Source organism: Pleurodeles waltl, chromosome 8 (genome assembly GCF_031143425.1).
Source record: "Pleurodeles waltl isolate 20211129_DDA chromosome 8, aPleWal1.hap1.20221129, whole genome shotgun sequence".
NCBI lineage: Eukaryota > Metazoa > Chordata > Amphibia > Caudata > Salamandridae > Pleurodeles > Pleurodeles waltl.
This window is the reverse complement of record NC_090447.1, coordinates 423,797,693-424,337,578: the sequence shown is the minus strand read 5'-3', so window position 1 is coordinate 424,337,578 and position 539,886 is coordinate 423,797,693. Positions and strand designations below refer to the sequence as shown.

Below are 539,886 nucleotides of genomic sequence, written 5' to 3'. Positions count from 1 at the left end.
AGGACAGCACAGATAAGGTGGTTCCTTGGGGTCTCCTTGGGATGTCAAGGTCACATGCGGTGAGGGACCATTAGGGCTCAGCAGGTTCTTTGTTGTAGGGCGGCCGGGTGCAGAGCGAATCGGTGAGCCGGGAGCTGTGCACAAAGATGCCCTTTGGAGCTGGAGGTAAGTCAGTTCAAGGGCCATTTGCAGGACAACGGAGGCACTCTGGTGGGAGGTCCAGGGTGTTCCTGAAGTCCCTCGATTTGGGCTTCCTCCTGGTCCTTTTTTAGCACCGGGTGGGCTGGTTTTCCTGGTGTTGGACGTTACCTGACCAATTCCCATGGTATTGGTACGGTTTGACCACTAGAGTGCGCAGTGCCACCAAACCTGGCCCACTTGCATGGTTTTTCCTCATGGTTGCTGGTGAGTCGTCAGGTCCAGCTGCGGCTTCCAGTTCGGGAGTTAGCAGCTGGTCAGTGAAGTGACCCTCAATGGTTTGCTGGTTACTTCTTGTTGCAGAGTGGTACCGCCACACTAGAGGGAGTTCTTGGGCGATTTTTGAAGCCTGGAGGTCCTCTGGTGTTTTTTAGAGTTTTTCCAATTGTCAAATAGCTCCTCAGCTGCGACTGTTGGGTCCTGGGTGCACCAGGCAGGGTTTGGCGCCTTTTCTTTGTGCAGCAGATCCACAGTCCTCTTGCCTTGGATCTTCTTGGTGCTGGTCTTCTTTTTGTCTGTCGAATCTGATTATCTGGTCTAGGGATCCCCACTAAATACTGAATTTAGTGGGTGTTTTAGGGGGAACCTGGTAGTGTCCAATGGGACACTTATGTTTGGGTGGCTACACCCACTACAGTGACCACTTTCTTTGGGAAGGGTCACTTCCCTATCTCTGATTGGCTATTTTCCTTCCATCTAAGATGGAGGAAAATGAAATGAAGTGTCTACCTCGCAGCCAAAACCTTAGGGGTGGTGCATGTCAAGCAGGGCCACTCCTCCTTCCCTATTTGTAGTTTCCCACCTTTGCTCCTGCCAAAAGTGGAGGTTTGCAAAGGGGTTGACCATCTGCTCCTAGCAGCAGGCCTGGGGGTTGGGTTTCAAAGGCAGTAAGCCCTTTGAAGCTCGCTGCCAGGGCAGTGCACATTCCTGAGGGAGAGTGCGTTAGCACCTTCCACCCAGGAAGGGCATTGTTCTACAACCCAGAGAGATGGATCTCTCCCCCAAGGTTTGTAGATTGGGTGTCTGGAAGTGGCAGGCTGGATAGGACCAGTCAGCAACCAGGGTAGTTAGCTTTTGCAGGGGGAACCTCAAAGGTGAAATCTGGGTACATTTAGGAATAAATCCAATACTGGTACTACTTTGGACTTATCATTCGGAGTTGTTTGATACCAAACAACCCAGGGTTCAAGGTGGCCATCATGTAGGTGGGAAACTCCTGTTGATCAGTGTCCAGCACATGCATTAAAAGGGCTGCTTTCTTCACTCACTGTGTCCCAACTTTGGAGAGGACACAGTAGGGGCATATTGCTCACTCAGCTATGCCCTCACATATAATATGGTGCACCCTGCCTTAGGGCTGGAAGGCCTGCCACAGGAGTGTCTTATCCATACTGTGTGCAGTGTATGGTGGATAGGGCACACAGGCAGTGTGTCTTGTCGAGTTTGTGTTTTAGGTTTGCACCAGGACACTCAGCCTGCAATGGCAGTGCTGGGTATATTCGATGCATGACCCTAGAGGGTGGCACAATCAGTGCTTCAGCCCTCCGGGGCCTACCCTTAATACCTCATACCCTGGGTACCTACGTACCTTTTATCAGGGACTTATAGTGGTAGCTAAAAGTGTATCTAATTGTGCTGATGCATCACAGCAGTTTTAGGGAAAGAGATCTGGCCTGGGCCCTACAATTTCTAGGCTACATCATACAATAGGCAAAAAGTTGGGGATAACCATGTCAAAATGAGGCCTTTTCTCACATGTTCCTTTTTAAAGGTGGCTAGATTCAAATCCTTGTAACGCTTCCAGAGAAAGATGGATATATGTAATGTACTCTTGAGAGTAGGAGGCTGCAGGAAACAGGATTCTATTTTTCTTGAACTCAGTGGAGGACCAGAGCTTTTGAGTTTTCCATTAAGGTAGTGGGAGAAGAGCCATGCAACGCTTTGTGCGTGATACTGGCAGTTTTAAAGTTAGTTCTCAACTGAATGGGAATCATTCGGGGAAGGGTTAGCAGGATGGGAGTGATCTGAACACATTTCCTGTGTCCTGTAACACCATATGTACAACTCTTCTTACAGGGCCCAAAAGAATTCTCTAAGTCCAGTCTGGAAAGTCCCAACACCCGTACTACAGATTTTAAGTCCTGCTCTGTGCTGTACTTACTGATGCTCCAGAAAAGCCTCATTGGAAGACGAGTACTCTTGCCCACAGCAGAGATTTGCCTCTGAAGGTCGAGGATAAAGTCCAGAGGTTTGGTAATCACTACAAAGGAAGTCTGCAATCCACTCATTTACAGAAAGTTTGCATTTCTTAGGAGAGATTAATAGAATTTCTGTTTTAGCAGGGCTGAGGTTGAGATGGTGGGTCGACTTCCATTTCTGAATTCTTTCCAGCTACTGAGATTCTCACATAGTTCTAGCTATCCATCCATGTAAGTCAGCCCACTGTATAGTTCCATTATGGTGGCCAGCTAGATTGTATTGTATTGATTGTTCTGCATTGGTTTTTGATTTTTATAAACTGTGGAAGACTAAACAATAGGAATAGCACTAGAATGAAAGCACACATTTGTTTGTACTGTAGTGGATCATAGCACATAGCCACTACAATGGAAATGTGGTACTGGTTTGGATCTGAGGAGCGTGTGTTGGCTCCTTTTAATTCACCCATCAGTTATACCTGCCCAGCTACATGGTGCATAGATGGATGTGACGTAAGCACGCAGGCCTCAGGCTTTAGATTACTCGTCCGACGTGGAAATATTCTGCAATAGTTTACCAACTACCGGACACCATTAAAGAATAAAACCATTTATTGATACAAATAAGCATAATCTATGCTACATAACATCATAACATTCTTTGAAAAACATATGCATCAAATCAGTTTTGGAATCTCTCATTATTCTAAGTTTGATAAAAATGAGTTCCATTGAGTATTAACACACATTTAATAAGTTACCTTGAAGTATGGGAAATGGTAAGCAGGAAAAAGCTACAATAAACCAGTTTTTTCTTAACGAAACGTGAGTCTCCTTTCCAAATTGGAGTGTTGGTATATATGATACATAACACACAGGGCTGCACATCTCAGAAAAGCCAACGTTTAGAATAAATAAGAGAAAGGATTAGTAGAACTCTCAGGGGATTTTAATTTCCCTTCTTTTAAAATGGAGGCAGTTTAAGCAAGAGAAGCTAAAGTCATGCCTTTTTCGCCTACAAACTTAGCGAATCTCCTGACTAAATGAAGAGTGTTCATGTCTTAGGGGGTCATTACAAGCTTGGCGGGCGGCTACCGTCGCCCGCCAAGCGGTAACCGCTGTGCGGCCGCCAATGCGGCCGCACTCCGGCGGACCCCATTACAGCATCCCAGCTGGGCCGGCGGGTGCAAACCTAGTTTACGCCCGCCGGCCCAGCGGGGATGAGGCCGCAACATAGGAGCCGGCTCCTAATGGAGACGGCGGTGTTGCTGCCGTGCGACGGGTGCAGTAGCACCCGTCGCGCTTTTCACTGTCTGCTATGCAGACAGTGAAAAGCTGCACAAGGCACAGTTAGGGGGCCCCTGCACTGCCCATGCCAGTGGCATGGGCAGTGCAGGGGCCCCCAGGGACCCCAGGACTCCCCTTACCGCCAGCCTCTTCCTGGCGGTGTAAACCGCCAGAAACAGGCTGGCAATAGGGGAGTCATAATCCCCAGGGCAGCGCTGCTTGCAGCGCTGCCATGGTGGATTATCACCGCCGGCCCCGGCGGTGCGACCGCGGTGCTACCGCCGCAGTCGTAATACGGGTCTCCGTACCGCCAGGCTGTTGGCGGTACGGACGCCACATTACCCCTGGCGGTCTCCGACCGCCAGGGTCGTAATGACCCCCTTAGTGTTCTGTGTTCATGCAAACTATTAAGGGGCAGCCCTGTATTCCTGGAAACCTTGGCAGTTACATGAAACAAAAAAGACAGTGGATTCCTCAAAAAAAGTATAAGCCTATACTTCCAAGTCAAAATATCCACACAGAAACTACAATATCTTTGAAAATAAATTAACTTTGGAAAATGCAAATGGAATTACTGTTGACCTTTATTATTGCTAAATCAGACATTGCATCCCAATAAGAACGGTGCAGTGAGAAGTGAATAGTTATGAATGTGACAAAAGGTGCACTGGTGCCATACACAAGCATATTTACAGCACCACAGACTGATATATATAAATCATTTTTTAAGATGACTCAAACTGAAAGTACATTGTAAATACTGACATAACTGTTATCAATCCACAGATATAAATGTCGACCTTTCAACACTATTGAAACAGTTTGAATAGGGTCATCCCTAGGACCAACAATGATAGCCTCTTAAGAAACAAGTATTGGCAAAACCATTAGGTCTCGCCTGTGCGAGAGGTGTAGGCTTTGGCAATGTGTTTTAGCCATCATGTACACCAGTGTAGTGACTGTTCAGCATGACTAAAGGATAGTGGCATGAGGTGAGGTTTGGTGGTGTAGATTGGATTGGGGTAGAGTGGAATGGGGTAAATTGGTGTAGAGTGGAGGTAGAGTGGGGTAGAATGGGGTGGAGTGGGGTAGATAGAAGTGGAGAGAAGTAGAGTGGGTAGAGTGGGATAGATTGGGTGGATTATGGATGGGTAAATTGGAGTGAAGTGGAGTACATTGGAGTGAAGTGGGCTAGAGTGGAGTAGAGTGGGGTAGATTGAAGTGGTATTAAATAGGAGTGGCATAGTTTGGAGTGAGTGTAGGAGGCTGGCCTGGTTTGTAGTGGGTACCTTAGGTACTTACACCTTATACCAGGTCCAGTTATCCCTTATTAGTGAAATGTAGTAGTGTTCTAGCAGCTTAGGCTGTCTAGAGGTAGCTGTAGCAGACCAGCTTAGGCTGAACTAGGAGACTTGCAAAGGTCCTGCAATACCACTATAGTTACAGAGTACTTATACACAATAAAAGACAATACTCAGTGTTACCAACAATAAAGGTACTTTATTTTAGTGACACAAGGGCCCAAATATCTTAGAGGCAATATTCCTTCTGGAGGTAAATATTGTACACAATATATACACTAGGGACCAAAATCAGGTAAGTAAATAGTCACAGAATAGTGCTAACAATTTAAAATACCATAGAATGCAATAGGAAGAAATAGGCCTAGTGGCAACACAAACCATATACTAAGAAAGTGGAATGCAAATCATGAATTCCCCCCGAGGCAAGTGTAGTGTGTAGAAGGGCGCAGGGAGTGTAAGAAAACCACAAAGGTGAGTACAATACCCCAGAGCCCAGGAAAGTAGGAGTAAAGTACTGCAAGTTTCCTTAGGGCACAATAGAAGTCGTGATTAGAGTTATTGCAAGAACCAAGCAAGACTGCAAACAACAATTCATGGATTCCTGGACCTGAAGACCTGTAAAAAGAGGAGACCAAGTCCAGAAGTCGCAGAAGATTCCAGGAAGGACAGGAGCCCCTGCCAACCTAGAAGATGGTGCAAAAGAGGAGTCTCCGGTTGGAAGTAGTCTGCAGAAGAGCACCAAAGAAGATGGCTGCGGGTTCCTGCGTGATGCAAAGGATGTCCCATGTGGAGATGTTGGATGCAGGCGAGTTGCAGTGCTGGATTAGACCAACAAGCCTTGGTTCAAGCAATGCCGCAGTTTGTGTCAAAATGTTGCTGCCTGGATCCAGGAAGGACCTGGGGGCCTCACCTCAAACTGAGGAGGCAGAGGCGGCTCCCAACACTAGAGGGAACCCACAGATGACCAGGCAGCACACACGGAGGTCCCAGGACATGGGAACAAAGAAGGTGCAAATTGAAGTTGCTGCAGCACTACAAAAGAAGGTCCCACACCACCAGAGAACAACTCAGTGAGTTGAGCATCGCAGGCTAGAGTGCTGGGGGCCTGGGCCAGGCTGTGCACAAAGGATTCTTGCAAATAGTGCACAGAGGCCTCAGAAGGTGAAGATGACGCGGTGCACAGGGGTACTGTCGCAAACGGGGAAGGCAAGCTCTTACCTCCTCCAAATTTGGACAGCTGGACCTCAGGACAATCTGTGTCAAAGGAGGGTCCACCACTTGTGTTCCAGGGAGCATGCTCGTTGCCAGGAGAGGAGTCCCAGAGAACCAGTCGTCATCTTAGAAGGTGCCTGCTGGAGCAGGGAAGTGACTCTGTCTCTCCACGGGAGATTTCTTTGGTCCTTCTGGTGCAGGTTGAAGACAAGGAGACCCCAGAGATTGCACACCTTGGAAACTGTTGCAGTTGCTGGCTGGAGCTGAAGTTGCAGGGTCAAAGTAGCCTTTCTGGATACTTTGATGCAGTTACAGCGGTTCCTGGAACAGCCTGCGGTTGATCTGACAGTCCAAGGATGAAGCAAGAGTTGCCGAGGATTCCTGGTGGAAACCTGCAAGCTGAATCTGAAGAGGAACCAACAGGAGAGACCCTAAATAGCCCTAAGAGGGGGATTGGCTACCTAACCAGGTAGGCACCTATCAGGAGGGGACTCTGATGTCACCTGCTGGCACTGGCAACTCAGAGATCTCCAGAGTGTTCCCACACCTTGGAAAAAAAGATGGCTAATGCCAGGGACACACTGGAGGAGCTCTGGGCACCACCCCTGGGGTGGTGATGGACAGGGGAGTGGTCGCTCCCCTTTCCTTTGACCAGTTTCGTGCCAGAGTAGGGACTGGGGGCCCCTGAACCGGTGTAGACGGGCTTATGCAAGGAGGGCAACATCTGTGCCCTTCAAAGCATTTCCAGAGGCTCTGGGAGGCTACCCCTCCTCAGCCTGTAACACCTATTTCCAAAGGGAGAGGGTGTAACACCCTCCTCCCAAAGGAAATGCTTTCTTCTGCCTTCCTGGGGTCTGAGCTTCTCAGGCCCCAGGAGGGCAGAACCCTGACTGTGAGGTGGCAGCAGCTGTAGCTGCAGTGCAAGCCTCAGAGAACTGGTTTGGCAGTACTGGGGGTCCATGGTGGAGCCCCTAGGATTGTCCCCCCCCAATACCAGATTTGGAATTGGGGGACAATTCCATGATCTTAGACATCTTACATGGCTATATTCGGAGTTACCATTGTGAAGCTACATTTAGGTATTGACCTATATGTAGTGCACGCGTGTAATGGTATCCCCGCACTCACGAAGTCTGGGAAATTGGCCCTGGACAGCGTGGAGGCACCTTTGCTAGTGAAAGGGTTCCCTCACACTTAGTAACTTGGCACCTAGCCTTCAGTAATTGAAGGTTAGACATATAGGTGACTTATAAGTTACTTAAGTGCAGTGAAAAATGGCTGTAAAATTGCGTGTGCACTATTTCACGCAGGCTGCAGTGGCATTCCTGTGAATGGTTTGTCTGAGCTCCTTATGGGTGGCAAAAGAAATGCTGCAGCCCATAAGGATCTCCTCGAACCCCAATGCCCTGTGGGTACGTAGGTACCATATACTAGGGACTTATAAGGGGGGTCCAGTGTGCCATTTGGAATTGGAATATTAAGTCACTAAACTATAGTGACTAATTTGGAAGTGGATAGAGCATAAGCACTGGAGATCTGGTTAACAGAACTTCAGTGACACAGTTAAGCACTACTGACAACACACACTAGGCCACAAACTATGAGCACTGGGGTCCTGACTAGCAGGATCCCAGTGAGACAGGAAAACACACTGATAAATAGGGTTTTTCACTATGAGCACTGGGGTCCTGGCTAGCAGGATCCCAGTGAGACAGCAAAAACACACTGACACACACTCACAAATAGGTTAAAAGTGGGGGTAACCATGCTAGAAAGAGGTCACTTTCTCACAGAGAGGTTGATTGGAGTGGAATTAGAGAGGTGTGGGGTAGATTGCAGTGAGGTAGATTGGAGTAGACTACATTGGAGTGGCGTAGATTGGGGTAGATTAGAGTAGGGTAGATTTGAGTGGAGAAGATTGGATGGGGTAGATTGGGGAAGGGTAGTTTGGGGTTGAATGGGAAGGGCAGATTGGAGTTGGATGGTATGGGGTGCAGTGGGGTGGATTGGATTAGATTGGACTGGAGTGGGTTACATTTGGATGGCATGTGGTAGATTGGAGTGAAGTGAGGTAGAGTGGGTAGAGTGAAATGGAGATTAGTAGATTGGGTTAGAGTGAAGTGGATAGATTGGGTAGATTGGAGTGGGGTAGAGTAGAGTGAGATAGATTAGAGTGGCATGGGGTAGAGTTGGAAAGAAAGGAGCGGGGTCAAGATTGGAGTGGAGTGAAATAAATTGTGGAAGAATGGAGTGGAATGGGGTAGATTGGAGTGCAGTGGGGTAGATTACGGTGGAATGGAGTGGGGTAAATTCGGTGGGTTAGAGTAGGGTAGATTGGATCAGAGTGGGGTAGGTTGACATGAGGTAGATTGAAGAGAGATGATTGGAGTGGGGTAGATTGGAGTGGAGTGTGGTAGGGTATATTGGAGTAGAGTGGGTTGGATTAGGGTGGGGTGGAGTAGAGTGGTGTGGGGTAGATTGCAATATAGTGGGGTAGAATGGAGTAGAATGGGGCGGAGTGGAGTTGATTGAAGGGGAATAGATAGAGGTAGATAGGAGTGGGGTAGATTAGGGTGGGTAAATTGGAATAGGGTAGATTTAGGTGGAGTGGGGTAGGCTGAAGTCGGGTGATTTGAGTGGAGTGGGGTAGATTTGAGTAAGGTGGACTACACTGGAGTGAAGTGGAATGGGATAGATGTGGGTAGAGTCGAATGAAGTGTGGTAGAGTCGAGTGGCATAGATTGTGGAGTGGGGTGGATTGACATGGGTTAGATTGCAGTGGGTGGCGTACAGTGGGATAGCGTGAGGTAGACTGGAGTGAAGTGAAGTAGATTGGACTGGAGTAGTTAGGGCTAGATTGGAGAGGGGTAGGGTAGAATGGAGTAGAGTGGGTTGGTTTGGAGTGTAGTAGAGTGTGGTGTAGTGGAGTGTGGTAAAGTGGGGTGGGCTAAAGTGTCATGGGTTAGACTGCAGTGGAGTGGGCTTAAATTTTGCAGTGTGCAGTAGAGTGGATTGGAGTGGAATAGATAGGGGTAGTTTGGAGTGGGGTAGATTGGGGTAGGGTAGATTGGAGTAGGGTAGATTGAGGTGCACTAGATTGGAGAGGAGTAGATTGAGGTGGAGCTGGTTAAATTGGAGTGGAATGGAGTAGATTTGAGTGTAGTGTGGTGAATTGGAGTGGGGTAGATTGGAGTGAAGTGGAATGGTGTTGATTTGCATAGAGTGAAGTGTAGTAGAGTGGAATGGGGTAGATTGAAGTGGAGTAAATTGTGGTGCAGTGGGGTAGATTGGAGTGGAGTGGAGTAGATTGGAATGTGGTAGGTTGGAGTGGAGTGGGTTGGCTTGCAGTGGGGTAGATTGGAGTGGAGTGGGTTGGATTAAGGTAGGATGGGGTGGAGCAGAGTGGTGTGGGGTAGATTGCAATAGAGTGGGGTAAACTGGAGTAGAGTGGGGTGGAGTGGAGTTGATTGAAGTGGAATAGATAGGGGTAGATAGGAGTGGGGTAGATTAGGGCAGGGTACATTGGAATAGGGTAGATGTAGGTGGAGTGGGGTAGCCTGGAGTGAGGTAGATTTGAGTGGAGTGGGGTGGACTGGATTTGAGTGAAGTGGAATGGGATAGATTTGGGTAGAGTCAAGTGAAGTGTGGTAGAGTGGAGTGGCATAGATTGTGGTAGATTGGAGTGGGGTAAATCGTGGTGGAGTGGGGTAGACTGGAGTGGAGTAGACTAGAGTGAAGTGGGGCAGATTGGAGTGAAGTGGTGTGGATTGACTTGGGGTAGATTGCAGTGGGAGGCTTACAGTGGGATAGTGTGGGGTAGATTGGAGTGAAGTGAAGTAGATTGGACCGGAGTAGTTAGGGCTAGATTGGAGAGGGGTAGGGAAGTATGGAGTAGAGTGGGTTGGATTGGAGTGTAGTAGAGTGTGGTGGAGTGGGGAAAGTGGGGTGGGCTAAAGTGTCATGGGGTAGACTGCAGGGGAGTGGGCTAAAATTTGGCAGTGTACAGTAGATTGGAGTGGAGTGGATTGGAGTGGAATAGATAGGAGTAGTTTGGAGTGGGGTAGATTGAGGCAGGGTAGATTGGAGTAGGGTAGACTGGGGTGCGGTAGATTGGAGTGGAGTAGATTGAGGTGGAGCTGGTTAAATTGGAGTGTAGTGGAGTAGATTTGAGTGGAGTGTGGTGAATTGGAGTGGGGTAGAATTGAGTGAAGTGGAATGGTGTTGATTTACATAGAGTGAAGTGTGGTAGAGTGGAATGGGGTAGATTGAAGTGGAGAAAATTGTGGTGCAGTGGGGTAGATTGGAGTGGAGTAGATTGGAATGTGGTAGGTTGGAGTGGAGTGGGTTGGGTTGCAGTGGGGTAGATTTTAGCAGGGTGGCATGGAGTAGGGAGCTTGCAGTACAGTGTGGTAGATTGGAGTGGAGTGGGTTGGATTAGGGTGGGGTGCGGTGGAGTAGAGTGGTGTGGGGTAGATTGCAATGGAGTGGGGTAGACTGGAGTAGAGTGGGGTGAAGTGGAGTTTATTGAAGTGGAATAGATGGGGTAGATAGGAGTGGAGTAGATTAGGGCGGGGTCAATTGGAATAGTGTAGATGTAGGTGGAGTGGGGTGGATTGGGTGGAGTGGAGTGGAGTGGACTGGAGTAAAGTGGAATGGGATAGATTTGAGTAGAGTCGAGTGAAGTGTGGTAGAGTGGAGTGGCATAGATTGTGGTAGATTGGAGTGGGGTAGTGTGACGGGCCATTGTTGTCAGGCCCGTCCAACGATGCGGCATGTACTGATGCTGCCACCTCCAACCCGGAAATAGAAAGCGTGGAGCCCAATCCCTTGGAACTTCCGGGGCCAAGAGGGCGGAGACAACTGGTTCCCGCGCCAGAGAACGGACAAAAACAGAAAAACCCTGCTGATAGGGGAGAGAGGGAGGAAGGAGCAGGAGTGATGGGAAAAGAAGACGGACGACTGTTCCAGCTACCGGAGACGATCCAGGAATCAAGTGGCCTCGGGAAACTGATGGACAGCGACACAGAGGGATCTACAGCTCCGACAGCGGGCGGGAGGCGCACTGTGAAGTTTCCAGCCATGCTTCAGGAGAAGCGTGACCATACCAGGTGCATCCATATTACAGCTAAGCGAAAGATATGGGAGGTTGGGGGAAAATGGGAAAAACATAACAGGTGAAACCAGGGGGGGATAAACGAGGACTACACATAGAAAGGGCAAACAAGAGAATAGAAACGTAGCCAACAGAGAAGAGGAAGAGCATATGAGAGATAGAAAACATTAAAGGGAGGTCTGAGAGAGAGAGAAAGGAAAAGGGGACCGGTAAAGATAGAGAAGAAGTTTGTACAAAGAGGCTAAAGGGAAAACAAACAACCCAGTATAACAGGAAGATCTGAAGAGAGAGAGAAAGACAGGAGGTTATCTCAGGAGCAGGCAACGAGAAACAGATAAGAGGAACAGGAGACAGAGGGAAAAAGAAAACAAAGGAAGACCACCAGAAAGCAGAGATAGAAAAGAGGAAAAAGGAGTAAGATAGAGAACAGGGAAGAACAAGAGAAATAGGAAAGCAACTTACTGATGCTTTATCTTGTCTTTCCCCACATGCGCCTCCTGGGAGCCCTGAAAGAAGGAGGGAAAAGAAAAGAGACCTGCAGTCCAGCTGATGCCAGAATAAGAGTGAACAGTACAGCCTATTTAACTTGTGCGCCAAACCACAACAAAAAGCAATAATAAAACTCACTTAAACTCATACCCCGCTGTTTTCGTGTCCTCACTGATGTACCCAGTCACAAGTGGTGTCAGAAGTGGGATTTAGTCGTGCGAAACCCGACGCCATGGAGGAGAAACCCACACTGGCGGACATGATAGCGCAGCTGGCCGAGGGTTAGCAGAATTTACAGTTGGTCTGGGAACAACAGCTCAAGGAATCTGAAGAAGAGCGAAAGGCACTACAAACAGCACTGAAAAGCCAGGCCACCATCATGGCCAATAACCAATTGGTCCATGAGAACGCCTTAGGAAAATTAACCGACACCATTGCGCACACCAAAGTACATCCCAACGTTCCGAGCAGTGTCCTTCAGAAATACCAAGAACAAGAGGACCCTGGCTCGTTTTTTACGAATTTCGAGCAGGTAGCAAGTACCGTCAATTGGCCAGAGGACAAATGTGGACAGTACATAGCACCCTTACTAACTGGTCAGCTGAAAGCCACCTATCAGGCGGTAAATCCAGGAGGGGTTACCCCCTACACTGAGATAAAGAAGGCAATCCTAGAACGTATAAGATTGGATAAAGAAAGCCATAGGGCTAAGTTTCGGCAGACTAAGTGGATACACCAGGAGAATCCACGCACTTTATACTACCGGGTGCACCATGCTGGAGGAAAATGGTTGCACCCCACGGAGACCACGAAACAGGAGATGTTTGATGCCATCATACTCGAACAGTATTTGGAAGCCCTCCCTCCCAGCACTCGGAATTGGGTCCGACAACACCCTGGCTTAACCATCCACACAGCAATAGACCTCGCTTGTGCATACCACCGAGCCCCTCATTTTCGCAGTATCCACTCTAAACCAACTACCTCCACCACCGCCCGTTCAGGACAGGTGAAACCAGTACATCCATGGACCATGATGCTACATGGTTCAGACCGGGCCACCCGTACCCCTTCCATAGTACCAAGCCATCCCATAACCGGACCCCAATGTTTCCACTGTTCAGAATGGGGACACATTACCCGCAACTGTCCATTAAAGAAAAAGATGGAAGAGCCCATGGAGATAGGAATGATGAAGGGTCGAGTGTTATGGTCTGGCAATAAGAAAGCAAAATATACTCTAACCGTCTATCTTAATGGCACAGAAAGGAAAGCCCTGGTAGATTCAGGGTGCAGCCAAAGTGTGGTCAGACATGACTTGGTGAACCCTGAACAATGGACTCCTCATACCCAAGTCCTGATCACATGTGTTCATGGAGACCAACGGTTGTATCCGGTGGCTACTGTCCTTCTCAATTGGAGAGGGGCTGAGGAAACGATCACGGTAGGAATGATCCCCAGCCTGGGGGAGGATCTAATCCTTGGCACTGATTATGCAAATTTCACCCCTCTATTAGAAAAGGCCTGCCAAGAAGATATAACCAGCACCCGGTGGGAAGAAGCACCATATGGGACGGCCAAGGTAGAAGAAATACCACTGAGAAAAAAACTCAGCAGAAAACAAAAGCGGGAACAACGACAGGAGTACCATGCCACCCCAACTCCCGACTCTCACAAACCCTCCCCACGGGCCGCCACTGTTCTAACAACTGTAGGGAGCTTTAGACAAGCACAACGAGAGGATCCCACCCTGAAAAACGCCTGGCAGCAGGCCCTACGGCCAGATGGACGATCGGTAGGTCCCACCTTTACCATAGAAAATAACTTATTGTATAGGTCTAGTCCCAACACACCGGGAAGAGTCTCTCAACTAGTAGTCCCCCAAACGCACAGACAACAGGTCCTACACTTAGCACATGAGGATAACGGGGAGGGACATATGGGCAGAGAAAAAACTGAGGCAGCGATATTACGGCGGTTTTATGGGCCGGGTGTATATGGGGATATTAGGAAAGACTGTCATGAACACCCAAAGTGTCAACTAATTAATCCTTCCCCTCATGGGATGGTCCCTTTACGACCTCTACCTATTATAGACACCCCTTTTTCTCGAGTCAGCCTTGATATTGTGGGACCCCTAACCCCGTCAGTCAAAGGATGCCAGTATATCCTAGTCCTGGTAGACTAAGCGACCCGCTATACCGAGACTATTCCTATATCCAGTATGCATAATAAAACAATATCCCAGGCCATGATCAAATTTTTCTCCCACGTAGGTTTTCCAAAAGAAATATTCACAGACCAGGGAACCCCTTTTATGTCTCAACTTATGGCCAAAATTTGCCAATCCCTAGGGGTCAAACAGTTACGAACCTCGGTATATCATCCCCAAACAGATGGTTTAGTAGAACGGTATAACAAAACCATTAAAACTCTACTCCGAAAAGTAATTTCCAAAGTAGGCAAGGACTGGGAAAGGAAGCTCCCATTAGTTCTATATGCAATACGCACACATGTCCAGGCCTCCACCGGACATAGCCCTTTTGAATTGCTTTTTGAACGACAACCCCTCACACTTTTAGAAATGTTGGCAGAACAGTTGGAGGAATCAGAGGAAGAGGTCAAAGATATCCTGACATATACCAAAGAGTTGAAAGAAGGCCTACACACGGTATGGGAAGAGGCCCACACCGCGTTAAGAGATGCCCAAAATAAGCAGAAAAGACTCTGACTCCAAAAGTACCCTCCTTAGTCTGGGGGTAGGAGATAAGGCACTGGTATTATTGCCTACATGTGACAATAAGTTGCTTGCCTGATGGCAAGGACCATACGAGGTAATAGAACAAATCAATCCCACCACGTATAAACTTGAAATACCCCTGGGTACAGGCCGGGAACAAATATATCATATTAATCTTCTTAAGAAGTGGTGTGAGTCGACGGAAGAACACCCTACTATGTACATAACAAAAGAACCCGAAGAGGACATACCCATCCACCGCCTTCTGACTAGTTCTTTGACTGAGAATCCCCTCCCTCAGTTAAATACTGCCCTCTCTGAAACCAGATTTATAACTTTAACCAACTCAAAACTCTTGTCGATGATAATCTTGACGTGTTTTCAAAAACTCCGGGACGGACTTCATTGGTCCAACATTCCATTCACACCAATACAAATTCCGTATCCCGACAACATCCATATCGCATCCCTGAGGCTAAAAAACAGATAACAGAACAGGAGGTAGAAGCCATGTTGGAAGCAGGTATAATCAAGCCATCTACCAGTCCTTGGTGCTCCCCGGTGGTGCTAGTCCCAAAACTGGACGGAAGTACCAGATTCTGTGTTGATTTTAGACAAGTCAACGCATTATCATATTTTGACTCTTACCTGATGCCACGCATAGATGAACTCTTAGACCGTTTGGGTCAAGCCTGATATATGTCCACCTTGGACTTAACGAAAGGGTATTGGCAGATTCCCCTACACCCAGAAGATAAGGAACAAAACGCGTTGGCTACTCCCTCTGGCCTTTATCACTTCACGGTTCTTCCGTTTGGACTCCATGGAGCTCCTGTCACCTTCCAAAGGCTTATTGATATGATACTCCGACAGTTTCACCAGTGTGCTGCAGCATATCTGGATGATATAGTGGTCTATAGCGCTACTTGGGAGGAACATCTAGAACACCTAAGACACATAATACAGGCCTTGAGGGAAGCCAACCTCACGGCTAACCCGGAGAAATGTAAGTTAGGCCACACAGTAATTAAGTACCTAGGCTATGTACTAGGGGAGCGACAAGTAAGGCCCCAGATAGAGAAGATACAAGCCATCACCCAAATACCAATTCCCCGTACCAAAAAGGATGTACGGGCCTTTTTGGGCCTAGTAGGGTATTATCGTAGGTTCATACCCCGGTTTTCCACCATAGCAGGGCCCCTTACGGACTTATTAAAGAAAACATGGCCCAACAGGTTACCTACCCTCTCCGATACTGAAGTGAAGAGTTTTGAGACTTTAAAAAGCTTCCTGACTTCTGAGCCGGTTCTATGTTGTCCCGACTTCACCAAGCCTTTTGTGGTACAAACAGATGCCTCCGATGTGTGACTGGGGGCGGTACTCTCCCAGGAGAAAGGGGACGGGGCTTTGCATCCCATTGTCTACATTAGTCGTAAGCTACTTCCCCGGGAGCAACATTACCCCACCCTGGAAAAGGAATGTTTGGCGATAAAATGGGCAGTGGAATCCCTACGTTATTATTTGGAGGGAAGAACATTCACACTATTGACAGACCATGCTCCATTAACATGGCTTGCTCAACAAAAAGACACCAATGCTCGAGTGCTCTGTGGTTTCTCTCACTCCAGCCTTTTTCCTTCCAGATTCATCATTCCCCTGGAGCCCACATGACGAATGCCGATTACCTGCCTCAGTACCCAGGTCCGGAGCACCTCTATCAGCCACTCGCTAGGGGGAGTGTCTGTGACGGGCCGTTGTTGTCAGGCCCGTCCGAGGAGGCGGCATATACTGAAGCTGCCACCTCCAACCCGGAAATAGAAAGCGTGGAGCCCAATCCCTTGGATCTTCCGGGGCCAAGAGGGCGGAGACAACCGGTTTGCGCGCCCAAGAACGGACAAAAACAGAAAAGCCCCTGCTGATAGGGGAGAGAGGGAGGAAGGAGCAGGAGTGACGGGAAAAAAAGACGGATGACTGTTCCAGTGACCGGAGACGATCCAGGAATCAAGCGGCCTCGGGAAACTGACGGACAGCGACCCGAAGGGATCTACAGCTCCGACAGAGGCGCGGGAGGCGCACCGCGAAGTTTCCAGTCACACTTTAGGAGAAGCGTGGCCAAACCAGGTGCGTCCATATTACAGCTAAGGGAAAGATATGGGAGGTTGGAAGGAAAATGGGAAAAACAAAACGGGTGAAACCGGGGGGGGGAATAAATGAGGATAAACGCATAGAAAGGGCAAACAAGAGAATAGAAACGAAGCCAACAGAGAAGAGTAAGAGCATATGAGAGACAGAAAACATTAAAAGGAGGTCCGAGAGAGAGAGAAAGGAAAAGGGGACCGGTAAAGATAGAGAAGAAGTTTGTACAAAGAGTCTAAAGGGAAAACAAACAACCCAGTATAACAGGAAGATCTGAAGAGAGAGAGAAAGAAAGGAGGTTATCTCAGGAGCAAGCAACGAGAAACACATAAGATGAACAGGAGAAAGGGGGAAAAAGAAAGCAAAGGAAGCCCACCAGAAAGCAGAGATAGAAAAGAGGAAAAAGGAGTAAGATAGAGAACAGTGAAGAGCAAGAGAAATAGGGAAGCAACTTACCAATGCTTTAACTTATCTTTACCCACATGCGCCTCCTGGGAGCCTTGAAAGAAGGAGGGAAAAGAAAAGAGACCTGCAGTCCAGCTGATGCCAGAAGAAGAGTGAACAGTACAGCCTATTTAACTTGTGCGCCAAACCACAACAAAAAGCAATAATAAAACTCACTTGAACTCATACCCTGCTGTTTTCGTGTCCTCACTGACGTACCCAGTCACAGGTAAATTGTGATAGATTGGAGTGGGGTAAATCGTGGTGGAGTGGGGTAGACCGGAGTGGAGTAGATTGGAGTGAAGTGGGGCAGATTGGAGTGGAGTGGTGTGGATTGGCATGGGGTAGACTACAGTGGGGTGGCATACAGTGGGATAGCGTGGGGTAGATTGGAGAGAAGTGAAGTAGATTGGACTAGAGTAGTTAGGACTAGATTGGAGAGGGGTAGGGTAGTATGGAGTATAGTGGGTTGGAGTGGAGTGTAGTACAGTGTGGTGTAGTGAGTGGGATAAAGTGGGGTGGGCTAAAGTGTCATGGGGTAGATTGCAATGGAGTGTGGTAAAATGTGGCAGTGTGCCGTAGATTGGAGTGGAGTAGATTGGTGTGGAATAGATAGGGGTATTTTGGAGTGGGGTAGATTGGGGCATGGTAGATTGGAGTAGGGTAGATTGGGGTGGGGTAGATTGGAGTGGAGTAGATTGAGATGGAGTGGGTTAGATTGGAGTGCAGTGGGGTAGATCTGAGTGGAGTGTGGTGAACTGGAGTGGGGTACATTGGAGTGAAGTGGAATTGTGTAGTTTTGAGTAGAGTGGAGTGAAGTGTGGTAGAGTGGGGTAAATCGTGGTGAGTGGAGTAGACTGGAGTGGAGTAGATTGGAGTGAAGAGGGGCAGATTGGAGTGGAGTGTGTGGATTGGCATGGGGTACATTGCAGTAGGGTGGCGTACAGTGGGATAGCCTGGGGTAGATTGGAGTGAAGTGAAGTAGATTGGACTGGAGTAGTTAAGGCTAGATTGGAGAAGGGTAGGGTAGTATGGGGTAGAGTGGGTTGGATTGGAGTGTAGTAGAGTGTGGTGTACTGGAGTATGGTAAAGTGGGGTGGGCTAAAGTGTTATAGGGTAGATTGCAGTGGAGTGGAGTAAAATATGGCAATGTGAAGTAGATTGGAGTGGAGTAGATTGGAGTGGAATCGATAGGGGTAGTTTGGAGTGGGGTAGATTGGGGCAGGGTAGATTGGAGTAGGGTATATTGGGGTGGGGTAGATTGGAGTGGTGTAGATTGGAGTGGAGTGGGGTAGATTCAAGTGGAGTGTGGTGAATTGGAGCGGGGCTAGATTGGAGTGAAGTGGAATGGTGTTGATCTGAGTGAAGTAAAGTGTGGTAGAGTGGAATGGGGTAGTTGAAGTGGGGTAGATTGTGGTGCTGTGGGGTAGATTGGAGTGGAGTACATTGGAATGGGGTAGATTGGAGTGGAGTGTGTTGGCTTGGAGTTGGGTAGATTGTAGCAGGGTGGCGTGGAATAGGGAGCTTGGGGTAGAGTGAGGTAGATTGGACCGGTGTAGCTAGAGGTAGTTTGGAGAATGGTAGATTGGAGTAAGGTATATTGGGGTGGAGTGGGGTAGGGTAGATTGGAGTGGGTGGATTGAAGTGAGTAGGGCTAGAGTGGAGTGGGGTAGATTTGAGTAGAGTGTGGGAGATAGGCGTGTGATAGATTGGAGTGAAGATGAGTGGAGTAGATTTGGGTAGAGTGGAGATAATTGTGGTAGAGAAGAGTAGTGTAGATTAGAGTGGAGTGTGGTAGACTGTGGTAGATTTGAGTGGAATAGATTGTGGTGAAGTGGGGTAGATTGGAGTGGAGAGGAGCTGGAAAGATTGCAGTGGAGTCTGGAGTGAAGTGGGGAAAATTAGAGTGAAGTAGAGTAGAGTGGAGTGGGGTAGGTTAGAGTGGGTTGGATTGGGGTATATTGGAGTGGGGTGGAATGAGGAACATTGGAGTGGGGTAGATTGGAGTGGAGTGGATTGCGGTGGAGTGGAGTAGACTGGGGTAAATTGGAGCAGAGTGATGGATATTGGAGTGGGTTGGGGTTGACTGGGTTAGATTGAGTGTAGTGTGGTAGATTGGAGTGGGGTACATTGGGGTGGAGTGGGGTAGATTGGAGTGGGATAGATTGGAGTGGAGTGGGGTAGATTGGATCATAGTGGTTTGGCTTGTCGTAGATCTGGTTAGAGTAGGGTTGATTGAAGTGTGGTAGATTGGAGTGGGGTGGGATAGAGTGGAGTGGGGTAGATTGTAGCAAAATGGAGTGGGGTAGGGTAGATAGGAATACATTGGAGTGGAGTCAGATAGATTGGAGTGGGGTAGAGTGGGGTAAGTAGTGTGAAGTGGAGCGGTATACACTGGAGTGGCTTGTGTCGTCGAGTGAGTGACGTAGATTGGAGTGGCGTAGAGTAGATTGGTGTGACATGTCGTAGAGTGGAGAGGGGTTGAGTGATGTGGCATATCGGAGGCATATCGGAGAGTGGAGTGTTGTAGAATGGAGTGGCGTGGCACAGGGGAGAAGGGTCAAAAACTGATTTGCCTATGGCTGGGTCCCAACTGGGGTGGTGAGGTGGGCAAAAACAAATTATGGATTAAATCCAGATCTTTGTGACAGGGGATGAATGTTTGCATTGTTCCGTCCATCATCTGTTCTTTTTGCCTTTGTCGCCCTAAGTGGGAAGGGTATGCCCAGACGTGGGTTCCGTGCTTACTGCGCCTCTGGATTCAAGCTAGCCTGGCTGATGAGGGTTGGTACCCTGAAACCGGTCCCAGGATGCTTGTTTCCAGCCCAGGGAGGACCTGGCCTTGCAGTTCGGGCTGGACTGTTCCCATTGAGAGCAGGGTCAAGACTGATTTGCAAATGGATGTGTCCAAACTGGGGTGGAGTGGTGGGCACAAAACGACGGATTAAACTCAGATCTCTGTGACTGAGGGTGAATGATTGCATTGTACAGCATTCCCTCCATCACCTATTCTTTATGTCATCAGATGATGTATGGCAGTGGTTCCCAACCTTTTGACTTCTGTGGACCCCCACTTTATTATTACTGGAACCCTGGGACCCCCACTGGAACATTATTGGAATCCGGGTACCCCCCATTGAGTCATTACTGAAAGAGAGGGGAAATGGCCTAAACATTGTCAATGATTTGAAACGCAAAACACTACACAAAAAATACAGAAACAAGTATTCATCAAACACATACACAAATGATAAAATTTTATTTAATTTGCAAACAAGTATAAATTAAAAAACAATTTACTACGAAGGCTGGAGCTTTTCTAAATCCAATTGAAGACACACATCTTTCATACTGTATTCTGTTTGATTCACCTGCACTGCTCCCACAAATGAATCGGAGGACACTAATTTAATATTTAGCCTCCAATTTCAAATTCCTAGAAATTTGTAGTATTTAAAAATTTTCAGAGGGACATTTAGCCACTTTATTCATACACACTTTATTAATCTGTTAATATTATTTAATTTTCTAAGCAGTCGGAGATTCCCTGAGGAGGCTTTGTGGACTCCCAGGGGTCCCCAGCCTACAGGTTGGAACCAATGATGTATAGTGTTCAGGTTTGTAGAACATATCTGAAATGTGTCCAGTCATGAAGCCCTCCTTTATATTGTGTCCTTATATGGAGGTCTCATCTAGAATACTGTGCGTAGTTCTAGAACCAAAATCTGGTGAGTTGTGTCCAGTTATGAAAACCTCATCAAAGTGGTGTGTGTAGCGCTTAAGATTTCAACTAGAATACTGTGGAAATCTTTTTAGGTCACTTTTATCATGTTGTGTCCAGTTCTGTATGTCACTTCTGGAGCACTGTTTCACATGCCTGAAGTCATGTCTAGAGTATTGTGTCCAGTTCTTGATGCTTTATATGCAGTATTGCTCCTAATATTGGAAGCATTATATTTTATTCTGCGTCCAACTCTGGAGCCATACTTTAAGAGACTACTACCACCACTACATGTAGGGGCCTGGATATGCATATTTCATCTGTTTCTGCAGACTCTATCTTTGGTGTTATGAGCAGTTCTGTTGGACACACTGGTTGCTTGGTAACCAGTATTAGAGGCTACGTTTATAGGAAACTAGCCAGTTCTAGAGCCCTCCTCTGTTGTATTGTTTCACATTCCAGAGACTACCTACACCATATTGTGTCCAATACTGTGTGCCACCACCTGGATATTATTATCAAGTTTGAAGACCATATCCTAAAGTAGATTAGATATTTCTGAAGGCCCCATTTGAAGCGTAAAGTTAATTTCCATGGACACTTCTAGACTATTGGGTCTAGTTCTGATGTATTATCTGGAGAATGGGGTTAAGTGGCTAAAGTTCCATTTGAAACAGTGTCCACTGTATGATGCCTCATCTGGCGTATGCTTACTGTCTTTAAATACCACATCCTGTATGTGTTGTCAGGTTGAGGTGGGCACATCTTGAGGTTGTCCAGTTGTTGATGACACATCTTCCTTTCCTCTCCATACTGTTATCTTCTCCCCTTACTTCTTCTCGCTTACGCCTCTCTTTTGCCCATCCCTGCCTCCCCCCGTTTAACACTTCCCACTTTTTTCCCTCTCTGGCCTCCAAAGTTTGATAGTTCTTCACTGTTAGCCACTCTTCAGTTTCTTCCATCCATTTGTTTTACTGTAGTATACTTGTTCTAATTGGTTTTGTTCCATAGTAAAGGGTGATGATGCCCTCAGGTAGAGCAGTGCTATAGAAAAATATACAAAAAAATAATGAATGTTGTGTCCCGCTCTTGAGGCCAAGGTTGACACGTTGTTTGCAGTTGTGATGACCACCTCAGTCATATTGTGTCCCTTGCTGGGCAGTACCTCTGGCATACTGCCTCAAGCTCTTGTTGGCTCATTTGCTGTATTGTGTGTAGTTCTGAAAATTCAAGTATTTCTAAAAGGAGTCAAACCTGTTTCAGGTCCTGAGCTCGCCCCCCACGACCGCAGCACCAACCTGCTGCCTTCTGCCTCTGTCCCACGAGCACGCTGCCGTTTGCGTGTTCGAGGCCCTCCTCCACCCGCAGGCATCCTCCTTCGCCTCATCCCTGGTGGCTAGTGGGCTCACTTGACCCGTGTGCCGCTTCCGCCGTCCTGTAAGTGTTTTTTGGCTTTTTCGTTTTTTCAGCGCCTCGCCGCCGGCACTTCTGCCCCCTTTGTGCCCCCCTGATTGCTGTCTCCCCGATCGTGTATTGTGCCATTATTGTATTTCTGATTATATTTCTGATTGTATTTTCTCATTGTAACTGCTTGTAGTTTTGCTCGTTTTCAGTGTTTTTTGCCCCTTGTGCGCTCCCCGTTCCCTGCCGCTGCCTCCCTGCGGCCCCGCCCCCCTCGCGCCCCCATTTGCCGCTCCCTCCCGCCTCCCGCCTCCCAGCTGCTCCTCCCTCCCCCCTCCCTTCTTAATGGCTGGCGCTGCGCGTCGCGAGTGAGCGAACTCTGACCTGTTCAGGTCCTGAGCTCGCCCCCCACGACCGCAGCACCATCCTGCTGCCTTCTGCCTCTGTCCCACGAGCACGCTGCCGTTTGCGTGTTAGAGGCCCTCCTCCACCCGCAGGCATCCTCCTGCGCCTCATCCCTGGTGGCTAGTGGGCTCACTTGACCCGTGTGCCGCTTCCGCCGTCCTGTAAGTGTTTTTTGGCTTTTTCATTTTTTCAGCGCCTCGCCGCCGGCGCTTCTGCCCCCTTTGTGCCCCCCTGATTGCTGTCTCCCCGATCGTGTATTGTGCCATTATTGTATTTCTGATTGTATTTCTGATTGTTTTTTCTCATTGTAACTGCTTGTAGTTTTGCTCGTTTTCAGTGTTTTTTGCCCCTTGTGCGCTCCCCGTTCCCTGCCGCTGCCTCCCTGCGGCCCCGCCCCCCTCGCGCCCCCATTTGCCGCTCCCTCCCGCCTCCCAGCTGCTCCTCCCTCCCCCCTCCCTTCTTAATGGCTGGCGCTGCGCGTCGCAAGTGAGCGAACTCTGACCTGTTCAGGTCCTGAGCTCGCCCCCCACGACCGCAGCACCAACCTGCTGCCTTCTGCCTCTGTCCCACGAGCACGCTGCCGTTTGCGTGTTCGAGGCCCTCCTCCACCCGCAGGCATCCTCCTGCGCCTCATCCCTGGTGGCTAGTGGGCTCACTTGACCCGTGTGCCGCTTCCGCCGTCCTGTAAGTGTTTTTTGGCTTTTTCGTTTTTTCAGCGCCTCGCCGCCGGCGCTTCTGCCCCCTTTGTGCCCCCCTGATTGCTGTCTCCCCGATCGTGTATTGTGCCATTATTGTATTTCTGATTGTATTTCTGATTGTATTTTCTCATTGTAACTGCTTGTAGTTTTGCTTGTTTTCAGTGTTTTTTGCCCCTTGTGCGCTCCCCGTTCCCTGCCGCTGCCTCCCTGCGGCCCGCCCCCCTCGCGCCCCCATTTGCCGCTCCCTCCCACCTCCCGCCTCCCAGCTGCTCCTCCCTCCCCCTCCCTTCTTAATGGCTGGCGCTGCGCGTCGCGAGTGAGCGAACTCTGACCTGTTTCAGGTCCTGAGCTCGCCCCCCACGACCGCAGCACCAACCTGCTGCCTTCTGCCTCTGTCCCACGAGCACGCTGCCGTTTGCGTGTTCGAGGCCCTCCTCCACCCGCAGGCATCCTCCTGCGCCTCATCCCTGGTGGCTAGTGGGCTCACTTGACCCTTGTGCCGCTTCCGCCGTCCTGTAAGTGTTTTTTGGCTTTTTCGTTTTTTCAGCGCCTCGCCGCCGGCGCTTCTGCCCCCTTTGTGCCCCCCTGATTGCTGTCTCCCCGATCGTGTATTGTGCCATTATTGTATTTCTGATTGTATTTCTGATTGTATTTTCTCATTGTAACTGCTTGTAGTTTTGCTCGTTTTCAGTGTTTTTTGCCCCTTGTGCGCTCCCCGTTCCCTGCCGCTGCCTCCCTGCGGCCCCGCCCCCCTCGCGCCCCCATTTGCCGCTCCCTCCCGCCTCCCGCCTCCCAGCTGCTCCCCCCTCCCTTCTTAATGGCTGGCGCTGCGCAAGCCCGACTGCGCCCGTCCACGCCTGGACCGCGCCCAGCGCCACACCCCCTGGCCCTCGCGCCCCCCGCATCCGCTACTCGATCAACGAACTCCGCGCCTTCAACCCCGGCCCCTCCACTGAATGCTGCCGGGCATCCCCGAAGCACACTAAAGGACCTTTTTCCTGCCGTACCTGCAACTTCTCCTGCATCAGAACGACCAATCCAACTACTGAAACATTCAACCCCAACCACCTGAACTGCATCCTCTTCAACACCCGCTCTGCACGAAAACACGCCATCGAGCTCTGGGATTTGCTCGACACCACTGCTCCTGACGTGGCTTTCCTGACCGAAACCTGGTGGAACGACTCCTTGTCTCCGGACATCGCCATCGCCATACCGGACGGCTACAAAATCACCAGAAGAGATTGAACCAACGGAATCGGCGGCGGAATAGCCATCGCTCACAAAGCTACCCTCAAAATCCACACCCACTCGGACGACACCCTCAGGACAGCCGAACACCTCCACTTCCAGATCCACACGGACCCCAACACGACCCTCAGAGGAACCCTCATATACCGCCCTCCAGGACCAAGAGCCCCCTTCAGCGACACCATCGCCGACCTTGCAAGCACCCACGCCCTCGCTTCCCCGGATTACATCCTCCTGGGAGATCTGAACTACCATCTGGAAAATGCCAGCGACGTCAACACCGCATCACTGACCTCCAACCTCCTCAACCTCGGACTCCGCCAGATAGTCAACACGCCCACCCACATCGCCGGACACACCCTTGACCCCCTCTTCACCTCAAGCAACCACATTTCCTTCAGCCACACCTCCGAACTCCACTGGACCGACCATCACTGCGTCCATTTCACCTATAAGAAAACCACAGAGCAACACCGCATCCAGCTACCTCCCCACCGCCGCTGGGGCAAAGTCACCCAAGACCAACTGACCAGCACCCTCATCAACAACCTTCCACCCGACGCAACCGACCCGAGCACAGCCGCCATCAACCTCCATCAATGGATCCTCGACTGCGCCAACACCCTTGCCCCTCTCAAGAAACCCACCGCCATCCAAGGAAAGAAAAAACCAGCCTGGTTCACAGACGATCTAACCACCTCCAAAAGCATCTGCCAGAAGCTCAAAAAGAAATGGATCCAAGAACGCACACCCGACAACCTCGTCGCCCTCAAAAACGCCAACCGCGAACACCACCAACGGATCCGCATCGCCAAGCGCGCCCACTTCACCGAACGCATCAACAACAACGCCCACGACTGCAAAGAACTCTTCGGCATCGTGAAGGAACTCTCCAATCCAAAAGCCAACTCCAACGACATCACGCCCTCCCAGAAACTCTGCGACGACCTCTCCACCTTCTTCCACCAGAAAATCGCTACCATCCACGACAGCTTCAACACCGGTCCACCGCCAGACCCCACCCCCGACGTCTCCTCCCGCGACTGCCGCCTCACCGCCTAGACCCACGTGGACGAGGCAGAAACCATAACAACCATGAACACCATCCACTCAGGCTCCCCCACGGACCCCTGCCCCCATCATGTTTTCAACTCAGCCAACGCCACCATCGCCCCCGAACTCCGCAAGATCATCAACCTCTCCTTCACTTCTGCCACCTTCCCGGACAGCTGGAAACACGCAGAAATCCAACCCCTCCTCAAAAAACCCAAGGCCGACCCCAACGATCTCAAAAACTTCCGTCCGATCTCTCTCCTCCCTTTTCCAGCGAAAGTCATCGAGAAGATCGTCAACACTCAGCTCACCCACTTCCTCGAAGACAATTCCATTCTGGACCCCTCACAATCCGGATTCAGACGAAACCACAGCACTGAGACTGCTCTCCTCGCCGCCACAGATGACATCAGACATCAAATGGACAACGGCGAAACCTCAGCCCTCATCCTCCTCGACCTATCAGCCGCCTTTGACACCGTCTGCCACCGCACCCTACTGACCCGCCTCCAGGAAGCCGGCATCCAAGATAAAGCCCTCCACTGGATCTCATCCTTCCTCTCCGACAGAACGCAGAGAGTCCGTCTCTCCCCTTTCCGCTCCAAAGCCACCAACCTCATCTGCGGCGTCCCCCAAGGATCCTCCCTCAGCCCTACGTTGTTCAACGTCTACATGGCCCCCCTCGCTCAACTGGCCCGCCAACATCACCTCAGCATCATCTCCTACGCCGACGACACCCAGCTCGTCCTCTCCCTGACCAAAGACCCGCTCACCACCAAAACAAACCTCCACGAGGGACTAAAATCCATCGCCGATTGGATGAACAACAGTCGCCTGAAACTCAACTCCGACAAGACGGAAGTCCTCATCCTCGGGCGCACTCCCTCGGCCTGGAACGACTCATGGTGGCCCTCCGTCCTCGGACCCCCGCCCACCCCTGCCAGCCACGCAAGAAACCTCGGCTTCATCCTGGACTCCGCCCTCACCATGTCCAAACAGGTCAGCGCCGTCTCCTCCTCCTGTTTCAACACCCTTCGAATGCTCCGCAGAATCTTCAAGTGGATTCCAACAGAAACCAGAAAGACGGTGACCCAGGCCCTCGTCAGCAGCAGACTTGACTACGGCAACGCACTCTACACAGGCATCCCAACCAAAGACATCAAACGACTCCAACGTATCCAAAATGCCTCCGCCCGACTGATAATCGACATACCCCGCCGAAGTCACATCTCCCCTCACCTAAAGGAACTCCACTGGCTCCCGGTAGACAAGAGGATCACCTTTAAACTCCTGACCCACGCTCACAAGGCACTTCACAACACCGGACCCTCCTACCTCAACACCAGACTTAACTTCTACACTCCAACACGTCAACTCCGATCCGCCAACCTCGCCCTCGCCATCGTACCCCGAATCCAGCGCAAGACATCCGGCGGCAGATCCTTCTCCTTCCTCGCCGCCAAGACCTGGAACTCTCTCTCCACATCTCTTCGCCAGACCCAGGACCTCCTCGCATTCAGAAGGCTCCTCAAGACCTGGCTCTTCGACCGCTAAATCAGCAGCGCTCCCCCCCCCCTCAGCGCCTCGAAACCCTGACGGGTACATAGCGCGCTTTATAAATACTATGATTGATTGATTGATTGACTTAGAGCAGAAGGTATCAGGAAAGAGCCAATCACAGCATCCTGTACTGGGGAGCTCTGCTATCACATTTCCTATAAATATTCACACATCTCAAGTGTCTATGTCTGCTTTCTAGGAAAGCAATTTAGCTTTAAACTAGTTGCTCATCAAATGTAGGTTATATTTCTACTTCTGCGCATTCTCCTCTGGTTCTCCCATGGCGGTTTGGGTGTCAGCCGTCTCTTACTAGGTCTGTTACTTTAAATATACAGGATGCTGCACATTTACTGGCTGATTCATTGCTTTAATATCTCATAGGACATATGTTTTGAAACTTACCATTCAATGATAAGTAAGTGGAAATTGCTTTTTATTCTATAGGTGGTTTGTGTATGTTTGTGTTTTTATTACTATTCTACAAGTTTCATCTTTTTATGGGCAATACCAAATATAATAGCCCATATATTGCTACAATATTTGGTATCCCTATGTTGACACTTAGTAATATTCTATTGGACATGTCTTGGTTTGGTGAATAGAGTTTTCCTGGCTTTTGTGTCCCTTCCATCTGTTTTTCATTCTAAGTAGAGATACCAAATATGACAGCAGATATTTTACTAATGGTATAATATCTTGTATGTCCTTCCTTTTGAAGGGTTACCTTTTAGCAATACACCAGTTGAAATTGCCTTTTTAATAAGATATTACAGCAGTTTTATATACGTTTGTTTCTAGCTATTACAAACCCAACTTTAAATCAAATCTCCTCCATGCACAAGGCTTACAACCAAGCACAAAACAAAGCCAAAAGGGACTGGGATGAGCAAAAGTGATGTGATCTTTTAAGCACTTGTAATGAGAGAGATATGACTCTTGTTACTTGGGAGAGGAACACAGCAGCTGCCCAAACAGCAAATCATATAACTCACTTATATTGGGTTAACTATTTCCAAGCCTTATATGATAATGGTTTGCCGGAGAGTACCATTGAGGAGCAAGCCTTCACTTTCACAGTTCACACAGACTGTATGCCCACTTTTGATCTCCAAGATATAGAATCTGCAATAGGAGCTATCACTCAGGGTAAAGCCCCCATACTGGATGGCATTCCTGGTGATATTTTTATCTCTGACAAATCTAAATGGGCTAGCTACATCTTATGCTTGAGTGATGCAATAGATAAGGGAGTGCCTATCCCCGACTGATGGAAAGGCGCTGAGGTGATGCCCATTTATGACAAAGAGGATCGTAGACTTCCATTGAACTATAAACCTATAAGCCTGTTAGATTCTATCCAGAAGGTCTTCTGTCGGGCTGTTCTAGAGAAAATTCATACATGGGTTGATAAAGGGCAGATACGCTCTGCCTATCAAGCTAGCTTCAGTGAAAAAACAAGCATAGCTCTCCAGGTTTTTTCGTTTCCTTCTCGTTTATTGGAAAACAGTGCCTATCGGCAAGGGTCACTTATATGTGGCCTTTGTTGGTCTGAAGTAAGATTTTGACGTGGTCCCCAGGCAAAAGCTTTGACAAGTACTGCAACAAATGGGTATGCCCCCAATATGCTATCAATCATCATCCGGCTACATGATGGTAACTGTGCCAGAGTTAGCTTGCGAGAACAGGATTAGCTCACAAACCCAATCCCTGTCCGGAAGGGAGTAAGGCAGGGGTGTGTTCTTGAACCTACCCTTGTTGTGTAGCCATTTTAGTTATAGCTCCATGCACGTTATATTTAACACACTAGGCCACTGTGCACTTTGACCTAGATATATTTTATTCGGCTTTGCATTGTTATTATTACAAATAACCAGTTTAACAGTCTTGTTTTATTTTCATCTATCTAACTGTTTTTGCTTAGCCCAGCACTGTGTTCTCAAACAAGACATTCTTGATCACTTTGTGCTTCAGTCAAGGCTACAGTCTGGTACATTGCCGGTGAACGTAGTAGAAGTTTAGTCTCCAACATTCATAGAAAATACACATCCTTACGTAGGGACATTTTCTTAGAACATCAGCTGTGTTATTATAAAAACACTACCTAGTCCCATTACACGTTAAGAGGGAGATTCCAACCAGGGAACCACGATTGTATGCTGGTTGCTGAATGCTTCGCTGCAGATGCTAACGCAGACTACAGGCCTTTGCTCAGGTATGAAGGTTGATGTCCTCCCGGGGGAACCTGAAATGCAGAATTAGAGCATAACATGCTGTGCTCAGATTATGACTTAGATAGGAAATAGTCCATAGATTCTAGTGACAATATGATAGCGTTATTCTTATGCTTCACTCTCCTCATCACCATTTTAATATTGTCATGTTGTGTTGTCCTGGTTATTGCAGCTCACGCTTTGCTATCTAAAATGCAGTTGTTTTATTAAACCAGTCTTTAAAACTCATACTGCTTCTTATTGTCATTTATATATGAGACCGAATTGTGAATGAGAGAACTGGATGCGACCTGAGTGACCACGACTTCCCTGAGAAGCATAATATGCGCTCGGCTGCCCAATCATCTCTATCTCTTGGTGGAGATGAGGCACTGCTAGTTAGCCGGACCAAAACCCGGATTTAGAGCGACAGGTGTCATCCGCAGTGGGTCAGACTCAATCTCCCACACCGTGGGCGATCTTGCTGCTCCAAATCCAGTAGTTTCATTAGAATAATGAGAGCCTACGCAACACCCTGTGTTCCCTGCATTTAAATGATGTAGTTGGCTTTCTCTCATCTTTACCTGCTGGCGCTTCAACCCTGGCCAATGTAAAGGTACCCACTTTACTTTTTGCAAATGACAGTGCTTGTGTCATAAACCCCAAAAGGGCTGCAAAAGCTTTTATCCTGTTTTGAGGAAATTAGTTTGTTACTGGGCTTAGAAATCAATGCATCTAAGACAACATTTCTAACAATTAATCCCCACAAATCATTCAGAGGGAAAATGTATGTGGGTGGTAAGGAGCTTGAAAGGGTGGATCCATTTGAGTATTTGGGAATTAAATTATCAGCTAGCATGTCAAGGAAAAACCACACAGACAAACATTCATAAAGCTTAAACAAACAGTAGGCACCATTTTGAAGGAGCTTCATGCCTCATATAGCAAACCCATTGCTCCCCCATTGCAAATCTACGTCTCTAAAGCTGTGGGTGCAGCACTGAATGGCGCAGAACTCTGGGGCTTTTGTAATCCTGTATGACTAAAACTAAACACAAGTTTAATAGAAATGTGGTCTCTCTCCCTCCCAGTAAACCCTCCTACACCCTTGATAAGTTTTATTTTGGTGAAGACTTAGAACAACGCCGGAATTAGCCAATTACATGGAGGTGTTTGAAGATGTTATTAGGCTTGATAGATTGCACAAAATTGGTGTAATAACATAAAAAAGGTGCGGTTTGCTTTAGGCCTGTTGAGGTTATCGGAGCTCACTGATTTAGAGCCATTTCCATCAAAAGCAAAAATCAAAAGCTGTCCTGGCAATGGGTGGCTTAAAAAGATGTCCAAAATAGCATCAGATGGTATATTTCCATGGATTTCGCCCTATTTAAGTCAAGCCCACTGTATGAGCAATACCTGGACTGTATCACTCATCCTGTCAATAGGAAGTTATTCATTCAGTTCAGGATAGGTTCTCTACCTCTAAGGTGTTTAATGCCAAATGGGCAACCCAAGCATGGTCCTTATTGATTTGTCTGAATTGTGAAAGCTACAATGAAATTGGGCCTCTAGTTGGCAGAGGTATATACCCTGTCCAAGCAAGGGACCACAATCCTAGCCAGGGCAAGACAAGTACACATCCCAAATGTATTTGTGCACACTCTCTGGTACCTTGGTACAGAGCAGGCGGGCTTAACTTAGAAGCCAATGTGTAAAGTATTTGTGCAATATACGTACAGTAACCACAATGACACACCACAAAAAGAACTCCACCCGGGTGTATTAAAATAGAGGGTATTTATCTGCATAGATCAAGAGCAAAAACAATAAAAATTCTGTGAATATTCAGTTTAAAAAGACATCACATTAAGCGCACTGTGCAGGAGGCTTATTTTAGAGTCTTTACAGTATTGTGAGAGAATATGAGTGTCCCTCTGCGAGGAGCGCAGAGTAAGTTGATCAAAGCCGTTTGGGAACAGCCCGGTTGAAAAGAACTAGGAATTATACCCTCTGTATGCATTAAGCGCAGTGGAAGCTTGAAGGCCTACCAGTCTGGGACACCGCTACTGCTGCAGGTTGAGGATAAGTGATTTGAATCGATCCGGGACGACAGCAAGAAGGAGGGTTGCACTCAAGCGTGAGTCACCTGTTGGGGAAGGCCACTGTGAAGCATGTCTCTGTCACTTGGCAACATGGGTGGCGGCCTGCACCAAAGCTACTCCGAAGTCCTGGTGAGATGGGTAGTGGGTTGCCGCGAGGCTGCTCGTAAGTCCTGATGGGGTGAGCAGCAGGCTGCAACGAAGCCGCACTGAAATCTTAGCTGAGCAAGCTGTAACAATGTTGTGCTGAACTCTTGAGCTTGAGTAAGAGTGAGCTGCAGGTTACAGCAAAGCTGCACTGAAATCTTGCTTAGATGAGTGGTGAGCTGCAAGGAAGCTGTGCTTAAATCTTGAGTAGATGAGTGGCAAACTGCAACCGAGCCGCAATTGAGGTCTTCGATGTCCTGGAGACCTGGCATAGAACCGGGGGCAAGTCGACAAGCCCTTGGAGCCACTTTGGGGGTGATGGTTTGAGTCTTGAGTTGCAGGACAGAGATCAGCAGGCAGCAGGGCAGCTCAGCAAGACAGGCCAGCAGTTCCTTGGAACTGTCAGACACGGCAAAGTGGTGATCCTTTAGCACAGCAGTCTTTACTCCAGCAGAGTTTCCTTGAATCCAGAACATTAGTGGGTCAGAGACCCAGTACTTATACTGGAAAGTGTCTTTGATGTGGTGGGTGACTTCAAAAGGTTTCCTGAAGTGCACAGGTCCCCCATTCACAGGCCCAGCTCCAAACTATCACTGGGGGGTAATTAGCCCCTGTGTGAGGGCTCTGGGCACTACTCTAGGAGATGTAAATGGGAGCCCTTGCCAAGCTTCTCCCCAGGAAGACCCATCTGTGTGCAGATGCAGCTGAGTATCCTGTGTTGTCAGTGTCTGAAGGCAATCAACGAGTGTAGCTGTCACATAACCCAGCCGGATGTATATTGGAGATAGGCTTTGGACATGCAGGGCAGTGAGAGTAGAGAAATACTCACTCTCTAGAGGTAACATTTAAAAAATAATAATGATAAATACACCTTTAACAGTGAAGAGGATTTATCATAACCATTCCAATTATACTAAACATGATGCAGCTACTTTTATCAGATCAGGAATTTCAGCTTAAAAAGTATTATAAGGAATTCCCAATGCTGGTCTATGAGAGTGACAGGCCTCATAGTAATGAAAAATTACTTTGGGAGTTTTTTATTACCAGGACATGAAAGATTTAAAAAGTACATGTCCTGCATTTCACTTACATGACACCCTGCTCTATGGGCTGCCCTGGGCATACCATAGGGGTGACTTGTATGCAAGAAAAGGGGAGGTTAGGGCTTGGCAAGACGTTTTGAATGCCAAGTCAGGGTGACAGTAAGACTGCGCACACAGGCTCTGTGGTGGTAGGCCTGAGACACGTTTACAGGGCTACTTAAGTGGGTGGCACAACCAGCGCTCCAGGACCATTAGTAGCTTTTAATTTACAGGTCCTGGGTATATGGTCTATTAATTTACAAGGGACTTGCATGTAAATGAAATATGCCAATTGTGGATTCACCAATCTTACCATGTTTTAGGGGAGAAGCATATGCACTTCATCACTGGATAGCAGCTGTAAAGTGCTCAGAGTCCTAAGGCCAGCAAAAAGGTATAGCAACAAACCAGGAGATAAAGGCAAAAAGTACAGAATAAGACCACCCTAAGGATGCCAGGTCTAACAGTGCTGCATACTCACGTGGGTTAAGCCAGTCTGCCTACTGCTAGGAGTAAGGAACTGCGCAGTGGCACTGAGAATATTAAGGTCCTATCCAAGACCCCTCTGCGCTTGTGTTGTTGCAAAGTTTCTGGACAGGATCTGGATACAAGATGTAAAGCTCTAATAAAGTAAATAGCAGCTGTCTAGGCGATTTGCTTTTCACTTTAAATTTTGCATTTACATTTCTATGGTGTACTGAGCAATCTTTTGCAGTATTATGACTGGTTATTGCACCTTGCACTTTTATTAAACTTGTTAAACTGTACTAAGCTGTGTAAATGGTTTAACCTGCCGTCTGAAGTCCCTTAGTGCTTGTAGATTTTATAGGTCTCTTACTACGGGAGTGCGTTTCTATTTGAACTTGGTTATCCTTTTATACTATTTATTTTGATTTTATCCTATTCATCTGGTGAATGTCTTTTTTCAGCTAAGCGTGATTATTGATGAGTTGTGTCTTAGACATTGTACTTTAATGTTTTATTGCTACAGCTGTTTTTTATGGATTTGCCTAATCCGAAATAAACATAAATGATTATTTATTATTGCACAAGTTTTCACATCCTGTTTTTTTGGTTATTCTAAATATAATGCCCCATATAGTGCTGTAATATTCGACATCCCCTAGGTTTCTAGTAATAACTCTTAGTTCTATATTAGTTGAGTGGTTTTAGATTTTGTTTGTGAATAGATCATATGCTTGCATGTTTCAGAACCTGGTGCTTTCTGCCTCTTTTTGTGGTTGGGGACGTTCTATATTTGATATCCCTCGGTCTTTAGGAGTTAACCTGAAGCAATTAGCCATCTGAAATGGATCCTTGAACGTATTGCGGTATAGACTACCAGTGGTCTTGCTTAATTCAAAAAGTGGATGCGTAGGCAACACAGATGTCGACACCTCCTCTCCGAAGCCAGAGGGGATACACAGCAGCATCCTACTCCCTTTCTATTAATGATCAGCTCTCTACCTTGAAAGGGTGCTTTATCCTATTATAGAGTGTAATAAAAGGTCGTAATCAATCAATCAAAGAAATTTGTAGAGCGCGCTACTCACCCGTGAGGGTCTCAAGGCGCTGGGGGGGGAAGGTCACTGGTCGAACAGCCAAGTCTTGAGGTTCCTTCTAATGACTAGTAGGTCTTTGGTTTTGCGAAGGTCGGTGGGGAGGGAGTTCCAGGTTTTGGGGGCGAGGTAGGAGAAAGACCTGCCTCCTGTGGTGGTGTGCAGGATGCGGGGGACTGTGTCTAGGGCGAGGTCGGCTGATCGGAGGTTGCGTGTGGGAGTGTGGAAGTTTACTCTTTCATTGAGGTAGGTTGGGCCGGTGTTGTGGAGGGATTTGTGGGCGTGGATGAGGATCTTGAATGTGATTCTCTTGTCTATGGGGAGCCAGTGTAGGGATTTGAGGTGTGGTGAGATTCGTTCGTGTCAGGGGAGGCCGAGGACGAGGCGCGCAGCTGTGTTCTGGATTCTTTGGAGTTTGCGTTTGAGTTTGAGTGTGGTGCCGGCGTAGAGGGCGTTGCCGTAATCCAGTCTGCTGCTGATGAGTGCGTGGGTGACTGTCTTTCTGGTCTCTGGGGGGATCCATTTGAAGGATTTTTTTAGGGTGCGGAGTGTGTGGAAGCAGGAGGAGGTTAGAGCATTGATTTACTGTGTCATGGAGAGGGCGGGGTCGAGGATGATGCTGAGGTTGCATGCGTGGGTTGCGGGGCCTAGGGCGGTGGGCCACCAGGAGGCGTCCCATGTGGTTTTGTTGGGGCTGAAGATGATGACTTTGGTTTTGTTTGAGTTGAGCTTGAGATGGTTAGTGGTCATGCAGTTGGCCTGTTCTAGGAGAGCGGCGTGTAGGTTGGTTTTGGCGGTGGTGGGGTTGCGGGTGAGGGAGAGGATGAGTTGGGTGTCATCTGCATATGAGAGGATGGTGATTCCGTGTGCTCGGAGAATGTTGGCTGGGGGATCATGTAGATGTTGAAAAGTGTGGGGCTAAGAGAGGAAGCTTGGGGGACTCCGCAGGTGATCTTAGTAGTGTTGGAGTGGATGGTCGGGAGGCGGACTCTCTGGGTTCGGTCGGTGAGGAAGGAGGAGAGCCAGTCTGAGGCTTTGTGGCAGATTCCTATGTTGTGGAGGCGTGTGTGGTGGCAGACGGTGTCAAAAGCTGCGCAGAGGTCTAGGAGGATGAGTGCGGCGGTCTTGCCTTTGTCGACTTTGGTCCTGATGTCGTCAGTGCATGCGATGAGGGCGGTTTCTGTGCTGTGGTTCTTGCGGAACCCAGATTGTGAGGGGTCAAGGGTGTTGGTTGCTTCGAGGAAGTGGGATAGGCGAGTGTTGACTAATTTCTCTGCAACCTTGGCGGGGAACGGGAGGAGGGAGATGGGGCGGTAGTTGGAGAGGATCTCCGGGTCGGCCTGTGGTTTTTTTAGGAGCTCGGTAATTTCTGCGTGCTTCCAGGGGTCTGGGTAGGTGGCTGAGTCAAAAGAGGAGTTGATTATGTTGTAGAGTATGGGGGCGATGGTAGGGCTAGCTTTGTTGTCGATGCTGTGTGGACAGGGGTCGGAGGGGGAATTGGAGTGGATGGAGTTCATGGTTTTTTCAGTTTCTTCGTGTGTGGTAGGGGTCCATGTGGATAGTGTGGTGGGGTCTTGAGGGGGGGTTGAGTTGGGTGGGAGAGGGGTATGTGTGGTGGGTGTGTGTGATGTGAAGCTGTTGTGGATGTCCAGGATTTTGTGGAGGAAGTGGTTGGAAAGGGCGTCACATAGGGGCTGTGTGTGTGTGTGGGGTCTATGTTGCTGGCTTTGGGTTTGGCAAGTTCGTTGATGATGGTGAAGAGTTCTTTGCTGTTTTGGGAGTTGTTGTCAAGGCGTGTCTTGTAGGGAACTCTTTTAGTGGTGCGTATGAGTTAGTGATGGGTGCGAATGTTGGTTTTGAGTGTGGAGAAGTTGGTTGAGGAGGGTTCTGTTCTCCATATTTTCTCAGCTTGGCGGCATTTGTGCTTGGAGTCTTGGAGTTCAGGGGTGAACCATGGGGTGTCCTTGATGTTCGGGTGGTGATGTGTCTTCTGAGGGGTGCTAGTGTGTCTGCGCAGGTAGTGATCCATTTGGAGAGGTTGTGTGCTCCTGCGTTGGGGTCGTTGGTGTAGGGGGGGTTATGGGCCAGTTGGGAGTTTAGACGTTCTGTGGGGATCTTGTCCCACATGCGGTAGGGTGTGGTGTGTTGATGGTAGTGTGTGGGGGGTTTGGTGAAGGAGAAGTAGACGCAGCGGTGGTCTGTCCAGGGGAGTTCGGTGGTGTGGGTGTAGGCTATGTGTTGGCTTGAGGTGAAGATTGCGTCCAGCATGTGTCCTGCTGAGTGGGAGGGTGCGGTAACCAGTTGTTTGAGTCCGAGGTTGTTGAGGTTGTCTATGAGGGAGGTAGTGTTGTGGTCTTGTGGGTTTTCTAAGTGAAAGTTGAAATCACCGAGGATGATGTAGTCTGTGGAGGTAAGGGCGTACGGGCTGATGCTGTCTGCGATGGTGTCGCACGAGGCCGGGCGTGGTCTGGGTGTTCTGTAGACTAGTGTACCTCTGAGGGTGGAGTTGTTGTTGATGTGGACGAGGAAGTGCATGTGTTCAGTGTTGTCGATAGTGTCTTGGGAGCTGGTGGTGACTTTGATGGTGTCTCTGTGTAGGATGGCGATGCCTCCGCCTGGCTTGTTTAAGCGGTCTTTGCATTGGAGTTTGTATCCCTTGGGGGTGGCTATGGCTATGTCGGGTTCTGAGGAGGGGTTGGTCCAGGTTTCCGTGAGGAGGGGTTGGTCCAGGTTTCCGTGAGGAAGGCGATGTCAGGTGAGTGTGTAGTGATTAGGTCCCAGAGTTCTATGGCATGTTTGTGAAGGGAGCGGATGTTGAGTAGCCGGCAGTTCAGGTGGTTGTGGTGGGTGGCGTTGGTGTGGTGCGTGAGGGTGTTGTTGCGGTGTGTGTTCTGGTTGTGGGCTGGTGTGCTGCGGGGTTGGTTGGTGGGGGCAGGGTGGGTGAGTTTTGTGTTGGGGGTGTTGTGTTTGTTGAGGGTGGGGTCGCTATGGTTGGTGTGTGGTGTGAGGGATGACGAGCAGGAGAAGTGGCAGGTGTAGCAGGTGAAGAGGCCATGAGTGTGTGTAGGGATAGATGTGGTGCATGTGGGGTGGGGGCCTGGGTTGAGGGTGTGGAGGGTGAGGGGGGAGTAGGTGTGTCTGGGAGGGCCAGGGGTTCTGGCGCTGGGCGCGGTCCAAGCGCGGACGGGTGCAGACGGGCCTGCCTTCGGCGCACCAGCGGCCGCGCCGCGCAGCAGCTGCCATAAGAGGAGGGGAGGGGAGGGTGGGAGTGGGAGTGGCAGCTGGGAGGCGGGAGGGCCTGTCCTAAGAGAGGGCTGGGGGGTTGGGCCGCAGGGGACACAGCGGCGGGGTTTGGGAGAGCGAAGAAAGGTGAGAGAAGAATGGAGAGTGAAGAAAGGTGAGAGAAGAACGGAGAGTGAAGAACGGTGAGAGAAAGGAGGGGGAGGTGGGAGGGGCAGCAGGGGATGCAGCAGCGGGGTTTGGGAGAGCGAAGAAAGGTGAGAGAAGAACGGAGAGTGAAGAACGGTGAGAGAAAGGAGGGGGGAGGCGGGAGGGGCCGCAGGGGACGCAGCGGCGGGGTTTGGGAGAGCGAAGAAAGGTGAGAGAAGAACGGAGAGTGAAGAAAGGTGAGAGAAGAACGGAGAGTGAAGAACGGTGAGAGAAAGGAGGGGGAGGCGGGAGGGGCCACATGGGACGCAGCGGCGGGGTTTGGGAGTGAGAGAGGACGGGAGAATGAGGTGGCGCGGAGGACAAGGCGGGGAGCGACCTACCTGCAAGCATTGTCGAAGGTTGCTCCTAGCTAGCACGCCGCGGCTGCCATAAGAGGAGGGGAGGGTGGGAGTGGCAGCTGGGAGGCGATGGGCCTGTCCTATGAGAGGGCTGGGAACGCAGGGGACGCAGCGGCGGGGTTTGGGAGAGCGAAGAAAGCTGAGAAAAGAACGGAGAGTGAAGAAAGGTGAGAGAAGAACGGCGAGTGAAGAACGGTGAGAGAAAGGAGGGGGGAGGCGGGAGGGGCCATAGGGGACGCAGCGGGGGGGGGGGGTTTGGGAGAGTGAAGAAAGGTGAGAGAAGAACGGAGAGTGAAGAAAGGTGAGAGAAGAACGGAGAGTGAAGAACGGTGAGAGAAAGGAGGGGGGAGGTAGGAGGGGACACAGGGGACGCAGCGGCGGGGTTTGGGTGAGCAAAGAAAGGTGAGAGAAGAATGGAGAGTGAAGAACGGTGAGAGAAAGGAGGGGGGAGGCGGGAAGGGCCGCAGGGGACACAGCGGCGGGGTTTGGGAGAGCAAAGAAAGGTGACAGAAGAACGGAGAGTGAAGAACGGTGAGAGAAAGAAGGGGGGAGGCGGGAGGGGCTGCAGGGGACGCAGCGGCGGGGTTTGGGAGAACGAAGAAAAGTGAGAGAAGAACGGAGAGTGAAGAAAGGTGAGAAAAGAACGGAGAGTGAAGAACGGTGAGAGAAAGGAGGGGGAGGCAGGAGGGGCCGCAGGGGACGCAGGGGACGCAGCGGCGGGGTTTGGGAGAGCAAAGAAAGGTGAGAGAAGAACGGAGAGTGAGGAACGGTGAGAGAAAGGAGGGGGGAGGTGGGAGGGGCCGCAGGGGACGCAGCGGCAGGGTTTGGGATAGCGAAGAAAGGTGAGAGAAGAACGGACAGTGAAGAAAGGTGAGAGAAGAACGGAGAGTGAAGAATGGTGAGAGAAAGGAGGGGGGAGGCGGGAGGGGCCGCAGGGGACGCAGCGGCAGGGTTTGGGAGTGAGAGAGGACGGGAGAAGGAGGTGGCGTGGAGGGCAAGGCGGGGAGCGACCTACCTCCAAGCAGGTTCGAAAGTTGCTCTCCAGTGAGAAGGGGTTTCACTGTAAGTTACTTAAGGACGTTGGCAGTGGGGGCTCCTCCGCTATGGTGGAGGAACGTCGCCCCTCCGCCAGCAACAGCAGCTGCAAACCTTTTACAATAAAATGATAATACACCATGTTTATTATCTTTTTTTTGTAAAAGGGGTGGGGCCATGGCAGAGCTGTGTACTCCCCTCAGTGTGGATATGTGTTTGGACGGCCGTCTCGGCTGGTCAAACATACATGAGCACTGGGCTCTCTCCAACTGAGCACTGTGGTGCAGGGTTGGAGACAGCAGGCAGAGGCATCCACTTTGCCTCGGATCGCCAGGCCAGGGCTATCCGGCCAATCCGGCCAGCAGCATGAAAGCAGCATTAGGATTTGCCGCAGGACAGGCTGGAGCCTGTGTCTGCTGTGAGGACCGAAGAGCGGAGTGGCGGAGGTGGCAAGGAAGGTATGTTTTTTTTTAACAATGTTTTTTTTTGTTTGCGCTTCCCCCCCACCATGTTCCGCCCCATTCCATCCTCCTCCCCCTGGCGAGCTTGTTGCCCAACTTGAGGGCTTCTCTGTAATGTACAAATGAGGCATGTGTCTGGCTTTATCATTAAAGCTGCTGAGATTTCCTCATGGGGATGCTTTGGTAGAGTTGCTGGCTATCCTGATATATGAGCTCAGTGTCCTCTAAAGCTAGAGTTAAAATCTCCTTATATTTTCTATGGCGATTTTATTCAAGGTGATAATAATTGTGGCATTGAGCTATATGGTGCTCATTACAGTGAGTGCAAGAATATTGATACGCTGTTTTGAGGAAAAGAAGTCACTGTTAATTGCAGTTAACAAAGGCAAATCTGCATGCACATATATATGTGCATGTAGAGCTACATCACATACCACGGCGAAAAAACTCTGCAATTCATAAAAAACGAAATTTATTTATAGTTGTTGAAGATTTACATCTCTTTGTATATGTACGTTTCTCCACTCCCTTTGATGCTGTGGTGTGGACACATGTAACCTAAAACAAAATATGACTGGAAAGATACGTCTAGTATCATTATTGTCATATTTTAATCATAAATGGCCAAATTAGTTGTACATACCATAGGCAGATATCTTAAGTTATGTAGGACTGCAAGCTCAAAAAAGCAGGGAAACAGAAATCACCTAAGGAAGCTCACGCTTACCTGACCATCATTACACTTGTAAGCACATAACTGTAGTCCATTCCCTGGGCTCTGCCCTTTTCCCCATCTGCTCTGAGATGTCACAGAGCCAGACACCAACTGCAATCACTATGGTGCTGACCATATCACTGAAGATGAAGAGGAACTGCGCTGAGTGGGAGACTGACACTGTGGAGAGCTATGTAGCGGACTACTATGGGGGACTGGATGCTCTGTGTCTGCACAACTTAAGTGGAGCTGAGAAGTCACCAACAGGGTGAACGGTTTAAAGATGGGATGGGGGAAAGCACTGCAGGGAACATCAAAAAGGAATAGCAGGTAGAAGGGATGTGGATGAAGGTCAATTTTCCCAGGATAGAGGTGGCAAGGGCTCTTCCTAGTGACAGCTCCGGATTCCGCTTCCATCTCACCCTTCCTCTAAATAAGCATATGATTTCCATCAGGCACCCTGGCTTGCTGTATGGTCTGCCTGTTCCTGCCAATCCTAACATCAGGCCATGTAAGATTAACATAGCTTTACCTATGCTCCTAACTACTAAACCACATCATCCTGCCCAATAACAACAGACATCTAACCATTCACAAATCGGTACACAACCCATACATGCCATGCAATAAAGCCTGCCCTTCCTCACACAAGTAGAGCTGAGACTGAAAAAACTAATGTTGACACCCCTCACCTTTCTTTCTAAAGTCCCCGCGTTTGCTGCATTGAAGATGACAGCTGCAGCACTAGCACCTCTTCTGTGGCAGGGCCCCAACCAAGACCAGTATTACAACACATCTCTGTCACCCAACCAGTTATGTACCATTGCTGTGGCTATCACAACCATATACCTGAGATATGTGCAACTTACTTCATCCTAGTTCCACAATGCCCTAAATGTATCAAGTCTGCGTACTCCAAGACAACCTTTTCACCACATAGAGAAAGGGACAGTGATTTGGCCACGTGTATCTATGCCCATAATGTACTAGTCACTTATACAGGCCATGTGTTGCATCACCTCTGCCACCTGTCAGTACCTCCACTGCTGTGCATTGCTTGCATTTCAGCGTGGACAGATTCTTATAACGGAGGAATAACAGAGGCTGGTAAGTCAGCAAACTGTAATGGCTTCTCACTTCCCTCTTCCTTGCAGACACCCCACGGATCCATCAAGCCAACAGCGGGGGACACTCCTTGCATTTGGCAGCCAAGGCCTGGAACAACCTCCTCCTGCACCTCAGGACCGCACCATCACTACACCAATTCAGAAGAGAATTAAAGACCTGGATGTTCGAATGATCCTTCCTCCATGCAGCATCATACAGCTCCAGCTCTTCGAAACCTTCACAGGTGATTTGCCGTGCTTTATAAAGTTTGATTGACTGATTTAGGACGGTGAAACTAAATCATTGACACATATACAAAGGATGAAGTAACATACTTGTTGCTCTGTTCTTATTGCATTGCATACACTTATACTTACCAATCAAGTTGCAAAATTCAAGGGTCAATGTCTCCTGTCAACCGCTCGATCCACCCAAGTCCCAAGTTCAGGAAAACATTGAGCGATATATCTTGTCTCAATACGACTACTATCTCGTAACACATGATTTTTTTCTTCAAACTGCCGTCTTCGTCTCATTAGCTGTTGCTCAGGCACTAATATGTGAATGTTTCACTACACCATAAAAATGACATTTTCAAACATCTGCATATTATTTGTGTTGTGATATTTCAACACTGTACGTGTGTGAGTTTTCGCAACTTTAGTGACTCAACGCTCCCTGGTCACAGCATTATGGCCCATATATTGGCTCACATCAAGGGATATCCTGATGGCAGCATATTGCCCTCTGTCATCTGTTGCTCAATTAAGGCTCACCCTAGCCCATCTACTACAATGTTCAACCATAGGCATCTCATTGACTGCATTTGGCGTCTTAAATACATGTCTGTCCACTTATTACGTTGTCTAAGTGTAAGGCATATGCAATAGCTCTCTGATATTTACTAGCATTGACACAAGTTGTGACACCTAGCTCATCTGACCACAGTCACAATGGCATAGCTCAGATATCTCATTATTCATTTCTGCTGCTCTATCAATGGGCATACATCCACAGCTACCTGCAAGCAGCTTTGGTCAATAGCTGATGTCACATGGCCTGACCAGACAGCAAGCATACTCTGCACTTCTGGGTATGACACAATTCTATCTTATGTCCATGTGCCTATTCTAAGCAGCATCTAGCCATATATGTCAATGGTATATCCTGTCTGTAGAAGTGTTTTGCGAATTTTCAAGCTTAATACCATATCTTGCAGTTTTAGAATGCATGCTTCACTGCCTTCACAATGTCAAAGTTCCGACTGTCATTTCTCTTCCATTACAGCACTTTGGGACGATGATCCTGGCAGTGATACCCATCCGTCATGTAGCAGAGGAATGCAAAGGAGAAAATTTGCTGTAGACTGTGGCTTATGGCCTCCATCACTATGAAGGATGAATGGCCTCTCAGAGAATGACGACTCCCAGGCCAATTTACTGGTGGCCAGCAGTACACAGTCACAAGACACATGTGAATCTCATATAGTTAACCATGCAGGTATCACCGGTGGCTCTCCTTTTCCACCTTCCCACCCAGGTAGAACTCCTGCCTCCCTCTGTTGTCTCCCAGAATGGAAAATCCAGGTGAGGAATGGGCCTCTCTAAGTGAACAAACTCTGTGCCTCAACCTCTTAGGAGTGGACTCTCAACGTAAAATACACAATATGGACCTCTAAGATGGCCTGGCATGGGGTTGGTGGAAGCTTAACATGGGCAAGAACTGCCCTGTGAGTGTATGAGTATTTCAGTAAACAGGCTTTTATGTAACAGAAAAGCCTTGAAATGATGGAGGACCATGCATACCATCTCCACCCACCTGGGGGAACATTGACACCTACCAACATGGTCTCCTACGGTTGATGGAGAGACTACCCTTAATCTTGGAGAACACAGACAGAAGGCTGCACAACCTCACTGAGTTGCGTTAAGAGCATCTCATGGTATTGAGGGAGGTGGATGAAAGGCAGCAAGTTGAAGACATACAACTCAGGCAGGCTCTTGCTCACAGGGGCCCATCTTAAACTTCAGAGCCAATTTATGCACCTAAAACAAATGTTGGTCAACAACCACCTGAAGGACAAGCCAACTCTACTAACTCACCTTCTACTAGTACACAACCTGACCCTCATGCCACTGTAGGCAACGTGTTAAATTGCAGTGGAAGTGAACACCAACAACCCACACGTGAACAGTTTACGGACCAATCACTGCCCAATTCTTTCACATACCTTCATGTTTTCATATTCCACATGTGTAAATGTGTGTTGATGGCTTCCCTGCACTTGCTTAAGCACTAAACAGGTTTTGCAACTTTAAAGCCATGCGCTACATCGAGTATACCTGCATCTCTATATCAGGGCATCTTACAACTAGAATGCTATGTAAAGGTTGATTGTAGTCATCTGGTAAGTACCCTCAGGCCATCACACACACATCTATCCACATGCAGGCTCAAACTGAATTCATACAATGAAAACAAACAAAACAAAAAAACAATAAAATGTATATGTACAATAATATCATTTCCTAAAGAGTTACTAAATGTTAACACAAAATAAACACGTTACTCTTGAAAAACATGACACATAATCATCCAACTGGATGAGTGGATACAATAATGACATTTCCTATAGAGTTACTATTTTTTAGCAAAAAATAAACACATTCCATCTAAAAAAAATTATAATGACACCTAATCATCAAATCAAATAAGTGTTTTTCTGATTACCTTGACTGGAGTTATCAACCCAGAGAACTCAGATTTGTTTCTGCTTTTCATATCTCTTGCCTTATCCTTTGTGAGACTCTCATCAACTTCCTGAAGGATGCACTATGACACATGGACAGCCTTAATCAAATTCAAAACAGTACCATCTGGCAACTCCAAAACTTCTCATCCCACTTTTAACACACACTGAAGTTTTGTGTGCATAGATATTCTTTTCCCACCTTGTGACCCAATTTAACTCTGACCCAGGCACCAGTCCTATATACATTCGTATCACCTTCTACAGCAGTGTCTGGCTGATTACCCTCCCTCAACCTGTAAATGTCCATATCTATTTACGTTCAAAACAAAACTCTCTGCCCCTTATCAATCTGCAAGGAATAATGCCTGTTGCAAGATTGGGTGTGGCGTAATATGCCCACACTAATTTACTCAAGCCTTTCTTCCCATTTGCCCTTTCACACAAAGCCACTGTATATCTTCCTTCGACACACCCTTCTACCTTTTCACTAAGCCAATGCTTTGAGCACAGTATATGGATGTTGTTATGTGGCCTCCACCTAACTTGTTCAAGAAGTCTTCTTCTCTTCAGACACTAAGTGGACTCAGGTATCTGTAACTATTTCCACAGTAACAAAACTACAACTTTTATCCCTATGTGTTTCACAACCGGACCCTAACCAGCATGAAACATATCCACTACAACCAGATCTGTCTGTTCCATTGCCACATTCTAAAATAGCTTATCCTCACCCGTCAATTGATCTTTCCCCAGCCAGTGAGAATCTACATGCTTTCCCATGTTCCACAATACCTTTTCATTTTCAGTGACTTTTACCCATTCTTCAAGGGAGATGCATTTTTTTTAAAGAAATTTTTATTTTAAAATTTGCAATAACATAACCAATATAAAACATCTGAAGATCAATATGTGCATCAATAGACAATTTATGGCGCAAAAAACATGAAAGGCGAATACTCATCTTATGTATGAATCAATAGAAAGGTATCATATCACCACTAAACACAGTGCACAAATTACCATATCTTGGGACCGCCAGATGTGTACAATGAAGGGAAAGGAAGTAAAAACAACAGAGGGAGGGCAGAGATCAGAATGAAAGTGAATAGAAAAAGAAAAAGATTGTGTGGATACGCAGGAAAAAGGGGGTAAAGGGAACGTTGCTGCTATCAGATCACCAATATAAATGCAGGTATTTATGGATAGCATGGAAGAAGAACGTAACCACGGCATGATCAATGTGAAGCGCTGGGCGACTGTATGCCTCTTGTTGCGCGGGTCTCCAAGAAGGAGTGCAGGGGGACCCATATGTCTCTCGGTCGGGAGCCCTCAGGCATAATCTCCCAGTATACCATTAGTTGTTCTTGACAATACAAAACATCCTGCAACCATTCACAACGAGGATCCCAGTGGCGCCCCCAGCACATCGCGTGTAGAAAAGTACCATCTTGCCTGGCATGTTACCCCCATTTTCATTGTATGTATGTATGTTTTAGCCCCTGTGTCACTGGGATCCTGCTAGGCAGGACCCCAATGCTCATAGTATGTGCCCTGTATGTGTTCCCTGTGTGGTGCCTAACTGTATCACTGAGGCTCTGCTAACCAGGCTAGAGACTAAATTTACCAATTTTCATTGGCACACTAGTACACCCATATAATTCCCTTGTATATGGTACTTAGGTACCCAGGGTATTGGGGTTCCAGGAGATCCCTATGGGCTGCAGCATTTCTTTTACCACCCATAGGGAGCTCAGACAATTCTTACACAGGCCTGCCACTACAGCCTGAGTGAAATAATGTCCACGTTATTTCACAGCCATTTTTCACTGCACATAAGTAACTTATAAGTCACCTATATGTCTAACCTTCACCTGGTGAAGGTTGGGTGCCAAGTTACTTAGTGTGTGGGCACCCTGGCACTAGCCAAGGTGCCCCCACATTGTTCAGGGCAAATTCCCCAGACTTTGTGAGTGCGGGGACACCATTACACGTGTGTACTATACATAGGTCGCTACCTATGTATAGCGTCACAATGGTAACTCCGAACATGGCCATGTAACATGTCTAGGATCATGGAATTGTCACCCCAATACCATTCTGGTATTGGGGTGACAATTCCATGATCCCCCGGGTCTCTAGCACAGAACCCGCGTGCTGCCAAACTACCTTTCTGTTTCCACTACAGCTGCTGCCAACCCCTCAGACAGGTTTCTGCCTTCCTGTGGTCCAGGCAGCCCTGGCCCAGGAAGGCAGAACAAAGGATTTCCTCCGAGAAAGGGTGTTACACCCTTTCCCTTTAAGAAATAGGTGTAAAGGGCTGGGAGGAGTAGCCTCCCCCAGCCTCTGGGAATGCTTTGATGGGTACAGATGGTGCCCATCTCTGCATAAACCAGTCTACACCGGTTCAGGGATCCCCCAGCCCTGCTCTGGGGTGAAACTGGACAAACGAAAGGGGAGTGACCACTCCCCTGACCAGTACCTCCCATTGGAGGTGCCCAGAGCTCCACCAGTGTGTCCCAGACCTCTGCCATCTTGGACACAGAGGTGTTGGGGGCACACTGGACTGCTCTGAGTGGCCAGTGCCAGCAGATGATATCAGAAACCCCCCCGATAGGCTCTTACCTTTCTTGGTAGTCAATCCTCCTTTCTTGGTAGCCAAACCTCCTTTTCTGGCTATTTAGGGTCTCTCCTCTGGGGAATTCTTCAGATAACGAATGCAAGAGCTCACCAGAGTTCCTCTGCACTTCCCTCTTCGACTTCTGCCAAGGATCGAGCGCTGACTGCTCCAGGATGCCTGCAAAACTGCAACAAAGTAGCAAGATGACTACCAGCAACATTGTAGCGCCTCATCCTGCCGGCTTTCTCGACTGTTTCCTGGTGGTGCATGCTATGGGGGTCACCTGCCTTCAACCTGCACTGGAAGCCAAGAAGAAATCTCCTGTGGGTCGATGGAATCTTCCCCCTGCTAACGCAGGCACCAAAAGACTGCATCACCGGTCCTCTGGGTCCCCTCTCATCCTGACGAGTGTGGTCCTTGGAACACAGGAACTCTATCCAAGTGAATCCCACAGTCCAGTGATCCTTCATTCCAAAATTGGTGGAGGTAAGTCGTTGCCTCCCCACGCTAGACTGCAAACCTGTGTACTGCGTGATTTGCAGCTGCTCCGGCACCTGTGCACTCTTCCAGGATTTCCTTTGTGCACAGCCTAGCCTGGGTCCCCGGCACTCCGTCCTGCAGTGCTCAACCCTCTGAGTTGGCCTCCGGCGTCGTGGGACCCTCCTTTGTGACTCTGAGACAGCTCCGGTTCACAAATCTTCTAAGTGCCTGTTTGGGTACTTCTGCAGGTGCTGCCTGCTTCTGTGGGGGCTCTCTGAGTTGCCTCTGTCTCCTCCTCCAAGGGGCGACATCCTGGTCCTTCCTGGTCCCAAGCAGCACCCAAAAACCTCTACTGCAACCCTTGCAGCTAGCAAGGTTTGTTTGCGGTATTTCTGCGTGGGAACACTTCTGCAAACTTCAGCACGCCGTGGGACATCTTCCATCCAAAGGAGAAGTTCCTAGCTCTCTTCGTTGTTGCAGAATCCTAAGCTTCTTCCATCCAGAGGCAGCTTCCTTGCACGTTCATCCGGGGTTTTCTGGGCTCCTGCCGCCCCTGGACACTATCGTGACTCATGGACTTGGTCCCCTTGCCTTGCAGATCCTCAGGTCCAGGAATCTGTCTTCAGTGCTTTGCTGGTGTTTGTGGTTCTTGCAGAATCCTCCTATCATGACTATTGTGTCCTTTTGGGGTAGTAGGTGCACTTTACTCCTACTTTTCAGGGTCTTGAAGTGAGGTATCTTGGACACCCTGACTGTTTTCTTACAGTCCCAGCGACCCTCTACAAGCTCCCATAGGTCTGGGGTCAATTTGTGATTCGCATTCCACTTTTGGAGTATATGGTTTGTGTTGCCCCTAGACCTATGTTCACCTATTGCATCCTATTGTAATTCTACACTGTTTGCATTACGTTTCTTACTCTTACTTACCTGTTTTGGGTTTGTGTACATATAACTTGTGTATATTACTTACCTTCTTACTGAGGGTACTCACTGAGATACTTGTGGCATATTGTCATAAAAATAAAGTGCTTTTATTTTTAGTAACTCTTATGATATTGTGCATATGATATAAGTAGTATAGTAGGAGCTTTGCATGTCTCCTAGTTCAGCCTAAGCTACAATGCCATAGCTACCTTCTATCAGCCTAAGCTGCTAGAAACACCTCTATTCTACTAATAAGGGATAACTGGACCTGGCACAGGGTGTAAGTACCACAGGGTACCCACTATAAGCCAGGCCAGCCTCCTACATCGCGACCCTACGCTTAGCCAGCAGCAGCAGCCCCACCAATCTCCTGTGCGCAACGGGAATCTCCTCAACATATCCCATAAGTCCAAGCTCAATCATCTGCTCAATCATCCGCAGCACCCTGGTCCAATACTCACGCAACACTGTGCAACTCCACGCAAGATGCAAAAAGCCTGCATCGGGGGCCACACACCTCTCCCAGTGCACATCAGTTCGGACACCCATACTCTTCAATCGACAGGTCATATAATACAAACGGTGTAAAAAGTTGAAAAGAATTAGGCGCAGTCTGTAGTTAGGGGGACAGCTCTTTCATATGTGCACAGTACCATCGACACGTCATCATGGACGGCTTCACCCATGTCCATCTCCTAGTGTGCTTTGGCTTTAATCTCAGTCTCAGACACCGCTCTCTGCATGCAGTCACAAAGTTTGCTGATAAGCCTGCGTGGGGATTGCGTTTGATATTTAAGTTCCAGAGCTCGGCTCACCGGGGGCATGGCAGGGAAACAGAGGTAGTGCGCTCTGAAAATGGCCCGAATTCTAGGGAAAAATAATCGGTGCAACACAGTGTCACGTACACCTCCAAGCGCTGTCTTCGAGGAGATAAACAGCCCATCAGAGAACCAAGAGCCCAAGGTGGCTAGATCAGATCGACGAAGAAACTCACATACTCGGACATCATCTGACAACTGCCTGTCGGCTACAACCAGTACCGGCATCAAAGGTGCAAAAGGTTCATGCACATCTGCGCGATGCAGCAGCGCAGTCCATGCCCTAGCAGTGCAGGCCACAGTGTCGACACCCCGCCGTCTGGCCTGACCGGGCCCCCCAGCACCCACGATAATCTATCAGGCCACACAGCATCACTTTCAGGTGCCAGATGTGGCAGGTATTTTGTAGGGTGCAGCCAAGGGGAGATGCATCTTACCATCACATCAAATACTCCAACCACAATACATTCAAACTTTCCATCATCCTTTTAGTCATCATTCAATGGTGACTGTGATCTGCTGAACTATTTGAGGATCTGGGGACATACTCCACCCTAAAGCAATACTCCTGAAGCCTGAATAGCCACGTGGCAATAAAGGGAGTTGCTTTACATGCCCTCTTAGTGGTAAGATGATCTATAAGCAGCTTGTGGTCAGTAGGAGGAAATTGGTACCCCAAACATACTATCTAAAATGGCAGGTGGTCTACCATCACGCCAGAGCTTCTATTTCCATTATAAATTATGCACATTTAGCACCCCTCAACACCCTTGATGCAAATGCCACCATAACATCCTTTCCATTACTCATCTGAAGAGAAAGGCTCGAAGACCATATATATTTGTGTCTATGACTACAATAGTATAGTAGAACGTGTCAAACGGTCTTAAATAAGACACATTGCTTATTTCTTACTTTAACTTGACTGATTTATACCCTTGCATCAGGATGGTGGTAATACCCTGCCACATGGTCTCCCACACTTCACACTGGCAACTTTTAATGGCATTGCACATGCCACAGCATGTCTCATCCAGGCCCCAAAGAACTATCACATTATCTCCAGACTGATGGAATTCCGTTTGCTCCCCTTACCTACCAGGACCATCTTCAAAACCGGCAGCATGATTTACAGAAACATCACAACCAGAACCCTCACTTACATTGCAGATAGAATCACCCCTGTGGTGGACCCAGCACACCTGCAGCCAGAACACCATCAGACTGACAAGTATAAAAAAGAAAAAAACAAGGCAGCTACCCCATATCCACCAGGCTGCTCCAACAATGTTCCAAATTAGGAAAGAGCTAAAAACTCATCTTCTTAAAGAACACTACATCACAATGCTTTCACCATCCACAACCCAGCTACTTCTCCAATCTTTATACTTGTCTTTGACCTTGTACAGTGCTCAGCTTCCTTTTGGCTAGGTTTGTGCTATAAATATCCTATATACACATGCACATACATACACACATAACCACCATACACATGCAATTCACCCTCACAAACCTTATGCCAATAAATGTTTCATTCTTCAACAAGTGCCTCATTGCATTGGTCTTGTCTGCAAAACAGACTACAGATTTTGAGTAGTGTTCTGCAAACCCCAGGAACAAACACAGTTGTTCTTTGTCGAAAGGACTAGGTGCATCTTCCACAGCTCTCACTAAACACTCCTTTGGCTTAATTACATTCCTGTTTAGGTGGTGCCTAAGCAATCCACACCATCATCTCCCAGCTTTCATTTCTTCCGTAATTGGTGGGCCAAGCCACTTTCTTTCAATATGCTTAGAACGTATTCTTGAGGTGAATCATGCCATTGCCAGTCATTTCTATACACCAATATATCATCCTGCAAGTATGTTACTTTTCTAACATTTGCAAACAAAAGATTCCTCACCCTCTGGACCAACACTGATGATGACGCCAGGCCATAGGGTATACAGCAAAATCTAAATGCTCCTACAGGTGTGATAAATGGTGTAAGTGGCCTTGATATCTCCTCCAAAACAATATGATGATATGATGATATGCAGAGAAGAGCTTTAAGGTGGAGAACACTGTGATATGGTTCAAAGTTCCAAACATCTTGATTATGAGAAGGGAGAGGTTGCATATCTACTCATTGGTTTAGGTGTCTCAAGTCCACACGCATCCTTCCTTCCAGATCAACACAGAGATACCCACTCTGAAACCTTGATGATCTCAATCATGCTGGCACATTATTTTTCTTTTGAGTAATCTTGTGCTTGAATCTATTCAGCAAGTCCAACTGTTCATCAAATGCTGCCGGACATTACTTCTTCCATCGGTCATATACACAGTTTGCACAATCATTGTTCACACACTAGATCAGGATGACTAAGTTCTAGAGTTTTCTGTAATTGATACTGTTAAGGCCACCCAAGCAAACATCTCCAATCTTTGGCTATATGAATCTCAGATCGTGTAAGTCTTCCTTTAAACACTATTCCGTCCTCAAAGCATTCTACTACCTAGTCCCCTTCCTGTTATAAGCCATCAACATGACATCAAGCTGTATACCTGCATCATTTCTTTACCTACAAAGGTGTACCTAGCATCAGTATCTGCCATAACACTCATGGATATTCCATTTATCCTGATTTCACAGAATGGAGTGTCATGTTCTTCTGTACCAAGGATATCTGTACAAGTGATATTTGAAGTAGAAATTCCTCTTCCAAATGATCGTCCTTGATGTTCCTCCTTTTATCATCCCTTAGGTTTATCGCGTTCACACTTTCCACATGTTGGCATGTGCAGTATAAAAGGTGGTTGATGGTTTTACTCACAGCCCTTCATGGCAGTGAATAAAGAGGTTGTACAGTTCAGTGAGGCCACAGACCCAGAATGACTCCCCATTGGAGGGGAGACTGCTAGATTGAAAAGTGAACAGCATACTTATTTCATTGACATACAGCATCATAATGCGGAACACACAAGACCCCTACAAGGACTGTGGAAATAGTGGGAATGAGCCCCGGGGGATAGAGAATGAAGACTAGCAGACAGCATTGAGCTTCCCTACAGAGGTGGCAATAAAGGCAAGTTTCCACCTGATTTAGTTCAAAATTTTACACCTTATATATTACACGAGATCCTTACTGCACATAATTGGCAGGGTGGAGACTGTGCACTGTTTAGAGGATGCGGGATGGAAGGTAAACTGCTGCACACATTGTGGGACTGCCCAAGTCTGCGGGCCTTTTAGGAGTAGGTATGGAGCTCTTTGGAGAAGGCCACTGGGTTGCATTTTGATATACAACCCAAACTGGTGATACTTGGCATATGGGGGCCCACAGATATGTCATGAAACTTCTAGTAAATCTGGGCTGTTTTATAGCAAAGAGGGTCATTGCTCAGAAATGCGGTGGGGCATTCCCCCCAAATACAGGGCCTGGGAGGTGGGCATGGACTCCTGCAGTATTGTGGAACAGGAGGTATATAAGGGACGAGGATGCCAATGGAAGTTCGAAAAAATCTGGGGCAACTGGGGGCCAGGGACCCAAGTGAATGGTTCAGTTAGCATCACCAGATGTGGCCCAGTTATCTGGGGGGAATGCTGTAAAGTGGCTGAAGGAACACAGCTGGGATGTACGTATGGTTATGTTTCTGTAATACAGGTACTTTATTGGAAGATGGAAGTATGTATTTGGGGTGGAGGGGTTAGGGAAATTTGGGTGCGAATCAGCACGAAGTTAGCTAAGTTGTTTTGCTATGTATAAATCAATAAACAATTTGTTTTTTAAATTGGTATATGGGCTGGGACTGTAAAAATTGTACCGATCTTTTAAGAAAAATACCATGACAAACTCTAAAAAGTGGAAATTTAGTTTATTGTGCCTCTACTAAATTATAAAAATGAACTACTTTATGTAATCTGGTGTTGACACATGCAGCACACGTTTATTACATCAATTCCATGAAGTGCATTGTATCTGTCGTTTGTATATTTAGAGTCACACCCCAAAGATAATTTGTTATATAAACATTGAGTACTCTTTTCTTCGACAGGTCCAGATGCAAACATGACGCTATAATATGAAAAGACTCAAGGAATTCTTCTCAAAAGTCTAAGTTGCACTTATGTTTAAAAAGCCCCTGTAACATAGGTTGTTTCTCTAAGTCCTTTAGTTAAACTTGATCACATTGTTCCCGTTCACAGTCATTGGATGTGTGGCAGCTGATGCCATTTTGGGCCAGTGCCAGTGCTCTGATGCCCTGAGACATCACAACACCACGGTGTGAGACAGAGCTGGGCCAATTTCTTCTGTCAACTCTTCGGGAAGCGTAGACACTGTGGAGATGACAGTGTGTGTAACATTAAGAATCCTACAAAGAATCAAGACAGAATGTCATTATTTGCTCAGCACATATAATACAAACATTACTGTACCTGTAAATTATAGTCATATTTGTATGTACATAAATTTGATGGTCTGTACTCCTTGTCACAGTTCTGCATATATTATAAAGCTACCGCAAATAAACTGGACATTTACTCTTATGAATTTAAGTAGCCCATTTTGTAGTTTCAGTGACATTATTGGTGACATTATGATTACAAACTTTATGTACTTTAAATAACCGGTGCTAGTATCATCTAATATAATCGTACTCAGTGTAGCTACCTCACAGGGATGAAAGGCGGATTTGACTGCCGGGTTCAGACTTGTGACCCGCAGGAGTCACCGTATGTGCACAACCTTTCTAGTGCAGAATGATTGCTACATGTTTGTGCAATGTAGTAGTATTGAAAAGAACATTTTTGTAAGTAATTATAGAAATTATGTAAACTGTTCTGCAAGCAAATAAGGATCAATAATATATATATATATATACACACATATATATATTCTATATTTCGATCATTGTGATCATAAAAGAATATTATACATAAAACATCATTAACAAATATGTACAATTAAAAGGCGGAAATTCCAACATGAGTAATTCAAAGAAGTACATAATCCATAAAACCCAGATTAAAATAGAACAGTTTACACAAAAAACCTTTAAACTTCAAAGCTGAATAATAAATCCATAGTATAAAAAGACAAGATGTCGTAATCATCACTATTCAATTTTAGTCAATTAAACTACACTGAAAATGTACAAATAAAATATCTATATCATTATTTAGATCCCAGTTACTGCATAAGACTCCAAATCGCTATTAAAAACCTGGCTAATGCAAAAATTAGAAAACATCTGGTGTCAGAGTTCAATATTTGAAAAGCAGTTTGACATTTTCTTACCCCCAGTGAGCGACACAAAGGAAGAATCCAGGTCTTTCTACGCTTTACATAGGAAGGGCAAAAAAAAGGATATGTGCCTCTGTCTCCTTAGAAGCTCCACATAGAGAACACAGGCAAGAAAAACAGGGTCTTTCTTATGGGACTATCTGCCAATAAAAGCGGCAACTGGTAGTGAACTATTTCGGCATTGCATGTATACCTTCCTTGCCAGGGAAGTTCTATTTGATCAAAAAAAACACTCGAGATACATGCTATTGGTTGACCTTTTTTATATTCCCAATACCTTTTTCTCAACAGTGCCTTACCAATACTTGGGGAAGACTTTGAAATCGGCCATAATGTGCTACAGTCTATGGTATAAAGAGATTCTCTAACATACCTGAACCAAGAAAGTGATTTAGCACCTGAGAGGCTTAATATGTCCGTTACAGCTTCCCTATAAGAGATTAGCTCAGGAGTAGCCCAGAGTCTTTGCCAAAATAGTAGAGGCCTGACTCTCTCCCTCTATAATAGGCAAAATTCCCAGATCTAGCCTTAATGGTATTAGGGGGGTGCTACAAAGAAGGCCTACTAACTCACAAAAAACAATTCTCAGCAACAACAAATTTGCCAATTTCCTTCCCAGATTTCAGCCCCATACAGGGCAGTCTCCAAGGCCTGCGATCTATAAGTTTGTTAAGGGAGGATTAAGGGGGCGAAAAAACCAGGCCCGATGAGCTCCCAAAATAGCCCTGACACACTGCTCCAGTTTCAGCCTTCTCTTTTCTATGTGGACGTTCCAATCTAGTTTCTCTGTCAAAGGCAGACCCAAATACTTGAACAAACGACCCCTTTCTAGGGTGACCCCTGCAAGTTATGGACTTGGTCTTGCCCCCAGAATTGGGTTTATTACCTTATATTTGGTCTTCTCAGCACTAATTTCTAAACCCTTTGCTCGCAAAAACTCTCAAACTGAGTTAAGATGTTTTGCAAACCCATTGGTGATTTAAGTATTAGGAGGGTGTTATCTGCAAACTGCAGCGCTGGGATTTTAGGGTTAGCCAATCTAGATGCATCCACATTGCATACATTTAAATAATCAACAAGGCCAGAACACATCCATGCCTAACACCACAGTCCACTGGGAAGGGGTCAGTCTGCTCTCCTCCTGGGCTGTACTACACTTGTGCAAAGTTGTTACTATGCAACAGAATAATAATAGCTAATAAATATGAGGGAACTAATATCTGTCATACCTTAGGATGAGGGACCAGATCAAATGCAGTGCGTAGATCAACAAAGGCAATATACAGTCAACCACCCCCCAAGACCACTGCTTTCCAGTAGTTCAACTGGAGTCTAAAAACCTGGTCAATTGTACTAACTCCCTTTGGGAAACCTGCTTGGAGATCAGTCAACATATCATTATTTTCCATCCACATTTGTAGACGGACAAGTAAGACTGAACTGAATAATTTTTGTGAAAAATCAATTAGACTGATGGGCCTATAATTCCAGGGATCATTCCAGAAACCCTTCTTATAAATAGGAATGATTTTTGCTCCTACCCAGGACGTTGGAATTGGTCCTTCTGCAAAGATATTATTCAATAAAACCAAAAAATATGGGGCCCAGACATCGGTGTTACTTAAATATAGATCACCTGGTACTTTGTCCAGCTCGGGTGCTATTTTAGGCCTGATGTTATTAATAGTGACTCTCACTTCTTCCTCAATAATGTGTTTTGTCCATTTGCTGCTGACATCACCAGTAAGTCTTCAATGTCAAACAACATATATAGAACAAATCATTCTTGCAATATAGGCAACCAAACACCACCATCAGGGTCATTTTAACATCTTTCTAGAAGCTATAGCCCAACAGGGCTGAACTGGGAAGCCAAAGTAGCCTGGGCAAATGTTGTCAGACCAGCCCTCATAGCAAGTGAGCCTTTTCACTACAATGGGGCTTGGAGGGTTTGCCTCCCCAGAAAATTTGGGGGAAATGTCAAAAACAGTGCATTCCACAGCACATTTTCCATTATATATTCCAATTCTGTTTGTTTTTAAAGCATAGTAAATTATTACCTTACAGTGCACCAGGATGCAGCAATCTTTAATGGTGTTTTTCAATGTTTCCCTTAACATCACCCTCTAACAGAGCCTCTCATCTCTCCATAGCCCCTCTCTCACATGTATTTCATTTGTCTTATAGTGCCTCTCTTAGCAGCGTAGGCTGTTGGAGCACTTTACATCACACATGCAGAGACAATGAATCATATGTGTGTAAATCAGTGTACAGAAAATGTTGACAAAGGGGACTACAACGTGTAGGATTCACATGTGATGCTTACTGGTAGGCAGTTTTTAAAAGTGCTTGGTCTGGGGAAGCATAGCCTCAGGATTCAGAATATAACACAGTGGTTAGGCTTGACTTTACTAATAACAGTTTATTTCTACCCATACAAACATTTTTTAACAATATTAGGATAATCAAAGACTTGGAAAAATATACCTTTCTAACCTGTACCATACTGGTTGCATGCAGCTCTTTGATGGCAGTTCATAGCTCACTGTGCTAGATTATGATTGTAATTTATGAACTGCAGAGTAACAAAAGGAGCTCTATGACAAAAGCAGTGTCCCACTGAACTATACACATAAAATACTGTTCTGTTATCTGCATAGTAAACAGTCTTTGCTGTGGCATATTAACCCTCTGTGCTACCTTAGATGAGTCAAAACTGCCACCTGATAAAACACCAATATCCCTCCAGCAGGTACAATAGTCACCAGTTATCTTGGCACCTTTATTGTTGCCTGAACACTGGTGGATATACAAAGAACTCTGCAGTGCTTTTAAAACTGCTGCACTGCTACAAAACTGGCCTCAGTAACAAAAACAGCCCTACCCTTCCAGTCTCCGGGGAACACCCCCGATGTCTGGGACGGTCAGTCTGGCCTTGTAGCCCAAGTATTGATCATATCATATAATCTAGCTGAGAAATACAAAATGACACTTCTGTAATTTTTTTTAGTCGATTAAAAAAATTGTGATTTCAATATTGCCAGGCTGATGCTGACCACTGGACTTGGAGGTTGTACACTCACTATTTACAAAATTCTAACTAAAAGAGCTGTTTCTAACTTATTTCCATATAACCATATTTAAAGGCCTCACGTAAAGAACTTTGAAAGACAATTCGAGCTGCTGTAGTAACACAGTGCCCATAGGAAGGCGAATCGCCAAATAGCTAGAACAATCCCTACACATTTACCATGGACCCTGACATCCATAACAAGCAACCTGTTGATGCAGCTTCACTCTGGAAAGCAGAGCTATACTTCACACTAATCAGAACCCCGCACAAACTACTTTTCATTGTAAAATACAGTATCAGAATTAGGCCCTGATTCCAAGTTGTATGGTACTCGTGCAGTGTGAGCTTTGCACATGTAATCACCAGAACGGAAGTACTCTCCAAGTACTAGTTAGGTCCCTTGGAATGGGGAATCACTATATAAACAATGAATTACCAGGCACAATTTCACACAGTATTCCCTATTTCAATGGTGGTAACACAAACATTTACCATCTGCTCATGGCAGGTAGTAAATGGCGGTGAGGGAGCTGATGTGAAGTAGGTGAAAGCAGGAGGGTCAAGAGGGCAGGAGATGCACGGGGAAGCAGTGTCATGGCAGGGGGAGCACTGCTCTAGAAAGAGGTCCCACTGGGCCTTTTGTGCCTGGCTGCTGATGTAGTCCAGACCAAAACTGAATTTAACAGTAGGTGTTTCTGGCCCTTAAAGGTAGCTTTGGTGTTCCTGCTCCCAGAAAAATCAGGCGAACACACAGAGAATCCATTATGCCCTATTCATAATAAGGGCCTACATGCTTTCCAGATCATGCAATGATGTGTTTGTAACAAAAATTTGTTTAGATTGACAGTGTCTGCTCGATGTTTATTGCCATATTGAAACACAAACTGGTCTATTCATTAAGCCAAAAACACCAATGTAACTTAAATTATACTAAAGCCCTGGTTAGTGATCATGTGCATATACTGAGAACATCTAAAAAAAATGTAATCCCTTAAAGGGGATTAACCACAGAAAAATAAATAAAAATCTATGCCATACTCTTTGAATGTGTCCTCCTTTGGACTTTTTGTATTGGATCCTAAGACCCCCTGGAATGAGATACTTAGCAGACAACTTAGCAGCAACCAGCAGCTACTGACCCATGAGACTGGCCTTGGAGAGCATCTCCTCTCCACCGTGTCCCCTCAGCCTCTTCTGGCAGGACAAATATCTCCTATTTCAAGCTGATTTTTCTGGCACTCAAGTAGAAATCTACTCAAGTGGCTGCTACTCCACTCAAGAAGCAGCCCTCTGACCGGGACCACCTGCATTAGAAAATGGCACTAGGGAACGACAATTCTCTCTCTCTCACATTTATGGAGCATCGGGGTAAAATATCCCGCCATGCGGCAATTGGCAGAATTTGAACTCCGCTTTACAAGAGAAATATGGAATAGCCAAATTCTGCCAATCCTGTGGGCAAAAGGAACATTCTGCCCAACCCTACTTACAGGAGTTAGATCTAAACGTCAGTCGATGAGATGAAAGTGCTCTCAACTTCACTGACCCTAGAGACCACCATAGCTCAGATTTTTGCTACATATCATGAGTGAAGGGGGTTGCATGTGGGCTCTGCTCCAATGTCAAGAAAAGTAGATATTTATGTTTACTATTTCATGCTTCTTCTACTTAATCTGTTGTCCAACCTGTCTGGTAGCCTCTCTAGCTAGAGAATGTTGTTTTGGGGTATCTGGATGTGGAAAAGCCATTTCTACAGAAGGACTGATTCTAAGAAGACTATGTTTATGGCATGTGACACCAGTGGGAAGAAGAAACTCTTAGGAGACAAATCACAAAGACTCCAAAATATGCACCAAATATTCTTCCAAAGCCTTGCGAACTAGAAAGAGCTAGCTCTTTACTACCTCAACAAAGCCCCCCTAACGATGCCCCCTCACCTGAGCTCTAATCAGTGAGGAGTGCCCCCATCAACATCCTTCTGAAAAGGCACAGAAACAACCATATTTGAACACTTCTAAAACAAAACTGCCTCAGAACCAGCTTCTTCAGAGGACATCCTTCAACTAAATGGGGCCTCCAGTGATAGGCCTCCTAAAGCCAGTACTCCTCTAATTCAGAGACAAGGTGACAACAAAATCCAGCCACAATGAACATGATCGTTTTGTTAATCAGCAAACAATATATTAGACGGCCTCCCAGGAGTACCTTTGACTAGGAATGTCAACAACTGCCCCTTTTTGGGCCTCATGGAAAGACACTCACTCGTCCTCAGCTCCATCATCACGGATGCCTCAACTTATGTCGTCATTGTTCTGTCAATACAGCCTCTGTCAACAGCACCCTTGATGACAAAACACCTGTTGCAGCCTTCCTGAGGTGACAAGGACATCAGGTTTTCCTCTGCTGTATGATTGGCTCATCAAGGGCCAATCAAGGTATATGGCAGAGGCCTCCATCAATGCCTTTCTTTGACTCTTTCACAAGTTGAAGTTCACCTTGAATAAGGAGTAGCCCTATGTTGAAGCTTCTACTCATATCCAGTTCCCGGGACCAGTCTTTGATACAGCAAGTGAAAAAGCTTTCCCACTTGAAGAGTGCGTTCCCATCCCAGTTTAGTTGGCCATAAAGCAATTTTAGAAGATGTTCTAAATTTCAGTTCTTATGGATGATATCATTGTGTATATTTCATTTTGACACCTGCAAGTTTGCCCACTGCAAGAAGAATTGGGCAAGCAAAGGATGCAGGTTTCACGTTCCTTTGACAACTAGGTTTGCCTCACATCTAAAGTAAGGCAACCATCCCTTCCACCCATTATGGTCCAGAGGTGTGGCATCCCATTGATCTCCAGTTCCAGGTACAGAAGGTTTATTTCGTAATGACCACATAAGAATCCATGGATTGTAAGGGCTCTCACTTTCAGGAGCTATCCACAAGAGCATGCTGTCAGCTGCACGTCATAGTCCTGTGGCTAGGGACCGTCAAGAGAGCATTGCAATTATTTCTATCAAGCTAACATGGCTTGTCTGTGTTGATTAGAACAGACAACACCACTTAAATGATGTACCATGTCAATAACCAAGGAGGGACAAGGTCCTCTGTCCTGTTAGAGGAATCCCAGCATCTTTACAACTGGGCCAATCGGCACAACATATCACTGAGGAAATGCCAGCCAGGTGATTTGGTCAGTATGCTCAGCAGGTCGATGAAAGAGGGTGATAAGTGCAAGATTAACAAGACCATACTAGACAATGTGTTCCACACTGAGGCAAGCCACAACTGGACCTCTTTGCCTCCAAGACTTACAAGAAATACCTTTTTGAACCAGGAAAAAAACTAGTAACCAGTATCAAATGGAATTCATTTTCAATAATTTGATGTGGAACAATTGCTTATCGTTCTTCATAATTTTCCCTCATCCAGAGAATCGTCAGCAAAATTAAACAGGAACCATGCTCTATTATCATAATTGTGCTAGTATGGTTGAGCAGCACCCCACTATCTTCTGGAAGTGCAGACTCTCATTCTTTCCATTTGCATTGGTCAGGCTTGGCACTTCAACTCAGCATCATGAGTTTGACTGCCTGACTATTGAAAATCTCAAATTTGCTCCCTTAGGCATTACAGCAGGTGAGCATCATCATCCGTAACAAAGACACATCAAGGCGAGTGGAAGAGATTTTGTGTCTGATGCTCAGTTCAGGATCTACACTGTGTATTGTTGCAGCCATAACAGGTGTTGCCCTCCCTGCGACAGCTATCTAAGTCAGGACTTAGTGCCGCTAAGTGAGTGTATACCTGTGGACAATTTCTGGGTTATTGTGCTCTGCTAGAAGACTCTCTCCACCACTCTCCTGTGGATCATTCACCTTGGTAGGCCAGCCTCCAATTAAACTGAAACCCAATACCATCTTTTCACAACAGAGGGAAAGGCTTTTCGGAGTCATCCATCAGGGAGACCTTAAGAATACCTCCTGGAAAGTAGCAGTACAGCTGGTACATACCTTGGCTGGGGCGGTCAGCAGGTTACAGGTCCTTACCAATAAGAAAACATTCTTTGGGACATAATCATTTTACTAACCAACCTCATGTTTATTTCTAAATTCCCTACAGAATTTCACCCTAATGAATCAGTGGTGGTAATCTTTCTTCAAGAATCCTCGTTGTTTTGTGAAGCATTTTACAATGGCAATGTACAGTATGCAGTCCAAGCTCTATTATTTAGCATCCAATACAGATCATCCAGTCTCTTAAATTGCAGTGGTCTGTGCAAAGAAATATCTACTGTGGGCCACACTAGCTTTTCTCTATTCTGTGCCAACAGAGTTTGGTTTCACATTACGGACACCAGTTAGAGCAACACTGTGTTGGAAACGGCAGCCCCTCTGAAAAAGAGTGTGTATGTGTGGGCATTCCATTCATGTAATGATCACTTAGACTTGGAAGGTGGAGAGTTTATTGTTTAAAATGAGTGAAACAAATGTTTTACTCAAAGCCAGATGTAACATATTTAAAAAGAAAGAAAAAATACATTCTTCACAGTGTTAGTGCTCACATTTTGAATTTACGCTCATTTACATTGTACTGCAGGGCAGTAGCTGTACTACCTCTGTCTAAACTGTGATTCTCTCACCCCTACTTATATTCTGGTATCTCAGCTTCCTGGCCTTTACCGTTTGTCTGTAACCTATACCCTAGTACTTTTACCTCTACCCGTACCCTTGCACATATAATGCTGCTATACTTCTGCTTATACTTTAGTGCCCAAATTCCCATCTGTAAACTACTACCAATATCTCTTCATATACCCAAGTGCCTACACCCATATCTAAAACCTAGTACTACTGCACTGAATTACACCTTACTACCTCTTTCGCTCTATGGTCCTATACATCTATCTATACTCTACTACATTTTCCCCTTTGCTTTCATCTTGACAGTTTCATCTTTTCTCTGTTATAATTGTGCCTTTTTCATGGACATTTTGGTCATATTTCCTCAAGTCTTTAGAGGAAAAGTGTTCCTTATTCTTGAAATTCATCAAAATTTAGTTTCACCAGCCTGGACTCATCAAACTAAGTTTAATTTTGGGTTTTATCCAAAATGAGGCATAGCTGTACCAACAAGATGCTTGGGGGCACCTCATCATAGGAGCCAGGTCTGTATCAAACATCCACACTAACCTTACTGCAGCATTGCCAGTCTATTGTTTTCTGTGCACCAACACATACTGTGTTGACTCTGCTTTGCTCATCTATTCACAATGGGGCCCTGATATAGAGGTCTTGCTGTGTGTTCACCCTTTTTCTATGCAAAGCAAGTAATATAGAGTATGCTTAGAAGTTCACATAGGCTTTTATGAAGGAAAATAAGGTATTCAACAGGAGTAAATGAACCATCTTACCAGTCAAGGCAATACCCAGATAAAAGAGGCTCCTCATTAGATCCTTCATCTGCCACCAGTGCTGTTTTTATTGACTTAAAATTTATCTCAATATCCCTCTTTAGTATGTCCAGAGGTAAACATCCATTGAAATAATTGAGGAATTTCTGAATGGGAAACAAAAAACAATAAAGTTGAAACCTGATTCTCTCCAAATATGTACAGCTCTACTAAGTCATTCACAAACCAACAAAATTTAATGTGGGTACATAATCTATATTTATTTAGACACCATTGTATTTGAAAGTTTAATCTATTTGCTTTTTTCTTGCCCTTCTGTCACATTAAAAACACACAACTTCGCATCAATAAATTACAAATGAATAAAGTAATAATATATTTCATGGCACTCAGATTGAGAACATGATGTATGGATTTCCTAAGCAATAATACCAAAGATTAATAATGGTAATGGTAAATGTATTGTGACCTTGTCGAACCACATCCCATGCTCCTCCAACAAAGACCAAAACACTGTCACGGAATACAGACACTAACTGTAAAGCTAGACTTAACATCACAGAGGTTCAATAAACAGTTTGTTAATGCTTTACCTTCTAGGGCAGTGTTTTTATAAATGTGAGTCACATCCCTCTGGTGTGTACAATCGATTTCTGGTGTGACAAGATTGTATTTATCTTGTCACATTTGCTGCGCTTCTTGTACAGAGGTCAAATGTCAGGCTATGTCTTTTGACTATTTGATGCTTATTCTTTAAACATGGTATTGGTGTTTAATTTTCCTTATCTGACTACGAACTGAGAGGAGTTTTTAAAGTGAACTATTTGACAATCTTGCTGGGGTACAAGGAGTGTGAACAGATAGGATGTAGGATTACATTTTTTCTAATACAAAACAAAACTGAAATGCCTGTAAATTAACTAAACACATATTTCAGAATATGTCAGCGATTAGGAACACAAAAATGAATCACAATTTTTGTAATTCTGAAGTGTAATGGAAACAAAGATTTTAATAGGATCAATACAAATCAAGGCCCTTTATTTGGTGATGTGCACATGACAAATATTCACTGACACCCAATATCCACACATTATCATTTGTCTTATATATACATTTAGCAGTAAAGCCTCATGTATGTGCACATTTAGTGGCCAATTTAATGGAAAATATGCTGTCTGCAAATTACAGTGCGCTAAAACACAATGCTTTAGTAATATATTTGCAACAGTGTGCTCCAAAATGCAACACCAGCTACTTACTGCACCCTTTCTACTCTCCTGCTAAATATATGTTACATTTTATGTGAAGCTAGGATTTTTCTCATTCCCTGTGACTTCTGCGATGTATAACTGATGTCAGCACGCTCACTCTACAAATTGTTCTTGCACCGTTGGGGCTAAGGTGCTAAATTGTGTCTTTTTAAAAAATAAACCCTTGGAAATTTTGCCAAGCAAGACTCTGAGTGAACCTTCCGGTATTTTTGTTTTTTACCTAGTGAATCAACTTCAACAGTGAATGTGCACACTATACACAATCATTCTTGTTGTGTATTACTTTCATGGATAAATTAAGAATGGCCAGAGCTGCCAATTTTGGCTCTGTAGAATCAGATTTGAGTCCTGGCATTGGCTCTGGCAAGACACTGAATCTTCCATACTAAAATAAAATCACTCTTACCTTATTTAGTGTAAACTGCCCCAATGCTCCTGGGCAGTGTTTGCTCTCTCTCTCTCTCTCTCTCTCTATCTATATATATATATATATATATATATGGAAAATGTAACTTACCCAGTGTACATCTGTTTGTGGCATGAGACGCTGCAGATTCACATGCTGTGCATTATCCTGCCATCTAGTGTTGGGCTCGGAGTGTTACAAGTTGTTTTTCTTCGAAGAAGTCTTTTCGAGTCACGAGACCGAGGGACTCCTCCCTTTCGGCTCCATTGCGCATGGGCGTCGACTCCATCTTAGATTGTTTTCCCCGCAGAGGATGAGGTAGGAGTTGTGAATATACTAGATGTGCCCATGCAATGGAGTAGGTATGTATGTACATAATGTGTATTAAAATAATATTTATTTACAAATTTACAATTTTCATTCAACTAATAACGGCTACAGGCTCCCGGGGAGGTGGGAGGGCGCATGTGAATCTGCAGCATCTCATGCCACGAACAGATGTACACTGCGTAAGTGACATTTTCCGTTCGGTGGCATGTGTAGCTGCAGATACACATGCTGTGCATAGACTAATAAGCAGTAATCTCCCCAAAATGCGGTGGCTTAGCCTGTAGGAGTTGAAGTTGTCTGCAATAATGTTCTTAATACAGCCTGTCCTACTGTGGCTTGTTGCGTTGCTAACACATCTACCCAGTAATGCTTAGTGAATGTATGAGGCGTAGACCAAGTGGCTGCCTTACAAATTTCTGTCATAGGTAAATTCCCCAGAAAAGCCATTGTGGCGCCTTTTTTCCTAGTGGAACGTGCTCTTGGTGTAATAGGTAGATCTCTTTTTGCTTTGATATAGCAAGTTTGAATACATTTAACTATCTATCTGGCAATGCCTTGTTTGGATATAGGATTACCTGCATGAGGTTTTTGGAAGGCTACGAACAATTGTTTTGTTTTACAAAATTGTTTTGTTCTGTCAATGTAATACATTAGTGCTCTCTTTATATCTAATGTATGTAAGGCTCTTTCGGCTACTGAGTCTGCTTGAGGAAAGAAGACTGGGAGTTCCACTGTTTGGTTTAGGTGGAATGGTGATATGACCTTTGGTAGGAATTTGGGATTTGTACGGAGAACCACTTTATGTTTATGTATTTGTATAAAGGGTTCTTGAATAGTAAATGTTTGTATCTCACTTACTCTTCTAAGTGATGTGATAGCTATTAGAAAGGCTACTTTCCAAGTTAAGTATTGCATCTCACAAGAGTGCATGGGTTCAAATGGTGGTCCCATGAGTCGTGTTAATACAATATTAAGGTTCCACGAAGGTACTGGTGGTGTCCTTGGGGGTATGATTCCTTTTAATCCCTCCATAAATGCTTTGATGACTGGGATTCTAAAAAGCGATGTTGTATGTGTAATCTGCAGATAGGCTGATATTACAGTGAGATGTATTTTAATGGAAGAGAATGCTAGATTAGACTTTTGTAAGTGTAATAAGTAGCTTACAATGTCCTTTGTGGAAGCATGTAGCGGTTGAATCTGATTAGTGTGGCACTAGTAAACAAATCTTTTCCATTTGTTTGCGTAACAATGTCTTGTCGTAGGTTTTCCAGCTTGTTTAATGACCTCCATACATTCTTGTGTTAGGTTTAAATGTCCAAATCCTAAAACTTCAGGAGCCAGATTGCTAGATTGAGCGATGCTGGATTCGGGTGTCTGATCTGTTGTTTGTGTTGTGTTAACAGATCTGGTCTGTTTGGTAATTTGATGTGAGGTACTACTGATAAGTCCAACAGTGTTGTGTACCACGGTTGGCGAGCCCAGGTTGGTGCTATAAGTATTAGTTTGAGTTTCTTTTGACTTAGTTTGTTGACCAGATAAGGAATGAGTGGGAGAGGGGGAAAAGCATAAGCAAATATCCCTGACCAATTGATCCATAACGCATTGCCCTTGGATTGAGGGTGTGGGTACCTGGACGCGAAGTTTTGGCATTTTGCGTTTTCTTTTGTTGCAAATAGGTCTATTTTTGGTGTTCCCCAGCATAGAAAGTGTTCCTGTAGGATCTGGGGATGAATTTCCCATTCGTGAGTTTGCTGGTGATCTCGACTGAGATTGTCAGCTAACTGGTTCTGAATGCCTGGGATGTATTGTGCTATCAGGCGAATGTGATTGTGAATTGCCCAATGCCAAATTTTTTGTGCTAAGAGACACAGTTGTGACGAGTGTGTCCCCCCTTGTTTGTTGAGATAATACATTGTTGTCATGTTGTCGGTTTTGACAAGAATGTGTTTGTGGGCTACCAGTGGTTGAAATGCTTTTAATGCTAGAAACACTGCTAGCAGTTCCAAATGATTTATGTGAAGTTGTTTTTGCTGATTGTCCCATTGACCCTGTATGCTGTGCTTGTTGAGGTGTGCTCCCCACCCCATCATGGAAGCATCTGTTGTGATCACGGCTTGAGGCACTAGGTCTTGGAATGCCCGCCCTTGGTTTAAATTTATAGGGTTCCACCATTGAAGCGAGGAGTGTGTTTGGCGGTCTATCAACACTAGATCTTGAAGTTGACCCCGTGCTTGTGTCCATTGTTTTGCTAGGCACTGTTGTAAGGGCCGCATGTGTAATCTTGCGTTTGGGACAATGGCTATGCATGAGGACATCATGCCTAGAAGTTTCATTACAAACCTTACTGGGTAGTGTTTGTTTGACTATATGCTTGATGTTATATTTTGGAACGCTTGGACCCTTTGTGGACTTGGAGTGGCAATTGCTTTTTGTGTGTTGAGTGTTGCTCCCAAGTATTGTTGTATTTGGGATGGTTGCAGATGTGATTTCTGGTAATTTATAGAGAACCCTAGTTTGTGTAGAGTTTCTGTAACGTACTGCGTGTGAAGAAGACCCTGTTGTTGAGTGTTGGTTTTTATTAGCCAGTCGTCTAAGTATGGGAATACGTGCATGTGCTGTCTCCTTATGTGAGCAGCTACTACTGCTAGGCATTTTGTGAATACCCTTGGGGCTGTTGTTATCCCGAACGGTAACACTTTGAATTGATAGTGTACGCCGTGTATTACAAACCTTAAGTATTTTCTGTGAGAAGGATGGATGGGTATGTGGAAGCACGCATCCTTGAGATCCAATGTTGACATATAGTCCTCCTTTTTTAGTTAGGGAACCATGTCTTGAAGTGTTACCATGTGGAAGTGGTCTGACTTGATGAAGAGATTCAGTGTTCTGAGATCTAAGATAGTTCTTAACGTTTTGTCCTTCTTTGGAAGTAGGAAATATAGTGAGTAGACACCTGTTCCTTTCTGATGGTTGGGTACTAGCTCTATTGCTTGTTTTTGTAATAGTGCTTGGACCTCTATTTGTAATAGGTCTAAGTGTTGTTTGGACAGATTGTGTGCCCTTGGGGGCACATCTGGCGGGAAATTTGTGAATTCTATGCAATAACCATGTTGGATAATGGCTAGGACCCATGCGTCCGTTGTAATGTGTGTCCAGTTCTGATAGTATGCGGTAAGTCTCTCCCCCACTGGTGTTAAGTGTTGGGGTTTTGTGACATTGGAGTCACTGTTTGGTTTGGCTTGTTTTAGGTGTCTGGAACTTTCCCCTTCCTCTTGGGAATTGTCCTCCTCTATATGAGCCACAAAACCCTCCCCTCTGGTATTGTGCCTGATAGGTGGGTCTGGTTTGCGAGGTGGAAGGCTCTGGTGTTTGCATTCGAAAACCCCCTCTAAATTGTGGCTTTCTAAATGTGCCTCTGCCCTGTGTGGAGTAGAGCGCGCCCATGGCTTTGGCCGTGTCCGTGTCTTTCTTTAATTTTTCAATTGCTGTGTCCACTTCCGGCCCAAACAATTGTTCTTGGTTAAAAGGCATGTTCAACACTGCTTGTTGGATTTCTGGCTTGAATCCAGAGCTTCTTAACCATGCATGCCTGCGAATGGTTACCGCAGTGTTGACCGTTCGTGCTGCCGTGTCTGGCGAGTCTAATGCGGACCTTATTTGGTTGTTGGATATTGCTTGTCCTTCTTCCACAACCTGCTGGGCACGTTTCTGGTGTTCTTTGGGCCAGCGTTGTAAAATGTGTTGCATCTCGTCCCAGTGTGCCCTATTGTAGCGAGCAAGTAGGGCTTGCGAATTAGCGATCTGCCATTGATTGGCTGCCTGTGCTGCCACTCGTTTGCCCGCTGCGTCAAACTTTCTACTCTCTTTGTCAGGCGGTGGAGTGTCTCCTGACGATTGAGAGTTTGCCCTCTTTCTTGCTGCTCCTACATCCACTGAGTCCGGTGTAAGTTGCTGTGTTATAAACACAGGTTCGGTTGGGGGAGGCTTGTACTTCTTCTCCACCCTAGGCGTGATAGCCCTTCCTTTAACTGGCTCCTGGAATACCTGTTTTGCATGTTTGAGCATACCCGGGAGCATTGGCAGACTCTGGTAGGAAGTGTGGGTGGATGCCAAGGGGCTGAACAGGAAATCATCCTCTATTGGCTCAGAATGCATTGCTACATTGTGGAACGTAGCTCCCTGGATAGTACCTGCGTATATGCAGTACTGTCCTCTGGAGGTGACGGCTTTGATGGGTAACAATCCGGACTGTTATCTGATACTGGTGCATCGCATAAGTCCCATGCATCTGGATCATCCTGTGTCATCCCTGTATGCGTAGGTGACTGCATTGGAGGTGTTCCCACCGGAGACAGCTGTGGTGAGTGTAGTGGGGAAGGTTGTGGAGAAAACCTTGGTGGTGGGGATTTTTCTCTGGCCACCTTCGCCTTCGGCTGCATTTCTGTCTCCTGAAATGCCAGTTTTCTTTTGGTTTTAATTGGAGGAAGAGTTTGTATTTTTCCAGTCTCTTTCTGGATATGCAACCTCCTTTGCGTATGGTCCGGTTCATCCATACTTATTTCCTGCTCAAATCTGTGTCTTTCATGCATTTGGCTGGAAAGTCCTTGCTCTTCTGTGTAAGAGCTTCTTTTTTGGCTCCGAAGCCGCTTTTTTCGGTACCGATGTTTCCGATAAAGACTTTTTCGGTTCAGACGATATTTTTCTCACCTTGTGTGAGAGTTGAACTCTCGGTGTCGAGATCGTTCTGTGCCGGAATATCGACCGGAGTCAGAAGTCTTCGGCAAATCTTGGGCCTTTTTCGGTGCCGATGTTTGGTCACCTTCTTTTCGATGGGTTAAGCCATGATCTGCTGGCGGTGGCGTCCCCTTGGCCTTAACGATCTTTGTGCGAGTTTTGGACGGGGCAGTTTTACTCACTGTTTTCTGCATCGCCGAGGGTCGCTCACTTTCGGATTCGTCAGAGTCTGTCCCCTGGATGGAAATTCTTTCCTCCTCTCCGACGTCGAGTTGTTCTCTCAGTGTCTACGCCATTTGCAGTCTTCTCGCTCGTCGATCACGTAGTGTCTTTTTAGATCGAAACGCTCGACAAGCCTCACAAGTATCCTCCCTGTGTTCTGGTGATAAACACAGATTACAGACCAGGTGTTGGTCTGTATAAGGATACTTCGAGTGGCACTTCGGACAGAAGCGGAAGGGGGTCCGGTCCATTAGTCTTCGACGATGGATGTGTTCGGGCCGACCAGGCCCCGCTGAAGAACGGAAGCCTCGAAGGGCTGCCGGAGCGCCTCTGCGATCGGTGCCGACACAATAAGACTAAACCGGTACCGAAGGAGAACAATACTGTCGATTTTTCAATATTTCGCTAACTTTCACGATTCGAAATACAGAGCGAAGAGGAACACGTCCGAACCCGATGGCGGAAAGAAAACAATCTAAGATGGAACCGAAGCCCATGCGCAATGGAGCTGAAAGGGAGGAGCTCCTCGGTCTCGTGACTCGAAAAGACTTCTTCGAAGAAAAACAACTTGTAACACTCCGAGCCCAACACTAGATGGCAGGATAATGCACAGCATGTCTATCTGCAGCCACACATGCCACCGAACATATATATATGTATATATATATATATAGGAGATGCATAGATAGATAGATAGATATATAGATAGATAGATAGATAGATAGATAGATAGATAGATAGATAGATAGATAGATAGATAGATAGATAGATAGATAGATAGATAGATTGATTTACAAACAATTGATGTTAGAGAGGAGCCCAATATTTGGCAAGAATATGTTATTTTGGTAATTCACTACATTTTGACATCATGTAAACTATTACATTAAAAAAGTGTCCCTACCTCATGTCCGTTAAAGGTAGTTGGGCAGCGAAACTTTGCTTTTGTAAGAAATTGGGTTGTGGTTCTAAAACGTTTGGGAAGCACTGCACTATACCTCTCTCTTCTATCATCAACCAGTTTATCTTAAATATTCTGAAGTCCAGCATCTGTAGTTTGCCGAAACACAATCCGTACGTCAACGCCAGGGGATTCCCAACAAATATCTTTGAATTTTGTGGGAAGTAGTAGCTTTATCTGTTAATTGAAACACCTGGATGTTTTATTCCAAATTTGAAAAGACTGTGGTACTTGCTAGAGTCAATATCTGCCAGTCAATCAAAATCATGACATGTGGACCATATACACTTGCCATTTTTTAATCAATTCTAAGGGATTTGTTTGCTGCCAAGCTACCCTCCTTACATTAGCCTGAGACCATAGGTCTTTCTCCTGGCACGCACCCAAAAGGGAAAATATTGGGGTTCTGTCAGGCTCAGTCATACCACAAATAGAAATTATTCTCCGAAATTCACTAAATTACTGCAGTGAATTAATCATAGGCAACCGTTAGAAATACTTAAGTGAACTACAAGTAGTCCAAAATCAAGCAGCTCACCTCTTTCAGAAGCAAAAGGTCATGTTTTAAGGCTCACATTATGCTGCTAATGAAAGAACATCACTGGTTCCCTGACAAATAGACAATCTCAGTAAATGCCCAGTCATTTTATATATATATTTGCTGCATGCATATGATGGGCATAGGTGCAAAGTAAGCGTGGCCTTTTGGGGGATTGGGCCCCAGCAATAATTCATGTATGGACTGATGAAAGCTCGCCTAACTTGCTGGAGGCTGAGCAGGAAGGCAACAGTAACCCTCAGTAATGTGAACAAAATGAAAACTACACCCAATATATATGTTAAAACATTTGTTTTACCCAGTGCAGACAAACCATTTTAAACGTTCCAAATGTATGCAGCGTGTGACAACCAGGAAAGATAGGCTACAGCTGGACAGCGCTTACCCTTCTTTCAGTTATTTTGATATTCTGGACGAACGTATCTCCATCAAATGGATATGCTGGAAACTTCAAACTGATCATATAAGTTAGCCACAAAGGCCAGTGTCCCTGTGACTTCATAGTAAAATGTGCAGAGTGGTTGCAATTGGTCCAAGGATGGGAGAACTAGGACAACTAAAGGAAATTTGAAGTTGTAGCTTAAGAAGGTAGGAATACAGGACAGTCTGTCCTGTCAGAAGTTCCCTGAAGGAGGTCTTGTTTCCAGAAGCAGCACTTTCTTAGCAGCAACTCCTGAGACCCCTCTGATCGTTAGTTTGAGAGGCTGCCCTGGCTTGTGGAATCATTCCCGATCTGGTGGAGTCACCCATTTGGATGGTAAAATGCTTCTTTTGCGGGTAGACCTCAGAGTTATGAACCTTGTGGTGGGATTCCAGGGTCCAGCCAAACACTACTGTTCAAAGAGGATCAATGCTACTGACCGGGGGCTAGCGACAAGTGTGATAGATAAATGACAGAATGAAGAGTGAGTGCTCCTGGAGAAGTTCCACATAACCCATTACCACTCTGGTCTATCACAGTGCCACCAACAGAAGAATGTTTCTTACCTAGTTCTGAAATGCATCAACCCTCAGTAAAAATCCAATAAGCTGGTCCTACATTGAAATATTGCTTCAAGTGGGTCAAGTAGAATCAAAGGAGGAAACAGATGGGGCCCTTAGCCTCTTAGCAATAAAGATGTTGTGGACTGGGCCAGCTAAGGAAATAAAAATAGCCCTAGTAAAAATGTTCACACCACCCTTGCTACTATCCTCCCCCCTCGTTCTCTTTCTATCCTATCTCTCTATATTGTCTCCCTTGCTTTCTCTCTCTCCCTCCTTAAACTCCCACTGTTGTGGCTGCTGCAATCAACTTTGAGAAGCTGGAGAAAGTAACAGAGGAGCCAATGGTGACCCTCGGCCTTTATAAAATGGCTTCAAATAGCTCCTTCTGCTACTGTAGAAGCCCAATGTGTAAGTGGCCAGTCCAACCCTGAATGTGCAGCAACTCACTTTGTTAAAGAGTGTGTTAGAGGTAAGGACCTCCCACTGATGTTAGGGTTTATAGCTTAATTCAGGCTGGCTTGAGAAGAGTAGTAGCTTTGGAACTGGTATAAGAAAAGTGAAAGCTCAAAGTGCTGTTTTAAAGACACAGGCTCTCATTTAGACTTCACGTAACAGAAAAATGTTTTGGTCCCTCTGGGGGAAGGATATGAATTAACCTCCACGACTGTGGTTGTATCATAAAGAACTTTCTGTACCGATGAAGTTTGTGAGTAATATATCACATTTATTAGAAACTTAAATTCCACAAATTCCACAATTTAAAGTAAAGTAATCGAGGTGCTCCTGTATAACAGTGCAGTGTGAGTGAAATATGTGTTAGTATAAGTTTTGCTGTGCTATTTACATGAAAACTAAAACAAAACTGTGGTTAAAAGCCTGAGGTCTCAGATAAGCACCTATAACAATAGGTACTGTGAGCCTGCTGAATTTTTCAAAAGCCAAATGATGACCCGCCTGAATTAATTTCTTTCATTGGGGTCAAAACGTCGACATTGTAATTGAAAATGTTGATTGGCTTTTGAAAAATTATTCTTCCCAGGGTACCGGGTTGCCCTGTTTTTCCCAAAACTCATTGAGACTTCGGCGGTCTTTTTGCCAGACTGCCGAAGCAAAACATGTCAGCAGACTGCCAGTGGTGGCTGTCTGTAGACCGCCATATAATGAGTGCTGGCAGCTGTCCGACATGTTACCAGTGGAAAGTCACCAGTACGCGGTGCAGAGGTGGGTCCCTGGCCGACACCGCCACCCCAGCAGGACTCTGCCCGCCGTATTACAAGCTGTAAGACGGCTTGGCAGAGTCCTGCTGGCGTGGTGGCGGCGGCGAGGGAAGACCCTCGGTTCACCTCCCCTCCTGGATGACCCCTTCGACTGAGGAGGTAAGTGGGCGTCCGAAGGGGGGCAGTCCTGTGTGTTTGGGTGTGTGTGTTCATGTTTGCAGAGAGGGAGGGGATGCTGAATGCGTGTGTTTATGGGAGTGAATGTGAATGTGTGTGTGCGTGTATGCGCGCATGAATGAGGGGGTCTGCATGTCTGCGAGTGAGTGGGGGTGCCTGTGTGGGTGAATGTGACTGAGTGGGGTGTCTGAGTGCATGTATGCATATGATGAATGAGTGTGTATGTGTATGTGTGCGTGAAGCGACGTGGGGGGTGTGTGTGAGTGTGTGGATGGGTGGGGGGGATGTGTGCAGACATCTGTGTATGTGTGTGCCGGCGACAGGAATGAAGGTTCCTGTTGCCGGGTGTGTGACCGCCAGGAAAGCCTGGCATTTTGCAGCCTCGTTATCCAGACGAAAGGCTGAGGCCTGCGGCTGGGTTGGGTTGTGCTCCCCGCCAGCCGTGGCAGTGTGACGGCACCGGCGGGCCTGGCGGGGTTGTGGAGGCTTGGCATCTGCCAAGCCTCACAACTCTTAATGTGGCGGTCCTTACCGCCGGCTCCGCTGTGGTAGGGGCGCCACGGCGAGGCTGGCGGTCTCCAGTTTTTAAAGGAAAGCTTCCATGACTTGGCCTACCATTCTCTGGTAGCAAATTGGGGTTAGGAAGCAGGAAGGAAAGAAAGACCCAACTCACAAAGTAATTTGAACTAGGATTTAGCTATGCCTTACTAAGCACTCCAACTCTTCAGGAATCTTCAGGAGGGGGTAAGTTAATGACTAAGATGTAAATCTGTTTCTGGTAGAGGACAGTCATAGTATCTTCTTACTTTGAGAAAAAGTCACTGTAACTTAGAGGTTATTTATAACTTATCAATGTAATTGTTGAATGTGATTTTACACCTGGTATGCACTTCCCAGGTCATCTTAGTAACACTCTATCTTATACTCGGTTTGTGTTTAAGTGCCTCCACCTAGATTATATTTGGAATATATGGAGTCACTCCTGTCATCTGACATCCCAGATATGCAATTGTCCTTAGATTAGAGAAATGTCCACACACAAACTGAGTGTACTCTACTTTATTTGTTGATTATTTAAACATCATTAAATACAATTTAAATTAACATAAACAAATGGTATTTAAATAATAATTTAAATAAACAAATGGAATGTAAACAATAATTTAAATTTAAATAGACAAGTAGTACTATGCAACTACTGAGAGGTTATGAGGACATCAATAAATACACGTTTGAATATTTATTTGTTCAATATTTTGAACCTTGCAGAAATCTTCAGAATAAGATGACTGAATTGTTCCTACCCTTAAGCATTCCAACAGCTGCTCTGATCTTACCGGGGTAGTACTGCCATAACCAAAAGTAGAATTTGTCATCCCTTTGCTGAAAAGAACACAACTCAGATAGCTCTGCAAATCTCCTCACTTCGCTTCACAAGAAACCCATTGAGAGGGTGTTAATCTCACAACTAAAGGTCTACCAGAAATAGAGAATTGTTCATCCATTCAGGAGGGTTTTAGGCCAGAGATAAGCACTGTAATGAATGATCTCAGAATGGAGGTGGACTGAGGCAGTATTGTAGCTCTGATGTTACTTTTGTTTTTTTTAACTTTCATTTTCATACAGCAAAGTCAGAACCATTATAGCACTGCCAATCGTGACATGCATATAGCACAAAGGAGTTAGCACAGGGCACTGCACATCGTAGATCGAAGTTGAATACATGGAGCCTATATAATACATCACAAGGTATAGTGTAAACGAACCATCTTCCCCATTTAGCATATCCCATATCAAAAAGACAGTAAACATTTCCCCAACGACGGCCTCAGGCGTCACCCCAGCACACTTCCCCTTCCATCACACATGCTGCAGCAGCCACAGACCTCCGGGAGGCCAATAAGAGCCCACACAACCATACAAGTCACAGGCAACACTGCCACACACTTTCCTGATGCAGTTATCCCTGCGGAATGCTCCGCCACCTCAGTCTCTGTGAGAGTTAGGCAGGGCTGGTACCGGCCCCAAATTTCACACGGCTCTGATGTTACTTGATGTACTATCAGCATTTAACACTGTGAATTGTTGAACACCACTTCCTCTTCTAATGGTATGATCAGCTAGGCATCTATGACATGGCTAGTAACAAACTCACATCTTTTCTGGATGGCTGTTTCAACTGTGTTGCCAAACACCCTCCAACTATTAGCCTTATCTAAAAAAAGTCACATGGGGAGTTCCGCTCGGCCATCTTCCTGTTATAGTTTAACTATTACATATGGCTCCTGCGAGGATGAAGGGAATTACAGGTAATCAGCTGAAACGGAACCCTCCAACTCAAAAATTCTTCTTTCTCCAGTGAATGTAGAGATCCTCATAGATGAAATATTGAACCTTGAACCCAAGTTCTAAGCATTTGTCAAGGCCCACTTTTTTATTATAGGGTTTATTGACAGATCCTGCCCCTATTGTCTCTCCACGTCAAGTCAGAGTAGTCAGTTCCTTAATTTCCTCCCACATTGACTAGGCCAATACGATCTAGACTGCCCTTCCTGATATATTCTTCACATATGCATCAAGTACAGAATCCGGCACTAGGACTATTACTGTAATTGCAGAAATGAAAAAAAATTCTCCCATCTCATGGAAAATCCACTGGCTTCCGCTGAGCAATTGCTTTATGGTCCTTTTCATTGTTCATTCAGTCTTCCGCAATACCAGTCCCAACATCAAAAGGGAAAATTTCATATATTCCCCACTGCTCACTTTGGAAGCCTTAGGGCACGTGGTTGTCCCAACTTTCCATTACGCAAAAGATTGATGGCCTTTCCTTTTTCCCTTTGAGGTGATGAGTGAAGGACAAAGAACAAATGAATGGGAAACAGAAAGATTGCAATGATTTAGGGCCATATGTACAAACACATTTTCCCATAGACACAGAATGGGTAAAACCCTTTGCTACATCTGGCCCTTAGTTACAAAACAGGAATATCTTTAACCTTCAGAGGGCCAGGAAGATCAACAACTAAGTAGTAAGGTGCCTTTTTGAATAGAAGTACCTTATAACTTAATTTAAGGAGTCAAACACAGAAATAAAGCAACACAACAAATTCAGGTTCTGTGAGACCTGAAGATAAAAAAGAGTGTAAGGCCCTCAGTCTTAGGCCCTCATTACAACCCTGGCAGTCGGTGATAAAGTGGCGGTAATACTGCCAACAGGCCGGCGGTAATAACTGTGAAATTATGACCACGGCAGAAACCGCTCAGACAGCCACTTTAACACACCGACCGCCAGGGCGGAATCAACAGGCACCACAGCGGTAACCGCCTACAGCCAGGCGGAAGACAATATTCCCCCCACTCTATAATGACACACCAATCTTCCACCTTTTCTGGGGGCGGTACCAACGACATCAAAAGCTTGGTGAAAGCACTGAACAGAAGGGAAGCGTCTCACCTCTGGAGACTCAGGGAACAACCACGACGCCATTGAGTCCGAGTTGCATGTTTTCCCATGCTCTTCTACATGCTGCTCCACTACGAACACCAACAACAGCGAAGACTGCCACCTAGCACACAGGGGAGGGGGGTAGGAAAAAGAGGGTGACACACACACACAACACCCCCAACACCATACACACAAGCAGATGCAGTAACATAACGTATTCACCCGTACCCCTCAGGAATAATGCAAGGACTACAATAGAGTAAAAAGAGTGTAATAAGATAAATATAGTAGTAAAATGTGCATCCAAATCAAAAAGTATATACATATTCACCAATCAAGGGACACTGCCCAGTCCTCAATGTTAGTGGGCCACAAGGCCACATCACAAAGTCCAAGTCCCCACCTCACTCCTGCAAGAACACGGAGAGAACACTGCAGGGGCATCAGGTTGAAAATAGCCAGACACCTCAGGGGGACGGGGAATGGGGAGGCACCTCAGCCGGCAGATGGTACAACGCCACTGGTCCTGGAGGGGACAACATGCCCTGTGCTCTGAACTGGGGAGTGCAAGGCCACAGTCTCTCACGTGGGTGACTTGCCCACTGGCTCTGGAGGGGTATTACGCCCAGTGATCATCATCCTGGGGAGGATGGGGTGAGTGGATGGCACCTCCACTGGTTCTGGAGGGGGCAATGTGCCCAGTGATCTTCATCCTGGGGAGGATGGGGTGAGTGGATGTTCTCTCCACTGGTTCTGGAGGGGGCATTGTGCCCAGTGACGCAGATCTTGGGGAGTGCAAGGTCACAGTCTCTCAGCTGGGTGTCAGACCCACAGGATTTGCAGGGGCCAAGCCGCACAAAAGCCTATGGACACAGGACTACAGACTGTCCGCTGGCGGTAACGGCTGCTCAGTGGTGGCAGTGGTGGTGCTGCTGGTGGAGCTGGTATTGGTGGGGGGAGGCTCCAGCCCATCCCCTGCAACATTGGACGGCTGCCCACTGGGGCAGGTGGTGGTGCTGGTGGCGGTGCTGCTTGTGGAGCTGGCAGTGGTGGGGGGAGGCTTCAGCCGATCCCCTGCAGCCTTGGACGGCTGCCAACTGGGGCAGGTGGCGGTGCTGGTGGCGGTGCTGCTTGTGGAGCTGGCAGTGGGGGGGGGGGGGGAGGCTCCAGCCCATTCCCTGCAGCCTCAGACGGCTGCCCACTGGGGCAGGTGGCAGTGCTGGTGGAGGTGCTGCCTGTGGAGCTGGAAGTGGTGGGGGGAGGCTCCAGCCCATCCCCTGCAGCCTCGGACGGCTGCACCACCATGGTTGGTGATGGGGGCTCTGACTGAGTCCCAGCACCAGTCCCCTTGTCTCTACTGCCTGCTTTTGCTGGCTCCTTGCCCTTCCTTCCTGCAGCTGGGGCTGGCTCCTTGCCCTTCCTTCCTGCAGCTGCGGCTTGCTCCCTGCCCTTCCCTCCTGCAGCTGGAGCTGGCTCTTTGCCCTTCCTTCCAGCAGCTGGGGCTGGCTCCTTGCCCTTCCCTGAAGCACTTTGGACAGGCACCTTTTCCGTCGGGCTGGCTGGTGGCCGGAATCCTTTCCCACCTGGAGTTGCTGGGGACAATACTGTGCCCGTGCACTGGGTGGCTGAGGTGCTTGCCTGGATTTTGACCACCCTGGCCTGACGTGAGGGACATGGGGGAGGCCTAGGAAAGAGGTCAATGGTCGAGAGGAAAAGCTTCTTAGGGACATTGTGGCGGGAAGAGGGAGATGGTTTGGGAGTGGAGGAAGAGGGATTGGTGGTAGGAGGTGTCAGTCTGCTGTGTTTGGGTGCAGGTGCATGGGCTGGATGCTGTTGTGAGGTGGATGGCTGTTGGGTGTCTAAGTGCTTGCGTTTGTGTACTTTGGGAGGAGGGGGCACAGACACAGTCGGGGAGGACACAGGGGACGTGTGCATGGATGTGGGGGGGGTGACTGCCAGTGAGTGGTGTGTACTGATAGGTGTGCTGGTAATGGTGGTAGTGGATGAGGATGTAGTGCATGCAGGTGTGAGTGGAGATGCAACTGGGAGGGAGGTGGACGAGGAGGAGGAGGGGGGCCACAGTGGATGTTGGTATGTCTGCTTCTGGATGGTGTTTGTGTGAGTGCCTGTGGGATGAAGTGTGGTGTTTGTGTTTGCCATGTCCACTCTTGTGTGTTGTCCTGGGAGCCTGCTCGTCTGACTGTGCGCTTGGGATAGGTTGGGGTTGAGGGGACTGGGAAGAGGAAGTTGGAGGTGGGAGGGTGGAAACAGGGACAATGGCTGCCATCAGAGATGAGGTCAGAGCCTGGATTGATCTCTGTTGGGCCGCCAAGCCAGTGTGAATGCCCTCCAGAAATGCATTGGACTGTTGCATTTGGGCTGAAAGCCCCTGGATGGCATTCACAATAGTTGACTGCCCAACAGAGATGGATCACAGGAGGTCAATAGCCTCCTAACTCAGGGCAGCAGGGCTAACTGGGGCAGGGCCTGAGGTGCCTGGGGCGAAGGAGATGCCCACCCTCCTGGGTGAGTGGGCACGGAAAACTCGCTGAGGGACTGCTGGGAGGGTGGTGCTGGTACGGGCGTGACAGCTGTACCTGTAGCTGGGGTGTGCACAGAGGTGTCTGCCACCACCAGGGAGCTTCCATCGGAGGAGGTATCTGTGACCAAACTGTCCCCTCATGTCTCCGCCGTGGTGCTTCCCTCGCCCTCCGTCCCACTGGTGCCCTTACCGTCGGTGGATTCGGCCTCTTGGGTCCTGTGGGATGCAGCTCCCTCCATCGCCGGTGCCTCTGCTCCTCCGCCAGATGATGCTAATGCACATAAGGACAGAGTGACAAAACAAAAAGGGGGGGGAAGAGAAAAAGGATACACTTGGTCAATGGCGGCAGCAACACCACCGTTGGCATACATAACACACTCAGACACAGTGAACAGCCCTACGCATTAGGCAATGCACCACCAGTTACAATGCTAGTCACCAGCCCATGGATAGGGACACCTAACGCACATTGCAGCATACCTGAGACCCACAGACCCCTGGCCAGTAGTGGATGCCTACTAGCTTGGTTGGAGGACTTTCACATCAGAACCCTGCCCAACATGGGACCTACTCTGCAATGCGAGGACTGGCCTAGGGGCACCCACATGGCCCACCCCCCACCCGGACACCACACCACCAGGCATAAGTTGTAAATTAGGGCACTGTACTCACTGGGCTGCTGTGATGCCCCCAAGCGCCCATCTAGCTCCGGATAGGCCAACGTCAGTATGCAGGCCATGAGGGGGGTCAGGGTTCGACAGGCACCCCTTCCTTGTTGTGAGGCCATCCCCAGCTGGGCCTCCGCCGTCTTCCGTCCCCCAGTGTCTCAGGTCCTCCCACCGTTTCCGACAGTGGGTGCCCCTGGATCCCGTAGACCCCCAGGGTCCGCACATCCTTGGCGATGGCACATCATATACCCTTCTTTTGATGGGTGCTGACCTGCAGGGAAATAGACACAGGGAAAGGTATTAGTCCGACCGTCCCGCCTGTTACACTTATGGCTCACCATGCCCCTTCCCATCCCCATTAGCACAGACATGGCCCACCATACATGATGCACGCTGCCCAGGGCCCATCCACCAACCCCCCCACATGAGGCCTTCACACACAGCACTCCATGCATTCACGCCCCATGCATCGTACTCACGGTGTACTCACCTGTTGGTCTGGAGGCCCATACAGCAGTCGGTACTGGGGTAGGACCCCATCCACCAGTCGCTCCAACTCTACCGAGGTGAAGGCAGGGGCTCTTTCCCCAGTAACATGAGCCATGGTCTGTTCCAGACACAGGTCACAGCAGCACTTTCAGTGTAGGTCCTCTCCTGTTGAAGGTCAGGTAGTAAGTGAGTGTACAGAAAGAAAATGGCAGTCACGTCCACGGCGGTGCATACCGTCACCTCCGGTGTATATCACCATTGCCCACTGTACCCATAGGACCCAATGATAACCAATCAGGAGTTGCACGGCAGTCTTCGACCGCCTCCCGCAACGGCACACAACGTCAGTGGAATTACCTCATTTCCACCTGTCCCTCCATACAGGACAGACGGACGCCATTTCAGGGGGCGGTGCAGGCGATGGATCCTAACTGCGTCACAGTACACAAATTCACTATTTGGACATGTCCCACCAAAATAATGTGCACAATATGCATTAAACTGTAGTGGTTGGAATGTACAGATAATAACCAGCTGCTCACTATTTTGCCCCATAGATTGCAACCGCTGCAGATGAATAGGAGATGGAGACATACCCCTGTGTACAGACCCCTGGTGGACTAGGCAACAATGGAGGACAGGCACATTTTCTGCCAACTGGTTCTTTCCAAGTGACAGTGGGCTTGGCAGCAGGAATGTCACAGCCAATGTTCTCAATAGTGCTGACCAGAGTGTTGTCTGCCCTGATTAAACACATGTGCAGCTACATTGTATTCCCCCAGGTGGAGGATTTGGCCACAGTGAAAGCTGACTTCTATGCAATGGGACATATCCCCAACATCATTGGGGCAATAGATGGAACACATATTGCATTTGTGTCCCCCCTGGCGAAGTGTTCAGAAATCGAAAGAGTTTTCACTCCATGAATGTCCAGATGGTGTGCCTGGCGGACCAGTACATCTCCCACATCAATGCAAAGTATCCTCGGTCTGTGCATGATCCCTTTATCCTGAGGAATAGCAGCATCCCAAATGTGGTGGTCCAACTCCAGAGGCACAGGGTGTGGCTAATAGGTATGCCCTGGTTCCCACCCAGTGGATGTTGGTGTATGAGTATGGTGTGGCCCCTAAGGGTGAGTGTGTGGCTAACAGTTGTCCCTCGATATTTGCAGGTGACTCTGGTTACCCCAACCTATCATGGCTACTGACCCCTGTGAGGAATGCCAGGACAAGGGCAGAGGAATGTTACAATGAGGCACATGGGCGAACAAGAAGGATTATAGAAAGGACCTTCCGCCTCCTGAAGGCCAGGTTTCGGTGACTCCATCTAACAGGTGGATCTCTGTGCTACTCACCCAAAAAGGTCTGCAGATCATCGTGGCATGCTGTATGTTGCACAACCTTGCCTTGGGACTCCATGTGCCATTTCTGCAGGAGGAGAAGGTTGGAGATGGCCGTGTGGCTGCAGTGGATCCGTGGACAGTGAAGATGAGAAGGCAGAGGATGAGGATGAGGACAACAGAAGTGCAATTATTCGTCAATACTTGCAATGAGACACAGGTAAGACTGTGTTATTTCACATATAATTGACAGTTTGATGTATGACATTGTCACTGGCAGGCTGTGAATTCCTAATTCTATGCCCACTCACTGTACCCTTTGGCATCTCTTTTTGCAGATGTTGGCGCCCCACTATTGCTCCTGGTGTGTTCAGTGTAGCCAACTACAGGTCTTTCCTATGTAAACATTAATGTACAGTTGAATTGCAATGTTTGAACCTGGTTAAACGAATATATTTTGAAAACATTTGACATACACCATAGTTGTATTTTATCAAAGTGTGTTTATTGCAGTGCTCTGAAGAAGAGGGGGTAGTGCAATGGGCTGGGGTGATGATGGAGGAAAGTCCAGGTTAGAGTCCAGTCTACTTGTATCACAGGTGCATTGTCCAGGGGGACATAGGAAGGGGAGCAATCGCAGTTCAAAGTGGACAGCATGACAGAGTGGGACACAAGGGTGACAATCAGGAGAGTCTCATTTCCTGGCAGGAGTCTTGGCAATAGTCTCTGGCTTCTGCCTGGATCGCAGGGAACGTTTGTGTGGTGGTTCTCCTTCTGCAGGAGGAGAGGTGCTAGTGGCCTGTTGGTCATGTGGCAGGGCCTCGTGTTTACTAGTGGCAGCGGAGGTGGAGGGCTGTTCAGTGGTCTGGCTAGTGTCAGGGGCCCAGTGGTGTGCCACTGCCTTCCTCATACTGTTGGCCATGTCTGCCAGCACCCCTGCAATGGAGACCAGAATGGTGTTGATGGCCTTCAAGTCCTCCCTGATCCCCAGGTACTGTCCCTCCTGCAACTGCATGTTCTCCTTCAACTTGTCCAGGATCTGGCCCAGCGTATCCTGGGAATGTTGGTATTCTCCCAGGATTGCGGTGAGTGCCTCCTGGAGGGTCGGTTCTCTGGGTCTGTCCTTCCCCACACAGCAGTCCTCCCAGCTTCCCTGTTGTCCTGTGCCTCTGTCCCCGGAACCGTGTGTCCACTGCCACTGACCCTAGGTCCCTGATTGTCCTGTGTTTGTGGGGTCCCTGTAGTGGTGGCACACTGCTGATTGACATGTCTTGGGGACAGCGTGATGGGCCCGCTGGGTGGGTGCAGTGGTGGTGTTTCCTGAGGGGGAGGCTCTGTGGTGGTGTGAGAGTGTGCCTGGGTAACCCACTGTCCGGAGGTCCCTGATGGGCCAGGTTGTTTATCCAGATCCAGGTGACCAGAGCTGCTGTCATTACTGTGGGCCTCTTCTGGGGGGGACTGGATGTTGCTGGCACCTGTTTGCCAGTGACATTGGGTGGGTTACCTGTGGGGATGTAAATGCAGTGTTATTGTTTCTGCGTGTGACATATTGTGCTTGGGTGTGTTGCCCCCTTTGGTTGTTATTGCCCTGGCAGCTTTGCCTCATGTGAGTTGTTATTTGGTGGGCTATGTGATTCCCTCTAGTGTGCATGCTGTGGTGATAGGTGTCCATGCAGGTCTGTGAGGGCTGTTGCATGCAGGGCTTGGCATTGGGATGAGTGGGTTGTGATAGTGAGGTGTGTTGGAGGTGGTGGAGTGATGGGTGTGGGGTAAGGGTGGGGGGTATGTGATGGCATGCAGGTGGGGGGTCATAGTAATAGGGAATTGACTTACCAGAGTCCAGTCCTCCTCCTACTCCTGCTGGGCCCTCAGGATGCATGATTGCCAAGACTTGCTCCTCACATGTTGTTAGTTGTGGGGGAGGAGGTGGGGGTCCACCACGAGTCCTCTGTACAGCGAGTTGGTGTCTTGCTGCAATGTAACACAACTTCCCCCGTAGGTTGTTTCACCTCTTCCTAATGTCATCCCTTGTTCTTGGGTGCTGTCCCACAGCGTTGACCCTGTCCACGATTCTCCGCCATAGCTTAAACTTCCTAGCAATGGATATCTGCTGCACATGTGATCCAAATAGCTGTGGCTCTACCTGGATGATTTCCTCCACCATGACCCTTAGCTCCTCCTCAGAGACCCTGGAGTGTCATTGTGGTGCCATGAGTGTGGTGTGAGTGGTGTGAGTGAGGGTGTGTAGGGTGATGTGTTGGGATGTGTGATGTGAGGTGCGTGGGTGGTGTATAGGTGATGGTGGTATGTGCCTCTGGTTGTGTGAGTGGTCTTGCAGTCTCTCTCTGTTGGCAATGGTTTGTAGACGTAAATGGTTGTGGGTAGTGTGGGTGTGTGTTTTATAGTGGTGTGGGTGTGATGTGTGTCTGTCAGGTGTGTGTAGTTTAAATTGTCCAATGTGGTGGTGTTTTGTATGTGTGTGTGTATTTTGAGCGTGGCGGTATGTACCACCAATGGTTTACCGCCATTTAATGTCCGCCATGGTGATTTGTAGGTCATAATGTTGTGGGTGTTGTTCTGTTGGCGTAACAGTGTGGGTTTTGCTACCACCAGTTTGTCACTGACCTTTGGGCTGTATAGTGACGGATTGGTATGTGTGTGTCATAATATGGTTGGCGGATATCCGCCGCCGCAGCAGTATGTTGGCGGCGTCGGCAAGGCGGTAAGTGGGATTTACCGCCAATGTCATAATGAGGGCCTTAATGTTAGAGCTACTTACCTCAAAGTCACTAAAACCTATGTTTTTCATCTTGTCCCAAACCAATTACTGGCCAACTCAGTCTTATCCAAATTCCTTCTCTTTTAACTCCAAAATTCAGACCACACAATAGTTTTAGGGACCTTTCCACAAAGTCATTTTGGAGTACTTATTCCTTATACGCACACCTGACATTGATCAATCTAGAAGATAAGTTCTTCCCTTAAATTAAAGGATGCTTCCAGTTTTCCTCAGTATTCAATATGCACAAAATAGTCTGAAACATGAAAACATGAACAGGCATCAGTCCTAATGTAGGGTTACTTCTAATGTAGGGTGTATATAAATCCCCAGGAATAATAAATATGTATTTGATTTAAATGACGTGAAGAAAGTAAAAGTAGGCTCTGCTCTCTCGAATTCCTTCTGTCTCAGTTAAAGGTTAATGCACACATCTGGAGGTTTCTCGGTATTCACAGGCACAGCTCAAATGTCCCAAGACTATAACCCATTTCAACAGCACTAACAGTGCTAGCAGTGTCTAGACATGATGAAAAAGCATTTCACTCCTAATCTAAACCTTGCATTTGAATGCCACAAATGTTTCACAAAGCTGCAGAGGATGGATAAAGGTAGCCATGTAGTTGCCTTGGAGGGATTATTTATCACTTGCACACCTGAGACACTAATAGATTCATTGAAGGACCAAATTGTTAGAATAAAGAAGAAACAGTAACTAAAAATCAAACAGTAAAGGATGAGATTGAAATAGAGAAAAGCATGATGCAGACAGCAGTGTGGTTCAAAGAAAGTGACAATCCAATAAGTAGAATCAAAGACATTGGAGAATTAAAAAGTGGGACAAAGACAAAGGACGAAGAATGTGACAAAACAGAAAGGAGTCAAGCTTTGTATTTCTTTCTCATTAGCTTAATACTCTACTGCTGTTGTTGTGACAATTGGGAAATACCTGAAGGAATAGCTGTTTTAAAAACTCTAATCTGCTTAACTATTTTTAAGGTTATAATGGCAATAGGCAATTAACTGTAGATTTGTGCTTTGCAGGCTGGAAATCATCAATCTATTACTTCCTTAGTATTTACATTTCTGAAGACTTGCATGCACTGATTTCAACACACAGTTTTATCAACGAATCTTAGAAAATTATGTAAATAATCATACAATTCAGCAGCCGGTTACGTTACTTTTGCAAACGTTTTGTCGATAAGCAGCAGGCCAAGTCGCTGCCCCTAAGCCGGATAATGCATTCTGGAGAAGAGACAAATCTGTAAACAAAAGTCTGCACTAAGCAATAGTGCAGAATTTCTTCACAATCAATCCTTCCTGTGAATTCACTTTACAGTGGGAAGATTTTTACATTATAATGACTCTACTGAGCCACATTAGTGTACTCATTTAGGTAAAGTTCTAAATCATGGGGTAATACCACAGTTTTGAAGCTGTATTGCCACAGGGTTCAAAATGTACACAGAGAAACTCGTGATAAAAAAAAACTTGGAATGTACTGTACTGCATATTTTTGAAAATTTTTAGTGATAGGTTACCACCCCTTTGCTAGTGGTAATTATTCATGGTATTTCTATGATGTACAGTTACTGCATTTCTCAAAAACCTATGGGAATCATAGAAATGTTCAATAATGTAAATAATGCATACTTCTGAAATTTCTGCACCACTCTCAGTGAGTGGTAGAGTGTATTATCAGAGCTCTGCAAGTGGGAAAAAGCATGATATGTGCACGGCTGCCTGAAAAAGAGCGCAATTCAGTGTCAGGGCTACAGGGAGTGCAGAATTATTAGGCAAATGAGTATTTTGACCACATCATTCTCTTTATGCATGTTGTCTTACTCCAAGCTGTATAGGCTCGAAAGCCTACTACCAATTAAGCATATTAGGTGATGTGCATCTCTGTAATGAGAAGGGGTGTGGTCTAATGACATCAACACCCTATATCAGGTGTGCATAATTATTAGGCAACTTCCTTTCCTTTGGCAAAATGGGTCAAAAGAAGGACTTGACAGGCTCAGAAAAGTCAAAAATAGTGAGATATCTTGCAGAGGGATGCAGCACTCTTAAAATTGCAAAGCTTCTGAAGCGTGATCATCGAACAATCAAGCGTTTCATTCAAAATAGTCAACAGGGTCGCAAGAAGCGTGTGGAAAAACCAAGGCGCAAAATAACTGCCCATGAACTGAGAAAAGTCAAGCGTGCAGCTGCCACGATGCCACTTGCCACCAGTTTGGCCATATTTCAGAGCTGCAACATCACTGGAGTGCCCAAAAGCACAAGGTGTGCAATACTCAGAGACATGGCCAAGGTAAGAAAGGCTGAAAGACGACCACCACTGAACAAGACACACAAGCTGAAACTTCAAGACTGGGCCAAGAAATATCTCAAGACTGATTTTTCTAAGGTTTTATGGACTGATGAAATGAGAGTGAGTCTTGATGGGCCAGATGGATGGGCCCGTGGCTGGATTGGTAAAGGGCAGAGAGCTCCAGTCCGACTCAGACGCCAGCAAGGTGGAGGTGGAGTACTGGTTTGGGCTGGTATCATCAAAGATGAGCTTGTGGGGCCTTTTCGGGTTGAGGATGGAGTCAAGCTCAACTCCCAGTCCTACTGCCAGTTCCTGGAAGACACCTTCTTCAAGCAGTGGTACAGGAAGAAGTCTGCATCCTTCAAGAAAAACATGATTTTCATGAAGGACAATGCTCCATCACACGCGTCCAAGTACTCCACAGCGTGGCTGGCAAGAAAGGGTATAAAAGAAGGAAATCTAATGACACGGCCTCCTTGTTCACCTGATCTGAACCCCATTGAGAACCTGTGGTCCATCATCAAATGTGAGATTTACAAGGAGGGAAAACAGTACACCTCTCTGAACAGTGTCTGGGAGGCTGTGGTTGCTGCTGCACGCAATGTTGATGGTGAACAGATCAAAACACTGACAGAATCCATGGATGGCAGGCTTTTGAGTGTCCTTGCAAAGAAAGGTGGCTATATTGGTCACTGATTTGTTTTTGTTTTGTGTTTGAATGTCAGAAATGTATATTTGTGAATGTTGAGATGTTATATTGGTTTCACTGGTAATAATAAATAATTGAAATGGGTATATATTTTTTTTTCTTAAGTTGCCTAATAATTATGCACAGTAATAGTCACCTGCACACACAGATATCCCCCTAACATAGCTAAAACAAAAAACAAACTAAAAACTACTTCCAAAAATATTCAGCTTTGATATTAATGAGTTTTTTGGGTTCATTGAGAACATGGTTGTTGTTCAATAATAAAATTAATCCTCAAAAATACAACTTGCCTAATAATTCTGCACTCCCTGTAGTGTGCCTAGGCTTCTGGGGCACTCATTTTCTTCTTTTTAGATATTTGGCAGATTGTTTTACATAATACATAAGTTTGCACAAAATAAATGCATTAAACAAATATCACATGCTTTCCAGGGCCAGACCCTGGCTTTGCTGATGCTGGTGTTGCATTGCTTTAGGAATGCTGGAACCAAACACTTACATACAAGACTGACAACTGATGAGCAATATATTTATGACTTCCCAGGTTCTTCAAATCATCCTCCATCTGTTGGCTCAAAACCAATAACTGGTTCAGTTTTCCAATATGTACAAAATAGTCTAAAAATAGAAAGATAAACAGACTTCAGTTCTAATGTAGTGATACTGTTAAGCAATTGTGTTTTTAATTCATATACATAATATTCATGCGTTACTTTAATAATGTAAAGAAAGTAATAAAAGGCACAACTCTGCAATTATTTTGCCTCCTTTAAGACTTAAAGCACACATCTGGAGGTTTCGCCACATAGCACACTAGGCCTAAATTTCCCAAGACTGTAACCCGGTTCAGCTGCAGTATTGGGGGTTCTAGTCCCTCATCCCCATACCCTACTGACCATTCAAACATCTAAGTCTGGCCTGACCACACACTTACTATCTGACATGTTCCTCAATATAAGGTCTTTTTCGCCCATAACAAAGCTTTTACAGAACAAATATTCCTAAGAGAATAAGGCTTTCCGGGGTATCAGACAAACTCATTCATCACAGAGGAATCTGTGGCCAGCTATATCTTCACCACTGGACTATTCATTTTCCTTCCATCTGAATCGCCCGTATTTGCTATGACGCAGCTGAAAAGCAATACCTAAAGTTTGACAAAATCCCATCAACAAGCATATTTCCGTTTGGCTCAAAACAAAGAAACTGACTGTTCATAAAAACGTCCAGTTCAATCTCGCCTCTCAATTTTCAACCTACCAACAGTTTTCTAGTCAGGAGTCATGTATGTTGCACCTTACTGTTTCTCTGGCTAATGTGGTCTGCCTTCCATAAGATTATAGCAGAGATGTTCTTAGTCTACCCATCTTCTCACCTATTATAGCTCCTCAAAATCCTAGTTAGTGTGCAAATATTTCATGACTTTACTCCCAACTTGAACTACTTTTGCTCTTGTCCTTTCCCTTTGCTAGACCTTAGGTGAGAATTACAGGCAGAGGGTCGTCACCGTAAGAGCTCTTCATACTTCCAAATGCTCATAAACATTGATATGGTCCAATTGTATAAAAAATGACACTCCAAAAGGGGAGAGTATGAACTGTTTTCTGAGGTAACAGAATGATCGTGGGAACTTACTCAGTGTTTGTCTCATAGGAATTAAAGCTTAGCAGAAAGGAGGTGGTAGGCATGGGGAAAAAGTATTTAAAATCCTTCCATTGTGGCTCTGGTATCACAAATTCTCAAAATATTGAGCAGTGCAAACAAACTGCGGTTCACTACCCTGGTGTATAGGCCATGTCTTCCTCATAATTACATTCTTTCTTCTGACCCCCAAGGCCTGCCATACAGCTTGGGCCACTTTTCTGCAAAATTATGGATTTACTGCACTTGCCACATAATGTAACATCTGCTGAATAACTTGCAGTTTTCAGCAAAAAAGTGCACAGCATTATGATCTGCAGTTCCCTTTACAAAGGCTAAGTGGTCACCTTTCAGTTGCTGATTTATCTGTTCATGTTTTGAGGAGATACATTTGCTCAGGTAGTGTTAATGTGCACTAAAATGATAAACTACCTAAACAATACTGCTACTAAATGTGCCGTATTATGATGCATACTTTTAATTTTCTTGTTGCTTAACTTGGTCAATCCTGCTGCCTAACTTGGTTCTCCGTTGCCAAGTTGAGAAGTGGTTCTGAATACTGTATACTCAGCAAGGCTGAGACATATGAAACATGTTTTAGTGATAGAAGTGAAACCTAGCTCATCAAAAGTAGCTGTCCGAATCTTTCAAAGGTACTGTTCAAGTGAGGTCATGTAAAGATGGGCCAAGGCGAGGGTCTAACAGTCTGTGTTAAATTTATAGGGCTGGCAGAGTTTCCTGTTTCCCAAAAATGGACCCTCAGTAATTAAGGATTGAGACGACGGAGCATATGGAAGAGGGAATGCACAATATTATCGACTCTATTTGGCTTCTTTTCATGACCTCACAATGACAAATGCCTACTTTTTAAACAAAAATCACAATATGTGCCAAGTCGTTTTATTTGAGCTGCTTTACCAGTCTTTTTCACAGATTCTCTGCAACACGGACTAAAGTTCTCTCTTTGTTTTGCTGCTCTCTGGCCCATCTTAAATTCCAGAAACATAAAAACCTGCTTTTTAATGAGCTTATACCCTTACTATTTTGAGCTTCCCTTTTGGTTAGTTATTACAAAGAGCACTGTTGAAAGCAATGTGTGCTTTAAAAATATTTTAGTTACATACTATATAGGGTAGGATTCCAGTTTTTGCACACTAAATATTTCCTAATGCAGGCAACAATAATCTCTAATTGGTCATAATAAATATAAAAAATAATTTTTCAAAATAATTCATGGTTTTCAGATTTGCAATAGCTATGCCAAACAAAAACAAATGACCGCTGGTGATGTCTCGGAAATTCCATCTTACCATCCATTGGTGGTTTTTCCAGCATTTCGACAGGTCGTTGGTGTATTAGGAATATCTCAACCCTTGGAAATAACATGGATAAACCCTCAGTATCTAAATAGTCCTGCAAAACACAATCAGGTTACTTTAGTGCCCAAGAAATATCCGCACATGTTGTTCAAACTTAGAAACATGATTCCAGTGCACACAGAGTGGGAGATTCCTTTGCAACTTTCACTACTCAAGATTCTTTAAATAAAATTGAGAGTAACCTTTTATGAATAAACCCCTAGGAAGAAAAGTAGTTAGGTCACTATAACAGAACTAAACCTAACGGTGAAAACATTATTACTAATGGAGGTCCGGGTACTGTTACAGTAGAAACCAGGGTCACAGTTATGGTAGCTATGGTTGTGGTAATGGTCAGATATTCAGTTTTGGTTAGTTTTGGGGTTAGTGTATAGGTAATGTTAAGAAATAAGGTTAGATCTACGTTTGTTCAGGGTTAACATAAGTAGTGGAGAGGGTGGATGACGTGGATTTTCTTCATAAAGGGATTTTTTAAGGTAGTTTTTCAATTGTAGTTCATTGAATGATAATTTAATTGTTCACTGTGGAGGATTTTTTTCACTCAGTTCTGCATAATTGTATTTCTTTATAAATGTTTCCTTTATTCCACAAATATCCCCATTTCACAATTTTGATGCTCCCTAACCAAGTTTAATGATTTATTAGTAATATATTCAAGACTACTATGAACTTGACATTTGTAGCATAACTTTTGATCATATAATCTGTGTCTTTGCCTGTCACATTTTGTAAGTCTATGGAAGGCCCTAATAGCGCAACATGGGTCTGTGAGACATCTGAGAAAAACACAAACAATGCCCCCTCTATTTCATAGTAGAAAGGGCTCATTGTACACTCTGAAGAAAAACAATGCAGAGAGCCTGAACAGGATCTGTGACTGCCTACCCACTTACTTAGTATTAGGGACAACAATCTGCCTGTGGCCAGAGAAACCAATCACAAAACAATAGTTGTGCCAAATGTAGAAACATTCCTACAGTACACTGAAACTCTTATGAGGAAATCAAAATGAAACTGCTACTAATGAGCCTCATGTGCAGCAACTATTTTCAATCAAATTTAAGGTAGTTGATGATCATACAGAAAGGAGGGTCTTCAATGACTTAGAGAAGCTGGAACAGAGTAAAGAAGAAAGGAAGCCTACACAGCCAGAAGATTGTCTCAAATAAACCAGTCAAACTTCTAAACATGCCTCACCCTTCTTCGAATGGAAAAGAGGGATCGACTTTGCCACGGCAGCAGAAAAATACGTCTAGAAATCCAGGGGATGTACGGAAAAACACAATAAAATATGGGCAAATGGTTGACATATTCCGTATCTTTATCTTCTATAAAGTGGCTTTTGGAGCATATACTTCTGCCTCTTTGCTAGCTGGGATTGTAAGAATGAGCTTAATGCAGTGTTGTTCATTTTGTATGTTGAATTTCTTTTGGAATGCTAACTGAAAATCAATAGACAGATTTCTTAAAAGAAAAAAGAAACCAGACAAACTAGATTATTCATTTGACTTTGAAGATAAACTTGTGAGATTATGTATTCCTGTTCCAGGTCCGTTCGGATGTTTCAAGCCAACCACTACACAGGCAGGCAATTGTGCCATAAGTATTACTACAGTATATTACAAAAGTATTTTAATCAATACTTTTTTGTGTTATTCTTTATAGACATATGTAGTGCTTAATACCCAGCATTGCTTCTTTCATTTTAATGATCACTCATTGAGCTTTGGGTATGTCCTATGTAGGTTAGTAAAGAGGTAGTGCAAAGTCTGTAACCTTAAGCAATCATGTCTGACAGACTCTGACGCTCTTTTGCCCATCTCAACAGAACTACTGATACCAGCACAGGCTATAATACTTCACTAGTAAATGCATGTAGGGATCTCTAGACACTACTAATGCAGTTTCATAACATGTTGGACAGACAGCTAAATTAGATCAAGCCCAGATACATTCCTTGGCAGATACTGATCAGGAAACGCATCAATTAGCATGACCACCAACTGAAAGTTTCTTATGTGATCCACGCCAGTTCCACACTTTGCTGAAACACTGTAAATTTCACGTTCTGTGTCATCCTGTGTTATCCTATTATGTAGCAAAATGCACCATGTGAAACTGTGCTTTTCTCAGGAGGCAAGACTGGCTTGGCTGAATTCCTTGCTGGAAAATGATAACCCACTCCTGAACAATTTTCCTAACCTCATGCCAGGGTGTTGTTTTGCATTTGTGATACCAGACACTGAGCACAAGCCAGTGGTTTGGAATTCACATAGCTTAGCTTTGTTTAACCAAAGAGGCTCTTCAGTGTTCTGGAACTACAACCACCGCTAAGTGGAGCTGCTCAAGAAGCACAACTTTTGCAGTCATTTAGAAGCTGTTTATTTATTTAATTTGTCTAGTGGCTACACTAGCATGTACTATGTAGACGTTATGTCAACAGGCGGATGCTACTCATATCTGTCCCGATGACGGGCCTTCAAAAAAATCACTTCTTGGATAGAAACTTTGACATACTCACTGTTTGCTTCAGACATTAATTGTACAGATTATGTGCCAGAACTGACATTTAGTTATAGCCACCCCAGGGACGAAGTATATATGACTCATTTAGTATTCTTGTCTTTCTTGTTGTGTAATTTATTTCTCTATGATCACTTATCACTTGCACTCTATTATGCTTTATATTGTTCTAAGGAGATTGTCTCAAATATAATTTTGTACTTTGCTTTTTTCTATTATTGGGAGTGAAAGATTTACACTTGAGTGGCTCATTGATTTTATAATTGGTTTTATCTGTAAATAAATGGGAATCACTAGACCTTCTGTACAAAATTTCATATCGTAAAAAGAGGTCGCAAATTACACTCCAACTTTTTTCAAATTAAAACAAACTTTGTGAACTGAATCATGCACTAATAGGTTGGTTCACAAAATTTGTAATACTTCTAAGTGCAGAAAACCACGTCTGTGATCGCATGTCCAATAAAATAACTTTTATTTTTTATTTTTAGGAGCAGCTCGTTTTAGTAAAGGAAACATAACTGCATGGACAATATATTTTCTTTGTTTGTTTTACGGTTGGCAGTCTTCCCAAAGGGACCCCTTCCCGTCTGCCAATGGGTTGCCATCTCTGAGCCATCTGTAAAACTTCAATATTTCACGATTTTGGTAGCAAAACATTGCTACATATCTTAACAAATAGGTTTTTGGAAGACATATCCCCCAAAACATGCCCCTTCCAAATAGTGATGGGCTTCTAAGCCCATTTATCGTTTCTGTGTCCTACTGCCAAATGGAAAATGGGTTATGTATATAATAAAAAGCCATTTTGCTGTTGCACACTCTATGATATTGCAAATTGCAGGCTTTGCCACCACAAAATGGCTTTGTACATTAGGTTTACTGTGGATTTAAGGTTTCTGGTGGGTTAAAACTTGCACTTCTGGTTGACTGCACCCTGTCTTAGGCTATATATTCGGGGGGGAGAGGGGTCAACACACTATATCAGTGCTTGCCTGGGCTTCAATTTTTGGATACTTTCATATATTTTTTGTGAGGTTTCAAGCTCCAATCTATCTCATTGTGGAGCATTTGCAAATACATAACCAGCCACTTACGAGCTGTTCATTCATAGGTTTTTAAATTAAAGTGTTTTTATGTATTTTAATAATATTTTGGAGATTTTACTGGCTATTAACAGCTGTGTAGATATGTATTGCTATAACCTGTTTTAATGTGGTATTTATGCATTTCAATATGTATTATGAATGATATGATTGCTCTGTGATGTGCACTTTGATGTTTTTTAACCGAATAAAGATTTGTAAATACAAATAAATAAATAAATCAGGTTTACTGTTTATGTCAATAGTTTAACCAAATGGCAGTCAAGACTAAGACTGAGATTAAGAATGCCAGAGTGCCCTGTAATGGCGTAAGGCTTGGCGGTGCTGGCGGTCCTAATCCGCCAGGGCAACACTGCAAGCAGAGCTGCCCTAGGGATTACAACACCCTTCTCCGCCAGCAGGTAATTGGCGGAAATACCGCATGGTCAGTACAGGGCCTCCCCAGCTAGCCCCGGATGCTGGTGCACCCTACGCACTACAGCATTGCTGCCATCTCTATTACAAGCTGGGGACAATGCTGTAGGCTTTTTCCCGCTGAGTTTCCGCCCGCTGACCTAGCGGGAAACTTGCGATGGGCCAAACGAGGAGGCTGCCACACCGGCGGCAACCTTCCCGTCCGGACTTCGGCAGACAGGCTTTTCCGTCCACTGAATTCATAATAAGGCCCTATGTCTCTAGCATGTCGGTCCGCATAACCACACATCTTCATCCTAGGCCAAAAGTTACAAGATGTGACGTGTACAACACAGTCATGCAGATTGTCACACTTCTTATATCAAATCTCTATTCAAACATGTGCATAGTAACTACACTCCATTCAGGAAACTAGCACCCGAAATTATACAAATTAAAGGTCATTAAAGTCCTTTAAAGAAAGATAAAAGGTAACTTCATAAACTTGGCAATATGTTTTGATTGTGGTAAAGCTCTTCACTACATTCAAGAATGCCCTAGAAGTCCTGTTTGACTGGCAGTGATAAACTGTAAGAACTCACACGTAGCAGCCTATAAACCAAAATTATCTTCTGATTAAAAATCCCATATTAAAAAGTTTTTGCTAATATTATACACAGAACAGTAGCTCATTTGGCTCCCAAATCCAATTTTCAAAACAATATTCAGTAACCAATGCCTTTAGTAGTAATGCTCGTATCTGTTGCTACTTGTAATTTTCTAGATGTAACTTAAACTTGAAACAATTTTGCTCTCTCTGTACAAGAGAGCATGCCTGAACCAGTGGAGCTATAGATGTTTCTGACCCATTCATTCTAATACTGGTGTCTTAAATACCATGTCAGGTGTCGCATGTAGAATGGATCAGTATCGATCACTTTATGCCCTCGATTTTGGCCTTAGCTTTAGCTTTCTACACAAGGTAATTGATTGGGTGACACATACCATATCCCTAAATTTAACTGATTATAAAGACGTCTGCTTTGAATCATTCCTTGAAGAGATTTATTGCCTCATATGTGTTTGTCACACTCTTTCATAGCACATACATCAAATAGGAGCTACTCAGAATGATCTTCCCTAATGTTAGCATAAGCACCAACTTTCCTTTCCTAGAATTCAAAGAAAAGCTGAGGAAACACCTTTTTAAGGTGCACTATCCTTGACCCAATCTCCTCCCTTGACGATCCCCAAATAATAGTGTCTTCCTAGGGGCATGCTCCCTGCTCACACCTCTGTTGCTCTCAAGTTATGCTCGCTTTCTACAAATACAAACACATACATGCTATAAGGAATACTAAGATGTATTCAGTGAGAAAGATGAAGGACCCCAGCCCCCACATCAGCAATAAGGCTGTCAGTCAAATAATTTCTGGTACTATGGTTCCTTGTGGTAGAGGTTACGCCCTCATGGAGGCAGAAGACTGATAACTGTAAGGTTTTATCATGGCAGTGAGATATTGGCTATAGTGCTGCCAAACAGACTGCAAAATGTGGATTTGGACATGGGGCATTCAAATCTGAGTGGGTTTCTGATATCCTGAAATATGACCTGTAGCCCTGGTTTTCACATGAGTAATACTCACCACCCTCTCTGTAGCATTCATATTTTGGTACTGATTTGATGTGAACATGTGGAGGAGCAGGTGCACTTCCTAATCGGAGTGTAAAATGTACCATGGGAACACCTCATTCCCAAATGGCCTCTAAAAAGATGGGCACAAACATTTATTGTGGGTGTGCAAGACCTGTCTGCCCTTCGCTCTTTCAGTCATAGACACTTACACCCACGGTGGAGGTCAGAAGCGCACCCAATCCCTCTCTGTTGACCCATAATCGTTGTCCCTGGAATGTAAAGCATGAACTTATTAAACAATGTCTGTGGGTACAATGTCTGTGGGAAGAGAATAATTTTCATAAATCTAAGTCTGCCTCAATGCCTTTTAAATCACCAATGGGTTGGTATCACTTAATGGTAAATCGCCGCACATTGCTCCCTCTCTGCCTATGCAAGGCCTTAGCAGGTCTAGTGTTGACAACACCTCTCCGACCTCTGTGTGGTCATATGCCCTATTAAGGCATATGTAATGACACTCAGAGCTTTTCCTAATTTCAACAAAGTCTTTCAAGAACAGTCTTCAGAAACCTCTGTGGAATATTCTGAAAAAAGTGCTTTGCCAACCTGGACAGTGTCTGGAAAAATAGAGAGGATTTTTGATATTTAGAAAATCTGTGCTTGCTTTGAAATTTACAGGATGTTTTTCTGAATACTTGACAAACATTACAATTCTATACAGACTGTCAATGACATTTAATGTAAAACAAAACTTTAGTTCACACTTTCAATGAATGATCTACTAACATTTTTAAGGACAATCCTTGAATATTTCACAAAGAAAATAGTTTTTCATTCTGCAGAAATCAGAAGATACTGTACTAAATTAATTCATTTTCTTCCCAATCTATGTTAAGCAGAAAATTGGGCCCCATAAACTAGAACATCAAAACTATTGGCCCGGGTCAGAAAGCCCTTTGAGTATGTGTTAGAAATGGGGTCTTTGGTTGGCAGTCAGGTTACCCCCTGTCCAAGCAAGGGCCCTCACTTTAGTCAGGGTAAGTCACACACAATCCAAACTATCCTGTGCCCACCCTCTGGTAACTTGGCACTGAGCAGTCAGGCTTAACTTAGAAGGCAATGTGTAAAGTATTTGTGCAATAAATCATACACTAACACCATATAGCACCACATAAGTACACCACACAGTGTTTAGAAAAATATATAATATTTATCTGGATAAATGCAGGTAAAAATGATTAAAATGCAATAAGTAGATGTTGAAATATCACTGTAAAAGTGATATTAAGGGGGTCATTACTACCCTGGCAGAAGGCGGAGAACCGGCGGTAAGACCGCCAACAGGCTGGCGGTCTTACCCCAGCGTATTATGACCTTGGCGGTTACCGCCATGGTCATCCGCTGGTTCTCCGTTCCGCCCGCTGGGCTGGAGACCTGGGTCTCCAGCCCGGCATCCGTCACTATACCGCAGGCGGTATTCTGACCCTGCTCACCGCCGTGGTTTTACAGCGGTCTGAACCGCCATGAAACCATGGCGGTAAGCACTATCAGTGCCAGGGAATTCCTTCCCTGGAACTGATAGGGATCTCCATCACCCCCCACCCCCACCCCGACTCCCTCCCCTACACCCCCCACCACCCCTGCCACCCCCCAAAGGTGGCAGGGCCCCCCTCCCCACCCCGACCCCCAACATCACTTCACTCATACCCACACAACACGCACGCAGGCACCTCCTACACACTCACACACGCCAACATACATGCCTACATCCACACACACAGGCAGACATGCACACCCACATTCAAACATACACGCACACATCCATACAGACATACCCACAGACATACACGCACTCATTCCCATACACGCAACACCCCGCAGGCATCCATGCACTCACACACCCCCTCTACATACACAGACGCACACCCCCATGCACCCACACAACACACAACACCCCCCCACCCCCCTCCCCTCACGGATGATCGACTTACCTGGTCTGACGATCCTCCGGGAGGGGTCGGGATCCATGGGGGCAGCTCTGCTGACACCACACCGCCAACAGGACACCGCCACGCCGAATCACAGGACGTGATTCGGTGGGCGGTGTTCTGTTGGCGTTGCGGTGGAGGTGGAGCAACCTCCACTTCCCTGCCGCCCGCCAGTATGGCTGTTGGCGGCTCTCCGTCGGAAAAAGGTCGGAGAGCAGCCAACAGTCATAATACGCCGAGCGGCAAACCGCCACTACTGGCGGTCTTCCGCACGGCGGTCCCTCGGCGGTCTTGTAAAAAGTTGTAATGACCCCCAAAGTGTCTTAAGTCTTTGCAAAACAAATAAATGTCTCTTAAAAGCAATGAAGGTCTCTTGCAAGCACAAAGTACCTGGTTTGCATTCAAAATCTCTGCAAGGGACTGCAGAGGAGGTGATGTGTGGAAAACGGAGAGGTGTGCGTTGGTTTCGCCCCTTCGCACCCTGACTTGCGTCGTTATTTCCCACACAGGGGAACGCTTTGCGCTGAATTCCAGCACTCGGACTTGGTTCCTCTTCCGGTTACGGGGTTTTCTGGCACCCCCGGGACTGTGCGTGGAATCCTGCCTGGGCTTGCGGAGCGAAGTAACAAGCGCTGCGCCGATCCAGTGGGCATTGCGTGGAAATTTCTCACAAGCGGCAGACGCTGCGTCGATTCCTCTCTAGAAGTCAGGCTGCGTCGTCCCGGGTCGGCTGTGCGTCAATCCGGTGGGCCGTGCGTCGAAGTTCTGGTCGCAACGCAGGTGCTGCATCGATCTTTTCCTTGCCAAGTTGGGCTGCGTTGTTCCGGTTTGCCTTGCAGTGAATTTCTCACAGCAAGGCAGGCTGTGCGTCGTTTTTAGCTAGCTGTGCATCGAATTTTCGATGCTCAAGGAGTCCAGTTGCAGGAGTGAAGTCTTTTGGGTCCTGAGACTTCAAGGAGCAGGAGGAAAGCTCTATACAAACCCTTGGAGAGCACTTCTCAGCACAGCCAGGGAGCAGCAAGGCAGCAGGGCAACAGCAAGGCAGCAGTCCTTGTCAGAAAAGCAGTCCCAATGAGTCCTTTGGGCAGCTAGGCAGTACCTCTTGGCAGGTCTGGTTCAAGGATTCTTCACCAGCAGGTTTCTGGTCCAGAAGTGTCTGTGAGGTACATGTCTACCCCAAGAAGTGTCTAAAGTCTGTGGTTTTGGTTCCTCTTCTAATACCCATTTTGGCCTTAGAAGTAGGCCTACTTCAAAGTAAAGTCTCATTTGTTTGAGAAATCCTGCCTTGCCCAGGCAAGGCCTCAGACACACACCAGGGGGTTGGAGTGTGCATTGTGTGAGGGCAGGCACAGCCCTTTCAGGTGCGAGTGACCTATGCACTTTATGCACTTTAGCACTGGTTAGCAGTGGTACCGTGCTCAGAGTCCAGAAGCCAACAAAAACAGGTCAGGAAAAATAGGAGGAAGGACGCAAAAAGTTTGGGGATGACCCCGCAATAAGGGCCAGGTCCAACAGTATGTATGTTGAACTTACATGGGAAAATGGCATCATTTTCAAGTTCAGGCTATTCACAAAAGATAACTGGACACTAGTAAATCCAGGTACTCAACAGAAATAGCATCTCATGACTGTGTAACACTGCACAAGAGTAAATCCTACACCACAGGCGCGGAGTGGTTGCACCAGGGCAGGGTGCCCTATAAAATTTAAGAACCCCCACTAACTAGAGAATTTGAAGATACTCACAAGGTTATTTACAACCAATTCTCAAACCACAAATTGTCAGAGATTCCGACTCCTGCCTAGGATCTAAGTAAATCCATTCCTAAAATGGTCATGGTCTTGGAATACCCACAAAACAAGAGAATGTAAGATGATTTCTGGACAGGGACAAATATCTTCTCTGGGGAGACAAAAAGTGAACAAACATTGGCAAAGCCAATAGGTTTCACCTCTGCGAACTCTTGCTTTTGTCAATGCTTCTCAGATATGTTACACAGCAGTGCTAGCTGCTGTGCAGCATGTCTTAAAGTAAAAAAAAACCAGTATGACGTGGTCAACGCATAGGCATGTTGCAGATTGGCGCTAGCTGATGTACAACATGGTTTGAAGTTTTTTTTAAAAAGCTATGGAAAGGTTAGGACTGGAAAAGATCACATGCAAATGGCATAGAAAGGGCCAAGCTCTAGGGCAGAGGTCTTCAACCTGGGAGTCGTGACCCCCAGGGGGGCCGTGGAGTTCTGGAAAGGGGGTCGTGCATTCCCCCAGCCGATTGTTAAAATGCCTTAGGTGAACGTTGATTTATTGAGTCTCCTGTGCTGTGAAAGCTGCACAGACAGCTACGGAGGCCTTCATACCAGGGTGCCGGCTTCCAGAATGGAATGCAAATGTGTTCAGCGAGAGGATTTGCAATTGTAAAGGGTAGTCTGGGACTGTAAAGGATGCTTGGGAGCTGATTGAATCACAAAGCTTTGTGATAACAAACATTTATTCTTTTTTAGGGGTAGTGCTAAGATTTAAGAAGTGTGTGTGCTTTTAATTGTGGTTACACAGCACTTACTTCATCTGGAGGTGTTGAAAGGACAGTTATTTTAAAAAAGGTATTGCATATACTCTGGTATTACTTAAATCTACTATCTTACATATTCACAGTGCTTTCTGTCACAGGCTGTGACCTCGTGGCACTAAAAATACACATCACTATTCCCAACTGCACCAACCAGGATTTAATTCTGTCGCTCTCTGGTTACACACAGACCTCTGCAGTGTAAGTAAATCTTTATTTCGGCTAAAAGCCATAAAAGCATCGGAATAAAAAAAAAAGAAAAAGTATAAATACATACAGACATTCATCGTAAAAAGGCTCGAATGTAAATAAAGTGCCATACAGTTAATGTCCCAACCAAATCCTAAAACAATAAAAGTAATATAAACATACATTCATTTAAACTAAAACTGATTAAGAACACTCAATAATGTTACACAATTAAGAGCCTATCTACCTAGATCCTATTAATTAATCAACAATCAACAGGTGTCTTCACAAATTAACAAGTTAATCAAGTGGGAATTCTCTAGATCTTACAGTCCATGCATATTGGAAATACCGCACAACTGCAAAGGATACCTTATCACTTGTATCACTTGTCCATATGCGAAGAAATGCCCTGTAATTTCTTATCCCGAGCAATCTACATAGGGGAATGATCCACTTCTTTCGAGGAATCGAGTATCTGGGGCAAAAAAAAACAAAATGTGCCAGGGTCTCAGGTTGCATTGGGCAGAAGTAGAAAAAACCTGAGGTGCAATCAGCCTTGTTCCACCTTGAGGTAAACAATTTTAACGGCATGGTCCCTAGTCTGAATTTGATGAAAATACTTTTAATGTAAGGTGGTTTTACGTTATCCATATGAATTTCAAACTTTGGGGAGCATTTATGATCTAAAAACTGTCCTGTCCTACTACCTTGCCCCTGGCTGGAACATATCTGCATCAAAACCATCTCCCAATAACATCACTTTATGCATGGTGTCACTTGCTTGGTTAAATCGTTAGGAACTCTCCACACCTCCTCCATTTTAATATGGTAACAAATATCTCTAACGTATTTAAACCAAGGAATTGACAATGCGCCATTGAGAGCTAGTAGCTCTGCTACAGCTGCTTAGTAGGGAGCCAAATGATCAGAAGACCAAAGGCGCACCCAATACATAAGTGGTCTCAAAGCAATTTCATTATGAATCTTGTTAAGCGCTAAGTCAAATCTAAGGGGGATAAGAGGTGTATTCATCGGCAAGCGCAACAAGCAACGTATAAATCGATTTTCAACCAATGTCAGGTTCCTGGAGTTACAATGGCCCCAGAGCTCGGCACCATAAGTTGTAGCCGCCACTGCCGCAGCCTTATATACAGTGATAGCCGGCTAAATTTGCCCTTCCATAGAGTTTTTGATTTTCCTTCCTATCACCGCTGACCTTTGCAGGAGGACAGAGGCACTCCTTTCAATTTGTGCCGACCATTGTTGATCGTCCAAAAGTCTGATCGCCAGGTAGTCAAATTGGTTGACGCGTTCTATAAATTGGCCATCAATAATCATTTTCCCCCTAAAGGTCTTATGCGGGTTAAAAGCCATGAACTTGGTCTTGTATGCATTGATTTGAAGGACCCTCTTCTCGCAGAACCTAGGAAAAGCATCTAATTCATTTTGGAGGCCCAATGGAGTTCTTGACATCAGTAGGGTGTCGTCTGCAAACATAAGGATAGGAACCGGGGTTCCTGCTAGCTTGGAGGCATCATGGTTACATTGCATCAGCTGGTCTACTGCACCATTGATGTAGAGGCTAAACAGGGTAGGGGCCAATACACACCCCTGTCTGACCCCTTTTGCAATGGGAATAGCAGCTGTCAAGTCGCCACCCTGTGACCACCGAACCTGGGCATAGGTTCCCACATGGAGGTGTTTTATCATTCTCAGTAATTCACTATTGAGATTATAAGACTCCGAGACATTCCATAACAAATCCCGAGGGACCAAATCAAATGCAGTCTTCAGATCAATAAAAGCAACATACAGGTGGTCCTTGTTTAAATTCAGGTATTTCCAGGAGTTTAAATCTAAATACCTGATCTATTGTGCTAAGCCCTTTCCTGAATCCTGCCTGAATATCCGAAAGGACCTGAAAATCCTCAATCCATGTATGCAGTCTAGTCAGAACCTGCTTACAAAATATCTTCTGGCTCACATCAATTAGGCTTATTGGTCTATAATTGGCTGGTAATTCCCTAGCCCCCTTTTTATAAATGGGGACTATTATTGCTCTTCGCCATGTGGGGGGGCACTCACCAACCCTCAGAATCGCATTGCTAAGGGTGTTTAAGTACAGAGACTTAGGGTCAGATGTAGGAAACAGTTTGCACGTCGCAAAAAGCAAATTTTGCTGTTTGCGCAGTGCAAACTGCACTTTCCAATGCACAAAACCCGTTTTGTGAGTCGCAATTAGGAAGGGGAGTCCCCTTCCTATCTGTGAGTTACAGTGCAATGCCAGATTACTTTGTGACCGCGAACGCGGTCGCAAACCAATCGCAGTTAGCACCCATTTCAAATGGGTGCTAACCCGTTCGCAAAAGGGAAGGGGTCCCCATGGGACCACTTCCCCTTTGTGAATGCCATGAAAAAATTTTTACAGAGCAGGCAGTGGTCCTAACGTTTAATTTTTTGTTTTTGTAATGCATCTCGTTTTCCTTTAAGGAGCCGCCTGGTTACCTCTTTCCATGGCCGCATTGACGTTTCTGGGGTGTGCAAGTAGCTCATTAGCATAATTTGCCATTTAACCGGTTTCACATCGCCTGTTCCGGTAACGCTCAGGTGCAGCACGTCTTCTCTCCAGAGCTGCCTGGTGTCTTGATTTCCCAGGCACTGATTTCGCTGAAGCACAGTGAAGTCTTTTCGACGCAGAATTGCAGAAGCACCAGTTGTTCAGCCTCCTGAGGGTTCCCCCCGTGCCCGTAACATTCAGGCCTAGGGACGCTCTGCCATCCCGCCCAGGCCACCGCGCCTCCTTGTTCGATTGTCACCTGTACTTCCCTCGCATCTCCACCCGCTCAAATATTTCCCCTCTCGTTCCACAGCCGTCTGCTCCTAGCGCAGGTAGGCGAGTTACACTGACCTGTGCAGTGAATTAACTAATAGAGGTTTCATAATGCACTACAGTTACAACTTTCTTTTATTCATTTTTCATTTAAGATGGCTGTTAATTTATATGTAGATACCTGGCGGTGAAAGACTTAAAAACAACTTAGAATATTTTGGGGTTTATTTATGAGAGGCTTGCACCTCCGGAGTATCACTTTTTTTTTATGCTTCAGCAGCACAAGCCTTTCAATCATACGTTTGAGGTGACGCAAAGCCACCCTGCATGGCTTTGCATGGCCTCATAGATATGGGGTAAGGCAAAGCAGCGCAAGCTGCTGCGTTGCCTTACTTTGCGTCAAGGAGGCTTTCCATGGGTGTTGCAGTGGGTGTTCCCAAGCAACACCCATGGATTTTGACGCTGCCCCAGATTTACAAAATCACGTAAACTGGAGCAGTGCCAAAATCTTACGCCTCCCCAGACCAGGCATAATGAAGAGAAATGTTTTAATTTCTCCTTGTTTTTCCTCTTTCCATGTGTGTTGCTACCTGCCGCACATATAGAAAGAGGTACAATGCCTCTCTGGATTGTTTTTGTGCAGGAAGGTGCCTCTTCCTGCACAAAAACAATCCTGCCTATGTTGACGCTAGGCAGCAATTTGTGCGCCAGCGCAGGGGGAAAGGACAGAAATGCACTGTATTTCATAAATACGGTCCATTCCTGCCCTTTTGTATTGACGTAGGGCAGCGTAGCAAGAAGACCTGTGGCACTGTCCTATGCCAAATCCTCATAATTGAGGACCTTTGTTTTTAGCTACACCTTTGACCACGCACCCATACTCACTGACCTTTGGTTTGGTAAACACTGTTTAATTTTACTATTATTTCCTCACTGTAAAAATGATTTGCTGTGGGAAATTGGGACATTTATTATTGTCGATGATGAGGAATACCAGGTTCTAGAACTTTTTGTCAGGAGGGTGTCCTTACACCTAACTATCTTTGAGAGGGAGTCCCAGCATCAAAAGGTTTGAAGACCCCTGCTCTAGGGCATGGACCCACGAGCCCAGGGGGAAATCTGGAGGAGGTGCTGTCCAATGAGAAGTAAGAAAAGGAGAGCGAGGTGGGAGCCAACCAAATGTTAGTAACAGGAAAATACATCAAACAAAGAAAATGTATTTATTTCCTAGCCTTTATAATTTTTTTAACTTTACAATGCCGGAACAACATGCATATCATTCCCCTTTCACGCTGCATTTGTGGCTTGCCTTATCTAAGCTAGGAAAGGTAGAACGATTGTTAATCATACAAACCAAACAGCTCTATTTCACAAGCGTCCGACATAAGGACTCGTTTTTGTGAATCGAGCAAAATGTGCGAGACATCACTCATAGAGAGTCATCAAATGAATTTGAAAACATACTTCATTCTTAATGTTTGCATCTGTCAGAATGTAACACTTCTGCTGCTCCAAAACAACTTCTTTGAAAAAAACAATGTCAAATCAAACAGACCTATACATTTATTTATTTATTGGAAAACTGCAATAGTCGTCCTCACTGCTCCTTTGAGGACAAGCAAGATGTGGTCTGCCATACAATATATAACAACACGGAGTGCATGTAAAGTGTGGTGACATGTTTTTTATGTTAGGACGTAAAAGGCACATTGCATACTGAGGGCCAGATTTACAAGGCCCTCGCGCCTCTTAGCACCACACTAGAGTAATTTTTTATGAAGGTAATGTGGTGTTAAGGAGGCCATTCTCCTTCACCATATTTAGCATTGCGCCACTTTGTAACCCCTTGCGCTACATTATGCCTGCGCCAGACATAATGTGTGCAAGGGGGGCGTTCCCCCACAGGGAGGCCTGTAAAAATGGTGCAGTGAAATTTACAACATTTCAGTGTGCCATTTCTGACTCACTCATTACTTTTAGTGGGCCTCCTTTTACTTAGCAGGATTAGCGCCACAATTTATGGCGCTAATCCTGCTAAAATACCACAATAGCGTCATAAATTATGATGCTATTTTCCTAACGTGCGCCATGGTGCACCGTAGTTCAAATTTGGTGCACACATGGTGTATCTAGGGCAGAGCAGGGGCGCAAGAAAAAGTGGTGCATTACAGCAGATGCACCTTTTTCTTGTAAATCTGGCCCTTAGTCTCTGTGTGGTACACGTTGTTACTTTCTGTGTGTATTGAAGAGGCTGGTGGACGCTGAGTCCTTGAATCCTAACCTGTAGAATCTTTACATTTTATGTACGTTTGTGTGTCCATCTCATACACTGTGTTTCATGTCACACACATATGGCCTCATTACGAGTTTAGCGGAGGGGATTACTCCATCACAAACGTGACGGATATCTCGTCCGCCGTATTACAATTTCCATTATATCCTATGGAACTTGTAATACAGCGGACGGGATATCCGTCACATTTGTGATGGAGTAATCCCCTCCACCAAACTCATAATGAGGCCCTTAGTATCAAGAAATAATGAAGCCTGTTGTTTTAATAAACCACGTAATAGTGAATACTTGTTTTTTTCAGCGCTACAGATTTTCGGTAAATAAAAGTAGAGACAGAGAGAGAATGAGGAAGACAAAGAAGGAGAGAATAAGAATAAATCGATTTGCCCAGGATCACAAAATATAGCTATTGGTTGCGCAGCTGAATTTTCTAAACCTCAGCTGCAGGTGACAGTATTTTTAACTTTTAACTAAGTTAATATTCATATTTGAAATCGTATATTGGTATATTTTAGCATATTAGTGACAGGTCTTATTGATTTTATTGTACTTGACACTTTCGGTCTGTGTTCAGAGGCCATCTGTGCCAAAACAGATTATTTGATCCTTACCTCTCCTCGCTTCTTGTGACCACTTCAGTTTTAGCTGGCCTACCGGTTGTGCCCTTTCCCCCTCCGGCAGAGTAGTGAATTGGCTCGTTCGGAGCACACAGCCGGCAGCCATTTTTTCTCTTCTACTTCTGCACATTCACGGACGCCATCTTGGGAGGTCAGCGGTCTAGCCACTTGACTCTCCTGATTTGAAAACCAATTAAGGCCAGCGATGCTGCGGTCGTGAAGCGGACGCGCGCTGCAGCAAGCCCGTCTGTGCCCGTCCGTGCAAGGGGACAGGATATCCTACAATGCTGACTTTCTCCATTCACTCAGACCAGATCCAGTAGATGACTGTGATGGGCAATTGGATTTTAAGGAAGTTACCCTACCCTGTACTAGTTGTCAGGCACGTCTGCAGCCGTCAGCTCAGACCAGCCTTGTGCCTCATAAAGCTTCACAAAGTACGTTTCCTTTGGCAAATTGTAGATCTCTGGCCAATCATAATCTGGATATTAACCTTCTCTTGAGCGAGCAGAAACCCACAGCCCTGTTTTTAACAGAGACCTGGGTCCATGATGGCTCAGCACCAGATGTAGCCTTAACTTTGCCTAATGAGTACTCAATAACCAGGCTTGACAAAGCCTCTGGGAAAGGGGGGAGATGTCTATCATCTTTAGGGACTCAGTCAAGGTCACTTCCTGTTCCCTTCAGTTGCCAGACTGTGAGAGTATGTCTTTTTCTATTTTTTTAAACTCTCATTCTAGTTTTTCTGGAGCCCTAGTATATCGTCCCCCTAGCCCAGCACAACACTTCCTACAAGCTTTTTCGGAGCAAGTTGCAGACCCAATAAGCAACAAGCCAAATTTCACAATTCTCAGTGATTTTAATATCTATGCAGAGAATCAAGATAATACTGTGGCTAAAAGATTTTTGTCGGACATGAGGGCCTTAGACCTTACACCACTGATTAAAGGTCCCACACGCAATAAAGGTCAAAGCATCGACCTTGTTTTTAGCAACGCAGTTGGTTTAACTTCCTTGCCTCCCACCCAACTGGCTTGGTCGGACCACTTTTCCATTTCCTTTAACTTTCCTATTTTAGCATTTGGTAAACCATCCCAAATTATAACCCAACCCTATAGGCGTTGGCATCTGCTCAAGGTCAGTGAGTGGATCGGTATTTTAGAGAGTCTAAAACCGGCTTTGAGGGAGAATATGGCCGGTTCCCTAGAAATAGTCAATAAGTGGATCACTAAAAGCCGACATATTATTCTCCCTTACACATCAAGGCCTGGAGGACATCGGAAAAAAGCACCCCTTGGTTTTCCACCCACCTTTGTTCATTAAAGAGAGACTGCAGACATTTAGAAAGAAAATGGAGAAAATCTTATGACGCTTTACTTAAAGAAGATTATAGGAAGGCGATCAGACGGTTTCATGTGGAAACTGAAGCAGCACAAAGTGCTTAATACGCGGCCAAAATAGAACAGAGCTCTAACTCCCCCAAATACATTTTTCATTTACTAAGAGAAATTGCCCTCCCCCACTGACAAACTGAAGCCGTGGAAGCTTCTTACAAACATAGTAATGACTTGGGTCTATTTTTCCAGAAAATAATCACAGACATTTACTCAGATTTCCCGATAGGTATCCACAGTCCCCAAGTATTCAGTGAGCATTACGCTAATGGCTCAGTGAGGTTTGCACAGATTCCGCCACCCTTAAATCCAGGTCTCCCTTGGATCCTGCACCCCCGTTAATTTTAGCACAAGGGGCATCTGTAATAGTTTCTATTTTGACTGCTCTGTTGAATCTGTCACTGTCTAGCAGTACTATCCCTACACAGTGGAAACACACTATAGTGAAACCTCAGCTTAGGAAACCTATCCTAGATGCATCTATACTCAATAATTATAGACCTATCTCCATGTTGCCAGCCCTCGCCAAAATTCTGGAAAAACACGTGAACACTCATCTCTCCACCTTCCTCGAAGACAATAACATTCTTCATCCTTCTCAGGTGGGCTTTAGACCCTCACACAGCATGGAATCGGCATTGATTGGAGTGACGGAGGAAGTCAGGAAGCGCCTTGATCAGGGACTGGTATCTGCACTTGTGCTTCTTGACCTCAGTGCCGATTTTGACACTGTAGACCACAACATTTTACTTCAGAGAATGAGGGAGATTGGAGTAACAAGGAAAGCGTTAAGTTGGTTTACATCATTTTTAGAAGCAAGATCATTTCAGGTACTTGATCGTTCTTTCTATTCCAATTGCTTCAATAGCTGATGGGGAGTGCCTCAAGGCTCCTCTCTAAGCCCCACATTATTTAATATCTACATGTCGCCAATGGCAAAGATAGTGGAACCATATGGCCTCTCCCTGGTATCACATGCAGATGACAACCAGCTGATGGTCTCCTTCTCCACCAAACAGAATTCAGTTGATTCAGCACATGATCCCTGTCTTCGGGCAGTATCCAAATAGATGTCCTACTGCAAACTTAAGCTGAACGGAGATAAGACAGAGGTCATAATCTTAAGTCATCACGCTCAACTAAATATGACTCTCCCTGTTCTGCATTCGCTAGGAGATTTACCCTCACCCAAGGAACATATCAAGAGTCTAGGAGTATGGCTTGACCCATGGATGACCATGGACCATCAGGAAAAGAAAATCTCTTCCATCTGTTTTGGTATATTCAGACTTCTCAGAAAGGTGTTTAAAATACTTCCGCCTATTGCGAAGAGACTTATCATACAGGCACTCATCATTTCACGCCTGGATTATGGGCATGCCTTGTTTCTCAGTGCCCCAAAATATGTCAAAAAGAAACTACAGGTGGTGCAGAACACTGTTGCCCGCCTTCTCTTTAAAACACCAATCCATGAAGTGGCTAAGTCAGCCCTCTCAGCTCTGCATTGGCTCCCTTTGGAGCAACGGATGCATTTTAAAATATTATGTTGTATTCCCAGAGCCCTTCACGACAAAGACCCGCCGCTTCTGCGAACTCCAGCCTCTTTCCATAATCCTGTGAGACATCTTAGGTCCTCATCGGCGGTCTTAGCTCAGAATCCCCTCAATAAACAAAGCCAAATGGGGTGGAAGATCTGTCATATCTTGGCGCCAAACTGTGGAATTCTCTACCTTTGGCCCTACGACAAACCAGTCATGAATTATCCCTCCGTTGTTTATTTAAAACATGGCTGTTCTGATTCTGTTCCTAAGGCTGTGTTTTGGAAGATCTCTGTATAGCGCTGGGAGGCATCTGGGTAGCCATACACTCTATAAATCTTTATAACATAACATCTCAGGGACACCAAAGTTCGAACTGAACTCTCCTCTGGTGTTCTGCTGGTGATTTACCTACTACGCCATGCACAGGGTAAGACTAGCTATATTGGGCATAAGGAAAACCTCCCAACAGGCATGGGGCTGAGGTGACCTAAGAGATCCTCGGTCTATCCATGCATAAGATCAGAAGCAAGGAAGTACCAAGCTATTTTTTCTTGACAGTTAATGCACATGATTTGTTGTTTCTAGGAAGTAATACACCTGTACTGTGCGACAGCCTTGAACACTGCGCTGAAATATTTAATGAGTTTCTGTTTATAAGTACCAGTAGATTCAATGAATTAGTAGCCAATACATTTAGAAAATGTTGTTGTAATAGGTGTCCTGTGTTTTTCTTCCTAAATCCACTGGGCATTTACTTCAGTTTAACATTAGACTGAAACGTTTTTTCAGCTTTGCTTTTAACTCCTCTTAATGAAGGGAAAGGGGGCATATTCTAATTGTGACCCTGCTGTTTTTTTTAGTTTTAATGCTTTATTACACTTGATAAAACTGTATCAACCCTCTGGCTACCTGCGTTCTACCAACCCCTCCCTGTGCGTTGTTCCTAAGATTAAGCTCATCCGCATGGGAGGCTGCTCTTTTTCACTTATAGGTCCCAAGCTTTGGAACTCTCTTTCAGAACAATTAAGATCCTGCACATTGTTACCAGCTTTCCGCAGACAATGAAAGATGTGGCTGTTTTGAAACATCTAAGCTAGATACACCTACCTGTTTGCTATAAGTGCCAGAAAACCCCAAGTGGGTAGCTATCAGTGCTCTATAAGCATTTTAACTAACATCTGCACTGTTCCCAGTGCGGGAATGTGTTGACGATAATGCATTTGCATTAGTTTGACCCCTGATGAGAGACACTTTACAGGGCTGAGGGAGCAGTGTGAAGAAGGAACACATCTGCTGGTATGGTGTGCGGTCATGGAATTAAAAATAAAAAAAAAGTACCCCAGAAGCACAACACTAGTGGAAGGGCACTGGTTGCCAGCCACTCATCACCAAATGGATACGGTACTTTGTCCAAGCTACAAGGAACGGATAAAGCCAACAAAGCAAAGGAACAAAGAGAGGAACTTCAGCCAGATGACATCAGGGGCTGCTGCTAACCAATTAGAAGCAAGAAAAGAAGCATGACCAGGGAAGACTACCAAAGGTAAGAAATGGGAAGGCTGGGGATGGGATAGAAGCCCCTTTTGAGATTTTTTTTCTAACACAAAATACTTTGCCAGAGCGCAAAATACAAAGGGCTATTGCATAAATGCCAGGAAATCTTCCAGTGCACAATTGTACGCTATGTAACTTTGCACAAATGTCTCTGCATAGCCATAAGTGCAAATTACGTAAGTAAGATGGTAAACCTGGCAATGTTTCACATTCGTAAATCTGTATCATATTAAGATTGTATAAATGCAAGGGCAAATGTCCTAATTTTACTGTGAATTGGGCTTCATGCAAGTTAAATGCAATAATTCAGAGCAGTACATAAGTATTCAACAGTCAGCTATCAAATCATTAGCAAGATCTTCATTTCTACAGTATGCCTTGTAATCAAACGTTTTTGATGAGCTTAGCTTTGCAGAGAAGACTAGAAATCATGTTTTTAACTTTACCTCTAATTGTGGAATGGGTTCAGGTAAATGATTCAAAAATTCATACATTCTTTCACGAAGTTCTGCACCTAAAATAAAGAACAAACGGTGAACATTAAAGAGCTGATAGAGAGACTGAGAGATAACTTTTTATTTTAAAAGCACCATCAATTGCTTTTCCTGTTGGTGTTTTGCATGATTAAGTAAATCATATTCTTATTTTTTTTCAGAAGGGTAAATCATTGAAAAATTATGGAATTCGAGGATTTGAAAGCCAGGGAATAAGACTGGGTGAGTAAATGACCCAGTGAATTCTCTAATTTAACCACTCTATTTTGGAATATGTGCCAGAATAGTAATCCAATTAGACAGGGATATTTCCCCTCAAATCCACCCCCTCGCATTATTTAATCCATATTACAGGAGTTGCTAATTATTCCTGTGAGGCAAAGGAAAGCGTGTTTTTTTTTATTTGACAATAGCATTCAGAGCACAATTTTCCAAATTGGTCTACTACCATAACTGGAAGCTTCTGACACATATATCTAACAACAGATTCCTCACCTTGTGAATTCTCCAGGATCCAGAACCTTTCAAAGCGATGCTCAACAGGAAGCAGGAGCAGAAGCTAGGCATTGCCAAACACAAGAAATGGAGCAGGCTGCACTCCAAGCAGTGGATACGCTCTTTGTCTCATACCAGCTCCCGTTCCAGAACCTGGTCCCACTTGAAGTCACTGTCCTTAAGGAAGTCCTTAAGTAAACTGAAGATGAAGTTGAGGGACAAGCTTCTCCATCAAAATGTCTAAGGGGGAATTGCCTCAGTATGTCACTCCCACTCTGGGTAGAACTTGTGCAGCTGGAATGAAAGGACCAGACTCCATTTCTATCACCCAACTGCAAAGTCTCCCCAACAATGTTCCCAGCGTACCCCAGGTTTCTCAGGCTGTCAACCCTACAGCAAATAAAGGCCTTTAGTAAGGCAATGCATAAGATTTTTAGGATGATATTTGCTCCATCTGGGGTGCCTTCAGGCCCTATGGAGCAGCTGGTGCTCACAGTAAGACTTTTGCAGGTGGGGTCCCATCCTTGCACCAACAGCTCCTTTTGGACATCCATCTGGTTCTATGCCCACGCAGAGTGCATATCATAAAGACAAAGGCATGTGTACTGTCAGAAATTGTGCAGGCTTGCCCTGCTACTTCAGAGCTCCGCTGCCTTTAAAGAGGCTTTTGAATGAAAAGTTGAAGCAACCTGGTCTAAACCATTTTCGGATGCATCTGTAAGTCAACCGGTGGTTAGGCCATAGACCTGACCCAGAGGACTCAGCAGCTGTAAACCAGCACCCGGCTCCTAAGAGCTTGGTGGTTCAGGCTTCCATCAGCAGGGTAAATCCCAATAAGTTCTGTACTGCACCTCTGGACAGAGAGTTAAGGCACAGTGATGCAGTCTGCAAAAGTATTTTCCTCTTCCACATTGGCACTGAGGTCCCTGAACAACAGCTGCATTATGAAACACTACACACATGCCTTTGTCACGATTTACCATTGGCTTATCATCCAGACCAGATGGGGATGGCGTGCGGCCTTGGTTCTTGCACGTCCTACTCTGGCCGAGGTAGGGGCGACCCCTTCCGGTAGCCATGGTGCTGCTGACAGTAGTACGCCACCACAGTCCGTGCCCTCCAGAAGGAGTCCCAGAGGAAAAACCCCGTAGGGAAAAAACCTCCAGACAGGAACTCTCTGGAACAGAAGGACACAAGAAAATCAGAACTTCAATGCCTGGAAAATCACTGGAAGGACAGAGGAAAAACAGGAGCGAAACTGGAGTCCAATAGAAGACCAGCCGGAGCGTGACCACCACAGGAGAAGTGTTGCAACGCAAAGAGAAGAAGAATCTATCCTCTTATATACCCCTTGACAGGAAGTGACATGCAGGACGAAGTAGGATTGCCATCTTGGATTGGGAAAGGGGCTATAGAACCAGATAGGGAAATACACCATTGTAGTAAGGGAAACAGATGCATGCAGGGAAGATGAAAGGAGAATGGTATGCTGGGAAAGAGAAACAATGGCTCCTCCAGGAAGAAGAAGGAAAAAGAGAAGGTCCTAGAATGTGACACCAGGTAAGTGGAAGGACCAAGGGGGGGATGCGTGCACCCCGCGACAACACCCGTGCCACGCATTATACACCGCGAGGACCGACGCCCAATCATGGGCCTCGCCGTGGTAAAGAAAACAGAGCGTGGCTGGAAAAAAGGGCCGTAGCGGGCCCCGCAATCTGGAAAAAGGATTGCGGCCCCCACCGCGGCCTGAGCAGGGGATGCCACGAGCTCCCGCGGCATGACAGTAGGCCCCCCCCAGACCCCAGGTTTGTGTGGGAAAAGACGGAAAAAGTTACGGACCAGAAGAGGGGCATGAACCGAAGAGGTGTCTTCCCAGGAACATTCTCTCATAGGATAGCCCTTCCAATAGATGAGAAACTGGAGACTTCCACTGAAGAACTGAGAGTCACAGATCTCCTGGACCTCGTATTCAGGCACATCATCAACCAATTGAGGAGGACAGGAGAATTGTCTGTGAAAAGGATCAGGAACATAGGGTTTTAGCTTAGACACATGAAACACAGGATGTATTTTCAAAGACCGAGGCAAACGAAGACAAACAGAAACGGGATTGATCTTTTGAAGGATCAGAAATGGACCATAATACCGGGGTTTGATCTTATTTTGGGATAATCGGAGAGGTAAGAATTTAGAGGAAAGCCAGACTTTATCATTCATTTGATAAGACGGGGCATCACAACGTCTTTTATCAGCCATCCTTTTCATGTGTATTTTGGTGGCTTTAAGATTAGAATGTATAACATGTTGGATACCGCATAGTCGTCGAACAAATGTTGTGATGGCAGGGAGTGTAGATGATTCTCTGAGAGTAACAGGAAAGGCCTTAGGATGGAACCCATAAGAGCAATAAAATGGAGAGACCTTTGAGGCACTATACACTGCATTGCACAAACTACGTAAATATTGTTCAAGACCCTGGTTTAGGTGTTCAGTCTGTCCATTTGTTTGGGGATGGAAGCCAGATGACAGAGCCACGTCGATTTTGAGTGCTTTACAGAATTGTTTCCAAATGCGTGAGATGAATTGGGAACTATGGTCCGAGACGATGACTTGAGGAAGGCCATGAAGCCGAAAGATCTCCTGAATAAAGATTTGACTTAATTCATTTGCGGTGGGTAACTTCTTTAATGCAGTGAAATGAGCCAATTTAGTGAATGTGTCAACTGTCACCATTACTACTTGATACCCAGCTGAGGGAGGCAGAGAACACATCAAGTCAGTGGATACAGTATGCGACGGAGCCGGTGGAACAGTTAAAGGACGGAGCAACCCTGCTGGTCTGTTACGAGGTGTCTTTGCTTGTGCATAGATGGGACAAGAAGTCACATAGCTTTCAGTGTGGGCCACCAAAAGGAACGAAGAAGGAGATCTTGGGTGGTTTTAATACCGCGATGACCTGCGATTGGGGAATCGTGGCACATACGTAGGGCCTCAGTTTGGACTGTTTTAGTAGGCAGGAACAATGGTTTCTTGTGATAATAGTATTCCTTATCTTTACCTAACTGTGGACGTAATTTATTCATTTCAGTTTTATCGAGATTAGAATACTCAGATTTGACTTTGTCAAGAAAGGATTGTACTAACCCGATGATTCTATCAGGTTCAATTACATTTTGCATAGTAGAATCACTACATTCAGGATAGTGTCGCGACAAGGCATCTGCCAAAATGTTTTGGGAACTAGGGATATACATTATGTAGAAGTCGTATTGACTGAAAAAAGAAAGCCCATTGGGCTTGACGACTATTTTGGCATTGGAAGTTTCTTAAACACTATAAATTTCAGTGATCTATTCTCGCCTCACAGGGTTCTTTAGATCCCATAAGAAATTGTCTCCATTTCGTGCAAGCTGTTTTCCAGACGAACAGTTCTTGTTCTAAGACCGAGTAATTGCGTTCCGAATCAGACAATATGTGGGAAAGGTAAAATCCGGGGTGTTCTAACCCATCATCACTTTGTTTTTGCAGTAAGGCTGCCCCTATCGCCTTTTCTGAAGCATCTGTGACAACAATGAACTGTTTAGTGGTATCCGGATGCCGTAAAATGGGAGCTTGAGTGAAGGAATGTTTTAATGCTTGAAATGCGGATTCCGCATCCTTGGTCCAACAGAAGCCTTTCCGTAGATTTTCTTTCTTAAGAGTTTGTGTGATATGACTGGTTTGCTGGGCGAAGTCAGCTATGAATTGAAGATAGAAATTGGCCAATCCTAGAAAACACTGGGTTTCTTTGAAGGATGAGGGGGATGGCCAATCCAGTATGGCTTAGACCTTGTCTGAGTCCATAGCAATACCTACTTGGTTGATATGATACTCCAAGTATTTCACTTCAGTCTGATCAAATTCACATTTTTCTGGTTTGCAGAATAGATGATGTTGCCTCAGCCTTTCTAGTACTTGGAGTACATGTTTAGTGTGAGGTTCTGGGTGAGTGGAGAATATTAGAATATCATCCAAATAGACAACCACCGTTTGGTGTAAAAGGTCAGAAAAGATAGCGTCCATAGACCTTTGAAATATGGAAGGAGTGTTGGTGAGCCCAAAGGGCATTACCCGATACCCATAATGGCCAAAAGGAGTTCTGAAGGCACTCTTTCATTCGTCACCCTCTTTTATCCTTAAAAGATGGTAGGCTCCCCTAAGATCTAATTTGGTGAATTTCTTTGCTCCTCTGACGGCTTATGAAATATCTTTAATGAGGGGCAGAGGATAGCGGTCTTTAGTAGTGATCTTATTTAATCTGCGAAAGTCTATACAAGGACGTAAAGCCTTCACCTTCTTCTGTACGAAAAAGAGGGGATCCCCTGCGGGTGAAGAGGAAGGGGCAATCAGACCACTCTGAATGTTCTCCTCTAGATATTCTTTGAGGATCTTTTTCTCAGGCTCGGTAAGAGAATACATTCTCCCAAAGGGGACTACAGCATCAGGTTCCAAAGGGATGGCACAATCATATTCTCTGTGAGGTGGTACTACTGGCTTATCCGGTTTCTGAAATACATCTGCATATTCCAGATAATGACTGGGTACTCCTTGGAGGAGGTTAGTGGAACAACCTACTTTAGGTGGTGTTAATAACATGTTCTTCGGGGACCAGTAAGTTCCTGATAAATAAAAGTGCTGTTGACAAAATTGGGAAGAAAGTGAAATGGTTCTAGTTTCCCAATTAATATAGGAATTGTGCCAGGTTAGCCATGGAATACCTAGAATCATGATGTGATCTGGTGAAGATTTCAGATTGAAAGAGACCTATTCCTGATGTCTCCCGAATTGTAAACACAAGGTAGGAATGGTATTAATGACAGGTCCCAAGGCTAGAAGAGAACCATCCACTGTATGAACTTGCTCTGGTATGTCTTTGAGTACCAGAAGTATTTTTTTTCCAGAGCCCAAGTTTCATCTAAGTAGATACCACTGGCCCCACAATCCAACAAGGCTAATGCTCTTTTTTCACAGCCATCGGCTAATTGTAAGGTAAAAGGAAAAGAGTTGTTACTACTTTTTTTGTGGAGGAACAAATGGAAGGTATCTCCGAACATCCCGTCCGCTCCCTTCTCACAGAGGACGGGAGTTGTCATTTCCCAAGGGCTTTGACGGACGAATGGGGCAGGCACGGATTAGATGACCGGAAGCACCACAATAAAGACTTTGGCCCTCATTACAACATTGGTGGTAAAAGCCGCTTACCGCCATGCAGAAGACCGCCAACACACTGCCGCGGCCGCCGAATTCCGCCACAGCTATTATGACCCACATTTTGGAATCCGCCAAAATTCAGACACCCACACAAGTCCGCCACACCAAAGGTCAGAGATAAACTGGCGATAACAAAACCTCCACCGTCACACCAATAGAAATACGCCCACACTATCACGACACACAAATCCACGCGGCGGTCTTTCAACCGCGGTATTCCATTGGCGGTACACACCGCTGCGCTCAAAATACACACACATCTACAAAACACAGCCACATTGGACAATTCAAAATACACACACCTGATACACATACACACACCACTCCCACACACCCATTACAATATAAAAGACACACCCACATCACCCACAAACCCCTACGACCAAAAATTCCAAAAGAAGGCCAAAGAGAGACAGCACCAGCAAGAACAACATTATCCACAGGCACACAACACCATCACCCACAGAACTTCCACGCACCTCACACAACACCCCACTACATATCAGCACACTTATCACCACACACTCCACCCCACACATCACCTACACCACCCCATGGCACGGCAAAGACACCCCAGGTTCTCGGAGGAGGAGCTCAGGGTCATGGTGGAGGAAATCGACCGGGTAGAGCCACGGCTATTCGGAGCACAGGTGCAGCACACCTCAATAGCAAGGAAGATGGAGCTATGGCAAAGAATAGTGGACAGGGTCAATGCAGTTGAACAGCACCCAAGAAATCGGGAGGACATCAGGAAGAGGTGGAACGACCTACGGGGGAAGGTGCGTTCTGTGGTCTCAAGATACCACCTGGCGGTTCAGCGGACTGGCGGCGGAACCCCACCTCCTCCCCCACAACTAACATGGGAGGAGCAGGTCTTGGCGATTCTGCATCCTGAGGGCCTCGCAGGAGTAGGTGGAGGAATGGACTCAAGTAAGACAAATCTTAATTATTACATCCCCCACCCTACCTGCATGCCAGCACATACCCCCACCCTCACCCTCATCCCCAGCACTCCAACTCCTCACATATATCCCAACATCACAAACCACCCATCCCAACACCAAGCCCTGCATGCAACAACAAAGCATGGACACACATCACTAAAGCATGCCCACTGCACATACCCATACAACCCCCTAAACCATCATCACACAAGGTCCCACACAGGAATGCAAGCACTGGGGTACACGGTCACCCACCCATTGCACACCATGACACACACAGATGTCATAACCATCCTTTTATACCCCTGCAGGACCCCTACCCAACGTCACCGGACAGGAGGGTCCACACATGTCCACACCACCAACAGAAGAGGCCCACGGTGATGACAGTAGCTCTGTCCAACTGGATCTAGATGACCAGCCCGGCCCATCGGGGACCTCGGGACAGTCGGTTCTCCTCACCCAGTCACAGGCCACCACAGAGCTTCCCCCCTCTGGAAACACCAGCACAGCACCCACCCAGCGGGCCCATACCTCGTACCCAGGACACATCAATCAGCCATTGTGTGTCCACCACTACAGGGAACCCAGGATAACCCACAACCCCAACAACAACAGGGACCTGGGGGCAGTGGCAGTGGGCACACGGTCCAGGGGATGGAGGCCCAGGAGCACAGGGGAACTGGGAGGGCTGCTGTGCGACAGGGGGCGGACAGGCCAAAGGAAACCACTCTCCACGAGGCCCTCTCCTCCATCATGGGAGCCTACCACCACTCCCAGGAGACGATGGCAACGGGACTGGCCAAGTTTCAGGAGACCCAGCACCTTCAGGAGGAACAGTATATGGACTTCAAGGAGGAACTCAGAACCATCAGCGCCACCCTGGGCACCATCGTAGGGGTGCTGAAGGAACTCATGAACACCAGGAGGGACACTGTGGCACTACAAGGGGCCCCTGACACTAGCATGGACGATGAACTGCCCACCACCTCTGCCGGCGCTAGTGGACAGGACGCCCCGCCACAGGACCACCACACCAGCACCCCACCCCCTGCAGAGGGAGAACCACCCCGCAAACGGTCTCTGAGATCCAGGACAAAGACAAAGCACGATGCCAAGACCCCCGCCAAGAAATGAGACCACCCTGATTGTCATCCTACTGTCCCACTTTGTCACCCTGTCCATACTTAAACTGCCCCAGTTCCACTTCCTATGCCCATACTGTATGGGCAATGCACCTGTGAGACTAATAGACTGGATTCTGCCATGGACATTTCTCCGCCATCACCCCTCACCATTTCACTACCCCCTCAAATATTGAGCACTAAAATAAACACCCTTAAAGCACAAAACAATCTGGAGTCTGTCTCTGATTTCGAAATAGTGTATTAGCAATTACAGTGACAAAATGCTCTTTAAATTGTAATGTCAACATACCTATGCCACACAGCTCTAGTCCATGAGGAATCTAAGCAGATGTCACACAGTGGGACCCACATCTGTGAAATCGTAAGGGAAAGTGACAACTCAGTGACCATACACTGGGTGAAAACGACAGGCAGTAGAGAGGTAGTAGTGTTAAAGTACATGTAGTAGGCAGGTCTGTACTCTTATCTGTGTCTCACTGGAAATATTTCTGGATCACTGAGTCCCTGTTGTTCATGTCTTCTTCCTCTGCTTCCTCGTCTTCACTGTCCACAGGCTCCACAGCTGCCACAATACCGCCATCTGGACCATCCTCCTGCAGAAAAGGCACCTGTCGTCGCAAAGCCAAGTTGTGAAGCATACAGCAGGCTACGATGATCTGGCACACCTTCTTTGGTGAGTAGAATAGGGATCCACCTGTCATATGGAGGCACCGGAACCTGGCCTTCAGGAGGCCGAAGGTCCGCTCGATCACCCTCCTAGTTCGCCCTTGGGCCTCATTGTAGCGTTCCTCTGCCCTTGTCCTGGGATTCCTCACTGGGGTCAGTAGCCATGACAGGTTGGGGTAACCAGAGTCACCTGCAAATGGTGAGGGACAACTGTTAGACACACACTAACTTGGAGGGATATCCCCAGACCCAGACAACCATTCCCACTGACTTGCTTCCAGGTGCTCACCTAATAGCCACACACGGTGCCTCTGGAGTTGACCCATCACATAAGGGACGCTGCTATTCCGCAGGATGTAGGCATCATGCACTGAGCCAGGGAACATGGCATTCACATGGGAGATGTACTGGTCTGCCAAACATACCATCTGTACATTCATCGAATGATAACTCTCCCGGTTTCTGTACACCTGTTCACTCCTGTGGGGGGGTACTAAAGCCACATGTGTCCCATCAATGGCACCTATGATGTTGGGGATGTGTCCCAGGGCATAGAAATCACCTTTCACTGAAGGCAGATCCTCCACCTGAGGAAAAACTATGTAGCTCCGCATGTGTTTCAGAAGGGCAGACAACACTCTGGACAATACGTTGGAAAACATAGGCTGGGACATCCCTGATGCTATGGCCACTGTTGTTTGAAAAGACCCACTTGCAAGGAAATGGAGCACTGACAGCACCTGCACTTGAGGGGGGATTCCTGTGGGATGGCGGATTGCTGACATCAGGTCTGGCTCCAACTGGGTACACAGTTCCTGGATTGTGGCACGGTCAAGCCTGTATGTGTTAATCACATGTCGCTCCTCCATTGTCGACAGGTCCACCAACGGTCGGTACACCGGAGGATGCCGCCATCTCCTCACATGTCCCAGCGGACGGTGCCTATGAAGGACAACAGCAAGCACAGAGTCAAACAACTCAGAGGTACGTACCCACAGTTTATACAGAACACCATTCATACACAAAAGATGGCCTGTATGTGTGTAGAGTCTAGGCCTAGGTATGTGTGACGCAGTTGAAAATGAAGCCATGTGGGCCCCTGAAATGGTGGCTCTCTGACCTCTAAGTCAGGATCCTGGCGGTGGCCTACCCGGAGTTGGATGGGCGCTTGAGGGCATCACAGCAGCCGCAAGGGGGTGAGTACACTCTCATTCTGCTGACTTTGCGCGCAGTGGAGGTGTCTGGGAGGGGGAGGTGGGCTGTGGGTTTCCCTAGGCCAGGGCGAGTTCCGTAGGCAAGGCCCCTCCGTAAGGCAGGCCATGTGGCACCCCACCCCACCTCTGTAGAGTGCCAAGTACACCTAGTCATGCCCCTGTGTCATCTATGTGTGCAGATGTCGTCCATAGCCTTGTAGGCCATTTCCCAGGAATTGAACAGTGGACCCCAAGAGCGCAGCGTAGTGCAGGGGGCTTCTGTGTCTGTTGTGTCCGCCAACGGTAGCGGTAATGCATGCACCCAACATGTCTTTCTTCTGTCGCCCCCCCCCTTTTTGTGGTCTCCCTGTTCTTGTGTGCATTAGCATCATCAGGTGGAGGAACAGTGGCACGGGAGCACGAGGGAGATGCATCCCACATGGCCCTGGAGGGCGAGACTACGGACTCAGAGTTCACCAGTGGGACAGAGGGCAAGGGGAGCTCCACGGCGGGGACAGGAGCTGACACCAGCGACACGGACTCGTCCTCTGATGGGAGCTCCCTTGTGGTGGCGGCAACATCTGTGCCCCCCGCATCTACAGGTACAGCCGCCACCCCCCCTACCAGCACCGCCCTCCCAGCAGCCCCTCAGCCTTTGCCCCGTGCCCGCTCACCCAGGAGGGTGGGCATCACCTTTGCCCTAGGCACCTCAGGCCCTGCCCCTGTCACCCCTGCTCCCCTCAGTGAGGAGGCCAATGACCTCCTCAGGTCCCTCACTGTTGGGCAGTCTACCATTTTGAATGCCATCCAGGGTGTAGAGAGGCAGTTGCAACAAACCAATGCATTCCTGGAGGGCATTCATTCTGGTCAGGCGGCTCTTCAGCAAGCTTTTCAGACTCTGGCCTCAGCACTGATGGCAGCCATTGTCCCCGTCTCTAGCCTCCCCCCTCCAACTTCCTCCACCCAGCCACAAACCCCTGTACCTCAGCCTATCCCAAGCAAACCTACAGACCAGCATGCACACACGTCAACACACAAGGCAAGCTCTTGCAAACATAAGCACCACACATCCCACAGGCACTCACGCAAGCATCACACACATGCAGACGCACCAACATCTACTGCCTCCACTGTGTCCCCCTCCTCCTCGTCTCCCTCCTCCCTCGCAGTCTCATCTACACTCACACCTGCATGCACTACCTCTACAGCCACTACGTCCCTCTCCAGCACACCCACCACCACACCCCGCTCACGTGCAGTCACCACCCCCACTGCCATTCACACGTCCCCTGTGTCCTCTCCCAGTGTGTCTGTGACGCCCCCTCCCAAGATACACAAACGCAGGCACACACCCACCCAACAGCCATCCACCTCACAACAGCCTCCAGCGCATGCACCTTCACCCAAAGTCACCAAACGTACACCTCCTACAACCACCACCTCTTCCTCCACTCCCAAACCCCCTCCAGCTACCCGTCCCAGTGTCTCCAAAAAACTTTTCCTGTCCAACCTTGACCTCTTTCCCACACCTCCCCCACCCCGTCCGTCTCATAGGTCCCGAAGTAGCACCTCAGCCACAACATCTCCGGGACCAGTGGTGCCAGTAGTCACCGAAATCTGGAGTGCACCGGCCACGAGGGCAGCCAGTGTGGCACGGAGCCACAGCACAGACAGTCCCCCACCTGTGAAGCATCAGAAGTTGACCAGTGCCCGGCAGGAGAGGGGGAAGACTCCAGCCACCAAAGCCGCTCCCAGAGGTCCCGGTGGGAGTGTGGAGTCAGCTGTGACACCTTCCAAGGTGGGGAAGTGCCACAAGAAACCCTGCAAGTCTGGGAAGAGCAGCACGGTGGAGAAGACCGCCATCATCCCCGATGCCCCAGAGCCCACCTCCAGCACAAGCCCAGCTGCCCAGGACAGGACCGCCAGCACCGGCCCACCTGCCCAGGAGGCCACCGCCAGCACCAGCCCACCTGCCCAGGAGGCCACCGCCAGCACTCGCCCCGCTGGGCCATGAAGGACCGCCAGCAAAAGCCCCGCTGGGCCATGGAGGAGCGCCAGCACTAGCCCCGCTGGGCCATGAAGGACCGCCAGCAAAAGCCCTGCTGGGCCATGAAGGACCGCCAGCATTAGCCCCGCTGGGCCATGAAGGACCGCCAGCAAAAGCCCCGCTGGGCCATGAAGGACCGCCAGCAAAAGCCCAGCTGGGCCATGAAGGACTGCCAGCAAAAGCCCCGCTGGGCCATTAAGGACCGCCAGCAGCTGAGACCCTGCAATGGAGACCGCCATCTCAAGCACCGCTGCACAGGACACCGCCGTCTCAAGCACCACTGCACAGGGCACCGCCGTCTCAAGCCATCTCAAGCACCGCTGAACAGGGCACCGCCGTCTCAAGCACCGCTGAACAGGGCACCGCCGTCTCAATCACCGCTGAACAGGGCACGCCATCTCAAGCACCGCTGAACAGGGCACCGCCATCTCAAGCACCGCTGAACAGGGCACTGCCATCTCAAGCACCGCTGAACAGAGCACCGCCATCTCAAGCACCGCTGGCCCATGAGCAGCAAGGGCACTGACGCAACTGAGTCCGTCACGGGGTGAATGATGCACTCTGGGCACCATGCCCCCTCCAGAACCAGTGGAGACTGTCATCCACTACCTCTGTACTTAGCAGGATGAAGCACTCTGGGCACCATGCCCCCTCCAGAACCAGTGTAGATTGACATCCACTACCTCAGTCCTTGGCAGGATGAAGCACTCTAGGCACCATGCCCCCTCCAGAACCAGTGGAGATAGACATCCAATACCTCAGTCCTTGGCAGGATGAAGCACTCTGGGCACCATGCCCCCTCCAGAACCAGTGGAGACTGTCATCCACTTGTGAGACTGTGGCTTTGCACTCCCCAGGATTGAACAGTGGGCAACCCACCCACTTGTGAGACTTGAGAGACTGTGGCTTTGCACTCCCCAGGATTGAACAGTGGGCAACCCACCCACTGTAGAGACTTGATAGACTGTGGCTTTGCACTCCCCAGGATTGAACAGTGGGCAACCCACCCACTTGTGAGACTTGAGAGACTGTGGCTTTGTACTCCCCAGGATTGAACCTTGCTTTTAAAACTAGGAAGAAATGCTGCACCCTCCTATTGGATGTCCAGTTTCTAACAACTAAATGGTCGAAAGATATAGAATGTCATATAAGCTCCAACACAGTTTGGAAATCTCTGTTCCTCATGCTGTGGACATTAATCTGAATAGCAAAAACATAATATGGTACTCTACTCTAAGACTGGTGGATGAGCTTATTAAGCTATCATGTGTTTTTATCAAACTTACAATGATAACCTGTTGCCTTGTACATGTAATGGCCTTAGTTGTAAGCTGAGATATTTTCCTCAATAATACTTTTCTACCATGATCCCTCTAGTCAACGTGATACAGGAAACGGCCTCTGTATGTATAAATGTATGGCAATAGCTCACCTTATCATCAGTTTGTGGTCTGTAAATCAGTGTTCTGCTTAGAGCCTTATTTGACACGGTAGAGATAATGAAGGCAGATTTAGAAATTAGTCTTCATAATTTATTACTTTGTGTATTCACAAGGATCAATGTTCCTCATGCTTTCATGTTTTTCGTTAAAGTCACATTGATTGAAAAATCGTAACTTTTTTTTAACAAACTGTACCTCATCTGTTAATTTTAATATGTCTTCTTTGTATTCACTTAAAAAAGGCATAGGAACTAATTACCGATGAAGAATGGCACATTTAGATGTTTATGTGAAGTGTTGATTATATCTCTAATTTAGGAACCCTCTTTGATCCATCCATATGAGCACCCTGTTTATTCTTAAACGTGAAACTGAAACTTTTTCCCATAGGTTTAATATGAGTGTAGTTAAAGTTTCTAATCACAGACGCCATAATGTACTTACAATAAGACTATTACATCCTTTCTGGCCTGCAATTGTTTATTACACGCCAGCAGTGAAGCCAGTGAAGGTGAGCTTCAGCTGCTGGGTCAGCACAGAGCTCAGAGTTTATGGTGTGGTTGGGAACTCCCGACACTTGACATGCTTTAAACAGCCCTACTGCTCATGTGACCATGTGACAGGCTACAGGGAGTGCCAGATAAACTCACTGTCCCTCTGCTAATGAGACCTGCAGCGGAAGGGATATTGGCACAGACCAACCCATGCATGCGAGCCCCTTCAACAGCAGACAGGAGAGATAAGACAGACCCACACTACATCATACAGAGGCAGCATGCACAGAGAACCCTCTGGCACTATAAGACAAGCCTTATTTATCTGCTCTACTACTAGGACCTTTCTGTATAAAACAATGAGGCCCAGTTCCTCTTGCAAATATAATGTCCGCCTCAGTAAGGTCATTGTTTAGGAGGTCCAACTAGGATCACTAAGATCTTTAGGAAACCAGTATTGTTTCCCAACTGCAATTTGAATTCCATTGAACCATACACAAAAAATGAGAGTGCCTACATATATCAAATCCCTTGAAAAGAAAAATGAGGGTACTTAAATGCATACATTGTGTCTTCATTTGCCTTGCAGTTATATGCAGAGGTAGACGCGACATTTTCAGTTCTTTTATTTTCTCTATTTTCCTGGTATACTTCAAGTTACCAGCTTAAATTTACAGTTTTCACTGTTAATAAAATAACCCATGTTTCGTCTGTGTAAGAGGGTATATTTATTACTACTTAATACTTCCAGCTCCCAACTCGTAATTATGTTAGGGATTCCTGTTGAACTTTTGTCTTGATTTCAAACAAAATAGATGAACATTTGAGCACTGTTTGTGCTGCCATCGGTTTTGATCAAGCTGTATTCAGCATAAAATCACTCAGAAAAATGTTCTTACCTATTGTATGAAACCAATCGGATTCTGTTGGACTCATGTCTTCTTTAATTTTCTCTTGTAACTGTAAAATACAGTAAAAGTATATATCAATATATATAGCATTAGTGGCCGAAATAGAAGGTTATACATAACTCCTTGCTTTAATTATATGTTTTAAAATGTTTCTACTTCGAATACTGGAATGTTAATCATGTTTATCAAATGTTCATCTGTTGAATGCATATGATTACTTATTGATTTCTTTTAAAACTAATTTTGTTTTATTTATCATTAGATGGTGGATAATATTTTTTGTACATATGTTTTATTATTTTGCATTACAACAGATACAGTTAACATTGCAGTCACAAGAACCACCCACCACCCAGTCGTTCCGATATCTGGGAGTGGAATACCCACTAAGTCACCAGTTATTGCAGTATCCCCTGTTCATTTTAGCTCTGAACTCCCCAAGCTCCTCGTCCAGTGCACCAGGATTATCAATGAGGGTTCAATCCCCCTTCCTACTTGTGTGTGATCAAGGAGTGTCTGAGTCTCCCTCCCTCAATCCACATTCCTATCTCAGCCCCCCCATATTTTATCAAGTTTCCTCAGACTCCCTCCTCACTTATAGACTTTCTTTTCCATTAATTTGCGGTGTCCCATGCCGAGTTTCCAGATTTGATACATAGAGGAAGTCCAGAGCCCCATCTCTGCGCAATGACCCACTAGCCCGCCATGCAGCCTAAGTTCACTAACAGTTTCTGGTAGCGGGAGTGGTCTATTGGGCCCGAAATACCCAGCAGTACCAGTCTGGGTTGCAGTTCCAGAGACAGCCCCATTGAGTCCCCCACTACTGCCCAGAAGGTTTGAATGCGAGGGCAGTTTCAAAAGGTGTGTAGAATGGTGCCTTCGAGCCCACATTCTCTAAGGCAAACTGTATCCCTGCCTTACCAATTCTGTGTAGTAATGTGCATGTGTAATATGCTCTGTGTAAGACCTTGAGTTGGATAAGTCCAAAGCTTGATTCTGTTGCCACCATTGTAGGGAACTCCAGAGCCTCTCGCTAATTATCCTCATCTAACTCCCCCAATTCTTGCTTCCATTTGGCCTGTTTCTTCAACTGGGGGGCCTGCGTATCCTCATTATCATTAGATGTGGATCATAAAACTGAAGAAACTCAGTGATCATAGATAAGGTAACAGTGATACACATACTGGTTATAACATTTGACACAATATACTACTTAGTGACATAAATTGTGGAATAAATTAAGCGTTAAGCAAAACAGAGGTATTATATTCTCATCATTATTACATCAAAAGTCGATGAGCATCATTATATTGCCTATCCCTTTCTACTTGTCTGTAGCATCAAAAGTCAACAAGAAAAAAATCCTCAAACTACAAATCATGACAGAGAACAAGCATTTGCAATGCAATGGGTCTTGCATTTGTTCGACTTAGAGCTATTACTTAGAGTTATAAACTCTTAACTGGACCTTTCTTGCCACATAACTTGAAAATCAAAAGTAAAACAGTTTCACATAAGCAAGCCGATTCACAGTGCCACGGCCGCAATGAGCATCAGCGACAAAGAGACACAAAAGGAAAAATAAGTTTGCTTGCAGTCAAATGTATCGGCAAAAGTGCAATTAGCCATGGAGATAGCCAAGGCGGTAACAAAACCTCCCAAGGAGGGACAAACGTAAACCATTTAGCAATGTAATCAAATGATTTTTGAAGGGCAAGCCCATGGACGAGAGATAGTGATGAGCGTGAGGTGGGAGTTGTTAAAAGCCCAGATACATACCAACACGTTGGAAAAGCAGCACATGCACGCTGCTATTCTCAACCTAAAAACGACAATCAGAAACACATGAGCCAATCACACTCTAAACTTACTGATGTAATATATCTATTATTTATATTTCTTGTCATTTGTACAGATATCAATTGCCTTCACAGTAATGGTTTATTGCTTGGATTTGTGGATCATATATTTCCATATGTAATATTGTATATACATTTTCAGGGGCAGCTCCTCCGTAATGGTGAAGAAGCGTTACCCCACTGACTACGAGCCAGCAGTTGAAAAATAAAACAATATTTAATTATCTTTTTATTTTTCAGCTGCTGGCTGAGCCAGTATGTGTAGGGAGTGGCAGGGCTGGGCTGTGGGAGGGAGGAGGAGTGGAGTGCGTGCACTTAAGTGCGCATGTCAGTTTGGCTGGCCGTCATAGGCCAGCCAAACAGACATGCGCACTTAGGTTACCCCAACCTGGCTGTGTTGCACAGCCGGGTTGAAGAAACAGAACAGACTCCAGTGCACTCTCTGAGCGGCAGACCAAGCTGCCTAGACCAACCCTGGCACTGCTGTCATGCTAGGTACAGCATGAGAGCAGCTCCAGCATTGTGTGGGGAACCTGTGCTGGTGTCCCATGGACTGCTGTCACACCATCAGGAGTGAAGAGGAGCGAGGCGGCAGGCACCATCGAGACATGTGAGTTTTTTTTTACTATTTTTTATTTTGTTACCCACGTCCCCATCCTACCCTCTTGAGATTTGTGTTGGCCGCCACTGTACATTATGGTCCTCATTATGAGTGTTCTGGTGTGAGGTGTGATATTTATCCCACCTGATATATAGTGATTAAGTGGAATACTTTATCAGGTGCTATAAGTAACATCTATTATGAGTTTTTCCTGTCAAAGGAGGCATAGCATGCATATTTTGGACTTTACCGTGGAAAAATATGCATGTGCCAGTATTTTCTGTGCCTTTTTCTCCCTTTATATTCCAGCAGTTTTCACTTGCCGAAATTAAACAAGGATGCAGTTTTATCACTCCCAGAAGATACTGGGTGCGATATAAAAAGAAATACTTATAATTCCAGTATGTGCAGTGACAGGAGTTACTGCACTTATGAGTAATTATCCATTCAGAGCAGACACACAGAAGCACATACCATGAACCGACCACGCTCCCCTAAGTGAATGGCAAGCAAAGGGAGTACTTCTAGCCAAGGCATCAATTTTAAAAATTACTTCTAATGAGTGCAACTCTTCCTGTGCTGCATCGCTCCACAAGGCTGATAGTGCGCTGCTGGCACTCGCCATCACTAACAGGAACCGCAATCAGGATCAAAGAATTAGTGATGAAGCGGGGTGACTACCTTCCTCTGACTCAACCATGTCTGCTAGTGATGCTGCAATAGTTTTTTGTCTATAAAGGAGACAGAGGCAAGAAACTCACCTCTGCTGCATTTTGCTCAGGATGATGCACACACATTGTTCATGATGCTGTTGAACACAGGGGATGATGACCAGTAGAGCACCGCTGCGGCAGCTGTTAGTGAGTGTGTTGGCTCACAGACTAAAAATGCATCAAACCGCTTCAGGCAAAGCAGTGTCAAGGTCAGTCCATTGGAGCATGGCTGCAGGAGCTGGTTTTCATGTGGACACAGGCAGAACCCAACTAAGATGTCCATGCCTTAGTCATAGAGATGTGCTGGGGACAGAAATTTTGCGGATTGATTTTAAGCAAGACAAGAATGCCTCTGAACACAATGGTGGAGATGAGCAGAGTTCCTGGACTGTTGCATGCAAGGGTTGCCCCTGTGGAATAGGTGCTCTCAGGCCACTGCATTAAACAGGGACTGTTAGAAACTGAGGGCAGAATCAAATGTGCAAGTAGACAAGAGGTAGGAACAGACAGAAAAGCACAGGGAATGGGTGCACAGAAACAAAATAATATTGTGGGTAATGTGGAGCTGCCTACCCCATAAGGTACCATGACTAGAAAAGTAACTCCATGCTGTCTGTGTGGAACATACAGTTGATATGCCACAATGTGCATATCACCTTGTTCAATAAATTTTAAGTGACTTGCCCAAGCTATTGTTCAACCAGCCAAACCGTGGTAAAACAAACACAGATTCAGTATTGTTTGATTCCACAAAAGCAACACAAAAAAGTATTTATCATATCATTGTGAGTGAGGAGACCACACAATAAAGTGCCCAAGTACAAGGTTGTGGATCAGGAGCTGGAAATCTCTTTGTTAGTTAATATAGTTATGCCTGTCAGCTTAAGAGTCATATTTTGGTGACACAACATTAAACTGTCAGCATGTCATTGATGATATTTGCTTGTGGAGGCATTTGAGCAAACCTTCAAAGGTGCACTTTTGAAACCTACATGCAGCACAGAAAGATGAAGGCATAGCAAAAGTATTCTTGATAGAGTAACAGTACTAAGATGCAACATCAGAGTCTCATAACTGATCTAGTGTGCTTTTAGTTTGTGCATATGCATTGGATGACCTATTCAGTCAAATCTAATGTAGTCAAACCAGTGGGCTTCTCTCCTCAACACATATGATTCATATAGACACCATGGTAAATCCAGGGTCCTTGAAGCAAGACACATTCCTTCCCACCACCCCTTGAGGCACCTCCATTCTGCTGGACACTCACTAGCACACATGCCACATATACACAAAAGCAGATCAGGAAGTCGTGAATTCGCCTATATTGCCCTTAAAAACTACAACAACCTCCCACAACACATCAGAGCCTCCTCCTCCCTTCTTGTATTCCACAGGAAGCTGAAGACCTGGCTCTTTAAGTCAGCTCCCTCGAGGCTAGCCTCACACACCTCCTACAGCGTCAGGATACCCACATAGGTGGTAGAGTGCTATAAAAATACAGGTAACATTACATAACATGGACTCCAAAGTTGCAATGCAATGCAACTGTAGAGACTGGGAGAGAAAAAGGCACTAGAGAAAGTGAAGTAATACCCAGGATTTCCACAATAGTTGCCACAAAGAAGGCCAATCAAGAAATGCGCGAACACAAAGCTCCCTAACAAGGAAGGAAAATAAAAATGACATATAACCGCTATCATATACGACATCATGGCAGACCTCCATGGCGATAAGTAATTCTGCGGCCAGACTGTATTTGTAAACATGAATCAGACACTGTGTGATCAATGGAGAGTTGTACTTTATTTCACTTGAGTGTTCTGTCATGGGACGCACAGATTAATTCTAACCTTAGATGCTCTATTAGTGAACATGGCATCCAAAACACTGTGTGAATTACTAGATCAAGGTATAAAGATCAGTGGAATGTTTTCATGTTATTTATAAGAAATCTAAACCATCCACGCTGAAGAAAACACAATCACTTCCATTAATGACGTGATATCCATAATCATGCCACTGCAATGCAGTAGATTTGCCAATAAATGATGTGACAATCTCTGCCATCAACACTAGCCAGGGTTTACTTATCAAATGTGGTTTTATTGATTATTAATAGTGTTTCATGATTACTGGAGATGCTGGATGTAACATCTCCTGAAATATTGGCAATGTAGCATATCTGCTTAAGTATACATTGTAGTTACATACTATAGTTTAGAGTGTAATGTATTTAAAGTCATTATGTTGCGCAAAGTACATACACAAGAAATGTATTTATTTACTTATTTTTAACATTTGTGTAGCATACCTGGAGAGTGAGGTATTGGAGCATTTTAGAGTTAAACATAAGGTGTAGCTGCAGATACATTGAAACACTTGACAAAAATCTTTTGCCTGGAGAGATAGGTTAGACAATATGGGGTGGTAGACAGATCAATAGATTCTAAGTTCAACCTGGTGAAATGACAAAAGATTTGGGGGGCTTCTCTGGAGGCTAGGTGGAAATTTGAGCTAGAGTAGTTCTATATAAACAGTATAAAGATTAAATAAAAAAATTTTAACCATGAAATTGTTATCTAAGTCTCAGTATTTTTAATGGGGATAACGGTCCTTGCTATAAAGATAATAGCTACTTGCACAGAATGGCTTTATTTCGTGAGAAAGAGCCAGTCTAATTCTTGTGTGTGGGAATGTGTGGGAGAAAGCACTGCTTTAAGACAGCCCTAGCGGTGAAGGGATTGATCTACATGGAGGCAAAAAAGAGAATACTTCTTTCAAATAATTCTGCATTTGCCAATTTGATCGTGGATTTGGTTTTGTTTCATTCCAAGGAAACAGGAATTAAGATATATAAAGAAAGAACAAATCGTGTTCTCTTTTACTTACTTGGATGACTTCTCTCTTGATCAGCAGATCTAGTTGAGCACAGAGTGAAAGTATTTCCAGAGACACCTGTTCGGGACTCATCTGAAGGATCGGCTGTAGAGGTTTTTTTATATTGATAGCCACTGAAAGAAAGAAGTATTGTAAATTATCTTTAAACTTGCCTTTATGAATCTCTGCTACCACTGATCATGATTCACTGAACACTTATTTTCACAATGAATCTCATCATATATGGACAGCTGCTTACAATATGTTCTTCCTAATAACTGCGAGAGTTTGAATATGTAGAGGTGCACTTACCGTTCACCCACAATTTGTGGGAACAATTCCAAATTTCAGTGCCTTAGTTTTCCTGGTTTGTGTCTCAAGTACGGGTATTTTCAGCTTTCAATCTGGCCATCATAGGAAACTCTACCTTATTAGATGGCGGCAGAGGTGACCCAGAGTTCACTAGTAAGATGCGGGCTAGAAACTGCCACAGGGCAACAGGGGTCACAAGAGTGTATCCAACCTACCATCACATGTGTTAAATATTAATAGGACAACTAACAAATTTTAGGGAATTGGGTTGCATTAATAATCAAACGAAGGAGGATTCGGTTTGCAGAAAAAAGTTGTATAGTAAAGGTTAACAGGAGATTACTCTTTAAAACCATAGACAGAAAGGAAATCAAAAATATCTGTTTGTAAAAAAGATCAAACCCACATTGCAGCCGCGGCCACATCTTTAAAAAAATCTTACTTTAGTATAGTATAGAAAACAAAACGACACATTTCTTATAAACATAGTTCTCCTATGTTTAGTTGCATTACCTCAATTTCAACAAGCAGTGTTTCATTATTCCCGTGTCCATATATTCTCAGTGAGCAATAAAGTCGCAGATTTGTAAGTACTAGGACAAAACAGAAGAAGTACAGTATCTGGTCATAAATGTCCTAATCAGGTGAGTCGCCTGTGTTACTCCTGCGTGTACCTTTTGCAGGATATACAGAAACTGGTTGCAAAATCCTCATTCCCATGGCTAGGCCCCTGGCAGATTCTGGTCGCACTCAGAGCCGAGTTAGCGTGGCTGGATGTATAATGCCCCACAGTTAAAGCCTGCTCCCTACCTTGGTGGTCTCCTCGGGCTGGGTCACATCATGGTTGTTTCTATGTCGCTTCTCGGAGATCCCATCACAGCATATTATTTGGATGTTCGTATATTATCACATCCTATTGGTTTCTCTCAGCCTCTCTTGGCTGAACTGCTCAGAGCATACACCATGGGAAGTCGCATAACTTACGTTCCCATGGGTTGTCCTTATTGCTTCTGGGTGGACCTCTCAGTGCACATACCAGGCCTGACTGTATAATCCTCATTCCTATGGGTTGACCCTCCCCCAGCTGCCCTTGTTTGGACTCCTCAGAACAACTGCTCTGACTGGTTTTTATTACTCATTCCTACGGGTGGATATTCTGTACCTGGTTGTATCATGGTTGCTGCAATGTCGTCATCTGTGGACCATTCAGACTGCTGGGGTAATATGCATTCACACAGCTGCCCCATACCATGCTTGGGAGGAGTTCTCAAAGAATATACCATTGCTAGTAACAAAATAGTCATTCCTTTGGCTCACTTCCTGCCACTACTGCATGAACTCCTAGGGCATATTTCACTGAGGTCTGCATAATGTACATTCCCATGGGCTGCTCTCTACCACTCCTGGATGGAGTCCTCAAAGCAAGTACCTCAGCTAGTTGTATAAATCTTATTTGTATGGGATGCATCCTGCCACACTTGGGTGGACTCATCTGGCATACAATATAGATGAGAGTATCATGTTTGCTCCTATATTCACTCCATGGTGGAGCCATCAGTCTTATACTATTGTAGGTTCTATAATACCCATTCTAGACCATCGCTCCCTGGAAAGCTTGGGTGGACTCTTCAAAACATTTACCACTGATGGTTGCATAATCCCCATTTCCAAGGGTTGCAATATGCTGCTTCTGGGTGGACTCCTCAGACCAAATATTGCATGGCTGTTTGCATAATGCACATTCCTATTGTTTGTCCCTGCTGCTCCTAAATAGATTTATCACAGCATACTCTATAGATGGAGTAATAATCCCTATTCCTATGGTTTGCCACATGCTCCTCCTGGGGGGACTCATGCACCATGGCTATCTGAATAATGCACATTCCTCTTAGTTGCTTCAATGCACTCCTGTTGTACACCATGAAGGCTGTATAATGCCCTTTCCTATGTGCTGCTTCTATATGGCTCCAGTTGGACTACAGAGCATACACTATACTTAAAGCAAGATTACGCTTCACAAAGATGGTTGTCGAATGTGCCGCATTTTTCTTGTGCGACCACCAACTGCACGCTCATTGCATGCTGTGTCCATGTCACTGGTTGCGACCCTCGATGTTGAGGGTGTACCCAGAGCAATGCTACAATCTACCTTGTGTGGTACAGCTGAACTGACATCTGCGTGTGTGTGACCAGATTTGTCTGGTGTGGCTCAAGTCATGGTGCACCAGATGTTGTGCCTCATTCAAAGGAGGTATTGAATGGGAACTGATTGTGTGTTCAGAAGTGCCTGGTGTGGCTCAAGTCATCACGCACCAGGTGGGGTGTCTCATTCCAGGTAGAGACTGCACTTGTAACTTTTTGTGAGCACCGGGATTGTCTGGTGCGACTCATGTCATCGCGCACCAGACGTTGTGCCTCATTCCAGGGAGGCATGGCAGTGGTAATGTTTCATGTGCAGCGGGAGTAGCTGGTGCGACTCAAGTCATCGCGCACCAGACGCATGCCTCATTCCAGGGAGGCACCGCAGTGGTAACATTTTTATGTGCAAGCAGAATTATCTGGTGCGACTCAAGTCATTGCACACCAGATGTTGGGCCTCATCCGAGGGAGGCCCTGCATTGAGCACTTTGCATCTGCTTTCGGAAGTGTCTGGTGCGACTCAGTTAATCGCGCACCAGATCATGTGCCCATACTAGGAGGGCACAGATTTGGTAAATTCTTCTCGTGACCTTGGGTGGTCCAAGTCATCAACGCCCCAGACATGGTGCCTCCTGTCCCGGGAGGTGCCGAATTGGTAACTGTCTGTGAAGTGGTGTGTCTGGCTTGGCTGGGCACCACTGTGAGCAGCGTGTCCCAAGGCTACCTTCCCCCTGTGCTTTGCAGACTGGGGACTGTGCCGGAAGGCCAGTGTGGAGACCCATGAGTGACCTTCCTGAGTGGGGACCAAACCTCCATTTCTCCCCTCTTCCCCTGTATCTTTGCCCCGCAATCTTGAATAAGTGTAACCAATGGCCACGAGTGGTTTAATATCCGGCTAAAGGCTGCGTCACTTCTAACTCTGAGGGGGGTGGGAATTGGTTACAAGGTGGAAGAAGGTGTGAGTCCAAGAGGGGTCTGCAACTCATTTACACCTCACCTGCCGGTTGTCAGAGGACCACATTAGGGTGCATGAAGCAAGTGTGTGTGTGAGTGTGTGTAGGCGAGCGTGGCTGACATCCCTGGCACCATGTAGCGGTGCAGACTGAGTGTGTGGGAGTGAGTGTCTGGAACTGATTTCACTGCACAGCTGCATTGCCATGCACATTTTTTACTACTGTGGTTGACATTGACGTTTACTGGTGCAGCGTAGGCTGCGGAGCTATTTCAAAAGTGCTGTAGTTATCTGTATCTATACATCGCTGCTATCATTGGAAACTGGGATGCAACCTACAACTGTTTTTTATTGAATTGGGGTGATCGTTGGGGTGAGGCTTGTGCTGCCAACACCATTTTACCGCATGTGGGTGCGGGAAGGGAAAGAATTTGTTTTTTCATGTGTACAACCTGCTGTCTTCGTATTAACACAGTTGCGCCTTTTATTATTAGTGACATTTCTGAATGTGATTTATGCCCAGATTTACATGACGTTATTGTGGTGTTAATGCATGTGTGTCGAATACAAACTTTAATTTCATACACCTCGGGTGAAGTCTTGCTTGTGACGCTCAGTGTACTTATTGTGTAGTCATGCTGTGCCAATGTTTTACACATTGCCTCTGTGATAAGCCTGACTGCTGTGTGCCAAGCTGCACAAGGGTGAGCACAGGTTATACAGTGAGTGTAATCACCCATCCCAGACAGGAGTGGTAGGTTCTGCCTGGCAGTGGCCCCACCTCAGCCTACCAGAACATGCCGCCTCAACACCTTCCCACATATAAGTCAGGTTACTCCTACAAGTTATATTTATTTATAAATAAGCATCAAAAGCCTCATGTACAAAACATTGGTCAGAAAGTAAGGGGTTGCAACCAGTGTGGAGTTTTGCAAACCCACTTAAGTACTAATAGGCCGGTTTGCAAAATTCCCATTTGGAGTGGGTCGCAATCTGATCTACATCATGAATATTTTTGAGGTAGATCACAATTTGTGACTTACAACAATTGGATGCCATCACAGGGAAGTTGGCCAGCTTGGGTCGGAAACCACCATGTGTGTGATTGCAGTTAAATAAAGCAAACTTTTTTAAATGCAGCCCATTTTCTTTAAAGGAAAAGGAGGCGCAGTTAAAAAAATGTTTCCTTTTTTAAACAAATTTGTTTGAGGGTTTGCAATGGTACCCTGGACCACCTCCTACTCCCGAACAAACGTTTTTTTAACTTTACAAAAGAGAATGGGTTCCAGGAGAACTGATTAACTTTTGTGAATGACTTACCACCCCAAATAAAGAGTCTGATCTTTTTCAAATCTGGTCCTCAGCACATCAAAGACTACCCACATAGGGTGCATCACACACACACTCTATCACTCTCATGTATTTGTGGGCTAGCCCTTTTCAACAGTGCTTTGGCGCGACGTCAGTGGTATGAAGCGCTAAATGATTGCAACTACAATACAATACAATACAATACAATACAATGAAATGGACTTGTCCTATTGAATTTAAGTTTGCTATAGAAAGTGTACAACGTAACACCCGGATCTCAACAGACCAACATTTGATCAACACAAAGACAAATAAGCCTGTGGTTCCACCCACCCTTTTATACCCCCCCCCCAAAAAAATATATATAATTATGGATGGGCCATTACTTCCTAGTGAACCAGGCTCTCTTTTTAAGATTCAAAAGAAAGTAAGAGCCGTGGGCGGAGCTGGAAGTATCCCAGCAGGAATAGCCACCGCGATGGTAAGCATTACCCCAACATACTACATTTGTCCGTTTACCTAAAGAGCGCATAACACATATATGTACCGCCGTTCAAACATCACTGCTATGCAATGCTAAAACTAATGATTATAACATGGCAAAATTAAGTTTACGATAGATAGATAGATAGATAGATAGATAGATAGACAGACAGACAGACAGACAGACAGACAGACAGACAGACAGACAGACAGATAGATAGATAGATAGATAGATAGATAGTTTTAAAAACACGGCTTACTTGCTCCGTGTTGTGTAAGCTGTGTTTGATGGCCACACCATCCACATCGTTCTGCCAATGCTAAATAACGAATATGGACAGTGGGCGTGTGCGTGTGGAAATGGTGGTATAAACGTTAACAAAATCCACACTGTTAAGTCAGTAACACAAAAGGGAATATGAGGCCAGCGCAACAGAAGAAATAGGTTGCTAAGCCCATTACAAATCCCATCTTACCTTTGAATCCCGAATGGTATAGGCAGGGCTGGCTGAGGGGCTCGCTCCGGCTCACCGCGGCCATCCCTTCATCCTACACACCGGAGTAATGAGCGGAAGAAGCGGGTCCCTTGCTTTTCGCTCCACACCCAGGCTCCGGAGAGGTAATGTAGACAATGTAATTCGGAAGTGGCGCAATGAAACTGCGGCATGGCACAAGGTAGCGCACCTTTAGGGACAGCTCACGTTATCCTCATCTTCTCATATAGTATTATCTAGTCGGCGTGCTAACCCGCGGCTGAGAGGCATAGGGTGCCACGATCCTCAGGCACGTTTCACGTCTAGTACTACATACCGATGATGCCACACAACCGCGTCATGTGCCATACACGTTTGTTTCATGTGGCATATTTGACATTTAAATCATGTATTTTATTGTTATTGCATTTATATAGCGCTTACATAGAAGCCAATAGACCTGACTCAGGCGGCTGTCTCCCGTCTGAAATTGCGTCTGTTTCAAAAGTCATTAGAAGAAATACATTCTCTTATTTTTTTATTTCCCACTTTCCTCTTCTAACATTGGTATGCATGCCGGCTTACTACCGCCGAAGAAGTGTTGAACCGTTTTATGACGAGTAGCAGGCTACGCCGGGCTGGGAACGCAAAGCAACCCTGGCAAATTTTGTCAGCCCAGCCCCCAGAAGGTGCATGGCGACCACTACAATGGAGTTTGGAGGGGTTTCCCCCCAACCCACACCAATTTGAGAAAAATAGCAAAAATTGTGCAGTCTAGGACACATTCTTCATTATATATTCAATTGTATTAGTTTTTAAAGCCTAGTAAATGATGACCTTACACACGACCCGAATACAGCAATCTTTATTGGGGTTCTTCAAGGATTTCCTCACCATTGTGGGCATGTGACCTCCTAAATTAGGCTTAGATGACACATAATAGGCCAGTGATATCTACTACCCTCAGAGGTCGACTCAAATCTTTTGACTCAGACGAGAGTACTAAGATCATCAAATCAAACAATAAGAACCGTAAGAAACATGATATTTTACTAACATTACTCCCAACCAGAAACTAAGACCCATTGTTCACTTGTGGCTCATGGAGTAAACCAGGGGCAGGGCGGCACGGGGGGAATAATAATAATATACAAATAAAGAAAACAAAAATGTACCTACACTCCGCGCCGCTGCTCCACCGTGTCCTCAGCAGGCAGCAAAGGCTCCCAGCGACGGCCAATACCGACGCTGCTCAGAGTAGCGTTAGGATTGGCTGGGAGCGCCCAGCCAGGGCACTACCAGGCAGACTGGGAGCCTGTGCCTGCTCCCTCAAGCCCGGCAACACATTGCCGGGCTGGAGAGTTGCCTGGCTGGAGGGAGCACAATGCGCATGTGTGTTTGGCTGGCCCGAGACAGCTGTCCAAACACACATGCGCACTGAGGGGAGTGGAGAGTGCACTCCTCTCGTCCCCGTCATCCCAGATGCCCTGCCCCTTTAATAGTGAAAGGATAATAAACTTAGTTTATTATCCTTTCGTTGTTAAAGGATTTGCAGAGGCTGCTGCTGCCGGGGGGGGAGAGGGGGGCAAAGCCATTGTTAAAACTTTCAGTAGTTATCACAAGGAAGTACAGAAGGAGCAGAGTGGAAAAGCAGTAGATTTCCACTGTTAGCTTTCAATGAGACAACTAATAAACAATATTTGCAAAATAATTTCAATGAAGTCAGTGTAACATCTCATCACTGTGCTGTGGAAAGATACCAAAGCTTAAGCCTGTTGACTGAAGCTAATGCATGAAGAATAAAACAGTTTCAATATTCAAACCATATAAATCTTATAATTAGTATTTTATGACTCTTAATTGACATCATGTTTTTCAAAAAATTTTTAGCCAATTATAATTTCAAATCATTAGTTTTATTCATCAATATTAATTATCTTTTGTCAGTGCAAATAATAATGATTCATCAAAATATGTTTTCAAAGTTATTTATTATTCCACACAGAACTCAAGATGGTAGACACCATGTCAACCACATTTCAAACATGCATGTTTTACTTTTCTATAAAGAGTTTCTTCAATTAGGCCTTTTAGCGCACATTATTTATACGGTTTGTATATTCATATTTTTATTAATAATGTTTGCTCTCTAACACCATCACCCCCTCCCAGTGCCTCTCATTTCTCCATAGCCCCCCTCTAACATGTATTTCATTTGTTTTATAGCACCTCTCCTACCAGCGTAGGATGTTGGAGCACTTTACTCACATGCATATACAGAGACAATGAATCATACATGTGTAAATCAGTGCATATAAAATATTGACCAAGGGAACTACAAGATGTAGGATCCACAAGTCATCCATACTGGCAGGAGTTTTTTTTAAAGTGCTTGGTATGCGGAAACATAAACTCAGGATTCAGAATGTAACACAGTGGGTAGAGTTGACTTTACTAATAATTTATTTCTACCCAAACAAACATTTTTTTTACAAAAATTAGGATAATCAAAGACTAGAAAAAACAATTTTCTAACCTGTACCATGCAGTCTGCATGCATCTCTTTGGACAGCAGTTCATAGCTCACTGTGCTAGATTATGATTGTAACTTATGAACTGCACAGTAACAAAAGAAGTTCTGTTACAAAAGCAGTATCCCACTGAGCTATGCACATAAAATACGGTTCTGTGATCTGCATAGTACACGTTATTTGAAGCAGGCATATTAATACCGTGTGCCACCTTAGATCAGAAACCCCAATCTCTCTCCAGCAGGTACATTAATCCCCAGTTTTATCGTGGCACTTTTATTTTTGCCTGAAAACTGTTGCATGTACGAGGAACTCTGCAATGCTTTTAAAACTGCTGCACTGCTACAAAACCATCTCCCAGTGACAAAAACAGCCCCCCACCCTTCCAGCCTCCGTAAAATGCCCGATGCCTGGTACAGCCAGTCCGGGCTTGACACCTGAACCCAAGGTCAGTGTTTAATCCAGTGGTTACTGGGATTCATTTTGTGCTTTAAAAAAAAAACAATTCCATGCATTTACTCCAATTTCTTTAAGATAGATTCTAATAACAGGAGGAGCAGTGGCATGACATAAAATGACCCAGTCCTCCGCAGAATGTGATGGGGGCACTTGAGTCTCCCACATTTCACTGATACTCATTGGCCCTGGGCTGAATGGGCTCCCTGGAAGAGTTAGAGGTCCCCTAAAGGGTTGGTGGTCCCACTGCACCAAAAGGTCTACAGGGGTCTGACCCGCTCCCCCGAATAGGAGTTAATTGTGAAGATTAGGAGAGGGGGTCTGTGAGCTCATTCAGATGGTTGGTGGGAAGGATAGATAGGGTATAAAACATTTGGATATTTATTGCAGGATAATAGGTTCTGAGCTATGAAATGGGGGGTGGGCAATTTGAAGAAATACAATAAAAGAGATTAAAGCTGACAAGCGTGCAATTTAGAGTAGGCTATATTGAGACAGCAGAGAATTGCAAAGGATGGAAGGTAAGAAGAGGGTCATTCAAAGAGAGGAGGGGGAACAATCATAAGTTTTAATTCAAGGTTAGATTTTTAGGAATATATCAAGAGAGCAGGCTTTTTAACATAGCATGCAACTAGTGGAATATCATTTGATAAATAATCATAAGCACAAATGTCCTAGCCTATCTATGTGAAGAAATCGTGATGTGTCCCTTGCCCAGACAATGCATCTAAACAGAAACCTCTGCTAACATTTCTAGGTTCTCTTCTCCTCAGGCTGGAATGCAGACTTTGGGCCTGAGGTGCTGTGTGTGAGAGTCTGAAAGTGAAGATGATGTTCCTGGGCTCTCAACCACCTCCTGCCTTTTTACTGAAACTGGTGCGAGGAATAGCACCTCTTTCAACTCTTGACCCTCCCCTGACACCTGTGTACCCCCCATTGTTCTGATCCCATACTCCCCTACTCTTCCTCTCCAGTTATACCCTGCCTTGTAGGTACATGCCCTACATTCATATTTCTTTGTACTCTTGCCCCAACACCCCCCTTACCTGTGACATCCTGGGCAGGGGCTGTCCACTACTGTAGGAGTTGGTGGGTGTGTGGTGCCCCTTCTACTGTGCAGCCCCCGGTTTCCAGCTCCTGTTAGATCACCAAACTGTAGGGCAGGGTTTTGTTAGACAACCTCTTGCAGGTAGGCAGTGTAGGCACAGGCAGGTGCAGTGAGTGTCTGGTTGAGAGTGCTATTCCAGAGTTCCACTGTATGCAACTCCACTGTACGGCACTTCACTCCATGCTATTCCACTCTATGCAACTCCACTGTACATCACTCCACTGTACAATACTGTAATATACGGTATTCCACTTTACCTTACTCCACTCTTATGTCACTCTAGTCTACCCCAGTCGAATCTGCGCCATTCTTCTCTATGCCACTCCACTCTACATTTTATTATATGCCACTCGAGTCTACGCCACTGTACTCTACGCCAGTCCCCTCTATACTACTCCTGTCTATGCTATTCCACTATATGCAACTCCACTGTCACCACTACAATCTATGATATTCCACTCTACGCCACTCCATGTCACTCTTTGCACCAGTACACTCTACAACACTCCACTGTACGACACTCCATTATACGCTATTCCAATGCACTGTATGACACTCCACTTTACAATATTGTACTGTATGTCACTACACTGTACCTCACTCCACTGTATGCCACTTCACTCTACACCTCTGCAGTGTATGCTGCTCCACTGTATGCTATTACACTCTTCCACACTACACTCTATGCCACTCCAGTCTTCGCTACTCCATTATATGCCACTTCACTCTATAACACTCCGCTCTACAATGCTCGAATCTACGCCACTCCACTATACGCCACTACATTGTACCACACTCCACTCTACGCCACTCTACATCACTCCACTGTACCCTCTCTCCCTTACCTGGAAAGTAGACTCTGCTAGCTTGGAAGTGTGTATTCAGACTGTCTATATCAAAGGAGATTCTGAATAGAGCAGCAGCTCCCTCCTTCCTTCACACAGGGGCTGAGGCCTCCTGATTAGCTCTCTGAGTCCCAGGCAACCTGAGCCCTCCTCCCACACCTGCCCTGGCCCTTTAAAGTATGTGGAGGGAACCCCAAGACAGCTACCTCCATTTTGTGAGCCCAGCTTTTTCCCTGCACCCTAATACAGCCCAGTGATAAAGGATTCCTAGGAGACCTAGGTAAGGAGCCCCAGACTTTTCTGGGAAATCTTATTATTTGTGTAAAAGTGTTTTCTACTCATACCCGTGCCTATTTACTGTAGACTATCTGTGTTTGAGGCAGCTTGGCCTATTTAAAGTGCTGTTTTTAGCCGTGACTGTTTGAAACTTCCCTCCTAGTTTGTGGCAAAAGACTGCATAAGGCCACCCCCTTCTTTTTCAAGTAAAAAGGCTACATACACCTCAGTGGCTAACCAGAGTGATTAGCAGACTGCTTAATCTGTTTCTGTGATTTAAATTGTGTTTAGAAACGGTCTGCATCACCTGTTTTTGCCTTGAAAAAGCCACATTTCTGAGCACGCGACAAGCAGTGTTTCAGTGTTTTTTATAATCTCTCCCTTACCTAGAAAGTAGCCTCTGCTAGCTTGGAAGTGTGGATTCAGCCTGTCTGTATCCAATGAGATTCTGAATAGAGCAGTAGCTCCCTCCTTCCTTCCCACAGGTGCTGGGGCCTGCTGATTAGCTCTCTGAGTCCCAGGCAACCTTAGCCCTCCTCCAACACCGGCCCTGGCCCTTTAAAGTTTGTGGAGGGAATCCCAAGGCAGCCATCTCCATTTTGTGAGCCCAGCTTTTTCCCTGTGCCCTAATACAGCGCAGTGATCAAGGATTCCTAGGAGACCTAGGTAAGGAGCCCCAGACTTTTCTGGTAAATCTTATTATTTGTTTAAAAGTGTTTTCTAACCCTACCTGTGCCTATTTACTATAGACTCTCTGGCCCTGATTTATACTTTTTTTGCGCCGCAATAGTGTCATGATTTGACGCAAAAGCGGCACAAATTGACGAAATACAATTGTATTTTGTAAGTTTACTCTGCTTTTGCATCACAAAATGACGCTAATGCGGCGTAAAAAAAATATAAATAAAGCCAAATTTCGGAGTGCTCGACAAGCAGTATTTCAGCGTTTTTTACAATCTCCCCCTTACCTGGAAAGTAGACTCTGCTAGCTTGGAAGTGTGGATTCAGCCTTTCTGTATCCAAAGAGATTCTGAATAGAGCAGCAGCTCCCTCCTCCCTTCCCACAGGGGTTAGGCTTCAGTTAACTTGGCCCTTTTATAAGTTTCTATTGTTTGTTGCGAATGGTGTTGTGATAGGTTGTTGGGGTTGGTCTTTCTATTGGCTTAGGGATTAGGCTTGAGTTTGTGATTGGTACTAGGGTTGAGATTCCTATTGGTTCCTGTTTTTTAGGGTTAGGTTTGTGATTGGTACTAGGGTTGAGATTCCTATTGGTTCCTGGTTTTAGGGTTGGGTTTGTGATTGGTACTAGGGTTGAGATTCTTATTGGTTTTTGGTTTTAGGGTTGGGGTTGTGATTGGTTGTCAGGATTACAAGTTTGATTGGCGAATAGGGCTGGGTCTCCCATTGGTTGTGGGGTTTAGGGTTACAAATTTGATTGTTTAGAGTTAGGACTAGGTTTCTTTTGGCCAGTGGGGCTATTTAAGCCTAGGGCTCAGGGCGTCTCACCCCGGGTGTCGAGGTTAAGGGCAGAGAGGACAAGGGCATTTGCCTGTTTGGGCCTGTTCGGGACCGGTTGGGCCTAGGGCCAGAAATTCTTCCCAATATTCTATTGACCAGAAAGGACCTTACTCCCTACACATTCATCAACATGCAAACACATTATCAGCAAAGACCTCCATCTTTTGCATCTCAAACTGACCTCATACAGATTGCAATGTCTCATCAACCAACCCAAAACCCCATATACCACAACTATACACATTTCTACCAAACCTATAACAGTAAAGCACCTTCATTCTCACAGCAAACACTACTCTGTTCATTCCCAGTAACACATCCTGCCATCACCCACACAACACAAAACCACATTATATGTTACCTTCAGCTAGCCAGATACACACTTCCTGTTCATACAAACCAACAGCACTATCCTCTATTTGCTCCTGCCAGACCCCCTTTTATCATGACAATACCTAAACCCAGCCTTCCAACACACCATCTACAAACATCCTTCCCTTCTTTTATCTACTCCTGCTGCCACACCTTTAAGAAGAATCATCAACAACTCTTTAACTACAGGAACTTTTCCTGAAGACATGAAAAAGGCATACATACGTCCATTATTAAACAAAACAAACCTAGACCCACAGGACCCCAACAACTACAGACCAATCACAAATGGACCTTTCCTGTGCAAACTGATAGAAAGAGCAGTATTTGCCCAGATGTCACAATTCATTGAAGGCAATTCCATACTTTCAGACTACCAAACTGGATTCTGCCCAGGAAGAGGCACTGAATCAGCACTCATAGCAATCTAGGATGATCTTAAAAACACAGTCGACCACAATGGAGTTGCTGAACTACTTATCTTGGACCTCTCGGCTGCCTTTGATACGATTGACCAGGACACTCTAATTCAAAGACTCCACAAAGCTGGCATAGAAGGGACTTCTCTCGACTGGATTACATCCTACTTTCAAAACAGAACTAACATTATCTATTCTCCCCTCTTCTCGTCCAAACCATACCTCACACAAGCAGGGGTCCCCCAAGGATCAATCATGTCACCTTTGTTTTTCAACATCTACATGATATCATTACCAGAACTGATCAATGATTTTCAACTCACATGCTACAACTATGCAGATGACACACAAATACTACTTAAATTGGAATGCCCCAAAGACATTGAAAACTCACAAATCTTCAGTTGCCTCAGAGCCACTGATCAGTGGATGACTTGGAGCCATCTCAAACTAAATGCTTCCATAACGGAAATACTCACATGTGGTGACTGGAAAAATTATGACCCACTGTGCGCCTGGCCTTACGATCTCGGCCCACCTCCTCAATTATCCGAGGAAGATAAAAACCTTGGAATTACCATGGACTCCAAGTTAACAATGAATGCCTAAGTGGACAAATTAGCACGAACAAGCTTCATCACCTTGAAGACTCTGCGACGTATCTTCGCCCACCTCGGATTTCCACACAAAGTGCAGGCTACTATCTCTCTTGTACTATCCAAACTGGATTATGCCAATGGCCTCTAACATGGATCATCTCTATCTATTATGAAAAAACTACCACGTATTCAGAACCCTGCTGCCAGGCTACTATTACATGTAAAGCCGCAAGCCCACATTTCCCCTGCCTTGAGAGCACTACACTGGTTACCCGATGCAGGAAGATCCCCCTTCAAGCTGCTTTGTATCACCCACAAAGCTATACATGGAACAGGACCGCTTTTTATCAGAAACAAAATAACCAAATACATTCAACAAAGAAATCTCTGCTCAACACTGGCACCCCGCCATAGAACACCACCATACAAGAAAAAGACTATGGGTAGTACATCCTTCTCTGTTCAAGCAACCAAACTATGGAATTCATTACCCCCAAATATAAGATCTTGTCTACTCCAGAGTTGGCTCTTTCCTTCATAACCTCCACATTCAAACAGCAATGGACTGCATATGCCTGTGTTGATAAATATGTTTAATCTGATTATGTGTATATACTAGGTATGTATAGTTCTTTAGGAAATATGTATCACTACTATGTCATTACAATAAATTACATACATACTCTTTAAACTTATATTTACTCACGGTTAAATATATATATATATATATATATATATATATATATATATATATATATATATATATATGTGTGTGTGTGTGTGTATTCATGTGTGTATGTATATGTGTGTGTGTGGATATACATATATATGTGTATGTTAGTATAAGGTGTATGCTGGTTGTAGATTTGCCAAATGCTGACCAGCTGAGAGATATTGAGACATGCACCATGTCCTACTGTTAGGGACAAGTATAACCAGGTGATTGTCCATTTGAAAATAAAGGTTCCTTAGAAAGAAGTTGATTTACTCAAGATAACCAGAACTACCCAAGAGTCTAAAGGGTCTGTGCATATTTATTATGAATGTTTGAAGCAGGTTTTTAAACCGCACAGCTGTGGTGAAAATCCAGAAAGGGAAAATCTTAGTGAGTTCTTGTCACAGTTTATTCTTGGAAAGCACCCAGATATTAGGTCTCATAACCAACAGAATGTTATCTGTTGGCATTCGAAGTCTCTTGATGAGATGTTGTGGTGTGCAGAATATTGCAGTGACAATTTGGAAGCAAATCAGATTAAGGAGATTGTAATGTTGGCTCAGATTCAGTTGGTGCATAAAGGATGTCAGAATGGTCCATATGGGGCAGTCCCTGGGTATATAAGTCTTCATGGTGTCAGTACAGTAATGCAGGGAGTTGGTACCTAGGTGGAAGCCAGATGATGCAGACAGAGAGTTTTGGTCCATGAGGCAAAGGTTTGAGATGGCTGATCAGAATGCAGGGATAAAAATAAACATGTTGAAGAAGACCACTGCTTGTCACATTTGTAACAAGGTGGGCCACTGGAAAAAAAGAATGTTAATTGAACCTAAATCAATTGCAAAATGATGTTCAAATGCCAAACATGAATGTGATGCCAATGCAGAAAATGCACGTTCAAAGGCGATATGCCAATATGCCGCAAGCCGCAATGATGTAGCAAAATATAACTAATCAAAAACGTAATTTGAATCCAAACCTAAAGTTTCAACTGAACCCTTTCATGAGTACCGAAAAAATCTCCATCAATTCCCAATTTTTGACAGTCTCATTGGACTAGATCCTAAGCAATCACAATGACGGTGCCTGTGAGGGGAGAATTAGTGTGTGCTTGGCGCAGTTCTGAAGATAAAGTGTGCCATATGTAGACAGAGAGGCGAATGGCCACCCAGACTCATTTTTGATTGATACTGGAGCATACCTCTCTACTGTAAAAAGAGCCCCCAAACCTACCTATCTCAGGGAAACAGGTCCAAGATGTTTACATCTCCAACAAAGTACACACCTTGTTTCAGCTAAAGTACCTGTAAAAATAGGGCTCCTTGAAGATCACCAATTTGTAATATGTTAGTCGAGTCCAATCTGTCTACGCAGGGATTTACTCTGCAAATAAAATAGTGTGACCTATTTATTGCACACCGGATGGTGTGGAACTCCAGACACATGATGAGGATGTAGATTTAAAATCACGAGAAACAGCAGTTGGGTTTTTCCCAGTTCTAACAAAAGACTTTCTTTCTGACTTAATATACTTGGTGAAAGAGGAAGTCTGGGATTTTACAGGCAACGACATTAGTCTGATTATGGAGTGTCAAACCAGTAAGAGTCACAATAAAGCCGAATGTAGAGTATCCCAAATGTCCCAGTACACCCTCACACCAGAAGCAGTGGCTGGAATTTCACCTGTGATTGAATCAATGATAGAGCAAGGTATCTTGAAAGAAATATCAGAGTCCCGGGTTCTGATAATCCTCCAACACACTCCTGATTTTAAGGCTGGACTCTCCCCCATGAAATTTTGATGGGAGACAGCAACAAGACGTCCTGCCATGCCAGCCCCTGCACTTGTTAATATTACGAATAATATGTTCTTGACTTCTGCAAGGGACTAGCTGATGTGGTGCATTCTGTCTCTTACCAGGATGACTTGGCGACTCCACTTCCAAGTCAAGAACAGAGCTATGACCTGGGCCCAGAAGATTGGGTTCTGGTGAATAAACACGTTAGATAGACATGTCTAGAGCCGCGTTGGCAAGGAACCTTCCAGGTCATCCTTGTGAGGAACAATGCTGTGAAGTGTGTCAGGATCCTTGAGTGGAACACTGCTGTGAAGTGTGTATGTGGGGGGCGGTCTTTCAAATTGGATTTATGCCTCCCATAGCAAGATAGTGAGACAAGCTGGCAAAGAAGTGATGACCACAATCACTGATTCCAACTCCAGCACAGCACAAATGTTCAGAAGGAGGAGGTGATCACATGGAGGAGTCGCAATGTCAAGTCGAGACAAGGGCATAGCCTGTTGTTAATAACCGCAGTGAACCAAGCAGCAGAAACTGAAAGTGCACACTCAGAACTGAAAGAAGGTGCAAGCAATTCCACTGGTCAAGCGCAGAGGAAGGGAAGTGAAAAAAATGGTGAGAGACTGAAAACTGCTGTGTCGGAGGAACGCATCCCACAGACGATCAGAGTAGAAACAGACATTTGAACAAAGTGACAGTGAGCAGCCCAGAGTCAGAAGATTAAAGCAGCAGAGAGTGACTAGTTGAAGGCAATCAGCTTGACCTACTATGCTGAGAGCAAGCCAGATTTGAGAACATATGAGACTGAGAATTGGCAGTGAGCTTTCGAGAACACCACATGAATAGTGCTACCATGATGACTGATATACTTGATTGACTAAATGCAAGTGACATTAGTCCACACGCTGAAGTTTCATGTTTTGTATCCTAAGTGTTCAATGAAGATAAAAGGACCACAGGTTCCAGTAGAAGAGTAGGATTTGTTTTAAATTTAGAGTAACTAGTTGTAGATTGTAGGGTTGTCGGCATGAATTCAACTGAACTAACACACTGAAAACAAATTGAAAGTTTTATTGAATTGCCCAGTAGAAGTAACAAGTAGAATTCTGATTTTTGATTTACACTGATGCAATATTTTAATGTTTTTTTTTTAATTTACAAGGCGACCTGGAGTATTCTAAAATCAAACTGTAAGTTGTTGTAGGAAGCTGGCCGGTGTGTAATACTTACACTTTATACTAGGTCCACGTCTACTCTATTAGTCAGTGCTTTAAATGGTCCGGTACTGTCCGGTACGGAGTACCGGCACTTTTTTATTTTGAGAGGGAGAGTACCGGCACATCTCAAGAAAAACGTAATACTTTTAATTGGAGAGTGCCGGCACTTCTCGGAAGCAAGCAGGCACTCAGGCACAGAGTACCTGCACTTAAATTTTTCCATTTAAAGCACTGCTATTAGTGTAGTGCAGGCAGTGTCTAAAAACCAGGCTCTCTAGAGGTAGCTGTGGCTGGGCAGCCAAGGCTTATCTAGGAGACATGCAAAGCTCATGCAATACCACTATAGTCACACAGCACTTACACACATGAAAGAAAGAAATCAGTGTTACAAAAATAAAGATACTTTATTTTAGTGACACACATACCAAAACGTACTAGAGAGGGAACCCTCCAATAGAAATAGGCATAAATAGCAATAGACAATAGTGACCCTAGGGGGAGCCCAAACTATATACTAAAAAAATGGAATGCAAATGCAGGACCTCCATCTAGGTAAGTGGAATGTGTAGAGGGGAGCTGGGGGTACTAGGAACCCCCAAAAGGTAAGTACCACGGTGCCCCCAGCGACCAGGAAGAAAGTAGTAAGTTACTGAAGTTTCCCCAAACCACCCAAAAGGAAGAAAAAGAAGGAAAAGCAACACTCAGACAAGACTGCAAGAAACCAGCAATGGATTCCTGAAGAGGATGGCCTGTGGAAGAAGGGGACCAAGTCCCGACATCACAGAAGAGTCCAGTAGGGGCAGGAGCCACTATCCACCCAACTGATGTTGCAGGAGTTGGTCGACTATAGGATGAAGAAGGTCAGGAATGCAGCTGTGGAGCAGGTGAAGAGTTCCTGGAGGATGCAGTCGACGTACCACACCAGATAGATGATTGCAGTCAGTCAGTGGCGTGGAAAAGCCACCTACAAGCCTTGGCAAAGGCAGAAGTCGTAGTGAAGCAAAAGTGGAGCTGCCAGGGACCAGCAAGGTCCAGGAGGACTCAACCCACGGGGAAGTCCTATGGGGACCCTCAGCAAGGCAGAGAGTCCACAGAAGAAGAGGCAACTCCCTCAGGAGACCCACTGGAAGAGGAACCAGGAGTTGCAGAGGAGCCCACGCAGCACAACTGGAAAAGAGTCCCACGCCGGAGAAGAAGCACGCTGAGGGCTGTGTGTTGCAGGAAGGAGTGCTGGGGGCTGAGGCTACACAGAACCTGAAGATACCTTGGAGGAGATGCCAACAAGCCTTGGTAGCTGCAACAGATGTGGTGCAAGGGGTACTGTCCTGCGTTGGAAGCCAAGGGCTTACCTCCACCAAAGTTGGACAGCTGGTAGAGAGGACCAAGAGGACTACTCCAGACTACTACCCGTGATGCAGAATCCATGCAGCCGGTCGTTGATGCAGTTGGTGCCTGCGGATGCAGGGTTTTGACTCCTTCACTCCAAGGGAGATTCCTTCTTCCTTCTCGTGCAGACCGAAAACTTGCCGCACTCAGAGGATGCACAGCTGTGGAAATGTTGCAGAAGCTGGAAGGAGACGTGGAAACAATGTTGCAAGCAGAGTCTTCATCATGGATGCAGACTGTCAGTTCCTGGAGGGTCCAGCCGTGGTTCCAGTGGCTAGAAGTAGAGGTTGCAGAGGAGTCCTGCTGGAGTCTTGTAAGCCAAATCTGAGGAGCCACCCAAGAGAGAGACCCTAAATAACCCTGAAAGGGGATTGGTCACCTAATCAGGTGACCTCCTGTCAGGAGGGGGGCTCTGATGTCACCTGCCTGACCTGACCACTCTGATGCTTCCAGAGGTCCCTACCCACCTTGGATTTAAGATGGCAGAACCTAGAGACACTCTAGAAGAGCTCTGGGCACCACCCCTGGGGTGGTGATGGGCAGGGGAGTGGTCACTCCGCTTTCAAATTGTCCAGTTTCACGCCAGAGCAGGGACTGGGGTCCCTGGAGCAGTGTAGACTGGTTTATGCACGAAGGGCACTAAATGCTCCCTTCAAAGCATACCAGTGGCTTGCATAGGCTACCTTTCCCAAGACATGTAACACCTATTTCCAAAGGGAGAGGGTGTTACTCACCTCTCCCAAAGGGAGCTGTTCAATCAGCAGGAGGGCAGAAACCTGTCTGACGGATACAGCAGCTTGGACTACCCAGAAAACTCCAGAAGGCTGGTAGAAGCAATGCTGGGGGTCCTCCAAGAAGCCCCTAGAGTGCATGGAATTATGCTTCCAATACTGGCAACAGTATGGGGGTATGATTCCGACATGGTTGATACCAAACATGCCTAGGTTCGGAGTTAATATTATATAGCTGGACATAGATAGTGACCTATGTCCAATACACACGAAAAATGGCCTCCCCGCACTCACGAAGTCCAAGAAAATTGAACTGGAGTTTGTGGGGGCACCTCTGCTAGTGCAGGGGTGCCCTCACACCCAAGTACTTGCATCCTGTCCTCTGGGCTGGGAGGGCCTGCCATAGGGGTGACTTACAGTGACCTGGTGCAGTGGCCTGTAGTGAAAAGATGCATGCACCTTTTCATGCAGGCTGCAATGGCAGGCCTGCAGTCACCATTTACATGGGCTCCCTATGGGTGGCATAATACATGCTGTAGCCCATGGGGATCCGCTGGTACCCTAATGCCCTGGGTACCATACACTAGGGACTTAGAAGGGGGCACCAATATGCCAAATGTGGGGTGTATGTAGTTCAAGTAACCAAGTTTAAAAGGAGAGAGCATAGTTACTGGGGTCCTGGTTAGCAGGATCCCAGTAAACACAAACATTCTGACAAACAGGCAAAAGGTGTGGGGTAACCATGCTAGAGGCTACTTTCCTACAGTTGTCCAGACAGGTTAGAGCAGAGTACGGTGCTCTTTTTATGGGAGAACTGATTTACGTAACCTTGTCTTTTGGGAGTGTTTGTGACTCTCTTTCTTTGGAGCCTAAAGTGCTTCGCGTTATTAAGTGTAATGATTTGAGGACTAGCCCTAGTTGTGGATTCCAGTTCGTTTAATACTATCGTTTTAAGTGCCTCGAAGAAAAGCGCTAGCACTAATATTGTAGCACTGTTTCAAAAATTGCAAAGTAGGTAGAACCCCACTATGCCATAAGCCCCCTCAAACCTTCCCTTCATGTTATCACTGATACAACCCTCCCTCCGTCCATGAAACTATTTACTCCAGGCCCTTTATAACACCTTTGGATTACAATATCAGAGCTATATAAAAACACACAACAATAAAAATGTAGTACATGGGTTTGTTGATTTTGTAGTTCCTTGTTTAATATTTTATTATACATATCACTCTTAAGAGCCTACATTTATATATATTTGTGTGCGTGTCTTCATAGCATGCTTAATTTCAATTTCTCGATACCCCTCTGGCACAATATCGCGCAGTTTTTTGTAAAAAGTAAACTATATCGTCTGTTTCTGCCCTCGTGTGGCTGCAGTGTGCATTGCGCTCCCGTGCACGCTGCTGTGCTGCAGAAAGGCCCGTTGTGGTGCCTGAGGCAGCCTGCGGCAGGAGTAATCTGCTGCTGCACTGTCTCGCAATGGCCGGGAGCTCCTGGCTTCTGCGGGCTGCTTCTGGTTGTCGAGCTGCTGCGGTGCTTCTTGCCAACTCCTCCCCGCGCACAGCGCTGCGCAGGACTCTGCCCAGGTGCTGGATATGGCGGCCGCCCGGGCCTCGGGCTCTGTTGCACTGTACGCACCGCTGCTTGAAAAAGAGGAAAGAGCCGGTGCGTCCGCAGGGTGCCGCTGCTGGCAGCGAGGACCCGGAAGAGGACGAGGAGGATGAAGAGCTCGGCGAGGAGGAAGACGAAGAGCTACTGTCTCCGCTACCGCCAGCTGTGCGTCCAGGGGAGACGCAAAGGATCTTCGTGGTTCACCCGGATATAAAATGGGGGCCAAAAAAACAGCATTTAACCACAGGTAACTAACGGAAATACACTTGTCACACAGTGACGAGAGGTGTTATCTGGGGCATAAATGGCACTATGCGTTAGGCGCAGCAGCATTGTTTTGTACTAGCTACTGTGGCATGTGTGACAGTTTCAGGCAGCCCTGATAGAAACACTTTGCATTCTGGGATTTGTGGTTTCGTTTCCAATATTGTAGTTATAATGGCCACCGGCTTTCTCAAAGAGAAGTACTGTAACTTTCTGCACACTTTGAGATTGGGAATGAAAGAGTGGTAGTACTCGAAGAAGAACTTGTGCATACCTGTAGCCTCAACCACATTTGGTGGGTGTCTGTTGTATCCCCATCAAGCATAACACGGGAGACTGATGAACGTATATAAGTTGAAATGTACTCAAAGGGAATGTCTAAAGAGACGAGCGCAGAAGGTGCAGGCCCGTGCCACTGTAAATACGCAGCCCAGAGAAGCGGTCAGCAAGAATTTTAGCGGAGGCAGCCCCCACTTGGTCACCCTCCCTGATCCCACAAACTCAGACCACACTGGTTAATCTTTATGGAAGTATTGAGGCTGCAGTTTAGGCAATTTCCAACTTACAAGTGGTCCTTACACACCATTTGTAGGGGCGAGCGCAAAGCACTCCGTCCTGTGTTGTAATCTCTTTTTGGGCTTTAAACCACGCCCATGTCAGATCAGTCTCTTTCATTGGTTCGTGGGCTTGCCTTTTAAAATCTGCTTGCTTTCATTAGTGAAAGGCATGCATACCTCATGCCTTTTCCGGTGTTTAGCCCTCCTCGAGCGCATAGACCAAGTGCTGAAAACATACGAGGTTCCATGTTTTCCATCCGGTTTCTGGACTACATTTTCTCTTTTTTTCGCAGCGTGATCTTGCTGGGCAGAAGTCGAGTGATTGCATGACATCGATCCTGTTACATAGGAAATGGCATTTTTGCCGGTTATATAGATAATTGCACTTTTGCCGGTTACATGAATAATTGCACTTTTGCCGATAGGTTTCACTGCAAGTGAACTTTTATTTCCCATGTGTGTCTGCTTTGCGCTGATGGCGGGCGTCAGCTCGCTTATGTGAAACTTTTACTTTTCAGTTTATATGGCAAGAAAAGTCCGGTTAGTTATGTGAAACTGTTTTACTTTTCATTTTCAATTTATGTGGCAAGAAAAGTCCGGTTAGAAGTTTACAATGATAATTGCTCTATCTCGAGCAAACGCAAGACCCACTGCATTGCAAATGCTTGTTTTTCTTTACTCACTGAGCCTGTGTCTTCCTTAACATACCCACAAGCACTGTGTGCTACATTCAGTGCTCCTAACCATCTCCATAAGAACCGTGCCCTACATTCAGTGTTCTGTAATTGCCTTGGACCTTGTGCCATGGGCAAGCATATTATCTGCTTCCAGCCCAGCTGGGTGACTTTCTACTTCTGGTGTAACTTTTTTACATTTTACTTCTGGGTAAGCGTCTGCTTCAAACCCGCCGGATGACCATTCACTCCGGTGTACCACTTTTTTTTTTTTTTTACTTCCAGGCAGGCGTCTGTTTCCAGCCCGCCGGGTGACCATTCCCTTCCGGTGTAACTTTCTACTTTATGTTTCCAGACAACTGTTTGCTTCCACCCGGCCGGGAGCCCATGCACTTCCGGTGTACCATTTCTCTTTCTTGTTCCAGGCAAGCATCTCCTTCCAGCCCACGGGGTGACCTTTTACTTCTGGCATAACCTTTTAACCTCTACTTCCAGGCAAGCGTCTGCTTCCAAACCACAAGGTGACCCAATCACCGTTGTGCCAAATTCTTCTAGGCCACAGGCGCTGACATTTAGAGTTTCCTTCCTGTTCAACATCGTAAGCTCTTGCAGTAGCCAGTGCCCCATTGGCTCTGACCGCTAGCTGATGCATGCCTGTTTCCCTCTGACTTCCTGTCTCTTTATCCTAGGATTGCCTTGTAAGTACCGCTATGAATTGCTGGCAGATTTCGCCAGCAGCAAGCCCTCCCACCCCCACAATTGCTCGGCCACAGTTCTTCCATAATCACCTAGAAATATTTTTGGAGCATGCCGTTTTTGTGCCCTTCTAGCTCCTAGGCATGGCAGTTAGTAGTTTGTTTTAGGCTGAGAAGAAATCCCTAATGCCTTGGGCACAAAGTCTATTCCCTCCCCACCCCCAATGAAAACCACAAACTCCTAGATAGCTCTCTATCAGGTTTCTGTAACAAGCGCTCCAGTACATAGTTCTGTGTACTTTCTCCACTCCCATATTCATCTACACAAACCTTCCCACACCTTGTGGGACACCCATCTTTTGTGCCCTTTTGGACCCCTTCCAGTGTGCCAGCTCATTCCACTCCATGAGCAGTCTCAGCATAACCTTGGAGAACTCATCCAATAATTCACCAGTTTCAGGTGTTAGTGTACCCTCCTTATTAGCAAATTCCTTCCATTCTTCCATGGGCAGCACTGCCACTGAGGCACGCACAAGGGACTTTCCTCTTTTTATTTTTTTGCACTATCCCCTGCCATCTCTTCTCGTGCCCTTTTGGTTTTATTTGCTCTCAAGGCACCACGTCCCCTCGCTTTCCCCTTGGTATCAAACTACTCCGCCCATGTCAGTGTGTAGGTATGACCATGCATAAAATTCCCTCTTATGACTCCTTCATGTCCTTTGAATGTTCACTCCTGTGGGGGGTGGCCAGCTCATCCCCCTCCCATCTGTTGGCTTTATTTGTCACTTCAAAGGGGCACAAAACTACTCTGAATTTCTCCAACCTGGTAGTTCACCTCCAGGGTCACCCCTACTAGGTCCTGCCTCGTCCTTCGTGGCCAAACCTCTCTCACCTTCTTCAGGACTAGACTGGTCCACATCCCTTCTGTAGCTGACCTAAAACGAAATGGGCATTAGCATACTGAAATATGGCAGTGTGAATGGTGGACAAGTGTGGGCACCTTCCTTATTTTGTGACTAGTGAACCTGAAATTTGCTGAGGTAATGGAACAGATGAAGAGTGCGTGCACCTGGAAATGTAGATGGACCGACTCAATGGAGAAAAATAAGATCTGTCCTACTTCCTTTCCCCCTGCTCAGCCCACCTAAACCAAGAATGCTTTATATAACCCCGTTCCCCTTGCCACTGGGCTCCAATTTTGAGAATGGAGAAAGAGTGTCTGTGGGGCATTTATTGCATTGCAAAAAGGTGAATCCTGAAAATAGTCAAGTGGGAGGGTGGGACGGGGGGACATAAGCACTTGGAACTATAGATGGAGCCAACTCCTCAACACTAGCACCCGAGATAGAATCCAAGAGGAGAGAAAACATATCAGCCCAACTACCCTCCTTTTAGTGTGCCCCCAATTCCTGCATTGCTCTATCCGGTTTCTTAGAGTGCCTTGCGTTCTTGCCCCTGACCCTTTTATATTTCTTCCTATTCCTCTTTCAGTCTTTCCTATTCATCACTATGTCAGTGATGACCGACTCTGCCCAAGTAGTTCACCACCTTTACTCCTGTGACATTGTCCCCTTCACCACCTCACTGGACTCTCTCCTTCCTTGTAACCTATGAAGGGAAACAACTTGTTAACATTTCTGTTCTCCTTCACCTGACCACACAGCTTTTCACCACCTGCTCTCCCTCGCTCTCTCCCCAGACCTGTGCCTTACACCACAATATGTCCATAGAGCTGCCCCATGCCTCCTCATCCAAAGTATCCTAGTTCTCTCCTAATATTCGTTGAAATGACTGTTTCGCTCCAAATTACCTTTGGCATGTTATATGCACTTAAGTTGCTCTGACTACCCACGCATCCCTCCTTCACCTTTCTGGTCTTGTCACTGGGTAGTATCTAATTGTGTCTTGGCTACATGCCATTAACTTTCCCTATTGTATGATCATTGACAAGTGTTCCTCTTTATTTTGTGTGATAGTCTTTACATTCCATCCATGAAAATTCTTCTGCTAAAACTTCTTTTTTTTAACGTTTATTCAGCTATAGTGTTCCCACCTTCTTAGAAAAATCTTGACAACCTAGGGGTGCCTGAGAGGCAACTCCATCCCTTCCCAATTTACTACTGGCATAAAGGTTTTGAATCCCCAATGTAAAGTTATTCCTTTTAGTGCCCTCATCGCGGTCCCGTGACCCATTCCCATGCCTGGATGTGAAAACGCTTTTGCGTGCACAAACCTCCCAGACTTTCCACCTTTCACAAAGACCTTCCATAGTATATGCTGCACCTTACGCACCCTTGACCCACCTTGCACCAGTGTGGGCACTCTGGGGAATGGGGAAGAAGGAGCAGGGAGAGCTTGGTATCTTCCAGCTCCCTCCACCCCCAAACCCCGGCGCGGTGCCTTGCACAGCCATCTGAGTCAGAAGCTGGCCAAGGGGTACCACTCACCACAGCCTACCGGCTAGGGTTTTTTGGACAATATGAAACCCCGCTGCAACCCAAGCCTGTGATACCCATTCTTCTACATTTACCCGTTTGACCAAAATCTGGCTCTTCTACCACTTACCCCCTGAGGACTAGGCACCTGCTGTAGAGATCTCTGTCTGGACAGCATTTATAAGATGCCAACCTAACAGTAATAGACAATGCCACTTCTAAGGTGAACTACGAATCTGTGCAGTCTCATCCCTTATGTCGCAGTCAAATAATAAAATGTACATACAGTTAATGGTAGGGGTTTCAACATTAATGTGCTTGCAGCACCGCTTGTATTACTCACTGATGTGCCCTTCATATAAGGGTAGTACCTAAAGACTCACCAGAAACACTGCCTTTGCTAATCATTGTTAGGTATTTTTCTCCACATGTCCCCCTTCTGCATATCCTTCTTTTCATTCTCTCCTGAATGTGCTTCTCCGCATCTCCTTCACCCCCTCAGATCTGCTACGCACCCACTCCCCTGTAACCATTGCATTTTGATATGCTTTCCCATGGGCCATTCTTTTTTAAACTCTGTATACCTCGTTCCCAAACATCATTTGCACAAATCGCAATTGCAAGTTGAATACATCGCCATTGCTCCTTATGGAGAAATTATAAGATGACAATGCACTCTTAACACTTTCGATCCGCTTATAAGCACAGTACGAAATTCTTACAACCACTCGCATCAGCTCCAAAGCTCTCAATAGTGGCCGGTATTGACCTTTACGGTGACTCTTTTTTAAAAAAATCTCTTTATTGGCATTTCCAAGGTACAAACTGTTAGACTTGGCATCCTTGGTTTGGTCTCCCCTAACTTTTTGCCTCTGTTTCCCAGATTGTTGATGTGTGCTGGACTCTGTTTTTGCTGTTTTTGTTACTCTGGGCACTATACCACTGCTATCCAGTGCTAACGTGCAAGTGCTCCTATGTAAACTATATGTGTAATTGACTTTCCATGATTGGCATATTGGATTCACTAGTAAGTCTCTAGTACAGTGCACTAGCGGTGCCTAGGGCATGTAAATCGAATGGTACTAGTGGGCCTGCAGCATTGGTTGTGCCATCCACGTTAGTAGCCCTGTAAACATGGCTCAGACCTGCCACTACACTGTCTGTGTGTGCAGTTTTAAACTGCGTATTCGACTTGGCAAGTGTACCCACTTGCCAGGCCTAAACCTTCCCTTTTTATACATGTAAGGCACCCCTTAGGTAGGCCCTAAGTAGCCCCACGGGCAGGGTGCAGTGTATTTTAAAGATGGAACATGTGCTTATGTGTTTTACATGTCCTAACAGTGAAATACTGCCAAATTTGTTTTTCACTGTTGCAAGGCATATCTCTCTCATAGGTTAACATGGGGACTGCCTTTAAATATTATTAAAGTGCAGATTCCCTTAGGGAGCAGATAGAAATATGGAGTTTAGGGTCTCTGAGCTCACAATTTAAAAATACACCTTTTAGTGAAGTTGGTTTTTAGATTGTGTGTTTGAAAATGCCACTTTTAGAAAGTAGGCATTTTCTTGCTTAAACCATTCTGTGACTGCTTGGTTGTGTATTCCCTGTCTAGGTCAGTTTGACAGTTGGGCTGTTTTCACCTCTCTAGACAGTGACACAAAGGGAGCTGGGGTGTAGTCTGTATATCCTGGTGAGCCATCTGTGCTGGGAGGGAGGGGAGGAGTGGTCACTCACACCTGAAAGGGCTGTGCCTGCCTTCACACAATGCAGTCTCCAACCCCTGGTGTGTGTCTGGGGCCTGGCCTGGGCAAGGCAGGATTTCACAAACAAGAGAGACTTTCCTTTGAAGTAGGCCTATGTCAAAGGCAGAGAGGGGTATAAGAAAAGCACCCAAAGCCCCTGAAAATTGGATCACTTCTGGAATAAAGAGGAACCTCTGCCAAGGAGAAGAGCTGAGGAGAAGTGCTGCCCTGCCTGTGACTGTGCTTTGTGGAGCTATCCTGCAGTTGCTGCTTCTGCCTGGGAAAGGGGACAAAGACTGGACTTTGTGGTAAATTCCTGCTTGAGAAGAATCTCCAAGGGCTTGGACTGAGCTTGCCCTGTGTTCTGAAGTCTAAGGGCCTTCAGAGACTTCCCTTACCAGCACCTGGACTCTCTGCTGAGACTCCTGCCCTGACAAGTGGTGCCCTATCCAGTCCCTGGGCCCTTGAAAGAAGAAGCTGGTGAAAATCCAAGAAAACTGACTTCGTACGACTCCGGACTGACGCCGCTGCCAAATCCTGTGATGCCACCTGCAACTGACGCCGTGGTCCTCGTTGGAGTGCGACGACCCTCGCAGGCCTGACACCACTGCAGCCCAACGAAAGTCCGCCACTCCGTGGAGGTCGCCGCACCACGTCGTGACCGACACTCTACGAAGGGTGCGGATTCAACGCTTCTCACCGCCTCACCTCCACTGCACCACAGCAAGGACCTGACACCTCTTCATGACGCCTCCGCTCCTTCGCCCCTCAGCACCGGAACCGACGCCACCTCTGATCCAGCTACGCCGCAATCACCGACTTAGCGCACGTACTTGTTCTCACAGTTTACTAAGGTACTGTACCTGGGGGTCTGCATGACTCCGTACCCGGCGCCATTTGTGTCGGATTGTGGGAACGACTCCGTCACAACACCTCATTGAAGCATTTTGTGTTTCTAAGCGCTATTTTTGAGGTTCATTTTTAAAAATGACTTGTATATGTCAGATTTTTGTCGTTTTGGTCTTGATTTGTTTAGATAAATATTGGCTATTTTTCTAAGCCTGTGTTGAGTCATTTTGTGGTGTTTTAGTATATGACTGTGTGTGTTGGTACAAATACTTTACACCTGGTCTCCGAAGTTAATAATAAATGGGGGTTCACCTGCAGGCTAATGTGTTCAGTCCTCTTACAGAATGTCAATACCAGACCAGATCATCAAGAATAATTTAACACTAACAAACGTTTCACTGGCTGGTGGGTGGTGAGAGTCTCCCTCACGTCATAAAAAGAACAGGGAGGATACAATCAGAAGCAATGTATCAAACTGCAACTATCAGGAGGTATCCAATGAAAAATGCATGAGTCTACCTTATAATGTGAGTGCGTGAGAAGGGCGGTCACTTTGCGTCTGCAACATCAAAAATGCTATGGCCCAGGGATAGGAGGGTAGAAGGGGGGGATGAGGGATGACACCCTGGGTAGTGTCACATGTGTTCTGCAGTCATGGGTTGGGTGAGGAGGTCAGTTTGTCAAGGGGAAGGGTGTGCAATCTATCAAACAGCTTTTGCACATATGTGTTGCCTTCCACAACATGGCTATCAGTCTTTAAATAGTGTTAATGCCAAATCAGGCAGTCTTAAGTAATGTTTGTAGTGTTTCTGACATTTAGTAATTCCCAACAAGCAAAGTGTATATCTATTATTACAGAGGGTTGCTCAAGTACTTGGGTCCAGGCCTGCGCCAGAGGTGGGCATCCTCAAACAATATGTAGAAATGTGGCATCAGCATGGCCAAATATGGGGCAGATAGATGGAGTTCTCAGGAACATCACATGAAGGTGATGTGGAATAAGATAGCTTTGATGGAGATATTTCGATTGTGTAAATTTGAGGCGTGCATTGTGAGACGCCTGTTTGACATGGCCTAATGCTATTGCCATTGCCCATTGTTGGACAGTGCCCAAGTCTGACTCCCATCTATTTCTGCCTTTAAGCCTCTGGCATAATCCTGGCGCCAGCAGAGCAGCGTAAAGAAATTACACAGCTCTATGACCCACCCCATGGGTAAGGAAACAATACAGCCCTTGATGAAAAGGGTGGTTCTGCGTCTCTCATTGACCATGCCCCTGATAACCTGCATTAGAGCTTGGTAAGTGAAGAAAGAGCCCACACTCAAGTCATGGGTATCTTGGAGTTATTGAAACTTCAGTAAAGAGCCATCTTCGAAGAAGTCGCCAAGTAGGAGCTACCCCGCCTCCCTCCATGAAGTAGGGTCATGGTCAACCAGGAGCAGTCTTTCTGCAGGCAGGTCCCAAAGGGAAAGTTGTGATGCATACAGGAGTGCCGAGCATTTGGGTTGCATATGTCTACTCCGCACCAGTTTGGCTACTCGCAATAACTTAGGCAGATCAGTGGCCGGGCCTCCCGCTGACAGCAACCAATGCAGTAAATTACTACTACCACGCTCACCTAGCACAAAACAACTTCTCCCTTCTTGCCTTTTGCCAGCCATCACAAAGGCCATTATAATTGTGCTGCTGCATAGTATGATACTAGGACTGCGGTGCCTAGGCCCGCTTCCTTCACAGGTCGATGTACTATCCGGAGAGACACACGTTTACATGCTGGTCCCCCAAGCAGATCCAATTTCAACCCACTTAACCCCCTGAAAAAGGCTTACTGGAATCTTTGAAAAGAAGTACAGGAGCCTCAGGAAGACAAGCATTTTGGCTAAGGCTGCTCAGCCAATTGGTGATAAGGTTAACCTCCTCCAGAAGGCTATCAAATGATGCACTGAAATCAAGGCCTTGCCATGATAACCATCCAAAAGATTGCTATCATTATGGTATACATTAATCCCTAAGTAGTGAAACATATTGAGGTGCCAGGGAAAGCAATTTATCCCCTGCCCACGTCTCGCTGGGGATTAAGTTCTCGAAGCGGGTAAATACAAGCCTTGTCCCTGTTAACCAGAAGCTCTGTTAGGTCGCTGAAAGCGTCCAGCAAGTTGTAAAGGTCGGTCAAGGATCAGGTATGATCTTGCAGATATATGAGCACATTGTCCGCATAACGTGAGACAGTGTGCCAGTTCGTATCTATTTGTATACTCCACCGGTTGCCCCGGTCCGCAGTGTGGCAGCCAGCGATTCCATAGCTAAGGCAAAGATGACGTGCGAGAGGGAGCAAGCCTGCCTGGTACCTCTCCTGATGGGAAATGGGCACAAAATGTAATTTACTGTACGCACGCTAGGTTGTGGATCTATGTATAATTTAATCCACTGAAGAAACACAGGCCCACGCCAAAGGCCCTCAACATGTGGAACAAATAAGTCTAGCCAAATGTGTCAAAGGTCTTCTCAAAATCCAGGGAACTCACCACAGGGGGGAGGCCTCATGTCGGTCACCACATCGATGATATGGCATTAATGACATATATGCAGTCGACCTTATGGGATATATCCACATTGGTCCGAGTGTATTAAAGAATCTAACACAGGGAGTAGTCTGTTTGCAAGGACTTTGCTCAAGATCCAGTAGTCAATATTGAGCAGGGACAGTGGGCAATACAAACCAACCAAGAGTGTCTTTGCCCAGTTTCGGCAATACTACTATAAGGGCCTCACAGTAAGTCGCATAAAACTCAACAGGAAACCCGTCCCTGCCAGGGGTTTTGCCCTGCACCATCTCAGGCATGGTCAATCGAATCTCATTCAGCTGCATGGGCAAGTCCAAGTCTAGCGAGTGCAGGGGTCATAATTGAGGGAGGGCATCTCCACGTAGGAAGGCCTCAAGAGCCAGTAGGAAAGGCTCAGTAGGCAGGGTGTATAGCGTTTCATAAGAATTAGTGGGCATCATTTATGCCTATTTATGTATTTACCATATGGCCCCAAGCGTTGCAAATGCCACCTATAACTGTTCGGGGGCTTTCCGAACACAGCAGCCATGACAGCATTCTTTCAGGTTTGTCCCCCTCGATGTGCTGACGCGCCACCGTAGCCTTGTAATCAAGGTTGTATAATCGCTGAGTCTGTTCTCTGTACTGGCGACAAAGATCCACCGGTTGTGGGTGAGCTGCCACATCTGTCACTGCCTTGAATTCTGTAGCACATATTTGTGTTTCGAGGTCCCTTACCGAACAAACTAATGTTGACCCGCACTTCAGGAAGTGTTAACGCAGTGCCCCCTCATGGCCAACTTCATGGTGTCCCATTCATATCCCCTGTTGGTGGCCAAACCATCATTGTCTACAAAGTATTGTGATAGATCTGTGCCAGTGGCCTCCCTATAGGTGATATCCCTTAATGCATCCGTCACCAGCCTCCATGTCGGCACAGCCGCTCTGGTCACCCCCACCGAAAAGTTACCTTGAGTGGGTTGTGGTCAGAATGTCCAAGATATTCTGAGTTCTTTATTAAGGGCCAATATTCTTAGGTGCATAAAATGTAACCTAACCTAGTATGAATCTGATGGCTAGGGGCATAATATGAATATTATGTGTCCGCTGGGTGCCCTAAATGCCAGACATTATGAATACGTAGTGTCACAGTGCAGTGTTGAAAGAAAGTACTTCGTTGCTTCTATCCCTTGAGTGCTAGGGCAAAAGGGTGCTGATCTGTCAAAAAGGTAATCCTGGACACAGTTAAAGTCCCCACACCATAACCCTGAGTCCTTTTGGTTGTCTACTAATGATGGAGACAGCGTGTGGAAAAAATCACCCTGGTGTGTATTAGGCACATACTTTGAAAACAGGAAGAGGGAACGGCCATCTAGCAGTCCCTCTATCAGCACATATCTGCCTTCAGTATTAATCTGTATCCTTTGCTGCATGAAGGGCACTCCTGGAGACTCCCAGATCAAAGCTCCACATGCATAAGCAGAATACACAGCGCCATAAGTTTGTCCCCCCACTGTTTGGCAACCTTTTCAATTCCTGTCCTAGAAAGATGCGTTTCTTGGAGGCATGCAATGTGTACACTATAACGCCTAAGGTAAGCATAGATCTTATTTTGCCTAGCAAGCATGGCCATCTCCCTAATATTTTAGGTCAGCACAGTAAATACCGCAGACATTGATAGCTTAAGTGGTCCCAGAGTAACCCCACCACAGCGAAAGGGCAAAACATCTTATATAACAATCTTATCCCACCTCTCTATAGTCCCTGCCGTCCATCCAGATTAAAAGTAAGCCACAAGAACTGTAATGCAACAAAAAAACACCCATCCCCAGGCTTAGATACCAACGGTCATCGTGCCAGTAGTACCCAATCACAAAGAACACAAATGGTGTACACCATTGGTAAGAAGAGTCCATTCAGAAACATGCCAAAGATGGGGGAGAGAGTTTGTGGACCTAGCATAGTATGCAGAGAGTTAACCTATATCTGGAGAGAGATTTTCCAGCCCAACCAGTATAATCTAGGTAGCAGGCCCCAACACTCCCAGGCTTACCAGGTTCTGAGGTCATACATTATTGGGCACAGAGGTATGTCTCAGCTGAAAGAGAAAAAAGCTGACAAGGCTTTGACTGTGAAGGGTCCAGGATCTCCTTCCTGGGGGAGCCCAAGGGAGTAGACAGTGATTCCACTCTGGAGGCAACTGACCCCAGAGCTCCAACCTCTGAGTTAGCATTATGAGTTGAGACTTCAGCAACCACTCATGCCATCTCCTAGGCTGCTTGTTCATCCATGAGGAAGGAGCATGTTTTTCGCGGGCGTTTATGGTGTTTCAGTCTCCCATCTGATCAGCCCCCCAGATCATTTGAGAATCATCTGTGTGGAGCTGAACACCTTTGGAGCACAACTAATCCCACACCTCTTCAGGGATGGCAAAAAAGTGCATAGTTTCATAGTCTACCACCTGTAGATTAGCAGAAAAAAGTAAAACATACATCAAGCCCAAGGGGCAGAGCTGTGCTTTAACTGCCGTAAAGGTGCAGTGCCTCCTTTGAACCTCAGCTGTGTAGTCTGGATATGATGTGATTGTAGCACCGTTGTAGGTCTAGGCGCCTTTCGCTCTGAATACATGCATTATTAAGTCTCTGTCCGATAACTGAGGAGGCGTGCTCCAATGGGACAGGGAGAAGACCCTGGGGGGAAGGCTCCCTGGAATTCTGTGAGCCCTTTCAATGGAAAAGAATTTCAGGACCTTAGCCACTAGTACCGTCATCATTAGCCAATCCTCAAAGAACAGCTCCACGTTTGGATACTCAGCATCTTTAGGAAAGCCCAGAAAGCAGATATTATTCCACCGGGAGTGGCCCTCTGTGTCTTCCGCTCTCGCAGGGAGGTCCCACACCTCCTTCTGTAGAGTTGTGACCTGGTTTTGCAGGGTCTTAACTGTGGAGCCAATTGCCATTAGCGTGGATTCAGTACCATCCACGCATTCCGCACGTTTGGAGTGATCAGCACGGAGCCAACCATTTTTATTTGACTCGCTCCCAACTGCGTTTACATTGCAGTTTTGGAGTCCTTTATAGCCTGGAGCACCTTATCAAATTAGAGTATTCTCAAGTAGACGCATCATAGCCACCGAGGCCGATGTGGCTGAGAGCGTAGCCTTTATGTATTTTTGAGGCAGAGGTTTGTTCGCCTTAGGGCGCACCATGTCCCCAGAGAAGCCCGGAGTCCCAGCGCCAGATACCAGGGGTGTAGGCAGCATCCACCACAGAAGGTAGCGCGCTGGGCACAATGCCTACAAAAACATTTCAGAGCTGATTCCTCAGTGAGGTGACAACTGGATGGAAGCAGTCCCCGAGATAGGTCCTCAACACCCAACATTGTATCTAGTTTTTAGCCACTTGACAAATCCGCTCCAATCGCAGCGATATACCACAACACCCACTCACTCCGCAGGACACACGCTCAAACCCATCTTCTCCGCCAGCAAACACGTCACCTTTAGCCACACCACCGAACTCCACTGGACCGACTACCGCTGCATCCACTTCACCTTCAAGAAACCCACCATGCACCACCACCTGCAGCGGATTCCCCACCGCAGATTGAACAAGGTCACCGAAGACCAGCTGATCACCACCCTCTCCCAGAACCCACCAATCGACACCACCGACACAGCCGCGCGCAACCTCAGGCAGTGAAGTAACGACTGTGCCAACACTCTCGCCCCGATCAAGAAACCTTCAAACAGACACAAGGCCTTCTGGTTTACCACCGACCACAAAGAATCCAAGCAAACATGCCGAAGACTCGAGAAGAAGTGGCGCCAAGAACAGACACCGGACAACCACACAGCCTTCAAGAACGCCATCCGCAGACACCACCAACTCATCCGAACTGCCAAAAGAACCTCCTTCAAAGAATGCATCGACAACAATGCACACAGCTATAATGAGCTCTTCAACATCGTGAAGGAACACTCCAGCCCCGGTTCTAACGTCAATGACATCCCGCCATCGCAAGACCTCTGCAACTCCCTAGCCACCTTCTTCCACCGCTAGGTGGCTGACATCCATGCCAGCTTCAACACCCAGACCACCCCGTCAACCACCAACACCACACACTCACTGCCCCCCCAGCCACAGCAACCTCCTGCTCTCCTGGAGCCACGTCAACGACGACGACACCATGAAAATCATGAACACCATCCACTCCGGCTCACCATCCGACCGTTGCCCTCACCACATCTTCAACAAAGTGAGCTATGTCATCGCACCCCAACTCTGGAAGATCATCAACAGCTCCTTCGGAGAGCTGGAAATACGCCGAGATCAATGCCCTCCTCAAGAAACCCAAGGCGGACCCAAAGGATCTCAAGAACTTCCGGCCCATCTCCCTGCTCCTCTTCCCGGAAAAAGTAATTGAGAAGATTGTCAACAAACAACTGACCCGCTTCCTCGATGAGAAGAACACTGGATTCTGCAGCAACCACAGCACCGAAACTTCCCTCATCGCTGCCACCGTCTCCCACCACACCCTACGTACACACCTCATCGACGCAGGGATCAGCGACAGAGCCCTGCACTGGATCACCTCCTTCCTCACCGGCAGAACCCAGAGACTCCTTCCGCTCTGAAGCTACCAAGATCATCTGCGGGGTACCCCAGGGGCCGTCGCTTAGCCCGACCCTCTTTAACATTTACATGGCTCCGCTCGCAAACATCGTCTGATCACACGACCTCAACATCATCTCATACGCCGATTACACCCCGCTGATCCTCTCCCTCACCAAGGACCCCGCCACCGCCAAAACCAACCTTCACCAAGGAATGAAGGCCATCACCGAATGGATGAAGAACAGCTGCCTGAAACTGAACTGTGACAAGACTGAGGTCCTCATCCTCGGCTCCACCCCCTCCGCCTGGGACGACTCCTGGTGGCCTGCTACACTGGGAACCCCACCGACCACGCACGCAAGCTGGGGTTCACCCTGAACTCATCGCTATCAATGACCCAGCAAGTCAACGCTGTCTCTTCCTCCTGCTTCAACACCCTCCGCATGGTTTGGAAGATCTACAAAGGGATCCCCACCGGAACCAGAAAGACGGTCACCCAAGCCCTCGTAAGCAGCAGACTGGACTACGGCAACGCCCTCTACACAGGAACCACGGCCAAGCTCCAGAAAAGACTGCAACGCATACAGAACACCTCTGCATGCCTCATCCTGGACATCCATAGCCACATCACAGCCCACCTGAGAGGCCTGCACCGGCTCCCTGTCAACAAGAGAATCACGTTCAAGCTCCTCACCCACGCTCACAAAGCACTGCACATCGCCAGACCAGAATGCCTCAACAGACGACTCTCCTTCTACACCCCGACCGCCAGCTTCGCTCCGCTGACCTTGCCCTCACCACCGTACCACGCATCCACAGAACGACCGCTGGTGGCAGATCGTTCTCCCACCTCCCCACCAAGACGTGGAACACTCTTCCTATCCACCTGCGACAGACACAGGCCCTCTAACCTTCAGGAGACACCTTAAGACCTGGCTGTTCGAGTAGTAGCAGCACCCCCACCCTCACCACCCCCCAGCACCTTGAGACCCTCACGGGTGAGTAGTGCACTTTAAAAATGCTATGATTGATTAATTGATTCAGAGTTTGGACTAAATAACAGCAGCGGGTATATTGACCTCTGACGTATTTTAAGAGCGCTCTTCTTCACATTCCCATTGCAAGGCATTCACCAAATCTCATTCTTGAGACTGCTGGAAACCTCATCAATACTGAGTTACCAGAGTACAGTACAAGCAAGGACAGGCAGCATTGCCAAAGAGCTCAGTGAATAACTCAGCGATGTGACTTGGATTTGGAGTACAGGTCAGGATGGATGTCGACATTTCCATAGCGGTGCATGCACTGGCAGGATAGAGGTGAGCACCTTGATATATCAGGATGCACACTGCATAAATCTTGCCCTGCATTGGGTCTGCCTAGCAGAAATGTTGCTGCATGCGTGACAACAAAAACGGCGCCAACATGACAACTGCCTCTCGCGTCACAAAAAAACACTGTGAAAAAGGAACATTAGCACTGACCCAGGGGGAGAGCGGTCCTTCCAATGGTCCACCATGAATTTGAATAATATGTTTGACTGGTACCAAATTAATACCTACGGCCTCCGGTCCACAACCACCGCTCTGTGCATCAAGGACACGCCTGATTCCAAGTCCCTGCTGCGTCCTAGCATGGCCCAGCCGTGTGTGTAGCCCCCACTAGCCCAAGGCCCCGCAAACCGCCACCCTCCACCACTTCCCGTTCACAGATGTGCAAAGAATCCTCTAAAACGCACGTACTATACCTGGAGAAAGCACCCAAACATTTTGCATATAGTACCCTCTATATGCACCCATGGCCTCTCAGGTTTCTTCTTCAAAATAAGCAAATGTTGGATTAATAAACCACTGTGGATGGGGCATAACAGTCCGTGAGAAGCACTTGTGTAACCATTCCACTCCGGAAGCCAGCGGCAGCAAGGAAGAGGAAATACAGGCCTTGTGCTATGCCAGGGGAGTGATTGGCTCCCACCCTGCAGCTGGAACATCCACCCTTAAAAATAATGGCAATTTTTAATTCCTGCCTTCATCAAGACAGCGTCATTTATCCATGGTGCCCAATGCCAAGCGCATTCTATGTCCGCATCTACCTCCTCACATTATGCCACACTGTTCACACCCAACTCAACAGCACAATCACTGTCTACATGAGCTACAATTCGCTTGGCAAAAGTACCCTGTAAGCACTGAGGCGCAACCTGGGTTTGAACGCAAAATGCTGGCAACTGTGAAACACAAAGAAGTCGGCCCTCCCCCTAACTCAGTCCTAATCATCTTATCTTCTACTTAATGCCCACTCCCTCGTGCCGTTTTACATTAGCACAGTATGTGCCAAAGTAATTTACTCCTGCCTGGTATCCCATCCATCCCAACTGTACCGAGCCCTTAGCCCTCCCCCACCCACTGCCCCATACCTCACACAATGCAGCAGCAGGACCACTCTCCTTTCCTGAATCCCTGGAGAAAGAGAGTGCTGTGGTCTGTATCCAGGGGTTAAATATCCTCAGCGCCACGCAGAGGCCCAATTTACTCTAAATTTATGACTGGGCCGGCCCACAAGTACTGCTAGTGAAATCAAGTACATTCCATGCATGCTTTAGCTTTCTCCATTACCAGCTCGGACTTTGCTCCCTTCAGCAAGGGTGGCCAGCCCAAGGGGCAATCCTTGAACCAGGCAATAACCATGGCAACATAACTTAACTGCATTACAGTTAAAAGAGTACAAGAATCTGTTAGACTTAACGAAATACTCATATTTCTTTTTACCCTGTTGGCTAAGGAACTAGAGTTGGATCCATAAGAGGGTGTACTCATGCCATCAGTAGAGACCCAATCTTCAGCGTTTCTTGTGTGCAATTGGGACTTCCGTCAAAATCTGGAGAAGTAATGGAATCAGCAGATACATAACCGAATTTGTATATCTGGAAGTGCAAACACTTCTGATGTTGTGCAGAGATCTGATTGGCTGCCAACACTTCAACCAGAAAATGCTGGCAGCCATTCTGGGGTGGGAGGGTGAGGTGGGTGGTGCGGCGTTAGAGCTCTGGCGGACCGTACCCCAGATACGACAGAGTTGAGCGATCTGGACCACCTGGTGCAGTAATGTAGCAGGTACAGCTACAGGGGGTAACAGGGATGGGCGGTGGCACCATTGGAAGCAAGCGCTGGGGCCTGTGGTGTCCTTGGGCCTGTAGCACTTTGCACGCCGGCCTTGCGCCTCGGAGGCCCCGCAGCGACAGGGGCTGCGGGTGGGCCTGAGGTGCAGGTCAGCCGAGCCGGGCAGCGTGGCTCGAGAATACCGATTTCCGCCTGCCCCTCTCCCCTAATTTTCTCCTTGCCTAGGTTCCCCTGGGCACCTGGTGGAGCGGGGGGGGCGGCGCCTTCCTGATGGACAGTGCCATTATATAGCAGCTGAGGGCTGGTCTGGCTGCTGCCACCGGGCTGTTGCCTGCCAGGCCTTCCTGAGCGTCGTACACCGCAACCCCCACAACCCTCCCCCCCCCCACCCCCCCCTCAACCCCAGGAGGCACTTTGGAGGAGCAACTGCACTGTGGCCTGTACGACAGACCAGGCCCTCGTCCTCAGCTGGTGCAGGCTGGACCTGGTGCACTAGAGGCCTCCCGGAGCCAGCCCAGTGAGATGCAGGCCCCTCCAGTGCACTGCTAATTAACAACTTGCCACGGCTGACAGAGCGGGGTGAAATACTTGGTTCTGGGGCGACAGGCCTGGATACTGGAGCACTGGCATTGGCGACTTCCCCCAGGACCCCTGAACCCTTCATAGATAATGGGCAAAGGAGATCCGAAGCAGCGGAAGCTTGCGTTAGACAAGCAGAAGCAGACCCCTCAACATAGCGCGCCCACAATGTCTGAGACGGGGGGCCTGCACGGACGAGGACTCTGTGTCCACCAACTTCACTGCAATACTGATGGAGTGGCGCACCGGTTTTAGGGTGATTGACGCCAGGTTTGATACACTAGCTAGCCACCTGGACCGGATGGGGGAGCGCCTTGACCGGCATGATGCGTGAATGGCTCACACGGAGGACCGAATCTCAAAAACGGAGGATACCACCACCAAAATGGCCAAGAGGTTGGAGATACTAGAGTCCCGCCTGCGTACGGTTGCCATAAAAAATGAGGACCTCGAGGTACGGGGCAGACGTAACAATCTTCGTATTCTGGAGGTGGTGGAAACGACTAATACAGGACGCATGGACCTCTTTGTCGAACGTCTGCTCACAGAGCTGTTTGATCGTGCTAGCTTCACCCCCACATTCGTGGTGTAACATGCGCACACAGATCCCTCAGGGCGAGACCCGTGCTGGGAGCCCCCTGCAACCGGTTGTTGTACGCCTTCTAAACTACAGAGATCATGATACCGCGCTTCACTTGGCCCGCAAAATGATTCCTCTGCAGTACCAAGGAGCTACAATCTCCATCTATCCAGACCTCAGGATGGCGTTATGGAGACAAGAGAGAAGTTTCAGGATGCTAAGGCCGCCCTTCAGGGTCTGGGTCTCCGATATGGTATGCTGTACCCTGCCAGACTCTGTGTCGATGTTCCTTTGATAAGCCGGCAGAGGTACTTGATTTTTGTAAGAAACATTCCTAGGAGGGACCACGTTCCGCCCACTCATCGCCGCAACAATCGCTGACCTGTACCCCGGGGACATCCAGCCAAGACATGTTTTTTGGAGCCATGACTGCAGTCTGGCTCCCTGAGGGGCTGAGGCGTTACTACCCTGCCAGCGGTGAGGCCCGTTTGTTGAATGAGCGTCATGGCCCTGCTTCTACCAACCCTCTCCCGAGAGGAACCATGAAGGCTGGTCGGATCTTCAGACTCCTCAACAATGGTTACAATGCTTATACATAACTATGCAACAGGGGGACCACCGGTCATAGTTGATACCACACTGTATGTTGTAATGGGGTTGTTTTGTTTTTGTTTAAACAAGGGGGCCACTTGGCAATTCCTGCCACATGTGGGTGGTGGGGGATATGGCACAGTCGGTATATAGGCAGTTTTGATACTGTTAAATTGTTTTTTTTTTATGTGCACACCCAGGAGACGCTTTTGTACCCTGCAACCTCGAATCAATGACTGTTACACAGACCACAGGGCGACCGGCTCTAAATGTTACATTCATGTCAATGAATATTAGAGGTTTAAATAACCCACACAAGGGGAAACAAGTTTTACAATATTTAACCAGACAGTGCGCAGATAGTTTTCCTGCAGGAGACTCATTTATCACCTATTTCTAGCGGTACATTTGCTACAAAAATGGGGCCCCAACAGATATTATTCAAACTAAAGCTCCTATTCCCGAGGGGGTCTGCATATTGATCCATAAAACCTTACCCTTTCACCATCATCACACTATTGCAGACCCGCATTCTGATGTGTGGCATGCTAGCGGGCTGTAGAATCACACTACTTAAAATATATGCCCTTAATATATATGCCCCAGATTTCTTTTACCTGCCCCAAATGTTCATGGATAGAGAACCAGAGGACCACCTGATACTTAATGGAGATTTGAATCTACTCCAGGATACAAGTCTGAACACCACATCCTTTCATCCTGCTAATAAAACCCAATTCTTGAAAGTTCTACGTGATATATCCCATACCCACTCCTTGCGGGACCCCAGACGACTATCGCCCTCAGCCGCACTGACCTGCTCCTGCATTGATTTTTGGCTCATGTCACCACAGACATTGCCCTGGCTCCGTTCTGTCTCCCACCTCCCTCGGACTCTGTCAGAATATTCTCCAGTTCAACTCGACCTATGCATTCCTAGCGCGGACTATATTGAACGTCCATGGCACTTCCCCACAATGGCCCTACTTGACGAGGTGTTTCACTCTAATCTCCGCACCACTATCATAGAATACGTTGCAGCTAACGTGGCTTCGGTTACATCTACAGCTACACTGTGGAAGGCATTCAAGACCCACATTAGAGGGATCACTATAGCTAAACACTCAGGTGTCCTGCGAGCTATCCGCCGAGATATTAGCCGTGTTGAAGCTGCACTAGCTGATGTGGACACCGGGATGGCCTCGCAACCTGCAGGGGCAGGTTTGTTTGCCGGAGCCAAATTGCTGGATACATTTTAGGACTTGGCAGAACGCAAGGCCAAATTCTTTGGTAAATATGCCAGGGCGTGTCGGTATAGTGAGGGCGAGAGGCATGCCTTGGCATGCCTTATACGCCCGCCCAGGTCAATTTCTTAAATTCCTGAATTACAGGAGTCCATTGGCTAGAAGACCTCAACACCCTCTGAGGTACAGACACTACTACTTAATTTTTATAAGCAACTTTACACCACCTGTGTACAGAGCCACGCCCTGAGTTTACCACAGCAGCGATATCTAAGCAAGCCCTTCACGGCCGAGGAGGTGATGCTGGCCATTCGTTCATTAAATGGCTGTAAGGCGCCAGGTACAGATGAGTTTACGGGTGTCTTTTATAAGGCATACAAGCACATCCTGGCCCCCACCTTTTGGATGTGTACCAGGATGCCATGGATGAGGGAGTGTTCCCGCCCACGCTCCGGGAGGCTGTGGTCACTTTGTTATTAAAACCAGACAAGGACCCCACCCTATGTGGTTCATACCTACCGTTGTCACTTTTTAACTTTTTAATAACACTCTGGCAAAGATGGTGGCTAACCGGCTGTCTCTACTGCTGGACCAGATAATCTCACCAGTTCAATCGGGATTTGTGCTGCACAGGTCCACATCGCTGAACTGCGTACAGTGTTTGCATCCCTTCCTAAAGTTCCCCCTAAGATACCGGCCGCGGTTGTCTTACTTGACCCGGAGAAGGCTTTTTATTCCTTAGAATGGCCCTTTTTAGAGGCCACTCTCCTTAAGCTTGGGGTGGTCTGTGGCTTTGTTTCCTTGATTATGCTGCTGTACGCCTTTTCTACTGCCCGTATTTGAGTTAACGGCACACTGTCTCAGGCCTTTCCCATCACTAGGGGAACTCGGCAGTGGTGACCCCTGTCTCCCCTCCTTTTCATAATTGCGTTGGACCCTTTGGTATGACACCTTTAGGAAAAACAGATACTCAGAGAATTGCAATTCAGGACTGGGCCCCTATTGGTCTCCTTATATGTAGATGACATCCTCTTGTTTCTCCTCCACCTCGTCACCAACCTGAGTCCGGTGATGGCGGAGATTGCTCGGTTTGGTGATTTCTCTGGATTACGGATTAACTGGCATAAATCCAAGCTATTTTCCCTAATGGAGTTAACTACCCCAGTGAGCTGTGAGTTCCCTCTCCTGGAATGAGGACCAGGTTAAATATCTGTGTATCTATACACACCGAGAGAGGGAGCACATACTTAGACTAAATTATGGACTTGCAATAAAAAAACTAAATATGCAGATAGACTGCTGGATCCGCCTCCATTTATCAGTGGCTGGCCGCATTGCATTAATTAAAATAGTGGTAGTTCTGCATTTTCTATATCTATTTGTCAACATCCCTCTCACCAATACATCTTTCACTACACTACAGAGCTCTTTGACACGGTTGATTTGGGCTGGGAAGCGCTCCCTTGTGCGTTGTGAGGTACTGACACTTCCGTTTGAGCATAGGGGTTTTGGGGTCCCGCATTTTCAGTTACACTACCTAGCTGTGCAGTGCCACTATGTGTACTATTGGTATCATATAGAGGTATCATATACAATACCAGAAAGGTATCTTGTGTTCCCTATCCGATTACAATCATTGATCCCACTTGGCCGTCCATTGGATCCTGCAGATATCCAGCTATTGGCCACGACGTGCTGGGCTTGGCGTTGACTGGCCCGCCTTCTGCCTTGCAACTTTTTATACTCAGCGGCACTCTGCTGGTTAACAATCCATGGCTCCCCCCTATGGCGGAGAAACTCGTGCAACATACACTTTGCTCACTTCAGCTTTCTACAATGGGTGACCTGTTCCCGCACGATCATATATTCTTGCGAATGGAGGAAAGTCGCTTTGAATCCACCATGTACATGGATCATCTTGTCCTCTGCCGTTTGCAGAGCACACTCTCGGTGCTTTTTGCCTACTTACCCAGTGGCGTCCGCGGACTTCCCACCTCTCACACTAATTATAGCAGCCGACTCCAGTGCTGGCTTGGTTTTCAGGTTGTACCGCGCATGCCTTCAGCTTCTCCTGATTCAGGATCTGACAGTGCTGTAGGCCTGGGAGGCGGACTTAGGGCATCAGTTGTCCGATAAGATATGGAACGATTGTTGTCCCCAAACACGCACAGTATCTCTTAATCATAGACACAAACTTTTGCATATAAATTTATTCGTAGAATTTATGTAACACCTAATGCCTTAGCAAAAAATAGACCCCTCTCGATCCTCTGCTTGTCTGAAATGTAAAGCAGAAAATGCAGACTTTGATGATTTAACATGGATATGTGGCGGGGTGGGGGAAAACTGGAGGAATGTTTTCAATACATTGACGTCTATGGTGGGTACCGCTGTTCCTCCTGACCCCCTGATGGCGCCGCTGGGTTAATGTGGAGAATATTGCCAAACCGCTTCAACGCTTTGCAGCTATAGCCCTTCTCCTGGCAAGGCGTGAAATAGCTCTACATTGGGGTTCTGGGACGCTACCTACAGTGCGGGCATGGCTCTGGAGTCTCATTTATTGTGATACAATTAGCGAGATATATGCCTCTCTGCAGCCACCTGCTTTGCATCCGACAGTCATTTGGCAGCCTTTGAGGGACCACTTGTCGACCCTGAATGACTCTGAGCTGTTGAACAATTCTGCTCATGAGCACGCTGCCGCCCACATCGTGCGGATATCTGAAACAGAGGCATCGCCACTATTTCAAATCAAATCAAATCAAATCATTAACATTTATAAAGCGCGATACTCACCCGTGCGGGTCTCAAGGCGCTAGGGGAAAAAGGGGGGGTTATCGCTGCTCGAGCAGCCAGGTCTTTAGGAGTCTCCGGAAAGCGGAGTGGTCCTGGGTGGTCCTGAAGCTGGTGGGGAGGGATTTGACTCTTTGACCTCTCAGTGAAAACTGTACATAATGTACGTCATCCTCCTATAACCCACATCTGCTGCCCTTTACATGAGACGCTTCTTTTATGTATAGCTTATTATGTGTATATGTCTTGGGGTGTGATTGTATAACTACACATATGGGACATATGTCTGTCCCTGCTGGGTGCACAGTCTGGTATTTCTTTATATACTCTTGGTTTGAAAACTTGAAACTAATTAAAAAAAATAATAATAATTTAGCCCCGGGATGGGCCAGGTCCTGGTTGCATGTGGTTATGAAAAATAAAGGAGGGGGCATACGGGGCCACCCTTATATGGCTCTTATGAGCCCCGGGACCACCAACTCCCTGGGGCTTTATACAAAAGGAGGGGTGGCTGCGCAGACACCCAAGACACCCCTCCTGGGGCTTTACTTTGACCCCGGTACCTCCACTTCCCCAGGGCTAAATCATTAAATAAAAAGGGGTGCCACGCAGAGCCCCGGGAACCACCACCTCCCTGGGGCCAAATGCATAAGTTAAAGTGGGAGGGGGATGCTCTTCCCTTCCCTTAGACATTTTCTGAAAAAACAAAAAGATTACAGGGATTTTATAGTTAGCAAATAGAATTTAAAAACCATAGACATTCCTTTAAAAAACGAAAGGTTACAGGGATGTTATAGTTAGGTTCACATTTTATTTCCACGAAACCATAGAAATTCTGCATAGTTATGGTTATCTTAAGTAAGTGTAACTTGTGCCCTAAAGTAACTATCTTGTGCACTCGCCAAGCACTAATTACCCCAGATATTACATCACTCATGATATCTTAAATAACAAAATTAATAATATCAATGTAACATTTGGAGTAAAATTATTGATGAGATAACTGTGCATGGCAGGGGCAAGAGTTATAGTTACCTTAGGGCATGAGTATACATAGTAACATGGCCTCCTGTTTTGCTGACCTCATTTTTTCTGGCTTTAGGATTCTGGCCACTATACCACTGCTAAAGTGTATATGTTCTCTGCCTAAAACATGGTAACATTAGCTTATCCACAATTAGCATATTCAGTTTACCTAAAAGTCCCTAGTAAAGTGCACTACATATGCCTAGGGCCTTTAAATCAAATGCTACTAATGGGCCTGCAGCAGTGATTGTAACTCCCACTTCAGTAGCCCTTCCAACATGTCACTGCAGAGCTTGTGTGTGCAGTTTTAAACTGCCATGTTGACCTGGCAAGTTAACCCTCTTGGCAGGCCCAAACAATCCTTTTTAATACATATATGTCACCTCTAAGGTAGGCCCTAGACAGATCAAGGTCACAGTGCAGTGTATTTAAAAAGTAGGACATATACTTTTAAGTTTACCTGTCCTAGTAGTGATAAATTTGTTTTTCACAACTGCAAGGCCTATCCCTCTCATAGGATAACATTGGGATTGCCTTACTACATTTTATAAATGTAATTTCCAATTGTGAAGAGATGGGACCCCCAAGCTTGGCATCTCTGGAATCGCAATTTAAAATCACAACATATGGTGAAGTTGGATTAAATTGTAATTTAAAAAATCTTTTAACTCTCTGGTGCTTTCTGCCTGTCTTTGAATACTCATCTGGGTGTGTGACAGCATTCCCTCCAGGCAGCCACACACAAAAGGAGGTTAGGTGTGTCTGATGGGCCATACTGGGCAGGATGGAAAGGAAGAGCTGACACACCTGAATAGGCTGTGTCCTGATTCCACACAGAGGGATGCATAACCCCCAGTAGTGCGCCTGGAGCTAGGGCAGCGACTTTGTGTGCTGCAAAGGCCTCTCTTTGAAGTCTCCCCCACTTCAAAGGCACCACTGGGTGTAAGAATGGGACCTCATACAACACCAACTTAGTAACCTCTGGACCTGTGGATACTCTGCTAGGAAGGAGGACTGCTTTGCGGCTGAAACGACTGTCAATCTTCTGGACTTCTGCTCTACCGTGCTAACCTGCTGCCCTTCTTGCCTGGCAGTGAGAAGGACTGGACCTGAATCTCTCCAACCCAGAAACAGAGAGACTCAAAGGGCTTGCTGTCGTGCCTCCTTTTCTTCTGAAGTCTCAGGGACACAAAAGACTTTTAACACACCAGCTACAGCTCCTGGACCTGTCTTCAACCAGCTTCTGACTCCCAAGAGGCGCCTCTCCAGGCTTGGGCCCTTGGAAGTGGTTTTTGGCTTCTGAGATCCAGCTTTTGGGCTGATCGGGACCACAAATGGGCCCCTTCGCACCAGAACCGCACTACTCGTGTGAAGAATCAGCACAAGCCACAAAAGTTTGTCTCTTCACACAGCAAGCCTCACCACTAGTGACCACAAGGCTTCAGTCCGACTGTCCGCAGTGCCCGGGCAACTCTTCGCGCCAGCAGACCACCGCCAGTGATGCTCTCCTTGCTCATTAAATACTTGTTCCCAACGAACATGACTCTTGGCTCAACTTTTTAGAAGGTAAAATTTCAGTGGGACTTGTCTGGGACTCTCTCTGACCTGCGCTCCATTGCGGTCGGCCTGAACTTTTGTATTTAACCCAATCTAGCACAACCAGAGCTCTCCAGTTAGAGCTTTATGCTTTTAAGCACTATATTGCATTTTAATCTTTTAAACATTCATATCTAGACTTCTACTTATTGGATTTTTGTTGTTTTGGTCTTGTTTTATTCATAACATTAAACGCTTATTTGTCTAACCAGGTGTGGTGTCCTTTTTTGTGGTGTTTCCACTGTTTTACTGTTTGAAATGTTGCACAAATACTTTACACATTGCCTCTCAAGTTAAGTCTGCCTGTTCTTTGCCATAGCTACCAGAGGGCGAGGACAAGTTAATTTATGGTGTGTACCTCACTTAACCTGACTAGAATTGTGGTTCCTTCTTGAACAGGGTGCATACCTCTGCTAGCCAGCAAACCCAATCTAAAATACCAGTACTAAATATATATATTATTATATATATCTGTATATATTACCTACTGATGGTCGCCCATAGGTAGTTGTAGTTAGGACCATATTTTAAAAGAAAAGACGTGTTTTGACTTGCCTATATCCTTCTCACCGTTTGACGAAGCTTCACGACATTTAAAAAAAAAAAACTGACCTGGTGATTTTTGGTGGGCATGGAACGTTTTGGGGTTATCTGTCAAGCAGGCGCCGAGAAAAAGGGGGCTAAAAAAATGCTGTGTTTCCCATTTTAATTCCCATAGGATCTGTCAACACAGCCCAAACCGATGGACGGAATTGCACCAAATTTGGCAGAAAGTTAGCTGTTGGTACGGAGATTGTTCTTTTGTTAATTGGTGTAAATCGGTTCTGTAGAAATTCAAATTAGTATATCTCTGGCCGTGAAGTATTTCTTGAACAAAGACAAGCTCATGCAGGAAAATGCACAGCTCTGATTGGCTGCCAACACTTCCAACCAGGAAGTGTTGGCAGCCATCTTGGGACTCGGCTTGAGCCCAGTCACAGAAAACAAGTAAATAAAATAAATAAATGGGGCAGGGTAGACAGACCTTGGCCCCTTAGCACTGATGTGGGTCCCTCAGAGCGATATATGTGTTTTTGCGGGAGAAAAAAAAACACAAGTTCGGGCTCCCACGCTTGTTGTTTTATAGGCCCCCGGGTGGGCCAGGTCCCGGGGGGCATTAAAAATGTTGTGTGCGTGGGGGCCCACACAGCCCCGGGGACCACACCCTCCCCAGAGCTTATTTTTATAAATGTGGACAGTTACGCACCCACTCACACACCCACTCAGACTGTCACACACCCACTCACATACCCACTAAAACCCTGATGCACCCACTCACACACCCATGCACATACTGACACACTCACTAAAACACTGATGTATGCACTCTCACACCCACTCTGACAGCCACTCTTATCCCCAGAGACAGCCTCTCACATCTATTCTGACACCCAGAGAGGCTGCGGCCAACTTCTGCTGTGCATGCGAAAAAGGGCCGTGCACAGCATCAGGTTTGGTGGTTATGGCGGTTGGTCACAGGGACTGGCTGCAGGCCAGCCATTGCGGGCAACATCTACTGCACACCAGAGAAGGCTGTGCACGGTGCAAGGTTCTGTGCTTAAAGAGGGGTGGCCTCAGGGCCTGGTCGCAGGCCAGGCCCTGTGGCCAACTCCTGCTGCGCATGGCTAAAGGCCATGCGCGGCGGTGGATGGATTCATGTATAGCAATGAAAATTACTAAACGTTAAAAAAGCATATAAATTCACTGAAAAAATACAAAGGTTACAGGGATGTTATAGTTAGGTTCTGAATTTACTCGTACTAATCCATAAAAATTCAGCAGTTATAGTTGGAGTTCTTTCAAGTAACTTAAACTCATGCTCTAAGGTAACTATAACTTGCGCCTTCGCCATGTAGAGTTAATTACTCCACATATTATTTAATTGTTGACATATTCTATGCCATTTTATATATTCTCACTGCAACATTTGCAGGTAAATTACTGATAAGACAACTGTGCGTGGCAAGGGTGCGAGTTTCAATTACTTGAAAGAACTCTAACTTTAACTGCTGAATTTCTATGGTGTTGTACGAGTAAATTCAGAACCTAACTATAACGGCCATGTAACCTTTTGGTTTTTTCAGTTTATCTATATATAAATAAAATCACTGCCTCTTTCAGCGATGCTGATCTGCACCTCAACGTCATTGGTGCCAGCGCGTCTCACATTCCACAATTCCTTCTTTCTTGAAAAGAAGACAGGCATTCGGAGAGCAATTCCAATCTCGCAAATTTAATTCAATATGGGAACAGAGCGCATTTCGGCAGAAAAACGGCCTTTAGTCCCAGAAAACAAGAAAAAAATAAAATAAAGGGGCTAGGGTAGAGAGACCTGACCCCTTAGCTCTGGTGGGGGGAGGGGGAGAGTCCCTCCGAGCGATATTTGTGATTCTGCAACAGAAAAATAAAACAAGTGCGGTCTCCCACGCTTGTGTTTTTTTTATAGACCCCCGGGGTGGGTCAGGTCCCAAGGGCATTAAAAATGTTGTGTGTGGGGGGGGCCTCCCAGCCCCCCCACCCCACAGCCCGGGGGACCACCACCTCCCCAGAGTTTTTATTTTTAAAAATGTGGACAGTTATGCACCCACTCAGACCGTTACACAACCATTCACGTACCCACTAACACCCTGCTGCACCCACTAAAACACTGATGTATGCACTCTCACACCCAGACAGACACTCTGACAGCCATTCTTATCCCCAGATACAGCCTCTCATACCTATTTTCACACCAGAGAGGCCGCGGCCAACTTCTGCTGTGCATGCACAAAGGGCCGTGCACAGTATCGGGTTTGGTGCTTAGGGAGGTTGGCCGCAGGGACTGGCTGCAGGCCAGCCCTTGCGGGCAACCTCTACTGCGCACAAGAAAAGGCCGTGGACGGTCCACGGTTCGTGCTTATAGGGGGGTTGGCCAGGCCCTGTGGCCAACTGTGGCTGCGCACTGCCAAAGGCCATGCGTGGCGGTAATTGGATTCACGTATAGCAATGAAAATTACTACACGTTAAAAAAACATAGAGATTCACTGAAAAAAACAAAGGTTACAGGGATGTTATAGTTAGGAAATTGAATTTGTTTCAGTTAAAGTTATCTCAAGTAACTATATTTCATGTCCTGCGGCCAGGCCTCTATAAGCACCTAACATTGCACCATGCACAGGCTTTGGCAGTGCGTGGCGGGGTTGCCTGTGGCTAACCCACCCAACCCCACGCTGTGCAAGGTCCATGGGCCGTGCACGGCAGGAGTTGGCCTCCGCCTGTCTCTGGGTGTGAGAATAGGTGTGGGAGGGTTTATCTGGGGGTGAGAGGGGCTGTGCGAGTGTCTGTCTGGGATTGAGAGTGGGTGCATCGGTGTCTGTGGGTCTGTGAGTTGGTGCATGAGGGTTTCAGTTGGTCTGTGAGCAGGTGTGTGAGAGTCAGTGGTTCTGTTAGTGGGTGTGTGAGGGTCTGAGTGGGGCTGTGAGTGGGCGCACGAGGGTCTGAGTGTGTCTGTGAGTGGGTGTATAAGGATCTGAGTGGGTGTGTGAGTGGGATAAAGATTGAAAAAGAGAAATTGAGAGAGAGAGGGAGAGAGAGTTTTTTTAGGCCTTGATGAACGATATACTTAGAATGAGATATTTCTGGGCACATTTAAAAGAAAAATGTATTTCTAATTTAAAAAGAGTGAGATCACAACTCAGTATGAACCTTAAACTTTTGAAGTTTAAAAGAAATTGTAGAAGGAAAATGACCACAGACACACCTGCAGTAGAACCCTCAATTTTCAGTGTGAGAGTCTGTGATCTTAACCTTTAGGCCATAGGTGACTACGTACAGTGATACTCTCTCTCTCATCCATCCCAATATGGGATGGAAGAGAGAGAGAGAGAGTGACAGGATTGTGGCGGAAGCCTCAAAGCCTCCGCGGTCCTAGCCGGCTCCCCCATACTGCTTGTGGGAGCAATGTTTTCATCCGTTTCCCTGCACGCATATTTGCGTGCATTGAAACAAATGAAAACTCAGCTTTCTGCCAGTGGGAACTGTTTGGCAACTCCTGCTGTCAGAAAGTGGACTTGTTTGCTTTTGCTTGGTGGGAGCTGTCAGCTCACACCAAGCAAAAGCAAACAGCTATGTCCTGGGGGTGGTATCCCGGGACATAGCAGGAGCCGGCCAAGGGTGGGAGGGGGGGTTGTCCCCAAGGCCATTATCGGCTCCACAGGGGGGGGGGGCGTGACCCCCCCTCCAACAAGCATTGCCCCAGGGAGGTTGTGGTGGTCCCTGGGGCTCCGCAATGGACCCCTTTCACTCTTTTATTGTAGCCCCATGGAGGTGGTGGTCCCCGGGGCTGCGGGGGCCCATCTCATTCATATTAGTTTAAAGCCCCAGGGAGGTGGCGGCCCTCGGGGCTCCAGGGAGGCCACACAGCCCCTGCATCATATTAGTTTAAAGCCCTGGAAGGTGGCTGTCCCTGGGGCTGCAGGGGGGCTGAGCAGCCCCCGCATTATATGTGTTTAAAGCCCTTGGGAGGTGGCAGTCCCCGGGGAGGTGGCAGTCCCCGGGGATGTGGGGGGGCCGAGTGGCCCCCCATATGCGTTTTGGTAAAAGTCCTTGCAAGGTGGTGGTCCCTGGGGCTGGAGGGGGCCTGGCAGCCCCCCCATGCAACATTTAATTGCCCACCAAGGGGATGTTTACAAAACAAGTGTGGGAGCCCACGCTTGTTTGTTTAAAACATTTCGGCATATTAAAAGAAAAATGTTTTTTAATCCCTGGGGGATCCCTCTGGGATACCAGAGCTAAGGGGTCAGGGTGATTCTACCCTGGCCCCTTATCTTATTTTTTTACTTTTTTTCTTGGACTCTGCTGAAGCCATGTCCCACCATGGCTGCCAACACTTCCTTGTTGAAGTGTTGTCAGCCAATCAGATCTCAGTACGACATCGGGAGGGTTTGCGGATCCTTCACTTCCCTATATATATATATATATATATATATATATATAATATATTACATACAAGTTTGGATTTTCTTTAACTTCTAAAAAACTACTGAACGGATTTACAAAAAATAACAAAAAAAATAACTTTCTGGACTAAGAGCTACCTTTCTGCCAAATTTGGGGTAATGCCGTCCAGTGGTTCAGGCTGTAGACCTGTTCAAAAGCATTATGGAATTAACAATGCACCTTTTTTGACCACCCCTTTTTCTCGGCCCCCCGCTTGACGGATCACCCAGAAACTTTCCAGACAGCAGCTAACGTGACTGTAGAATGTTTTTGGAAATTTTTGTGAAGATTCGTCAAGTGGAGCCAAAGATATAGGCAAGTCAAAAAACACTTTTTTCTATAGAAACTAGGCCCTAACTATCATTACCTAGTGGCAACTGCTACTAGGTTTTAAATATATATACACTCACATTAGATAACATACCAGTACAATGGTACTATACAGATAGATAGATATAGTGTCAAGGTACCTCTATGTGCCTATATTAATGTTAAATCGATATATATTTACATTTTTTACCTGCAAAGTAGTTTGGTAGTCAATATTGTGACTACGATATTTTGGTAGCACAATATGCTGGTACTATACCACATAAGGTGCATCAGAGAGCACCAAATGATGCATAGTGTCAGGCACAGAGCTATGTTCATAATGGGCAATAAGGGGTGATATATTTAATTTGACGCTTTGATATGTAATAAAGAGTCAAAAGGTGATGTTTGCCATGAGAAGCTCATTAAATCCTGGTTTAATGTTTGTGTTTTGGGAGCTGGATTTTTCCTGTTATAAAAGTGTGACACAAAAGAAAGAAAACAATTATTGGATGCATTACATACTAATACCTGGCATTTTCTACACGCACTTGAAAGCACAGATAACAGCCTGGCATTTGTACAGACATGCATAGCTCACAAACAGGTGCACAGGTGGGCCAGCATAGGTCCATGTAGCCCGATGTCTTGTTTGACCCATTTAGTAATTTTGCATCCTATGATTTTATGTCTATACTTATAATGGCAAAAGCAAAACCAAAAGAAACAGATGCAGAGTTAACGTGGACAGAAAGGATTAACTGATGGTAGGTGGTGTACTCAAAATGTGCCACAAGGCAGCTCAAACTGATGGATGGAAAAAATATATCCTTTTATGTTGTTAATACCGACATATTTTTGGTTTGATGCTTTAAATCAGTGGTTCCCAACCTGGAGTCTGGGGACCCCTGGGGGTCCGCGAAGCCTTCTCAGTTGGTCTGCAACAATAAAAAAATTACAAAACATTAAAAGATCAATAAAATGTATATAAACAAAGAAGCTAAATGTATTATTGAACATTTTAAATGTGAAGACATTTGAAATTGGAGGCTAAAAACAAATTAGTATCCTCAGATTGATTTATGGGAGCAGTGCAGGTGCATCCAACAGAATATAGACAGACCATGAGCGGCCTCATTTAAATTTAGAAAAGCTCCAACCTTTCTATTAAAATTAGATTTTTTTTTTTTTTTTTTGCAAACTAATTAATGTGTCATCATTTGTGTATTTGCTTGTTTTTTTCAGTATTTTTTGTGTATTGTTTTTCAGTTCAAATCATCACCAGTGCTTGGTCCCGGGCTTCCAGTAATGACTCATGTGGGTCCCCAGATTCCAATAATGATTCAGTGGGGTTCCCTGGGTTCCAGCAATGATTAAGTGGGGATCCCTAGAAGTCAAAAGGTTGGGAACCACTGCTTTAAATGTTTTGGTGACCCGTATGCTGAGAAAAATAAGTGTGTCTTAAATACCAGTTCCTCTTATTTACATTTACTATGCTCCTCTCAAACCTCTCCATAGCCAGTGTGTTTATACTTAACTTCTGCTACAAGGGGTCCCAAGCAAGAATTTGTTGTAATGCGATGTCTAAAAGAAAGAACCTCGTTATCAGCAGGTTTATTTATCATGATTTCTGCAAAGAATTAGTTTTATTTCCAGCAGTGCACCAGTGCAGATATCAGAAGCAGGACAAAAGAGATGAACTTAACACCTATGTATCGCTTGAATACTTTGCTTACTCAACCTTTTGTAAAGCCAGGAATTCCACACAGTGCGCCCGGTACTGTTATTCTTATGATATCGCCTACAAGGTTTGACATTCATAAAATCAGGCCTAAAATGATTTCTTTAAGTTGCCAAGTTAAAAGAAAGAATAAGAAATAAAGGTGAGAGGTCACTACCTTTAACAACCACAAGAACAGCAAGACCAATTCAGTGCTACCAAGTCGGTGAAACCCGTCTACAAAGAGGGTATTACAGTAAACAAACTCTTAAAGTTTTAAAATGGCTACCAGCTACGGTAGGCTAGTAAATGGATGGAAGATTTTTGGGTCTGTTCATAATAAGGATTAACTGCAGAGGACAGTCTGTAATACAATAAAGGTATGTGATTTTCAGACTGACATTGAGTGATGAGACTACAGCTAGCTACTTCTTTGTGTCTTCGTGTTGGAAGAGGGTCTGTGGGGGGGGGGGCTCCACATTTTTATGGGTGAGCACAAAGTGCTCTGTCCATTCTGTAATCTCTCTTTGGGCTTGAAACCACGCCCATGCCACATCAGTCACTTACATTGGTTCGTGGGCTTGCCTTTTAAAATTCGCTTGCTTTCATTTGTGAAAGGCATGCATACGTCATGCCTTTTCCGGTGTTTAGCCCATCTACACAGCACCGGTAAAGTACCAAAAACATACGAGGCTTGATGTTTTCAGCCTGGAGTCCGGACTACTTTATCTGTTTATTTTCCACGCAGTGCGATCGCGCTGCATTTTACATAGCGCAATTGCGCTGTGTTTTTTTTTGCTTTACAACGCTAATAGCTCTAACTCGAACAAATGTGAGACCCGTTGCATTGAAAATGCTTGTTGTTTTGTGCTCTCTAGCTATTTTGAGAGCAGGAATGATGAGTCTGAAAGATGACCTATAGTAAAGTCTAATAATGTGGGTTGTCTCCTAAGGAAGGTAAAAAACCATAATATTGGATTGTATTTTCAAATGTTTTCTTTGAAAAAAAGTTAGTGTGAACTGCATGAGTCCTGAATACTCGCTGAGATAATATTTTAGAAACTTTACCCTTCGTTTGTATATGAAACAATTCTTTAAGTGTGTCTCTGACTCAGTGGTTGTATTAGCTTTATTGAGCCCTTTTGATCAATTAACGTCAACAGCTCTTCAGTTGTCCAGCGTAGTAGAAATTATTGACTGTTCTTCTTTCATTTCCAGGCCCTTCCAAGGGCCCTTTTGAATGCCTTTGCTTGGGGCAGATTGGTAAACCATTAACAAAGAATGAATTGAATCAGTATAAACTTGCATAATGTCCAGTGAATCCAAAATGCCAAACTCTTCATCCTATCTGTTGACCTGGAAAAAAACGATCTTTAATTAATGTTGCAGGTAAAAGAGCCATTGCAGGGATATTCTGAGTTTTTTTATTAACTTAACTCCATGTGAAAAGAATATGAATTAACATGCCTGGGTCAATATCATGAACTTGTGGCTTCATTTAAAAAAATTAAAAAAAACTTATACCTATAACAACTTACATCAGCAGTCCTTAACCTTTTGACTTAGGTGGACTCCCACAGAATCACTGCTGGGATCCAGGGACCCTCACTGAGTCATTATTGCAAGCCAGGGACCCCCGGCCTAAAGCAATTTCTATGCTATGAACCTCAAGATAATATTACAAAAAACAAGCATACACCAAACAAATGCTCACATTTTGAAATATTGTGTTTAATTCACAATCCACTATAAAAAAGTTTTCACCTTTTCAAATTTCCTTCTTTATTTTATTTACTTTATTAATTTTAATATATATATATATATATATATATATTAAGTCATGGACCCCATGTGTAGGCTTCGCAGACCTCCAGGGGTCCTCAGCACACAGGTTAAGATCCACTGATTTATACGATTCAAAAGGAGCAATATATAAGCATACTCTGTTACATCTAATTGTGTGTGGAATGCTGGGCCTAATTTATGGTGGTCTGGTGAAAATCCCGAATGTTGTTGTATTTTATGCTACATCGTAGAAGCACATGTTATGTGTAGTAAAGGAAACACTTCCAGACCAACAAAGTGGGTTCTATATTAATCTGGTTATGTTACTTGGTTTCTATTACTGCAGCACAACTTCAACTTGCCGAAGCAGTGGCCCTTGTGAACAGTCTTCCCAGCTGGACAGTGGTGGATACACTGATTCTTTCCACTAAAACTCCAGACAGCAAATTCATATTTGGAAAAGGCAACTTCCAGACACTGACAGGTAACAGCGTTGAGAACGTAAAACAATTCTTTTCTCTTATAAGGCATATTTATATTCCAGTAAATTAAATAAAAATCATTACTTGTACAGGTGCAGGAGTATTTGCAAATTCCCAGGTAGGCTCAAAGTTACCTTTTTACTATATGATGTCAGCCTAACAACCACACAGCGCAAAAAAGGCTTTTGGCGATGTTCACAGGTAATGTTATTAAAGTTAATTGACTTGCATGTTTCCTTAAACAAACTCTACATTTCAGTAATATACCATGAGGTTGTAGTTTAACTATGACACTTTGCAAATCGTTCTTCAGTTTCATTACAAAATTCAGAATGTGAATCCAGACAGTATGAGAAAGATGGCTTCCCGTGCATGTAATGCATGGCTACTTGTCCGAGCTATCAATCTGGCAAGTCACTCAAATTCCATCCAGTGTTGGGAACACAAGTAAAATGGCAAGTAGGGAATTGAATGGTCGATATTCATCTGTGCATCCCCAAACATTCTAAAATGCTGTCAAATGTCAACCACAAGTTCTATAATCCCATATCATGGTGATTACAGCTATATGTTATTTGTTTAATTTACACCATTGTACTATAAAGTTTGAATAGGGGAAATTGCGTTCTTAGTGGTTTGACTAAATGTGGATATTGGTGAGCTCTACTAATGAAATGAAAACCTCTCTCTTCCCCCCCATGTGGCCGTATCTCTGGGTCCCTGCGTTTTGAGCTCTTTACCTGTCGGACTGCCAAGCTTTCCATGGCATTGGAATTTTCAGTGAAAACTTGGCAGTCTGACAGGTTGTAATAACCATGGTGGTACTGATGCCGGGATCTCTAACATTGACCGCTGCGGTGAAGAACCGCTGCGGTCCCCGCCATACTGACTGATTGTCAGTATGGCGTGGCCGGTGGACCGCTAGCGGTCTTTTGGTGGTCTCATAGCCAAACTCATAATATGGCGGTCAGATCGCCACGCCAACATGGTGGTCCACAGGCCGCCAAACTCGTAATGAGGTCCTTAGAGTTTTATAAAAGAACTGGTGAGACAATGTTTAGCTCACTCTCACCATAAATCATGGCATTTCCAACCACATTTCTCTTTGTACTGTGGGATTTCATGAATTAGAGCCTGATTACGATCCTGGTGGACGGGGTTAATTTGTCACAAATGTGACGGATATCCCGTCTGCCGTATTACGATCCCGTTTTATCCTACGGAGAACGTAATACAGTGGACAGAATATCCGTCAAGTTTGTAACAGAGTATTCCATCTGCCAAGATCGAAATCAGGCCCTAAGTTTGCATGTTGTGGAGTCAAGTACATACAGAGCAAGTTGGCAAGTTAACACTCATTACTTTTTACCCCCTGTTTAAAGGGATTGGACACTAATTTATCCTGCTGCCTCTGCCAATAATAAGGTGATTATTTATTCCCATGGTGATTATTCCTGTCATGAGGAAAACGTGAGTGCTTCAAGCCCCCAAGTACTGCACTTTACTTCTGGTCCACCCCGCATCACTATTTTGTATACAGCATCTTGCTGCATCCAAACAGTTGGTACTGGCCTCTAAAATACTGCTCATCGTATTAGGAGACACAGTTAAAGGATACCTTTCAATCCTCCTGTAAACCACTAAAGAACATTCAGAAAACTCACTCAAGTGTGGTACATAACAAATTAAAGAAAAACTGAGGAATACCCCTAAGAGGAACAGACATGCGGCTTAGAAATTAGTAGTTGCACTTGGTGAAGGTATTATTTCATTTAATTGCTTTTTATGGTTAGTATTGATCTCCTGCGGATCTTATCTCACCAATGCAGATCCATAGTGGACTGTGATCTGTGTAAATTACTATTCTGATATATAAATAAAATGTAATGCATAAATCTGGTATGTTAATCTAAGTGTGTGTTTTCGAACAGTCCAAGCAATGACTATATTTTTTTTATTTTAGAAAAGGTGAAGGGATTGCCTCAGTTAACCTCCGTCTTCCTGAATGTAGAAAGAATATCTGCAGTGACTTCGGTAGGAAATGAAGCATCAATTTTTGCTACTAGCACCAATTCCCTGTGTGATAGGAGATGATTGGAAGCAGATATTTCTATTCTGGTCAAAGATGCTGATGAGATTGCCCCTAGCAGCAGCACGTTTGAATTTGAAGTTACATCTTTATGATAAAATGTTTTGTTTATTCTGCCAGTGTGGTGTGGATTTATAGCCGCTCTTGGTGTAGAGTCTAAGATGAAAAATCCTATCTGTTCTAGGTCTAATTATTAAGTATTAAAAGAGTTGTCTTTTTGAAAAATAGTTAGCCAGGAGACAAAGGGAGCGGCTGAGAACAATCACGAGGAATCGCAAGGTTAGTGTGTGGATAGTGCCCAAGCATCAGAGCACTTTAAAAAAACATGAAAATAAAAATAAACCGAAGCAAACTAAATAAAACAAATAATCTTAAAATTAAATATTTTAACAATAAATCTGGTGCAGAAGCGAGCATGTAGAAAAAGAATTAACTCAAGAAAGGGGAAAACAAATAAGCTATTTATGTCTTTGTAAAGCAGAGGTATGTAGGAAGAGTTGGAAAGACTGATCGTAAGGATTCCCAGGCTGTAGCAGCCACTCCGGCCAAAGATTGTGAATTTGTCTTCTGCTTCCAAACCCTGAGCACTTCCTGTCCCAAAATATATTGGCTGTGGCAAACTCCTCCTAACATTACCAATTTGGAGGCATGATATTGAGGATGCTTAGGAGGAATTAGTTGGTACACCAGGCAGTCCATCACAATCTTGGTAGTAGATCAAGAGCAACATCGAAGGCTCATGGATGAACTTTTGTGCTCCAAAGCCAATCTCATTGGTGTGTCCAGTCTGGCTTTAAGGTGGCCAAAAGCCAATTTAGGGATCTTTGCCATAATTAAGTTTTCACAGTCCTGCTTCAATTGCATCAAGTGTTGAACAACGTTCTCAGATCTTTTGATGGGATTGGCTTGATAGTTCCCAAGTGTGTAGTTGGAACTTCTCAGATTGGCACACCTATTTATTGACAGAAACGACCAGCATCCCATCCTTAGAAACCTCCTGGAGACACAACTCCACAAGCAAAGTTTATCTCTTCTGGGGCTTTTGGCGATTACATTTTATACAATGCTCAGTCATGTAATTTTTAATAACTTTGAGGCAGGCAAACGGGTATTGAATTTTCTTTATAGTTGCTAAGTGAAGGCATAACTATATATTGTCAACATATTGATGAGCAATGACATCCATGGTATTGGGGAGCACCCCCACTGGTTGTATATACAGATTGAAGTGCAATGAAGACTGAATGGAACCTTAGTGAACACCTAAAGGAGCCTTCCCCAGTTGCAGTCTGTTGAAAATGAAGTAAACAAATCTGCTCTTCACTGCCCCCCACCCCCACCATAAAAATCTCCAGAAGATATTGGAACATATTCACAAAGGCATGTAAAAGTAGTTAAGAGAACTCTTTTACTTACACTTACATGCTGTTGTGAATTGGGCGAGAAACATCAAAAATGGGAATATTCATCTACAGCTAGTACAAATAGAATAGATTGTTCCCGCTTTGCACTTTTGCTAATGGTGCGGTGGATGTTTCGTTCTGGTTCACAAAAGCATGAAAGAGTATGTAAAAGAGTTCTCCGGTAGTACTACTCCCAAGACTCATAAATGCTTTTGTGAATTGGTCCCCGGATGTTCATTTGCATCAAGCAGTTCTGAGATGCCTAGTAGCACCAGGACACCGGGATCACCAACATCCAGAATTCAGATGATTTCATCAATGTCCAGAAGAGTAGTTGTCTCTGTGCTACAATTCACCTGCAACTCGGATTGCTGGTACCCAGACAATTGTTTTGGTCTGTCTTGTAACAGATTTTGAAAAGGGGTGGGCCACCTGAACCACTTTGCACAGATTTGCTAAGATTCCTAAGGCCAGCTAGTTAGATGTGTATCAAATAAGTACAGTAAAGAAGAAAACACAAAAAATGCCATTTAATCAAATAGGGAGAAACAATTGCTGGTTTAGGGTTTGGTGATTAGGGCAAGACTGTTTCAGCTACTTCATTAGAGAAAAGACAGACAAAGAAAATACCAAAATACATTCATTTTAGGACACCGTTTTTGGCAATGGACACGAGTGACATTGACAATTCTGATTTTCATTTTCTTAGCAATGAAAAAAATGGGAGCAGTTTCTGGACGGTCAAATTCTGTTGCACAGTCTGAAAAAATTGTGACATATGGCTGCCTGCTCTTTAGTGTTTTATCCTGAGCAGAGGATTATATAGTTTCAAGAACATATATATTTATGACTGCTTCGAAATAGACTTGCGGAAGTTAAAGAGGGCTGGAGCTCTATAAATACTCAAGTTTTGGTATGCAGGGGATCGCAGTAGAAGCAGTAGATTTGTTTGACTGATTTAATGTCAGGTTTAATAGCCTGTTTTTTAAAAAATACTTCTTTATTGATTTTCATACAATCTGGTGGAAAGCGGCCACCCGTTCACAACAATTACATTTGAGGCATGATGAATACAGTACAACAGAACCTATCGACTGAGGCACTGGCTAAATCGCTGCAGAAAATACATATGAGCAGACACCTATAAAGGCCCCCAACATGAGATTCTAGTCTACCCCTTAGTGCCCTCAGTTCCTGGACCCAGCGGGGCCCCCCACCCAAGCCCTCTCCCTCAAGAAATGTCTTCCTTTGGATGTTGCCAGAGTCTCCACATTTTATCATATTTCCTGTGGCAGCCAAGTGCCCGATACACCATTTTTTTCATATTGCATATCAGGCCTCGAAAATTCTACTCGCCCACTCACTATGGAGAGTCCTATTTTATCAAACTAGTTTTTAGGACTTACTCGCCCCTTCTGGCGCATTGACATAGAACAGGTGTTCTGTTCGGTCAGAAAGTGAAGGAGGCTTTTATATCTTGTTATTGTCACATTTGCTCTGAGTTCAGAGACAAATATCAAAAGTCAGTTTGTCTTACAATTAATTTCCTTCTGACTGCAGAGTTCCAGGATTTTGTCAGTTTTTTCCTAACACAACATTTAAATAGCTAAGTCATCTGTACAAATATTTCAAAGTGTATTTCAGTAGTTGTGAAAGCCCATTGTTTGTACTTCTGTGTGATGAAAAAATATTTTAATAATGTGAAACTAGATAAGAACACCTTACTTGGTGATGTGCAAAGAATAAATGTTTTCTGAAACCATATTTTCACATATTTGGTAATACATTATATACTTTTATCAATAAAGCTGCAAGTTAGTTGATTGGATTTTGGACATTCCTTGGAAATTTTCTGTCTGTAAACGGTAGTGTGTGACCACACCATCCTTTAGTAATATATTTATTAAAAGTGAGTGTTTAAACATAAATACTCCTGCCCTGGTAGCAATACGATGAGTGAACTAAGAGGCAAGTAATGGATCATGTGTCCCCTATATGTGGGCTAGATTATTTTTATACATGGTGCAAACGTTTGGTCTATTTAATGAAACATAGAAGTTTTTTGTTCAGTAGAAATGCTGCACTCACATATTTGAAGGTACACTCACATGTGAGAATGAAGAAAAGGGCGACTCTAAACTAAAATTTGTCTAGGATCACACAATTTGAGACCAGTTTACGGGTCAAGTACATTACAGATGTGGTCAAGTAGATTATTCAAGTTACTCGACCTGCAGGTCTAGTAACATTTTTATGATTTTTCTAGGCCTGCATACACCAATCTACATTGGATTCCCAGGCCTTCTGCATTAGGATCTCTATGCGCCCCCGCAGTTGAACCACATCTTGTTTTGCAACCATTAATGCAGTGTTGCAGAAGAGTAGAGCATATCAATCTGGGTATTGCTCACCCCAGATACCCGGGGAAATTAGCTGTGGGATCAGCTCCAGTGTGCAGCCTAAGACTGTGGAGATCCTCCTCCTTACTCCCCCTCTTGTACTTCTGAACATAGATTGTTATCAGCACTCCCCATTCAAAACAATCTAGTTCTAGTGAAGTAAACCCTATGGAGGAGTTTTAGTTGGATTAATTGGAATCTGGCCCCTATGGCTGCCTCTCCGGGGTACCTGCAGGTCGCCCCCAATCATGATCCTCCAGTCTACCCAAGTCTCCCTCCTTCTCAGAGATGATCCAGTGGAAGGTTGCTATTGTGTAGGAGCGACAAATATATTTTGGACACCGCATGATTGTTAAGAGGAGTCCATAGTACTCTATATTCTAGGGGTGATTCATCTGGGTCCTCCCTAAGAGCCCCAGTATGCGGCAGAAGGAGATGTTGCAAGTGCTGGTAGCGTAGATATTGGCCCCAGGACAGTTCCTACTGGTCTTGCAAATCTGGGAATGGTACAGTTCCCCCCCACCTTGGATATTCCTATCAGGTTTCATTTATTATGGCCCTCAAAAGCTCACAATCCCCTGAACAAGTTGGAGGCCATAATGAGGTTCCTAATATTAGCCTACCCATCCATCTCAGTGCTCTGGTCACCCTGTGCTAGAGGTATCAGCAAATGAGACATCCTCTTTTCATCGTACAACAGTCAGCTATAGCCGTCCGGGTCCATTGCACACCTGTCGGCCACCTTTAATGGCCTGTTCACCAGCAACACAATCACTAATGGAGAGGGGGAGGTAAACTACCACTGTACGTCCTCACTTCAGAATACCAAATCACAACAAGGTGTGGTGGCTTATAGGAGAACTATAATTGAGCCCTCAATATATTAGAAACCCTAATCATTTTGAGAAAATCTGTCCGGTCACAAGAGGAAGAATCTCTTTTCTGGAAGAGGAAGCCTCACACACTTATTGTGTCATGCTTCCTTATCAGCAACCTCTCCCCTCCTGGGTAGGACAGTGCGACCTGGCTGGACTTCACCTTCCCTAGTTTGGTAAGTGGAGGTCTTAGATAAATTATACTTGATAGTGATGAGGATCCCCACAGAGTTAAAAAAAAATACCTTATGGTGCCCATGTTATCGCCTTTATTAAATTGGGACCATAGGTATGAATAAAAACCTAGAGGCATGGTATATGAGAAAACTGACTTGCACCATCTATTCAGGCCAACATGTCTCTTTCTGCCTTTTCTAAAAGCCTAACTGGTCCCAGGCATTCAACAGGGCTGTAGGATTTCTGGACTTTCTCTACCTGATTAGGGTTTCTAATATGTTCTTGAGGTGAGGGCTTAATTACAGTTCTCCTATAAGCCGCAGCACCTTGTTGTGATTTGCTGTTTACCAGCAACAACATAAGGACGATTTGTCAAAGCAAAACCATAGTTTTGCCGTGTATGATAAAAAGAAATAAGGTAAGAGTAGTTTCAAGGTCCTTTAATTACTGAGATGTGTTTTTAGTGTGTTTTACTTGGCCTAATTATTTCGCGTTAGCAAATAAAATGTTGAGACTAATCGGGTGTCGCTCAGGCCAGTTGATTGTGAAGGGCTGACCACAGCTCTGTGATGGAAGGTTGAAAGTGATAAATCAAGCTCTCTAACATTGTGATGGGTGGAGTAGGAAGGAGCGGGTGCAGTTTTGAAAAATCATACATTTTTTTTTTCCTCATGTGCACCACACAATTGGCCCACTCAAGATTGAAATCTCCCTGAACATTAAAGGCCCCAGCGATTGCAAACTGTTTGTGATCATATTAGGAAGGTATAGAAATAAGATCATATTACCCAAACAGTGACAAAGTAGAGCATAGGTCATAACCAAAACAGTGATAGTAGAATAGAGAGTGGTTCAGCACATACATATTGTAGTGGTGCACTCAGTTTACATACCAAAGCAGATTTACAATCAGTACATAAGCAAGTTATTTATCGTAAAGTTTCATGTGCATATTATAATAACCTTCAGGAAATACGTCGGGTGGACACACACAGGTTGAGGATAATAAAGTCTGAGGCAAAAAAAATAGGTTGTTTTTTAAGTCCTCTATGAGATTGTGTATTTCGTTGATGAAATTGCTAACAGAAGTAAATTCTAAAGAGCAGTGTTGAAAGTAGTAGTTTGTTGTGCACAAGCTAAAGGACAATGCAGAGACCAGGCTCTAGAAATGAAATGAAGCAATCATTGGTGAAACCAACATACCTGCTTTTTAGGTCTTCCATAGGGACAGCTTTTGCTATCTGGTGAGAACTTGTGTAATCATACAATGCACCTAAACAGTCTTGAGACTCATAAAAGAAAGCAGCATGGACCTCATTTACTAAAGTTATGCCCTACCTTAAGACACTCTTCAGACTGTCATTAGGTATCCTGGACGGTAAATAGTCTTAGGCTGTTGTAAGACAGAAATTAAAGTGTTGACAACGTCTTCAGGCTGTTTTAATATTGTCTTAAGCCACTACAAATCATTAGCTAGATGAAGCATGCTTTCTCCTGGTTTAAGACAATTTTAATACTGCATTAAACTCTGCTTTAGTAGAGGGAAAAGCTGCAGTAAATCTGGCCCAGCATGTTGAGCATTCAGTCTGGATCTTTGGTCGCTGGACTATAACTCCAGGGGACCAACTCATCCTTTTATCATTCCAAGATCTATAAGTCAAGTACTACTAATTAGAGTATTAATAACACTCATGATTTAGTCACCAAGGTCTTGACTTGCAAAGTCTTCAGTCTGCCTTAAGCAAGGAAGGGCAGTATTACTTCTGCTTTAATACCTTTTTAAGCCCGTACAGACCTCTTTTTAAATCGGGCCACCTTTCCAAATTAGAACAATTTTAGGAATGTGTTAGGCCAGGGAAAACCTTCAGTAAATTGGGCCCCCGGACATTATTCAGAGCGAATGGTGTCCACTATGGAAAGTGAACACCATACACATATTTTGCATGTGACAACCAGGCCACTGATAAGTGATGTACAGATGACATACTTTTTTTTGTTCATGACTCCATATCCCACAAAGTGAAGAAATAAAGAAAGATAACAGCAAGGTTGGGAAGCATTAGTACGGCCAATGGGAATAAATTGACTCAAACATCATGGAGCTGAAAATATACAATAAAACATGACTGTCATCAAACACAAAAGAGACACCTGAGTGCAGCACAGACCTCCATCAGTTGTTCTTGATCTGACACCACAGAATCGCAATGTTCCTGCTGCAGAAAAAAACACGAAAACTCTGGAACATACAAGCAACATAATTTATATAATAATGGCACACGCCATCATATAAATAAACGTAAAAAAAGATCATGAAAAAGACTATTGAAATAGTTACTGGGCTACTTTATTTAGATAATCTTAAATTGTTGCTAGTACCATAACATTGCGTTTTAGGGTATTGTCAGATCCAATATTAGATGCTCAACATACATTATTTTTCATATTTCATATGACATCAAATCATTTATGAGGTGACACATTTTTGTTACAAAGAGGACGTAGTTGGCCAAGACAAACAGACAGCATCGTTTATCCTGACAGCACTGGTCCTCAATACAAATGTGAAAAAGCATGTATAACAAAGAAACACTTTGTCCGTGGATGTGGTTAACCCTCAGTGAGCTGTGCCCAAGATTTCACTGTCTGCCATAATGCAGTTATCACACTATTAACCAGTCTACTAAACCATATAATCGTAACAATTATTAACTTTTGCCCTCCACTGACAGTAGTGCGATATGGGCAACTACTCCTGAGTTCATTAGGGGTTTCATTTGACACCCTAATAACTGACTAAATCAAACATTTCCTAAAAGTTAAGCCTTAGAAAACTGTTATTCTTAAATGTCATATTATGCATTCACGGCCTCAAGACAGCACGTTTGTTTGTATCGTGTAATAGAATTTCAGTTTCTTGGTTCAGCACTAGGTCATCGCTCTGTTGTACATAAAATTAGTAGGGCCCACCAAACATACGTTTAGGGCCTCGTCATGGTTTTGACGAGATGTGATTGTGAAAAAGAAAAGTAAAAAGCATGAGGAAAGCCAATATATCCGTACTCACCAGTTGAAGGCGAGACCTGTTGGCATTGCCAGTGCTTGTTCTGTAGTGCATGGATAGACCTATTCAAAGAAAATACTTACGCTCACAGACAGCACGGAGTCATGCACCACACAAGGAGCACATACATGTTCAGTTGCCTTTGTGTCCGTGGGCACGTGCATGTGCTTGTGCCTGTGGGTAAGTGCAGTTGTAAGTAGGCCCAGGAAAAAGTTAAAATACGCTGGCATAACGTATAATTTCAGGCAGTTTCCTTTACGCTTTTTAAATAACATATATTTTTATTAGGTTTTCCTCATATCGAAACGTACAATGTAATGACACATCTCATAGGAATTTACACTATGCCTATAGAAGCCAAGGATGTCAGTTAGATAAAACATTAATATTCACAGTTGTTTTTCTGTATTCCAATACATATACAATGCCCCGGATAGTTACATCCCCTCCCGCCTTACATTGGAACCTGTCAGAAATTGCCAATATATAGTTTCCATGGAGATACAGAACAGACCTGAAAACAGTGGCCATAACCAAACAATGTTAACATTTGGGTCTAGATACCTATGAAAGTCCTTGTTCGCCACATAGGAGCCCAAGAGGATGCTTCAACACTTCCCCCCGCCCCTTCAATCAGGAAGGCGGCACAGACATGAACTCCAAGGGTTAACGATACCAGGCAATAGCTAGCCTATGGCACTTTCTACCTACCCCCTAGCGGGCCCCCAACCACCGACAGCCAAAAGACCTGCAATAGCCATGGGCACTCTACTGGTCTGCTGTTTCGCCACCTTACTCTGATGCACTGGAGGAGAGTGCAGACCGGCTGTCTGGATCCTCAAAAGCATCCAGCTCTTCTGTCCATGTCCAAAGAGGTACTATGGGGCATCATGTCATGTTCAGCGCTTCTTCCCTCCAAAGCGCTAACTCTTCTCTTGTAGCCCACTCCATAAAGGCAGTCTCCCATCTGGACACCACCGGACCCACTGCTGACTTCCAGGTCATAGCAATCTGCCTCTGACCAATATCATCACCAAATCAATGAAGCGGTTCCCCACCCTCTTAGTTTCCCGCCTAAGGAAGGACCCCATCAAGTATATCTCCAAAGTGCAAGTGAGACTGTGGTTAAGTGTCCTGCCCAGCTTCTGCACCACTGCTGTCCAAAAGTCCTGGGTATAAGCACAGGACCAGGTCCTAGGACAGAAATCCACCTCCTTTAGGGTGCATCTAAGACAGTGCCTGGCCTCGTCCCCCAAAAATAGCGATAGGTTTCTTAGGTGTGACGTCTGATGAAGGTAATTGAATTGAATATATTTGAGGCAAGTGTTATGGGAGACCTTCTGAGGATACACCAACATTCTCAACTACTTATGATATGGTATGTCCCTGCCCAGTACCCCCCCCCCCCCACCTCCTCTGTAGTGCATGTAGTGGGTCCTGACTATTCCGTAAGGGCACTATAAAACCACTTCACCAAGTGCCTTCTGGCTCCCATTAACAATAACAACTGGAGGACTGCATGTGTCTGTGGTTCATCCATCCGTCTATCCCAAAGACCAGTGAAAATCCTAACAGGTGCTTCATAATGGAGGAACTGGCCCGGGGAAGACCACAGGAGTCAATCAGGGTTGCCAGTGGTATCAGTGTGCAAGCCTCATTACAGTCACCAACCATACCAGCCCTAGCCCTACCCCTGTCCAGCTTGCCATCTGTGCTGCAGAGAAAACGGTTGGGGGGTCACTGTATGGTAGACCCACCAGTAGGAAGGCATGAGCAAAAAATGGGCAATCCCTTGGGCATCAAGCCCAGCATTACCAACAGAGGGCGGCCGTGGATAGCAACAAGCCATCCCTCCTTCTCCCCATTGGTCTTCCCAGGAGTCGCACCAGCAGTGCCCCCCTTGTTAGGTTCAGAACCTAGTCTCCCCAAATCTGCCAAATTCGTTCCATCTAGCCACTTGGTGGTCCTTTGCAACTGGCCCGCTAAGTAGTAGGCCTCAAAGTCTGTTACCCCTACTCCCCCCTCTAAGACAGGCCACCGGAGGGTGCACAGTGATACTCAATGGCGTCCACCACCCCCTATAAGCTCCCAAAGGAGCGAGTCTAGTTGTCTGAACTATCCAACCGAGATCCACATGGGAAGATTGGTGAAGTAATATAGCAACCAGGGCAAGATGATCATCTTAGCGAGTGCTAGCCATGCCATAAGGGGAAGCTTCAGTGTCTTTCAGAAGGCCACAAATCCACGCAAGGAGGACAGTGCAGGACCCAACTTACCCTCCCGTGTGTCTTCCATCCTATGATAAATTTGTATCCCCAGGTAGAAGAAAATGTGGCGGGCCCACTGAATGTCTCGTAGTAAGGACGGAGTCTTGCCAGCTCCAGGCTCAGAGGGAAAATGCAGGACTCCATCAGGTTCACCTGCAGGCCTAAAACCCTGCCAGACTCCTGTAGCAATTGCAACATGTATGGGACATCAGTCTCCACAGTGGACAGATATAGTAGCAAGTCATCAGCGTATAGCGAAATAATGTGTTCAGCTCCATCTAGCACAATACCTCTTCCCTTCCCTGTCTTCTCTCCCTGCACAATGCCGCGAAAGGCTCAACGGCGAGAACAAACAGTAGAGGAGATAACTGGCCTCTGTGAACCACTTGGTAACCGGAAACCCAATGACTTGTCCTCACCCTGACTGTGGGGTCAGTGTAGAGCAGGTGTACCAATCGCACCCAGGCAACATTCAACCCCATTTAAGCATGACCTGTTCCAAATATGACCATCTAACTGTGTCAAATGCCTTTTCAAGGTCAATTGTCACTATTTCTCTATGTCCCTCATCCTGCAATGATGGAGCGTTCCTAAGCATATACAAGTGGAGTAAGTTCAGGGTGGTATTACTTTGTGGTATAAATCCGCACAGCTTGAGCAGTCACATTGCTAAAATCTTGCTTAAAATCCTAAAGTCCATGTTTACATAGACAATGGTCTATATGCTGTAACAGGTGCTCCTACCCTTGCTTCTTATGGAGAAGGATCACTGGCACATCTCTGGTGGAGGCAGGTAGTACCCACTTTTCCAGGGCTGTGGCGTATACAGCGGCCAGTCTCTGCGCCAACATCCCAGTAAAAATAGAGTAGGTGTTTCCCCCTTGCCGTATGTGGTATGGTTTATTTAATCTCTTGTGGTGTGTGATTCGGCCTCCCAGTCCCTCCATAGGGAGTCTGTGTAATTGCAAGGGCTCAGAAAGGTCCACGTGACCTCCCCGGAATCCTCAGCCTGCCTTCCATAGAGGGTCGTATAATAGTCTTGAAAGATGTTATTAATAACTATTTGGGAATACACCAGCCCTCCATCTGGCAAACGCAAGTGAGTAATTGGGCACCCCACCTCCCCTCTGGCTCTACCAGTCCACCCGTAGCTGCCCCTCCCTACCGTCGCTGCAATGGGCATAGGCAAAATACACCTTATTGCTATGACACCAGAGCTTTGCCAAGAGGACACTGTATTGCTCCCTGGCCTCTGCCAGCCGTGGCCCCACCTCTTGATCAAGTCCAAGTTGATTGTCCAGATGGCGAATAGTGCCATGCATTTTATTAAAATCTTACTATTGGTCTCTCCTGGTCCCCCACAGAAGCACCCAGGCAGTATCCTCTTGCCACCATCTTAAAGGCCTCCCACTCCACAAGGCAGTCTGATGTGTACCTTGATAATGCTCCAAGTAGTCCGATTGGGCCTCTCAGTATGAAGTGTCCTCCAATGCACTGGGACACAGGCACCACAAGGGGATTACCACTCGTTCTTCCCCCCAGTGGATACGCATCAGTAGTGGGCTATGATCAGATATAGTGTGGCCGACGTACACCATATGCCTGTCAAATGGACACAGTTGGCTGGAGCACAGGAATTTATCTAGGCAGACATGTAGTGCATATAGGCTGGAATAGAAGGAGTACTCCCTAGTTAGGTCATGCTACACCCTACATACATCTTTAATGCCCCAGCTCCCCACCTAGTCTCTGAGCTCCCTTGCTAGTCTATGAGCAGAAGCCCCTGGCAAAGGCTGGGTTTGAATGTTCCAACTCTGTGTGTACCACACAGTTAAAATCTCCTGTTAGTTCCCGTCAGTGAGTAAGCTCAAATGTGAAGACAGGCCAGAAAGATAGGCCAGTTGGTCCTAGTTTGGGGCATATATAGAGCCTATTGTTAATTGCTTAGCATCTAGCCTCTCTTCCACCAAGACATACTTGCCTTCCCTGCCAGTTCTGACTTGTAGTGCTTGACCCCATACCCTGATCCAGACCAGAGCATACCAAGTAAATGCAGAATACTTAGTAGCACATACCTGCCCACTCCAGCTCCTTTGGAGCTGACGTGCCAGTGTTGTGACACTGACGTGTCAGTTTTAGTAAGGTGTGTTTCTTGCAATAAGGCAATATGAACAGCCCTAGGTTTTAAGAACATATGAACCTTGTGGCATTTGGCCGCCAATCCCATGCCCGCAATGTTCTATGTCATCAATGTAAACCCTTCATGTGACGCTGCCTTAGCAACAATGTACACCCTGTGCCTTGGCTGTCCCATCTCTCCCCTCCCCCACACCGGAGTGAACAAACCTCATATGCAAGGATATACAAGTCCTAGAACCCAATAAACAAACAAACAGTTCCCAACTCCTCAACCCTAGAGCAGTCTAGCAAAGGCTAGCTGCACAAACATAGGCATGATGAACTATAAGTGCAATGTATTCCTGGTGTCTGCAAGTACATGGACAATGGTAAGGGGATAAGACAGCCATGTAAACAGAGCACACAACCACACCGCTCCGGTCTTATCTCTGTCATTTATGTCACATGCACCTTCAGTGATAACAGAGAACCTCAGTAGCATAAATAGTACACCAGGGACATGCAGCCCACAGCTACAGGTGTCAGAGAAAGTCACTCCGTAGTCGGCATCACACAAGTGTGTGCGCTGTTACCTGTTCACCCAAGGCAGGCCACCACGAGATCGGCAGTCCCCTGTCCCTCTCCAATGTTCATCCCATGCTGCCCCCCACCACAGACTGCTAGCAGACATCCACCTGGGATAGCATAGCAATGTACCTCACCAGTTGCACCACCCCTCTACTATAGAATTATCTCACCCACATGGCACCTCAGGCGGAGTCACTTGGGGCATGCTCTGTTTACTTGGTCATGGCATCAGAAGCAGGCCCCTCAAAGTGTTATACGGTTCATACGAAGATAGTAGGACTGAATATTCCGTTGATAGAACTTCAGATTGTGAGGATTGAGTCCGTCCACACAGTCTGAAGCTGTTGGCCCAACTCCTGGGTAGATCCCTCTGCCTCACCTATACCTCTAACCTTACTGGATGGAAGGTGATTGTGGCAAACTAAACACGACACTCTGGCTCCCAAGGAAGTCGTGGAAACAGATCTTACACTTTTGTTGTATTACTCATGCATGCCAGGCGAAAACACAAGAGAAATACGAGATATGTTTTTAATACATTTATTGAAACAATCATAGTCTTGCATAGAGAGAATGAGCTGCAATGATTAGGCAGATGAAACAAAGCAAAGTAACCAGCATTATGAACATGGTAAAGAGAATGAACAATCCAATCATGGCAATTCATTTTTTGATATTCTTACATAACCCTAAGCCAATACTGAGTGCATAGTAGGTGTACCCTCTGCCTTTGCCCCATCTAAGAGGTTAGCCTTAGCTCCTATTACCTGAAGAATTGCGTCGCTAGTCAGCCTGTAGTATGAGTGTCAGTCCTTTTGGGAAGAGGGTAGCTTAGCGCCAGCAGAGCTGCATGTCGAACACAGCATTCGTCCCAGGATGGTCGTAGCAGGACTGCCCCTCTGCATTTCTGGGTTAGTGCATCGTTTATATAATAAAAGCAAAGTTGTGTTAGAAGCACAGCTCTAATACAATGAAATGTCCAAGTGTTAAAAGCTGTCTCCGAACGGGCAACGCAATCACTAGGATACCATGTACGGTGTTCCTAGCCTTGGACAGAATGTATTGATTATATGTCGAGAAAAGACTAAGTAAAATTAGCAACTTGTACAATATAATCCTAGAATAAGATCATGCAAGTAAAGTGTGGAAAATGTCACTGCTAAAAGACAATGAAGCTAAAATGTGTAAAATATACAATTTAAGCTAAACTTTTAAACCAACTTAGGTTCAAGAGAGCCTCCCTACAAAAGTGGTTGTTCAGAGGTTGTGTCGTTGTCGGAGTCTGCAGGACTCCAGCCGGTGATCCCAGTCGCTTCCTGCAATGCCACCGTCCTGGCCTTATCTGCCTGTGCTCTCGTCAGCTTTCTCACATGCTCAAGACTCGTGGGTTTGCGGTGTCCCCTTTACACTCAATGTCGTGGCTAGAGCCTGCTCCTCCTTGCCCCCTTGCCCTGGCCCATAGCCTTGTACCACTCTAACCAATTCCAGGAGCCTGAAGAAATCATGAAGACATGCGGGTACCATGAGCATCACTCTCTATTTTGCTAAGTATAAGAGGAAGTATCACACCACTGCATCCTGCAGTCCTCGTTTCCCTTCAATAAAGGATACCCTTTCAGCCTACATAGATGCAGTAAAGACTGGGAACAGGGTCACTGATGCATTATCAATACGAGAAGGGCCATCCACACGTGTTTTCTGGAGCAGAGTTCACTGTCTGTGTAATACAGCAACTTGGCTACCAATGGCCCTGGTGGAACCCCTAGAGCTGGGCCCGGTAGTGTGCCCATTCTAGTGCAAAGAATGTTCAGTGGGCGCCACTTCAGTTTTCATCCAGTGTTCCACATATACGACCAGGTCACTGCCCTTTGCCCCCTCTGGCAACTGCACAGTCATGACATGATTGCGCCCTTCTACATACCTGGGTCTGTGTTACAAAATCCTCATGCGCTCATTAATATCAGTCATTTGTGATTTGTTGTTGCAAGGAGCATTGAACTGGTTGGAGTTTGCCTACAAATGCATCTGTAGCCTCAACCCGGTCAGCCAGTTTTTTGTGGTCCACCCCAAGTAGGCGAAGCTCCGTCGCCACCTCGCCAATCTGTTGCTGGAGCGTATGTTTGGAAACCACAATAGCAGCCAGTATTTTCTCCAATGTGAGCTGCAGACCAGGCACTTGGCCCCTTCACCCTGGGCGCCCCCTGGGTCTGTACAGATGAACCACCATCCTTTGGCCTAGTTCCTGATGCCATTTCACACCACACTGGGCCACCAACAGGTAATTCTCCCAGTGGGCCCCCAGTGCCCACCAGATAGACTGGTGGGTTCACCATCCCAGTGAGCTGATCCAACCAAGTGCAGCAACTGATCCCAACAACAAGGCACCCGCACTGGATTGCAGGCCTCCTCACATCAGACACCACAAGTTAAGTTATCATAAGTTTATTTTATTTGCATAGTTACTGAAAACCATTTCAATAAGATACAACAAGCAATAAACCTCAAAATATGCATCACTTTAAAATAGTAGCACCTGTTCCCTGAAGTAGTTGTATCCAGCTAGGCAACCTTAAAAGGGGTCAACGCATGACAATGTATTAAAAGTAGAGCAGATCAGTAAAAGACAAGTTGGGTGAGCACCTGTCCCCGGTGGATCATCTAAGTGTTTCTGAGCCCATGACCCCATTGACACAAGAGCCCAGGTATAACAATGGCTGCATCACCAGTAAAATGCTGTAGGTTTATTAAAGTGCAGGGTGAACAGATGTAAGCATGGTTCCCAGGTCGGAAATGGAGAAACATGGCAGCGTCAGATGCTAACCATTAATTGTGCATCAGTTCAATAAAATGCGGAGGCAGAGGATTTAGAGTGCCAGTGCATAGCCAATGCACACGTTCCGCCAGATATTTGTAGCAACTAAGCAACTTAAAACGAGTCCTCTCATAAAAATATATTTGAAATGCAAAGCAAATCGATAAAATATTGGCTGGGTGCCAGCAAGTTTAACCGCTCCTGCCCCAGTGGCTCATATATATGTGTTGTTGCCCACAATGTCGTTGACACAAAACCCCATGGGCAAACGTTCTGAAATTACTCCACACTGGTAATGACCAAAACAGGAGCAGGTGTTCGCGGCAGTGCTTTTGGTGCTATTTCTTCTGTGCAAAATGCATCCCCGTGTCCAAAACGTATGTAAGGATGAATTTCTCACTAAAATGTATTGCCAAAGGACATATTTGTATTTCGTATAAGTTTCCTGAAATATATCATAATTAGGTGAAAGCAAATTACGGTAATTTTTCACACTCTAGGTTGTAAGTGCATATCTGACTGTAAATGGTGCCTGTGTGTATGATCTATTTGCCTGTAGTGTTGAAGATCTTTGCAAGTTGTATAGGAAAGCCTGATGGTTTTCATCTGGATAAAAGTTTTAATGTACCTTTGTTTTGTTTTTAAACCAGTGTAGTGTAAGTGGAAAAATAAAGACTTCAAAAAGAAATGTGTGTTTTTCAAGAAAGAGATCTAGAACCCCACCTTTTAATGCATCCGTAAAGAAGGCACAGAATAAGGGAACAGACGCTTCCTTCCAAAACCTGACTTACATAAACTTGCCCTAAACCAAGAACCTAGGCTCCCTCACCACAGAAACAGCAGATAAATATTAGAAAAACAAACTTTAGAAAGTAGATCTTCATAAAACGTTCTCTTCAAAGCCGAAGCTCTATTTGCCAAAACACTTGAAAAACACTTGATAAAACTTTTAAACTGTCCAAATATTGTAGCTAACATACAACCTTTTAAATGATCATTTATTGCTGTCTAAAAATGTGATAAAGGAGACCAAAAGCTGGCAATAGCTCCTCCATTCAGTTCTGGTAATGGGATGCATGCAGGGCAGTATGGCATCAGAACGTCAGAATAGCGACTTAGTACCTATAAACATGAATTTTCCTTTTCACATATCTTACGGAGAAGTGACTTCCGATAAGAAGGACCTCGTTTAAAGAGTGGACATACTAAGGGAAAATACATTTCATTAAGAACATCTTTTGCAAATGGGCTGCAGTAGAATAGAAATAGATAGACCAACAGAGAGAATTCATGAGAGGAAGAGAGAGCATCAAAGAAAGGTACATTGGTTAGGAGATACAAAGGGTTGCATGGAAAATAATATACTAGAAAAAAATGAGAAGGAAGAATGATAGAGACATACAGGGTAAAGGGTCTTATAGAGTCAGGCAAAGAGAAAGCTGGAAAGAGGATAGAAAGGAAATGTTAAGGAGAGTAAGGGAATCTACCTCTGGCCCTTCAGGCACATGAGCTGCTGGACACCTTAGCAGCAACAGTTCTATCAGGATTGATTACCCCTGCGCTGTGAGAGTATTGAGTTGTGCAACTTTCCTGACTGTGCTTCAACCTCTGCCCAACACAGGTTTTTCCCTCAGCCACCAACTCTAAGATCAGCCCCAGGGTCGACACCCTTTCACCTTCCACATTGTCGGTACTCAGTGGCATGCCACAACCTGGAAATACAAACTGTGTGGTTGAAGAAGCCAAACCTCATCGAAGCAGCCATCTTGCAATGGGAATGCTGAAAAGTGCACTATGCTAGCTCCAGCTAATAGGTGAACAGGGCCTTCTGTTCCCAGCGTCCTTTGCCTGGAGCTGGGAGGGCTCACAGTCAGCAGCTGCTGCCACTGTATATCAAGTGGCTGATGCACAAAGTGCTTCCCAAAAAATCGATTCAGGCAATAGGGCAAGCAGCCAGTTGTTTCCCGAGCGTGGATGCCTTCTGAGAAGAGCAGTTCTCAGGATAGGTACACAAGTATGTAACATAGCAAGCTTTCTTTCACTTTAGTGGGCTTGCTGTGCCCCAACATAATAGTAACTACAGAAATCCAAAAATGGCCACTTATAGTAGAAAAAAACGATCAGTTTTCGCAAACCTCTGACTATGAGTTCATGTTCTCGTATTTAAATAACTTGTTTTACATTTAATCACAAAAACAGTTTCTTGAAAAAATGAAACCTATCAAGGATTATTGTGCATTTATATACTTATTTAAATGAAAAATGTTGTTTTAGTAGTCCTCAGCAGTTAGCAATGCACCGTATTTGCAATGAATGCCCTCACTAGTTGGAATATAACACCTAAGGGCCTAGCACTATGATATGAGACTGAAAGAGCCCTCTAAGCTGCCTCAAGATGTAACCGACTGCCTCAATGCAGTGGCTGAAGAAGGTGAACCTAATGCCCTTTCTGTGTATTTTTGCAAATAATGGGCCTGATTACAACTTTGGAGGAGGGTGTTAATCCGTCCCAAATGTGACGGATATACCACCCGCCGTATTACAAGTCCATTATATCCTATGGAACTCGTAATACGGTGGGCAGGATATCCGTCACATTTGGGACGGATTAACACCCTCCTCCAAAGTTGTAATCAGGCCCTAAGTGTTTTGCTTTTTCCAGACCAAAAACTCCAGTGAGCTTCTTAGCAGAATCTCAATAGATTCCATGTATCAACTGAAGTCCCAGCACACCATTAGAAGTGCTTGGTGAGATCAAGAGAAGGGAGAGCTTTTTTAATTTTACTGTTCTCCTCTATAAGTGTATTGATTTGTAGTATAGTTCACATTTTTAGAAAGAATTGGATTATGTAAAATACCATTTGTAGTGTAGCTTTTCATGAGCCCTAGGGAAGTGCATCACTGCAACTGTATTTTTTAAGATGGGTCAGTTATGTAAACGAGGATGTAGTTACTACACCTTGTGGTCTGGCTTAATTCTGTGACAGAGACTTGATCGATCTATAGGTGCCTCAGCCAACCTTTTTCTTCAAACATGAAAATGAACTACGAAATTGAAATTCTTGCATTTCTCACTCTCAATAAATAGCCTGACTCTTAATACTCCTTCTCCCTCAAGCACACTTTGACTGTAAATTGAGTTTTCGCAGTTGTAATGCATATTTCTGTTTTTTCATATTTCTTTTCTTTTCCAGAAAGAACTTGAAGAAGCCTGGGGAGTGAAGGTGTTTGATCGATATACCGTTGTTTTACATATATTTCGTTACAATGCTCGAACGAGAGAAGCCAAACTGCAGATAGCCTTGGCAGAGCTCCCATTGCTCAGGTAAAATGCAACTTCACTTGAGAAACAATGGGGCAGCAGAAGTGGAAAAGGGAACCCAAAGATGTCCTGTGATAGCAAAGTAGCTACAAAACAGAACCTTGAAGTTATGTTTAAGATAGGTGCGTGATCCGTACAGCCAATTTAGTTTTAGCTTCTAGCTCTTTTCATAAACAGAAGCAGGTTAAAAGGAAAATACCTCAAACCAGATGTTGAGGGATGGGTTTGTTAACTATTTCCATGAATAGAAAGGCACCTCACATTCGCACCTGTGATATATTGGAGACCATTTATCCACCTTTTCCAACATTGGTGCCAAAAACAAAATATAAAGAAATAAAGAAAAGTGAGGAAATCGCAATGCACAATATTGTTTTAAACACCCAGCTGAAACACAGACTGTGATTCCCACCCACAGGCAAATGATAGTGACAAAGGATTGGTTTCCAGAGTCCGTTCCCAGAATCTGCTTAGCATAGCCACTGAGGGTCTAGTGACCGGTAACCAGGACCTTCGACACAATCTAGGAGGAGACTATTTAATAGTTTCCGCTACCCTCCAAAGTCATTTGTGTCAACAGTAGGATCGCTGGTGATGGGATTGGGTTAGCACCCTGGCTTGGGTCCTCCTGTTACCAAACTTTAGGACAATTTTTTTGTAACAGCTTTTAACAACCATTATTTTCAGCGGGTGAGGGTATACACAGAAGGGAGGACTTCCATTGGAGAAACGTATTCCCACTTGAAGCTAGGATTTAAGGCTAGTGTGCAGTTGTGCCTTTAAATGGTGATAGCTCTTAATGGGTTCTGGAATCAGTGTGCATGTTCTCAGGTTTATTAACCTCTGGCCCAGGGTGAAAGGGAATATCTCATTTTGTTCCCATCTGGATTAAGTGGGAATGGGTTATACATCTTCTCACAAAGTAAGACTTAATGCGTTTTAGGCCAGAGGACAGATTATTATCACCACACTCGTAGTCCTGGAATTTCATCTTTTCATCTGCAGGCTTTGGTTTCTCTTGCAAGGTGAGTGTTTTTGGGTTGAAAATCTTTTGTCCTCCCAGACTGGTAACTTCTTCAAGTTGGCTGGAGTGTGCTCTTGATGTCTAACATAGGGGCAACTCCTTTCTTCACTGCTGCCGAAAATCTTCCTTTTCTTCCAGGGATATGTTGGGAACTTGGCATCCTGCATAGTGTTTCTCTTGTTCCCAGCCAAAGAGGACAATCGTTAACTTTCAGAGCTCTGCTCCAGCTCAGACATCTTGAAAAGCTAAGTGCAGCTTAGCTTTTCCAGATGTCCAGACAAATATCCAGAACTGGCCCTGAATTACCAGTTGAGTTCAGGGGTTCAGGCATGTAGCTACAACCATTCAGTGTTTGTGCAATGTTCAAAATCCATAACTGGTTAACAAGACCAAGGAGCATTATGCTATGTATGCTGGTAAAAAAAAAAAAAGGTTCAGTGCCCATTGGCGGAGATGAGAGCGGGAAACCGACCGGACCACCCGCAGACTGAAGGCTAGAAGCTCCAGGACACCATGGCTCTGTCACCGAGACGTGTTTCAGGTCAACCCGCATTGGGAGTCATTATATTGATGGTGGAAGTTCAGGGACAGTTTAAGAGTGGTGGGTGTGATGGATAGCAAGAGAAGGATACCCCCGCACACAAAGAGTTTGTTGTGCTGTACATATTCACCAGGGTTTTAGTGGTGGCGAACACCTCTAAGAGCAGCCCTTAGTGGAACGTATTTTGTTTATTTCTCCGAAGGCGTAACAGGAGCAAGCCCGACTCAGAAAGTACCAATCCATGATGGACTCAGTGTTTCTTGAGGGAGATTGATGGTGGACCTGTTGGAAAAGTGACCCCTAACTCCATTTGGGACAAACTACTGGGAACTTGTTTTGGGCATACCTTAATTTCCTTTGTGTTGTTGACCTTACATAAGTAAAATTCATAAATGGTGTCCTGCTTTTATAGGGGGTGGCACATTACCCGCCCCAGCTTCCTTTGCGTCAGAGGCCACTCGACGCAACGCAAGCACCCAGAGGTGCATTTTTTATAGACTCTGCTGCCCCGCAGCACGGAGGAGGTGTCCTGCTTTTATTGGGGGCTGCGCACTATCCGCCCCAGCTTCCTTTGCGACGAAGGCCACGTGACGCAACGCGAAGCACCCAAAGGCGCATTTATTAGACCTTGCAGCCTGCAGCGTGAAGACTGGGCCAAGATCAGGCCCATCTGCATCTGTCAGAGCCCGGAAGAGGCTGGGCTGGACCACCCATTTTACATCTTTGGTCAGTGGGTGAGTTTGTATCTGTGCGCATATTACTGGGCTTTTAGCGTGGTTGCTGCCCCATTGTTTAATTATCTTATGCTGAGGGACAGCTACTTTTAGCGATTTGGTGTCTGTTTCCTGTTACACAAGACTAATTAGAATATATGGGCCATGGGCAAGAAGAAATGCACTGACCGCTCTAACGCTGCCACCGCTGCTACTCCGCCTGCCAGATTGACTTCTTTACATGAAATGCTGCTGCAGGCTATTGGGGTTGCCTCCAGTGAAATATATCTCACTGAAAGAAGGCTCTCTGAAGATCCTGGTCCTCCTTTAATGGGGCTGCATGATAGCTCATTGGCACCATCTTCTGCTTCCTGCTTCGAATGCGACCGGGGCAAATGATCTGTCCTGGACTTCTACTGTCACCAGTGTAGGAGTGGAGGCTGATACAAGCTCCCGGACGGAAACAAAGGCAGCCCTTACTATGGAAGTTAACCATAGCAAGAAGGGGCTTAAGAGATCCCAAAGTGCATTGCGGAGTAACACCAAGCCCATAGGCCTAAGTTCTGGGACCCAAGCCGTGACAGCGAGGAGCACATAGCCATCTGCCAATGCCGGGACAGAGTCGGACACTGACCAAGGTCAGCTAGCCGGCCTTGTAGATGTGATGGTGGCGAAGGTGGTTGAGGAGCTTCTAAAAGCGGAACGTGAACCCCTAAAGAATTGGGTGGCTAAAATTGAACTTGCCCTAAACTGTATGACCAGCCCACAGTGTCACTACAGTCCGCCAAGCCCGGTTATGTTGAGGAATTTGGCCTAGGTCAAGCTAACATGGTGTACTCTGACAGAGGTCAAATTTCCTGCGATATTAACCCTCAGACAGCGCCCCTGGTTAATCAGCCGCACTTGACAGGGGAGTTGGCGAGGGGCACAATCTAGGAGGTGGGAGGGTGGTGAGCGGAAGAGTGAGGGCACTAGTACAACCCAATTGCAATCCCTGCCTTTATAAACTTACCCGCAGCCTCGTGCCCCTTATGTAGTTATACTCGCAGGAGTCCCTAAGCTGAAGCAGGTGATACTGAATCACTGGTGGAACTGTCTAATAAATGTCTGCACTGGCTTGGCAAAGTGAAGAACTATTTGACTAGGCTGGCCCATAGGATTTTGCTAACACCCAGGGTCAGGTGGATTGGTCCAGGGCGGGCCGAACGCCCTGGGGACTGCAAGATTGTAGATTTTATTAACCCAGAGATTGTACATAGATTATTACGTAGCAATAAGGAGGTGGGAGAGTTGGGAACGGGAATTACACTTTTGCCCCTGGGCTATTTTTACAAACCTACTATGGTTGCTAGACGTCTGGTGAATCTGGCTCAAGCTAATTTTCAGGGAGGGGATCATAGCCTATACCAGGGTGAGGCAGGACCGCATGGGGTGCATAAGGTACTTGTCAGCAATCACTTCAGTGCTTTAAAGGAAGTTGATTGACTACCCCTGATTGGAGAAGCGGGCGGGTTGGGCAGCCTTGTCCCACATGTTACCCCAGGAATAAGTGAGGAAAACAGATCAATGGATCCAGAACAGTTTCTAGTTGCCTCGGGGGCAAGTGCCGTAGAGAAAGGGCTCAATCATTAGGCTCACCTTTGCCAGCTAACACTCAACCAGGGGGAGCAAAGCAAAGATCAGCTGCTCGCATCAGAAGCCTTTCGAGTGGTATTTTGCTTGTTTCCTGGAATGTAGCAGGTTTGGGTTAAAAGCCGCTTATCCCTGAGTGGAACACCTTTATCGTCGATTTTGACATCTGCTTATTCCAGGAAACCTGGTGAATTGAACCGGTCTATCGACATGGGTACTTTACCTTTTTAAGTCGAGCATAGAAGCGTGCAAGCGCTGCTTTTCTGACGTGTTGGTATGTATCTGGGCTTATAAAACACCCACCTCACACCCAGCACTATCACTCGTTCGTGGGCTTGCCATTCAAAAATCCTTTGATGACATTGGTAAATGGTTTACATTTGTCCCTCCTTCGGGAGGTTTTGTTACCGCCTTGGCTATCGCCCCGTTACATGGCTAATTGCACTTTTGCCGATTAAGTTTGACTGCGAGCAAAGTTCTTTTTCCTTTTGTGACTCTCCTTGTTGTTTATGCCCATGGTGGCTGTGGTGCTGTGAATCGGCTCACTTATGTTAAACTGTTTTACTTTTGATTTTCAATTTATGTGGCAAGAAAAGCCTGGTTAGGAGTTTATAACGCTAATAGCTATAACTCGAGCAAATACAAGACCCATTGCATTGCAAATACTCGTTTAAAGCAGCTATCCCCAGCCTTCAGGTGGGTTAATGATTGGGTCAAAATTGAATTTGTACCCTCACAATGCTTTCTGTGGCCCACCCTGACATCTCGGCAATTTGGGCAAAAGATGGTTTTATCACTGAGAGACATCTACAACCTATATATGAGGAGTGTGCATGGTAGATCACAATCTAATACTTTGTTGTGCCTTGAGGCCAACCTGGATAAGACTGCGCACAGATCTTATTTAATCATTAGTGGGGACTTCAATGTCACGTTTGAGCCTTTAGATGATAAAGATACAAGCCTTACTGCCGAGGAAGATGAAAGGTGGTCAATCCCAGAGATTAGCCTAGCCCCAGTCAACAAATGGTCCAGGGTGGCACTTCAGTTGAAAGCCATCACACTTGAATTTGGGTTAGGAGCTTTGAATGTTAGGACCAAGAACAATCGGACTGTGCTTCATACCTTCCATGACTCTGGGCTCGAGTCGGATATACTATGTACAGATGGACATCAGACTTTTGGCTTTTACAGAGGATGTGGCGATTATTGAAACAGTTTAGAGCGATCACAACCCTTTATGTTGCTCTTTAAAGTCATTATTGGGGCCCCGTAAAAAGGACGGATGCCTGTTGCTTGCACAAAGAACTCCAGGTATCTCACGACAGGCGCTGCCTTAAGCGGCAGAGCGTTGCTATAAAAGCAGGGGTGCTCACTGAAATAATGTTGTTAGTAAATTCAGCATTGGACAAGCTGAATGTGCTCCCTGCTGGAGACAATAATGGGGTTGATGTAGCCAATATCCATCTTGCTCTCTTTAGAGGTGTACACCCACATTTTGTTGTCCGTGGGGTCCAGAAGAAAAGGAAATTGACTAAGCCAAACCACTTAAGTTGGTATAACAAGCTATGTAGACTGGCAAGGGATGACCTGATTAAAGCTATTATATCCTGGGACGAGGATAGAATCCCTATACTCAAGGCTTCTTATAAGGCAGCTCAGGTGCAGGCAAGGAAAGTTTGGGAGGATAATAGATGGGCAGCCCTTAAAGCAGCATGTAAGGCACGTGATCATCTCAGATTCTGGAATCTGGTGAGCAAAGGGGATGGGGTCGTTTAATGCCAATTGGATTTTGACAACATGATTCCCCCTGAGGTGTGTGTGTGGAGCACTTTAAACTCCTCTATTCTAAAGAGCAAATAGTTGACCCGTGCAACCTCAACGTAATGGTGGGTTTACCCAGCTGCAGGGGTATGTTCAAACTATCAGAGATTAGAAGCTTTAGCAATGCCATTGTGGCCATTAAGACCCCTAGCTCGGATGGAATCCCAGATGACTTATTCAAGCATGATAAGTAAGTGCTAGAATTGGCTAATCGCATTGTAAATGGGGTGCTCCCCCCATCTCATCCTTTTGGAAATGCGCTGAGGATGTACCAATCTATAACAAGGGGGCTAGGGATTTCCCAACCAACTAGAGGCCTATAAGCCTAATTGATGCAGCACAAAAAGTCTTTAGTTGGGCATTATTAGGGGAGATTTTAGATTGGATTGAGGACCAGAATATTCTATCTCCTTACCAAGCCAGCTTTAGGTCAAAGACTAGCACAATTGATCAAGTATTTAGATTTGTGCTACTATATTGGAAGACTGTAATGGTAGGCAAAGGCAGTCTATCAACCTAAAAACGGCTTTTGACACAGTCCCAAGAGATAAATTATGGTCCATCTAAGCGGATATGGGAATGCCCGGTGACATCTTGTCCATTCTTATTCAACTGCATGAGAACAATCAGGCAGCCATTTGGGGGGGGGATCAAGGACGAGTTACTAACCCTATTGCAATAGCTAAAGGTGTGAGGCAGGGCTGTGTCATTACCCCTACTCTTTTCTCTCTGTTTTTGAATGAAGTTGTAAGTTTTATGTCCTTCCCCTTGGCAGACGCCCCCTCAATTGGGAAGCTTAAAATTGCAACCCTACTTTATGCTGCTGATACCCTCTTGGTGTCTAAGATTCCAGATGGCCTTCAAAGGTTCCTAGCTATATTTGAGGAATTTTGCGGGATCCTGGGCCTGATTATTAACACCAACAAGACCACATTTTTGGTAATCAACTGGCATAAGGCATCAGGGGGAGGTTGATCTTGGGGTGTGAGACTTTTGAGAGAGTGGACACCTTTGTTATTTAGGTATTAAGCCGGCAGATAATATGGTTTGGCACCACCATATTAACAAAATGGGCAATAAGCTAGGACAAGTATTTGGAGTACTACTGTGGGAGCATAGAGCTGCTTCTTTTAAGCCTGTGGCAACACCCAAGCAGATCTGTGTTGCCTAAGCTGTGGCATCAACAGTTTATGGGGCTTTTCTGATCTCAGTGACAAAAGTTATCAGGAGCCTCATTCAAGTACCTCCTACCACCCCACTCCTTCCGCTAAAATTGGATTTGGGCTGGAAGTCCATTAGGGACAAGGTGACATTGCGCCCACTGCTTTTTTTTTTTAGAAGACTGATGGTCACACAAGAGCTTGAGCAGTATGCAGCAACTTTAGGGAGTTACTAAAGTGCGTTGGGGTGCACAACATACCATGGATCTTGAATATAAAGAGAATGTTACATACCATGGGGTTCGAGTTAGATCTAGGCTCTGAACATCAAGAGGAGATTCCATCCAAGGCAGAATTAAAAAGACAATATTGGGCCTAGGTCTGGCAAGAGGGTTAAGTGTCGGGTGGAGAGGCACTGTACCAAGCGCATTTTAGGATTTTAATGCCAACAGCCTTTTAGAACCGTATCTTGATTTTATCCTGGTCCCCTGGGATAAGAGGTTGTACATTCAGTTTAAATTAGGGTCCCTTCCACTGAGGTTCTTTACAAATAACTGGACAACAGACTCTGCTGTCGTACAGGCTGCAAGCAATGCAAGGAAACAGTTGGTCATGCTGAGTGTACGATGAACCCAGCAGTACATGGATTAAACTTGTTGCTAGGTCTTTAGGAACACTCCATAGAGCAATTGCATGGAGAGTTATGAGGTTGGACCCTAGACCTGTGCTTGCCTGCGCAGTTGCCAACGTTTTGGGGAATGTTTGGTCTACTAGAGCAAAGGCAATTAAGGTATGGGAAGGGAATAAATGATGGTCATGCTGCTGATCCTTTTTTCTGCTGCTATCAGACTTTGCACTGTACTATGTAATATGCTGGATGTTTTATTCTGAGGATTGCATGTCGTATGGGTTATTTATTGGTTTGGTTTCAGTCTATCTGTGGTCCATTTTATTGTGGTCTGCTCTTTTGAATACTGTTTTTTTAATTTGTAAAATGCACTGTGCTTTTATGGCGTTTTTCTTGCCGAAATAAAGCTTTGATTGATTGATTGATTGATTGATAAAATCTGAACTGCCACTGGCAGACATTTCCCACAGCCTGGCGAGGTGGCATAAGCCACCTTTTACTGTGTGTACGGGTACACTTTGGGTGTACCCTAAAGTCCAGAGTACCTAGTAGAATGAAAAAGTTAAGAAAACATCCTCAGTGTAGGACGAGAAAAGAGTGGAAGTCTGCCAGCACTCCTCCTTTTCATAGACTTTTTTTTAAACCAAGAATTATAGGTCATGCCTTATCACAAGAAGAGTTGTTTACCAGCTTGTAAAGCATCCAACCTCCTAGAGATTCCACACAGGTCCACTTTCAGACCACAGTCTAAGAACCTGTTCTGTGTGGCTGAAAGACTTTAAACATTTACTCATGACTCTCCTTTGACTTTGAATTTCAATGAAATCTATGAAGAGTCCTCATGTGACCATGTTTATAAACAAGTCACTACAACCTCTTGCTCTTTTCAACTGTATCCATAATGGTGCAGTTCTGCAGCCAGGGTCATCGGCAAATAAACTGTCCTCTAACAGGTCCAGCCTGGTATGGGATGAGAAATCAGCACTCTGTTGCCCTGTACTGTCATGATTCAAAATGCTGACATTGCATGAGCAGCAAAATTACTCTGAAATCATGCCCAAAAAGATGAGCAGGTGAATCAGTTCCTGATTAACAGGGGCAGACGCACTATATGTACATTGTGTAGCTGTGCATTAAAGTAGTTGGCTCTACGGTGGCAGTTCATATATGGTATGTCTAATGATTGCTAAAGATTGCTCTATTTTAGCTGTATGTCAACAATGGTCTCAAAAATCTCTCATTTGAGTGCTAAGTACAAGTTACATGCTCACAGAAGGGTAGACAGCTAAGTCTCACCCTTTTTTGCCTACCCCACTACCTTCCAAATATCACTTGAACCAATGTAGAGCCATGCTTCCCAGGGACCACAAGCAGTACAAACCTAGGCAAAAGACATCCTGAAGCAGAGGCATATGTCATTTTCAACTCTACCAGCAGTGCTTGTCATGCACCTCCAATCAATAATTAAAGATTGCCTTGTTTTCCTCAAGGGTCACTTGTGAACCTCTGATGCTAATAAGAGTGCTTGTCACTTACTGGTGCCAGAGACTGTTGTATTTTTTCTGATTGTTAGTGATTACCGAAGATCTCTAGGTCCTCTCAGTCACTTGTTATTGAAGTTTATGGTTCAAATCTTTTTAATGAAATTTAACGTGTAACAAAGGCCGGTGAGTATAAGAGCAAAGGGCTGGGGAGTTTGTGGGGCAGTACAGATGATAAGAACGGGGGAGTATCTAGATCGTGAGGGGGGAAAGGAGCAAGGGATGGGCATTGGGAGGGAGCGGGACCTCAATATCTGCATCACTACATTGGAGTGAAGAAGAGGGGTCAGTGCCTCGGGTTTCCGGTCACAGTATCCAGTGGCAGCCCAGCTCGATGTACAGTGGTAGGGGTCATGGAAGCCATGAGCCGCAAGACACGTAAATATAGAGGACATGTGAGTTCCCTGAATTCCTTCACCGGGAAGTGTATCCAGGGCTTCCAGTTCTTACGGAACTGTGGGAGTTTGTTTCCAGGAGAAGACGTTAGTTTCTCCATTGCCACCAAGTCCCACAATTTATGTAGCCATTCAAGGTGGGTGGGTATTTTATAGGTGCCCCAGTCAGATAGTAGGACTTGTTCGGCCGCACACACGGCCAATGTAATGGCCTTTCCTTGAGAGGAAGGTAGTGGGTACATCAGGGGGTTAGGAAGGCTGAGCAAAATATAGCTGAGGAAGCATGGAAGGTTAGTGTCAAAGATAGTGTCAGTATCCCTTAAGACCTCGTGCCAGTAGGGTGTCAATTTAGGGCAGAACCAGAGGAAGTGAGTTAATGTTCAGTCTCGCCACATTTGCCCCAGCATTTATCAGAGGAGGTAGCCTTCCATTTCGTCACCATGGTGTGGGTATGGTCTCCTGGCCAGCTGCTCTGCGAGTTGGGGTATGGGTCTTTTTCAGGACATCCAACCACTCCTTGGCAGTAAAAAAAGCAGTCTATCTCTGATTCCATCTTTTTTGCACCTTCTACTTAGTTGGGGACAGAACCGAGTTCAGGAAGTCGTAGATGTCAGATAAGAGCCGCTTATCGTCCAAGCGTGTTATAATCCATTTCTCGAAGGGTTCAGTTATCTACTGATATGGGGGCGGATGCTGGGGTCGGTAGCCCAGTGCACAGTGGTTTAGTAACACCACTTCTCACAGTCTGGGAGGTCTTAAGAGGTTGGTAGTTGAGCAAATGACTGGAGACCATCATGGTCAAACAGGTCACCAAGTCTTTTGCAGTTCACCTCCTGCCAGGCCTGGTATTTTCTGCCCACCTAGGATTGGTGTGAGTGTAGACAGCTGTGAGGATAGCGTTTTCTTTTTTTTGTTTTTTGTTTTTTGGCAACAGCGTCCCAGGCCTCCACTGTCGCTTTCACCACTGGGGATGTATTCACTTCCAGGGGTCTGTGTTTTTTTAGGAAACCATGGAATTTTCACAAAATTGTATGCCTGCTGCTGCTTGATCAGTGAAGCACAAATACTTTTCCGAGAGGGTTCTCGACCACTCCACCATATAACAAAGCTGCGCCACTACATAATAGTTGTTTAGATGTAGACTACCCAGACCCCTCCCTGCCATGAACAGCTACGCTCTTCTTTCCGCCATTGTGGTTTCTTGCCCTCCAGCAAACGTTAACATTAGGGGATGGTCGTAGTAATAATGTTTGCACTACATCTAAGATTTGAGGGTGGAGTGTCATTTTGACAGCTGCTATTTTCCCCAACCAGGAGAGACCACCCGTCCACCAGGATTGTAATTCTGTCCGAGCCATGGCAAGGACATCTGTATAATTGCGTTCAACCATTCTCTTTAAGGTGGGGTAAAATCTTGAGGCTGAGGTAGTGCACCCAGTGTTTGGCCCACAACAGGGGAAACTATTTGCTCCAAGTATGACCTGTCATTTGATGGGGTGGAAAGGTTCAGCATCTGGGACTTTTGGATGTTGATGTTGAAACACGACACCTGTCCAAATGCATCCAGCTCCCCAAAGAGAGCAGGAACTGATGTTCAGAGCATCGTAAGTGTCACCATAACATCATCCGCATACTCTTGTCCTCCCATCTGTAGCCCAACTATATGTTGGTGTGCCTGAATCCCTTCTGCCAGAGGTTCCATATAGAGGGCAAAAAGGAGCGGAGACGGGGGCAACCCTGTTGTGTTCCCCTCAGGATTGCAATTGGGCTACAGGTGGTGCTGTTGACTCAGAAGTGGGTATTTGACTGGTGGTAGCTGTTTTCTATCTACCTCTTAGATCAGGGACCAAAGCCCAGTTTATACAGGACTCGAAACAGGAAACATCACTAGACCCAATCAAAGGTCTTCTCCGCATCTTATTGATACCGGAATGGCAGGTTTGTGCATGCGTGAGGAATTGTCGATTAAGTGAGGAAGAAGTTTTGTATTGTCGCTGCAGGTCCTTTCAAGTTTAAATCCTGTTTGATCCAGGTTTTTAAGGCCCTGCATATAAGGGTTGAGCCGGGCAGCCACTATACCAGTAAAAAGCTTGCCATCCATTTTGAGAAGGGATTTTGGGCGGTATGAAGTGCTCTGGGTCGGATCGTCCCCTAGTTTAGGGATAACTATGATGACAGCCTCCCACATTGTGGTAGGCAGAGTACATGAGTCCCCAGTAGCATTGTACACTTGGGTGAGTATGGGGGCTAATAGGCTGCTGATGGTTTTACAGAGTAGCGTAGTAAACCGATATAGGCCTGGGGCTTTGCTGGATGGGACGCTTGCAATGGCGGCCACAACTCACTGTCTTATGTCAGACTCCAGCATTATCCACTACTGACATCAGCAGAGTGATAAGGTGAATGCCTGATAGATGTTCAGTGGCCAGTCGAGGGTCCTCCTCTTCTGCTGTATAAAGGGCAGCGTAACAGAGTTCAAAGGCTGCCACTGTGTTCCCATCAGCTTTTCTTTGTTGTCCATCTTCCATCCGTACCTCTTTGTCTTTTATCCTGGAGGCTTGAACTTTGGCTCTCAATTTACATGTTAAGAGTCACCCAGCACATGTTTCACCAGTGTAGAACTGTTGCTTGGTGCGGAGAAGTGCAAATTCAGCTTTATCCATGACCAACGTCCTAAGTAGTTTCCTGGCCTGGTTCATCTCCCTGCGGATCATGAGAGCCCCTGTTCACTTATGCTCCTCTTTAAGGGCCGCCACTCGAACTTCGAGATTCGCTCCCTTCTCCTCCCTTTCTTTGTTATATTGTGCAGAAATGTTTATGATAGCACTTCTTATCATGGCCTTGGGGCATCCCAGAGTAAAGTGGCCAACACCACTGGGGAATCATAAGTGTGAAGATATTGCTGTGTAGCATCACTAATCTCCTTCTTGACAGAGGAATATGCAAGAAGTGTGTTGTTTAGTATCCAAGGCGGGGAAGGTGTGGTGGTGTGAAGGACGTTCAAGGAGACAGCGATCAGTGTGTGTTCTGACAGTGCAGAGGTGTTCACCTCTGACTGCATAGCTGTGGGCTGCATCTGTGGGTAGGCCAGGATGCAGTCAAGAGTGACATAAGTCTGATGGGAGGCAGAAAAGTAGATATATGTTCTAGTCGTGGAGTGGAGTGGAGGGTATGCTAGACTTTGGAGAGTCCCATGTCTTGCAGCCATTAGAAGTGGATTTCTTTGGGTGAGAAAGCCCCTGATTGCCCTATGTGTTGGGCAGACCTGTTAAGTTTGCTGTTCCAGATTGAAATCCCCTCCCACAAGGAGGGCTTTGTCGATGAAGGTGAGTATCTGGCTGAGGACTGTCATTATGAAGTGTGCCTGATGATTGTTGGGAGCATATAGTGTGGCCAGAGTAAAGGTGTAGGTACCCAGAGCTACCTACAGGGTAAGAAGTTGACCAGGGATTTCTGCAAGAGTCTGTGTGATGTGGCCCCTGAATTTGTTGGTTAGAAGGATGGCAACTTCGGCCTTCTTGTGGGGGCCAGAGGATACATATTCATAGGGAAAACACTTGGAATGCAATCGTCCCTTGTCCTTTTTCAGTAGGCGAGTTTCCTGCAGCAGGGATAGATCACATCCCAAGTCTTTCAGCATGGCTAACACTGTTAGACGTTTTACTGTACATTCAGCTTAAGAACATTAAGGCTTACTACTTTTATCATAAAGTCTCTCTGGAAAGTTTCTTAAGTACATGACCTGCTGTCTGAGGAAGTATGTGGCAACTCAGCGGTGATGCTGTTGAACGCACTGTGGTGTGAAGGGCGTATATTGAGGTACCTAGAAGATGTGGGCGAGAGTACAACCAGGCAGGAACAAATAACTTGGGAGTTCCCAAATTGTGTGTCAGTTCATCCATCATGGTAGGGTCAGTGTCGGCAGACAGGGTGCCGTAATCTACTGGATCCCTCATATTGGCACTCCACAGGGATCCAGTCTTTGAAGTGTGATGGGGAGCGGTATTGAAATAGCCTCACTTTGACTCTTTCGAATAGTATGGGACCTTGATTGCATGAAGCCGTCATGAGGGCCTCTTTCTGATTATAGTAATAGAGACAGGGTAGTATCTCTTGGGGTCGGTGGGATGCTGGAAGGGTAGCCTGCTCTTTGTGTTTGGTCCAGAACAATGGAGGTGTCTGCCAGGTTTGGTAGGACCTGTCTAAAGGGACGGGTAAAATATCCCTCTAGTGTCTCCATTGTCAGCATCGAGGGGAAGTCCATTGATCCTAATATTGAATCGGCATGATCTGTTCTCCAGGTCTTCCAACTGCCTACTGAGATCGGAATCTTGCTTCTGGTGGTCCAGGATGGCCCGCCGGTGATTGTCTAGTTCTTCTTCTTAGGCATTGCTCCTGTCTTCCAGCCCCACCACTTGGCTTATATCTGTCAGTTCTTGCTTGACCTCTTTAAGTTCCACTGCCACTCCTTCATTCAGTTCAGCAAAATAGTCTTGAGTGTATGGAAGAGGCCCTCTATGAAGAAGCATGTGAGGGATGCATCCGAACCCTCATGATCTATGTCTTGTGAATTGACAGAGGATGACAAGATGTCCCCGGTCCCAGAGTCCCGGTGTAAGTCTGCCTTTTCGGTGATGGCCATGGAAAGCATATCTTGCAACATAGAGTCCTTTTTCGTGCTCTGCACCACCATGAGCTGAAGACTGCTGCGTTGTGGCCCTTCTCAGCGGGCAACGTAGCAAAGCAACAGGGAGAGCCCAGCAGGGGAGGGCTGACGTTGGTGTGTGATTGCTGTTGCTCCCGACCCAGGTTCAGTGTGATGCTAGCTCCCTCTTTGTAGCTACTTTTAGTGGGGTCACCGACCACTATAATGCTGAGAGGTGATGATGTGGAGCTCCTCTGTGCTCTTTGGTCCTTTGTATGTGGTGCAGGGTCACTCCTCTGTCACTACCCAGGCCTTTTCCTGCTGGGCCTCACCATAGTTTACTGGGAATCCACTGCCGGGGCCTCCCCTACGGTGGCCCCTGTCACTCTAGTGCGCCAGCAGTTGCAGGCCCCAGGTACCTCCATGAAGGCAGGTAGCGTCCTCTCCTCCTAAAATTCTGTATCAGGGCCTCCCTTCAGGGCTAGAGCTGTGAACCATACTGCTGTCTGTGGAGTAGACACCGCTGGGCAGGCCCTCCACCACAAAGCCAACTTTGGCCTCACAGTATGGCCTCGCTGTGGAGTCCAGGGACTGTCCGCGCCCCCGGGCAGACTGGAGTAGGGTCAGGCACAATCCAAAAGCCCAGAAGCCACCATGCCACACTTCCCCTCTGGCCTCTGGGTCAGTTTTGGAGCTGAGCTCTGATGTGCTATGCCACTGCCACCATATTGTGGAGGTGGACCGCAGCTGCTGCAGCAGGTGAGGCCCACTGAGCAGCGACCAGCAGGAGCCATTCTGGGTCCGAAGCGTTTAGCGTCAGAAAGGGAAGGCAGGATGGTGTGTTGCATTCCAGACTGGCGATGGAGGTTGGGACTGCAGGCTGGCAGGTCTGGACTGTGACACTGTGCAGCAGAGCTCGTAATCGGCCTCCAACTTGGGCATGCCACCTTGTTATTATAGTTTATAGTATTAAATACTAATGCGCTTCCAATGTATATGTATTAACATGCTTGTGCCTCACCCCACACTTGCATTGTTTGCCCACATCAAATATAACTTATGTTCCTTCTCTAGTTTTGTATACCACACTCAAATCTGTGATATTTCAGTTCCAAAGATGCATGCCATCTTCTTAACCATTGTTTCAGCTTTCTTAAGTCATGCCCTAAAGTTTCCAGCTTTGTAAATTGGTGTGTTCTACAAGATGGCTGCTGTGATTCAGAAACAACTTTATTCGGCTATGAAACAGCCATAAAGGTAGACAAATAAATAAAACTATAAAATGTACAGGTGAATCAATAAAAGTTTAGGGCACATAGTAATAATACTAACAGTTCCTATGAAATCAGGAATCACAGTAATATTCTCAGTAGGACTAGTCCCGCATACAACAATACGAGGCTTATTTGAAAACGTAGTTGGAATTCAGTCCACTAACGTTGATCTCCTAGAATGTACTGCAGCTTGGAGGAACATGGTTATGCAGCTGCAAGGCTGCTATGTATTGTAAGTTATTAATGCTTGGAACACCAGACTGGGAACTTAGCCTACTGGCTTCTTCCCCTTTGTCCCAGCATAGTCTCCAATTTACAGCACTCTGCTCTTGTATTGGCCAATACCCAAAACAGTATCCTGAACCATCTACCATACAAATGTGTGTAGGAGTAAAGCCTTTCGTAATGGACAGAGAAAACAAGGAGTAGTCTAACATGCTAGTAAATGTTCCTAAATTACTGTTTCTAGAGGGGAATCTGCTGGGGATTGTGAGCACAGGTGCGAAAACGCAGACTAGAGTTGGTGACGAAGTAAGATGGCCATAATGAGCACAGTATTGTGTCACACATGCTTTTTAAGCTTTAATGAAATAATATGTACACAATGAAATTTGCTGGTGCATCCACATTAATTCTGAGGCATTACCCTTGTAGGTCAAACTTGAAAAATGACTTGGCCAACTTAGATCAGCAAGGTGGCGGATCAAGGTACATAATGGGTTCCGGTAAGTGAATACATACATGGCTGATAAAAATAAACCTGAATAAAAACCTGAAAAGACGTCAACTTTAATGGTAACTATGAGCGTGGTCAAAGTACAAGTGGAAAACCTCATTACATCGTTTAGTGGCCCCGGGTATAAACAAGTGATAGAAGACAGACGAACTCTAGTGGTATTGGTTGTTGACTATAAGTGATTCAGGGCCTTAATAAAATTAGGGGGATATTTCAAATCCCCCTTTCTAAACAAGCATATAACTAACAGTTCCTTACACACTCTGTCTCCAAAAGAGCAGGTTAAAACCTTGTGCCACTATTTTGAATATCGCTGTCAAGATCTCATATCATCTAACGTACAGTCTAAATTAACTTTATTTACTTTATTGTCTCTGCTGCTTTCTTTCGCCATTCTCATTCCTCATCTATATTATCAGTGGACAATGAAACATTTAAAAAAAAAATATTTTCATTTTTAGGAACTTTTAAACTTGATTTCCTCCCATTGTCTTGCTTTTGTTGTACCATACTCTTTGGACGTAGGCATTTGAGATACGAGCCTCACCATCGCACTCTACAATGCCCGTATTATTGGGGGGGGGGGGGGGGGTCTATGTAATGAGCCCCCATTCATGATGGCAGTTCCACATTGATGAAAAAGCATAGTGAATGTGCTTTCACAGAAAATTTCCCTCAAAGTAGCTTCTGCCATGTAGGTAGGAGCTGCTTTGGGCAAAAGGCTGCAGCTATAATGAGATGTTTAGAGACATAACGGAATCCTATAAGAGATCAAACCCTGTGCTAAACACATCAGCATCCTCGATTGTAAATATAACCATGTTAGCGCCCCAAAGTCACTCATGATCAGTTGGTGCACACTGCAACATGTGGGTATGATGAAACACCCAACCATGCACCATGTGTGTGCTACTAACAAATCACAGTCTTGATTCCAGTTTCCAAGAGCCATAGACACTGTGATCACAAGCTCAGAGGAAAGACTGACGAGGCAGCCACAGAAGGCGCGTAAGTCTCCCTTTCCATGAGTGTATACTTTCTAATTGATCTGAGTTGTCCTCAATTCATGCCCAGTGGAGAGTACGCTGGCATAATACACTCACCATTATCCCATTATGAGAATCTCGGTTCTCATGCATTGCGATGTAGGGTGCATATGCACACCTGCTTTTAGCCTGGCCTCAATATTTAGTCATTGAATTTATTGTTCTTAGTTAAGTAATCATTGTCATTTCTGCTACACACCCTTCAGACAACAGGTAGGCAGTCTCATATACAACAGGTTTAGATTTGTCTACAATTTTATCTATAGTGCCCCGCCTTGACTCCATAGTGCAATTCCTTGACACAGTCTCCTGCTACACTTCTGTCACCACCCTTTGTTCATTCATTAAACAAATACATTATCACCACTATAAAAGCAGCCTGCACCTCTCAAGGCTTCCACATTTTTGTCATGCACATCTTCAGATGATAAATACGTTGAGGTAGCATTCAAGATCTGCCACATATATCATAGCATGCTCAAAATGGAATTGACTATCTGGCTCATTCATCTACCCCTCCTCCATCACTGCTGACTACTCAAACGATTACCCTCTGGTCATAGAACAACGTGATGATTCTTTGAACTACTGTGTATCTGATGTATTTCATAGTACTCTTTCACTACAGCCCTCCAGGTGACCTCATACTTTCTGTTTGCAAGTACTGTTGTAAGCTCTATGTACCATCTGTGAAATCTGATAATGATTATGAACTTTTGATGAATGTATAAATAAATAATACAAACAACTACAGTTAGTATTCGTTCAGTTGTCTTTTTGTCAGTAATGTTCACCTTTGGCTCATGTTTTTTGTTCAACTTTCATGTTACAGGTGAAACTTTTATTGAAGTGCAGCAGCGTCTTCTGAAAGAAAAAGAGCAAAAGATTAGGAAAGCACTGGAGAAACTAAAGAAAAAAAGACATCTACTCCGAGCACAGCGTCAAAAGCGAGAATTTCCAATCATCTCAGTCATGGGATACACAAATTGTGGTAGCCTAGCATATCTCATGTATCACAGACCTTTTCACAGTATTTTTAACTGCCTACAACTGAATGTTTCAATTGCACTGCTAATCATACAGGCCATAGTATACCACTCAATGACAAAAATAGATGTGAAATCCTTGGTAGTGCTTTTTTGTCTGCTTTGGTTGTAGGGAGGTAAAACTCTCGATTTTGACTTCCTCGAAATACTCTCTGCAACCCTTTTTTCTAAATTTGTGATGGAGCTTATCACCTTAAGAGCTACTTGACTTCAGATGGTGTGCAGCTTCCACTAATGTCCTATTCCCACTGCTGTCTTTCTGCCTTGGCTTTCTTGGCCTGCAGAACTGTATGGGTTAGTGGCTTAGAATAAGCATGGCAAATAGAATACAGAGAACTAACACATCTGAACCTTCTCCAGTCTTTAATGAGTTAAGGAACTTAACAGTCCCACATTTTGGTTACATTTCTGGATTCTGTACGAGAGCTGCAAATGCGCCATGGCTGCTGTACCAACCAGATTCTATACACCAGACTGAGGGTGGAACAAGTGACCTTTAACCACAGTTGCTTTATCTGCATATCACAGCTCTAATGGTAGATATTGCATATTCCTGCTTGTATGATAGTGAAACCCAACAAAGGTAGATTTCTAATATAGCCTCTCAGCGCTTTCCTCTCTGAACCATCAGACTCTACGGAACCAGTAGCAGTTCCTGGCATGAGTGTTCTAGTATCTGTAGTGTTGTCCACTTCATTGTTCCCCATTGTGATCGACCATTATCGGCCATCTATACCACTGCGTAGAGGAAGGTCACATAGGCCCTCGTAATTTGTGGTGCTATTTCACCTAGAACGATACCTCTAGGTAGAATTACATTACCCACAATTACACGTGTCTCCAGACCCAGAATGATTTAGTCCACAAACTCCAGACCCAATGTTTTCGGGCCCTGAGACACCAGACCTCACCTTGCAGATGTGGACAGCAGCACAGTCCGACCCACGCTCAACCCTCACAGTAGCACAAGTGAGCAAACAGTGCTTCACCCCAGACAGACAGAAGCCTGCTCTGAACCCCTAAATCACACCCTAGTCACCCCAGGCCTTCAGGCTGATACTTTCCAAATGCTCAGAGCAAGTTGGAAATGTTAGCAGCTCTCTCCCAGGAATGAGGAAAAATGCAAGATTAAAAAACAGAAATTTCAGGTTCCTTGCACTTATTCTATATTCCAGGGAGAGCTCTTCTTTCAAACCACTGGCCATAAGTTGATGGAATAGCACAGAAAATTCTTAAATTATGCAGATCACCATCCCCATCTGCAGTTTTTAACCTTTTTAGTTTGATTCGGTGTTTTCCCCAAGTGGCCACCTAGCTGGGGACAAAATAATTGTAACTCCCATTGACTTATTTGCTCCTTGATACAGACAAAATGACTAAACTGAATTGCACCAATTGTGGAACGAAAGTAGGCTATTACTGAAGGAAAATGGCATTTGCTCGGTTTGGTGTAAACACTGTTAAGTAGTTTTCCAGAAATTAGTGTTTTAAGATGTTGCGGTCGGACTGTGAAAAGGGTATGTTAAGATCTCTGGACCTTCAATCCAGGATGTTCTGTTATGTGTATTTGTAAAGCGCACTTTCACACATGAGGGGGGGGGAGGATTTACAATTCCAATTCTAAAAAATAAAGGCACACATTTGGACTAGGCAGCTTTTTCTCATGTCGTCCATTGCAGATTTACCAAACTGGCTTTGAATTTGGGAATCTGCTGCACTCTTGTCTGGCATTACAGAAAAAATTATGTTGCCTCTGCCATTACCCAGGATGGTACAGTGAGCACTATGTTGGGGGAAAATGAAAAACAAAAAGAGCACAAGGGGAAAAGACATAAGGGGGCTTCTTGAGCTAACACTGAGCGCCTCATCCACTTGAGTGCGGGTGAGTGGATGCTAAAGGGAATCCCCAATATTCAAATTATTTTTTTAAATTGCAGAATTTGCAAATTCTGTACCAGGTTTAGAAATCCGAGACCCTCCCTCCCTGGCATCACACACACGTTCTAGGGTCTCAGATTTGTGAATATGGCACAGGATTTGGGAATTTTGAAAAAAAGTTTAAAAAAATATTTTGGTACTCTACATTTGCGTTTCCAAATGTTAACATCCATTGAGGTTACTTCATTCTCTGAGATATCAGTTTCAGTCTCACCTATTACACGTGGCAGCTTCTTCTGAAGGTTCACACCAGCCCTGCAACCTGGTGGGAAGCCATAATGGTCGGCCTATTTAGCTATAATAATAGATATCTGAATTCATCTAGCTGTGATCTTGCATACTACTTTGGAATCTCAATTCAGCATCAACAGTGGTCTGTATGTTGTGCAACTTTGCTGGTATTGTTTTAGTAATACAATTATTGCCGCACTTAGGAACTACAGTAGGATTCCTTTCCTTTTCAGTACTCCAAGTAATGTTTAAAGTTTGGGTGTCAGCATCTCTGTGTTTATTATACTGGTAGCCCATCCTCATAGCATTTTCTTTAAAATCTCTCTTTCCCTTTATGACTGGCATTCCAGCCGCCAGAGGAGGATGCCATGAAGTGACTCTTAGTTCTTCAAGCTAAGCATTGTACTATTTCTTAGTTAACACAGTGGCAGTGAAAGTAAGCTGCCTCTCAAGACAATTGACAGTCCATTTTAGAAGACCTTTAGCGATGCATTGGTGTTTGTAAAGTTTTCTCAATCTCATGGCCTTCTGCATCTAAAGCCACAAAAGGTTGTGATGATGATGAAAACCTGAGTTTTGGTGCTTTCCTAGGTCGCCAATGGTGAAAAGCCTTGAAATATTCATGAAACTTTATATGAACATATTGAAGTAATGTCATCTGGCCTTTCTGGCTTATTGTGGTAGATACAAAGCCATAACAAATTTCATTGGAGATGTGTAGAACTGCAGGTTTCTGTATTATCCACATTCCCTGTGAACTTTATTGATCTGAAACTCATTTTGTCAGGTGATGTTGCATTGTGGCTACCACTGAGGTCTTCATTTTCTTGTTTAGTAGTACATGGCCTCATCTCATATTCAAGAATGTGGATTAGTAGAACATACTTCATGAGAGAGAGAAGTGGTTACTTATCAGCATCATTAATTCATTATTAGAATAGTTCATAAATACAGATACACTGTTAAATCTCTCTCTTTTCCAGTGATTTTTGTAGTCAGTCAAAATAACTTTATTGGGCGTATTGCCATAAAAGTACACATACGTACATATAAATCATCATGAAATACAGTACTTATTGCATAATTCAAAGAGCAAGACTCTTCAATCTGCAAGTCTATAAAATCTAAGCATATCACTTAAGCCTACTAAGTCACTATATAATAATACTTATAAAATCATATACAACAATAAAACAGCATTTGATTTCCATTAATAAATAATCACATCACTAATTCATATCGATTCCTAATGGTAATAGCGGATTTGATAAAACTTAAGATAGAGCTGCACATTTGTTTGGATGAAAGGCTTTGGATGCCAATTAATCCTTCTTTATAGGAAAGGGTGTGCAAATTACGCAAAATAGGTAATAAAAAGGTTTCCCTAGGAACTGAATAGAGTGTACAAAATAAAATAAAGTGACACTTTGTTTCGAAAAATTGTCACTAGGGCATGGTGGTAATGTTTTTTCCCCACACGCATTTTGTTGGAAACGCCACTCTAAAATGAATCCTATTAAATCTAAAAAGTACAAGTAAAGAGTATAGGGAAGGGATCGGAAACCAAGCAAAATAAGGTTCTATCGAATTTGATGATGAGATTTGTACATATAAATCAAAAGAGCTCAATTTCTCTGCCACTTGGTATCTAAGATTCGTAGAGTACTCTTTATATCGGAGTTTAACAATTTCCTTCGCATTGGCGGGCAAGAGCTCTGGTTTAGAAAACATAAACTTCAAGTCCAAGTTTCGAAAATAGTTATGAACAAAATTTAACCATGGAATTTTGTTGTGGTTTACTAACAAAATACAATCTTTACACAATCATGTGTTAAAGTAGCCGCCAGATTTGACCGTACTTTTATCCATAACAAAAGGGGGCAATATCTATAAAATCTGTAATGTATGCTACATTCTTGGGTACCATAAGTAGCCGGTGGAGAAATGTATTCTCTGCCCGTTGTAATATACTTGAACTGGTATATCCCCAAATGCCTCCCCCATAAATCGCCGCCGAGACACATTTGGATTTATAGAGCGTGATGATCTGATGAACCGGTCTATGCCCTAATTTACGGGCAAAGCGAAAGATTGCTTCAGTATTTCTTTCCATTTGTTGGAACTTAAAATTCAAATGGAATTTCCATGACAGAGAGGAACTTAGGTACAAACCTAAATAGCTAAAGTTTTTTTACCTTTGTTAAGGTGTTCCCCCCCATTATAAAACATTTAGTGCGTGTGTTTTTAGGACCGCAAATCATAACATGTGACTTTTAAAAATTAACTTTCAAGTCAAGCTCTTGTGTGTGCATTAAAAAAAGATCTAAAAGGGTCTGTTGGCCATTGGCCGTACAGGCAATTAAAACGGCATCGTCGGCATACAATAAAATCGGCAATTGTCTAAAATTCATCCTTGGGAAATCCTTACCATTCTGAGCTAAATAGCTATACAAGCCATTTATGTACAACAGAAATAAAAAAGGTGCCAAAGTGCAGCCCTGTCTAACACCCCGATTGGATGAAAGGGGATGGGATCTTTCGCCATGTTGACCAAACTGAATTGTGATAGTAAGGTCAGAATATAAACGTTTGATCAGATCCAACAAATCTCGCTCAACCCCCATTGTGTCCATTATTGCCCACAATTTTACTCTATTCACCATATCAAATGCACTGGACAGGTCTATAAAGGCTAAGTGGATAGATTCCCTTTTCGCAATAACATATTTGCTTAGAATAAGATGTAAGTTTAGGGCCTGATCCACTGTGCCTAATCCAGGTCTAAACCCATATTGAATTGGCGATAGAATGTTTGTCCTTGCCACCCACTCCTCAAGCCGATTCAAAATAACACTCCCCTGGATCTTTGCCATGGAGTCAATGAGAGAAATGGATTTGTAGCAAAAGGGGTCAAGCCTGTTACCCTTTTTAAATATCGGGACAATTATTGCCGTTAACCATGAGGAAGGGATAGAACTTTGGATAGCACTATTCAAAACGTTTGTGATTAGCGGAACCCACAGATCAGGTAAAGATTTGTGCACTGGAACCCCATCGGGGCCAGGGGCTTTCCTCAGTTTCATTTTATTTATTACTGTGGTGATCTCATGTGTCTCAAGTAAAATTCCACTCTTGATTGGAATGGAAGTAGCCAAACATGAGAGGCCACATACCTCCGCACCGTAATTAGGGTTATTTGCGGACTGAAATACAGATGAAAAGTGTTCTGCCCAGACCCCCTCTGGTATCAGACAGTCATCCTTCCTATTAACCTGTCCTGAAAAATATGGGTGATTAACCACCTTCCAAAATTGAGGGGGGTGCCTCAATTCCGTAGCTGCCATGAGATCTTCCCATGCACTAGTGCGTATTTCATTCTTCCTCTCCTCAAGGACTGACTTCTATCGGCCCCTAGCCTGTTTAACTAAATCATGACTAAATGGAATAGTTTTAATAGCTGTTTCTAAATCTCTGTGGGCAGCCGTACAGGCCGAGTTAAACCAAGGTTGAGGTCTTGCGCCTTTAGCATGTGTGGTAAAATGCAGCATGATGTGTTCACTCTTATTAGGGCTGGTGCAGGCATACTTGATTGTACTCTATTTTTAAATGCCTTTCAAGAAAGAGTCCCTGGGTGCTGCCACTAGAAGACAGTCGATCAAACATACATCTTAGCTATTCTTAAAAAAAGAAGAAAACACTGCCTTAGAGTAGATAGGTAGATAAAGGTACAAATCATTGGTAAAGAGGATGTAGCATAGCTTGTTCCTGGATTTACCTTTCATTAGAAGTAGTGGGAAAAAAGGAAGCATGCTTTCCATTTAATATTGCCAAATAAATGTATTTTTATAAAGTGAATTGAAGACTATTACCTTTGCTTTTATAGAGATTTGTACCATCTTCTTTACTATCCCCACTGTACCCCTTTCTTGACAATTGTCACGTCCTCAACAAGTCTGAACACTTGGCCATTTAATCTAATTACTATACTATCTCACTTCAATCTCTGCCTTTTAGGGTTATAGCATGCTCTATCAACCAGTACCTTCTCGTCACCTAGAACAGCACAATTTTTTGGATCCCAACTAAGCTGCTTTCCTTTCTGTTCATGGAACTAAAGTTGTGCTTGTGATGGCCCTCAATGCTTTTTTCATAGCACTTGACCCAGGTAGGTCAAGCAAACATGTAAAAGGTGATGGGAGGAAGACTTTGCACAAGGTTCTTCCACTTCTTCCTCTTGATCATAGAGCACTATCACTCATGATTCCCTTGCCCTACATCAAGCCGTCTAGAACAAGCCTTCAAGACTGGTTCTAGGCCTTTAGCATAAAGATCACTTCTCAGAATACCTCAGCAATCACACTGTTTAGCTGATTAGTAACAGACGGTGTTCTCATATTTATACATTTGCTATCGGGCTATCTATAAGGCAAGCCCAGCTTTTCTTGCTCAGTATGGTGTCAGAAGGTTTATGAAACTCTGTCTATGTACAATCAAATTACCAACAAAATACATACATTTTGATAAAAGGCAGATTATGTTAATTAGACCATCATAAAGAATATTAAATAGTTATTCAAACTTGCACCTTAGTAAACAGCTGCTCAGTGTCCGGATTAGTGATGCTCTGAGTATCAAGTGCTGTCAGTATTTGTGTTATATTTGTATGTATCAATAATGTTGAGGATTTAGGTAGCTGAACAATTAATTATTTGCGCAGGAAAGAAACAGTCGTGTACTGAAAATAATATTTTATATTCTCTGTAACATATGTTAATTCATTCTAATCTTCACCTTTCTTCCTAACAAATTTCACTCATGGTTACATTGTATGAACGAAAATTATTACGGACTGTCTGGAGATTTACTACTTTTGATTTCAACTAAGGATGTGACCCAACCTTTACCTGAACCCTTGCTTAGGCCCCCTACTTGACTAACCTGATAAATCAATGAACCATTGCCCCCAAACAAAATTTGGCCAGCGCAGCACAGGTATAGTTCTCAAATGGTCCACCACCCTTGTAGGGTTCCATATTGTTTTTGAACCAGGATAGGCCTTGGTCATAGCAGACGTGTGTCTAGTTGGCAAGCTGCGTTTTCTCTGGGAAGGCAATTTTGGGAAAAAAGACAGTGTGAAAACACTTCCTGTTGGACACATCTAGCCTCCTGGCATTATTATAAAAGTAGCTTTTGCAGCCAAGATTAGCATTTTAGGTTTGGAAGCTGAATCAGTGTTTATTCAAATGTGTGCTTTCTTCAGCTATAGCCAATTAATGTAGCTTACTTTGAAAACAATATACCTTTAGTGATATAGAAGGAAGAGGACGTCGAAAGGTGGTGCTGGGCGGTTTAGATTGTGTTTTTGCTAGGGGTTGTTTTTTTTGTTTTTGTTTTTTTAATGCGCATGGGTAACCCTTGAGTTGCTTGTAAATGTGAACGCTGGCTCTCTCGTAGATATATTTCTGGAACTAATGAGTCAACCCATTCAATTTAAATATATTCTGATGCAATTGATGTGCCTTATTTTAGGAAAGACTACCTTGATAAAGGCACTAACCGGAGATGAAGGGATGCAGCCACGGGATCAGCTTTTCGCTACACTTGACGTGACCGCTCATGCTGGATTCCTGCCCTCTCGTTTGCCCGTTATTTATGTGGACACCATTGGGTTTCTGTCTCAGCTGCCGCATAATCTTATCAAGTCCTTTTCAGCTACTTTGGAAGATGTGGTGCACTCGGTAACTTGACTCTTCTAGCTTCTGCTTTGTATTTGATCTTGATGAGAATGTTTTTGCCTTATGGATAATAAGCGCAGTGTGATGTATTTGTCAGAATTTTTTTTTTAGAGAAGAGCTTAATAAAACTGTTGCATTTTATTGCATGCTTCAGTGTATTAGTATGTGAAAATATTCTCTATGTGCTATCCTCTTTGCTCAACCCTAATTAAATATTTATTTTTTATTCTCTTTATATTGCCTTGGTTTTCCATCATCCTTCTCGCTGAAGCTCTGCTCGTTCAGGTGTTGATGTATGTATTAGCTTCTAGGGCTTGCCTTTCCGTCCTGTTGTAATAACGGTGAGCAGGAAATTGCTGATTAACTGCAGGCACAGGATAAGATTGTTTTACCTACACAATCTCGTGCAGCGTCATATGTTATTGGATGATTTCTTTATTTTTATATATTAATTCCTTTTTGATCATTTTTATGCTTTGTAATAGCCTTCACTCATATTATCTTGTCTTTGTTGATGACATAACTCTGCACATGTGATTCTTCATTTCGGAGATGAGGCTAGAGGAGGTATAGCAGTTTACATCAGCCAGAGGAAGTCAGGCACACAGATTTAAATTTTTAAAAAACACCTTCCAGACCTTTACACTGATGTTTGTAAAATTGACATTTACTTGGCCATGTACGTTCACACGGGACACCATTAATTGTAACTTCCTTAAATTTATTATCCTTTTTATAATTTATCCTATACAAACATAAGTTCAGAGAACCCTATCCTTATTCCCATTCATCATTCCTCACAAGGCATAGGTACTGCTCTGTGCCTATAAACGTAGGGCTCAGTTTGATGCATAGTTTGTCATCATACACCCTAGGAGGTGTTACCCTTTTGCTTATTTGGTGCTGCTCTCAACTTTCTCTAATTTATAGCCTGGCTCCAAATGGAATGACACAACAGAAACAAATGCATAATCTGAGTACCAAAACATATTTTTGGAAAATCTAGGGAGAAGGAAGATCATGAGACAGAAAATATTAGATGGAAGCAAAACAATCTTCAGTCCCTGATTCTCAAAGAATAACATGCAAGAGTTTAAAAGACCAGCTCTAAAACGTCAAGATCACATTTTATTTAAATTGGTCCCATAAAATGCATGCCTCACAAATAATATGAACCCAGATGGTGCTGTAAAAATAGCCTTATCAGGGATGATTAGCCAACTAGACCACTCTGTTCACACTCAGCAGGTTGATAGTAAAGCAAACTCAGGGGAGCACAAAAGCGGATTCTTTCCCCCACCCCCAACTCCCCCAAGTTTGACATCCAAAGAACATTAAAAGTTTGGATACCTAAAGAAATCAAGTGTTCAAAGAGAATCCATCAACCAGATTAGCACCTGCCCAGAGTAGTGTTCTTGAGGCAAAAAACCAAGTGCCGAAATTCACAGAGGCAGGATCTTATGAATAAATTGAAGACAAATTAAATGTAATGTTTTCAGACATGAAGAGCATAGAACCTACAAAGAAGTGCCTGGCCTAGCAGGAGGAGAAAGGTATCCCAGGGCTTGTGCAAGTACAGATCCTGAAATCCCTTATGCAAATTTCCATTAACCCGTGGAATCCCAGAAGTGACCATAATTACATGATGTACCTAGTGGACGCTTTAAAAATGCTCAAGGAATGGATGAGCAAATTCTTAGGTGTAAAGATCATGCAATCTCACAAGTGTCTCTCTTGCTGTGAGCAAACCGACAAACCAGTGCATTTTTTTAATGCTAATTCCCCTGTCCTCGCTCTTCTTCTGCTTTTCTCCTTTTCTGTATAATGATACAATTACATATCCAACTAAGCCCTGTGTGCAGCACTTTTTTTAGAGGAGCAAAATATTTTTTTTTTTTAATGTAAGGAGAACCCCCACTTATTTCAATACTTTCCTCGAATAACATTACGTTTACCCGGCAGTTACCTCATCATTTCTTCTTAACAGGTTCAGAATCAGTTCAGTTTGTGGGCACACTGTGCTACTTGCTTCCAGTCCTCTGTCGCCCTCTCCTCTGCCCCATTTAAAAAAAGCTTATTTCCAAGCACGGTTTGTATGTGCTGTGCTTGAACCATTTTTCTTAGGCTTAATAAAACATACCTCCAAAACTAACCTTGCATATAACATATGTGCTTTTTATTGTTAAGATCAGAATTTCCAAGTGCCTAAATAATACTGATTGAGTTGCAAGGAATTAGATCTATGTAAACTTAAGAACTGATAATGATATAGATAATGCTGAATTGATTGAGATTGTTAAGCCTGTAATCAATAAGGTATGTCTAACTTGACATGTTTATATGTATTGTGATTGGTGAACAAAGTTTTTTATTTCAGGATGTGATTGTTCACGTGAGGGACATAAGTCATCCAGAAACCATCCCCCAGAAGGAAAGTGTCCTAGCAGTATTAAATAACCTTGAAATCCCAAGGTGTCTACTTGATTCCATTATCGAAGTTCATAATAAAGTGGATTTGATTGATGGGTAAGTTTGAAATTCATGCTTTGGATTTTAGTTTCCTATGTTCTTTGGTTGGTGTTATTATTTGCCTTGAAGAGAATGTTATAATAGAAAATACTTTTGCACACATTTTTATATTGTATTCTTTTGATATGGTGAGGGTTGGGGTGTATTTGTACAGTTACACCAGAGCCTTCATTATAGTGAACGTTGGTGTCTGAAAAGAGTTACCTTGTTCTTATTGTGTCCATAGTCAATATTTTAATACCTTCACTGTCCGTGAATTGACAACTTTAAGTCTGAAAAATGTTGCAAATAGTCTTGCTTCACACATAAAAATAGAAACACTGCACACCATTTCTTCTATCCACCTCTTTTCTAATCTCAGTTTGTTGAAATTGGTCTCCTTTAGGGGGCTGATGTGGCAATGCTTCACCTGCCACGTCAACAGTGGGATCGAATCTAGGAACAGAACATATGTCTTGCATTGACTGCACATATTCCACTAGCAGAGCAAGGGGGATGCAATTGGTTTGGATCCTCCAGGGCAGACGCAGGGGTTGGACTCAAGTTCAGTCTCACCATTCCTCTGCAAGAGCGCCACTTAAACATCAAATAATATTACAAAACATTCTATCATCCGATCATGGTAACGCCGGAACCTTAAATACAATTCATAAGCAGGATTGTTTTCGGAGTTTTATTCAGCTGAAAGACATGGTATGGTACTGGAGCTTGAATATGATGTCTGACAAAAAACTCTAAGCACAGATAGTTATACTAAACACTTCATTTCTTAGGCAGGACAACCAGATGTGTATTCATTATATGTGTAGCAACTCCCACAGTGAACTCCTTCCCTCGTGGATGAGAAGCACTTGCGAATGCCAAAACAAGAACATCGTATCTTACTCCCTAGTCTTCCCATGCAATCCAGAGCTGAGCTGTGCACCACTTCCTTAATTATAAGTCGCTGAAACTTGAGTGTGTATTTGTGCTGAAGCAATGCATTCACATAACTCCGGCAAGATGGAATTTGTTTAGTTTTTGCGTTTGCAGTCCAGGCACCCACAATTGTACCAATGTAGTTACTGTCAACAGAGAATACAGCCTTGAGCTCTGGTCCGATCCTCTTTCAGAATATTCACAATGATGTTCTCAGGGGTCTAAAATCTGGGGGACTCTACATAATCCTACATTTTACAGCTAGCCAAACCAGTATGGTTCAATACAACATCATTTTACCTACCATTTGCTCTATGTTTATCCACGTTTCACATCCAGGAACCATTAAACTCAGATAAAGCCAGCAATGCAAGGCTTACTGGACAGGACTAGCTGGCAGCAATCCCAACAAACAGTTTATGCAGCAAGTCCAAATGCCACCCCAAGAAATGCCTCATCGCAAAATTCCAAACTTCAGATTTAACCTCCCATTTCCTTCTTTTCAAGAAGTTCTATCTATCAAGCATGCCTTGAGGGGCAAGCAGAGACACAATTGGGATTAATTTCATAGCCCACATAGGTGGTCATTGGGCCTTCATTAAGCAATTGTATTGAACAAGGTTACATCTTTTATTATCAGACAAATCTGGTGTGTGTACAGGCTTTGTCCCATTGTATGTCAGTGGGGTGTTGCTAATCGCTACGAACGCTTACAGTTGAATCTCATTGTACATTGTGGAGATATTTTCCCTATCCGCAAATGTCTGCAAAGCTAAACCCTGTGTGTCTTTAGTACCTTCAGGAAACCAATCCATGCTTTTTTAACACCTGAAGCAAAAGATGTAGAGCGGAGGAATTGCAAAACCTGGTCTCTTGAACTGAACTTAAAGTTATCAAAAGCAACAAATTAACCATCCTTGTGCCGTTCACCATTCACCTCCAACCCCTCCATGCATACGTCCTTCCTGGGCACCAGGTCTAAAAACACAACACAAAAAACTATATTATCTAAGCGTAGTCTGCAATTTATATATGCTGTTCCCTTTTAGCTAGAGCTGCTGCAATCTACACTATGTGAATCCTGTACTGGACTTGGCAGGGTCAAAGACACTTTATAAGGCAACATGAGGACAAACAATAGCTGTTTGTCAACTTGCACCGTTAAACCATTCTGGAGACCAGCTCAATTTGTTCAGGGCAAAACTAGTAAACCACATGATACAACATAGCCACGTGATAATAGACCTCAACGTGTTCATCATCCAGGATCTCCTTATGATAGCGGAAAACGAACTTAACATGTGCAAGGCTAACCCTGCCTCCGTTACTTAAACAGGAAGACAACATGTCTGATTTCTAAAGAAACACGTTAGGGTATGCATAGGCATGACCTGGAACATGTATGGTAAGCTCAGGACGTATCTCATCTTGCGCAACCATGTATGTCCAATCCGAGATAGCAAAAAATGACCCCAGAATTCAGTCGCATAAGAGGACTCTTGCACAGTTTGACCGACGTCTGACTTGGAAGAACAATGTGTTCTTCAAAATCAAGACGTCAGCTAGTTATTAAGATAGCAAAGAGGTTCTACCAGCACTTTAGTAGGCACTTCATCGTGTTGCCAATACCAATGTATCCCTGTTAAGCCTGAAATCGTGCCAACCTCCTCTAGCCACAGTAACCGGAAAATCCACCACCTGACCCTACATGTAAATTAGTACACAATATGCCTAAGGTAGCTTGGCGTAATGACAGTAGTCATTGCCAAAGGTGCAGTTTGTCTGGCAATACAAGCCTTGAAAAAAAGATTTGAGCACTAACAAGAGGAGCTGTAGAGATCTGGTGCTGCCGCCCTCTCCATCAAGGAGTGCTTTTCAGCATTTCACCCCACCAGCAGTTCAGTAAAGAGAAGACTCTGTTACCCCTTCAACACAGAATAAGAAGTTGCACTGCACCCATATCATTTGCAGGGCTTGAAAAGAACACTGCTGTCATTTCACTTCAACCAACCACAGGAGTGGAAGACCTCCAGCACACTGATCTCCTACCACCAGGACCTTTTATGCCAGATTCAGGTTGTATTATGGAAAACCTACTGGTCCCATCCCCTACCATCAGGTAAGGAGTATAGGAATAGCAAAGGCCCTGTATGTATCTAAAAGGCAGTGACGTATGACATTATTTTGCATTCCTTTACCACACATGTAATACAACATGTTGTATTGCCACATATCGCATTTTTGTGGTATTAAAATATATAAAATATTTGTTCTTTCCTCGGGGAACTCACAAGCCCCTCCCCCCCCCCATTTTTTAATTGCTAACCCCTGTTACCTCTACCCTACCCCGAACCCTAAAACTCTTTATCTTCTTTAATGTTACCCTCTCCTTAACCCCAAAAAACCCTTAACCACCCTTAAACCCTAAAACCACCATTACCTCCCTCTACCTCGCCCCACCTTAGCACTAAAATCACCCTTACCTCCTTTTACCTCTGTCCACCCATTTAACCCTACATATCACCCTTTTACCTCCCTTTATCTGCACCTAAACCCTTTCCCCCTTTTTTTAATAACATAAAAATTATTTTTAAAATGTACATATTTACTTACCTGCATGGTAAATGACCTAGTGGTAAAGGTAAAAACCTACTTTATATACTTACCTGCGTGGTAAAGACTGTGTTAAAGGCTGTTTCCCAAAAGGCAGCAGTGTGGTGTACAGTTAAAGGAACATGCACACTGACAGGAGATGTAGTTGTTTTGTGGACTGTTACTGCATCATGATGTAGTGTTCTTTAAATCCTCTAAATTGGAGGAGGGTTGGAGCAGTACTAATGGACACAGTGATATCGTACCAGATCCTAGGTGCGCGGATGGAGGCAACCTTTTGCCTTGTTTTTCCATTTCTGCACATAATCTCTATTCTGATAGTGTCCTGGCTATCGTGTGCCAAGAGTCAGCAGGGCTGGTGAACTTCTCAGCCATGTACATAGGGTTGCTGGTTGCAATGGCTTTGTAGATGGTGCAAGACGTCAAGGGGAGCCAGTGAGGTTCTCTGAGTGCAATGGTAATGCGGCTCTTCAGTAAGAATCTAGTCCTCTACACATCCAGCTTTCCTGTCTCTTCACCTTTTCTTCATCCCACTTATTTTAGTGGATTGTATGTCAGAAACTACAAAGTACTCATCATATTTCCCCCATTTTCACCTTTTCCAGTAACCTGCTCTATACTAAATACAGACCTGTGTTGCCTAGCTTAAAGGATAAGGTGTAGAGGTTAGGGGATCCTGAACAGGCTGCAGTGAACTGGACGTAGGGCATAACAAAACGTTTGTAGAGGATCCACGGCAGCTGACTAATTGGAACATGAGGAGGTGAGACAGCAGACTTTGTCTTCACATTCCATTGCAAACTCCTTAAAAAGTATTCTTGTAATACAGCATGCTCCAGAGTAATACAGGATGCTGACAAGCACAGAAGAAACCACAGTTAAATTTGTTACTGGTTGCTTTTCTGTTGTTATTTAAAGTGGACGGATATGAACCATTGCTACAGCATCTCAGTGTCTGGGAATGATGAGGATTGTTGCTGGTTCTGCCTAGGTATGAAGCAATGGAATCAAGTGCTTTGCCCATTTCCGCTCTTCTTGGACATGGGTTGGATAAACTAAAAGAGGTAATTGAAAATGCAGTATTGAAACAAACTGGAAAACAAATTATGACCATAAAAGTGGACTTAACGGGGCCTCAGCTAAGGTATGTGAAAATAATTGTTATTTGTATTTCAAATCTACCTGTGGGTGAAGTTGGCCTGTTATGCATGACCTTCGTAGCATATTGTCAAATGGAAGATTTACCACTGATCTTCATTACCCTGAATCATGGTCCTCCTTTTCTGAGTCCTTACAAGGGGAGAAGCCCCGCCTCCCAGGCAGAACGTTTTCCACATCTTAAAAGTTCAAGCAGTCCACACAGTGTTTTTTTTTAGTGTTTATTAAAACATGACATCACTATATAAATACCCTCCCCTCTCCAAACCACCCTATGTAACAAGCCAATCAAAACTCTTAGATGGAGTGAGAGATTGAACTGGGATGAGGAGAACTAGGTTTCAGGGTAATGAAGAGTACAAGTCATTATTTATTTAACCATACTCTGTTCTTATGATGTGAGGACATACCAAGCATTAAAGTTTGCACTGACATGCAGAAAATGAACATTAGTATCAATAATCACTGCAATGCTGACTTCCTTTCAAAGCCAACAATTTTAGCTGTAGACTCAGGTTTGATCTGTAATGCTTTAGGAAAGTTTGAGGTGTCAACACCGTTGCTGCTTTACAAAGTTCCTGCAAAGGCACGCCACTGACTTAAGCTCAAGATGCTGAGACTACTGTAATAGAGCAGCCCCAAATATTTCCTGGTGTCTCCGCCACTGCTCTGTATGCTTTGGATATTGCTTGCCATAAACATCTGTTCACAATGAGGAGGTAGAAATCTGTTTACCTATGTTAGCTGCTTCATAAGATGCAAAAATGGAACTTAAAAATACTGAACTCATTTGTACTGTCCAGTGATAAAGCTCTTTTAACATCTAGACAAGAAAAATTCAAGAATCTGTGCTTGTGCTAAAAATGGATGTCAATTTCTTGCGAAAGATGGAATGCGGAACAGATACTAGGAATTATTTTTGAGATCTGGTCCCAAAACTATCCTGTCTGGCGAAAAAAGGTAAAGATATGAGATAATCAGGGCTCCCAATTCACTCAATCACCTAGATCAATTAGGAATGCCACTTTAACTGACAACCAGGTGAAATTTGCTGATTCCAACAGCTTAAAAGGCCTTTCTTGTAAACCCCTCAAAACAATTGAAAGGTCCCATGTAGGAACAGGATTGGGCACCACCAGCTTCCTAAGGCTAAAACTTTTCAACATCCTAACCGCCAATTGTTTTTTTCTTTGTAATGTCTCTTGGCAACTGAGTACTGCTGAACGGGTGCTTATGTGAAGAGTGTTTGAGCTGTATCCAATAACCATCTTTCATAATCAACAGCATTCACAATGTGACTTGCATCCACAGGCTCCATTGAGGAAGAAAGCATGTCAGTTTTACCCACAGTCTCCCTCCTCGAGTCATTTTTTGACTGTGATCTTCGGGCTGTAAGGGTTGGAGCTGGGATTTGTTTACAAGCCTATGGTCTTGCTGATCTTGAGTTGGCCTTTTTGGGAGAAATGATTACTTCCTTGGAGAGTTTAAATGGTTTCATTATTTTCTTTTCCTCTGCTGATTTTTGAACCATGCCTTTTAATTCTGGCCCATAACAGCTTAAGTCCTGTGCTTTTGAAGTAAATCTCTTGCCAGCATCCATTTTCCATAGCTTTCTCCACAAATGTGTCTGTCTGTAATTGCCGTCTCTGCTGAGGAGGCTGCAGATCAAAATGTATTAAACTTAAAATCCAAGAGGAATTGCAGCACGAGTTCCATGTGTTCTAGGGTTGGCATAGGATCATTCCCTTCTTGCGAACACTCAGAGAGAGTTTTCAACAGGACTTTTGTGGCTTATGCACTACAAGTACTTGCTCTTATGGCAAAGTACGATAATGCATAGGATCTCTTGAGGGTACTCTACACCTTTCTGTCTATAAAATCAAGGAGAGTGCAGTCTTCGGAGAACAGAGATGAGGAGGAAGCCATTGATGAGGAAACTGCTCTTCCAAGCTTTCAATGAGCTAGATTCTATTTAAAAGTCGAGCAATGCTAGCTTTAGCCGTATCTTTCTATTCCTTGCATATGATATTATTTTATGATCTCATGAATAGGTGAGTCATCCGTAACTGTGCCATTGTACTGTGCATAAAATACATCTCCCTCCTGAGATTTTTGCTGAAACCAGAGGGTTTCTTTTATTATGCTAGGAGGTCTCGTAAGTGGGAGCCCTGCAAATATCTACCCCTTGGACTACTGTTCTGGTCTTCTTCTGGCTCTGGTCCATGTCTCTTTCTCTGGCGTTCATTTAAAGTAGAATCTACTGCTTTCTTTATCATGGCCTCTAAATCATTCCAGGATATAGGGATTGCATCCTCGTCCTCCTTAAGCTTAACATAATGCTGTTTATCTGCGCACTTTTTTCCCTGCATGCTACAAGGAAAACTGATGGCATAGTAGCAGCGGCCTTTCTGTTTATACAGTGGTTGCTTAGAAAGCAAACCTTATCATGTGAGATCTGATCTCTATACAACCAGTGCAGCTCCATCACCCACACACTGATCAGTGCTTTTGAAAGGCCTTGAAACGCCGCCATTGGACGGCTTCCTCACAGCCTGTCTGCAGCGTTATACACTCTCCTTCCCAGCACCTAAGAGGAGAGCTGACAGTGTACTCAGTAATCTCTACCCACTCAGCAGAACAAATTTACAACCAAACAAGCATAAATGTACAAGTTACTTACCTTCGGTAACAAAATATCTGGTAGAGACATATTTTAGTTGCAGATTCCTTACCTTAGAATTTTCCCCCAGGCATCAGACTGGATCCGGAGAGTTTTCTTTGAGCAATACCCTTGCACATCGGTAGGTGGCGTCGGTTGACTCTGCAGGCATCGTGGTCGCCGTGATGACATCGGGAGTAGTACATAGACACCGCCGTCGCGGAGCGACGTCAGTTTCTTTTAACGACTTTCCACACCAGAGCAGCTAAGAACACTGAGATTGGTGCGCCAGAGCTAAGGACCTGAAAGAGTTAATCCCTGTCCCTAGAAATCAGTTTGCAAGCGGGGAGGATGGGTAGGCGGTAAGGAATCTGCAAAAAGAATATGTCTCTACCAGATATTTTGTTACCGAAGGTAACTTGTACATCTGATAGAGACTTCTAGTTGCAGATTCCTTACCTTAGAATAGATACCCAAGCAATGCCATCCTCGGTGGTGGGCTGCGAACCAAGATCACACTTGGAAGTCCTGCAGGACCGAACGACCAAAGTAGCCGTCTCAACGGATCTGACTATCCAGGCAGTAATACTTACCAAACGTGTGAAGGGATGCCCATGTAGCTGCCTGACAGATATCCAGGAAAGGAACTCCGTGTGCTGATGCAGTGGACGCAGCAGTTGCTCTGGTAGAATGAGCCCGCAAGCCTTTAGAAGGTTGTTTTTTAGCCAAAGCGTAGCACAGTTTGATGCAAATAAGCACCCATCGAGAGATGGTGCGCTTTTGCACCGCCTACCCTTTCTTCGCACCCACATTGCCAACAAAGAGTTGATCGTCCACCCGGAAATCTTTAGTACGACTGAGGTAGAACGCCAACGATCTTTTTGGGTCCAGACGGAGTCTCTCCACCTTATGGGAAGGAAGTGGGGGTGCGTAAAAGGTAGGCAAAGTGATAGACTGGCCTACACGAAATGGTGTAACCACCTTAGGAAGGAAGGAAGCTCTAGTGCGTAACACCACTTTGTCAAGGTGGACAGACAAGTAGGGAGGCTTTAAAGAAAGGGCCTGAAGCTCACTCACCCTGCGAGCAGAGGTGATAGCAATGAGAAAGACAGTTTTGAAGGTGGGGAGCCGCAAGGGACAATTATGCATTGGCTCAAAGGGGGTACACATCAAGTAAGTAAGTACAAGATTAAGATCCCACTGAGGCATGATGAAGGGAGTGGGAGGAAATAAGTGGGTGAGCCCTTTTAAGAATCTACTCACAATAGGAGATTTAAAGAGTGAGGGCTGAACAGGAAGCCTAAGAAAGGCGGAAATGGCAGACAAATACCCTTTAAGGGTGCCCAGTGCAGAGCCCTGCTGTGCTAAAGAAAGAATGAACAGAAGAACCTATAAAAAGGGGGCAGAAAGGGGGTCAACAGATTTGTTGGTAAACCATGCTGCAAATTTATTCGGCAGGCGTATACAGTTTTGGTCGATGGACGCCTGGCTGCCAAGATAACATTACAGACTTCGGGTGGAAGGGCAAATGCGGTCAACTGTTGCCGCTCAATCTCCACACATGAAGGCGGAAGTTGGACAGGTTCGGGTGGAGGACCGTCTCCTGCTGCTGCGACAGAAGATCCGCCCAAAAAGGCAGTGTGAGTGGAGGATCGATGGACATGCTCATTAGCCCTGGATACCACACTCTTCGAGCCCAGTCAGCAGCCACCAAGATAACTTGGGCCCGGTCGTACTTGATTTTCTTGAGAACTCTGGGCAGGAGAGGGATAGGCGGGAAGGCATAAAGGAGGCCGGAGCTCCACTCGAGACGTAAAGCATCTCAGAGCGAGTGCCGCCTTGGAAACTCCAACGTGCAAAATAGCTGACATTGCGCGTTCTCTGCGGAGGCGAACAGATCTAACCAAGGCTCTCCCCACTTGAGAAAGAGACCTTGAATCACCTCCGGATGGAGACGCCATTTGTGATCGACTGTGCGTCGGCGGCTGAGTTCATCTGCTCTGGCGTTGAGAGAGCCCGCCAGATGTTGAACCAGCAGGGTAATACCCTGATATTCCAGCGATGTCTAGAGGCATAGTGCCTCCTGACAAAGGGTCCAGGACCCTACCCCGCCTTGTTTGTTGGAGTACCACATGGCGGTAGTGTTGTCCATGAACACCTGAAGCACTTTCCCTTAGAGAGAGGGAAGGAATGCTTTCAATGCAAGCCTGATCGCCCTGAGCTCCAGCATATTTATGTGGAGTCCCGACTCTGCCGGAGACCAGAGGCCTCTGATCTCCGCCTCTCCCATGTGGCCGCCCCACCCAAGAAGTGACGCATCTGTCACTATAGAGAGATCTGGTTGGGGAAGGGAGACGGATCTGCAGTTTACCCAATCTGGATTCGAAAGCCACCACTGCAGTCCCCTCCGAGATCTGGACCATGTCGGAGAGATTTCTCTGATGCTGCGCCCACTGGAACTTGAAGTCCCACTGCAGAGCCCACATATGCCACCTGGAATGTGTTACTCACAGGGTGCAGGAGGCCATGAGGCCCAGCAGCCTCAGAGTCAGTCTCACCGAAACCCAAGACCAAGCCTGAAATATCAGAATCATAGCCTGAATGTCTTGGACTCACTTTTCGGGAGGATAAGCCCGAAACCGCAGTGTCCAGAACAGCTCCTATGAAAAGGGAGCATCTGAGAGGGAGTCAGGTGTGACTTCAGCACGTTTATAGTGAACCCCAGCTGGTGCAGGAGGTTCGCCGTAGTCTGAAGGTGGGAGACAACTGTCAGGGGCGAAGGTGCCTTCAACAGCCAGTCGTCTAGGTAGGGGAAGTCTGAGTTCCCCTAACCTGTGCAGATGAGCTGCAACCACCGCCATCACTTTCGTGAACACCTGAGGGGCGCTGGTAAGGCCGAAAGGGAGCACGGTAAACTGAAAGTGCTCGTGATCTACCACGAATCGTAGGTAACGTCTGTGGGCAGGCAGGATGGGGATGTGGAAATAAGCGTCCTGAAAGTCCAACACTACCATCCAGTCTCCTGGGTCCAAGACAGACAGAACCTGAGCCAGGGTGAGCATTTTGAACTTCTCCTTCTTGAGGAAGTAGTTCAGGTCCCGAAGATCTAGGATAGGACATAAGCCTTTGTCCTTCTTTGGTATCAGAAAGTAGCAGGAATAACAACCATGACCTACTTGTGGCACAGGGACCCTTTCTATAGCTCCCTTGGCCAAGAGAGCCGCGACTTCCTGACGGAGAAGCAACAAATAATCCTCCGGAAGATGATGGTGGCATGTTTGGTGGTGCAGACTCAAAAGGGAGGAAATAGCCCTTCCGAATGATCTGCAAAACTCACCCGTCCATGGTGATATGTTACCAGTGGGGCTGGTGATGGCAGATCCTGCCACCAACTGGGCGGGAGTGAGAGAATGGACTAGGAAGGTTTGGAGGCTGCAGCGGGGGCACAGGCGGACTGGACAGACCTCTGGTTCCCTGTCCCACGGCCACATGGAATTCAGCATCCACGGCCACGCATAGGCTGTCCAGCGTGCATGGCACGGTGGCTGGGTTGAGGACGCAACAGGGCGCCCCTTCCGTGTCCACGAAAGGGACAAAAAGCGGACTGTGGTGGGTGTGTGGCGGACGAAAGACCAAGGGACCGAGCCATATCCCGGGAATCCTTGAATCTCTCCAAGGCCGAGTCCTCTTTGTCTCCGAAGAGACGGGTGCCATCAAAGGGCATGTCCATGTGTGACTATTGGACATCCCCGAGAAGCCTGAAGTACGTAATCAGGTGTGGTGCCTTAAGGCCACTGTCGTCGCAACCGATCTGCCCAGAGAGTCGGTCGTATCCAGCCCACAATGGATAGTGAACTTTGCCGCGTCTCTCCCATCTTTCACTGCTTGGAAGACAATAGCACGGGCCTCCTCCGGTATCTGCAGCAGGACTTGCGCAACCGTATCCCATAGTGTGTGGGAATAACAGCCCAAAAGACATGCAGTGTTCACAGACCGCACTGCTAGGCTGGAGGAAGAAAAAAACTTCTTACCAAATTGTACCAGCCTTTTGGATTCCCTATTGGGGGGTGTGGAAGGGAACGCGCCAGAAGAAGAGGAAGCCTGGATTACAAGACTCTCAGGCGTAGGATGTTGGGACAGGAACTTTGGGTCGTTCGGCGCGGGCCGATGGTGGCAAGCGATAGTCCTGTTTACAGGAGCCCCTGTGTTGGGTTTGGACCATGTACCCAAAAGGACATCAGTGAGTGCCTCATTGAATGGGAGAAGGGGTTCTGAAGTAGAAGCCCCAGGCTGAAGCACCTCTGTCAGGAGATTAGACCTGACTTCCACAGTAGGTAGCTCAAGGCCAAGGACCTCAGCCACCCTTCTAACCACCATACTATAAGTAGCTCCCTCCGCCGTAGCCATGGTAGGAGAAGTATCAAGACCACTGGCTTCACCCAAGTCCTGTGCCCAGTTCATAGTAGGGTCATCCTGATATTCATATGGGTCCAGGGACCCCTCCAATTCCTCCCCGTATTTGTACAAATAGGAAAATGGGTCTGAATCTGACCTCGGGCGAATAGGGCCCACCGAAGCCAATGGTGGTGTCGGCCGACGCCGCTCCGACTCAGAGTCATCAGGGATGAGAATTGGGTCGACATAGATAGTGGGCACTACCGACGTCGGAGCGTCGATAATCGACTCTGCGCCGGGGAAGGTCTCAATGGTGCGACCGGCGCCGGTGCGGATCCGCGCACAGATCCGGAGGCGACCTCGGTGGCCAGGACCACTTAGCCGAAGGCGCCGTATCGGGGTCGGCACACCCAAAGATAAGGCGCATGGCTCCGTAAAACTCTTTAAGTTGGGAGGGGGTCGCTCCAGCTCTGGGAAACTCTGGGAAGCGCGGAGTCAACCCAGACGTAGGCTCAGAGGACGGAGACCTAGTGCGTGGATGCTCGTCCCGCGTCGCGTCGGGCGAGCGACGGGGTGAAGTCAGAGAGCGATGGGACTTCTTCGACTTCTTACCTTGACCCGAGGACTTCGAAGAAGACGAGTGGTGATGACTCCACGACCGATCTCGAGACCTTCCTCTCGAGCGAGACCGGGACCTAAGTGGAGTCGAGTGCCGGGCCGCCATTAGCTTTAGGGACCGCTACCTCAAAGCCTTCGGGTGCATGGCCCAACACTCTGAAAACGACTTCGGTTTCGTGGTCGCGCTTGAGGCACCACAGGCACATGCAGTGAAGATTCGTCACCGACATCGTCCGATGGCAGTCCTCATAAAGCTTGAACCCGGTCTTCGGGGACATTCTCGACGCACCAAAGTCGTACCAAAAAAGCTCGACAAAACGGTCGAATTCAGCCAAAAAATAGTGTAGGGTAGCTCTCTCCAGATCAGCGCATGGCACGGAAAGAAAAGAACTGACGTCACTGCACTAGGGCGGCGTCTATATACTACTCCCGACGTCATCACAGTGACCACGGCACCTGCGGAGTCGACTGACACCACCTACCGACGCGCAAGGGTATTGCTGGAAGAAGAATCTCCGGATCCAGTCTGTCACCTGGGGGGAAATTCTAAGGTAAGGAATCTGCAACTAGAAGTCTCTATCAGATAAGCTTTACAAATTACATGGTACTTACCCTGCACCCAAGTTGACAGAAAATTTACAGCAGGAGGTTTTGGAATGTGAATGGGATTTGCATAGTGGTATCACCTTAATGAATACTAAAAAAAATAACACTGTGTGTGGGTTGTTTGAGCTTTCAAGGTGTGGTAAACACACTGGGCAGATTTATCAATATTTCACAGCAAGACACCTTGCTGCACTGCGTGAAAGGGAGTGGGCAGAAATGTGCTATATTTTCACATTATATAGCACATTCATGTCGCTGCTTGCGCTGGTGCACTTTTGGCTACCAGGAGTGCTGGCAGAGGCACTCTTGCATCAAGGTTTAAAGGTGCCTGCATTGCAGGTACTATTGTTTTTGTGCAGTAAGGGAGACCTTCCTCCTCAAAAACAATCCTTCAAGGCTATTTCCTCTTTCTATGTGTGCTGCACAGTAGAAAGAGGAAAAAATGAGGAGAAATAAAGATATGGTCAATGGCATATGTGGTTGCAGATACACATGCTCTGCATACTCCTGCGATCTAGTGTCCGGAGTTGTGAAATGTTGTTTTTCTTCGAATAAGTCTTTTGAGCCATGAGGTCAAGTGATAAAGTGCATGGAGATTGACTCTATTGTTAATTGTTTTCCCTGTGCCGTCAGGTTTGGATGTGTGTGTTTCGGTTCGATTCTATTGGTTCTTATTAGTCCTCAACTGTATTGTTCTTGATCCCTCTTTATTATCACGGTGCCTCCTTGAAAACTCAGTTGGATCAACCTTGTTTGACTCAGAGCGGTTCCGGGCCTACTTTTGACGTTCTTCCAGCCTCTCCAAAAATGTGCTGCTGGTCATGGAAAGCATGCGCTTTCAGTTTTGCCCACATTGCCACGCGAAATACCTGCACACAGATCAACACTCGTGCAATTTGTATGTCTCCCCGGAGCACATAAAAGCAGACTGTGAGACCTGTAAGTCATTCACGTTGAAGAAGACACTCTGGGACTGCAGGGCACCTCACCTCAAAATGTCTCACAGGGTCTTAAATGACACTCCTGGCATCTTTTGTGAGAAACATGCCCAAGAGCAAGTGATTATTGAAGAAGAGGCCTTCCCTCTCGATGAAAGGTCCAGCTCCATCATCGAGGCAGATATAGAAATGCAGGAAGTTCCATCCACTCAGTGGATGAGTACTGCAACCCCTCCCCTCCAAGCCAACTAAAAAATCTTCAGCATCAACAGTTCCATCTTAGAGCACAGGTACACCCACTTCTTCCCACCCATGGTCGGATCTGGAAAACTGTTTCAGATGCCCCGCACTCAGGCTCAACTCTGAAAGAACATACCTAGGCCATCGGTATCGACCTCTTTGAACCAAGAGCAGTCCTCGGCACTGACTCGATTTTCGGTGCCACCCTGGCAGCTGCCTCGCTCCACCTTGATGCTGACAAAGCCTCACACATCAAAGCTGAAATCCTTGGTTCCGAAACCCTCTGAGCCGAAACACCAAAGTTATTGGCTTCCACATCTCCTATTGAACCTATCTTGGAAAAGCTGGACATTCGGCAGCAAAACAATCCAAATCCAAATAGGAACTGGTCGCATTACTGCTACGCCCACCTCTACTCCACCTCTAAAGAGGAAATTGACATTTGAGGAGGCACTGGATGTACCACTTCCTCCAAAGAAGAAAACCACAGACAAGGCAACCTGCTCTGTCTTTCTTCCACATCCTTCCACACCTCCACTACCACCTCCATAAGCCCCTCACCCTCCTCACCCATTATCCCTACCCACAATCTCCTGGACATATCACCTCAGGGCTCACCACAATCTGATAGTGATGGGTTGGGGGGAGGGGGAGCACAGGGAGATCCCATACCCATAGGACATGTATTACACAGATCCCAATATTGGAAATGATCCTAATCTTTACCCAGCTCTCCCATCCCCGTCTGAGGACGCAACCTCCTACCAGGAGGTCACTGCGAGAGCTGCAGCATTCCACAGTTTAGAGCTACTACACAGGAAACCACTTGAACAAGACTTCCTCTTTGACACCCTAGCTACTACACATAGGGACACGCACTATCTGCCCATATTAAAGAGTATGATGAAACACACTGAAGACACTTTTAAGGACCTTGTTAGCGCCAGGATCATCACTCCTAGAGTGGATTAAAAAAAATATGAAGCAGCAGCATCTGACCCTATTTTCATTCAGGGCCAACTGCCACTAGCCTCCATAGTCTCCACTATAGCACACAATAGAGCCAATTTCCCACGCTACTCGGGATACACCATCCCCAGAGAAAGAAAGTAAGTGCATAGACACTGCGGGGGAAAAGGGTTGCAGCTCAGGCTGCCAACCATTGGCACATTGTCAATTATCCAGGCTCTCTTGGCATGCTCGGATAGAGCTCACTCGGAAAAACTGAAGGAGCTACTCCAGTATCTCACAGATGAACATAGGAAAAGGGGTCAACACATTGTAACAGAAGAACAGACTATCATTAACACATCTAATCGCTGCACCCTTGATGCACCAGATACTGCAGCTCAGGGATTAACCTAAGCATGCTCCTGAGGCAAAACGCTTGGATAAGGTCTTCTGGCCTTAAACAAGAGGTCCAACAGGCACTCTTCTCTCCTTAACATGCTGTTGAAAAGAGAACATCTCGTTGGTCCACAGGTAGATACTACCTTAGAAAAAATGAAAAATGATACAGACACTGCCAAAGCTTTGGGAGCATTGCAGACAACTATTCCCAGGGGCACTTTTCATCACCCAAATTACAGGGGTACCTATAACTCCACCTCTACGGAGGTATCCACCTCACAACAGAAGCAGCCACAAAGTTCATACACCAAAGACTAATATAGCAACTCATTCAGAGGCAAAAATAAGGGTAAGGGTGCCTCCTCTTGTGGAGCAACACCCTCCACCAAACAGTGACTGCCCTACCCCCCCACCCCTGACTACACAACACCTGTAGAGGGCAGACTACAATATATCCACCCATCCTGGGATATCATCACCACAGACAAGTGGGTATTAGACATTATCCTACATGGGTATTGTCTGGAACTCATTACCACGCCGTCCAACATTCCACCTCACACTCACAGACTAAAGCAGGAACATCAGACACTACTCAAACAGGACGTCCAAGCCTTTCTTCACAAAGGGGCCACAGAACCTCTTCAACGTCAGGGCTCAAGAGTATACTCTCTGTACTTCCTAATCCCCAAAAAGGACGGGTCAATAAGGCCAATTCTAGATCTCAGCCCTATAAACAAATACATCCTATTAGAGCACATCCACATGGTCACCTTACAGGATGTCATCCCACTGCCTCCACAAGGCGACTTCATGGCAACACTAGACCTAAAGGACGCCTGCTTCCAAATACCAATACCTCCAGTCCATCTCAAATACTTAAGATTACCAGTTTAAGGTACTTCCATTCGGAGTATTCACCAAATGCAGTGGTCCCAGCTCGTCTACACAGACAAAATGGTCATGTGTTCCCTTACTTGGACACCTGACTTATCAAGCCAGGACTCATCATCAGTGCCAACAATACACTCAGATGACAATAGATCTTCTACGCAGCCTAGGGTTTACTATCAACTTTCCCAAGTCTCACAACCACTACAGGTTCAACCATATTTAGGAGCAATCATAAACACACAGTTAGGATTAGCCACCCCAGACCTGCACAAATTCAAAACTTTCAGGCAACATTGCTCCAGTTTAAGACACACCACCAACTCACAGTGAGGATGGTTTAGCGTCTACTAGGGATGATTGCTTCCTCCATTGCTATAGATCCCCATGTAAGGTTACATATGCATTAATTACAGGAATGTCTAGCACATCAGTGGTCTCAGTCACAGGGTCAGTTGGAGGAGCTAGTGTGGGTAGACCACCATACTCACTGTCCTCTGCAGCGGTGGAACACTGACAATATGTTCAAAGGATGGCCTTTTCTCAACTTTGTTCCCCACATCACTCGCACAACGGACGAATCACAGACGGTGTGTGGTGTACACCTACTAGACTTAACAGTGAAGGGTCTCTGGGATGCCAAACATCAGAATCTCCACATCAACTACCTAGAGCTTCAAGCTGTTCACCTAGCATAGAAAACATTCCTTCCTCACCTCATTCACAAGGTTGTCTTAGTCTGCATAAACAATGTGACAGTCATGTATTACCTACATGAACAAGGAGGAACACAGTCTCCAAAACTCTCTCTCCTGTCGCAGAACATCTGGAAGTGGAAGAGGGCTCTACATCACCTGTTAGCAGAATACCTTCCGGGAGCAGACAACTCCTTTGTAAACCTGCTCAGCAGGATGGACCAACAAGTCCATGAGTGGAAACTTCACCCAAAAGTCCATATTTCCAAAAGTGGGGGTTCCGATAAATAGACCTTTTCGCCACATCAGAAAATGCAAAATGCCCGAACTTCGCCTCCAAGTTCCCACACCCACTATCCAAGAGCAACACACTATGGATGAGTTGGTCAGGGATATTTGCCTACACTTTTCCACCTCTCTCATATCCTCCATTTCTAGTTCAGAAACTCAGACAAAACATCTCTCACAATGATCCTAGTAGCTTCCACTTGGGCGCGTCAGCCCGGGGTCACAACACTACTAGATCTTTCACCAATTCTACATGAGCATCTCCTCAACAGGCTGTACCTTCTTACCCAGAATCAAGGAAAAATCAGATACCCAGATCCCAAAACTCTCAACCTAGCAATTTGTCTCCTTAACCTGCAACAAGAGTGTATGGACATTTTTAAGGAAGCATATAAAACCAGAGGTAGAGCATGTTATGCAGCAAAATGGAAATGTTTTGTTTGCTATTGGACTCAAAACAAATTGACCCCAAAGCCACAGTGCTGCTATCTACTTCACTTACAAAAGATAAACTTAGCGTACACTTCCATATGGTTGCATCTTGCTGCAATAGCTGCTTACCTACAAAATAGCTCTTTTCATAATTCCAATCATCAAAGCCTTCATGGATGGGCTCAAAGACTTATTCCGTCAAGGATTCCTCCTGTACCTTCTTTGGATCTTAATGTAGTACTTTCAAGACTCAGGGGTCCCCCATTTGAACCTTTAATCTCATGCCATTTTCAATTTCTATCTCGGAAAGTGGCATTCTTAGTCGCCATCACTTCACTTAGGTGCGTTAGTGAGCTCTAGGCTTTAACCTTAGAAGATGCTTTCTTCCAAGTACATAGATATAAGGTGGTTCTTTGTACCAACCCTAAATTTCTACCTAAGGTTGTATCTCAATTTCATTTGAACCAATCCGTTGAATTGCCAGTTTTTTCCCCTCAACCAGATTCTGTTGTGGTAAGAGCTCTTCATACATTAGGTGTTAAAAGAGCACTTATGTTTGTCATTAATAGAACTAAAACCTTTAGAAAGTCTAAACAACTTTTTGTTGCCTTTTCACCACCACACAAAGGCAACCCTATATCCAATCAGGCATAGCCAGATGGATAGTAAAATGCATTCAAACTTGCTACGCTCGGGCCAAAAGACTTTTACCTGTTCCTCCCAGAGCACACTCTACTCTCAAGAAGGGGGCACCCATGGCCTTTTTAACAAATATTCCCATAGCTGACATATGTAAAGCAGATACATGGTTTACACCACACACTTTCAACACATATCATTGTGTAGCTGTATTAGCACGTCAGCAAGCCAAAGTAGGTCAGGCAGTTGCAGTACACTTTTCCATACAACTGTAATACCCACAGGTAAGCCACAGCTTCTGAGGGGAACTGCTTAACAGTCTATGCAGAGCATATGAATCTACAGCCGCACAAGCCATCAAACAGAATGTTACTTACCTAGTAGACTTCTGTTTGTGGCATGTAGTGCTGTAGATTCACATGCTGCCCCCTCCAGACACATGTGGCCATTGCAGTTTTTCTTTACACTTACTTTTTATACATTAGGCCCTGATTTATACTATTTTGCGCCGCATTAGTGTCATTTGTTATGCAAAAGCAGCACAAACTTACAAAATACAATCGTATTTTGTAAGTTTGTGCTACTTTTGCATAAAAAAATGACACTAATGCAGCGCAAAATAGTATAAATCAGGGCCTTAGTATGGTCATCACATTACTTACGCATACTTTACACTTCTTCCTTCCCACCTGTGGGAAAACAATCTAACAACGGAGTTGATGCTTATGCGCATTATCACCAAGAGGAGGAGTCACTTCGCCTCATGACTCGAAAGACTTCTTTGAAGAAAAACAACTTGCACAACTCTGGACCTAGCACTTGATGGCAGAAGTATGCAGAGCATGTGAATCTACAGCACTACATGCCACAAACAGATTCTTACTGGGTAACAAATTTCTTCTCCTCGTTACGTCTCCCTTGGAAAGGTGTAGTGTTTCTACGCTTTCCCTAGTCTACCACTTATGGTAAATCTGGGAATGCACGAAAATCCGTGGGTGGATGTGTGGGACACCCATACTCCACCCACGGAACACCTCCCTGGGGCAGCGTAACGCAAGGCAGCGTCTTGCACTGCCTTGCATTACTCCCGATTTACCAAGCACCGCAGGGCCACTCAGGGTGGCCTTGCAAGGCCTGGTAAACCTGCCTTTAATGTTGTGTTACATTGCGTGGCGCAGAGGCAACACAACACTTTGATAAATATGGCCCTCTGTTTTGGAGGCTGGACTCCACACATCGCAAGGTTTGGGGCAAGGATAATGTAATGTAGAATGATTGCGATAGTGTTCAAAGCTATCCACAATGAAAAATAGTGTCATTTCTTCTTTCACATTGTAAGTCATGAATTCTGTGAAGGACACTTACTTTCCAAACTGAAAAGGCAATGAGATAATATTTGTCTTTCCTTACAGTTGGCTGCACAAAGAGGCAACCGTGCAAGATGTTGCTGTTTTGCCAGAGGACAACACTGCCAATGTAAAAGTGATCATAAGTGATGCAGCCTATGGAAAGTACCGAAAACTATTTAGGCAATGGTGATGGCGACTCAGTATGAAAATTAACATGATCCACCTTCGGAAAACAGTCTGCAGGAGATTCCTGTACCATGCAAAGCTCCAGGACATCCAGATGTTAAAACAATTAACTGTTCAATAGTCCTTTGTTGAATTGCCCTAATCTATTGCAGACAAATCACGGGATAGAATTGTAACAGCCCAAAATCAATGGAAACATTTCTCTGCAATGGGAATACGTGGCCCAAGTGTACATGAATGATTGTAAAGACGCAAGTTATAGATGTACATGCATATGTAAATAAGCCACTCACCCGGTATGAATGTTTACAATTTATTTAATCTCTTTTTCAAGCGTTATAAAGTATTTTTTTATATTGCAGTCCTACTGCCTTCATTGTCTTTAATATTTGGATAATCAATTGCTATCTAGAAAATTCTCAGTGTGGTACATGGATTATAATTTTGCTTGCGTGTTCCTTGTTTCAGATTTGAAGACAGGTAAATTGTGAGTCGAGGACTTGAAACCTGATTTTGGAACTGAAAGATATATGCATGGCTCTCCCTGGGGCCCTTTCAGTGCAGCCACAGTGTACCTATTCATTCTTTCTCCCAATTACGATTCCTCGAAACTGATTATTACTATGTTGATATTTTGAAGAAATCTGCAGTAAATATGTATTTTTTTGGGCACGTCCGTGCATACAGAGCTAAGTTATCAGTATATGTAAGGAGTTCCTTCTCTACAGCTTACAAACTGCAGGACACTTTTCATACGACTAGAGCTGCAAATCGCAGGAAATCCCAATGAAATGGGTTTATATCTGTGAAACATTTTACTCATCATCTTTACTTGATGAAGCATTACTACCTTCCACTTATAAAACATCTGTTGACGCCACTGTGGGGAATAGAAGTTGCAAGGGGTGGCATAAGCTGCAGTGGTTTCCTAACAAGGGCCCTGGCACTTTTTATGTATTTATTTATTTTACTAACTAAGCACTGAGTGTGACCCTTCCATCTTATGCCTTAACTTGAGAGTACACATCACTCCAACTTTTTTAGCACATTTGCTGCTGATTCATTCTTACATTTCCTTTTAAGTAGCTTGCATTTTATATTGTTGTGGCTATTTTATTTAAATAAATGAAACCCTTGTTGACTCATACCAAATTAAGTCACTATAGGAAAACAGGCTCTTTGAAGGTTATCACCCCCACCCCCCCACACACACGTTTTGCCCCATTTCGACTACTAGCTGCTGATTCTTTACTCTGACAGTGCCTGGAGCCTGCTAACCAAACCCCAGTGATCTGTCCCCAAATTGGCTATCTGTGAATTGGTATCCTCAATTGGCAAAGACTGTAACCCACTTATACGTCCCTAGTATATACCAGTGGTACCCAGGACATGGGTATTAAAGGGGTAACCAGGGCCTGAAGCACTGATTGTGCCACCCTAAGTGACTCAAGTAAACAGATGTCAACAGGCCTTCCATTGCAGACAACAGAAGCAGTGTAAACTGATTGAACTCAATATTGCCCCCACCATGTGGGGAAAGGTTGAGGCACTGCTTTTAACATATGCCAGTCACCCCTAAGGTAGGCCTGCTGAGCCCAGAGGTAAGGTGCATTATGTTAAAAGTGTGGACATACAAGTGCAAGCATATATGTCCCCAAAGTAGCCTTTTCAATTAAAGACTACTATAAGTGATCAGTGGTCCATAGGATAACATGCGTTGGCACCCGAGAACCCTTGAGAATGCCAGCTCCATTATGGCCCAGCTGAAGTATGTATTGCTTGGCATCAAACAACTTAAACCTGACTTGAATCAGAAGTCAGATTTAATGCGACATGCACACAGGTGGTTACATAATAGGTTGCCCGAGCTGACCGCCTGCAGCTGCTGCCACCAAGCCAGGATTCTGACCCCCTGCAAGGAGCAGTGAACACTCCTAGGAGTCAAAACCAAAGGTCTGCTTGGGCAGGAGTTGTCACATCCCTTCTTGGCAGAAAGGTGGCGAGCTTCCAAGGGCACACCGCCTCTGATGCAAGTGGGCTCGCCTTCAGAGGAGGACAAAGCCAACCCCCTGCCCCAGATACGTTTGCATCTAGACAGGTGGGAAGATGAAGTAGTCAGGAGGTAGTACACCCCCCAGAAGGCTAGCCACAGCTCTAGGGTGGTTACTTGGTCTGTACTGCAGAGGACTGGTTTTGCCATCTTTAAAGGTGGCTAAAAAGAGGGTTCTGTCACTTCAGGGGCGGATTAGCCGTAGGGACTAGTAACCCATTGGCCACTTGTCCCCACACCCTTAGTGCCCCTAAATCTAAGATTTAAGGGGCACCCCTGACAACAAAACCTTGGATCTGCTTTGAACTGCAACCAATGACAAAGAAGAGACCCGTGTCAACATCTCCAGGACTCCACCAAGAAAAGGCACAAAACCCTGCACCTGTGGCAGCCACCCTGCACGACTACAACTCATCCCAGACCAAAGACCGGTTCCAAAAGGAAGGAGGATGCCTCTGCAAATGAAAGGCATCAACAGAACTCCCCTAGGCTAGAGTAACTAGTCCTCTGCAGCCTACAGGTAGAAACTGCACTCCTGGAACCAAGAAGCAAGAAGCTACTGGCCATCAGGTCTGTCGAGGGATCGCCCAAAAGTAAATGGTCTAGTGGCTTCTGGGAAATGTAGTCCTGACTTCGAGCAAGTTAAATTGACTGGTGCATTCCCCGGACTCCAGGACATCGAAGTACCCAAGCGCTGTGCTTGCCGCTGCCAAAGTTAGGTGGTGGCCAGTTGGTGGTGTTTGACGCTGCACCACAAGAGCACCACTAGAGAACACCCCTGCAATTTCAACCATCCACCTCAGTGTCTCAGTTGTTGCTTTTTTGCCTCAGTTTTCTCACCCGCACAATCTCAGTGATAAAGCCAGCACCCACAGCTCCCGATCAGCATCAAGGATGGCCAAGAACACTTCTGCAACTGAGACGCCCAAGCTGGTTAGTGAATCCTGGTCCAAGGGCCCACACAAGCTTAGCCCACAATGGGCTTTCCTGAACTCGACCTTCAAGTGACTGAGGACCTCATTACGAGTGTGGCGGTCTCAAGACCGCCCACTCGCAATGGCGGTTGGACTGCCCTAGACAGGGCAATCTGACTGCCCTATTACGACAGTGGCAGAGCCACCACAGTCCAGCTGCCGACACCGCCAGGTTGCCGCCAGTCGACAGCCCAGTGGTCTTGGCGGTTGTAATCCGCCACGGTGACGCTGCATGAGCCGCCCTGGGGATTACGACTCCCCAATCTGCCAGCCTTTTCATGGTGGTTGGACCGCCATGGAAAGGCTGGCGAAATGGGGGTGTCGGGGGGCCCCCGCATTGCCCATGCACTTGGCATGGGCAGTGCAGGGGCTCCCATGCACCCGCCGCAACGCTACATTGCCGCAGGCTCGATTACGAGCTCGTGTCAATGTTAAGGCCCTGTTCACCGCAGGGCCGGCGAGTGGAAATCCTGTTTCCGCCCGCCGGCCCTGTGGTGAACTCGTAATAGGGCTGGCGGTGCTGTGGCAGCACTGGCGGTAGGAATTTGGTGGGCAGCATCCACCGCCCGCCAAACTTGTAATGAGGGCCAGAGTGTCATTAGTGTGATTTTTCAGCACCAGCAGCTCCTGCGTTCATCATAAGGACAACCAGGACTCCTCTGCACCCGGGCCCCACGTGCCAGGTAAAATTGGTCCGACTGTCAAAGCTTGGTACTGTGACCCACATCACCCTAACTTCCAGTGGGTTCCCCTGAACTCACCCTGCATGTGACTGAGTGCTACTAGTGACTTTTCCCATTGATCGCAATGGTAAAGTTTGACCGCTTGTAAAGTGCTGATTTATTTTATTTTTCACTTTAAAATCCATCACTCTGGTTATATGCATCTGATTGATTTTTCGTTTTGGTGTCCAAATTAACATAAACATCTGCTCTATTTTTGTAAATTGGTATCTGATTTCTTTAGAGTTGTCAATTATCGTCCATGTTGGTACTCTGGTCCTCTAGTAAAGCCAGACTGCTCTTTTCCACAGTACCACAACTGGGCTGTAGAGTTTTTTTTTGTGTGAATCCAAAGGGATTACAGTTTGGGGTATTGTGAGAGTACAGCATAGTGAGACTTACCCAGACTCACTACATGATACTCGACTTTTCTACAGTCACCTACCAATTATGTGATCCATTTATCCTGTCAGTATGATATGACAATGCAGGAAATAGGCTACCTTTGTTTAGCAGGCCTGAAAGTTCTCACCAACTTTTCTCACTGAGAAGTTTCATTTTACCTGTTCAGTCAGGCTTAGTTGTTATAATAATAACCATTACTTTTTATAACACCTTGACAATTGGTTGCTCAAATAGGAATTATTTACCTACTTAACAGTACACTTTTTTTTTAATCTTCATCCTAAAGTGCAAAGATTTAATCTGCTCTTCTGGGATCTGCTCTGTTTCTGCAAGCCATACATGCTCTGAAGTCCATCCAAGACATTTGTAGCAAAATAAATACCTCACCCAGTGCTTAATTTGAGCCAGTGGTTGTAGTTGGGGCTCACTACCACTTCTTTTTGAGGATCAGCACATATTTTCATCATCACTCTTTGACCCAGTGAAAGAGAGAAAGAACACACAAAAGGGGGAAAGAAGGAGGAACAGAAATACGAAAAAAATGTGACAAAGGGAGAAGGCAGGAATGAAAAGAACTTGCAAGAGTGAGATAAAGAGACAGGAAGTGTCTGGTGGCAGATTAAAGAGGCAAAGAGTGGACTCGAGCAAATACATCCTTAATATTCAGCACTCCAACATTCAATAGCAGCAGCTGTGGCTTCTGAGTAAAACTGATGAGCCCCAGCACTTATTATTTTTTTTTTTACAAATTAAGCTCTGTTGGGTTGAGTGGCTGTAAGTACCACTCACCAGCCTTCCATGATGGTGCAAATCAACTACGTGCAAGTGGTGTACAAATAACTGTAAACACAGGAAAGATGATGGGAGGAATGCTTGCAATCTCTGTGGGTAGCATTTCAGCCCATCGTTTTTTCACCTACTTTGTCCACAACAGAAAAAGGCCCGCCTTATACAAAGAAGACTGGCCTTTCTTCTTTTGTCAACAGTCCATCCCGAACTGCGAGACGAGTGTCCCTGCAGAAAGGAACACAAGCCACCCCAGTCTGTATTTGGCCTCCTCAGTGAAGTATAGCTTTTGAGCATACCTGTAGCCACTTAGGACTTTGCATCAAACACACAAAAGGTGATGAAAGAAATGCTTACTATGCCACTGAAACCAACCTGTACCCTACTGATGCCTGGGGTTGTTTGTGTTCCAGTTTAACGTGGTCCTGGCTTGACAATTCAGGAAGGACTGTTCCTCTTGGAGCGGGACTTAGTGTGATTTGCACATGGCTGGTTTGTCTGAGGTAGACTTGTGGGCCAAAAAAAACCCAAACGGACTAGAATGTGAACCAGAGTAATTACCAGTGGCTGAAATTAATTCAAGCATTCCACCATCACTTTTTATTTTGTTTCCCTCCATGTGATTTGTCTGCCAGAGGTGGATCCATAGCTCGCTTTGCTGATGGAACCAAGCTGCATCCTACTGTTGAGCCCATAATAGGCAGAACATGATCTGTGGGTTCCTTGCATTCTCGTGCAGAGGGCACCTTGCCTGGTAATTCAAGATTATCTGTTCCTGCTGGATTAGGACAAAGGATGATTTGCATATGGCTGGTTCCTGCCTGAGGTGGCATGAAATTAATGCCACAAAAAGTAGCATACAAAAGTACATCTATGCAGCTTTCGACAAGACATCATTTGATTGTACCTGCTGTCAAGATAGCAAGATAGCATCCAGCTTACAGAACAATCTGGGCCAATAAGCCAATATCTACTGCTCACCCACAATTTATCTCTTGGTCCTCACTAGTAGTACTGACATAAATAATGTAACTGTTGAGCAGAGAAATTTTGTAGTACTGGATCCTTTATGTGCCCTTATGTGTAAATCTATGCCTTGTGGATTTACCCTCTAAATGTCTCAGAAAAGGCAATTTAGTCCTCACCATTTGGCATGCTTCAGCACGAGTTCTGCTCCTGAAAGTGGTCCACGTTCTGTGTTGAAAATGTGAGAGGTTGAGTGATTATGAGTGTGTTTTGTGTGTTCTCAGAGGTTTTGTACATCTTAAGTAATCTTGTGCTTAGGTTGCTTGCACAGTATCACTATCTACAAATCTATTGTAAATTCCCAGGTGTGACCACAGGGCCTGAACTACATCAGTGTAAGATTAAGGAACTATTAAACTTTACTCATATCTACCTATCACAATGCAAATAAAAACATACAATAATGCTTTGTTAGGTACCCTCAATGTCATACATCAACATGTTTCTGGCTATGTCATTGCTTTCAAGAGGTCAGAGGCCATGGCTACTAGTGAGTGATACCTCCCTCCGTGTGCAAGGTAGTAAAAAATATATAGGTTCATGACATTCGTAGCTGTAGATACACATGCTTGGCATAACCCTGCTATCTAGTATTGGGCTCAGACGTAAACTCTTGTTTTTTAAAAAGTCTTTGAGTCACGCAGTACAGTGACATTTCCTATGAATGGTAATGGGCATCGACTCCATAGTTGATTGTTTTCTTCTGCTGTCAGGGGTCGGACGTGATTCGCCAGGCCCATGAGTTGATGCTGCGTGGTCCTGTTCATCCGGGCCTCTTGAGATCTCCGTTACCGGTAGTCTTCGAACAATCCTTCGGTGCACCAAGTTTTTTTCTTTCCATTCAGTTGTGGTCCCTCCATTGAATCCTTGTATTCGGGTTTGTCAGCGCCCTGTCAGGCCTCTTTCTTCAAGTTTCGTGCTCGAGAATGCCAGTACAGAAATGAAAATCTTTCACTACTTTCTGCAGTACCATTCACAAACTCATGGGCTGATCAAACACAGACGGCAACCTCTGCCTGTCCCCGGAGCATAACAAGGCCTCCTGTTCTGCTTGCTCTCCTTCAGCTCCAAAAAGACCATCCAGAACCTTTGTCGTCGACTCACTCAAATTACCATGGAACAAAACAGAGACAATACACTTGAAATCTTCGGGGAAGATGTCAAAGAAGAAGGAGAGGTTGAACAGATCACGTCCTTCAGCCCAGAACCTGATTCTCCCTTGGAGGTCCAAGGCTTGAAGACTAAGCAGGCCAGCGTGAGAAGATGACTACTGTCAACTCTAGTTCACACCAAGTGATGCACTGCCCTGCAGGGGCCAGGTGTCAAGCCCACAATTGGGGACAAAGGCTTCTGGGCTTGCACTGCCTGGCTGCCACCCCCCACAATTGTATTATTTTAACTTTGCGCCGCTTTAGCGTCAAAGAAATAACTCAAATGCTGTGCTAAAAAGTATAAATATGGGCCTCAGAGGCTCAGGAGCTGCCAATTCTTCAATGCCTTCAGGAGTAGCTGGACTCTTGACAGCATAGACTGTTTATTCATTCCCTCGAAGGGGAAAATCACTGCAAAGCCTCCATCACAAGTGTAGGAGACTCATTCTCATAAGAGGACGTTGACTTTTGAGGAACAAATAGCATTAGAATCTCCTCTCCCTCAAAAGCTCACAAAGCATCAAGACCGGGAGACCAGTCGACTGCCCCCAAGGCCTGCTCTTACACCTCTTCCTCCTTGTCCTCCTCCTCCACCATCACCACCACCTGGGCCTGCCTCCTTTTCTGGGAGAGTCTACCAATTATGGGTAGCAGAGCTTTTAGATCTTCCTTATGACACTGAACCACGTGATGACCCATGGGATGATTATGGGGTTGTCCATTTAGGTGACAATGACCCGACCTTTACCCTGTCAAACCTTACCCTCCTGAAGATACCACCTCTTAATACAAAGTAATCCAAAAGGTGGACCTACACACCATTCCAGAAGAGGAAGACTTCCTGGTGGAAAAGCGCTCTCTCACTCAGCGGGACACCCAAGTGTTGCCTATGCTTGAGGGAATTCTTAAGCATATGCAAGAGGTCTTCAAATATCGACTCAAGGCCAAAGTTGTCATCCCGAGGCTTGACAAAAAAAAATACAAGCCCTCACCCTCTAAACCACCCTAAATTAGAGACTAGCTCTAATGTATGGTGGTCCTCATTGGTGGTCCTCTCCCCTCCCCTCAATCACATAACACCTGTCAAGGGACTTCTGCAGGGGTCAATCAATGGCGGAACATCCCTCTATACCAATGGGTTCTGTCGATTGAAGAGAGGGGTTACTGCATGGAGCTCACTGACCCACCATAGACCCCGCCCTCTAAACACTTCCTTTGACCACAACACCACAGGCTCCTCCAGGAGGAGGTAGACACAGTGCTCAAGGGAGCAATAGAGCTAGTGCAACAACACAGCAAAGAGGTGTACTCCCTATACTTTCTAATCCCCAAGAAAAACAGGTCCCTGAGGCCCACAATTGACATCTGACCCCCTCGACAAGTACATCCTATGTGAACATTTCCACATGGTCACGCTCCAGGGTCTCATATCACTATTGCGGCAAGGCGACTTCATGACCACCCTCAACTTGAAGGATGCCTATTTCCACATTCCAGTCCATCTTTCACATCACTGCTACCTCAGATTCACGGTAAGTGGACAGCACTTACAATTCAAAGTTTTGCCGATCGTTATAACCACAGCCCCAAGAGTTTTCACCAAATACCTTGCAGCTGTAGCTGCACATCTTCAGATGTGCGGCATCCACATCTTGCAGTCCTTGAAGACTGGCTGATAGAATGCAAGCAAACAGCAGTGTCTGACTGACATGCATATAACTTTAGATCTCCTCCATGATCTGGGTTTCACCATCAATGTGTGCAAACTACACCTCCAACCCTTACAAATTCACCCTTCAGAAGGACAATACTGAACTCAGTCACTAGGAAAACTTTTCCTAGTCCTCCACAAGTCCAAGCCTTTAAGAGACTGCTGCTTCTTTTTCAGCCAAATGATCAGCTAGCAGTGAGAACAGTGATGGACCTCCTTGGCATGATGGCCTCATGTTTCGTCATCGTTCCTCATGCCCGTTTACACGTGCATCCACTCCAAGAATGCCTACCATCACAGTGGTCACAAGGGAATCGTCTATGGGAAGATCTAGTGTTGATTTGGGCTAGCACTCATGGCTCACTGCAGCACTGGAACAGCAACAATCTGTTGCAGGGCAGGCTTTTCTAAACCCAGTCCCAAGTGACGATCATCAGGAACACCTTTTATAGGCAGGGCAGGGACATCTACAGGACATCACTGTTCAGGGTTTGTGAACACACCTTCCACATAAACTATCTGGAGTTGCTGACAGTGCAATTGTTTCTGAAGGTAAAAACAGGGGCATGTGCTCCTCCCAACTTCTTTGGTTAGCACACAATATTTGGCGCTGGTCAATCCACCACAAATTATACCAGATACTGAAGTACCTTCTGGGAGTGAACAATGACTTCGCAGACTGGCTCAGCAGGATACAGCAATAATTCCACTATTGGAAACTCAGCTCCAAATTCCTGCTCCCCTATTTTTGACATTGGGGGTATCCACCAAGATAGATCTTTTTGCATCCACCAAAAACACCAAATGGCCAAGCTTCACCTTCAAGTTTCCACAGTCCATGGGAAATGTACTGTGGATGAAGTGGTCAGGTGTATTTGCTCCTCCCATACCTGATTCAGAAGCTTTGGCAGACATCCTTAACCCTTGTGGGGTAGATGGCTATGGTTCACAACCCTCTAGTTTGTAGTCGCTCATGAGAAGCTACCCAACAGGCCAGACCTTCTTACTCAAAACCAGGGCACACTCAGGCATCCTCAACCCCAGCTCAACCTGGCAATTTGTCTCGTGGGGTTCTAGAGTTTAGTTACCTCTGACAGGGTAATCCTTAGAACTAAACCAAAGTTACTACCCAAGGTGATCTCTCCTTTCCACTTCAACTCCCAGTATTCTTCCAGCACTCACTCAGTAGCAGAAAGACCACTTCACACGCTAGATGTAAAAAGGGCCCTCTGGTAATATATTGAAGGGACATAATCATTTTGTAAAATGCAACAGTTATTAGATGCCTACTCTAAATCACACAAAGGCAGTGGCATTTTAAAAGCAGGGGTAGCTCGCTGGCTAGTCAAGTGCAGTCAAACCTGTTATGTCAAGGCCACATTCTACACATAAAAAAGCAGCCTCCATGATGTTTCTGGGTAACATCGCAGTAGCTTATATCTGTAAGACAGCTTCCTGGTCCACACCACACATTCACTAAATAGTACTGGGTGGATGTCCTAGGACAACAGCAGGCTCAAGTGACCTAGGCTGTACTATGTACACTTTTTCAATCACCCGCAACATCCTCTGGAGAGCCACTGCTTTGGAGTATAGAGGACTGCTGTTTACATTTAATACAGAGCATGTGTATATACAGCTACACATGCCACGAACAGAAAATGTTACCCTGTAAGCATCTGGTTGTGGCATGTAGTGCTGTACATTCACATGAACCCAATCTCCTCCGGTAAGCCTTCAAATGTTGCAGATATCTCTTTTCTTTACATTCTTTTATACCTTCTTTTCTCTCTGCATGGTAATCACTGTGTGTTTTCATGCCCCATTTCTACCCTCACCCACTGTGTGGGAAAACAATCTAACTATGGAGTCAATGCCCATGCGCATTACCAGTCATAGGAGTCACTGCTTCATGACTCAAAAGACTTCTTCAAAGAAAAACTAGTTGTGCACATCCAAGCCCAACACTCGATGGTAGGAGTATGCAGAGCCCGCAAATCTACAGCACTACATGCCACAAACAGATGCTTATAGGGTAAGTAACATTTTCCATATCTCATAGTGCACAATATCCTTGCACTCACTTGTGAGCTTTTTTGTCTGCTCTTGTGTGACTTCAGTTAGCTTGCACTTCCCTTTGTCAGTTGGGTGCTCTGCTTCTCCAATTCTGGAGCAGGCGCAAGAGAATCACACACTCATTGGTCAACATTGTTGTAATAGTATTAGTTGAAGTATCTCCCCTAATACGAAGCCATGTAAACCAAAGATACGTGAACACAGGATAAGCCAGCCTCCGCCCTCTAAGAACTACTAGGGACACAATATGAAATAGATGTTGACAATTGATGTTGGTGGCTAATGTCTTAATTTCAGTGTATATTTTAATTTAGAATTTCACCTCTTCAGATGCACATTTTAAGCTACTATCCAAAACATACCACACAGCTGTATGAGGGAGAAAAAAACATTTGCAACTGATAAAAGGGCAATTTCCACGCTGGTCTGCTGCACAAAGGTGGTCTGTCTCCCTTTTGTACCTCTATGCACACTTCCCATGATTACGAAGAGATACAAGAGTAGGATTTCGTAACTGTAAAGCATCTCTTAACAATGCACTCCACAACTATATTGGTTGTGACGCCATGTGAGAAGGTATCCGTCTCCAAAAAAAAAGGTTTGAGCTCTGGCACTAAAGCTTCTACAAAATAATCAACGCACGAAATATAAGAAAGAGGTAACAGTAGGTTCAGAGGGCATTTGTTGCAGGTGGGGTCAGAAGACATTGACAGTTTTTGACCCACCGAAGGTGCCTCAGAAGGCAATGACTGGATATTTGGGCAAAGGCTCCTTCAGCCCATCTCCCTCTCTTCAATAGAATTTCATGGTTGTGTAGAAAAGCTCAACAGTGCTCATTATTTTGTAACCTCTCGTAAGGTATTTGTGATGTGAACACGGAGGGCAACAGTTCCAACTTCGCAGGTACTACACAACCGCATGTGTAACAGTAAAGACAAATCTCAACAATTCAATTTTTCCAAAGTCATACGAACACCACTGAGGCATGATTATACCAGGGGCAGCTTGCTAGATGTTGAACAGAGCAAGCACAAACAAATCTACTAGAGGTTCCGAATGCTTAGCTGGCTGCAGCGATAGCTGTAATGTGTTGAGGTTGCAGTAGGATTGCGATCTATGTTTTGCTGCCACTTGTATGTCACTTTTTTTCACCAAACCACTCTCTCATTAGGTTGTAAATTTTTTAATACGATTTTTTAGCAGTAGAAAGGACTGAAATGGCTCTAAAGTGCTCTTAGCACTATATAAACTCCCAAATCGCCTTCACTCCAAAAACATATTTGAGCATGTATGTTTCAGTTCATCATCTTTTAACCGTCATTAACAATTTGGACGGATATCTCCCAAAACTTGAATGTTACATTTGTATTTCATCCCTGTGTCTAACATTATGAGCAGTGCATTGTCTCGTCTAAATGGCAGAAAAATAGAACAGTTTAATTCTGAATTCTTCATGGGTCTCTCCCCTACTGCGTTTTATAACCATGTTAGGAATGTTGGCAAAATAAACAGTGCTCCTTTATGCATTGGAGACAAGGTGAGAGAAGAGATAGAGATTAAAAATCACAAAAATGGTACATCAGAGTGTAAACATTTGGCACTTTCTTGTAAGGAGTAGTTAAAGAACTGGGAATCCGTAAGGCTGCCAGATAAAGAATGTTATCAGTATTGCACTGAACAGTAAACGGGTGTTGCTCTGAAATACATGTACCTTTATCTTTTCGTTGTTGATTCAGATACCCAGATATCGAAACCCATGCCACGGTTTCCAGGTTTTCCATGGAATGGTTTAACTGTTTTAGATTAGGTATCCAAATCCAAGTGGTAAAATCAACACACCAGCTTGTCTCGCTGCAATATCCGTTTGTCCAGCAAGCTAATCAAAGAACTAAGTATGACAATAGTCTTTAGTAACAAAACAATAATCCATTATTCTACTAGGTATTGCTGCCAATTCTGAATCAAACATTTTTGGTTGAGTTCTATGACGTCAGTGACAAAACAATCCATCTCTACAAAATCTCCAGCGATAATGTTGATGGCGTCTTTTTGGCTCCCTGGACACTGATTCCGAACCCAGTCTCTGAGGCATGGTAATTTGGATCTCGTCAACTTCTTCAGGGATCCGAAAGGGTGCTTCAGTATGTACCACAGATTTTCAGTGAGGTTGATACCCGCAACAAAAAACCCACCTGTTTATAGAACAAAATAGAAGAGAGACTTATTTCAATTTCAACAACAAGTACTTCAGATCAGAGACAGTTACCCAACTAGTCTGTTTAGGCCTTCCTACTGACACGCCCTTGGACAAATATGAAGTGGCCAATGCAGAAGCTGAGGAACCAGACATACTTAGAAAGGTTGGGGTGGGTGGTGGGCAAGTTATATAGAGGAATTACATTTAGCTAGATTGTGACTTGATGCTCCAATTTGCCACCACTAAAGAGTATGTTTTTTGAGGCTGGGTATTATGCAGATAGGAAACATACTAGAATGGATGGAGTGAATGTTAATATTTCAGGTTTTGTAATTCGGTATGTATACTGATGGAGGGAAAGGTCTTGAGTGGCAATAGATATCACTAGGGCCTCCATGTAAAGTTTTATAATGGGGGCAATAATTGGGCATGGGGAACCTAGAATTTCACTCAAGCAAGGGTAGTTTTTTTAAAGAATTCGCAAATATTTTTGTTTTCAAGGAAAGAGGCAAATAACTTTATCACCATGTGAGACAGGCCAATATGTGTTGCAATGATGTTGAGGAATACTTGGTGGCTACTCTGGCAAAGGCCACCAGGAGAAGTATTTGGAGGCAGCAGTCTCCTTTGCCTGTAGTACACCAGGCATCAGTCACAGCATCCAAGGCAGAAAACAGAACAGTAAGCGTATAACAAGTTATGTTGAATAGTTTCATTTTGAAGCTAAATCCATACTCCTTTTTTTGGGATCTTTCCCACAAAATAACAAAGTTAAAATGATGAAATTAAAGAGGACATGGCCATCGAGTTCCAGTTGTTCTTTGTCAAGATGGGAGACTATTTGTGAAGTTTATAGCATGCTGAGAACATTGATGTATTAGGTAAGGCAATAATCAAGAAGGCAAGGAAAGAAATCAGCTGCTCTTGAAATGACAGTGCAACGAAGGGACCAGCCAACAAGGCTTAATACTTGGAATCCATGCATGCATTTTACTATAGTACATTCCACATTAAAATCTACATCTGGCCTTTGAAATATGGCAAACTTGTTTTGAGCTTGTAATAATCATGCAAAATCTTTTTAGGCTATAGGCAAGCATTCCCTACACCTGCATTTGGTCTGGGGATATATTTGTTCCTGGTGACTGTATTGCTTGTAAATGAAATAAAAAAGAATAAAAAGATAGGAATTTACTCCAGCCCAACTGTCAGTATCTGTGGGATAGCATGGTTCACTCACTTACGTAGGCAATATGAAACAACATGCATTATTTAACAACCATGCTTGTTGATATACCTTGCAGAGCGAGACGTCCAACAAATTCTCAGATTTCTGTCAACAGAGCCTTGTGGAGTGCCAGGTATCAGTTTTTGTCAGAATATCTGCAATTATTTGCAAACTAGTTTGTTTCAAGGGTTATAAGCATCACATAAGTTTAAAAAAGATATGTAACTGCTGCAACTAAAATTAGGCACACCCCATTCAGAAAACAAGACAAGGCTAATGAAGAATTGCAGAGGCTGATGGACATGGGTGCAACTGTACCTGTGAAAGTCACTGAATGTTTGGCTCCCATTGTTGTGGCTAGAAAGCCTGTGGCGATATTTACCCATTTGTTGATCTAAGATCTCCCAACTGTGAGGTCATGGTGAATAGATTTCCACCTCCAAATATTGATGAGATCGTTTGGGGTGAAATATTTCATCACGCTTGGCCTAACAGTGACATATTATTAGGCTGAAGTAGACTCTTGTTCTCAGGAACTTGCAGCAATTACACCCCTGCGGGGGTACACATTTGGAAGAATACCATTTGATCTTTTGGCCACTGGGCAATTGGCCGCTTTAGTGTTTCAACAGATCACAACAAAAGTACTGAAGGGAGTAAGCAGGGACAGTTTTATCAGGATGCTTTGTTGACATTTCAGAGTGCAATAGATAAAAATGATGCAAGAGTGTGCAAGGTTGTTGGGACACTTATGGAGGCAGGTCTGACTCTTATGAAAGAAAAATGTAAGTTTGGAGCAGATGAAGTTAACTATTCCTGGAAAAAAGGATTGCACAAAAAAAGACTTTGTTGATCACATTGTGAAGCTAATAAAGCTATCTTCCAAAGACAAATTAGTATAATTTTCAAAGGCATGGTCGAGTATTATGGCAAGTTTATAATTAATTTTGCTGATAAGTCTGTTTGTTTGAGAACATTACTTAGAGAAAAAACTGAATTTTAGTGAAATTCAATTTGCCAAGGAAAGTTTGAAAAGTTGAAGACTGGACTTACAAATAGACCTAGTTTACAAACATAGGTGCTGGGTGCGGAAATGTTGATTGTTATGGATGCAAGCTCAAAAGGCTGAGGAGCACTTTTGATGCAAAAAAACTGGGTAAAGAGTGTTTGGTTGCATCTGTATTTAAATGTTTGCATGGCTCTGAATTGAATAATTTAATGATTGAGAAAGAGGCCCAGGCAATTTTTGGGGCACTGAAGAAAATCTGTAATATTTTGTGGGTTACTGTGTTTAAAGTGTGCACTGATCGTAAGTCTGTTAATGAGACCTTCATGAAGGAATATGTTACTATACCTTGTAAGCATCTGTTTATGGCTTGTAGTGCTATAGATTTACATGTTTTGCATACTCCTGCCATCTAGTGTTGGGTCTGGATGTGTGCAAGTTGTTTTTCTTCAAAAAAGTTGAGCTCCTCTTGGTGATAATGCGCTTGGGCATCAACTTAATTGTTAGATTGTTTTCCTGCAAGTGTGTGAGAATGGAGTGTAGAGTAAGGAGCTGGGTGTCTGATTTCTCCACAGTTCTGAGTGGGAAGGTCCGACCTGTTTGGGAGATTCTCATGGAGAACTACAGAGAGGTCCAGTAATGTTGTGACTCAGAGCTGATGGGCTCAAGTGGGAGCCACTAGTATTAGTGTGAGAGATGTTTGCCTGAGCTTCCAAACCAGAAATAGAAGGAGAGGGGAAAGAGCACAGGCAAATATCCCTGACCAACTCATCCATAGTGCTTTGCCCTTGGATAGTGGGTGTGGGAACCTGGATAAAAGTTTGGCCATTTGGCATTGGTTGCAAACAGGATTATTTGAGGGGAACCCTCCCCCCCATCTGTGGAAGTATTTGAGAAGGACTTGAGGGTGAAGTTTCAATTTGTGGACTTGTTGCTGCATCCTGCTGAGAGGTCTACAAAATTGTTGCCTGTTCCCAGAAGGTAATCCGCTAACAGGTGAATGTTGTGATGTAGAGCCCATCTCCAAATAGTCTGAGATACATGGGATAATTCTGGAGACCATCTCCTCCCAGTCTCCCTTTTGTAGATAGTACATGGCTGTCATATTGTCTGTCCAGACAACCTTGTGAATCAGGTGAGGTAAGAATGCTTTCAACGATAGGTGAGCAGCTTTAAGCTCTATGTAGTTGATGTGGAGGCCCAGGTGTTTAGCGTCGCAGAGATCTTGTACTGTGAGATCCTGCAAGTGTGCATCGCATCCCTTGAGTGAAGCATCCATTGAGACAGTGATGTGTGAAACAAGGTTGAGAAAAGGCCACCCTTTTAACAGGTTGCTGGTATTCCACCACTGCAGAGAGTGATGAGTTTGGCGTTCTATCAACACTAGATACTTTAAGTGACCCTGTGACTCAGCCCGCTGTTAAAATAAACATTCCTGTAACAGTCTCATGTGTAGTCAGGTATGGGGTACTATGGCAATGCAGGAAACCATCATCCCAAAGAGAAGCATGACCGACTTCACTTTGAGTTGACAATATGTCTGAAACTGAGATAACAGTGTTTGAAAATTCTGGGCTTGTTCAGAATAGCCCCTAGATATGGTTAAACAAGTAGAGGCTGCAGGTGAGACTTTGTAACGATGATGGTGAACCCCAAGCAGTAGAGCAGATCTATTGTAACCTGAGTGTGTTGTTGACCCTGTTGAGGAGTGTTGGCTTTGGTAAGCCAATCATCCATATATGGAAATATGTGGACTTTTTGTCTACATAAATGGGATGCTACCATCACTAGGCACTTTGTGAATACCCAGGGTGCAGTAGCCACTCCGAAAGGGAGGATTTTCAACTGATAATGTTTGCCACCCACCAATAACCGAATATATTTGTGATGTGTTGGGTGCATTGGTATGTAGCCATAAAGTAACCCTGCTGGAGAAGAGGGAATCACATCTTGCAAGGTGACCATGACTGGATGTACTCTGACAGGATGTACTCGTTTAGGGGCCTGAGATCTACGACTGGCCAAAAAGATCCGTCCTCTTTCGGTATTAGAAAGTATAGAGAGTATACCATTGAGCCCTGGTGTTGTAGGGAGATTGGTTCTATGGCTCTTTTGAAAACAAGATGCTTGGACTTCTTGTTTGAACAATGTCTGATGTTCCAGTGATAGCCTTTGAGTGTGAGGTAGAATGTTGGGAGGTGTGGTAGTGAGTTCCAGACAATAGCCATGTTGGATAATGGCTAACACCCACTGGTCTGATGTAACTGCTTGCCCTGTGGGTAAGAATTCCTGTAACCCACCTCAGACAGGTATCATATGGTTGAGGTGCAGCAGAGGAAAGTCACTGTTTAGTGACAGGTATTGCTCCACCTGGGGAGGCACCTTTAACTCTACCGTTGGTAGTGTTGCCTCTGTAGGAGCCTCTTTAATAGCCCCTTGAGGAGAGATGTTGGCCCTGATGACATTGGTAGGAGTTCCCTTTGAGCCTCCATGTTAGCCGGGGCGGCAAAAGGAACCCTGGAGAGTAAGTGTGAGAAGGCCCCCATTGCCTTTGCCATTTCCATATCTTTTTTTATTTTTCCCCAGTGTGGCATCTACTTGGGGACCACAAGGATGTTCTTTGTCAAAGGGTATATTAAGTACATTCTGTTGTAAAAACAGAGATCTGTAGCCATGCATGGCGCCTGAGTGAAATGCTGGTATAGATACCTTTAACTGTAGTATAAGCAGTGCCTAATGCGCAATGTATTGATGTGTTCGATATAAGCTTGCCCTCTGCCACAAGTTTGTGTCCATGTTTTTTATGTTTATCCAGGAGATATTGGAGGAGATCCTCCATTTCATACCAGTGGGCGCGATCGTAACACGCCAGAAGGCCCTGTGAGCTGGCGATGCATCAGCGACTGGCGGCTTATGCCAAATCTCTTTTCCCCGCAGCAGCAATACACTTGCTCTCCATATCAGGAGGCAGGGTATCTCCACTTGCTTGCAAGTTGGCACATTTGTAAGCTGTGGTAATGACGAGGGAGTCGGGTGGTAACTGGCCCCTGATGTAGATGGGATCAGTTGGGGGGAGGGCTTATATTTTCTCTCTACTCTGGCCATTATGAATCTAGCCCCAATAGGATCTTTAAATATGTCCACTGTGTGTCGGAGCATGCCCTTTAAGAAAGGAAAATAGGGTTTGTTCCTGTGAGTGGTAGAGAGGGTGTCAAAGAGGAAGTCCTCTTCTAATAGCTGTTTGTGTAGTTCCACATTGTGAAACGCAGCAGCTTTAGCTATAACCGCCTGATAAAATGGTGCGTCATCAGGAGGAGACGGACGAGCAGAATATAAATCCGGATCTGTGTCCCCTGGAGGGTCAGCATCATAGGAATCCCAAGGGTCATCCTTTGGTGATGTCCATAGTGTTGTGTGCCCCATCATACCCACCAGTATCAGAGTGTGGTGACGCTTGAGGTGAAATGTCCAGTGGGTCATCTATAAACTGTGGCAGCGAAGGTGAAGCTGATGGTGGAGATGTGGATGGTGGAAGAGGCAAGGGGCTGGTGGCCTTGTCCACTTTTTTCTGTTTTGGTGAAACTGGTATGTCCAAAGCCTCCTGGAAAGCTGGAAAGTTATCCTCCTTTTAGATGGGGGAGGCGCCAGAGCCAAAGCTTTGGAGAGGATACATCTGGTGTGAGACTGGATGTTGATTTACTTTTTTTTTTTTTTTTTTAAAGCATCCACTTGTTTTTAGAGTCTATGGAGAATAGGCTCCTCTTTCTGTGAGACTCAGGCTTGAAACTCGGCTTCAAGAGTTTCGGTTCTCACCCAGGTTTTGCATTGAGCACCGAAGCTCTTGTTGGTGTCGAGGGGGTAGATGTCAACGGCAATGGTAAGTTCGGCACCGAGGGTCAGGTAGGTGCCGATTGACATTCTGGGACTGAAGTGCTTGATGCAGAGGTTTCGGCTTTGATTGGTGTTTCCAGCGCCAAGCTTGAGGGCAGGGCATCCAAACCTTTTGCTCAGTGACGTTCATGACCAGAAGGCACTGGAGGACCAAGGGCCTGTGTGTGTGGATCCACAGGGGCCGAGCATCTTTTTGAAGGATCAACACAATGTAGAAAGTTATGGGGTACCATACTCAAGTTGTTGAGTTGGTGTAATGTCCTTCATTTCCACATCGGCCTTTAAATCGGAGCCAGACAGGCCCTCAATGGAAACTGCCTCTTATTCCGCAGCAAACAGCTGAGGGTGGCCTTCCTCTTTTTCAGCGTGTTCATGACCAAAGATGTCTTGATTGCCCTTGATGTTCCTCCACAACATTTTGAGTGACGCACACGACAGCCCTGAAGGGTTTTCTTTGAGCGGAAGGATCTACAGGCATTGAAATCCACTGCAATGTGTTCTAGTGTCAAACACAACTTGCAGACCAAGTGTTGGTCGGTCCGGGAACACTTTGCATGGCAAAGTAGGCAGTAACAGAAGGGTATCCGTTCCATCACCAGCCAGGCATTCTCAGAAGAATGTGATGGAGTCTGAAGGAGGGACCTGAAGGGCGAGGCCCTGCTGGGCCGCAGACAAGAACGATAGGGATGTAAATCAATACGCCAAAGGGAAATGCAATTGAAACAATACTGATGAAGGGAACTAGCTTACAAATATTCGACAAATGTTATAATAATGTTTGTTTTATTAAATTAAAAACAAACATTATAATAACATTTTTCTAATATTTGTAAGCCAGTTACATAGGGAACAAAGGACAAACGTGAAATGTATTGGTATGTGTGTAAGAAGAAAGAAGGCAGAAGAAACCAGGAGGCAGAAGAAGACAGGAAAAGACAGAAGACGGGAGAAGAGAGAAGGTGCGAGAAGACGGCATGTGGTAAAGAAGACGGTATGCAGAAAGAAAAAAGAAGACGGATGGCAATAAAGAATGAAGACAGGGAAGGAGGCATTAAGGAAAGAAGACATCAGCAAAGTAAGAAAACTGCATGCTGAAATAAAAAAAGAAGACAGCAATGAAGAAAGAAGACCGAAGAAGGAATCGAAGAAAGAAGACGTTAGCGAAGTAGGATGACTGCATGCTGGAAGAAAAAAGAAGGCAGCAACGAAGAAAGAAGGCAGAGAACATGGCAGCGAAGAAAGAAGACAGCATTCAAGAAGAACCGTCAGCATTGCAGCCAGAAGAAGGACACTGGCCAGTGTCCAATAGGAAGGGACCAGAAGGAGTACTTGGTCCACAGGCAACTCGACTGCAAGATCAGCAAAGAAGACAACAGGAAGTGATGTGAAGTCAACTTGCTGGTCAATCCGAAGCAGTTAAACCAGAGCAACGTTGGAGGAAGCCAATGGTAAGTTCAGTTAAGTAAGGGGCAGGTTCCAAGCCCCTTTTAATGTTTTTTTTTTTTTTTAACTAACAAAAGATTTCAGAAGCATGCGTGCAGGCAAAACCTAAAAAGAATGTTGACTTTTGAACTACTCTAAGTTGCTCCTGGTGGCTGAGTTGTTGTGAATAAAGCCTCTTCTTCTTCTTATCTAGGCACTTAGTTTTCAATCTGTGTAACCATCTTGTTACAAGTGCACCCATAAATTGTGTGTTCTTGATGGGGGTCTTTGATCTGTGTGACTGGGAAAAGCTGGATAACACTATGATGGTAATAAATTCAACCAGATGAGTATTTTTTCCTCTGCCGAATGCACATATATCTGTAAGAGGGACAAGTATATTGCTCACCAGTTAAACAATGAACTAGTTGCCAAGAAATAGTAGTAATGTCTAACACAGGGCTGAAAAATATTGCACCACTGCCAACAGTAGTGAGTCTTGATGCAGTGGTCTAACTCAGGACAGCAATTTTAGATAGGAATAAGACATTTGGAGATAAAATGTTCTAATAATCTTAATATTATGAGGGATGACATCTCCGTGGTCAGGGAAAGAACATCAGATTTATAAAGACATAACAGTGGCATGGAGAATATGTTGCCCCATAGTAACTAGAGGAGCTTGGGACAGTGGTGGAGGCCCTTATGCGTACGCTATATGACATGGAATATTAGAAAGGTTGAAAAACGGATTGTCTGAGAGTGGCCACAGGGAACCCGGAGACCAGAACCCAAGAAATTGGTGACTTACACCGAGCCCAGAAAAGACAGGCAGCGTCACCTTTCCAGCCAGAACAATACCAGTTATGTAGCTACTCAGCCCAACATGTATGGATAGTACACCAGTAAATGCAGCTAAGAAATCCTGAGGAATGCCTTCTTCACATGATAAATCCTGCATGTAAACAACCAAGAGGATTTTAAACCTGTTGCAATGCATTTGGTTTGGACATACTTATGATACTTTTGGGTAATCATTTTAAGTAAAACTGGAATCTGAAGAATAGATTCCCGTCCTTCTATTCTGAGACAAGATAAGACTGCAGTCTGGAACACTGCATATTATCATCCACAACAGAGCCAAGATAAATGTCCTCCTATCTACAAGGTGGGCTTATCAGACCTATCGGATGATTGTTCCATGTGTATTTCTCAGTGGAACCTTGAGAAGGACAAACTGTGTGTGAGATCGCTACTTTTCATGCAGGAGAGAAATAATATGCATGTGCAGGCCACACTAACTGTATTGCATAAAGGAGCAAATGCTATGCACAGGATCCTACGGCTGAAGTTGTGTTGTACCTGGGCGACCACTATGCTTCTTTTTCTCCAAATAGCGAATGAGAGTCTCTGTACGAGTTGTGTTACCCCACCAGTAGGGAATTGGAGGCCACAGCTCCTTATGCTTCTCTGCAATGCAATCTTCATAGGAGATGATAACCTGGTAACCTTTCTGCCACATGTTCTGCAAAGTGGGATTTTCCTGAAATAAAACATGAATATTCATATGTGCTGAACCTTCAGTTTGATTTTTAAAATCACTCATTTAATTTAAAGTCTGAATATTTTGAATACAGCAAGGTACACATTTTGGAAACAGATAATCTTACATATGACTATTGTGTATTTAAATAGAACTGAATAAAAGTGAATAAAGAGAACCTTCATGTAAGGATAACTAGGTCACTTTGTATCTAAAAGGGAAATTTCAATACACACATTTGCCAATATTCAACATTTACTCTACAGACTACCTTCTAATGTGATGGCTTATCTATCAATTTGGTTTCGGTTGAGTGATTGGTACATACATGAGTGCAAATTACTAAATCTCTCTCACCAGCTCTCTCAATAAGCAGCGCATTCAAATGGATAAGATGGTATTAACAAAAGCATAAGGTATAATTCGAAATATCAAAACGGATATGCATTGATATTATCTTAACTGTGTATGAATTCTCATTGGAGGAAATATGTTCCTTAGACAGGTCATAATTTGTTTCTGTGAAAGAGCACTTTAGTGTCTAAATGTCTATCTTGTAGTGAGCAATTTGTTTCTAAGATAAAAGTTGTGATGTAATCAAGACATTTTGTGTGTTGCAGATATCTGCTGATGGAACATAATATGGGTAATTGTCCTGCACTGTGATGTTTAATAATGGTCATGTAAACATTATCGCTGTCACAGAATGACTCCATTACATCCTGTGGGTTTTGCCAAGCAACATGGAGGCCTAAATGTGAGCCCTAAAAGCTTCTGTGGCTAAAAACTGGAAATCCTGAAGCAGAATTGTAAGTTACGTGAACCAAAAAAAACTGATAGTAACACTGACTGGCAAAACATCAGTGTATTAATTATCTGCAGTGGCTTCGTTTTTTAAGACAGAAAGATGCCTCCCATTGACTCCAGCTCACTGTTCGCTATGGACCTCTGAAGGCCCTGTTCAAGCCCACATGTCCTGCTGCAGTGGGTCCTGGAGCTATGCAAGAGATGAGACTATGGGCAACACCCAAGCCAAGAAGGGAAAAAGACTGAGAAGCTGTTGATCTGTCTTCCTTCACAAGAAAGAATTAATCCGGTAAAACCCTATCTATTAAAAACTTGTGTATTACATACCCAACTTTGTCCAGGACAGGAAGCAGATTTAAGATGTATTTCATGCAGGAAATATGATAAAGCAGTCTCAGAACAGAAAGAAAACTTTGAAGAGCCTACAGAGTGCAAGGACATAAAGGGAGGCAAAAAATGTATGAGAAAGGAGAAAACCCCTTATGTAAAGATCTCCCGTTAGAGTTTTATGCAATATATGCTGACCTACTAGTAAACAAACTGTTGGCTGTGTTTGAAGAACAAAGAAGTTGGGGGTTCTGCCACCCACAATAAGACTCACAATAAGGGAAGCCTTATTGTATGTGATAATGATACCTAAATATAGCAAAGACCTCCAGAATTCTAGAGCCTACAAACTTGTATCAGTTATGAACATTGATACCAAACTGCTAAGTAAAGTGGTCGCGGCTAGACGGTGAAGGCTAGTTGTGACAGTTATTTATGCCTTTGACAGTGGTTTACACCCTGTCCAATTAGGAACCTGCACTCTAGTCAGGGTAAAGAAGTCACACAGCTAAAATAACCCCTGCTCACCCCCTTGGTAGCTGGGCACCAGCAGTCTGGCTTACCTCAGAGGCAATGAGCAAAGTATTTGTACACACACACACACACACACACACACGATAACACAGTGAAAACACCACAAAAGTACTCTACACCGGTTTAGAAAAAAAAGGCAGGATTTATCTGATTAAAGCAAGACCCAAACAACAACACTGGGGGGGCAGGGCGTATGGCAATAAAAATGAATCTGTTAGTAGAGAACAACAACAGGGAAATAACATGAAGCGCTCAAAAAACAGAGGCTGAAGGAGTAAGGTGCAAAAGCACCCCAACGGTCACTGAGACAATAGGAATGGTACAATTTTCAAGGGGTAACCCTAGAGGATATGACTAAAGGGAAGCAATGCAAATATGCTGCTCCCACTAGGATGCATAGACAAAACCTGCAAGAAGCAGGAAGCTTAACGCAGAAAGGAAGAGTAACCCAAAATACAGAATGTACAAAGAAAATTCCACTCCTCCCTGGCATTAAGAAGACCGCACTCCAAAGTTTTAGATGCAAAATAAAGTCTAATGGCGAAGCGTTTTGATCAACAGATCTTCCTCATAGCCTATATTTCCCATAGTGCTCCAACCCAATTTAAAGAGACATAAAACACCCACAAATAAACATGGTAAAAAATACTATATGTTCCTAGATCGGGTCATATATTGTCCATTAAAGAATAAAGAAAGAAAGATGACAATTATCCCAGCAAAATATATACATCATAATTCTGACATATAAAAATTCCACCTTAATATAAGGCAAAAGAGAAAAAAGAAAAAATATTAGCAATAACACATGACTAAAAATGAATCAATTATGTCATGTCTGACAAGAAGTAACTGTTTACAAAAATAAATAAAATAAACAGTGTTGAATCACAATTATTCATATGAGATTAATTCCATGATAATATCAACACACTGATTCATTATTTCATCAAATTTCTTCCCATTTCCAATTTTTATAAGTCCAAGAAAAAAAGCTTAATAAAAGGAACCAAAAGATCTGTTCCTATAACATCTTTTAAATTTCGAATCTCGGCCAAGTGGCTACAGTAATTTTCTTAGACAAAACCAAATCATGAATTTTTAAAACACATTATCACAAAAGAATGATTACGTGTGAACACATCTGTTTTCAAATTTCTCATGGCGCTCCATGTGACCAGATCTAGGATCATATAGTATTTTTACCATGTTTATTTGTAGGTGCTTTTTTGTCTCTTTAAATTGGGTTGGAGCACTATGGAAAATATAGGCTATGAGGAAGATCTGTTGATCGAAACGTGTTGCCATTAGACTTTATTTTGCATCTAAAACTTTGGAGTGTGGTGGTCTTAATGGCCTTGAGGAGTGGCATTTTCTTTTGTTATAGAGGGCCATATGTACAAACACTTTTGCCCATAGACAGAATGGGTAAAAACCTTTGATACATCTGGCCCAAAGTAACAGCTGCCGGTGGCTGTGACCTGCACCGACCCCGAGAGGTGGAAGAAGCTGGGTGTTACCAGGATAATTTGATCGTATATCATTATATATATATATATATATATATATATATATATATACATACACACACACACATACAGAGAGAACATAGAAAGAAAAGAGTTGCACAACAGCACATTAGTAAAAGCAAAGATGGGAAAGAGAAAGTACACCCCTAAGAAAGAAAAGCCAGCCAAACAGGAAAATCCTGGCTAGAGGACTAAAAGTCATCAATCGCTGATAGAAATAAACAGAAACCCCATGGTACATGAAAAAGACCAACAAAAGGCATCCAAATGCCATGTGAGTAGAGGTCAACCACAGAAGGGTAAGGCAACAGCAATGACAATCCAGCAGATAGAAAAACAATTGCGGAAGAAAGAACTGAAGGAAAAGTGTCAGAATCCTTAAGGGACAGCCAGTGTATAAGAAAGAGATCCATACATGGATCCAATAATGAAACATTGTGAAATATAAGGTATATTAGACCTGGACCCTCAGAAAGGGGTCAGAACACCGGCCCTGCAGAAGTTTGCAAGGTCAAATGGGAATGGCCACAAAAACATTAGGAGGTAGGTAGGAGGAAATAGCAGACATAAGGAAGAAATATGATGTCCCCGTCTTGCAGCTGACATAGAAAGGATGAAGCAACTGCTAGGATTGGAATCCTACATAAAAAATGCCTGAATATAGCGGTCAAAAAGAGGACCAAAGGCACACAGAAGGGGGAAGAATCCCAGGAAGGGAAAGAAACCCCCTAATGAGTCAGGAATATAAAAACAGGAACGCATACAAAATTGGATGATGCCCCAGAGCTACAAGAGCAGGGCAGGGGAAACAAAAATTAGGCATATTAACAGTTTGGAAAGAATAGCAAGTACTGTTCCATTGGCAGGAGACAACCTTTGTCCTGGCCATTGAGTAGTCATGAGGCACTAGGTATTTCCACTGAGCAATAGCTCTGTACCAAAATGAAGTACATGCACATATGATATATATTGAAAAGGGGACCACCTCCATGACTGAACTCAAAAGGTCAGAAGGAGAATGAAAATGTCCAGGAAGATTTAGAAGATGAAGGTGGTACAATGCCAGACAAGAGAATAAATCCAAATAATTCAAAGGTGAAAAAGTAGTGTCTCATAAGGGCAACAGATTATGCTCCCCACTTGTAGCATATAATATCCAGGAGAGGGGTAGGTGGAAACAAAGAGGTACCAACATTCTCAACGAAAGCAGACCATGAAAAAGAGGCAGAAAAACAAGTCTCATTACAGCAATGGAAAAGGACACTGATAAAAAACAGCAGTAAAACGTTGAGTGATACAAGGGTTTTTATACTACTCCCAGAAGAAGCACTGAGCAAGTTCCCAATAGGGAACAAATAATCATAAAAGAATGTCCAAAAGACTACCCCAATTGCTCCCAAGAGCAGGCACTGGAAACAGCTCTGACACAAAGCAGAACCTTAGAGAGCACAATCTCTTAGGTGAACCGCCCATCAGCAGAGTACAACAGAAAACCCCCTTTATAGAGGTATAAGACTCGACCGGGTCAGAAAATAATAATGAAACCTGTCCACCATAGAGGGGTGTAATAAACAGAACACCTGCAACGCAGGAGCACCACCCTGAGTGCTAGAACATGATAACAAGAAGAGCACCCACAAAGAGCAGAAACACCACACTGGGAGTCACATTATAAGCAAGTACCACACCACTGGAATGGCCATAGGAAAAAAGTGCAACAGGAGAAAAAATGCAACTGCCCCTGAACAAGGGACCAAACCAGAAGAAGACTCTGGAAAGTGAAGAGTACTTAAAAGTGAGTCCCACCATGAGCATCTCTAAAGCGGCATAAGGCAAAGTCAGCACGTGCGCCCAAAAGGGAGGTGCCATAAAAAGGCATATCTAGTAAAGATGCTTGCACAGCTTCTGAGAAATTGGAAGATCATAACAATGCCCATCGTTGCAGCGCTATCAAAGAAGCCAGAATTCTGTGGTATCCATACCAGATTTAACACCAAGCTTGGCAGCCTACTGACCATCCCGTACAAAAGGCGTTAGAGATTGTCTAGCTTCGTCAGGCAGAGAAAGCACAATCCGGTCCACTGAGTCCCACAAAACGTGGGAGAAGCGAGCAAGGAGACAGGACGTATTGGTTGAACGCAAGGCAGAACTAGATGAAGTGAAAATCCACCTACCGGAAGCGTCCAGTTGTCGGTCATTCCGCTCTGGTGGGACAGGAGGAACCTGCGTAAAACTGTGTGCAGCCAAAGCAGTTTGCACCACAAAACTGAGTAGATGGATGCTGCTGTACGGATAACGGATCCTCCAGGGCTGGCCTGTGTCTATGCAAGATACAGCGCTCCACAGGGGGAACAGATATTGGCTGGATCAAAAATCCCAAAAGGATATCATAAAGAGCCTCTCAATAAGGAATGACCGGCTCCACAGAAGACTGGTCAGGATGTATCACATCAATCAAAGGGTTCGTGGACAATTGCACAGTAGGAAGGTGTAAATTTAACACTTCCGACACAGGTTTTAACATGTCTGCAAAAGCAGAACCAGCCTCTGAAGCCAACCCATGGAATGATAGGAGGCTGGAGGTGAATGGTGTCGGAATTGGGAGGCTGAGAATGGAAGCCGGGCCCCTCCTATGGAAGAACTGGAGAGAAGCCCCAGAAGACAAAAGCAACGATTTAAGATTAGCAGATTCCAACTGTGCCGATCCCAGTGTCGGAGTCGATCGACGTCAGGATGGAGACACCTCGACATTGGAAGGGGTGTCATCTGACTCCGGGGATACAATAATCTGGGTGTCCAGCGAAGCCGCAGGTGCCACCATCGCCGAAGTGGGTAAGGTAGACATGTAAGCCAAAATTGGAGTCGTAAGAGAGGAGAATGGAAGCTGTGGGAGGATGTGCATCGGCGTCAATTCGACTCCGAAGTCGGAGTGGAGGGACCCAACGGCACCGAGGACGAAGCCGCCAGTGAGACCCCAGTCAGTGCACCCGCCACCTCCTTAGAGCCAGAAGTGCTCCAGAGGGAGGGGCAGGCCCCAAAACAGCATGCAAGGATGAGTATTAGTCCTGCATCTGGGCCAGGGTCACTCCTGCATAAAGTGGGAGGCACGGGGTCAACTCCTGCACAGGCTTGTCCTCAGAGGACCAGGAGGAGCTGCGTGGGGCGGTGAAGCCGGAGGAGGACGTGACTTCGACCGAGGGCTACGCTTACTTTGAGACATTGCAGGATCTGGAGACTTAGAAGGAGCCGTATGCGAGCGACTCCTGGAACGGTCGCTAGGATGAGTCTTAGAAGAAGGAATACGATGCCTACGAGGGTCCTGTGAAGACTGTGACACCCGCTCCGCCAGGAGCTTTATCCGCCTTTCCCACAATGCCTTAGGCATCAACTGTTGAAAGGCGTCGCAGTTGTTGGTTTTGTGGTGGGTGCCTAAGCACCACATACAGAGTGGGGGTCCGTGACGTATTTGTCGAGCACAGGACCAACAAGGCACAAAGCCAGAAGGCGTAAACACAGTTCCAACGATGAAAATCGCTGAGAGGGAAGGCCAAAAAATGGGCAGAGGTAACCACCTCTCCCGATCTGCGTTGCTGCATGGAAAAGAAGAAAACTGACATCGGGGGAGGGACTATATGGACTCCATAGATGTCTTATTCAGAGGATAACGTCGATACGGAGTCGCACAATGCCACCTACTGACGCAGAAAGGTACTGCTGAAAAATGTTTACAGATGCAGTCTGGTGCCTGGGGAGAATTAAGAAGGTAAGAAATCTGCGGGTAAGTGGGTGCACTTGCCAGGTCGAAAGGGCAGTTTAAAACTGCCCACACAGACACTGCAGTGGCAGGTCTGAAACATGTTTACAGGGCTACACATGTTGCAAGCACAATCAGTGCTGCAGGCCCATCAGTAGCATTTTATTTACAGACCATGGGCACACATAGTGCACTACACTAAGGACTTACTAGTGAACCAGATATGCCAATCATGGATGAACCAATCACCAATACCATTTAGACACAGAGCACTTACACTTTAGCACTTGTCAGCAGTGGTAAAGTGCCCAGAGTCCTATAGCCAACAAACACAGGAGGAAGAAGGCAAAAGGTTTGGGAATAACCATGCAAAAAGGGCTAGGTCAAACACTGACTAATATGAGTTCATATCTTACAGAAGTACTAAACTATATTTAAAACACATATGTGAAGCTATGGATTCCTTGGAGATTACGCTGTGTCCACTTTAGATATCAAAAGGTATTTGTTCCCGTGAACTGGTCCTTATTCTCTGCGAAGTAGAAGATTCATTTTCGTCCGAACATCATAGAATGGGTCAAGCTGCAAGGCGGATGGGGGAAGATTTCAAAGATGCTAAAACTGGGCCCAGTCACCTGGAAATGAGGTATTTTGTTATCCCTGTTTGCCAGGGGCATGGAACCCATTACTCGTAAAATAACGAGAAATCTAACTCCATGGGGTTTCGGGATCAGCACAAACACACACACACACACTATGAATGTATATGGGTGACTTACCTGAAAAATATGGACGAGTACGCCCCCCACCTCCTCACGGAGATCGACATTTTAGGAATGGTGAAAACCTTTCAATGCCTGGCTTGGCCATCCTGTGTGCCTGGCCAAGCTACCCACCAGAAGACTCCAGCATGCTGTTGCCTCATATAAAGATCTAGAAGAGGACATGGGTAGGTTGGTCATCCCCCGGCAGGAGATGGATGAGAGCAAGAGGACTGCCTGAGAGCAGAAACAACAATGTTGCTGCAAGTTCTGTACATAGTCTTTTGAAGTCCCTTCTATTTCACCTTAGGCATTTTACTTCCGGCATCAAACAAGATCAGAATCCTGAATAGTTTTTTTTTTGTTGGGATGATTCAGGAGGAGATAAGTTTGTCGATGGCATTTATTAAGCAATGATAGAAATGTTACCGCCATTCTGGTAGTTAAGGAAGTAGATGTTAGGCTCTAAACAGGTAGAGTTCAGTTTCTTCCATGAACTTACAAGGTGACACCCAGTTGATGGAATCACATTATCAAATGAAACCATGGCACCAGGTGTGTGTCTTGCTGTGTGAGTGATTACAGAGATTCGTTAGATTCACTACTTCAAGGCAGAAGAGCACTGTTTTAGCTGTGTGTGTGTTGGTTTATCAAACTATGGGAGTCATTATGACCCTGGAGGTGAGTGGTAATGTGGCGACCGTACCGCCAACAGGCTGGTGTACATACTGCTACATTATGAGAACAGCGGGTTGGCTGCAGCCAACCCTCCACTTCTCCACTCATACCGCCGCTGGTATTATGAGCCTGCCTACCACCATAGTTTTTGTGGCATTAGCTCACCAGTGAGAATTCCTTCCCTGTCACCGGTAGGCGGCTCCCCCACAACACACACCTGGCACCCCCCACCCACTCTCCATCCAAAGCCCCACCCCCATACACACACTAACCCCCCCTCCCCAACATTCACATACAACCCCACTCCCTCCTATCCAAACACACACCCACCCTCATACATGCTCACACCTGTAGACACGCACCACGCATACAACCAATCACTCACACTGGCATACATGCATACTTCCAGACGTGCTCACACACATTCTTACACACAATCATACTGACATGCAGATATGCACTCAATTCACCATTCTTACACGCATTCACTCACACGCATACAACCATGCAGACAACACAACACACACAGACGCATTCACACACTCACTCACACATTCAGACACACAGACACACACAACACCCCCACCCTCCCACCCCCTCCCCTGTCAGAAGCCTGACTTACCTTTGTAGAGGAGGTCTTCCGGCAGGGAACGGGAAGGTGCACTGCTACCGCCAGCAGAACGCCACCAGGCCATATCACAGGTCATGATACGGCTGGCGGCGTTCTATTTGTGTGGCGGTGCTCGTGGTAGCAGCACACCTTCTCACCGTCCACCACTGTGAACACTGCCGGATTTCCACACTTCTTGTGGCGGAAGTCCGGCAGTGCTCATAATATGGCAGACAAATGGTAGCTGCGGTGGTGGTATTTTGGCAGCCGGCACTGTGGCAGTAGGCAGTTTTTACCACAAAAAGTCAAAATGACCACCTATGTGTTGAAATCTATAAAAATACAAAGGTTCAAATGTTTTACAATGATATCAGATGTGAAGATCGAGATTAATTTTGTGATTTCTGGATATTAGAGTGGCTGTTGTAGATGAGAAGGAAAGTGCAAGTCAAATGTGGTAGTGGGAGCATTGGACTATAACAGTACAAACGGAGTAGCGTGAATGTACTCAGTCCATTTCTAATGAAGTGTCTCTTCTCAGACAATGGCTTGCCTCTTCTCTGATATTTTTGGTTGGACGGCCCTTTTAAAGTATCCTATATTCAACAAGGATGGTTTCATAGTACAGGTGTCACATCATTATTTATCCAGGTTTCTTTCTCAAAATGGCAGGCCAAGCCTCAACTCCAATATAAGATTCTGTGTGGGGAGTGTTTTTGTTCATGGATCTCTCATTTAGGGCTCAGCAAGCCTAAAAGCTAATTTAAGTGTTGATGGGCACATACAGTCTGTTTAATGGTAGATACGAAAAGATGATATATAGGTAAGGTAGGATTCAGGTAAGATTCCAGCATGTTTAATATTGATTTTACCTGATGGGTTGGACATTGGGAGGTAAGATCACACAATGGAATGTCAAATACATGAGAAGTAGTGGGGGGTATGATGTCAGGGGAATGAAGAAGGTATTAAAGGATTACACAATGGATGGCTTATAGTTGAAAGTAGGACGGAGGGTTTAAGGATGTAGAATTAAGAAAAGTGGACATGCATTCTTTGATAAGGTCGGGTGATTAGGATATGTGAAGGTTGGTTAGGTGGGGTGAAAAAGGATGTAGCAATTTTTTGTGACAGTGTTAGCTGTCTAATGGCGGGATAGGTAGTAGTGTGAACAGTAGGCTAGAAGAGGATATAAAGTGTGGCCCTGCAATGATTAAAGACAGGAGGGGGAAGTAGGAAGAGGGAGGACAAGTAGACAGATGAGCTGAAGAGTAAGGGATGAAGACTATACTGGGCATTGGCTCAGAGGGATTCTGTGCTACTGGATTTATATATTTAGACAATCTTCCGGACTGAAGGCATTGACAGTTACATCTGCAGTCAGTCACACTTATAGATAGGGGTCACTGTAAGAGTGTCTGGCTCAATGAAGATTTTTCCTGAGTTGTAGTATGAAGAAAGGAGAGAATCTTTTGAAAGGTGTGAGTGGGAAAATACTTTTGCTACAGATGCTAGTCTACCAGAAGCAACAAGCATCAGCTGCAGATCTGAACACAAACAGACTTCAATTACATTCTAGGATAGTGTGGGAAATATTACTGTGGAGCGGCAGAATCAGTTTACTAGCATCCACAACCACTGATTGGAAGATTCTTGGCTAGCAGTATTTTAGTCTGTGAAGCTGAATAGATACATTCTTCAGTGGAGGCTCAAACCTCAGTAGCCAACTCAAAATTGGAGTTGTTGCAGCCCTCAATTGTAGGCCACATCTTTGAAGTGTACCTTGAAGCAGAGATTATACAGTTCTCATGAAATGATCTGTGAAACTCACCTAGAAGATGAGTAGCCCTCAATAGAGGGTCTGGCCTGAGTAGTCTATTTAGGAGTGGAATAGATGCAGTCATCAATAGTGGGTCTTGTGTTTGGATCCCACACATTAGTAGAGAAGATGTAGCCCTTAGAAGAGTGTCTGGTCTTTAGAATCTACCCACAAAAGAAATACATGCAGTACTTCAGGGATGGGCTATGATAAAAACCTAGAAGAGGAGTGCATGCAGCCCTCAGTGATCTTTGAAATCTGCCCAAAGTGGAGCCAAAGCCCTTAGCAATGAGTGTGAGAACCACCTAGAATCAAAGTCACCAAAGCCCTATTTAAAGGGTCTGATCTTTCATCCTCCAAAAAGAGTACATGACTATCTCAGTAACCGGTATGATTGGAGAAGTGCATTTAGGAGCACAGAGGTTTATGAAGAAGTGACCACAGGTGGCCTGTGACCACTTTCTAAAGTCTACTGAAAAGGTTAGGGCAGTGTTTCTGTCCCAAGGCCCTATCCAGGGCTGAAAAGGGAAGACACCACTCACCACCTGAAGATTCCCTTAACCTTTAGTCTGGACACTCAGGCTAGATGTCCTGGGAGGAGGGGTTCAGTAGACCTACTGATTGGGACCAGTAAAATTAGAAATATTGGAGTGGACGCTTGGTGTTGAGGGAGGGAGGATTAGACCCCCAAGAGTTGAAAGTATACTAGCTGGCAGCGCAGTTCCAGCACACAGTAGGGTGGTTTGGTGAGGGACTACAAAGCTGTTGGTTATTTCTCAGGGCTAGGCCTTGCTCTCCTTGAATATCTGTTTTGAATGAGTTGAGCAATGAAGATTAAGTCATGCTCTAGAACCTACCATGTTTGCCTACACTTTCAGGGCAAAACAGTGAATGAACATAAAACATACAGTAGACACTGTTAGAAAGAGGGGTTCTGGTTGGCTAGGGTATGCCCCTAAGCTAGGCAGAACCCACCACTCTAGTCAGGGCAAGTACATTACACACTAAAGTTAACTGTGCAGGCCTACTACAAGAAATATGGTAATTTGTAACAGCTCTCACGGGCGACCCCTTGCCTCGCTTGGGAATCGCTATAGTGACTCAACCCTCGGCAACCATGTCCCCAAGCCCTTCCCCAGATAAGGAGCAAAGGAAGGGGCACACGCCAGTAGGGTATCCTGGGGAGACCCTCCTTGGTCCCTTCCCACGTGCAGAATTACAAAAGGAGCAGCTGCCCACAAATGCACGGAGCAGCTTCTGCAAAGGCAACTGTCGGGAGCTGATCCAGGTGAAGGGATTCCCTCCTGGTTCCCAAAGGGTGCGTGCCACTGAGGAAGCCCTCGCTGTCGGGGCATTGTGCACAGTGCCTGCGATCCGGTGTAGGGGAGGATTTCCCTGCAGCCACTCAGCTGATGTGGTCACAAACTTCAGCCAACGGAGCGGTCTGCAGCACCAGACTTCTGGCTCCTGGGAGGACGGTGCTAGCGGGCCCAGTGCACTCTGCCCTGTAGTCTACAGGGTCCTCCTTCTCATGAAGGTCACTGGATTGGGAAGAGCGTGGCATACTGGGTGGCTTCTTATCACACAGAGGCCAGCCGCATGTTGATCGGGAGAGGGCTTCAGTAGTCTGTTAGCCAGAAAGTACAAGAGCAATAAACAAGCGCTGTAAAAAAAATAAAAAAAATAAAACTGAAGCATGGCCTTGCTGCTGCTAGACTTTCAGGCGACCGAGTCCTGAAGCAGAGATGCTCAGGGACAACCTTCGATGCTCCTGGGAAGGCATCACAAAAGGGAAAGCCAACACGCCTTGGGAAGACTTTAGGGACACAAAGTAGGCAGGCAGACCAGCTCATCAGTGCTAGTGCAAAGTGGTAGTCTCTTGTGCAGCCCGCAGTAAGAAGCAACAGGCCAACACAGCTAAGCAGGTAACAATAATGGCGGTTTCTCCTGGTAGCACAACAGTGTCTAGTCAGAACCATCAGGGAGCAGCTGGCAGCAAGGCAACAAGCAGAGAAACAATCCTGGGAGTCCTTTATGCCACCCAGCACCATCAGGTACCAGGGCAACAACAAGAGCAGTCCAGATGAGTCCTTTTGTGCAGCGCAGAAGTCCTTTTGACAGAGGTCCAGTCCCAGTACCAAAAAGTGCCCTAAAAACACAGGATCAGAGCCCCTGTGCTTATAATAAAAAATATCTTTGTTCAGAGGATGACTTCAAATGATCCCTTCCAAGTGTAACACAGCCCCTTTCAATCCAGCCCTGGCTTCAGACTTCAGTAGGGAGTAAATCAGCCCATTGTGTGCAGCAGGGACACAGCCTTTATAAATGTAAGTGTGCTCTGCCTCCCTCTCTCCCAGCCCAGGAAGACTATCAGTATGCAGATACCGCTCCAGTCACACCTTGCCCCTCCTGTTTTGTGGCTGTCTGGAAAGTATGCACAATGTGTAATTGTCACTCTGCCCTCTATGTGGATTGGAGTCAGGTTGCAAAGTACACAGAGTTATAAGCACAGAGAAATGCTCACTTTCTAAAAGTGGCATTTCAAAATAGTAATGTAAAGTCCAACTACATCAGTAAGCAGGATTTCTCACAACCACTCCAAACATGCCCACGCTATTACTTCCAGATCAGAAATTACCACTTAAAAATATAAAAGGGAATTCCCAATGCTAGCCTATGGGAGGAGCAGCCCTTACAGTAGTGAAAAACAAAACAGGCTGTTTGTCACTAGGAAGACATGGAAAACATAAAAGCATATGTACTACCTTTTACATAGACAGCACCCTGTCCATAGGGCTATCTAGTGCCTACCTTAGGGTTGACTTAGGTGCAGTAAACAGGGAGTTTAGGCCTTAGCAAGTAATTTGACTTGCCAAGTCAATATGAATAAACAAAAAGGGGAAGCACTTTAACCCCACTGGACCAGGGACAAAAACAGAACCAAAATACAAATATCCAGTAGGGATAGATACATCACCAAGTACTGCAGTGAAAACATAAATTATTCACTGAAAAGTTATTTCTTTATTCGAGTTAAATCAGTTAAATTAAATTATGCTTACTGTCTACAAGTCACACTCTTGCGTCTGTGTGACAACTAACAAACAAGCCTTATAATCATCAAATGAGTTATACAAACAAAAACCTAAAAAGACAAAAACCATTGGTGAAGTGCTATACATAACAAAACAATGTTAAAAACATATGAGCCAGTAATTCCTTTAAGCACCGTTATATATTAACCTATAAGCTGCTTAACCATTCAGTGGCAAGCAGTATTACATAAAGGTAATGCAAATAATGAAAAGGGTGTATCGTCCATCAGCCAACAGTCTAACGCTGGTAAAAATATATCCGATACGATCCAACGTTTTTAACATCCAACTTTTCGAAAATTCCAACATGCATTTCTCCACTGTTGTAGTCGACGCGTTTCGGCCTTTATAAATCTGGCCTCCTCAGGACATCAAGAACAGTGCCTGTATATACGACATATCAAATTATAACTACACTAATAGTGCTTACTTTGTCAACACAGACCACCAGGGGTGCGCAACCACACCTGTTCACCCTAAAAATCACCAATGTGCATAGATTAAAAAGATAAATTACTTAGCTACCCCAAAAGAGAAAGGAAAAGCCCCATAAGATAACATGACTAACAAAATCCATATATGTTACAAGTGCATCTTGAGGATTTCCTATTTTACATATTTACATAGTTCTAAAGTCCGACAGAAAAAGCCAAAACATAGAAAACTCCCCAAAAGTGATGTTTTTAAAAAAAAACAACATTGCAATTAGAAGGTGCCAGTGCGCGTAGCCAGAGGAACTAACTTTGTTAGTTTGTAATTACTGAAAGTAGCGCTCAAAAGTTAAATACATCGCAAGGATTACAACCAATCTAAAAAAGAAAACATTGTGACAACATTTATCATTATATAAATTCAAAATATGCTCCCAGATAAATAACGGAGCTAATCTGCACTTACCTAATCAAATTTCATATGACAGAATCAAACCGCACGTTTTTTTTCCGTTTTTTTTATAATATATTTTTATTAACATTTTGCTGTCTTACAAGTACAAGTCAAGTTATGGCAGAAATTGGCTCCCGTCCTGTTCACAATCATCAGTGTTAACAACACACCGAGATGTTGCATGTACTAGAACTTATTCATATTGTTCCTTATGCCTATACTTCAGGGTTGTAATTTCTCGATACTAGACTCGTTAGAGCTTCTTGAGTATACATTCATTCCATGTGTGCGCCATAATACCATTTTTGTTTTTATGTCTACATAGCAGTCTTTAACTAATACTGAACAACATTTTTACGTGGTGGTGCAATTGAGAGCAGGCAATTTCAGTTGCTGGGGTAAATCTCTTTACGTCTTCACCGGGGCATGGGCTGGTTCTATGCGCAATCCCTCCCCGCTCATTGGTGGGTAAGTGGTCACCTAAATCAAGCCTGTCCTGCCCCACCTTACCCTGTTCTGCGTCCCTAATGGTCTCAGCCCAGACCCATAGCCGCCTCCATTCACACATCATGCGTGGCTCCTGGTCGCCTCTGTGCATTATACCACAACAGACGTAATGTTGTCCCCTTCCCTCTTTTCCCAATCCTGGACCTACTATTCATGCAGCCTCCTCTGCGGATGTTCCTCCTCCCCTCACCACACGGACCCAGTTCATCAGTATTTCCTCCCACGCCGGTGCAATAGGGGTCTGACGGAGGCCCTGTTCCTCCTCGCTCTTCAAGACTTGTAATTCTGCTCTAGCCCATTTCGCCACATCCCGTCTCCATTCATTCAATGTGGGACACCTGGGAGATCTCCAGCCAATTGTGATCAACCTCCTGTATAGGGCTAGGGCCAGATCCAGAAAGCGACCTTTCACCTTCCCATGTGGGAATCCCGTTCTAAGGCCCAGCAAGCAATCAGATCCACCTCAAACAAGCTCATCAGGTCGGCTAAAACCGCGCCCCAGCCTTGCTGGAGTTCTGGGCAACTCCACACCATGTGATCGAAATCAGCATTTACATCCTCACATCTGGGGCATGTCTTGGGGGCACCACCATAAATTAGTGACAAGCGGTGTGGGGTAAGGTACGTCCTGTGAATGTAATTGTACTGGATATATCTCAGTCGTGTGTTTCGAGAGACCACCCATGGGTATGCCAGCACTCTGCTCCACTCCGTGTCCGTTAATTCCCTGCTCAATGTCCTTTCCCATCTCTCCCTCTGAGATTGTAGTGGGTCCAATGCGTCCTCATTTTGGGCCCGATCTAGTTTAGTGATTAAGTGGGCGTCCTCCCCGGATGTCAATAGTAGGTGTAATACCCTATGGGTAGCAGGTTCCGTGTTAACCGTCTCCCCGTGTTCTCTCAGTGTGTGTGTCAACTTCTGGTATAGGAGGAACTGTCCCTGCGGGACTCCACCACTGTCCGCCAGGTCAGCAAAGGGTCTCAGCACCCCATCCCGGAACAGACCTCCAGTTGTCTCCACTCCCGCCTTCTTCCAAGCTCCCAACCCCGTGTCCACCAGGCTCTTCCCCCCCGCCTCTAACATCAGTGGCGAGAGTGGCAGTGCAGGGGAGTAGGGCCCACCCGTCTCGCGAATCTCTTCCAACACGACGCAGCTACACTCGTCATCAGGCTGTCTGCTTGGTGAGCCACCCTCCTATATATCATGCGTGCTATAATCCGATCTATGCCCATCTCGCCATTGACAATACTTCTGTCCAGCTGTCCCTTTCCGGCGAACCACCTGGAGGCCCACTGCAGTTGGGATGCCAGACAATAGGATTCAAAATCTGGAACTCCCAGTCCTCCTGAGTGAGCCGGCCTGCAAAGGGTCGAGAGCGCTGTGCGTCTGTGGCCATCATCCCATATAAGTTCTCGGAGCAGGGTGTTCAATTCGCGGAACCACACCGAAGGGATTAGCAACCGTAAGTTAGCAAAATAATAAAGGAGGCGGGGTAACAATCATTTTAGATAATTAAATTCTAGCCATTATAGTTAACTTCACGGAGCGCCAGAACCCAACAGATGCCCGTAGAGAGCGAAGTGCCCTACCAAGGTTACCATCTGGGAGGTCCACCATTTCATGGAACACTTGTATACACAAGTACTTAAAGGTGCGTGGGGCCCAAACCACGTCCCCCGGGAACGGGGTGGGGCGCTCACAACTCGGTAACATGGGGAAAACAAATGTTTTGCCCCTGTTGAGGTGTAGTCCCGACAGGGTCCCGAAATGTTCTAAGTTCCGCAGAGTCCAGGGGAGTCCCGTCTCTCCATCTCTGAGATAGACGAGTATATCGTCAGCGTATAACGAGATGACATGCTCAGACTGTCCCCATACCACTCCCCACTCTGTCACTTTGCACCTGGGCTGCCAGTGGCTCGATGGCCAGGGCGAATAATAGTGGCGACAGAGGGCATCCTTGTCTGGTTCCCCTATATATGGGATAGGTGTCAGATACCATCCTGCCCGTCCTTACCCTTGCCAGCGGGGCCGCATACAATAAGTCCACCCATTTTACCCATCCCTCTCCCAGGCCCATCCGAAGCATCACAGTCCTCAGGTAGTCCCTCCTGACCGAGTCGAAGGCTTTCTCAAAGTCCACTGCCAGTAACACTCCCAATGGGGGTCTCTCTTCTCTAGGCATATGTAGGATGGCAAAGAGGCGCCTCAAATTCAGTGAAGTACTGCGGTTCGGGACAAAAACCGTTCTGGTCTGCGTGCACTAATGTGGGTATGCAGCAGAGCAAGCGGTTGGCCAGGATCTTACTAAGAATTTTAAAATCGCTGTTCAGCATTGACAAGGGGCGGAAATCAGCTATCAACACTTCTCTTGATTTCAGCTTGGGCAGAGGGACCACGAGTGCCTCCCTAAGGGAGTCCGGCAACACGCCGTGGTGCAATGCCTCCGGGTACATTTCCACCAACTGGGGGGCCCAACAGTGTCCATATATTTTTTTTAAAGTCCATCAGGAGGCCGTCTGTCCCCGGCGTCTTCCCAGGGGCCAGCTGCGAGATGGCATAACGGACCTCCTCCTCCTCCACCGTCACCGGTCCACCCAGACTATCCCGCTCCTCGTGCGTCAGAGTCGTCAGAGGTAGCTGCTGTAAAAAACTATCAAGATCATCTGTCCTGAGCTCATCAGGTCTCCTATACAGAGAAGTATATTATTCTTTGAAAGAGTCATTTATAGGGCCCGGCCTACATCTTCGCTCCCCCTCCTTATCATGCACGCTCGTAATAGGCTCACTATCCCTCCTGGCCTCACCCCAGCATCCTACCTGATCTACCCTCCTCGGATTGTAATGAAGCTAAATATTTTTGCATATTGTGGCATCGGAGTTGTTCTTCAACCTGGGAGTGGGATCTCCGTGCCTGGTCGTACTCCTCACGCTCCAGTGCTTCTTCTCCCCCTCGTGTATTATCTTCTCTAGACTAATCAGTTCCCGCTCTAGTGTACATCTCACCCCAGCTGTTTGTCCTAGGCAATAACGTCTCGTCACTACTTTAAGCGTCTCCCACTCCGTGGATCTAGAGGAGGTAGATCCCCTAATAACTTTAATATGGTCAGCCAGATATAAACGGAGGGCATCTCTATATGCCTGATCTTTTAGAGTAGCAGGGGTCAGTCTCCACGTCGGAATGGGGGGGTCTGTCTTCAGTCACCCTCCATGTAAGGAGTAAGGGATTGTGGTCAGATAAGGTACGTCCAAGATTTTCAGAATGGGTCATTCCTTGCACTAGGTTTGCTGTGCACACCACTCTGTCTATCCTGGTGTGTACTCGGTGGAGACCTGAATAATATGAGTAATCTTTATCTGTAAGGTGCTGCTCACGCCATGCGTCCACCAGACCCCAAGAATCCAACCATTCTCTCAATTTTTTAGCCACCTTATATGTCGGTATCAGTGGAGTGGAACGTTCCAGGTCTACGTCTAGTATGCTATTGAAGTCTCCCCCAATTAACAGTTCTCCCGTCCGCTGGCGGGTAAGGTGACTCGATAAACGCGTCATGAAGGGGATCTGATCCTGATTAGGAGCATAGATACAACCCAGAACAATCGGGGTGCCGTGAAGCTTCCCATTCACAATCACAAACCTGCCCTCACGATCTATGTTAATAGACACTACTTCAAAAGGGACCCCAGCACGGACCCAGATGAGTACACCCCTAGCATATGCAGAGTACTCCGGGGCAAACACCTGCCCTCTCCACCTGCGTCTCTGCTTCTCCTGCTGCTAAGTGGGTCTCTTGTAGCATCGCCACCTGAATACCTGAATACCCCTCCTCTTTAAGTAGGACAAAATTCTATGGCTTTTAGCTGGTGACCCCATCCCCCGTATGTTCCATGTTAGGAGGTTATATTCTGCCATGTTGATATATCATAAGCATAACAGTCTTCCCATCCCCCCAACCCCCCGGTAACCGGTTTCCCCCTGGATCTTATCGAATACCTTATACGATCAAACCACATCTCCCAAAGCACCATCAGAACTTGTAATTGTGAAACTCATTCCCCCTCCCCAGGGCGCCTCTCGAACAGTAGGTTACCCAGAAAACTATGCAACAGTGCAACATATTCAACAGTTTAATTATAGTTCTTGCCAGTCTGACGGAATGGACGAGAATTAGGTTGGGGGGGGCTGTGATCAGAGGGGCCTCATGTTCGTACGATTCTCCTCACCTCAAGGTCATCTTATGTACTCAGCTATCCAAGTTCATCTGCTGTCTGCGGATCCGCTCTCAGCTTGGCCCTCTCTCGCATGCCGCCCCGACTGACCCCCACGGGCCTCCAGCCACTCCCACGCCTCCTCGGGGGACTGCAAAAATGTAGTCTTGCCCTCCAGAATCACTTTCAGTCTGGCTGGGAAGAGAAGCGAGTACTGGATCCCATCTCCTCTTAGAGCCCTCTTAACTGCCAAGAATGAGGCTCGCTTGGTCTGGACGTCGAGTGTAAAATCCGGGAATAGCGTCACCTCTCCGTTTGCCACCTTAAAGGGGCCCGCCTCTCTGGCCCTCTGTAAGAGGATATCTCTGTCCCTGTAGTGCAGTAACCTGGCCACCACTACGTGGGGAGGCCTACCTGGTGCAAGGGGCCTCGAGGGCACTCGGTGCGCTCGTTCCAATGTGTAGAAGGGAGTCAGGCAGTCCGGTGCCACGACTGTGCGCAGCCATTACTCAAAAAATTCCACCATATTCGTGCCCTCCGCCCCCTCCGGGAGGCCAACCACCCGCACATTGTGCCTTCGGTTTCTCCCTTCCACGTCTTCTGCTCTCTGCTCCAGCTGCGCCACTCTGTCCGTTAGACACGTCACCGTGGCCGTTAGGTCTTTTTGTTTCGGTGTCAAGTCCGTCAAGGTGGTCTCCGTCTCCTTAACTCTGTCTGCCAATTTTTGGAGTCCTACTTCAACTGCAACTTGATTAATGTTGTGCTGTAACGTTGTTTTTGTATCTTCAATTGCACCCAGAATTTTGTCCAAGGTGTCCTGCACTTTAGATTGCGGAAGGTCCTGGAGGTCCCTTCCCTTGCGGTCGGTGGGCAGTGTACGATCCATGGTTTTACTCTTGTGCCGGTTCTTGGAAGACATCGAAAATATGGGGTGTTGTACCACTGAGGCCAAAGTGGCAGGCGGGCTTCTATTGCAGCTTGTCTTCCATCTGGTCCCTCCGATGCTAGCACGGTCCAGCCTGTATTACGGCTTCTAGACGGTGTTGTCCCAGTCCACTGATGTGCCTTTCCCTCAGCTACCGGTATCCAGCAGCCCTTCTGTGTGCCCAACAGGGATGAGAGGTCTACCAGCGTCTGGTCGTGTCCATCCACCTGGGTCAGCCAGAGGGCCAACACGGCTGCACCCCCACTCGTCTGACGTGGGGAGTCGCGCCCGCCAGGTTCTCCCTCCGGTGCGCTGGAGTTGTCCGCCTCACTTCATCAACCCCAGTTCCTCAGGCCCCTCAGCTATCTCTGCTTAGTGCTCCCCCAAGGGTTGCAGTGCGGCTCGAAGAATGGCACTGGGGGTGGTGCCGCGCCTATCCGCCCGCTCCACGCAGGCACCGTCTCGCCAGCACCACTCTGGACACAGGAGCGCTCCGCCCAGCCCCGCCTCGGTGCCCACTTTACCTCCGGGGTGATGGAGTGTCCGCCGGAGCTCCTCGCTCCGCGTCTGCTGTGACGCGACTCAATGCCTCCAGGTGCCGCACCAATTGGGCTCCCAGGCCTCAGCCCTATGCTGTAGTCGTTCGGTAATGTCGCGCACTGGGAGGCCGCCAGTCCTCCTCCCCTGCTCCGGGCCGATGGGGCAACCCACCGCGCCGAGGGCAATGCTCCGGGACCCCCGCGGTAAGTTACGGCAGGCCCAGCACCCCCTCCAGCGCTCTCGGTGCGCCCGGTGGTCCTATGCAGCCACACCCAGGCGCGAGCAGCTACCTCAGTCCATGGTCTCTGGCCCGCGTGCTAGGCCGCCGGTGTTCCGCACCTCTGCCAGGAAACGCTTCTGGAGGCCCAGAAAAGGCTCCGCTGCTCTCTCGCCGGACTTCCCCGGCCCCGCCTGCAGCAATCTCACGGGCGGCCCGAGGCCAGGCTCAGAAACTCCAGATAAATTGTAGGCCCCTCCGGAGCCAGGGGATTATGCGTGCGCCATCTTTGGCTGCTTGGCCATGCCCTCAGAATCAAACCGCACTTAACCGGCATTCTGCAATAGAGCAGCGGCAAGAGCGGTAAGCCTTTAGCAATGAATGTAAAAGCCACTATCAGGAAGAACGCTCTGGTGGCACGCACAAGCGCCTAAGATAGAAAACAGACTACCGATGTTGAATAAATTGAAATACAACCAAGGTTAGCGGGCGGCCATCTTTAAATGTATAATCCCTAACTCAGATAACAAAACAAAGTATAATAAAGTCAACAAACTCCATCCACATATCAAAATAATAAAGCAAGAAAATGAATAGCATTTCTGTGCTCAGCAAAGAAAACATCCATAATACCAATAAATATGTGTTACACCTTAATTAAAGATCACATTTCCGACAAATCGTTTAACCCGTGTTAGCAGTCCCAAATCTTTCAATCAAACATGCCTCCATTCTATCCAGAATGGAAGCTATCTCTCTTCCTGTTTTTGTTTTTTCCACCACATAAAGTATAGACCATTTGATATCTTCAGGTATATGATTTTTTTCAATGTAGTGGTCAACCAATGGGGCACCATGCACTACACACCTGATCCTAGACGTGTTGTAGGATGCGTGTTTTAACTGGCTGTGTGGTCTGGCCTATATTTGTAAGAGAGCAGGGACAAGTAATACAGTAGATCATGTTTTGTGTATTACAATTTGAGAATCAAAGTTGGTGATGAATTTTACCATTCACTTCTATATCCTTGGTCTTCTCTGTAAATTTACAAGCCAGACAATTATTGCATTGAAAATGGCCAATGATTGGTGGTAAGTCTAGCATGCTCCTCAAATCCAATCTTTTCTTTGTATTTGAAGTAAAAGGTGCATGTACTAAAGCATCATAAATATTACGACCTCTTTTAAATGCAAACAAGGTTTTTTTTTTTTGCCCTACTGGATAAATTAATTTCAGGTTCCTTTCAATAATAGCCCTGACTCGATTGGCCTTAGGATTATATGTAAGTACACACGTTAGAGGACACTCCTTGTTTTTTTGGTTAGGGGTTAGTAAATGTTCTCGAGGGGTGTACCATGCCCGCTTGCAAGCTCCTTTGACGATTTTCTTCGGATACCCTCTATCTAACAACCTTGATATCAGTGGCTCTGAATTTTCAAAATAGTCTTCTTTACTGGAACAATTCCTGCGTATACGCAGGAACTGGCCATAAGGCAAGTTCTCCTTAAGAGTGCGAGAGTGATTACTTGAAAAATGCAATAGAGTATTTCTGTCAGTAGGTTTTTTATATAGACTAACAGAAATACAACCATCATTTGATTGAATCCATAAATCCCCAAAATTAATACGTTTGCAGTCAGAAGCCAACGTGAAATTCAGGTCAGGTGTCAAATGGTTAATCCAGTGGTGGAAGGTAGAAAGTGCATGCAGATCGCCTTCCCAGATCATAAAAATATTGTCAATATAGCGTAACCACATATTAATATGTTTTTGAAAGGGTTTGTTTATATCATAAATCCATTTATCTTCAAAATAGGCCAGCACTAAGTTTGCAATTTCGGAAGCAAAATTGCAACCCATTGCTACACCTTTGATTTGTAAGTACATATCGTTGTCAAAGGTGAAAACATTGTTTTTTTTAAGCACAGCGTGGCCAAACTTACTATAAAAGAAGTAGGTACGTTATGAGGGCCAGTTCTCTCATCTAAATAAACCTTCATTATTTCTAATGCCTCATTTTGTGGGATGTTTGTGTATAGTGCTTCTATATCTAAAGTGACTAGTAGTTGTGTTCTTTCATCAAATGGACTACCTTCAAGTTTATTAATCATGTGCATGGAGTCCCGTACATATGTTTTTTTAAACATCACTTTTGGGGAGTTTTTTATGTTTTGGCTTTTTCTGTCGGACTTTAGAACTGTAAATATGTAAAATAGGTAATCCTCAAGATGCACTTGTAACATATATGGATTTTATAAGTCATGTTATCTTATGGGGATTTTACTTTCTCTTTTGGTGTAGCTAAGTAATTTATCTTTTTCATCTATGCACATTGGTGATTTTTAGGGTGAACAGGAGTGGTTGCGTACCCCTGGTGGTCTGTGTTGACAAAGTAAACACTATTAGTGTAGTTATAATTTGATATGTTGTGTATACAGGCACTGTTCTTGATGTCCTGAGGAGGCCAGATTTATAAAGGCCGAAACGCGTTGACTACAACAGTGGAGAAATGCATGTTGGAATTTTCGAAAAGTTGGATGTTAAAAACGTTGGATCGTATCGGATATATTTTTACCAGCGATAGACTGTTGGTTGATGGACGATATGCCCTTTTCATTATTTGCATTACCTCTATGTAATACTGCTTGCCACTGAATGGTTAAGCAGCTTTTAGGTTAATATATAACGGTGCTTAAAGGAATTACTGGCTTATATGTTTTTAACATTGTTTTGTTATGTATAGCACTTCAACAATGTTTCTGTCTTTTTAGGTTTTTGTTTGTATAACTCATTTGATGATTATAAGGCTTGTTTGTTAGTTGTCACACAGACGCAAGAGTGTGACTTGTAGACACTAAGCATAATTTAATTTGACTGATTTAACTTGAATAAAGAAATAACTTTTCAGTGAATAATTCATGTTTTCACTGCGGTACTTGGTGGTGTACCTATCCCTACTGGATATTTGTATTTTGGTTTTGCCAAGTCAATATGGCAGTAAACTGCGTACGCAGGCACTGCAGTGGCAGGCATGAAACAAGTCTAAAAGGCTACTTCTGTGGGTGGCGCAACCAGCGCTGTAGCCCAACTAGTAGCATTTAATTTACAGGCCTTGGGTACATGGTGTACCACTTTACAAAGGACTTACAGGTAAATTAAACATACCAAATAGATATAAGTCAATCATACCACGTTTTAGGGGAGAGAGCACATGCACGTTAGAACTGATTAGCAGTGGCAAAGTGCTCAGGGTCCTAAAGACAACATAAAGAGGGTCAGAAACATAAGAGGAGAATGGCAAAATACTTGGCGATAACCCTGCAGAAAGGGTCATTTCCAACAGACCCCTTTTGTGCAAAATGCCCACTGTGGGGCTCACTACCATACAGAAAGAATCACAAATACATAATGGTTCAAAGGTGGATTGAAAGGAGCTAGGGGTAGAAACATTCTAGATTTATATATTCATTTTAAGTTTATAACCTTAGAAGAACAAATCAAGTTTAAATAACATACAATAGGCAACATCTGCAGAGAATAATTCGATTTAGGTGGCAAGAGGCGTGGAAGAGCTTTTCAGACATGCCAGGTGAATAATTTACCTTGAAAAAGATCCTAAAATGTACGTAATGTATTGCGTCCATTTCATCATTTTAAAAGCATCAAGAGTGGATAGGTCTGGTAGGCTCCCCAGCTGGTTGTCAAAATTAAATGTGGTATTGCTACCTTAAGAAATGAGCAAAGCAATAAGGTGTGCACCCACATTAAGGACATATCTTGCAATGTACTCTTTAAACCAGTGCAATTTGCTATTGTACACTTAAAATATATGATTTTCTTCATTACTACAGAAAATAATGCATTACAGAAGAGATGTTTGCCCTAAATGTGGAAAGTTAGGGGTAGGCTTTTTCCGCTTGCACTGGGAGTGCTCCAAAGTGAAGAGAATCTGGGCAAGGTCACAGAAACTGAAACTTGAGTTATTGTTCACACCAAATCTTAAGAAATGTCTTTTCAAACACTCTGCAGCGCCATTGAATGTTAAACCAAAAAATGCAACACTGTGTTTTTACTTTGAAAATTCCTTAACGCAGGACTAATTTGCTAGGATTCAATATAATACCACCATTTTCAATCATTTTGGCCAGCACACGAGCTGCAGGATTCCCGTCAGCTGTCCGACGCCATCATCATGGCCCTCACAGTATAGAGTAGTGCAGGAAATATTATATTTGACACTATACTGGTGCATAAGTTCTACATGTCTAGAACATAAAGCAAAGTCTAAGACATTAAGTAAGACAAAACGTAACATACCTTTTTGGGACACAATTTCAAGCCAAAGGTTCTCTTTAAACATGAGATAAGGTGCTTGTGATGCTCAATAGTCATTCCATGCAATTCCCTGCATGCTAGGATTATTGCCTCCTTGGGATGAGTTTCCAACCAATTTAAAATGTCCTTTAGAGTGTCCTTGAAAGAAAAGAATGCATAATGTCAGGAATGACAGTTTAATGAAAATCAATGTGAAAATGTGGTGGTGTGTAGTAAAGTAGGCAAGACGACAGACAGCAGTCCAGAAGTACATAACACTGAAGTTGGTTGCTAAAGAGGAATCCGTGAGTTAACACCCTGGTAATACAATTTTTAGTCTTGATTCCTATCTTCACCTAAACAAATATAGGGTCACTTCCTGCAATGGTATGTGCTAGTGTGACCGACAACTACTATTACACTGCAACAGTAGCAACGTTTTGCAGTGCTCAGCACAGGACAAGCGTGGATCACTAGGCAATGAAGAATAATGCATCTCCTTCAAATAGGAAGGATAATGTAAGTAGCCATGATCCTAGGATGATTGATGGAGACTGCTATTTGCTCTGTAAAGTTCTACTCCACAAACACTCCTGCAAAGTGATCACCAGCAGTCAGTTGTTATCCAGCTATTAAGCTGCTGGCAGGAATTCGTGCACAACCCAGAGAGCAGCCCTACCAAACCTGGTCTTTGCAATACTGGAAAGTCATTCCCCCTTCAGGAGATACAAACTAGGGCCAAGTCATGGAAGGCGGACTAGAGGCTGGATGGCCACGTCATTAAGCCTAGTCACAGCCCTGGCAAGCAGATATCCCTAGTGCTACAAGACAGGAACGTGAGGCACAGAAGATGGTTAGGAGCTGTTAAAGAGGTACTGGCAATTTCTAGCGTAGGCTGTTTACTGTTTGCAACCACTAAAAGTGACCAACTCTGATGGGCGAGTTGAGGGCGTTGGGGGGAGATAATGGCCTAACTTTATAGAGTATAGTACTTTGGCACAAATTTTCATGTCTTCCTCGACAGGAGTTCCTGGTCTTGAGGGCCCTGGGTAGTCTTCCTAATACTGAGAACCACATAATGGAGGCGCTGTCTAATAACAACTGAGTGCTGATTTCCAACACATTGCTAGGAGGTAAAGAGGATGTAGCAATGAGCTGGAAAGGGTTATCGCCGCCATCCGTGCAGGAGTGGTCTATGATACTGTGGTCAATTATGGCCATGGGGATGCTGAAATCTGATATGCAAGACATGAGAAGTTAGTTTTGCACGGTATTGAAACCCCTAATTGACTATTTGCAAACACACTCTATTTAATACCCTACCTCAGAACTCTTCAAACACTTACTTTGTATTGATAACCCTAACACTTAATAGAAGGGATGTAATGAGACTAACGAGAAATGAGGGCCGGATCTAGTTTAAAAGAGATATCTATAGCACCTTGAGATATATATATGTAATTATTTACTATGAATGAAAGGTAGCAAGCTATTTAACCCTTTCAAGTGGGAAAGTAGGAGAGGAATGTCTCCGTCATGTGAATCTGTGAGTCTGACAAAGTATAACAAACATCCCACAGTCAATAGTTGATGAGTGTTCATCCAAAGAGGAGACAACAGAAAAGGTGCTTCAAAATATGTGGATTTCTACTTCTCTGATGTTTTATTCAATGGTGGACAGATTTTGTTATATCTCAACCAGGAAGGACTCGCTTGATTAGCAGGATTATACCAAAGTGCTAAAGGACATTATCTCACACAAACAAGTGGATGTAGCAGTTGCCTGATCTCCAAAAATGAAGTGGAAATGGTATTTTTTCCCAAAACCTCTAAAACGATTATGAAGAAACTGTTTTCAAGAGTATTAGCTCGCACTATTTATGAGGCACTGATTATTTTACTACTGTCCAAGTTAAACTCAACAAGTACATCTATATCACCTTTTTGTTATCTTAAGATAGTCCATATAATACTCACAATCTCCAAACATTGTTTGTCACACATGAAACGTCTACATTAAGATTAGGAGAGCCACTCCCTATATACAGTGAAAACGCTTTTTGTGGTATTATATAAAATTAACCCAACATTACAGGCTGTTTTATTCTAGCAATGCTGCCCAAAGCATTTACTTTTGTAAAACGGACCTTTCTCAGATTTGTTTTGGAGAATAAGAGCAGGAGAGTAGAGCTGTTGAACACCTAACCCTATGCACAGGGATCACCTCCAAAAGATTTAATATTTCAGGGATACCAAGCAGGGCATGCACTCCGTTTTGTTATTTGGGCTGATGAACAAGCCACTAATAAGCACAATTAGACACAGACAGATTGAAAGGGCATTTGTATGACCACCCATTGAAACGAACCTCCATTTACATTCTAATATATGGTAAGTATTCAGATGTTAACCAAACTCCTTTTACTGAATGTGTACAAATATTTGAGGAAAAGCTCGGTCAAGTCAAAAATTTAACCTGGTTACCTTTGACCAGTCCAATACAGGAGTAGAAAGAACAACATATAGGTTTAAAAAGAGACCAGATTCGGTTACATATTTAGGAATTGTGATTAGTAGAGAGTTGGATCTAAAGTTGCATTCTAATTTAGGGACAGTTGTTGATAATTTAAAGAATCAGTTTAAATGATGGGTGAGGCTCCCAATCTCAATCATAAGAAGGTGTTTCAGAAATAAAATTATGCTTAACAATACTTACGGAGGCCTTAATTAAGAGTTGTAGTATTTCACCCTTGGCAATAACTCCAGGTGGAATGCCGCATCTTGCAATTTCAAGTCTTTGCAAGCCTGGGTTTCCGGGACTGGAGACATGGGCATCACTTGAGGGTCAGTGGGCTGCAGCACAAGGGAGCAGACAACGCTGCCCCTTACAGACAGAGGCCTGCCCTGCAGCCTTGTGCCCCCACAACACACCCGGACGTCTCACACGCTGACACTTTCTACCTTCTCAGAGAAGGTAGAAAATATAAGCCTTTTTTCAAATGAGGAAAACAGATCCGAAAATGACCCAGTATACCTAGGTCCAAGCAGTTATTGCCCTGCAGAAAAGAAAACTCACAGTTGCCAGAATATGGTGCAGGGATACTAGCCAGAATAGTAGATGCAGGCCCTACTGTATTCTGGCAACAAATTCCAAGATAGTCGCAAGAAGGACATAAATGTTTATTTTTCCTGAATATCCTGGTGTAGCACCTCAAGGACCTTTATTCTAGCCACGTTGCCGAAACTGACTTGGCAATGGAAGCGGTCTGTTGTACACTGGAAATCACTGAGTCATATAACTGGGGTCCTCGAGGTTGCATAACATGTTTAGTATTATCTGATGTCCCAGGCTAGATCTGCATCTTGTTGTAACAAGACCAAACCAGAAAAATCAAATATCCTAATTGAAAAGATACTTATTGAGCCTGAAATATTGTAACCCTGATGAGGAGTAAAGGTTTTGATGCCTCTTCAGAAGTAACAAAGCTTTGCTGAAGAATGGCAGTCATTTGTCCCTGGAGGTAAATATCTATTTTTTCCACTGCTGCAAATTGTTAAAAAAAAAAAATCATTTCTGCACATTTAGTAACCTTTTCCCAAATAATGACTGAAAACCTCAGGATTCAGAAAAGCGTGTGGTCCTCACTGCTGGCAACAATTCTATATTATAAAAGGCGGCAGACATTAAGCAAATATTGTGAGAATTTCTTGAAGGCTCTCAAATCATACAAAATCACTCCATATTAACATACCAGAAACAATTGCTTCTAAGAATTCAAACATACATGTCCAGAACATTGTGAGAACTCGGTTTGGAATAAATACTAACAAAGGTATTTCAGCCAATGTAAAAGGTATTAAATCAGAAGCACAATTTATTAAAACTTAAAGCGCTGCACATCTTATAATGTATATCTAGTTTGCGCAAAATAATTCCCAGGACTGCTTAACATTTTAATTGGTGTGGCTACTGTCTGGGGTCTGATAGTTTGACACATTGATGAAAAAGAGGTGGACAAACATCGCCTATTCCTTAGTGTGGATTTCCTGGCTTTACAATGAAAATATCTACCAGTGTTAGAATATTGGTTTGTTTAACTGTGCTACTAGAGAAAAAGAGGGTTGTAGTTCTTTGAATTGGGGGAGGAGGGGCTCCGCTTTCCAAGAAGGAAGCACTCAGGGACACTTTGTAGTGTCACGACATTATCAACTGCAATCTACTGTGCAATCACCCAGCCCAAAAAGGTTTTTGGGACGAAAGAATCAATATGCGGTCAATCAAAGATGGTTTGGAAATACAAGTACTGCTAAACTGGATCACTATTCTTTTTGGTTAATACACTAAATTAATTTTGCTGGTGTGATATAAAGAGGAGAGTCACGAAGAATATTTTCTCGTCTGCACATGTGCAAATTAGGACAGAGTTACACTTTGAGTAAATAAATTAATGAAACACGATGCAAGGGTGTAATTGGATTCTCTCCAGAAAGTGTCCTGGAAGGAAACTATGCTCTTCGGGTTTGGACAAATGATTGGGGCGCATGAGCTTGGTGCCTACGCGCCAGTCATTCATCGTCTCTATCTTAAAAACTTTTATCAGTGAAAGGGTTAAAGTATATCAACCACGAAATCAAAGAAGGTGACAGAAATCAACTATTCGACCAATTATTGGTATCAAGAAAGGGATGCAATTGGCAGTACATCTTGCAATAATTGTCCATATCGACATATCGTAGCCAGTCTAATAAGTATGTATTTAATCCACCTGAAGAGTCTTGGCATCACAATGCATAGGTCAGTATCGCACCCCCATTGCATATTATTTTTGACTTTTACCAATATATTAAGAGTCAACTGACCTTCCATCAGGCAGACTGGTTACAGCGAGGGTCGACAATCACCTATTCATGTGACCCCCTGTTCATTAACGAAGTGCCCAGGGGCCCCATATGTCCTTTGGTCCCACAGTTGTCATTTGCATCTGGAAGTACATTTCTGTATTATTGTCAATCAGCTCTGGCCAAACGACCCCACACCAGTGTATCCAGGCCACAGACTGGTGGAACACAAGGACAGAGGCCACAGTCATCACCTGCCAACAGGCAAGTGGTACCGCCAGACCTTTGCAGAGGACACAGGCACAGGGGGCTAGGCCCAGTGGGAGGGCATCAGTGGCCGAGGGGGGAGGCCAAAGAATGGATGCTGCAGCCCAGGAGGTTATCTCCAAGGTCCTGGGAGCATACCACCATACACAGGACAGGATGAGCCAGACCGTGGCCACCCTGGACCAGAATCAAAGGCTGCAGATGGCACACCACCAAGAGGTCATGGAGCAGTGGAAACAGCTCAATGCCACCATGGCCGCCATTGCAGGGGCGCTGCTGCACCACTTCCCAAACCCAGCCTGAGACCCCCACAAACCAGGAAGCCCCTACCACAGACCATGATACAGACCAGCCATCAACATCAGCAGCAGCTACTGGACTGGTGCCACTATCTAAGGACACAGGAAACCAGAACCCCTACCCGTACAGTCCAACAACAGGCACTCAAACTGTCCCTCAGGCCCAGATATGGTACTGGTACACGTGCCAATACCAAGGCACCATCAAAGAAGTGACTCTGACACGAACGGTCTCCCAAGTGTGCCACTGAACACCACCCTCACCGGCCAATAGCAACTCAACAACCTGCAAGGTACAGATGGACATATTACCACTGCACCAATCACTGAGACCATGTACCCAGTATGGACATCTACCATCAGCCCACTTCTATCACTGTAAAGCGCACCATGGCATCCCTGACACCTATTAAAACACATTTACACTAATGTCAATGCCCCCCTGTCATTAAGTTGAATCAAATCGAAGTGTGAATACATTTGCCATTGAAATCCAATAAGCAGACCTTTATTGCAGGAATGGCACCCCACGCACAACATGGTGTGGAGTAAACAGAAATGTCTAACTAGTTATTCATCATGTCACATGGCACTTGAAAACCTTGTTACAGTGTAAATGTCTACAGATCCAACACCCCCATAGAGAATAAGTCAGACCGACAGTATGCAGTACAGACAACATCAGCAAACAGTACCTCTTAGTCACTGGAGGTATAGTTGGATCAGTTGGTTCCTGGAGTGTACATCTTCCCCCTCTTCATCATCACCATCACTCTCATCCCCTCTCAAAGGAAGCTGTTCTGGATATACAGCACCCTCCTCCTCCAATAGGGGAATAGATTTCCTCACAGCCACGTTGTGCAGGATGCAGCAGGCCACCACTATTCTACACACCTTCTCAGGGCCATAGCACAGGAAAACCCCAGAGATATGGAGGCATTGGAATCTAGCCTTCGGGAGACCTATAGTGTGCTCAGTCACCCTCCTAGTACGTCCATGGGCCTCATTGCAATTCCTCTCAGCATCTGTTCTAGGATTCCTCACTGGTGTCAGGAGCCAATGCATGCTGGGGTAGCCAGAATCACCTGCAAAAGTGGGAAAAACATGACTGTAACGAACTAGCCTCAGTTGCAGACAGCCTGGCTGTCAGCAATGTTCAGTACAATTGTCAGCCACACTCACCTATGATCCATCCTCTGTCCCCTTGTAGTTGTTCCATCATGTGTGGCACACTGCTGTTCCTCAGCACAAATGAATCATGGACTGATCCAGGGAACATGGCATTTACATGTGAGATGTACTGGTCTGCAGTACACACCAATTGAATGTTCATAGAGTGAAAGTTCTTCCTGTTTCTGTAAACTTGATCACTTACTCTTGGTGGGATGAGAGCTATGTGGGTTACATCAATGGCACCTATCACATGGGGAATGTTGGCAAAGGCATAAAAGTCTGACTTTATGGCAGGTAGTTCAGCACTTTGGGGAAACCTCACATATGACTGCACATGTTGTACAAATGCACCCAGGAATCTGGACAGGATGAGGCAAAACATTGGCTGTGAAAACCCTGCACCCATGCCCACAGTCACCTGAAAAGAGCCCGTGGCCAGGAAATGGAGTACAGAGAGCACTTGCACTTCAGTAGGGATGGCATGCTGATTCAGATTAGCCGCTCTCAGTGCTGGATCCAGTAATGCACAAAGTTCATGAATAGTAGCACAAGTGAGTCTGTAATTGATAATGATGTGATGTTCCACCATGGTCTTCAAATCAACAAGTGGTCTGTACACAGATGGGGCCCTCCCTTGCCAAATGGGTCTGTACCTAGGAGGAGTGGAGAACACATGTGAGGAACACAAATTAATTTGCACAACATGTTGCGTATATAACACTGCTGTCAAACAAGTAGGTGACACATAAGCATTGTAGGATGTTAAACTGTAGTGACATGTCCTAATAGATACATCTGGACTGTTGTGGTGAGTAAATTGTCTTTTAGCCATGCGTTTGAGGGCTGGGGTCCATGGGGCCAGCATGGGGCCAATGACCAAATAACTGCGTAGTAGTTAGCAAAATGTCAGCCCCCCGTCATCCAGATATGTAGCAGTGGAAGTGACCTCATACTGCTAGCCGTTGTCATAATGGAATAAGGGGGTGTTCTCCGCTGTGCACCCATTCATTGTTTAACATGGTTGTCAATGGGGAATATGGGCCTATCATGATCGCCACCAGTGGTGACGGTGCACACCGCCGTGGAGCATACACTATTTCGTCACCCCAGCTTCACTTGACTCCCGGATTCCGTGCATGCAAGTACTCCACTAAATGTGCTGCTGTGTCCTGACTCTGGTCCTGGAAATGGCACGAGTCACAGGGGGAAAGGTTCCCGGCCTTCACCACGGAGGAGCTGGACAAGCTGGTGGACAGGGTCCCACCCCTGTATGCCAAGCTATATGGTCGACCAGAGGTGCAGGTGAGTAGGCGGATTGGGGTTCATGGATGTGTGTGATGGTGGTGGATGCCTGTAAACATGTGTGCACAATTTGTAACTGCACAGCCATTTAATGCATGACAATCTGCTGTAATGCAATCTGTGAGGTGCTGTAATGCTGTTTTAAGTGTCTGTCCCATATGGGATGTATGGCCAGCGGTATCGCATGTGCTTTTTCTGACCTCAGTGTTTCTGTCCTGTGTGTCTACTACAGGTCAGTGCCCATCAGAAGAGGGGACTCTGGCATGCCGTCGCAAGGGAGGTGCGGATCCTGGGGGTCTACAACCGGCGGAGCACCCACTGCAGGAAGCGGTGGAAGGACCTTCGGCGTTGGGCAAGGAAGACCTGCAAAGCCCAGCTGGGGAATTCCTCCTAACGAGGAAGGGGTGCCCGTCGGACCCTGACCCCCCTAATGTGCCGCATTCTGGCGGTGGCATATCCAGACCTGGATGGGCGCTTGAAGGCTGCACAGCAGACACAAGGGGGTGAGTACCAAGACCACTGTATGCCTCCTTGATGGATGTCTGAGGATGCTGTAGTACGTATGCAGTCTAGTGGCAGGAACTCTGACTGATGTCATTTAGCATAATGGCCCCCATGGGCAGATAGATGATAAGGGGCAGGTCTGCAGTTCATCAGGTCCTTCTGTAATGTTCGAGATGGCTGTATACCAGGGTTATGGCCACTAGCTAGGGGCATAGCCATAAGTATAGCTGTAGGTGGTGCATGTTGGTATATTTGTTGGGTGGAAGTATGTGTGAACCAGATATGTACATCCATTCAGTTATTTACAGATTTCTCTCCTGTTTTGTCTCCCCACACCTGTACTCTTGTGTTGTCTGTGTACATCAGCATCATCTGGCAAGGGCGCAGTGGCACCAGTGAGTGGGGATGCACCGGCCATCGGTTCCTAGGAGGCAGAGTCGAGCGACGCCAAGGGGACCAGTGGGTTGGAGGGTGAGGGGAGTACCACGGGGGAGGCAACTACCACTGGAGGTAGTGACTCTGATACCTCCTGCAATGAGAGCTCCCTGGCGGTGGTGGACCATAGTGGGCCCACCCATTCTTTGACATCTTCCTCCACCCCCCATACCATCTCTGCCCTTCCAGTTGCACCCCACCCAGTTGCCTGTGCCCGCTCACCCAAAAGAGTGGGTGTCTCCTTCGCCCCAGGCACCTCATCCCCTGCCCCAGTCAGCTCTGCTGCCCTCACCGAGGAGGCTATTGACCTCCTGAAGACCATCTCTGTAGGGCAGATAACCATTGTAAATGCCATCCAGAGGCTAGCATCCCAGATGCAGCAGTGCAATGCATACCTGGAAGGTATTCACGGTGCCATGTCTGGCCTACAGAGATCTTTTCAGGCTCTGGCCTCCTCTTTGACGGCAGCCAGTGTCCCTGGACTTTCTGTCCCCCTTCCAACCACCTCTATCCCTTCCAGCACCCCACTCCCTTCACCCATCCCAAGCACAAGTTCACACAGCCATGCTCACACCTCAACACACAAGAAGCACACAGAGAAAAACAAGCACCACACTTCCCACCACAGGCATACACACAGCCAACATACAAAGGAACACACAACAACATCCACTTCCCCCTGTGTGTCCACCTCTCCCGCCTCCCTGTCTGTCGCCTCTTCATGCACACTCACAGGCACTGCACCTTCATTCACTGTTTCTGACCCCATTCTTGCAGTCACCACAACATCAGACATCCTGTCATGCATCCCAGACACCACACCTGCACTCACCACAACTATCAATACCAGTTGCAGCACACTCACCAAACTTGCAGACACCCAGACAATATCCATTTACACTGGCAGCCTGTCTTGTCCCACTGTGTCCGCCCCCCTCCTCCCATTACACTCAGACTTTCCCAGACACCCACCCCGTCTCATCCCTAAACGTGCACACCTCTTTGCCCTGTCCACTCCTCCCATGTCCAAGTTCGCCCCAGTCCGCCCCTCCCATTCCAGTGCACCTTCTCCTGTTAGCAAGCGGCCCTGTGTTGGCTCAGGAGCATCTGCCGCCCCCCCGGTCCAAGCCCGCTCCCTCACCTTCCAAGGCTAAACCCAATCCCCCCCACCCCCTCAGATGTAAGTCCCCACCCCGCCACCCCCTGCCCCTGTTCCCTGAGGTGCCTGGCTGCCCCACTGATGCCCCTTAGCAGAACCAAGTGCACATGTTGGAGTCAAGTTCGGGCCCATACGCCTTTTTGATAAGGACTGGCCAATGGCCTCATTTGGACAATCTGTTGCTCCTGGAGCTTTAATAAAGTTTGTGTGCCCAGTGTTGGTGTTGGCACACTCTGGATCTGTGGTTCATCGTTTCATTGTGGGGGAGTGCTGTGCACATGTGGGTACTTTGGGCAGTTTGTCTTGGCTTGTGTCGGGTAAGTTCCTCTTTCTCAGGTGTGTGTGGCTTTTGATGTTGTGAGGGGTTGTGGGTGCGCTGCGGAGTGGGTATGTAACTGTGCCCTTTCTTCCCTTGTTTAGTAGGTCGCAGAACTTACCGTCATCGTCTTCGGTCACGGTGGTATATGGCAAGGAGCAGCACTGGCATGATTTGCAACTCTCTCCATGTCTGCTTCGGCACGTTGTGTGAGCCTCCGGTGAGTGTTTCCTTTTATTTGATGCGTTTCCACCAGGCTTTGCGTGGCGGTGGTTCCCGCCCCGGAACGGACGGCGGTCTTGTGCTTCATTATTTGTTGGGGGGAGTGGGGCCCTTCCGTCAGACTGTCGGCGGCATCTTCCATCGTTGTCGACACTCCTCTGCTGGCCATGGGTGTTTACTAGGCTGCCTGTTTTTCCATGTGCTTCATTATTTGGCGGCCCAGACCGCCTGACTGTTGGCGGTAGTTACCGCCACCGCCCACGGTGCGGTCTTTACCGCTGTGTTCATAATGAGGGCCTATGTCATTAATAGAATCTGTTTTTTGGGCTTCCTTGATACACACATCAGGCCAAACACGGCCCTTAAATGAAACATAACATAATAGAATGTTAGTAGCAAACAAGAGCTACATCCAGTCATTTGCCTTATGCAGTTTTAGTCCTGTCACAGCATGACTGCATCCTTTTTTTCGGGTACATGTGTATATAATACCAAAGTAAATGTTACGTTCCCCATGCAACTAAAATAAGACCAGTGTTATGTGTATTTATACCTCCTCATCGGTCATGTTCTCCGATGACGGGTTATCTCCTGTTTCAAACTTATCTATTAGTGCATTCCAGGTTTAAAGATCATCCACGGCTTTATCATCATTTCTCATCCGCCACTGCCCATTCTATAAAATCTCTTTTCAAGTGATTCACCTGCAGCCACTGTAGGCCCAGCCACTTGATAGCCACCCTATGCTTAGCCAAAATAATTATCAGATGAGTGAATTTGTATTCCATTTTTCGTGCCTTATGGAACTGTATGTCTCCCAGTAGGCAAGTAGCTGGAGTAAGCTCAATGTGTATCCCACAATAGTATTCTGAGTGTTGTAGGACCTCTCAGTACCCCCGACTGATGGGCAGCACCAAGCACAGAAAGGTGGCCTTGCGTTTCTGACATGGGGGCACCCCTCCATCTTTAATGGGTAAATCTTATGTAGTAATACAGGTGTAATATAGATGTGATGCAGATAGTTACAGTGAGCGAATTTACATCTGGCATTACTAGATACAGTGTGCACAAGCAAGCACATTTTCCATCAGCGTGCGTCAGTAAAATGTTCCCCCAGCTCCTCCTTCCATGCATTTCTGGATTTAAACTGGAGTCTGGGCTCATCTGCTAAAAGTGCTTTGTACATGTGTGATTAAATTTCATGCCCCCCTCTCCAAGTTCCAGGAGGGCTCGAAGTAGCAGTGAGGTCAGAGGTGTGTTGAGGTAGTCTGGCCAGATGTCTAAGTATATTCACTATACAGGTGTGCAGGAGAAACTGTCCCTCCCCTAGAGGGAAACGTGTCCTGTGCAGCTTCAAATTAAATTCAGGTGTCTGTAGGGTAGATCTCACCTAGGGTCTTGCAGCCCCCTCCCTCCATCCTGTGGTGTCGACAACTTCGGCCAATATGTGGAAGGCAGGCAAGTCCCAGAACTAAAGGTCCCTGGCGAAGGTTGCCTTCTCTAACATCCCCTTTACTGTTCATTCCCATAAGGATGCCATGTGTGTAATTAGGTAAGGTGCTACTGCCAGAGTATAGCAACTGTGGCAATGTAATCGCCCTGCCTCTATCTGCCAGTAACAACTTTTCTCAGTTAGTGTCTAAAAAGCCAATGTGCAGCATGCTGTAGTTGGCGTTTGTGATAGTACGTTTCCATGTGGGGGAGGGCAAGACCTCCCTCAGGCGTCGGCAAGTGTTCCCATGCCACCCTGCTTCATCTGTTTCTCCATATAAGTGTAGTAAGGAGTGAGTGCAGTCATTGGAAGGTTGCATGTGGGAGTGTATCAACTAAGTGCTGTAGTATGTAGAGGCATCGGGGCAGAAAGACAATTTTTGCCACCGCTATGTGCGCAATCATGGACAATGGAAGCATGATCCAGAATTGTACTGAGGTCTTAAGGCCATCTACCACCCGGTCTATATTATATTGCATTCTTCTCTGGGGAGCAGATGCTATCATCATTCCCACATAGCAAAAGTTTTCTATTTTTCAACATAGCGGAAGGGGAGGTAGCGTGACAGGATACACCCTTGCAAGCATACCCAATGGGAAGACCAAGGATTTATCCAAATTAAATCTTAGACCTGTAACATCTCCAAATTCGTCCAAATGTTGTATTTATAGTGGCAGTGATTTCCTAGGGGACCTGAGGTAAAAAAGGGTGTCACCTGCACGCAACACTAAATGAGTTGTGTCCTCCACCCCGACACCCCAGTTCATAAGGGTTTGCCTGATAAGGATTGCAAGTGGCTCCAATGCCAAAGTGAATAATAGGAGCGACAGCGGACACCCCTGCCTCGTACACCTGCCCAGAGTCAATGGAGCTGGGCACCAGCTGCCCACCCTTACTGCGGCCGTCTGCTCAGTATACAACAGGGATATCCAGGACTGGAACTGTGGGCCAAAGCCCATGGCCGTCAGCACCACCATGAGGTATTGCCAGTCCACTGTATCGAAGGCCTTCGGAATGTCTACCGACACCACCACAATCTCCTCAGGGGAGTCTGCAGTCTCGTGTATTACATGCATTAACCACGCAGGTTCATGGTGGTGCTCCTGCCAGGTATGAAACCGCACTGATACGTATGCAAAAGTTGTGTGATCACTGTCCATAGACAGAGTTCTAAGAGTTTACAGAGAATTTTGGTGTCAGTCTTAATCATGGTAAGGTGTTGATATGAAGATGGGTCAGAGGGGTCCAAGCCAGGTTTCGGTATCATTGCGACGTGCCCTTCCCACATTGTGGGGGGTAAAATCCCTTTTGTTTTGTCTTCTAAAAATACTTCTAGTAATCGCTGACTGATGTCCACTATATTGGTCTGATAAAACTCAGACAGGAAGCAGTCACTATCTGGCATTTTCCCTCCTGGCAGTGGCCCAAGGCCTGTTCCAAGCTCTTCAAGTGTAATGGCTGCGTTCATTTCCTGCGCTTCTAGGTCACTAATTTACATGAGAGTGAGAGCTCCCAGAAAATCTTGCGCTCCAGCCAGGTCCCGCCCACCAACTTTGAAGTATACCTGACCCAAGTGTGTCTTGAGTGCCTACTATTTCAGCCTGCGTGCGTGCATCAGCTGCCGCCGGTGTCCTAAGGTGCATGATACGTTTGCGTGGTGTTTCAGTATCCATGCCATCAATCACTCAGAGCTATCCCTCTCTCTATGTATTAAGTGCTGATATGATTTCAATGTGTATCGTTCAAGTTGCTCTCTCGCGGACAACAATTTGCGAAGGAGCACATACTCATTGTTTCTCCCTTTGCTATCGGCAGGCAACAGTCTGTGGTATGCTGCCAGGATTCCTTTCTCCTGAAGGAGTTCTGCCTGCAGGGTTTTGCGCACTCCACACGTTAATCCTATGCACTGACCCCCTAAGTACTGCTTTCATCGCTTCCCACTCCATGGCTCAGCTTTGTGTTACTAGCCAGTTTTCAGTAAAGTAGTGTTGGAGTACGTCTGTCAGTGTGTCCCTCCCATGTGCGTCTTGTAATATGTCAGAAGGAAATGTCCACATTTTGGTCAGTTGGACACGAACTCCCCAGTGCAAGGAACACACCACTGGGGTGTGATCAGTCAAGTAACAGGAGAGGTGCTCCACTTCCCCAGTCCTTGGGACTACATGGTCTGACATCAAGATTCTGTCCAGCTTACCATATGTACCACTAGTCGCTGAGTGGCATGTGTATTCCCTCCAATCAGGATGGACTGCCCTACACATCTTTCAATCCCTGCTGGGCCATTACTTCCCGCAATTGTGCTGTCATCCTGGGTTTAGTGTTTGGGCGTGGGGGATGGCGATCTAATTCCCCATCCAGGACACAATTGAAGTCTCCCACCCAGAATATTTTAGATTCTATTACGAGCAATTCTCTATTACAAGCAATTCCCTGCTTGTTCCTTAAAAGTTACCTTCATCCACATTCGGCCTGTTAACAAATGCTACCTCAATATTTTCTAGTGTACACTGCAATAACAGAAAACAACTCTCAGTGTCTGCCTCATATATGTCAGTCTGAAAGGGACCCCAGGGGCAAACCACACAAAACCGCTGCGTGCATCTGAGGAGTAATTAGAATAATAGACTTGACTCCTCCATTTTTTGTTGGGTGTGTCTCCTGGATGCATGCAATACTTATCCCCCGTTGTTTAAGCGTGGACGTTTCTGATAGAATCCAAAATCCCAAATATTCCAGATGAGGAATTTCCTCTTATTTAGTGTATTCATGGTTAGTGTATCGTATGTAGGTCTCTAGTAGCAATGTACCCCGAACAATGCAGTAATGATTTTATAACAAGAACCCGTATAACAGATTAACAAAACAATTCCCCCTTCCCTTCCCGGACAAGAACACAGTAACCCATTATGTTTTCTCGTCCACATTTCTATGTTTGTCAGGACCAGCACTGCCTCCCCACCCTCACCCACTGAAACCAGTAGGTCTCCTTAACAGTAAATAACTGTTGGTGTTAACTCTCGTCACTCAGTCCGCACTCAATAACACTTTATGCAAAGCAATGTTGGTTATTGATTCCAGTTGTACCTCATCTGAGGTTTCTCCGAGAGACAGCTGCAGTATAGTGACAGCAACCAATGCATAACAATTCATGTAATGGAGAATACCACAACCCATCATAATTGTGGTCCCTAATTATGCATTCGTATCTCAAGTGTAATGTTGTTCTCCGCCCAGCAAATCATGTCCACATAATCCCCTCCATCTCCTCCCATCCAGGCAACCAAGTCCTGGTATTACCCGCTTTGTGCTTTGTCAATTAATTAAGTTTCAGGCATATCTGTAATAAAAACATCATGATACACAATAGACATTACAATGAAAAGGATATGAGTGCCTAAGTTCATTGCTACATGAATTTCCCATTGTCATGGGTCTCACTCGCCATGCGCGGTTTCAGTCCCAACATTTGTATCCGGTACTCCTTCATCTTGGGTGGATGGTGTAAGTACTGTCTCAGCTTCAATAGAGGAGTCCTCCCCCTCTGTCTCCAGTGTCCCCGTCTGTTCATCACCAACGGGAGCCATCGTGCCGTCTTCACAAATCACCACTCTACCAGTACCCCCTCGAATGGATTCCTCCTGTTGCGCCAGTCGTCGCTCGCAGGTTCTCCTTTTTCCACTAAGGTGCTTGGCTGCTCTGGCGCCATCCCATGGCGACCCCACACAGGGTCCGTCATGTCCAGCCATGACCAAACTTCGTCCGGTCGCTCAAAGAACTGGTCTTTCCAGCATAGATGATTTTCAGTTTGGCAGGATATAACAGCATATACTGAATGTTCAAAGCTCTGAGGTGTTTTTTTTTACCTCAATGAGGTCTTGTGTTTCTCTTGAACCTTGTGTGTATAGTTTGGGTAAATGGCAATGTTTCACCCTTCATATTGTGGTGTAGAGTTTGCCCTAGCAGGCTTAAGCATAGCATCTTGGGCTCTAAAATTTAAAAGGCAGGCTACAATTGCCCTAGGCGTGGCCTCCGGAGGAGGCTGAGCAGTCAGTGCCCTGTGCGCCCCCTCTATCAGGTAGTGCTCTGAGAGGTCCAGTGGTTTCAAGTCCGATCGCATCCATTTTTCAAGGAATTGCTCGGGGGATAGCCCCTCCGCTCCTTCAAGGAAACCCAGATAATAGGCAGATAATATTTCGTCTTGACCAGCTCTGCGTCTTCAGCCCTAGCTTCCAGTGTTGTTGCTGCCACTGTCATAGTGCTCATTTGTTGCTAAGCCATTGCACTTAGGGTTGTATGGAGGTAATGTTAGTTTCTGCCTCAGATACTTTGTCGGCCACCACGCGCAGATCCGCTCGAAGGAGACTGACTTCAATGGAGACATTAGCTATTTGGCCTTCCAGTGCCACACGAGATCTCTGTATGGCAGTGGTCTTCAAACTGGGGGGCAGGCCCCACTCGGAGGGCCTCAAGTGATCCTGGGGGCGCCAGACTCTGGCCAAAAGAAGCATTACACTAATTAACAGTGTTTTGTTTTAAGCAGTTTTAAAAAGATAACAGTACTTAACTGCAATGTTTAAATATGTCTAGACATATTTAAACACTGCCATCTTTATAAAATAATTGTGAAAAATTCTGAAGGGGGGCCAATGATTTTTATTTTTCAACTGGGGTTGCGGTATAGAAAAGTTTGGAGACCACTGCTGTATGGCCTCCAATAGAGCAGCTCTCGAAGGCTCTTCTTGTTCTTCTGATGATCAGTCCGGGGAATCTTTGGCCTGCTTGGTGATCCTCTGCGCAGTGTGATGTGCGGTTGCATACTAAGTAATGGTATTACTCTGGGGCTGCATGTGCACCTGGTCTTTACCCATCTTGCCACCGGCATCAGCAGTCAGAGCCCCGCTCAACTGCAGTGCTATTCTTTATTACAGCTCCACATATGCTTGGGGTCTGCTGTGTCTGTGGCATGCTACACTCACAGGAGCTCCAACCACCAGCACCGGGCCTCTGAGCTGTTATCACACCCACTTGCCACTTATTTGGTGAGTGCCCTCAGTTATCTGCTTTGGCCCGTTTCCTAGTATGGGTCTGCCCATTCAGTTTGGTTGCACCCGATGGTCCACTCAGTCACCTCCAGTGGGCACTACCCGCACTCTATCTATAGCATTGGAGTTACAGCCTTCTATTTGCTCCCACATATCAATGAGCATCCTTCCCCTCAGCGTTGCTATTACCTCAAAGCGGGCTTATGCATGTGGTAATCAACTGGCTTCCTCAGTTCCCGAGTGGGTATGGAGTGGGGGGTCACACCCGCCATCACAAGTCACTGTCTGCTTAAGCCTCTCTGTGCAAATGGTGGGCTCACCATGCCTCCTCCGCATCCTTCAGTCTGTGCAATACGGGTCCACCCCTGTTTACCATTGCAGGAGGGGGAGAGGCCTTATCTCATCAGAAATCGGGCCGCTGTGTGAGTCAATGCTCACCAGACTGCAAGGCCACTCTCCGTTCCTCCCTAACAGCAGTGTGCCCCACAGGACTCCTCTCACCTATTCTTGCCCACTCACTTGGCCTCCCGATGCTCCAGGCGGCGTTCACTCTGCCATCAGTGTTCTCACCTGGCCTTGCCAGTCACCCAGGCGCACCGCGGTCAAGCAGTATCACTCTCCTGACCCCGTGCCACTCTGCAGCCCGCAGCCTCACGCCCTGGATGGCGTTGGTTGGAGGGACCGCCCCTCAGGTCTCAACAACCCCTAAGGCATCCCTCACAGGGCCCTCCACTCCACTGCTGCTAGGATGAAGCCTTATGCTCGCTCCCCATCCTGCGGCCTCAGCGCCCGCCCCGCCTGCAGGGGCACACCGATGGGTAATCGCCATTCTGTCCCTGGAACCCACCACAATGGGTCAGGGGTGGATAGCAGATGGTTTTATTTCTTTGTTTTTAGTGTGTCTTGGTTTAGTTGCACATAGAATTTGGTAGGATTGTGCCAGGTCATGGAGGGGGTGGGGGTGAGGGTGCCGCATGTGAACACCCTCCCTATATTAATTTTGGCCCCAGGGACCCCCATCCCCCAGGGCCCAGCCTTTCAAAGAAACTGGGAGGGGAATGTGCCGCCCCTCCCAGGCCAATTTTGGCCCCTGGAGCCCCATCCCTCAGGGCCCAGCTGCACATAAAAAAAGAGGGAGGAGGCACAGAGCCTGTTTCCCTGGGCTGATGTCCATCCCCATGACCCGGCTGCATTAGTAATGGAGAGAGATGCTGCATGGCCCCTGCCCCAAGCCGATTTCAGACCCGGTGAATCAATTCCCCTAGGGTCCAGCTGCAATTTCAAAAGGGAGTGGGCCGTGCCTGTGCCCACAGCCGGGAGACAGCGGTTTCTTTGCCCACACTGCCATGGGCAGGGAAACCTGTGTTGTGTTTCTTTGCAGGGGCAATTTCGAAACTCCTGCCAAGCGGAAACAAACACTAAGGGGGTCATTCTAAGTCTGGCGGGCGGCGGAGGCCGCCCGCCAGACTTCCCCCTCCGAAATACCGCTCCGCGGTCGAAAGACCGCGGAGGGTATTCTAAGTTTTTCCCTGGGCTGGCGGGCGGTCGCCAAAAGACCGCCCGCCAGCCCAGGGAAAAACTCCCTTCCCACAAGGATGCCGGCTCGTAATCGAGCTGGCGGAGTGGGAAGGTGCGACGGGTGCTGTTGCACCCGTCGCGTATTTCACTGTCTGCCAAGCAGACAGTGAAATACTTGTAGGGGCCCTCTTACGGGGGCCCCTGCAGTGCCCATGCCAGTGGCATGGGCACTGCAGGGGCCCCCAGGGGCCCCGCGACCCCCCCTACCGCCATCCGGTTCCCGGCGGGCGGACCGCCGGGAACTGGATGGCGGTAGGGGGGGTCGGAATCCCCTCGGCGGCGCAGCTAGCTGCGCCGCCTTAGAGGATTCAATAGGGCGGCGGTACACTGGCGGGAGACCGCCAGTGTTGCCGGTCTGACCGCGGCTTTACCGCCGCGGTCAGAATGCCCTGCGGGGCACCGCCGGCCTGTCGGCGGTGCTCCCGCCGACCCTGGCCCCGGCAGTCTAAGTCCGCCGGGGTCAGAATCACCCCCTAAGTCCGCTCCCAGTGGGTGGGGGCATAAACAAATTCCTCCCGCCTACAGGGAGCAAAATTGTTTGCTGCTCCCTGCGGGAAGGAGCAATATCGGGTCCCACTAGAAGCAGGGAGCAGACTGGGGCCACCGTCTCTTGGGTGCCCTGGATGGGCACCAGGGCACCCACCCTTTGTTGGCCAGGCCCTAGGGAATGGGGTCGCCAAAATCAGTCTAGGGAGGGGGGTCACGTGCCCACTCCCCTAAAAAAAAAAATGCCCAGTGCCTCAGAGGAGGAGGGCATTTGCCTTCCCCCACACCCTGAAATATGTTGCAGGGCCCAAGGGGATGAGGTCCCTCGGACTAAAAGTGGCCCAGGGAGGGGAGCCCTGTGCCTCCCTGCCCCTAAAACACGCACTGGGTCTGGGGTGCCCGGGGCACCACAAGTTAGCTGCCTCTAGTGTGTTGATGAGCCATGCCTGCGCTTTAATTCGTCCATAAGACTGAATAAAGCTTGACATTCAGTACTAACAAAATTCACAAAATCATAGTTATAAAAATTTAATAAATAGAAATTAATGAGACCCATCATAGATAACACCTGGATCTCAGTGCTCCAGGTCTCCACAACATTCACAATCAACCTCATTGATAATTGTATCCATATTGAGAGCCAACCCTTTTCCACTCAGCACGCAAAGGGTGGATGGGATACAATACCACGCATCCTTATTACATGACAATGTGGTGGTGAATCTCTTAGTAGGGAGCAAATGTATAACCTTATTAGTTAATTGTCCCTCGTTTGCTCTTTATTGCCTCCAAGTGGTGGTGCACCTGAAAACCAGTAAATACTTACGCAAAAATGTTGCACAATTGCATAATGCAGTGGCTCTGATTAGGACTGTGATTTATCACTACAGGGTGAGATGTGGTGTGTGAAGAGTGGGTGTGGCAAAGGGGCTGTATACAACCAGAGGCCACTTTTGCTACTGGTAAGTCTCGAGGGCCAATACATATAGTTCAATTAAGTCTGGAAGTAAGCTAGCCTTATATTCCTTGAGGAATTTGGTTGCAAGGTTGTCAGACCTTCAATCTCTGTTATGGTTATCGGTACCAGAAGACCTAGCCTAGAGTCATCATCTACCTATGCTACAGCAATGTCAACCAAATAAGCAGCTTTTGCCTTCTACATTGGGTGTATATACATTTGTATACGTTTTGGGGACCATATCAAGAATGTCTAAACTAATACAAGAAAAATAACATTCCAGTTTAAATTTAGCAGGACTATTTTTCGGTTGGTGTGTCTGCTCAAGAATCTAGGCTAGGGTTTTCCCAGGATGCTCACTTTCACCAGATCTACAAGTGAGAGCGTGTTTGCCCAGACACTATCTATTCTTTTCTGCTACTTCTCTAAAGAAAAAAAGGGTTTTATTTATCTCGGTGACGAGTGTGGGGGTCTTACTTCTAGTATAGCCAGATTCAAGCTTAACATGTGCTCTAGCTGATGTAGCCTCAGACCAGGTACTATGTCTGAATGTGTCTTTGAACCATTAATGTAATGTGTTATACCATTTTTATATCATTGTTCATTGGTGCGTGCCTGGCTAACACCACGAATACTAAGGTAATGCTGCCCTAGGTAGGAAAAACAAGCCAACACCCAAAACTCAACCCTCCCTTCCACATACTGAACTATTAAATCATCACTGAATCCACATACATTCCCACTTCATATGCAACCATAACCAAAAGAAAAAAGTATTGTTTCACAACTAAATCACCCACTGTTACTGGAACACCTATTTTTCTGTTACAAGTGCTCTGGGTGGGTCTCCATGCTAACATGCCTGCCGTTATTTTTAAAACTATCAAATAAAAGTCACTGAAAGTTGAGTACACATGACTTTAAAAAACAAGCAATGTGTTGGTGGAATAAGGAAGAAGCTGACTTTAACATTCTTTGGATGTGGCTCACATAAAGCATTTACAAGCTTTTCTTAAATGGCATTAAATAGCATTTAACCACTGCTAAGCTAAGAGAGACTATTGAGAATGGAATGAATAATTACTGATGTAACAGTCACAAAGTACAATTAGTGTAGACACTTCAACATAGGGAAGTAACACCTGCATTTCCAAAATCAAATAATTATTAATTTAAAAAAATAGTAAAATGTTCCCAGAAAGATTTCTCTTACCTCTACAGTGACATCTGTAAACAGCATATGAACAAAGTACAAATTTGTGGACATATCATCAGGCTTGTGAGCAATACGGAGATCAAAATAGCGAATGCCACTATCCAGCTGTTCAGACACGGTTAAATCCTGCAAGATGAAAAAAAGATTTGGATCTTCACAGTAACAAAATCTTCAGAATTGTAAGTCCACCTAGTAGCCAGAGTCAACTAAATTGTTAATATGTCTTTCTTTCCTGCTTGAGCTAAACTATTAGATTATGGGGAACACCTTATCAACAGTCTACCATAAATGTCATCTCATAACAAAACCTGTTAATGGTAGTAGGAGACACCACCAACAATGCTTGTATTAATTCCAATTATTTGTATGCTATCCAAAACCAAACGTTTAGCTTTTAAAATAGCAGCTTCCCTTATACAATGTAGGAAATGATACATGATGTGAAGGTCCATTCTTGAAATATTCAAAGAATTATGAATTTGATTGGGATGAAGTGTTGGCCTGATTACCCTGGGATCTCAGAGTAATTACAAATGACTTCAATGGTGCTGCCCCACGAGTGCATACAATTGTGAGTTGAAATCACCCACTCTGCACTTGTTTTGCCTCTCATAACCATCTACCTAGCAAGAAAAAAGGGAAATATTGTGTCCCAATTCAGATAAATTTGCCCTTCAGCAAATTAACAGACACATAGGGTGCACGGATGTGTTTTCTTTTTGCACACTCTACAGAATATGACCCAGTTTTAGTGCCAATAGACCCTCTGGTCAAGCACAGGATCAGAAAAAAACTTAAAACATTGAAACAGGGACCCTGGTTGACTGAACCATTTTTTTTAAAACAAATGTTATTGTACTTCACATACCCATCATCCTTCAAGTCTAGGCTGTTCCAGGGATTATGCATGTAACCAATAAATAGAACTAGTCACACAGGTTAGTATTCCAGCCTTCAGTAACTTTCAGCAACTTCCTCTAACTTCCAGTCCCAAACAGATGTCTCCCTCCCCCCGCACTGCGCCCTATGTGCCTTCAATACTAGAATTGTGTCTCACAAGTGAATGTGGAGATAATGTTCTTAGTGTTGGTCGGGATCCTTTTGCTGGGGCCCCATGCATCCTATATATATGTCACTTTGTTGTCATAATGTCTGATGACCTCTGCCCTCTTTGTATCATAAGAGCTAATTAACCCCTTCCCCGCCACGGACGTAATGGTTACGTCCATGGCAGCGCCCGCGTGGCGCCATGGACGTAACCATTACGTCCTGAATGCTTCCCTCGGGAGAAGCGCTAGCGCTCCTCCCGAGGGCCGCCCCCCCACCCCCCTAGGTCAGGGCTGACCAGGGAATCCCTTCCCCTTCCACCCCCGACCCCCCCCACCCCCCACTGTGACGTCAGCGCGCGAGCGCGCGCTGATTTGTCACAGGGGCCTCCCTAGTCGCGCTGGAAGCTCTGCTTCCAGCGCGATTGAAAAAGAAATGCAAAAGCATTTCTTTTTCAATCACTTGGGAGGCCCGGAGGGGCTTCAAAGGGAAGGAAAAGTATTTCCTTCCCTTTGAAGTCCCTCCGAGGGTTTCAAAAGCCGGATTGCTTGCAATCCGGCTTTTGAAACCCCACTAGACACCAGGGATTTTTTTTTTTTTCATTGAAATTGACCAAAGGGAGCGACCCCTTGGGCAAGGGTCGCTCCCAGGGGGGGCATTTTTTTGAAAAGGCCTTTTCTGCCCCCCCTGGGGGCAGAAACCTCTAGGCACCAGGGACCATTTTGTTTTTTTTTCATTTTTTTTTTTTCATTTTTTTTTATTGAGGTGGGGAGCGACCCCTTAGGCAAGGGTCGCTCCCCTTGGGGGAAAATTATATTTTGGCCATTTCTGCCTCCCTTGGGGGCAGATTGGCCTATTTTGATGAGGCCAATCTGCCCCCAAGGGGGGTAGAAACCACTAGACACCAGGGAGTTTTTTCTTTGCGTGAATTTCACGCAAAGGGAGCGACCCCTTAGGGAAGGGTCGCTCCCTGGGGGGGGAGGGCAATTTATTTTAGGCCATCTATTATTAGGCCGATCTGCCCCCAGGGGGGGAAGAAACCTCTAGGCGCCAGGGCAAATTTTTTTTTTGTGTTTTTTTTTTTTGTTCTTTCTTTTTTTTAGAGATGGGGAGCGACCCATCAGGCAAGGGTCGCTCCCCTGGGGGGCAAATTGTATTTAGACCATTTCTGCCCCCCTGGGGGCAGATTGGCCGATTTTAGGTCAATCTGCCCCCAAGGGGGCAGAAACCACTAGGCACCGGGGATTTGTTTTTTGGCGCCAATGTCACGCAGGGGGAGCGACCCTGTAGGCAAGGGTCGCTCCCGGGGGGCGGGGGTTGGGGGGGCAAATTTATTTTAGGCCATTTCTGCCCCTCGGGGGACAGATCGGCCTATTATTAGGCCCAACTGCCCCCGGGGGGGCCAGAACACTCTAGGCGCCAGGGCAATTTTTTTTTTGTGTGTTTTTTTTTTGTTGTTTCTTTTTTTAGAGATGGGGAGCGACCCATCAGGCAAGGGTCGCTCCCCTGGGGGGGCAAATTGTATTTAGACCATTTCTGCCCCCCTGGGGGCAGATTGGCCAATTTTAGGTCAATCTGCCCCCAAGGGGGCAGAAACCACTAGGCACCGGGGATTTGTTTTTTGGCGCCAATGTCACGCAGGGGGAGCGACCCCGTAGGCAAGGGTCGCTCCCGGGGGGGGGTGGGGGTGGGGGTTGGGGGGGCAAATTTATTTTAGGCCATTTCTGCCCCCCCCGGGGGACAGATCGGCCTATTATTAGGCCGAACTGCCCCCGGGGGGGGGGGGCAGAACACTCTAGGCGCCAGGGCAATTTTTTTTTTGTGTTGTTTCTTTTTTTAGAGATGGGGAGCGACCCATCAGGCAAGGGTCGCTCCCCTGGGGGGGGGCAAATTGTATTTAGATCATTTCTGCCCCCCTGGGGTCAGATTGGCCAATTTTAGGTCAATCTGCCCCCAAGGGGGCAGAAACCACTAGGCACCGGGGATTTGTTTTTTGGCGCCAATGTCACGCAGGGGGAGCGACCCCGTAGGCAAGGATCGCTCCCGGGGGGGGGGGGGGGGGGTGTTGGGAGGGCAAATTTTTTTTAGGCCATTTCTGCCCCCCCGGGGGACAGATCGGCCTATTATTAGGCCGAACTGCCCCCGGGGGTGGGGGGGGGCAGAACACTCTAGGCGCCAGGGCAATTTTCTTTTTTGTGTTTTTTTTTTTTTGTTGTTTCTTTTTTTAGAGATGGGGAGCGACCCATCAGGCAAGGGTCGCTCCCCTGGGGGGGCAAATTGTATTTAGACCATTTCTGCCCCCCTGGGGGCAGATTGGCCAATTTTAGGTCAATCTGCCCCCAAGGGGGCAGAAACCACTAGGCACCGGGGATTTGTTTTTTGGCGCCAATGTCACGCAGGGGGAGTGACCCCGTAGGCAAGGGTCGCTCCCGGGGGGGGGGGGGGGGGGGGTTGGGGGGGCAAATTTATTTTAGGCCATTTCTGCCCCCCCGGGGGGGGCAGAACACTCTAGGCGCCAGGGCAATTTTTTTTGTGTGTTTTTTTTTTTTGTTGTTTCTTTTTTTAGAGATGGGGAGCGACCCATCAGGCAAGGGTCGCTCCCCTGGGGGGGGCAAATTGTATTTAGACCAATTCTGCCCCCCTGGGGGCAGATTGGCCAATTTTAGGTCAATCTGCCCCCAAGGGGGCAGAAACCACTAGGCACCGGGGATTTGTTTTTTGGCGCCAATGTCACGCAGGGGGAGCGACCCCGTAGGCAAGGGTCGCTCCCGGGGGGGGGGGGGGGGGATTGGATGTTGGGGGGGCAAATTTTTTTAGGCCATATCTGCCCCCGGGTGGGGGGGGGGGGGGGGGCAGAAACCTCTAGGCGCCAGGGGAATTTTTCTTTTTTTTCTTTTTTTTTTTCTTTGTTTTTTTTTTTTTTAGAGATGGGGAGCGACCCATCAGGCAAAAGTCGCTCCCCTGGGGGACAAATTGTATTTAGGCCATTTCTGCCCCCCTTGGGGGCAGATTGGCTGAGTTTAGGTCAACCTGCCCCCAAGGGGACAGAAACCACTAGGCACCGGGGATTTGTTTTTTGGTGCCAATGTCACGCAGGGGGAGCGACCCCGTAGGCAAGGGTCGCTCCCGGCGGGGGAGGGTGGGGGTTGGGGGGGCAAATTTATTTTAGGGCATGTCTGCCCCCCCCCCCCCCCCCCCCCCTGGGGCCGGCTGAGCTACAGGCCAAACACCACAGGTAGGCACCTTGCAAAAAACACCTCTGTTTTCTGTGAAAAAATATGTTGTGTCCACGTTGTGTTTTGGGCCATTTCCTTTTGTGGGCGCTAGGCCTACCCACAGAAGTGATGTACCATTTTTATCGAGAGACTTAGGGGAACGCTGGGTGGAAGGAAATTTGTGGCTCCTCTCAGATTCCAGAACTTTCTGTCACCGAAATTAGAGGAAAAAGTGTTTTTTGGGCCAAATTTTGATGTTTGCAAAGGATTCTGGGTAACATAACCTGGTCAGAGCCCCGCAAGTCACCCCATCTTGGATTCCCCTGGGTTTCTAGTTTTCAAAAATGCACTGGTTTGCTAGGTTTCCTCAGGTGTCGGCTGAGCTACAGGCCAAAATCCACAGGTAGGCACTGCTTTTTATAAAAAAATGTGATGTGTCCACGTTGTGTTTTGGGCCCTTTCCTTTCGTGGGCGCTAGTCCTACCCACACAAGTGATGTATCATTTTTATCGGGAGACTTGGGGGAACGCTGGGTAGAAGAAAATTTGTGGCTCCTCTCAGATTCCAGAACTTTCTGCCACAGAAATGTGAGTAACATGTGTATTTTTAGCCAAATTTTGAGGTTTGCAAAGGATTCTGGGTAACAGAACCTGGTCCGAGCCCCGCAAGTCACCCCTCCTTGGATTCCCCTAGGTCTCTAGTTTTCAGAAATGCACAGGTTTGGTAGGTTTCCCTAGGTGCCGGCTGAGCTAGAGGCCAAAATCTACAGGTAGGCACTTCGCAAAAAACACCTCTGTTTTTTTCCAAAATTTAGGATGTGTCCACGTTGCGCTTTGGGGTGTTTCCCGTCGCCGGCGCTAGGCCTACCCACGCAAGTGAGGTATCATTTTTATCGGAGACTTGGGGGAACGCTGGGTGGAAGGAAATTTGTAGCTCCTCTCAGATTCCAGAACTTTCTGCCACAGAAATGTGAGGGACATGTGTTTTTTTTAGCCAAATTTTGAGGTTTGCAAAGGATTCTGGGTAACAGAACCTGGTCCGAGCTACACAAGTCACCCCTCCTTGGATTCCCCTAGGTCTCTAGTTTTCAGAAATGCACAGGTTTGGTAGGTTTCCCTAGGTGGTGGCTGAGCTAGAGGCCAAAATCTACAGGTAGTCACTTTGCTAAAAACAGCTCTGTTTTCTGTGATGTGTCCACGTTGTGTTTTGGGGCATATCCTGTCGCGGGCGCTAGGCCTACCCAAACAAGTGAGGTATCATTTTTATCGGGAGACTTGGGGGAACATAGAATAGCAAAACAAGTGTTATTGCCCCTTGTCTTTCTCTACATTTATTCCTTCCAAATATAGGGGTGTGTGTAAAAAAAGACATCCATTTGAGAAATTCCATGTAATTCACGTGCTACTATGGTCACCCCGGAATTCAGAGATGTGCAAATAACCACTGCTCCTCAACACCTTATCTTGTGCCCTTTTTGGAAATGCAAAGGTTTTCTTGATAGCTATTTTTTACTCCTTATATTTCAGCAAATGAATTACTGTATACCCGGTATAGAATGAAAACGCACTGCAGGGTGCAGCTCATTTATTGGCTCTGGGTTCCTCGGGTTCTTGATGAACCTACAAACCCTATATATCCCCGCAACCAGAGGAGTCCAGCAGACGTAACGGTATATTGCTTTCGATAATCTGACATTGCAGGGAAAAGTTACAGAGTAAAAAGTAGAGAAAAATTGATGTTTTTTTCACCTCAATTTCAATATTTTTCTTTTTCAGCTGTTATTTTCTGTAGGAAACCCTTGTAGGATCTACACAAATGACCCCTTGCTGAATTCAGAATTTTGTCTACTTTTCAGAAATGTTTAGGTTTCTGGGATCCAGCATTGGTTTCATGACCATTCCTGTCACTGACTGGAAGGAGGCTGAAAGCACAAAAAATTGCACAAATGGGGTATGCCCCAGTAAAATGCCAAAATTGTGTTGAAAAATTGGGTTTTCGGATTCAAGTCTGCCTGTTCCTGAAAGCTGGGAAGCTGCTGAGTGTAGCACCGCAAACCCTTTGTTGATGCCATTTTCAGGGGAAAAACCACAAGCCTTCTTCTGCAGCCACTTTTTCCAATTTTTTTGAAAAAAACAAAATTTTCCCTGTATTTTGGCCAATTTCTTGGCCTCTTTCAGGGGAACCCACAAAGTCTGGGTACCTCCAGAATCCCTAGGATGTTGGAAAAAAAGGACGCAAATTTGGCTTGGTTAGCTTATGTGGACAAAAAGTTATGCGGGCCTAAGCGCGAACTGCCCCAAATAGGCAAAAAAAAGGCCTGGCACAGGAGGGGGAAAAGGCCTGGCAGCGAAGTGGTTAAGGTGAGGTGGAGCCTTTCTTCTGGTGGCGCTGCGTCATGTATGGCCAACACCGCGACCACTGCTTCCCAAGCCGTGGCTCCGTCTAATGAGCCTTGTCCTCTTCCGGCCTCCTGTAGTTTAATTACACCCTCATATCCTGCCCATCTCAATATTTCCCACTTCCAGCCCTCAAAGTTGGTCCCGGGGGCTCTTTCAGAGCCAACTTATTTCCCTCTTGGCTAAGACATACAAAAGGTCTTGGAACTGACAGATGATCTTTGTTTCGGACTTGTGGGGGAACCAATGAAGAAGGCAATGGCCCAGAGTACAAGGGATCTCCCGATCTGTGACCAACGTCATCAATCTAGTAATTCTTCCCCAGTAGTCCACTAAGTGGTGGTAGTTCCAAACCATATGTAAGAACTCCGCTTTTGGCTCTCAGCGGGGGCATGTAGCCTCCATATTTCCAAAGTACCAGCTGATTCTGTCCAGAGTTAGGTAGGCCCTGTGGAGCATAAACTTAAAGCAAGCATTGCGAGACACCTTGGGTACAAGCTCTAGAATACGCTCCCAGTCCCTATCTTATATGGGGCTACCCAGTTCATTTTCCCACTGCATCTTGACCGTCGTCAGTGGGATAGTAAGCTCTAGTCTCTGCCGTTGATAAAGGCATGTGACCCCTTGAACCTCCCAGTCGCAATAACCAAATATTGGCATACTTCTGACGGAGGCGGTTCTCCTAGTCCTTGTTTCCAGTAGCGGTGGATGGTGGCTGTTACCACTTGATAAAGAAGAAAAGGCCCTGGGTTCAGTGAGTAGCTTTCCCAAAAGTCTGATCCCCCACCAGGCCCCTTCATGTGGTAACACTAGTAGGACTTTCAGTGGGATGTCAGGTGAGTATGGTATTTAGACTTTATTTCTGCGGAGGCAACGATCCCAACAGAGACCTCCTGAGTTTCTGCTGCAGTTGGGGATCTCGGTCAAAGGAGGATACTAGCTAACTCGTGCATGTCAGGGGCACCAGAGGAGGCTTCCCCTTCTGGCGATAGCATTGTTGCTATCCATGGGGTCAGCCACTATAACTGTCCAGCTATATAATACGAGTCAAAGTCTGGTATGGCCATGCCTCCTTTGGTTTTTACTCTTTGGAGCGTGGCCAGTGACAAACTTTGGCAGCCCGTTTCCCAAACCCTGTTATCAGTGAGTCAAGGTCCTTGAACCAGGAACATGAAATCCATTTTGGTAATGGACAAGTTACTTACCTTGAGTAACGCCTTATCTGGTAGAGAGACAGACTAGCCGCAGATTCCTTATCTTAGAATTCTCTTCCAGGTGTCAGGCTGGATCCGGAAATTGTTCCTCAGCAGTACCTCTGAACATTGGTAGAGAGCGTGGAGGGACTCTGCAGCAAAGTCGTCCCCAGACATGACGTCAGCGGAGTCCATATATTCCCTCCTCCAATGCGCTGACATCAGTTTCTTCTGTGACTAGAAGCCACCTACAAACTGGCAGTGAGATAGTGTATATGCCAACTAAGAAGGAAAGGACATAACGTTATACATACAATAACGAGAATACATCAGAGACTACCCCAAGCAAGACTGAAGAGGATACAGTTCACAATCGGTGAGGATAGGTGGGACGATAAGGAATCTGTGGCTAGTCTGCGTCTCTACCAGATAAGGCATTACCAAAGGTAAGTAACTTGTCAATCTGCTAGAGACAACTAGCCGCAGATTCCTGATCTTAGAATTACATACCCAATCAATCCCAACCCAGGAGGAGGGTTGTGAATGGATCTCACCAGTCCAGCAAAGAATAACCTGGCAACGAAGAGGAGAATAAACCAGGTACGAGACAGACAAGGCGAGAAGACAGCGTAAGCTACACACAGGAAGAGATGACCGGCATATCAACAGGGGATCTGATAAGTCATGATTGGTAAGATATCTCCCTAAGGAAGCACGGCAATGGCCACGACAAATGGGGCAGTCAGAGCTGCCAAGAACCAACGGCATGATGAAAAAAGGGAAACACGTCCAAGGCACCTGAAGAGACAGTCACGTGAAACACGCTAAAAAGAATGTGAAGAGAATAGACTGAAAAGAAATCGGAGACCAAAATGGGTATCAGAATGACCAGAGTAAATGTGCAAGGGAGAACCATCTCAAAGCAGAATGGGAGAGCACCCCAGCAGAGCATACGTGTGAAGAAACACACAAGTTAAAGCAGAAGGCCATGTTGCAACAAAGGAAAGAACAGAACACTAAGTGTACAATACAAGCAGCAATGGGTGCCCTAGAAGAACTAGTGCAAAACAGCTCCAGAACCCAACTGGTCAATACAGTAGGAAGGTCAAGAAATGTCCTGTGCAAAAAGTGCAGAGCACATGTACACCATAAACAAAGCAGGACACCAGAGGAGGTCCAGAAACAGAACCCTTGAAGAGGAATTGATACGACATTGGGTAAAAGAACCCAACGTCCCTGTGTGTACACAATACAAAGAATGACCCTGAAGAAGAAATGAAGGGGAAGAAGGAACCCCTTTCAATGAAAACAGCCATGAAGAGGAACCAAATGCAGCCATGCATGGGAACACAAGCCGGAATAAACATCTTCTCAAAAAGGGCCGACAGAACTGTGCAGCACAGAACGTAAGAAATAAGCAAGCAAAAATTGGATAAATCCATGGAAGAGGAAGTGAACTAGTCATTGCAAACCAGAGAGGAAGACAAGGACCGAAAAGTAACAAAGAAAATGGAGGCATGTCAACAGACATACCCAGAATAGAGTCTCACCACTAAGCGTGAGGGTGTATGACCGTGACCATGAAGGCACGGAAAATCTGGAGAGTGAGAACAACCGGGGGGAGAGACAGTGACTAGAAAGGCAAGTAATGGACCTGAGAAACCTGAAATGTTGGAAAGGAAAACATCTAGTGTACAGAACAAAAGACAGTACCACCACAGAGCCACAAAAATATGTAATGCTCCGGGAGGAACAGTAGGAAAAAAAAAAAGTGTCTGTAAATAGGTGAACAAGCCGGCAAGAAACACATGAGGAGGGAAACAACCCTCGAAGGAGTGTACAAAAGGTGAATAAACGACCTGATGACACCCAACAAACCACAATGGAATGGAATACCGACAACGGTAATAAATAGATGGCACACGTCCCAAGCGATCATAGTGGACAATGGAAGAAAGGAGGAAGTCCAAAGAGAAAGTCGTAGGAAAGTATCCATAAGTAATGGTTATAACCACTACTCCACCATTCCTGCCGGAGTGAGAGGAAATGGTAAAGCATGGTGCCAGAATAACATGTAAAACAATAAGGGATTCCGTTGTATAGGAAGGAAAGAGAAAAGGTATAGCCTCTGGAAGAGGTAGACCTGGAGCAGAATGCACAGGAAAGAGAAAAGGTATAGCCTCTGGAAGAGGTAGACCTGGAGCAGAATGCACAATATCCTGTGTAAAAGATAGAGACCATGCGCAGAATTCCACAGGGGGACTATAAACCCAAGAAATGTCCCAAATGTAACAGTACAGCTGACATATTTCGGTTTGAACCGAAAGAGAATATAGGGTAATCAAGTAAATTGATTAAATGTGTCCTTCCATTTGATGTTAGTGGTATTTTTTTGTTTGTTTTTTGGCTGCAAAAAACACGAGGTAAGTGACAGACACCCACCAAGACAGGAGGGAGGCACATGGGAACTTCAAAAAATCAGAGATGGTCCTGCAAGCGGAGAAAGACAAACAGTACAGGAAAGGTGAAAGAGAAACATATACAAAGTCTATTATAAAGTCCATGGAAAATATGGGGAGAAAAACGTCTGTAGAAGAAGGGTGGTAAGATAGCGCCAAGGGGCAACAAACCTAAAATAATTTAGATAAGAAGTGGCTCCCGAGAGAGTACAAGAATAGATCCCCACATGGGAATAAGAAGGAGGAAAAAGTAGCAAATAGCTTACACCTAAAAGCTCGAAAGAGCTATGGTCAAACCCAATCTCTAGCAAACAGAGATGATATGCGATCCGCCTAGGGGTCAAACTTAGTCTGAAAGCAAAACAAAAAGAGAACCAACATAAGTGGTATGAAAAGTCTAAGATATAAGGAGGCGACCCACCACTGTGGATGGTCAAATGATAAGTAGGGCTCATGACCCATCCCTCAGAAGTAGAGCTGCCGCTCCACATGGCGATACGCTGTAGAAATTGAAAGGCACGTAGCACCATTATTACAAGTGGAAAAAAACCACCATGAACCAATGTTTCTGCGAAGAACAGGAGTATACTCTGGGTTGGAATCCGGAGGTCTACAATAAGTGAGAGAAACACGTAACAGGAAAGGGTGTGTACGAAAAACAACCCACACCTGTGAGGAACTCGGCAACCCAAAACAGACTAGCAACGGAGTAGGCGAGTGGATCCAGAGGCAGATGGAACATTAGTCCCCACCAAGCGAATCTCTAAAACGGCGCAAGTCAGAATCTGCATGCGCACCAAAAAGAGATTTGCCATAAAATGGCATGTCAAAGACAGCATCCCGCACACGAGTTGAAAAATTAGAATGTGTTAACCAAGCCCTTCAACGTATGGCAACAGATGCAGCCATAGGCCAACCAACGGAATCCATACACGTGCGAACCGAGACCCTAGCAGCCTGCTGACCATCTCTGATCAAAGGTATAAGAGCAGTGCAGGCATCCTTAGAGAGAGTTGGCAACAAACGCTCCACGGAATCCCATAGAGCATGGGAGAAGCAAGCTAACACACAGGATGAGTTAATGGAGCATAGGGCGGCACTACAGGAGGTGAACATATGCCTGCCAGCAGCATCCAACTGTCTGGCTTCATGGCAGCATGCAACTGTCTGGCTTCATGGCGAGGCAGGGCAGGAAGAATCTGTGCCATGTCAGGAATGCTAAAGCAGTTTGACCCGCAAAGCCCTGAAGAGTAGGGTGGTGGCGAATGCATAAGGGATCCTCCTGTGCTGGCCGGTGCCTGTGGGATGTAGAGCGCTCCACAGAGGGACCAGAGACAAGCTGGTTACAGACAACCAAAAGGATGCCAGAAAGAGACTCGCAATAAGGCATAATTGGATCAGTAGAAGACTGATCAGGATGAAAATCCAGTAACGGGTCTGTAGATAATTGCACCGTTGCAAGTGCAAAACAGCAGCCACTCGCCTCAACATGTCTGCGAAGGCAGTACTGGCCTCAGTCGCCAACCCAGGAGATGAGAGTAGGCTGGACGCCGGCGAGGAGACAAGGACACTTGCAGTGGCTAAGTCAAGCATCCAATCAGATGAAGACCTCCGGAGGGGACCTATAAAGGGAGGCTGAGCATGTGTAGAAAGCTCAGACGGTGGATCCAGATGAGTAACCACATCCAGTTCCAACGGCACAGCTCCCAGTGTCGACATCAGCTGGCGTCGAGTGGGGGGAAGACTGCTCGGAAGCAGCGTCGTTCAACTACAGGGAAATCAGAATAGGAGCGTTGAGCAAGCCAATGGCGCTGTGGGGGGCATCGAGGCAACAGGATCAGGCAGAAGAGACGGAGGTCGCAAGAGGCCGTGCACTGGTGCCAATCCGACTCCGGAGTCGGAGTGGAGAGGCTGAACAGGCACCGAGGCCTAAGTCGCCAGTGAAGACCCCGTCAGGACACTCGCCACCTCCTTAGGGCCTGAAGGTGCTCCAGAGGGAGGGGAAAACCTAAAAGTGGAATGCAGGGACGAGTAGTAGTCCTGCATTTGTGCTAGAGTTGCCCCGTGCCAGGATACGGCAGAAGGGAGGGGTCGACTCGAGCACAGACTCCACAGGAGGAGAGTGCTGGGGGTGGGGGGGAAGATGAGGGGGAGGGGTGACGGCAAAGGGTGTGACGGCACACGGGAAGACTTACTTGGAGATGCAGATGCACTACCGAACGTTGACGGAGCTGTGCGCGAATGACTTTTGGGGCACTCCCGGGACCGCGAGGAAGAAGACGGACTCCGATAAGAATACTTTTCCACCCGTGCTGCCAGGTGCTTTATCCGACACTTCCTTAAGGATTTGGGCTTCAGTTAATGACAGGAGTAGCAGCCATCAGCATCGTGATGAGCACCCAGACACCACAAACACACGAATGGGGGTCCGTGTCTGACATTTGCCAAGCACAGGACCCATAGGGCTTAAAACCCTTAAGGCGTATACATTATTTTCAAAAAGAAAAATACCCATAAAACCGGGAGAAAGGCCAAAAGGGCTCGAGGTACCGCAACACCGGATCCGTGTTGCTACATGGAAGAGAAGAAACTTATGTCAGCGTGTCAGAGGAGGGAATATATTTACGCTGCTGACGTCATGTCCGGGGACGGCGTCGCTGCGGAGTCGCTCTACGCCCTCTACCGACGCACAGAGGTACTGCTGAGGAAAAGTGTCAGGATCCAGCCTGACGCCTGGAAGAGAATTCTAAGATCAGGACTCTGCTGCTAGTTGTCTCTACCAGATACTACAAAGTAGTAAAGCAGGCATGGCAAAGCCACCATTTTTAGGGGCACCCACAGCCGGCCACTGATAGCAGGAGCATGCCCAAAACTCAATGCTAGATAGTAGTCCTCAGATAGCCTTCCCCACATTGCAATCTAACATATCTTCCTGCTTGTGGTATTTACGTGTCTCTAACTTTGATAGGCAATGGGCCTCCCATCGCAGTGGCTCCAAGTCAAGCAGAGGATTGCATGGAGATGTATCGGGAAAGACGCAGGACTTCTGTCAATTGACTTGTAGTCCTGAGAGTTCTCTAAAACACTCCAGGAGTGAACGAGTTCCCATAAGTGCATCTCCTGTGTCCCATAAAAACAAAAGGATGAGATCATCGGCATAAAGCGTTGCATGATGCTCATGCTCACTTATTCGCAGGCCACCATAGGCCTCTCCTGTTCGGGCATGGCATGCAAGGGGCCCCATTGTGAGCGCGAAGAGTAGGGGTGACAAAGGGCACCTCTGTCTCGTGCCGCACTCCACCTTGTATTTCTCCAACATAATCCTGCCCATTGGCACCCGTGCTTACACATCCTCATATACAAGTTTTGTCCAATCTCTAAACCCCATACCCAGTCCAAAATGTCTCAGAACTTCTTGCACATACGGGTATTCCAGGCTGTCAAATGCTTTTTCAATATCAACAGCTAGGGCCGCTGCTGTAGTCTTATCGTAAGTCCCCGCCTCCACCACTGAGAGCAGGCGTCTAATACTCAATGCTGTATTTCTGACTATTACGAAGCAGTTTTGGTCCCTATGTATAAGGATCATCATATGTTGCATCACCCTTGTGGCCAGGATTCAACTAAGTATTTTATAATCAATGTACAGCATTGACAGGGAGCGGTACAATGCCATGTCGGTGGCCTCCCTCCCTGGTTTTAGCAGCGGCACTATTAGCACTTCCCTACTGGCGCGTCGGCGGGAACCCTTGCACTTGGCTGCCTGGTATAGAGCTAATAGTTTGTGGGCTAGTGGCTCTACAAAACAGGAATAAAACTATGCAGGCAAACCATCCGTGCATGGTGTCTTCTTCCTGTCCATCTGCTTTATCGCAGCCCTAATCTCTGGGATTGTTATGTCGGCTCCAAGGTTCTCAACTGCTTGCGGGGGTAGCTCTGGAGCACTGCATTCGTTAAGAATGTCTGCAGAGCATCCGCTCCACTAATTGAGGTGTGACAATATAAGGTCATATATATATGTCTGGAACTCCCTGTTAATATCAGCTGGACTGTATGATCTGTCTCCGGTGGCAATAGTCTGTTCAACAATGACAGACCCGCGTTCAGCAGAATTCGCTTGCCATGCTAATAGTGCCCCTGCCCGATGTCTCTCAGCATGGGCCCGAGTCATATAATTATTGTAATCGAAGCAGCAGAGGCGTTTAACCTCTTCCGCCACCTTCTCTTTGGCCTCTAAGAGGTCAATGTGTAGCTCCAGATGTCCTGATGTCCTCCATATCTTGAAGCAGCATTCGTCTCACCTCTGTAACCTCGGGTATACAGTGGCCTCTGATCACCCACTTAAAGGCCTCCCATTCCATCAATCGGAACGAGGAAGTGCATGTGTTCTTGGCAAAATAAGAGTCTATGGTGGTTCCTAGATTTTTTTGGGAATAAGGTGTTTTCGAACGACTCAGGTGCAATCTCCAAGTCGGTATGGGAGGCCTGGTCCTGGGCCAGTGTAGTCCCAGCAGTAGGGCATTATGGTCTGAAACCGTTCTCATTAGGTATTCAGTTTGGTTGACTATAACCAATGACACTGGATCAAATTATCCAGCTGAGTTGGCTACATTATGCAGCAAGAAAAGGCAAATTATGTTGCGTAATGAGCACATTCTGTGTTGGTATTACCTCATTATTTTTTACATATGTTAACACTATCTGGGTGAAGACTTTACCCCAATAGTACCACTTTGGCACCCACATACAGAAATAAGCAACAGAAAGGTGAGCAGTTACCCTTTGTGAAGGGCCTTCCACTACATGGAACACATATTGCCACATTATTAGTAACTTTTAATTTGTTTGAGCTAGAATTGTTTTTTGTTAAAATCTGCAGATTATGATCCAGGTGATGAATTAAGTGGCAAAAGTGGAAAATCCGTAATTATGTGGATAATGCAGCGTTAGCAAAAATCACAGCACTTCAAGGGCCCGACTGTAATCCATGAACCACCTGTGCATTACACGAGATTGATGTGCTCTGTGCAACAATCGGGCATGTAAGACTAAAGGATTGTTTGTACATTAATGAGTTTTGAAACTCACTTCATCATGGATGGTCAAACACAAGAATCCACTCTAGATTTATGTATATTTTAAGACTTTATCTACTGCTGATATAATGTGCAGATGTAGGATAAAAACAAACAATATAGTGCCAATTAAAACAATCAATAAGCAAAATATTAGAAAGAACCGCAACACTGTGACGGTGTTAAAATAATTCATGGCACTGAATGATGTAATCAGTCTTTGTTAACCAACTGATTCCTTCCAGCCACTAACCAAGCTGCCATAGCACCAAAAATGCCTGTCTGAGTTTTTTGAAACAGTCTTTAGACTGCACACAATAGCAGAACAAGAAGCTTCTTGTTCTGTGTGCTTCAAGAAGGTCGTTTTCTGTCTTAGTGTAGCATTACCAAGTGAGCTGAGTCCAAACTAGCTCAGAGAGGCTGATGTCCTTTACTATGTCTGCAGCGCAGCCCACATGAACCAAAACTCCCAGGAAGTTTAAGATTCCTCTCTGCAGAATACATGCCTGTACTAAAATTGTATGATTTTATTGAAAACGGTAGTCCTTACAAAGAATACTAACAAATAGAAGAATGAACACATTAAGCTTATTGAACCTTCACTTAATTCTATCACACATTATGAATCATATGATTAAATATATATACTTGATGTCCTATCAAACTATTATGTGCAATCAATCCTAAATGCAGCACACTTTATAAATGAAAATGGGCACTCATATAGAGGAATATATGAAACAAAATGGGGGTAACATGGGCAGGAATATGCAAAGATTACAATCGAATGGCTAGCAATTGGCCTGACAAGTTGCAAATCCACTGAGCTCCAAGAAGCCTCCTCATATCCTGAAGACATCCTGACGTGAAAGTGCTACTATTGAAACACCATAAATGTTATGCTCTCCGTGCGAGGATTAAAACGTTTAAATGAATGGTTAATCTCAGCAACAGACCACAAGGGCACTAACCTGGCTGCTTAACTGCTGTCCCTAATAGTGCCTTACCAGATATATTGTGCTGCCTAAGGAGATCATGACCTGTAAATGGAGCAGATCAGTGAACTGCTAGGCACGTAGGAGAAGCGGATTTCTTGGACGAGAAAATGCATTGGGCGTGTGGACGGTATGAGCCAAACAGGAGTGGCAGATGGAAGAAACAGTGCATCCACAGTGCAGTGGGGGTGATGGTGGCCAGGGGGCTTAGACTTGGTGTGCATACAGAGGGCCGTGCTGGCGGAGTTCTAGCTACGTACTGAGGAGAGTAGTGACCTCAAGGAGACAATGCGCTCACAAAGAAATAAGATGCTTTGGATGAGAGATCCTGGGCTCAGAGTAACAGTTGTGTTGTTGGCATCCACAGCGGCAGTGTGACGCTGATTAGGCATTTCCTTTCCTTGACTCTTGTGGGAGACGTCTAACTGGTGCAGGTGTCCGTGTGGACCGAGAGCTAGGGATGGCCTTACACTATGTGCAACCAGAGGAACCACCAAGCTGCCATGATATTTACAGGTGCCCTAGAAGCCCCTAAACAGAAGCCTATGGAAAGGGAACATCTGTATTCACACAAAATAGGATACTGTACGCGGAGACTGGTGAGGGCACCATAGCTGCAACTGGTCAGAGTGGCGAGGCATAACTCTCACGGACCGCTCAAAGACATAAATGGTTTCATTGAGTGGTGGGAGGGGCTTTTGCTATATGGCCAGAAGCAGCCACAAGAAAGTAATTGCTGAATAGGATTATGTGAATCAACGTGCAGTGATCAAACATTGAAGATCAGGTGACCTGTGAGATTGTTTGAAAGCTTATGACAGGAACTGTAGTGAAATGACCCTCCAGGAATCCACTTACCTCTCTTTCCCTGTATGTGGTGTCCTCAACAATAGGGACAATGAGCAGCACTGGGGCAGTAAAAGGGGTAGCTGAGGCGGTGATGAGGGGGTTGGACAAGAAGACAAAAGGGCCTCATTACAACAATTACAACTGCCGCCCGCCAAGCTGTAACCGCCGTGCTGCCGCACTCCCGCAGTGCCCATTATGACATCCCCACTGGGCCGCAACATGGAAGCCGGCTCCAAATGGAGCCGGCGGTGTTGCGGCTGTGCGACAGGTGCAGTTGCACCCGTTGCGCTTTTCACTGTCTGCTGTGCAGACAATGAAAGGCTGTGTGGGGCTGTGCCAGGGGGCCCGCAACTCCCCTTTCCGCCAGCCTTTCTATGGCGGTTCCTACCGCCATGGAAAGGGTGGCGGGAAGGGGACTCGTAACCCCTGAAGGATTAAAACCACCGGGACCACCGTGGCAGAAAACCGCCGGTCCCAGCGGTGCGACCGTGGCGCTTCCGCCGCGGTCGTAAAATGCAAGTTTGTACCGCCAGCCTGTTGCCGGTACAACCTCCAAAACAGCCCTGGCGGTCTTTGGGTTGTAATGAGGGCCAAAAGGCCTAGAAGTAGGCTGTTAAGTACTCTGGAGCTGCTCCCTAGCACACAAATCAGATACTGACTCTGTAAATTACAGTGATAAGAGTTGGTCTTTGGAAAGTAGCTGAAAGAATGAAAGCAGTAGAGGTAGCTGTGGAGAATATTACTGATAATGTCTCGGAGATGAAAGCATCTATAATCAAGCTACAAGGGACATCACTTGTTTGGGAAAGGACGTTTGAGAAAGCCGAAAGGCGCTCTCATCTTGACAATCCCCATTTTCTGGGATTTCGAGCAACAGTGGAGGGCTCATCTTAAGGCTTCTTCCTGAAGAAGTAGCTGCTTGAGGCTTTGCAACCTAAAGCACTTTCCAAACTGTTTACCATTGAAAGATCTCTGAGAGCGCAAATGCCACTTCCAAAACTCAGAGCACCACCACACGCTATAATTTTTCATTTTCGAACTTACAGAGACAATAACTTGCGAAGAACAAGGAATGGGGCAGCAGCACAAGGTGAAGGACTGTCAATGTTTTTGAGACTACACTCAATAGGTACAGCATCAATATGAAACCGTGGAGACACAGAGACTTGGGAAAAAAGTATTACAGAACATGGGGCCTGACGTACGGCCCAGAGTATGGTGTCTCGCAATGTGCAACTCATCTGCAAGCCACAAATTGTGAGTTGCAAAACCATATGTACAACAGTGTACCTCACACTGTTTGCGATTCCCAATGGGGTCACAAATGACCTACCTCATTAATATTCATGAGGTAGGTCGCAATTTGCGACCCCATTGGAAATGGCTGCACGCACAGGGAAGGTGGCCTGCTGAGCTCAGCAGACCACCATGTCTGTGATTGCTTTTAAATGAAGCAGTTTTTTTTTATTATTTTTTTTTTAAATGCAGCCCGTGTTCCTTGAAGAAATTAAGATGGGCAGGATAGGAGGGTGTGATGCATTTCAAACACAAAAAAATTAAAAAATATTTTTCCTACCATTCACAAAGGGGAAGGGGTCCCATCGGGTTTGTGAATGGGTTAGCACCAGTTTGAAAATGGTGCTAACTGCGATTGTTTTGTGACCAAAATCAGGGTCACAAAACAATCGTACATCGCACTGCGACTCAATTAGGAAGGGAACGCCCATTTCTAATTGCGACTCGCAAACTTAATTTGCGATTCGGTAAATAGATTTCCAAAGATGAACCCTCAAGGAGAAAAATTATCCATCAACAGCACGGGTAGCGATGGGCTCACTGACAGGAAACAGCAGATGTCAAAACAGAGGAATAAACCCTACAGGAGAGTGAACAGGGTGGACATGAAAAAAATAGTATGTTGGATTTTGACAGTAATACATGAAACAGTGCTAATAATGGGAGTTGTTTGACCCCATCAATGGCATGCAAAGTATGTGAATTTTTTGCAGTAGAAGCTTGCGGTGACTCAGCACTGCTTCTAAGCCTTTCCCCTTGGGTTGCTGAAGGTTCTCGCTGGACTTAGCTCCATCACTGGGGGGAGACGGGAATCTTTTCCCAGGGCTTATTAAAGGTGCAGTATGCTGTGTTCGGTTACTATTTAATGTCCTATATTGTTCTTGATCTGTCAGGAAAGGGTGGTATTCAGTCTGACGGCTGATGAATAGGAATATAACTGTCTGCTACTCTATAGCAGACTGATGTGCTAAACATGGCAAAAGGGCTTGATAAAAGGGCTCTGGCCACATTCTCTGGGATGGGTGGGTGCTTGGGTGTTATGTGTTTTGTTAAGTTAGTTTGAGCCGGATGGATGTCGGGTATATGGATGTATTTGTTTAGCAGAATTGAAAAGATGATAATGATTGGCACATCAGGCGGCTTCAGGTGTTTCATTTTGTACATGGTTGCCACTTGTGATATAATCTCTTGGGACATACGCGGCCTTAATGATCATACAAAGCAATATAAGGTGTTCTTTTTTCTCATATGTAAAGGGAAGGTAACAGCATTCTTAAAGGAACACACTCATTCCCCACTCTTTCTAGATGAGTAGTTATATAGATTAAGAATGAAGTCTAATTTAGGTGGACAATGTATCACCATCCGTTGGGCTGCTATGTAATGATCTGTGAGGCACTGGATGGCACAAAGATATGTTTTCCAATATATATTCACTAGACTGATGGATATGGTATCATCCTATTTTTCAATGTGTCCATGATCTAGGCAGTCAAATGTAATTGCATCATGTCTGCGACACTTGACAGGTGCCCTTGGAAAGTAGGAAGCCTGGGTATAGTGAAACTTTGGAAAAAAACTTCTGTTGAACAGAGTCTACTCTCTACTCTACTCCTCGTAGTAGCTACGGCACATTGGATTGTTTCTTTGTTAGTTGCATGCTGCGGGAGATACGCTGAAGTGAAACGTTTAGGTAGAATATTGTCTGAATATTCCCTGGTCCACCCAACGTATATAGCAGCAGGTTAGACCCTGTGTGTCGATGTGGGGATTGAGAGTAGGAAGAGGAGTCTCAACCAAGTCTGAAAAAGACCACACATTTTTTTGTAGTTGGAGTTTGCCTCCTACTTGAGCAAATGACAGAGAAGGGAAAGTCCTGACACCTGCACAGCAGATACTTTTTCATTGACAATAACAAGTACCTTGCACATTGGCTTGCATTGACAGAAAACTGTATATATACACACCAGGTAAATTTTACATGTTTTTAGCTCTTAGTTTCAACTGACAGTTTCCTAGCGAGAGGCCTGGTCAGTTAAAATTACAATTGTCTTTTGATATTTTGCTTTGATACCTGCTATTTGTATTAAGTACTAGCTGGAATTTAGTCTACCCTATCGTGTGTGATTACAATTTTAACAATGGCTAAGGGACCTGAATGTGTGATTTCTGGCTGAGGGACTCCGAACAGTGAAGATCCAAATGGGTGACAAGGTCGCTGAAGCTTTAGGAGACTGGAATGAGATGTATTATAGGAGGTTGTATGATGAGGGAAGAGAGAACAAGACCTTGGTGGTGGTTTTTTTCCTTCAGGGTGAAGTATTGTGGATATGTAGGTGTGAATGCATGCTACAATATGCTATTGGCTACGTAATAATCTAGACAATAGTATAGCTGATGTTTCCTCTTCATCATTTGGCATTTCGCTTGCTTTATGTAATGCATTATAATAAAATCAATAAGCTAGTTAAAAAGCAAAAAAGATGCCATGGTATCGTAGACTTACAGCACCCTTTTCTTGATGCAACCTCCTGAGGTTTTACTGTTCAAATGGTATTTACTAAGTTTTGCTTACACACATATTGAACAAACTTCAGGTGCCTCCAGATTTACTCCTCTGTAAATTTCCATAATAATAATGCATCGGATTGATTTGAGATGTTCCAGAGATCACCTAATAGTCTACAAAACATATCAGGGTGTTAGTGATCAAGGAAAGCAAAAATCTTTTGGAATAACAATTATGCTGCTATTCATGAGCAGAGCCCGCTAACACATTTATAAATATTTGACCTATACAGAGAGCAAAAATGTGAGATTAGTTACCTGAGTTGTAGACCACTTGTAGATAATATTTCGTACAATGCATGGCAATTTTCTCTCTAAAATTTGCAATGTCTTTGATTCTCTCGGATCGATAGGTGAATTTTCATCTAAACAGTAACTCATTGCATCATGGCTACCTGCAAATATAGTACACATTATTTTTAGTTTACCCAGTCCGTATTGAAACTTGTTTCAACATATGTTTGAAATTAAGACATACATACAATTTTAATAGTTTTTAAACATGTATGGCTGTATATAGTGGTAATATTCACAAACCTATACCGAGAGAAGAATTTGTACATTTGGGAAAACAAAAAGAATTCATTGTCAAAGATTTAACTGTAGACTTCATCTCCAAGTCAACTTTGAGATCTACCATCTTTATATTTTATGACCTTTTTAAACCAATGAACAGCAAATTTGGCAAATAACATTTATAGTCTGCAAAGTGGTTTCTTTTTCCAAATGTTGGAGGACAACTCGTCAGGGGAGATCAGAAAAGTAGATGGGAAGGATGCACCTTCTCAAAATTAACTGTACTTTTCTTTGCAGCTGGAGAGCACACAAATACGATAAGGATGTTAAAGGTACTTGATGCAAGACAGAATATCAAGATTTTGAGAAATAAGGTGCCTGTAAGAGACTGCTGATTGAACACCAGCAAAGAATAGAGTTATAAGCACAAAACAGCGTAAAATCAGAATATATTTGTAGTAATTGCAGAGATGATATCTTATTGACTTTTCTATGGTAAAGATTACATACGTTCTGTGAGCAGAGAGTTTAAAACCATCACTGGAAGTAGGAAAAGGAAAAAATACTAATATTTTATTGTCCTCAATCTCTAAATACAAAGTACAAATTTAAAAGGTAAGATAACTTTCTGTAGTTGGGGAATCACCTGCGAATTTATGGTATTAGTTCTAGCACCAAAATATAATCAAAAACAGTAGAGAAGAAATCCAAAATCACTAGGAATAAATCATGAGGGCAAGTGCTCCATGGGGGAGGCGTGGCCAAGCCACCAAACATGGCGAGTGTGAGCCGCTAAAGCTCCGCGCCGCGTTCGGCCAAAACGGACTCCCAGGGGAGGGAACGGGGGGGCACAATGCTCCTCATAAACTGAATAGGAGCTGTGGAGACGCCGAGACCGCCTGGGTTAAGGAGCGGACTCCCGGTGACCCGCATTAACGGATCGATGCCGCAGCCGAACGGGCCGGGCCTGAAGACCGGGCCGCGAGGCGGTGGACGTGCTGAGAGGGACCGACCGGTGCGACTGGAGCCGTGTGCCGGAATCAGGGCGGTCCCGGCTCACACTTACTGATCGGCTGATGCGACCTGCTGGGGGGTGGCGCCCCCCCTTCCGACGACAAAACAGCAGGGTGTGGCCACGTCCTGCGGGGGTCCCGAGCTGAGGTCAGCGGCGGGCCCGGGGGATGCCTATGGGCCCCCCCCTCCTTGCTGGGAGCCGGCAGGGCCTACGAGACCCGGCCCGAGGAGCTGATGCAGGGCGGCTCTGCCGCGTGAAGTGAAGCAACCACCGCGCCCGCGGCCACGCACTTGAACTGAGGCGTCCTCTGCCTCTCCCCTTCCCTGCAATTGATCGCGCCATAGAGGCGAAGACGGACCCACCCCCCGGCGGCAGAGTGGCGAGGCAGACACGCGGCCCACCCGGAACCTGCGCTGTAACTAGAGGTGAGCCCCGGTGGAGCACGGGAACCCTCTGGCAGGCTGGCAAAACCTAGAGCACTTCGTCCCCCGCCACTGGTTGAGGCAGTTGAAGAAGAGGAGGGCCCCCCGATGGCCAGAGCCCCATGCCAGGGGGTGGCTGGAGATCCCGGGAAAGGGGGCACTCTGGACACCTGATGGGCCGGCGGGGGTCAGCGGATCCAAAACCACACTAGCACTGAACCCTCCCAAGCTGCTGGAACCTCTCGGTAGCCGCAAACCACCATAAAGACAAAAGTAGGTGACCCGGGACCGGGGGAGAGGAACTGTTTGGCCGGCTGCTCGTGCTATCGCTGGGAGGCGATTTGTCGCCCCTCGACAATCGGGTCCAGCCCCTCCCTGACTAGCACGGGCGCCTAACCGAGCAGAGACGGTGTTGGAATCACAGGACCCACTGGCGATCAAAGGCACGTTGAGCGCTTCATGGGGGTCCCCACCAGATGCAGGTCCTCACAGGACTGACCGCAAAAGGAGTTCTGCACTACAGAACCAGGAGCGACCGCCGTAGGTCGGACCTCTTGCCAAGCTGCCCGGAACTGGCGATAAACAGCATACCTGCCCCACACCATCCCAATCGAAACTGAACTACAAAGCGGCACGCACACAGAGACTAATTGGGTGGAGAGCATCGTTCTGGAGCCAAACAAAAACACCCCCAAGGATTTGGGCCATGGCCGGAACAGGGCGCCTACGCTCAGGAGCTGGAGCCGGGAAAGCACAAGACTCCCTAACACAAGACAGCCAAAAACTAGATGCAGTACTCGCTGCAGTGGAACGCATAGGAGACTCTCTAGAACGTGCCCGCACGTCGCTAGAAGCTAAGATAGACAAGGTGGCGAGTGACCTTGTCCTGCTACATGCAGACCACCGCAAACTAACGGACAAAACCAATGAGATTGAAGCCACAGTAAAGGACCTAACACCTGCAACCGCCCAGCTAAAAACATTAATGGAAGACATACAGGCCAGGGTGGCGGAGCTGGAACGCCGAGCAGAAGACGTGGAGGGCTGCTCCAGAAGAAACAACATCCCCGTAGTGAATCTGCCAGAAGGCACAGAAGGACGAGACCCGACAGCCTACTCGGAGAGTTGGCTGCGGGGGCTGGTACCGGACGGAGTGCTTACCCCCTTCTTCTCCGTGGAACGTGCCCATCGAATTCCGGCTCGGACGAGACCGCCTCCTCCACTACGCAGACAGAGATACTATTACAACCGGTAAGGGCTGCGTCGCCACCCCGTATAGATGACATGCAGATCTTACTATTCCCAGACTAAACCTTAGCGGTGCAAAGAGACCGAGCCTCCTACCTCCCTCTGAAACGCAAGCTACGATCACTTGGCCTAACTTATTCCTTGCTGTTCCCTGCCAAGCTACGAGTTGTGGTTGAAAACAAAACGCACTTCTTCCCCACACCTGAGGCCGCTTGGGAGTGGCTTGAGTCGTCAGGACTGTCTACTGACGGTGCGCCGGAACGAGCTGGGCCGATGCCCCGAGCCAAGCGCAGTCAAAATAAAAGAGACTGGAGAAGAAACACAACTCGTGCAGAAGCAACAAAATGCGCCCCAGACCTGGAACAGTTAATTCAAGAGAGAAGAGAAGCGATCCACACTGCAGCAGCGATGGGCGCATCCCCCCCGGGCTCGGGGTCGGACACAGAACTCTTGCAGCTGACCAGCGACCATCCTCCCACACCGGATAGTATATCAGAGCCGGGCCTCACCGAGGGGGCCCCCTGTGATGCCGGCCACCACTGATGAACTCTTCTAAAGGACCCCTGAACATTGTAAAGAAACTGTATGCCGCAGGAAATACCCAACTAGAGACATTTAGATGGATGTGCCTCAAGAGACAAGCAAATAACAGGCCTGGCTGTGAAACATGCATGTCGGACCCATCGGAGTCGTGTGCACACTGACAGGTGTGGCGCCCGACCCCGTGCACTGCGCTTCTTGGTGATTAAATACAAAGAGACCACCTCTACACTCCCCTCTATCCTCTTAGTTATCCGACACAGCCGAACAAATTGGTTCAAGACTAAAACTACCCCCATATATGTTTGGCCTACTCCCACACTCCTACCAGTGGAGGCACATAATGTATAGCTGTGCGATCGCACGTTGTTGTTTTTGTTGTAGTGTTTGGGCGGTGGCACGTTGTTTAACTGCTCTGATGGCATTAGTTACGTTTTGTTCTTGCCGGAGGACACCCACTAACCCTTTGAATAATAGTCGGGAACGGAAGACTGAGGGGGTGGGACCACATGCAGAGACTGGGCGGGGAGAATTGAAAAAAGACCCAATACCCACGATATGGCCACATATACAGCAATTACCTGGAATGTAAGAGGCATTCACACCCCCAAGCGGCGATACGCTATTTACTCCTACCTTATAAGGCATTCAATCCAAATAGCATTTTTACAGGAGACCCACCTAATAAGTTCTGAGATTTCCCGACTGCGCCAGCTCTGGAGAGGGCAATTATACGCAACAGGTCACTCAGCATACGCCAGAGGCGTGCTGATTTGGATTAGAGCAGGAACCCCCTTCGCAGCGGAGGAGCAGGTTGTATTGGATTCCACCTATGCCCCAAACAGACCACTTTCCTACATAATTTATCACACCATCTGGCGGGCTGGAGCGCCCTTACGTGGTTACTGGGGGGAGATTTCAACAGCGTACTCGATGTTGAGCTGGACCGCTCCTTTCCCCCTTTGCACACATCACAAGTGGTAGCTGCCTCGCAAGGCCTGGTAGACTGGGCCCAACAATGGCACTTGGTGGATGTTTGGCGGCAGCGACAGAGAGGACGGAGTCTACTCCTTCTACTCTGCCCCGCACTCCCTACACGTGCGCTTAGACCGTATACTTTGTACTGCAGGCTTTGCCTCGGTGGTGGTGAACTCGGAATACCTGGGGCGCACACACTCGGACCATAACCCACTGATAGTGCACTTATGCTGGGGACCCCCGTGCTCGGCTGTCCCCACGTGGTGACTGAGGCAGGAACTACTAGAAGATGCTACTTTTAGAGCGTCACTCAGTGTTATAATCCCAGAATTCTTTGAGCAAAACGAGGGCACAGCTACCTCAGGATTGATAAAATGGGATACATTCAAAAGTTTTCATCCGGGGACACTGCTTTGGGCTCAATGTAACATGCGCCACTCTGTTGAACGCGACCTGACCCAGGTAGAGCGGGCCCTGCTGTGGCCAGAAGAAGAAAACGCAAATAACCAAATTGAAAGGTCGAGACTGCCTGCAATACGCGCAGAACACCTGTCACTACTAGAGCGTCTGAGATGTCTAAATTACACAGCACACTCAGCGAGAACTCACGCATCAGCGGATAAAGTAGGCAAACTCTTGGGCTGGCTGATACGGCGAGATTGCGAGAGGAAGCCGATAATGGAAATTCGCTCACAGACAGGGGAACTGGCATATACACCCGCAGAGAGATACAGGATGAATTTACGAGACACTATGAGGCGCTCTACGCCTCAAGGGCAATCCCCGGGTGTGACCCCAGCGCTGAATTTCTTGCTGGAGTGAAGCTCCCACACTTAGAGGACGACCAGATCGAGACACTTGAGGCACCTCTTGACCTTGAGGAGATCAAATCTGGCATCCGGGAACTTACATCTGGCAAAACGCCAGGCCCGGACGGGCTACCAGTTGACTTTTATAAAGCCTTTGCGATACAGCTGGCACCCAAGCTACTTCAGGTATACGAGACGGCTGAGCAGGAGGGCCACTTATCGTCCACACAGAGGGAGGCGCTACTGGTCTCCCTTCCCAAACCTGGGAGGGACCCAGTGGACATGGGATCATATAGGCCACTGGCAATGCTAAACACTGATTACAAAATATTAGCAAGGGAATTGGCAACGCGCCTTGCGCCAAGCGTGCCAGAATTAATACATCCCGACCAAAACGGGTTTGTACCAGCCAGAGACACCTCCCACAATATCAGAAGACTATTCCGGGTTATGCAATATGCGAGGCGTGATTGGCTGCGGGCGGGCTGCCTTGTCCTTGATCTGGAAAAAGCCTTCGACTCCCTGGAATGGCCCTACCTGTTCAAGGTGTTGCAACAATTCGGCATGGGACCATCCTTTATTCGCCTAGTGAAACTATTGTACACCAGGCCACTGATCTGGGTGAGGCTAGGACCAGAAATATCAGAACCAATCCAGGTGTGCAGAGGCACGAGGCGGGGCTGCCCTCTCTCACCACTATTATTTTCGCTTGCTATGGAGCCCCTGGCAGCTGTCCTGCGCAGGGGGGGGGAGGTAACTGGGGAATCCCTCTAGGAGACGACTTACACATAGTGTCACTGTATGCCGCTGACCTCTTACTAGTGTATATTTCAGAGATATTACGCAGATCCCACCAGTGGCCGGTTCGCTCCTGCAACGCTTTGCGATGATATCCGGCCTCAACGTTAACTGTTCTAAGTCATGCCTCTTTCCATTCGACCCAGACCTCCCGGATCCGGGACTTATCCTAGCCGGGAGTCCCGTCCCATGGCAACCAAACACATTCGGATATCTGGGCATCCGAGTCTACCACAGCGAGGAGGATATATTCGAGGGTAACCTTGTAAAAGCGGTGTCCTCAATCAGGTCCCAAATGGCGTTTTGGAGGATGCTGCCACTATCTGTGGCGGGCAGGATAGCACTCCTAAAAATGGTGGTTCTCCCGTGGCTCCTAAATTTCTTTTCCAATCTCCCATACTACGTTCCTCCCAGATTCTTCAGGGCACTGGACTTATTTGGAATGGCGGCAGCTGCAGAGTTGCCCTAAAGAAGCTGTACTTGCAGCCTGATAAGGGCGGACTAGCGGTCCCCAACATGGAACACTATTATCTGGCAGTCCAGCTTCAGTGGATATCCAAGTGGTTGGCCGGCATACAGCTTGCAGACACAGCATCGGAGGAAGAACCATGGCCGCTCCAGCAGATACAGCATTTATTCCACCCGCTCACGCACGCATGCACAAACCCCACGGCAGCTGTACCTCAGAATAGCCCATAAATGTTTCCGCAGATCGCTCCACCTCACAAGATCGGTGATCCCTTTTGCACCCGCTCTGGCGCTATCGGGCACACCATGGAGCCCCAGAGTCACATCTGACTCCGAATTACGCACATGGCATGAAATAGAGTTACACACACTGGGAGACCTCTACGAAGAAACCCAACTACTATCGTTTGCTAGGCTTCAGGAAATGGGACTTCCACCTGGCCAGTTTCTTTCACACTGCTCCCTGGTGAAGTCACTGGGGTCCAGGTGGGGAGACATCACAACAGCTCCGCCTACCCACTTGCTGGTCCAGTACTTACAGGTGGTGAGCCGTGGCCAGCATCAAGTTAGCTGGCTGGCGGACGCCTTGAGAAACCAGGCCGCCCCTGAAAACGATGCACTGCGCGTGGCCTGGGAGAGAGACACCGGCGACTTGATCACAACAGCACGATGGAGGTCTGCTCTCTCAGGCCACCTTAACATAGCACGTAATTCCCGATTCCGCCTAATACAATACTATATAGTGCACAGAGCCTATCTCACACCTGCCCGTGTGAATAGATACTTTAACCGGCAAGACGCGGCCTGTCCCGGATGCCGCGAAATTGGGGCGGACCTGTCGCACATGGTGTGGTCCTGTCCTAGCCTTGTCACCTACTGGAGGGTAGTGCTTGACAATTTATCTAACTGCATAGCACAACAGATACCCTTCACATGGGAGACATGCATCCTAGGACTGTTCCCCAGAAGCAAACAACGCAGAGCAGAGGTGCGCTTTACAGACCTAAGACTTATTGTGGCGAAAAGACTAGTGGCCCGCAGGTGGAAATCACCAGACCCTCTGCCGGTGCAGGCTTGGAGGCGCTCTCTCGGGGTGTGGGCGGGAGCGGAGGGCTCGGCACTGAGACAAGAGGAAATCCTAGGGCTGCGACAATTGCCGATCTCCACCTGCTGGGAAGAGCTCTTGCTGCAGCTGCGTAACATAGAAGCACACCCAGTAGAGGAGGGACTGGACTAACACTGACGAGTATCAGTGGCTGAGAAAATGCACCATATAAGGGGACTGAATGCAGAAACTGATTAGACACACTATGGTGCCATGGGGCGGGAAAACTACACACACCGGACCCGATAACTGACCCAGCCTCTCTACTGGTAAACCAATCTGTTGTAATTGACCCCAACCCCGACACGGAAACAGTCACGTCCGAAATGACCGCATAACTGTCTGACCGCGGCAAATGTTATTGTTGTTCCTTTCTTTAGTTTTTTTTTTTTATTCAAATGTTAACCTATATAACACACATAGTGTCTGTTTTCTTAACAAAAGCACCATAACCGAACACTTGTGACTCAAACAATGTTATACTAATGAATGCCACCAAACGTTGTGCCGACCTAACAGACGCTAGGCATACTAACGACCACTTAAGCTGCACCCACAGAACAGAACAACAAGAGCACAACACACTAGAAAATAAAGATCCATACAGGGTGAAAACCAAAAGTAACACAGTGGTTGTGATGAACACCCGAACAATTACAAAGAAATGCTGTAAAATGCACTGCACTAATGTGTCGCCAATGTACTAAATATTTCTTAATGATGTAAGCAATACACATCAGAATATACTAATCTGAAGCAAATGCCAAAATATGAAACAATGTAAAGTTTAAAAATGTCAATAAACAGATTTATGGAAAAAAAAAAAAAAACAAAAAAAAAAAAAAGGAGGGCAAGTGCTCCATACTTACTTTGATAAAGGTGTGAATAATTTGCCATTTCTTACAATCAAATAAAGTGCCCCAATTAACAGACGTGAAACCAAAATAACAAACCCAGAAGACTTCAGATGTTTAAGCACATCATAGGAAGGCCCTTCTTCAAACTAAAACTCTTGCCAAAATCTAAAAGCCTATATAAATATTGATTTTTAGCTCTATCAACACTTTGTGAGGAAGTGGACAACCCAACTGAAAGTCTTGCATACTTTTCTAAGAAACATGATTACATTTCATAGAAGAATGCCATATAAATGGGAGCAAGTCATTTTCTGAGGAGTGCATGTCAATAAAGGTGGTGCGGCTGTGGGTGTGCAGAGGCAAGCTATAAAAGCACTAGCACCCTTGAGTAATGTAACTATATATTATGACCAGAGGAATCCACCATGCTTTATGGCGCAGAACAAAAAGAGCTAAAAATGACTGCATGAAATTATTTAGAAATAATCTGAGACAAGTGATTTAAATTTGAAATTGCAGGATTAGTCTAGGAGAAAACGCTATCATAAACAATAAATTAAAAATGAAAAGATGGTGGTGAAAAACATGGATCAGTAATTGTAGTAAGCTGCACAGGTATCAATGACATTGTCAGATCTTGTAGAAATGCACCAGAATCGTAGCGAAAAATACCGTACTTCAGTACATTTTAAAAGAGTTTCAAAGAGATTTTTTGAAAAACAATCAGGAGCCTGGGGACCTGTACTGTACACTCTGTTTTATAAAGAGTGATAGAATACTGGGAAAATATGTGCTATTAAGGGATAAAAACAGGCAAATAACAGAAAGGTTCTGTGTCTGAAACCAACTATATTGGACTACTTATTAAGGAACTGAGGTTTGCCGTGAGCTAATGACAACTGTTATAGATATCAATCCTGATCCGTGCCATGTGCCACTGACTGATCCATCTTGATTCCAGTCAATTGGGTCTTATCTTTAAGAGAAAAACTGAGAATAATCAGAGAGAAACTGTCACTCCCCATACAGGGGCCACAACCACAGGTATGGGGTCTTTTACCTCTGGTGTTTTAGTTTCCATGCTCGGGGAGCAGTACACCAGGCCGAGTACACTACTACAGCACTTGACTCAAGGTAGTAGGAGTGAGCAGTTTAAGGCATCCAGGTAGTGTAGGGAGTTGTCAGACCCGGTTTGGGAGGTGTGGGTTAGGCACTGGGCAAGTAGGCTCACTCAAGAAAGAGCTGGAGCTAAACGACAGTGAGAGCCCCCATCTGATGTCCTCTTCAAGTCATGTCAGAGATGGCAGAGGTAACAAGGGCAGCTGCAGCTGGGATCTTGAGTGCAGGGGCAAGGTCAGCCTCGGTTCAGACTTTGATAGTGGAGGCACAGCAAAATCTCAGCTCAAGTTCCTACTGGCATACACTCCACCTCTGGCACAAATTCTTGAAGGCAGCGGCAACAATGTCTGTACAGGATTCCTGCACGGAACGAATATCCCAGTGAGACTGCTTGCTGCGCTTCTCAGGGCGCGCAGATCGCTCCTATCTTCCTTTGAATGTCAGATCCTCACAGTACTGGCCTTTATGCTGCTCTAGAGCTGTCAGGTCAGCCATTCCTCTGCATAGTTGCCAGGCTCCTTTGTTCTCTCAGCAGCAGGTTGGTTTGAATACACGTCAGTCACAGGCTTAGCTTCTTCCTACAAGGCAATACTCCAGGTAAAGGTCCCCCTCACCTCTGGGAAGCTGTCTCGTCAGCAGACACCAGCTCTGGTTGCACAGCAGTTCTTTTTGTACTTGCAGAGCACTGCCTTCCTTGGTTGGAGGAAACCTGGAACTAGATCAAGAATTGAGTCAATGACTCCCACTTTTATAGAGTCAAAGCAGACAGGGGATGTGGAGTGTTTGTCTGCAGTTTGAGGTGGCTCTTCTTTCAGGTGTTGTCTCCAGGCTGTACAAGTCACCCTTTGTGTAGAAGAGCACTACACACAGTAAGGTAGACTCCAGCCTGGAGTACCCACAACAGAGGCACAAAGAGGTTTGAGCTTTTGGCACCTAGCTATCAACGGCCACAACGAACAGTGATCAAGTAAGAGACAAACATCTCGCCTCACCTAAATAATCCTTCTCACTCTGAACAACGGAGACTGCAGCCCTAACCTTCACCTTCACCCCTACTATCTATCTATCTATCTATCAAATGGCAGTGCTACAGAAAGACTTATCCCCAGACCCTCTCAGCAAAATGACCTAATCAAATTTCTAAAAGTGTCCTATACCCTATATACTCACTTCATTGTCTAGCTCTCTTCCCTACATCTTCAATAATGTCTGGAATGAACTCCCAACACTTCCACTGTCTGGGAAAACAGCACACCCTTCATCTTGTGCACAAAAACAGGCCAAGGGCTTTCAAAATAGGAGACATGTGGCTCCATTACTCGGTTTCACTTGCATGCATACTGCATGTACCACAAAGGCCACATACACAAACCTGCACAAAATATACTTTGATTGTTATTAGAAAGGTCTGAGCTACCACTTAGAAGCAGGATATGTTTTTGCAGGTGCACCAATAGCTCTCTTTGAATACCAAAGGGAGATATGAAACCTGGGTATAAATTGTGTAAGACCCAAAGCTTAAGCCATAGTTTGAGCCAAAGTCTGGTGACTTGCGATAGTCAGGTTGAAAAGTCAGCCAAGAAAACTTAATGAGTGGAAGAGACCATCGTCTCTTATCTAAGGGCAGCTGTAAATAGGCGATAACTCTACTAGGCTTTTGGCATTGCAACATAAACTGTGACCTGAGAGCTTTGGTCTTTCAAAATTAGACCACTAAAGGAAAAGAGGTATAACTCTAAAGAAATAAGAAGAGGGGGACGATTACCATTTTAATCTTCAATTGATCCCAAATACAGCCGGTCTCATTTCTGAAAAAGTGTATTCGTATTAATCAGTAGAGTGTTCAGTTTAAAAACATCTGGGATTCAAGCAGGATTGTTAACACATAAATAGGTGTCTTAAAAAAAAAAAAAAGGGGGGGGTCTTTAGTCCACCTTCTAAGCCAAGAAAATACTCAAGATCGTGGTCTTATTAGAATTTAACAAGTATCCAGATACGTTTGCATATTTGTAGCTAGCACTTCAATTGAGTTAACCATTGAAAAAGGGTCAGCTGATAGAAAGACTATATTGTAAGCATAACCGATCTCCCTACCTTCTGTCTGCTGAATTGTTAAAGAAGGAGTATGAGGAGGGTTTTTAAAAAGTTGTAGAAGAGGTTCCAAGTACAAAGTGAACAATTAAGGGGAAACTTTTTTGTATTTTGGCCGATAGTTCACCCATTCCACATATTTGTGTGGTGAGATCACAACACAGCTGCTGAAGAAAGAGAGCCAAAACCTATGATTTTTAAGGTACACCAAAGAAATTGCAGGTAGACCCTATCAAATGCCTTTTTGGTATCAAATAGGATCAACCCAGCTGATATCTTAAGTTCCTCTGCCATGTCAAATACAGAGATGTCCACAATGATATGTGACATGGTGTCCGTGGCTGGGATAAACGCATGCTGTCTGGGATCGACAATATCAGTTATCAAGGATGCTAGGTGTGTGGATCAGATCCTCATGTACAATTTGGAACCACAGTTAATGTAGAGAAAAGGTATGGGTCTATAAGAACCACAGAGCTAGGGACCTTTCTTGTTTTTTGGGAAATACTAAGATATCGATTCCTCTCCAAGAACTAGGAATGTTAGTCCAATTCCTCGAAGGAGTTCAAAACTTTACATAGAAATGGTATGAAAAGGTGTTAAAAGGTTTTATAAACTTCCAAGGTATGGAGTGTGGTCCAGCAGCCTTTCCAGTGGGAAGATATAAAAAGTATATCCTCAGATTAAGTAAATTAGTGAATCTAATACTCCCTTTTGCTGATCAGTGAACCGACCGCTTAAGACTGACTAAACTAAAGAAAACATCTACCTGCTCCATCTTGGGCAACGCAGTCCTCGTGTGATAGTGACAAGTAGACAGAATGTAAAACTTTAATTATTGTGTGGTAGCAACCCTTGACCCAAGGGTAGGTCGCTCCCCCTGCCGCTGCAGCTCCTCCAGGTTCCTGAGTTCCTGAGACCCACCCCACAGTAAGTACCCCCCACCTCCCAGCCCCTCGTTCTGCCCCGCGCTACTCACCCTCTCTCCTGCTCCTGCTTCTTTTCCTCTTTTCTTCTTCTCTGTTCTTCCTTCTCTCTCCTCGTCTGTATTTTTCTTCTGTACTCCTCTTCTCCCCGTCTTCTCTCCTCTTCTCTTCTTCCTCATCTTCTGCTGTGGTCTTCTGCACTCTGTTTCTTCGTTTTTTGTATCTTCCTCCGTGTTCTTCTGTGTTCCTCTGTCTTCTTCTGTGTTCCTCTGTCTTCTTCTGTGTTCCTCTGTCTTCTTCTGTGTTCCTCTGTCTTCTTCTGTGTTCCTCGGTGTTCTTCTGTCTTCCTCGGTGTTCTTCTGTCTTCCTCGGTGTTCTTCTGTCTTCCTCGGTGTTCTTCTGTCTTCCTCGGTGTTCTTCTGTCTTCCTCGGTGTTCTTCTGTCTTCCTCGGTGTTCTTCTGTATTCTTCTCTGTTCTTCTGTATTCCTCTCTGTTCTTCTGTATTCCTCTCTGTTCTTCTGTGTTTCTTCCGGTCTTCAGTCCTTCCGGTCTTCTTTTCTTCTGTTCTTCCGGTCTTCTGTTCTTCCGGTCTTCTGTTCTTCTGTTCTTCTGTTCTTCTGTTCTTCTGTTCTTCTGTTCTTCTGTTCTTCTTGTCTTCTTGTCTTCTTGTCTTCTTGTCTTCTTGTCTTCTTGTCTTCTGTTCTTCTGTTCTTCTGTTCTTCTGTTCTTCTGTTCTTCTTGTCTTCTTGTCTTCTTGTCTTCTTGTCTTCTTGTCTTCTGCCTTCGGCTCTTCTGTCTCCTCCGTCCTCTTCTCCCCGCGCCTGCCCTCCTGCTCCTGCCTCATCCCCCTCCCCCACTCGCATCCCCCCCTCTATCTCCCCTATCTAACCTGTTCACTTTCTACCTCCCTCACTCCTATCTACCTATCTCTCCATCTCTCTATCCCACTATCCAACTCCCTCACTCTCCACCTCCTCCTATCTTCCTATCTCTCTTTTTCCCTATCTATCGATTTCTCTATCTATCTTTTCTCTCTACCTATTTCTCTAGCTCTCCCCCCCCTCCCGCCACCCCCTCTATTACCTATCTTCCTATCCCCTCACTCTACCTCTCACCCTCACCCACCTCTAAAACCCCCCCTCCCCTATCTTCACAACCCTACACCTATCTTTCTCCCTAATCTCCTAAACCTCATAACACTCTCCCCCCTCCACCCTTAAACCCCCCTCCCCCAGCTCTTCTCACTCTACCTGTCCCCCCCTCTCCCTCGCGCTTTCCCGCCGCGACCTCCTGCACGCCCCCGCCCCCCAGCTCCCATTCGCCCCCAGCTGACCCCTCCCCCCCCTCCTACGTCATATGGCGGACGCGTCGCTGGCATGCCGGAGGCGCGCCAGAGGCAAGCCCGTCTGCGCCCGTCCGCGCCTGGCCCGCGCCCAGCGCCACGACCCCTGGTCCCCAGCTCTCCCAAGCCCCGATGATCCGCTACTACCCCACCACCCTCCATGCCCTCAACCCAGGACGCTCCAACACCTGCTTCCAAGCTCACCCCAAACGCACCCATGGACCCTTCGCCTGCAACTCCTGCAAACGCATCTTCCACCACGCAACTACCACGACCACAAGCCCACGCGACATCAACCACCTCAAGTGCATCCTAGTCAACGCTCGCTCCGTTCACAAACACGCCGTTGAACTCTGGGACCTCCTAGACTCCACAGCACCGGACGTCGCCTTCATCACGGAGACCTGGATGAACGCCTCCTCTGCTCCAGACATCGCCACCGCCATCCCCGAAGGCTACAAGATCTCCAGGAAAGACCGCACCAACCAAGTAGGAGGAGGTATCGCCATCGTCTTCAAAGACTCCATCAGCGTCACCACCTCCACTGAAGACTCCCCTCTCGCCGCTGAACACCTGCATTTTCAGATTCGCACCGACCCGAGGACCACCCTCAGAGGATCCCTCGTCTACCGTCCTCCCGGACCTCGCGCCCCTTTCAGCGACGCCATCGCCGACTTCATCTCCCCGCACGCCCTCGCCTCACCGGACTACATCCTCCTAGGCGACCTCAACTTCCATCTGGAACAAAACAACAACCCCAACACCACCACCCTGCTCGACAACCTCGCCAACCTCGGCCTCAAACAACTGGTGAACACTGCCACCCACATCGCCGGACACACACTCGACCCTATCTTCTCCGCCAGCAAACACGTCTTCTTCAGCCACGCCTCCGCCCTTCATTGGACCGACCACAGCTGCGTCCACTTCACATTCCGACGCGAGACCCGCCACCTCCGCACTCAACCCATCCCTCGCCGACAGTGGAACAAGATCCCTGAAGAGCAACTCTTCTCCGCACTCGCCGCCAACCAACCCACCCTCACCACCGACCCCAACGACGCAGCCCTCAACCTCAGAAACTGGATCTCCAACTGCGCAGACAACCTTGCTCCCCTCAAACGCTCGCAGCGACAGAACAACACCAAGAAACCCCTCTGGTTCTCTGACACCCTCAAAGAATCAAAGAAAACTTGTTGCGCACTTGAGAAAGCCTGGCGCAAGGACCGCACCGCTGACAACATGACCGCCCTCAAGAACGCTACCCGCGAACACCACCACCTGATCCGCGCTGCCAAAAGGAATTTTTTCACCGACAGACTGGACAAAAACAGCCACAACAGCAGAGAACTCTTCAGCATCGTCAAGGAGTTCTCCAACCCCAGCGCCAACGCCGTCACGCCCTCACAGGATCTGTGCGAATCCCTCACCACTTTCTTCCATCGCAAGATCAGCGACCTCCACGACAGCTTCGGACCCCAGACCCAACCAAACACCACAGAACCCACATCCCCGACCATCACCCTCAACAACTGGACCCACATCAGCACGGAAGAAACCAAATCCATCATGAACTCTATCCACTCCGGCGCCCCTTCGGACCCCTGCCCGCACTTCATCTTTAACAAAGCCGACGACATCATCGCCCCGCACCTCCAGACCGTCATCAACTCTTCTTTTTCCTCTGCTACCTTCCCCGAATGCTGGAAACACGCCGAAGTCAACGCCCTACTAAAGAAACCTACGGCTGACCCGAGCGACCTGAAAAACTTCCGCCCCATCTCCCTTCTGCCTTTCCCAGCCAAAGTAATAGAGAAGACCGTCAACAAACAGCTGACCACCTTCCTGGAAGACAACAACCTGCTCGACCCCTCACAGACCGGATTTCGAACCAACCACAGCACTGAAACCGCCCTCATCTCAGTCACAGACGACATCAGAACCCTGATGGACAACGGTGAAACAGTCGCCCTCATTCTTCTCGACCTCTCGGCTGCCTTTGACACCGTCTGTCACCGCACCCTAATCACCCGCCTCTGCTCCACCGGGATCCAAGACCAGGCCCTGGACTGGATCGCCTCCTTCCTCGCAAACCGCTCCCAAAGAGTCTACCTCCCTCCGTTTCGCTCAGAACCCACTGAGATCATCTGCGGCGTACCTCAATGGTCATCACTCAGCCCGACACTCTTCAATGTCTACATGAGCCCCCTCGCCAACATCGTACGCAAGCACGACATCATCAACACCTCCTACGCCGACGACACCCAACTTATACTCTCCCTCACCAAGGACCCCGCCAGCGCCAAGACCAACCTACAAGAGGATATGAAGGACATCGCAGATTGGATGAGGCTCAGCCGCCTAAAGCTGAACTCTGAAAAAACGGAAGTCCTCATCCTCGGCAACACCCCGTCCGCCTGGGACGACTCCTGGTGGCCCACGGCCCTCGGCACCGCACCGACCCCCGCAGACCACGCCCGCAACCTCGGCTTCATCTTGGACCCTCTTCTCACCATGACCAAGCAAGTCAACGCCGTGTCCTCCGCCTGCTTCCTCACCCTCCGCATGCTCCGCAAGATCTTCAGCTGGATCCCCGCCGACACCAGAAAAACCGTGACCCACGCCCTCGTCACGAGCCGCCTGAACTACGGCAACACCCTCTACGCTGGGACCACAGCCAAACTCCAAAATCACCTACAACGCATTCAAAACGCCTCGGCCCGCCTCATCCTCGACGTACCCCGCAGCAGCCACATCTCCGCACACCTGAGACACCTGCATTGGCTCCCAGTCAGCAAAAGGATCACCTTCCGACTTCTCACCCACGCACACAAAGCCCTCCACGACAAGGGACCGGAATACCTCAACAGACACCTCAACTTCTACGTCCCCACCCGCCCCCTCCGCTCCTCTGGCCTCGCACTCGCCGCCGTCCCTCGCATCCGACGCTCCACGGCGGGTGGGAGATCTTTCTCCTTCCTGGCGGCCAAGACCTGGAACTCCCTCCCCACCAGCCTCAGGACCACCCAGGACCACTCCGCTTTCCGGAGACTCCTAAAGACCTGGCTGTTCGAGCAGCGATAACCACCCCCCTTTGTCCCTAGCGCCTTGAGACCCGCACGGGTGAGTAGCGCGCTTTATAAATGCTAATGATTTGATTGTTTCTTTGCCAATCACTTCATACCCAGCAGGATCCTTAACAAAGTTACTACTAAACCTGTTCTCTTACCCGGAGCCAAAACAGCCATTTTATATTGTCACTATTCTCAAAACAGCAGCTTTGATTAAAAAAGGCCACTCTGACATCTGTAAAGCACCTCAGAATATATAGCCTCCTCCTAAGCTTCTGGCCACTGTTCTTTTAGAAATCTTGTGTGAATTAACTCGATGTTGAACAACTGCTATCTAAGAGAAGCTACTACTCTTTTATCCTCCTCATCATTCGTAATAATAAAATTTAATGTGGCCTTCATGAAAGGTGTCTTTTAGAGTATCCCAGACAGCGCTTAAAGAAGTGGACCATTTGTTTTACTGCAATAAAGCCCTTTTGGACATACAGACTAAATATTTGCGAATCTAACAGTAAATTAAAATCATAGGTGCAGTATCCCCCATTATACTGCTTCGTAAAGAACAAATTGTCTAGATAGAAAACCTAATTATGGTGTTATAAACTTCTCTGATTAAATTGTATGAAAATAAGTGACTAGAGCTGGACCTGAGTCCAATGCAATCAGCCTCAGACATTGATGTAAAAGTGGGGGCAAACAAGGCTCAGGAAGGTGAGAAAAAAAACATGTTATGAGCATAGTAGTGATGTTTATTCACCAAAGAGAGCAATGTGTATCTCTGGTATTATGCTAGTTTATAATTTTACTTTATTTGGTTCTGAACCCCCTCTCCTCTTGAGTTCAGACAATCATCACTGCATCCATAATCCGGTGGTGGTTGCATTAGTGCGAGGGATCATTGGTTCCATGCTGGTCTGCAACACTAGCAAAGGTCCACCTAAGTCTTAAGGAAGTGCTGGCAATACGTCAAGGGAGTCCGACATTTACTCCTACAATATATTAGCATCCGTCCATTGATCTTGGAAATTACGAACAGCTACAACCATCAAAAATGTGGTTTATAATTCCAATGAGTGATTGGTTGGTCAGCTAACATATAATGCCTTATTCAATTGTTCTCGTTTTTTCTATACAATCCTGCATGCTTTTACTTTGCATTACATAAGTTTTTAATCTGCCATCACACTGAATACAATGCAATTGTGTAGCTGGAGTTAGAAACTCCAGCATGTGAAATAAACAAAATGAAGTTACATGTTTAAATAACATGTTACTACATGAGAAGGTGTGTCGACCCTTTCTTCCTTGTTGTCCACAACAGTTGTTTGTACAAGATTCCTAAAATAAATAACTCTGTCAAAAGAACCACTCATTTCAGAGGAAATGGCAGTGGCATTAGAGAGACCCAAATTCTTGAGCAAAACCAACCTTGAGAAGTCAGAGATAAGAGTTTGTTTAAAACCCCTACTAGCAATCATTTGTGTTACAAATAAACTATGGGCTCATCTGTAAACTCATATTTGAAATCTAAAGTACGTGTTGTTAAAGATGCTGCCCGTGCTCACAAATAACAGACCCACATCATAAACCAGTGTTTAAGGATTAGTTAAAGGTTTTGGTGTTGTTTAATCTAATTAATGATTTATCCGTGCCAGTGTATTCCACCTTCACTAGCCCAACAGATATAGACCTCCAATTGATTCAATGGTATGTGAGGCTTTTACTGGCCGCCGCTTTATGAACTCACAATGTGCAGAGAGCCTTAGTTAGTAATAACGGGGGTCGGGTGAAACCCATGCAGCAGTACAGCAGCCTTCAGCAGGTGAGAAGATGGATGGAGTTCTATAAACAATTAGAATGGGAGATGCACAGTACCTGGGATGCATAGGTTATAAAGGGGAACGCTCCAAAGCACTTCTGGTAACTCTGACATCCAGTGGTTGTTTTTCTGAACACACCTGCAAGGTTTCTTTAAAGAACATTCCTTGTGACGTAACATTGTTGCGCTGTGTGCTCTGAAAAACAAATGAAGTGTACGTTAGAAGGGTTTCCTACCTGTACTTACAATCCGAACTCCAATTTACCACAGCTACAACATGCGCGACTCCCTGCGCATCACAACATAAATCACAACATAAATAAATCTAATCTTCTTCATGGACTGGAAACAGATTGTGGACAGATTTTCTAACAAGTATACTCCGCTGCAGATACTAATTAATCTATTCACATTCATGTACTCATAATTAGGTATTTTGTTACTAGATCTGAACAGGTCACAGATTTATCAGGAATAAAGGTGGTCAGTTCTCACGCGACCTCTTTGCCGGGTGCAGCCTAGGAACCTTCCACATGGAAGAAGAAACCCATACTGCTGAAACATCAGGGCTCCTGACTCCTCCCTCGGACCAGGCTCTGTTATGAAGTGGCCATCTTGGAAGACAAATAAAAAATCTGACACATTTATATGACCCCGGCAGCAGACTACAAACCACGGCATTTGTCCAGGCAGCATGAGAGGCAGGACACAGAGTGTGGTAATAGGGGACTGGTACAGGCAACAGAGTATGGCGTAAAAAGGAAAGGTGGATTCATTGAGATGTGGAGCATGGAGGGCCTTGGAACACTTTGGTAGTGTTCCTCAATGCCCTTGTCTGCCAAGGGGGACCAGAAGGTAGTGCAATAAGAGGAACCAGACTGGGGTCTGTGGGTGACAATAAGACAAAGGGGATCACTGGTGTTTTTCCTCCAAACGTTTGTGCTTCATGTCAGTGTGAAAGTGGGAGTGAAGTTAAAAGAAGGCTCATGGGGTTTAGACAATAGATATGCTCTTTTGCAGAATAAAAAGCATAGAATGAATCCAATGAGTTGATGTTGACTTCAGACGAGCCACATTGTGGTTACCCCTGAACCCGAAGTACTTGTACGAATGGGCCACCCTTATTAGAACCTTGGCTGAATCTTGATTTCTATGGATTTATTTATAAAAGTCAGTTTTCATTACAATGCGGGATCTTCGGGTGTCCTAATGTCTTGAGGTAAACATAGAAACCATGCAGCTTACTCGTGTGAAATGGATGTGACTAATGACCCTGCCAAGTGTCACCAACATTTGGAAGCGGTCAGTTAACTTGTGAGATGACATTTGGGAAGAAATGTTCAAGCTGATGGGCATGAGGTGCATTCCATTACTCTGCGTCTAGTCAGATGGTTCTGGTACCAAGGCTGTCCTTGAAGAGGGCGGGGGCAACAGCTGAGATGTTCGAACTACAAGGATCTCATTTCAAACACCAAGATTGAAGCTTACACCATACCATGAGCTTAGTGATTACTGCACAGCTATAGGTTACCAGTTCTGAGCATAATGACTCAATATATTGGCTCAGAAGGATTGCAGTGGCTAAGGTTGGAATGAGATCAGTATTTTCGATCACTTAGGACCACTTTCAACGTAAAGAGAACTGGAAAATGCATCTGCCACCTTTCAGGTGGCAATAACCATGACCGGACTAAGCTGAAAGACTTCAGAAGAACTTTTCTAGATGTCATTGTGGTCTACAGTTGCAGTTGGGGAGGAGTGGAACAGAACTTTCGCCCATTCAAAAAGCAAGCCTAACTATCCAGGCTAGTAACTGCAACATTGGTGCAAATTGCTGTCCAGCATCTGGGTTGGCAATCAGCATGTACAGCCTCCCCAAACCAAGATCCAAACAACCATGATTTGGGAGCCTGCCAGACCCCTGGCCTAGGTGGAAGCCTTCCTAGGCGGCATTGGGCATTAGAGTTGATCTGAGAAGATTTATATAACTATTGTGGCAACCTCGACTAAAATTGTGAAGTTGTGGCCTTGTGACATCACAACTAAACTAGAACATGCTGTTACATTTGAAAAGCTATGTCAGTTGCTTATTACAGGTGCCAAATGAGGTCACAACTAAAGAAAAATAAGAACATTTTAGACAGGGATGGCATGTAGTATAGAGTTCTCCTTGTCCTGATTACTCTGACTGGTTGACTCTTCTAATAGATCTGAAGGTACTGTTGCAGTCCTACAATTTGAAATACCCAAAACAACAAGTTATACACTAGGGTTACTGCAGTCCGAAATTTTTACGTATCACTTTAACTAGCACAGACCGATATTGATGAAGCAACTGTTTAGGTCTGGGGGCAGTGCAGTTGTCTGCAAGATCAATTCTTAACAATTCTCTAAAAGATATGTAGATCAGTGCAGGTGCTGATCGGGCTTCAAGATGAACACACTCAAGAGCAAGTTCTGGAACAACCCCTGCTTGGCTGCTTCCCTGTCCATCCCTAGATCATGTTACACAGCGATGAAGAGAGTTAGCAGGGCGTTAAATGTGAGGACAAACTAGGAGAGATCAGAGGTGGGCTTTCTTCTGTGGCTTCCGGGTGATCACTGTCCAACTTGAAGTATTGCGTCCTGCATGGATTCAGTAGTGCATATGGCGCCGGTCTGATGCAGCTGACCATAGTGAGTGAGGCTGTCCTCGGGAGCTTTTGGCATTCATTAGAGTTAACAGCCGAAGCAGATAATGACAGTGCCTGTGTCCCACAACATAACCCGCCATGCAGCTTGATTGGAGGAGCATGAGGGATGCCAGTAATTATTTTCACTGGGAGCAAATATGTAAGAAAGGACAAAGGAGGGAGAGAACTTCTTCATGCCACACAAGGGCTTCCAGAAGCAAACAAAGTGATACAATATCATAATTTCTTCAGAAATTAGAGTCTGAGCATTAAGGGAAAGAAAGCCCTGTTTCAATGCACTGAAGACAAACCTACATGAGAGATTAAGCACAATTGAGAAAGTGATTGCTGACAGAGCAAAAGTTAGAGAGCTTGGATAGCAGAGCGCTAAATGTGGAGACATTAAAACAAGAAGTGGAACCCTCTCTGCAGAAGCTGTAGAGGCATCTAAGTGAGTCCACGCACTGTGTGCTGGAGCTAGAATCCTTCTGTAAGAAAACAGTGGATGCTTTGGACAGCAGGATCAACATTGGGGGGTGATTCGAAGAGCCTTTCGTCTCTCCCCGAAATCATGGGAACCCGGGACTAAAACAGGTGGCGCGGTGATAGTAGTGGTTCCTACAGCTTGTGGAGACAAGTCATATCTTATTTTTAACAAACCTGAACCCCTTCACCTTACAATGGAAAAATAGCTGCTGAGTATCAAACAAGAACATTTGCCTAAGTACTGGCAAGCATCAGTAGGGTGCGATTTAAGATGGTGCATCAAGGGAAGAAATAACCGTTTTCCCCAAACTGACTGGGCCAGAGCTTTTTCCAGAACCTGGAAAAAACATCCAGAGTGGCTAACTGTGTTGGTTTTTAGAGACTGCCAGGTGTTGACTGGGATGTGGGGCTAGTGCCTGGCTCGCAATGGAGGTAGGTTTGGGAATGCCTCCCCAGAAAAAGTTTCTTTTCCTTCTTGTTCTCACTGCTGTCCCTGGGTTAATTCTTCAGCTCCTGAGTCGAATGATCTGTTCACACAAGAGGAAACACATACTTCGATTTATATGTAAGCGTTTGCCTCAGCATTTTTGTATTAATACAGCGTGGAATTCGTTTTCTCCCGACAAATCGATTTAAAACTAAAATATACATGCACTGGCATTTCGCTCTGTCCAGAGAAGCAGAGCTGTCTCACCTCAAGCTATTGACTGTTTTGTGTATCCTTCCACCACCCACAGGGGACTCACGTCGTAATGCACTGGGCATTATTTCACATAAAGTACTCTGAACCACCGCACATTAAATTCTTTATCTCATAGAAGCAGTGTAAACAGAGTTTTGTTTTTTCGGTGCAGGAGGCTTTTTAATGCTTTAGTCAACAGTCAAAATTCAATCTGTACCTAGCAGCCTCTCCGATGCTTGTTAAGACAAGTTCTCCCAGTACATAAATAGACAAGTACAACACAGGCGATCGGCTGGGGTACCAAACAGTTTATTAGTACACAATTGTGTCTTTGGGACTTTTTAACTGTACAGTAGAGTATTTCAGCAATTTCTATTAGCCAGATTGGGTGGCGCATAAGCAGCAACAAATCTTCATGCACAAGCACTCTACAACTGATCTACACTAGCGGTGTGCATAGAACATGAACAGCAAGACCAGCTCAGTGCATCGGCCATCTTCAAGTTCATCTGTCAAATTCCTCCGTCTAAGCCCTGCAGGCCTTCTGCTCAGGTCTTATTCCTGTATTAAATAAGGTTATATAAATTTGACATAGCAGGGACATTGGGTTATGCGTGCGCTGAGCAGTTCAGTAGCATTGCAAAGACGTCTTGTGCAAGCAAGGGAAATGGTCCCTTTGACTGCTGTTGGGGTAGTGAAACACAGCGATTATCAGAGATTAATAGGCCCTTCAGGGCTCTGGGGCCCCGGTGCCACTCCGCATGCTGCAGCAATGGGAACTATGCTCCTGCAGCAATTACTGTGGCGCCCCTGTGTAGATAAAAACAAAAGGCATTTAACTAAGCAGCTGTGCCCACTTTCGGTCGCATTTAATTACAGTGGTTACAAGAAGAAGCGTGTGCCCTCCACTGGGTAGAAGTAATCAACATCTATGGTATGCGGCATTACTGGTTTTCAAACACCACATCTGACTCCAAGGCAGCGCGACAATGACACTATATTGTGCCAAATGGATTGCCAAGTTTGCATATACTTAGTTTTGGAATATTCATCATCAGATTGGCAACACTGCATAACACATAAATGCTTATATTTCAGGAACAAACATTAAAGGATAAGTGATATGATGCAGCCAGGGCTAATGCACTTTTTTTTTTATATTCATCTGCGAATGATACATCATAGTCCTTTTTTATTTCTTATTTTTAGCCATGCTACTTTACAGCATGGCTAGAAATCATAGCCCATGTGCTACAGCATGAACAAAAGGCAATGACAAAGACAGCAGTCTCAAAGACGAGACCTATTGGCTTTCCCGATGCTTGTTAGGTCTCGGCACAACACCCTGGTGATTCTGAGCAAATCAGTTAATCACCCTTTGCGAGATAAAGAAAAAAAATATGTAATTTGGCAAAAAAACCTATCACATAAAGAAAGCAATTGCGTCTATGTCTAACTGAAAATACATTTGAAAACAGATAACCTCTGTTGTCACAATGAACATCTACTTAAAAGGAGAAAAGGGCTTCTATCAAGTGCTTGTGGCATAGTAAAATATAACTACTAATGGCAAGAGGTTGAACACGGACAACAGGGAGGAAATAAAAATAAAGTACTACCTCAATCACAGAGCGGTAAGCAGAAGGAAAGCAATCAAGCTGAAGCAATCAGTACTTGGTCCATGCTACCGCAGAAAGAAGAGGAAGTGAAGCCAGCATGCACTGGCCAATTAGAAGGCAGTACATCAGAGTGAAAATGAAGCCAACAAATGCTAAGCAATAAACTGGCAGGCTACAAGCCCCTTGTTGTATACATCTCTGCACTTGAGAGCACATGCAGTGCATGCGCTATCATAGGCAAGATCGAAAAAGAGTGGCACTGGTTCAGTCAACCCCCTTTCACCAATAGTTTGTAGGGTCGGCTCCTTTCATTCATTGCTTGAAGACATGCTATTCACATTTTGGATCAGGCCAGAGAAGTATTTCAGTGCCACCATGTGTTACGTGTGCAAACTCATATGCCTGAAGAGTGCCACCTGTTGTTACACACGGATGAGGAGGCAATGTGCTAGTGAAGGAACACTTGTGCTCCTTAAGAGTACTTTCAGATTTCAGGTGATGCTGCACCAATGGTAACTTTACCCTAAATGTGATTTTGCATCGGAAAGTGTTTGTTCCGAAATGTGATGGCATGCTATTGATTGATTTACACCAAGGATGATTCTGCACCTAAATGTGATTTTCTGCTCAATGTGTTTGTGTACCTGAAATTGGTTTCAACACTCCAGCGAACGTCGCAACAAGAATGATTTTATACCTGAATGTGATACTACCATGCTGCTTGCTTTGCACAAATGGTGATTTTGCACCCAACAGTGATTTTGCATCAGACTGCAATTTGACCCCCTAAACGAATTCAACTCTCCTAATTATGTTGCACCAGGGGTGATTTTGAACCTCAGCGTGCAATCAATCGAATGTAATGCCATGCTAATTCATACATTTTTACATTTAATTTGACACTTTACTACTGCATTTTACCTGTATACTGGGTGACTTTGCATCAAAATAGGATACTACAAAACTTCAGGCTTTGTGAAGTGGACGGGTGTGCACATAAATGTGTGAATCTAAATGTGCTTTGTGCAAGGGTTTCCACACACAAGCTGATGCTGCAGCAGGGCTGGTTATATTTGATACAACAACTGTTTTCTTGTTCCTGGTGATACTGCACCATAGGTGTTTTTTCCTCCCAAATGTGTTACTACTTTGCAAAAGGGACATCTTGCACCTAAACGCGAGTTGCATCCAAAGTGATTTTTGCACAAGAAATTCGGTTTTCCTCCTCTAAAAATGTTCTACACCTAGGTTGAAGTTGCACGAAGGTTGATTCTACACCTACATGTGATTTAGGCCCCTAAATGTGATTCGGAACCGAAGCAGGATTGATCCTAGTAAGTGTTTTTATATTTCTGTTGATATTGCACCGAAAGGTGATTATTTCTTATGTCACCATTACCTTGCAGTTTATATTTCGAGAGACATTACGTTGCAGGTAAGCACATTACAGGTATGCTTTACGTTATGGGTCTTTGTAGTGCAGGTAAGTGCATTATATGTGTATATATATATGTTTAACTGAGTGTGTGTATGTATTTTTTTTTTTATATATATATATATATATATATATATATATATATATATATATATATACACACATACATACACACATATATACTCATTCAAAAACATTCACAAGTACGAATTAACAAATAATTATTTTAAGTGTGTATAAAACGTAATTTAAGTTATTAATTACATGTACTTAAGTTTAAAATAGTATTTTATTCAAAATTAATGTGTGACTAATAATATTTAACTTAAAATGGAATATACAACATCATTGAGTAAGAATTAATATTATATTATATGTAATTTAACATATAGGAAAAAGGCTCATATTTAAAGTTTTGGGTTTAGGGATCGATAGCTTTTAGGGGCGGTATTGTGTTTTTAATGTTCAGAGATGGGTTGTTTTTAGTAGTGCAAAGGAGTTTGTAATGTTTAGAGATGGGTTACATTAGATTCTGTCAGGGTTTGTTTTTTAGAACTCATGGATTGTTAGTGCAGAGGGGAGGTATGGAGTTTTTAGGGCGTAGGGAATCAATAGTGCATGGTGTAGTAAACCTTTTTATCGTTCAGGGATTTGTAATGTGTATAGGTAGTAAAGAGTTTCTAAGGTTCAGAGATAGATGGTTAGTGTATAGTGGCAAGGAAATGTCAAGGAGGGATGATATAAAAATAATGTAAATAAAAGTACATTAAACAAAATGAACAGTAGTGTAGTAGAGAAAGATTGTAAATGGATATATTTAAAAAAAACATCCATAATATATATCACATAGAAGGTCTGAAAGGGTTTTTGGATTGTTAAAATGTTAAATGTACTTCAGTTATGAGAGTTTGCTTTTACTGGGGTAGGGGGTGGTGCTTAGTTCCGGGAAGGGGACACATCATTGTATAGGCAGGGATGGGCTGCAATGATGAATGCAACCACTACTAACAGAGAGGACAGATTAATAATTGACCTAAAAGACAGCCATACATGGGCATTCCCAATGGCTAGGGCCTGCTTTATCTCCTTTAATATTGGGGACTAAATGCTCATGATGAGCTTACACACAATTAGGATATTAAAAGAAGGCACATCTTTTGAAAATATTTACATGGAGGCCGTGTTGCCACTTCTCCCCCACCCCAACAGTTCCTTGCCTGCATCAAGACTAAGATAGCAGGGGTGGGTATTCTTTTTGCAACACATGCAGCACTCTCCCCAACATATTATTTTGCAGAAAGCGAGGAATATGGCTATTGGTAAACGTCTACTTGAAAGGCCGATTGAGGCAATGGACACTTGCTTATGTGCCCACCTCAGGACCGGGACTTTTTCTGAGGTCCACTATCCAGAAGCTTTCTCGTTGGCTACAGGACCAGCAACAGTGATAGTGATTGGACTCTGGTCAAGGATGAGAAGCTGGACAAAAAGAGACAGACGTTCGGGGGCACAACGGACTTGTTGAAAAAAGGAGCCAGTGGTTTGACAAGATAGGCTTTACAGACACAACATCTTACAAAAATAGGCAACTCAGCATCATATAAATCATATATGCAAGGATAGATAGAATCCTAGTAGATCACGCACTTCAACACATGGTACAGGGGGGAACAAAACAGGATCTTTTCTCTGCTGGTAAAACGCCATATAAGATGGGATAAGTAGACAGGGCAATGTAAACGAAGATGGCGAGTGATTCTATGCAATTCTGTTGAGGAGGCAACAGTAGAGGAACAGCTGGGCGAATACCTGCTATTTAACAACACACGGTGAAACAGATTGGAAATGACATGGAGTGAACATTAAAGTGGTAGCGAGAGGGTGTTTAATACCAGAAAAAGCACCGGACTGAAGAAAATTAGAGAGGAGGCAAGGACAAACCTGCAATAAAAATTGAAGGGGCAGAAGCTCATCATAAAAAAACCTAACCTCAACAGCAATGATGTGAAGTAAAAAATATAAGGGGAAAACTAAAGCTACTCGACATTAACAGGGCAGAATGGCCAAAATAGGGCTTTTATGAGAATTACAACAGATAATTGAGATCCATGACATCTAGTCGTAAAGCGAAACCAGTAAAAATTTAAGCTATAACTGACGGGCGAGGCGCTGAGCTGTTGGAAGATGTAGAGATAACAGACTTTTCCGTCAACTCTATCAAAAGCTGTATGGAGGAGAATCGGCCGATCATTAATTTGTATTGAAATATAGTGAGCGAGCAAATTTAGATAGACTTTCCCCTACTCTACTTAGATGTGCCTATATTAATGGAGGAAGTCATACGGGCTATAAAAGCTCCTAAGCTATAGAAGGCTCTAGGGACAGATGGACTTACACCACTGCTTTACAAACATTCTCGACCTGGACATTGGATCTAATGAAACGCTTCAATGCATTGGCTACCTCAGCAAGGTTTATCCCATCTATGGTAAAGGAGAAGACCTCTGTCTTATCAAAGCTGCAAGGGACAAGGAGGCCTGTGGGCTTTATAGCCACATTTGGGGCCAGATGTAGCAAAGGGTTTTACCCATTTTGTGTCTATGGGAAAATGTGTTCGTACATATGGCCCTTGGTTACTTAATACAGATGTGAGAAAAAGCACCAAAATCCTGGCAATGAGACTGAAGTAGGTACTTTTTCTTTACATAATCTTGATTGGCATTTCAACAAGCAATATCCTTATATTGTAACTAGTATAGCCTCAATGCAGAACATCCCTCTCCCCTCCCAACCTACCCATGCATTACCTGCATAGTACAAGCTTTAAGTAACAAAGTTGTAATTTGGCTGTTGAAAACATTCAAGTAGTCAAGCCCACACTATCAGAGGATACAGGCCTTTTCCATCATACATAGTTTAGGGTCCTAGGCACTTAACATAACAGTAGAGGCCAGACATCATGGTATCCCATCAGACCACACAGTACACTATCACACTGTCCAAAGCCCAGATATCATCAGTCTAGGGCAGTCTAGTGTCTGGGGATCAAGTAAGTCTGCCAGCATGGCAGTCCACACCTGTAAATCGTCTGCCAGCTTTACGGCCTTCTCGTATTTACACATATGCCCTTACTCAGACCATGCCCATTCAGCCACATCAGTTATCCACGCATGCGCTTTGGAAGGGGTAGTGGAGAGCCAATGGACGGTAATTCATCATTTTTCTAAGACTAACCCCAGTATAGGAATTTCCTACCCAGGCTCTGTTTTTTTATAGACTGGTAATAAACCCAGAAGACATTGTTTAGGGTCTCTTGGGACTACCCATTCCGTTGCCACATGCAGACGGGCTGTCACAATCTGCCAGTATGTGTTTAATGCCCTTCATCTCCATACCATATTTAGGAAGCCCGCTTGTTCCACAGAGCAACGAGGGCAAGCAGAGGTCCATCCCGGATATATCCTGTGTAAGATGGCTGGAGTCAGGCATACCTGGTGAATGGCATTATATTAACTCAATTTAAACCTCAAGTTAGCCGTGTTTTTTTGCACCACCACATTCACTGATTCCCATTCCTCCTCAGTAATTTGTTCTACAAATACATCTTGCCATTTGTCCTGTATCGTTTACAGTCTATAAGGGATATCTTCTCGGAGAGCCCTATATATAAAGGAAATCAGTTGCCTGCCTCCTGCCATGTTCAACATTGTAGCTAGTGTACTAGATTCCTGAAGGGCCTCCAGGAATGAAGACCATGTACCACGAGCGGTCGCCACTAAGTTGGCAAAGTGCAAGAATTGCCCCTAACCGAGTTGAAAAGTCTCCACTAGTAGCATTATGAATCTATTGTTCGGGTACAAATCTCCGAGTGCAACAAAGCCTCCAGAGCGCCAATATACCATTGCCATTGACAGCTTTATTTGGAGGAAGGGGTGTAGGGACAATATAGACATGTCTGGTGCATAAGTACCATGCTTGACCACTTGAAGCACCCATTCCCACGCCCTACAAACCTGACCAAACACAAAATGTGTTGCTTGAGGGACTTGCATCCCTAGCATGAGAAGCTCCGGAAGGGGAATGCCCCACAGGTACAGTGAAGTAAGTGTTTTTCCCTAGTTATCCCCCTCGTCAAACCAATGCACTGCATGTTATTGTAGAGCCGCAAGGTAATATAGCTCCAGATCAGGAGGTTCAACCCCCCGTGCCAAGGCCATTTTAGGGTGGACAAACCCACTTTGTTCCTCGCGGTTGCCCAAAGTAACTCAGCAATAAGTTTGTCGAGTTACAAAAAGTATCCCCTGGGGATGTCAAATAATGCTCCCTGAAACATGTACATACAATGGGGGCAAGACCACCATTTTGACTAGTGCCACCTTACACATCATGGACAGGTGTAGCGTATTCCAAAATTTGATTGAGGGCCAAAGCCCTTCATAACTCTCCCTATAATCAGGGACAGAAATGTCCCTGCTTGTGCAATTCGTATACCAAGGTATCGTACACTTTCTGTCTCTCGGGAAAGAGATAATTGAGGCAGCTGGTCTCATGGGCCTCCTCCAGACACCCACAGGAAACAATTTAGACTTGGCATGATTAAGGTGGAGCCCAGACAATTGCTCAAACTCTGTCAATGTCACGAGTAAGATAGGGACAGAGTACTCCATTCGTCACAAGTATACCAATGCATCGTCTTCCCTATGGTCACTCCCCATCCATGCATCACCAACCTCAGCTGGGTTGCCAGTGGTTCAACGGCCAGAGCAAACAGTAACAGGGATAAAGGACACCCCTGTCTGGTCCTATCTGCAGTTGAAATTTAGGCAACACTGTCTTACTGACCTTGGCTCTCGTGACAGGCTCCTTATAAAGCAGTTTCACCCATTTAATGAACTCCTGCCCAAGTCTGACTTTGCGTAAAACCTGCCATAAATAGTCCTATGATAGGGAGTCACAGGCTTTCTCCACATCAAGGAGGACCAAAGCACAAGACTCATCCCAATATTTTGGGTTCATGCAGTACCAAAGACAACCGTCTTAGGTTACACAAAGTGTTTCTGCGAGGGATAAATCTGCACTGGTCCTCGTGTACTTATGTTCCCATCTGATCCATTAACCTTGATACCAGAATGTTGCTGAAAATCTTAGCATCCAAGCTAAGCATAGACAGGGGGCGATAGGACTAGACATCCCCAGTGAAAAAAGAAATACAGAAGGGAAGATGGTCATAGGAATCAGTGCTCACAGTGAATCACCAAATTCGCATAATAACAGATTAATCGTATGCGCGGTGCTCCTGGCAGGAGGATCCTCCCCACTCCTCCTATGTTTCTACAATAGAAACAAAACAGCGGCAACAGATGTCCAGGCACTTGTGAATATAAGTTCAATCATCCATGTATTTTATGTCTTGGTGTCTTGTTCATGGCCATCAAACATAAGTCGGGCCAGGATAATTGGCAATGGTTTAATTTATTCTTGAAATGAAATATCCATTAAAGCAAACAACAGCCAACACGTGTTTCGTCCAGTGAGAAAAATAATCTCAAAGACTTCGTCAGGGCTGTAAGAAATACAAATTGTGACTATAATTACAATCAAAAACTCATCACAATGGATATCCAATACCAACACCCATGTGACTTTTGTGAAAGACCCTAACTCTAAATGTGACAATTCATGAGCAATAAAATAAATTAGACATGAAGCCACCAATAGATGAACTAGTTGAAAAACAACAAAGCCATGCCTAATGTTTATGTAGCAAATCGTTGACATTGAGGGTAATAATATATTACCAAAGGAAAGGCATTATGAGAGTCATGACACCCGCGTGAATGCCTTACAGTTCAGGATTCATTGAGGAGTACCCATTTATAATGACCAGAAGTGCATCCATGTGATCTAAAGAAAATGACAAGCACTAAAATCTCCTAAGAGTGAAAAAGAAATACCACCATAAGAGGAAAGAAATCACACCTACGATATAGAGAAGCATACCTTAAACAATGACTGAAAAGGGCCACGATTCCATAAATGCTAAATTAGCTCTCCTGAAGTCCCAACAGAAGTTAACATCTATAAGTTTAGAAATAAATGGTAACCCGAGTTAGCCCAGGTTTGCCACCAAATTGATCAAATCCGTGACTAAAGTAGGGACAAAGTCAGCAAAAGGTCTACCTACCCCGTAACACAATGTCCAAGTCTTGGCGTATGTGCCCATATCGGTGTGTGTACACACCTGTACGTAACTGAAAGCAAGCATGCGAAAATATTATAACTATCATAATCATAACCCTTAAATCCCAGTCAAAGCTGTCCATTAGGTATTTATAGCCGGACCCCCTCACTCACCTTCGTGAATTATAAGGAAAGAGAACCGCGTTCCTTGTGTCCTGCGGCGCTCCCGGTCATTATAATAGAAGCGCCGGCACTCAGGAAGTCGTTCATTTATAGTCAATCAACAAGCGGTCGAAAAAGGAAAGAGTAAGGAAGGACTAACAACAGTCCCTTCCGTGGGCGCCATCTTAGAAATAGAAACGCAAACTTGAGTTCTAAAGCTAGCAATCAACAAGCGGTCAAAAAAGGAAAGAGTAAGGAAGGACTAACAACAGTCCCCTCCGCGGGCGCCATCTTAGAAACAGACACGTAAACTTGAGTTCTAAAGCTATCAGTCTTGTAGAGTGCGAGTAAAGACCAATATTGGACTAAGAAATCACTGCAGGGGCGCCATATTGGGTGTGTCAATATAAACATATACTGTAGTCTATAAACTGTGAGGTCAGACCAGAGCAAAGAAACCAATACCAAGCGTCTACCGTAATAAAATAAAGAAGGAAAGTGAAATTCAGTAAGATGGGAGTAGCTAAGAGAAGACACTTCACTTGTGTGTCATAACTGTCACAAGCCCCATAAGGCAATATGATTCCCCCAATTTGTACATTATACCTTCAATTATGACTTATAATTAACTGTCAAACATCGCATGTTCATCTGAAAGTATAAAGAGTATACATTTTACATCCAATTGAAGTTAAAGTCTATTATACAAATGTCTCCAGTACATATACATTGGTAAATCAATTGGTCTACCTTGTTCCCCGCTCTCATACATTGTCGAAACGATAAAACAAATGACATATAATAATAATTCATTATCTCTCAGTAAGACTCAACATAAATCATGGTAAATGGATAACATGAGTGCCAAATTATTCCTCCAAGTAGTACTCCATTTCATAGTTCGTATTGAGGCCCTCCTCCACAGCCCTCAATTTAAGAATCCAGTAACATTCCCGTTTCCTAAGGGCCAGTTCCCTGTTTCCTCCTCTGGGATCCTTGACTACGTGATCAAAACCAAATTCAAAACCTTTCGTCTGACCTTGTTTGGTGCATTACCTCATATGAATGACTATAGGGTACCAATCATCATCTTGTCTTAAGGCCCTATAGTGTTCGCTTTCTCTAATCCTGAGTGATCTAATAGTGCTACCTACATAGTAAAGTCTGCATTTGCAGGTAATCATATATTTGACATATTTACTGTCACATGTGATGTTATGAGTAATATGAAATTGGTCACCCACCAGGCTCTTAAAAGTAGAAATGCCCGATTTAGTCCATCTGCACATTCCGCAGTGTCCACATTTGTAGAACCCTTTGTTGCGACTGGCAAGCCAATTCTCATGTTGGTGTGCCGCAGGGTAGCTGTGGCACAACATGTTCTTGAGGGTCCTACCCCTACGGTAGGTAAAGACCGGGGTATCAGAGATTACTCCCTTAAGGTTTGAATCCGCTGTTAGCACATGCCAGTGTTTAATCATAAATTTTTGCAGCAATGCATGAGTTTTTGTATAATTCACTATACATCGAATATTAGCGTCCGTTGGTCTGACTTTATGTCTAAGAGTATCTGTCCTTTCAAGGCGCATTGCTCTATCACGTGCTTGGTCAATAATATGCGGCGGATAGCCTCGTGATTTAAATCTAGCTTCCATATCTCCTATTCATTGTAAGAAATCAATCTCAAGGCTACAGTTCCTTCTTGCCCGCACCATTTCACCATATGGTATCGAATTTATCTGGTGTCTCGGATGTGAACTTCGCGCATGTAATATGGAGTTACAGGCTGTACTTTTTCTAAAAAGATGGCTTTCAACCATGTCGTTGTGGATAAAAAGTTCCACATCCAAGAATGCAATGCTAGTCGTACTGTGTTCCGAAGTGAATCTAATATTAAAGTCATTAGAATTCAAATAGGCTAGGAAATCATTTAGTTTTTGTACCTCATCTGTTCAAATCATTAAGCAGTCATCAATGTATCTACCCCAGAAAAGTATGTCTGTATTCCATGTATTACCCTCCTTGCTCCAAATAACTCTCTGTTCAAAGTACCCCATGAAGAGGTTTCCATAAGCTGGTGAAAATCTGGATCCCATGGCCACACCCCGTTTCTGCCGGTACCAATCTTTCTTAAATAAGAAGAAATTATTATTCAGAATCATCTCTACAATGTTCAATAACATCTCAGTATGACCATAAAGACTTGCTGATCTCCTGTGAAGGAAATGACGCAAGGCTGTCATTCCCAAATCGTGGTTTATACTTGTGTAGAGGGATGTTACATCAAGTGTCACTAGAGTCATCCCTGGTTCCCAATTAATGTCAGCCAGTACACTCAAAATGTGCTTAGTGTCCTTAATGAAAGAAGGGAGGTTAATCACAAAGGGCTGCAAAACAAATATCCACATATTCCGAAAGTCTCTCTGTTGGGCCACCCATGCCCGAAACAATAGGCCTACCCAGTGGAGAAATAGGGTTTTTATGGATTTTTGGTAACGTTTAAATGCAAGGGTATCTAGGCCTGAAGACTCTGAGGTACATGAACTCGTCCTCTCTCAGTAATGATTGGTCAAGGCATTCTTGCAAGAATTTGTTAATCCTATTCGCAAGTGCAGGAATAGGATCTGAGCCAATTTTCTCATAGCATGTGGCGTCCTCTAGCTGCCTAAAGATCTCTTGTTCGTAGTTTTGAGTGTTCATGACCACGATATTCCCACCTTTATCAGCCTCCTTGATCATAATGTCTGTACATGTTTGTAAGTGCCTTAAAGTCGCACGTTCCTCATGATTTAGATAATGATGATGAGTGTAGAAATGAGTACTTTTTCTAGATTCCAACATATTCAAATCCCGCCAAACTAACTTAAAGAACGTATCAATGGAATTGCCACTACTAAGGGTAAGTATCCACCTGGATTTGGTCCTTAATCCACTATATAGCGTATCAGATGGGATATCAAGATCTGCTAAGATCGGAGATATAGTAGTGGGATCTTGCTCAAAGTCTGTAATAGACAGTAGCTGTATCATGAATATCCTTGATGGAGAGAGGATAGTAGTCCCTGTTACTGTCAAAGAGGATATCCTCATCCCTATTATCAGTGTGGAGAGCAAAGTACTTTTTAAGTTTTAAACGTCTAATAAACTTTAAAAAAAAAAAAATCTTTGTCTTTTGGAAATCACCAAAATCCCCTGGACAGAATCCATGGACTCTGCTCAGTAATGAAACATCATGTATCGTGAGTTCTATATTAGAAAGATTAACAATAGCAATAGAACTGCTATCCATATCCTTTACTTCTCCTTGTTCCATGACCTGGTCTTCATTCCCTTTCTTCCCTCTATGTGTTCCTCCTCTCTTGCCCCTCCTTAATTTTCCGGGGTCTACCTTGCGTCGATTTGTTTCCCATTGTCCCCGTCTTATCCTTTGGACCTCCGCTAAAAAAGAGGGGGTTCCCTGTTGTATTGTAACATCCTGTCTTGAGATATTAGAAATACCACTCACTTCACTGTTACTCATCGAGACACTATTGAGTGATGATGAGGAACCAACGTCCTGAGTTTGTACATGCTCCCCCCTTTTGATTAGGTGATCGTATTTTTTGGGAAAATGTAAATATTCTGCCATTCCTGTAGTCTAGTTCATCACGTTTAAGCTTACGTGCTTTTCTCTGTGTGATTTCATTCTGGTGTTGGTCAATAACCTCATTCAAGATTTTATAGTTCTTAACAGTTGCCTCTTCCAAGTTCATATTCTTAATCTCTGTTTCTAAAGAGGATATTTCTGATTGTAATTTAGTAACCTTTCTCTCAGAATTTTCTATCAAAATATTCATTAATCTTAGAGAGCTCGAGATTAGGTCCTGTTCCCAACTATCTAACAAATCTGGATCCAGATCATCAAAGGTAGGGAAAATATCACCAGTGTCCCTGTCAGGTTTAGATATCATAACTACGATCGCCTCCCTCATTAAATCTGGCAGTCTCTTCCTTTGCAGTGCCTCCCGATACACCACCAGCAAGCACTCCGCTAGGAGATTAGCCTTTTTCTGACAGAACTCAGCTGGTAGTCCATCACTCCCACGGGCTTTAGAGTTTTGAAAAGCATGTATTGCTGACAGTTTCTTCTTTAGACTGCTACGCATCTAGAAGAGATATGTTTTCCACCATCAGACTAGCCATCGATAAATTGGCTAAATATGCAGCACATTGGCAGCGGGCAGTGCATTTTTGCATATACACCTTCTGTAAGTGTTCAGCAAAGACTTTGGTTATGCACTGTTGGGAGCTCACCTCCCAACCTCTAGAATCCCTCACCATCACCACTGGTACCTTTTATACATCTGTGCAGAGCAACATGGCCAACATTCTGCTAGCTCGGTCACCCTCCTTATCAAGGCGCAGTCTATACTTAGTACCCACAAACTTATCAAGCCTATCCCAAGTTTCCAAGAGTTCCCTACATAACATCCTTCCATTCCCCAATTTATGCAGAGGCCCTGCTAACTTGTCCCCTGGTACTTTCAGTTTTTTCTCATGTAGGTCTAACATGCGTGTAAGCTGCATTTTCACCCCATATGTCTCCTTCATGCATTACCCCCTGAGTACCACTTTCATAGCTTCCCACTCTGTGGCGCGAGCACCAGTGCTTTCCCAGTTTTCATCAAGGTAATAATCTAATGTCTCAACGACAGTCTGAGCAAATATGGGGTCAGTTAAGGCTTCAGCTCACTTCCTCCACAGCGGGACACTGGGAACCCTCCTACTATTTCTATAAATGAACAAAAGTGGGGAATGATCTGATATAGATATTGTGCCTAATATGAGATGTCAACAAATATCTGTGTCAAAGCCCCAGTGCAGCAAGATGGCTCTTTACATAGTGGACCAAAATGAGGTATACTGTTCAAGGTCCAGGCAATCCCCAGAGGCATCATAGAGGCACAAATTACATCCCAAATGCTCTCTTTTTGTGTAGTGTGATCGAGTAGTCCAGCACATCAGAGGGTAGTGCTAAGCATGTGAGGCCCCCATCATGCAGTAAGTGAGACACACACTCAGTAAAGAAATCCGACACCAATTTTTAAAAATAACATACTTTTATATGAATTTAGATACCAAGATCACCAGAATCAGGTGAGTACTTTCTGAGTTACGAATTTTTATATTTTCCAAAAGTCAACAGTACAATTTTCTGAAAGCTGCCATGCAATCCTGCAGAGGAAAACAAAGACGGCAATCCAGGTAGAGTACAATGACTTACAGAACCAATATACTGGCCTTAAGGGGGTCTTGGGGCAACGGCCAAGGCCACACCAACAGGTCACCTCGGGGAGCTCTGGTGCGTCCGGGTGCAGCAGTGTGCTACGGCACTTGGTGTCCCATTCAAGTCAATGGGGATCTGTCCGGTTACAAAGTTGCTGAACTGATGGACTGGAAGGCAAGTCCAGGGGAACCCACAGGTGGGTTCAACCCTTGAGGTCCTCGGGCACATGGGGACACCGTCGGTCCACTCCTCCTCGGGCTGTAGGGCCCAGGTGCAGGGGTGTCTTCTGGCGATGAGTCCAGCACTGGAGATCCAAATGGTTATAGGGGGGCCCACAGAAACACTGCAGGTGTGGACTGAGGGTCCAGTCCAACCCAACCAACAAGTGGGCTCAGGTCTCCTGAGGTGGGGAGACATGGTGGTACCCTTGGGTTCTCCTCTTCTGGCCCTGAGGCGGATGGGTGCAGAGGTGTATTAGGGCATCAGATTTTGCCTCCTGGTCACTCGCGGTTGCAGGGGGGTCTGCAGAAACAGTCTGCAGATGCCATTGTGAAGTCTACAGTGTGCGAGCAGAGGATGGGCTTCACTTCTGGAGGTCCTGGGGACCACGCTGAAACGAGCTAGGCTGCTTGGGTGCAGTGGTGATGTCCGGCATCAGGTTTCTGGCATTCCCAGTCCTCTCAGTTCTTTCTTGGGTGCCTGCGGCTGTAGGGAAGGAGCTCCTCCACTCCAAGGGTGTCCTTCTTTGCGATTTGTGGAGCACTGGCAGATCTCCCAGTTTCTTTGAGGTTGCAGCAGCAGGACAGGTCAGTTGCACCTCGAGGGTCAGAGGCAGCAAGCAAGGCAGCAGGGTTGGCGCCAAGTCAGTCGTGCTACTCGGTTCTCAGGTTCAGCAGGTTTCTCGTCCACTTTTCCTTTTGTGTCCAGTGAAGATCTGAGGATCTTGTGTCAGAGGGTCCCTAAATACTCGAATTAAGGGACTGCAAGGTAGTAGCCAATGGGCTACTTATCTTTAGGGTCACTACAGCCTCTAGATGACCAATTCCTGTGGGGAGTGGGCATCATCTTAACCAGAGTTCCAAAACTCCCCCACATGCAAGATGGTGGAATTTCTAAAGTGGTGTCCACTTCAGGCTGGCTACCCTAGGGCTGTTCCCAGTCTGGAAGTTTGCCACGCCTACTGCATAGCTAATTTTCCCACCTTTCCAGGTGCCAGATGGGCCCTGAGGCAGAAGGGTTGGCATCTTTCTCTGAGGAAGGCCAGTTCTGCATATCAAAGGCGGTGTGCTTCTTTGAAGCTCCTGCCTTGGAATGCAGGTCATCCTGTGGGGAGAGGTGGGTAACACCCCAGCCCGGACAGGTTTTTGTTTGTGACCTCTCGAGAACGGAGGCTCTCCCCACGGGGGGTCAGATTCTCATCTGTTGGTGGCAGGCTGGCCAGAACCGGTCAGTGAGCTCACCAGCAGCTGGTAGGTTTTTTTAGGGGGCACCTCTAAGGTGCCCTCTGGTTGCATGTATTAATAAATCCATCACTGGAATCAGCGAGGGTTTGTTCATATGAGATGTTTGATACCAAACATCCCTAGGTTTAGAGAAGCCATTAAGCGCATGTACTTAAAATGGCTTCCCTGTACACTTACTATGTCTAAGAATCGACAAAGACATAGAAGAGGCATATTTGCTCATGGATATATGACCTCACTTGTAATATAATGTACCCTGCCTTAAGGCTGAAGGCCTGCTGTAGGGGTGACTTACAGATATTGCAAGCAGTGTATGGCACACAAGTGTGTTCCATGTTGTGTTTTAAATTTTGGGAGCGCAATGGCAGTCTGCATAAGGTTGGTGATGGGTCCCTCAGAGTGCACAAGTGGTGCTGCAGCTCTGAGGTGCCCTCTTCAGCACCCAGGACCTAGGCACTCGGTGTACCATTTACTAGGGACTTACAGGGGGCTGAAGGGCCTGGTCACTTGGTGATCAAGTGACCAGGTGTCTTGTTTTAGGGAAAGGAACACTGGCACTGGAGACCAGGTTAGCAGGAACCCAGTGCACTTCAGTCGAAGTTGCATCTAAAAACCAGGCAAAAAGTGGGGGGTACAGCAACCAGAAACCAGCTCCCTACACCCAGTCACCAAACAGTAGTCTAGTCAACTAGAAGTCCTAGTTTCAAGGGTGTAACAGGAGTAGTAAGGCTGCAATGGATTGCACTCCCTCCATAGGTCCTGGATGTCAAGCCACCGCATTACCTCCCGAAGAGCCCTAGTCATTTCAGGTTTCGTGTCCGCCCGCTGGGGCATCACGGTCAAGCTCGCCATTAAGCACACAATTAGGTTCTCCTGCCACAAGTTCCCTCTGGGCCTAGATAAGCTGCTGCTGCCGCCCTCATAAACGCCCCATAAAAGTCAGAATTATCAGTGTTCGAGGCATAAACATTTATAGTACACAGCTCTCTAGAAGCCAACATACCAGACACTATGTTATAACGACCCTCTGGGTCCTATAGCTCCAAATGGGGTACCAGGAGCCACCCACACCAACACCCCTCTAGCATAACTAGAATAGGAAACCATAAATATCTGGTCTCTCCAACCCTTACGGAGCTGTCCAATACTGTTCCCCATGTATGTGTTTCCTTGAGGAGGTCAATGGTAATACCATAGTGCTTTAGGTACAAAAGTACCCTCCTCAACTTAACTGGGTGTCAGAGACCTCTTACATTTCAGGTTAAAAACTTCCAGCACTCATCCATCTCACAGTATGCATAAATAGGAACACCCTCCACCCATCTACTCCAATCCACCCACAGTGCATGCCAGTTCCATACATCCTCTCTGCTTCAAAGCCAAGCATGGTAGAGTGCCCCAACTCACTCTTACAAACTCATCCAACAACAAAAAATAAAAATAATAATTGTCCCACTTCTCCAGGCAGTGTGTTCAAACAGAAGCCCAGTATTACCAGACTAAAATTCAGAGCCCACCGCCCCACCTATCCCAAAGAGGCAGAGGCCTCCACCTCTAATTTGCAATTTGCAGAGAGTCCAGCATCACGCTGGTGTGGCCAGGCTAAAGGCACTTGAACCCTCCAACGGGACCAGAGCTTTCAATCTTTCCTAAGTACACAGCAGAGAGTATGCCAGCCGCCTGCGTAAACATACAAGCATAGAAGAATTATCTGTGAATACTAAAGCCATCACATTTTGAAAAGTGACACCAGGACCTCAACGTTCAGCTGGATTAAACCCTCCAATCCCAAGCTTAAAGTAAAAAACAAGACATGTTGGTCTTTCAAAGATGAGTATATTCTCACACAACTGAGAGTGTAATAAAAATAATTTCTCTATTAGGTTAATCCTCTTCTAAAACATAGCTTATAGTTACAGGCCAACAAGTATTTCACAACTAGAGTAGCTTAACCAGGGCCCGAATATTACAATATTGGGTGTAAATCACCAAGGGATAACCATTATGAATTATAAATTTGAGCAATTGTCTCTTTTTTCTTTTTTGTATTGTTCCTTTTCGCTTTCCTTTTTCCTTCCATTTCCTGTCTTGTTTTTTGCTATCTTGGAATTACTATATAGATGGCATTACACACCAGTCAGACTTCACACCTTCCATATAGCCTGACTCCTTTTGGAGGGAATGTGGAGGAAGTGGTAGACCATCATATATCCTATGGCATAATCCTAAAATCTGCAACTTTTGGAGTACAGTCCACAATAAAATATCTCAAATAAAGAAAGTTAGATTCCTGGTGTAAGCAGTGAGTATTCTGCTGGGGTGGGCACCGGAAACTGACTTGGAGATGTCAAGGGACTGTAAGAAATTAGTCATGCTACTTCTGCTAGTAGCCAATTTAGAAGGGGACTTGCTGACCACTCAGTAGTTCTATACTGGTGGCGAAAACTATGACAAATAGTGGAGCTGGAGAAAATCACCCACTATATGCCTGAACGTGTTGGGAACTCTTTAGACCATGGTTGCCCTGCTGGACTTTCTCATGAAAGATGCCAGATCACTATGCCCAAGGACTCTGGGAGCGCTGCAGGTTTACCTCTGGGATTGGTACACAATGACGTTTGGAAGAATCAGTCTATAGGAATGTACCTTCAATTGTGATAGTTGCCTGTGTATCTTGAATATATAAAGTGATACAGTGCTCATTAGACGAGTAGGTGGGGGGAATACTGTGTTTAAGCTATCCAGTATGAGGTTTAAACCTATAATAACTGGTAAAACCCACCTAAAAGGGAAACAGCCCTCATAAGTGTAAATATAAAAACTGTAAAACACCTGCACAACCACAAAAAAAGGCAAGAGAAACTTAGGGGCTCATTATAAGTTTAGCCGGGGATGAGACGGCCGTCAACCCAGCTGCCTCACCCCCGTCATATTACGATGTTCCTACCGGGCTGACCGACGGAACATCGTATTACGAAGTTCCCGCCAGTCAACCCGGCAGGAACAGTGCTATGGTAATGGTCTCGGCTCCCTTAGGGAGCCAATGACAATACCATAGCACTACAGCACCCTGGGAAAGTGCACTGTCTGCAAGGCATTCCAAGGATGCTGGGCAAGGCTGGTAGAAACTGGACTTGTGATCAGCGCAGCAGTGCTGAACTCAGCGCTGCCATTGCTGACCACGACTCCAACCATGTTCCTGGCTGGGACAGCGATCCCCTGGAGGTGCGACCACCAGGGTCGTAAAGTGGCAGTCGGACCACCTGGAGCACGATGGGCCAACTGCCAATGTCGCAATGAGGTCCTTAATCTTTTATTTCTTCCTGAAGGGTCCAACACAATGCAACTTTGTTATACAAGGTAGCAACAAGAAATACCGGTCTAAGATTAGATTCTGCCTGAGAATTGTTGTTTAGGTATGTCACTAAAATATTGTTTCTTATTCCTTTTGTTTCCTCCAGTTTTTGTGCTTGAAGTATAGGTGCAAAGCTTAGAAGCATGTTTTAGGCCTGATCTAATTATTTGATTTTAGAGAATTAAGGACAATTAAAATCATATTCAATCTTTTGCCAGTGTTTAATTCTTTCACTAACTGGTGAAATGGCTGGTTCATTAGACTATTGGCTAATATGTACTATCACATTTAGCCACAGACACAGAAGGGGAAAAAAAACTTGAATACATCAGCCTCCTTTTCTAACAAGAAATTATTGATAGCAAGTCAAACACCCCAGGCTTTAAACATTCATTTTCAAGGTGCAATGACAGGAATCTGTGAAAAGAATGTTCTCACCATGCACATAGGAAAGTGGTGAAAACATGACATAAGACTTTCCACGTACGAACAGAATTCATAGCTAAAAGGTATCACATAGTTATGTGGGATACCATCCGCTAATCCTGGCTTTTTACTCAACTGCACTGTACTGATGGGGTTTTTGAGCTGATCGTTGCAATGTTAACAGCTAAATTACAAGTCTCAGAATACAATGTGATGCCCGTTAGAAAATCAGGACTGAAAACTTGAGGCATTTGCCATGGGGGTATTTGGCAGCTAGGAATAGCCATCCAACAGCAGCATCACCTTATGTAGTCGGGCAAAGGGTACAGAAAAGTGATGCCTTAGAAAGCAGGGCTACAAACTAATCAGGATTTTACAATGTACTACACCAGTGGTTCCCAACATGTGGTCCGGGGACCCTTGGGGGTCTGCGAAACCTCCTCAGGGGGTCTGTGACTTCTTAGAAAATTAAATAAGATTAACAGATTAGGCCCAGGGCTTTCAGTACTGACTCAGTGGAGGGTCCCCGGATTTCAATAATGATTTAGAGGGGGTCCCCGGGATCCAATAATGATAAAGTGGGGGTCCACAGAAGTCAAAATGTTGGGAACCACTGTACTACACTGTTGGCAGGGGTGACCACCCCCACAAAGTCATGATAATCAGTAGGGAGTAGGTGAATGACCCCTTGTCCCAATTGTGTCCAGGAATTTGGATATTAAAACATCTGAGTATAGCACTCTTGCTTTTTAAATTCCTTAAGTGTCCTGTAAACAAAACAGATTCCTGATTGAGTGTGTTTGAGAGGTAAAGAGATGTGAGAGAGGATAATTCGGTGTAAGAAGAGTGCAACACAGACTCTGTATGCTTAAAACGGTCCAACCGAAGTCCACTGGACACATTGTCAATGAGAAGACACTACATTTCCTGCATTATTTCTCCTTTAAATGAAATATGTGCTTTGTAACAATCAATGCAATAAACATGTTTTGTAAACACTGGAAAGAACAATTTCTGTCCATTTTGGGGGTTAGGCAGCTTAATAAACACAGATAAGCACAGATTTCAAAAGGTTTGGACAACATTGAGAAACCACCACTGAAATCCACAAAAAGTGAACACTGAAAACAGGACAGCCTGTGTGTGTTATGCCTGTTGGTATGCTGCCACTGGTGTTTATTTTAAAATGGTAATAAAATGTATTTAATCCTATGATTAGGATCCTGGTCCTGCCAGTAACACCTGCTTACCCTTTATGGAAACTTACTACATTGCTGTTCTGGACACAGCAGGAGCTAGAGAGCTGCCTAGAAGAAAACCTGTAGACCAGCTAGCTATACCTGGAAATGTTTACTATCTGCTACCTTTGGAAATTATCCATTGTGCTTGGAAGTAAATAAAAAATAAAAAACACTGGACAAATTTAATTGTTACTCCAGCAGAGGACGCTTATGATCAAGTTGTAACAGGATATGATGCTGTGTGACCTGAACTGGTTTTGTAGGGGTAATGGGAGTGGCGCCTTCAAGCTAGAGCCCATGGATTTGTATCTGAGGAAAAATTAATGATGTTTTACAGCCAAAAATACAGCTGCAGAACTTTTTGTAAAAACTGCAACTTAGAAAAAATGCATTTTCGGATGTCTGGAACACAGCATTAACCCTCCTAAAAACACAATCTCCGCAGCGTCATCTTAATGTTTTACCTCCTCTATGCTTTTTTTTACTGAAAAGCCTGAGGCTAAGCAGAAAGGCTAGAAAACATATCCAACCTTGTGGAGCATAGCTCTATTCTGAAGATAAGTAAATAAGCAGAGGGTAACTTTCAGATCGCTGTCCCTCAGGGGACATGAAGTTGATGTAGTTGGTACTGTTTAGTGACACTAAAAAAAAAAACAAAAAAAAAAAAAACATTCTGGCCCTCCCTATAGCGCATCGAAAGTGGACATTGATTGTATGTCATAAAGGAACTAAAGGCCCACCTAATCAATGCTTAATGAAGACACGTTTCTTCCCCGTTGTCTTACAAATTAAAACCCCTCCCAAATATTTCCCTTATTCACTTTGCAAGGATCTCAAATGTTTCCGTGTCTAGATTGGTCTATTACAGTTATTTACAGTACTTTATTCCCTTTAAGCCGGGGTTGCACTATAAAAACACCAGCATACCTACAAAAACCTGATTCTCACTCTTTAAGATTAGTGTTTCTGGATTCATCATTTTGCAGATTCCTCAAAATTTAAAGCCAAGTCTCAAAAATTCAAATGGTTTATTACTTCATATTGGGGCGAGTGGCATTTCAACTCCACCCCTGATAAAGCCATTTGATAATAATGAAGAAGATCCAGTCACAAAGCACCTCCTTCCCACAGATGTGCAACTTCGATCGACAATGCAAGCAAACTATTGGATTCTGGGCTTGTTTACATTCTAATATATATGGTACAAAAAAGTGAAAATTCTGGCATTCAGGCTAGAGAAAACATATCCCTCAAGCAGCCTCAAAGTGGTGACCCAAGTATCCTGACAATTTTTTCAAGTGCTTCTATATAAATATCTGGTTTACCTTTACAGATATTTCTTTACTTCCAGTTAACCATGCCTCAACCAAAATACATCCAATGGCATCCTATTATTTATCATTAGTAAAGAGCAGTATATGGTTAAAAGAAAACCACAGATCGTTTTGCAGGCATGTTACCAGGTTCTGAAAGGGAAAGTAAACCTTGCCTGGATTAAGTAGTCTTCTATAAAGTAGTTGTTTTTCAGCCCTTGCCTAAATTGAAGTAGTATTGGAGGATCCCTGATCGATCTGGGTATATTATTCCATTCCTGGAGTGCATGGATATAGAAGGCGAGAGTACGTTTTTTTTCCTCCTTTTTTGCACTTTGTCTACAATCCGATGAGGCCTTTACTATAGATTCAATGAGAACCAACAGAGACAGTGATTCTGTCAATCAGAGAGGTGGGGATGCCGACTGTGATGGACTGGTAGATGATGCTGCTGGTCTTGAAGATGGGACGGGCCGGTAAGGAAAGTCAGCGGAGCTCCATTAGGATGGGAATCATGTGGCCAAATGTCTTCAGGCTCTTTATGAGGCATGCTGTGGCAGGCAGGGTGTCTTTTAGGGGGTCAGCATGTAGTCTGGGAGGGAGTGAAGTAAAGTGTTGCCACCCTCCAGTCTCAAGTGTACGAGGGCTTGCACAACTGTTCAGAAGTTGCTCTCAGGAAAAGACAGTTTCACCTTTTTTAATAGACAGGGCTTGTACAAGGCCATCTTGCCCTTCTTGGCGATACGTTTACAGAGGGTAATGCCAGTGTTAAGGATGAATCAGAGTGATATGGTTTGAGAGTTAGAGTTTTAACTTACCTATGTTTATGTCGTTGAGTCAATATTGGACTGGTTATTTGTGGTTGTTGGTGAAAAGGAATGATTTGGCATTGGTGGGGTTTGGATTCAGGTAGATGATGGACATACAGCTCTGAATTAGGTTGAGTTAGTGCTTGAGGCATTTGATGTCAGAAGTCAAGGATTCTTTCATATAGAATTGTGGGTCCTCAGCATATTGGTGAATTAGGAATCAATTCATCTGTCCATTTGTAGCTAGGTAGGCCTGCCTGTATTCTGTCCCACTGCATAGGAGTGGTGTACATATTTTGTTTGTGTGACAGAACCTCTGTGTGTTGATCTGTGCATGGATATTTGCATATATATTAAATATGTGCTGGTTTTGGTGGTTGTATCTACGAGGGTCTGCGAGTACGGGTGCACATTAGTCCTGTGATCGCTGCATGGGTGCCTGCAAATTTATTGGCATGTTTATTCTACATGCATAGATTTCTGGTGTTTTGGCCACAGGTGGCTGTAGATTTGTTGGTTTATGTGTGCATTTAAGGTTATCTTATGTTACTGGCTGTTTATAGAGCGCAGCTTTCACCAATTACTTGGTCTCTTGGAGCTTATAGAGACCATGTTCTGCATTTGTGATTCATCCAATGGAGCTTTCTTGCTGGTGAAGACTATTCTTGAGGTACCTTTAGCATGTGTGTGGTTTGGAGGAGGAGGGTTATCTTTAGGATGGTGTCTCATAAGGAGGAGTGAGCCTTGTAACCTTCTACCCTGTGTGTAGTGGGTCATCTCCACCTGGTGGTTTGCAGCTCGGATTCAACTCTTACAGCCCTCCACCTGACCTGTGTCAGATGATGGTTGTATGTGACAAGTTTGGTTCATTGACCTTGTGCTGAGCGAGTGTTGTATTCTTCTAATAGTTGTAAGAACCCAAAAAAGCTTTACTGTACTGGCTGATGTAGTCAGGGAATAAGTATGATGGTGCAAAATTAACATCTAACCTTACTGACGTGTCCCCATTATATTAGTCCGAGGCGGTCTCTTGATGTTTTGACTGTCTAGTATTCTTGTATGGTTGGGTCCTAACCCTTCCCATGGTTCTCTAACTTTTCCTGTTTATCCTTCGTCAGAGATCTGAATTCCCCACACTCCCTCTCCCAAATAATGGTTAAAGGTGTTTGATATTTGGGACCAACGTATCTTCCACATTGAGAGTTCTAGAATTTCAAGGAGCAATGCATAGGGTGGCTGAAGAGTCTGATGTAAAGGTGGCAGGCTGTCAAGGGTTAAACCAAATTCTATGCCGAGGGGCAGGGTGGATTGAAAGAATTACAGTGCAATTCCAAACTGTGCCTGTCCTAACCTGCGTGGAGGGTTTCCTATTGGGAGGGGTAAGTGTGATAGTTCAACTGATTGGTTTGTGATGGAGAGGGAGGTAATGTTGTACTGGGCGTAGAATGGAGTTACAGTTAGTTGTGAATTGAGAAATGGGTCGTAGCTAGTATGTGGATAAGGGAGGTTTACGTTTCTGAAATGTGAGTATATTTTGGTACAGTATGGTATTGTATTGTTATATGATGTACTGTGGGAGTGTGGCCAAATGAAGATGATGACCATGGGATGGTGTAACATCAAGGCAGTTGAGCAGGATATGTTACAGAGGTCAGGCACATGTAAACTGAGTGTATTTGCATTTAAGAAGGTTGGTTTGGAAAGAGAAAGGGGAACAGATGGGCTTGTGAGGAGCCAATGAGGCATGGTGAAGGAGCATGAGAAAGACAGGAAGAACACATTACACTCTTGAGATATTAACCCGATTGTGGGTTCTAGAAGAAATTACATTTGAGTATGAGGGGTGGATGTTGAATATGTATGAGATTTGGGCTGGATATTTAGGTGTTGTGTGGGATGAGAGACAGAAGAGAATAATATTGACAAATGAAGAGGTAAGGCGATTGGTTGACTTATTTTGTATGGGTCACATGTTTGATTTGACCGAGTAAATAGTGAAGATGTTTCCCATGTGCTTTCAAACACCCAGGTTTTCAGAATTTTGCTAAACAGAGTGATGGTCTGGGGTTGAGCGTAATACTGGGAAGAAAAGGTTTCATAGCTCAGTAGTGAGGACAGAGAAGAGAAAGCCTCCCTTCCTTTACTTCTTAAATGCTATTCTTTGATGAGGTAAACATTGTTGGATCTGAAAGTGTGAGATTCTTAATATTTGGGGAAGTCTATACTGGAGTAATTCAGGCACTTTGCCAAGTTCATGCGCAGGACTGTACAGACAGCTTGGCCAGCATCATGGAGAAGAAGAAAAAGTTGCTTACATGACTTGTCAGCACATTGCCCCCCAACACTTATCTGACAGGCTTATCTTCTTTACCACTAGAAGTAATCTTGCTTTGGCGCACCTACAAGGGCCCAGAGAGGCTTCTCACAGGTTTCAAGTAGCACAGAAGGCAGTAGCAGAGTTCCACATGGTCACAGATTTTCAAACATGGGCTTCTTCTTCAAGGAAGAGTGGATACCATGAGTTTCCAAATGATGATGGACCTTGGTCTTTTAAAATGCATTTTCTAGGATGGTGGTTAGTCTATTGCGAGTTGTTGGAATATCTCAAACCAAGATGTTGTAGAGTTTCTTCCTGTGAGGTCAGTCCCTATTTTAAGCATAGGAAGGACAGTGCTTGGAAACTGTTGGGATGGAAAGGTCCCTCACATGATAACAGACATCCACCCCTGCCCTGAGTGTCCCAACTGCAACAATATCACAGGAAATGGGGGAACCCAATATTTCTCTTGGAAACTGAGTATATAGTCTCATATATAGCAACAAGTTCTTGAAGAAGTCACTTGTATATTTTCTAATTAAGTTAGTATAGTTCAACTATCATTAATTCACATCATAGACAATAGCAGTAAGGCGTACAAACACATTTGTTTTCGTAACCAGAAAACTTTTTTGACTTATCCATTGAACTACCACAAGTATTTATACAATTCTTTTCCTCAGAAATTCTATCAGAGTTCTTCATATTTTTAATAACAGTGACTGACCTCACTGAACATGCAAATACTTTTTTGTGTTCAAAATGATCAGTACGAACGGTTTATCCACCTAAAAAGATATGCATTTACAAGTAAAGGTTTGTTCTTGATTTGTAAGAAACGCAGGCCAATAAATGTTGTTGACTCATTGATGTTAGGGAGGATAATATGTCCATGTTTCGGTCTCCAAAGGCAAATCAGTCCAGGAGACCATCATCCCTACATTCTGCCATTCCCTGTTACCCCTCTCTCCTGTCTCTGCTGTCCTGCCTAGACTCTCTGTTTCTATCAGTCAATACATCCTTTTCCTGCTTCCATCTGTACCCCACCTCCCAGTCTGTCTCCCACCTCACTTGTTCTCTGTACTGATTAAGCCATCCTTTGTCCTCTCTCACTTATACTCTGCTGCATTGTGTAGTGTTTGCTTCCTCCCTCACACTCCGGGCTCTGTTTCTGTGCATCCTTTGCACTTTGTTACACTGTACTGTCCTGTTTCCGATATGTCACCATATGAAGCTCTTTATCGACACCTTCTTACCCCAGGAATCGGAGTCCTGAACTCTACCAGAACACATAACCTCGGGAGCTTATTCCCTAGTGCCTACGTCTGCTCTGTGGCCTTTGCTCAAAGAAACGTGGGACGATCAAGCCCTCTTCCTGCAGTCTTTGGGGGACTTTTCTAACTCACTAGGTAAAGCTGGGAACATTAAAATACGACAAATTACATCTTAACTATGCAAGGCAAATTGCATTAGGCTTCAATAGACTTATGCAGGGCTGCAGTACCTTGTAGCCAAATAGAACAGCATCTGCCAGTGATTCTCTGGTGGATTATGGAAGTAAGGAACATAGTGAGGAAATATTAACCAGCTATCTGTCAGAATATTATTCATAACAATGTATTTAGTTGCAGTAAAAGGGTCCCTGTGAGGAACCTCTGCCAGATCTGCAGCTCAGCCTGGGTGACAGCCCCAGAGATAACTCTGATTCCAGCTTGTTGAGATCCCATTTGTAAGAAAGGATTTCCACGCCAGAGCAAGTACTGAGATAGGAACCACTATTGTAATCGGTCAGCATATCCAAGTCTGCAGATAAGTCCAGGACTACGAGGATGATTGACTGGCATTGGTCTAGTTTTGAGGGTGGAGATTAACATTGTGTTTTTCAGTAGCTCAAAGTTTCTCTTATATTAAAAATGCTTTTAGGATATTATCAGTACTGTTATCCGAACCATGGGAATGTAAGATGGGTTGATCTGTCTGTTAAAAGATGCTGTGATTTCCGACTACTATTACAGCAGCATTGCTGTGTGAACCACTAAGATTTGTATAACCTTTGATTTGATCACCTGCCCCTCCCATGTGGACTCATCATAACTAATGGCTGAGAATCTACTTGTTAGGGCCTGGGTGGAAAAATGAAGAAAGGTTTTGTATACATTTTGAAAGTAGGCCATGTGAACTTGTGTAACCCGGATTTTCTTAACTGCGTGGTATGTTCAAAGCGGAAATCCACTGTTTAACCATCATTTTGTAAAAAAATAATCCTAGGAAGAGAGTGCCTATGGGCAAGGGGGGTGTTGGCTGCCATACCACAAAGGTATTGACTCTGGCAAGCAATGCCCACCAGGCTTAAAGGGCTTTAGCCCCCCCATCCCAAATCATCTGCCATAGCCCGAGCTTTGAAGTGCACAGGCAGTTCTTGAAGTGTCCTGGGCAGGGGTCAGACTTGGCCTCATCCAAAGTACTTCACAGGTCTTCAAAAGTTCCATTTATCCGTTAATAGGTCTTTGTGTGTTTTAACTGCTAACGGCCCTTTTGCTCTCTCCACTCTTATTATGGACTGTTTCTGCCAAAGTGTGCAAAGGTAGAATGGTCATATTTGAGTTGCTTAATGCTGTATTTAGATTTTAAATTGGTATTAATAGGGTGAAATCTTTTAGAAAGAGTGTTACCATGTGTAAAAAATACAAAATAATGAGCTAAAAATTATCACAAAATGTGCTGTATTTTTCCACATAATTTATCTTTTATTGACGCATAATTTAGTCCTCCTCTGCCACATAATTCCAGTGGCCCTGGCTAGTCGTGAATTAAGAAACAAGTCAGCTCTCATGTGAAACCGGTTTAGATTTTTACAACATATGGAGCAACATCAAAGGCTTTTAAAACATATAAAAGTAAAGTTTCTGTAAAAGGCACATAGAAAGTTTAGGTTTTTTTAGGGTACGCTTAAAAAGGACAATAGAAGACATGGGGGCACAGTGAAATAAGATAATTGCCTAGGGTAAAACAGATTTTGTCTAGCAGGTAAAGTGTGTCTAAAACCAGGTTTCCTGGATTTATGAGCACCATTTAGCCACTAGATGAGGGGGAAGTGGCTTTGTGACTGATATAAGGCCTTGGGTGGCAGAATCCACAAGACATCCTGGCCGGAAGCTCCAAGAGGACATTTTCCAGAGCCAGAGCTCAGCACTCGGGTCTGGCCTTCAGTGACTCTTCCACCCCTAGAAAAGTAACTTTCAGCATGTCCAAAAGGATGACACTTTGTTGCATCATCAGTTTTGATAATCATAATTTAAATTACAGCTGAATTCCCCTTGCCAACAATAAAGTGAATTACTTAGAATGTCTAGGGATACATCATCCTGCATTCACGCAGCTCACACTACACTCACAGGTCATCCTCTGCTCACAAGGGCTCACCTTTTCCTCTCCCCATCCACTCACAAGAGCACGCTGGTCACCAAGTTCTCACCTGGGCACACCATTCACCCTGCACTCACACTGCTCACCCTGCACTTACACCACTCACCTTCACTCAGCAGTTCCAGACAACCCCTCTAACAGCACACAAACTACCAAACACATGAGAACATGCACACGTCTACAAACCCAGGCTGTTGGTGCTGGTTGTGGAAGCAAGGATCAGTCTTAGGCTCTGGGGAGCAGCTAGGAGGGAGAGATGAAATCAGGCAAAGGCAGCAGGAATGAAAGCATCACAACAGGCGAAGGATGAAGCTTTGCTACAGTGGCTGTGATCAGGTGCGGGAGCTGACTGCTACTTCAGCCTAAAGGTGTGGTACAGGTGGGGGGAAATCTACAGCTCAAGAGGTACCTGTTGCCCCTGCACCAAGCTCCATTGGCCTTCATAACAGCCACTGTGACAAAGGGTGGGGCAGTCACCTGTGGCTAGACATGCCGTTTTTGCTGCTTTTGAAGCCGTGATGTAGACCAACATCTGAGCCCTGCCATGTTGGCTTGCATAACAATAGCGCTCTGCAGGTGAAGGTATTGGAGGGGAGAGCATGCTGAGGCTACAGCTGGTGTGTGAAACGGGAACAATCCGTAGAAGAGCCAGTGAGGTTTAAGAGAGTGAAGTGAGGTTGTAGGTTGGTGTAGGAGGATGGACTGGGATGAGGCTGTTGCGACACAGGCCACATGTTAAGGCTGCAGCAAGCGTCACTTTTGGAGTGCAAGGAAGGTTGAGCACATTTTTTTTTTTTAAACTGTTTTGAATGTCACTAATGCAAATGGGGAAGAAAAAGCAAATCGGCTCAGATGCTGCTGCATCATCACGCTGGACATAGCAACCATTTTGGATGGGGGAAATGCCTTGTTGGGAAGCTCTATCACCAATAGTTCTACCAGTTATACTTCTGTTCGCTCACAGAGTAATATTTGTGGCCAATACTACCCCATCATTGTGGAGAGGTCTTCTTGCACACTGCCACATTATTGTTGTAATGGGGTAGCCATATCAGATGAGGGAACACCACTAAGTAGTCAACAGAAGTGCAGCAATCACTGCACTCTTTCTCTGCAATACCACACAAGTCCTGCCCAATCAAATGCTGTAATCAAGGTAAACATGCAAGGAGTCAAAGTCTCTGACGGTTGTGTTTCTTAAAGCTTTTTTCTGTTGATCACACAAGGTGTGGCGATGGCCAGGTGTAAAAGGTACATCTCAGAAGTACTGAAACACATTCAGTATGGTGCTTACAAACTCACATCATAGCACTATACATTACCCTAAGTACATTAATAATTCAAGAATAACACAAGCAGATATGTAATGTGTTGTTGAGTACTGGTGATTATTCAAAAAGCTGTGAAGTGGTTTTTAAAACAGTATTAGTTTTATTCAAAAAGTCTTTGTTTTCATTCTTTTCCTTCAATGCCTTTAGAGTCTCTTGCACCATTCCTACCAGAACCGATTGTGCCCGTGACTCCCATTGAAAACATAGTTTTAAGTGAATGACACAGACTAAATAGACTTAGGTGGCATAGAGTGTATAGTTAGTCACTCTGAATACATATCCTTTGTGGCAGAGGGCATGTGTCAGATCCAGTTCCGGGGGCATGGGGCAAGCAGGGGCTACTGGGCCTCAGCAGTGGTTTACTTTGGATGTCCCAGAGTCTGTACTACTTTGACTTCACAAACTGGGCCAGGTACAACCCTTTCAGCATTTGCCTCTCAGTAGTAGCGCTTTGGAGCATTCATACACTTCTCAGGGAGGTGGTGTAGGGGTATGAAAACTCAGAACTCAGATCATCCAGCTAAACAATATATATTTGTCCAACCCAATGCTTTATTTGGATAAGAAACTTACTTTTAATAAACACACTTAAAACAGTATACTGCCTCAGTTACAATAATATGCACTGTCACCTAGGCTACTGCACCTTGGGATACTATCTTTACTGTCTTCCTCTTCTCTCTTTCACATGAGTCCCTCCTCTTGTCAGTATAGGCAGGTCCCCCTTACGTTCGTTTTGTGAGACATTAATCAGGCTCAGGTGCAGGGACGTCAGTGTAATTATGATTCTGCTCAGTTCAGTACAGCCTCCTAGATACAGCCTCATCACAATGCAGGTCTTTATGCATTTCTGCATTTTGTGTCTCCAATCTCGCCCGCTTCTAGGATGAGGCAGCATGGTTGCAGGAAGGGCCCCAAGTCTGGGCAGGCTGCAGCAGGATGGGGCAGCCGGAACTGCAGGTCTGAGTCCTTCGGTGAATGCAGGTAATGGAAGTCAGTGAGGGCTCATGGTAGGCATTACATCTGCTTCTGGGTCACTGGGCAGCAGATGGGTCACCACTTACACGTGACTCACAACGGTACGCAAGCAGCCACAGGATGCACTTAGTAACTAATGCAGAGGTGACTGTCATGTGCACAAATCTTGACTACGGAGAGGGTGTCTACCATGGACTTCGTTTTTTACTTCTGTGGTGACATCAGCCACAAGAATAGCGCTGGGTTTCAGTGGCTACATTCACCATGGGCACAGCTCTTGATTTAAGTAGTGAGATCAACCATGATTGTTCCTATTGCAAGGTCGGCTGCCTGCCTGTGATTTCCTTTTGCAACCGCACTTCTGGAGAGACTGCACCGACCCTCTTTGGACTGGCAGATTGCTTCCTTTAGTCTTTTTTCTCCTGGTAGACCCTCGACACGAGTCTGGCAGTTTCAGGCACTATATGGACAGTCACACCTCCTGCAGTTTGACAGGCTCTTTCACTCTCTCAGTAGGCAGGCTGTCTTCCAGGCACTTCAGGTAAGGGGCATAGCTCTTCAAGACTCTAGTTGATGTACCCTCCCCTTTGGGAAGCTGGCTGCCACATAGACACCAGTTATGGTTGTTGTTCAGCAGTCCTCAAACTTTGCTGCAGAATACTCCCTTCCTTGGTGAAAGGACTAGGAATGGGAACAACAAAGATGTAAGTAGCTCCCACTTTTATACAGTCAAAGCAGAAAAGGAATGTGGATTCTCTGTCTGCAATCTCACAACAGATCTGCTGTGGTTCTTCTGTCAAGTGTCCTCTCTAGACTATTCTCCAGAAAGAGCTTTGTGTAGAGTGATCCTCTTCACAGCAGGGTAGTCCCCAGCCTGCATTGCTCATGACAGAGGCCCAAACAGGCGTGAAGTTTCTGCAATTGGCCTTTCACGTGCTACTCTGAACAGTGATCAGGATAAAGACAAAAGGCTGGCTTCACCTAAAAGATCTCACTCATCCTGAACAACAAAGAGAGAGTCCCACCCCGAACACCTACCAAATGACAGTACCACAGGAAAACTGATCAGTAACTCCACTCAGCAGGAGCTTCTTAAGTGAATTTTAAAGGTGCTGTGTCACCTCCCTCCATTTTCAGGAATGACAGCAATACTCTTCCACTGTCGGTGAAAATAATCCCATCTACATATCGAGCAGAGGAACAGGCTAGGGGGTTCCAAAATGGGACCTGCAGGCCTCCATTACTCCGACTCATCATGCACATACCGCATGTACTACACAAGACACAATCACACACAATCCACGTGAATGTTAGTACTAGGATCTAGGTTACACATTAATATAGAACTTTACAGAAGTGGGGCCGGCTACATAGATAGAAGGTCCGATTACGACTGTGGATTCACAAAACACGGTATGCTGCCACCACCGCTGTACATGCTAAACCCATGGCAGGGGCGGTAGTCCACTGTCAGCAAAATAGGAGAACAATTGGTGCACCCCTCCAGGTTAATAGACAGTTGCAGGACTTAATTTGTGTCAGGGACAGGGGTAGGCCTCTGCACGTTACAGTAACGTGAGCCTAGAGCCAAAATCTAAATCTGGTATATAAAAGTGAGTCACAGTCAAGGACTCAGAACATGGAAATATGACTGCACACCCAGCAGGGAACATTCTCAGTCAAAAGCAAGTTCAAGCAATATTATGTTTTTCCTAAATTAATATGGCCTATCTTACGGTCTTTTCACTACATATATGTTTACTTGACTCCTATAAATATGCTATTCTGTGGATACCAAACAAGTGTATATTTGTGTCTCAATGTAGAATCATTGATGTAAACCTACGCCATTTCTGATCTTTGTCCATCTCTACACAGTGCACACATGTAAGAATAACTGTTCCTCACCCTCTAAATCAGAGGTCTTTAAACTTTTTCATACTGAGACCCCCCATCAATTTTTAGGAGTAGGACCCCCGCCCGACAAACATTTCTAAAACCTGGTACTCCTCATCATCGACAACTATCACCAATCATAAACGTCCCGAAATTCCCACAGCAAATCTTTATTACGGAGGGAAATAATATTAAACAGTGTTTAGCAAACCAAAGGTTAGTGGGTAACTGTGGTTCAGTGTCAGAGGCTTACCACGCAGTTCAAACAAAAAGTCTCCAAAAAGAATTACCCAAAACATTTACATTGATGCTTTATTTTTCACAAACAAAACATAATTTGACAAAACATATTTGGATGATTCCACCTTTCTGAACTAATGTGATAGATGTGCCTGTTTTTCGTCAGAGAGATGGTTAATCTGAGGTAGCATTTCATTAGTACCAGTTTAACACCCAAATAGAGCAATAAGCAACAAAAATGGGACCAGTCCAGCTTTGTAAAGGGCCTCCTACTGCAGGGCAACATGTGTTTCTGTTTTTAATAACTTTTGAACCGTCTGAGCTGTAAACAATTTTATTTTGTAACAATCAGCATATTATGCAGCAGATGATGTGGCAAATGCAGAAAATTTATAATTAAGCGAAAATTACCACGGACGCACAATTTCATAATTCCAGTGGCCCTGGGTATAATGGCTGTAATGCCTGGGCTGCAGCTTTAGTGCACAGCATCCGAGGAAAACCATACTATATTTCATGGGATACTGACAGATTGGCTTTTACAGCTGAATGGAACTGGGGGTTGCTGAACATCATTCATCATTATAACATACCATTTGCAATCATTAATGATGAACTGTAAGGTCCAAGTAGGATGCTTTCTTTAATTCCAGAGGAGGAAGTGGTCCCTTAATTTTCTTTCACACTGTTTTTCTAAAAAGTTTTTTATTTTAAACATTATGAAGACAGACGCTTCTATTTTAGCAAAAACTAACTATTGGTTATATTAGTTTGGTGCTGCTGTAGTTGACTACAGTTTTTATGCCTTTCACTGTCAGGTAGCTGCATATAAAATAACAGGCAGCTTAAATAAAACAAAAAAAACAGTTGTTACTCGGTAGGAAATGCATTATAGTACATTATGAAACTTCTATTAGTTAATGCACTGCAGAAGTCAATGTGTGTAATCATGGAGCCACAGAATTGGGGGCCACAAGCACGTACGTTACAAATTGCCAGTACCTAATTGCAATTCCATGCGTATGAATTTGAAATTGCAATTTCAAGTGTATGAATTTCTATTGAGTTTCATTTGTGATTCCCAGTGGGTCGCAAATTGACCTACCTCATTAACATTCATGAGGTAGGTTTAAGCTTTGCAGCCCACTGGGAATCGCAAAAATCACAGGGATGGTGGCCTGCTTGTATCAGCAGACCACCATGTCTGTGACTGCTTTTCAATAAAGCATTATTTTTTTTTTTTTTTTTTAAATGCAGCCCGTTTTCCTTAAAGAAAAACGAAATGTGTTTAAAAAAAGAAAATGAAAAGTTTTTTTTTTTTTTTTTTTAAAGGAGAGCAGGCAGTGGTCCATGGGATCACTGCCTGCTCTTAAAAATGCTTTTACAGACATTCACAAAGGGTAAGAGAAGGGGCACGGGTCCCTAGGAGACCCTTTGCGAATGGGTTACCACTAATTTGAAATTGGTGGTAACATGCAAAAGTTCTGCATTTCAGCAACAAAACATTCCACTGCAATTCGGTATTAGGAATGGATGCCCTAAACACACCCCTTCCTAATACCGTTTCGCAAAGCCAAATTGTGAGTTGGTAACAGGTTACCAAATCTCTTTATAGCCTCTGTACATACAAATTTGCTTTTTAGCCGACGTAAACGGCCCGATTCTGCAAATTAAACTGTTTGTGCTCTCTAAAAAGCTTTGTACATGTGGTTGATGCAGTGATGAATAGTGATTTGTGTATTTTTAGTGCTATGAGGTCACAGCCTGTGACACAAAGCACTGTGAATATGTAAGTCATTATTTTATACTTCCATTACACACAGTATAAGATATAATGCTACAAAATGTACAAAACGTTTTACGATAAAATGGTGCTTTCAAAATATAGATTTTAGCAATACCCAGAACAGACGCAATACAATTTTGTTTTATATAACTGTCCTTTAAACACCTCCTCAGGGGTAGTAAGCGCTATGTAAATACAATGACAATTAAATGCACGCACTTCACAGCTCAGTTGTTAACTTTTTGAACTACCACTCAAAAAGACAAACGGCCTGATTTTGAGTTTGGCAGAGGGGTTACTCCATCACAAAACGTGACGTATATCCCGTCAGCCATATTACAATCCTCTATAGGCTATAATGGAATTGTAATACGGCATATGGGATATCTGTCACGTTTGTGACACAGTTACCCTAATCTGCCGAACTCTAAATCAGGCCCTAAATCTTTGTCATCACAAATCTTCCAGAGATTCATCAGTGAAAGCCAGTACCCCCAAGCATCCTTTACATTTGCAGATTAGCTTGTAGCGCACAATTGCATTACTTTCAGGCAAGCAGGAATCCTTGCAGGAAGGCTTGTTTAGCTGTCTTCCCAGCCTCGGTTTCACAGCACAGGACAGTCCCTGAATGACACTCCAGCTGAAGCATTTTAACTTTTGGAATTAACGAGCCAGGGCGGTTGTCTTTTTCCACAACGAAGAGCAAACGTTTTTTGATTGCACACAGAAGTGAGGCTGGGAAATGCGCGTCTCCCTTCCCATGACTCCAATAACAGATTGTTTTTAGTCAAAAAGATAAAACTATTGAAAGATTTGCCTCAATATACCCCCATTCTAAGAAAATAACCTGTTTGAGATTACCAAAACAGATTATAGTATGGCTGAGGCACAGAAGCAGCAGTGATTTCCACATGGGATGATTTTGAAACAGTGGATTAAAACAGAGGTACCGGCAGACCTATTTTTTGAACTCTCCCCTCTTATGATACTCTTCATCATCCCAAGCTTCTACAGAGACTTGCAGCATCGGAGTGCAGGGTGCATAACTGAAGAAGAATGCATCTTTTCTATCAGACTGATCATCATACCACTGCTCCTTCATGTCAGTTCCAAATTGATTGATTTACAAATAATGTACCAAACATATTTACTCCCTCTTTAACATTTACCATAGCTCTATATTGCACCTGATCTGCTCCTTCCATTTGAAGTGTTTGTTAAGCAGAAAATAAACAAATCATACTTAAGTATGAAACTCATCTGACTTAGACTCCTTCTCAATCTGACAATATCTCTAAGTCAAATAATGGTTGATATCTAACCACGGCAAAATAAACATGTCACAAATCAAAATATCCATATGCAGTAAATGGCTCAAACACCACCGTTTAACAATATGGCTTCAGCAAGTAGGCCTGCCACCAACAACTGAGCCTAAGTGACTGGGATCCAGTCTGCCACTCATAATAAGACAGTGTTTTTCTAATACGTTTAAACTTCTTTCCTTCATATTGGCTATAAAGGTATCTCCGTCCACATTGCTTGAAATGTTTGTCCCACCCTCCTAACTAAAGAGCTAGCCCACCCCGAAAGTCGGGTCTAGTCGCAACCCGATTGGAGTACTTCATTAGTATCACTTCAGAATCAATGCATTTTAACTCAATTTATGTTGAAATTGTGCTGTAAATGCACCATATGGCCCTGATTTTTTTCACATTTCCATAGGGGACATCTCTGAACCTTTCAAAGAGGAGCTGTGCTTCCTGCACTCTGTCAAATTCAAGGTGGGCATTTACCTATCACCATTTGAAAAATTCACCAGCCTCCCCCGATAAGATGTTCAAAATGCATAACAAAATTGTCTTAATATCCAGTTGTCTTCCATAGCACTGCCGCGCCGTTCTCTAAAACGCTCCAATGTTCCCAAAAGAATACAAAGGGAGACCCTCCAAGTACCTATGTAAAATTGCTGGTCAGCCCAATCACTGCTACCAACTTATTTGCAGCACCCCAAACTGAACACAGGCTCCATTCCAAATTGTGGGCCTTGGGCGTCCGGCCAGTCGGTGCACGAGCAAAAGTTTCCCAAAAATGTGCATTCTAATAGTCATAGAGTTGCACCTGCATCAAAGGCGGGCGCCTACATATACCAGAATGCAACAGAAGACAAGACGAGCTACCAACACCTGATATGAGAGAACTTGAAATCTCTCACTATTCACGGATTACAGCGAACCCTCACAACTTTAAATGACTTCATGATACTTCATATGCTACCCATTAATTTCAATAATGTCATGTAAATTAGTAAACAACTTGCTCGTTTATGCAAATATGTATGACTTACCGCAAGCAGTACTTCTCTTTCCGCCGCCACGGCACCTACATCCTGCAAGTGTTCACCCTCATATTTCTATCCCCCCAGACATACGAGAACCTTCAACCACGCCTACTGGGGAGGGGTCAAAGCACAAGACGTTCCTTTGTGCCCCTTGTTCAGCCCTTAGTGAGCGCAGTCAGGCCGCGGCCAGGTTTGAATTCCGAGAAGCGGTACAGGGAGAGGGGCTGTCTGGCTGAGTGAAAACGGAAGCGAAAACGAACTGATGTTCAGGTTTCGAGAAGGGAGAGGCTAGTGAGAAGGGGCGTTGGCACAGACCAGCCACAACCTTTCTTGGCTTTGCCTGTTCACGAGAGAGGCGGGGCCACATAATTAGGTCGCTGGGGATTTTTTTTGTAAGAGGAAGATCTACTGTGCTATGTCCTCGAGCGTAAGCTCTTCACGAAAGAAATGCGTAGGCCAGGTAGTACACGGAGACGTTCTAGGTACAGGAACGTAGCAAAACACAATGAAAGGTGTGCGCCCAGTGCTTAATTTGTGCCGGTGTTTACAGGTGGTGGAGTCCAGCTCTCACCTTTTGGTATTCTGACAAAGAGCAAGTGGGGAAGGCAGTGAAGGGTGAAAGGAACGTTACGAAAACAGTGACTGAGAACGCGGGGAAGAAAAAGTGCTTGCAGGTTTCACATCGTGCGCTCATTCGTGCAATGGTGATGGTGACAACCACCCTTACAAACATCGCAGGCCTCTGTACCCCCTTGAAGGCAACAGTCCCAGCACCTTGGGTTAGGAGGTAGCAAATTTACTTCGCACGAAACAAGGTGGTTTAACAACCACTCCAGCCAGTAATATTACACAATATAAAATACAGCAAATTAAACGTAAACCCTGAACCCTGCACATGTCCTATTTACATACCCAATTTGGGGCAGCATAGAACAGAAATACTAGGTGAGATACAGTGGCACATCGAACATTTCTAACAGCTCCAGGGTCCGCAAAGTGCATTGGTCCCCTGACTCTTGGTCATGCCCCACATAATCTCCGGGGTACCTGAGGTAGGGCTAGAAGAGTGGGGCCGCCAGCAGGTCAGCCCCCCCCTTCAAAACAGTCTGACCTCTGAAAGGCTTCCCCAAAAGAGGTGGTCAACTAGGCAACTTAGCGCCCTCAAGAATCAGTGCCGTGATTCAGCTACAGTGGGCCCTAATGTAGACATTTTGGGGTGGGTGGGTGCCACAATTGAGTCCGCAATCTCCGTGTCGCAGCACATCAGGGGACTAAGAGTGGGGCACTAAGTTCCAGCCCACTTATAAAGAGTCCTACTCTGCCCCTTCACCTCCTTAGTCACCCACCCCATGATCACCTCCGGTCATAATCCTTTTTCTCGGGCCTCCACCCCTTCATGGTGAAGTGACTGACCCTCAACTGCAAATGGCGATGGGCTTTTAGCCATAGTAAGGGTACGGTGGGGGGAGAAAGAGGCAATAGGTGGAATCAAAAGGAGGGAGTCCTTGTATTCGACAACCCTGTTTTTCTGCAGTTCAAACAACAGGCTTCTAAAAGGTATAGGGCCCTGCAAGTATTATTTTTTTAAATTAAGAATTGTTTCTTCCTACCTGCACATCGCTTTCCCTATATAGATTCAAATACAACACAGAGGTCTCTGAGGAAAGTTCTATTTTTTTGTTTTTGTTTTAGAAAAAACATAGGAACCTATCAGACAAACGTACTTTCCCACAAAATAGCCGTCTTAATTTCAAGTCGTTAGACCACCATGTTCTGTTCTGGGGCGGTCATTTAACAACCTCATGCATGTTGGGAGTTGTGATCTTGGATCACCCCAACTGAACAGGGACCTAGCTTCGTGGCTCCGTAGTAACAGAAATCAGGTGAATGATTTTCATTTGACTGCCTGCTTCAGCTGTCCCCTTCAACTGACTCACTGGAAAACAATTATTTGTAACAGGAATGCCGTGACTGGATGACATACAGCAAATCTAATCTCAAGTATTCCAGGTTCAAGGGTCAGTTGCTCATCCAGACCAAGTTTTTACTTTTGTTTCTGGGACTAGTAGTTATGGTTTTATAATAAGATAAAAATGGCTCTAAATCACAGAGTGCAAAGGAAAAAGTCTCAGACTTGTTGAGTTACTCACGCATGGACCTGGGAAACACTAGAGATCTGGAGGTAATAACTAGACTTTAATAAGGATGAACAATTTAAATTTATAACACACCGTGCTTCAAACTTATAAAAGTTCTGGAACAGAAAATGGGTGCTCCACCTCCACAACCTACCTACCAGCTATATACATAGCAATAAAAAATACTAAGGGTTAAGGAATCCAAAAATGCCTATTTTCGAGATTCGTTGATTGGGCTCAACGAATTGTTGTTGTGACAATATTAACATGTCCAATGAAGGTTTATGTGTTATGTTGGGAACAGAATTAACATGCAGGCTGGGTCATTTATGGATCCGAGAAATTATGGATCTGAGAAATTATGCAGCTGATTTGGTGACAAATGAGTTAAAGCGTGCTTTAAAAAAAAAAACATGGCTAGAATGGGTATAGAAACGGGCTTACTTGGGCTCCTACAAAGAATGTATTCAAATGCTAATATCAGAGTTAGATATGGTAGAGATGGGGAACTTATGGAAAATATAAGGTCACATCTAGGAGCGAGACAAAGGTGTGTCTTGACCTTGCGTTTGTTCCTCATTTATTTCAATGATTTAGAATCCCATTTGACTAGGATAGGTAAGGTTCTCCCTAGATTTAAGACAAGAACCCTGCCTGTACTATTGTATCCAGGCGACGCCGTATTAATGGTGTGCTATTGTATGCAGGCGACGCCGTATTAATGGTGTGCTATTGTATGCAGGCGACGCCGTATTAATGGTGTGCTATTGTATGCAGGCGACGCCGTATTAATGGTGAGGACGGCTAATGGTCTCCAGCTCTTTTAGATGGCCTTTACAATTTTTTTGGGGGGCCTTGATCTCAAAACAAATCTACAGAAATAATTTCTAATGAGTTTAGGCCCTAGAAATGTGAAAACTAGGACTTTCTTTTTAGGGGGGCAGAAATTCATGAGTGAAGTGCTTTAGCTATCTGGGGCTTTCTTTTGAACAAAGCCTAAACAGGCAGAGTTTACATCAAAGTAGGGCTGAATATACTCAAAGAGCTGTGGCGGCGGTGTTCACAAACCAATTAAAGAATTGAGATACATTTATCAGAGTAAATGTGTCTCTGTGGTGACTCATGGCACAGGCGGATGGGGCTGGTAAGGTCGCTGGCCAATCTAGCCAGTAGAAAATAAGTTTGCTCGTAGCCAGCTGGCCGTTCCCCAGTCTTACTCGTTTTTTATGTCTCTCTCAGAGCTGGGCTTAACACCTGTAGGGAACAATTGCTTTTATGATTAAGGATTTGGGGGAACCCTGATGCCCAACTCTCAAAGGACATATTGGAAGACTGTCTTCTTTGAACAGTGCTGTAAGGAAATGCCTCCTTGGCATGGTTACCCCCTGACTTTTAGCCTTTGCTGATGCCAAGTTATGATTTGAAAGTGTGCTGAGGTCTGCTAACCAGGCCCCAGCACCAGTGTTCTTTCCCTAACCTGTACCTTTGTTCCCACAATTGGCACACCCTGGCATCCAGGTAAGTCCCTTGTAACTGGTACCCCTGGTACCAAGGGCCCTGATGCCAGGGAAGGTCTCTAAGGGCTGCAGCATGTCTTATGCCACCCTGGGGCCCCCTCACTCAGCACAGACACACTGCTTGCCAGCTTGTGTGTGCTAGTGGGGAGAAAACGACTAAGTCGACATGGCACTCCCCTCAGGGTGCCATGCCAAACTCACACTGCCTATAGGTATAGATAAGTCACCCCTCTAGCAGGCCTTACAGCCCTAAGGCAGGGTGCGCTATACCATAGGTGAGGGCATAGGTGCATGAGCACTATGCCCCTACAGTGTCTAAGCAAAACCTTAGACATTGTAAGTGCAGGGTAGCCATAAGAGTATATGGTCTGGGAGTCTGTCATGCACGAACTCCACAGCACCATAATGGCTACACTGAAAACTGTGAAGTTTGGTATCAAACTTCTCAGCACAATAAATGCACACTGATGCCAGTGTACATTTTATTGTAACATACACCCTGAAACCTTAACCGACTACCAGTGTGGGCTGACTAGTTTTAGCAGCCTGCCACACACCAGACATGTTACTGGCCACATGGGGAGAGTGCCTTTGTCACTCTGTGGCTAGTAACAAAGGATGTACTGGGTGGAGGTGCCTCTCACCTCCCCCTGCAGGAACTGTAACACCTAGCGGTGAGCCTCAAAGGCTCACCCCCTTTGTTACAGCACCCCAGGGCACTCCAGCTAGTGGAGTTGCCCGCCCCCTCCGGCCACGGCCCCACTTTTGGTGGCAAGGCCGGAGGAGATAATGAGAAAAACAAGGAGGAGTCACTGGCCAGTCAGGACAGCCCCTAAGGTGTCCTGAGCTGAGGTGAGTCTGACTTTTAGAAATCCTCCATCTTGCAGATGGAGGATTCCCCCAATAGGGATAGGGATGTGCCCCCCTCCCCTCAGGGAGGAGGCACAAAGAGGGTGTAACTACCCTCAGGGCTAGTAGCCATTGGCTACTAACCCCCCAGACCTAAACACACCCCTAAATCGAGTATTTAGGGGCTCCCAGAACACAGCAAGATAGATTCCTGCAACCTAAGAAGAAGAAGGACTGCTGAGCTGAAAACCTGCAGAGAAGACAGAGACACCAACTGCTTTGGCCCCAGCTCTACCGGCATGTCTCCCCACTTCTAAAGACACTGCTCCAGCGATGCGTTCCACAGGGTCCAGCAACCTCTGAAGCCTCAGAGGACTACCCTGTATCTAGAAGGAGCAAGAACTTCAGAGGACAGCGGCTCTGTTCCCCAAAGACTGCAACTTTGCAACAAAGAAGCAACTTTGAAACAACACACGTTTCCCGCCGGAAGCGTGAGACTTTGCACTCTGCACCCGACACCCCCGGCTCGACTTGTGCAGAACAAACACCACAGGGAGGACTCCCCGGCGACTACGAGACCGTGAGTAGCCAGAGTTGACCCCCCTGAGCCCTCACAGCGACGCCTGCAGAGGGAATCCTGAGGCTCCCCCTGACCGTGACTGCCTGCTTCAAAGACCCGATGCCTGGTAAAGACACTGCATCCGCAGCCCCCAGGACCTGAAGGATCCGACCTCCAGTGCAGGAGCGACCCCCAGGTGGCCCTCTCCCTTGCCCAGGTGGTGGCTACCCCGAGGACCCCCCCTTGCCTGCCTGCATCGCTGAAGAGACCTTTTGGTCTCCCATTGAATCCTATTGCGAACCCGACGCCTGTTTGCACACTGCACCCGGCCGCCCCCGTGCCGCTGAGGGTGTACTTTCTGTGCTGACTTGGGTGCCCCCCGGTGCCCTACAAAACCCCACTGGTCTGCCCTCCGAAGAGGCGGGTACTTACCTGCTGGCAGACTGGAACCAGGGCACCCCCTTCTCCATTGAAGCCTATGCTGTTTGGGCACCACTTTGACCTCTGCACCGGACCGGCCCTGAGCTGCTGGTGTGGTAACTTTGGGGTTTCTCTGAACCCCCAACGGTGGGCTACCTTGGACCCAACTTTGAACCCTGTAGGTGGTTTACTTACCTGCAAAACTAACAAACACTTACCTCCCCCAGGAACTGTTGAAAATTGCAGTGTCTAGTTTTAAAATAGCTTATTGCCATTTGTGTGAAAACTGTATATGCTATGATGCTAATTCAAAGTTCCTAAAGTTCCTAAGTGAAATACCTTTCATTTCAAGCATTGTTTGTAAATCTTGACCCTATGGTTCTTAAAATAAACTAAGAAAATATATTTTTCTATACGAAAACCTATTGGCCTGGAATTGTCTCTGAGTGTGTGTTCCTCATTTATTGCCTGTGTGTGTACAACAAATGCTTAACACTACCCTCTGATAAGCCTACTGCTCGACCACACTGCCACAAAATAGAGCATTAGAATTATCTCTTTTTGCCACTATCTTACCTCTAAGGGGAACCCTTGGACTCTGTGCATGCTATTTCTTACTTTGAAATGGTACATACAGAGCCAACTTCCTACATTTACATACCCTGGATCAGACATGTAAAGAAAGAATTTCAAGAGCTGGGCCTGCAGGATTGCGTTGAAAATCTGGCAAGTATTGACTCGAGTTCCATCCCCAGAGTAAAGAAGGCTTTTCGGTATAGGCAAGGCACAGCCTACCAGGCGGTCTTTGATAAACCGTGTGCAAGCCGTGCTTATAACCTAATTAATTTGACACATGGTTATGAGTCTAATCTTTCTTGGTTCCCGAATTGGAACCTTAGATTTTATCTAACTAGATCACGTTTTAGCCTATTGCACTTGATTATTGCCTTTCCTCAGAACATTATCTGGGGAGAACCACTGCGCAGATGCCCGTTCAGTAACTGCTGTTGAAAGCACTGTGCACTTTATTCTATTCTGCCCCTTGTAGCCCATTTTTCACTCTTTTAATACGAACTCCCTTAAGGAGGCTTTTCAGCCATTGCAAAGGCTGGAGAACCAGAAAAGTTGCCTAGCTGTGGGAAATTTTGTGTGCCTTTCACTGGGGGTTAGAAACAAATATGGTTCACTGTAACATCTTTACCCATGTCTTACCTGTATTTTAGGAATGGATTTTGTTTTTAACTTTTTAAACTTTGTATTTATTAGCGTGTAATCCACCACTGGTGTGTCCTTAATATAGTGACTTTTATGAATATAACTGATTTTATTTTTATTTTATTGAATGTTTTGAATTGCGTAATGCTGCTATATTACAGAATGTTTTTATCATCTGTACTTTTATGGCAGTTTACGGTCGAATAAAGTTTCAGTGACTAACTTAGTCAAGGTGTGAGAAAGAGAGAGCATTAAAGTCCTTTTATATGAAACTAATGCAGTTCAAAAGTGCAAAGTGATGACAATAGGGGAATCCCTGTGTAAATGGTAGTGACTGTGACAGGCAGTTTTTTAGAATGCAACCTACTTTAAGGTGTAGCCTAGGAAACATGGAGGATGTTTGAATAAAGAAGGCACAATTATAAAGAAATTGTGCAGGGGACACCTTGGATTAAATAAGCACATCTGGATGACTGAAAGGCACAATAATGAAATCTGTCATTGACCTATGAAACCAGAAGATCTGCATAAATCATTTATGTAGAGTCATTAATATGCAAGTCTAAGTAAGTGACTAATGGAAATGTTAACAACAGCAGAGGACATTTTGAAAAAGGAGCACATGCCATCAGAAGCTATAACAATAAAGCAATAACTGACATATAGGAAAGACACGGCATGACAGCACAATCGACGCACTTATATAACATGGAATAGTTTAATGTGACTGCGAGGTGCTTACAATAAACACACGCCCCTCTATATTGGTTTGCAGTTTAATATGAAACCTAGCTATAAAACAGATTATCCTAATCCTGTCCTTCCCTTAAAACATCATTGTAGGAAACTGGATTCTCAGACTATGTGGGCAATATACCTTAGTTTTGATATGCAATGTGGCCGAGCTCAGATAAAGTCAAAACATCATAGAGCCTAAAATTGAAAGAAAGTTTCTGTGAAGAATCTCACACATACAGTGGTAGATTGGTAACAGTATCAAGGCCCTCAGAGAAAAGTGTCCATGTAAATGATTAGCATCTGTATAATAACCTTTTGTTTATGGTTCTTGCCTTCCTCTTCTCCATCTACCACAACCTTCCACTTATGCTGTTTGCTGATGTATGTGCAGTCAATGATCAAAAGTAGACAGAATATCTTTAACTTGTTAACAGACTGAAAATCAAACATACTTCTCATTACAGAGCATGGCTCAGAGGTGACGCTGCACAGCAACCCCACAATTCAGTCCCATAAGGTTTTCAAAGTCATACTCAGTCACCAAGGATAAGCTGGAGGATACTTAGCTGTGATATACAGAAAACACTTGTAACCTCCAAACTGAAGAATTTCACCTGCAGGCCTACTGGTAATCCTTACTAGCAAAATGTAACCCTACCTCTATTTCTGTTGTATATACCGTCTAAAACATAACCCACACCCAAACTACGGAGCATTCACAAGTGCTCTCCTAGAATCAGTATCTAACATTTCAACTAAAGGTAGTAATCTGTGCATCCTTGGGTACCTGACCATTTGGTTCGAACACCCATCATCACCTCAACCAAGAAAAATGAAATATATCTGGAAACTCATAACTTCTCTCAGCTTGTCTATGGGACTATACACACAGCTAGTCATACCTTGAGCCTAATCTTTGGACCCCCTGGAATCATTACATGTTTTGGGATGACCATGTCACTTGTTTCATCCACAACATTCCATCAAAATCTATTGCTGTCCCCTACCACACAAGAAGAATCATCCCCAAAGAAAGACCATCCTACACTTGTGTCCTTCAGGCTACTCTCACCTTTCAAATTTCACAAACTAGTGAAGATCAGTGGTGCTGCTGACCCACCATCCAGCCCCTATGTGCAACAAACCTCAACAAACACCTCTTGTGTACCCCAGCTACAATAACACAAATTATTATGTTCAGCAGTTCTGTAATGATGGGCATGTTTCCACCAGAGTACAAGACATTCAAAATACCACCAACCCTCTAGCATAAGCTCGACCCAGCACATTAGACAGTTGTATGATGGAACCAAGCATGCCATTACCATGCATGTTCTTACTCCACAGTCATTACATCGACCACAACACTTCCATGCATCCTTTAACAACAATAATTTTTACCATGAATATGCCTTTACCACGCATGCCTTTACAATGAAAATGTTGTTGTAGAAGCATGTTTAATAAAGGCATATGCATGGTAAAACTTTAAGTGTAAGTATAGTGTGTATGTGTGTGTGTGTGTGTGTATATATATATATATATATATATATATATATATATATATAATCCAAAACATTTCTTCAAGTAATTGAAAAAGTCCTCGGACAACATTGTATAATCAAAATTCTATATTTCTTTAAAGCAAATACCACAACGCGTTTCAGCCGTAGCCTTGTTCACGTGTGAAATAGTTTGTTCAGTCATCCTACAATTATAAACACAGTCACCAAAACAAATAAAGGACTACTACTACAAATATCTAGCATACCACCAATGCATTCTCTGTCTTCCCAGAGCGCCATTTTAGAGAATGGGACTCACTAAGGCATTTCAATCATAATACATCTTAATTTTTACCATTAATTCATATTTTTGTCATGATGAAAGCCACACTTTGTCAAATATCAAATTACCTTCACATCTAATCACTCTATTAATTGATTTAAACATTATATCAAATTTTCACATTTTTACAGATCATGCACAAATTAATGCAAGTGCACATCTCCTTATATGCAGGTAACATTGTGGCAATGACAGCAGTCATTTAACATCAATTATAATTTATATAGTATGCCAACCCATCCCCAATGTGCCATACATCTAATACTTAAAAGTGACCCAACTTATTAAAACTAACCACTAAAACAAACCAAACCCACAAAAAACAGATCACCCTGTATATACAAAATATTATTTTTTATCACTTTTGCACGCATGCCAGAGGTTACAAACTACAGTTGCCTGTATCTCTTAACTCAGTTCAACCCAGATGTACATTTAATTCTTCACTGGAGTTCAACCCAACTGGATTCAATGTATTGAGTTTAATGATTAGTTTTGATTCCAAAATTCTCAATTGTTTCTCCCTATTACCACCACGTAAGTTTTGTTTAACCTGATCTAGAACCACAAAACTGAGCAACTTTGTGTCCCCATTATGACTTGTATGAAAATGTCTTACCACAGGGTAATTCCGATCCCCATTACGAATCGCCCTTATATGTTCTAATAATCTTTTTTTAGCCCTGTGTATGATACTACCAACATACCATTTCCCACACGGGCATTGAAGGCCATAGACACAAAAATCTGTATTGCAGCTAAAGTGCCCTTTGATTTGATAAATCCACTTTCCATTGTCACACTCCACTTTCTCACAATTACTGCTGTATTTACACACTTTACATCTTTTACAGCAGTAAAAACCTGGCGGACTATCAAACAACTTGCCTTCCATCCGATTCCGTGTGACCATATTTCGGCTCAAGTCATCTTTTAAGGACCTCCCGTGCAAAAAGTCACTAATGGTTTCTCTGAGATATATTTAGCTAGAGTAGAATCAGTTTGCAAAATATGCCAACTTCTCGATAGGATCTGTCTTACTGCACATGCCTGACTTGAAAAGGTGGTAATAAATCTCAAACTTTCCTTTGACTCACGTTTCTGCTCTCTATTGTATAATACTTCTTCTCTCTCCATACTGTCAACCTTGTATTTTGCTTGTTGTATGGTTTTCATGCTATATCCTCTTTCTCTAAATCTTAGACACATGCGCTGACTTTCTTGTTGGTACTCATCCCGTGTACTACATACTCTACGAGCTCTCAACAGTTCTCCATATGGGATGCTTTGTATCAGCTTGGGTGGATGTGCACTCTTAGCACTTAACAAACTATTCCCAGCTGTTATTTTTCTGTGTATCTTAGTAGTCAAATGATGGTCTTGCACTGTCACATCTACATCAAGAAACTGAATCTGTTTCTTTTTCACCGACTCACATAATTGTAAATTGAATTGATTTGTATTTAAAGCCGCCACAAATCTGTGTGCGGCCTCCTCCTCACCCTTCCAAATTACAAAGATATCATCGATAAAGCGACACCACAGTACTACTTTGTCATCAAAATCTGGTATGTTCTCTGATGCTTGTTTCTCCCACCATCCCATCATTAGATTAGCGTAACTTGGTGCAAAACAAGTACCCAATGCTGTTCCTTGTTTTTGGCGGTATAGTTGATTGTCAATCAGGAAAACATTATTTTGAAGGCAATAATTAATCATATCACAAATCATTTCTGTATGGAATAGATATGATATCGATCTATAGTGTCTGACAGCTTTTATACCTGCATCATGTTGAATACTCTTATACAGACTAGTCACATCCAAAGTCAGGAGTACATAGTCATCTTCCCATCGAATACCATCTATCAGTTTTAGAAAGTGTGTTGTATCTTTCACATATGATGGGAGGCTCTCCACAAACGGTCTTAAAAAGTAATCTATATACCTTGAGGTATTTCTAACAACGACCCCATATCAGAAACAATAGGTCTGCCAGGGGGATGCTCTTTGTTCTTATGTAGCTTCGGTAACAGGTACATAATGGGAATGATTGGATCATCACATTTCAAAAAACAAAATTCATCCCGACTCAATAAATCCCTATCTCTCCAATCACACAGCCACTCGTAGTACACCATATTGGCTGTCTTTACACCAGCCATCTGTACCTGTATATAACAGTTGCAATCACTCAATTGCCTTACTCCTTCTGTTATATATGCATCTTTGTCCCAAACTACAATGTTCCCACCTTTGTCTGATTGTCTTTTCACAATGTCTGGATCTTCCTTCAGACTGCATAATGCATCTTTTTGTGACACAGAAAGATTATCATATTTCCTATTCTTTGGCTGATATCTAATACTCTTTAACTCCCTAATCATATCCTTCTCAAATACCTCAATAGCTTCACAATGAACTTGTGGTGCAAACACGGATTTTAGTTTGAAAGGGGTAGAACATGTTGCATCTAGTTCAAATCTGAACCCATGCAAATTAACTATTGGATCCTCATGTGATGTCACATCTTCATCTAAACTTGACACTGCATGTCACATCTCTATATCCGAAATACACAGATTACTAACTGGTCCTCTCTCAACCATTCTTGATTCATCATTCACTTTAGTATGAACAAGTCAATCCTAGTTTGCACATAATCTAACTAGTACATTGGACAAAAAGAGAGCCCTAGTGCTAAAAGGCTCTTTTCCTCCTCAGTTAGTATTCTCTTTGATAGATTCACCACAGTCATTACATCCCCTTCCGGGCTCTTGTCAATACCCCTCCTGGCCTGAGATCTTCTTTTCCTTCGTCGTATTTTTGTTGTGTAGTTCCTCTTCCTTTACCTCTCATTCCTCGACCTCTGTTCCTCTGAGGAAGTGGTTCTTTCCTTTCTGTCCTTCCTTGGTTCAGGAGGCGGAATTGTTTCAAAAAATCCGATTTATTGCTACTTTTCCCTACCTCCAAATATATATTTCTGCACAGATACATAAAAATGCATGTTTTTATATGCATATGAATGTATATAATTGTATATATACATATATATGTTATTAGTATATATATATATATATATATATATATAACCTTAAACCCAAAAATACTTCCCACACGAAAACCCATACCCACCCTAAACCCTAAAAATTCCTTACCACCCCAAAACCCATACCCACCCTAAACCCTAAAAACTGTTACTATCCAAAAACCCATACCCACCTAATCTCTAAAAACAACACTTACCACCCAAAACCCCAGACCCACCCTAAAATCTAAAAATACCCTTACCATCCAAAATCCCATACCCACCCTAAACCCTAAAACACACCACCCAAAAACCCTAACCTACCCTCAACCCTAAAAACTCCTTACCACTGAAACTCATACCCACCCTAAACCCATAAAAAACACTTACCACACAAACACCAATGCCTGCCCTAAACCAACACTTACGAGCCAATAACCCATACCCACCCCAAACCCTAACTAAAACACTTACCACCAAAAACCCAAACCCACCCTAAAACCTAAACATACCCTTACCATCCAAAAACCCATACTCATCCTAAAACCTAAAATTACCTTTACCACCCAAAAACCCATACCCATCATAAAACCTAAAATTACATTTACCACCCAAAAACCCATACCCACTCTAAATCCTAAAAAAACACCACCCAAAAACCCATACCCACCCTAAACCCTAAAAAATCCTTACCACCCAAAAACCCATACACACCCTAAACTCAAAAAACCCATACCCACCTTAAACCCTGTTGAAAAATGGCCTCTCTGAAAGGTCACCTCAAACTTTTTGCCTTCCTCTTCTTCCCTTTCTGACCTCATTTTTGCTGGCTTTAGGACTCTGGACACTTTATCACTGCTAACCAGTGCTAAAGTGCATGTGCTCTCGCCCTAAAAACATGGTAACATTGGCTCATACCCAATTGGCATTTTTAATTTACTTGCAAGTCCCGAGTAAAGTGCACTACATGTTCCCAGGGCCAGTAAATTAAATGCTACTAGTGGGCCTGCAGCACTGATTGTACCAATCACATAAGTAGCCCTTCAACCATGTCTCAGGCCTGCCATTGCAAGACCTGTGTGTGCAGTTTCACTGCGACTTCGACTCGGCATTTAAAACTACTTGCCAAGCCTTAACCTCCCCTTTTTCTACATATAAGTCACCCCTCAGGTAGGCCCTAGGTAACCCACAGGGCAGGGTGCTATGTAGGTAAAAGGCAAGACATGTACTTATGTGTTTTACATGTCATGGTAGTGAAAAACCCATCAATTAGTTTTCCACTACTGTGAGGTCTGCTCCTCTCATAGACTAGCATTAGACCTGCCCTCATACACTTTTAATTGGTAGATTCTGATCTGGAAGGAGTAGCCCTGTCATGTTAAGTATTGCCAGAATGGTTATAGAAAATCCTGCTTACTGATGAAGTTGGATTTAATATTACTATTTTAGGAATGGCACTTTTAGAAAGTGGGCATTTCTCTGCTCTTACTGCCATCTGTGCCTTACAGCCTGTCTCCAATCCACGTCTGGTCTGCGCTGGTTGACAGCTCCCCTTGTGCATTCCACCCAGACAACTATAAACACAGGACACTCAGTCACATCTGCATTCATCTGCATACTGAATGGATTTTCATGGGCAGAAAGGGTGGAGGGGCTCACACTTACATTTCAAAGGCCAGTGGCCTGCCCTCACACAAATGACTGATAACCCCCCACAGAGATGTTGGCAGACAGGATTGAGCTGAAAGGGGAACTTGTGCACTTCAAAACCACTCTTTGAAGTCTCCCCCTCAGACACTTCGGGACCCACACCTGCACACTGTCAGAGGAGCTGCCAGGCTGCCCAAAGGACTCATCTATCCTGCTTTGCTGAGAAGGACTGCTGACCTGCTGTAGCCCTGCTGCCCTGATGGCCTCCGACTTTGCTGGAAAGATTCTGCCTTCCCCCAAACGTGCTCTCTAAGGGTTTGGATTGAGCTTGCCTCCTGTTTCTGAAGTCTCAGGGCCAGCAAAGACTTCGGCCCTCATTACGAGTTTGGCGGTTTTCTGGCAAGACCGCCATGCAAAATGGTGCCACCATACCGCCAGTGGTGGCGGTATAGCGATGCCAGGATTACAAGTCACAAAACACAAACCGCCCAAAAGCAGACACAAAACCAACACCGCCTGGCCAACCCAAGGCGAAAGAGTGACTGATCAACCCTCGCCACGCCGACACCATTCTGACCATCATATTTAGAGGCAACCTCCAGCACAGCAGTACATGCACAGCGGTACACCATTGGCGGTTCGACACACCCCAAACACAACAAAAACAATCACACAGCATACATTGTACAAATTACCACCACAGCCCACCAACACCCACAGCCAAACACCCCCACATCACCACACACCCCGCACTGCACCCGACATGCACACCACATACTCACCACACAATATGTCATGCCAGAAACCCCCACAGTTCACTGACAATGAGTTGCGGGTCATGGTGGACGAGATCATCAGAGTAGAGCCACAGCTCATGGGAGTCCAGATACAGCAAATATCTATATGCAGGAAACAGAGTTATGGCAGAGGATCGTTGACAGGGTCAACGCAGTCGATACCTACCCATGCACAAGGGAGGACAACAGGAATAGGTGGAACAACCTCAGGGGGAAGATCAGTTCCATGGTGTCCAGGCATCAGATAGCCATCAACAAGACTGGCGGTGGGCCCCCACCTCCTCCCCATGAGTTGACATCCTGGGAGGAGAAGGTCCTGGACATCAAGCAACCAGAGGGCCTGACTACCACCCACCACCCTCCATCCTACTACAACCCACCTCGCTACACCCGTCCCAAACACCCCACACCCCTCCTCTGAATGCCACACCACCCCACTCCCACTATCCCTACTCACTCACTCCTAATGCACAGGTGACAACCACAATGTGGAGTACCACAGCTCCCACAATCCAGCACAACCCACACAGCAACACACCACAGACCCACTGCACAGTGGAACATCTGCATGGACAACCATTCCACAGCCCACACCAACTGGCTGCCATGACTTCGTCCCAACACATGGCAATGACAGCAATGACCAACCATCATCCACAACCCCCCAATGTCACATGGAAATCATGCCACAAACCTCTACACCAAATCAATGTCTGCAGTGCAGCAGCTGTCATTGCCATCATTGGGAGCCACTGCATGCATCACAACGGGGACACAACAACTACAGTTACACAACTAATCACTACCATTTCCATTCACAGGTACCCCTGCCACTACCACCCTGCAGAGGATGCCAGGATGTAGGCCCCACTGGATGTCTGGATGGGGACGGCTTGCCTGGGCAATCTGGGGCCACTGGATAGTCCACCAAAAGCAGACCCACCCTGGACACACCGGATACCCCACCAATGTGGCAACAACACCACAGCCAGCCCCTGAACCCCAAACCTGTGCCCCAGGGACCTCACAATCAGTGGTGTGCCCCATAGTACTGGGCACACCTCTGATTTTGAGGGCACACATCCCAGACAATGAAGGGACCACCCCAGACAATGAAGGCCCTGCTTCTACTGGGAGTGGGCACACTGTGCCAGGGGCACAGGCACAGCAGGCCAGGTGTAGTGGGACAGGAACCGTGGTCCAAGGCTTGGGCAGCCACACCAACTGACTTCCCAGGAGGCCCTCAACCAAGTCCTGGGTGTATAACAGCAGACCAGGACACAGTGGCCCAGATGCTCGCTACCAAGCAGGAGACCCAGAGGCTGCAGGGGGAATGCCATCAGAAGGCCATGCAACAGTGGTAGGCCCACAGTGCCACCATGGCCTCATAGCAGGGGTGCTCAAGCACTTGACCACCATCATGTGGGAATCCACCACCCACCAGCAGGCTCCTTCTACTGCCCACATCCCATCAGAGCCCTCCATGTCAGCGGCAGGCAGTGGTATGGAGGCCTGCCACAGGACATGCAGGACTCTAGCACCCCTACCCCTGTAGCTGAGGAACCCCCACACAAGCAGGGACATCCAAGATATCCAACCGGACATGATGCCAAGACCATGACCACCGCCAGGAATTGACCCTCTCCTGAACATTCTCTCTTGTGTGTGACTGAGACACCCTGTCCACTGTCCATTCACATGTCTCTGTTTTCCCATGGCCAGCATACCGGACCTTGACTACCCACATCTGGCCTCACCACTCTGATGATCCCAGCCGCCATGACCCCACTCATCACCCCTTGCACTTGTCCCTCTCAAATAAACATCATTGAGCACAGTTACTGCCTATGTCTTTATTTATCATGAGTATGAATGGAACTGCTAATACATGTGCAACTGGCACCCCATCGCCCAGCACATGCATGAGAGGGTGACGGGGGAGCAAAATGCAGGGAGGTTGATCGTGGAGCAGCCAGTGGCTGGAGATATGTTTCAAGGAAGGCAATAGGCCAGGCAGGTACCAGAGTACACCACTACAATGTCCTGAAAGTAGAGCAAGACAGGGACAACAATCACTGTAGGAGTCACAGATGCCAACTCAACACAAATGCACTGTAGGAATAGGTATCCAAGGCATATATGACAGTCAAGTCTACAACCATATGTCCAGTACTAACACACAAAAACAACACATACCAACCCAATTGTACCACCCACACAGCACCCAGCGCCAGACCTGACCACATACCCACTGCCACCAACAGCAATGTAGCACTGCCACCCAATGTCAAGTCCCAGGATAGATGCTGCACCGATGCAACAACCATGTGTGGCACAAACACAGCACTTGAACTGCCAGCTCAGGGAACATTGTACCTACACGTTGATGGCACTAGTGCACCAGCACAACAGCTGCCTGATTATAGGCCTGACCTGTACACTGTGACTACCTAAGTCATGGGCACACGTGTCACCCACCCAGAGGCAGAGCTGAAACCAATACTGTCAGTGGTCACAGACAACAGGTGGTAGCAAGGTCAATTCAGACAGTCATAGAGGACACATACCAGACAGTTGGCACATACCTGCATCTCAATCGAAGTACTGTCGAATCAGCCCTGCCCTGGAGTCAGATGCATCCTCATCATCCTCCTTTTCATCACTTCCCATGTCCCCTTCTTCAGCCACTGGTACAGCTACCCCCTCCTCTGCATCCATCAATGGGATGTGACACCTCAGGGCCAGATTGTGCAGCATGCAGCAGGTCACAATGATCTGGCACACCTTCTGTAGGTTGTAGAGCAAGGCACCTCCGGAGATATGCACCGGAATCTGACCTTCAGCAGGCCGAAGCACTTCTCAATGACCTGTATGGTACGACCGTGGGCCTCATTGTAATGGTCCTCTGCATCTGAAGTTGGATGCCTCACAGGTGTCAGGAGCCAAGGCAGGTTGGGATAGCCAGAGTCAGCTGTGTGCACAGAGGTAAGAGGAATGTCAGGACCGGGAGGGCAATAGGACAGGGAAACAAGACTGCAGAGAGCTGAGGGGCACACATATGCAAGGGTACATACCGATGAGCCAGGCCCGGTCCCTCGTAAGTGGTGCCATCATGTGTGGGACGCTGCTGTTCCGCAGGATGAAGGAATCATACACAGAGCCTGGGAACCTGGCCATCACCTGGGAGGTGTGTTGGTCTGAGAGACACTCCACCTGTACATTAACCGAATGAAAGTTTTTTGCAGTTCCTATAGACCTGTTCACTCCTCCTGGGTGGCACCAGGGCAATGTGGGTGCCATCAATGGCCCCAATGACATGAGGGACATGTGCCACTCCGTAGAAAGCAGCCTTGACAGTGAGCAATTCTGCTCGTTGGGGGAACCGGATGTAGCTGCCCAGATGTTTGAGCAGGACACATAGTACATCCCTCAGGATGTTGCTAAACATGGGCTGCAACATCCCTGCTGCCAGGCCTACTGTGTTCTGGGAGGAGCCTGAGGTAAGGTAGTGGAGGACTGACAACATCTGCACTGTGGGAGGGATGGCATTGGGATGGCGAATGGCAGGTAACAGATCCGGCTCCAACTGGGCCACCAGTTCCATGATGGTCTCATGGTTCAGGTGATAGGTCTGGATGATGTGACTCTTCTCCAGGGTGGCAAGGTCGACTAGGGACCTGTACACCGTGCATTCCTCATCCTCAACCTTACATAGTACCTGGGAACAGGAGAGAGTGGGTATTATGTTGTGCACCATAGACTGTGTAGGCGGTGTTGATGTGGCCACAGGTCACCAAATGTCACCCATGACGCACTAACATTTCACCCACAACACACATTGGACTTGTAAAACGTCAGCCGCCTGTCCAACATGCATGGGACAGGTGGAAGTGAGGTCATCCCGCTGGTGTAACACGTCATGGCGGTATTCGGTCTCGAACGCATTGCAACTCACCATTGGTTAACACTGTTGCCTATCGGTAGCAGGAGCTAATGGTGACAGTGATGTCTGCGGCAGGCGTGACCACCATTTCATGTGTTCCTGCTCACTTGACTCCTGAACCTCGTGCACTGAAGACCTCTACTGTGTGTGCTGCTGTGTTCTCACTCTGGTAGCCAAGATGTCACGCCCTGAAGGAGTTAGGGCCTCAGCCTTTACCCCGGAAGAGTTCAAGCAGCTCATGGATGGGGTCTTGCCCCTGTATGGATAGTTGTATTGGGCACCAGAGCAGCAGGTGAGCCCAATGTCATTGTCCTGTATGTGAGTTGTGTGCATGGGGATGGGGGCCTTTTGTCTGGAGCATGGACATGGGTGAGGAGCGTGAGGCTACGTTGGGTGACGACGTGTGGGTGTGGAAGTGTGATGTGTGCTGTCCACTGCTGTCCCACGGATGCCACTCTACATGACTGTGTCCTTCTGTCTGTGTCACACATGCAGGCCAGCTCCCATCAGAAGAAGGGGATTTGGCGTGCCGTCGCCAAGCAAGTGCGGACCCTGGGGGTCCATGCCCGGTGGAGCACCCACTGCAGAAAGCGGTGGGAGGACCTGAGACGCTGGGCCCAGAACACTGCGGAGGCCCAGCTGAGGATGTCCTCCCAACGAGGTAGGGGTGCCGGTTGGACCCTGACCCCCCTAATGGCCCGCATATTGGCGGTGGCCTACCCTGAGGTGGATGGGCGCTTGAGGGCAGCACAGGATTCACATGGGGGTAAGTACCCACTCTCACTTGCTACATGTGTTGCCATAGTGGCTCTGGGTGGGCACCATTGGGTAGCTGTGGCGTGGGTGCTTGGTACAATGATGTCCACTATGGGTAGTGTGATTAGTCCTTGCCAAACACTGTGCCAGGGGTGGATCCCGGGACCTCAGTCAGGTGGCAGGCACTGCATGTGTAGTGGGGTAGGGTAGCCAAGTGGTAACAGTACTAATTGACATTAGCCAAGTAGGCCTCCCAACTAGCATGCAGTCCATCACATGCCTGTCTCAACGGCCATGGGTAGTGGGCAGGTACTGGACAGGTGTGGCAGATATGCCACTCCTCGTGTACATGTTTGCATCAGTCAGACCATTAGTGGTTGACATGTGCATTGCTGTGGTGTCCCCCATGGTGCTCCCTAGTTGTAGGATGTGCAGGGGGGGGGCATAGTGTATCGTGGCATGGCATCAAATGCTGATGTTCTACCCTGTGTTACTGTTATGTTGGCATTGACCGATTGCACCCTTTCTCTCTCTCTCTCCCTCCCTCCCTGTCCTCCTCTGTCTTTGTGTGCCTCAGCATCATCTGGCAAAGGAGAAGGGGCACCGGCGAGTTGGGAAGCTGCAGCCCAAGGGACCCAGGAGGCTGACTCCAGTGGAGCCGAGGGGACCAGTGGGACAGAGAGCGAGGGGAGTGCCACAGGGGAGACAGGATCGACCACACCATCTTCTGATTCCTCCTCCCATGGCGGCTCCCTGGCAATGGCGGACCCATCTGGGACCACCCCAGCACCATCCTTGTCCGCCACCCCCCTTACCAGCACCGCCCTCCCTGTACCTCCCCACCCAGTTGCCCGTGCCAGCTCACCCAAGAGGGTGGGCATCTACTTCACCACAGGCACCTCTGCCCCTGCCCCAGTCAGCCCTGCTGCCCTCAATGAGGAGGCTGTTGACCTCCTGAGGTCCATCTCTGTGGGGTAGACAACTATTGTGAATGCCATCCAGGGACTGGCATCCCCGATGCAACAGACCAATGTGTTCCTGGAAGGCATTCACGTGCCTTGTCTGGCCTACAGAGATCGTTTCAGGCTCTGGCCTCCTCCTTGACGGCAGCCAGTGTCCCTTCTTCTTCCGTCCCCCCTCCAGCTACCTGTTCCCATACCCACATCCCTTTCCCCTCACCCATCCAAGGCACACCTACTGACCCACATGCATCCACATCAACAGACACGGTACGCAATGACAGACATAAACACCACAAACACCACCACTGCCATGTACACACACAACAGACACATGCAGACATGACAACATCCACACCCTGCACCGACTCCCCAACCACCTCCTCCCTCCCAGACAGCACACCACTCACACCTGCAGTCAGCACCACATTGGTCACTGCTCCTGCCACATGTGCCCTCACTGCCACCATAACCATATTATCTGACCCCCATTCATGCACCCCATACACCACTGTCGCAGACACTGTGACTGTCAACACACCCACATGCAGCACATCCACCCTACCTGCAGACACCACTCCAACATACACTCACACGTCCCCACTCCCAGTACATCTAAACGCCCGCATTCACCCATCGAACAGTCCCCCAGCACACACATTTCATCCACCCATGCACCTGCACCCAAGGCACCTCCACGTACACACCTCACAACCATACCCACTCCCTCCACTCCCAAACGTCCTTACCTTGACCTCCCTTGTGTCCTCAAAAAACGTTCCCTCAAAGAGTTTTCCCTGTTCCCCACCACTGCCCCAGTCACTCCCCCCCAGCGCCCTCCTACCCTTCCAAGGCCCCTGCCTTCCGCCTCCCAGTCCACCACTGCCCCTCACCATTCCCCTCCACCACCTGCCACTTCCGCCTCTGTCATGTCCCCTGCTCCTCCAGCCAAACCCAAGCCTATGCCCGCTCTCTCCATTTCCAATGCCAAGCCCACTCCCTCCAGTTCCAAGCCAAGCCCAAACCCCCACCCCGGCTAAATCCCCCCATCCAAGGGCAAGCACAAGGATCTCCCCCTCCAAGCCCAGACCTAAGATACACTCCTCCAAGCCCAAAGCCCCCGAGGTAACTGCATACCCCATTGATGCCCTTGCCCTGTGGAGGCCTGCACTGTGCAGTCAGGAGTCAAGTTGGGCGTCACCTTGGGCCCAGTGTGCTCGGGGCACTGAGGGACGTTCGGACTGGCCCTTGGGCCTGTGTGTACATAGTTTTATTCCTGATTTTTCCATTTATAATATATCTGCGCCACAACACGGTTGGTGTCGATAGTACCTACCTAGTCCTGGCTTTCCTTCCACATGTATGTGTGGTGGTTGTGGGTATTAGCGTGTATGCGTGTTTGTATGCATGTGGGTATGAGTGTGTGTGTTGGTAAGGGTGTTTGTGTGTGTGTGTGGGCGTGGCTTCCCATGTCATGTGTATGTTGTGTGTGTGTACTAACGTTCTTCCCTCCAGTGTGTGCTAGGCTGGTGTACTTACGCTTGGTATCTTTGTCGCCTTCGCTGGTCCAGGAGTTACATGGCCAGGTAGAGCAGTGGGAGGAGTTGCAATTTGCGTGCCGTGGTGCCTTCGGACACGTGCCTGTATTCGTGAAGGTGGGCGTTCCCTTTTATATTGATTGTTTCTGCCAGGCTTTTGGTGGCGGTGGATCCGCCCCGGAAATCCTGGCGGTGTGCACCCTCATAATGTGGTTGTGGGATACTGCCTGAACGCCGGCCTGGAGTTGGCTGCCGCCAGCCGCACCGGCCCCTCTGTAGTAGCAGGCCGAACGGTAACTTGGCTGTGTTCTGCAGGAGCCTTCCCAGTACTTGTGATATGGCGGCCTTCACCGCCGGGCCCGCGGCAGTGCGACCTCTAACTCCACTGTGGCGGTCCGCTGACCGCCAAAATCGTAATGTGGGCCTTCATCGCTTCATGAAATTCCTTGTGCGTCGAAAATTGAAGCACTGCTTGCCGAAATCGACACAAAGCCTGCCTTGCGACTGAGAAATCGCCCCACAGCCGAACGGAATGACGCAGCCCGACTTCACAACTGGAAATTCAACGCAGCGCCTGCCTTACAATGGAAAATTTTTACGCATCGCCTACCGGATCAATGCAGCGCCTGTGCCTTTTTCCAGCGCATCAAGGATTTTCATGCATCAACCCTGGGTGTCAAAATATCCCTGCATCACAGTGAGGTACCAAGACTGTGCACAGAAAAACAACACAAACCCTTTGCAGCGTGAAAAGAAACAATACATTGTCGCTGCCGTGTCAGAAAATTAGACACAACACCTTATTTTTCCACGCATCTCCTCCTCTGTGGTCTCCGTGCGTCATTATTTTCGAGGCATACCAGGTACTATGTGTAACAAAGAAAGAACTGTTTATTTCTAAGGAATTAGACTATTATAAACCTTTTAACAGTGATATTTCAAATTGAGCTTATTGGATCTTAGTCGTTTTGACCTAATTTTTGACAGCTGCCGCCACGTAACAGCAAACACTCTGCTTGCAGCAAGAGAGAGCTGTCAAACAGTTCTCCCGTGCTGTGAACAGGGGTTTCCTCTGACCGCTGCCAGCAGGGAGGCAGAGGAAGCATTGCTTTGTGACAGCAATGCCGGCTCCCACAGGAGGTGGGGAGCCATCTGGGACCTCAGGAGTCTTAAGGCTCCCCTTAGGTCCCCCACATTGACACTAATGCCAAGGTATGGTGTCCCCGGGGCCAAGATCAGCCCTGGGGAGAGGGGCCACGCAGCCCCGTCCCTCCGAAAAAATAAATAAATAAATTAGGTCACGCCCTGGGGGATAGGGCCCTGGGGCCGAGATCGGCCCAGGGGAGTGGGGTTATGTGGCCCCCTTCCCCAAAACAACAATAATGAAGTCAGGCCCCAAGGGATGGGGTCCCCTGGGTCGATATCGGCCCTGGGGAGGGGGGCTATGTGCCCCCTCCCCTCAAAAAAACAATAATTAGGCCAGGCCCTGAGGGATGGGGTCCCTGGGGCCGCACCCCTAGAGAGGCCCCTCCCCCATAAACAAATTAATAATTTGGCCATGTCCTGTGGCATGGGGTCCCTGGGGCCAAGCTCGGCCTGGGGAGGGGGGGCAATGCGGCCCCCCTCCCAAAAGAAATAATTAATAATTAGGACGGGCAGTAGGGAACCCCTGGGCTGAGATTGGCCTAGGAAGTGGGGCCATACAGCCCTCCTCCCCCCCCAAAAAATATTTAGGCTGGGCTCCGGGGAAAGGGGTCCCCGGGTCTGAGAGGGGCCGATCGGCCCCCCTCCCCAAAACATTTTTAGAAGTCTGTGCCCCACAGTGTTGGGGTTGGTTGGTTATAAGGATTGGCTGTAGAGCCTGGCCTGCACCCCCGCTGCGCACGGCCTTTGGCCTTGTGCAGCACTGGGTTGGCTGGTTATAGGGGTAGACGGCAACCGCCACCGCGTAAGGCTGTACGCGTGGTGGTTGTAATAACGTATAGTAATGAAAATTACTTAAAGTTTTTAAAAAACATTGAAATTCACTGAAAAAAACAAAGGCTACAGGGACGTTATAGTTAGGAAATAGAATTTTTAAAAAACAGAAATTCACTTTAAAAACCAAAGGTTACAGGGACATTATAGTTAGGCTCACATTCACCTGTTATAGTTGGAGTTATCTCAAGTAACTCGTGCCCTAAAGTAACTATAACTCACGCCTATGCCATGCACTGCTAATTACCCCACAAATTACAGCATTCATTACATCTTTGATAATATCAATGTAATATTTGCAGTAAAATTGTTGTCGAAAAAACTGTGCATGGCAGGGGTGCGAGTTATAGTTACTTTAGGGCACAAGTTATAGTTACTTGAAACAACTCTAACTATAACAGGTGAAATTCTATGGTTTGTTATGTTTAAAATGTGAGCCTAGCTATATTGTCCCTGAAACCTTTGGGATTTTATGTTTTTTTAAGTATATATATATATATATATATATATATATATATATATGTTCACCACCATTTTTGAACACAGAATGCCGGCACTCCAAACAGTTGTTATCTTCAAAGTTTATTTAGTATCCATTATATCCACTGTTAGTAACATTGCATCAGCTTGTATCGGCTGACACGTTTCAACCCATGCGGTCTTCTTCTTAGCCCAAATTATTTACAGAAGCCCCATCCCCATTAGAAAATATACTGAACAGTTTACTAAACATAAAGAAAATACTACCCATATTCATCGTACTGCAAAGAAAAACAAATTCATTTTGTTATAATTCTCAATTTGTCAAACCCCAATTACCATACCCAATTTGCCTACTAATGATATGTACAATACTGCTATTATTAAATCATCCAATTAACCACGTTATAGAAATATGGAATATATCTTCATTGATTTAATTGCCCGGTGGCTGTGCAGTAAATTATACCATTGTCTCATTTAATAAACCTATTCTTGGCTTAATCAATCTGCATGATATTATTACCACATAAAAAACAGTATTTTGGGGGGGTGAGCAAACAATCATAATACAAGCCCACTGTAATCTCCAAATCCAAGAACCCATATCAAGAAACAAAACCCTATTGCATTTTTTAAGATCATTTAACCAACATGAACATAAAGCTCTTCGTCCTGGTTCAATTCACACAGATGTCTGCTATTTAATCTGAATATGTACTCAGATTCCATCTTTCTGAGAGGCTGTTCCCTGTCTCCTCCTCTTGGAGTCAGCAGCACCCTGTCAATTCCAAAAAACGACATACTGTCAATTTTCCCCTCATGCAGCAGTCTACAGTGACGTGCCACCGGATAGTTTACATCATTATTCTTGATGGCACGTCAATGTTCTAAAATACGCTTTTTCATTGGAAAACTTGTACTACCCACATACTGAAGTCCACACGGTCAGGAAATAACATATGCAGAGAAATCAGAATTACAATTCAAGAATCTTTTGATTTTAGCTTCCTTACCTGTGGTTAAAAAGTATGTTTTACAATTCACACTATTTTTGCAGGCCTTGCATTTAGCACACTTGTAGAAATCCTGCTGACTCTCCAGGAAGGTCTCCCTCTTCCTTGTCAAATAACTATGTACTATCATATCCTGTAGAGAGCTACTTTTCCTATATGTCATTCTTGGATAAGGGTTAACCAACTGTCCAATCACCTTATCTGTTCTTACAAGGTGCCATTATTGTCTCATAATCTTCATTACCTGGTCTGAGTTAGCACTGTAAGTGATGATACATCTCAGAATATTTTCGTTCCTTTCTTTCTTTTTGAGATCAAGAGACTCTCTCTTTGTACCTCTGAAACCTTGTGACAGACATCTCTAATGAACCTTTACCGGATCAAGAATGAACAAATGAATATGATTGGGAGATTTTGATCTAGGGGAAATCCGGTAAAGGTCATTAGAGATGCCTGTCATATATATATATATATATACTGACCTGTAAAACCTTTACAACGAATATGCCTTTACCATTCATCCTTCACAACGAAATTAGTTGTAATGGCATGTGTAGCAAAGGAATATTTGTTGCAAAGACGTGTGGTAAAGACATGCATGGTAAAGATGGTTAAGCCTGCGTGGCAACTTCATACATGGTTTAGCCTTCGTTATAAAGGATGTTTTCTGATTAGACCAGTTATGGGCCAACCTAAAATGGTCATTGCCTTAAAAAAATGACAGAAAGAACAGCTTTCATTTGGATCTCAAAATTCTCTCGAGAAAATAAGCTGCTGTCAAACCAACAAAAAGGTGTCCATCCTGGTAGAAGTGCAGATTGTAATCTCCATCTCCATCAGGGATGATCTAAAGACATATGTAAGAACAGAGAATCAGCATTACTGTGGCACGATTGTGTGAAAAAACACTATATGACAGCTTGTGCAATCTCGGGAATGACCACCATCATGACTGTCATAACTGTAGGAAACATACATTTTCTGCATGTTCATCAGGATTCACACCTTTTTCTGGACCTTGTTTTTGCTGGTGTTGTGCAGCACATATGTTTGAAAAAGTATGCCCTCGTAGTGACTGAATGGGCAGAATCTGTTTTTACTGTATAATTTGTGGCTACATTTCCTATGAACGGGCCTGGTATATTAAACATGCTTAACTGATTTGTCTGCCTGGGAGAATGCTCACAAAACACTGTTATTTTCCACCCAGTTTTCACAATCTAATTTAGTCCTGAAATCCGATTTTGACAACTTTAGTGGAAAAATAACATAATAAAAAGGTACTTTGTGCTGCTTGAGCTAAAACTGGCCTAGAAGACATCCCTCCAGAGACACAGTACACATTGCAGGATGAAGGTAACAAACGTACTCTCCACGGGGCAATGGCTTGGCCTCTGGGCCCAGGAAGGCAGGGGTGTTTTTAACAACTGGCCACTTAAAAGGGATTACTAATCTATGAGGAGACAGAAACAATAGGCAGAACAAAGGACTGCCTTAACACTTCTTTTGAGTTGGAAGTGCCAAGTAGGCTGGTAGATCTGGCGACCTTCTGTTTGCCTGCTCCAGGGACACCAGAAGCAGAAGGACTCCTGACTCAAAGAGGGCAAGTAGACCACTGAGGACTGAACCTTGCAGGAGCTCTGGTTGGAGAGTGACCTAGTGCCCAGAAGCATCCCTTGAGAACCTGATGGCTGCAAGAGTAATCAAATATAACTTTTCCAGCAGTGGAAGAAAAGTGGGACAGAGTTATAATTATCCACTTCTGGAGGTCTGGGACAGGTACTGGGACTAGAGAGGGAACACCCAGGCAGGCAAGAAAAAACAGGTTTATCTATGTCAGAGCTTTTGGCTGCTCTGAAAACAGTTTAAGTGGGACCTTGCAGTGAAGGAATCTGGCCTTGTGGAGACATGCCTAGCTACAGCCTCAGCCTTGGACCATGCCCTGCTTGAAGATTTTACCTTCCAGAAAAAAAAACTTTGTCCACACCTAAAACCAAGGTGACCAGAATGACCCACTTGGCGTATCTGACCTCTTTTCATTTGCAGGTAGGCTGAAATCATGCCTACGTCCCGGCCAAATGAGAACAGATAGTTTTCAATGGTGGTTTCTTTTTCTAGGTAACTTTTGTCTTAAAATATTAAAAAGTCATATCTCCAGGTCCCCTTGCTCCATTTTAATTGTTTTAAGTCTTTTTACGCATTAAAATCTTTCTCTTTTTCTAAATTGGTTTGACAATTGTATTGTGTTGTTTTCTACGTTTGAAAATGTTGCTAATGGTTGAAGTTAACAGGCACTTCTTTGGGGAGCTGACTGCGGCTTGTGCTACAGCTACTAGGGATTGGGCTGTTTCTCTGAGGCTTGTTTTGAGACCTAACCAGTGTGTGTTTATTAAGTTGGTAATTGTCATTTTTCCCAAATCAATAACCCACTTTCTGACATTAACCTCTTCAGAACATATTGCACAATGATTGCATGAAATATTACATAACAGCTCCTGATTTCATGAATGTTTCATTATTTGTTTTCAGTTGCGTGCTAGCCCATTATATGGCCTGTTCACCAGCACTGCCATTTCCTGGCTCTAGACGACAACGTGCATTATCAGCTGAACTGCTACCGGCATGAACTGTAATATAACCTCTTTAGCACGTATATTGCATGACAAGGTGTATGAAAGCAGCCATAACATATTGTATGACAAATTGAATATTAGACAAGTTACAAATTGTGTGATAGCTTTCGTACACCTTCCAGCAGACAACCTGGAGCCGATCCTATGGCGGATAGTCGTATTTGGTGACTTTTCTGGATTGCACATCAACTGGGCTAAGTCCAAACTGTTTTTACCAATGAAATGACCTCCATGCAAGCGAGTTCCCCCTCATATGACGTAATGACCCGGTTACATACTTGGGCGTGCATATACATCAGAACAAAGAGCAGGTAATAAGACTAAACTGTGGCCCTTCTATGGACGATGGAATACTCAAATCAACTGCTGCATACTCCTTCCCCTATCTCTGGGGGGCAGCATTGCCATCATTAAGATGGTAGTTCTTCCTCAGTGCTTGTATCTGTTTGCAAATATACCGATCTCCCTCACTAATTCCTTCTTTGCAATCCTCAAGAGTTCCCTGCTGTGGTTCATATGGGCTGACAGGCACTCCTGTATCCGTTGAGACGTTTTGACACTCCCTTACGAGGGTGGCAGGTTTGGTGTACCTCATTTTTATCTGTATTATCTGGTGGCACAGTGTCAGTATGCCTACCACTGGTATCACGCAGATGCCCATTAGCCAAATGCTGTGTCTGAGAAGGATTTAGCAGCCTCCACACTGCTAAAGACACTTCTTCCGGCTGGCCATCCATTAGATCCAGCAGATATACAAACACTCTCCAATACCAGCTGGGCCCGGCATAAACTCGCCCAACTGTTGACTGGTGGCCTGCTGTACTCCCCTTCTATCCCATTAGCAGATAACTCATGGCTTCCCATTACACAGGAGAGGTTGGTCCAGCGCACCTTGAGTAGATTAGTCCTGCACACTTTTGGGGACCTTTTCACGGATGTCCATGTCTTCGCCAGAACTGAGGATGACAGGTTTCTAACCACAACATATATGGAACACTTTATTCTCTGCGGTCTCCAGAATGCCTTGAGAACTCTGATGCCCACTTGTCCGTGGGCACCATAGGAATTCCTGCCTCACTCCCTAATAATCACCAACAACGCAGGCGAAAGATTTGCTTCCATGCTATACCACACCTATTTAGGTCTCCTACCTGTCCGCAGTATTAAAAACCAAGAAGCCTGGGAGGCAGATCTGGGCCACACACTATCAGACAAGACTTCGTACGCTTGCTGCGCTCAAACACGCTCTGTCTCCCTCAATCACCCTCACAAACTAATACACGACAAATTTCTATGCAGGGCTTACACAATGCCTGCTGCCATTGCAACATAGAACCCTTGAATATCCTAACTGTCCTAAATGCCATACACCAGCAGCCAATTTTGCCCACATGACCTGGACATGTGGTGACAGAGCACCCTTTTGGAGGGATGTCTTTTTCTCTGTATTAATTTGATGGTAGGCACTACAGTTGCACCTAATCCCTTAGTTGCACTGCTGGGATATGTGGATGATATTCCTAAATCATTGAGACAGTTTACTGCCACTGCCTTACTTTTGGCTAAATGGGATCTAGCACTCCATGGGGTAACAAAGCGCTGCCCACAACGAAAGCATGGCTGAAGAGTCTTATAAACTGTGATAATACTAAGGAACTGTACGCTACTCTTCAACCACCCAAGTCCCGGCCAAGGGATATGTGGCAGCCACTAAAGGACTACTTAGAGACCCTGGACCCTCCGGAACTTCATACATAAATTTGGGGGGCGCTTTGCATCTTCTACCTGTAATGTTTGAATACATACGCTTCCAGGCCTCATGTATGATTGTTGTAGTGATATATTGTCAACTAATGGGCCTTTTCCATACTATATTGTTTCTAAATGCTGTTGCTCATTGCTCCACGTATATGATGAACTTTCCATTTGTGCTTCATCTATGATTTATGTCCCTCTGAGAATTTGGGAGTCTGATTGTGTCTATGTATGGTATGAAGAACAATCAATAAAGTTTTAAAAAACAAATTGTATGATAGCTTGGTAATAAACCGCATGACATTTTTAACTCAATATGCATTAAAGAGTAGACTGCCTCCAGTCGGCAAAGCCATACAGAGCCTCACTAGGGGATGGGGGTGCTATAAATGCCACCATAAACCATTACAATACAAAACGCTTCAGTTAAGATATTAGCACAATGACATTCATAGAGAAATGTATTTTCAGGAAATTCATTACGTGATTAAAATGTCATAAAACAATGCACATCTGATAGACGGCTCAGAAGAATTTGGATATTTTTTACATTTAAAGCATTCCATGCCAGTGAAAAAGTAGGCGCACCAACACTGGGGTTGTGCTTCTCAAAAACAAGCTCTAAACACGACATTTATTTTTGGTCACTGAAACAAAACAATACCTGTTCGAATGGTTTTAAACAGAGGTTTTTATGAAATGCTTTGCTTCAAAAACATAGTTCCACTCTTTTGCCACAGCAAATATCCGGATTTATGAAAACAAATGTCTCCTTCAGAAATTGTAGCGAACGTTCAATATATACATTCTTTTCTGTGCCTCCTCATGACCCCAGATCTTCAGGGAGTACTCCTTGGAAACCAGGAGAAAGAAAGCCTTTTGCCACTTTGCGTCTGGACTAGAGCAAGAGTCCAGTTCCAGTTGGTTTTGCTTGCATAGATGTCTTGGAATTTGTCTCTCTGTTCACCAGCAAGAGGTTAGCTTCTCTCCCCTTGGCGGTAGCCTTTAGACTTTGAGTTTCAAGGGAATGTTGGAACAGTTTCCAGTACTTTCCCAGACAGGGAAGCATTTTCTACTGTGGTCTCCTTTTTGTTGTCTCACATTCCAGCGTCATTCTCAGTAGTGAGTGAGGGGAACGACATTTTGTAGGACTGTACCACTAGTGATAGGCCAGATTCCCTAAACAAATCATATCAAAATCCCAAACAAACTGCGTACTTTTTCAATAGTATTTTTCAGTTGATTTGCATTTACCTATCGCACAGACCTATTTTCTATCTTTCCAAAATGTCACTAGTGAACCTTGTCTAAGTGTCCCTCTCTCTCATTCCTAGCCTGACCCAGTGCCCAACCCTTGTGGCCCCTTAATGACCAACGTGATGCACACCTCTTGCAAGCACCTTTCTGTTACGTCTGCCATGGTTTGAGACTGCAGTCAAACATTCCTTATCCCCAGCTTCCCAGAACATAAAACAGAGAGAAGCTGTAATTTCATTGTACAAGCCTTCCCAAAGTGACATTCTGCTTTGACCCAGAGTTGCCATGCAGGATGGAGGCTGAACTGACGAAGTGTATTGCAGGGGCGGCTCCTCCATTAGCAGCGGTAGCTGCTAAACCTTTAAAAGAAAAGGATAATAAACTTTGTTTATTATCCTTTTCTTTTAAAGGGGCGGGCCATGGGGGTGACAAGTAGTGAGGGGGAGTGCACAGCACTCCCCCTCACTGCGCATGTATGTTGGCGGCTGTCTCGGACTGGCCAAACATACATACGCAGTGTGCCCTCTCCAGCCCAGCAACACAGTTGCCAGGCTGGAGAGAGCCTGCACAGGCTCCCAGTCTGCATGGGAGCACCCTGGCTGGGCGCTCCCAGCCAATCCTGAAGCTGCTTTGAGCAGCCTCCGGATTGGCCGCAGGGCAGGCTGTGCCTGTAGCAAGATGGAGGAGAGGAGCGGCGCGGCGAGGAGCGAGGTAAGTTAAAAAAAAAATGTAATTACTTTATTTTAATGTTTATTCCTCCCCTGCCCCGCCCCTTCCACGCCCCGCCAGCCGCTCCTGCTGTATTGTCTTGGAAGATCCTCAGACCTGGGGTAATTCATGCCTTTTCTGAACTGAAAGGAAGTCTGAAAGAAAGTATTTAAAGGTGCTTTTTGAGATGTTCAGCCAGACAACATATGCTACTGAGCAAGTTTGTGTTAAATGCTTAAAAGGCTGAATATAACAACTTTTAAAAAATAACTTGATTTAACATATAAAATAAAGATTCGTAGCCAATGATTGTTGTTTGTGCCGGTTAGTTTATATGTCTTGTGAATAGTGCGCCTAAGTTCTCACAAATCAAGGTTAGGGATAGAGAAGTAGACTTTTTAAACTGCACCAATTTACCAAAGTGTAAGGAGGCTGCAGTTGTAGCACTCTGAGCACATGCTTCTCTAAAACATACAAGTAAATGCAACTTACTTTATTTCTATTTGAACATTGTGTAGTTAGTTCCTGCCGCTTCTAGGCACACTGTCATCTCAACTTTTACCTGAAGTCAAATTCAGTACTTAAATTTCCAAAATTGGTACAGGCAACAAGCCAAGCTCAGGCCTGGCTGCAGTGCCAAAGGGCTGGTCCCCAGACAATGCCCTATGTTTTTGTCCCCCGTGTGGGAGCAGAGATATTCACAGCAGCCCACCTGGAGTATTTGACTTTTATGCCGCCTGTGCAGCTTGTGTGCAAACACGGTGGTCTTACAGAAAAGTCTAACATGTCAAATAATTTAGTCAAAATGGTTACCATGTTCAGAGAGCTGCACGTGCTGTGAGGTTCTGCCGAGCAGCCCTCAGTGGCATAGGTCTACAACGCCAGCTACAGCGATTTACAAAAAGCAAAAAATCCATGGAAATAGACAAAAAGATTTCCTACACCCACCCATTTGGGCCTACCGGCTTCACACCCATGTACGCCTAGCTGGCTTTAGTGAATCATCTGTCTGTTCTACCAGTTCCCCTAAAATATTGATACACTTCATAATTTTTTCACTCAGGACATCTTGTAGTTTTCCAAAATGTCGCCCAGTATGCCATCCCCTTCATTCCTAGACATCATTAATATGTGCCTCAACTCCAGCATCCTTGCCTCCTACTCTCGTCACCCATCATCGTCTCCCATGGCCACCACCAACAATATCCTTCAGGTGAAATAACCACCGTCCACTGTCTCATGGTCACTGATTATGACTTAAAACTACTAATGTTAGTAAATCCAGTATTTAACAGGAGTCCAAGCATTTTCACACCTCTTCTCCCAGTCTGGAAGAGTAGCATTACACCTCTGTTGTCAGCTCATGAACCATGATTGTGCCAAACTGTGGTGAGCATGTGTTATTGTTAATCACAATTACAAAAATTCACCCACCGATTATATTTCATTATATTTCACGCTGTTCTTGTTTTTCGTGCTTGTAGGAAACCGCTAAAGTGCCAATAACTACAATCTGTATGCACCACCTTCATCATGACCTTACTATGTCGAGCCATTTTCGTCCAGAACTATTTATTGCCCGGGTGAAGTGGAACATGAAGCAACAGCTACCAGCTTGCTGGATTAATCTTCTACATCACTAGTTCTTAATCTTTTAACTTCTGTGAGTCGCTGCCGAATCACTACTGGAAGCTTAGGACCTCCGGCCTATGCAAATTCTACTACTCGAACCTCAATACAACACTTAAAATATAGAACCAAGTATATATGAAACACAAATCATGAAATAAAATGTATTTAATTCACACACAAACATATCTAAAAATCAAAAAAAAAATAATGGGAATTTTGGAGCTTTTCAAATTGCGGTTTTATTTCTAAAAGGCAAAGCAATATACCGGACTCTAGCATAGCAATTACATGCCAACATTTTGAAAAGAATAAGAGGGAGATTTCAAAATAAAATAGGGGAACTGTATTTTCCCTATAGACTTCTATTGAAGCAGAAGCAATTTTAGGTGGAAGACTGCTAAAATAAAGCTGTTTTTTTGGCTCACAAAAATCGGGAGTCTCGCAACTGAATCGGGTCTGTTGGCATGTATGACATCACTGGTCTTCTTTACTCTTAATGCATGCTCTCTTTTTGCCTGCATGAACCAGTGCTTCGATCCTCCATACTAGACTATGTTTGCTACCACCGAACATAGCTAATGATACAATTTAAGTTCTTAGCATTCAATTTCAAATTCCTTCACATATATAGAGCGTTACATTTTCTTTAATTTTGTTTTGCATATATATATATATATATATATATATATATATATATATATATATATATATATATATGTGTGTGTCAGGAATTGAATAATAACAAAAAAGGCACTCCCGGCAATTGCTGAATAATGACGAAGTTTATTTAAATCTTCAAAGACATTCCTCAATCCGGCTTGTTAAGCCTGGCAACGCGTTTCGACCATTACGGTCTTTGTCAATAGCCAAAGTCTATATATATAGAGAGAGAGAGAGAGAAAGAGAGAGACCTAGAAATGTCCCAAAAACTCTTACAGATGGCCTTTGATTGGAAGTGGCAGTTTAATAACAGCAACAGATCCATTGCTGTTATTGATACTTGCAATTAAAGCCCACCTGTGAGCGTGCGATTGTTGTGGAGCTGCAACATTTCTAAATATATTATGGGTTACCTGACATGTGGACACACGCCACCTGTTTAGAGTTAGGACAAACAGATATCAGGAAAAATGTGTTTGTTATAAAGAACACATACATATATATATTTATATATATACATATATATACACATATATACATACATATATAATAATCTTCTAATATTATTCAGTCACAAGCCCACGTATCCACTGACCAAAGGCTAAGGAATGCTGTTGTATATGATTTAGTTGGCATTTATTCAAAGTATTTGAGATTGAATTAATGTGCAGATGTCCTTTAGGTAGAAATCTGTGAGATGTTGCTGGAAGCACTCTGCTTAGTCTTACAGCTCATGCAACAGAGTATCCCAGTTGTCACCACTCTAAGTTTGGAGTTACTGAGGATCAGGATAACACAGTGGGCAGAAGGGTAAGCCGCTTCCACTATGGGGCTGAACCACTCCCAAAAACTATGTGCTGTTATGCTGTTGGTGACTTTGAAAATGAGGATGATGAAATAGACCAGAAAGATGAAGGTGAAAGCTAGCACACTTGTGACAGCCCTGTAGTGAGCCACCTTGTGAGAGTTTCCCAAACCAATATCATTACTCTTCCCCATTTGCCAGGTATGCCTGCCCAAGGACGCCACCAAGAGACTTGACGAGATGCAGAAGATGACAAAAGGAAGTGCATACCCCAATGTATAGACATAGACCATTTCCTCATAATAGCAACCCCCCGCTTCTAAACTGTGAACATCCTGCAAATCGGGCTCGCTGATGCTGGTACCGTCGGTGGTATTGAAGTAGCACAAGTGATAGAAGTACCACGGGGTTGGTAGACCCGATGCCAGTGATATCACCACAGAGCATGCCATCAGAAGGGGTATCAGCCTTGAGATTCTTTCCTTGAGCCAGAGGAAAACCAGATGGGTGAAGCTGGCAATCCTCACACAGTAGAACACATACAGCCATGTGGTCAGCCAGAAACAGGTGTAGCCGAGGCTCAAATCTACAGCTAGTAAAATCCTTCCAACAGTTTCATTATCATCAGGGAGAGACAGGTGGATGGCATGTTGCACCAGCTTGGTGGAAAGCAGGAATAGCCTGAACACGCCCAGGCTGGTTAGGATTATATCGCTAATGTTCAACTTCTTGCTCCTCTTCCAGTCTAGGACATTTACACCAACTATTAATGCATGACCAAGTATACCAATCAAGCACTCTATTCCTGGGATGACCTCCTGCAATGCATCAAGCATCTTCATCTTCAATCCCTCTTCCAGCAAGATCGTAGGGGGATGGACCAAGCAGGTCCAGGTAGCAGGAAAGTCTGCAATAATATGCCACTGGGATGAGGCGCTAAGGCATTTGCTTTATGGGCTGAAGTGCAGGAAGCAACATTTGGATATATTTCCAATGGAAAGCATTGAATGAAAGGCATTCAAATCTCAGAAGCTTGTTGACACAAAGACCTCGTAAGCCCCGAGGCATCCACTCTGGTGCACTGAAGCATTTCAGAACAGAAATGCAAATTCCCATATTCAAAAACAACAAGACCGACACCTCAGCCGATGAGGACATGTTGAAAAAAAGAACAAAATGCATTATTTACTTCGTTTGAGTGTTTCATTTGGATCGAACATCGATAAAGGATATGTGCTTTCTGTGTTGGACAATTCGACTTTGCATCTCACTCTAGTTTTCCTGTTTCACAAAAAGCAATTCTAATTTTACCTTGAAGTTGTCAATGTTTGTATTGTATTTCCTACTGTGTCTTCCTACAAATCCATCAAACTTCATTAATTTCTGAAACAGAACTGAAGCTGTTCCTTAGACTTTCTTACTGACTTAATTATGAAGAAATGTGTTTCACTCACATATGAAAGGAATCAAGTCCTATGGGTTTCAGCATTCACCATATCAATGTATAGGAGGCCAATGAGTTTGCAAACAAATTAACAAGAAGTAGCATATTTTTTTCTCTAGCGTAGTTGGAGTTGTCAAGTATGTAAGCGGACGGTATATCCCCTGCAACATACTTGTACAGGCCAAATAAAAGAGATGTATATTCAGTGAACGTCGGTGGGGTTGGGGTAGGCTCTGCCACCCAAGTTAACTCCATCCGCTGGTGCACTACCTCCTTCTGTTTAGGTTGCAGACTGTGGGGTCACAGGAACTGTCCTGCCTTTTTTTCTAGACTGGCTTTCTGAGAAAAATAAAGGAAATGGTTGTATGTCTCCCCAAGCCAAGATTCTTGGCACCCGCAGGCACCTGTGCTGCAAATCCTTAGAGATTTGGGTTGAGGCTCCTTGGGCAGCAATCACAGTATGACAATCCAATCAACTCACTCGTTCTCTGCACACTAATCGGACCCATGGCCTACAGCCTTCACCCGGAGCAAACCAACCATATCAAACCCCACCCGGTACACATGGCTTATGCCATCTCTATAAACCCAGCATTGCGCTGTGCATTACCACACTCCTCCCAAAAATACATCAAACAACATTTCACACAAACGGTTCCCACATAACATTGTCCAAGCATTCAGTACAAATGCCCTGACCCCAAACACCAACTGTTCAACGCACAAAGTCATGTTACTTCTGTGAGGGCGATGGGTCTGCGTGGAGATTGTATCGGTCATGACTCCTTCACTGGCTCTGGGGCTCAGTCATAACCTCCTCTGAAAAGACATTCCTCTGGGTGGGAACTTCCTGGCTGGAATCAGGTCGTTCAGTCATCGCTCCAGCTTGTGGGTTGACTGTCGGCATCTCATTTTCTTCAGCAACCTCATGACCACCTGATTCTGTTTGGGGTATTCAAGGAAGACATACACAATTGTTTTAACAATCTCTATTAGAGTTTTATTTTCCGTATTGGATATATAAGTCAGTAATCTCATCCATTCCTGTCTTTTATTTTCTTTCTTTAAGTGGTCGTTTCTGAAGTCGTTTTCGTTTCTTTTCTCTTACCTTAGGTCTGTTGTCTCTTCTCACGTCCCCTCCAACGTTCGAGGGACCAGGTGAAAAAAAACAGAATCGGGAAAAACAGGTAAGTGTACCCTGTCTCCTTCTTTCTCGTAGATATACATAACGTGCTGGGAAGGGAGGTACGGGTGAGTCAAGTGAGTAGTGATTCTGGGTGGAATTTATTATTTGTGTGGTACCGTGCACCCCGTGACGCACATGCGCATTATATTCTCACACAATGTAATAACCGTGTCGCCAACACCCAGGTGAATAGGGATTTATTCCCTCTTTTATTAGTGTCCGCTTTGGTTTGCCCCAGTGCCCTTCCCGCTTCCTCAGTCCCACCAGTGCCCTGTGGGGTTGTGGAAACGTGCACACACCTCCACACCTGGAGTTTACGTCCTGTCCCGCTTCTCTGTCACGTTCTCTTGTCTCTTTTGGCTCCCTGGTGCCCCTCGGCTCTGTCTCTGGCCTTAATCCTCCGGTGTCCTTCTCCTGGTGCTTCTCGCTGGCGTTTTCCTCCTCGCACTCCTCACCGGCGTTCTCCTTCTCACGCTTCTCACTGGCCTTCTCCTCCTCACGATGGATATCCTGGTCATGGGCAGAAGTCCAGCCCTCTCTTCTTTCGTTGCGACACCCGGGTACTGCAAAAGCAGCCCCATTCTCTTAGTTTTTAACTGGGTTACCGCAACCCTGTTAAACCACCATTGGGACACACACCACCTCCTGCAGAGCTGTTGACTTCTTTCAACCCTAGGAAGTCTGGGCTGTGACTCCAGGACCTTATAAAAACCGTTACGCTCAGCCTCTCTTCCAGAAGAAAATAATAATGCCCTATTTTGGACTGACCCTGCATGAGGCTTGTTCAATAGGGAGCCTGAATGTGCTCCCTCGATATCTGTTTTTCTACCAATACTATCCCTTGGGCCTGCAGTTCTCTAATTTTTGCTCGTTGGCCCCTGCAGATCATAGCATTCTTTTCCCACCGGCATTGTTAAGCTAGGTCTCCTGACAGTCATTCTGAGAGCCATTCCGGATGATGTGTGATTATGTCTACAGCGCTCCACCCCAGTTGGGCTAGACCTGGGGTGAGGGCCATGATCATATGCAGACTCTGATGGCACTCTCTCAGGAAGGAATGAATGGCCCACTCGACATTCTGGTTGGTGAGGTCAGCAATGCGGACTACATTTGACAAAGTACTCTAAAACATTCTGCTGTGCAGTTGTCCTGGGGCCTTGGGGGTGTGACCTTGCAATGCTTCAACCACACTGATCTGACGTAGTCCACTAGTTCCTGCCCCTAGAATGGAAGACTATTGTTAGTTTGGATCTTGTGGATGAGTCTATGGATCACCACGATTTTCTCAAATTTTGGGATCCCTTAGTTGGCAGCAGTAGTAGAAAAAATGTCCACCTTCGAGATCTGGAGTGTTCATCTGTCACTGCAAGCATGTAGCAGCCATCTGGCATGCTCCTGAAGTCAGCACTGGCCCAGACCCATGGTCACTGGGGATTTGCCTCTGCGATAATAGTGTGGTGGGGGGCTCGGGTTATCTATGGCTTGGCAGATCATTCATGTCAGAACAGCTCTAGGTCTTGGCCATACTCAGGTGCTCTCCATGCCCAAGATGGACAATCTGCCTAGTCAGGCTGTGAAGAATCACCAGCCAAAGCCTTCAAAGGAGGCTGTCTTTACCTTCAGCAAAGACAGCCAGCTCATGTCAGACATGATACAAGGACGAGAGAATCTGTTGATTTTCTTCTGTCCAATTTGACACATTTGCCTTGAAGATTTTCCAATCCCCCTTTTGTGCCCCTTCTACTGCTAATAGTAGGCAATCATCTGCTTTGGTGACTCTCAGGATCTCGCCAAGTGGTATCGGCAAGCCAAGATGTCTCTGCAACTAGTCTTACACACTTTGTTTCCTGAGCTCTTGCATATTCTACTTTACAGGCGGCAAACTGAGAATGTCATGAGAAATAGTCTGCTGGGTTCTGAGCAGCCAGCTTGTATTCAACTGAGTAAGAACACTCCTGTAGTTGTAATATACATTTTTCTATCCAGGGCCGTGGTTTGGATGCCAAACCTTTAAATAATGGGATGATGGTTTATGGTCTTTCTAGACAATAATAGGGTGCCCATATATATATAAATGGAAATGCAGACACCTCCAGTAAATGGCTATGTTTTCCTTTTCAGTCTGCAAATACGGCTGTTGTGTTTGGGTGATGACACGTCTGGCATGTGCTACTTGAGCCTACTCACCGCAGGCCTCCTTTTGAGAAAGAACAGCACTTGGCCTGTTGGGCTACCATCCATCGCAAAATCTGAGTGTTTCCTTGGGTCAAAGTTTCCCAGAGTGGTACCTGCAGGCAGGGATCTTCTTTGGAACGCTTTCTCATGCTTATATTCCCACGCCCAGGGAATGGACTGTTTCACTTGCCCTAACAGTGGAGACGCAAGTGTGGTTATTTTCTTGATGAAACAGTGGTAATGGTTGACCATTGCTAAAAAGCATCTCACTGTCATCACAAATGAGGGGACTCATATTTATGGTGCGGAGTCCCTCCTGCTGTTACAAACTGCTTTCAAGAGGAAGAGAGGGCAGAAGATTGGGCACTTCAAAAGGAAGCAGGCCCACAACATAAACTTCAAAGAATTAGACTCAAAATCACATTTGGTGTCTGGAAATTGACTATAAGTGGGGAGCTTGAGATCCCAAAAATGGAAAGCAGTCAGATGGGCTGTGTGAGGAGGAGAAGCCATGCAAGATTTCTGCTTGTGACTTAGATTGGGGACCATGGACTGCTAGTCACTCAGCTGGGTGAGGGGACATCACCCAGGGAATCCAAGACCATTTGCCTTGGAGCACAAGCACCTGCCTGCTTGCCATGACGAGTGCTCTCTGATGGAGTAAGGTTCAGTGAGTAGCCTTGTCAAGTGGACTTCCATTGCAACGCAATGACTGCTGCATTGATCGGAACATTTCATATGTGTAGTATGAAGTCATCGGCCCACTTATGCCAGAGAAGGGCATGAATTGAGCCATATGCATTGCTGCGCCGACTGGGCTGGAACATGTGCGTTATGAAGTACTGGCAACCCCATATGCCAGGAGGGACTGCAGTGAGAAGATTGCCATGAGGGATGGCCGTAGCCATTGTACTGTGGTAGGCTGCGACCTCATAGGCCAGGAGAGGCCTCTGCCAAGGAGCCCATGTACAGTGAGGTAAGTTGACCCCATATGTCAGAGGTGGTCATCGGGAGCCGCATGACATGCGACCTGGTCGAAACCATTGCTGGAGAAGTGAGGCCTCCATGGGAGAATCTAAGCACTGCGACAGAGGTGAGGTACTCCATCAGGATTGTCACCCACTTCCACCATGGGAAAGACCAGACACTTACCTTGCAAGGAAGAGCAGCAAGAAACTCCGGTAGCTGCAGTGGCACAGCCACGTGTGAGCAACTTTATTACCACTGGGCTGCATGCAGTGAACTCATGTGACTCAGATTCTGCCACTCTAAAAGCCCACCCAAGGGACATGCTCTGGAACTCCTGTTGCACCGAGTCTGCAGGATGCGGATAAGACTGATTTCAGGCCAGTCAGGCAAAAGGGGGAACTTGCTTGCTAGGTACCATTGCGGTGCTGTCTTTAATATAGAGTCAGAGTGGTCTCTTGAGACTCAGACTACTAGGGAGGCTTACCTGGATGTTGCCTATAGTGAATGGGGAATAGCCATCAAGAGAAGGGTGTGGGTCCCAGAGGAACTTCTTAAAGAAACACTAGAGCCCTGACCCTACAGGAACTGTGTAGTTGTTTTTGAATGTTGCATTTCCCTTTGTGTAGTTAGCTGTACAATAAAATACTTCTTTTATCTCAAAAGTAAGTATTTAGCTGGATAATTATTTATTGCTGCTGCTGCACGCATGTTTAGTTATGAGCCCGTGTTCACTCCCATGTGTCCACCTCCCCTTTCAGGAAGCCTTGGACTGCTTGGACCACGCTAACTCTGAGAGTCAAGTGCAGAAGGGGTACTTGGCCCAGTTGGTCAGGATCCATAGTAGGCAGGGCTCACAGGACATCAGGAGTTAAAGGCCTCAACACCCACAGTTGAGCCCAGTAACCCCTGCTTGCCTTGTAGCCCTCTGAATAGGGTTCTGACAATGTCTGTAACAAATACCCCAGCATGCTCTGAGCGGTTTTGTGTTTCCATAGGCATATACTCTTACTTGGGTTGGTCAAAAAGTTGGTCTTGTTTGGATGGTCTTTTATGTTTCCTGTACCATTGCATTTACAGAGGCTCCAGTGTTTATGAATGCTGTAACCGGCCACCTGAAAGTGGACCTGGCTTATGTTTGGAACTGGTCAACAGAGTGAACCACATAGATTGTGCGTTCCTTCTCATCATTGTCCATGTTTTTTCCTTCTTGGTTCTCTAGTACATTTATCACAGGTTTAGGGCTTTCTTCAATGTGCTCCATGGTGGCTTTGACAACCTGCGCACCTTTATGTAGTGGTTCATTTTCCCCTCACGTTGATCACTTCTTGCTGGTTGCTGGCATCATTCTTCATCTTGAAGGAACGGCCCAACACACAGTCCACCCCAGGTTGTTTTCACTGTGCAGGGTGTCTGATTGATGGGTTTGCTATATATGGGACTTCGCAGGGCTTCTTCCACATGAGACCCAGCTTTTTCACAGTTTCTTGAAGAGTCCCAATCAATGTCAATATGTCTTGCATGGACTTTTGTGGGAGCCAAACCCCAATAATCATCCAAACCCTAATAATTGATCACCCCAATAATTACCAAAAATATTTTGGCTTCGGAATCCTCAATTGATCTAGTAGCAAGAGATTACACTCCTCATCAGAGAAACAATATTTTAGCAGAGTAAAGTATTAGGCACATAAGGACTGGGTTCTATATCAAAAATAGGCAAAAAGGAATTTTATCACAGAAAAATCAAGCGAATAAGCAAAAACTCATCATAAATCAGAACAATCAAGTACAGGAAATTATGCAAAATCATAAATCTAAGATAGGCAGATTTTAATTGAAGATCCTAAATTCCAAACGCACGAAGAGTAGTAACAGCACCATAGGACACCTGGTAAATGGCAAAGTATTCCCATTTATGACAAAATGAAAAATGAAGCATGTGGAAAATGAATGGGCCAAAATATTAATCATCTCACCTCAATACAAGGAATCAGAAGGTTTTGTAGCAAAATCACAATTTATTTGTAGATTCTGCAAATTCAGGATTACATGGTTATGATGAGGGTCACATTTGGCAAATCAGACACAACACCTCAATAATTAAAACTTCACAACTATTTAAGCACTAACCCTTTCTTAAAGTAAGAGAAATCTTCCATTACTTCAGCAGCAACTGCACTCCGCAGATGTACTATACAAATAAATAAATTCTTGAACAATAGCTTAAGAAGTCACAAGTCTTCAGCGGAACTTCCAGCAGAAGCCCTTAAAAATGATACTTTAGGTACATCATGGAATCCTTATTCACAATTCACACTTTCTAATACAATATTGTACAATGCTACTTCATTGCTCAATTCTTCATGGAACAAGGGGAGATATGGCTTTGCAGCAGGCCACTGACTTAGAGAGGAAATGAGTAGGAGCAAGTTGATCAGAATATAGAAAACAGCATCCATTAAAAAAATGTATTACAAATTTTATTGCATATTATGCAGTCTTTTCTTGCTTTATTTATACAGCAGCCGAGCAAGAATTACGTTTCCCAGAAAAACAAACATTAGAACTACTACATGATATCACAATGGGAACAGCCAATAGGACATCGAGTAACACAATAATTATGTTGACTGAAAACAACAAGCACTCTTTTCTTGCTGCTTGGAGTCAAGATAAGTACTTTTTATTTCTATATGTTTCTCTTAATGGTCATCAGTCTGCCATTGCGGGATGCTCAACACAGCTGTTCTTCCTTGTGGGGCCTCTGAGTTGGTTTACCAACCAGTTTTGCCCCCGCTGCCTCTCGGGCCTTTAGGTGTCTTATTCTCTGGTCCGGTCAAAGTCTTCTCTCGCAGAGCTTTTAGACATTGACCAGCTCTGTTGCATGGCTTTTTCTTTTTCTCCACCCTCGCTCCACAATACTGTTTGGAGGGTTAGCTTCTACTAACCGTCACCTTTTTATATCTCCATGCCTTCCTTGCTTAGCTGCACCCCATCATTTTTCTTCAGGGATTGTAACCCTTTACTTACTCAATTTGACTTCACAATTGCTTACAATTTTTATTAAATTATAATTAAAAGGTTATTATTGTTACTTGATATGTCTGTGGGAGAAGAGTCTCAGGCTTTCAATTACATTTGGTCCTCTGACCTAAGAGGTTTCTAAATCGGGGTCCCCTTCTTCCCCTATTCATATATACCATTTAAAAGACAATGATGACAATGTGTTGTATGACACAGGTAACATGGGCGGATCTGCATATCCCACCCTGTATGGGCCTCCAGAAAAAAGGCAGAAAATTTCTCCTCATGACAGTGGTGTTTCTCCCCCAGTGTCTCACGAATTAGTGGATCACCTTGGTGAAACCATGTTTGATCCCTCTTTCATTCATTACCCTAATTCAACAGAGTGGTTCCCTGCAGATCATGTAGCGGAGTACATTTCTTATTATTTACATAACACTATGGATAAATCCATTAGAAACAAATTAAAATCTGGGTGTCCCGACCTTCCCTGGCTAATAATATCATGGCTACCCCTATCACTGGAATATGTGACAGAACAACTAGGTCCTAAACAACTATAGCCTAAACCACTACTGCTAAACAACTAAAAAGTCTCTACAACTAAGTACTGAACAACTACTGTCTGAACAACTATTGTGTCTGAATAACAATTGCCTGAACAACTAATGTATATATATATTCTAAACAACTAATAAACCATAAAAACCAAAAGGAAAACCTTACCTTAAAATTAGTTGTTCAGGCAATTGTTATTCAGACACAGTAGTTGTTCAGACAGTAGTTGTTCAGTACTTAGTTGTAGAGACTTTTTAGTTGTTTAGCAGTAGTGGTTCAGGCAAGTAGTAGTTTAGACCTAGTTGTTCAGGATGTTTCCCCTATCACTGACCCCAATATGCTTATGTTTTTCTCTAAATTTGGTAAAGACCCTAAAAAAGGAGTGGACAGAGCCTGGTCTAATTGTCAGGATAGGATGTTGGAATTGGTGGGTCCCTCACCAGAATTTTGGGTTTGGTGGAGGAGCCCAAGATGGAAAGCACTTTGATCGATCCAGTCACTCTCTCCAATTGGGCCCAACCTGCGATTTGCATTCTGGGCAAAGCAAATGCTCACATCTCTCTGGAGAGAACAAAGAGCCTCTTTCTAAAAATCATCCTAAGCTTCGTTCTTTGGCTTCCAAAGAGGAAGGCCCCTTGGCCAAGGGATTATTGTTTGGTGACTCTTTCATCAAAGAATTAGACAAATATGTTTCTACCTTTACACTATGGACAAAGCTCAGCTTTCCCTGAAAAAGGGTATTTTTGTCTCCGGTTTTCGCTAGAACCGGCAAAGGTCGGAGACGCTTTGTTGGCCACTTCTCCAGCATGGGTCAATACCCCAACAAAGGCTCCTTCATCCAGCAAAGTCAGCTTGAGGCCTATTCTGGATACAAACCTCAGTTCAATCCCTGTTGCGCCAGAGGGCACCGGTCCAGAGGTTATAGAAACAAAAGAGAACAATACTCCGGTAAGTGTTTCCAGTTTTGGCCCTCATCACATAGGAGGCAGATTGGCTCTATTTTTTTAATTCATGGTTTCCTCCCACCACAGATCTCTGGGTCATTCAGTCAGTTCAAGGATATCTCATAGAGGTTTACCAACCTCCAGTCCAGTTTCAACTCCCTCATCCCCTTCTCTTTTCTCAAGATCAACAGCAACTCATCCACAACAAGATTCAATCTCTTCTTTTCAAACAAGCCAAAGAACCAACCCATTTTGATCTTGCAGATTTTCTCAGCGCCATCTTTCTAGTTCGGAAAAAGACCAAAAAATGTCATCTTGGTTAGAAGCTCAAAATCTTCAACAATTTTGTGGTATGCCGCCATTTCAAAATGAAGACTATTTTCTATCTCAGGGTTATCTTGCTTCAAAACAACTGGTCAAACTGGACCTTCAAGATGCCTACCTTACTGTTCCAATTCATCCTTCCCACAGAAAATATCTACAGTTTCAATCGGGAAAGGATTTCTATCGTTACAAAGTTCTTTCCTTTGGTCTATCTTTAGCTTCTTGGTTTTCACCAAGATTCTCAGACCAATTAACTGTGGCCTTTTTCAGAGCTCAAGGAGTTCGTCTCATTCTTTATCTAGACAACTTTCCCATTATGGCCCAAGACAAGAATCTTCTTCTTTCTCATTTACATCTTTGCCAAGACCTTCTTCTTCATCTAGGTTTTCTCATCAATGTCCAGATGTCAGCCCTAGTCCCAGCTCAGCAATTGGATTTTCTGGGTTTTCTAATAGATACTTCTCGCTCTATCCTTCAATTTCCGCAACACAAGGTTGCTCTAAAAAAAAAAAGAAGATTCAATATTCTTTAACCCTTCCTCAATTTCAAAGGTCCTGCTTATTCAGACTCAGTTTCTTTAGATCCAGAGCCCAGGGAATACCTCCTTTGGTGACTGACTCCCTTAGACACCTGGAATAGGAAACAAAAATTCTGCAGCCCCAGATCTTGTCTTAAAATCTTATGCAAGTCAGATAGGTTGGGGCGCAAAATGTGGTCAGTTCTCGACTGGAGGCACATGGTCTCAGAAGAAGTCCTTCTTGCACATCAACATTTTAGAGATGTTTGCAGGTTCCTTTGCCATCCAGTCCTTAACAAAGGAAAGAATAAGCTGCACCACACCTCTGAGAATAGACAGTCTGACTGAGGTCAGATAGAGCAACCAACTCGGAGGCACCAGGTTCAAGGTTCTAGCAGATTTTGCCAAACATCTTTGGGACTATTGCTTACAATGGAATAGCTCAGTCAGAGCGGTTTACCTCCCAGGGAATTTAAACATGGTGGCAGTCTAGTATTCCAGACATTTTCAACATTCAAGCGATTGGCAACTGCGCCCTTCCGTTTTCAATCATCTTTCTTCCATCTTCAGCAACATGTCAATAGATCTTTTTGACTCTCGTTTCTATTCTCAACTTCCTTCCTTTTTCAGTTGGAGACCAGACCCTCAAGCTTTGGCTATGGACTCTTTCCTTCAATATTGGCAACAGACTCTTCTCTATGCCTTTCCCCTATTTCCTTTCATCCTATGAGTCCTTGCTCAGACATGCAGACAACACTCTTCTCTGGTCTGCATAACCCCCTTTTGGCAGGCACAAACTTGGTATCCAACTCTGTTGGAGATGGCATCAGATCTTCCTGTTTGGCTCCCTCATTTTCCCAACTTACTGCTCCACCCTCCGGGTCATCAGCACAACATAATACTCAACAGTTCCCTTTTTCGGATCGCATAGAGGATTTTGGGGCTTCCGGGAGAACCCCAGGAATTTCACAAGAGGCTATCAAATTCATTCTGCAATCTCGGGCCCCTGGCACTTCAAAGGTTTACACATCAGCCTGGCTCGCCTGTTGTAGCTGGTGTATGGACAGGAATTCAGATCCCTTTTCAGTGGATATAACTCTGGTAGTTAATTTCCTCGCCTTTTTAGCTTCTCAGGGTAAGGCCTATCGTACCATCAACACTTATAGATCAGCTATTTCAGCTGAGCATTACAGAGTGGACAGCAGACTCTTAGGAGAACATCCTCTGATTTGTCAACTTTTAAAGGGAGTACAATGTGTTAAACTTCCATTTACTAAATATAACACAATGTGGAATGTCAATTTGGTGTTGAAATTAGTTAATGTGTGGCCAGATAATTTTTCACTTCCTCTTAAACAACTTTCTGAAAAGTTAACAATGCTTTTATGTTTGATTTCATTAAAACGTGTTTCAGATGTTAAAGCATTGGATGTCTCTTATTTCCATTACTCCTCTTGGTGTTTTTTTCAGGTTCACAGACATACCAAAACCAATTTATCTACCATTCATTATGTTTTTTTCCCTTCTCAATTTAAGTTGTGTGTTAGAAACTGTTTAAAATCTTATGTTGCATATGTTACTTGCACTGCAGATTTGAGAAACCCCTCCCTTCGAATCAGTTACTAATTTCTTTAAAAAAAAAAACATAAACGTGTCTGCTTTCCCACATTAGCCCATTGGATCAAATGGATCATGTCCTCAGCTGTAATTAACATTGATTCTTTTGGTTCCCACTCAGCCAGAGGAGCTATGGCCTCTGGTTTACTTGGCTGGTGCTTTCTTACACAACATTCTCAAATCTGCAAATTGGTCCAAAGTGAATACTTTTAGGATGTTTTATTGCAAACTAACTTAAAGTCTCTGATTCTGTCATTGTAATGCTTTGAACATGCTTAATGTGAGCCTTTGGTCTTGTAATAAGATTGAGATTTTCCTAGCCTTGGTGTCAGAAAGGCTATATTTTATTAAAGTCACAGAGACAAGTATTATCCCACCCCTTTTTATTAACACTCTGTTTTCTTTTCTGCAGTATAAGCACCTTCCTCCGGCATTGGTACCCCCTAATCCAGCTGGTTTGATTTTGCCTATGTGGGATACAATGCATCTCCATGGATCTTTCCACTTGGGTCAACCTGATGCTCATTACCTTCTTGCAGACTGCTTCACAGATTTGCTAATGATCTTTTATTCAATTCTGTTGTTTATTTCTATACCTCTTGGATTACTCACTTCATGTAAAGAGGACTTGTTGTTCGCAGTCAACATAATTATTGTGTTACTCGGCGTCCTATTGGCTGCTTCCATTGTGATACCATCTAATAGTTCTAATGTTTGTTATTCTGGAAAACATAGTTCTTGCTCGAATACTGTACAAATATAACAAGAAAAGACTGCATTGTACTTGCCTTCATGTCCTTAAAAAAATGTAGCTTTGTGGACACCACGGCTTGGGAAATCTCAATTAATGATGTACCACCCAAAAATGTGACCTAACTTATTCATAGCTGTTAGAAATGGGGTCTCTAGTTGGCAGAGGTATACACCCTTGTCCAAGTAGGGACCACTATCCTAGTCAGGGTAAGTCACACACAATCCAAATGATCCTGTGCCTACCCTCTGGTAGCTTGGCACTGAGCAGGCTTAACTTAGAAGGCAATCTGTAAAGTATTTGTGCACTAAATCATACAGTAACACAGTGAAAACACAGAAATACCCAACACAGGTTTAGAAAAATAGATAATATTTATTTGAATAAAATAAGGTCAAAACAACAAAGATCCAATAAGCACAAGTTGAAATATCGCTTTGAAAAAGTTTAAAAGAAACGTAATCTGTAGAAATAAACAGTTGTCTCTTTGTTACACACAGTACCAGGTATGCGTCAAAATTAACAAGGCACAGAGTGCGCAGAGGAGAAGATGCGTGGAAAAATAAGGTGTGAGTCAGATTTTCCGACGCGGTATAGACAATACGTTGTTTATTTCCACGCTGCAAGGGGTTTGCGTTGTTTTTCGGTGCATAGTCTTTACGCCCAGGGACGATGCGTGCAAATCCGCGATGCACTGGATGAAGGCACAGGCATTGCGTCGATCTGGTAGGCGATGCGTTGGTTTTTTTTTCCATTGCAAGGCAGGCGCTGTGTCAAATTTCCACTCAGGAAGTCAGGCTGCGTCGTTCCAGTCAGCTGTGTGGCGATTTCTCAGTTTCAAGATAGGCTTTGCGTCATTTTATTTGCATCAGACATACCTTGGCACAGCTAAATTAAGGGAAATATTTGGCCTAAACTCTGGCTACTGTCCCAGATGTTGTGCAATAGATGTTGACTATCTTTACATGATGTAGAACTCCCCAGCGCTGTAACCAAGAATAGATCTGAAGACCTCCATTGAGGGCTCCTTCAAGGGAAGTATGGCAGTAAATTTGCTAATGTGTCCTTGTTGCTGGCAAAGTAGAGGATAACCACAAGGGGGAAGTCAGTGCAGATGCCACTGATTATGGTCGGATGATATTAGGTGGCGATTGACTGAAATAGCATCCAAGGCTCAAACAGTGAACTAAAGCTACTAAACTTTCTTTTTGGGAAGCCTGGGGGAGTCTGTTGGAAGACTTCACTACAAAATCGGATATTTTGCCTCCTTTAAAGGAATTGTCTGGCTGGACGTCTAGTGAATATCCTGTAGATCTTGTGAGCGTGTGGGTCCTGTGTAAGAGAATGCTTTAGAAATTTCGGAGTAATACATGTAATAATGCAGCATGTTGGGAGGTGCAGACGTAGAGACAGATGGGCTGCTTCTGAGTGCTTGAGCTGGGAATGTTAATGACAATATCTTCTTGATATGCTTTCTGACCTATCTTGTTGATGTACACAAGATAAAGGAATGTGTGTACCTAAAATAATTACAGATTGTAAAATGTCCCAATACATATATTTATATATTCTTGAGACACCTTTAGACTAGTTGAGTACACTTTCTATTTTGTTGTTAATCAGACAACACGTGTTTTTCCTGCCTAGCTTGTTGGCCTGGGGCTTTCTAAGGCAAATATGCTCTGCAAACCTGTTGTCATGTTGCTAATTAAACATACAAGTCTTGAACAAAGGAATTAAGGTAAGAAGTGATTCCTGCATTTGTGTCTTGAAGCAGTCAGAGCGATAGGGCTTCAGTAACAGCCGTATTCGTCCACAAACATAAGTGGTGTGTGGTCGGTCTAATGTAGCATTGTATGCATCTCATGCGGTCTGTTCATCAAAATCTTTCCATAATGGAGTGGTGGTGTTTTTATTTTTTTACAGTATGAATTCTAAAGTTCCACTAGTGTCCAAGCTAATTTCTGTCCCAGTACGATACTGGCAAGGGGTGCCTGACATAAGGAGACCAGGTGGGAGAAAGAAAAGACTGGAGCAAGTGAAGACCACAGATTGCAGATCTACCAATGTGGGACAAAGAAGGTTGAATGTCACCACCAATACTGGTATCTTTCAAAGACGCTGTGATCAAATAACATTGCAAAAAGCAGCTTTGATTCATTTAGAAGGAAATTCAAATAATTGAACTGGCAGAAGTACTTTACTATTTGGAAACACGCACAGGCTTTTATAGCCAATGTAATTGTGAAAGAAGCCCCAGAAGGCTGTGTGTCACAAGGTCACATGACCCACTGCTTCAGCAGCCATCCATAGCCCACCCTCTCCACCCTCCAGGAAGGAAGCTTTGTAAAAGGTAAATCAGCCCTTGCAGGACCACCACAATTCATGAAAAGCCTCAGAAGCACTGGTTTACATGACACACTGTTCTACAGCCAGCGACCTCCACCTGCTTCTGACTAGAAGGAAGATTTAAAACTGTCTAATCCAGCCTGAATAACACCACAGAAGTACCAAGGAGCATCAGTAATATTTGTTAATTTAATACATCACATCACCAGCCATTTAGAGCCCACCCACTGCTCCCGACAGGAAAGAGAGATTATAATTGATCAATCTGGTCTTAGTAGCTCCAATGAAGCACCCCCACAAGATTGAACATTATAGGGTTATCCGACTAACCACCCCAGCAGCCAATCAGCGTGCACCTTCTCCCATCTACTCCCTGCATGTATGTGTGTGTGTATCTAGTATTTCTACAGCGAGAACGTAGCCAAAAAGCTATACAGCACTGTACAGGGCCAAAGATAAGCACAAAGTCAATGAGCCATAGGAGGGGTAGTTAAGTTTGTACACTGTTAATACTTTGTGATGTAATATTCTTTACAGAGGTGTACCGTGAACTCGTGAAATGGAGCAGTGTTTGGGGCAATCCTTATTGAAACAAGGATGTTGGTCCAGATCCTGAGTGCATAGATGGAAAATGCCTTTTGACATGTTTTTTTCTTTTTTTAACACTTCTTAGTCTGCATCCTGATCACGTCCTGTCTGCATGTCTGCCGAGGACCACCAGATAAGGTAAGCTTGTCTGGAAGATAAGCAGGAGTACTGGTTGTGATGGCTTTGTAAATTAAGCACACCGCTGGGGCATCATCGCTCAGGCATCCGAAACAAAGTGAAGAGGAAGATAAGATCAATATCTGTAGCAGCTCATTTGTGGTCCTGTTAAGGCCTGCAAATGGACACAAATCAGACATGTCATTGCTGTTGCCTCAGGTAAACCATCGCCATGTACTTGTTTAAACACTTGCCCTAATCAATCTCCATGTTCACAAGCACACACAAACATTATACCTATACACAGCACCCTCATACTTACAACCCAAGAAACATCCTGCACTTCTCATACATCACTACGTACAGCACTCACTCACCACTCCTAGCCTTTGCAGCTAGCACATTTTACATCTCATGCTCATCTGAAACTTTATAGAATGTGACACCACAGACTTTGCAGTCTATCATGACCACACATCTTCTAGATGCAATCTTCATCTATGAAGCATCACTCACCAGCACCCCCACAAACATGTTAGGTGCTCTTGTGCTCACAGACAACAGCATGCAGCACTGAATGCACAAGAACAGTGATGTCCACACTGTTATCCATAAGCCCTGCCGACCCCGAGTGCAACAGGAGCCACCACTCCTAACCAGTGCTTTGTTTAAATCATCTTTACACTTTTTAAGACTGTAAAATGTCATAGACATACAGACTCACAACATCTCTTAACATCTATGCTAGATTATGATTTAATGCCTCTTTTATGATTTTTGGACTCTTATAACTGTGTGTAAAGGATTTAACTGAAGCACTACTCTCAACTCCGGGGAACTCTCTATCTGGCAAACCCACGGTTTGTCTCACAGACTACAGCCTTCTACATCTGAAAACTATCAAAAGCATCATTGAGGACATCACAGACCTCAACCCTAGATCATCCATCAACCACTTAAAAGGACAACTACTCAGGCAGCTCAACCTCTTTTAAGCTGTCCTTGCTAAGGCTACGAAGAAAACACTTTACAGTCTTCTGGTCTCTGCTAATATCAAACATTGCTTAACTAAACCGGCCTCCTCAAATTGCAACAAACTCAATCCCATTTTTTGCCAACAAGCAGCCTTTGTAATGCACTCACCAGTTGCCTCTAGACTTGTCAGACTATAGTTCTCAGCCAAAACCTGTGAACCCCACCATCCTTTTCCTACCCTACAGCTGACATTGACTCCCTTACTAAACAGCAGCCTGAACAGCAATTTCAACAACATGCCTTGTGAAATATTGATCCTCGAAACAGCTGTCCTTTCCATGGTACATCCAATAACTCCCTAATAGCAAACAGGCCATCCCCAACGAATACATGAAATTATGTAAAAGAAATTCCAAGACGACTTCTCTAAACTGAAAACTCACCCCTTCTTGTGTCAGAACCTCATTACCTCAGCCAAAGCAACATGGTCAGTCCACTATCAAGCAAACACCCAAAAGCTGTCTTTGAGTTCACCTACACCACCCGGAGGAGGTGGCCGAGGTGTCAGGGTTTGAAAAGGAATAATTTGTTGCCCTACTACAAAATATACTGCCAGTGGCGGTGAAATCTTAACTTTCCATCCTTTTAAAAAAAAATCACAATAGGCGAAAGCCATTCAGAGGCTTCCACCGGTTCTATAACCCTACTGTCTAGCATTTCACTTAAAAGTGTTTTGACTTCACCTCTAACTGATACTGGCACCTTCCTGACTTTGTACTGCACAGGAACAGCTCCTTGCTTTAATTTGATCTCGTGAACATAACCTTTTAGTACACCCATTTCTTCTTTGAACACATTTTTAGCACAAGACAAGATATTTTCTAGAGTAGAGTCACCAATAACCATAACTTGACTGGGAGCACATGGATTAATAGTAATACACAGATCAAACTGATGTTGCCAACCCAAAATAGGAGGACCTGACTCAGATATGGACACTTTGCCCGTGACCATCCTCCCCTTAAAAGCTATTTCTGCAAACATGTATCCTATAATATCTATTTGTTCTCCTTGGTACCCCCCCGGGTTAATGTCTTTGGGCAATAATCTAGTGAACGGCCACTTGCAAAGAAACAATTCCCTAGGAATAATGGTGTACAAAGAGCCAGAGTCCACCATTAATTCAACAGGCACATTCCTAATAATGAACGTGGCTCTGGGCCTTTGCATTCTTCTTACGCCTACTAGACTAGTTTCAGACCCAGATACATCTAGTACACGGTCAACCACATCACTCGCATACGGTTTTTCTTCCTCGTCCACAACCACAGCCACTTTCCCTTTGGATACGTCCTTTCCCTTGCACACTCTGGCAAAATGCCCTTTACGCCCACATCGTCTACACTCTTTCCCAATGGCAAAACAATTCTTAAAATCAGAAGTGTGATATCTACTACCACATTTAGAACACAACTTATTGCCAAAAGCACTACCGCTTGAACTACCGCCAGGCATCCCTTTACTTGACTTTCCACCCCACATTCTGGAGGTAACCGCAACCTCACTCTCCACACATGTCACATCATCAGAATATTTAACCTCCCTCTTATCCATCAACTTCATACAAGACTCAGACTCTTCGACTACTTTAGCAATCTCAATACTTTGGATCTCTTGCAGCCCACAATCTTTCTTGCATTTTTCTGCCTCTACATTGTACTATAAGTTGGTCCCTAATTAACTCTTCCGTCATGGGGCCAAATTTGCACTTAATGGATAATTCCCTCAAACGAGTAAGAAACTTGTCTACGGATTCGCCCTCTTTTTGAGATTGCGTGTAGAATTTAAATCTGATCATAACCATATTTTCAGTCTTAGCAAATCTTAGTTCTAATCTATGTCTTGCCTCAAGGAACACATCATCTATAGGTTGCCAAGATTGATCACAAGCCTTAGGTAGATATTTAAACACTCGGTAACCTCCATTGCCCAAAAAACTAAGCAAAATCACTTTTTTTCTGTTAGAAGAAAACCCCGACCCATCTAGCGCTTCCAAATAATTGTAAAAAATCTCGACCCACTCCTCCCATTCGATTGATGGAGCGCCAGGATGCATCAAACATAATGGAGGAGAGTTGATAGCTGCATCTGAATTCTCCATGTTTATAAGTAAGAATAAAGTACGTCAATCACCGTTGAAGACCATAGTCAATATGTGAAACGGCACAAAAGTTCCAATATTCAATTGAATGAAGAAGTCTGTGTACAGTATATCCAGTATAGCCAACAGGGGTAAAGAGTAAAAAAAAAAAAATCTAGTAATGATGTCACAATCCTTGCATCAACAAAAATGGCAGACACGCAGGGTCGATGATGTAGACATGCAGAAAACAGAAGTTGCGCTGTAACCAAAGTGTGATAAACTATGCGTGTTGTAAAAAAAAACACGCGTTCCCACATTGCTAGGTAACGCGACTAGCACGTAAGGGGCGCAAACAGCCACTATAAAATGAAGAAAATACAAAATGTCAGTACCGGAGAGTATAATGAAGTCCAGGATACCTGGATAGCAGACATAGAATTGAATGCAGCTCCGATTAGTACTTGAAATTCACAACTCTGTTATGCGTGAGTCCTGAGCATCCACGACGGGTTGTAATAAGGTGAGTGATCTTGCTGACCAACTCGTCGCCAAAATGAAGTAATGATGCTCCATACAACAATAAAAATATAAAGCAATCAGCTTTATTCACGAACAACTCCGACGCAGTGCTCTCTCTCCCAAGGTCAGCAAGTAACTGCCGCGGAGAGAACACTGCCGAACTCACGTATCAAACATTCCATTATGTTTTCTCGAGGCCTGCAACACGTAGGATCCTCGAGACATACTACGAGACAGATTACAACAGGCGGCCTGTCCTTTAGGGCGGAGGGGCCACGCCCCCCCCACCTTTTGCCCCCCATGAAGAGTGTCTGTCAGGCTGAACAAAGGTCAACCTGACAGACACTCTTCATGTTCAGCTCAGGCAGCCAAGAGCAGACATGCGCGATTTGCGCAGACTCCTGACTGCCTGAGCTGAACTTTGCTGGGCTGAGGAGATCACAGCTCCTATGGGCGTGACCTCCTCAGCCCAGCAAAGGTGCCATGAGGCCCTCCCCTGGGTGATGAGGAAAGCGTCACCAATTGACACTCTCCCTGGGCGCTTCAGTTTAAGCCCTGAAGTGCCCAGGGCGAGTGTCAATCAGTGACACTTCGTCACAGAGTGGGGTGGGGTCAGCAGTCTCACTGACCCCATCCCACTCTGTGATGAGGCTGGGACTGCTGCCTTCCCTCATTGGCTGACCTAAAGGGAAGGCAGCACTCCCAACCCTCCTGGGCCCTGGAGGCCGAAGCTAAGTGTGTGTGTATGTTTCAAATTGGATGTTTGGTGCGTGCGTGCATGTTTGAATGGTATGAATGTTGTTAATGGATGTGCGTGCATGCGTGCGTGTCTGTGTGTGAAAGAATGAATGTGTGTGTGTGCCCTGCCTGCCCCCCTCCCTCCTAAAGCTGCCGGCCGCCACTGTATACTGCACTGCATCCTGGCTGACTGCTTGATTTCAAAATAATCACCTACAACCTGTGGGGTTTGACAGTATGTGTGTCTATGCCTGTTAAATGTATACAAATGTTGTCTCCATACAAACTACTCTGCTTAAATGTCATATTTATACGGATACTAATGATCTTCTAACTCTGATACAAATGTGGATATGGTTGAATTACCTGGAAGTGAATGATAATAAAAGGGAGCCTCTGGTATGTGCACTAGAGGGCATGACTTGGAGGTGTACTTAAACTCTGCTGTCTCCATGTAGTCCCAAGTGAATGGAGTAGTTGGTGCATCATTGTACTATCTGAAGCGGTTTTGAATGAGCAGACCATGTGTATTTGTAGATAACCCAGATATACTAGCTTGAGCCATTGTAGGAGCTTCGTCACAGGTTACATTTAATTCAAAATCAGATTGCTTCGACTGGGGCAAATGTCCCCCCAAGCGCTCCTAACAGCCCACTGCGCCATCAGCTGCATTCATTAGATTCGAATTTGCATTGATTGGCCCAAAGTGTTTTTTTCATGTTTTTCTTTCTCCCGTAGAGCACTTTACAGGCATACACATAAGTGTTTAAAGCAATACCTTAGGTTTTACGTGCTTGAAAGGATATTACATTCATAGACGACAGCAATCATAGCACTTCCTAGATGTAACAAAACCAGATCAGGCACAGTGAGTTTTTGGGTCATTGTGCCTGATATTGGAATAAATAATAAAAACAAGAAACTTTGAAGCAAGCGTTGTTTGAGTTTTTCACAGCCAGACGGAATTCCTCTAATAAAAGGCTATGTTAGTCTTTCTGTTCTTTGGCCAGACTATACCAATGGCTGGCTAATCCTGTATCTATCAGTGCTATGTAAATTCTGTGGAATTAGATCAGAAGCAAAACTCATTTCAAAACCGTTAGACATTTGGGGTCATTCCAATGTTGGCGGGCGGCGGAGGGAATTCCCCCCTCCGAAATACCGCGCCGCGGTCAAAAGACCGCGGCGGGTATTACAAGTTTTCCCCTGGGCTGGCGGGCGGTTGCTGAAAAACCGCCCGCCAGCCCAGGGGAAAACGACCTTCCCACGAGGATGCCGGCTCGTAATCGAGCCGGCGGAGTAGGAAGGTGCGACAGGTGCGACGGGTGCAGTGGCACCCGTCGCGTATTTCAGTGTCTGCAAGGCAGACACTGAAATACTTTGCGGGGCCCTCTTACGGGGGCCCCTGCAGTGCCCATGCCGCGACCCCCCCTACCGCCATCCTGTTCATGGCGGCTTTCCCGCCATGAACAGGATGGCGGTAGGGGGGTCGGAATCCTCATGGCTGCGGAGCGCGCTCCGCAGCCATGGAGGATTCACACGAGCAGCGGAAAGTCGGCGGGAGGCCGCTGACTTTCCGCTTCTGACCGCGGCTGAACCGCCGCGGTCAGAATGCTCGTTGGAGCACCGCCAGCCTGTTGGCGGTGCTCCCGTGGTCGGTGGCCCTGGCGGCCACCGGCCGCCAGGGTCAGAATGACCCTCATTGTGTCAACCGGCAAAGGTGTAAGGGCCTAATTGGTCAATGTTCTTATACCTCAAACTAGGCCAGCGCAATCACGTAGTTTATTTCCTTTGGTGCTGGAGCAATTTTCAGAGTGGGGGGTGCTGCCGTCAATATTACATCACTGAACTCATAGGGACAGTGAAAAATGTAAGCATCACAAAATGAACAGGTGTACCAAACAAGCCATGGCCTTTCAGCAAGAGAACGGTAAGGGCATAGTATGTAGCTGGTGGTGAATTTTGGGGCACACTGTCACAAATATATCACTAAAGCATGGTGTGGTAGCACAATGCATTTACAGACAGCACATTTCCAATGAAATGGCCACTAGTTTTGCACAGACATCGTTTTACTCACAAAACTAGTTTGTACATAAACGATGATGTGTGGAACTGGGGGTTCAGCAAATATTTCCCATTTGTACACAATCAAGTAAAGTGCCTAAACTTGTTTGGATCCTTTTAAAATATTTGGTTCCATCATACTTCAGAATTACTAAAATGTCTTCATTTGTGTTCTCCTAACTACTGATATATTTTTAAATAATTGTACATTTAATTTACAGGTATTTACATTTTGTTGTGTGCTAGGGAAAAACTACAACATGGAGCCTTCCTTTTCACACCAGAAAGATTGACCTATTGTTCACTTAACAAAATCCTCTCACCTTTCAATCACAGAAAGTAAGCACCAATCTCCATGTTAAAACAATGAGCAGCAATATTTCAGAATATTAGAAAACTTTGCAAGGTTAAAATGTATGTAGAAAAACAGCCAGCTCTAGGTCAACCTGGCAATTGTAAGGAACAGAGCAACTATATCACCACTGACTGAAGCACATGCATCACTGAATGAAGGATAGCTAAGTGTAAACACAGATAAGAATCTCATGCTTATGCTGGGAGATCCAGCAGACATCAGTTGGATTTTTATCTCCCTGAACAAGCTAGGAACCACAACACCTACTCATGAAGTAACAAGCCTAGGAGCTTGGTACAACATGAATCTTTCTTTTGATCACAAAACCTCCTTGGTGGTCAAAATATATCTTAGTATCTTATATATAGTACCTTATATATCTTAGTACTAGGAAGGAGATTCCTGCTGATACATGACCTCTACCACGTGGAAATGATTTATTCTTGCACCATTATGTCACCAGGAGCCATAAGTAAGAGGCTTCAAAATTACAGAGTTTACAAAATCAAGTATCCAGACTCAACCTCATCCTGAAGGAATCAGCTCATATGTCACAGACCCTTAAAGATTTTCATTGACTTTCAGTGGCAGAGAGAGAAAAATTCAAAGTTGTCTGCATCGTCTTAAAGTATGGCAGGGCAATGGCTTCCGACACTTAACAGGCACTTTTCCCTCCGAAGACGCCCAGCTGCAACCTGAGATCAAGCAAGTCAGCCTTGAATGTTCAAGCCAGTTACAACTGGAAGAAATGTGGACAGAGATCTATTCAAATGATGAGTAGAGGACTGTGGTGTTAACTGTGTCCAGAGCTCAGAAACCTTCCCATTCTGGCTATGGCAAAGAACAAACTGGAATCAAAGCTATTCAAAGAGGATCAGCCACAGATGCCCACTTTGGAACTGGGAAACCTGGTTTGAGTCCCGCAATCGCTCAATATCTTGTGTTTCTGAGCGAATCACTTCATCTCCCTATGGTCAAAAGAAATCTGATCTTTTATAAAGTAATGTGGTGCTAATAAAGTGCTTGAATGTCTTGGACCAAGTTAGTGAAATATAGAAACTGCAAATAAAAGATGCTTTCCCATCCCTTCTAGGAGCTCCTAGACTACCCTGAATCTCTGCAAAGGACAGAGCCTCAAAAGGTTGAAAAGTGACCACAGGAAGCTTTTAGAGGAGTAACCATCAGTGCAACCCAGTGTGAGAAAAGTCTTCATTTTGTCATGGTTAGCCCCCACATTTTGCTTGGTATTTGATGTGTTTTCAAAGTTGTTAGTACCCAGGGCCCCTGCTAACCAGGTTCCCTGGGCTGGATCTCTTTCCCAAAACTGTTGTGATACATTGGCACAATTGGCAACACCTTTAGCTGCCACTATAAGTCCTTAGTAAATGGTATTTAGGTACCCAAGGCATGGGGTACTGAGGGTAGGCCCCTGAGGGCAGCAGCACAGATTGCACCACCCTCAGGGACCATGTATCCAAGTGCACCCAGCACTGCCATTGCAGGCTGGGTATCCTGGTGCAATCCTAAAATGGAAAACTGACATGGCACACAACCAGTGTGACCTGTCCACTATACAGTGCATGCAATATAGGTTGGTAGTCCCTCTGGCAAGCCTTCCAGCCCTATGGCAGGGTGTACTATACCGCATGTGTGGGCATAGATGCATGAACAAAATGTCCCTTTTGTCCTTGCCAAACCTGGGACATAGTAAGTGGACAGAGCAGCCATTTTAAATGCATGTGCTGGACACTGGTCAGTACGTGTTTCACAGTTTCAGAATGGCACTCTGAACCCTGGTATGTTTGGTATTAAACAACTCAGAATTATAAATCCAGACTGGTGGCATTATGGGATTTATTGCAAAACGTACCCAGGGGCCACCTTAGAGGGGAACCCTGCAAAAGCTAACTAACCCTGGCATGGTTGCTGGCCAGTCACAACCAGGCTGCCACCAACTGACAAGATTCTGGAACCCTGGGGTGAGAGCCTTTGCTCTCTGGATTCAGAAAACAAAGCCCTTCCCAGGCAGAGATGTGGCAGCCCCTTCCCCAGGAATGTGCACAGCCCTGCCCGCGAGCTTCAAAAGGCTTGCCGCCCTTGAAACTTGACCCCCAGCTCTGCTTCTAGCAGCAAAAGGCCACTCCATTGCACACCCCCACATTTGGTGAAAACAAAGGCGTGCAAATACACAAAGGACAGGAAGAGTGGCCACTCCCAGCTTGCACCACCCCTAAGGTGTTGCATGCGAGCTGACCTCTCCATTTCATTTTCCTCCATTTTTCATGGTAGGAAAACAGCTAGTCAGGGATAGGGAAGTGAACTCTGTCCACAGGAAGTGGTCACATGGTGTGTGTAGCCACCCTAAGGTAGATGACCCATTGGTCACTATTAGGTACTCCCCTAAATGCCCACTAAATGCACTATTTAATGGGCACCCCTAGACCTGCAGATCAGATTCCAAGGACACAAGCAGGATAGCAACAAAGAAGATCCAAGGCTCAAGAACAGAAGTTCTGCTGCAGAAGGAAAAAGGTACCACACCCTGCCTGCTGCACCCAGGACACGACAATTGCCACTGAGAGGTTGCATGGACATCGGACAGACTCTACAACACACCAGTGGACCTCCACCCTCCTGAAAATCGCCAACGATCTCCCTCCAGAGTGAAAGCATCAATCCCTGCAATGAAGATGCAAAGACCAGTAAAGTCCAGTTCACTGACCAGCCACTGACCCAGGAAACGGGAACAGCAGGCAGACCAAGTTCCACTGGATGGACCCAGAGGACAAACTCTGCATGTGTGCCAAGTTTGGTGCTACTGCGACCTCCAGTGGCTGAACCGTGCAATAGCCAGTGGCACTGGACCCGCAACATCAGACACCCAGAAGAAAAGTCCACTCCAGACTCTCAAAGGACCAGGAGCAAGCCCCATTAGAGAGACTTCAGGACACATAAGAACCACCACCCACAGTGGTCCTGCTGATCTGCAATCCACGCTCAAAATGGCCTACTTCCTGCTTCCAAAGGCACCTTTGCGCACAGCTCATGGCTCACCTGTCTGCTCTGCACCCGGCCTCCCTGGCCCCTGCACCAGAGAACCAGCTGTGCTCTATGGGTTCCCCACCCCTTGCGACCTCTACACTCCACCACTAAAAACAGAAGGAGACATTGGTAAACGCATTTTTTAATTTTTCTCACATTGATTCCTATGGTGCATAGTTACGCACAGAAACAAGACATTTTCTAAACTTTAAAAAATCATAACTTAAAAAGTACTTACCCAATTTTGATGATCTTGGTCTTAAAAGTTTATAAACATCTGAAGTATTTTTGTAAATTGGTCTTGAGGTATTCTTTTGAGTGTGTGGCCACATTTATTGATATTGTGAATACAATAAATGCTTAGCACTTCTCCAAGATTGGCATAACTGTTCGACCAAGCTACCATAAAAATTTGAGCATTAGGTGATCTGTTTTTTAACTCTGTAAACCAAGGTGGGATTGCTCGGACTCTCTGCACAGTGCACATCATTTTTGCACACTATTTAGAGAGCCAGCCTCCTACACCCTTGGACTCACCTCTGTCACTTTCCATCCTCTTCTGAGGAAGGGGGTTGACATAGTGTTAGCTTGTTAGCTCCTGTCACTAACCAAAACCAAACAAAACATTTACAGAAATAAATAAACAATTGTGACTCAAATTAAAGGCGGAAAACAACTTGTATTTGTGTATTTGTAGAGCGTAACCTCTTGGCGACCAGATGTTCAGTGTTACCCAGCTCCATGCCAGCAGGCAAAGGGTGCACTGACCTCTTGCACGTTATGGACGGTTTACTTTATTAGTGGATGGTCCACTGACTCAGAGGATTCTCTTACACAAGGGTCCAGGCGAACAAGCGATCAAAGTCCATCCTGAGGAAGACTGAACTGGGCTCATTTAATTTTGTGCACAGGGTAGTAACCGATTAATTTAAATCCTATTTAGAGGATCCTGGAATTTTGTGGTTAGAAAAGTACATAAATAGCGTTGGTTTTAAGGTTTAAGGATGCTGCCGTTGTGACTGTGTGTATCATTTATCACGTGTCCTTTGTACACAGAGCCAGTCTTAAAAAGCCCAATCACCTAGCCTACAAAATACACGTTCGTCCACTCTCGTGCACACATATACAACATCCCCTCCCATGTTCTCTGTCTTATACAATCTTGTTTGTGGGTCATTCACCTGAAGGCGAGGGACCCAACCACATAAAATAAGCATTACAAGTGTTCATTTAAGCATGGTGTATGCCACAGTTGTCCAGATAGTGGAAAAAAGCTGCAGCGCGATTTTACCACCGTCCACAAAATGGTGGCTTGTTACAGTAATTATAAGGCCATGTGCTGCTTTAGGCTGGATATGTAACAGTGTTTGTTGACATATGCAAACACGACGCAATAACATACACAAGGCAACATAACACAGTTAAAATATAATGGCACAACACAGCAATCACAGTAAACCCAACATCACATTGCAAAAAAGGCAGCACAAAGCCGTAACAGAACAATAAACAACAGAACACATCGCTATCACAACAATTCCGAACAGCAAATATGCCAAACCATTATTGTCACACAATACCCGCTTCAAAAACTTGCTCTTATAATACATTGTTATAGGGTTTTTGCACCAGTCAAAAATGTGTTATAATCTGTACTGTGGCCTGGTTTGGTTAATCACATTTGTTTACAGCTTTTATTAACAGACTTAATAAAGGACTGAGGTACACAACATCTTTTATAATGTCCCCTAGGGTGTGATAATAAACATCTCTTGTAGCATCCGCTGTCTCATTCACACTCTCCTGTTGGCTGTTGAAAAAGCAGCAAACGTGATTTTGGTGAGGCCACAAATTAAGCATATAGGCACACAGTACGCGCTGTGTATTCAGAAAAATGTAGGGGGTGATTTAACAACGGCAATGGAGTACCCTTTCTGCCAAACTCACAGTCCATCTGCCCAATTTAGGGCTGGACAGACCTTAAGTATGTAAAGGACAGAGCTTGCTTGGGCTCTGTCGTTGACATACTCCTCCGATGGCCTGAAAGAGTGCGGGCGGGTAGGGGTTAGCTATCAGACCGTCTGCCCAGTTTAGAGTGAATAGTTAGATGGCTGCCAGTGAGGAGCTGTAAAAATAAAAATTTGACTTGGAAAGTGTGAGCCTTCTGATTGCCACCATGGCTGTACAGTGAGGCCCTCATAAGGCATTCTAGCACCCTCGGTGCTCACATGTTTTGAAGCTTGTATCTGCCACGCGGCTTAGGGCCCACAATGCCATGTCCTCCCAACGCAATGCTCAAAAGGATGTTTCTTTAAAGGACTTGTTCCACAAGACTCAAATGAAGAAACTCAGTAAGGTTTGTGAGGTACCTTCATCACCACCACCTCCTCAGGGGCCAGCAGAGGCTTCCACAACCTTTGATGTGGCCCCTGTCCCAATGACCTTCTCGGAGCCCCTTTTTGGAGTTTTTTGTGAGGACTTTGCGACCCTCAAACAAGACATAGCCACACAGGTGGAAGATCTCCAATGTCTAATTGCCGACCTGAGCCACTGTATAAACTCTCTGGTGCAGACCCGTGGCTCGTGGGAGGAGGAATTGGATGGTCACCACCTGGAGCTTTTGTATCTGTGAGACAGAAATCAGGAACTTTGCTTTCAGTTGGAGGATCTTGAGAACCGGTCTGGGCGCTCGAATATATAGACTTCAAAGGTGTCCCGTTAGAGGGTGCGCTAGAATGCCTGAGGCAAGATGGCCGCACTGTAGTGCAACTTTGCCGGCTTGGACTTTTAATCCTCCAATAATGCTGCCATCTCCTGTCTTTCTCACCAAGGACACCGCAGCTTCTGTGTGTGGTAACTGCAGAGAGCTGGCATGGAGCCGCTTCTGGTGTTCATGGACTGCATTGTGGAGGAATGAGCCACATTGGTTGACAGCGAGTGCAAAGTGACTCTGCATAGGGCTGCGGCCTAAGTGACCTAGTGAAACAGAAGCTGCTTTGCTGAATTTGTAAAGGCACAGAAGTCGGGTGAAATTATCCATTCCAATGATTTACCACTACAGGGGTGGTGCTCCTGTGGAACGCCTGCCTCTGACAATGTGGTTGGCAGGGTGCAGCCTCGCTGGTGGGGGACCTGAGGTGGCCTGCAGAGGTGAGGAGATCCGGGGTGCAATGGCAGGCTGTGGGGAGGCATCGGTGGACTTGCGGTGAGTCACAGCACCCGCGCGTGCCCCAGTACTGTGGATTTCGGGAGGTCGTGGTCGTGAGCTGGGAGAAGCTGGTCCGGATTGACATACGGACACCGATATTGTGCTGTGGATGGGTCTAGTGAGCATAAGGCGCCTCGCGAGTTTGACTGAGGCCTCGGCCCCCATGAATTTGGGCAACAAGAGACTGGTGGTGCCCTGACACACATGCAGAACATGGAAAAAGATGTGAGGTAAGTATGAAAACGTGGGGCTGAATAGACAGTACTAGAGTATTGGGAGTACCTGGCAGATTTGATGTTCCCCAACAGCCCTGAACGCGCCTACTCCTTATTGGTGAGCACACTGTACGAGGGTTGTTGAGGGTCTGGGCTTCCGCTGCCTGCAGCTGCCCCTTCGCATGGTCCAAATATGATAGGAAGACACGCAATCTCCAGGAGCTGTGTAGGGTGCTGCACCAGCAATAACCATTGGCACAGGAATGTCCTGCGACAGAGGTAATAATAATTGGCAATAAGCATTAGCAGAAGAACCCCCTGCGACAAAGGTGTGGCGGTGGGCATAACACTACATAGAGATTGAGAGTCCTGTGGATTTATGTTCTTACCACTTGAACAAATTGGCAGAGCACAGATGCCAGGGTTTGGAAACTGTGAACATGGGGGTACAAAGGAAACTGGAAGCAAGACGTCTCGACAGAGACCTGAAAAACATAGCTGCATACTGTCTTTGGGAGCAGGTGCCAACCAGCCTAAACATCTTCCGATCAGAGGCGCCTGACCTTGGCTGTGTGCCTTTCAGTCCACTGGTCGTGTGACTGCAACAATCGTTTGGCGAAATGGAGAAGACGGACAGGAACCAGACCCGGTTGAGCTTCGAAACCAGGAACTCATCCAAGGTATTGCAGGACACTGCTTCTGGCCAATAGCAAACTCCAGACACGCCTGCAGCTGCCACACTGGAATCTACATTACTAGCGATGCAAAGAAGTCTACAGTCCATAGATGGGAAAATTGATACCCTCAATCTCCGTATGGATCATATGTCTGCTAAACTGGCCCAGCAATCAACAAGAATTACTGAGGCGGAACAGAGGATCTTGTCAACTGAAGATGAACTACAAGCAATCAACATGAAATGCCTTAATATGGAAAAGGTCCTAGATGTGATTCTAGCAAAAGATGAAGATCTCGAAGCGTGGTCGCGCCTAAACAATTTGCACATAATGGGAGTTCCTGAATCAACAAATACAGGGAAGATGGAGACCTAAATGCAGATGATGCTGACTACCATATTTGGCAGAGGGGCTCTGTCACAGCTATTGATAGTGGCACAAGCACACCACTCGCCAATGGCGTGGCCTCTCCATGGTGCGCTGCTGCAACAGATTATAGCAAAGTTGCTGAATCATCAGAACAGAGAACCAGTGCTTCGACTGGTGTGGGAGAGGCAAGAAATCAGCTGTCAAGGGAACAAAATTGCATTTTACCCAGATTTTACAGTGGCGGTCCAGGCGGCTCGCTGCAAATTCCTGCCAGTAAAAAAGCAACTGCAAAAGGCTAAGATACTGTACACTATGCTGTACCCTGCAGGCCTCTGAGTCGAGTACACGGGGAAGCAGAATATCTTCACCACTCCAAAGGCAGCAGAGGAGTTTCTAAAACAGCTATCTCCGCACAAGCGCGATCGGCCAACAGATGTACATGTTGAGGAGGAAGAACTGTTAAAATAGGAGATGCAGCGCACCTTTCTAGGGTGTCTAGTGGAGGTTGTGGTCTTCCTAGGCTGTGTGATGGTGGAGGTGGGATCCTCCACAGACAGGTCTCCTTCATCAGGAGACTGGGAGGCTGCAATGGTGGTAAGCTGCATGCTAATTAAGCTTGGGGTCCCTTTTGTAGAGAGCCACATGGGCTCTCCCTTACAATGTATCCAGAGGGGAGCCCGTGGGAGGAGGAACTGGCAAAGATAATAAATGGAGGGGAAATGCGTGCGTTTGGCGCAGTTCCCCATACCTCCACGCTATCCGTGTATGGTCCTTTTATTGAGCTAGCGTAACGCTGCATACGCGTGGCCTGGGGACCCAGGCCCACGTGACACCTTTCACTGTAACACACACATTGTTTGATGAACAGGGAAGATTAGCAATTATGTGGTGTTGCTTATACAGGACTCAATTGACCCTGGTTAACAACTATGACCCTAATATGGACGATCCCGTTTTTTTCACATCAGTGTGGGGGCACCTATATGCTCTAACAGCGACCAACGTACTGTGGGGGGGATCGGAATTTATACTTAGATGACAAAATGGATAGGTCAGCCCTCACTGATTGGCATGGCACAAAATCGGCTAACATTATCAGGGAGGGCCTGGCAGAATATGATTTAGTGGATGCTTGCCGCCTGCGACATCCGTTATTGAAAGAGGGCACGTTTGAGTCCTCGGTATATGGGACATGGTCCAGACTGGACTACTGGCTGATATCTCGGGAGATCTCGGTCGAGGAAGTCAAGACACTTTCCCAAAACTCTATCAGAACAATACCCTGTGCTCCTGTGGCTTAGATTTCCCAGCGTCACTCCTGCTCCCTTTATGTGGAGGTTTCAGGCAACAGCACTCCTTGACTCAGAGTTTCGGAAGGGGGTACGCTCTTCAATAATCAACTATTTTACCACAAATGAGGGGTCGGTCACTGGGAGGGACACTCTGTGACAAGCCTTAAATGTTACCTAGTAGGTGTGCTCAAGGCGATCCTTAATCGACTCCGGAGCACAGAGGCCAAGCTGCTCTCACTAGAGCGAGAGTACGAGCACTGGTCAAACCAGGCTCCCCTAGCGGAAATCGGCGAGTGCCTCACTGAATTCTATAACTTGGTGGGAGAGGAATCCAGATTCCTTTCAAAATGATCCATGGCGAACTCATACGAGGAGGAGGGTGACCTGGACACAGTCTAGCCAACAAGCTGAGAGGGCCGAGGGGGCAGGAACATATAGTTAAGATACTTGATTTTTTTATGCCAAATTAAATAAGACTCGTGGCATTGATACAACAGCAGATATAGCTAGGTATCTTGACAATGTGGCATTGGCATGGCTGTCTCGTGGACAGCGTGACTATCCCCTGCAACTGATTATAGTGGAGGATATTAAGGAGGTGATACGGTCCCTCCCGTGTGGGAAGGCAGCTGGGCTTGACGGACTGACCAGGGAGTTTTACAAAGAATTTGTGGAGCCCCTCGTGCTGCAACTGCACGCCATGTATGAGTAAGCGTATCACAAATGGCTGCTGCCCCCCTCCATTCGTGAAGCGTTGATAGTGACGTTACCAGTCTTTCTTAAGGATATGAAACATGACATCTTTCTCATGCAAGAGACACATTTGCTTAAAACTGACTGGAAATGCTTATGCTCCCTGTGGTTTGACTTTGACCACCAACATTTCTCTTCTGGGGCAGCGAAGAGGGCAGGGGTTGCAATCCTAATAGCGACCCATTTTCCAGGGTGAGTGACTCAGGTCCATACTGAATTGCCGGGCAGGTTTTTGACTTCACAGATAGATCTGAAAGGGCATGGGTTTACACTGGCGAATATTTATGCCCCCAATGACCATCAAAAAGCCTTTTATGGAATGCTGTGAGGTGGGTGTTGTCAACGCCAGACATAGATAGTGTTATACGTGGGGACTTTAATATAGTAATGGAAGTGCAGAGAGACTGATCACTCATGGACTGGGCTGTTACGCTTGCCTTTCGGCAGTGTCAGACAGATAGTGGCCTGATGGACATGTGGCCACACACCCACCGGAGGGACTTGACCTATAATTTATTTTCAGTGGCACACCAAATGAACCTCTTTCTTACCTGCCATTGTATCACAAAGGTGACGATGAGGGTGGAGAATGGTGCAGCGGCCCTGTCTGATCACTCCTCGGTTACCCTTTGCTACACCCCACCCCCATTGTCCTCCTGCCATTGCGGACTTGGTGCCTTATCAAAAGGCTCCTCACCTACAATTCCGTACTTGCCAAAATCCTGGCCACCACCTCCACCTTCCTAGAGACTAATGAGACACTGACCACATCCATCTCACTTCTGTGGGAGACACTGAAGACATTCTTGCAAGGCCCATTCATTGCCCTTGCCGCCCGTTTTAACAAAGATAGACATGACTTGCGCACCCAACTAAGGTACACAATCTAGAGAATTCTCAAAAACACTCTGGCTTGCTAGTGATTCATTATCAGTTGACCGCAGCCCGGAAACAACTGAAAGCACCTGATCCGAACAGGGCGGAATATGCACTCCTGCAACCGAAACAGATATACTATGTGGGGGGAACAAGCTGGGTCATCTGCTGGTCTACTTCCTGCATGCCCCAGCAGTGGACCGAAGGGTGAGAGAACTCATGGGCTCTGATGGCACCCCTCTGTGCCAGGACAAGTGGATTGCCCATGAGTTTGAACGATGCTGCCATGCCCTCTATTCAGCTGAGGATCTTCCAGTTGACTATATTACTACCTATCTGCCTGTGGTCCGGTCAGCTGGCATCCCACTGGCCGCTGTCCCCTTCCTAGACACAGATACCACCCCAAATGAGGTCCTCATGACCATACAAAGTTCGCAACCGAATAAAGCCCCTGGGCAGGATGGCTACAGTGCCGGACTCTATAAAACTTTTGGCTCAATACTGGCCCCTGCACTGGCTCGACTATACAATGCATTTAGCGCCAGTGGTGCACTGACGGACTCAATGCAACTTGCCACTATTACAGTGATCCCCAAGACAGGCAAAGACCCTAAACAAAGTGCCTCTTATCATCTGATTTCTTTACTAAATGTCGACACCAAAATTTTCACAGGCATCCATGGTGGGAGTTTGGGGCAGGGTGCAGTTTCGACAAGACCTTTCCACTCCTCTGTTCCCACAGACACCAATAATTAGAAATCCCGATTTCCACCTGGCTCAGGGTGGCGCTGCATTCTCTACATGGCAGGTGGCCAATTGCAAGCAGATAGGTGACCTATTTGACAAGAATGGCCTTACGGACTTCCCACAAATTCAGTCAGCCTTTGGGATTCCCTCTACAGCCCGCTGGCAATACATCCTTATCTCCCACTGGCTGATGCAGCCCTGGCCTCAACCTCATGCCAGTCATCCTCTTACGTCCTTTGAGAAATGACCCCTTACCCACTCTTCCAATAAGCATCTCCTCTCCGATATTTACACTTTCCTCATCACCCCCAGAAGCCACCAAAATCACCCACACGGGGTAGATGGGAAGGGGAATGGGAGAAGATAGAGGTAGGTGTAACAGTTTCTATATAGAAGGAAGTAGAAGCTACTGAAAAATATTTACCTGACGGGGTCTTACTCTCATTGAGGCATGTTTTAATTACCTGCAGGATATGCTTCGAATATCGTATAGGAAGCATCCAAAATAAGGGAGATATTGCAAAGAATAAGTGGTAAGGAGGTAAGCAAGTTGAGGAAAGCTTATATATAGAAAGATACTTGTTAGAGAGATACGTGAAGGAAAATGTAACTATTCAATTTGGTTTTATTGTATATAGAAATCAGACTGGCGCTATTCAAACGGAAATTATGGAAGAATTCAGAATACAGAAAAAGGACATATTTGGAGATATAAAAACAGGTATAATGACCTATATGAGATACGGATTCTACATGGATAAACAACATAAACTCACAATTATGGGGTTGGGAAATTCACTTGTGTGTGCATGCTTGGAGCACAAAGGAGATGTGACACAATATTAAGAACATAGAGATATATAGAGTTGGCACCTATAAAGGTTATTTAAAATTATAAATTTATGGACAAATGCTAGCACACATTAAACTAGAATGGCTCCCACCTATTGATTAGTAATTAAGAAAATATATTGCCCAAGTTTTATGGTTCGCACATATAGATATTTATTTTGGTTATTAAATTAAAGACTATATATATATTTTATATTGTTGACAGCCATAGGAAGCCCTGAGGAAGTCGAGGGGCATCACACCCCAGATGAAACACGTGTTGGCTTGGCTGGAGTGGAATGGAGAGGAAGCAATAAAGAAGAATATTTGGAATCAATTTGAGACTCAATTTTAATTTATATTATTACACTTAGGACAGGTGCTTGTTGTATTAAGAATGTGAGAGAGACTTTACGGACAAAGAGTGGAGCAATGTCCTTCACCGCGCCCGGGCCTCAGCCCGTAACACCACGAGTAAGGAGATGTTTTTGAAGGTCACCCATTATTGGTACTTCACGCCTGCTAGGGTTGCACAATGGACCACACGTACAGAGATCGCTTTTTGGCGCCTTTGCAGGAAGACAGGCACTTTTACACACTTACTTTGGCAGTGCCTTAAATGACTAATTTTGAGACAAGGTGCTAGCTGTGGTTAACGACATGTTTGACAGCGACATTCCAAGTTTCCCCAGCTATGTTCTGCTGTGCCTCCCTAATCCCTTGACATATTCTCTGAAATCTCCTAGAAGTTGGGTGATCACCTTGGCACTGGGAGTCGCTAAGCAGGTTCTCCTTTCTAAATGGGGTGTGGGTGGAATCCCCACGCAACTGGACTGACTGTATAGGCAACAGCTGTTGATTGTTGAATTTAGGTTGTGTCTGAGAGATGCCTGGAAGAATTAAGGTGAAGAAACTATGGCCCTCATTATGACATTGGTGGTAAATCCTGCTTACTGCCACAGTGACGGCCGCCAACATACCGCCGCTGTGGTGGATATCCATTCACCATATTATGACACCCACACACCAAACCAACAGCATACAGCCATATACACAAATCCACGAGCCCAAAGGTCAGTGGTAAACTGTCGATACCAACACCCACACCATTACGCCAACAAAACAGCGCCCACCACATTATGACCCACGAATCACCACGGCGGACATACAACGGCAGTAAACCATAAGCAGTATACACTGCCGCGCTCAGAATGGACACCCATATACTAAACTACACAACATTGGCCAATTCAAAATACACACACTTGACACCCATAAACAAACCACACATCCACACCCTATAAAATACACACCCACATTACCCACAACCCCTTACGGATACAAATCATTGCCACCAGACAGACATCAAGACCACTTCGACAACTACATACACACCTATACATCCCTCACGCACTCCACTATGCACACCCAATCACAATACCCCACACCCACACACTTACACACACCACACAACACCCATGGCCCAACAAAGGCACCCCTGTTTCATAGATGGGGAGTTGCAGGTCATGGTGGAGGAAATAGTTAGGGGGAGCCACAGCTCTTTGGAGCACAGATCCAGCAAATATCCATTGCTAGGAAGATGGGCTATGGAGGAGAATCGTGGACAGGGTGAACACCGTGGGACAGCATCCAAGAACAAGGGATGACATAAGGAAGAGGTGGAACGACCTACGGGGGAAGGTACATTCCCTGGCAGCAAGGCACCAGCTCGCCATACAGAGGACTGGTGGTAGACCCCTACCTCCTCCCCCCCAACTCACAGCATGGGAGGAGCAAGCATCGGAGGAGCAAGTCTTGGCAATCCTGCATCCTGAGGGACTCACTGGATTTGCCGGAGGACTGGACACTGATTGGTCAACATTCACTACTTCTCACCCCCCATACCTGCATGCCATCTCACACCCTCCCCCTCACTCCCATCACTCCAGTCCATCCCACACACTGCACCAACGCATATGACCAACCCCAATGCCAAGCCCTGCATGCCATCTCGATGCATAGACAGCCCTCCCAGTCCTGCATGGACACCCATCACCAAAGCACGCACAGCATGGGGGAACTAACAATCCCACAATACATCACCATACACATTCAAAGGTGGCAGGGCAACAGCAACGACAGAGGGGAAGCCAGGGATGTACAATATGTCACTGCATGAAGCATAACACATGACTCACATACCCACAGGTGTCCCAGCCAATCTCAGCAGAGAGGAGGTGCCACGACTATCCAGTCCCCCAACAGAAGACGCACCAAGTGATGACAGTAACTCTGGACTTCAGGATCTGGATTAACTACCTGGCCCATCAGGGACCACTGGACAGTTGGTCACCCCAGCCCACTCTCTGTCCATCACAGAGCCTCTCCCATCAGTGTCCAACACCACAGCACCCACCCAGCATCCCCTCACTTCTGTCCCCAGGATACATCAATCAGCAGTGTGCCCACCTGTTCAGGGACCACAGTCCACACCCCGCCCCCAAGACAATCAAGAACCTGGGGTCAGTGGCAGTGGGCACACCGTTCAGAGGACACAGGCACAGGCCAACAGGGACACTGGGAGGACCACTGTGTGCCAGGGGGAGGACAGGCCCAGGGAACCGACTCTCCAGGAGGCACTCACTAATGTCCTGGGGGCCTACGGACAATCCCAGGACACGATGGGCCAGTTCCTTAATAACATGCAGGAGAACAAGAGTCTGCAGGAGGAACACCATCAGGAGATCAGGGAGGATTTGCAGGCCCTCAACACCACCATGATCTCAATAGCAGGGGTGTTGGCAGACATGACCAACATCATGAGAGAATGGACAGCACACCAGCAGGCCCCTACCACTAGCCAGGCTACTGACCAGCCCTCCACTTCCACAGCAGCTAGTGGGCAGGAGGCCCTGCCACAGGACCAACAGGCCACCAGCACCCCTCCCCCTGCAGAATGTGAACCACCCCGCAAGCAGTCCCTGCAACCCAGACAGAAGCCAGAGACACTTGCCAAGACGAAGACCACCGCCAGGAAATGAGACCCTCCTGATTGTTCCCCGGTGTCCCACCATGTCACCTTGTTCACTTTGAGCTGCTTTTGCTCCCCTTCCTATGGCCCCTTGGACACTGGACCTGTGCTACAAACAGACTGGTACAGTACAATACCCTGGACTTTCCTCTGCCATCACCCCGTTCCATTGCACTTTCCCCTCAATTTTCTGCACTACAATAAACACCCTTGAACCTAACTTAAATGACACTGTTTTATGTTTAGAAAATGTGCATTTTTTGGAAACAGTCACATCTAGTGCAAATGATCTGAACACTGTGATAGCATACAATCAATGACCTGTAGCTGTCTGTAGTGATCACATCAGGCCCTTGTCATCATGACACCAACATCTGGAAAATGAGAAGCCATAGGTGACAGTAAGTTGAGATGCAAAGGAAGTGAATGCCATCATGCTACATTCACACAGGTGAAATCAATAGTCAGAGTAATGATCAGTTCTACTGTCTCACCTGTGTGTCATTGGAAGTATTGTCATATGACTGATGTCCTGTTGTCCACATCCTCAACCTCTGCCTCCTCATCCTCACTGTCTCCAGGGTCCACTGCTGCCACAGGGGCATCTCCAGTCTCCTTCTCCTGCAGAAAAGGCACATGTCATCTGAGGGCCAGGTTGTGCAACATGCAGCATGCCACAACTATCTGGCAGATCTTTCCGGGTGAGTAGCACAGGGATCCACCTGTCAGATGGAGGCACCAGAACCTGGCCTTCAGGAGGCCGAAGGTCCTTTAAATTATTATTCTGGTTCGCACATGTACCTCATTATAACGGTCCTCAGCCCCTGTCCTGGCATTCCTCACAGGGATCACGAGCCACAATAGGTTTGGGTAGCCAAGGTCACCTGCAGGTATTGAGGGACAAACATTAGCCTGCCACAATGGTATGGGGATCACACCTGAAGGCATACACTGACATACAGTGGGTGGGGACTCCATCTCACCTATTAGCCTCACCCTGTGCCTCTGTGGTTGCCCCATCACATGTGGGATACTGCTATTCCTCAGGACAAAGGCGTCATGGAGCAACCCAGGATACTTGGCAGAGACGTGGGAGATATACTGGTCCGCCAGGCACACCATTTGCACATTTAGTGAGTGGAAATTCTCACGATTCCTGAACACCTGTTCATTCTGGCGGGGGGACAAGCCCAATATGTGTACCATCAATCCCCCCAATAATATTGGGGATATGGCCCATTGCATAGAATCCTGCATTCACAGTGGCCAAATCTTCCACCTAGAGGAAAGCAATGTAGCTGCAGATGTGTTTCACCAAGGCAGACAAAACCCTTGCCAGCACAATTTAGAACATTGGCTGTGACATCCCTGCTGCCGAGCCCACTGTAACTTGGAAAGAACCAGTTGCCAGGAAATGGAGCACTAATAGCACTTGCACAAGAGGGAGGATCCCAGTGGGATAACGGATAGCTGATATCAGGTCAGGCTCCAATTGGGCTCACAGCTCTGTGATTGTGGCCCTGTCCAGTCTACAAGTCAGTATAATGTGCCTCTCCTCCAATGTAGCCAAGTCCACAAGGGGTCTATACACAGGGGTTTGTCTCCTCCTCCCATTCATCCGCAGTTGTAGGTATCTAAGGGACACAAGAGTGAGTAGGCTGTCACAACTTGAACAATGGAGCCCCCACCTCAGTGTCCATAGTGCATTTATGTGATGGGACAGTGGGAATGGCAAGGTATGTGCAAATCTAGGCAGTGACGCAGTTAAGGTTAAGCTGAATGTTGTCCACCACTATGAAATGGCGACCGCCTGTCCTGTATGTATGGACAGGTAGAAGTGGGGTAACTCCGCCAACGTTGGGCGTTGTGGCGGAAGGCAGTCTTGCATCGCCGTGCAATTCCTCATTGGATAATATGGGGCTCTATGGAGTACAGTGGCCAATGGGGATCAGCGGTGATGGCGTACACTGCCGCAGACGTGACCACCATTTTCTATCTGAATCCTCACTTGTTTCCTGAACTTCAACAGGAGAACACATACACTGCGTGTGCTGCTGTGACCTGTTTCTGGGACCTACCATGGCCCATGTGACCGGGGAAAGGGCCCCTGCCTTCACGGCAAAGGAGTTGGAGCGATTGGTGGATGGGGTCCTATCCCAGTACGGACTGCTCTCTGGGCTTCCAGACCAACAGGTGAATACACCTGGGGCACGATGCATGTGGGAAGGATGCATGGAGATGTGTATGTGCAAGCATCGTGACAATGGGGGGATGGGAAATGTCTTGTGGTGGTGCACATGGTGGGCGGCGTACGATGTGTGTGCCAGAGGTGATGGAAGAGGGGTTGGTGGGCCATATGTGTGACAGGCTGGATTGTATGTCTAATGCTGTCCTCTTGTCTGTATTACCTTTGCAGGTCATCGCCCATCAAAAGAAAGGATTATGGTGTGCCATCGCCAAGGACGTGCAGACCTTGGGGGTCTATGGCAGGCAGAGCACCCACTGTCGGAAAAACAGTGGGAGGACCTGAGACGCTGGGCACGGAAGACCGCGGAGGCCCAGCTGGGGATGGCCTCCCAACGAGGAAGGGGTGCTTGTTGGAACCTGTCCACCCCCTGGTGGCCCGCATACTGGCAGTGGCCTACCCAGAGCTGGTTGGGCGCTTGAGGGCATCACAGCAACCACAAGGGGGTGAGTACAGTGGCTGTTACAACAATCATTTTTAGGTGGCATGGGATCCGGGTGGTGGGTGTCAGTTAGTGGGTGCCCCTTAATGCCAGGCCAGACATTGCAGCGTGATCCAGCTCAAGGGTAATGTTTGAAAGGGAAATCCAGGTAACCTAGCTAGCTTGCATTCCATGTCAGACAGGGCTTAGTAGGTCCCAGGAGGGGTGCAGTTGGCAGTGGTTGGCCCTCATCTTGCTGTGGCATCTAGACAACTGAATGGCAATGCAATGTATTTTGCTCAATCCTGATCCCTGTATGTGACGATACTGTGTATGCCTTCTGTGGTGTTGGTGCAGTTATTGACCTAGTGCTCCCTTCCTCTCCCCCCCCCCTTTTTTCTTCTGTCATCCTGTCCATGTGTGCATTAGCATCATCTGCCGAAGGAGCAGGGGCACCAGCAACATCTCACAGGACCCAGAGTCCACCGACGCCAAGGGGACTAGTGGGACGAAGGGTGAGGGGAGCACCACGGGGGGGACAGGAGGTGGCAACACAGACTCAGATGCCTCCTCCGATGGAAGCTCCCTGGTGGTGGTGGACACCTCTGTGACCACCCCAGCTCAGGTGCAGTCGCCACCCCATACCAGCACCGCCCTCCCAGTAGCCCCTTAACTGGTTGCCCGTGCCCACTCACCCAGGCACCTCAAGCCCTGCCCCAGTCAGCCCTGCTGCGCTGAGTGAGGAGGCTATTGACCTCCTGAGATCCATCTCTGTAGGGCAGTCAACCATTGTGAATGCAATCCAGGGGCTGGCATCCCAGATGCAGCAATGCAATGCATTCCTGGAGGGCATCCACAGTGGATTGGCGGCCCGACAGAGATCGATCGGGGCTCTTGCCTCCTCTCTGATGGCAGCCATTGTCCCTGTTGCTACCGTCCCCCCTCCAACCACCACTTCCCTGTCCCAGTCTCCTGAACCCCAACCCATCCCATTCACACATACAGACGAGCATGCACACAATACATCAAACAGGAGTGGCACAGTAAAACACAGGCACCACACTTCAACCCACAAGCACTCACACAAACACCAGACAGTTGCACACACAACCACATCCCCTACCTCCACTGTCTCCCCCTCCTCCTCCACCTCCCTCACAGTCACGTCCACACTCACATCTGCATGCACTGCATCAACATCCACCACCAGCATCACCACACCAAGCAGCACACACACCTCACTAGCAGACACCTCCACAACATACATCCATGCGTCCCCTGTGTCCTCTGCCACCCTGTCTGTCCTCCCCCTCCTAAAGGACACAAACGCAAGCACTCAGACACTCAAAAGCCATCCACCTCACACACGCACACTGCCCATGCACCTCCCACCAAGTTCAGCAGACGTACTCCTCCAACAACCACTTCCTCATTCTCCACTCCCATCCCTCCTCCCACCCCACCGTCCCTAAGAAGCTTTTCCTTGCCCAACTTGACCTCTTCCCTACCCCTACCCCCGTCCTGCCCGTAGGAGCAGGGTCCCACCAACCCAGCCCAGCACCTCAGCTAAACAGTCCACAGGGACAGTGAAGGCACCTCCTAGTCATGGAGGCAGGACAGTGAAGGATCCCGCTCCACCAGCCAGGACGGCTAAGGCTCCCCCACCTCCTGCCATGAAGGGCAAGCAGACATCAACTCCTACAATGAAGGGGAAGAAGCCATCAAAACCTGCCCTGAAGGTGAAGAAGCCCTCATCTTCTGCAGGGGCTGGTAGGGTACCACCACCACCAGTGGTCACGGAGCCCACACATACATCTGGAACAGTGCAGCCCTCACCTCCAGCAGAGGCTGCCCAGGAGGCACCTTCACCTGCTGAGACAGTGCAGCCCTCACCTCCAGCAGAGGCAGGCAGGGTACCACCACCAACAACACCACAACCACCAGTGGTCACTGAACCCTCACCTCCATCTGGAACAGTGCAGCCCTCACCTCCAGCAGAGGACATGTAGGCCACCCTCCAGGGACTGCTGTACAAGGAGCCCCCTTCAGAACCAGTGGGCAAGTCACCCACCTGGGAGACTGTGACCTTGCACTCCCCAACAAAGATAATGGGCATGGAGCCCCCTCCAGAACCAGTGGGCAAGTCACCCACCTGAGAGACTGTGACCTTGCACTCCCCAACAAAGATAATGGGCATGGAGCCCCCTCAAGAACCCGTGGGCAAGTTCCCGATTTCGGCTAAGGTGCCCCCCAGCCCCCTGAGGTGCCTGCCTACTTGCAAAATGATGCCCCTGCAAAGTTCTGTGTGGGTGATGTCAGGAAACGAGTTGGGCCTTGGACTGTGCCCTGTGAGTCCTTATGACATTGGACTGGGCATTGGCCCTTTGTGGACAATTGTACATATCTTTTTCATGTTGTGGCTTTTGCCTTGCTTATACATTTTCAGTACTTCCGAACTGTAAACCTTTGCATTATTATGCAGTGTGTCGTGTGCCATTGTTTTTCATCTGCATCTAGTTGTGTATATGTTTTTTGTGTGTCTGGTGTGTGTTGTGCGTGTGTGTGTCACTCTCCTTTTCCTCTCTCCCTCCCTTGTGTGCTAGGCAGCTTTACTCACTGTTGTCATCTTCGTCGGCGTTGGTGTTCCAGGTGGAGCATGGCGTAGAAGAGCATCGGTAAGACTGCAGTTCTGGTTCCATGGCGGCATTGTCCTTCTCTGTGTCTCTGATGGTGAGTCTTTCGTCTTCTGTGCAATGTTTCCGCCAGGCTTTTGACGGCATTGGTTCCGCCCCGGAAGTCGTGGTGTGTGCTGTGTCATGATATGGTGGGCAGTACTTTGTCTTCCGCCTGGCTGTTGATGGCTACCGCCGTGGTGTTAAAGCCCTGGTGATTGGTGTGGTACATTGGCTGTCTATGGGAGGTATCACCACCATGGTCATAATTTGGCGGTAATTACCACCAGCCTGTTGGCGGTATTACCGCCACTTTATCACTCACCACGATTGTCCTAATGACCACCTATGACTGGTGTCATGGATTTTTTTTTGTCAGAGTATGTTTTCATATCGGATCCCTGCTTGTTATACATTGGTGTTTGCATTTAGACCAGGGTATGGCTTTGTGAATACTTTCACTCAGGCAACATTCTAGTGCCAGCCAGGGATATACAGTGCCTGTGATATCATTGATTGATGGGGCTGGTGTTAACTGGTGTTGGATTCCTAGTAAATGTATAGCCTTGCCAGTTCTATAGTCAATTTTAACCCACTTTTTCCAATCTTCTCACCAACCGACTGGGACTCATTCACCTCCCCATTCCTCCTGTGGCAGTTACAAAAAGATCTTCAGCAAAGTGCCCTTTAGCGGGACCCATTGTGCATTCAAGCACCAGCCCAATACATTTCTCTTGTAGCCAAAGACACCTTGACATGGTGTAAAGTTAGTAGATAATGAAGAAGTACATGGCTTAGTAATAGCTTGCTCAATATTTATTTATCATAGAATGTGATATGACAAAGATTTGTTGCATTTAGTTCTCGCTTTGCATTTAACTATAATAAATGGCACTGTGGTTACAATAACCATCAAATTGATGTTGTATTACCAGTGGCCATGCTCAATGGTTATTCATCTCTCAGATAACCCTGCAGTGTAGACTGGTATATTTCATCTAATTGAGCACAGTGCAATTTCCAAAGAGACTGATCACCATTTCCACTGTCAATAATCTCTGAGATGTTTACATTTACACACAATTAGGCAAATGAGTAAGATTTACTGGTAGCCTTTATTTGTGGTTTCTTGGGATTAAGCTATCCATTGTGGGAATGTACCAACATATTGTATTCAGGAGAATTACTAATACAAAGCTGCACCATTTATTTTGTACAGAATATTACTTATTAATAAATAAAATGTTTTATATCCAATAAGTATGGTGTGTGCAGTGCTTCGCGCAACTGGGTATGTGTAATATCTGTATCTATTGCCTGAATTATAGCATAGAACATAAATAGAATAGAGGCATTACACTGTATAATTATTTTATTTTGAAAAAGACATTGTTAGAAATGGGGTCTCAAGGGGGAAGTGGTTTGCAGGGTCAATTAATACAGCAGGTCAAGATGTGAGTCGTTGACCTCGCAGTGTCGTGATCACACCAAGGGGCAGAGTCGGGTGCCATGGATGTCAGTGACACGGCACTCTGGACTCACGCTGTGGCGGAACTTCGAAGACGCTGCGACGGCATGTGGCCGATGTTGTAGGTCGCGGTTGTTGCACGCAGTGGGGACCCTGGCGCCGGTGCAGGCAACTGTGCAGGGTCAGATAGCGGCACCGGTTACAAAGTCATTCTGGAAGTTGATGCACTAATTTCTTTCTTGTTGCACCAGAACTCACTCCAAAAGGCCCAGGAACTGGATTTGGCACCCCCTGGCAAGTAAGAACTCTCAGCAAGAGAGCCCAGGCACTGCTCTGTGGCCAATCCTAATGCTGCTTTCATGCTGTTGGCAGCATAAAAGCAGCATTAGGATTGGACGGAGTGCCATGGCTTGGCGCTCTGAGGCAGAGTGGGAGCCTCTGCCTGCTCTCGCCAGCCTGCCAACACAGTGCCGGGTTGGAGACAGCTCAGTGCGCATGTGTGTTTGGCCGGCCCGAGACGGCTGGCCAAACATACATGCAGAGTACTCCCCCTCCGTCCCTGTCATCGCCCGCGGCCCCGCCGCTTTTACATGAAAACCATAATAAACATGTTTATTATGGTTTTATTGTAAAAGTTTTGCAGCTGCTGGCGAGGGGGTAACACTACCCTGCCATTGCCGAGGAGCCACCGCTGTTCACTTGTTGAGTGATACACAAATGATAAAATATTCTCTGAAATCCAATTTACACACATTATTATTTGTACGCTTTCTAGTTTTGCCTGCCAATATGTCAGTGCAAAGGTATCACGCATAGGCTTCATTGCTGCGACCCCTAGCTTGCCCCTTGCGACCCCAGGCACTGCATTTGCGTCCACTGGCCTAAGAGGTGGCAAAATCAGTGCCGGAAACACAGGGGCATCTCGTCCTTATGGACATCAGTTGGGAGTCCAATCTCCTTGTATTGTTTCATTTTTTTATCATTCTAGTAGTTAATAATGCTAAATTATTCACTAGTAGGGTAATACAAATGGACTACAATTACCTAGAATATGGCCCTCCCTGGTAGCTAAGGTAAGAAATAAAAATGCTTTTAAATGTATGCTGTGTGCATGCATGTGAGAGTGTGTTTTTGTGGGAAAGAGTGTGTGTATGAATGATTGTGTATCAATGTGTAAGCATCTGTGGGTGAGTGAGTGTATAGGTCCAGTGGGGTGTGATGTCACTTCCGCTACCCCTGGCCTTTTGGTGAATCGACGTTCATGGTAGCACGCTTTCTAATTTTATCAGTAGACCTGCATGTCTGGGCAAATGTAGAAGCCATTTCAATGGAAATGTGCTATTGGAAATGACAGCGTACTACCGCACTATGGGGGTCATTCTGACCCTGGCGGTAATTACCGCCAGGGCGGAGGTCGGCGGTAGCACCGCCAACAGGCTGCGGTGCTCCGCCGGGCATTCTGACCGCGGCGGTACAGCCGCGGCCAGAAGCGGAAAGCCGGCGGGCTACCGCCGACTTTCCGCTGCCCATCTGAATCCTCCATGGCGGCGGAGCGCGCTCCGCCGCCATGGGGATTCAGACACCCCCTACCGCCATCCTGTTCATGGCGGCTCTCCCGCCATGAACAGGATGGCGGTAGGGGGTGCCGCGGGGCCCCTGGGGGCCCCTGCCGTGCCCATGCCAATGGCATGGGCACGACAGGGGCCCCCGTAAGAGGGCCCCAAAAAGTATTTCAGTGTCTGCCCAGCAGACACTGAAATACGCGACGGGTGCAACTGCACCCGTCGCACCTTCCCACTCCGCCGGCTCAATTCTGAGCCGGCATCCTAGTGGGAAGGTTGATTTGCCCTGGGCTGGCGGGCGGCCTTTTGGCGGCCGCCCGCCAGCCCAGGGCAAATGTCAGAATCACCGCCGCGGTCTTTCGACCGCGGTGCGGTGTTCTGAAGGCGGTACCTTGGCGGACGGCGGAAAGCCAAGGTCAGAATGACCGCCTATGTTTTTCTAATATATTAGTGACTGTGTGCTCCACAATGCACCACCAGCTACCTTCTTACCACTTGCTGAATGGGCTTAGCTCGTTTGTGACACTTGTCCTTTGTGCTGCCATGCAATTTTTTGCAATTACCATGACTTCAGTGATGTAACATTGATGGCACTGGCAGCATGCCACTCTGAAAATTGTTCCAGCACCACTGCATCCTCCATGGCAGACTTGATTGATAGACCGGATGCACTAACCATCCCCACCCTCAGGCCCAGAAAGGAAGCTGCTATGAAGGACGAAGGCTGCAGGAAGGGGAGGTGACATGAACTTTCAACACCCAGAACTCAGGCTACCATTGGCTAGGGGTGCCAATACGGTTCCTCTTCCTCTCATGAGGCAGTGACATAACACATGACCTTCTTATTAACGTAAACAAGAGTTGTGTGTGTATATTTTTACAGTTAAAAAAACACGTATCATTTCTTTTTTTTCATATTATATATAAATATATAAAATGTTGGCAAGAAAAAGAAGACCTCCGCAAAACGAGAATGTATCGTTGCACTTTGACTCCATTGTGTCTGAATGCAGATGAAACAGGGTGCACACACTGCACAGCCGCTTTGTGTTGCTCTGTTGATTTGCGGTTGGTGCACTGTAGGCAGGCTGTCACCTACCTAACCACCTCTGCACGCCGCCGAGCTACCTGCACGTAGTGCAGCACACCCCCTAACCCGTGGTCACAAGAGCTGCCTGCGCATCACAGGAACGGCAGGGATTTCTCCCGCAAAGTTTACAGCTCGAGGCCATGTCACCCCTAACGTCACGTGCCCCATCACCCCCTGCTGATGTGCCCTGACAAATGGTTAGCATTGCTCGCATTGCAAGGGGTGAAAAAAGCTGCCATCAAAGCTTCACTCGGAAGTGCCAGCTATCGGCAAACGGACCCAGGACTTCACCAGCCCACTCTTTGCAGTCTGTGTTTGTTTAAAGCTGGTTCTGAGGGTTCCTGCGGCCATTCATGGCATCCGCATCGCATGCCTGCTGTAGTTGGAAATAGCGGGTCAGAATTGAAAATAATCGCCCTATTGACCCTTGATTTAGAAACACAGGGATCTTTTTATACAAGTTTAAAGAAAACAGTTAAGGGATGCCAAAAGGTGCTCCTCGTAGCTGAAAAATAAATATACTTTATACTCGAAATCAGTTTATTTCCTTACTTAGCTCCACAATTTTGAACATGATTCAAGTGACTGGACAATTGTCACTATAAGCATAACCTTTCTAGAAGATTTGTGAAGTCGCAGCGTGCAGGAAAAGAACTCTTTCATGCCAATTGGATTTTCTAATCCTCCATTTTGGTAGGTTTTTTTGCAGTTTTAATTAGCGCGAACTCGACCCACGGGTATTGGAGCGCTTTTCAAGAGCAGCAGTAACATTACAGGAGCACTCATTCATTTTTTTGTAGGCATGGGGAGATTAAATGATTTGCCCAGTATCACAGTATGTTGACCCGATGCAGAGACTCGAACCTGGTTTCCTGGTTCCAAAGAGTTCACTTTAAATGTGTACAACACAGAATATATATACAAGACGCCTGCAAAGAACCGAGTGTGGGTAGACTGCTTCCTTCAGAAGATATAAATATTGCAGCTACATGGGGTGCATAGATGGCGGAAACTGAGGGCTGTCACATTTTTTTTTTCTCACTTCACTCTCACACATAGCGCTTTGTGTATTGGTGACAGATTGTGCAGTTTACCAATTTCGCAGCCAGGTCACATGCCCGATTGCTGATGTATTAACGGGGCACGAGAGCCCATGTTTAGTGACTCTAAAGTTTGAAATTAAGAAAGATGACTTTTCTCTAGAGACAAAAACAAGAACAATACCGTGAAATGTATATTAGCCCTGTGCCTGCGCGCACGCACACGTGTACTCAACACTTTCTGTGCTTCTGAGTGAGTGGACACCACAGGCCGAATCATTCACAATCAAACGTTGTAGTACAATCGTGTAAAAGGGCGTGCCTGTGAGACGTGCTCTCTGAACGCCTGCATTTACTCGCCTTGCAGAGGTCCAACATCGGGACATACTTCGGTGACACCAAACCATTCAGTGTAAAAGGTAATTTATTTAGGACAGGATTGTAACAATAATGCATAACTTTAACTTTTCAATGGGAAAACCCAAACTTTAAAATAGCTCACCCTTTAACATTTCCTCGCTCATCTTTTCACTCAAAACCAGCATTTTTTGCTTCCATTCCCCTCAACACTCCCCTTTCCCTTTCAGACCCCCCCCTGCTTCATGCATCCACCACACTCTGATCCTTCGCCTGCTTGTTTTTCCCCTGGAAGGGTGTGCAAGCCCGCATCTGACTCTCCACCCTCCCCATCTACTGCCATCCAGCACAAACTCACTTGGCGTTTTGCTGCCCCACCAAAGACCGAAAACCACACTACTGCAACCTTATTTCTTTATGCCTGCTCTCTGAGCCACATCTTCTCTCCCCACAAGTTCCCCACCAATAACCTCAGATCCCCAATTCAGACAAATGCACTCCGTCTGCCCTAAAAAGTGCCTCATCGTGCTCAGTGATGTCCTCATGTCCAGTTCGGCAAGCTAGAAGTTATGAAAGGAAGCAGATTTCCCCACCTCATACCGCTTTTGCCCCACCAAACAACTTCATGTTGATTACTAGGGAGTCCCAAAGCCCGTCCGTAAATCTGCTTTTCAGCAAACTTCGCCGCCCAGTGGCTAAAGGAATGGCCGACCAGCCATGTGACCATCTTGTCCTTCCGTGGGCCGGACACGCACCCTGCAAAGAAAAGGAACTGTAACAATGGTCTCAACATTTGAACCCACACCCCAACCTTATGCTTCTACAGCCTCACATAGCGCTTGCAGCATCTAGACTTCCATCTCCCTATAGCTCTGATCTTTGCCCAGTCCCAACCCAAATGCTCTGCAGCAGTAGCTGCCCAATCCTAAATGAATGTGTACCAAAATCAAGAGCGTGGCGACCCGTCCGCATCAAAGCCATCATTAACACTTGCAAAAACTGGAAACTAGTAAGCTTAGCACCAGACCTATGTACAAAAACTCCATTCCCCCTTGCAACGCCCCTCACACCATGTAAACTCATCCACTCCAAAACCGGACAAGCTGTGACATTACCACCTTTTTCCAGCCACACCCATTTGCCTTTCCCTAACTGATCAGTTTTGGATCGCCTGAGCCAAATACCCAAATGATCCCCATGCAGGCAAACCTCCCCGACCTGCACACATACCCATCTCCCTACCCCCAACAATTCGGACACTCGAAAAGCACCAAAAAACATCCACACCATGCACAAACGAAAGAAAGCCAACTCGTAATCATCCATTCAACACACAGGCAAAACGTGCAAAAGTTCCAGTAATATATCAAAAGTAATGGGCTCTCTAGCCGCCCTACCTGAAACTGACCTGACCCTACCACAGCCTTTCAGCATCTTCTCCAACAAATCATCCCTAGCTGGATCAGAATCAAAAACAGCTACCCATAAAAGGAGACCCCTACCAATTTACCACCAATGGCCGTGGGCGACAGCCCTTTTCCAATCATGAAAAGCAAAAAACGCACGTAACTCAAGTTCTTTAGTACTTTGCGACCAAAAATTGGCTGAAAACAACTCAAAGGACTGAAAAGCCGACCATGCCAGTCGAGTGGATTCCGCTAAGGACATCTCCACCAGCCCAGTGATCATCACACCCCCCACTCCCAAATGTCTGCCGGGACCGCAGTCTTGTTCTGTTCCACTCCTGGTGCCAAACTGCGAAACCGTTGCTACTGTGAACAAAACAGGGAATCTGCAATCTCGTTGTATACCCAAGGTATGTGAGCAGCTGTGAAAATAACATTTAATGACAAGCATCGCAGCATGAACTGGCGCAACAAGCGCAACACCCTGAGGTCCCTTACTCTCTGGCTGTTGACTAACTCAACGACTGTCATGTTGTCAACTCAAAAACCACTGTCCTGTTAGCAAGCTCATGCCCTCATACTGCCAATGCCACCAGGAGTGGAAAAAACTCCAGAAAGGCAATGCTCCTACCCTGCTGCAGCCATTGCTTGGGCCATGCTTCCGGACACCACCTTCCGTCTCAAAAAAGCCCAAAACCTGTGGCTCCTGCTGCATCTGAAAAAATCTGTACTTGCCAAACTGTATCTTCTTCGCAGAAGAACATGGACACACCATTAAAGTCTGCCAAAAAGGTTTCCCACACTCTGACATCCTCCCTCAAACCTACTGAGACACGTATCCTATGGTGTGGCAGTACCGCTCCAGACATGGCTAAACCCAAACACCTACAGAACGTCCTACCCCCCCATACCACCCTGCAAGTGAAATTAAGGTAGCCCAGCAGCTTCTGAGCTGTGCGCAGATCAATCTTGCGCAGTACTAGCACGGTGCCCCAAAAGTCCAGCATTTCCTCCACCTTAGGTGCTGGCAGTCTGGCAACCAAGGCGTTCAAATCCAATTCTATACCCAAAAAAGTTAACAAAGACTGTGGCCCTTCTGTTTTATCGGGAGCCAAAGGCACTCCCACCTGTTGAGCTAATTCCTGAAACGCAGTCAGTGCTCTCCCACAAGCCCCAGAACTAGCTGTACCCACAAAAAGAAAATCATCCAAATAGTGAGTCACTGTACGATGACCACTCTTTTTGACAAAAACCCACTGTAGACAGGTACTGAAGGCTTCAAAAAGTGCAAAAGAAATGGCGCAACCCATAGGGAGGACCCAGTCGACATAAACTGCCCCATCAAATTGCATGCCCAACAAATGAAAATCCTCCGGGTTTATGGGCAGCAGCCTGAAGGCCGATTGGATGTCGCATTTTGCCAACTCCGCACCTTTGCCTCACCCCCTGACCAACTTGATGGCATCGTCTACGGATGCGTAAACCACTCTAGTATCCTCTGGTGCAATTAAATCATTGACAGAGGCACCCTCTGGCCATGACAAATGATGAATCAAGCAAAAATTCACCTGGTGCCTTTTTTGGCACAACTCCGAAAGGAGATATCATCAAATTCGCACTTGGCCTTTCATAGAAAGGCCCCGCAATTCTGCCCAAAGACACCTCTTTAGCCACTTTGTCCTGCACCACTTTTGGCATCTCCTTGGCAGACCACAAATTGTCTGCTCACCGCCTCAGACGCGGACCCTGGTAACTGACCCAAAAACCCTCTCGGAAACCCCACGCTAACTTACAAGCTGTGGCGCTATCTGGGTAGATATGTAACCAGGGCAAAAGAGCCTCCAGCCTAATTGGCTTAGGACCCCTTTGGCGCAGGAGCGCCCTGCATACCTCTTCCCTTGGATGCTCTCCATTGTTCTGCTGGGCTGGAGAGGAAAAAACATTTTGTAACCGGATGTCAGCCCGCCCCTGGAGCAATTGTGCTTAAATTTGCAGGGCTGTCTGGAACAGAAACCTTTAATAAAGTTCCAACAGGCTCCTGTCGTGGATACCGGGGTCCGTTGATCCACGCCCATCCCTCCTTGGGCGGGACTGGCCTGAAAAGGCTTGAAAACCACAGGCAGGCCGCTTGCGATGTGGGTAGATGCCGTAGACTGCGCTGACGCCATCATTGCATCCACAATTCCGGGTCTACATCTCCCCAAGGTTTATTAGGATTGACACTCACCCTAGCCCTGAACTCTTCCTCATAACTCAGCCAAGCGAAACCCCCAAAATGCATCTGGGCTTTCCGTATAATATCCATGTATTTAAAAGGCGCTATGGCCCTATCTGGGAACTTCTCGCAGTATATACTTGCAAAAATCAAAAAGGCTGACGTCCACTTATACAATGTGATTGGAACTCTCGGCCTACGTGCTAACTCCCACTCCTCTTCCTTGGATCCCTCTTTGGCCTGTATGTTCCTATGTAGGAGCTTAAAAATGTCCACATATTCATGCTTCCATATCCTGGCCTTTGTTTTATCAGCTACATGCGAACCCAACGGCATGGCCAGACCCATGTATGGAAGCCGCTTCCTCTGTCCCCCCCATCTTTGTCCTCGGGCCCCGTGACCTCCCCAGTCACCTGGCTTCCAGCTTCCCTCCCAGCTGTTATATTGGCCTCCTTAGCCTTTGCATTGTCCCCACCCTGCAGGACTCCTTCCGTAGTTGCATCATGCACCGAAAAATCACCTACCCCTATCGACTTATGTGTACATGTCCCACTGAAACCAGAACTGTCCCCCCAGACCGACCACCATTGCCCCTTACAGCTGCCTTGTGCCCCTAAAGGCTGTGCAACTTTCTTTGACCCGCGACCACGTGGCAGACCTTGCCGCGCCTCCTGTGGCCCGCCAACAGGCATGTGATCCTGCAAAATAGAAACAGAAGGAGGGGTTGCGCCGCTCCTGTACTCTCTCCCACTCCCTTTACCACTGCTCACCTCTGCCTCACGAATCTCCCCGTCCTCCCACTCATCCATATCCTCCTCATAATCGAACTCCACCACACCCTCCTCATCCATCTCACACCTGGTGTCAACACCACCACTCATTAGCACATTATTCTTCTTCCAAAACCTCATGGCGCACACCATCTCTGTGTTGACCCCGATCCTGCGGTGTAGAGAAGGCCGCCGAAGACCCCTCTAGTGCTTCAGCCAACGTGCGGAGGCCGTATTGCGCCCCATTGGCATCACCTTCTTTCTGCCAGTCTCATACACTGGCATTGTCAGTCCGTGCCCAACGTGGCCGCACGTGCCACTGGAGCTCACCGCGCCGATCAAACCTCCGGCCACACAAATCTCCTGACCCCTCCCAAACTCGACCTGCGGTACCCGGACTCAACTACCTTGACCTGATTCTGTAGGCGGGAGACCCATCCCTTTCGAACCTTCAGCTGCTCTCTTTAGCTGCCTGCCTTGTGCCCCTGCCCCATCCCTGTCCCTACACAGCTGGGCACATCTGTCTTCTGTCTCCGCCACAATGCGGCGCTGTTCCTGAATCCTGGGCTCCAGGTCCCATGCCTCAACCAAATCCCACCTGCCCCCACCAACTCTGTCCCGGCTGACACCCCTCTGTCCCCGCCCCCGGCCTTTCTGACCTTCCCATTCCCTGCCTTGGCCTTGACAGGCCCACCCCTTGACTTACCCACACTCTTGCCCTTACTTTTCATTGGGGGCCCAGGGACCTTCACTAGTGCTGCCCCACCCTTAGGGCAAGAAAGATCCAAAGGGGCCAACTCAATACTGGGCCAGGGCAAAACCTGTTCTCCTTGCCAACTAGCCATTCCAGGCCCACCAGAAGTTAGCTGCTACTGACAGACCACAGGGGCCTCTTCCACCAGCTCTTCAGGCCCCACTTTATCCACTCCTTCCTCCTGCCCAGTTTCACTATCCTCTACATTCTGGGGAGGGGTGGACGTGCCTTGCGCCCACCCCCCACTGCTTTTTTGGGCTTTTATTCCCTCTCAGGGGAAGTACTCACAGCTACCACAGCCGCAACCCGGCCCGACGTGCTGCGCGTCGCCGCACCATGCCGACCCAGGCCTGATCGAGTACACCAGGCTTGAGGAGGTCGGCTCGGCCGGCTTCGCCGATAATACAAAGCGCGGCCCTCACTGCTTCAGCGTCGTGGCCTATTGCCATGATGCTGAAGCAACAAATGTCTCGAGGCTATCAAGGTTCTCTGGCAAGGCCGAAAGCCAAATGCCGGTAAAATAGAAACTGAAACTTGCCTGCAATTGAAAACCCCTCCTGGCCAAATCCTCCCTGCGTGATGATTGGCACAGATAGAGGCCGATCCCTCCCCCCACACCCCCTTTATCTCCCCTCCCCTAGTCCCACCCCCACCCCCACCTACCTGCTCCCAATCCCGTCACTTCCTACCTCTCCCAAACGTACCCGTGGAGAGACTAGAGCAAGTCTCTCTCTCTTCGCGGGCCCCTCCATTCTGAAAATGATTCAATTAAAACTACACCAGCCTATTGTGAAGACATTCCTAACCGAGTTAAAGCGGCTACAAAATAAAATCTGAGTGTTCGTTTTTGGTGCACAATAACAGTGTGACAAATAAGTTGTGAGTTGTCCCATGTCAGGTAGTGCCGTGGCAGCTTACCAACTAGCCCTGCATTTTGATTTCCATTCTTATTCTGCTACTTAAATCTGGACTATGGAACGAAGACAAAACTACAAAGGACCGAGTGACTGCGACAGAATGTAAAAAACAAGCATTTGCAATGCAATAGGTCTCACATTTTCTTGAGTTAGAGCTATTGCCATTGTAAATTCATAACTGTACTTTTCTTGCCACATAAAATGGTCAATGCCTCATAATTTTGTCTTTTACTGCCATATGATTACAGTGGCCCAGCATTTAACTAAAGCACTTACATTTACCTTCTTCCTCTATCTTAAAATGTATAAAATGATCATATAAACCTTTATCAGAATTAAACTTTTGGCATTAGAGTGTAATGTTCAAAACACCATAAGAAAATTTCATTTGGTATGGATTGGAGGGTGAAAGAGAAGAGGGAGTCGGAAGTAAAGATGGAGATGACAAGTGGCGTAATAACGGTGTCATGCACCCTGAAGTAAGAAAGGAAAATGGTTGCCTGCAATTTCGGTAGGAAAATACAGCAGTAATTAGAGTTGAGTGAGGTCCATAGGTCTCTGGGCCCTGGTGCCATTGCACCTGTTGCTCCATTGATAACTAGGCCTCAGGAGAGAAAGCGGATGGGGCAGAAAAAGAGAAACAAAAGGAATACAGCAGTCAAAAGGAAGAAAGAGAAGGGGTCGCAAAGAAATAAAGGAAGGAAGGGAAAGAAAGAACGAGAAATTGAAAAAACTGAGAGAAGAAATAGAGCAAACATTTGAGACAAAAGAAAAAAGAGAATGAAGCTAGCAAACAAAAGCTAAAGTAGAAAAATGAATGAAAGAAGCGTGAAGAGAAAGAGAAAAATGAACATTAGAGAAAAAAAGAGAGATGGTGAGAGAAACAAGCAGCGAAAGAACAGGGGCATGTATGTACTGATACATTTCCCAGACACAGAATGGGAAAACCACTTTGACACTTCAGGTCTTGACAAGTAACTTGTGGCTTCCACATACAGAAGGAAAAAGAGGGATTTATAGTAAAACGTGAATTGACAGATAAAGATAAGAAAAACACCAGAAGAAGGAAGAAACATTTTAAAAAATAGTGAAAGGACGCATACCGAGTCAAAGGAAAGAGCAACTAAAAAAGACAAAGAAAGAATGAAGGGAAGAGAAGAGAAAAAAATAGTGAAAGAATGAACGCTTGATGAAGAAAAAAGAGAGGAACTAAACAAGGAAAGAAATAACCAAGTTTTTGCGAGTTTGAAAGAGGAGGTAGCGAGAAAAAGAGGGAAATAAAAAAAAGGGAGAGGAGTAGAAATAAACAGGTGAAAGAAAGAGCGAAACTGTTAACGTGTGGATTTTAGGAGCGGGAAAAATAAAAGTGAGGGAGAAAGAAAACATTGAGAGTAAACAGAGTAAAGGAAAGAACGGAGTGAGATAGGTGAAACAAACCCTCCCAAATAAAGATGTCAGCTAAGAATAGATGTAATTGGCTCTCTCATGTCCTCAAACAGAAGTCAGAGTGTGGAACAGCAGAGGGCACTGCAGAACAGCAGGAGGTGCATTAGCAGAGTTGTATGTGAACCCCAATGCAGCAATATCAGATCAGGATTGAGGGGATAGACAGAGCTGTGTTACGACCCTTTGCTGGAATAACAGAAAGGCAGTGGGTGAGGAATGAGAAACGGAGCGCTGTGTAATTCCTGGTAATGGAATAATGGAGCACTGCAGGTTAGGGTTGAGGTGCACTGACAGAGTTGTATGTGGTCTGCAGTACTGGAACAGTAACTGGCACACAAGAATAGAAGCGAGGTATGTTAATTGAGCTATGTGTGGAACCTAGTATTGGCGTGCCAGTGTTGCCGAGTGTTAGCCCGGAGGTATCCTGTTGAAGCTGCAAATGTGGCCCATGATGGGAGTGGCATTGCCTGTGAACCACAGAATCAAGGAGTCCTGAAGGGCGTGTGTGTGTGAGTGTTAGTACTGAGAAGAAATGTGCACTCAATGTTAAATTTGATGGATTTTAGTGGAGCTGTGCTGGTTCCCATCAACAGTGGTGTTGGATGTTAGACTTGAGGTGCACTGGCTGAGGTGCATTTTGCTCTTTTGGGTCCAGTATTGGCTTGGCAGTGGAACTGAGTATTAGAATTGAGCTGCTGTAATGAAACTGTATGTGAGCTGGGTCCCAGTATAGAAAAGGAAGTGACCTCGCTGGGATAGAACTGAGGGGCACTGATGGAGCTGCACTTGAGGTACTAGTACTGGAACAGCAGAGTGTACTGACTGTAAGAGCTGAGGTGTGCTTGTAGACAGAGTGTGTGGGGTTCTGGCACGGCTGAGGGCTTGGTGTGCTTGAACTGTGGTGCACTGATAGAGCTGTGCCCGAGGTCCCTGTGCTGGTACAGCAGAGTGTACTGGCTGTAAGAACTGAGGTGCTCTGGCAGACCGCGTGTGTGGGGTTCCTTGCACTGGCACGGCTGAGGGCTTGGAGTGTGTGAACTGCGGTGCACTGATGGAGCTGCGCCAGAGGTTCCAGTACTGGAGCAACAGAGTATACTGACTGCAAGAACTGAGGTGCTCTGGCAGACAGCGTGTGTGTGGCTCCTGGCACTGGCACGGCTGAGGGCTTGGAGTGTGTGAACTGCAGTGCACTGGTGGAGCTGCGAGTGGGATCCCAGTATGGAGCAGAAGTGGGCACTGTCTCTAAGGATTGTGGAGTCCTGGTAGAGCTGGGTGTCTAGGCTATAAGCAATTATAAGCAATCCTTCTCCCTTGCTCTCAGCACACAGGCAGGCATACTTGGTAAAGAAAATCCAAGCAAAGGAAGAGTGGCAGCCAGGCAGCTGAGAGAGAGAGTGCAGAGAGCCAACAAAGACCAAATGTGACCAAGAAACTAGCCTGATTCATAGCCTTGTTTACAGATAAGCTCAGAGAAAGAATGCTCTGCAAATGAAAAGGGAAGCTTCCCTGGACAGGAACAGGAAACAAAGTTAAAAAAAAAAGGCCCCGACAGACCAGATAAAGAGGACAAAGTGTAATTATACAGTAGTTGGTCCCTGCTCCCACAAAGAAGAAGGAGGGACAAAGAGGCATGACTGACCAGTAGCAAGCATAGATTTTTAAATGACACCACACTAATAAATTAAATAGCTGGAAGCCCACAGAAGAAGTATGCTTACGCTCGACCTATAAAGTAGAACAAGCATTGACAAAACAAGTATGTCTCACGTCTTCAAGAGCTATTGTTTATACCACTGCATTTTAGCCATGTTGCACACCAGCTTGGTTGCTGTTCAGTATGTCTTAAAGTTATTGGTGCCAAGGAGAGTGACGTGGCGTAGAGTGGTGTGGAGTGTCACAGAGTGGCATGCCATAGAGTGGAGTACTGTGGAGTGCTGTAGAGTGGAGTGGTATAGAATAGAGTAAAGTGTCATAGAGTGGAGTGGCAAACAGTTATTTCTTCCAGTGTGGCGTGTCATACAGTGGTGTGTTGTAGAGTAGACTGGCGTGTCGTAGAGTGGAGTAGAGTTTCGTGGGGTGGAGTGTCATAGGGTGGAGTAGAGTACAATGGCATAGAGTGGAGTAGTGAAGGATGGCGTGAAGGGGTGTAGAGTGGCATAGAGTAGAGTAGAGTGCAGTGGCATCAGTGGCAGCTGCCATACATTTAGAGTGGTGGGGTGGGAAAAATACAGGAGGGGTTAACATAATAATAATAAAAAGGCACTTACTTTACTGACTTGCCACAATGTCCTCCTCGCTCTGGTGTCTTCTCTTCTTGAACCTCTGGACCCAGGAAACTGCACTACCCAATCCTGGTGCTGTTCTCATGCTGTTAAACAGCAGGAGAGAAGCATCAGGATTGTAGATGCAGCTTCTCTCAGTGCTCTTAAGAGCGCTGAAGGCCAGGGCTTTCTCTAACCCAGCTGTCTTAAGACAGCTGGGTTGAAGAAGTTTAAAGTGCCCATGTCAGGCTGCCCATTGCAAGAAGGCCGGCCAAAGGGACATGCGCATTTTAAACATAGTGCACTGCTCCTCGCTGCCAGTCAGCAGAAATGACCCTGCCCCATTCTGACACTCGGTTCAGGACAGGTAGCTGAAAAATAAAATGGTAATAAATAAACTTTATTACCATTTTATATTTAAGCTGCTCTGGGGCATTTTTCCAGCGGGGCAACACTCCTCCGCTCTCATGGAGGAGCTGCTCCGGAGTGGCATAGAGCAGAGTGGAGTGGAGGAGAGTAGAGTGGCATAGTGTACCTGGTGTTGAGTAGAGTGGAACGGAGCAGAGTAGAGTGGAGTAGTGTGGCATAATGCGTTGTGCAATAGAGTGGAATGGAGTAGAGTGGTATCGAGTGTAGTAGTGTGAAGTCCACTGAGAAGAGAAATATTGATGCTCCACAAACCTGCATCTCCCAAAATTTCAACTCCTTTTTGCCAAATTGATAAGGCCTGTGCCCCCCTCACCTGCAGCAGCGATAACAAACTTCAGTTTACCCCTTACTAATCATTATTCCTTCTTAGTACCACATTCAGGGTCCCTTAGCTATAAGGTAGGAACAAAATTCGCATAGATGTCTCTCTGGCAATACAAAGCCTGGTTGACTATCGCAAGAGCCACCATTGGTTTCAGGGGCTTGGTAAAACATCAGACTGTTGAGAAGAATGATGCTTTACATTAATATCCTCCCCTCAAGACTGTTTACAAAAACATTGCTAAATTCCAGTGCTTAATTTGTGCTTATTATTTCCGGTGTGGAGCACTGGCGCTTATTTTTCTGCCTTAGGCATTTACTGTGAGCAAAAGACACATATGAGAAAGACAGAGGAAGAGAAAAGCGAAAAAGCGTCACAATGGGAGAAAGCAAAAAGCTGCAAGAATGAGCTGAAGGGGCAGGGGGTGGCTTTAAATAGATTGAAGAGACCTAGGTGGCTTCGGGATTACGCTGCCTCAGTATTCCGTGTCCGCACATTTAATTGCAACAGCCACGTGTTTGAGAGGAGGGCTATGGGCACGGCACGTTTTTGTTTACAAATTAAGCACTGCTAAATTCACTGTACATTTCGTGTTAATATCTTCAATGGACGATATTTTTGTGGACGATATTTAGGACACAAAATGTATGTAATCGATTTTCTTGTACTGCACCTAGAACAAGGCACATCTATGACTAACACAGCTCAGAACTGATCCGTGAGTCTCAGGCAGACAGCATTTCCGTAACTTATAGCTCCAACAGGAAGTTCAGATCAACAAGTAGCTGAGTGCAGCGTCCGTGACTCAAAAGTTGTGAAAAAAGCACCTTTCAGTCGTGGGTCCATATTTACACAAAGGAGGAGCAGTTTCAGATATCTACCTAGAACTCATACTACCTTCAGGGCAAGAAGATGTCCAGTTGTCAAAACTCAGTAAGAGAATATATAAGTTTGAAGATGCACAATAATATGCAGTCTAGGGCACAATACCTGAAAGGGTCTGAAAGGTTGGGAATAAAGACCACTGTATATAGTTAAAATAGCACTTCAAACGAGACAGGCCTCTTAAAATAACTAAAGCTCTTGAGAGGAACTCCAACAAGCTAGAGGTGGTGCAACCTATACATGCAGTCTCACTGATTTCAACCAATCTCAGATCTGAATCATTAATGGACACAAGAAATGCAGGCTAATAATGGATGACCTGGATGTACACAGAGCCGTCCTGCCCCGAGGCTGGGCATCTGGTAGGCTGAAACCTGGACCACTATGTCAGCTTTTGTCTTGCATAAGTGGTCACTGGAGCTTAGCATAATCATCTTTACTCTGATACGCCTGAGTTGTCCAAGTACTTACAACCATCCCTCTCTTGATTACAACCCTTATTTTGATGATGCTTGGTTGTAAAAGGTGGAGGTATTGGTGGGGCTGGCTCTAATGGTGCCCTCCTGTTTAGAAGGACCTAAAGAGAAAATCAAGGAAGACTAGAAAGGTAATTTATTTTTGTTTGAGGCACTTAGTGTCTGGGTGTTGGCCTCTATATGTAAGTACTGGAAGGAGGAAGGGTGTGAGCAAGTAATCTCAGTACTGGCGTTTCAGCTTCCTTTAGCGTGTAGCAACACAAAAGTAACACTAGACGTCACAAGTGCAACTGACAAAGCATCTGTAGAAATATATATTCACCCCCTCCTCAACCCATACGATGCTCCAGTAAATGTACAATGCTATGATCTGGTGAGGTCTCTGAACTGGCTGTCTCACTGCCTTCCTCAGGTTTGTTTTTGATGGTTGTGGTTGATTTAGCCAATCCTTCACATATTAAAACAGATCTGCCCAGCATCCGCTCAGCTATTTATCAAGCTCTAGAAGGCCATCACCTGGTTCATGAATGCAAACACGTGTGCCTCGCAGAGATCTGGGCTTCTAATTATTTCAACACTAAACTCGAGATGTTGCTCGGGCCAGGCTATAAAATCGTCTTTAAAAACAGGCCAAAAAGAGGTGCCACTAGCTATTCTAACATGTACCACGATCACTGGCATGACCAACACAACGTTTGTGTACCTTGCCACATTCTTTGAGATTACTGGAGACACATCCTTCTTCATACTAGAAAATGGTGTCTGCCATCAGCTTGGAAGAAATACTTAACCAGGCTCCGTTGACTGTCCCTAGATCCCCTCCTTATGTGAGACTTCTGTCTATGGATCAACAAGACAATACGCATGCACAGACTTAAAAGGCATGGCAGAATAAATGGAAATCTGAGTGGATGGAGGGATGGATGGGCAAGGGGAAAGGCTTTATTGACGAATGTGTAAATCAAATGATGGATGGCTTGATGAATAAATGGATGATGGATGGATGCAATACTTAGAAGATGACTGCATGGATGGAATGGTGAACGACGGAAAGATGGATGAAAAAATTAATGGATGACAGAATATAAAGGTGAAATTTAGGATATCAGTGGGTGGATTGAAGAATGAAAGGATGAATGGATAGATGCTCAGATGCAATATACAAGGAAGGTCATCTAGGGAGGATCTGTCTCACTTACTTTTGCTTGCTTCATGCCATCAAAACTGTGGTTCAAAGTGGGGGTATTTTACTTTTCTGAAAACAACCCTTGAATTGGGATATACTGGTTTTCAATACATAGTGGTGTTGAGTATGAGGTGTTGGCACCAGGAACAAAAGAATTTGACAAAACAAGTAGAAACTTCTATTCATCTATCAATTCTATACCAGAGTCGACTGACGCTTGGACTTAATTCTTGTGCAAGGGTAATTTCTAATAACACATTGCCACTCAACCTGTAACAGTCTAGCAACAGTATAATCGAAATAAAAAAAAATCTTTCTTGGCCTGTCACTTATTGGTACTACGAACACACTCTCAATATTCGAAAATTCCTGGATACGTATGCAACAAATAATGATGTAAAAGTAGAGACAAAAACATAAAAAAATAAATCACACTCTTTCAAGAAGGTTCAAAGGAAAAAACCCAGATTGTTAATGTGGGATTCGTTATTGTGGGTGTAGTTGCCTCGATCTGCTCATGGTCCAGGGTTGTCAGTACGTTGATTCTCTGTCTTTTTCCTTACGCCAGACGTTGAGACTGGAATATTCCCTGCATAGTGTACAGTCATGTACTGCTGCCCTGAATGACAGACTGCATACATTTAGTATTCTGCCCATTTGATAGTGGCCATAGACTCTCATCAATCTAGTGTGTGCGAAAACGTCCAGGGCTGCCCCTTTTTGTGAGAGAGGTCCTGGTCCAGGAGGGACACATTAAGGGTGCCCTCATTTCACTGACGATGGGATACTGCCTCAGTCATGAATTTAGCCCACAGAGCAGTGGTGGCAGCATTGTGGGGCTGATTCACAAAGGTATCCTACACTTTTGAGTAATTTACACTTTTAAGTAAGTTTAATACTTTTTGGCTATTCATAAAATTTGAATGTAAAGTTATTTAAAAAAGTGTAAGTTACATGTCTTCACCCCCACAAAAAGGTATGGAGCCAAATTTATCAGAGTAAATTGCTACTTCCAAAGTAGTAGTAAGTCCAGGACCACACATGGCCAACCATTGGTACTGCAACACCATCCCATAGAAATTGATGGAGGTAGGGATTTAATATTATATAATCGTGAAAATATATAAAAATTAAGATTATTTAATTTTAAACTATTTTAACAACCATTTTGTTATGTTAAAATTAATGAAATATTTTACAAATATTATTAAATGACTTATAATTAAGTCTACACATCAATTGTGAAAGTTATTAAAGCTTATTGAAGAAATATTTTTCCTGTATGGGGATTTTTTAAATTTAAATTAAACTTCAGTAAAACAATTTTAACTGAATTTAACATATGGAAATTAATTAAAGAATTAGTTCAAAATAAAGATAATAGTGCTATAGCACTTTTTTAATTTCTACATTTAAAATAAATACTGGGTGTCCAGGATTTCTCTTTCACTTCCTTTCGCTATTTCTTTCCCAAGTCCTATGTCTGGTGGTGTGTTCCATTGCTATTCATCAGCATATGTATTTAGGGACAGCAGGGGCTTTCAACAGGTCTACAACTCCGGATACTGACAGTTTGCAAGGCCAAAAATGGATCCATCTGAAATCACCATTCATATGATGGTGCAATCTAGAGACAAAATGCATGAAGTCTAGAGGTCAGGTGCCAAGAATGTTCCCTTTTGCTAAAATGATTAAACCAAATCTCTCCAAGCCTAGTTAGGTCTGTCTCAACCTCACGTGGTACTGAAAACTCTTCGTCAGGAATTCTTAAGCCTTCTGAGAATATGAATAGCAGTCTTGGAAGTGAACCCTCAGCCACTACAAATAGTTTGCGGTGTGTGCCTCCTAAAAAAAGCAGAAGGAATCCCTATACTTTTCAAATCTCCATGGCACAATGTCAGCTGTACCTCTTGTTGAGATGCCAATTATTTCCTCATGATTCTGCCAAGGTAGCATTCATCTTATCATATTTCAATAAGAATGCTTTCATGTGGGCCACTTGATTAATATTAAATCAAAGTTCTCTGTTAAACAGTTTGACTTAATTGTTTTTTTATCAATTCACAGTTATTTTGGCAAATGTCTAATGACACAAAGAATAAATCGGAGACAAATTTAGAAAAATAACAATTCTTGTTATATATATTTCAAACCCAAGAACTTCGTAATCAGGTAAGTAGACTTTTAAACTTAAATACTGTGAAATTTTCAGAGTTCTCTCAATGTTATCTTATTGAGTAAAACAATGATCAGCAAACACAGGGTTAACAATGACTTACAAAACCAATCTCAGGGTGTTAAGGTAAGTAATGGGCACTGATCAGATCCACACCAATGGCTCAAACTGGGTGGCACTGGAGCGGCCGGTTGCAGAAATGCAGTAAGGCGTCAGGTGCCCAATAGTTTCCTATGGGAGATTGGTCCTCATGAAGACAGGCTGCAGGCTCTGGCTAGGACGTCAGTCAGGGACAACAAGCCGGTAGGTAGTAGACTTAGGGTGCTCAGAAACATAGGTGCACCTTCGGTCCTCTTCTCCTGTGCCCATGGGCGACGGATGCAGGGTTGTCTTTAGGTATCGGGTTTTCATGTCTGGGAGCACTCGCGGTCAGGGGGTCTTGTGTGTTGAGGCTGCAGACGTGGGAGAGTTGGTCAGGGGTGGACCCAGGATGGACTTGAGCTCTTATGAGTCGGGAGGTGTCATTGGCACTAGTGACCCACCTCGGCTGGGGTCAAGAGTCACAGGTACAGTGGTTGCTGTAGCTGTCAGATTTTCTCTCTCCACAAGCCTGTGGGAGAGGGGGCCTGTGTACAGAGGCAGTAAGCATCTCATCAGGAGAGTCCAAGACGGGTGAGACCACACTGGACTCAGCCTCTAGGCAGCTTGGGACCCATATTGGGACTGTCGGTTGCCTTCTCTTTGGGTCATGAACATCGAGTGCACTGGTCAATTCTGGTGTCGGGTTTCCGGGGTTCCAGCAGCTGCAGTGTCTTTTCTTTGGAGTTTCTTGTTGAAGGACAAGTCCAGTGCCCATGGGAGACTTGAATCTTTATTGAAGCCTCGACAAGTTGGCTTCTTTTGCAGGATCCTTTGAGGTCAGCAGGCAGGCTGAGGGGCTGGGTCTAGGTCAGCTGCTTCTTCTTTTTCACTTCTGTGGGTGCAATTCTTCTTTGAATGTGTCTTCTTAGGTTGTTGGAATCTGAGTTCTAGGGTTCAGGGGTGCCAACTGAATACTCAATTTAGGCATGTTGCAGGGAGTGCCAGGCGGTAGCCAATGGGCTGACCTCCTTGAGGGTGACCACACCTTTCTTATGACCACTTCCGCTGGGAAGTTGGCATAACCCTAACCCTAGTAGCATAATTGCTTCCAAGCAAGATGGAGGAATTTGAAATGTAGTGTCCATTTCAACTCATCCACCTTAGGGGTGGGACTGGAATGAAGTGGACACTCCTCTTAATTTAACTAATTTTCCCACCTATGCTGCCACTAAAAGTGGGAACAGGACAGGAGGCTGAACATTTTCATCATCTGGAGAAACCTGGGTCCCATTATAAAGGTGTCAAGGCCTTTGAAGCTCCCCGCCCTGAAATGTCCATCTTGCCTGGGAAAGGAGGTCACACCTTTGTATCAGGGCCTCAAGAGTGTTGGCTGTTCCCTTGGGGGGCAGAAACACATCTGTTGGGGCTGAAGTGGTCAGGACCAGTCAGTCAGCACACTAGTAGCTGATAGGTTTACAAGGGGCACCTCTAAGATGCCCTCTCTGTGCATTTCTTAATACATCCATTTCTGGAGTCAGTGAGAGTATATTATTCTGAGATGTTCGATAGCGAACACCCCAGGGTTCAGAGAACCCATCATGTAGCTGGGTATGGGGAACTCGCAGTGACCAGTGTCCAGCATATGCATTTAAAATAGCTTCCCTGTACACTTACTATGTCTAGGAATTGACAAAGGCATAGAAGGGGAATATTTGCTCATGCATATATTCCCTCGCATGTATTATAATGTACCGTGCCTTAGGGCTGTAAGGACTGCTAGAGGGATGACTTACATATATTGCAGGCAGTTTTAGGGGACATGGCACATAGGCACATAGGGGGGGGGGACGTAATGCAACCAGAACCCAGTTCCCTACATTAACTATAAATTAGGCTGTCAAGATTTGGTTATATCAGCCACTAGCAATTGCTGGTCTAGGAAACTGCTTGGATGGATAAGTTGCCTGCTGCTGCAATTTATCATGGTTTGACAGAGTATGTGAAAGATGCCCTTGTCTATGCTGGTTAATTGACTGATAATGCCCACAGTGTTAAGTAATTCAATACTTCAAATAGAAGCACAGCAAAAGCTACAGAAGACAATCCAAAGAATTGATTTTCGTAGAAACTGGACACCCAGAATTTCTAACAAGATGGAAGACATAACTGCCATCAATAAACCTAGCAAACCGTGCAAACCTGAAAGACACCCTAGTTGAGAAGGAGCAATGTAGAGAAACTGTTCTTTGTTTTTTATTGTGGTAAAGAAGGGCATTGGGTGAAAAGATGCCTGCAGTTACAGGGACACACAATAGCTTGTTATAAAAAATGGACCCAGGACGAGCTTACAAATTACAGCAGTCTATGTTACAGAAGAAGCTCACTATTTTTACAACTCCTGATAATGAGGACCGAATAAAGTGCAGTGTCATTGACCTGCAAAGAGTTGAGGGGAATTGGGGACTATATGAACATCAAGCCGTCTGGAGTGGGAACTCCAGCATTCTTGATACTATTAGTGGTACAACGACATGTCACCCTGGGCCTCAATCAAAGGATCATGCAGGAGCTCATTGGGATCCATGAACACAGTAGCCCCTTTCATGGTCAAGTTCCAACAATGGACCCCACAGTTGAGATTCTGTTGCCCAGGCTCAAGGGTCCGGTTTCTACTCTGCAGCTGCTTCCTCCTCAGATCCCAATTTCTGGTAGTATTATCACACTCCAATATGATAAGTTACCTGCCTTGCTCTAAGTCCACCAGGTGCTGCGCACTGAGATTACGTTCCAGAGACTAGTGCCAAAAAGGCCAAAACATATTGTAAATGTATTTATATAGAGCTTACTACCCCTGACGAGGCATTGAAACCCTGTGTGGTGAGTAGCACGCTGGCGGATTACTGGTTGATTAGTATAGGGGAATATAAATTGTTAACTGGAGCAATGAACATGTTAGTCTGTTAGTTGGAATGAATAGGATAACAGAGGGACAGAGGAGGCAAGTGTCTAGAACCGGTTACTTGGGGGATAATAGTAATATAAGGAGGTTTGGGGTGAATCAAAGGAGGGATGGAGGCGGGTCGAATCTAGAAAGGGTTATTTGGGAGATCATAGTAGTTAAATAAGGTTTGGGATGAGTCAGAGAGTAGAGGTAGAGGATATATTGAAAGGGGTATAGGCTTAGACATAAAATAGTGAATTGGATTCAACATGAACAAAATTAATCAGGGTATGGTGTTATGCCTAGGGCAAACCAATGTGTTCTAATTATACAATTCATTCCCTGTTTCCTATGTGAGCGGGCACACAGGCCACCTTTGGCCAAGGGAAAGAAGAAGCTGTGTGGTGTAATGGGCCTAACATCAGGGTATGGTCACTGTCTGTGATCATCTGGGTCATATACTACATCCACCTACAACTTCTCCTCCTTATGATGTGCTGACTCCTGCGTCTTAATAAGATCTCTAGTTGTTAAGGGGCATTTTTATGTTTCCCAACAAACTGTAAAACAAATCTCAGGAAATACAAATGGTAACTACAAAGGAACTGAGTTGAGGCAGGTTGAAAGATAATGTTGTTAGCAAAATGTCTAAACTGACAAAAAGCTATTATATTTTTGTTAGTGATAAGAAAAAGTTAAAGCCCGAAGACAATACTAAGAAATGCCTTCATGGGTGATACCAGGCCTGAGTAAATTTAAGGCTGTGCCTCTGTTTGGTTGTGAAAAAAAATGTGAGCCATGAGCAAAAAAGTGAGCCATTAGCACCATATCTCGGATGGGAGGGAGCACTGCCCTGAGAGTAATCCTGACGGGAAACGTGTGACGTCTACAGATGGACTGTAGTGGGTCAGACTTATGCTGCTGACTTGCAGTAGTTGTGTATGGGACGTGATGGTTATGAAGAAAGAGGGTAAGGAGGACTTCTTTAGCCTGCCGAGTACCACTCAGCAGACCAGCCTGAGGGAGGCGACCTTTGGCTTTGCAGACAAACTGAACTTGCAAATAAAGAGACACCGCTACTGAAGTTAATTAACTCCCTTTGCCAGGATTTAAAGGCAAAAAGGGGCATTATTGGGACAACAATGCACACTATTCAGTGGAATCTGGGGTGCTTGACTGGCTAATGTATTACTACTTAGAAGAAACTGAAAGCATATGGAAAGCAGCTTGCCACCAATGAGGATCAAGAGGATACTATTACAGAAGACATGAAGGGGATATCATAGTTCCAGAAAATGGTGGTTGAGGCCATGAAAAGACTAGAGGAAAAACAGGAGATGCTTCGTACTCAGAGGCAAGTGGAGTCTCTGCTAGATGCCCAATGCCAGGGTAATATGGCTGGACTACTGGGGTGCCCCAGGGATTGAGCCCAATGTTCTCTCCAAGTGCATGGCTGAGGTGTTGGCTGACCTGTTCGGAGGCACAATGAGTCTAGATTGTGATGTTTTTGTGAAAACATTTAGGGCCTGATTTATACTTATTTAGCGCCCCATTTGCATATTTTTTTGACACAAAAGCGGCGTAAACTTACAAAATACAATTGTCCCTTAGACTTTCTCAAAGGTTGGTGAAAAACAGAGGTGGGGGACAAGGAACAGCGATGGTGATGCTTCACTTAACAGATCACAGACATAAAGGGGCATATTTAAACTTTTTGCGGCAAAAAGTATTACGATGGCTTGCGTCATTCCAAAGCGCCAGCCGGGCATCAAATTTATGGAATGCTGCAAGCCAGTGCCCAGGTTGGGCTAGCATCAGAAAAAATTATGTTAGGCAGTATGGGTGAAGGGGGTTTTACCTCAAAAAATGACGCTAGGCTGGTAAGAGACAAAAAAATGGCTCTAACCAGCCTAGCGTCATTTCCTGAGGCAAAACCATCCATACCAAAAGACATGAATCATGCCCACCACCCCAATGGCCAGTACAATGACCACTGAACCCAGTGCCATGCAGGGGGTCCCATATCAGGGCCCCCAATGGCACTTAATATATTTTTTTTAAATACCTACCTATACTTCCCCTACTTCCCCCATCCTCTGGTGTCCCTCTGGGTTGGGTTGGGGTGTCCCTGGGGCTTGGAGTGGGCACTTGTGGGCCCATTCCATGGTGTTTAACCATGGAAACGGGTCCACAGGTCCCCTAAACCCTGGTCTGACCCAGGTGTTAAATAATGGTGCAAAGCAAGCTTTGCGCCATTATGTAGCCCCTCCTCCCACCTGTGCGTCATTTTAGCATGGGGGGATAAATATTGCTCTATGGGGTTAGCATCATTTTTTAGATGAGAACGCCTACCTTGCATCTCATTGATGCAAGGTAGGTGCATGCATCCAAAAAATGGTGCTAACTCCAATATTTTGATGCTAGACATGTCTAGCATCAAAATATAAATATGGAGTTACGTTTGCGTCGAATTTGCATAGACAAATGACGCAAATTCAGCACAATCATAGTATAAATGTTCCCCAAAGTATTGTGGGCAACAGTCAAGAAGAGAATTGTGCTGTTGGAGGGAAGTTGTTTGTTTCCAGGTTTAAGTCCTGGTAATTTAGTTTGGAAGACAAGACCAATAGAGATCTCCAAATAGTTGGTTATGAGAGGGCTAAAAGCATTAGTGGGCTACCATGTAATATCCAGGGTGGAACGGGGTAAGACATTTGTACTCTCACAAGTGTAGTCTGGATGCCCTTTTTTGCAGTCAAAGAGATCTCATCCTGATTGACTGTTGTGGAACTGTGGGTGGTTCCCATTGGCTTTAGCCTGCAGGGTACAATCTCCCAGGAAGGGGTGTAGACATGGTCAATATTGGAAAGTTTTGCTGTCCAAGAAGTTTTTGTGTCTCTTTACTCTCTCCTTGATTTTCCCAGACTCCTCAAAGTCCGTCAGTAACCAGTAGTGGTTGCCAGCATGGAAAGAGGCTATAAAAAAATGTCAAGAATTACTTAATATCTTTCCGACCAGCCCAAGGGTTCAAGATGGATGTTATTGTATGCATTAATAAAAAAAAGGTAACCTAAAATAGAGCAAGAAAAGTGAGCTGATATGGGCCTGTGATTTGTAATGAAATTGACATTAAGGTTATTTGAATATATTTGAGTTGAAGTGAACGAGCCATGTGGAAATTTAGCTTCAGTAGTGGCGTGTACCATGGGAGTTGAGTGTTCACCTTTCTACATGCAAACTCAGAGGCAAGTTTCTTCCATGTTGAGGGAAAGCTTTTTTGTGCATTGCTATTTTACTCTGTTGCATGTGGTCATACCCTTTGCTGGTGTATCAGATTCGGTAGTAAGCATGGGTGTGATCTAGCTCAGGAGGAAGATGGCTGCTTCTTATCTCTCAGCTACTGCCTCGTGGCGTCAGTTGGTAAATAACCCAGCTAGGATCACTTCAAAATGTGGAGTGCATCAGAAACACATAGATGATTTAGGCCAATCAACCCGCAACCCAGAGTCTGACAAACCTGTTATGTGCTTCTATCAGTTGCTTGACCACAAAGTCAATATTTTCCAGAAATAGCAGCCTAACGTCTGACTATACAGAGTACCGAACTCTAGCTTCATACCCCAATGATGCGCGATATGACACAGTGAGCTGGTGAATGGTTCCACAGCCAACGCAAATAGGGGGGGCAACAGGGAGCAGGCCTGTTTTGTCCCATTCCCTATGCAATTCTGGCCGGATACCACGTGTTGTGTACGTACTCTGGCCATGGGGTGTGACTAAAGTGGTGAGATGAAACCAAGAAACTGGTGCCCAGACCCATACGCCTCATTACAATGAAAAGGTGTTTCCGATTAATTGTAAGAAATGCTTTTTTTATGTCTAATGCCCAGCCAACCACCCTCTCAAGGAGTGAACTGGAGTATGCTAGCAATAGGCAGAACCTCCTGATGTTCATTGCTGGGCTATAGTCAGTTTGAAACTGCACTAGCCCAAGTGAACCAGAGATGTAATTTCCATCTCCAGTCAGTTCACTAGGATCTTGCTCAAGATTTTATAGTATGCAATTCTGCAGTGTAATCCGTAGAATTATGTATTTTCCACATTTGCCACTAATCCATCATCTGCTGCAAGAGCTGCAGATTTTAACAAAATATTTTGTTTCCATCTCAAATGGATCAAAAGTTACTAAAAACATGGTGACACATTCTTGCGCATTGGAAAGCCCTTTGCAAAGGTTGACTGGTCATCTTTTCGTTACTTATTGCTGTATTTGAGTGTCAAATTGATCCTGCTAAGATGAAATTGTTTCCCAGTCAGTGTTAACGTGGAAAAAAGACAAACTAATGAAGTAGTACTATCACAAAATGTGCCACATTATGCTGGATAATTTTACTTTACCTGTTGCATAATTTAGTCAACTTGCCACATAATGGTTTCCACCTCTGTTGCATAATACCAGTGAACCTGTTAACAGTCAATGCTCAGCACTGACAGGGGACTGTGTAACAGTATATTCATGGGATGCGTACGTGGTTTGAGAAGGGAAATTATGAGTGTCCCACTTGTTGAGGAGGGCAATTTACGAGCCTGCCTTATATAACGTCACTAGTTTGGGGGCCACTAGATTAGTGGCATAACAAAACTTGCGGGTCCCCTTGCAAAGTATATGAAGCGGTCCCCGTCTGACTTCACTCAGGCGCGCTCGGGCCAGTGTGCTGTGCTGAGTAGGCCCCCTGGAACTTCAGGGCTCCCCCCACCGCAGGAACGGCGGGCCTTTGTTACACCACTGCACTAGAACCACATACATTGCATAGTGTTCCCCAGGCAGGCCATCCAAGCCAGGAGTCCTCCCCCTAGTGAGAGCTATAATCACAGCCTTAACCCCTACCTCCATTATTGGGGCCTCTAGTTCAGCTGCCACCTGGGTTGCTATTCTGGGCAGCTTCACGCCTTCAATATATTTGTCCATGCTCTTTTATTCACCCTCCTGACCGGGCTGATAACCCAGAGCAGTAATCATTGAATACTCCGTTTTTTTTAACTTGGTCTTTATTCAAATTTTCACATTGCAATAAATGGCACTGTACATTGCAAAGTTTCTGCCATAATGGAATCTTCAAATGGTTTATGACAGAAATTCAAAGCTCTGCATTTAACGTATCCAAAGTCTGCTGAGTAATTAGGAACCATTAATCATTCTATCTAAAATGTATAACTTAAACAATACATTATCCTAGACACCCTTCCCCGGGTAGCTCAGTGGATACTCAATTAATTTCTACCTGGCTGTAAACCGGGAATCCTTGAGGTGTCACCATGCAGGTGATTAGCAATCGTTGCCTTTCAGGGTTAGCGAGCCATTCCAAACATCTTCCTGTGTTATCCGCCTCATTCTGCATCCTAGCCTAATATTCCTGATACTCAGAACATTGTAGTCTCCCCAGCAGTCTCTTCTTTCTGTGTGCCCTTTACTGAAGGATCTACAGGTGGAGCATTTTCAAGCTTGCACAGGCTCCCGGTCTGCCTGGGAGTGCCCTGGCTGGGCGCTCCCAGCCAATCCTAACGTTGAGCTGAGCAGAGTCAGGATTGGCGCAGGGCAGGCTGGGAGCCTGTGCTTGCAGCAGAAGGTAGCAGAGACGGAGGAGCAGTGGAAGACAGAGCTCGGCATTCAGTAGTAAGTTTATTTTTTATATTTTATTAATATTTTTCCCCTCTCGCCACCCCCTCTGCTCCCCCCCCCACACGCGCTGCCCCGGCCCCTCTAACACCTGCGAGCCACAAATGGTACCCCTATCTTTCAGAATCAAGTTTTTTGGTTGAGCACAGTGTTAATCCTTCTCAAGCAACTACCACAATCCCTGTCAGGGTGAACTGTAAAACTGACTAAATTAACTTGTGCTCAACCATCTAGAAGCTTAGCAGGCTTAATTTAGAAGCATTGTGTTAAGTTTTTGCCCAGTACACAAACAGTGACAAAGTGCAAATTAATTTATGAAAATGGAGACATTTTCAGTTTAACGTTTTTACTAAAAAATAGCGTCTGAAAGATCAGAGTGCCAACCACTGGTATCTAGTCGTGTAAGATTTGTACAAAGTCAAAAGTTATGGCCAATCATGATGGTTCGCGTTTGCATACAAGAAGTAGTTTTTGTCTGGTCTTTACTTACCCTCAGACATAGAAGAATTGTTGAAGAACAATGAAGGTAAAGGTCAGCAGAGCAAGACAGATGGCAGTATCCGAGGAGGAGGCGTTGTTGTCAGAGAGCCGCTGGAGGAAGCTGCAGTAAACATTTCTATGTTCGGGCTTCGTCACTTTTTTGGGAGTCAAAAATCTCTAGAGGGACAAAGCTGCAGGCTGTAGCAGACAAGGGTTTCACGAGGCCAGATACCCTTCCGGCGAGGAGCCACTAACCAGGATTTGCTGCTGCGGAGAAGAACGTAGCGGGAGCTACCACAAAGTCAGGCCAACCAGCAATGCACCTTGGGCAAATCGACGGGCAGGTAAGTCCTGGTCTTCTGTCAGTTCTCAGGTCATGTTTTGATGGAAAATTCCCAAGTTTTGGTTTTTGGCTGTTTGGGCACCACTTACAAGAGTCCCATCCTGCCAACACCTAGTTCTACTTTGTCTCACTGTCTGGGAGGAATAAACAAAATCCAACTGCTACTTGATACACAGCCACATGACCCAGGACATATGTTGCAGGCAATAAATTGTTAGGACAAGAAAATGCTAACTTTCTAAAAGTGCCGTTTTCAGAATTGTGACATAAAATCTAACTTTACATTTAAAGAGGATTTTAAATTACAGTTCATTTGAGACCAAACATGATATTTCTTCCTGTTCCCAATCAAAAAGGTAGCACTTATTAAATGCAATAAGGTAACTGAATGTTATCCTGTGGGAGAGGTAGTCCTCATAATAGTAAAAAACAAATTTGGGAGTTTTTCACCGCCATGACTTATAAAACTTAAACTTTTATGTGCAACTTTTTAAATGCAATGCACCCTGACCTATGGGTTGTCTAGGTATGTATTAAATGATTTCAAAAGGGTGGTTTAGGACCGGCAAAAGGTTTATGTTGGGAGATTGAAATGACAGTTTAAAACTGCACAAAGGCTGCAATGGCAGTCCTGAGACATGTTTTAAAGGGCTCTTTAAGTGGGCAGCACAATAAGTGCAGCAGGCCCACTAGTAGCATTTAATGTACAGGCGCTTGGTACATGTTGTACCACTTTACTAGGGACATATTAGTAGATTAAATGTGCAAATCAGGTGTAGGCAACTTTTACCATTTAAAGGAGGGAGCATAAGCACTTTAAAACTAGGTAGCAGTGATAAAGTTCAAAGATTCCTAAAGTCAACAAAAACCTATTTCAGCAACAGGAGGGGAGAAGGCAAACAGTTTGGGAGAAGACCACACCAAAGGCTGACAGGTCTAACACCGTCCCTCTCACAGTTCACATAAGGAACTTAGGCCCCATATTTATACTTTTTGACGCAAACCAGCGCCAGCGCTGGTTTGCGTAAAAAAATGTACCGCCAGCTAACGCAATTCCAACGCGCCAGGCGGTCATCTTATTTATGGATTGACGTTAGCCGGCGCTGCGGGCTGGTTAGTGTAAAAAAAATGACTCTAACCGGGCAGTGCAGGCATAGGGAAGAATGGGTGTTGAGCGTCAAAAAATGGTCCAAGTCAGGTTAGAGTAAAAAATCATGGCTCTAACCGGACTTGCGCCACTTTTTGATGCACGACCCCCATTGAAATGACTCCTGTCTTAGGAAAGACAGGAGTAATGCCCTGCTGCCAAATGGCTATGCCCAGGGGACTTATGTCCCCTGGGCATGGTCATTGGGCACAGTGGCATGTAGGGGGGCCCAAGTTAGGCCCCCCTATGCCACTTAATTTTTTTTTTTTTTAATGTACTTACCTCAACTTAACTGTATTTACCTGGGATGGGTCCCCCCATCCATGGCTGTCCTCCAGGGGTAGGCGAGGGTGGCAGGGTGTGTACCTGGGGGCAGGGAAGGGCCCCTGTGGACTGCTTCCATGGTCAGAGACTATGGAAATGAGCCCACAGGTCCCTTAACGCCTGTCCTCACCCAGGTATAAAGAAACGGCGCAAATCAGGCTGTGCGCCATTTTTTAAGGCCCACCCCCTCCTGTGCGTCAAAATGACATGGGAGTATAAATAAGGCGCACATTCCTTAAAGTAATTTTTGGGACGGGAACGCCTACCTTGCATGTCATTAACGCAAGGCGGTTTCCCGCTTCTAGAAAATGATGCACAGTGCTGAATTTTGGTGTTCTCAGGGTCAGGCGTCAAAGTATAAATCTGGTGTTAGGTTTGCGCCGAATTTGCGTAAAAAATTTTGATGCAAATTCGGCGCAAACAGAGTATAAATATGCCCCTTAAATTGAACCATTGTGCTGATGAACAGTTAAAGGAGACCATGCCTGGGTCGTGTGTGCTGGCCCTACTTTATTTGCCAGCAGAAGCCCAATTGACCCCAGTAACTGCCTGTAGGAAAGTACCATCTTGCCTGGCATGTTACCCCCATATTTCACTGTTTATATGTTGTTTTAGTCTATGTGTCACTGGGACCCTGCCAGGCAGGGCCCCAGTGCTCATAAGTATGTGCCCTGTATGTGTTCCCTGTGTGACGACTAACTGTCTCACTGAGGCTCTGCTAACCAGAACCTCAGTGGTTATGCTCTCTCTGCTTTCCAAATTGTCACTAACAGGCTAGTGACCAATTTCACCAATTCACATTGGCATACTGGAACACCCTTATAATCCCTTAGTATATGGTACTAAGGTACCCAGGGTATTGGGGTTCCAGGAGATCCCTATGGGCTGCAGCATTTCTTTTGCCACCCATAGGGAGATCTGACAATTCTTACACAGGCCTGCCAGTGCAGCCTAAGTGAAATAACATCCACGTTATTTCACAGCCATTTACCACTTGCACCAAGTCACCTATATGTCTAGCCAAGGTGCCCCCACATCGTTCAGGGCAAATTCCCCGGACTTTGTGAGTGCGGGGACACCATTACACACATGCACTGTACATAGGTCTCTACCTATGTACAGCGTCACAATGGTAACTCCGAACATGGCCATGTAATATGTCTAGGATCATGGAATTGTCACCCCAATGCCATTCTGGCATTGGGGGGGACAATTCCATGATCCCCCTGGTCTCTAGCACAGAACCCGGGTACTGCCAAACTGCCTTACCAGGGTTTTCACTGCAACTGCTGCTGCTGCCAACCCCTCAGACAGGTTTCTGCCCTCCTGGGGTCCAGGCAGGCCTGGCCCAGGAAGGAAGAACAAAGAACTTCCTCTGAGAGAGGGTGTTACACCCTCTCCCTTTGGAAATAGGTGTCAGGGCTGGGGAGGAGTAGCCTCCCCCAGCCTCTGGCAATGCTTTGATGGGCACAGATGGTGCCCATCTCTGCATAAGCCAGTCTACACCGGTTCAGGGATCCCCCAGCCCTGCTCTGACCCGAAACTGGACAAAGGAAAGGGGAGTGACCAGTCCCCTGACCTGCACCTCCCAGGGGAGGTGCCCAGAGCTCTTCCAGCGTGCCCCAGACCTCTGCCATCTTGGATTTAGAGGTGTGCTGGCACACTGGACTGCTCTGAGTGGCCAGGGCCAGCAGGTGACGTCAGAGACTCCTTCTGATAGGCTCTTACCTTTCTTACTAGCCTATCCTCCTTCCTAGGTAGCCAAACCTCCTTTTCTGGCTATTTAGGGTCTCTGCTGTGGGGAATTCTTCAGATAACAAATGCAAGAGCTCACCAGAGTTCCTCTGCATCTCCCTCTTCACCTTCTGCCAAAGGATCGACCGCTGACTGCTCAGGATGCCTGCAAAACCGCAACAAAGTAGCCAGACGACTACTAGCAACCTTGTATTGCTTCATCCTGCCGGCTTTCTCGACTGTTTCCAGGTGGTGCATGCTCTGGGGGTAGCCTGCCTCCTTTCTGCACCAGGAGATCTGAAGAAATCTCCAGTGGGTCGACGGAATCTTCCCCCTGCAACCGCAGGCAACAAAAGACTGCATCACCGGTCCTCTGGGTCCCCTCTCAGCACGACGAGCGTGGTGTCTGGAACTCAGCAACTCTGTCCAAGTGACTCCCACAGTCCAGTGACTCTTCAGTCCAAGTTTAGTGGAGGTAAGTCCTTGCCTCCCCACGCTAGACTGCATTGCTGGGTACCGCGTGATTTGCAGCTGCTCCGGTTCCTGTGCAATCTTCCAGGATTTCCTTTGTGCACAGCCAAGCCTGGGTCCTCGACACTCTAACCTGCAGTGCACAACCTTCTGAATTGTCCTCCGGCGTCGTGGGACTTCCTTTTGTGACTTCGGGTGGACTCCGGTTTACTTTTCTTCTAAGTGCCTGTTCAGGTACTTCTGCAGGTGCTGCCTACTTCTGTGAGGGCTCCCTGACTTGCTGGGTGCCTCCTCTGTCTCCTAATCCAAGTGGCAACATTCTGGTCCCTCCTGGGCCACAGCAGCATCCAAAAACCCTAACCACAACCCTTGCAGCTAGCAAGGCTTGTTTGTGGTCTTTCTGCTTGGGAACACCTCTGCAAGCTTCTTCACGACGTGGGACATCCATCCTCCAAAGGAGAAGTTCCTAATCCTCTTCATTCTTGCAAAACACCAAGCTTCTTCCATCCGATGGCAGCTTCCTTGCACCCTCAGCTGGCATTTCCTGGGCTCCTGACCACTCTCAACACTTTCGCGACTCTTGGACTTGGTCCCCTTGTCTTACAGGTACTCAGGTCCAGAAATCCACTGTTGTTGCATTGCTGGTGTTCGTTTCCTTGCAGAATCCCCCTATCACGACTTCTGTGCTCTCTGGGAGTAGTAGGTGCACTTTACACCTACCTTTCAGGGTCTTGGGGTGGGCTATTTTTCTAACCCTCACTGTCTTCTTACAGTCCCAGCGACCCTGTACAAGCTCACATAGGTTTGGGGTCCATTCGTGGTTCGCATTTCACTTTTGGAGTATATGGTTTGTGTTGCCCCTATACCTATGTGCTACTATTGCAATCTATTGTAACTTTACATTGCTTGCATTACTTTTCTTGCTATAACCTGCATAATTTTGGTTGCTGTACATATATCTTGTGTATATTTCTCATCCTCATACTGAGGGTACTCACTGAGATACTTTTGGCATATTGTCATAAAAATAAAGTACCTTTATTTTTAGGATATCTGTGTATTGTGTTTTCTTATGATATTGTGCATATGACACCAGTGGTATAGTAGGAGCTTTACATGTCTCCTAGTTCAGCCTAAGCTGCTTTGCCATAGCTACCTTCTATCAGCCTTAGCTGCTAGAAACACCTCTTCTACACTAATAAGGGATAACTGGACCTGGCACAAGGTGTAAGTACCTCTGGTACTCACTACAACCCAGGCCAGCCTCCTACACTGCCAAATGTAAAATGTCACATGTTCCAATAGTACTCTCCATCAATAATAGCAATAAGAACTAGCCAGTGTAAGACTTGTCAGTTCTTGGCGTGGTTTCCCCTGTCTCTTTTGGTTTCTGGCCTCCTGTTTTGATCCTGTACTGAACTTCTTTTTGCTGACTTTAGGACTCTGTGCACTTTACCCTTGCTGAACAGAGCTAACGTGCAAAGGCTCTCTGTCTAAATGGTGAGGGTGATTGGTTTATCCATGGTTGGCATATTTGATTTACTAGTAAGTCCCTAGTACAGTGCACAGTGAGTGGAGAGAGCCTGTAAATCAAATGCTACTAGTGGGCCAGCAGGACTGTTTGTGACACCCACACGAGTAGCCCTGTAAAAACGTCTCAGACCTGCCACTGCAGTGACTGTATGTGCAGTTTAAACTGCCAGTTCGACCGGGCAAGTGCACCCACTTCTGCTGAGAGTCCCGACTGGCCAAACAACACATCACCTCTCTTGCCAGTAAGGAACCGACGCATCACCTCCCCTTCACATTAAGGGACCAATGCATCACCTTCCTTTTCCGGTGCCTCACCTTGGCCGGCATCGTCTTTGTTTTTGATGCATCCCAGGCACTGTGTGTTAAAAGGATACAACCACTGATTCCTCTGGATTAAGACTCACTTCAACTTTTAAAAGTGATATCTTTACTTGTGTATGTTGGATGTTTGTCATTTTGGTCTTGTTTTATTCAGATAGATATTAGTCATTGTTCTAAACTGGTGTGGAGTACTTTTGAGGTGTTTTCACTGTGTTACTGTGTGTGTACAAATAGTTTACACATTGCTTCTGAGATAAGAATGACTGCTTGAGCTAAGCTACCAAGGGGGTGAGCAGTGGTTATCTTAGCTGTGTGACTCCCGTATACTAACTAGAGTGAGGGTCCCTACTTGGAAAGGGTGCAAACCACTGCCAACTATACACCCCATTTCTAACAGCCAGCAAAACTCTCCTCCCCAAGAATGAAAAGTAATGTCTCTGTATACCTGCTTTTATGTAGTGAAGACTGCTCTTGATGTACACTCTCAATGTCAAATCATCTGCCGATACTGTAACTTCAGGCATTTCTTGTTCATCATGTGAAGAGGGGCTAGTGTCCTGCCCAATGTCTGATAATTCTTTAGAAGAATCTCTGTAGTCCTCCATCTGCTGCGCTTTTGCACTTTTGGCCATAGCTGCCACAGCTTGTTCCCCCTTCTTTATGTCTGCGGGGGCGTGGGTCTCCTGGGCCTTGGTTTCAATCTGACCTATCTGTTGCCGATCTAGGCTTTTATAAATGGTGTACCTCCAGCCCATGCGTATAATCCTCAGCCAAGTCCTGAAGTTCAGTGAAGAAATGTATCTTGTTGTCCAACATGATCTTCGGTTTATCAAGGAACGTCAGCCATATCTCAACCCCAAGCCTCAAAGTCTGTGTTTAACTTCAAGCAACAACAATCTCCTTTGTTTTTCTGCCAAGGTATAATCTGGAAATATCATTACCTTACTGATGTTAAATGCAAAGTGTACAGGTTCTCACGCTTTTCTCAGGATAAAAGGGTGGCTTCAGTAATTCAGCAATAAGGCAGCTACAGCTCCCATGGGAATTCCCGGTGCCGGCTATCTGTCTGGAACCTTGTGCATCCTCTCCAGAGCGAAAAGCATAGACAAGCTGGTGGCTTGCCAGCCAATTTTCAAGTCATTGCATTATGTCTTTCTCTTCAGTCTTCTTGAGCGTCCAGAGGTTTGCACTCTGGGATTAGACTTTCCCTGGAAATCCATATTTTATGCAAAGATTCTACCTCCAGCAGTATCTTCTTCAATGAGGCATCCTTCAGTCCCACTTTTTCTGAAACTTCTGGTCCTCCCGGAGAAGACCCAAATTAAGCACCAGAGAACGTATTTTATGTTGCAATATTTCTATTGTGTTTTTAATAGCTTCTGTGCTTTATTCAATTTGTCTAGAAGCATATTAGTGCCCATTAGTAGTTTGTCATCCTCTATCGGCAGCTCAGTCTTTTCTTAAGGCGTTCCCAGGGGTGCTCCTTATCCTGAACATAGGAAGCTGTATTCCTGTGCCTTCTCATTCCACAGCACTGGCACTAGTTATACTTAGTGCCCTCCCCCACGAGTCTCAGCACTGAGCTCTGGCTGTCCACGCAGTGGTCCAAGCCTTCTGCTATTCGGTCACCTAGGCACTAGAGACATGTGTGTCTGATCACCAGGAAGTCACACAGTAACCTGTCTGGGCCCCCTTGCAGTTCTGCCCATAGTTGATGGTTCTAGTGTGCTCATGACAAGAAAAACCTTATCTAACTCAGGGCTCTCTCTCCTCTCCCCCATAGTCTGGCTGCTACCCCTGCCTTGGCTGCAGCAGGTCAAGGTTCAGCCAGTAGGGACCTCTCTCATGGTGTGCAGAGTCCACATAGCCTGTTCCTCTTTGTTGCTTCCTCATGGCTGCCTCACAGGATCTGTATCTTACTCCTGCCCTGTTATGCCAGTAGCATCATTACCCTCGGCGGGATATTTGCTTGTCCATCCCAAATGCACTTCCCCAGCCCTCACCTTCCTATCCAAACCCTGTATTAGGGCACTCCACACTGGGGTTTCCAGTACACCAACACCAGGCATGGTTCACTGCTTCACTGCTTCACTGTGGCTCTGTGCTCTACCCCTGGTCAGATTCACCAGGTGAGTAGAAGAGAGGAGCAGCAAGGGGCTGGGGGGAAAGCAGTACAAACTGTACAGGTTTAGTTAAAAAAAAGAAGGGTCTGGGCAGTTCACTCCTCAGGTCCAGGAATTCTACCGTCTGCTGCTCACAGCGTCCGCTGCTCACAGCAGTATTCCAGCAGCTGTTCCTCGCAGCTCCAGGCACCACCTTGCTACCCTGAGCTGTAGGTTCTCCACCATCCAGACTTACTACTAAGGAATTATGTCTGCCAGGCATCCCTCACTGCTCTCAGTGATGTGCCCTGTATTGCACAGACCCCCCAGCTATAGACACAGCCACCAGATCCATGTTTACTGGGGTGGCTGGTGGAGTGGCTCACAAAGTTGTTTAACACCTTGTTCATCTGGCCACAGCTTTATACATTCTTGATACCAATTATTTGTAATTTAGTTCTACCAGGACAGAGGAGTTAATGGAGAAGAGGTAATGCCTTACAGGACACTACAAATATAACTGTATGCATTAGTTGAATATTCTTTCTTTAAATGTGAAGGGTCCAAGTTAAGGTACATGAAAAGCTAAAATATTATATTAGAAATAGAGGTGATATTGTTCTTTTACAGGACACTAGGATATTAACAAAAAGAAGCCCTGCAGTTCTAAAAGGACTTTCTTCATAAGTGGTAAAATAGTGCCACCACACTATTTGCTAAGAATGTGCAAATTAAGAAAATTTCATAGCAAATGTGAGAACGAACGACGTTGGGTGCTACCTCTGGTTAATGAAGGCTCCGAATCTTTGTGTAATATGAATCTATATGGACTCACAAATGAGTGGCCTTCATTGTGGGAGCACCCAGAAATTAAACTAGCCTTACAGGCTGAAACTAACCTTCTTACCAGCCAAATAAAGACACATAATTAATGGCGACTTGCAAAACACACAGAGCAGGTATACTGCTGGCCACGTAGGTAAGGAACAAACAAGGGCATGATCAATCATAAATGAGATTAAAGCAAAGCATCAAAGTTTTTCCACTCATGTCAAAACAAGAATATAAATACTTAAATGTGTTTTACACTCCTGGTGAAGTACAGATTAAGACATCTAAAATGTACTATCTAAATAAGCTGAATCTCACTAGGATTTCACAAAAGCAAAAAGCAAAAAGCACAGCTAAATACCTCACTATCACAGATAGAAACTGTTGTAGCTAGTGATCGCCGACCAGTACGTAGCCAAGGTGGGCTAGCAAATATTTTCTATAAAAACCTTATTTTTCATGATTATGGGTGCAGTAAGATGCCTCAATTGTTCTTATTCACAAAGAAGAGATGGATCTCCAAGATCCAGAGAATTACTACCCAATTTCTTAATTAAAGACTAAGGGCCTGATTACAACTTTGGCGGAGGGGGTTAATCTGTTCTAAATGTGACGGATATCCCACCTGCCGTATTACAAGTCCATTATATCCTATGCAACTCGTAATACGGTGGGCGGGATATCCGTCACATTTGGGACAGATTAACCCCCTCTGCCAAAGTTGTAATCAGGCCCTAAGTTTACATTTGTTTTGCAAATATTTTGGCTATTTGACATAAAAGCAAATTACTGCAACAGATTTCAGAAAAATTGACTGTCACATGATAACCACCGACTATTTGGCTACACCATAAATCATGTGGAATGCTCATAAATGCTGTCAGCAGGAGTTGCACTGGATGCGGAAAAAGTGTTTGACGAAGTGTCATGACCGGTTCTTCAGGCAGCAATGAAAAATCCTGACTTACATGACTCTTTTGTGGGAAGTGTCATGGCACTCAATTGGAATCCTAGTACAAGAGGTATTACTAATGAGTTGTCCTCAGATATCTTTGTGCTGCAACAAGGAACCAGACAGTGGTGTTCCCTTTCATCTTCAGTTTTAGCTGTCAACCTTCTCTGTAAGGAATGCAACACCTTTCCTTCCTTTGATTTGAAAGTGGAAATCACTGTGCCTTTAATTGTATATAATTCAGTTTTTTTCATTATTACATAATTTCGTCATTTCTCCTGACTGTGTTTATATCACAAGCAGACGTTTCTGGAAATTCTTTCATCCACATTAATCGTTCTGATCTCAGCCTTTCATCTGGCATATTCTATAGACAATGACATAAGCAATGAATCCTTGGTCCTTCTCCTGGGAAGAAATGAAGACAGCAGTCTGGATGTTTTGACCCATTCTCATTTACCATCCGTAAAAATCGTATCCCTGCATTCCTATTTCCTTTCCACCTTCAAACTTTTCCAGAGAATAAGACAGCAGTGAAGATCCCTTGTGAACCTGCATCCTGTCTGTCCTGTTTTCACTAATAGGGTAGGAAATGGGCGAGTCTTGTTCTTCTCCGACCCCTTATCTCCAGATTGGTCTTTAGCACTTATCTTTGGTCGGTGGAGTTAGGATTTCTCACCTGAATGGGCCACAACATTGCCAGTCTGACTTGAGGAGGGGCTGGTTAAAAGGAAGTCCTGCCTACTTTTTCACCAGCACAAAGGCACAATCTCCTCTTCTCCCTTGATGCTGTTGCAACGAGTAAAAGATGTCTACTCTCTGTCCTTGATTAGCACGGCTGCCGCCCACCCACAAGAAGCAACAACACACTTGGAGCAGCCCTGTAAAGACTGGCTGTGGTTGTGGGCGTCGCTTACGGCAGAGCGGAGTGGACCAGGGAGGCAGGCAGCGGTGCACAGCTTGTCTGCAGTTCGTGGTTCAACAGTGATTTTCAGCTGCCTTTGTCCCCCTGTGCCCTGTTAGTGTCAACGAGCCCATCGAGCCAATGAGTCATGCCGTGAGCACGCCACGCTAAACAGCCAGGCAGCGCTGACCCCATTGACTCCGTAGAGGCCCGCTGAGGCCTGTTGAGGCCCACTTCTGCACTTACACGTGTGTCCTCGGCAGGCAGGCTGGCTGGTCAAAGGAGTGCAGATGGAGCGCAGGGAACAGAGCGTGGTCGACGGGTACTGTGTTTGTAAAAGCCACAGGAGTCACAGGAGCTGCGGCTTGCCGACCTGTCGATTCCACAAGCACCCTTTGGGACAGCAGTATTGCAAGCAACCAACGGCTTAAAGCATTGCCCTGAGCGTGCTCGTGCACCCTCCGCCTGACATGAAGCAGAGTGGTGAAGCAGACTTGCAGGGGGTGAGGCGGCACTCAATGGTGCTAGTGGTATGCAGCAAGCAGGAAAATGGTTCAATACTTCCTTATCCGAAGGACGCTTGCAAGGCTATACAAGCATTTAAGCAAGCAAGCAACATCAAAGCAAGCAAGTAACAACAAGTAAGACATCAACATAAGTGTGGAGCCACCTCGGCTCCCCCCTGGGCTTTCGGGCATAGTTCTTGGGCAAAGCTCCTGAGTAATAGTCCCTGGGCAAATGTTGGTTTATGCCTTCCCAGGACCAGGAGCTAAGGCCGAGAGCAACAACGTCAATGACATTTCATTCATCAGCATTAAGTCCACTTGGAGATTTGAAATCCATGAGGTTGGTATCTGAGACGCAAAGGGTACAGAAAATACAAAAAAATTGGAAATAACAAAGGACTCTCAAAATATTCGGGGGTAACTGGAAACTGGCTCACATAATTTTTTCTATACGGAGGGATCGCAGCAAAGTGAAGAGACAACTCACAGTAACACAGCAGCCTCAGCTCAGGGCCAAGGGACATAGGCTGTCCGACATGTCTAACATGTTCAACAAGGGAGCGGGGAAGGAGGGTGAGGAAGACGAAGGTGGCCCCCAAGAGGCCAGACACCCCACAGGCTCCACGAGGGCCTTGGCTGGCTCCACAGAACTCACAAGTCCCAACAGTGTTGACAACGAGTTGGTCATGGAGGCAGGTCAAGGACCAGAGGGATCACAAGTCGGGACCTAACCAAGGGTTTCGAATACTAGCAAAGCTTATATACACAACTACTTTACAAGAGCGAGGAGTGGGGTAGGAGAGTCCACCAAAGTAATGGGCAATCAAGTCACACGGATAGCTCCTACATCGATCTTGGAACTCAACCAACCAACTATGCCAGCACAAACTGAGCAAGCACAGGGTTCTGCCAGCTGCGCTACAGGCTCAAGCCTGTGGGCTTCAACAATTGAGGAACTGATAGAGCTGCCAGATACAGCATTAGGAAAAAGCAGGAGCAGTCACCACAACAATCTGCACAACAGAGCTGGCACAAACATCAACCTAACAGAAATAGACTGCGGAACTGAGGTAACTAGAATCGCTCCCATGGCGGCGACACCTCAGCTGTTGAACGGGGGCAGGTTATATCAAGTAAGAATAAACTGTTAATAGAGGCAGATATCCATCAGATAGCGCAATCTTAGCGAGTGGAAAGTCATGTGCAAGAGACCTTTGGCAACAGTCAGTCTTGCTCTACCCTCCTACAAGGTGTAAAGGAAGGCCCCCAGGTCATGCTCACTGCACTAGCACATGGATGCTGGTCATTACAAGAAACAAGCTTGGAAGAGCGAGGCCGAGAAGCAGAGACTAGGTGGGCCTGCAAGGGGGATACAGCAGAGGAATATTCATCTAGTGATGTGATGAGGGAAGAGGATAGATCAGACTGCATTATAAATACCATAAATGCCCCTCTCCTAGCTGCAGTTTAAACTCTCACCTGGCAGTCACATAAAATGGAGATCCATCTGCTGGCTCAAAGTGTACTCACATTAGATAACAAACTGACTTCACTAATCGGAAAGCTAGACTGGTGCAACAGATGGAATGATGGCAATTTGGGTGGGGGGGGTTGTAATGATGAAATAATAGACAAACTATCGACCCTGCCAGATCTGCTAACAAGCCTCATTCATCATTGCAAAATAGCCGATTAAATTAGCAAGAAGCCAAGCCATCAGACACCCCGAAAAAAAGCAGCAGGACAAACTGACAAATGAATCAATCAGCAAAAGGGGAACTTCCACTTTTACAGAGGACAAGGAAGGAGTTAGGGATTCCGAATCAAGTAATAGGCCATCTATTATTGCACAATCAATGCTGTCAATCTCTCCAGGCACTGCCATTTCTGAAAACAGCATAAAAGAGCAAGGACTGGAAGTAACTTCTAAGCCTCTGGGTGAGCCTGTTATTGGGAATAACCAACAATTACAACTAACAAGACAACAGAAGAAAAAGCTGAAAAAATCACTTAAATCTACCAAAAAAACATAACAGACTGAGTCACAATGGGAAAGTCACAAATGCATCTGGTAATATTCCAGCACAGCTTGAGACCTATCCAATTTTCCAGCGGAGATCTTCTTTTGTTTTAGTACCCACTACTTGTTCACACGCACATATTGCACCTACAATCCGGGAAGATTCGGCCAGCAAAGCAGGCCACAAATCTCCCACTGTCACTAATGTGGAAAGTGGCCTTAATGCTCAGTTTGCAGGACACACAGCAAACACCGGCCAGGTGCCTTTGTACGCTCCAACGGCGCGGCCCAAGGTCAAGGGTCGCAAAAAGGAAACTGATGACCTAATTCTAACGACAAAACAAGCACCCTCACAGACGGTGAGATAGAGACTGCATTTGGCCAAGAGCCGCTCCCGGAAGCTGTTGGGGGTGATGGGTTTATGGGGGGTGGTATCCTTAAGAGGAAATCCTCAACACAGCAGCTGGGTCTGGAGGGGAAGATGAGCTCCATAGGGGGCAACTCAGTAGGGGCTCCCCAAAACAACATCTCTATAAACAATGGAGGCTTAAATTTACATAAAAAATGCATTAGAGAGAGTATGACGACCTCCCCTAATCGCAACTAATCCAGGAAGAAACCACACTCGATTGCGGGAGGCGACTATCGCAAACACCCCTATACCAATGCAGCCCAAGTAAAAATGTGACTATCAGGAACAGTAACCCCCGCAAGAAGTTTTTCCGTCCACGGAGGTGATATTGATGGACCAGGGGTATGCCCTGTGTAGAGAAAGAAACTATTGATCGCCTGTTTATACACACGGACCAGAGTGTGAGCAGGAGCACAATGGGAAACTAACCATAAATATTGTAAACCATAAGAAGAACCCCGAAATGCCGGAAATAATATTCACCCCGCCATATGCATCACAGGGGCCATGGGATATAATTAATAGGTCAGATATTCTGCGGTTGCTGCACCATATACCATCACTTGTGAATCTTACAACAGGGGACCTCTCAACAGTAAACTTTAACATTTACGCATGGATCAGCCAGAGAGAAACTACATTGACAACATGGACTGATTAGCGCATCGTAGATAGAATATCTGACTATCAGGGGCTGCTGGAAAGCTGGGATATAAAAATCAGCAGACGAGAAATAGAACAATACCCTTGAGTTTTGTCTATGGGAAATCAATTACTGTGCCCAGTCAAAAAGCCATTTAGTGCCTTGAGAGGAACCCCTGTGATAAAACCTTTAATGGTGGATAAAAAGATCACTACACAGGTGACAAGGAACACAGGAAATATTAAACTTGCTGAGGCAAGAACCATTATCGGCGAATCAGGTGTGCAAGACTGGGACTGCTCCCCGCAGCTCTGACCACAAAAGGGAAAATCCATCTTTAACCGCAAAGGTCTACCCCCTCACAATTCAAAGAGTATAATCAAGATAATTAGTTGGAATGTGGCCGGCTTGGCTTCTCTCGTTGCTAGTCCCAATATTGAGGGCTTCGTAGACAATGTTGATATTTTGTGCTTCCAGGAAACTTGGTAGGGGAAGATACTAACTATGCCTGGCTTCATAACAACTCAGACTCCTGTACAAAAGAAAAATCTGTTCGGAAGAAGTATGGGAGGACTTGCAACATATGTCAAATTGGATTTAGACATAAAAGTGGAGCTTTGGGAGAAATCAACAAACAATGTTAAGTGATTACTATGCACGGCCTAGTCTTTACCAAGAAATCAATACCGGTATCAATAATAAACTTGTATATAAATCCCACTCGGGAAAAAAACAGGCAAAGGTCAAATCAATCTTGTCCCTATTGAAGGAAAGTTTATATGACCACCCCAATCATGAATATATGATTGCAGGAGACTTCAACCTCCACAACCTCAGTCAGGAGGCTGAGCTCCCAGGAGACTCTGTAAGATTAGCCTTAGAAAGCTTCCTTGAGGAATTCGAGCTGAGAACGACCAATTGCAGTGATACAGTAGTAGGCACACTTATTCCGACTTTCAGAAATATCTCCACATTAGACTATGGCGGTCATTACAACATTGGTGGTAAAAGCCGCTTACCCCCGTGCAGAAGACCGCGAACACACCGCCGCGCAATTCCGCCACAGCTATTATGACCCACATCTCTGATTACGACAAAATTCAGACACCCACCCAAGTCCGCCACACCAAATGTCAGTGATAAACTGGCGAAAACAAAACCTCCACCGTCACGGCAACAGAAATACGCCCACACTATCACGACGCACGAATCCACGCGGCGGTCTTTCAACCGTGGTATTCCATTGGCGGTACACACCGCCGCGCTCAAAATACACACACTCTTACAAAACACAGCCACATTGGACAATTCGAAATACACATACCTGATACACATACACACACCACTCCAACACACCCATTACAATATAAAACACACACCCACATCACCCACAAACCCCTATGACTACTATTACAGAGAGAAGGCCAGAGAAAGACACCACCATCCACAAACTAGCGTCCACAGGCACACAACACCATCACCCACACAACTTCCACGCACAAAACACCACACACCACTACATATCGCCACACTTATCACCACACACACCACCCCACACATCACCCACACCACCCCATGGCACGGCAAAGACACCCCAGGTTCTCTGAGGAGGAGCTCAGGGTCATGGTGGAGGAAATCGTCCGGGTAGAGCCACAGCTATTTGGAGCACAGGTTCAGCACACCTCAATTGCAAGGAAGATGGAGCTATGGCGAAGAATAGTCGACAGGGTCAACGCAGTGGGACAGCACCCAAGAAATCGGGAGGACATCAGGAGGAGGTGGAACGACCTACGGGGGAAGGTGCGTTCCGTGGTCTCAAGACACCACCAGGTGGTTCAGCGGACTGGCGGCGGACCCCCACCTCCTCACCCACAACTAACAACATGGGAGGAGCAGGTCTTGGCGATTCTGCATCCTGAGGGCCTCGCAGGAGTCGGTGGAGGAATGGACTCTGGTAAGTCAAACCTTTAACTACCATATCCCCCACCCTACCTGCATGCTATCACATACCCCCACCCTCGCCCCCACCCCTATCACTCCAACTCCTCACAAATGTACCAATATCACAAACCACACATCCCAACACCAAGCCCTGCATGCAACACCAATGCATGGACACCCATCACTAAAGCATGCCCACTGCACATACCCATACACCCCCCTAAACCCTCATCACACAAGCCCCCACACAGGAATGGCAGCACTGGGGTACACGCTCACCCACACATTGCACACCATGACACACACAGATGCAATAATCATGCCTTTACACCCCTGCAGGACCACTACCCAACGTCACCAGACAGGAGGGTCCAGACATCTCCACTCCACCCACAGAAGAGGCCCACAGTGATGACAGCACCTCTGTCCTCCTGGATCTAGATGACCAGCCCGGATCATCGTGGCCCTCGGGACAGTCGGTTCCCCTCACACAGGCACAGGCCACCACAGACCTTCCCCCCTCTGGAAACACCAGCAGAGCACCCACCCAGCGGGCCCATAGCTCCATCCCCAGGACACGTCAATCAGCTGTGTGTCCACCACTACAGGGAACCCAGGATAACCCACCACCCCAACAACAACAGGGACCTGGGGGCAGTGGCAGTGGGCACACGGTCCAGGGGACGGAGGCCCAGGAACACAGGGGAACTGGGAGGGCTGCTGCGTGACAGGGGGCGGACAGGCCAAGGGAACCCACTCTCCACGAGGCCCTCTCCTCCATCATAGGAGCATACCACCACTCCCAGGAGACAATGGCAACGGTACTGGCCAAGTTCCAGGAGACCCAGCGCATGCAGGAGGAACAGTATTTGGGCTTCAGGGAGGAACTCAGAACCATCAGCTCTGCCCTGGGCACCATCGTAGGGGTGCTGAAGGAACTACTCAACACCAGGAGGGACACTGTGGCACTACAAGGGGCCCCTGACACTAGCATGGACGATGAACTGCCCACCACCTCCGCCGGCGCTAGTGGACAGGAGGCACCGCCACAGGACCACCACACCAGAAACCCACCCCCTGCAGAGGGAGAACCACCCCGCAAATGGTCCCTGAGATCCAGGAACAAGACAGAGCACGATGCCAAGACCCCCGCCAAGAAATGAGACCACCCTGATTGTCATCCCACTGTCCCACTTTGTCACCCTGTCCATATTGAAACTGCCCCAGCTCCACTTCCTATGCCCATATGGGCAATGCACCTGTGACACTAATAGACTGGACTCTGCCATGGACACTCCTTGGCCATCACCCCTCACCGTTTAACTTCCCCCTCCAATATTTTATATTTAAATAAACACACCAAAAGCACCAAAAGATCTGGAGTCTGTCTGTGATTTCGAAATAGTGTATTTTCAATTACAGTGACAAAATGTTCAGGAAATAGTAATGTCAACATACTTATGTCACACAGCTCTAGTCCCTGAGAAATCTAAGCAGATGACACACGTTGGGACCCACACCTGTGAAACCATAAGGGAAAGTGACAACTCGGTGACCATACACTGGGTGAAAACAACAGACAGGATAGAGGTAGAAGTGTAAAAGTACATGTAGTAGGCAGGAATGTATTCTCACCTGTGTGTCACTGGAAATATTGCTGGATGACTGAGTCCCTGTTCTGCCTGTCTTCTTCCTCTGCTTCCTCCTCATCACTGTCCACAGGCTCCACAGCTGCCACAACATCTGGACCATCCTCCTGCAGAAAAGGCACCTGTCATCTCAAAGCCACGTTATGAAGCATACAGCAGGCCATTATGATCTGGCACACCTTCTTTGGTGAGTAGAATAGGGATCCACCTGTCATATGGAGGTACCTGAACCTGGCCTTCAGGAGGCCGAAGGTCCGCTCGATCACCCTCCTAGTTCGCCCATGGGCCTCATTGTAGCGTTCCTCTGCCCTTGTCCTGGGATTCCTCACTGGGGTCAGTAGCCATGACAGGTTGGGGTAACCAGAGTCACCTAATAGCCACACACAGTGCCTCTGGAGTTGACCCATCACATAAAGGATGCTGCTATTCCGCAGGATGTAGGCGTCATGCACTGAGCCAGGGAACATGGCATTCACATGGGAGATGTACTGGTCTGCCAAACATACCATCTGTACATTCATGGAATGATAACTCTTCCGGTTTCTGTACACCTGTTCACTCCTGTGGGGGGGGGGCCAAAGCCACATGGGTCCCATCAATGGCACCTAGGATGTTGGGGATATGTCCCAGGGCATAGAAGTCACCTTTCACTGTAGGCAAATCCTCCACCTGAGGGAAAACGATGTAGCTCCGCATGTGTTTCAGCAGGGCAGACAACACTCTGGGCAATACGTTGGAAAACATAGGCTGGGAAATCCCTGATGCCATGGCCACAGTTGTTTGAAAAGACCCTCTTGCAAGGAAATGGAGCACTGATGGCACCTGCACTTGAGGGGGGATTCCTGTGGGATGGCGGATTGCTGACATCAGGTCAGGCTCCAACTGTGTACACCGTTCCTGGATTGTGGCACGGTCAAACCTGTAGGTAATAATCACATTTCTTTTCTCCATTGTCGACAGGTCCACCAGCGGTCGGTACATCGGAGGATTCTGCCATCTCCTTACATGTCCCAGCGGACGTTGCCTATGAAGGACAACAGAGAGCACAGAGGCAAACAACTCAGAGGTATGTACCCACAGTCTACACAGAACACCATTCATACACAAAATGTGGCCTGTATGTGTGTTGAGAGTAGGCCTAGCTATGTGTGACGCAGTTGGTAATTAGGCCATGTGGGTCCCTGAAATGGCGGCTGCCTGACCTATAAAGTGGGACAATGGGATGTGAGGTAACCGCGCTGGTGTTGTACACCGTTGCGGTAGGCGGTCGAAGACCGCGGCGCAATGCTGCATTGGTTAACATTGGACCCTATGGGTCCCAGGAGCCAATGACGATGTACGCCGGTGGTGATGGTACGCACCGCCGCGGACGTGACCGCCGCGGACGTGACCGCCATTTTCTATCTGTTGAATCACTCGATACCTGATCTTCGACAGGAGAGGACCTACACTGCAAATGCTGCTGTGACCTCGGTCTGGAAGAGACAATGGCTCGTGCTTCTGGGGAAAGGGCCCCTGCCTTCACATTGGAGGAGTTGGAGAAGCTCGTGGATGGGGTCCTCCCCAAGTACACGCTACTCTACGGTCCTCCAGACCAACAGGTAAGTACACAGGGAGCATGTTGAATGGGCTATGCCTGTGTGGAGAGGGCTGGTTGTAAGAAGGGAGGGTGCAGAGTTCTGCGTGCATGAAAGACGGTGGGTGCATGTGCCACATGGCAAGGGTAGGGATGGGGGCCACTCACTTTGACGGCGCAGTTGGTAATGACTTCTCTTCTTCCCCTGTACATTTCATATAGGTCAGCGCCCACCAGAAGAAGGATGTTTGTCGTGCCATCGCCAAGGACGTCCGGACCCTGGGGGTCCACCACAGACGGAGCACCCACTGCCAGAAAAGATGGGAGGACATTCGCCGCTGGAGCAAGAAGACGGTGGAGGCTCAGCTGGGGATGGCCTCCCAGCGTGGGAGGGGTGCCCGTCGAACCATGACCTGATGTTCCGGATCCTGGCAGTGGCCTACCTGGAGTTGGATGGGCGCTTGAGGGCATCACAGTAGACACAAGGGGGTGAGTACACTCTCATTCAGCTGACTTTGCGCGCAGTGGAGGGGTCTGGGCGGGGGAGGAGGGCTGTGGGTTTTCCTAGGCCAGGGCGAGTTCCGTAGGGTAGGCCCCTTCGTAAGGCATGGCCCTGTGGCCCCCCACCCCACCTCTGTAGAGTGCCAAGTACAGCTATTCATGCACCTGTGTCATCTATGTGTGCAGGTGTCGTCCATAGCCTTGTAGACCATTTCCCAGGAATTGCACTGTAGAGCCCAACAGCACGACATAGTGCAGGGGGCTTCTGTGTCTGTCGTGTCCGCCAACGGTAGCGGTAAGCCATGCACTCAACATGTATTCCTTCTGTTTCCCACCCCCCCTTTTGTGGTCTCCCTGTTCTTGTGTGCATTAGCATCATCAGGCGGAAGAGCAGTGGCACCGGAGCACGAGGGAGCTGCATCCCACATGGCCATGGAGGGCCACACTATGGACTCTGAATACACCAGTGGGACGGAGGGCGAGGGGAGCACCACGGCGGTGACAGGAGCTGAAACCAGCGACACAGGCTTGTCCTCCGATGGGAGCTCCCTTGTGGTGGCGGCAACATCTGTGCCCCCCACTTCTACAGGTACAGCCGCCACCCCCCCTACCAGCACCGCCCTCCCAGCAGCCCCTCGGCATTCGCCCCGTGCCCGCTCACCTAGGAGAGGAGGGTGGGCATCACCTTCACCCCAGGCACCTCAGCCCCTGCCCCTGTCACCTCTGCTGCCCTCAGTGAGGAGGCCATTGACCTCCTCAGGTCACTCACTGTTGGGCAGTCTACCATTTTGAATGCCATCCAGGGTGTAGAAAGGGAGTTGCAACAAACCAATGCATTCCTGTAGGGCATTCATTCTGGTCAGGCTGCCCTTCACCAAACCTTTCAAACTCTGGCCTCAGCAATGATGGCAGCCATAGACCCTGTGTTTAGCCTCCCCCTCCAACTTCCTCCACCCAGACCCAATCCCCTGTACCTCTGCCTATCCCAAGCACACCATCAGACCAGCCTGCACACACCTCACCACACAAGGGAAGCTCAGTGAAACATAAGCACCACACATCCCACAGGCACTCACACAAGCATCACACACATGCAGACACACCAACATCTCCTGCCTCCACTGTGTCCCCCCCCTCGTCGTTTCCCTACTCCCTCCCTGTCTCATCTACACTCACACCTGCATGCACTACTTCTACAGCCACTACGTCCTGCACCAGCACACCCACCAGCACACCCCGCTCACGTGCAGTCACCACCCCCACTACCATTCACACGTCCCCTGTGTCCTCTCCCAGTGTGTCTGTGACGCCCCCTTTGAAGATACACAAACGCAGACACACACCCACCCAACATACCTCCACCTCACAACAGCCTCCAGCGCATGCACCTGCACCCAAAGCCACAAAACTTACACCTCCTACAACCACTGCCTCTTCCTCCACTCCCAAACCCCCTCCAGCTACCCGTCCCAGTGTCTCCAAACAGCTTTTCCTGTCCACCCTTAACCTATTTCACACCACCCCCCCGTCCAACTCATAGGTCACAAACTAGCACCTCAGCCACAAAATCTCCGGGACCAGTGGTGCCTGTTGTCACAGGTATGTGGAGTGCACCGCCCACCAGGACAGCCATTGTGGCACGGAGCCACAGCACAGCCAGTCCCCCCCCTGTGAAGCACCAGAAGTTGGCCAGTGCCCGGCGGGAGAGGGGGAAGACTCCAGCCACCCAACCCGCTCCCAGGGGTCCCGGTGGGAGCTGTGACTCAGCCCAAGGTGGGGAAGGGCCAGAAGAAGCCTCGCAAGTCTGGGAGGAGCAGCACGGCGGAAAGGACCACCATCATCCCTGCTGGCCAAGAGGGCCCCGCCAG

General features: G+C 45.7%; 4 protein-coding genes across 8 annotated transcripts; 1 reads left to right on the top strand and 3 right to left on the bottom strand.

The window, feature by feature from the left end:
- Window positions 1-52,850: 52,850 nt before the first annotated feature.
- LOC138250007 (uncharacterized) lies at window positions 52,851-170,840 on the bottom strand. 2 transcript variants are annotated; one of them, XM_069204308.1, is made up of 8 exons: window positions 138,396-138,700; window positions 132,735-132,856; window positions 126,658-126,718; window positions 112,032-112,099; window positions 90,884-90,986; window positions 88,432-88,550; window positions 62,772-62,917; window positions 52,851-53,364 (listed from the first exon to the last, which is right to left on the bottom strand). In XM_069204308.1, the coding sequence occupies exons 1-8, from the start codon at window positions 138,457-138,459 to the stop codon at window positions 53,262-53,264; spliced, it is 786 nt and encodes a 261-aa protein (XP_069060409.1). In that variant the 5' UTR covers window positions 138,460-138,700; the 3' UTR covers window positions 52,851-53,261. The 2 variants fall into 2 exon arrangements, with proteins under 2 accessions (XP_069060409.1, XP_069060410.1); XM_069204309.1 differs by lacking the exon at window positions 138,396-138,700 and adding an exon at window positions 170,772-170,840 and having other exon boundaries at window positions 53,140-53,364.
- GTPBP6 (GTP binding protein 6 (putative)) lies at window positions 153,756-259,286 on the top strand. Of its 2 annotated transcripts, none has more exons than XM_069204306.1 (10): window positions 153,756-154,225; window positions 189,063-189,200; window positions 191,162-191,232; window positions 210,185-210,315; window positions 226,344-226,414; window positions 228,304-228,462; window positions 236,216-236,424; window positions 238,799-238,947; window positions 243,473-243,625; window positions 258,803-259,286. In XM_069204306.1, exons 1-10 carry the CDS (start codon window positions 153,847-153,849, stop codon window positions 258,927-258,929), a joined length of 1,587 nt encoding a protein of 528 aa, XP_069060407.1. In that variant the 5' UTR covers window positions 153,756-153,846; the 3' UTR covers window positions 258,930-259,286. The 2 variants fall into 2 exon arrangements, with proteins under 2 accessions (XP_069060407.1, XP_069060408.1); XM_069204307.1 differs by lacking the exon at window positions 153,756-154,225 and adding an exon at window positions 189,291-189,399 and having other exon boundaries at window positions 189,068-189,200.
- Window positions 259,287-270,993: 11,707 nt separating this feature from the next.
- PLCXD1 (phosphatidylinositol specific phospholipase C X domain containing 1) lies at window positions 270,994-409,843 on the bottom strand. Of its 3 annotated transcripts, XM_069204305.1 has the most exons (8): window positions 409,559-409,842; window positions 368,185-368,324; window positions 349,262-349,398; window positions 327,908-328,036; window positions 306,626-306,781; window positions 280,933-281,113; window positions 273,321-273,406; window positions 271,881-272,018 (listed from the first exon to the last, which is right to left on the bottom strand). In XM_069204305.1, exons 2-7 carry the CDS (start codon window positions 368,306-368,308, stop codon window positions 273,360-273,362), a joined length of 774 nt encoding a protein of 257 aa, XP_069060406.1. In that variant the 5' UTR covers window positions 368,309-368,324; window positions 409,559-409,842; the 3' UTR covers window positions 271,881-272,018; window positions 273,321-273,359. The 3 variants fall into 3 exon arrangements, with proteins under 3 accessions (XP_069060404.1, XP_069060405.1, XP_069060406.1); XM_069204303.1 differs by lacking the exon at window positions 273,321-273,406 and having other exon boundaries at window positions 270,994-272,018; window positions 409,559-409,841; XM_069204304.1 differs by lacking the exons at window positions 273,321-273,406; window positions 368,185-368,324 and having other exon boundaries at window positions 270,994-272,018; window positions 409,559-409,843.
- Window positions 409,844-444,303: 34,460 nt separating this feature from the next.
- On the bottom strand, window positions 444,304-445,272 carry LOC138249526 (taste receptor type 2 member 40-like). The gene has a single exon (XM_069203476.1). It carries the CDS (start codon window positions 445,270-445,272, stop codon window positions 444,304-444,306), a length of 969 nt encoding a protein of 322 aa, XP_069059577.1.
- Between the last annotated feature and the right edge of the window lie 94,614 nt (window positions 445,273-539,886).

Coding starts and splice junctions, on each gene's coding strand:
- LOC138250007 (XM_069204308.1), bottom strand. CDS start 138,459: ATGGCCGCGGTGAGCCGGAGCGAGCCCCTCAGCCAGCCCTGCCTATAC. Junction 88,551..90,883: donor GGAAAAACCACCAATGGATG/GTAAGATGGAAT, acceptor TTCTATTTTTAG/ACTATTTTGTACATATTGGA. Junction 53,365..62,771: donor TCTGGGTATTGCCTTGACTG/GTAAGATGGTTC, acceptor GATTCTTTGTAG/GATTCTTAATGTTACACACA.
- GTPBP6 (XM_069204306.1), top strand. CDS start 153,847: ATGGCCGGGAGCTCCTGGCTTCTGCGGGCTGCTTCTGGTTGTCGAGCT. Junction 154,226..189,062: donor AAAACAGCATTTAACCACAG/GTAACTAACGGA, acceptor CTATTACTGCAG/CACAACTTCAACTTGCCGAA. Junction 236,425..238,798: donor TGGAAGATGTGGTGCACTCG/GTAACTTGACTC, acceptor TTTTTATTTCAG/GATGTGATTGTTCACGTGAG.
- PLCXD1 (XM_069204303.1), bottom strand. CDS start 368,308: ATGTTACGTCACAAGGAATGTTCTTTAAAGAAACCTTGCAGGTGTGTT. Junction 349,399..368,184: donor TTATAACCTATGCATCCCAG/GTACTGTGCATC, acceptor CTATATTTGCAG/GTAGCCATGATGCAATGAGT. Junction 306,782..327,907: donor TTACAGATGTCACTGTAGAG/GTAAGAGAAATC, acceptor TTTTCTTTCAAG/GACACTCTAAAGGACATTTT.
- LOC138249526 (XM_069203476.1), bottom strand. CDS start 445,272: ATGAAGATGCTTGATGCATTGCAGGAGGTCATCCCAGGAATAGAGTGC.